This window comes from Peromyscus eremicus, chromosome 5, assembly GCF_949786415.1.
Source record: "Peromyscus eremicus chromosome 5, PerEre_H2_v1, whole genome shotgun sequence".
Taxonomy (NCBI): domain Eukaryota; kingdom Metazoa; phylum Chordata; class Mammalia; order Rodentia; family Cricetidae; genus Peromyscus; species Peromyscus eremicus.
Window position 1 is genome coordinate 67,758,459 of NC_081420.1, and position 576,716 is coordinate 68,335,174.

The 576,716-nt window shown below is 38.1% G+C and overlaps 4 protein-coding genes across 4 annotated transcripts in view; all 4 read left to right on the plus strand.

Annotated features, from left to right (window-relative positions):
- Malrd1 (MAM and LDL receptor class A domain containing 1) overlaps nt 1–13,242 on the plus strand; it is a 609,872-nt gene extending 596,630 nt beyond the window's left edge. Inside the window, exons 38-39 of the mRNA XM_059263620.1 lie at nt 10,952–11,027; nt 13,159–13,242. Of these exons, the coding sequence (XP_059119603.1) occupies nt 10,952–11,027; nt 13,159–13,242 (160 nt within the window). The remainder of the gene's footprint in view (nt 1–10,951; nt 11,028–13,158) is intronic.
- A 12,190-nt stretch (nt 13,243–25,432) lies between these two features.
- LOC131910538 (probable ribosome biogenesis protein RLP24) lies at nt 25,433–25,952 on the plus strand. The gene has a single exon (XM_059262452.1). It carries the CDS (start codon nt 25,443–25,445, stop codon nt 25,932–25,934), a length of 492 nt encoding a protein of 163 aa, XP_059118435.1. The 5' UTR covers nt 25,433–25,442; the 3' UTR covers nt 25,935–25,952.
- Nucleotides 25,953–81,087: 55,135 nt separating this feature from the next.
- Plxdc2 (plexin domain containing 2) lies at nt 81,088–476,039 on the plus strand. Its single transcript, XM_059263622.1, has 14 exons — nt 81,088–82,036; nt 242,032–242,243; nt 276,379–276,525; nt 297,421–297,490; nt 355,661–355,783; nt 365,918–366,036; nt 380,265–380,364; nt 389,030–389,125; nt 389,362–389,443; nt 423,602–423,668; nt 429,250–429,397; nt 430,695–430,733; nt 449,817–449,977; nt 473,571–476,039. The coding sequence occupies exons 1-14, from the start codon at nt 81,925–81,927 to the stop codon at nt 473,685–473,687; spliced, it is 1,593 nt and encodes a 530-aa protein (XP_059119605.1). The 5' UTR covers nt 81,088–81,924; the 3' UTR covers nt 473,688–476,039.
- A 29,990-nt stretch (nt 476,040–506,029) lies between these two features.
- LOC131911066 (small ribosomal subunit protein eS6-like) lies at nt 506,030–506,559 on the plus strand (the record flags this gene model as incomplete). Its single annotated transcript, XM_059263027.1, has 1 exon — nt 506,030–506,559. A coding segment is annotated over one exon (495 nt), but the record flags the coding sequence as incomplete, so codon positions are not given.
- Nucleotides 506,560–576,716: the final 70,157 nt, after the last annotated feature.

Below are 576,716 nucleotides of genomic sequence, written 5' to 3' on the forward strand. Positions count from 1 at the left end.
ACAAAATAAAGTACAGAAGCCATCAGTCAGACTCTGAAGTTGGCAATGTTTCCAGCCAATGAGGAGGGCATTGAAAACAAACTGGGGAGTCTGGGATTTCTAATATATTTGTAAACTAAGCAGTGCAGCAGGGTTAGCAGGTAGCTTGAGAAGACATGATAAAGGGAGAATTATGGGAGCGGGTTGGGGGAAATGGGGACATCGATCATGAACAGTGAGATTTTATCTGCTGTTTAAATGCTGTGGAGCTCATATACAAGAACAACTGTGGGACCCTTTCTGAGCTCTACTAACATCACCCGACTCAGAGATTCTGGTTCACAACCACCCTGGGAATCATACTTAGGAACCAACACCAAAGGCAAGAAAAAGTTTTACATTTACATAATCTTCCCCTCATGATACTAACATCATGATGTGTCTTCTGAGCTTTATACACACCTGTCACCTCTAAATAAGAATCAGTAAATATGAACTTCTTCTGTTTTTTCTATTTTGCCCATTCTTGATTTTTTTTTTAAGATAGAGTTTTTGCACTTTCGAATGTTATTGAGGACTCCCAAGAGCTTTCATATAACGTGGTTTATATCTACCAAAATTTGCTATAGTAGAAATTAAAACTAAGAAATACTTAAGACTATATTTTATTTACTTTAACAATATCTTATATACTACCAAAAGAAGCATTAAAATGTACAGTATAATATATGATGTATATATAAAAACAGCAGCATTTTCTGAGAACTGAATTTTAAACAATGTGAAGCTTTAAATTAGCACATTCATAGAGGGAAAAGATGAGAAAAAAATATCCTCAGAAGATGTAGCTTATCAAAAATCTACTGAAAAGCTAGTGATATAGTCCTGCACTTTAAATTACAGCACTCAGGAATCTGAGAAAGGAAGATGCTTGTGAGTTTTAGGCCAAATTGACTACATGGAAAATTCACATTTTTTTTTCTGTCAGTCATTCTTTCAAAATAAGCATTGTTCTGCAAAAATAAGTTGTTAGTTTAGCATGCAACTCAATCTTATAATTCCTTCCCAAGATGTAACATATGCCTGTATTCTTTACTTGCATATTTCCCCTCCACGTGCCTATTATGCATATTTTCAACAACATAGCAAGGCATGTAGCTAAGAGTTAAGAGTTAATATGATTAATAATTGTTACTGCTTTATTAAAATCAAGATGTCTTCTTAAAAATTATCACATGCTTGTGGTGGTAAGAAAACAATGTACATTTCCATACCATGGCCCTGAGCAGTGCTTCGAGATGGTCAGGGTACCTCTCCATTACAGTCACTTGTTAGTGAAAATAAAACCAATAAAAAGTCCGTTATAATAAGAAATAATAAATTACCCTTGTATTCTGTCATTACTGTGGAAGTAGTTTTGAAATGAGAGATCACTGGAAGGGGTCTTCAAACACAGTAGTTCATAGACCGTATTTAAGAAATATTGCTTAATTTGTCTAAATATTTTTAAGGTATTGACAGGGCTGTACAATGCTGTCATCATTTAATCAAGCTTGTATTGTTAGATGTGGGGGTTGCAGCTAATATTTTGATAACTCATGATGACACCTTTCTCCATAAATCTTTGTCTCCCCCTCAAATTATCATCTAAATACTATCCTCTAGTAATTTTACCAGGTCAGGAAATACTTAAGGTGTGCTTTCAAATTCATGTCCATGGGAAGTCCCCTGCCCTGCGTCTGGTTTAAGTTAGGTGTCTGTGAATTCGCTAACACTGCACTTGAGAAGTAGAGTGATAACCAAGCTCTCACTGACAGCCCCACTTTACTCACGGTTGGGTTACAGGAACTCGAGTCAGCTGTATGCTTATAATTGCATCCATATTCCTGGGCATGTTCCCATGAAAGTGCTCCATCGTGGCTAGCTTACTTTTAAGCAGTCACAGGTTTTGTGGTCAACATATCAATTTCCCGCATGAAAAGATGAGAGAGAAGCATGGCAGCTGCTATCTCATTTGAGCAAGTTCAGCAAAACTTGGTGTCTTAGTGTGTTTTTGGTTCCATGACCCTAATGATGAATTTTTTCCTTTCCATCTTCTGGCATTTCTAGTTGTGTTTGCAAATCTAGCTCACTCTGAACTACTTCTACCAAATGTTTTGCCTTAAGAACTTGGAAATGAAACCGTCTAGCTCATTGATATTTCCCCCACTTACCTCTGTGTTTTCAAACTGGCCCTCTTCCTTCCCTTCTCTTCTGTGTAATCCGGCTTTACTCCTCCCATTTCTGCCCCTCCCCCTTTCCCTTTCTCTCCGTCTCTTCTCTTTTCACTTCCTTCTTTCTTTCACACAGGTTATTTCTTTAAAAAAAATAAAACCACTGTATTTCCAAATAATTGATATTGGATTATTTCATTCTCCTCCTAACCCTTTTTCATTTTCCTTTATCCAATCTCAGATTACTAGATCTTTTATAGATCAGTGAGAAAATGTATCTCTACTAGATTCTATTCCTTCTTTTAATATCTTAGTGCATCATGCAAATTTATTCTTTCTTTGGATTGACTTTGTTTTACCTATGAATGTATATGTATATATGTGTGAATGCCAGTGCACACACACCACAGCCTGTATATGGATGTCAGAGGACAACCTTGCATATGGTCTTCACTTTCTAACATACTTGAGTCAAGGTCTCTTTTTGTTGGCCACTGCTTATACCAGCCTCTTGGTATCCTGCCTCTGCCTCCTGTCTCACAGTAGGAGTGCTCTGATTACAGTGAAGTACCACATCCAGCTTTACATGCATTCTGAGGATTTGAACTCAGGTCCTCATACTTTCTATCAAGCAGAAGCACTGAGATATTGCCCCAGCCCCTGATGTTTAGTTTTTAAAAATATGCAAACATGAACAGATGAAAATGTCTCCTGAATTAACTTTTCTCTGTCCCTACCAGACCTCTAAAGAACCTCCTCTCATCCTTTGTCAGATGCTTTTTCTGCATAGCTTTTTACTAAAAACATATCTTGGCATAGTCTCAGCATTGTAGTTTGAAAGACATTAAAGCACTGTGCAAAACCTCCTGCTGCCTTCTTAAAATAATGTTTTGAACTTGTTACTTATTTGTGCTAGATGACAGTAGCAGTCTTCGCATATAAATGTCGCTTGTGCTTCTGAGTACCTGGTTTGTTTCCCTTTGAAAGTGTGGCTGCGGAACTGACTGGCCTGCTTACATCTGACTTCTAGCATCTTCATGGCATGCTCCTATCACACGGTGAATAAATATATGATCTCATTCCCATGTGCTATTTCATTCCCTCTGGTTCTTTCCACTTTCTCCCACTGTCTACACATTTGTACTATATGTTCTTTCACTGCATATTTTTTGCATGCCTCAAGTATGTCTTACAAAAATCCACTATATATTCTTTTAATTTTTAAATTGTCATAATTATCATTAAAATCAGTCTATTCAGACAAGCTAAAATTTGGGCTGCAAATCAAGAGGTCAGCTGTAAAATAAAACTTTTCTAAGGTTTCGATAAAAGGAAGATGGCCTAGACTGATCATTTGACACTGAAAAAATTTCATGGGAAACAAGGCAGCAGTCTCTTACCGTTGAAAATGCATGAACAAGCAAGATAAGAACAATGCCACTGCTCCCCTGGTTAGAAAACAGAAAGGTAAAAAGACCGTCTCTCCACAGCTTTTTAAGATGATATGGGAGGAAAGGTGAAATTAGTGATAGGTCCTGGTTGAAGAAAATCTTTCTAAAAAGATCTCTACTTCTCAGGGAAAATATATTCAATGAACATGAAAACAGATATGAAGAGGCTGAGACACATGGCTCAGTGGGTAAAGTGCTCTCTGTGCAAACACCGGGACCTGTGTTCGGATCTCCGGCACCCATGTTAAAGCCAAGGCCTCGTGCACTCTAGGGAAACACTCTACCACTGAGCTGCATTCCCAGCTCTTGGTGAAGTGCTGCTGCTGAGCATAGGGAAGAAGGAACAATACAGGCAGTGAATCAGCTTGGTTCTATCTTCAAGCCTTCAGAAAAATAATATAAAGCTACTATTTCTTTAAAAGTTTGGTTTATCCATGCTGTATTCCCAGCGGTGTCCTAGGTACTGGGACAGATGAGTAAAATAGATGTGATCTTTATCCATCAAGGAGCTAAAAACGACAGTCTCAATTGTTCTATCTTTAAAAAGGGAAGAAAAAGGGGACACCACACACACACACACACACACACACACACACACACACACACACACACATACACAGACAGAGACAGAGACAGAGCTGAAACAGAATGTTTTAAAAGATTCCTGATAGCATTAAACAATGTTTTAAATGACAGTGCTGGAGTTGGAGAGAAGGCTTAGCAATTGAGATGGCTCTTTCAGAAGATTAGGGAGGGTTTGGTTCCTATCACTTGTATTAGGCAGCTCATAATTTCCTAAAACTCCAACTCCATAGAATCCAGCACACTTTTTTGCCCACATGGTCATGTGAACACACAAATACATATATACACAGAGATTCACAAACACAGATAATCACACACACATATACACATTAAAAAAAGGAAATAATTTTCTAAATGACAATAGTAGTTATCACTACTACAAAGACTTATATTTCTGTAGGTAAATTTCTAAACAGTCTTATTAAATAAGGAACACAGAGCCAAATATAGGGGTGAAAGTCTTAGAGATCAGGGAAATAGTGAGAGCCACCAGCTAACCTGAGCTCACCACACCTAGCTTCCCAAGAAATAGAGCTACTTCCTGTCTACCCAGGCTTTTATTGCCTTGCTGTTCTGCCCTCTCATTGGCTCTTAGCCCAGCTACCTCACTTCCTTGTTACTGCCTATCTGTACAGACCTCCAGGTCTCTATGTTTGGTACTGGGATTAAAGGCATATGTCACCTCACTTGGTTGTTCCCCAGTGTGTCCTTGAACACACAGAGACTCTGCCTGTCATGTGACTGGATTAAGAGCATGTGCTACCACTGCCTGACTTTTGTTTATGGCTGGCTATGTCCTCTGATCTCCAGGCAAACTTTATTTATTAACATACAAATAAAATATCACCACATTTCAACACAAATAAAATATCACCACATATTTCCATTGAGTTCAAGCTCTGGATGCAGAAAAGACGGTAATTTAGAAAAAAAAAAGTGTCAAAAGAAGAAAAAAGTATAAAGAGAATAGTTTTCAATCATTGTCAAGAATCAAGGCACTCGTAACAACTGCACCTAAGAAAGTTTAGCATATCTACAAAAATTCCTCTAAAAAGAAATCCTAGAGGGATGAACCATGCACTGATCAACACTATAAGAGAATTTACTCTTGTAGAGAATTTAACATATGCTGTATGATTTATAAGCATTGGATGCATTTCATTAAGTGAAAAGAAATAATAAAAAATACCGTAGTCAGCACCATCATCCTAGCATCCCCCTTCTACCTGGGAACTAACAGCATTCATGTCTGGGAACTTGAAATATTGTCTGGATTCTCAGAAACAATATATAGAAGTTAGCTTATTAATGGAAGCCAGTTCTACCACACTATGTACACAGGCAATATCTTTTAATAGAAAAATCACTATGGTAATTGCTTCAAATTATTTTCATGTCTGCACTGCAAGTACATCAATTCCTGAAACTATGATTCTCCTTGTTCACTGCTGGCAAAATATAAACTTTGGCAGTCACTATGTAAGTCACCATACATAGTCTCCAGAAAACTAAAAAGAGAACCATCATATGACACAACTATGTAAGTCTTGATTATGTGTCAAATGCCTGTAAGTCACCATCCCACAGAGATAATTCTCATCTATGTTTAGAGCTGTACTATTCACTGTATCCAGGAACTAGAACCGATGTGATGTCCATCCATAGATGAATAGATAAAGAAAATGTGGTTAATATGTACAATGGAGTCTTATGCATCCATAAAGAAAAATGAAACCATGACATTTGCAGGAAAATAGATGAAACTAAAAACCATTATGTCAAATGAAACAAGGCAGCCTAATGTTTTCTATTGTATGAAAAGCCTTGATTTAAAGTGTGTGTGTAGTGTTTGTAGATCACAAAATGAGACAGGGCATCATAAGGGGAAATGAGTTTCTTAATGGAAATGGGAAGGAGAGGGCAACGGAAATGTAATAGGAAATGAGGGGAGGTAACCAACTAGATGGAGAGAAAGATAGGGGAGATGGAAAGGGGAAGATTAGATCAAAGTATAAAAGCATATTTACAAAGATGCCTGGATGACACTCGTTACTTACATGTTAACCTAAAAATAAATTAAAGATTGAAGTGAATAACAAGAAAGTATAGTTCTGCATGCTTTTAGGAGGACAGGGAAAGTCTGGTAATATTGTCTACTTGGAGATTAACAGAAAAGACCATCCATAGTCTCAGAAATGCTGTTCCCTTCTGTTTTAAATTTTGTACTGAAGTTTTGAGCTAGGTTCTCCCTAATCATCTTCTAAACCTACTTTCAGGAGATGCACTCCTGCATATATCTCTGTGTGTGCGTATGTCTCTGTGTGCATGTCAGTGCATGCATGAATGCACATGGAGGCCACAGAAGACCATTCACGTCTTTCTTTCCTTTGGAGTCAGGTTCCTTCATTGCATGGATCCCATCAAGTTGCCTAAGATGGTTATTCTGTTAGCTCAGGAATCCACCTGGCTCTACCTCTCTTGCTCTGGGATTATAGGCGTCTACATAAGCCCTTATCACATGCATTGTAGGAACTGAATTCAGGTTCTCATATTTACGTGACAAGCTTTTTTTCTGACTAAGCTGTCTTCCTAGCCCCAAGCGTATTTTTAATGTTTATATTATGACATCTTTGCTTAAATGGAATAGTAAAAGGGCTAGGTGTTCAGTGGGTTTGACCTAGAAGCCAGTCCGTTTTCACCAGCATGTAAAATGACAGAGAGATGAAATGGAGAAAACCAAGGCTAACAAAGATATTAAGCCACACCTGACAAAAGTGGCAATTATGTGTATAAGTTTTATAAGTGGTACTCTTCCTAATCATAAAAGTAATTAAACAAATTATGAAAGTACAACAGTGTATAAAATATTAATTGATAAATTTACAGTGCATGAGGGGTTTAACTGGCCTTTTCCTGTCACTCCTGTCCAGTCACCTGCCAAAAGCCAGTCTTCAATACTTAGAGTGACAGTTGTGTCACTGTCTCCTTTCTGTTCCTTTCAGCCTGGTCGAGGATTTATTTATTTGGTACTCTAATGTTTTATCATAGCAGGATAATTTCTCCAAAGCACCAGCAATTAGTTGTGCATTACTGCTTAATGATTATGGAGTTTCTATTTGAAGTGATGAAAACATTTTGGAGATAGATAATACTGACAGTCGCATAAGATTAAGAATATAATTGATAAGAGTGAAGTGTACAATTCAAATTGGTTACATTGGCAGATTTATGTTAGCTACATTGACCATAATCTTATGTTAGTCACTAAAATTTAATAAAACTTAATGTTGTCATATGACATTGAAGTGTGTGTATATTATATATATATATATATATATATATATATATATATATATATATATGATTGTGTGAATCAGGGACTAGAAAAATGGCTCAGTGGGTAAATGCTTACTGATCTGCTTACTGATCAAGGATAAAGATTTATATTCAGATCCCCAGAACCCATGTAAAGTCAGGCATGTGTAGTAGCCCATGTCTGTAATTCCAGCACTCATACAGTGAAATTAGAGGTGGGAACTGGAGAATCCCTAAAGCTGTGAGCCAGCTAGCCCAGTTTACACAACAGTGAATAACAGAGACTCTCTTAGACATACACGAGCACCTACACTTACATAAATGAACATATATATATATATATATATATATATATATATACATATGTATCCCCCCATACACAGACACAAAGATTTTAAATGTGTGAATTATATGGCATATGAATTATATCCTAATAATGCTGTTCAAAACAATATAAACATTCACCACAGAGTCATGTTTATTGCTATAACATAGATGAGTTTTGATTTTATTCTTTTTCATTTTCTTCATTGCTCCTTTACAATATTTGTGGATTAATATTACAAGTAACTCCGTGTTTAGATTTCTGTTGGGGCTATCAACATTAAAAAGTTTTGTACAGTGTGTGAAGTAACAAATTAACTTAACGGTGTTATCTGTAGGGCATGTGTGATGTTTAATATATATAGATAGGACAGATATTAATATTTAACCCAAAGAACCAAGAATTCTCAAGAATAGGAGCCGTACCTTTGGTTGAAAAACAAACAAAATGGCTTGAGGATATGAAGAAACACCAACTTTGAAGTAGGAGGATTTACAAACACTTGCCTTCCACCACTCCATACTGATGTCCTTTTATTACAACTCCATACCCCTAGAGCACAAATTACCATCTTTGTAGGCAGTCATCAAACCCCTGAAACCCAGACCCCACCTGTGTATTTCACTTTAGCAGAAAAAAATAAAATTTTAAATTATTTAAGACTTAAGAGTCTTTTCAGAAGAATAATTGCTTCCTTCCACATATTTAGATGATGGGGGATTTTATCAACTTCTGCCTGGCAATCTCTGCATTGCCTGGGGCTCCATCAGTCCAAAGCCAAAAGCCACTGTCTTAGAGAAACATCTTTTGTGTCACTCTGCCTGGTCCATCAGGTTCTAGTCACCTGCTCAGTCCCTTGATTGTCTGTCCTGCCTAGCACTAGAGTTAAGCGTCTTCTACTCCCTGGTTTTATTCCCAATTTGAACTTAGACTGGATTGCTGTTTTCAGGGTCTGCTGTCTGTGACTGCCTCACGTTTCCTACTTCCTAGCTTTACTCTGTTTTGATACTTGCTAAGTCATGTTCAATCTGTCCCAGACCAGCTCTTGCTTTGGCATTTTGACACATTTCAAAACAACCTTTACTCTCTTGCCAGCCACCAGCTAGAGAGTGGTCCTGCCTAGGTGCATATGCTGAATTTACTGCTCTGACAGTGTAACAGGGACTAGTTTGGGAAGAGACAAACATGAAGATTGAAAATGAATTTATCCAGGTCAAATGGAGAAATTCCTAATATTCCATTAGTGGGTTAAGGAATTAACCGATAGATTGTTGAATTATTTAAAGTTAGATATATAGCTGTTTTTCAAATTATTTCCCACAAAAATCTGTACTAAGTATATTTGTCATTTACCAAAATGTAATCTTAATGACAGTAAACTATTTCATTCTTGACAGATTTAATCCAATGGTTTAAAAAGCAATAGCAGTAGCATACTTAGACAATATTGACACTGTGTGGAAATGTGTTTCCAAGGAAACATCATTACCCAAGTTAGATTCTGCAATGCTTCTGCTGCTTAGGAAAGGACTGTTTGGTTTGGGTAGAGGGTAATAGGAGGTCTAGCCTCTGGAAACTTTAAACAGAGTATCAGTAAGAGGTTGGTCTTTTCTTTTAGTATTTAGGGGTGTATACTGACAAACTTACTAATTAACATTGTACCCTGATAAGGCAAAAAATATTAAAGCATATACTTTTTCCCTCTTGGTTGCTGTTAAGACAATGGTAATCATCCCAGAATTGCCACCCATCTCTGTCTCTCTTTCTGTTCCCCACCCCCGTGTATGTGTGCAAGTATTTGGGATTTTCACTTTATTTTAACTGAGCAGTCCTTGGTTGTATTATTTTTGTTCCTGTTGTGAGTGCCATTTTTTAAATTGGCTGTTCCAGAGTTGCTTGTCTTCCAATGAGAACAGAAAGTATAAAAAGAAAGCAATCGTCTAGGAGTACAGTTATGCTGAATTGTTCAGATTTAGTCCATGACATGAAAAGAAATACTCACATGAAAAACTCTTCAAGAGACTGAACAGAAGACTCAGTGGGTAAAGGACTTGCCATGCAAACTAGAGAACTAGAGTTCAAGATGCCCTAATTCATGTAAATACTGGGTGAGCATGGTAACCTTCTTGTAATTGTAGTCTGGAAGGTAGGGAGACAGGGAACCACAGGGACAAGCTGCTTAGCTAAACTAGACAAAATGGTGAGCTCCACAGCCAAGAAAGAGACCCTGCCTCAATGAAGAAAGTGGAGAATCATCAAAAGAGACTTCCTATATCAATTATAGGTTTCCATACAAGATTCAAATAAGTGCATGGCTATCACACACATGTTCCCACACACGTGAACACACACACACACACACACACACACACACACACACACACCAGATACATGCAAAAATAATTAAAGCAAAACTCTCAAACACTCAAATATAAGATTATTGATTAAACTACTAGATAGAAATCTGATGGTCTACAGATTTCTACAGAAGATACTGTCATAAGGCGTGGTCTCAGGATGTGGTTTGGCACTTCCAGTCTAAGAGAGTCCAAAGCAAGCTTTCTATATTACAGTGTCACATTACATTGTCCTTCTGATATTGCATTGTTAGAAAGTCTTGAGCAATATTTAAGAAGTCAACATTGAAATCAACTTACACCCCTTTTATTTGCCAGAGTCTATTTGGATCTAAATATTCAAGAGCTCAAATTATATTTGTTTACAAGAATGTGGTTGCCTTGGTGTCCTGCAGAGAAAAAATATATTTTATGGTAATATTGATGAAAATAAGTGTGCTGGCGAGACACTGTGTCTCTCAAAAATTTCTAACAGTGACCTGAACAAGTACCGTGAAGCACTTGATACTTATTTATTGCCAGATAAGGCAATGCATGCCTATAGTTCCTTCACCTAAAGGTTAAGGCAGAAGGACGGACAGTTTGAGGCTGGACTGGGCAACATAGCAAGACTCTGTTTAAAAAATGAATAAGGAAATAAAACACCAGTGCTCTTTCACTAGCGTTTGAGTCTTTGTGAGCCTGTTTTGTCCTTGTTGTTGTTATTTTGTTTTGTTTTGTTTTAAGGAAATCTGACGGGGGAGGCAACTGTGCCTTTGTCAATCCAGTTTATGGGAATTTCATCAACCTAGAGAAAACAGAGGTAAGTGGAGAGGCAAATCACATTGATTCAGAAGCAAATGTGTACATGTACGCATGTGTGTGCACATACACACACACACACACACACACACACACATACAAAGACATCCTACCCACCACCAAATAGTTGTGTTTGGAACCATTTCTACATCACGGCTAAAGGAAACATTCTAATGGACTATTTCTATTTCAATTGGGGGTTAAAAATCATTTAAAGCTCTAAAAGTGAGTGATATTTTCCATTTAGGACAGTTTGATTCTGCTTGTAAAATCAGTTCACTGTTAAATGGCTTTGTGGTCACTGTACAGCCTCCAAGAGAGCTGGTAAATCTGGAAAATATCAACTTAACTAATGGAGGAGCATTAGTCAGCTCTTCCCAGTAACTGCTCCTTGGGTGTGTTGTTGGCTTATTTGTAGCCTCAATAATAAGTATATAGAAAGCTTGGGGTTTTTTTTCTTATTACGTTTTTAAAGATTTATTTTATATGTGTTACATGTCTGCATGTTTGTGGGGGGAATACATACACCTGAGTGCAGATGTAGGCAGTAGGAAGTGCACTCAGAGCTGGATTACAGGTGGTTTTGAGGTCAGACATGATGCTGAAGCCAAACTTGGGTTCTCTCTAAGAGCTGTGCATGCTTTGAAGACCTGAGCCATCTCTCTAGCCCTCCTGCTTAATTTGTGTAAAATAATCTATCAACTGTTTCTTATTTTTTTTTTTTGGTCTTGATATTAAAAATGAGCACCAAAGGGTCACCCTAGATGGTTTCTAACATTTCAGGACCTTTGTATGATGTGGTTTAAGACTAATAAGTGTGGGCTTTTTATATTTTCATGTTTTCTTCAAAAAATATGTCATGTATACTTTTAGTTTTGTTTAGGTGGAAACAAACAAACAAACAAAAAAAAAAGTGGAAGAAGAAGCAGGAAATTTCCCTGATTGTGAAGGAATTTATGTGAATGATTCAATGAGAACATCAAACATATCCCTACTCAATTGATAATATATACCTACAGACATGCAATACTTAATCAATTGAATAAGAAAGACATAACAAAGTATATGTATATTTTTACTGAAGATAAGAAAATTTGGTCTTTTTATCTGCAACTTAGATAAGCTTTTGGTGTCTGTTAAATGCTAATTCTAAAAAGAATTTAAATGAAAAAAGCTTTAGATGTGAAAATCTGTATGTTAGTATCTCAACAAATCAGCAGTCAGTAAATAGTAGCTAAGAAGGTGCCCTACATTCCTTGCTTTCCCTGAGAAGACAGCCATTATAGTATTCAGGTGTGTGCTTCCCAGAATGCACAGGGAGAGGTGTAGATCAAAGGCCCACTTTTCAACATGCTCTCATGCAGGTTTCCCTGCAGTTTCCTATTGATCCCTCAAAGCAAAACTTCTGAATTTTATTTTCTTTCCTTTTCATATTCTTTTAAAATTCAACTTTCAATTCATTAAATATGACTAAAGAAGAAATCCTGTCACATCTGTTTCTATTGTTTTTGGAAAATGAATTAAATATATTTTATCTTATTTGACAGGAAAGAAAATAGACTTATCTAAAAAAATATTCAAAAACTCATGCAGAAATGTCTTATAATGATATTGATTTGGGGAGCATAGTAAAACAAAACAAACAACAACAACAACAAAAACTCAATCACCCATCAGCCGCCATCAAATACGTTCAACCTTTAGCCATGTTTGTAACTTTTCTTACCACATGTCTTCCCCAATCCACTCATGATCTAAGCAAATCACAGCTATTATTTAATTTAACTATGAAACTTCAGTTGTAAGAACACGTTTAAAATATACCCATGGTATCATGCCTAAAGATGTAGCAGTATTTTCTTGATACTCTCTAAATATATTCAGTGTTCAACCTGCTCCAGTTGTCTTCCATGTAAGTAAGGCTTTTGTAGTTCTGTCCAGCTTTTGTTGGTACTGTATTTTTAAATCAGAATTTCTATAAAGAACAGTGTGAGCTGGAGCAAGGCTTGGGGCAATCTGATTATCATTACTGTGATATTAATTAGAAATAAGCTTCATTCTTCATGATCCTTTCAGGAGTTTCCTGTCTTACTCTAGAAAATACTAAACTTCTAAATGTGTTTCCTCCTTAGAGTTCCATCTATTCTTTCTCAAATCCATTTTACGGTGCAACATCAGAAAGCCTGGAAACGGTGTCTCATCATCTCAAATCATAACATCAAAACTGTTTCATTCAATATGTGTTTATAGAAAATTTCATTCATTAAACTGATTCTATATAGGTTAAAAAAAATCAAATGTTAGTGTGATTACAACATACTGAAGTGGAGCTCCTTGTAGATTATTTGAATGTGTCCATGGAATCACAAAAAGTTCCTAATCTTCATTGTATGTCTGAGTACTTCAATAAAACATTCTGCCTAATCAATGTTTGTTCCTTTTATTTTATCCTCATCATTTATTTTTAAGGGACTAAAAGACAGTTTATTTTAGAGCCAAAGTTCAGTGACCATGTCCTGAGAACAAAGATTTAGGTTACCCTAAATTTTGTGTTATTGGAAGTGGTTTCACAGTTTTGCAAAACAAAGAAAGTCATAAATCAAGGCAACTTTAAAATACATTGGTGAGTACATCAGGGAGGTGGTTATAGTAAGATAGGGCAAGCTTTTCTATAGGCCTCAGAGGTTATCTCTAAAACTTACGATCACATTGTTTCACATCTGGAATATAAAAAAATATTAAATGTTGGTTTTTTTTTGCTAAAACTTTAAAACAAAGGTAAGCTCACTCCCTTTGCAATCTCATGAGAATGGGCAAATGATGGTAACCCTAACCAATAGTTATTTTTGCATTTTGAAAAGCATCTGATAATCCCAAACCCATGTTTTTCAGATAATCATGACATTTTACATAGACATAAAATGCCAAAGTGTAAATTAAGAGGCATCAAATGGTGTAAGTGTAACGTCTCCACTTTAATAAATATGTGTATCAGGAAATTAAATGTGCACAATGTACATAAATTTGGTTTTTCATTGTTCAACTGTCTCAGCAAAAACCCTGGTTGTTTACAACTTTCATTACTCTCTTCTAGGGCTAGTTCCACTATAGATGAGACAATGGCTTAATTGTGTGTAAAGAATAAAGTTTAAGATAGGAAAGGATAACTTTTATCCTGTGTGTCATGTTTTAATACCCAGAAAATCCTCAGCTTGCACTTCAGATCTAGTTTCCAGCATGCATGTCCAGCAAACATTTTCCATCAATTACTTCTTATTTGTCAGAGTAGACATTTTGCCCATGCTAAACCAGTCACCCTAAAATAATGGAAGTTACCAAGATTTACTAAAAGCCTTCACTATGCAGGATAAGCCTAAAAATAGAAACTGGATTTAGAAAGTGTGATAGTTAACGGTAATTGCCAGCTCAACAGAATCTAGACACACCAGGGAGATGCATCTTAGACATGGCTTTGGGGGTTATATCAATTGTGTTTACTGAGATGGTAAGTCCTACTCACTGTGGAAGTTGTGCCATTCCCTAGCAAGGATGCCAGACTGCATATAATGGAGAAAAAAAAAAAAACTGAGTATGCAATTGTTTCTCTCTATCTCCTGATTGTGGGTGTGACATGACCAATAGCTTCCCTGCCAAGATGGACTGTACCCTTGAATTGCTCGCTTCAATAAGTCCTTTCTCCTTTGGTTGCAATTGTCAGAGAATTTTATCATCTCAACAGAAAAGTAACTGAGACAGGTAGGATGAATTTGCACATAAATTTTACTAGCATTTTTTGAGATTACAGCCTGGTCAAAAATTATCATTTTTCATTAACCTTTCAATAACTGAATTTTACATTTTACTTTACTTAACTTTTAAAGGCTCATTTTTATTTTTATTTATGTATGTAGGTTGGGGGGCATATAAGCAATATGTGTGCATGTACCCACACTGCCAGAAGAGGGCATGGGATCCAGTGGATCTGAATTACAGGGAGTTGTGAGCTAAACTTGGGGTCTCTGGCATTGAAGCAAGTAGTCCTAACTATAGAGACGTTCACCATCCCTTGAGTCATCTTTTGCAATCCCTTGTATAGTTTAGCTTGCTATTAATTACTTTTTCTAAATTTTCTCCCGTTTCAACAATAAAATTACTGACCCCAGAAAAATTAATACAGGGAACATAAGGAGTTGTTATTAGTAGAGTGTGGCCCCATTATTGTGGGACACATGTATACTTTAAAAGTTGTATTCATGGATTCAGCAAAGAATTTAAGGCTGCTATATGAAAAATGTATTAAACATACAGTTATTTTCAAAAGAAAATGATTATCTGACCTAAACTCATCTATTTTGTATAAATACTAAGAGAATTCATGACAAATAGAGCATCAATGACAAAATCAGCACAAAATAGAAATAATGAGACTACAATTAATAATATTAATTTGTTCATGCAAGGAGTTGTTACATACACCCTAAAATATTTTAGCATTTTTGTCTGACATTCTAAGCATACATGGGAATTATGTTAAGCTGAAAGAATAGAACTGGTAATTACTCATGCTCATTTTTTTTTTTTAATTTAATGTGAGATTGAGATAATTCACTTTTCTGTGCAGGCATCTTCTTCTGAAAACTTTCTTGTCTAAGACAATGCTTGCACCACTGTGATCGCAAAACTGGGTCAAGGAAGAAGAGCTGACAAGCCTGTTAGAGAGTGGACAATCTGTCTATCTCAGCTTCATGTCAGGGAAGCAGCTGAACCAACTGCTTTACTAGCTTGGACTGGGTTATGTTTTTCTAATCTAGGACATATCAGGAGAAAGGATCACAATGATTAACCTGTTATGTAATTAACATATTCATGAAATGTATTTTAAGCAAACAATAATAATAATAATAATAGCAGTTGCAAACTCTAAACATAGTGAAAATATGCACAAAATAGTGTTCTATGTAGTTTACATATTTTAGTTCATAAACACAAATAATGTGCTGTGTACTGTGTTGTAGTGTCACTATTTATATGTAGCTATTTAATATGAAGGTTGATTTAATTTAAACTAATAAAAAATAAAAATATAGTGCCTCATTTGAACTAACAACACTGCAAGAATTCAGTAGTCACATGTGTTAAAGACATCTATACTGGACAATAGAAAGGATATTTCTATCATTCTAGTGGTTTTTCTTGAATGACACTGGCTTAGATCATTGTTTGAAATAATTTCCTATAAAGAATTTTGTTATAATATCTGTAAGTCTAAAACGTACTAAAGGGTTTTATCATGTGTGCACTTTGACTAGAAACAGCCAATTTCCACAAAATAAAGATGGATTATAAATAAGACAAAATGTATTTATCTGGAAGAAAACTATCAGGTACCTATAATGAAGTGCCTTTTAATAACACTTTCTTGCCATATAAATGTTACATAGAATTCAAATAGAGCCACATCATCTTTGCCCATTTCATTCTTTTGTGTTTAGATGACACTTTGAAAACATTACAATTATTTGTTTTCTCTTTTCATCTTCTTGAGCTTCAATCATTTCTGGATGTTTATTACACCATAAAGTAAGATTCAAGTTTGCCTCTAAATAACAACCACTTTGTGCTTCCCACGTAAGAGCCTTCTGCATTTAGGGAAGAAAAACACAATAAACCAAAACTACTGTATTCAGAGTAATGTCTTTCACAGTTCACTGTATCAAACTTAATTCGTATAAATAAAACTCAGAGGAAATTTATATTGAAATATAAGAGGACAAAGGATTTTCTTTCCCAAAAGGCTTCTTAAGCAGAAAAGAAAGAAAAGAGAAAACTTCAACTATGCACTTCATTGACAAATCAATGCTAGGCTTTGTCAACTTCAAAGTGTTTTGAAGCTCATTGCTAATGTATCTAGGAAACCACTGCAGGGGGTTAATACCTAGGACAAAGAAAATGAAGGTACCTGCTCTTCCTTACCAGTGGAAAGGCATCACTTCTGTAAGCCACATTCTGAAATTTCAGTGAAATGAAGTTCCTGACACATCTTGAATTGAAGAACTATATAACAATGAATCACTTAAAGTACGCATAAAATAAATAATGCTAATCCCAAAGTAGCTACTTAAATATTCACACTGAAACACGCTGTTAAACACTCTGGCAGAGTTAAGTGCTTTGAATAACTATTTTTCCCTTTGAGTATGGAAGCAATATGAATGAACCTTCTATATTTTTGACACTCAAAAATATCTGATTACTTAGATATGCTTCCAGAAATTTTAGAAATAGCTTCCTGAGCTGTTCAAAATGTTTGTAGAAAGATTTGTTTCTAAGAAGTCATCACATGAAGTGGGAGTAATTATCATATATCAATATAATAAAACATTGAGTCAATAAGTGCAGTCTATAAGACTATGAACAGCAGATCTATTTTTACTTTCCAGTTTTTTGTTTGTTTGTTTGTTTGTTTTCTTTGAATTCTTAACTTTTATTTTTACTCTGTATGAACATTTCCTTGCACGTATGCATGTGCACTCTGCATGTCTGGTGCCTGAGGAAACCAGAAGAGAGTGTTAGACTCTCTAGAACTGGAGTTACAAACAGGTGAGATGCTTGGAATCAAACCCAGGCCTCTAGAAGAGCAGCCAGTGCTCTTCACTAATGAGCCTTCTCTTCAGCCCTGTGCTTTGATTTTTGAGACAGGGTCTTATACTGTAACTCATGCTGGAATCCTTGACAATCCTCCTGCCTCAGCCTCCAAAGCTTGCCTATGAAGACATGAGCTACCACCCTTCTAAGAAAAACATTATTGTAGCAGGAATCTTAACAGTTCTTATTAATAAAATCAAACTCAGGGCCAGTTACTGGGGTGAATGCTGGTAGATCAGATGCAGAACAAGCCACAGCTAACCTCACCTGGCCAACTTCTCAGCTGATTTGTTTCGTCAGACTGGAAGCCTCTGAGTCCTCATCCAGAATGGGTCTCAGCTGAATTGCTGCTCAAAAGCCTGAATGCTTAACCAGGCCAAAATGCTTAACCAGCCAAATGCTTAACCAGCCAAATGCTTCTAGTTTCTGGTCCTCATGCCTTATATACCTTTCTGCTTTCTACCACCACTCTCTGGGATTAAAGGCTTGCTTTCTGGGATTAAAGGCGTGATGAGTCACCGTGCCTGTCTGTATCCTTGAACTCATGGATTTCTGCCTCTGGAATGCTAGGATTAAAGGTGTGTGCTACCACTGCCTATCCTTTATGTTTAATATTGTGGCTGCTCTGTCTCTGACCACAGATAAGTTTATTAGCATGCACAATATTTGGGGGAATACAATACCACATTTCCTCTCTTTTTGTCTAAAATTTAAAAAAGCTTATAACTAATACAAGAAAAATTATATCCAGTAAGTATATACAATGTACACAGTCAAGATTACATTAAAGATGTCTAGTCCATTAACATTTGACAGAATCAGATAAAAACCCCATTATATATATTAACAATATCCAGTCCAGTAACATCTGATAAACTCAGACCAAAAAATTTTCATTACTTATCTTATTTAAAACAAGTAGTTCCTTTTTAAAAGTAGATTCCATAATCTCCCTTTTTAATCTTATCATATCCATATTCTCTCTTTTTTCTTTTCATAATACATTCAGTAGTCTACCTTTTGTCGTTTTTATATCTTCCCCTTTTCTTCAGTGTAGATTCAGTGATCTACCTATTTATCCTATTATTTCTTTATCTTTTTTTCTCAGAGTAGATTCAATGATCTATCTCATATCTTATTCTCTTTTTCTTTTTGCTTTCTAGGGGTGAAGATATCTTTAGGAAATCTTGAAAAGAAAATTTTTGGGTTAATTGTCAAGTCCTATATCATTTGTCCAGTCTCTGCATAAAAGGAAAGTTCAGGGCTTGTCATAAGTCCTTGCTCGAGTAGTCTGTCAGGCTGGATCATCTCAGCTAGTCAACTCGAAATTGTCCTGACCAGTTTGTAGTCCAAAGTTGATTTTTCCATGGTGTTAATCAGCTTAGTGGCTTTATCATAGTCCATGTGGAATCATCATTGTGGGATCCTGTCATCTTTTTGAAGATTTCAAAGTCACTGTTAGGCGTGGTCATGGAGTGCTGTGGGACGGTCTGTATGTCAAATCTTTTGCTCTGATTGGTCAATAAATAAAACACTGATTGGCCAGTGGCCAGGCAGGAAGTATAGGCGGGACTAACAGAGAGGAGAATTGAGAGAACAGGGAGGTGGGAGGAGTCACTGCCAGCCGCCACCAGGACAAGCAGCATGCGAAGATGCCGGTAAGCCATGAGCCAAATGGCAAGGTATAGATTCATAGAAATGGGTTAATTTAGGATGTAAGAACTAGATAGCTAGAAGCGTGAGCCATTAGGCCAAACAGTTTAAACAATATAAGTCTCTGTGTTTACTTGGTTGGGTCTGAGCGGCTGTGGGACTGGCTGGTGACAGAGATTTGTCCTGACTGTGGGACAGGCAGGAAAACTCTAGCTACACATTATAAAGAAGGCAAACATGAAATGAATGTCATTTATGAACAGATGGGAAGTACTAAACATATATGCTATGTCACCACAAATATATGTATGTTATAGGTTTGTGTGTGTATATTATGGTTTGGTTATAAAGTATTACCTTATTGAAGGCAAATGTTGTTCAGAAATGGGGCATCCATAGGCGTAATGCCTTTAAGAGGCCAGATCTCATTTGAACTCAGAAATTACTAGCAAGTCATTGGATCATGAACCATTTGTTTTCATCGACTGCACTGATAAAAATAGGTATAGTTGGAAGAAACGGATTGCTGAGTATAGTGGAATGCAAAATGTCTCCCATAGGATCACATATTTGAACATTTGGGCTCCTCCACTAGTCAGCACTGCCTTGCTGGAGGAAGTAAGTCACTTGGGGTAGGCTGTGAGCTAAGGGTTCACCCTGCTTAGTCTGCTGTTTTTGCTTTCTACATGTGGTTGGAGATGGGTGTGATTCCTCGGTTTCCTCCTCTGGTAATGTGCTACCATGTCTTCCTCACCATTTTAGACTTCTCTTCTAGAATTGTAACTCAAAATAAACTCTTCGGTAAGTTACCTTTGGTCATAGCACTTTGTTCTAGGAACAACAACAACAAAAAAAAAATAACTAGAGAATTTAGTTTATTCTCTGTCTCATAAAACAAATAAAAAAAATTAACTAGTAAGCTGGAGATATGTCTTGAAGGGTTTGCCTTGTCCTAAGTACTTCCTGTCTTGTTTCTTGCTGCTCCACAGCTGCCATGAAATGGTGGCCTGCCCCTCCATACCCTCTATCTGCTCTGCATGACAATGTCTTACAGCAAGCTCTCTGATCCTCTCCTGGAGGGCAGTAAGATGGCTTCGCAGGTAAAGGCACTTGTTGCCTAACCTGACCACTAGATTTCCATCCCAAGACCGAAATGGTGGAAGGAGAGAACTGATTTCTGCAAGTTGTGATCTGATTTTTATATTTGAACCATGACATAGGAAAATTCACACATGTACACACACACACACACACACACACACACACACACGAACACATACACACACATGGACACACATGCACATACACACAGAGACACACACACCAGAGAGACAGAGACAGAGTAAAATAAAAATTAAGAGGTGTTATAAACAATAGAAAAATACTAAAATATCTAACCTTGAATTGAAAAACTTCCTGTTCAATTAAAGAAACCAGTAAGCTATGGAAGAATAAATTATAGAGTGGGAAATTTTGTTTGAAACCAATGAGTGAATTTTATTTGAAACAAATGAATTTTAACACTACAAACACATGAGAATGAATAAACAGAAAAGCTAATAACGATCACATAATTTACAAAAGTAAGGAGCCAAAATATATGAATAAATCTTCAAACTTTGAAGTTATTAGCAACATCCATATTAAATTTACAACTAGATACCAGTGGATATTAGCTTAATTTATATATTAATATAAGCCAAAGAATGTCCCTATATTGATAAAAAGCTGTTGTTCTAGACTGAATGTTCATGTATACTCAATATGGTGAAGCTATAAAAACCAATAAGTAATGTTTAGAAGTCGACTGTTGAGAAGTAATTAAGTTCCTGAGAGTGTTGTCCTTACACAAAATGACATCAGAGAGTTTAATCCCTCTCCCAGAGCACACAATGGAAAGAAAAGATGGTGGCCACATGCAAGATGAGAAGAGTCTTCAAAATAAAGCCTACCATTTCAGGCATTTTGATTTTGTAATTCTCAGGCTCCAGAACCCAGTCTCTCTGTCTATGGCGTTTTGTAGTTAATGGTCTGAGTTGACAAAGATATTCAGCAAATTCCAAGGAATTCACATATAGGAAATGCTGACAAGACCAAGAAAAAGAAGCAACCAGGCTGTTTCTTCTTGCTGACAGTGAGCATGTGCATATGCTCATGAGCCAGCCATCACTTCTTTCAGGAAACAGACACATACTTGAATCCATTGAAGCAACCACACATCTGTCAGTTAGCTTCATGTATATTAAGAAAAAAAACTGTAAATCAAATATAACAATGTATGAGAAGGAAAACAGATACAGTGCAGCTACATTCAATAACATTGGTCAATCTCATAACAAAATATCGAATGAAGAGGATGCAAAAGCATCTTGCATCACCTGAATGCTTTATTCAGAGTTGCAGATTTAGGGGATGAAACTTAAAAAAAAAAAAAAAAAAAAAAACTTGAAAGATGTAGTGGCAATGCACATTTTTTTCCAACTTAGGTGCTTTTACACAAATATTTTTATAATTTCTAAAGATTTTCTTTTAAAATTGAGAAAAATCACATACTGAAAAATTTAACATTTCAATGATGGAAATAAGGGCTCACAAGATAGCTCAGTCTGTGAGGTAGTTTGAAAGAAAATGGCTCACAAAAAGAGTGGCACTATTAGGAGGTGTGGTTTTGTTGGAGTAGGTATGGCCTTTTTGGAGGAAGTATGTCACTGTGAGGGTGGGTTTTGAGATGTCCTATGTTCAAGCTGTGCACAGTGTGGCACTCAGTTCACTTCCTGTTGCCTGTGGATCAAAATGTAGAACTCTCAGCTCCTTCTGCAGCACCATATCTGCCTGCATGCTGCTATGAAGATAATACACTAAACCTCTGAAACTGTAAGGCAGCCTGAATCAAATGTTTTCTTTTATAAGAGTTGCCATGGTTGTAGTATCTGTTCACCACATTAGAAACCCTAACTAAGACAGAAGTTGGTGCAGGGATTGGGGTGTTGATTTTATACTAAATCTGAATCTTATGATTTTACCAAATAAGATTCAGGAGTCAGATTCTGGGGTGAAAATGTGCTAGTTCAGAGAGGCAGAGAAGCACCCTGCTAACCTTGCTCCTTAGCCAGCATCTCAAGAGAGTTTCCCTTCCACTGTCACAAACCACAAAAAGACTGCCAAACTGAAAAGTCCCTCCTCACTACTTCCTGTGCATTTCTCTACCATTTTCCAGATTCCCTCTAATTCTCTGTAGCTACTTCAACTAGTTGCTGGCTCCACCTCTTGACCCAAAGGTGATTTTATTTAATTAACACAATTTCTGGGTTCACAATGTGATCAAATATTCCACAACACTGGGGTATTGCTGTGATAGGCCTGACCATGCTTTTTTTTGGAGGAATTTGGGCTTTGGGTTAGAAAAGCAGTTGAATGCTTTGAGTGGGGCTTAATGGGCCATACTAGTAGGAGCACGGAAGACCATGGTGCTGAGGGTGATTTGAGCTGTGGGGTCCTGCCTCAAGAGGTTTCAGAGGAGAAGAATTTTAGTATGTGGCCTAGAGATTGTTTCTGTGATATTTTGGTGAAGAATGTGGCTGCTTTTCACCCTTGTCCAAAGAGTCTCCCTAAGGCTAAAGTGGAAAGATTTGGATTATTAATTTGATTGGCAGAGGAAATCTCAAAACAGCCTTGTGTAGACTCTGTCATGTGGTTATTAGTGTTCACACTTATAAAGATTTATAATGAAAAGGAGCAAGCTGAACATGGAATGTTACAAAATATACAGACTGAGGACAAAAGGGGCACCAGGAAGTGGTATGAAGCTATATTCTATGTTCAAGGAGATAAACAGATTAAGAAATGGAATAATTGGAGTGATGATCTCAGGGTATGAGCCCATCCAGCTAAGCTTCCAACTAGTGAAAAGGAATTTAAAAAAAGCTTAGAGCCAGGTGTGGTGGTGCATGCCTTTAACCCCAGCGTTCATAAAACAGAGGCTGGTGGCTCTCTGAATTTGAGGCCAGCCTGGTCTACAGAGTAAGTTCAAGGACAGCCAAGCTTAGAAAGTGAAAGACACCATCGAAAATAGGAAGCTGGTGAAGATGTAATTGAATGAGAGGGCCATGCTCCAGCCCCAGAAAGTAGAAAGCTTTGGCAACATAGCTCAGGCTTTAGAGCTAAGGATATAAAAAAAGGGTTATAGAATTTGACTCCATGCCTAAAGAAAGCTGCTGAGGCCAGGCATGTGTCAGGGGTGTCCCTGAATGGAGCCCTATGGAAGCCATTCTGTGAAGCTATGCAGATGAAGTCTGAATTGCCTTGGAGATCCCAAGATGTTGGAGATTGCTGAGCCATAGAATACCTGCCAAGGAGAGCTGCTGAGAAAGAGTGAAAACAGCCCAGGAGAAAGTATGTTTCAGTCAACAAGTTGAAAGAAGCTGGAGATCTGAAGAGCATTTTGACATCAGACATGGAGATACAGAGTTTGGAGTTTGCCCTGCTGGTTTTCAGTCTTGCTTTGAAGGTACAGTATTTCCTCATTATGCTCCCTGCCCCCCATTGTGGAATGGCAATGTATATACTGTGTTGGAAGTTTGTGATCTGCTTTTTGACTTTTGATTTTTTTTTATGAGATTACAGTTAAGAAAATGCATGAATATCAGAAGAGCCTTTGAACTTTAGACTTTTAAATAAGTTTGAGACTGGGACTTTTGAAGTTGGACTGAATTCATTTCTGCACTATGAAATGGCTACAAGGTTTTGGGGGCCAGATCGTGGAATGCAGTAGTTTGAAAGAAAATGGCCCACAAAAAAAGAGTGGCACTATTAGGAGGTATGGCTTTGTTGGAGTAGGTGAGGCCTTTTTGGAGGAAGTGTGTCACTGCAGATTGGCTTTGAGGTCACTGCAGATTGGCTTTGAGGTCTCCTATGCTCAAGCGATGCACAGTGTGGCACTCAGTTTACTTTTTGTTACCTGCGGATCAAGATGTAGAACTCTCAGCTCCTTCTGCAGCACCATGTCTGCCGGCATGCCACCATGAAGATAATGGACTAAACCTCTGAAACTATAAGCCAAACTGAATTAAATGTTTTCCTTGTAAGAATTGCCACAGTCATCGTGTCTTTTCACAGCAATGGAAACCCTAACTAAGACAGTGTGTAAGAGCACTTTCTGTAGGAGTGTGTGGACCAGATTTCTGCTACTTAAACTGTTTTCTGCCACCATCTCTCTTTCCAGTTAAAATGCCTGAGCCATGCTGTAAATAAAACTAGAAGACAGCAAAGTTAAGTACAATTATGGCTGAAAGTCCTTTTGAAATTGATTTTAGCAAATCCTGAACTATATATACCAACACAGTTGAACTCAAAGAACAATTAATTTCTTTCTGAAAAGGACTAGAATCATAGGCAAAGATCCACGAGACTGGAGAGTGGCTGGGCATTTAATGGAAATTCCAGGAAGGCCGATGACCCAATTTTAATTGCATGTTTGACACAAAGTAAATGTGAGAAACTTTTACAGGTTCTGGTCATTTTGCCTTCTTAATTCTGTGCACTTCTTGGTCTCCTTTTAATACGTCCCCTTTCATCAGTGAGTGGGTCAAAGGTAGCTTCTGCTGTCAGAAACCAAAAATATCAACTGAAACACAAACTGGTACTTTCCTCAGCTCCAGTTTCCATAACAAAATACCACAGACTTCGTGACTTTAACAAGAGAATAACTATTCATTGTTGTTTAAAGTTGTTGAGTCGAATGTTAAGAGAATGGACAAGTTTGCTTCATTCTCAGGGATCCTGGCTTCCAGATGGCCTCCCTTCCACATGACATCTTTTTGCAGTCTCAAATTGAGGAATTGATGTCTTCTATTATGAGAGAACAAATATGACCACGAGGGACCCACCCTAATAAACTTACTTGTGGTAAAATTACTACCCAAAGCCCCAATTTCTGAGTGCCTCCACACTGGGATCTAGAAAGAAATTCAATGTGTAGAGTTGGGTAAAGTGTATAAAAACATTCAGTCTGTGAAGATTTGCTATAGGAGAACTGCCACTGTTTGCCTTTAAGAGTTTATATATTGACCCCTTCCTCTTCAGCTCGGCGCCTGGGAGGTGGGTCCCACGCGGAGTCCACATGAGGATCGAGAAATGTTACCTCTGTTCCGGGCCGATCTACCCGGGCCACGGCATGATGTTCGTCCGCAACGACTGCAAGGTGTTCCGATTCTGCAAATCCAAGTGTCATAAAAACTTCAAGAAGAAGCGGAACCCACGCAAGGTCAGGGGGACTACAGCCTTCCGGAAAGCGGCTGGCAAGGAGCTCACCGTGGACAACTCATTTGAATTTGAAAAACGTAGAAATGAACCTGTGAAATACCAGCGAGAGCTCTGGAGTAAAACTATCTATGCAATGAAGAGGGTTGAAGAGATCAAGCAGAAACGCCAGGCTAAGTTTATAATGAACAGGTTGAAGAAAAACAAAGAGCTACAGAAGGTTCAGGACATCAAAGAAGTCAAGCAGAGCATCCATCTTATCTGGGCTCCTCTTGCAGGCAAAGGAAAGCAGCTGGAAGAAAAAATGGTCCAGCAGTTGCAGGAGGATGTGGACATGGAGGATGCTTCCTAATGGTGCCTCCTACAACCAGCCCTGGACACACTGGAAACCAGTGGAAACTGTCGATCCCTAAGTTACTGATTGGTTATGTAAGGTCCCTCAAAGGTGATTCACGAGCTTCCCTCTTATATTGCAGCCTGTAAAAGCATCCGTCGTGGGTGTTAGATCTCAGCTCAATGTTCTGCTTCACCGTGCTATGCTCACATAAACACAAAGGTTTGTGTGTAGATGAAGGCACGAACTCTGGACATCACATGGTTTGAGTTGTTGCTTAATGGCACCAGGCAACATTTCCGTGCTGACTGTCTTGCTAGTGTGAAATCTGTCACGATGTAATATTTTCCTTGCACTTAGGATAGTCTGTTTATTAGGGTCACTGAAGCAGAGGTCACAACAAGGAACTAACCATTCTCAGGACAGCCTCAGTCTCTTGCTTTGCTTTAGTCTCCTTAGTAGCTTCTTAGAGTTGCATGCTGGCCGCATACAATGCTACAAGGCAGCTGAATTAGGCTGGGCTGTCCGCCCCGCTTCAGCCATTCCAATAGGCGGCCTGTGACGGTGGGGGTGGGACGTGGTTGAATAAACTTTGCCAAAATGGTACCTTCTTACTGCTTTGGAGAATGCTCAATTCCAAGTTGTGACTTCTGGCCCAACACCCCTCCCCTCCAATTCTCTCCAGCCCAGCAATGGTCTAGAAGCAGAAGAATATTGGTACCTTTTAAAATTTATTATGTGGTTTTCTTTTTCGGTTTTTTGAGACAGGGTCTCTCATATTATGTAGCTCTGGCTGTCCTGGAACTCACTATGTAGACCAGGCTGCCTTGAACTCACAGAGATCCACCTGTTTCTGCCTCCTGAGTGCTGGGATTAAAGGTGTACACCATCACACCCAGCATTTTTGATTTTCTTAAACAACCAATTGTTTTTGGAAAATAGAATTTATGGATATAATGTTGCTTATTATTTGTACATAAATAAAACCATTTCTAAAGTAAATGCAAAAAAAAGAGTTTATATATTATATGCATTGGAGTTAAGTTTTGAATTGCTTAGAATATTATAAAGGATGCAAACTTAAGATGTTGGTACTAGCAGGGGCTACAGTTGCAGAGGAAGAATGTGACAGGAAAATATAGTTTTTCTGCTTTCTAAAAATTCTTTCAGCCCTTCTTCACAGATATATTTTCTTTATTTTTCCTTATGAAGGATTAGACATATTAAGTCAAGGGAAGCTTGTGGTGGAAAGCTCATGTGACTAACTTTGCTAATAACCACTCTGCAGTGAGCATTCAGAAATGGCATATGATGTTCCTCACAATTTTTGTTTCAGGTACATATGTTCATAGTACTGGATATATAAAATTTGGAATTATGTTAATATAGAGGTCTCTTAACAGTATTCATTCTTAACCTGCTTATGAAACCTGTTTTTTAAAAGAAACAATTCAATGCCAAATTAAAGCAGACTTATGAAAATTTAACATTATTATCATATTAGTATCAGAAATGTTAATAGTTTATTTCAGTATGCCTGAAAAGTAGTAACCATTTCCAGCTGAAATAAAATAAATGTGTATTTATATAAACAACTATGGGGAATAATCTGTGACTAAAATGCTTGCTGAAAAAGTGTAAGGACAGGAGATTGTATGAGCACCCACAAATGACAGGTGGACATGGCAGACTACATGGAATTTCAGGGTTCAGAAGACAAGAAGATCCCCGGAGCAAGTTGGCTAGCCAGATTAGCCATATTGATGATCTTTAGGTTCCATTAGCAGACCCTATTTCAATGAATGAAGAAGAGAGTGATTGAGGATGGCACCTTACATCAACCTCACACCTCCACAGACATATGCACACATATGTGCCCACACACATGTAAATGTACACACATATGATACATATCACATAGGAAAAGTTCAAATTGGATCTATTATGTCCATTTAGGTAAATAGCATATTCAAGACCATATAAAAATGCTATACTACACATACAGAATAAAAACTAAACCAGGGGAAATTTTATAATGATGATGGAAAATTATTACTTATAAACAAAGAATGATAATAAAGATAGCAATAGAGATGATAGAGAGGGATGAAATAAAGCCTTGTTACTAGAAAAATGCATGGGAATTTCACTTTTTGAGAACATTTGATAATTTATGTCATACTCAGAAATGTTATTTTAAACAATTAACTAGAATTAAATATTTAGCATGTTCATTTAAAACTGTAGATGTTCATAAAAGAAAATGATAGAGAGTAAGGTATGCCCTAAGAATGAGGACAACACAAATTAGAGATTTCTCCAAACACATTTTCTTGATTTACAAGAGTACTGGATGTTCAGTTTTCAGCAACTGCCTATTTGGTAGACTACTCTGTAGCCTCTGAAGTCTTTGTATTTCTGCACACTTAGCTGTTTGCCTGATAACTTTAAAATATCCAACGTTTAGTTCACAGGACAGCTGTTTCAGTGCATGGTATCCTGTATTTCAAGGTTTTGTAATTTAATCCCCACTTGAGGCACCGTGCCTTAACTGCAGACTCACCTAATACATTGAACATGCACATCACAGAGAGGGTCTCTGCCTAGGAAAGCCTGGCTCCATATGATTATTTCTGTCTGACATCACAAAGAAACCTTCCACAATGGGTACATATCCTTCCTACACAACTCAGATCTTGTCTATGATTGATGCATAAGAGATACTATTGTAGCTGCTTCAAACATTCGTGTTCCTCTTCATCAGCCTCCATCACACCATGACTGGAAAGACAATGAGAAAGCTGCAGCTTTGGAGGCGCTTTGATCTACTTCAACATCAAGAGGCAGAACCCAAAACAAAGAAAGGAGGATGAGCAGAGGTCTCAGAAACCAGCTTTGTGTCTGCTTACTACCCTGCAGAGGATGATACCACCATGGGGCTAAGAGTGGAATGAATGTAGACAGACCAGTTCACGTAAGGGAAGGGTCAGTGGTCAGTGTGTTTCTTTGAATCCTATCAGAGCACTCAGTGCACACGTGGAGGGTGAAAATAGAGCAAAGTTGACAGACATGAAAAGCTCAGCTTTCTTTCATAGGAATTAAATATGGCCATGGTCACTGAAAGGACAAGAGTGGTTTCCTTCTGTCCTTTGGATCCAAGGCATCATTAAAAATGAAGTTATTTTTTAAAGAACAATAGTAGGAACAAAGTAACAATGGTGTTTTTTCTCCTTAAAACTAGTGCATAGACTTTTTTTTTTCCAGGAGCTCTTTAGTTCTTTACATTGTCTGTAGACTTTTAATGGTATGTTTGAAAGATTATACCCTGGGAAGTGACTTTATAATGCAAGTTTATTACTTTGCTGCTAGAATAAGGAGTAATAAGTGAGAGAATTCATCTTACTGCTTTCTATTTAAACTGAAGGACTCCTAAGTTTCCAGTCTGATGCTTGCCAGGGCTGGGAGCATACACAGAGATATAGAATGTTTTCCACACAATCGTTTAATATATTAATCTTAGTCTGAGTTACTGTTTGTGTCCTCAGCGAACTTACAGCATGAAAAGATGAGTAAATGTTTTTTTTTTAAATTAGCAATGTACATAAAAATCTTGCATTTTGCAATCATGCCAGATATCTTGTAATGGCAATAGATCTTCACTAATTATGCAAGCCTTTAAAAAATACTAGTACCCTGTATTTAAAGATTTTTATATATTTTAGTAAATTGTTATATTGTTTCAAGTGATGTTTATAGAGTCTAAAATGTGCATTGTCTACTTTCTACAACTTTCAAATGTCATTTCATGAGTGCAAACCTTAAAATAGCATTTCTTCCCTTTTATATGCTGTTTTGTAATATTTTATAAATCTCTATGGTGTCAAAACTCTATATTTGCGTTATTCTTTAGAGCAATTCAAAATATGAAAAAATATTATATGTTTTCATGATTTTGCCCCATTCTTTATGTTTTGGGGAGTTCCTAGTTTCAGTTTTGTGCCATCGCCCTTCTTCTGTCTGCAGATACAAGCATGCATCTAAAGGCAACACATCTTCTAGACTTCTGCTTGAGAGAGTCTGTATTTTATATTTATTTTAATAAACAACTCAATGAGTTTTGTTGAAATATCTTTCTCAACTAAAAATATCACTCCAAGTTATTATGAGTTACGGGTTTAGGAGTGAGTCTGATGGGAGTATTATCTTTGCTCCTCTACTGGTCTAACTTCAGGTGTGTTTATCCCCTCACCATGCTTTGTCCACTTATGTGCTCACTAAAGGAATTCTTGATCACAGAGAGTGCTCATGTCTTCCTCCCTGCAGAAATGCCCAGTATGATTAGATTCCTATGTCCCATACCCTTTCTAACAAGTTACTCAAATAACTGACAATTCAATGTCTGTGTTATTTTGATAGTAGAGCACCTGGGTGATCTGCTCATGACAAACTTGTTCTCCTAGCTTTTATGTCTGATAGTTTGGTGGTGGTGGTGAATTAGTGATATCATGTAAGGACTAATACAAACTGAAGTTAATGATATTTATGAGTAAAATGGATATCTCTTTTCTTTTGCTACCATTTCAGAATGTGAGATTAAGGTATTGATACTAGCACAGAAAACAATACTAAGGCACAATTAGAGAGAGAGAGAGAGAGAGAGAGAGAGAGAGAGAGAGAGAGAGAGAGAGAGAGAGAGAAGCAGTCAATGACTGCTGAGAGAAGAAGAATCAGTTTTCTTCAGGAATGAGCACCTTTAGTATGCTATGCAATCCCAAATGGCCAACCCTAAACACAAGTACACATGAGTACACTAAATGGACTCATTGGGTTATTTGTGTGTATGTGTGAGTGTGTGTGTGTGTGTGTGTGTGTGTGTGTGTGTGTATCAATAGTAAAGAAGAGATCAGAAATCCAAGCAGGAGGAGAAAGGGGCATGGGAAGTGGAAGGGGGGGGGGTTAAAATTATGTAACTACAGCACTCTTGCATAACATTCTCAAAATAATAAAAAGTATGTTGTAAAAATAATTGAAAGTTGCCAGTCCACTGAAAAGGAAACAGCAGGCAGGTCCCAAACTGTCTCCCCAATCAGTGAAGAAATTAAAGCAACTTGAGGTAAGGCAATCTTGGTGGCATGTATATTGTGCTGGTGCACAGTTCAGGTGGATCTTGTGACGCATTATAAGTTGGGGGTTTCCAGTCTCTCCATAATTCTGGTTCATCATGCAAAGGGTTTACTTCTTTACTCGTAGTCTAGGTCCGTGGGTTCCTAGTTTCTCAGGTACCTTTGCCTATTTAGGGGGCTTTTGTTTTCTCCAGGCTCTTCGGGCCATATTAAGACAAGTCCTAGGATTCTACACCTGTGTGTCAAAAACAAGTCCAGCAGATTTGAAGAATTGGAGAGGCATCACACCATAGGGAATGGAATCTAAAAAGCCAGTTCATGTACCCAGGATAAGTCCTGGTCCCATTGCCAGGGGACCCAAAAACAGATCAAGCCATACAACTGTCACCCTCATTCAGAGGGCCAAGTTTGGTCCCATGCAGGCTCCCCAGCTGTCAGCCCAGAGTCTGTGAGCTCCCACTAGCTTGGGTCAGCTGTCTCTGTGGTTTTTCCCATCATAATCTTGAAAATCCCCCCCCCCTTGCTCCTATAATCCCTCCTCCCTCTCTTCAACTGAACTCCAGGAGCTTGTCCAAGTGCTTGGCTGTGGGTCTCTGCATCTGCTTCCATCAGTCACTGGATGTAGGTTCTATGAAGACAGTTAGGGTAGTCACCAATCTGTATACAGGGCAAGGCTAGTTCAAGCACTCTCTCCACCACTGCTGTGAGTCTTAGCGGAGGACTTCCTTGTGGGTTCCTGGGCATTTCTCTGGCACCAGATTTCTCCGTAACCCCATAATGGCTCCCTCTCTGCCCCTCCTTCAACTTAGTCATCTTGAACCCTCATGTTCCCACCCCATCCCCTCTCTTCCTCTTCCCCCTCTCAGTTTACCCAGGAGATCTTAACCCTTACCCCTTCCTGGGGCAATCCATGTGTGTCCCTCTTAGGGCCCTCCTCTTTACCTAGCTTCTCTGGGGTTGTGGATTGTAGCCTGTTTATCTTTTGCTTTGCATCTAATATTCAGTTATGAGTGGGTACATACCATGTTTGTCTTTCTGTGTCTGGGTTACCTCACTCAGGATGATTTCCCTACGGTACAAAATGCCTTACTCAGCCTTAATGCAGGGGGGAGGGGCTTGGTCCTGCCCTACCAGCCTGTGTTGAATACCCAAGGGCGGTCATATTTTCTATGAGGAGTGGAGGGGGGGTGGCATGGGGGGAGATGGGGGGAGTGGGAAAAGGGAAGGGAGGGGGAACAGTGGTTGATATGTAAAATGAAAACATTTAAATAAATATAAAAATAAAAAGAAAGAATTGAAGAAGCTTCCAATTTGTACTTGGCTTCAGTTTTTCCATCAATGTTTTCCATTTATTGCTGGTGTACCATGGATTTCCAGTGCCTCCCACAGCAGCCTGCATTTTCCTTGGGCTTTGACTGGGACCGGTTACAAAAGATCTTTCTCAGTATTCATGTCCCCCACCCTCACAATAAGTCTGTCAACTTTAGCATCCCACTTGGTACAAGATTCAGTGAGAGAGTGTTCAACCCCCCTTGTCTCAGAGTTCTTCAGCCACCTGGACAGAAATACCGAGAAGGCAAGATGCCTTTCAGAGGCTGGTCTCTGGAAGCTGTTATGTTTCCTCAGTGCCTGACAGCGCCAGGGAAACAGGCACAAAGAAGCAGCAGTAAGTGTCACCCTCAACTGCTAGAGACCCTAGGTTTATCTGAGTACAGGGACTTTGTCCCTCTGTGGGCCTCAGGTATGGAGACACTTGGCCATTCGAAGCAGCAAGTGTAAGAGCATCAGCTCTAGCATTTGAGGGTTTTGAAGTCTTGACAGGAATCCTTCTGGCAACCATGGCCTGCACGTTCTCTCACTGTCTCCATTCGTCTTTATAGCTCTGCACTCATCCCTTCTGCTTCCACTTCACGCCTTCTCCTGCCCCCAGTCATTGTGTAGGCTGTTCGGCTGCTCTTGTAACTTACTAAACGCTGACTGATCATAGCTATTTGCTTGACCAATGATAGTCATTTATTTTAGATCAATTAACCATTTCTATTAATCTATGTGCTACCCCGAGGCTCTTTTACCTCATCTATGTACTTCCCATCCTGCTCACTCTGCTTCTCATGACATCTCCTCCGACTCCATCCTTCTTCTTCCCAGCATTCTCTCTGCCCCAAAAATCCTACCTACCCATCAACCAGTCAGCTCTTTATTAACCAATGAGAATAACACATATTTACAGTGTACAAAGATTGTTCCACAGTACTGGCCTCCAGTCATAGTGGTCTCTTCAGCAGAGGAAGTACCTCTAACTAAGGTGGAAATAGATTATTGAGACTTGTGACTATAAAAAGCTGGTTGTAAACAATTTCAAACAGTCCTCTGAAGCCTCCAGTTAAGATTTCCCTCTTTACTGTAACCTGCCTGTTGTATTAGTCAGGGTTCTCTAGAGGAACATAACTCATTGAATGAATATGTATATTAGGACGCCTTACAGGCTGTGGTTCAGCCTGTGTAACAATGGCTTTCTATGAACAAAAGGTCCAAGAATCCAGTGTTCAGTCCACAATGGTGGATGTCTCAGCTGGTCTTCAGTACACACCAGAATCCTAAAGCAGTAGGCTCTAATGCCAGCGAAAGAATAGACTTGCCAGTAAGTGTGAGAACAAGCAGGCAATGACAGCAAGCTTCCCTCTTCCATGTCCTTTCTAGAGGCTGCCAGCAGAAAGTGCATCCAAGATCAAAGGTAGATCATCTCACTCAAACGATCTGAATTAAAGGTATATCTTCCCACTCGAAGATCCAGGTTAGAAGTTAGTCTTCCCACTTCAAATGATTAAGAAGAATTTAATAATAAATTTAAGAAAAATCCCTTAAAAGGTGTGCCAAGTCATTTGGGTTTCAGTTTATTCCAGCCATAGTCAAGTTGACAACTATCACACTGTCTAAGTTACCCACCAATGTATTTGAAAGAGTAGTGATCTGTGATTTTTCTTTTGGTTATTGCTCTTCTGTCATTACAAAGACCTCATCAAGCTGTCAACACACTGGAAAACAGAAACCAGGGTGACTTGAATCTGTGCTCCTAGGCCACAGTCACTAATATTTGGCTCTAGAATGAACTTACTCTTACCCCACCCCACCTCCCCAAACAGTCCTGGCTGGGGCTGTGTCTTCAGAGTCAGGGAGATCACCTGCAATATTTGGAATGTTAAGGACAGTAGATGCAGGGATGAAGGTGCTCCAGCAGACTCTTTGAGTGGCATCTTTTTTTCCTCCATGCAGCAAAGAAATCACAAGAGAGCCCAATAGCTAAGTAAGGAGTCCAGTCACTCCATTCCCAGTGTCTTTATTCAGAGCAGAATAAACATCAGTTTACTGGGGAAGGAAGTGCTTACAGACTTGAAGAACTGACATTAACACTAACAGTGGTTGACACAGTTCAACAATGCTTTATACCTGCCTAGAACTTAGAGAGAGGTCGGTCCCCCTGCTGCGTCTCATAAACAGTGGTAGAGAGTTTAGCGTCTTGTTGTGGCTCTCAGAGCTGTGGTTAATGTTTTGGGCTTAAGGAGGACAGTTCCTTAACCCCATGCTAGCATTTCCTGATCATTTCTGAAGCTCCAGTTGAGATCCTAGATGACAGTTTTCTGATCTCTCCAGTGATGAGAGATTTTAACTTCTACCCTGTTGTGAATTTAATAGTTTCCTTTTAAAACACTGAATGCCAAAGCTATAAGATTTTTATTATTTTTAGCCAGGCGGTGGTGGTGCATGCCTTTTATCTCAGCACTTGGGAGGCAGAGGCAGGCGGATCTCTGTGAGTTTGAGGCCAGCCTGGTCTACAGAGTGAGTTCCAGGACAGGCTTCAAAGCTACACTGCTGTGGGATGGTCTGTATGTCAAATGTGTTGTTGATTGGTCAATAAATAAATCACTGATTGGTCAGTGGCCAGGCAGGAAGTATAGGCGGGACTAACAGAGAGGAGAATTGAGAGAACAGGAAGCTGGGTGAAGGAGACACTGCCAGCCGCCATCAGGACAAAGAAGATGTAAAGTACCGGTAAGCCACAAGCCACGTGGCAAGGTATAGATGAATGGAAATGGATTAATTTAAGCTGTAAGAACAGTTAGCAAGAAGCCTGCCACGGCCATACAGTTTGTAAGCAATATAAGTCTCTGTGTTTACTTGGTTGGGTCTGAGGCTGTGGGACTGGCAGGTGAGAGAGATTTGCCCTGACTGTGGGCCAGGCAAGCAAACTCTAGCTACAAATAGCGCCCAACGTGGGGCAAGAGTTTCCACCTAAAACCTGAGTAAAAAGATTCTAAAACGGAGCTAAAAACAGCTCCTAGTTGTCTCTTTTAAGCTAGCAGCAGCCTGTGTGTTTGAGCTACTATGGCGGGTTCCTGGCGTGCATGCTCGATCTGCAGTATGGCGGGAATGAGGCCTCTGCAAGTGGCACATTAAGCTGTGTGGTGGATTTAGCCTTTGCTAGTACAAAACAAAAACAAACAAACAAAAAAAAGAGGTTTCTGGGCTACACGCTGCTTTGATAGAAGCAGAGACCCACTATTTCTGAGAGTTGATGGCTCCCAGAGCTGGCGGAAAACGTACTACAGCCATGTTGGGAAGCTGAAGTGGGTGGAACCAGCAGCCACAGCGCCAGCGCAGCCATTTCAGGCTTAGAAGGCTGCAGTTTAAAGCAATAGGCTCAAGCTAGTATAAAAAAATAAGCCACGTAAAGATGGCTACCACACAGAGAATCTGGATTATGTTCTCTTTGATATTTGTAACTGAAGAAAAACATTTTATTACAAAAGCTGTTGAGTTATGCCAAAATATATATTTTAAAGTTACCTTGACTTCAAAATTTGAATGTAAGGATATGTTGCTTTGGAAAGGAGGCTCTGCTTTTGTTTCCACAGAAAGCCACGGCCATACAGTTTGTAAGCAATATAAGTCTCTGTGTTTACTTGGTTGGGTCTGAGGCTGTGGGACTGGCAGGTGAGAGAGATTTGCCCTGACTGTGGGCCAGGCAAGCAAACTCTAGCTACACTACACAGAGAAACCCTTTATTATTTTTAACTATGTGTGAGTGGGTGCGTGTGTGCAAGTGGGTATGTGGCCATGAGATCTGGAATCCTCCTAGAGCTTGAGTTACATGCAATTGTGAGCTGCTACACATGGATGCTGGGAACTGAACTTGGTCTTCTGCAAGAGCAGAATATGCACTCTTTAACTACTGAGCTCTCTCTCCAGTACCTGAATATCAAAGTTTAAAACCCCAACACTTCCAAATGCAACTGTATCTGAGTTCAGGACCTTTATAGAGGTGATTAAATAAAAATGAGGTTACTTAGAAGGGGCTTTAATCCAATCTGTCTTACAGAGGGACACCATGGATGTCATACACACTGGCATGAAGAAAGACCATATGACAACAACCTTGGCCAGGGTTCAACCAGGCCTCAAAAGAAGTCAAACTCTGCAGACTCCAGTCTTGGGCTTCAAGCATATAACATGAAAAAAATAAACTCCTGTGGTTTATGGCACCCATCTAGCAAACCAGAGCATAGCATTCTTCCTTCCCCAGCAGTGGGTTTTGCTTGTATCCTGAGACGCAAGAGGACCACTCTTCTCCTAAGGCATGTGAGTTTTATGCCTCCCTTTCCAAGAAGATAAGGATTTTTCAGATAACTCCTTGGACTGAGGAGTATCCTTGCCACACTGATAGTGAAGACTTGTACATCACAGGATAGACAAGTCCATGACAATGGAAAGACACCAAGAATTAATTGCCTCAGCAGTCAGAAATCACCACCATTACCACTAAAGAAATTACACCAAGCATGACAGTGCACACCTTTAATCCCAGCACTCCGGAGGGAGAGGCAAGAGGATCTCTGTGAGTTCAAGGCCAGCTTGGGCTACGCAGCAAGTTCTAGGCCAACCAGAACCTAGTAGTGTGACCCTGCCTCGAAACAAAGCAAGCAACAAATCCCCCTTCTCTCTACCTACAGACTTCTTCATGGACACCTGATGGAGGCTGGAGAAGAGTCCCTGAGTGTTAACCATAATTCACTCCTATGCTCAGGGATTGAAAACTGGTATGTTAGTTCAGGAACCCAACAGTTAATTCAATATCAATAAAAATGTCATTTTAAAAGGGAGCCAAGCATCTCTATAAAAAATTCTCCAAGGAAGACATCCAAATGGTGAATAAACACATGAAGAGACTCTTGACATAATTATTCAGCAGAAAAAGGCAAAGCAAAACCAGGGGCTACTACTCTTTATAAATTAGACTTACTAGAACTTAAAAAAAATCCTGAAATACAAAATATTGTTTAGAATATCAAGAAGTAAGAATCCTCTCACACATTACTGAAAAGAACATAATATACTATATCTGCTTTGGAAAATGCTGTCAGTTACTCAAATTACTAAATATGAAGTTATTAGATGACTTGTCAACTCTACTCCTAGTTATATACCCAAGAGAATGAGAACACATAGGCACACAGAAATAAGATCAGAAGTAAGACTCAAAGCAATTTAGTGAAGGACAGTGTGTCTTTTTTTATAAGGAACATGTAATGTAGCCTGCATTTCCCAGAAACCCAGAAAGGTTATTTTAGCAAGGAAGTTGCATGGCCACTCAGTTTTTATTATGCTTATTTTACAGAAAGAACTCGGGTTGTAAAGTGACAGATGGTTTAGGCTAGGGAACCGTTGGCAGCAATGAGACCACAGTCAGTGGTTTCACATGGACTGGTCATTATTTGGATTTAGATTGAAATTAAAGGTGTGTTAAAAGGTTTTAAGACTTTTTGACAATTTCTTGACTATAACAATCCAGACTTTAATGTCTAGAACACATTAAGGAAAACGAAAAATGTAAAACAACCCTCAATTTAGAGCCTTTTCACTTAAGCTAGTGTTCCTCAACTTTCCACAACAACAAGAAAACAGCTCTATGAATTACTTTATCTGCAGGGCATCTCTGATGTATTTCTGAGGTCATCGATCACCTTTCATTGAAAAAAGATTTCCAGGAAGGAGACATGGCACCAAAACTACCAGGCAAACTAGGTGTTAAATATATCACTCAACTAAAGAATTTGAACATTTTGGTGATAATGCTTTCTTTTGTGCAAGTTTATAATGAAAGTCTAATGCCATCACACAGGAAGGCAATCAAATTATAAAATGTTGCTATTGTCTCTAAAAACAATTACTCCTACAGAAAAGCTAGCAATCTTGTAAGTTTTATGCTAACGTTGTAAAGTTCAAGGCAGAGCAAAAGTTATGTTTTTCATGTTTCTCTTTTTTACCCTTTTATATCTTCAGTACTCTATTTTTCTTCGGGGCTAAGAGATAAATATTCGTGTCTCACAAGGTTGACTGCAGCACATAAACAGCATTTTGTTTCCAAGACCTTGAAGCATTTCTTAAAAACTTACTCCTATGTTGACCGTTACCTATCATCAGACAGACTGTCAGTTTCACCATCTGTGAAATGGCATTTAGTGTTTATAGCTGCTCATGGTGTCACTTGACAGTTTTCTCCCTTTTAAGGACCTCACAGCACCTTTCCTACTATTAGAAGAATGCATTCTCTTCAGGCTGCTTCCCACTTCTCTCTCCTCATCCATGAAGCAATACCTCCTGCCACAAGATGATTGGGATGGAATTCTGTTCAGGCACAAAACAGCAGCAGCCCATGGAAAATCACAGCGATAGATCTGAGCTTCATCTAAAAGGTGTAATTATACATTAAATGACCCAGTTTATGCTGGACATCTGCAGCACATAGCTATAATTAATCAAGAATGGCTAGGTGTAAAACTATTAAATGTTTTCCACAGAAAAAAGAACAATGAGTATGATGCTCATCTCTCTCTTTTATTCACTTTTTTTAAAAATATAAGTAACGCTTAAAAAATTGGCTCTTGGTACCACAAGAAAAATCAGTGACTGAAGGCAGCTGTGGCCACATCTGACAACTAGAGTTGCTGCAGATTCAGTGCTAGGATTGCAGGAGAATGTAGTGTACCTGTTGTTAAAATTTCTTCCTGGGGACACAAGTGATGTCTACACTTCCTTCTAAATTCCCAATGAGAAACTGAGGCATGATTCCACACAAGTTCACACTGGTGAACCAGATTTAGTTTACTGGACTTATTTACAGAACATAGGTAAGGTGTTAGTTACAAGAATGTGGGCGTTCCCTCCAAAAGGCTGCACCGGAAAGTCTACCCCATAGGGTTGATGGCTTTCCCATGGCTGCATAGAAAACACCCCTTCCTGTAGTTTTCCCCAGCCTATACACTCTAGCCCTGAGGGTCCCAGGACAATTCCCACCCCTTTCTGAGGGAATGTAAACAGACAACAAGCCCAGCTGGAGTGATCTTTGGAAGTGGGCACAGCTGAACTCCCAAAGGTGGCAGCTGTTTGTCTCAGAGAAAAATAATCATGTAACAATCCCCCCACTCCTGTAGCCTTTTACTTTGGGGATTAGAACTCAGATTCTGTGCTTACTTGGCAGATACTTCACTGAGACATTTTTCTTAGCCCCTGAAATGGCTCTTTAAAAAAAAAAATCCTTTGTTGATGAGTTCAAAAGTAAAACACCAAGAAAATATTTTACTATGCTCAAGAGAAGTAGAAAAGAAGAACAAAGTGGAGAAGTGGAGAAGAAAATCTGGGAAATTTCAGCTTAGGCCTTCCTTCATGAGAAGTTAAATGACTGGATATGTTTCTGCTACACTAGGGCTTACGCAGTCCTAAGAAAATTAAAGTATGCAAAAGGATCCAGAAAAAGCAGTATCCTTTCCAAGATTAAATGCATCTCAGTCTAAGCATAAATTAAAAAAAAAAATGGCACTATACTGGAAGAATTTTAGGTCCTGAACTGAAAAGAAGTTTCGTTCATCAAACTTCCACAGGACACCCACTATCTTACCTGGCCTGGCCCCATTTCTGTAAATACAAAAATGAAGAATACTGGAGAACAAGCAAAACAGAAAACTCTAACTCTTTACGTGACTAAATTATCAGCAGAACCATGAGAAACGAACGCTCACTGCTTAGCCTGGAGGAAGCAGAAAAGCAGAGCAGCAGTCAGCCTCACTGGGAAGTGGCATTTGACACATAAATAGTTGTCTCTAGGTGGGATGGGGAAGAGATGGGAGTTTTAAGGCTGCCTATAGCCATTTGGACGTGTTTAATATCACATCAAACACATTTAAAATGTGCCTGGCCCTGATATTGAAGTTTACTTTATAGTTCATGAATAATGCTATTAACTAAGCTACATTTGACAATATGCTAAAATGTTACATTTTATGGATATGGGATTAAAAATTTATCAATTTGATTTCATGGATCTTTCATCCAGTTAATACAATGCTGTAGCATCCAGTGTTCTGTCTCTCTGAAAAATACCTAAGATAGTTAGCCTAAAGGAAAGAAAGGGGTATTTGGGCTCACAGCTGGGTTGTGGACATTCCAGTCCATGGTTGGCTCGCCTTAATAGCCAACTGTCACAATAGCCACACTTGAGCCTGTGGTAAGACAGCACCTAACTGCCAATGTAGTTGACAAAGGAAGTTTATTCCTGGTGGTGGGGGGTAAGTACAAGTGGGGGACAGAAAGGGGATGGGGATAGCAATAGCCACTTCTGGAGCATACCAACAATAACCTTACTTCCTCTCATGAGATTCTACTCTCAAAGATTCTCCTGCCACCCAATAGTGCCACACACTGAGGACCAAGACTTTGATATAGGCTCTTTGGGGGACATAGCCAACCAGGGGGAAAGTGCATTTCCCCCTATGTTCTTATGTTTTCTTAAACTTCCAGAAAACCACAATTTCTGTGGTGTCTACAGGAAATGTCTGGTGGAAAGGCATTCTAGCCACAGGATTTGAGTTAAGCATAGACTCTGGAATGATCTATATTTTAACAGGGCAGGATCCTAGTCCCAGTAGGCTGAGAGGCTTCTACAAACAGAAATGTATTTCACACAGTACGGGAAACTGGTAAGTCCATGATGAAGACACTGGCAGATAGGCTTCATAGATGGCTGTCCTCTACTGTGTCTTCACACAGAGGGAGCATTGAAGATGCTTGCTCTCTGGCCGCTGAGGTTCTACCCTGTGAAGGAACAGCTCCCAAAGGCTTCACCTCCTACTACCATCACATTGAGGTTTAGTAGATGTCACTGCATGGGTTTGGGAAGAGCAGAAATATTTAGCTTTGTATCCGTCACTTTTGTGTTGCTGTGGACAGACTCCCCAACAGAAGCAGCCTAAAGGAAGAACGATTTGTTTGGGCATATGTTTTCAGGAGGTGTAAGTTCATTGTGGTGGGGAAGAGTTGGCAGAATAGCTTGTGCCAGGGAAAGTATGTTTGAGGCTGTTCTCTGGTGATCAGGAAGCAGAGAGATTGAGATAGGAAGTAGGAACCAGTATCACCTTCAAAGGCCTTCCTTTACTGAGCTGCTGCTGCCAGTGAAGCCCCATCATCTAAAGGTTCTGTAGTCTCCCAAATAGCGTCAGTACCTGGGGACTAAGCGTTCCCAGTGTAAGCCTGCGGCAGTCCGGATTCAAAGAAAAAACAGATGTGTACCATAAGAAATAAAACAATTGATTAACCTTCTGTAAACATACACATTTCCATATTTGAAGATGACATTATCTCTACCCTGTAGTCAAGTCAGCAAAAAATCCTGCATGACGGGCCACTCTGAGACTATATTTCCTCTGAGTCTTTAATTATAGGTAAATCCCTGAATGTCTTCCTTTTTTTTCTTATTTATAACATAAAGAGCAAGATGTAGTGCTATAAACATGATGACTTTGAAGTGTCACATGGAAGACTTTCTAGAGTTGTAATACATTGCGACAGCTTCGATAACCCAGTGCTTTTATCTGATACTTTCCTTTGACTCCAAAAATGGCAAATGTTCTTAAAATGTTTTCTTTACCAAGCTGACATTAGGACACGAAAAGATGAGAAAGACCCTTTGCTTCTTTGTTTTTGGAATGCATCAAATGATATGTCTTCCTTTTAGTACCCAGCACTTAAGAAAATTTGATTTTCTTTGTGAATTGTCATATGCAAAAAAAAAAAGAAGTCACACCTTGATTGATGCAATGCAGCATACATCTTCAGACCAGACTTGAGGGATTATGCAGAAGACCTTCCTGCAAATATGGAGTGTCCACAGGTTCCTAAGCATTTGGGTTCAGAAAAGATGGCTGGTAGGGAGTGGGGTGGACAGATGCCCCAGCAGTTAAGAGTGCTTGTTGCTCTTGCAGAGGACTGGGGTTTGGATTCTCAGTACCCATGTGGTGATGCTCACAACCATTTGTAGTAACTCCAGTTCCAGGGGATCCAAGACCTTCCTCTGACCTCTGCAGGCACCAGGAATAAATGTGATGCACATGCATAAATGCAGGTAATCCTCCAAATACATAAAATAAAATAAATGAATCTTTTTCAAAAAAATTTAAAAAGATTGCTGGTGGCCCAAATGTGGAAAGTAAGTAAATTTTTTAAAACAAGAGAAGCAGACAATTTTAAATGCCAAATAAGATATAAATATTAAATCGGAAGAAGTCATGATTGAAATCCCCCTTTGATTTCCATTAGCAGCAATTTTTGCCACACAGTGTGCTTTCATAGTTCCACATTAGTAGTCCTCAAAAAGAGTAATAACTACTGTGCTTTCTCATTTTGATATGACTGTTCCTGTAAAGAATTGATTCTTTCATTGTGCTTGTTAAATATTTATTCAGGCTTTTGTTATGAAGTTAAAATTATGTTCTTCAAATATTAGAATGAGAAATCTCTGTCCATGAACCCCAAGCATCCAGCAAGTCTCCTCTCCTCCCAGTCACCTGTCTCCCCTGTCTTACCCACATCTCACACTCTCCCAAAGAACCATCGTCATTGAGACCCACAATAAATATTTGTGTTAAAAATTTCTAAGTGCATTTGATACTCTTATCCTTACATCCACAGAGAATTGTACCACTCACCCCTCATCAAAAATTCTTCTTTTTGCATCAGGAAAAGAGATCATTACAGAAATCCACAACTGGTCAAAATGAAGAGATCAACTAGGAATGCATCAAATGATACATCTTCCTTTAGTACCTAGCACTTAAGATAATCTAGATAAGCCATCTGTCCACCCCAGTCCTTACCAGCCATCTTTTCTGAACCCAAATGCCTAGGAATCTGTGGACACTCCATATTTGCAGGAAGGTCTTCTGCATAATCCCTCACAGTCTTGTCTGAAGATGTATGCTGCATTGCATCAATCAAGTTGTGATTTTTTTTGCATATGACAATTCACAAAAAAATGTGATTTCTAATAGTTTGCTGATCTCCAATGAATAGATTTATAATACAACTTCTATGCCTAAGGATAGGAAACATCTTGGAAGGGACAGAGAAAAGTAAGAACCAGATGATCAGGACATCTTTTCTTTTCTTAAAGAAAAAGAAAAGATAAAGAAGAAGAGGGACACTAACTAAAGACATAGATCTGGGAGGTATGATCAAAATACATTGTATGAAAGAATTAATAAAAATTTTGCTTTATTTTTTAATTGGGATTAAAATTAAAATATAAATTTAATGTTCACATTAAACAATTTGGTTAAAAGTTTGGAACTCAGCATCATTTGTAGGAGACTAGAAGGTACTTTTATAATTCATAGAGCTAAGTTACAGAAGTAAAATTCTTGAGAAGTGGGAAAGACACAGAGATTACATAGATTCAATTCCCAGTCTTCCTCCCTATGAGCCTCTTCTCTGAGAAGGCACTATGACTCCAGCTTTCTGTGTGACAGTTGTAGCGGCTGTTTGTACAAGGAAAATCAAAAGATTATGGACAAGATTGCAAATTCATAGCAATCCAAAATTTTTTCACAGAAGTGTGTGAATTTTATACTACCTTTTAGTCTGGAAATGAGGAAATGGCACTTTTAGACACTTATAAAGCCTCCAATGTGCTCATTCTCTTCTTTTGGATGAATAAATATTTTGAAATAGTTACATAATATATTTGATCACTTTTACAAACTAGGCATAATCAATATAATTTAGCTTAAATAATATTATACATCTATCAAATGAAAGTAATACTTATATATCAGGATAGATTTGATATTCATAAATTAGAGTATAATATTTCTATATTTCTTTAGGATAGATTGTATATAAATTGCAACACTATCAGGAAGATTTATTTATTGTTTTGTATTATTGTTTGAGCTATTCTCAGGTTCAAAGCCAAGAGTAATCAAACTTCTTATCACAAAGCATACATAGAGCTCCTTCTCCTGAACTCCCATAACCATGAAAGCACTCCACACACAGTTCATCTCCTCTCTATTTTGAAATTATTCATTAAGCCTCTTCTGCATGTAATTGATCATTGTGGCTGGGGTTATTTCAAATTTGTGTAGCAATAGCCTCAGAGGTACATTGATTCAATCATGTTGTATGAATGTGGAAAATGAAGTCCACAGGGAATTTCCCAAGTACCCGAGTTTATACAGTAGGAAGGAATTCATCTCTTATGCCTTTGTGTTTTGCTACATTGCTGTGTGTCTAGGGAAGAGAGTTTTCATTCCCATGATTTTGGTTCCTGTCTTAGTCAGGGTTTCTATTGCTGCAACAAAACACCACAACCAAAAAGCAACTTGGGGATAGAAAGGGTCTATTTGACTTACACTTCCATATTGCTGTTCATATTGAAGGAAGTCAGGACAGATCCCCACACAGGACAGGATCCTGGAGGCAGAAACTGATGCAGAGGCCACAGAGGGGTGCTGCTTAATGGCTTGCTCAACATGGCTTGCTCAGCCGGCTTTCTTATAGAACCCAGGACCACCAGCTCAGGGATAGCATCACCCACAATGGATTGGGACCTCCCCATCAATTACTAATTAAGGAAATGCCCTACAGGCTTACAACCTGATCTTATGGAGGCATTTTTTTTTTTAACTGAGATTCCCTCCTCTCAGATGACTTTGCTTGTGTCAAGTTGACATAAAACTGTCCACCACAGTGACTCTATATGTTGTGTTATGGGTTCTTTCTTGTAGATTTTATGCAAACATCCATCCCACTACGTGTTTCAGGAAATTCTGCTTTGTAGATTTTAAGGGGAAGTTTTTGCACCAGTGTGTACGTGTGTCCTCTAAGAACTGGCTTTGCTGATGGTGTTGGGCAATAGTCTGTCCCTGTGCTTCATAGTTCCATGCCAACAGCCCCAGTGACAAAACATGTTAAGAAAGAAAAGAGGGTGAGGCTTAGAAAAGATACATTTTAGCCTACACACCCCTCTCTACTCTACCAGGGAAATGATAATCTATATATATACTTAGATGAACTTAATAGAGTACACACACACACACACACACACACACACACACACACACACACACCCCTTTGGTCTTAGGGATCATTAGATTTAGATGAAGTTGATAAATTCACGAGGGTAGGATCACATGATAGGGATAGTAGTATCTTAAAGGACATAACCTGCTGTTCATTCTCTCTCTCTCTCTCTCTCTCTCTCTCTCTCTCTCTCTCTCCTTTCTTCTCAACCCGCCACTTTCCCCGCTTCTCTTCCCATTCACCCCCTCCATTTCTCCATCTCAGGAGTACAAAGCAGAAAAGGAGCTGTCACCTATCAGCAGTTAGGAAGAAATAGTTGCCATTGAAGCCACTGAATCTGAGTTTTTCTTACAGCAGCCCTCACTAATGACAATACACACAGCTGTGACACCAAATCAACCACACACCAAAGAATTTGGAAGTGTGGGACATATGCAGAGCAGAAGAGGCAGAGGATCCTGCCAAAGAAGAGTTCACAGCTGTATAATAAGCTCATTTATATGATCATGAATTTTTAAAAAACAAGATATTTTGTTTTAAATATGCGAAAGATATCTGACATTTAAAACCAAAAATGGAGCTCACTGGATGATGCTGGGTTATGGCCAGGCCCTCTCCCTCACTTTTGCCTTTCACCCTCTGGCTGATCCTAAATATAGCAGAAATATATATTCAAGGAGAATATTGTACCCTAAGTGCTTAAAAATAAATTGTCCAAGTTTCCACAGTTTGTCACAAGCTTCAGTGAAAACCAAAGCTCATTAAATCTAGATACTTGTACTTTCTCCCTTGGTGGGAACTTTTCCTACCATAGGTCCATTAGTCTTTTGTAGAAGCTGAACCATGGAAGCAAGAGCTGAGTCAATAATAAGATTGGACCTCAAATTCCAAGGCTTCCAATGGAGAGCCTGAGGTACCTGCTGTGACCTGGGAGGATTACCTTAGTCTGGCAACTGTTGTTAAAACTTCTTATCCTTGTAACAATTGCCAGCTTTAAAGTGCATGATGGGGATTTACTTCCCTAGCTTCACCTGGGTTCCCTGCTGTGTCTTAGTCACCCCCAGAACCTCACATCACCAGGGCTCAAAGCCTCATCCCCAGAACCTCACAACCCCAGAACCTCACATCACCAGAGCTCAAAGCCTTATCCCCAGAATCTCACATCACCAGAGCTCAAAGCCTCATCCCCAGAACCTCACATCACCAGAACCTCACATCACCAGAGCTCAAAGCCTCATCCCCAGAACCTCACATCACCAGAACCTCACATCACCAGAGCTCAAAGCCTCATTCCCAGAACCTCACATCACCAGGGCTCAAAGCCTCATCCCCAGAACCTCACATCACCCAGGCACAAAGCCTCACAGTATATTCAACCCCCTTCAAATGCCTGGCAGAATGTCCACTATCTTTTTCCATCTCACCAAGAATGGCTGAGATTGCCCCAATGCTGGTGAGGCACCTTGCCGTCCTGGAAGGGTCAGTGATGAAGGCCTTTCCAGATGACAAGCCTGTCTTTCATGCTCAACCAGAATTAGCACCACCAAGGTTAGTTTTGACTTGTTGAATTCAGTTATGACCTGTCCATTCATCTTTCTTAGGGCCAAGTTTGTAAGTCTTTGAGCTTTTCTACTCTTAGTTACATGGAAGCAATAATATAGTCACAATTGTAGCTAACGTGTATTCAAACTTACTAGTGATCAGTATGAAGCCCTTGTTACATGTACTAATTCAATATCCTCCATGGTTCTGAGGTATATTCCTGTTCTTATGTTACTCTTAATGACTTTGAACCAGCAAGAGTTGAACAGTTTCCCATAAATCACAACTTACAAATGCTATGGAGGCAGGACTCAACCCAGTCTGCCTCTAGAAGCTGTATAGACTAAGATGGCTTGGAGCCTCTCACAAGGTGTATTCAGAAGTAACAATAACACATGGAACATTCTGTTGGTTATTCCTCAATAAGTTAAGTAGGTTGTATTGAACTAATAACTAAATCATCTATCCCTCTTCCTGGGAGCATCTTCATGGGAGTAGTTCTACCATGAGCTAAAAAAGCAGTCTATAGTAAGAGACCACTAGGAATCTCCATTGTTAAGTATAACAATGTCTTATAGCCTTTGTGAGATGTGTAACTAATTTTACATAGTATTAATATCAGAATATATTTCAAAGTGTATTTCAAAGTTTAGGTATATTCCTTTTTGCTTGACCTTACCAGAGAAAAGGCAACCCATTCCTTTCCTACAAACAGAAAACCTGACATTTAATTGTTGAGGAAAAGAATGTAGAAGTGAGAATTTATTTTCTCCCTTTTCCCATTGAAACCCACCCTGTCCTTTAAAAATAGTATTGGGAACCCTTTTCGTTTCTGTCTGCAATACTTCCTGGCTTTCCCATCTCAGAAATTTGAAATTTAAAGTGTTCTGAAATTTTATGGCTTACTGAGTCTCAGGGAAGTGTTTATCTTTGCTGTTTGTTTTTCTGAATGCATTAAGATACAGGAAATGTTTTAGCTCTCATTACTGTGTTGTAACAGTAGCCAAGCATTCCAATTACTTCCTTAGGATCTATTGCTGTGCATTCAGAAGCCTTGTTCTTTTAGGAACATTTTTAAGCTCTCCTATTTTTCTTGTATGGCACCTCCTAAAACTTTCAGAGTTAACTTTATTGCTGCCTTTTTGAAATACAAGGACAATCATTTCCCATCTTGGTAAATACCACATAATATCAAATGTATTCAATTTTACTATCACTACCTAATTAATTATTGTTAGAAAAGTAATATGCTGAATAAAATTTTTCTAGAAATTAAGATTCTACTGATTTAATTATTTAAAATTTAGAAAATATCTATGGCTAACAAACACTTCCTTACATTAAAGAAGATATACAACACACAGTTTAACCACTAGTCTTCTCTTCTCAGAGAACTAGAGATTATTATGCATGACTGTAATAACACAACAGCCATGTTCTCCTAGCAGAACTCTTCCTTCTTGACTTGACTTATATTCAGCTTGGTTTAATGCAACAAACTGTTGAATGAATGCTTGTTCTACTTGATAAATGCTGAAAGTGCAAAGATGAGTACTGAAACCCATATCACAACAGTCACATCAAGCCATGGAACCTTCCCAGCATCCCATACGCATCACCGGGCTTCTTCATCATTGTCCCTTCCTTCCTGTAGGGGTAACTATTGTCTGATTTCCCAGATCACATGTCAGTTACGAAATTTGTTATAAATTGAATTGTGAGTATTATCCTACATTTTGTTCTATGTTCAACAACATTCTTAGGAATAAATTCATTAAGGCAGCACATTTTTTTTTATAATGTACTGACTATTATTGTTGGAAGTATTAAGGCAACTCTACATAGTTAAAAGGGAGGTTTATTTTGTGGGGTAACTTACAAGTAAAGGGATAGGTTACAGGGTCTGGGAAAGGTTTAGTGCAGTCCAGCAGTGTTCTATGAAGAACTCTGCTCGGTCTACCTCCAGCATCCAGGATCCAGGAACCAGAGAGCCAGCACATCCAGATCTCAGGTCTTAAGGGCTCCCTCTCGGCCCTGCCTCATAGGCGTGACAGTTACCAGAAGCCTCAGTGGGGGTAGTACTTCCAGGTCAAAGCTGGAGCAGCCACCCACTACAGACTATATGATATGCAAAAGGTTGTTTGTCAATTTTCCTGTTCATGAGCATGTCAGTCTTTATCTAATTTGTAATTTTTGAGAATGCTGTTTTAATCAACTATGGATATGCCTTTAGGTAAACACAAATCTACATTTTTGTAAGTATGCATATGAGAATAGAAGGATAAATATTCGCTCAACTTTAAAGGAAAAGAAAGCACATGAGTTACCTTCAAAATCTTCTATAGCATAGCATAGCATTTGCAACAATATCTCATTGTCCACGATCTCTTCTCCAGTTACACTCAGAGCTATAAGAAGGAGCAGACAAAGATAGACTTTGACTGCATAGGTTACCATTTTTAATAAAAATCGTCTGCAACCAAGAAAGAAAGAAAGGGAGGAGAGACCTTGTGTGACTGGCAGTGGTCTCTGTCATTGGCTTAGCTCTTTCTCACAGGAAACAACCTTTGGTCACCTACTGACTCATAAAATCCCTGGGTAATTCTTCAGTCCTCTTCACATGTAACTCATCAGGGAGTCCTGCAGTCCTAATCCCAAATTCACCTGAATGTATTATCTTTTCTTCTGCTGAACCCTCACTACAACCATCATCAGGTCTTGGAAAGATACACTCTACCATGGCCTCTGTTCTCTCCTTTCTTCCAGTTTTATGGTCTTGTAGCATTTATGTTTTTATTTGGATTTGATTGTTTCCATTGATTCCCCCTGTTCCTCAACTTTCTTAATTGTTTCCCATATAAAGTTTCTGCAAACAAAAAGCAAAAAAACACTCCAGGCGGTGGTGGCACATGCCTTTAATCCCAGCACTGGGGAGGCAGAGCCAGGCAGATCTCTGTGAGTTCCAGGCCAGCCTGGTCTACAGAGGGAGATCCAGGACAGGCACCAAAGCTACACAGAGAAACCCTGTCTTGAAAAAATGAAGAAAAACAAACAAACAAACAAACAAACATGTCTTTCTACAATGGCCTGCATGAACAGCTACACATTTATATGACCCCACTTTCTGTTTCCTCTGCTCCAGCCACAAAGTCTCAAGTGTTCCTTCCACTTCAAGACCATTGTGCCAAAGTACATGTCTACCTTTAGGGGTTTGGGGTTGTGATCTAAAATAGGGCTTATCTAACCCATGGTGGTGCTCAATGCCATTAAAGGAACAAGGACAAAAAATTGTGAGGCCCTTTAATGGCTTGTCTTGGTTGGCAACTTGACTACATCTGGAATTAACTAAAATCCAAACAGCTGTATACGGCTGTGACAGAGTTTGTCTTAATTAAATCACTTGAAGTGGAAGAACTACTTTTAATCCAGATCTTTTGAGTTGGGAAGATCTACCTTTAATCTGGGCCATTCCTTCTGTTGGCAGCCTATATAATGGACATGAAATAAGAAAGTTCTCTCTCTCTCTCTCTCTCTCTCTCTCTCTCTCTCTCTCTCTCTCTCTCTCTCTCTCTCTCCCTCTTCCCTCCCCCCTCTCTGTGCCTGGTAGGCAAGTCTATCAAGTCCATTCCTTCACTGGCATTAGAGTCTATTTCTTTCGTATTCTGGCATATACTGAAAACCAGCTGAGATTTCCAGCCTCATGAACTAAACAACTACTGGATTCTTGAACTTTGCATTGCTAGGGAGCTATTGTTGTACGAGCTTGACCACAGTGTATAAGCCATTCTAATAAATCTCCTTCATACACATACACATGCACACACTCCATCAGTTCTGTTTCTCTAAAGAACCCTGACTAATACAGACTCGAAGCACATTCTATGGCCCAAAGCACGTTCTATTTCCTATGTGACTTGAAATCAATTCTAAACATTCATAATGTTTATCAGACAGGATTGCCTTTGAATGTTAAAAAGGGTTATTTGGTGATTATATTAAATAATTTTTATTGTGCAGTTATGAAGTCTGAAGTTAACTAATTAGTTAAACATCACTAAATCTTTTGCTGCAGCACCTATAATATAAAAGAAGCGGGGTTATTACTATCCGGTAACAAGTGAATCTGATGCACTGTATAACCTCAAGTTGATGATTCTGAAATAAGAATGACGAATTGAGCACAGCTTTGTGTATTTGAATCTAAACTCTGGTAAATAATAGAAAAGATTAATAAATCAGATGGTAATTGTCACTGTACAGCCCCATGCCCCACCCCATGCAATTTGTTGTTTAACTGTTATATTGAGGGATAAAAACTGTTGCTTGTTCATACAACAAAATAATTTTTCCATCCTAATTCATGTTTTGTCATTATCTACTCTCCAAAACATCCAAATCAAACGTGACAACGGAACCAGAAGAGAAAGGAATAAAAGAAGGAAGGAAGGAAGGAGGAAGGAAAGGAAGAAGAGAGAAAGATATGGAAGAAAGGAAGGAAACACACACACACACACACACACACACACACACACACACAACCATACACACACAAAGAAAGCAGATAATTGGCCAAGGAAACCAGCACACTCTGAAGCAAGCTCCCAAGGATGGCTGATGTCATAGTCCAAATATTGGGAAAGCACTTTCTCAGCACTTGGCCAAACCTAGGGATGCTGCTAAGCTTATTTCAGGGACAGTGAGCAGCTTGATTAGTCTGCTTTTGTTAAAGGATGTCAGCCTTAGAGAAAAGCACCATTAGAAAACCAAAGCAGAAAAACTTAATGCCTCTGAAGAACACTAGAGATAAGGCATTTCTGAGTTTTTAGAAGAAGCATTTGGAGGTCTTAGTTTATCTTAAAGAGTAAGTGCCTGGTGACATTAGGAAATGCTCAGTAAGCAGCTTATGTATAAGAACCAAGACTAATATCATATAATGCAGTGCAAACTTTAGCAATATTATGGTCCTATTTAAGTCCACTTTGATCATTCTTATTTCTTTTATTCTCCACTTCTGGAAGATACTTGTCACCTTAGGGTTTTTTGTTTGTTTGTTTGTCTGTTTGTTTGTTAGTATGAATCAATCCCAAGAGTCTATATATTTACTTAATAAATAATAAGTACTTATAATGTACCACATAAAGTTACATTTTTCAAAATCTTTTGTACCAAATTTGATTCTGCATGAGTGCATCAGAGGTACTTAATATATATTTGTTTACTATATTGTTGAGAAAACACTGCAAGTATCAATATAGGAAGAATTCAAATATTTCTCTCAACTCTTTATTTTAAATTTTTGGTTGTAGGCCTAGCCTTTAACAACTGAGCCATATCTCTAGCCAGATCAGCTCTGTCACTTAATAAACAGAGTGCTACAGATTAGAATTTTAGACTCTGTAATTGTTAGGGTTCTCCAATTGTTAATCCTCTGATTTTATTATTCCTTTCCCAGATTTCTCCTTTCTTTCTTTCTCATTTCCTTACTTATTTTATTATCTATTTTTGCTACTTATTTTATGATCCCCCAGTTGTAGACTGTGATCAACCACATTTGCTGAAAGTCTGATGATATGGTAGCACCCACTGTGCAAGGTGGAACAGCAAACACCAACATGTCCTTGCCACATCATCCCTCCCGAGAGTGTGATTACTTGAGAATGACTACCTGAGTGTTTCTTTGATGTTTGTTTGTTGAGATGGGGCTCTCACTCAGCAGTCCAGACCAGCTTCACACTTAAGATAGCCTGAGACTCCCAAGAGCTGGGATTATAGGTGTCTGTCAGCATACCTGGCTTAAATATTCTTATCTTTTCCCCCAAGGTGTCTAGAGAAGACATATGCTTTGTAGGGACTTTACGTGTGCTTGTGTGTGCATATTTGGTGCTATAACTACACAAAGACTAGAATAACAGCAGAATAAGTGGACAGAGTGAAACGTGAACACCCTCAGGTTTGAAAGTCACTGCAGTCTTGAAAAGATGTGCTTTAAAGGAACTCCAGATGGCCTCAGAGAAATTGAAGCAAGGAGCCGAAAGCAGGTAGTCACATAAGGCTTCTCTTTTTTCATGTGTCCATCTTCTATGGAAGCTTAATTTTCATAAATTATCCATCAGTGTCCTTAAGCAACCTTAAGGACTCTGAATTCAGACTTCCACAATGAGAAGGTAAGCACTTTCAGTGATCACACAAAGGAACCTAAAGTTCGCTTGTCCTGAACCCACCTGAAGTTCAGTTTCTCTACCGTTACTGGTCATTTGCATCATTGCTCCAATATCCTTTAAACTTTATTCCACATTGTCCTTATCACTTTGTGAGGAATACAAAAATTGAAAATCAAAACATGATTCTACTGCCAAGAATATGACTGTTGTGAATTTAAAACATTTGGAGAGTTTTGAAAATAATTCAAGTTAAAAAATATTGAAATCTTATTCAGACCACTTATAGAGTTAGGCAGGTCTATATTTGACTGTTAATTTTTTTAAAAGCATTTTTAAGCACAGGCACAGAACATTGGAATTTTGTCATTGGAACTAACAAAAGAAAGCTTTCTTTTTTAAACTTCTCTGGGGAAAAAGGAGAAATATAATTGGCTACTGTGTACACAGCTTTTATACATAGCCTCATAAATAGGGTAAGTATGAAAGTAAGCTCACCCATTGGGAGTCTCTGGTCGTTTGTAACAAAAATCCCTCTTCTTTTCTCTATTGTTTTACCTTCATTTTTGGGTGCCTTTTTCTCTGCTATGCATTTGGCCTGCTAGTGCCACCTAGAGGTATCTTCAGGCATTGCATGCCTCAGGATAGACCTAAAGATACTGAGTTGACCTCCACCATAAATTTTGAGTATTTCAGAGGTCTAAAGAGTGTATGGTTTTCACAATGGTTATTTAAGTCTGCTGAGGTTTCTAGGGGCTTCGTTGATTTTAAAAATGGTTGACTTCACAAAATAGCATGGTGTAAAATGTGTATGTCTGTTTGTGCGCATTAAAATCTTGGCTCCCATTGATGAACCTTGAGCAAATTGCTTATCCACTCAGGAAGTATGTTTCCTCATTTATAAAGTGTATGCGAACATGTGGCTGCTAAGATTGTGGTGAGGATTAGGAACACTTCTGCCGTGTGCTAGATAAGGTTCACTATATAAAAGAGAGCATACACAAAGCATCTGGTCTGTATGAGATAAGGGATGGGTTTATCGTAAGTATTGTTGTAGTGCTAATTAAAATTATATTATGTCATATTGAACTAAACTGTTGTCTTTAAAACAAGAAAACAATTAAATGGAATATAAAATACTTTTTTCACAAACCTTAAAAATGAAAAGCAAACTTAAGTATCCTTCCATATACATCTGTAACCCTTAAGGAGATGTCAATATTTTCTTACATTTCATCAGTGCAGCCTTAGGAAGTAATGACATAAGTTCATCTCATGAAGACTATTGACATTAGCTGTGGAAGATGAACTTTCCTTAAACACAGGGCAGTAAACACGTTTCTAGCAGAGAAATTCCAACATGCTGCTGAAAGCTGTGGATTCTTATTGCCCTTAATTAGGGGAAAGCCATGGGAAGAACAGAATTCAAGAGTGTTCATCAAAAACTTCAGCTTCAGTAAATGTTACATGTCTATTTCTCTCCCTCTCCCAGCACCGTAAAAACCTGGAAATACTCAAGGGCACACACAGGGAAGCCATTGAAACATACAAAAGTCAATAGCAATGTGAAGGATGTGAATCTTTCGATTTCTATCTGGTTTACTTTGGCATTTTAAAGTCTATTTTCCTGCATCATCCCCTAATTGTTTCTTCCCTTCTCTGACCCAGACAGTGACTTCTCTTCCTTTAATATTTCAAAATGCTCATTTGGTTCCCTTTTTCTTCCCAAATCTTTTCATTTGTACCAGTCTGTGAGACTAGCCTGAGCTCTGGCTCCAGCAGTATTGGACAGATAAAATGTGAGGCTGAAAATCAACTTACAGTGGTATCCTCTTTATCTTTTGGGGCAGACTGAAAAAAAACCAGTGGATGCCTAAAACTGTAGACAGCATTGTACTATATGTGTGGGCACGTGCAAGCATATACATGCACGTACAAGTGTGTGTTATGTTTTTACATATGCATACATAATACATACAATAGTTTAATGTTGATTTGGGTACAGCAAGAAATTAACAATAAAACTTCATTGTCAATAGACAGAGCATGACAATCCACTCTAGCAGAAGTTCTGATTTCTTCCTCTATCTCTCAGATGTCTCATTACATTGTAGAGCATCTTTCAACTTCTGTTGACTGTGGGGAGCTGAGATCATAGAAAGCAAATCTCAGATGATGGGGAACTATTGTGTGAGCATGAAAACAACTAGTGCAGGGAAAGCAATGGTTATACTCAGGAAAGCTCACATTCTTCACTAGACCTTCTCTCACAGACAAGATAGGTTCAGTTTCCAGTAATGGATAATTAACAAGCAAAGATGCTTAAGGAATTGATTGCACATTTCCAGTAAAATCAAAAGAAAAGCATGAATGAGTTCAAAGAGACAGGAAAAAAATCAGATTTTTAGGAAGATGAGTAAGTTGTTGGCATTCATGGCTATAGAAGAAAGGCCCAGGTAGTTGGAAGAGGTGCTTTGGGTGAGTCTGAGTAGAAAACTTATTGACATTTGGTGAAAAGAAACAGTATAACAGCTTAAAGATAATTATCAGAGCTATCATGGACAAAGTTATAGTTCATCAATAATTCTTAACAGCACATACCAAGGTTTTAAACATCTGAAATAAAAATGTAGGATCCTTATCCAAGCCTATCTTAAATAGAAAATGGCACTATCCCAATTGCCTCAGATGCAGTATGATGTGCTATATGTAATGTAGAATGTGTATCTAAAGTTGAGTGGGAATTAAAACCTACACTTTACATACAAACAAGGTCATGTTCAGAGGGTAGGTGTGACACACTCCCAGACACATTGCCAACAAAGTAGACCTGATTGCAGCTTTTTTAGTTGAAATTAGTAATTTAAGAAACAACAAAAATCACTATGATTCATCAATTATTTAGAATATCAGTGATGTGGGATAATATCTCTGACTTCGAGAATGACATAATTTCTCTATGAAATTATAAAATCATCCTAAGTAGAACTGACCTATTCAATGAGAGATTAATTGTGCTTTATTAAGTCCTATTTTGTTGGTTTGGCAATATCATCAGAAATTATGAGAAAACAGTAAAGTTACAGGTGATGTCATCAGCTCAATTCCTGCAACAAATGTCTCTCCAAATCTATTTTAAAGTAATCCAAATAACTTCTAAAATGTTGATGGTTGTCACCAGCCATAGTGCCAAAGGCCTGGGAGGGTTAATTGTGATTAAGAAATCAAAATTAATTAGGGGTACCTTTAAATATGCATGTAAGGGTGTTTCCACAGAGGTTCATTGAGAAGGGACGACCTTCCAGTCCATGTCATGGTGGAGGGGGGTTGGGGGGAGATGTTCTAGACTAAGAAAGAAGAGCAAACACAAGTAATTCTTCCTGCTCCACTTCCTGGTCAGCACCAAAGATCAAGCTGCTTTGCCCACAAGGCCTTCTCTGACATGATGAACTACATCTGTGTGAATTGTGAAGTGAAATAGACATTTCATCTCATCAACTGCTTTTTGTCAACTATTTTCTCTCCATAAGCAAAGCAGCAAATACAGACCCCTGGTAACAAGAAATAGGGCCAGTTCTGCCAGTACCTAACCCGATCACTTGTGAGTCTTTGGAGTTGATTTGTGAGAAAAAAATTTAGAAGAATTTGGATTTGTGGGCTCATGAAGCCACAGAGTGCTGTAAACAGATTGTAATAGGCCATTCTGGTAGGAGTGGATAAGACCAGAATGTCTAGAGTACCGTGGACAGTGAAGGCCTCTCCTCATAGAGGAACAAAGATTCAGTTGGGAACTGGGCTGAAGGAGATTCATGTTATATTCTGTTAAAGATCCTAACTGTGTTTTGCCCATGCCCTGAAAATTTGAATGAGGTTAAATTCAAAGTGATAAACCAATTTGTTTGTTTCACGACGGTAAAACACCAAGGCTCTGATCTTGTTGATGCTTAACACACTTTCTCGGGTTAACCAAAAAAGACCAGAATGATGAACAGAAACATTAAAAGTGGACAATTGGTTGAGGAAGGGCCTGTGAAACTGAATAAACTTGCAGACATAAGAGTGCAATTTGATAAGAAAAGCTCATACCTGGTTTAAATGGAGGAGAGGGCAGGCACAAAGGAAGTGGCTATAATATTTAAGGAAAAAAAAATGGACCATAATGGAGAAAGATGCCTTGAGTGCAAGATCCCTATCCGTGGAGAGTCCCAGAGTACAAATCCATTCCATTTGGAAGGAGAGAAAACAAATGGAGTTTCCTGCTGGAGAACACTGCCTGGGGACATTTTCTCTGTACCCTGAAGCCACCAAGTTACAAGGGCGACATTGCAGCTGTGGCAGAAAGGAGCCAGGCTACATGTGAAACTGATAGCAGAACTGGGGGGTCATCAATGTCCACGTTGATGGTACTGGTTTTGCAGGCACAGGCACTGCAAGAGTTAGGCCACAAAGACTTGCATCAAGATTCCAGAAAGCCATTGTGTAACGGGGCTGGATTCCATGAAAGGAGAAACTGGAAGGCAGCTGCGCAAAGCTGTTAAGGGTAAACCTAAATTGCAGTAAAGATACTAGACCATAAAAACCCCTAGATCCCAGGCACAGAACTGCAGGATTTGGTGTTTGCCCTACTGGGCTTCAGGCTTGCTTTGATCTGAGGTTTGCTATGTCCCCCTTCTTCTGCTTTGGCATAGGAACGTATCTTCTGTGACATTGGACATTGGAAATAGGCAACTTGTTTATTGTGTTCCAAGGATTCACGGTTAAGAGATTGCATAAGTCTTAGAACAGATCTGTATTTTTAAAGAGTGTTGAAATTGTTAAGTCTATGAATAGTTTTGTAACTGTAATTAACGCATTTTGCAATATGGGGCTGCAATAATCCTATGGAAGCCAAGAGTAGATTTCTCAGGTCAAAGTGATGTGTCAGGTGTTGAAATGATAAATGGTGTACCTGTGATTGTGACTTTTGAGTGTTACCTTGAATGCATTAAGATAAACCTAGGGGTGTAGAGAGATGACTCAGCAGTTTTGAGCACTGGCTGCTCTTTTAGAGCTCTGTCACTCTGTGGATCCAGAGCATCTAGTATCCTCTTCTGGCCTCAGTGGGCAGTGTACACAAGCAGTCCACGTAAAAAGATGCAGGCAAACACTCATACACATAAAGTAAAAGTAAATAAATCTTTAAATATATATGCCACTGATTTTGCACACATCTTGGTGGCCCTGTGTAGGTTTTAATTGATTGAGGAAGATCTACTCTGAATATGGCACCAGCATCCTATGGGCTGGGGTCTCAGATTGAACAAAATAGAAAAAGTGAAGCCAGGGGATAATCATAGTCCTTTTCCTCTGCCACATCCTGAGATCAGTGCTACCTACGGAACCACTCCTGCCTCTGTTCCTTTCCGATCCTCATGTGAGCTAAATAGACCCTCTTCTCTTATGTTTGCTTTTCTGTCAGGTTAGGTCACAGTGAGGAGAAAAAACACTAATATAATGAATGTCCTTGAAAGATTTGCTTTCTCCAAGTGTTTGATTAGTGTTTAAAGAGAGAATGTTACATATAATGAAAGGCCAGGTTCTCTTCTAAGATTTAAACCACAGTTATATAGCCATTTCTTCTGAACCGAAACATTCTCTCCTTGCAAGATGCTAAATGTAAACAAGTCACCAGTTCAGGGATGCTGAAAGTATCAAGACCAACAAGGCCTCTCTCCACCGTCAGAAAAGCAGTAGAGACTGACTGGCCGAGGTACCCGAGGATGCTCCTCGAGTTGAACTGCCTGCAGAATGGGCAGAAAGTCAAACTTGCAGCTTCAGTGAGTTACTATTAAGCTAGAATGGGCTTTTCAGCTGCCATTGTGTCCTCATGCTTCACTCTTTTGACTTTAAGGACCCCAATAATGTTACTGATTCTCCAAGGAGGTTTTTTTGGACTCCTTGTTTTGGCCTGTCCTTGGTTCTCCATCTGGGGTGAGCAGGATTTTGTTTACATCTCCCCAGTAAAAATCACACAAGAAAACACCAATAAGTGTGATTAGGTGTTACATTTATATGACTACATTTCTTTAATTTTTGATTTCTAATGAATCTTTAAATCAGGAGTTTTCAATCTTTTTAATGCTGTGACCCTTTAATACATTTCCTCATGTTTTTGTGACTCCCAAACATAAACTATTTTGTTGCTACTTCATAACTGTAATTTTGCTATGATTATGAATCATAATGTAAATATCTGATATGCAGGATATCTGATATGTGACCTTCAAAGGGATCACAACCCACAGGTTAAGAACTGCTGCTTTAAAGTGTAGTTAGCTTGGCTGGGGCTATCACCCAGAGTTAGAGTGTTTACATGCAAAGTCTTGGGTTTAATCCTTAGCGCACACACACACACACACACACACACACATATATGTGTATATATATATATATATATATATATATATATATATATATATATAGTCTTCATTATTCTGGTAATATCAATAATAAATCCAGTAGGATAGGAAAAAAGGTAAAACAGTAAACTAGGACACTAAATAATAAATTCCCCAGTCTTTGTTAATCCAATGTATAAGATCAGAAATTTGCATGCCATCCATATGCTCTCTGATTTCACAAAATGTCCAGATATATGCTCTCTGATTTCACAAAATGTCCAGAATCATACAACATCAATGTCTCTTCTAACACATGAATGTGAACTACGGAAAGTACAATGGAGATTGTGATTCACTGGAGTGAGACTTTTGTTCCTTATAGCATCGTTCCACAGCTTGCTGAGCCACACTGTGCAGCATCCTGGCTGAGATACTCACGCTCCTCAGCTCAGTGCCAACCATGGGACCATGCTGTTTACATTTCATAGGTTTGCTGTAGCTAACACTAATTATTGAAGGATGATAGTACTTATGGAAATGGAGTTTTAAGATTTGAAAAATGGGTGGGGGGGTGTTCTTTGGCCATCAAAAACACATAGAGCAGCATTAAAAGCATGCACCAAGTTACTTTTCCATAACTCATTATTACTTCTTTTTCATAATCACAGGGCTCATCACTGCATGTAATGACAATTATAAGTGCACATACAGCAGACAACCAAGAAGGATGCAGAAGTGGGCCATTATTCCCACAATAATAAAAGGTCTCTCAAAGGATCTCTAGGAATGTGCCCAATAACTGCCCCCATGTCATACTTCATGAGCAGACCAAGACCCTTAGAAACTATACACATAAAAACCAACTCTCACTTGATAAGCAGAGAGAGAAAAATTAATTAAGCAGATAAGCTTTTGACTTTTACATCATTTGCATCCTGTTGCAAACAACAAAATAATAAATAAAAGACTCTTTATAAATAAGCCCCTTTATTCTAATAATAGTCACCAGGACCTTAACCTACAAATGGTTGATTTCTATGTTTCCTTAACTTCCAAAATCATATTTTGAGCCAAGGTGGTGGCAAGGGCCAGTAATTCTAGAACTTCGATGCAAGAAGGAGGAAAATCAGGAATTCCTCCTTTGTCACATAGTGAGTTGGTGATAGACTGGGTGAATGAGACCCTGTCTCAAAAGTAAATAACAATGAAAAAAGTAGATATTTGAATGCTACTCAACAAAATGATGTGTGTGGCAGGAATAGCCTTGTGTGGATGGGTTATCCACCTGAGTGATATCACCCAATAATTTCACCATGTCAGAAATTCATGGTACACACTGAAGGGTACACTTTGGATGGAATTTTACATTCATATAGTTTTAAGAAATAACAGTCAACAAGGAAGTTAAAATAGTTGTCACTAAGAAAATAGCATTCCCGACAAGTGACTTTGCTTTGTAGGCACTGTAGCCAAATATGTCTTTATGGCTCTCTTGTGGAAATGTAAAGTGATATAAATGGAAATACAGCCTAACTTCCCACTGCTTTATTCTATGTCATGATGCTTTTTGCTTGTTTTACACAGTGCCCTAATTTAACCACTGCATCTACTGAATTAATTTTCAAATATCAGTGAGACAGTACCCAGTAGTTGGTCAGAACATAGGCATTGTAAGGATATAGATTGTGTGTCAGAAAAAATAAAACTAAATAACTTATTCCAATTTACCTCTCACCTAGTGTTTTCTTCTATCTAGGTTAATTAATATTTTCACTTAAGAAATAATGTCAGTATAATGAATAAATAAATCATTTAGTATACAAATAATTGGAGGCTATAGAAAAATAACAAAGCTGGATTAGAAGGATTGAAGACAAAAAAATGGAGTTTCTGAGACTTCATATGGAACAGAAAGAGCAGGTATCAGAGAGCTGATGTGTGTGCCAAGATTTCAAGAAAGAGGGACGAGAGCTCAACGAATATCAGGGAAATGATATTCCCGGCAGAGGAATCTGCAAGGGCTAAGATCCTGAGTTCATGACTAGAGAAATGTGTGGAGAAGCAAATAGTAAAGGACCAGAGAGACTGGAGCAGGGCAGAAATACACAAGAGTGCTTGGAATGTAACATTGAAAAGAAAGAGTATGAGGGTTTGGGGCCTTCTACTGTTGGAACTGTGCTCCCTCTCACATGAGGACAGGACAGATCATCTAAGGAAGAGAAGGCATGGTCTGATGTGTGTGTTAAACAGATCTCTCTGGCTGCCCTGTAGATATAGGCTATGGCAAGGCTAGTGTAGGGCAGCTTGTGAAAACACTTGGAATAAGGTCAAAGGGAGACATGAAAGAAAACTCAGACAAGGTTGTTGGAAGCAGAGTGGTGGCACATGCTTTTAATCCAAGCACTTGGGAGATGGAGGCAAGTGGATCTCAGTGAGTTCGAGGCCAACCTGGTCTACAGAGTGAGTTCTAGGACAGTCAGAGTGTTACACAGAGAAAATCTGTCTCAAAAAACCAAATAAATAAGTAAATAAATAATAAACAAACAAATGAATAAGTAAATAAAATAAAATAATAAAGTAAAATGGGTCTTCTTGAGCAAAGCTGAGTTATTAGTAGGTACAGGATCCTGGTGGGAAGGATGCTGCCCCCTTTCTGGATGCCTGCTTCCTTTGGCTCATGAATCATTTCTTTTATGACCCCATCCTCTCACTTCCAACAGTCAGCATCCTGCTAAGGACCCTAGCTCTGCCTGCCTCTTCTAACAACCATTGTGATTATTCACCAAAATAATCCAGGAAATCATTTTAAGGGGCTTTAAAAAATAATATCTTTGAAGGTATTATTAGCTATTAATCTAATAAGATATTTGAGAGACTATTATCCAGTCTACCATATCAATCAACCAACCAAAAACATGGGAATATTTGAGTGGTTAAGGTCATGCTAGTGGTGAACTTTGCTATCATGAGCAAAGCCCTGGTTAACTCTTGGTACCTCGAACTTGTGTTTTGTAAAACAGAATAAAGAAAACATTGTAATGGAAGTTAAAGACATCTATGTACTGTTTTTCATCCTGCATCCTTATGCCTAACTTCAGAGATGATGAAAACTCTCCGGGAAATCACAAATGCTCACACTGCTTTCATATTGACTACCACTGACCTTTCCCAGACAATGTCACTGCTGTGTACTTGTTGACCAATGACTGCCAAGGTTTCATTTTCTGCTTTTAAAATTAAAGAGACACAGCTGGGCAGTGGTGGTGCACGCCTTTAATCCCAGCACTTGGGAGGCAGAGCCAGGCGGATCTCTGTGAGTTCAAGGCCAGCCTGGGCAACCAAGTGAGTTCCAGGAAAGGCGCAAAGCTACACAGAGAAACCCTGTCTCGAAAAACCAAAAAAAAATTAAAGAGACACATAGCTGAGGTAATAAATAATAGGTTCTTTGTGACGATAACCTTTTTGAAATTCAGAATAAGAATTTTCACAAAATATTATATGCATATTAAGAGAAAGAACAAGAGTGAAAGACAGAGTCTAACAGTGCACTAACCTGAGGTGTGTTTTTCTAGAGTTACATTCCCTTTCGCTCTGCTGATTTTGCCCAACATTCAGGGTGTTAATACACAGCCTAAAAACATAAAATCCTTACACATTTATAAGCCATTACTAATTTTGTCACTGTTCCCAAATTAGGCAGATTGGCCTGTGAGTTGAACTGTGAAGGGGAGGCGCTCAAAAGGGATATTGTTTCCTTTACTGTAACCCTATTGTTTTATTAGAGTGTGATGGTGGATACTTCACAATGTAGCTTCAGAATAGTTCCCTCTCTCAAGCTCAGGCAGAATTTGGGCAAACACAATGTGCCTGAGGATTCCTTCCTCTTCTACAGCTCAAAACCAAGGATTCAACTTAATGTAAATCCCCAAACAAAAATGGCTCAAAATTAAGATTCTCAAAATTTGTAACGCTTAAATAGATTTATCTTACAGCCCATGTCTATGATACTTTCAGTTTTTATTCAGACAATCATTTTGGCTGATTTGGAAGGACAATTCTTCCTCCCTTGTCAATCTAAATGTTTTAACACTTAAAATTTTAGTTATATAACTTACACAAGCATGATAAAATGTAAATTACTACAATTTGAATAGTACATGCTTTATGTTAATTCCTATAATATTTTAAATAAATAAATCTATAGTAAGGATAAAACCACTATAATTTACATAATATAGGTTTTGTATTAATTCCTGCAAAAATATTTTAATATTTACCCTCCTACAGCAAGGGTAAAACTGAGCATTTGTGAAAGCAAGACATTTATTTCATTTCTTGCGGTACACTGGAAATGCAACCATAGTATTTTCTTAGATAAAGCTGCAAATAATGCGCTAATTACTTTTCATAATTAAATCTTAAGCTAAAATGTTGATAATTCATATCTGTGTGTATATTTTATCTTTTAATATAATACATATAAGATACAATGAGAGATTGTATCTATAATTAAAGGGCTAGTCTTTTCCTATGGTAGGAATATTACTCTCCTTAAAATAATAGGGGTACATGAGTAATACATCATTATATGTAATAATTATTTTTGCTTATTCTTATAAAGTAGGGTGTAAGAGAAGTTCCCACAAACATCTCTAAAAACGTCTATGACAAAAATTATAGTTTTTAAACCAAAAGAGCTAATAGTGTAATGTACAAATGTAATTGAGGAGGAATCATTTAAGGAGAATAGCTGGTCCCAACTCAGCTATTAATTTTATAACTCCAAACAACAACACCTCCTCATATAGGTGGATTTAAACTCAGAGGAATGTTCTTTGTATTCCATTTTTTAATTTATGCTCCTTACTTGGTAATCCACATTAAACCCACCACAGACACAACCATAGAAGGGCTGATATCTTGTAATATAAAGCAGAATTATTTTATAAGGTAGATTTTCATTTAAAATCATTATCATTTATCATTGACATTTAAGAGAGAGTTTTTGAAAACATAGATATGTATGCTTGGCCTTAGGATAACTTGCATCATGTAATCTCCTAAAGAGCTTACTAAGAAATTAGTTTCCCACATTCCACCCAGCTCAGCATCATCGAAGCAGAATCCTGAGGCAGGGTGTGGCTCAGAAATCTGTGTTTGAAACAAGTTCAGCTGGTGAGACTGGTGGAGAAAGTTCGAGGCAGTTATATTGTAGAGGGTTATTGTCATAGTTTTCTGTGTTTTGCTCTATCAAGCTTCTTTAATGAGAACAGATGTTCATATATATTATGCATTTTGTGAGGCTTCTTTTTTCAAATTTTTATGTATGTGAGTGTCTTGTCTGCACATATGTTTGTGTAGCACATGTGTACCTGTTGCTCACAGAAGCCAGAGACAGAGACAGTTATAGACAGTAGTGAGCTGCCATGTGGGTGCTGGGAATAGAAACCACAGCCTCTGTAAGAGCAGCAAGTGTTCTTAACCACTGAGCCATCTTTCAGTTTTCTTCAGTTAATAATTTCTTAGATATTTCTTCAATATTCTTGGAAGCATCCTTCTAATCATTTTACCGTTTCTTCCAATTCTTTTTTTTTTGCATTCAATATGAATTCTTGAAGGCTCATTTGCCATTTTATGCCAAATTCATTCTACCCCATTTATTTATTTGTTTTCTATATTCTAAGTGGCTGAGAATGTATAAGATAAGATAGGCTATAAGGTTAGTGCAAGACACTAGAACTCTGGAACATCATTTAGAAAAGAGAGAGCAATCATTATGGAGTTATTATTTTGACAATACTTTAATCACATTTCATCTGTGTATCTCTATTTCCTGTCTCTGGAATTATATTTTCAAGCTGTCTCCAGAAACTCTACAAATTTTTTTCATATGTTAGCTACACATAATAATCCATAGCTAATGCAGTCATCAGGGAATTGATCCAAGACCTCCCCACCCCAAGATATCGAAGTATACTTATGCTGAAGTCCTAGGTATAAAGTGATTTGGTATTTGCATAAAGCCCATGTACATCTTCACATCTAATTTAAATCAACTGTAGTTGACTTATACCTAATATAAATGTTATATAAATGTCTATTATGCATAATGTTAAATATAGACACATTTATTTTCCTTTTTGCAGGGACACTTAATTGGTTGAAATCATAGATGCAGTGTGGTGAATGTATACATTCATATCCAGAATATACTCTACCGTCACTGGTTCTCAGAGATCTTGTGAAGTTTCAGAATGCAACATCTAGATTTCTGTGCTTCCTCTGACACCCTTCAGCATGAAGTCCCTTAGCTCCTTCTACCTTCACATTCAATCTCTACGGATGGATGCTACCAAAGTAACTGCTGCCCATGTCCTCTGTACCATGGTGCAAGCATGTCCTGATAGGTCTTTGGTATCAGCTATCCTTCACAAATTATATTAAAGCTATTCCAAGCCACAGAAAATGATTTCTCTAATTTTCATGCAGCATAACACAAAAACAATAAGTTACCTTTTGGTTAATCCTAAATACAAGGAATCATGAAATGCAACCTCATATGATCAAATAAGCACAAGACACTTGGAAACCTGTACCCAAGGTACAGAATTGAGAGGCTGTAGAGTGACAGTTATGACAGATTAAGGTTAACACTGGCTACGTGAGGGAGTGTCTTGTTTGACTGAAGATCCCAAATACACGTAAAAATGCAAATTTTAGAAATCCAAGTGATATTTCCTGTAAAAAAAAAAATGGGAAAAGCATAAAAAATAAGAAATGATGAAGTGAAGTAAAGTGACAGCTGAAATGCAGTAGAGGACTTCATTTTAAAATGTCACTGGGATATTTCTAAAGTGACACATTGAGAAGAAAAAACAGTGAGAAGCTGTGGTGAGTGATAGTATTCCAAATCAACAAGGAGGAAAATCTCCCTAAAATGATGACTGATTCAATCAAGACAACTAGAATTAAACCACCAGTAGAGAACTTATCCAGGTAGTAAAATGGGTCACACTATATTCCTTAGCTTGGAGAAATGCACATTGGATTCTTTAATACTAAATGGAGTGTTTCAAGTGTAAAAAGATGAACAGACTTCTTGGGTCATGTGCAGAAGACATTTATTCACAGTATATCAGCATTCATTAAAATTGTTAGAAGCTGTAAGAGATTCTAAACCTTTCATTCTCCTGTTAGTATACAATTTGCTCTGCAATTTGTCTATCATTTTATGTATGTTATAGAATAACCTAGTTTAAATGTTTTTCCATCTTTTGCTGAATTTTGACAAATAATGTGTATTTCAGTGAATCAGACATAATTTAAATAATACTTTTTGTGTTCCATCAAAAAACCACAACAACCAAACTTTTAGAAATTACGGGTATTTAGTCTTGCCAACCTCAATAGGAATCTGTAAAAAAGGTCATTGTGTTACTTTTGTTTTTCACTCAGTGTTTAGTCATAATATTCTGAGATCAATGTAATATTGGCCCTATTAGTTACTTTTCCATTGCTGTGAAAAGTCACCATGTTCAGGAAGTTTATAAAAAAAAGCATTTAATTGGGGTTGCACTTACAGTTTCAATGGCTGTGTCCATGACAATCATGATGGAGGAGGACAGCAGCAAGCAGGTAGGCATGGCAGTGGAGCAGCAGCTGAGAGCATATATATCATTCACAAGGTGGAGGAAGGTGGGGGAAGGTGGGGGAGGAAGGGAAGGAGGAAGAGAGGGGAGGCTTTTGAAACTTCAAAGCACACCTCCAGTGGCACACCTCCGCCAACAAGGCCACATCTCCTAATCCTGCCCAAAATAGTCCCACCAATTTGGGAGCAAGTATTCAAATATATTAGCCCCTGGGACTCATTCTCATTCAAACCAACATAGGGCCTGTCAATCTCTCTGAAATTTTCTTTATTCTGTTCTGGGTTTTGTTAAGTGATGGGGTATTGTAAGAGATTCCTTCTACATACAATACTAAATATGTATGCATTTTTTTCTAATATTTTTTTCTGAAATAAGTATAATTTCAGTAGTATAATGAACAATACCAACAAGAAAAATCTATTTAGTCAGTCCTGACAGCACACTCTGGTGTTGGCAAGCCTCATAACATATTATGACACATTTGCATGGGAATGTTTGTTCCAAGATAATAAAAATTTCAAGTTTGGACCTATGGGACAGAATGATCTCAAAACCAAGACTTTGAATCTTCTCATGAAAGATGTTAGCTTTTTCTCCATGCTTTTGACAGGTGGTGAAAGGGAGTCTTACACTCAGTTTGCCTGTGCCATCTCCATCGACTATACTTGAAAGACATTTGTGACTTTTTCCATTGACACGGGGAGTGGTCCAGTAGATTCCTTCTACCTGATTGTCTGTACACTTGTCTGTTAATTCTTCTTCTGGTATGATGGAATCTCTCTAATATTTGTGTCACAGGCCTAGAAGGAACAGCCATCTGTTTTTGATATTAGAGATAATTAACTCAGACCTTCAAATCACCGGTCATTACGAGCCCTTACACTATCTGAGTTTATTCTGCCGTGCTGATCAAAACAGAGACACAGTTAAGAACACCTGAGATGATTGTCGGTGGCTCTCGCCTCATCATCTTCGTGTGGGTGGGTGGAAACTTGCTGTGGCCGTCAAGTTTCAGTTGGTTGCATGTGCAGTTTGAGTTTTCACCACACCCGTGTCTTGTCTTTGCATCACATCGGGCAGACGATCCTGTCTGTCTCACACATTTAGTTTAGTCAGCTTCATTCTCAGTGAGGTTTGGTCTTCAATTCTTAATAGAGCTCATTGCAGCTGTGATAATTCAATAACATTTTATAAAATCTAAATTGTCCATGGTTGCAATTACATTGATGTTACATTTCCTCCTTAGCATTAAAAGGTTGGTATTAAATTAACTATGTGATATTTTATTACATCATTAGCAATCAAAAAGAAAATGGGAATGGACATTTGATCCTTGACTTTTTTTTTTTTGCTGTTTTTGTTTTGTTTTTAAAATAACAATACTTAAGCAACAAAAGATAAATTTAGGGCAAAACTAGTTTGATATTAGAATTTTAGAAGTGACAATGAAAGCCTAAGTTAAAACAAATAAATAGTGAAACCAAATTATCACTTTAGAAAACATTGGATTTCTCTCTGAAATTAAGATTGCAAAATTTGAGCAATAAAGGACATGTTACCAAATATTGCTTAAGACTTTTGATATTTATATGAATCTTAGTGTTGAGAGTCATTAAAAATTTGTACCTAGGATATATATATATATATATATATGTGTGTGTGTGTGTGTGTGTGTGTGTGTGTGTGTGTGTGTGTACCTAGGGTAATATTTATGCATTTTCTTCCATATATATGTAAGAAAAAAAGAAAATTAATGAGTTTTTAAACTATAATTAGCAGTGTATCTATAGATAGGTTAAAAAGGTGGAAAACTCAATCTAAACTACATAAAAATGTTAATGTGGTATTGTAATACATTCATGTATGTGGGGTGACTCATCCCTAACGGGCTTGAGGGCCAACCAGCCCAAACAAGTAAAAAAGATACTTTCTGAGAGCTAGCCTGGGTCTGCCTAAAAGTCTTAGCAACAGCAGCTGAAACATGATCTGGAGACGACCTGGACCAATGAGAGACAGCCAAGTCACACCAACAGATGCATATTCATCAGACCTCCCCCCCACACACACCCAGGAGGGGTGGAGGGTATATAAGGCTTGCTTCTTCCTGAATAAACTGAGCTTGTTGTTTCAACATTCTCCCAGAGTCTGTGTGGTTTGACTCTGTGCCTACTTGGCCCCCACCCCCAAAGGGAACAATAGCAAAGGACCCTGCTGCGTCTGGTGCCAAAACCCAGGACATTTGGTACTTGAACAGGGTCTGTCTCCCTTTACGCTGGTTGAGAAGTCCCCTTGAGCAGTATATTTCGGTGAGTAGGCTCCTCTACGTTGTGTAAATTTGGTCCCTCAGCAGGTAAATGCTGGGACCCCCACTTTCTCCTTTCTGTTTGTCTTGTTTGTAAGTCTGTACAGTAGGGTGGCACATACTTTTGTTCAGGCTTGCCTAGTGTTTCTTTAAGGGCTGGTCCCTCAGGAAACAAGAGCCACCATCTGACTATTTTTAGTTGTATATGTGTATGTATGTATGTATATGTGTGTGTGTGTATGTGTGTGTTTGTAAATGCATGTGTGTGCTTGTGGGTTGTGATGCCTGGAGAGATGGATCAGTAGTTAATAGTGCTTGCTCCATAGATCTTTTCAGAGAACGTGTGGGAACCTGATCTGTGGATAAGAATTCTGTTCCTGGCTAGAAAAGGGGTAGTGGCCTCAAGAGTAACTCTCCAGTTGTTTGTTATGCCCATTTTGTTGTCTATAATCACAGGCCTAAAGTCATCCTCTACTGAGGAGGTCATTAAAGCCCACAATAAGCACTACCAGAAACAATGTAACACTAACTTATCTATTGCCTTCATTCCATCCATGACTGATATTTCCTCTGCCTCTGCTGACAAGGAGAGGCATGAGAATAGGCATAAAGTGAAGGAAAGGGATGGAAAGAGAGAGGAAATGCTTGCTGCAGCACCCAAGCCTACACTGACAGCCCCTCTCTTTATTTATGCCTCAAGTGCCTACCCCCTCACTGCAGTATCCACAGAGTGATTTGCCTGGATGTCTGCCTGCCGAGACAGCCGCTCTGCATACCTCCCAGCCTGTTCTACCTATGGTGCCGCACATGCCCACCATGGCGTTTCCAGTTAATGTGGGCCCTGATATGACTAACCAGCCATGGATACCTACCCCTCTTGCAGACCTGTCTTTGGTCCGTAAGGCTGCTAATGAATCAGGTCCTGACTCACCATCTTTTGAGCAAGTCCTACGGCAATGGGCAATGCATTTACAGACTTATTATGACTGGCACAATTTGATAAAGGCTGTGTCGGAGCCTGTAGTCTTCCTTAATTGGCGACCTGCCTATGATGACCAGGCCGAGGATCAGGCTCATTTTAATATACAGTACAACATCGCTCTTTCTCTTGAGATGCTCATGGGCTGAGGACCATATGCTAACCCTGTCATACAAGCCCAAATTGGACAACACACTTACTTTACTTGCCTTGGGAGACACCATTGCTCTTGGTGCATTGAAGGGATCTCATCACCCTTTAGTGGCAACACTCTGTTCCCAAACCCGGAGAGAGGATATGCTTGCATTTTTCCCCAGAATACCACCACACTGATATGGATACCCTCCAGAGATGTGTGTCCGGCAACAGACCAAGAGACTTTGGACAAAGAAGCTTCAGAGGGGTAATGTATGATTTGCCCTGCTGCCGTGGCATTAGTGAAGGTCATTTCACCCGCTGGCATGTGACCCTAGATATTAAGCAATTGCCTCACCCCCTACAAGGTCGATTATACATCACCAGAAGGACTTCAATTGGTGCGATAAAAATGACGGGGGTCCCATCTATGTCCTTGAGATTGAAATTTTTGACTAATCCTCTCTTGTTCAAATATCTTCTGCAACAGGTTCACCAACAGAGGGGGCCACAAAGGCGACCCTACAGGTTTTATTGGCTCTTAGATACCTCAATCAAAGTCATCCTGGAGAGATAATGCATATATGGCTCACTGAGATACAGAAGGCTACTGCCTAAAGCCCACCACCCAGACAGCTCTCCAGGATTGATGCTCTTCCAGGGCTGGTAGTCAATGACGGATACGAGCTTGTTTGGCAAGCCAATATAAGATAGGCACAGTCCATTATGCTGAGCTCTCCTGAGGTGGGGTCAACAAGGTTAGGGCAATGCACCCTGGCTCCCACTGAGCATGTCCTATAAAATAATAAAAAGGGCCCAAACAAGTAAAAAAGATACTTTCTGAGAGCCAGCCTGGGTCTGCCTGATGGTCTTAGCAACAGCCCCTGAAACATGATCTGAAGATGACCTGGACCAATGAGAGACAGCCAAGTCACCCCAACTGATGTATATTCATCAGACCTCTCCCCAGGGTGGGGTGGAGGGTATATAAGGCTTGCTTCTTCCTGAATAAACTGAGCTTGTTGTTTCAACATTCTCCCAGAGTCCATGTGGTTTGACTCTGTGCCTACTTGGCCCCCACCCCCAAAGGGAACAACAGCAAAGGACCCTGCTACACATGTATTCTGAGATGTATATTGAATGTTTTGTTTTTTGTATGCTGGCATAATTTTCCATTTTCCCACTGCAATTCTTAATGTACCAACCATGTGTCATTGACTTTGTTGAAGAAATCTCAGGAAAGGAGATTAGACAAGTCTCTATGGCTGAATGATGAACAATGTATATTATAAAACTATATATATATATATATATATATATACACAAAGCATTGCTCAGTCTGAAAAATGAAAGAAATTAAGAATTTGGGAGATGGACTAGTCAGTAAAGTGCTAACATCACAAGCATGTGGACCTGAGTTTGGATCCTCAATTATATGTTTAAGATCTCAGCATGGTGGCACATGTCTTTAATCCCAGTGCTGAGGAGGCAGAGACAGGAGCCACTAGTTGGTTAGTCTTGCTGAATCAGTTTGCTCCATGTTCAGTGAGAGATGCTGTCTCATAATAATAAGATGGAGAGTGATTGTGGAAGATATCCTATGTTGATTTCTGGTGAACATGCACACACATGTGCACTCATATACATAGATACACAAATGATTGAAATTCTTCTATATGCTACAGCATGAGTAGACACCAAGAACTAGGAAGCCCAATTCCAAGTGACAAGTGTTACATGATTCCACTTATTTTTGGTTCTGTACAACAGTCAACTACACAAAATGTGAAGACAGAGTAGCTGTTACCTGGGAACACTGTGAGAATGGAGGCTGTGTAATGAATAGAGGTTTACTCTGAGTTGTAGATATGGATGACAGTGTCAGTTGCTTGATGATATCAATGTTCCTTTGTTGAGGAATATTAGTTTAAGATGTGTTACATACATTTATGCTGTGGAATATTTGTTTAATGCAAAGATGTGTTTCATTCTTTTATGTTGCACCTGTTTAACTCTGTAAAGCTGTGTTACTGTGCCTGTCTAAAACACCTGATTGGTCTAATAAAGAGCTGAACAGCCAATAGCTAGGCAGGAGAGAGAAATAGGTGGAGCTGTCAGAGAGAGGGAATAAATAGGAAGAGAAATATAGGCTCTAGAGAAGAGGGAGGAGCAAGAAAAGGAAGAGAGGAGGACCCCAGGGGCCAGCCACCCAGCAAGCCACAGAGTAAGAAGTTAAAAAAGGTACATAGAATAGAGAAAGATAAAAGCCCAGAGGCAAAAGGTAGATGGGATAATTTAAGTTAAGAAAAGCTGGCTAGAAACAAGCCGACAAGGCTGGGCATTCATAGGTGAGAATAAGTCTCTGCATGTTTATTTGGGAGCTGGGTGGTGAGCCTTCAAAGAGAAAAAACAAAAAACTCCATTTTTTTTTTTCTGATTTTTCAAGATACGGGTTCTCGGAGTACCAGCCCTGGCTCCCTGGAACTAGCTCTGTAGACCAGGCTGGCCCCAAACTCACAGAGATCTGCCTGCCTCTGCCTCCTGAGTGCTAGGATTAAAGGTGTGTGCCACCATTACCCAGCTGATATCAATTTTCTTATGGCCACTAAATTATTTCATTAAAATGGGCTAGGATGGTAAATTTTATGATGTGTATCTTTTAACATAAAGAAGCAAGAAGTAGGTAGAGAACTTCAACACTGTTGTTCCATTTGGGATCTTTAATGGTTTGGTTATAAAATGTTCCTCAGCCGGGCAGTGGTGGCGCACGCCTTTAATCCCAGCACTCGGGAGGCAGAGCCAGGCGGATCTTTGTGAGTTCGAGGCCAGCCTGGGCTACCAAGTGAGTTCCAGGAAAGGCGCAAAGCTACACAGAGAAACCCTGTCTCGAAAAAACCAAAAAAAATAAATAAATAAAAAAATAAAATAAAATGTTCCTCAAAGGCTTATATGCTTTACAGTTATTTATGGCATTTTTCTTTAGGTATTAGAGACATTAAGAGATGAAGGCTACTTGGAGGAAGTAAGTTACACCATGAGGTGTCATTTTATTTCATCCTCTTATTCCCACTGCTGTGAGATTAGATACTTTACTCCAGCCTTGTCTGCTGTGATATTATTCTGCCTTCCTGTGGCTGATAAGTACAAGGCCCAGCTGAACATGGATGAATTTGTTATAGCAAGGGGAATGGTGATTAACAAGGGGTCTTGGGGGGCCCTCAGGAACGTTGTGAAATTCAACTAAAAAAGAGTATGAGGAACTACAGAAGGAGCTAAGGTCAAAATAAGGTCAGCATTATCATATCTTTTATCTAATAAGATTAATCACTTTAATGAATCATTTTTGTGAATGTACATGAATTCACATGTAAAAACTCTTTAAGGTGGTTCTGCTGCCAATTATAAATGTTCAGATTGACTTGATATGCCCTTTATCTATTTACCTACTGAAAACTGCTAATCAATAACACTTTGATGTTTTATAAGGCCACTTTCTTCAAAAGTCAAGTTATAAAATAAAGCTATTAAATTTAAGTTAACTTATTTGCTAAGATATCTAAGAACCTAAAATTCAACATCTATTACAGAACTTACCTTTATTTTACAAATTAAAAAGTAACAACTACCTATTTAAAATTATGCACAGGGGGCTGAGTAGTAGCTGGCAGTCTGATGGTTTTATGAGAGCCAGTATATGTGAGGTTAATCAGCTCAAACATAGGTATACATTTTGCTATCATATACATTAAAATCATAAACCCAGTCACACAAGATCTAGAAGAGAATAAGCATTTCTTTTTAAAGTCACAACACATTTACCTAAATGCAAAGGTTATACCCATGTAATATAATTTTCTTCTCCCATATTTTTAAAACAAGATATTTAGAAATTTATAAAACATATATTTTACCTTGTGAAGCAAATTCTTCTAACTGCCTTTATTGTGGGTACAAGCAAGATTTGTGTGAAAGCGGAGAGGACTCAGAAAAAAACAGTAGTTACTCAAAACTGTTACAAGTCAGACTACACACACTTCCTTATTCATGCGCTTACTAACATGCTAAAATAACCAGAATAGTGTGGCACTAGATATGAAGAGGCTAGAACTGAGAACCCAGCAACAAATTTGTGTCTCTCATCAGTTCATTGTCATCCACACTCAGATCATTCATTGAGAAAGCTATTTTCTTCAACACATGGATGAAACAATGTATAATCCTATGCAAAAAGTGATTTTGACCTCTTTCTTTATATCTCATCGAAAACTACATATTTGTCTAAATGGAAAAGATAAATTTAGGAAATAGTAAAAATGGGTGTAAATCTGAATGAGCACAAATTTCTTTTTTTTCTGTTTCTCATAGGTGTGTGTGTGTGTGGTGTATGTACATGTGTTTGCACTTGCACACATGTGTGCATGTGTGTGTGTGTGCATACGTGCGCGTGTGTTGGTGCAGATGTATATGGAGGCACTGAAGTTAACCCGGAGTCTTCCTTAGCACTGTACTTTATCTAATCAGGCAGAGGCCCTACCTAGAATACAGAGCTTGCAATGCAACCGCTAAAATTGCTAGTCTAACTACCTAACTTGCTCTAGAGATTCCCCAGTCTCCGAAATACAGGTCAGCCATCATACACATCTTTCATGTAAACGTGTTCTGGAGACCCAAACTTTTATCCAGATCCTCCCTTTTGTGGATCAAACATTTTAACCAATGAACTATTTCTTCATCCATATGGATTTCAAATGTATGATATCCAAAGTAGAATCAAGAATAACAACATATATATTAACCTCATGAACATACAAAGTGTGTATCAAAGAACACTACAAATAAGTGTAATGACATGCAGAGAGAAAATGCTTGCAAATCATATAAATGATAAAGGCCTATCTTCTAGAGCATAAGCTAAACTTATAACAACACAGAGAAGATAGTACAAAGGGAAAGACAGACATGGACTACTCCTCACAAAAAAATAAAACCATGCCTAGGAAGCAGAGAAAAAGATGCTCGGCATCATTCATCTTAAGAGAGATGCCAATCAAAACAACAGTGAATTCCACATCACACATTCTGGGATGCCACCAACTTAAAAAGGGGGATTGAAAAATGGCAAGATGAATCAGTAGGTAAAGTCATCTACCATGCAAGCCTGGCAAAATGAGTTTAATCCTTGTAACTCAAGTAAAGAAGAGAACAGATTCCACTAAATCATCTTCTGACCTGCAAACATGCACACCACCTCATATTCATCATGCACAATACGCAAAAAAAACCAAGGAAACAAACATACAAATAAATAAAAATAGGGGTATAACAAGGAGAAATTATAGTTTCCCCATGCTATTTAGAATGTGAAAAATTGTCACTGCTTTGGAAAAGAGTTTGTCATTTGCTTACAAAGTTAAATGTGAGATAGCCAGAGTGCCTAGTGCGTTATACCCACACAAATTGTGTAATTGTAAAAACTGTGATCCAAATAACTGATATACGTAAGTGTTATCCAATTTCCATTCCATGGAATACTATTTTGAAATCAAAAGCAATAAACTCAGATACATCTATACCACATGTAGCTGGACCATGAAAACATTGTGCTAAGTGGAAGAATTCCTATACAAAAGTTCATAGATGGTTCTGTTCACAGAATTGTCCCCAGACATCTGTCCACAACACCCCAGAGACAGTAGACTAGTGTTCTCTAGGGCTGGGGTTTGGGGGAGGAGAATGCAATTGACTATTAATGGGCACTGGGTGATGAAAACCATCTGGAATTAGATGATAGTTTTGGTTCTACAACCTTGGAATAAGTTAAAACCCACTGATTTGTGTATTTTAAAGAGGATAATTCTTAAGCTGTGTAAATTAGGCCTTAAAAATTCATAGACATGAAAGTGAAAATAAAAACTGGAAGAAAGGAAATAAAGGTGTGAAAAGAAATACAGGGTGAGCCACAGGGCTGAGTTCTGTCAGAGACTCTGCTTCTGTGACTCAGAGCACACTAGGAGCAAGTGCAGAGCCCTGTGACATGTGGTGGCAGTTGAGACTTCCGTTAGGGCTTCTGTAGGAGTGCAGCTTCTCATGAGGTTAACACTCAAGAAACAAGTTTCCCGTACTGCAGATATTTGTCATTAGTTCAGAAAAATCCAGATAACTGGATAACAGTGAACTTGTTGGCCCCTCTCACTGTGCTGTTATTTATGCACTGTGCATAACTCTTTAACATGGCTATTTCATTTCATAACTCACTAAGTATTTGACAGGCATTTTTTTTTTCCAAAAATGCAATCACTATTTCATCTTTGATTCTAATAATTTTAAATAAGGTGTATGTTTCCATTTTGTACTGTTTGTCACCCTACACCTTTAAACAGTGGTCTATTCCATTTTGTTCATTTCCTTATTGCTATTTAAGTTGCTCATTTTGTATACTGCTATTTATTGGCCAATAAATCTTAAATTTTTAAGATTCAGAAAGCTATAAATATATGCTATGTTAATATATTATTTCACAAAAATGTGCCAAATATAAGTATGTTGTTAATTTCATCTAAATAGTAAAGGTAACATGTATATAAGGCTTGGCATGTAGTGAGTATTCTGGTATGGTAAATGTTCTATCAACAAAGAGTAATTTTCAGCTTCTAGGTAAATTTTTATATGCTTGTTGAATTTAAAATGCTCCATTCATAAAATTTACTGCTTAAAACTATAAAAAAAAACCCAGAAAGCTGAAACACCACCAACTGTACAATAAAAGTCAAGTTGACTTTGAGAGCAGGTCAGCCAAGATGAACACATGAGTCTTGTAATTGTGGAGCAGAGGTCAGAAAATTGGCCCTATCAAGTAGGAGGAAGAGGAAATGCCACTGACCTAAGGGAGGTCAGAGCATAAGACTGCATAAATACCCACTAGCTGTGTCCCTTCATCAGAAGGCAATTGTAGGGCCCTTCAACAAATAATGTTAAATGGACACAAATTATTTCCGGAGAATGGTTTTAAGGAGTGCAATAAATGCAGATACGCCTTAGCCTACACTGCATCTCAAGTTTTGTTTTTAAACCATATGTGTATGATATTTTCTTAGGGATTCTTTCAGCCAAATTTCAACTTAGGACAGCTCTTAGGAAAAAAAGCTAGAATTGGGGAAAGGATAGGAGATTAACTGAAAGTGTCCTTATTCAGATATAGTCTGATCATAACTATAACTATATGTATACATACACATACTGTAACTATGACATATATATAGATAGATAGATAGATAGATAGATAGATAGATAGATAGATAGAGATATATAGGTTTCAGGGCTACGGATGTAGCTCAGTTGATGGGATGTTTTGCATTGTGTGCACAAAGTCCTGGACTTTATCTATACAACCACATAAGTACCAGTACTCTGGAGACAGAAACAGTTGGATCATAAGTTCAAGGCCATCCTCAGCTACATAGGGACTTCACGGTCAGCTGCAAGAAAACCTTTCTGAAAGTGAAAACAAAATAAACAATCCCTGAAAGTTAATGGAGATAAGGTGATTTCAAAGGTTTGAAATCTGGAGAGATGATATCTCAGTTCTATCTGGTGTCTAATCAAAGTTCTATGTGGTTAATAATGCCGATGTATCATCTTCAAGGAGAAAGTGACCTGTGGATTCTAGGTCTGAGCCTTAAACAAAAACAAGGACTAATCATTTGTACTTTCTAATTTGTCTGTCCCTTGGGAAATCCTGTCCCTGTTAGCTTCAAGTAACCCAGTGGGTAAGAGATGTCTGTGTCTTCTCTGTAACTTTAGTGATTAGAAACAAACTCCAATATTACAACATCTCTCTCATGTCTGTGGAAGATAATGAAACTTTTCCTACAAAGTTTGTTTCTTAGTTGGTCACCAAAAAGTGAAACTCACACTTGTACAGTGGTGAAACATTTAGGGCAGATCCAACAACCAAGGACAAACAGTATATCTCCTTTAATTAGCCAGAGTTATATGTGGAGTCAACTCTTGCCATTTCACCCCCAAATTATTGTGTGACATATATTTTCTTCATTTGATATTGCTACAATGTGAAGGCAAAATACATTTTTACAAATAACTTTTGATAGAGATTTAAAGTAAAGTACCACAACCTATATATATTACAATGGTCTCCCTTTTGATTTAGTTCCTAGCAGAATATCATCACAGATGCTAATCTCTTACTCATTTGGAGATTCTTTTCTAGCTGTTGGTTAATGGAGAACTAAACTGGGTAACATTTTTTTTTTATTGCATTCTAGGTTCACCAGCTGGTTCTTGCTCAAGTGATTCCATGCTCTGAAGATGTTATGGATGCTATCATATCAATAGACTCAGTCGCTCACAAACCTACTGGAGGTGGACATAGATATGTGCAACTTTGCAAAATAAGATTCAGATAGGAATAAAGCATTGTGAGTAAACAGCATACCTAATAGAGATCAACAGATGCAAATTGATTGAATGATTCTTAAACTGACATTTGATTCCTTTTGGTTTTTAGCAAACAATTTTAACTGGTAAGTGCATATTTATAGCTGCCATCAAGAGTGCAAAGCATGGCCAAGGACAGAAGCAATAAGAGAAAAATGAATGAAAATGATAGAGACAGAAGCCTTTTTTTTTTTTTTTTTTTTCAGAGAAGGAGGAAACTGATCTTCGTTTTGTTTTGTTTTGTTTTGTGACCCAAGACCTAACCCTTTCTGATCTTGCTGGGTTCCCTACAGCTGTGGACATTATGAGAAGTGGAGTTGTGCAAAGGATTGAGGAAACTTTCTCTCTGGGTTTCTGTCCTAGCTGTTGGCCTGGATTTTTGGTGGTCAAGGTGGAAAGTGTCAGCTGTTCCAAGTGCAGGAAGCAAAATCAACATCAATTAATGCCCAATGAAGTTTCCATTAGAAGGCTACACTTTTAAACTTGATGTAAATATTCTAGGTACTCAGATTGAGATTTAATCTAGAACTCAAACACTCTTGGTAGAGCAGAAATAAGAGAATTATAGGTCCTAAGTGTGGTTGGCAGGGGCGACATCAACCCACTCAGGAGAAAGCTCGTGATTTGTCAACCATCTTGGGGTAACAAAAGGTGTAGGCGTGGCATACTTAAACATTCACAAGTATATGTTATTCTGTGATGGAGAAATGAGTCTTATTTTAGGGAAAACATATTTGCTTATGTTTCTCAGGGGGAAGGCAAACTCTCTGTTTCAAATTTTGCAATGATCTCAGCCCACTTCCAGTAGGTTTTGTGACACGTTAAGGAATCTATCCATGAAATCCATGAAGTCTTCAGAGCACTGAAAGGCAAAGACAAGAACGGGCTACAAGGCTGGATTCAACCGGGACCACTTTCAAGCGTGTTAATTTAGCTCTCCTTTTGTCTTCAGGAAACACCTCTGTTCTTCAAGCTAGGAGATGATTAAACAAAAATTAACTCCATTTGGCGAATTTTGACCTTCTATGAGCTTCAGGATAGAATTCCCCTGATGTGATGCCGGGAGACCTGGGGATTAAAGCTTAAGCAAATTGCTCCTGGTGGGAAAACCGAAATACTAGCACAGGGAGTGTTTTAGAGCACGTTCTTTTCACCAATGATGCTATGTTAACTGTATGCAAAATAAAATGTAAGCGGATGAGAGGGCTGGAAGGGGTTAACACCGAAGCAGATCCCCAAGCTGAAAAAACAAAAACAAAGTGGCGAGTGAAAGCCCTTTAAAGCCCCCATAGGAAATTCAATGGGCCTCCTGTTCCTTTAAACTCTCGCTTTCGCTCAGGCGGACACTTTACCAAACTGCAGTGGCAGCCGCTGGACCCTGCAGCCCAGAGCCACCTTCCACCACCCTCTGCGCGGGTCTGGGGTAGGAGTGGTTTTTGCTGGGATGGGGGTGGAGGGGGTGAATGTTTGTAACCAAAGCGATTCAGGTTTGATTTTTTTTTTTTTTTTTCACACCCCAACGGTTGCCCAACCAGCCCTCGGATAGGGATGAAATGTTATTAACCCTTTAGCGCCCAGGTCGAACCCAGGAGATTGTGGGCACCCGTTGGGGCCTCATCCCCCATCCGGAGGCTGGCACTCAGAAGCCCGGGGAGCCTGGTGGGTGCAGGCGGCGTTGACCCCGCTACAGAGGACGCGAGCAGGGAGGGCTGATGGCGTCCAGGCGATCAGGATCTGCCACCGCCCCGCGTACCCGTCCTCGCGATCCCGGAGGCTCCTGGGGCCGCAGTGGCCCTCTGGCTCCCCCCCAGCCAGTCTTCCTGGGCTTCCTCTGTGGGAGACTTTTCTGGCGCCCCCAAGAAAAGCTCAGCCATTGGACAGGTCGGTGCGGGCTGCTGGTTTCGGGAGGAGGAAGGTGGGAGAAGCCTGGAGGAACCAGGGGGAGGGCGGAGGGAGGAGGGAGGAGGGAAGAGGGAGGAGGGTTCCGCGGCGGATCTGGCAAATGGCAAGCCTCCTTCCCTCCCCAAAGTGTAGAGCAGGAGCGCGGGGGAGCGCGGCGGCGCCTCTGCCACCAAACTCCTGGGGCTCCGCGGTGTTCGGAGCCATCTCCTCCCTAACCCTCTCACCAGGCTGCAGCTTTACTTTTCCCTCGTCTTTCTTTTTCTTTAAAAAAGCACATTTGTCTCCTCTCTCTCTTTCTCCTTCTCTCTTCTGACCACCGCAGCCCGGACCTTCCCGGATTCTTCTCTCAGGGGCTGCCCATCCCTCCGGCTGCCCGTGAGGACGCGCCCAGCATTGGGCGAAGCAAAGAAGAAAAACTTGTCGGAGGGGTTTCTCCAGCCTCCACTAACCGCCCCCCCCCCCTTCTCCCGCGAACCCCAACAACCCGCCGGGGCCAGTCCTAAGTCTGGGAAAGTTCCTCCGGTGCTCAGCGCCCTCTTGGATCTGCACGGCACCGGTGCTGGCTGTGGAATTAGATCTGTTTTGAACCCAGTGGAGCGCGTCGCGGGCGCTCGGAAGTCACCGTCCCCTGGAGCCCGGGTGGCGCTGCTTGCGAGAACCCGGGAGTTTGCCAGCCCGGCTGCAAGTGACCTTTCCTCCCCACACTTGCTGGTACCGTGTCGGCTGAGGACTGCGAGGGTGGCAAGTTGAGAAGAGAGCCCCCGAAGTTCAGAGAGGGCTGGGCTGCCCCTCCTTCGCTCGTCGCTGTTCTCTGCTACTGGGAGTGAAAGCCTATCGAAACTGACCGAGGCCTGAGGATCCCACCCGAGACCCACCCTCAGAGCTCGGCCGTTCGCCCCATCCCCACGGAGAGCCCCGGAGCCCAGGGCGGCAAGGAAAACTCGCGGGGCAGGGGAGGGAGGTCGAGGCAGCGGCATGGCGAGGTTCCCGAGGGCCGACCTGGCCGCAGCAGGAGTTATGTTACTTTGTCACTTCTTAACCAACCGATTCCAGTTCGCCCACGCGGAGCCTGGAAACCAAATCACTGGTAAGAAGCACTTTCTTTACTCGATTGTTTTTATGTGCAGCTGAAGATCCTTCCGGTGCCCCGGTACCCCTATTCCCAACCCACACCCACCAATTGCATTGCCCTGGGGAAACTTATCCTAGTTGTTTTTCTGGGAAATGAGTTTCCCAAAAGGAGGAAGAGGGTTGACCAGGAGAAGGTGTTGGGAGACCAGGACTTCTCTGAGGTTATGGTGCTTACTCCACCTGGGCGCCAGGGGGTGGTCCTGTCTGCCCCAAGTAGCCCAGGGAAGCCCCAGTGTAAGAGCCAGCTGTGGTGGATACCTCGCCCTGAAGCTTGTTCATATCAGGTTGTCTCCTTTCTGGCTTCTCTTTTCTTGAAGTCTGGCAAAACTGAGCCTCTGCGCCGGCCGCGGAAGGGATGATGGGGGATATGATGACAGCCAGAGAAGGCAGTTCTCCCCCTGCCAATAGAAAACGCCTTGTTGCCGCAGGCAGATCCTTCCTTCAGGCTATCCCCACTAGTTATCTCCGTGTAGGGTGTGGGGTGTTGTAGGTGCGGCAGGGTTTAGCGATGGAGAGGAGGTGGACAAGATAAGGGCGGGCGTGCCTCTGAGGACCAGCCCTGGCCCCATTGTCCTCTGCCTCTCAGCTTCACAGACAGGCCCAAACGTGCCAGCGGTTCCTTAGGGTTCCTTGACACTGACCCGGGAGGAGGCAGGGCCTCCAAATCCTCGCAACTGGCTGCAATCCTTGCCCTGGTGGCCTCTCCAGCTAGGTGTGTAGCAATGAACAGCGACTTCAGAATGACCTGGGACTGGCTAACCTGGCTGTCTCCCCAGACCACCCTGTCCACTGCGACTCTACAGCTTGCTCCCTATTTCTGCCCATCAGTAAAGAAACCAATGGGTTTGGTGAAACACCGGGGCAGGAATCCCTGAAGTCCTGTAGACTCCCAGAGTTGGTGAGAGCAAAGGGCACTTGAAGAAAAAAAGAAAGGAAAACTTCCTAGTTAGAACAACCACTTTTGTTCTATCTTGCTTTGTATGTCGGTGTTTAATTTGAGAGAGTGGTAAATGGTTCCTTAGAAAGGATGCATAGGTACCCAGCTGTCAACCTTGAATGAGTCACAGAAAGAAGTCTTGAAGGGACACCTGGGGATTCCAGGTGAGGATAAGTGTTTACAAAAACCTTGAATAAAATTTTACCACCTTGAAACATATCGAATGGCCCAAGCAGTGTGTCTACCGCTAGAGTAAATTTTAACAGAGAAAGTGGATACTTTCTCGGTGCTCTTATTTAAGGTTGGAAGGTGTGTGTGTGTGTGTGTGTGTGTGTGTGTGTGTGTGTGTGTGTGTTCGGGAGCAGAGGAGGAACCATGAGGACAAGATAAAAGCTGAGATAAAAATGAAGACTCCCTGGATTTTTCTTGGTCACCTAGGATGGTCCTCATCAATGGACATAATAAGTTCTTAGCCATTTATAACTTATATCAGTGCACTATACTTCTGTTTATTTTCTTGGTGCATTTCATTAGTTGGAAAAATAACAATACCTTTACTTCTTCAGAATGCAGCACTTTAGAAGATGCAGTAGTCATCTCCATGAGCATATTTGGAATAAATGAATATGTAAATCAACTTTGCAAAACGGTATGTGTGTGTGTAAGAAAGAGAGGTGTGTGTGTGTGTGTGTGTGTGTGTGTGTGTGTGTGTGTGTGTGGGCGCGCATGCACATGCCAAAAAAGCATCCCAAGTTGTTTGTTTAAAAACTTCTTCGGCACTGGAAGTGAATAATGCATTTACAGAAAAAAAAAAAAAAGACCAGCTTTACTTTTGTATTAATGAGGGTAGAAATCACTGATATCCATGTTAAATTTGCTATTTTAAGGCTTCGAGAAGAGTGAAATTCATTGCACTTTAAGATTGACCAGCTTATGGAAAGCTTTGGCTTTGGGGAGTCTGACATACCTACACTGACGAGAAAAATATGCCAGCATTTTGTAGGAATTCACTATTTCTGGTGGAACTCTTAGAAACATTGTGCTCATAGGACTGGGATGGAGAGATTAACTATTTTGTCAAGCCTTTAGAGACTTTACTACAAGCTGAAATAGCTGAACAACATTCTACATGGAGTTTTATGAAATCACCTTGGAATTAAGTGGTTTTAGCTTAATGAATATGTAACACAGGGAAAGGTGTCACAGAAGAAAAGCAATCTACTCTCCGTTGCAAGATGACTGGTCTGAAAGCTAAATATCCAGACAATAATTCAGAAGTTAAAAGTTGGCATGCAGCAGTCAGGGTTTTTATTACAGGCATTTTGGCGAAGGAAAAACATCTGATTTCATAACAGGGACTTTTATTACGCTTTTTTAGTTCTCTAACACTGTGGTTGATTTTACTGCCACCAGAGGGCAGAGAAACCACTAATTTCTTCTATTCCTGTTTGTAATAAGTCTGTGTTCTAGGGACATGTAGTTCATGTTTAATCTGTCATTTACTTGTAGTTTAGCTATTTTTTTTCTCTGTTTGGCTATTTTTATGTTTCATTTCCAGTGGGTTCAGCCAATTTATCTGATGATATTACTAATTTGGAGCATTTGTTATGAGTTGTCCTGTTGACTTACAAAGCTAAAGTTGCTGTTAGCACTGGTCTGTACAACAAAATATTAGGACACAGGGGGTCAGATTATTGGACCAGCATGTTAATTTTCTCTAGCAATGACTCATAAATTTTCATAAAATGTTTAACATATGAAATTGAAAAAGATTTTTATAGCTTGAGTTTGCATAAATTTGGATTGCCACAGAAATGTGCTCTACAGTAGGATTTTCTTTCATGGATGTCTACATGGAGGCTTAGAACTAGTTTTATACAAGAAACATTGTTTTAATCATTATAATCATATCATTTATAAGTTATCTCTATATTAAGAAATGAATGTTACCAAAGCCTAGTTCTCATCCTTGAGCATGTGCTTGAATGAAATTAGAAATGCAAGATACTGTAAGTTTCTTCCCTGCAAGAATCAAACAGGCCCCTGCAGAGATGTAGCAAACATGTACATTTTTTTTTCTTTCTAAATGTTATCTCCTATTACAGAAACCCTGTTTTTAAGGATAAATGGATTGACCTACAGCTGTGATCTTGAGATTTAAAGATTTCAGTTTGTTTTCCACTTGTTCTGAAGACCATGACCTTAAGGCCTGAGCCACTGCCCCACCCATCACCTTCCGTATTCTTGAATTCTCACCAAATGTTCCCTGAGTGAGAACCACATGTTCCTACCATCTTGCCATCTCTCTTGTTCTTTTTTTTTTTTTTTCATTAATCTTATCTACCTCCAAACACATTCTGCTTTCTCTTACTGGCTTATTTCAAGCAATACTTCCCCAGAAATGAATGCACTGACTTATTGCCTCCTTTGGAGCACTTTCAGGACTTTGCCTGTCTCTTGGTTATTTTGTTTTATTTTGTTTGAACTGCCGCATCTCTATCATATATGCTATTAGTCCAGCCCACTGGTCCCTGTAGTTGGGGTTTATTGTCATCATTTTGACCCTGCCACAGCATGTAACATATAGGCATGTAATAAGTTCTTGCAGAACTGAATGGAACAGCATAGAGCTGTAGTTCAGGATGGATTACTGACCTGAATATAGCCCTGGGAGACTTTCAAGGATTCCTAAAATAAAAATGCTTTCAATCAGTAAAGTGGAAATGGATATTAAAAACTAGCTTCACAGAATAATGACTTAAAAGCAGAGTATATGATCTAGGTCTACCAAACTTCCTCAGTGCTCTGGCAGATTGCTATTTGCCTTAAGCCTTCTACATTTTTTATTACTATTTAAAATTTTTGTTTTAGTTTGTTTGTCCTTTCAGAGAGGTTTTCTCTGTGTAGCCTTGACTGTCCTGAAAAGCACACTGTAGACCAGGCAGGCCTCTAACTCACAGATCAACCTGCAATCTCTATTTGGTGATTAAAACTACCAGAGAGCGTTGGTTATTTGGAAAATTGTTTTTGACCTGAGCTGTCCTAAGGACTATGGATGGATTTTTTCTGTCCCATCAGCCAGCTCCCAAATAACAATATGGAGAATTCTTATTAATTATGAAAGCTTAGCTGATAGCTTAGGCTTGTTTCTAATTAGCTCTTATATTAAATTAACCCATTTCTACTAATTTACTTTCTGCCTTGTGACTTTATTACCTGTATTCTGTAATTCCCATGTTGCTTTTCTATCTGGCTGGCAACTATCTGCATCTCTGCCCTTCTTCTTCCCAGCATCCTCTCCATGAAAATCCTGCCTAGCCATTATTGGCTGTTCAGCTTTTTATTAAACCAACCCAAGTGACAAATCTTTACAATGTACAAAAAGATTATTCCACATTTCCCCTTTTTGTCTAAATAAAAAGGAAAGGTTTTAACTCTAACATAATAGAAGTATAAACAATAAGAACAATTATCAGGTAAAAATTACAGTTACAATGTCCAGTCCATTTGTATTTGACAGATTTGGAGAAAATACTTCATTTTTTATCCTATCTTGATGAGTCCAAAGCTCTGTACTAATTTTACTTTTGTTATAACTAAGGAAAACTATAACTGTGAATCTAATCTTTAACCCCATCGAAGACCGAGAAGGATATAACATTATCTTAGTAAACAGGAAGTACAGAGCAAACAACTAAAGGAAGTGACAGAAACAACTGGATGCCTGGAGATTCACCCAAGGATCCTGTGCAACATAGAGGCATCCATCTTTAGCCTACAGGCCTAGAATATCTGGCAGACTTTTCTGTGAACCAAGAATTTTTGAAGGACTGTCCTATTCTGTCTTGGCAAAGTTTGGCAGTCCCTTTTCTTTGTGTCCTGCTGGTGTAGTTTGGACACAGATTGTCAGCAGTTGAGGCAAGGACAATTTCTTGTCCAAATGACTTACTCGTGGCACACTGGTGGCTCAAGCACACAGGCAGGTACCAGGAGACACAAGACTAGGAAGCCATGTTTGGCTCTGTTTCTGTGTATTAAGTACCTTTTTTAAAGCTTTCTCAGGTCTTATGTAGATATACATGGCTGGATGTTGGGTGCCATTTGTAGACGGGTTTTCTGTCCTGCCAGTCAGTTCCCAAATAACAAAATGGTGACTTCTTATTAATTATGATAGTTTGGCTGATAGCTTAGGCTTGTTTCTAACTAGCTCTTATAACTTAAATTAACCAATTTCTATTAATATACTTCCTTTCTTGTGGCTTTATTACCTTTATTCTGTACTTGCCTTTGTCCCTGTGGCTTGTTCGAGTCAAACTACACATTGAAATTTGGTCCCTAAGTAAACAGCATTAAAAAATGGTAACCCCTTTAAGAACACTTAGGTATTTCAGAAGATTGGGGTAGTTTCCCAGAGCAGAATTAGTTCAATAACAGAGTGTTGTAAAGTGACCCCTCTCCAAAAGCCACATGCAGATGCATAAGCTGCTCTACTGGGAGTCTCAGTCTCTAGAACTAAGAATTAAGTGAACTTTTTCCCCTTCTAAATTAGTCAGTATCAGGTATTCTTTACAGAAACAGAAGATGGACAAAGGTACCTTTTTTTCACTTAAAATACCATCTTGTATTTGTTTGGGAAATTAGAAAGAAGCAAATCTTATCAAATTTCCACAGTACGTTCAGTGATGCATTAGTAAGATGCTTTTCAGCTTAGTCTTAATCTGGTGAATTCCAAACTGTCCTTTTGTTCTGAGCACCGCCCCCCCACCCCCCAGCTTTAATTATCTCTAGAGCATTCCATCTTGGAAGGTCTTTCTCTACTGAGGTTTATGTAGTATGCCTTCATTCTGACCCCATTCAATGAGTCTGATCTACTGATGTAACCACTATAGAATATAAGTCTAGTAAGGGTGCTTTCGTTAGCATGGTTCTTCTGCCCTGTATAGTGACATGTCATGGATGGCCAGGCCTAATTAACAGGACACTAACAGTGAAAAGCTACCAATGTAGAAGAAACATCTTTCTGTTTCTGGAAAGACAGTGAAGTCATTTCCCATTTGTTCTTTGGGTGATTTGTAATTTTTACTCTTTAGTGAAAAAGACAGTACGATCTCGAATGATTATCCATATTTGTGCATTTAAAAGAATCTGAAAGCTTCTTTTAAAATTAAAATTTAAAATTAAATTTAAAATTAACAGAGTGTGTTCTAAGCATACTTAAAATCCAGATTTTAATTCTTCCTCCATTGGCTCCCCATGCAGATCTAGCGACAATAGCTCTGCTGTTGTCACTGTTTCTGTGTCTGTTACCATAGCAAGTGTCCCTTAATCTCTTCAAGAAAAGACAGCAAAAGCCGAGACACAGAGTTTCTTTAAAGTGTTTGGAAATCTTATTACTCCTTTTCTTTCTCACCTATTTTTTTTTACTTGTTAAATGAAAACATTTCCTTAAGAATCTGTATATCTCAGGGGCTCATCTCCTAAGTAACACTAAAGAGTATAGCACACACAGAGGATATTAAGAAGTTACTTTGTGAATAAATAGAGTAAAAATTTGGATCTTTGAAACAAAATGTTATGCATATTCCTTGGGTATCATGTGATAGGAAAAGTCTAAAGTAACCTGATGTGGTTTCATGAGTATGGCGCATAGATTATTTAGGTCAGGATAGAACATTCTTAAGTTGGAATGTGGTGCATTCAGCGTGCAGTGACAATTTTGGGGTGGAAATGGTGTGTGTCTGTATATCTTTTTATCGAAGTACCCAACTTTGTTCAAAACTACAATTTGAACAACTAATGAATATTTATTCTCCTGAAGTAGACGTAAGGCAGGTAGAATTTGTCTTTTTTGAATATGAAATTTCCAGTACATGACAGACTTTTAAGTGTATTGTGGGTAAAGCTCATGCTGAAACATTTACACATTCTTGCCCCATTCTCCTCAAGGTTGAAACTACCATCAACCCCATCAAACTTGTTATTCCTTTAGTATATGCTCTTGTTTGTTTGACCTCCTAACCTTCTCGTAAGCATAGTCAGCATACTGGACACAAGCCCAGTATTAACATGTGCCCTGTTTTGAATGTCACGTCTCCATTTCTGCTCTTTCCTTCAATAAACCGAGAGAGGTCTCTACAGATCACTTCAATGTAATGTACATTGCAAAAGCACTCACTGCAAGTGTATGCTAAATGATTTTATGGTATATTGAATCATATTCTCAGTACATATGGGGTCCTGAGATGGGAAAAAAAAAATCCTGAACTTTTGAATACAAGTAATTTCAATCCCTTAATTATTGCTTTTCTGTGTCTTATTAGTAGGAGCTAATGCGTGCTAAACATGCACAATTATTTTAGGAGTTCTGACTTCTAATTTTGCTTTTAAATTCTGACTATTTACTACTTATGTCTTGAGAATGTGCACTCTTGATTTTTGTTTTATAATTTAGCATTTTAACTTAGTAATTCCAAAAATCCAAAATAGAACTAAGAGACTTGCCACTGTGTCTTTGAAGCTTGGTATTTTGCTCTTGTTTGGAGTAGGAGTAAACTCAGAGTTTTCATCACACACAGAGGTTTAAAGAATATATTAGCAGTGTTCTGTAAATGCCTTATAACCTGTGAAAATAAAGTTGGTATATAAAACTGAAATAATTCTCCTTTACATTTTTGTTCCAGATTATTCTTGTCTAGTTTTTCCTTTTCACATTCTAATTTAACATTATAGAATATGTCTTTCAGACTGTAAATTTGTGTCTGATTTGATTTATAACTTATATTTTAAGTTTTAACATAGATGTCATGATTTCTTTCATTCATATCAAAAAACATTATTTGGAGGCTTTTAACATCATATCAAAATATTGTAGCTACATTTGTTCATATGACAAGGTTTGATGGGTATATTATGAAGCCATTTTGGTTAAAGCTGAGTTGGGTAGTAAATGACATCTAATTTTTCTTTTACTTTTGGAAATTATTTGTAATTTTTCTATTGATAATTCTTGGCTTGTAGATTTATGTGATTGTTCATGGCTAGATAATTAGTACTGTTGTGAGCAGTGGTCGTCTGTGTGTCTTTGCTTATATCTATTCTTGTTACAGGCAAGAGTTACTCATCTTTCATGTAGAGCTAGTATTCCCAGATTCCTGGGCCAGTCAGTGTTCTGCTATAAAAGATAATTCCTGGGGTAATCCCTACTAAGGTAATAAACTTCAAAGATACAGGGAGGAAACTCATAATTATCCCTGTGCTGATATCACAGTCTTAATTACTATAGCTTTAGAATAAGTCCATTCTTCTTGTTCTTGCTCTTCAGATGTTTGGTTATGTTCATAGGCTCTTAGTTTGTTTTCTGTTTTTGTTTGTTTGTTTGTTTTTTTCCCATAGCCATTTATAATATTTAATATCATCAGTGTTTTAGGTTTTGCTAAATAAAAATTCCTGGGATTTTGTTTGGAGTAATGTTAAATATGGAGTCATTTGTTAAAAATTCAAGCTTTAAATAACTGGGAAAATGATATTCAGTTTCTTTCTTATAGCAACTAAAAGACAGAACAAGTTCCACAACAGCTCATGAGAAATTTTCAAGAGTGTCCACATGGCAGTGATCATGTTGAAAGCATGTCCTAAGATGGAGGACTGGTGCTCTTTCCTGATGACATCATTAATCTCACCATTGCTCCCAAGTGGTTCTTAGGAAATGTAGAAGGACTCACAAGTTAGTTCAAATGCACAGCACAATCAAGGAAAGTTATGTCTGTCTGACTCAGGAATTACCCCAAAGAAAAGCAAACTCTAGGCAAATGAGAGGTGGAAATGATGACATTTATACTGTGTCCCTTGAAGAAACCTATCTCTGAACTCAGAGAGTTCCACAGAAAAGATTCCTACATCTTATTGGAGATTATCATTTTAGACAAATTAATGTTGGATATCATATTTGTTGATTCTAGATTTTATATTGATATATAAAACTATGTAAGACTATATGACATGAAAAGAAAAGTGAAGGTATCTAGAGGAAGAAGGAACCTAATAGGAGAAGGGAGAGGAGAAAAGTAAGAGTACAGTATGTGTGGGTGGTAATGACCATACTTGCATATAAACATCCCTGTGAACCCAGTGTTGTACACAATGAGTAGACACCAATAAAAATATTTTCTTATAATAGGAAAAACTTTTTGTAAGTTCTGGGAAGGAGAATAAAGTGAGACCATAGTTTAGATAAATAGCATTCATGTAAAAGCAATGGTGCATGTCTATAACCTCAGTGCTGGAGGGCTGGTTTGTTATCTAGCCAATACCGAGGCAAACTGTAGGATCAATGAAAGACTGTCTCAAAAACTAAAGTTGACAATATGTTGACCTCTGGCATCTTGCATGTTAACTCATGGGTCTATGCAACCACATACACACATCCATGTCTAAGCATGTGTACCCTGCACACATATTCATACACATACACGCATAGAGTGCACTCATTAATGCATACAACACATGCACACATGCATACAACAAACACAGATAAGTAGGTCTGGTGAAAATAATAAATACCTCGAGTTTGGTATTCTTCTTATTTTTCACTCATTAGTTAATTTCAGTTCTATAGGAAATTTATATTAAAAGAAAGTAGACATGACACATGGCTACCTTCTAAAGACAATACATTTGTGATTCTATTTAGATAGCAAATATTTCCAATTAATGGCTCAAAATTCTCCTTTATATCATTACCATGGCTTCAACTCCACCTCCTTCATATTATGTGCTCTGTAATCAGGAGTAAATGGTCAAGCTGGGCAGCTGGTTTTCTTTCTTTGTTGTTTTGCCTCCCTTATCTTTTTAACATCTGTTGTTCATTTCAGATATTTTTAAAAACAAGCATGATTCAAAGTCGTTTTGCAGATGATAGTCTCATTGTGTGGACATTGCAAAACAGCTCTACCCAGGGAGCCAAATTTGTGCAATCTCAGTTTTGTCAAGTTGATTTTAGAATAGACATTTGTCCAGTAGGCCCAGCCACTAAGAAGCTGATTGTTTTTAAAACTATGTGCTAGAATTGGACTTCCGATGGCTTGCGTCCATTCTCAGATTCAGCCACTATCCTTATTTGGGTTACTTCCGATTTTTTTGGAGGCAAGTGTATCTTGCCTCCAAAATTGTCTTGCTGTAATCCAGGGGTAACAGTTGGATTTTTTGTCACTGTGACCACAGTACCTGACATAAACAACTTCATTCAGGAAGGGTTTATTTGGTCCAATGATTTCAGAGGTTTTGGTCTTTTATGGTGGGGAAGCTGTGGTGAAGTAGAGCAGTTCATGTAGTTTCAGTCCGGAAGCAGAGAAAGGGGAATGGTACCAACCTGCTGGCTCTTCTTCCCCCACCCCCCTTTTTTTTTTCCCAACTAGGCTTCCACAGCCATGGGTTGATGCAGTCCACATTCAGGTAGAGTCATAACCACTCAATCAACCTTCTCTGAAAAGGCCCTCCTAGATATACCCCAAGGAGTGCCTCACCAATTTCCTAGGTGATTCTAAATCCAAACAAGTTAGCAATCAAGATTAACACACATGCCAAACTCATTTCACAGCTGGAAAGGTATTTCTAAAATGCACATCAGGCAGGATATTGGAAATGCTTTCACAAATATTTGTTGCATTTAAAGTAATGATTAAGACATTTGCCAATCTAGCCGGGCGGTGGTGGCGCACGCCTTTAATCCCAGCACTCGGGAGGCAGAGCCAGGCGGATCTCTGTGAGTTCGAGGCCAGCCTGGGCTACCAAGTGAGTTCCAGGAAAGACACAAAGCTACACAGAGAAACCCTGTCTCGAAAAACCGAAAAAAAAAAAAAAAAAAAAAAAAAAGACATTTGCCAATCTAGTACTGCTTTATATTTCCAGGTCCAAACCCATCACTTCTTCCTCCTCTTCCTCTTCATGTTTTCCACAAAATCTCCTTCTAAAATTCTGCTTCCTCTGAGAGTAATCTTTCATCCTGTTTTTGGCTTTGTGCCTTCTTTCTCTTTCATTCTTTCACTCATTCTTTGTTTCTTTGCTATTTGGATAATTGATTTCTGACACAGTGAAATTGTGTGTGTATTCACCTGAAAATATTTTACACATCATTATATCAGGTATCATCCAAACTGTAATTCCTGTGCTTGTACTTGATTATAAACTGCTGGGGTTAGATACCATCTGGAACTGACCTTACTGAATTACTGACTTCAGAGACAGGAAGCCTTCTTTGAAATTTTGGTGAATGATAGAATCTGGCTAGTCTTCCTCTTGTGTAATAAAAATGTATTTTTTTCCAGATTTATCACTTAGGCAGATTTTTGTTTATATCTTCCTTCTACATATTTTAGGCAGTTTTCTTAATCACAATTTCTATAACATGATAACTTGGGTTTAAATGTCAATACATAAAATGTAAAATACAAATCAGAGGTTGGACAAAAGAAATTGGAAAAATATATTTGTAAGGAATTAAGACTTCACTTAGTCTAAACCATCCCACCCTAAATATACCAGATGTCATCTAACTTTGGAAGCTCAGCAGGGTTGGGCCTAGCCTGGTAGGTACCTGGATGGGAAGATATCATTTATAAAGGTGGGCTTAGAAATTTTTAAAAATAAAGATGGATTTAGAAATGATGTGATTACAGAAGTCAGGAAGAAGGACAAGATGTCTAGGATAACTATTTTTTAAAAAGTAGTTTCCGATTTTTGATCTTTATAAATTTGAATAACTTTTCAAAGGCTACAAAATGACAAGATTTTAATTTCCTGTAATGATTTACATTTGAGCCATATGGAATTTGTATAACCAGCTTCCTAGGAGTCTGAAAGATAAATGCTAGGAAATATTCCCCATGACTAGACCTTTAAGACATTTTTAGATTCATGCTATTGGCTGCCTTTCAAACACACTTGCTTTCAGCAACTATGGAGAGATCTCTAGAACTGCACTCCAGGAAGTGATACTGACTCCTTCAAGGTCTTCAGTGGGAGCCACTTGTCCACACTTGATCATTTGGTGTGAGCATGTCCCTTACACTCAGCCTCCTGTTTTTGCTGTTCTCAGAGTGAGCTCTCTTATCTTCATCTTTGTTTTTCTTGGAATGTTCTTCAAAGTTCTTCCCATCCTCCACACTAATTGTGTGCTACAAACATCTGATGTTTTTATCTGCTTGATATCTCTTCCCTCTTCTGGATGCAGGACCCTCCCATTGTATGAGAATGTCCTCCAGTTGACTCTGTTCTGAACTCGGACTGTACTGTCCTACTTTCCCAGAGTGAGCAGTGTTTGTCCTAAACTTCACTGTTTACTAAACCTTACTGTATTTGACCTCTGATCAGCCCATTAATCATTGAATGCTATGTGTTATGATTAGGATCATAAATGTCTTCAAAAAGCTTATGGTTGAAGCCTTGGTCTTTTGAGTTGGGAGATGAAGATAGTTAAGGGTATGTCCATGAACAGTTTATTGGTTCTTTGGTCCCTTGCTTTCCTTCTTTTTGCTTCCTGGCTACTACATAGTGAATAAGTTTCTTTGCAACCTTCCCACAGTGATATATTGTTTTGAATTGACTCATAAAGCAGTGGGGACAGGCAAATGGACAATGAAACCTCTGAAACAATGAGCCAGAATAAAGGTTTTCTCCTTGAAGTTCATTTCTCAGATATTTCATCACACTGATGGGAAGAATATTAATATGTATATGCTCTGAGAGAATGAGTTCTGTATCTGTTTTATTCTGGGATTGCTGCACTGGGAATATGGAGTTCCAAATCTATCTATAGATAATCTTATATTTCCCAGTATTTTAAATTGGTAGATTCCAATTTTGATTGTTATTCTTTTTGCAAAAGGACAAATCCTGTTAAATACATCAAAGTTTTCAGTTCTATTGCTCTTAACATAATTGATTGAATGTTGTAGACTTTTCTTTCCATTAATTTATAAGTTTTTGTGCATAGGAATCATGTTTGCTTTACTCTTTTAAAACTTAATTTGTACTCTTGACACTGTATAGAGCTGGATATATAAAAGGATATCTATTTGTTGAATTAATTGTGTTAGTTCGTTGGTTAGAGTGTAATCTCAGTAACTATTAACATAATACAAATCTCAAACAGCATGTGACATTCACAAGAAATTGTCTTCTTGATTTATATATTAACTTATCTGAAACAACTCTTCATATTTTTTTTTTCGAGACAGGGTTTCTCTTTGTAGTTTTGGTGCCTGTCCCAAATCTCGCTCTGTAGACCAGACTGGCCTCCAACTCCAGAGACAACTCTTCATATTTTAACCTTTTCTTGTGCTTTTTTTTTTATTTTGCTCTGAAATTTGTATCACTATTTTGTTTTCCCTAAAGTGTAAACTTTTTTATTTTTTAATTTTTTTTTTTGAGACAGCATTTCTCTGTGTAGCTTTGCACCTTTCCTGGAACTCACTCTGTAGCCCAGGCTGGCCTCAAACTCACAGAGATCCACCTGGCTCTGCCTCCCAAGTGCTGGGATTAAAGGCATACACCACCACCACCTGGCTTAAAGTGTAAACTTTAAAGCACTAAAAGTTAATGAGGAAAAAACAGTTAACTCTTTAATAAAAGATATAGCATTGTTTTGTGGTAGTATCTCAGTCTGTATGAGTATATAAAGAGGTTGACTAAAAGCAGGCAATCATTGCACCATATCTCCTGTTCATTTATTTTCTTTATTTTATACACATCTTTGTATTTCCCAGATCAATGATATTTTCATAGAATAAAAAATATATAATTGTATTTCAGACATAACACCTAGCAACAATAGATTCTCAATACCAACTCATCAATTTAATTATTAAATTTTGTTTTATATAGATTCATTGACTCATTACTCCATCTATTCAAAAATTAATCAATTCTTTAAAAAAGTAGATGTTAGAATATGTTAATGTATTTATTAGAATACTGTTGTAGGTTGACTACAAGCTTGTACGATTTGATGCTCAAAGGATCATTTGTTAAAGAATTGGTTTTCAAGGTGGTGCTATTAGGAGGTAGTAGCATAGTTAAAGTGGAATTTAGTGGGATGTCTTTAGATCACTGGGAGTGAGCTCTCCTTTTTTTCCTGTTACCTGGACCAGCAAGGTTAGTGCTGTTGCCTTTCCATGCACCTCAACATTACTACCAGATGCTTAAAAGCAATAGGTCTACCTGGTCATAGACATACCATGAGCCAATAAGAAGACTTATGCCTTTATAAGTTCAATATCCCATATACTTCTTATGATTAAAGAAAGCTTACTAACACAGAAACTTAGATGTTTATGTCATATCCATTAGATATAGTTCAGAGGCTTCCGTATGCTAGAATTTATAGGAGATATAAAATCAAAGTATGACATTTTTATGATATATATGATATGATATTCCTTCATAAAGTTCAATTTGCCTAATTTTTGTACTGGTTCATCTTTTCTCCTTCTGTATAACTTCAGTTTAAACTGCTACTATCAATTCAATTTAATTTTATTTTTTCAATGCATGAAAAATACATATTATATGAAATGTGTAAAAATGTGATACATAATGAAGATGGACATGTTTGTTTTAGCTTTCCATTTCTGTGACAAAATGCCAAAGTAAATAACTAAAAGGGGAAAGATTTTATGGGTACAACTGTAGGTTTTACAGTTGTATATTTTTTAAAAAAAAATTAGGGTTTTCTACTTTTCTTACCTGAGGTAATTATTCTGAGGCTTATGGTGAGCAAGAATGTCATGGCAGGGAGCATGCAGTGAAGTAAAGCTGCTCACCTCTTAAATGGCACACAGAAATTAGAGTAAGAAAAACAGAAGTATATGGGACAAGATATAACCTTCAAAGCCATGTCCCCAATGACCTATATCTTTTAAGTCCTACTTCCTAAATTTTCTACTACTTTCTCATAGAGATAGCATTAAGTTATGAACCCATCCATGGATTAGTTCACTGAAGAAGTCAAAGTAGTCATGATTGAGTCACCTCCCAAACCCACACTTCTGAACATTTTATCATTAGAAACTAGTTTTCAGCCCATGAACTTTTGAGGAACATCTCAAATCAAAATCACAACAATGTCTAAAAAATAAATATAGTTCCAGGAGCCTGGCAGCTTGAGTCTAGAGGACCAAACCATTTAGTCATCTATGACCTGCTGGAGTGACAACGTCTGGGAAGTGTGTTACAGGAGCTTGCATGGTAAGAAAACCTCTTAGGGACAGCAGCATTCAATTGTTTTGTTTACTTAAATGATTCTTTGACACTAGGTTGATTTTTCTCAACATCTTTGCTTTTTCAGTTACTGGCTTTGTGACTATGATCAAAAATATGAACCCTCAGAGCCTCAATTCTTCATGTTTAAAATAAAAACAAAACCACGAGTTTATGTTTTAATGAAATCTGCTATGAAGCATTGCCTTCTCTGAAGGTTTGGGTAGCAACTTAGTTAACTTTTCTACTGCTGTGGGAAACACCATGATCAAGGCAACTTATAAAAGAAAGTGTATAATTGAGCTTGCAGTTTCAGAGGGTTAGAGTCTATGAGGCTGAAACAAAGCATGGTGACAGGAACAACTGAGACTTAACATCCTGACCTGTAAATAGGAGACAGGGAAAAGGCATGCTGTGAGTAGCCAGAGGTTTTGAAAACCTCAAAGCCCATCCCCAGTGACACACTTCCTCCAATAAGACCATACTGTCTAATCCTTCCCAAACAGTTCCACCAAAAGGAGCCCAATCACATGAGCTTATTCAAACCACCACAGTTATGTTTCCATAGAAAAACAAAAAGGTGGAAATGGTATTTCCATAAAGACTGAAACAGAGCAAAAATGTAGGACAGGTAAAGATATGGAACTTCACCCAGAATGATGAGCAATGAAGGGAATTTCATTGTTAGCAATTAAGTATTAATCATCAGTCTCTCCTTGCTTCTACTGCCAGAGGTAAAACCATGTCACATTGACTTTAGCTTTATTCATGTATGATGGTACTGGTGGAGGCTGAATAAAATCTCATACCAATCACAGGTGTTCATGGCCAGTTACATACTGAATTTTATGCAACCTGATTCACTCCAGTAGGTTCTGATGCATCTGAGTCCTGGAATACGAAGCATTTTTGTTATTCACAGTCCCTCTCAAACCTGCTCTTACCCAGTGAACTTAGAGTGAGATTTGAGTTTGAAGAACATAAAATATCTATGAAACATCTACTAATATAACTATCAAACAACATATTTTTTTTAACAAATTCATATTGTATAACTGATACAAGGCTCCTAGAAAATGCCTCCTTCTCTTGGGATAGGCTAAAGACATAACAAAATTCTGCTGTGTCATCTACTATGAAGCAAGAGAATGATGTTTTGATCTTATTCATAAACTTGCCTCTGGGATAGATAATACACAGACTTAGAGATTGTGAAATTCCCTTGAATGACAAGTGAACTTTGCAGACGAATTTCTAAGCGGTCCTATTAAATAAAAACACGGAGCCAAATATAGGGGTGAAAGCCTTAGAGATCAGGGAAATAGTGAGAGCCACCAACCACCTACCTCACCAGCTCTGTAGCTTCCAAAAATGCCAAGACTTCCTGTCTACCCAGGCTTTTATTGCCTTGTTGTTCTGCCCTCTCATTGGCTCTTAGCCCAGCTACCTCACTTCCTTGTCACTGCCTGTCTGTACAGACCTCTAGGTCTCTATGGTTGGTACTGGGATTAAATGCATGTGTCACCATGCTTGGCTCTGTTCCCTAGTGTGACCTTGAACACACAGAGACCCTGCCTGCCAAGTGTTCGGATTAAGGGTGTGTGCTACCACTGCCCAACTTTTGTGTTAATGGCTTGCTATTTCCTCTGCTAATAAATAAATAAACTTTATTTATTAACATACAAATAAAATATCACCACATTTCAGCACAAATAAAATATCACCATAGAACTTTTTTAAGACATGCTATGAATATACAGAGACCTTACATGCTACCTACATCTTAGTGAATTCACTTGAAAAGGAAGCAATGCCAGAAATCCTAAGATTCTATCCAGGAATGGAAATCAAGACACGTCAAAATAAAAAAATGAATCCAAGTTTAATAGTATGGTTTCTTATTTTCCAGAACTGAATATTTTCTGTTTAAGGCGTGTCAATCCCCTTACATAGAAATAGCAGAGTGAGGTGTATTCATGGAGTTGAGAGCAATGGAGCAACACCATCTCAACTACCATCAGGATGTTTCCTATACCAGTTTGTCATAGTCCTTAACCTTAGAGAGTCATTTGTTTGGGTTTTGGTAATGTAATATTGAAAATGTAAGTGCTGGGGCTGGAGAAATTGCTCATTTGGAGGACCCAAGTTCGATTTCCAGTACTCACATAGTGGCCCACAACTGTCTGTAACTCTAGTCCCTATAATGCAGAATTATAGGACGTCACTAACAGTGATGCTGGGAGACTGAGGATGTGTATCATTTCTCTAACTCTGTGTGTGTGTGTGTGTGTGTGTGTGTGTGTGTGTGTGTGAGAGAGAGAGAGAGAGAGAGAGAGAGAGAGAGAGAGAGAGAGAGAGAGAGAGAGAGAGAGAAAGATAGAGAGAGAGATATTAAGGCATCAGAAAATGGGCATATGGGAATTTGTAGAGAGAATCAGAGGCAGCTTCATAGAGGAGGAGGCATGTCTGGGTGAGTGAAATTGAATGGTGAAGAAATAACGGAAGGACCCTTAGGATGGAGGAGGACACAGTGTATGCTGTATAGTAAAATGCCATTGCTTTAGGGAAGGGCCAAGCAGAGGGCTGGAAACGTAGGAAGGACGATGTGCTTGTCTAGTGTTGAAGGCTGTCCTGAATGTGACAGCTTACCTGTGGCATATTTTTGTGGCTGACTGACCAACTGTGACGGACCATTTGTAAAGGTCTCTAGCCATACTGTGGGAGCAATGAGGAAAGAGGACTTGGGGACAGAGTGTGTTACAAACTACTGGGGTGTGAAAGTGGAACACGGTGACAAAGGCTCAGATGAGAGCCTTCACCTACCTCCTAGGTGGTTGAGGGACTCGGCAATGGCTCCACTTCAAACGTGTTAAGAATTGGGACATTCATGGCACACATTCCACTGGAGCTACTAACCCTCCCAGGGCTGGCAGGGCTGGGTGGTCTCAACGGGATCAAGGATCAGAGTCAGCAATGCACTATGCGTAACAGAAAAGAGCACTGAACGGAAATAGAGAGTGGCTAGTGGAGAGGTTGAAGTCCCAGAAAGGTGATAAACTGAGGAGGGACCCCAGGAGGAAGAGGCCAGTGACCTGGAGAAGGACTCAGATTTGTAGAAGGAGAATCAGAGTTCCTGGGTAGGAAAAAAAAAAAATGTGTTCATTTGTTTGGCAAAGATGGAGGGAGAGTGGGTGGAAGTGGGCAGCCGGTGCCAGGCCGTGGGAGCAAACATGAACGGGAGAAGAAGAATGTGATAAGCTTTTTGGAAACATCTCTGGGAAAATAATTATGGAGGAGTGGAGGCGGGGCATAGAGGTGCAGGCTGGCCAGGCAGTGGTGCTCCCAGCACAGGAAGCAGGGTTCTGGCTCATGAATTTAAAAACTAACCACAGCTCTATCCAAATGCAGCGTGACTGCAAGAAGTTCTTCTTTTATGGTGTTTGAGAGGTTATATTGTTTTGTGTGATAGCTAATAGAAATTTGACTAAGACTTAGATAATATCATGTTTGATGTCACCTGAAGTCATTGAATACAGGAAGTCTCTCGAGTATGCTGAAGTTAGTTGGAAAGAGTGCCTCCAGCAGTGGCTGTGGGAAAAATGAGGAAATGCCGCCTTTTATCAGTTAACTGTAGCCCACAACATGGCTGTGACATGGTGGAGAACTTATAGATGGCTTGAAAAGGATGTAGAACATGATTTGTTTACTCTCAGGCCTTTTTCCCCACCAGACAACATAGGACCTACAAAGAAATGCGGTGACGACCTTAAGAATTCAAGTAATGTAAGGGGGGCAGGGTATGCTGTTCTTCACTGGTTAATTTTTTTTACTCTTACTGTTTTTTCCACATTGTGATTATTTTATGACTGTTGTGAAGATGGATTTTATAATGAACAAAACATTGATTGTGACATGATACGAGGACAGCTAATGTGGAAAAAATAATTTCTAACCTTCTAATACTTAGGGAATCTAGGAATCAAGAAAATAATCTTTTATGAGACTTTGGAAGGCTTTTTCACCAGGAAACTAGAACTTTTACAAAAGAGTTACTGTTCCCATCGAGGTGAGTTGCAGTTTTTCGTCAACAGTCATTTTATGAAATTGTCTGAGGACTGAAAGGACAGATTGTCACCTCTGTAATGTGCTACCCAGTAAGACATTCCACAGTAGCTTGAAGTTTAAAAACAAGAAAAGACTCAAGATTATTCAAGTTTCAGATTAAAAGCCAAAGTAAAAATTAGAACCATAAACCTTTCTCATCTGTGGGCATTTGTCAGGATGGATTGATTGTAAGATAGTTTTGCTTAATAATTGGGTCATTGCTCTGTGTCCTCAGTGAATGAATGCATGTGCTTGTGCCTGTGTGTGTGTGCCTGTGTGTGTGTGTGTGTGTATTGGGTGGACAGGAGAGAATGAGTTGAAAAGAAAGTAAAAGACAAAATGACAAGGTACAGACCAGGAAGTGATTCCATAGTATTTATGGATATGACATAAGGTGGTTACATCTGTTTCCATAAATTATTGGTGCTATTTCAGCTGTGTAAACCTTTGCAGAGACCAAAACAACACAATGTAATATTAATGAATGTTGTTTTATACAACATGTAAAAATGCTAACACAGAATACAAATGTGCCTTGGTCTACAGCGGTCCTTCAGCTCATAGCTGAACTTCCTGGATCATTTATCATCGTTTGTCTATGTAAGTTGTTTTGTCACATGCTTCCATATAAATCAGAAGCATGGGCCTCTCTCTCTATTTCCCTCATTTCTTATTCATTTTAGACTCTTAATATTTAACCTGGTGAAAAAAACTCACTAACATAAGACCATGTACTCTATCATTTACATTTTGGTTAAAATATTAACTTCTAATTCAGTTAATTGATACAACTTTTTTTTCCCTCATTAAAATGTCCAGGATATAAACTCTAACTTGTCTTCTAAAATCAATTGTTTAAACTCTTGCTTTCTTAAAAAATGAATAAGAATGGCATACATTTGTAATGCTTCTTTATTGTTTACTTTAATCCTTCAGTGTTTCCACCTGTATGAATAAGTAAATTTCAAATTTATAATCTGTATATTTAATCTCTAATTTGCATATTTAAGTACCAGTAAAAACAAAAGAAAGTTTTAGCCTTTTTTTTTTTAAATTTTTATTTTGCAATACAATTCAGTTCTACATATCAACCACAGATTCCCTTGTTCTCCCCCCTCCGGCCCCCCTCACCTTCCCTCAAGCCCACCTCCTCCAGGGCAAAGCCTCCCCCGCAGACTGAGATCAACCTGGTAGACTCAGTCCAGGTAGGTTCAGTTCCCTCCTCCCAGGCCGAGCCAAGCGATCCTGCATAGGCCCCAGGTTTCAAACAGCCAACTCATGCAATGAGCACAGGACCGAGTCCCATTGCCTGGATGCCTCCCAAACAGATCAAGCCAATCAACTGTCTCACCCATTCAGAGGGCCTGATCCAGTTGGTGACCCCTCAGCCATTGGTTCATAGTTCATGTGTTTCCATTCGTTTGGCTATTTGTCCCTGTGCTTTATCCAACCTTAGTCTCAACAATTCTCGCTCATATAAACCCTCCTCATTCAATGTCTCTATAGAGTTAAAAAGGCAAGTTTTAGCCTTTTTAACTCTATAGAGACATTGAAGAATATGAAAGTATAAGCCAAAATGAACTAGAGTCAAATAGTTTTGAAATTCATAAACCAGAAATACTTGGGGCCAGAATGTTTGGGCATATTATTTTTATTGTTATTGTTGTAATATTTGCATATATAATGTGTAATAAGTTTCATTGTGACTGTGAGAATAATTTTAGACAAAATTTTGAATGATTTCATTCAAATATAGCTTTGTCATATGGAATTTTCCACTTGTTTTGTATCACGCAGAAAGTTTCAGATTTTCAGTATATCAGATTTTTGATTTTTGGATTAGATATGTCAGCCTACAATTCAAACATTACTCTTCATATGAATCCATAGACTTTTGCCAATTGGGCCATATGAGCTCTAGGAAGTTGATTGACTTATCCAAGAGTACACAGAACAAGAGGATGAGCATTGGCCTCTAAGAAATAATTGAAATATGTGAATCTTCTTTTTGATGTGTTATAAATAGTAATGTTGAAAACTTTCTGCTATTTTTTATTTATTTATATAAATGCATATTCTTGGTAAGTCAGTTCATTTTTATGGTTTGATACACGTTAGGTGGACTTTATCTAACTTATACTATTATAATACCAATAGCTTACATCATTGACTTTTTAATGTTTTTAACTGTAGCTGGAGTTTTCTTCAGTCCTTCTTGGGCCCGCTGCCACTCAGACCCAAGTAAACACACAGAGACTTATATTACTTATAAACTGTATGGCTGTGGCAGGCTTCTTGTTATCTAGTTCTTATATCTTAAGTTAACCCATTTCTATTAATGTATAAGTTGCCACGTGGCTTGTGGCTTACTGGTACTTTTACATCTCACTTCCTCTGTGTCTGGATGGCAACTCCTGACTCAGCAATCCTGTTCCCAGAATTCTCCTCTCTCTTTGTTCCACCTATACTTCCTGCCTGGCTACTGGCCAATCAGCACTTTATTCATTAATCAATCAGAGCAACACATTCACAGCATGAAGAATGATATCCACAGCACTCCCCTCACTTTTTTTTTTTTAAAAAAAAGGAAAGTTTTAACTTTAACATAGTAAAATGCATTATGTATGTTTGGCTTTGTTTAGGTTGTTGGTTATAAATTGTTATTGGTCAATATCTTTCTCAAGAAAAAAGGGGGATATGATATAGATATGATAGGATGAAAGGGTAGATTATTGAATCTACTTTTAAAGAGCAACAACTTGTTTAGAAATGTTTTACATTGCTGTAGATTTTAGTTTATTGATATAAAATTAGAGTTGATTTTGTTATACTATATATATTTCTACTCTTGTTTAAGGTATTATGTTTATGTAACTCATTTAGATTGTAATGGATAATTAAGAAATACAGATTAATAATTAGTCTTCTATGATAATCAAACTTATAGTCAAGTTAGTTTAGTTTTCTAGGTATATATAGGTATATTTCAGATGGATAGGTAGTCTTCAAAAACTTCAAAGACTTATAGAATATGGCATTTAAAATGTTTTAAAAATTTAGACTTTCTAGACAGTGAGGCATGTCTTGCACCTGGCAGCACCGATTTACTTCAGAGAGGAGGATGGGCATGGAAGACACTCTATATGGAGTTTATCTTCTTCTTGGCAAAAATAGCCATTTGGTTAAGAAACTGTTCTTGCCTGGATTACTTGATCAACTGGACATGCAGGACCGATAGGAAGGTAACCTCTGAACTTTGCTTGGCAAAATGATCCTTCAGGTTCCTGCTTCTCAAAGGAAACTGCCAGACATTCTACAGGACACAGAGAGAAGTGAGCTATGTGGCAACTTATAGATCAATATAAATGGGTTAATTTAAGATATAAGAACTAGATAGCAAGATGCCTGAGCCATTAGACCAAACAGTTTAAATAATATAAGCATCTGTGTGTTTATTTGGGTCTGAGTGGCTGCAGGCCCGGGTGGGACTGGAGATAACTCCAGATACATTCGTCCTCATCACTTTTTTGGAATAATCAGTAAGCCAATACACTGAAACATAAAAATTGTACTTTTATGGACTTCCAATTGTTGTTCAATAGCATGTATACATATGTAATGTTACCATTAACTTTTCAAGCCTTCTATTCATGAGAATGGATGCATACACACAGAGAGACACACACATACATCTATATTTCCCTAAAGGAGACTTTTTAAAAATATATAGATTCATTATGACATCAACTGAGATTTTGATTCATAAAAGATATTGATTACCTTCAGACTAGTATTTAATAAAATTTGGTGAGCATGTTTACTTTTCATATATACTTTTTTGTGTATCATTCAATTTTCCATATATGTAAGAAATACCTGCACTGATTCAACTAAAGAGAGGAGAAAAAACTAAGCCAACTCTCTTGGGTATCAAGAAGCTGAGGCATCATAATTGTAAATTTAAGTATACCTGTTCTGCAAAACAAGTTAAAATCCATCATGTACAACTTAGTGAAATTTTGTCTTAAAATAAAAAGTGTGAAGATAGCTGTGCATGTAGCTCAGAGGCAGAGCATTCCTGGGTTGGATCCCTTGCACCACCACCCCCCAAAAGATTGTTTTAATTCAGAATTCACACAGATGTTCTCATGGTGGCTGGAAAGAGAAAGAGAGCAGGAAGGGATGGGATTCCTAATACCTTCATTAAGAGAACACCCTGGGTAAACTGACTTATCTCTATAAGTCTCCAAACTCAACAAGTTTTAAAGGTTCTGCAACCTCCATGTAATGCCATGGACTTGGACCTAACTCTTCAGCAAATGGCCTTTGGGGGATTCAAGATTCAAACCATAGTGGTTTCCTTCGCAATTGCTCTGTAGCCAGGATGTATAGTTAAAAAAAAAACAAAAACAAAAACAAAAAGCAAAAAACAAAAAACTCAGAAGGATCTAAAAATCACCAAAAACCTCAGTTATTCCAGAGGTCATTTACCTCTTCAATTTGTAATTCACACGTTGAGTTAGTTGCATTTAACACTAGTGACATCTTCCTCAAGTTGTCATTTCATTTTGGAAATTGCATATAAAGATGCATACAGCGTTTTCTCAAAAAGTTCTATTTAATGTATATATATATATATATATATATATATACATATATATGTATATATATTTTCTTTTGCCATGAGCTAAGCGTTACTATGTATTAACTCTTCTTTCAGAGATGAAAAAGTTTAAACTTAATATGCACCTACTTAATTTATTTAAAAATAGCCATTTAGGTCTTCAAAAAACAGAAAAATTTCATGGAGTTTGAATAGTCAAGGTAGAGGAATTCTTTAAGCCACTTCTTGATATGGATGACTACACACACACACCACACCACACCACACAGTCTTATAAACTAAACCTGCGCTACATTACTGTTTATGTTTGCTATGAACTTACATTCTTTCCTTCTTTTATCTGTCTTGGAAAAATCAGGGATCACAATAGGTTTCAGGTTGATGGCTAATATATGTATGTTATTGTGAAATTTGAAAAAATATTCACACAAAGTGACTATGTTAATATTAAAAAGCAATGATTTATTTGGTTGCAGAAAAAGAAGCAATTATCATGAATTGAAAACTCAGGAGTTTACTCTATAGGTCAATATGTGGGTCACCAATTAAAGCATTAAGCTTTCAGGGCTGAAAGATTTAGAGGATATTTGATTGTTTGCAGAGTCAACCTGGGAAATTCATAGGGCTTTGGGGATGGATGTTGCTTGTAGTGAAAACTTGATCAGGGCTAGAGTACTCTCTCTCTCTCTCTCTCTCTCTCTCTCTCTCTCTCATACTCTTACTTAGTTAAATTTATAAGATTTCTAAACAAGTTCACAGTTCTAAGACAGAAAACCTCAAATAGCAGCTCTGATAATAAAAATGCAGTAGAGACATGATTTCTTAACTGTCCATCATTATGCCTTATGCCTTAAGTAATACCATATACTATATGCATTTCATTCCTAATTCATGGAAAGTTCTACTCTATGACAGACCTTCTAAAATAAATGGCATCATAAAATTATTGAAAATTAATTATTACAGAGGAGGGCTGGGAACTTTATTTTATATATATATATATACATATATATGGCACTACATGGTTAGAAAGAATTTGGTAAGATGTGTGCATAATTGGTATACAGTAACATTTTATTGTGGAGAAGAATTGAGCATTACCGATTGGCTATGAACTCTTCAGGTCATTGCTATCATTAAAGAACTGATTATGACAGGAAAATATGTCACAGAACACTTTAACTAATAACCTGATTGCTACCACCAACATAGATCTGGAAACCTTCCCAGAATCTTTATGCAGCACATATTTTTCCTTAGCTTACTAGAAAGGCACTGATGAGTAACCTTTACCCACTGCAATTTAAAAGGAATTGTAGGGCAGGCAAGATAGCTCAGCAGGTAAAAACTATTGTGGCACAAACCTAAAGACCTGAGTTAGATCCTGGGAACTTAACGTGAGAGGAGAGAACTGACTTCAATCAAGATTAATTTAAACCTACGGCCGAGGATTGTCTACAAATCCTAACCCAGCAGAAGCTCTTAGCTTGCCTGGCCAAAGTGAATTTAAAGTTGGCTAACTCCGTTGCATATTTCAAAAATGGTTGTGAATCAAAACATGTTGCTAGGATTTTCTCTGTAGATTTTCTTTCATTCTTATTAATGCATGCTAGTTCTTTCTTATTTTTGTTTTCACTCTTTATGTCTCATTTAATCTCATTTATGTCTGCGTTTAATCATGGTTAAAAAACCTTAAATGAAAAGTTTCAAAAAATTGACAATTTTTAAGTTTTATTATGCTTTTATTTATTTCAATATCTCTGTTCTAGAGTCTTTTATGTCATGACAGAAGAAGCAAAGATTTGTTGAGGGCAAATTTTGACTCAGTGGTGAAAAAAAGTTAACGTCATAATTTATTTTGTAAATTTGTTTGGAATTAATGTCCACTTTCCCCATGGGTAGATAACTCCTAACAAATTTATTCAAAATTACTATTTAAAAAAAGCTGAATTAAAGCTGTGTGCTTCATGGGTGACAGCCAATGTCTGTGAATGGCTGCTTAGAATTATATTATTATAATAATACAGTTCCTGCCTTTGGCTAACGTGTTAGACCAGAACACAAGTTCTTTCCCAGCAACGAGAGGATCCAAGATTTGGTTTCCACAATGAGTCGTCTTCTCTAGATGTGTCGCCCAGATCATAACCTCCTTCCCTGCTCTTTCCTGGGTATGTAGAAAGACCTTTGCACCCATTCTATTAGGTTTTTTAGTGGTTGTACCAAACACAGCGTTTTCCCAGGTGTGCAGACAAGTGGCAATAACTAAATGTTACGACTTCAGGAAAGCCATTATGGTGACTTCTTGTCAGGTGAAATGTTAAGCCAAGCTGTGCAGAATGGGGGACAACTGATTGCAAGTGGAATATAAAGTATAACACTAAATCTGTGCCTGAAGAAAACCAGATGTTCCTTAGGACCTCAGGGAGATATTCTTCTGAGTGTCAGTCAATCAAGGGAGGCTATTGTGAAAGCTTTCAAGTCAGGTGGGTTTTTTTTTTTTCCAAAATATCCTTTCCATGCCAAAAATTTACAAATAGTACCAGATTTCATGAGTCAAACCTCTCATTTCTGGCTTGGTGTAGTCATGGAAACCACCCCAAAAAGTAAATATCAACCTGATTCTTACGCGGGAAGGTGAATCATTCTGATCTGGTAGTAGCAGGAAGCTATTTTTAGAGGAGATACCATTAATCCTCCCTCTTATTCCCGTTTGTCTTGATATTTTTTAATATAGAAAGTAAAACTACCATAGAAAATGAGTGTTTTGATCAGCTTCATGTCACTACAGCAAATACCTGAGATCATTAACTGGTAAAGGAGAAAGGTTTGTTTATGTCCTCAGTTTGGAAGCTTCCAGTCCCTGATTGCTTAGTTCCTTCATCTGGGCCTATGCTGAGACAGACAGCTATCATGGTGGGAGCTTGTGTTGGAACAAAATACTCACCCTGAGGCCGGGAAGAATAAGAAAGTGACCAGGGTCCCACAAGCCATTTTGTATCTCACCTCCAATGATGTAGAGACTGCCTGTGGGGCCCATGATTGTGAGGTTGCTTTTTCTTTGTTTGTTTTGTCTCACAAGAATGCCACCCTGGTGATAAGCTTTTGGCTCTTAACCCTTTGTAGGACAGTCAAGATTCAACCCATGGGGTACCAGGCTTTCTGAAGTGATTCGGTCTAGAGGGAGGGCAACAGAAAATGAAGTCTCACAAGTAGATCAGCCGGTCCTGGAGACTTTAACCTTTCAAAGGACAGTATTACTAGAATGATACATTCTAATCATCCTTATAAATAAAGCTTCTCTTTACAGGATTAAACCCATCGGCAAATGCCTTTTGTCCACACAGTGTAACTGATTATTGGATGGGCCCATGCTAATTCCCAAAGGGCAACCTTCCTTCATCTCGTCGAACTCTTTTTTTTTGAGGGGTAGGGGATAGCCTAAAATTGCTTATTTCTCAGGAGTCCACTGTCAAGATTCGCAATGTAGAAAGAATAGGGTGCTAGGAAAAGCCTCACAGGTAGAGACCTCATGTCACTTCTTTAACCCGTGTCAGGCAGCCATATGAGAGCCATGATGAGCCATCTCAAAAGGAATTCACTGTTTTTATAAACTTCTAAAAAGATTTTAAAATAATGTACTGTTTTTTTAAATATATATATATACTTTTAATCATGTCCTTGTTGAAAATAATGAAGAGTTTTTCAGCTTATTGTGCCAAATGTTCACTTTTTATATTTGGTGGTTAGTGAAGTCTTAACCACTTCAAACACTTTGTTTTCAAGATGGCAAGACTGTCATAAAAACATAGTTTACCAGCTTAGGGAGTCGAACAGTATACACTGGTTTGTGTAGGCCTAGAGTGAATGAGGAAAGCCCCCTGTCTTTGTGCTGAGGTCTGGAGGGAAGTACTAACTCAGTGTTTCTCAAGGTGTCCAGCGTTAGCATCACCCCGGAACTTCAGAAGTGTAGGTTCACAGCCAGCACCAAGATCTACTAGGTCACGAACCGGGATCTCAGGACCTGGCAGTCTGTTCCTTAGTAGCCAGCCCTCCAGGAAATGATACAACCCTTTACCACTCCTGTGTTGTTTCCTGACTGAAGCTCTGTATTACAACCAAACTCTAGCCATATACAGGACACCCAGTGTTCTAAACGGCATTCTGGAGTGTGCACGTCCTTCACATGTGTTAATATTGTTTTCCTTCTCTGTTAGTTCAGTGCTGTGGGTGCTAACTAGACAGAACCATGATGGATCTAGAGGTTTCTTTCCATCTTTCTGTGTGCACTGAACTGATTCTTTAGCTTTTCCTTATCTGTCTTGGTTGACATCATCTGTTCCCATGTTTGGAGGTTTTGCACTGTGTATATGTCTCTCTTGTCTAATTCCTCGGGTGAATTCTGTCTATTTTCAAGAGAGAAGTAGGCTACTAGGAACTTCTCTCAGGGCTCTGTGCATGGGGGATCTTCATGAAGGCCTGTTGAATAGCAAAGCTGCTTATGAGATATCTCCTATGTGAATGAAATTCAAGGTTGTGTGTGAGGGTGTAGTCTTTAAATCACTGGAAGGAAATATCTAAAAACAATACTTAGTGAAAGTAATCAATGTTGAAACCTTTGGTGCCACTGTTAACTGCAATCTGTAAACATTGTCATGGATTAAGAGGGATTTCAAATGTCCCGATAAAGACGTCCACTGGGATTTCTCTCCTCTTTGCTGTTATTTTTACATCTACAGGCTGTCCTTCTGGCTACACTTGAATTTCACCAAGTGGTTTGTTTGCTTTTAGGGATTTGAGTGACAGGTGGCAGGGGGTTTGTTTTGTTTTATTTATATGAGGCCACTTATTGCACAGAATGAAGCTTTCCAATGGGACAACTTGACTTCATTGCTTCTAAATGAGGCAATAATGTGAAATAGTTCTAAATATTAACTGCAAACTAAGATTTGTTGTGTGGAAAAATGAATCCTTATTGATTTCCTATTATATCATATTTATTGGTAAAAATTTTAATTCTCAATGACCTTCAAGGGCCCATGCATTTATTTAAACATAGGAGTTTGTAGAATTAATTGTTCTTTTGGAAAGAGTCTCGTTATGTAGCTTAATCTGACCTTGATCTCATGGCACTCCTCCTGCCTCTGTCTTCCAAGTGTGGTGCAAAGAATGAAAAGAATCCTAATGCATGTTTCTTTTCTTTTTTGAAAGACTTAATTTTGTTCATGTTTTTGTGCCTGTGAGTGTGACTCTGTGCTACCTTTATAGATGTGTGCAATATCCATGAAAGCCAGAAGAGCATGTTAGATTTCTTGGAGCTAGAGTTACAAGTATATATGAGTCATCAGATGTCGGTGCTGGGAATCAAATTTAGGTCCTTTAGAACAATAGCATGTGCTCTTAACGCTGATCTATCTACTCAGCCCTATGCATGTTTCCTTTCAATGGGATGAATTTACTGCCATGAGTTATTAAACTGTATTCATGTGTATGAGCATGGATTTCCCTTCCCCTCTTTCTTTGTGTGTGTGTGTGTGTGTGTGTCTGTCTGTCTGTCTGTCTGTCTATCCTTCTCTCACACAAATACAATTGTCAAGGTTTTAAAATGAAAGACTAATTCTACACAGTCAAATCTAATATAGTATGTTATATGTTACCCTACTCAATTGGATGGATTGCTATTGTGAAATTAAAGGAACATAGGGGAAAATGTGCATTTGATGATAAAATGCACAAGAGAAAAAAATAGCAGAAGCCACTTTTCTACCCTTTCTCTTGAAAGGCTGTGTGTTTGGCCTGTGGTGTGGGTATTGGGAGCAGTCCAGATGCATCATTTCTCAACAGAATTAAATGTAATTTTCTAAGCCACATTTTCTTGATCCCTAAATTATATTAGAGTAATTCAATAGACCTAACATAGAAATTAGTAATTGGCACCAATTTATTATTATGCATTTTCATCAATATATCACACAGCTTCTAAATAAGAGTAAAGGGCAGGGCGATTATGGTGTTTAGCGCTAAACCCATTGCTCTATTTCACTGACATAATTCCTCCACTCTTTGCTTTTTTTGTTCTTCAGGGTTAAATTAAAGACACTCCTTATCTTAGCCATGGGAAATCTATACCTGCCTGGCTGATAGACTGTCTGTCATAAACATGTGCATGCTCATACAGTTTGAATAAGGAATACTAAATATATATTTTACTTCAAAGTAATTTTCAGTAACTAAGATGAATTCTTTATTAGAAGTTCTGCTTCTTCAACATATTCAGTGTGAATTTGACTGCGTTGTTTATTGATGGTTGTTCTAAAATTTGGATCCACTGGTCTTTTCTTATGGAGTAGTGTAATTAGCAGGCAAAATACAAAGCAAATCTGCTAAGAAGATTAATATCTCATGGGCATTTAATCATGACAGACCAGTCTGATGCCAGCGTGACCACTGCTTACTCACCCCATGTTTGGAGACTCTGAAGCAGATAATCAGCATTTGCATTACTGTCGGTTAAATTCTTTATAAGAGCAGCCAAAGTGTGCATTTTAAATAAAATGCACTGTATTCTGCACAAGACGTGAATTTTAATGCATTTTCAAGTTGTTGATAAGAAAGTAAATTGTGGCTTATTTGGAATTCTCAAACTCTAGTCCCTGGACCTAGCTTTGAGAAAGGTGAACTCTGCCTGGAAGTTCACAGTCCTTTGCTGCTGAATCACAGAAATGGGATATTCAAATGAAGCAGACCTTCCTTATCCATGAACTTGTTTCACAAGCAACTATTGAGTGACTACAATATAGGAAGCATTCAAATACATATCTCTGAAACATTCAGAGAAAATAAAACCTATTTATTGATACTGAAACATTAAAAATAAAGGTTTGTATAGTAATTGGGTGAACACACAGAGACATACACATATCTGTATAACTAGAGCTAACACATATATAAACAAAATATTTCATGATGTTGACCCAGGTTATAAGTAGTGGTATTCTCATAGCACTATGTGTGAGGGTGTAGATGAGAAATAATGATTCTTTTCAGTGATAATCAAGTTCATGGTGTATTCTCTGGCTTCGGTCATCACCCACAGTAATAAGGCAAAAATAGCCTATGGCCCATACCTTAACTATCATTTAATAAACATCCATTCATTTGACTTGAACTAAAGAATGTCTAGGTATTGAATTTTCAGTGTTTTTAAAAGCAATCACACTTAAAAATTGGATTTGTTGACAAAAGTTTCCACTTTCTGCAACCATGCCCTCTGAACATACTTTGGTATGGATACATGACAATGATCATATGGAGTATCCCTGATGGAATGGAAGACCCAGATAAGGAGACTAACCCAGAGCTTTCTTCAGCTTTTTCCCATTATTCCTAAGAAGCCCGGCTAACCAATCCTGACTGAAGACTAACAGATGGTAAGAATGATTGATTTTACTCAAGAAATAGCCCAGATATTTAAATTTAGTAAAAGGGTATGAATCAGGCTATGGAATGTTAGTTAATCATCTAACAGTCTGGTTCCTTAATGTGTTTTGCCTGAACCAGCAACTTCAAATTCACTTTGGAGCGTCTAAGAGATAAAAAAAAAAAATTTCCCCAAACCCAGTGAACCTGAGCGTGCCTTGTGACAATCATTGCAAGTGGTTCTGGTGCTCAGTACTCATTGAGCAGGACAAGGAAAGCCACTGGGTAGTGAAGAATACAAAGGAATGTTGGAAACAAAAGGATGGTGAAGTATCTCATTTCATGGACTGCTAACTACAGATGGTATAAGGTACAAATAATGAATGTATGATGTGTGGTCAAGATACCAAAACACATGATGGATACTGAAAACACCAATACCAACACACACACACACACACACACACACACACACACACACACACACAGAGAGAGAGAGAGAGAGAGAGAGAGAGAGAGAGAGAGAGAGAGAGAGAGAGAGAGAGATTTGAATTTTGAACAATATTTTGAAGTCTGTATGTAGTATTTTTACACCAAAATTAAAAATGAATAATTTTTCTTATGGGGTGCGTGTGTATGTGTGTGTGTGTGTGTGTAGACAGTTTCTTTCTTGTAGCACAGGAGCCTGAACTTCACTTTGTAGCCTGGGCTGGCCTAGAACTCATGCAGTCCTCCTGCTTTAGCCCCAGAAATGATGAGATTCCAAAGACAAATTTGGAGGTGTCAGTTTTTTAGTTTGACTGTTATACAGAATAAGACCCTCTGTAAGGCCTCTCTGGGTTGGGGAGATTACTGGCAGTCAATTACTAACCCAAAGAATCCACTTGTTAAAATATTTCTTGATCTCTTTATATTGCAGTAGGTTTTTAATCATGTTCTTAGGCTCACACAATAAAACAAGCAATGCAACTATCAGAAAGCTGAGAGTGAAAATACCTTTCACTAATTTTATAGACTTGAACTACTCAAAGTAATTTGAATCTTGGACCCACTTCAAGAAAGCCATTTATGTAACTGCTCTGAAATGTATTCTTTCAATTGTCCAGTAAAGTCTAGCGATTTAGAAAGTGTAAAAAAAAATTAAGGTTGCAGTTTTAAAGGCTCAAGAAATCCAGGAGCTACATAATGTAAAAGCATATGTTATAGGACACTGTGGGGCTTCAAGTGGGTAACACCTCGCTGTTCTTAGCTTCTGTGCCACCGTTAGTATTAGGATTCCGTTTATTCCTACATTGTTTATTTAATAGAAACTTTCCAAAGGTGGATGTTTCTTTCTCTCAAACGTATGCACAGTTAGATTTCACTGTTTCACTTTGATGGATTCCCTTCTCCTTCTCTCCACCTTTTCCCTTGTCTCTTTCCCCTTCTTCTACTTCACCCTAGTTTGAGATCCCTGGACCAATGAACTTGAGGCTACTAAATCGAGGGGATTGTATCAAGCCTGGAAAACAATGGAACATTTGTTCCTTTTCTGTTACTTGGACAACATACCTGACAGAAGCAACTCAAGGATGGAAGGTTTATTTGGCTGACAGTTTAATAAATTTATTTTGAGACGGAGTCTTTTTTTTTTTTTTTTTTTTTTTTTTTGTTTTGTTGTTTCGAGACAGGGTTTCTCTGTGTAGCTTTGCGCCTTTCCTTGAACTCACTTGGTAGCCCAGGCTGGCCTCGAACTCACAGAGATCCGCCTGGCTCTGCCTCCCGAGTGCTGGGATTAAAGGCGTGCGCCACCACCGCCCGGCTGGCTGACAGTTTAAAATGTTTAGTCCATCATGGTTGTGAATGTGTGGCAGAACAGAAAAGTTCACAATCCAAGGGACCAGGAGGCAGAATTCTGCTAGAACCAGAGGCAGGAATAGCCTCCAAAGGCCTAGCTACAGACCTATTTTCCCAGGCAGTCCTCATCTTCTAGGGGCCCCATGGCCTCCCCAAACAGCTGCCAGCTCAGGAATAAGTGTGCAGACTCAAACCATCGTAGACAGCAAGAGGGAAAGTAAAATGAGGAATAATGGTGCTACTGATTTGGCCTTAATTTAACGAGAATGGATAATACCGGTCATACAAGCTGCCTCTTGGCAGGGGAATAACCATGTCTTAGAAGAAATTTTTGTCTGGGTCAGTTTGTTTCCTGCCCTTCCTTTTGTCTCTCTGTTGTGCAAGCTTACCCCACAGGACTTCTTTTTCTGTCTGGCCCCATAGCAGGTACAACAAACTACTATCTATGTGGTTTGTGTGAGGCGTGGGCAATGCAGGAATTTGGGGAGTGGGAGAATCCACACAACAGCCTGGCCCATGCTCATGGGATGGTGAGTCTGCTATACAGGAGTCAGGTCCCGGCTAGCAGCAGACATTGCACTAAGATATCACTGGCTTACATCAGAGCCAAGAGAGCAGCATGCTGTGCAGTTCTGTGACATCACATAAAGTGAGTTCAGTACAGTCTCTGCATAATTGCCTAAAATGGAAGCACTCTTAAAGCACCCACTTGTCTTTCCACAATAATCAAAATAGCTCAAAGTGCAGCAAAGACCCACACATGCTGGGCTTTTTTTTTTTTTTTTTTTTTTTTTTTTAAAGATAAGTCGGTGGCTATCAACTCAGGCCTCTCAGCAAACTAATGACAATCTGTGGAAAACACGTGAGTGGTCACCATGTGAGGGATGCTTCTGACATCTAGTGAAACAGAATCCTACCTAAGCATCCCAGGGTAGATATGACAGCCTTCACTAATAAAATATTATTCACTTCAAAACATCTTGGTTGAGAAGTGTTGATGTAGGCAAAGGACATAGATTTTTTTTTAAAAAAAATATTATTAGAAGGTTAATTTGTTTTTATTAAACAGTTTAAATAAAATCCCAAGCTCCTGCCCCTTCAACCTTGGTTCTACATTCCAGCCTAGTCTGCCCTTTGAAAACCACCTTTGTGGACAGTCAGTGCCCTAGGACAAGTGGGGCCTCAGCATCTCCAAGGAGAAAAAGTGCAGAGAGCCCTGGGCAAATTCCACTTGGTAAAACTGTTCGTACTCCCTGTGCAGCACACAGAGGATAAACTTTGATCTTTCGTTCCTCTTGCTGTGCTCTGCCTTTTCAGAGTGCCCAAGTTCAAAATGGAGAATTCAGGCTAGAGTCTGGAAGTCTGTTTTATTATGATCATTTATGGAGGAAGTATACATCAGTGTGTAAACACCACTTGGGGTATGCAAAAGTGAAAACAGCTATTTTGTATGAGAGCGATATTTTATTGCGCAAATTAGAAAATCTCAAATGCTATACCTCTTGTGGGTCAGATTTAGTTAATTTGGCAGAGGTACTGGGATCATTAATATCTGGTTTAATTTTATCTTATCAACAACCATTAGCCTTTTGGAATTTCTGAAATGGTTATTTTTCTACTATTTTTTCTTTCTTATTTATTTTTAGGGTGTAGGGCTGCAGATAACTCAGTAGGTTCTTGCCTAACATCCTTGGAACTCTGGGTGGGATCCGTGGCTCCTCCTAAGCCTAGGTGTGGTGGTATAAGTGCTTTAATCTCAGCGCTGGGGAATAGAGTCCAGAGAATCAAATTTAATGATCACAGATACTAACTAAATCCAACAAACTGGACTTGAATTCCAGTTATGCATCTCACAGTTGTGTAACTTTTAAGTAAATTGGTTGAATGTTCTAACTGTAATTTCCTCCATTATAAAACCTGTAAGAATATACTAAATAATATAATCATCTCATGGTAGTGTCTCTAAGAAATAAGTATTCAACAATATTATTGATAGATGTTATTGTATGCTATTTAAAAATGGGTATATTGAACCTTATAACTTAAAAAAAACTGTCGATTTACTTTATTTACTATCAAGACAGTCTTTCTGGGAGCTATACGCTTTTCATGTGTGTTTCATGTGTTTTATTGGTTATTTTCCTTCTCTCCCTCTCTTTTCTTTCTTCCTCTTCTAGTCACCCTCCCCTACTCCATAGTGCTAGGGATATAACTCTAGATGAGCAAGGCCTCTATGCCTGAGCTATACCACCAGATTCATTGACTTGTTTTTCTCCAGAACAACATCATTTTTCAGCTCCTTTAAACTACAGTGATTCTCTTGTATTATTAGATTTCAGCATGATAACATTATACTAAAAAGTTTGTTTCCATTAGACTGAAATTTTGAGACCACACAGACACACAGACACAGGCGCAGACATGCAGGCACACACAGTTTGTCAGCATCTTCTTAAAGATAGCTTGTTAAGTACCGTTTGCCAGATTGGTGACCTGTGACGGCTTTAGACATGGGGGTTGGCATGCAGTTTGAGAGCCATCAGTCACTCTAAATACCACCAGGCTGCAGCTTTCTTCAAGGCTGCAATCTTGTTTGTCTTCTGCTGGTTCAGTTCTAGCATTCCACATGCCTTTCCTGCTTCTTTCACACTAAAATCATGTATGTCAGGAAGGGAGTTCACGCAAATAGGGAGGATATCATGTGGGGAGAGAGGTTAGAGGGAGATAGGAGAGGGCAGTGACATACATGTGACATGATAGCAGAATGGGAGACCACCTTGGAATGAAAGAGAGTCAGCCAGACAACAGGAGAGGGGGATGCATGTGAACAAATGATGCATGCGTATGATGATTCCCATTTGTGTGCTAACCAAAAATTAATAAGAGAAAACAAAAATTCAAGAAAGGATGAAGTTTGCTGGCAGGAATGAAAAAAATGAGAAATCAAAATAACTTGTACTGGCATTATTATTGTTTTGAAGACTGTTTAGTCATTTTCCTATGAAACATTGCAGTAGTAAAGTACCTTGTTTAATTCATTTTTTCTAGGTACATTAGACTCTGATGAGTATAAACACAAAGGACAATATAGTTTCTGTGCTTATTTTTGTGTTGAAAATCTTCAGGAACAACAGTTGTGTACGAAATAATAAGGGCCATCTTTAACATGGTTTCTACTCTAACTTTTTTTATTATCAAAGGAACAAACAACAGTACTCATAATTTATTAAATACTGCTATATGTCAGGTGTCATCCCATGCACTTCACATGGATTGTTTCAGTAAACTTTCACTTAAACTGTAAATCTATCAATCAATTTACAGTGGAGTGTGCTAAACCCACAGAAAGAAGGCACGCACCCTATGTCACAGTTTGCAACTAGAGTCATTGTTATTTTACCTCACATTTCGGCTTTCTCTAGCATAGTTAAGCACATCCAGGCCTTATGTTTTAATTATACAAACAAACAAAGTGAGCTAAAGTTAAGCTAAATCATAATTAAATATGTTTCCCCCTCCTCTTTAGATCAATAATAGACAGATTCCTGGAAGCCTTTTTAATTGCAATATTGTGAAGTGGGCACACAGGAATCCATCACTTATGTCTTCACTAAGCATCACTCATTAATATTCTCCTCAACGTTTTTCAGGTAACATTTGCAAATGGTAGTGATGGACACTTGGTTTTCTTCAGGTTTGTCAAAAGCCTCTAGTTGCTGGGTTTATTTTCAGACCACTATTTTTATGTCTTGGGAAAGCTTTTATCCACACACCGATCACAGGAAGAGACTTTGAAGAAGCATGCTGCCCCATAGCACAATCTTCTTTAAACAGGGAACAATGATGGCATGAGTTTGTTCTCCACATATGTCTGTTCTCTGTTATTATAGGGCCTGGGGCCTTGTGTTCTGATTGATGATGACTTACCTATTGCAGTGACCTCTTAACAGTTTGCTTCTTTCAGTCCATGTCTATTGGCTTCATTCCTCTTCCTGGCATTTCAAACAAAATCTCACTTTGCAACACCCCCCTCCTTGACTAAACTTTGTCTCCCTAGACACTATGGGGTGTCTAAACCTCTTAATTAGCCCAAGGATCAAGTAACCTTTTCAGCCTCATTTCATGTACTCTGCTCTTTGCTTCCCTTAAATGCCCTGAGTTTGCCTCTTGTACTGTCTTCTCTAATATCTGTTCCGGTTATTTTGGTCTGTGATGCCCTCTGCCTTGCCTTTTTGTTTTGTGACTTTTGACATCTTTTAAGCCTCAGTTCAAATGCCCAATGTTTTTGGCCTTTTCTGAAGCTCCTGTGACTCCCAGCAGTAGAGAGGGAGCTCATCATTTATACAGTCTTCAGAATTGTGAGATAATTGGTGTCACACTAATAGATCCATCGCATTCTGAACTCAATAGAGGCTAGCTCTCCTTCCTTACACATGGGCTCTGCTCCTTCACACAGAGAAGATGTTACTTGTAGGTTTTACACATTAAATACTAGGTAGTATTGATTTCAGAATCCTGGGGAAATGCTAGTCTATTTTCAACTTTAAATACAAGATATATATTGAATGGTGATACTTTATATAAAAACAATAAAGTCTTTACAAAATACCTAGTTTTTACATAGCTTACAATGACAAATTATTAATAATAAATATGACCACTCATGTTATCATAGTGTGATAGGGTAATTCAAAGTCATAGAGTTCAACTTGATATGTAGCCCAAGGTGGGCCTGAACTCACAATCCTCTTGCATTAGTCCCTCAAGTGCTGAGATCAAGACATTGGCCAACACAGCAATTAGAACATCTATGAATATTCCTGTGATTAGTGTGTTTTCATCACCGTGTACATCTTCAGATGTATTTAGTGTAAATATGAAGTTATTACATAGATCTTTTCAATCAAGAAACAGATTTTATACAACCAATATTTATTTAGTCATGTAAAAATATCTACTGGGGGATGGAGAAATGGTTTTCAGTAGTGTGTCTGTTATAAAAGCTTGAGGACCTGAATTTGATCTCCAACATCCATTTAAAAAGCAAGGTGTGGGGCTGGCAAAAATGAGTCGAGTGGCTTAGCTAGGAAGGGTGTTTGCTACCAAACCTGAAGACCTGGCTTTGATCCTTGCTGACTCCTGAAGTTGTTCTCTCATCTCCACAATCCTACTGTGGCACATGAATGCCAACTCATGTACACACACACACACACACACACACACACACACACACACACACGATGCACATACACACAGACACATATACACAGATGCACACACATGAATACACACACTAAAGTCAAAAAGTACTAAAAAAGTAAAATTTGAAGTCATGCATCTATACATCTATAACAGTAGTATGGGAAAAGTTGTAGATACTCAGAGCTCATTGTGAGTCTAATCAACCAGAGAGGTCCAGCTTCAGTGAGAGACCCTGCCTCATAAAACAAGGTGGACAGTAATAGATGAAGTCACCTAACAGCAGGCTCTGGTCCCCACATGCACAGGTGTACCCTCCTGCACATGTGCCTTCGCACTCTTGCTCTCCATCCCAACCACCACTCCACTACACCCGCGTCTCTCTCTCCTAGATGATTTCTGTTTTTCAGGCACCAATTTAATAAGTCTCTAAGACTTGTGATAAATTCCACAGCAATGACACAGTTTATATTGTAAATGTTCCTCTAAGGCCCATTTATTATTTTAAATATAATATTCTTTATTTAGTCTTTGAGAATATCTTAAGTTTTTACAGTGTATTTTGATACTCACCCACCACACCTCCACCCCAAGTCCTCTGGGAATCCCCCCACCCAACATCCACTCTCAACTTCATATTTTCTTTTTAAAAAATTATACCCCGAGTCCAGTTACCACTGCCCATACACTTGGGTGTGGGTCCCTGCAATAGGTCATGGTCAACCTATTAGGGACCACACATCAGAAGAAAACATTGCTTAGCTCCAGTTCTCCCCACCCTTTGGCTCAAGAAACTTTGTGCCTCCTCTTCTGAGATATTCCCTGAGTTTAGGGGGGAGGGTGAGATATAAATGTCCCATTTGTACCTGAGCACTTCACAGACACTTGTCCTCTTCACTCTGATCAGTTATAAGATTCTATATTAATCTCTATCAATGAATAAAAATGTCTCTCTGTGCAGGACTGTCAGAGGCCCTAATCTGTGGGTATGGAGATACGTATTTAGAAGGCAGTTTGTTATTATGCCCATTTAGTAAAGTAGTGGGGCCAATATTTTAACAGCTTAATCTCACCCTGGTGTCACTGGAAATGGAAGGAACAGTTTAAGAAGTGGAGCCCAGTAAGAGGCTTCCTGGTCATTGAAGGCTCTACTCTGGAAGGGTAACTGGGAACTCAGAAACTTTCTTTCTTTAATTTTGGCATCCTGACCAGGAGGAAAGTGATTTTTATTCTGCCACATACTCCCACCATGAAGTTTTGCTTTCTCATTAAAGAAGTAATAGAAATGTGCCTACCCAGTCACAGTCTGGAACTTCTAAAACCATGGGCCGAAGGAAACCCTTCCTCTTAGTAAGTTTATTATCATACATGTTTGTTACAGTAACAGAAAGCTAATGAATAATGTAGAATTGTGGGGCTGGAGAGTGCAGTCTTTTTTTTTTGTTGTTTAGTTTTTTTTCTTTGTGTTTACTGTGAGTTTGAGGATTTGAACTGGCTCATTAATCGTGAATAAAAAAGTTTGTGGGCTCTATAAACTGTTGTTAAAAAAGCATTTACAATGCCCACATTGCACAACACCTCTTCAATGTGAATTCATTTTTCTTTTCGTCTTAAGAAACTTCCTAATCAGGCAAAGGAAAGCGAACTTTGTGGCCTCCATTTATATCCTGCCAAGAGCCAGCAAAGTTTCTTAGACTCACTATGGGCTTCCATCTTGCGTTTCTTTTTAACTGCCATCCATCTCTAGGTCCTTTATTCTTGCAAATCTAAAGTGAGGGTGTAAACTCTATTTAATTCTGCCTTGAGAAACAAAAGAAATAGACTGTGAGGAACTTCACACAATCCACAAGAGTGGTCTCTATTTTATGTCAACCTTCTGGCTTTTTGTCCATTTTTATGCCTATAAATGTTTTGCCTGGATGTATACATGTGTATCATGTATGTTTCTGGTGCTGACAAAATCCAGAAGAGAGTATTGGATCTCCAGGAACTGGCGTTAGAGTGGCTGTGAGCAATCATGTGTTCTGGGAGCTGGACCCAGGTCATTTGTAAGAACAACAAGTGCTTTTAACCTCTAAGCCATCTCTCCAACTCCAAATAATGTACAAACTGGTTTCCTTTTTAACAAACATGAACAAAGCAATGAACAGAAGCCCCTCTCTGCTCCTTTTGTTTTGTTTTGTTTCATTTTTTGAGGGAAAGAAAGACATGATTTTGTTGTTTTAGATATAAAAAAAACCCTATCTCTAGGATGCTTGAGTCTTCATGTCATAGTTCAATTTTTCATGACATCCGAGATGCTAAAGATGTAAACGTGCTATCGTGTTTGACGCTCTTTTGACAGCTAGATGCTCTTTTGATAAATTTTGGATTTTTGTTTGTGTGCTCAAAAATTGTATTGAAACACGTATTTGTGTAGATCTCAGTTCAAAACAATCTTCAGTGCTGGGAATAGTTGAGAAACAGCTGCCAGCTGATGCCACAGTGTAGAAGCACTTGCTGGGCTGGTCCATGACATAGAGCAGTTTGCGTTTGTTTCTTAGGAACCAACTGCTGGGCTGCTAAGAAGTGATCTATCTGTAAGGTTATGAGGAGCAGCACATCGGACAGGGGCATCCCAGTTTACAGATGAGCCCTGCTTCCCCCTTAGGCATCCTTGGAGAGGCTCAGTACAGCAGTTCGAGTATGTGTACGCTTTTGCCGTTAACTGGCATTTTTGTTTGAGTTAATGAATCAGGAATCTAAAGTAATAAGACTGGTTTAATCCAACTTCGTTGTTTAAATGCTTTTGTTATTTCTCTCTGCAAAGGATAGCTGTTTGTTTTTTCTTTTTTAAGAGCAAAGTCTGATGATTTCTCTAGTTCATATATTAAAAATTATCAGTCATTTAACTATTCAGTTCAAGACTGAAAATAAGCTAAATGTTGGATAACAGAGAAAGGGAAATTTCTGTTTTATTGGTCAGGGGTCAGAAGATATAGGATGTATGTGTTTGTGTGTGTGTGTGTGTGTGTGTGTGTGTGTGTGTGTGTGTCTTTAAGGTAAAAAAATTGAACTTACTGAATATGAATCAAATATAAAAATTCACAAAATATGTCAGACTGGCCAATTAATGGCAATTATTCATAAATAATGTGACATTACATTAAAATAAATGAGTAGAATGCATGAGTTGGGGTAAAGCACCGTTTGTTTTGTCTGGGAAGATTCTTTTATTTGAAGTTTTTGAGATGATTCATTATATTTCTGGTGCCTGTGTGTTAAGATACATGACTATCTGGTATACAGTCTTAGAAAAAAGTTGCAAATAGCATTTTAAAATCATGTTTACTATTCTGGTTTTTACTTGATTTGGTCTATCAGCTTAAGGACAGGTTCTTTAAGAGTATTTTGAGGAAATAGCATCATGTGTACTTCTGGTGATGTGATTTATTAGAAATTGGTTATGTACAGATGCACAATAGTCTCTCTTTTGTGCAGGATATCTATTCCTCAAACACCAGTTGAGACAATAGAAAGTATTGGATCCTCTCTCTGGTTTCCCCATACATATATGCTCATGCCAAAGTTCAACTTGTAAGTTAAGTGCAATAATCAGTGAATCACAATGTTTAATAGTAAAATGGAAAGGTTTTTAACAATTCTTTATCAATATAACATGAATGCTGTCTTGCTCTTGCTCAACCACCCCAGGCTGTTTTTTCATGCATCATGGAATACTGGACAGAGGGAAGACACATTTTCTGGGTGCAATAAAGTGAGGCAACATGAGATTTTATCATGCTATTGGAAGAACACATAATTTAAAACTTAAAAACTGTTCATTTGATGTTTGGATGTTTTTATCCAATAACTTTGGACCTTGGTCAATTATAGCAAAGTAGACCCCTACTGTTGTTGTGCCCAGATCGTGACCCCCAGAGAGACCACCAAAGACGAGCATGCCAGAATGCAAAAGCAAGGTTTAATTCTGGATATCCAAAAGCAATACAAGCCTAGGCAGGGACTTTGTCCAATACATCCAACGCAGTGGAGGCTGGAGGAAGTGCCCACCTATCTGTAAGCTCAGCTTTTAAAGGGAAAAATCACAAGGTTACATCATTTAGGGGTGCTAGTATGGGTACAATTCTGATTGGCTCGCTTCTAGGGACTTCTAGAAATTGCTTCTAAGGGAGTGGTTGCCAGCCACCATTTCTCATTGGCTGCCCTCAGGTGGGGGCATTTCTGTGGTCAGTTACCCTGGAAACCAGGGAGAGGACATTCCATAGTCCGGCAGGCATTACCTCGTGACTATCTTGTGACTCTGTACTTTTACACTTCCTGGTTTCTGGAATCTGAACTCACTGGTTTCAGTAACTAATGGCCTATTCCTAAAAGGAGAAATCTTAGGCCTTAATTTTAGGGTGAAAGCATTTTGGTCTTATTTCTAAGATGGCTCATTTTGCTCTCACACTGTTGGTAGATCGTCTCTTAGTACTGCATTCTGTTTGGACACAGTGAAGACGAAAAGGGAGGGAAGTAGCTGTGTCTGTGTGGAATCCCTCAAAGCAGGGACAGCTCTGGAAACTAGGACCTGTGGTCCTCATCAGATTTGTACAGCCAAAGGCCCCTCCATCAGCACATTCTTTCCCATAAAGCACTTGATCACATTTTAGGGTAAATCTTTTTTTTTTTTAAATTTTTCTTTATTAAGAAATTTTCTACTCACTCCACATGCTATCCACAGATTCCCCCTCCTCCCTCCTCCCACCCCCCAGCCCTCTTTCCCAAGCCACCCTGTATCCCTACATCCCCCAAATCGAGGTCTCCCATGGGGGGTCAGCAGAGCCCAGCACACTGAGCCTAGGCAGGTCCAAGCTCCTTTAGGGTAAATCTTTTACTTTGTCCTGAGCAAAGAACTCATCATGCAGACCCTTTGTTCTTGAGATGTGCACTTTCTTTACAGAAGTAAGTGGGGCTGGGCTTCACTTTGCAAAATGCAACAAGCAAACAACTTCGTTTGCTCTGGTGCTCCTGCCCTTTCATTGTCTGAATGAGTGAATGAGAAGACAGCCTGTTTGGTTTGTGTTTTCTTTATATCCTTGACATTTACTCTGCAACATCCTGGTCATTTGGAATCCTAGGAAACAGTGAGGATTAAGAAGTCCTGCAAAGTACCCTCAAGTTCTTCAACATTCTATGAGATTTCTTTTTTAAAAAAATAGCATTACTAATAATACATCAACATTTGAAAATGACATTTTATCCACACTAGAGCGGGTTCAATTTTTTTTATGGATAAAAATCACTCTCAACCAGTTATATTTCAATATCCCTTCTTTTTTTATCATTAGATTTTTATTTATTTATTTTTTGGGGGTGTGGGTACACAGGTACCACATGAGAGGATGTCTGAAGACAATTTGAGGTAATAGGGTTTTTTTTCCTTTCATCATGTAGGTCCAAAGGGTAAAACTTAAATGGTTAGGCTTGGCAGCAAGCACCTTAACCTACTGAGCCATCTTGCTGGCCCATGATACACTTTTTAAGAAAGGGCTTGGTTCAAAGTTATCTAAGGGAGAACGCTAGATGTGCCCCCAGGGTATGACCTTCAAGGGAAATCACTTGTTAGCACCACCATGGAAGGGAAGAATTTAATCTTAACAAGAAATAAAGTATTTCCTTGGGACTTCCAGGAACCATGAGGAATAATGCCTTCTCCAGCCCTTTGATCCTGAAAGTCTCTTGATATACTGTGTGGCCTTTAGATGGGAGACCTCCATCATTTGCCTTTTTCCCCCTTGATGATTATAAAATAAAATATGATAAAACAAATACTAACACATCAGAATTAGAAAAAACAAACGAACAGAAGAAGAAAAGCCCAATAGAAGGCACATGAAGCATAGACCTACTCATTCATGTACTCAAGAATCCCATAAAGACACTAAACTGGAAGCCTTAATACATACACAGAGGACCTGATGCAGACCTGTGCAGGCCCTGTGCATGCTGCTTCGGTCTCTGTGATTTCATTTGAGCTTTGATCATGTTAATTTAGAGGGCCTTGTTTTCTTGTGTCCTCTATCCCTTCTGGATCTTACACCCTTTCTGCCTCCTCATCTACAGGGTTCTCTGAACCCTGTAGGAGAAGAGGGATTTGAGGGGGGACATCCAGTTTAGGACTGAGTGTTCTAAGATATTTCACACTCTTCATGTCTGGTTATGGATCTCTGTATCTGTTCCTATCTGCTGCAGGTGGAATCTTCTCTGATGTTAGCTGAGCAAGGCACTGATCTATGAATATAGAAGAATATTATTAGGACTCATTATATTGCTATATTCCTTAAGCAGTACAGTGGTATTTGTTTTTCCCATAAGTATTTGGGCTATCTAGTCTCAAGTTGTTGGTCACCCATGCAGTGTTGGGTATGGGTCCTAAAGTCAAGTCAGATATGGCTTGGTTACTCCCACAAGCTTTGTGCAAACAATACACTATAGTAGCTTGCAGGCGGGGACACTATGAAGATCAAAGGATTTGTGAAACTTCTAATGGAAGGCTGTTACCTTTCATTTCAGCTTTGGCTATGTCAGGAAGCTCTAGAAATAATAGAAACTTTAAAAAGTAATACATTTAGCAGAAGCAATCCATTTAGGCAGTAGCATAAAGCAGGTTTTCACAGTTACTTCACCTCTTTTCTGAAAAAACACAATTTTAGCTTCTAGCATCTGGACACATGCTGAACAACTACACTTCATTGATGGTAAATCCTTCCTTGGTTTCCTGATAGGTGTAGCACTTCTTTCCCATCCCTGCTGGCTGGCAGGTACAGCCAAAACGATTATATCCTCTGCCTGCTCTGCAAATTCTCACTTTCATTGCCAGCCAATGAATATGTTGTAAAAACCAGTTTTCTACATTAGGATACTGGTCCTAATAAAATGTTCTCTAAGGCATCAACATTAAAAATATTGGAAGGTCAGGGGCCGGAGAGGTGCCTCTGTGGTTAAGAATTCTTCTGGAAGATTAGACTCCAGTTTCCAGCACTCAAGTCAGATGGTTAACACCCACTTATAGCGCCAGCCTCTGTGGGATCTGACAACGCTGGTGTCTTTGGACACAAATACTCATATGCCTGTGGGTGCACACATGCACATCCACACAGAATTCAATAATAGGAATTAATCTCTAAAAAATAAACACTGAAATGTTTCAACTAGGCTTCATTGTACTATTTGTGAATGTGCTTCACTTAGAAATTAAAATGGTTATTCAAGGGCTTTAGAAACGGTTCATGTGTTATTTGTGATTAAGAATAGATTTGAAAGTTATTCTGGCTCTCTTTCCAGATTATAGGGATAAGGAGATCTTGACACTGAGGAATTCTTCAAATTATTGGTATACCCCTTGGAAATAAAGTTTTTCACCCACTACATATAATTAATGCAGTCTATGCATTTTCTACCTCTATAAGTGTACATAAAAGAAAAGGTTAAACTATACCATTGGAAAGCACATGCTTGCTACAGTTTGGATTTTAAATGTTCCGCAAAGATCCAAGTGTTACAATCCTGCTCCCCAGTGTGATGCTAACAGGAGGTGTTGCTTAGCATGTGCTGGTGGTAGGCTCTTCAGGTCACTGGGAGCACGGCTCTTAAAGGGGACTGTGGTACTCTAGCATTCCCTCCTTCTCTGATTTCTCAGCCCTGAGGTGAACAGCTTTTTTTTTTTTTCTGCCATATGATTCCTTAAATGGTGCACACTTTTGCAAAAAACAAATTGCTCAAAGGCAGTGGGGCCAGCCAAGCAAGAACTAAGCCTCCAAACTTTTGGGCCAAATAATTATTTCCTCCCTATGTTGATTTTTGTTACAGTGATAACAAGATGACTAATATACCAACTATTTTTAACTGATATTTAAATAATTAATTATTCAGGTACTGGATGAACACTGACTATGGCTAGTATATATGGAAAAAGTATCCTTTCTATTTAATACAATCTTTGTTCACCTTGAAACTCTTCATAACTAACATTTCCATTCATTGTACCAGCTTATGCTTTTTTTTTTTTTTTTACTGTGTTGCATTTATTTATCAAACACTGTTCAAACCTGTCAACTGTATAGGACCCATAGGTTGAGGCATATTTATACTTAATTCACAAGTCTGAATAGAAAATGCAAATTTTAAAAACGTTTTTGGTTGTTTATTTTCATTTGATTATATCCTCAGTAGTTTTTGTTAAATAAATAATAGTAAGTTTGCTTTATACTGTAGATTGTTACAGATAAACTGAATCAGATAACTCAGAAATCATAGTTGGGACAAGTTCTTTTCTCCTGTGAACAAGTTAATTCGGTTTCTCTAAGTCAAGGTTGTCTCATTTGTACAATATATTAATAACTATGTAGTTGATTTTTGTGAGAGTTAAAATACAGAATAAACAATATATTTAGTTATTATATCACTTTTGGTATTAAGTTAAATTTCAGTGATATTTAATATGTTATTGGATAGTAATTACTTGCATTTAACTATCAACAATATTTAATTTAAATTTTATTTAATAGAATGGTATAGTATGTTTCTAATCATGTTAATATCTATTTCACTGCTAAGAAGATGAAAAAATGTATCTTAAGCTTCATTGCTGTAGCAGGAATCTTAAAAGTTCTTATTAATAAAAAAGAAACCTGGGCCAGGTATTGGGGTGAACTGGAAGATCAGAGAACGAGAACAAGCCACTGCTATCTCACCTCGCAGGATGCTCAGCTGGTCCTGTTTCCTCAGACTGGAGGCCTCTGAGTCCTCATCCAGAATGGGTCTCTGCTGAATTGCTGCTCAAAAGCCTGAGTGCTTAACCCAGCCAAATGCTTAACCAGCCAAATGCTTAACCAGCCAAATGCTTCTAGTTTCTGGTCCTCACACCTTATATACCTTTCTGCTTTCTACCATTACTCCCTGGGATTAAAGGCTCGCTTTCTGGGACTAAAGGTGTGAGTCATCATGCTTGGCTGTATCCTTGAACACATGGATTTCTGCCTCTGGAATGCTAGGATTAAAGGCGTGTGCTACCACTGCCTATCCTCATGTTTAATATTGTGGCTGTTCTGTCTCTGACCCCAGATAAGTTTATTAGCATGCACAATATTTGGAGGAATACAATACCACCACACATTGTGGAGAAATATACACTTAAGATTTTTAAAACTTTTAGTATGCAACCATGAATATATTGTTTATTTTTATAATAATATTCTGAGAGTCATTTCCAAAAGCAATATGAGACCTAAGATGAATTAAGACACATAATTTTTGAAGGTAATTTCTGGTCAGAAATTACATACAACACATTAATGGAGAAGGAAGTGAGAAGATACCCTTTGAGAGAGTGAGGATTGCCAAGGTTTTGCACAAACTAGACAAAGAAAAGAATCCTGGCATCAAATTCAAATGGCTAGTATTAATGATTGGAATTAAGGAGAATCTGCAGAATGTGATTTCAATAAAGGAAAGATAAGAAGCAGAAATGGATGGTTTTTTTAAAGGAAGAAAGAATTATTTTATTTTTTATTTTTATTATTAAGAAATGTATTATTCATTTTACATACCAACCACAGATCCCTCTCTCCTCCCTCCTCCCAAACCCCAGCCTTCCCCCGAACCCACTCCCCGTTCCCACCTCCTCCAAGGTAAGGATTCCCATGGATTTCATAACGTAGAAAGTGGACAATTCTAGAATAATTCAGCAATGCTGAAATTGAAAAGCAGTGCATCTGTTATTTACCTATACATGCCATTAAAAATGATGAATTAATGGAAAAAATCATATATAAAATGCTCAAGTAATTTTTTTTGGCATGAATAACTGAATGTAGATATGCTACAATAAAATTACTATTTTATGCTAGTTGACATTATGCTGAATTTATTTGTTTAGGGTACTGTTTGTTGTTAGTTGTCATAAAGAGAGAGAACTTTACTATATCTAATTTAGTGGTGGCTGTGTGCTAGATTCCATGCTAAATGCTTTATGTGCACTGTGTCATGTATTATATACAGTCACCCTGTGATGTAGACTCTATTATCATTCTCTGTAAACAGATGTACAAACCAAGGCTTGGGATAAGAGGCCCAAGATCTTGACCAGCCTACTATGACTCACCATTAGGAACTGACTTAGTGCTATATGATAGCTAGAATGAAGAGAGAAGCCCTCTGAAGTTGAGACATCATCATTGTTAGTGTCCCCCAAAATGAAGTTTGAGAGAAAAATAATTTCCTTTTCTCTTCTCAAGAAAGTAGGACCTCATGAAATGTTGAGTTATAGCTCAACATATTGATAGAGAGTAGTCATCCTTTTAACCACATCTGTGGTCGCAGCATTATTTTATAAGTGAGAATGTCTAGTAATTACAGGATAAACATTTTATTCAAGATTAAACAGTAGAAGACAGACTACATCATTTTGTCAATGTCAAAGTACATCCAAGTGGTGAATTTTGATATTTTAAGACTTTGAAGTAGCCATTGTCTAAATACAAGCTTACCAATGAGGAACTAGGATATTTTCTATTTCATTGTGGATTCTACATCATCAATACCTTTCTCTTGCTTTGTTTCCTCCCAGCAACACTTGATTTATGTTCTCTTCCCATGGAACTGCCATCTGTTTTGCTTACTGTTTGTCTTTTATTTAGTGGAATTTCTGTGTGTCTCTTTTACTTCTTATCTCCAGAGTGTACCTGAGTCATTTAATTCATAGTTCTCAGTTGAATGGGAGACACTTTTCCAGAATCAATCTGATTCTGATGAATTATTTTTCAGAACATTCACCATATTTGAGGAGAAATGTTTTGGGACATTAGCCTTAAAATAGTTTGGGGCATAAATGGGGTCTTTTTACGGAGGTAACTTAACTCAAGTAAAGGAGTATTTTCAGAAGACACCACAGGCAATTCCATTCTCCAATGTAAAAATGGCTGTACCATGATGGTGAACACCCAGATGGAAAGAAAACACAGCTGTCTGGAGTAGTGGAATCTCCCTTTCTACCTCTGAAATAACAGCATTGCTAAGAGATGTCATAGGTCAGTCTAGCATCCTGACTTGCCCAGTGGATCTGTGGCCTCATAGAGAGAGAGAGAGAATCAGGCCAATAGAGCCAGGGGTCAGTCATTGGTTCTTTTTTTTTTTGTCCTAAGAACTTTATGTACTTATTTCTGTGTTTTTGCTTATATGTATCTAAAAGAGATTCCTGAACAATTTTGTCATTAAGTGAGGGCAAAAGTGCTTTAGCCACACCTAGACAAATGCGTTTTGGAGCCTTGGGATACTCTAGAGGGAAGGGGGATGTCAGACTTTGAGCTGAGACACTGGGTGGAGTTCAGGGGAGTGGGGAAGGGAGTTTGAAGAAGGATGGGTGGAGGAGGGGTTGAGTAAGTGTCCATGATCTCCAACCAGGGTGTTGTCCTCTAGAAATAAAGGTCATTGGTCATGGGACATAGATTTATTTCTAAGAAATACGTCAACCGAAATGCAGAGAAATTCCTTTGTTGCATCCTGTGATTTCCTTTGAATGTTTCCTGGAGTCTACTTGAAGGTCACCAGTATTTGGGAAAGAGTCTGGGATTGTTTTGTTCTTTCCCCCTTTCCACATGTCTAATCTTTGTGCTGATACAAGTGATTGCACAAACTCTTAACAAAACATTTTGGCTGTTTACAGGACGCCGATGAGTTGTTTTGACAGAAAACCTCCTAAGACAAGCAAGAGGGTCCATACTCATTCAAAACAAGGGTGTCCGTGCTGTGTTTTTATCACATATGCCAAAGTGAACCATAGTTCAATGCTAATGTTTGTCTATGGAACTCCCAGAGTTCCTCGCTACAGTGATTTACGGTGATAGTGCCTCAAGACAGACTGGAAGCAGTAAAGGATAGCAGTGTGCTTATTGTGCTAAGTAATCAGCGGAGTGGTGTGTTGTATCAGCTTTGTCTTAAAACTGATGGCTCTTAGTTTGCAAATATTGTGAATCTAACGTTCCTTCCCACTAGTGAAGCATCCCTTCCTTCACTGAAAGCCCACTCCATGCATGATTTTCCTCCTCACAAGCCATCAATGTATTTTCAGATCTGGAAACGTTGTATACAACTTACCTTCTCATAAAATAGTCCCTAATAAACAAGATGTGTAGCTTATGCTTATAACCGCAGCACTTGGGAAGCTGAGAAAGTAGCATTACTGCAAGTTTGAGGTCAGCCTGAAGCACTGTATGAGACCATGTCTCAAGAACACTGTGTGTAGCTTATGCTTATAACAGCACACACACACACACACACACACACACACACACACACACACACACACACACATGAAGTATATTGGGGTTAGTTTTGCTTTTAACTTGACACAGTTGGAAGATGAAACTTCAGCTGAAAGATTTCCTCCATTGGTGAGCATGTCTTTGGGACATTTTCTTGGTTATTGATTGATGTCAGACAAAATAGTGCATATAGATATAAGAATACAAGAAAGAGAGATGAAGATGAGACTGGAAGTGACTCAGTAAACAATGTTCCTCTGTGGTTTCTGATTTAAGCTCCTCCCTTGAGTTCCTGCTTTGGCTTCCCTCAGTGATGGACTGTAACCTGTAAGTAAAAAAAAAAAAAACAAAAAAACAAAAAAACAAAACAACAAACTTCTTTTCCATAAGTCTCCTTTGCTTAATGTTTTATCACAGCAACAAGGATACAAACTAAAAGAAAATATATGACAAAAAATCTGATTTGTTTCTTAATATCACAAAGACATCCACCATAAAGTAAAGTTCAGTTACTGTACTACATGCAATATCTGGCACTCCTGGAAAAATCCAAAGAGCAAAAGGTCTTGGGAGTAAGTTCTTGGAAATGTTTCCCAGTTCTTACCAGAACACATCAGAAATGGTCATCAAGCCTTTTTTTTTTTCTTGATACTGGAACTCTTATAGGTTTTTATATTCTTAATTTCAGACATGCTCTGGGTGGCTAAGGCTTGAGATGAGTCTCTTCAGTGGTGGTCATGGAAATGGATAGAGCTTATAGAGCTTTCCAACTGAAATGCTTCCATCCAATCATGTCCTAACAAATTCAGTAGCATTGATGCTTAGCTGACTATGTGCTAATTGCTAACAAGTTTCAAGGATGAGTGCAGTCCTGGAGACAGGAAAATGGAATGTACTGGAAAACATGAAGTATATTTGAGAGAAAATGTTCACTTATGTTTAGAAATAATTTCTAGCAGGTAAAATCAAATTTTATTAAGCAATACAGGTTTAGTGTGGAGGAAAGTTGTAGTGGTTTAAGTCTGCATTGATTTCCACCGGGTTCTGTTTGGGTGGGTGCAGGTTTTTTTTGAGGGTATAGAACCTTCAATTTGGCTTTGAGATCAGTCCACTTGGGGAAGGCCTGGTGTGCCCACCCCAGATTTTGTTATAGCTCACTGTTTCTCTTACAGCAGCTAAGACAGAGCAAACCCAGCTCATACTCAGCTGTCAGAGAGTCTTCCTACCATTCCTCCACTGATGTTATGGAACAAACACCCTGAAAGCATGAACAAAGCAAACATAGCAATAAGAAAACTAGATAATGTAGGAAGCAACTCCCTTTTACAGGAACGTAGAAGTCTTACTGTGTTCCGTATCTGTCTACTGATATGGGCAGCATGCATGTGATCACTTAGGACCTATGGTGTGATGACTGGAGCAGTGGTTTGTGTTGCCAAAGGACTGAGATTGACACATGCAGGAAAAGAGAATTTCCTTTTGGGGAGCTGGGGGAAAAGCCAATGATGCTTCTCAAGAAAATGAAAAACATATACACTTGGATTGAGCTAGCAAAGTAGAGTTGAAGGCATAATGAATTTCAGGTGAAGGAACCATGAGGCCATAAAAGCCGAGTGCTTGTCTGTGAAACCTGAGGGAGATCAGGCTTGAATGGAAATAAAGTTTGGGGATTATTTTGAGAGACAAGGTAGAGCGTATTCAGTGACAACTCTTCTGGAAGATTCTTGCACCATGCAGAGGAATTCCAATGTTTATCATCTGGATAAACAAGTCTGTGAATGGAATTTTTTCATGGGGTCTTTCATATTTCCTAAATGTACCTTGGAACAATTATACCATTCTAAAAATGAAAGCCCCAAAATTAAATAATAAAGCTGAAGCAGTCCCCATCTCCCTTGTGGGAAATGATTATCCTTGCTAGTGCTTGTTAGAGCTTTGATGTAGAAATGAATGCAGATTGCAAAATTATATGCATTTAGTTTTCCAATTAGCTTTCAAAAATGTGACATGTTATTAAACAAAACCAAAGAAATACTGCATATATTTTATATCCCTTTCTTGTTTTACTCATGTTTTGTGTCCTCCCAAACAAGTAACTGTAAATGGTAATTAATATTATGGGAATAAAAGAGAGATATAGCTCTTATTCAGAAAGAATAACGAGAGACCTTGGGGATGCAACTCAGTGATAGAGCACTTGCAACAACATATGTTAATGTCCTGAATTCCATTCACAGCACAGAAAACAGAAATCTGAGAACTGAAACAATATAAAGTTACTATTTAGAAATGTATGTTTTCACTCATGTATGTGTGATATGCATGCTGGTGGATATGTGTTTGCATATATTGGGGTGAGTTTGTAGTTGTGTGTGTGTGTGTGTGTGTGTGTGTGTGTGTGTGTGTGTAAAGATCCAAAGTTGACATCTGGAATATTTCTCAATCATTTTATTCATTATCTTCGTAAATCTTCACTTTATTCATTAACATGGGGTCTCAATGCAAAGCTTGTGGATTCAGGGGTGTAGCTACCCAGCTTTTTCAAGTGTTTCCCCTATATCTACCTCCCATGCAGTGGGATTGTAGGTGTGTCACATTCCCACATGACATTTATTAGGATATTAGGACAAGAATTACTATGTTCATATTCATACAAGTAAGCACCATAAGAGATGATTTCTTTCACTAGCACTAGAAATGTTTTTAATGCAGTAAATTTGGGTAACCAAGTCACAAGTTAACCAGATAATGATAATGATGCTTAGAACTCAGAAACGTAGTAAAATATCCCAAATTTGCCCAAAGAAATAAATAAGATAAAATAAAAGTATAGCTCTGCACATGTACACATATGAAATGGAGTGGCTATCTGTTTTAAAGATTTCTCAGTTGATTATCAATGACATAATGATATTCTTATTCCAAAATTGGATTTTAAGGTAGAAATGCCAAAAAAGCCAATGCAGTTAGTTCAAGTTTCCTTAGAACTAACAGCAAGATTGATGTTGCTTTCAACTGTAACTTCCTCTCAAGATACGAAAGAATTCATGGCTTCAAGGATCAATGATGTAGGGGATTCTTGTCACCTTCTTCTGCTTCTATGTCATATGAAACACAGAACATTTTAATGAAAAGAGAAAAACTTATTGTGTTGAGTTTCTTAATATATACAAAGGCATTCAATTCAAATTTACTTTCCAAATTTCTGTAATGACTGTTTGAACTGGAAAAACGTGACTCAGCATTGGAGAGGCACATTTTCTTTATGAGCAGACCACCAGGATGGGCTGTAAATCTCAGCCCTGCTCCGTTATTTATCCCAGCCTACTGCTTATTGTCAAGTCAGATTTGCACAGTATCTCTGGAATCACAGTAAAGCAACCGGAAGGGAAGACTGCACTGGGGAAAGGACCCGGTATTGAAGAGTAAGAGGTTGTTCTCTTTGCTTTTACTGATTTTTACGATGATTTACTAGAAAACGTTCACATCAACATTCCTGATTCTTTGCAGGATCTGGTTTATCTAGGGACTCCATGAATGAAATGTACCCAAAGCTGTGATTTTTTTTTTTTGGTTTTGTAACCATCATCATAGTGCTGGTGTATCTTCATTCCTCAGTGACATGTTTTCAAAGATAATTCTTTAAGACGAAAAATGTCTTCCTCTGACTAATGATAGATAGCTGACTTTCCTGATTGTATCATCTCACAGGATCTACAAAAACCACTGTCATCCAGTTTAATTTCACGCTATTTCTCAAACTTTGACACATTCAGACTCTCAAGTATGACAAGGTTGCAGAGCATTTAAAAAAAAAATCTGCCCCTAAAATAGTAACCGATATCAGGTTCAATATTGTCTTCTAGTTAAATTAAAGTTGTTAAACTTCAATATTTCCATCAGTTACTTCTTTTTCCTTTACATTGCAAGTGTTTTTAAAACCTAATTCAAAAATATGTCTGATCTTTGAATAACTAAATTAATATTACCATAGATTACCTAAATTGAAAGAAACCAAAAAGAGATGATCCTATTTAAAATGCAAATTCAATCAAGAACTCAAAGATGAGCTCCCAAGGTGTTTGAGTCCCACTGCATATTAATTGATCATTGAATTGTGCGGTCATGGAATGAAATGAGTAGTATTCAGAGGTGAAAACTCTTACAGAAGAGAAAAAGCAAAATGGGAGGAAAGGGAAAGAAGGGGAGGGGGGAAGGAGAGGGGAAGGGAGAGAGAGTGATAAGCAAATGTTCTTGATAACCAACTTTTCTATTTATTATAGTCATATCTACCTCTACAGATGACAACCAACATTTCTGTTTATTATAGTCGTATCAACCTTTGTGGGTTTTTTTTTTTACTTCCCAAATTCTCTCTTCTTTTCTTTTTTAGAAATACAATTTACAACCGAGACAGGACTCAATGCTCTTTTTTCTTTGCCCCCTTTTTAATTTTTGACAGTTTCATATGTGTATGTAATGTGTTGTGATAATATTCACCCTCGCTCCCTTTTCTTGTACCTTGTCCTCCCCTGCTGACCACATTCCTCTTCCCGTACAGGCCCAGGCTTACTTTCTTATCAGTGGTGATACAGATGGCCCCTTCAGAGCTGAGCACTGAACAGTCGTTGTTCTCAGAACTCTGGCTGACATGAATCTCTGTGTTAACCTTGCCCACTGCAAAAGGAAGATTCTCAGGCCAGGTCTGACAACAGCAGTAAGCTATGTGTATAAATATAAATACATAGATGGCAGTTTGACCACATGTTCATTTAGCAAAATATTAAAGTAAACACCACCTCCTCCAAGATATGGAGGCCACACCAGCTATAGGCCTTTGTCCAGATTCACAGTAACAGGCATTCTCTCTGTGGAGCTAGCAGCTTCAGACCATCAGTCAGGCCATCATTGGTTCCCATTGTACCGACAGACACATCTGACCTGATGGGCCCTCTTTGTAATGTGCAGGTCCACAGCTGTGTAAGATGGTTGATGGCCTCCATCATCGCACGCTGATGCCTGGAGAGCACTTTCCAGTACTATGAAGGGCAGATGCTTCTAGCTCAGCTCCATCTCGGTTTCTCTGTGTCCACAGCATGTGGTGTTTTCAGCAGGAGGTATCTTCCAGTGTCCTGATCTTTGTTTCCTATAGTGCTGGCTCCCTTTTCCTTGTGACAAAATGCCTGATGAGAACAACTTTGCTTCACAGTTTGAGGGCATGGCCTGTCACGCCAGGGAAGGCATGATAGCAGGAGTGTAAGGCAGCTGGTCACATTGCATCTGGAGTTGGGGAAAGATGGCAAGGTGGATAAATGCTGGTACTCAGCTTGCTTTCTCCTTTTTATTCAATCCAAGACTCAATCCATTGGAATGGTATTGGCCATATTCAGGATGGGCCTTCCTTCCTCCTCAGTGAAACCCTCTGCAAACACCCTCATAGACACACTCAGGAATGTGTTTCCATGGGGACTCTAAATTCAGTTAAGTTGATAAAGAAAACAAATTTCACAACTACCCATGCATCTAGACATGACAATGCCACATGGATGTTACCAATAAAGAACAGAAATTAAATGTATACAGCCTGTATCCTTGCCTATAAGAATACAGCTTCCATTCTTATGGAACAATTAGAAAACAGAAATGGTCCCTGATTCAACACATGAAGCAAAACCACATCCTCACCTGGGCCTGCTGCCTGCCCCTAGAAAGAAAAATAAATATAACTTCACTGAGCTCTTCTTTGGTCTTCATCATAGACTAGCTTCCTGGGCATAGCACATCCTCTTTAACATAATTCCATCACATACTCATGGTGAAGCTTTGAAGCACAGTGCTGTCACCTGTGCCGTCAGAATCAATCAGTTTTCCTCTTTGTAGAGAAGGATTGGAAAATACAGTAGTGAAGATGCTGAGAGTGGGATTGGAAAGGGATTTGTCCAATGGTTAAAAATGAGAAATATTGCTTTATTAGCTATAGATTTTATAAGGCATTGATATGTGAATATGTTGGCAATAGCATGAGAATATCATATATTTTCATCAGTCTCTTGACATTTTACTGTTTATGGTGTCTTCTCAAATCGAAACAGAAGCTTGAAACTGTCATTTAAAAATACTCCTGAATTTTTAAAAATTTAAAAGAAACCGCTTTCAATGCCCGACTTAATAAAACTCATGATTATTAGATATCTAAACTTACATTCTCTTTGCAAAAAAAAAAAAAAAAACCACATAACATTTAAAAAACTTAGTAAACTATCTTGAGCTACATTGATGTGGGATCATTTTCTTTCAGAGACACCTCAGAGAATGTCTTAGGAAACTCATAGTACTCAATTCTAGGCAAACGTTTCTACACATGGCTTGGTCATTGGCACATTTAATATTTCAGTTAGGGATCCTCCCTTCTACTTAATGGAAGTAAAAATGATTTAAGGTCTTTCTAAGCTGTTAATTCCATTTCCTATTTCCCATAGTTCTATTTGCTTTTAAAGTAGAGCAAATTATTTTGTGGTTGTTTTCCCCACCAATATTTTTTGCTTCAGATTACCCTATCATTCTTCATGTTAGAGATGATATGCAGCATGAGTTCTAGCTATTTCAGGTGTCACATTAGTTTGAAATGACCCTCACAAGGCATTTTGATTTAAGAATGAGTATCATATGAGTCACTGTATGAGAAAGTAGACAACTTCTACCCCCACAAATACCCCTCTCCTGGATGTAGGATGGAGGTGACATTTCCCTAACCTAATCCTAATTGAGAATAGTAAAGACTAATGTCATGAATCTGTCAATCGTACTACCAAGCCCGAATTCAATCTCCAGTATGCACATGATAGAAGGAGTCCAAGATGTAGTTCTCTGAGCTCTACACATGTTCATAGATGTAAAAAAAATACATGTAAGAAAATAGGAAATGCATCGAATACATTTTAACTAGTGAAAACCACAACTTGACAGCACAAAGTGCCGATGTGTATCCATGCTTTCTCCTCTGATTGTGTGGCTTCCCGAGGGCTGGGGCTGGTGGCTGGTACGCAACACTTAGTGCCCATTCCACTCTGCACATCTCCACTCCAGGAAGAGACCCAAATTCAAAGTTTATTTTTGTTATTATTATTATTACTATGTGATGAAGAATACACTTATAATTTGAAAGACAGTTTCTCCTGAATGTATATCATTTTCATAAAGTCAGAAACTCTTAAATCTTACCAGAGTGTGCTGGCCTTCCTTGTAGAATGTTTCCTTTTCCTCTTATGCTCACCTCCTGGATTTCTTTAGTTTATGTTGATGCCCTGTTCTCATCTCTTCTCATGAAATATTAATCAGATACCAGAATTTCTGCACTCAAATTTCTGAAGTATCCATAATGAAAACAAAATAAAACAAAACAAAACAAAACCATGATCCCCCCATTTAAGATAGTGGTTCTCAACCTGTGGGTCACAACCCATTTCAGAGTCACATGACTTTTCCACAGATGTCACCTAAAGACCACTGGGAAACATAGAGATTTACATTATGATTCATAACAGTAGCAAAATTACAGTTATGAAGTAGCAATGAAAATCGTTTTACGGTTTGGTGGTCACCACAACACGATGATCTGTACTAAAGGATTGCAGAATTAGGAAGGTTGAAAGACACCAGTTTAGGATGGAAGCTGTAAGAAAGCAGCTAATGAAAACCCTCAGAGATACTTCTCCCTTCCTGTGTGGTTAGCCCTACAATCTGAAGCAACAAAACAGTAGCAAGAAAACAGAAGTCAATACTTTAGTCTTAAGACTTCTTTATTCACTATCTCATCTTCTTAGCTGCTGTTTTGAGCAACTTTTGACACTACTGATTCCAGGTCAAGACCATGGGTTAAAATATAACATGGTTTAAAACTTGCTATCCATCTCATCTCCAATGCTTAGTTGGCTCTTCTGGTAAGCTTTGGAATTATGAGGTTCTGGTTTCTCATGAAACAATGTGAGTGTTTATAGTAAGTATAGAACTCAAATTCAGAATTGCTTGATTTTCCTTGGAAGATTTTAAATTTTTCACTTGTTTTTATTTTTTCCATATAATGAAATCCAACCATTATTTTCTAGAAGGAGTGATGGCCTAGATATGGCCATAAAAGTAAGGAGTTCATGGGACTTACATTCTATTCTCTAAGCAAAACAGAAAGTTCAGATAGGGTCAAGACCAGAAAGTGAAAGGCATATTTGTGCTAATAACAGGGTAAGAATAAGATTCACTTCAGAGGACTGCTGCAGGCACATGCAGAACTCAAATCTAGTCTTCTGTGACACAGAAGTTGACATTACTTTTTAAATTCTGCTACTGCGCTTTCATAAGCAGGTGTCAAAGATACATTCTAAAGCTAAATCCATGAATCTAGTTATCAGGAGCCATGTAGCCCAGTCTGGGATCAGCATTTGACTACCTGTCCAACAGGTTTCCTCAGGGCGAGGAACCTGTGGAAATGGACTCTCACTTGGCAAGGACCAGTAGTCCATGGAACAGCGTATGAATATGCAAAATTCATGCAGCTTGCAGGCTCTTTTCTGTGTCATTATATTGGTGATTCTTTGGGCAGTTTTTAGTTTTACTTTGTCAGTCACATATGCAATAGTTGGAACTTTCCCTGGAAATTCTGTTCTTTCTCAAATATTTCTCCCTAAGACTCAGCAGGGGTTAATGCTTCTCAAATATCTTATCTGGAATTACTAACTACAACTCCCAATCCTGGGAACTTTTCTGACCCAATAGAGATAGTTAGTTATATATATATATGAAAACAACACCTGGAACATTAACCACATCTCACAGTTCTGGAAAGTAGAGCAAGGCATGCGTACACAGAATAGGGAAAAATGCCTCAGAAATACACATAGAGCCATCTGTTGAGAGTAAGTTCCCTGGACACCAAGCATAGAATCATTGGTAGGCTCTAGTATGCTTCAAGAGGGAAAACTACAATGCAAAATGTGGGATGGATAGATCGATCTTTACCATATATAGGAGCTTATATTGGTGGAAGAAGTATGGAATAGTGAGATGAGGAAAGAGTGCCTGATCAAAGTCTGCCTTTTAAAGAGAGATTGAGACATGGGACCCTCTTGTAGAAAAGGGCACTGTATAAAAGCATACCTTGCAGACATAAAATAATTGTTTGGGTGTTTTTTAAATATTGTTGTCCTTAAAGCATTGTACCCATGTCTATTGCTTTTTAACTTTGCAACCACAAGTAGCTGCCAGCTGACGTAAGTGCTGCAAGAGCAGGATGTGTCTGTCTTGATATTTAGATAAGCCTGTAAACATGCTGAACTCTATGTCTAGAATAAGGTTATGTAGGGGGTAGGAAAGAGTATTTGAGGAAACATAAAGAGGATCAATAGGGGCTTTCATAATGATTATAATGTATTCCTTAAAATATGATGTATTTCTTGAAAGTCAAAAATGGGAGCCAATAATAAATCTGTTCATGTAACCCCGGAAAGAAAAACTCTGTTTAAGTATAAATAAAGATGCTTTGAGCTATTTGTGGCCACTTGAATATAATACACTAGGTGGTCAGAAGTTTTCCTTGATGCCCATTCCCCATTGCAGGACCCGAACCCGAGCCGAGGCTGGACCCCGGCATCTAGTATACTAGTCTGAAGGGCTTATAAGGAAGAATTTTAATTTCTACAATTGTATTGAAAGAACCATCTCCTGAAGAATGCATTGTGATGTTAATAAATAGTAGCATATTTTAAATAATTTTGTTTAATAGAACTTAAATTTTGCTCCACAAGGCTGGCCAAGGGTATGTCTTGAAGAGATAGATAGCTACCCAATATCAAGAACAAATAAGATGAGAGCCCTATGTTACACTCTCCATTTGTGCCTGTGTTTCTTTGTCTTCCACTGAAAGGGAAAATTTGACAATCGAAACTTATTTGAGGAAGATAAATAGTGGGAAATTGTGGTGGTTTGAATAATTGACCTTCAGAGACTAGGGTATTTGAACACTTGGTCCCTGATCGGTGGTGCTGTTTCAGCTGGGTTTGATGGTGCAGCCTTGGTGGAGGAAGTGTGCTCTTAAAGCAATTTGGCTAGCTTGCATTTGAAGATGTGAGATTTCAGCACTGCTGCCCTACCTGCTTACTGCCATGCTCCATCGCCATGATGTACTCTTCTCCACTGGAACTGTAAACCCAATTAAACTCTTAGTGTACATTGTCTTGGTCATGGTGTTTTGTCATAGCAACAGGAAAGTGACTGACAATGAAGTGCATGGCTTATCATAAATAAGCAAGAGTAGCAGGTGACTATGAGACAGCATGGACAAGCCTGACAACAGATAGTGGAAAACTCTACCCTCCTCCATAGCATGATATTCAATATTGAACATTATTGCTTTCATATTTTGTGTCTCCTTAGGTTACTCCTCCTGCCACACTTGGGTATTATAGTTTATCCCAAATGCTTTGCCAATCAAATGAGCAGGAAAGAAGCAAGTCCTTGACTCCTTCTGTTCCTCTTCATTTCATCTCCCTCCTCCCCCTCTTCCTCCTTCTCCTCTTCATCTTCTTCCTCCTTTTTTTCTTGAATACTGCAGTAGTTTGAGTAGGGAAGCCTTGAATCATTATTGTAGCTTCTCCTTTACTACTACTATGTGTGTGTTGGGGTGGGTATGTGCTTTCTGAATTCAAAAATAAAATATAGGAGAGAAGAATAGTGAAAAGCAAAACTCAGCAGCTCAGTCATTTTGCCCTTTAGTCCTTGATTCTTTACTGTGGTAGAAAGGTAGTTTTGCTAATATCAGTGGTGATGAAGTACTTCCGCCTTGGCATCAGTTTAAACTTGTAAGGATTATTGAGATCCTCATAATGTCTTTATTGTGAATTACATTTCACAATATTTGCATATTAGAATTTAAAATGAGTAATGAAAAAAATTAACCTATCAATATATTTAAATATAACAATAATAAACTTCCCACATATTTGAATAAATGACATTTTTAGGAAAATGCTACATTTATTAAAGCAAAACAACTTAGAAGAAAGGTGCTATGTATTTTTCAATCTGCAAATGTCTTGAAAATTTGGCTTATTAGAAGATGCCTATTGTGGGGGTATCTTTGTGGATTTCTGTGGGACTAAATCTACCAGGTTGAACTCAATCCTCAGGGGAGTCTTTGCCCTGGAGGAGATGGGAATGGGGGGTGGGCTGGGAGGAAGGTGGAGGGGGAGGGGAGAGAACAAGGGAATCCATGGCTGATATGTAAAATTAAATTAAATTATAAAATAAAAAAAGAAGATGCCTAGATTCGTGTGTTTGCTCTTTATTCAGTCACTTGACTCAGTAATGTTATTCAGAATCATGGCAGGATGATGACTTTCTAAAGCAAATACTAGGCCAGTATTTCTATGAGAATAGAATTACTCCTATAGCCCTGCTGAAAGTGTTCCAGTAAAGCATTCTGGCCTCCAGAAAACACTGCTTAAAACAGAACAACTTCAGATGGTCGGGTATGTTTCAGTTCTTTTAATTATGCCCCTTTGTACTCAGTGGTGGGATGTTCATTGTATTATGGACATTGATATTCAGCAGAGCTCTTCTTATCAGAGAAGCTGCAGAGCAAAGCTTGGAGAACAGCTTGTGTGAATGAAAGATAGGCTCAAGAATACCACAGATAAATAAAGTCTCTCTCTCTCTTCCTCTATCTCTTTTGTACACACACTCACAAATGTCAGTTATAAAAATATAAATTGTGTGTGTGTGTAAATCATATGCATATATACATTCATACTACTAATCAGTAGAGATAGCAGTTAAGAGAAACCATTCAGATCCATGATATCAAAGCTAGTATTTTCTTCTGTTGTAGATGTAAACGTACTAGAATTTACTGAGGTCACCTGACACGAAAGTGAAAGTAAGGATGATATTGTTTGAAATAGGGTGGGCAGCTTTTCATAATTAAACTGACAAGCCAGTGTGTAAATCGTTTTCAGATGACATGAGTGTTGAGCCAGTCAAGAGAAAGAAGAAAACAAAATTTTGAATTACTTCTTCACAGCCCATGTTCTCTCATGTGTCTTGTGTAGTCTTGCAAAAGAACACACCGATCACTCTGTTTGGGACAGGGAAACGGGCTTTGATGTCCACCAGTGAGAAGTTATTGATGGGCTTGCTATAATGAAGGTGTGTACTTTGTGAAGAGCTTCTCTTGCTAGCCTTTGTTTTGCGTTTATATTGTTGTTTGGAAGTTTGAATGAGGCAGATTATAAATTTCAATATATATTAGTAAGGGCTTTCCTTAGGACATTTCCATACAAGCATATAATGTACTTGGATCATTACATTAATTTTGATAAGTAAGCTAACAGACTGAGTTCGAGCTTGTCTAAGACAATTAATTGTAAGAAAGTGTTGCTTAACAAATTTTATTGAACTGAATTCATGTTAAAGTGATAAGAATTTTGCTTCCTGGGAATTCTGGGGTGTTAAGATGACAAGGAAATCATTCCCCTGTATTGAAGACTGGTGTGAATACAGATTTTAATTTTAAGGCCATTTTTTTTTTCTTTCTTGTGATTGATTACTAAGCAACTATTTGGCAGCCTTTAAAACTGATTAAAAAAGAATGGGAGTGAATTACCTGTGGCAGTGACAGTGCACTGGAATGGATTTAAAAAACAATGAGATAGGTATCTGAGGGAGTGGTGAGGGAAAGGTGGCTGAGAGAGGCTGAGATTAGAACAGGCAGGTGAGTGGATAGTCCTTGGGTATGTAATGGAGCAAAGCCACCAGATACCAACTGGGAAGCTCATGCCCATCGTCAGGCCATGTTGGAGCTAAACAAACATGCACAGATCTCAGTGACTAGGTAACTGACAATGACTAGCTTTATATAGCAGAGAAGTCTCACAGTGTTGATGGTTATGTGTCCCCTTGTGTGCAGGTACCCTAACAGGCCAGAAGAATGTGTCAGATCTCCTAGGGCTGCAGTTACAGACAGTTATGAGCTGCCTAACCTGATTGCTGAGTATAGTAGCTGGTCCTTTGGGAGAGCAAGTGCTTGTGGCTACAAGTAATCTCTCCAGCCCCAGATTCTTAACTCATAAACATTAGTTCAATCTTGTCATTTGAATGAAATGCCCTTTAAACACTTTTTAGCATTTTTTATTATGTTTATGAATGTTTGACCTGCATGCTTGTGTGTGCACCATGTGTGTGCTTGGTACGTTTGGAGGGCAGAAGAGGGCATCAGATTCTCTGGAAGTGGAGCTACAAATGATTCTGAGCCACAGTATGAGTGTTGGGACTTAAATATTTTAAAGGTGTGTTCTTTAGTTTGATTCTTCAGAAATCCGTAGGAAAAAAAAAACCATATACCCCAAGGAAATCTTTTTATGATAATATAATGGAGGGCAAATTTTGATTCATTTATTGAAAAGTATTTAGGACTAATGTTCATCTCCTTCTTTGTGAATTAAACACCGTTGTAGAACATTAAAGGGTGATTTCTAAGAGTGGTGCACCCTCTTTTGATTAAGTATGTTCTTTAAATTTATCCTGTGACAACCTCTGTTGTTTCTTTTCATTACCAGTTGTTTTTATTTCTCTAAATGCCCGTGTCCCTTCTGTCATTAATCATGCACTGAGGGACATGCATTAACTAATTCAAGCCACTTGGGCTCCTCTAAATATACTAGTATCCAATTCATTAAATGACTCATTAATTGTTTTCAAACCACAAGGGTCTCATTTAATGACTTGCCATAGCCATGTAATTAAATTGCGTCCTAGTGCCCTCAAAATGTATCCTCATTTAATGGCTCAGACTTGAAAAGGGAATTTATTAAGTGGCCACCGCTATGCCAACATTATGAAGTGAAGTGAGTTATTTTTCTGATTTGCATTCTTTTCCATTTGCTGTCTGTAACTTTCTCATTATTGGTCACAACTAACTATTTACCAGTGATATAACAACTTCAGAATAGTTCGAGTTCAAGACATAATTGATTCTCAGGCTTCAGTTTGGACATCTACAGGGAAAAAACACGTAGTCCAAGTATCTTGTACTGTAAACTCCATGACAGTATATATATATATATATTGTGTGTGTGATTTTGATTATGGAGTACTCACTATTTTTAAATCAAGCATTTTGAATTGTCACTTAAAATTTCTTTGTGTGTGGTATATTTCGTGTGTATATGTGGTTGTATGTGTGGAATATTCAATATGTGTGTGGTATGTTTTTTGTTCATAGTATATGTATTTTATAGTGTGGGTATGTATACATATGCATGTGTGTACCATATGTTGCTTGAGGTCCACATCAGGCATCTTTCTTTGATCATTCTCCGTCTTTGTGTCTTAGAGATAAGGTATTTCACTGAATGAACTGGAAACTCATTGATCCTGCTAGGTTGGCTGACCAATGAGCTTCAATGATCTGATTGGCTCTATGTCCCCTCTCCATAGTTTGGGCTCACAGGTGTACATCACCATGTATTTGTGTGTGTTGGGTAACCCAAACTCCATTGCTCGTGTTTTTATGAGAAGTAATTTACTAACTAGGCTTTCTTGCTGGGTACCTAATTCCCACTTTTAAACTCATGTGTGTATATGAATATAATCATAAAAGTTTGTAGCACAGTTAACTGTGTCTTGGGAACTTGCTCAGTATATTTAGATGTGTGTGCCTGTGAATATGGCCCATGGATTTCTCTTGGCTTGATTTGGAACCATATTTCATGCTGGATCTTCTTCTATGCTTGGTTCTTGTTTTTTTTTTTTTTTTTTTTTTTTCAGAGCTGAGAACCAAACCCAGGACCTTGCACTTGCCAGGCAAGCACTCTACCACTAAGCTAAATCCCCAACTCCGGTTCTTGGATTTGATTTGTTTAAATCTTCACTTTTGGGGTCAAACAGAATGTCATGCTAGGCAAACTCTCGTCCACTGACCAATTTTATATTTTTCTCACTATTTGCCATGTGCTTCCTTTCCAATCGCATCCATCTTCAGTTGCTACCTTTTGATCTGTTAAGTCTGTATGGTAGATACACACACACACACACACACACACACACACACACACACTTACACTTGCACCCCCCCAACCTACCTCCAAATAAAAACACTCAAAGAAGTTAGAATAAAAGACAATACATCTTATTCTTCTCTAAAAATGATTGGGTAGTAAGGCTTCCTATTCTCTTAGCAGTAATCCAAAACTGCCATAGCTTGGTTGTTTGTGTAGCCTCTATATGAAAGCACATTATTTCATGGCTTTTATTTTCTGCATCTTTATTTAAAATGCCCTCCTTGCTAAGTTTTTACCCTCTTTCCCTATGTGCTTTCCTTTCCCTCCCTTTTCTTCTGTTTCTCTTCTACAATCTTCAGTGATTACCCTTCACATTTGCGGAATTGCCCTATAGACTTCGGAGTGGCCTAACCACAGAGCCTCACATACAAAATGGTCTTTTCCGAGGTGTGCTCCCTATTTCTCAAGTACCTCCTGCAGGTATTAAAAGATGAAAGCTGTGTGTCCCCAGCACTGCCTCATACTTCGATGCTCCCTGCATCTTCCCTACCTAGAGATATTAAGTCTATTTAGACCTGCTACCTTCAGGATTGGCAGCCTCTGGAGTCATTACAAAACTAGGCATGGTTAAGGAAATTCTCTTTTGCTTCTAGATAAATCCCACTTAGCTGTTTTAACTCATGTTGGAATTAAAACTCAAGTTTAATAACAACAGAATGTGGGGGTTTTTTTTTTGCCTTGAAGTATTTAATAAAGCAAATGGCCAAATGATATTTCACGTGAAATTGCTTCTTTGACTTAAAAATTATTGGATTTCCATTTTCATAGAATAAGTTAAGAGATCCTTTATGAAACAGAAGCAGCATGTCTTTGTTCTCATGTTAGAATGTTTTCTTAATGAATTCATTTATTTATGGAGGGAAGTACCTCACACAAAAGTCATATTCCCTGATACCTATAAAGCACTTGATACTTATAAATCATGATAAGAGCTAATATGTGGGTATTTGTTTGCTTAAGGGCTCTTAGTTAAACCTCACAGCCACTTACAGAGTGACTGCTCTTATTGTTTCCGTGTCAGTGGTGAAGCTATGAACAAGGGAACCTGAGCCACTCAGTTTGTTCAAAATCATTTAGGTAGGTAGACACTAAGCTGGATTCAAGACCATGCAGCTTAGTTCCTAAGTTTTGCTCTTGACCATCATGAGACACTGCCATCCCATTGCATATAAATAAAAGTTGCCCATGAAACCACACACTGGTGGTGCTTGAGATCTACTCAGGAAGCTTTCTCATGGAACATCATACCTGTGACTCCAACCAAAATTGCTGGATACATTATAGTTGACCAAACATGGACATACTTGATTTAAAAAGAGGAAAGTTTTCCCCAGGCTCATGGTTTAAGGAGTGCCCATATGTAGCTGCTTGCTCCTGCAGCTTTGGGTCTGTGGCAGCACCATAGGTCATGTGGTGAGCATGTGGCAGAGGAGGCTGGATCAGGAGATGGCCAGGAAGTAGAGAGAGTCTGGAAGGGGCAAGAGTCTCTACATCCCCTTCAAATGTATGCCCCTATTTACCCAACTTTCTTCCACTGCCCCACCCCACCTGCCACCCTTAGAATGACACTTCTGAAGACACTTCTGAACCATGAGTCAGGAATAGAACTATTATTGGTTCCTCTGAATTCTTGTCTGTCTGTGTGTGTTATATGTATATGTTCATGTCTGCATACCTGTGTGTGCACATGTGTGCATCTATGTGTGGTGACCAGAGGGTGATGTTATGTGTCTTCTTTAATATCTTCACTTACATTTTCCATGACAGTTGTTTTCACAGAGCCTGAAATTCACCCATTTGGCAGGACTAGTTGACAGCAAGCTCCAGTAATCCTTCTCTTTTTATCTCCCAACCACTAGGAATTACAAGTAGAGACATGGACCTGATAGTAATGCATATGGGTGCTGGAGCTCAAACTCAAGGGAGCAGAGACTTTACTCACTAACACTTTGATTGCTGAATTTTTAATTCAGGCAGTTACTATTTTATTGGGCCATAAAATCCTATGATTAAAAATTGATTTAAAGGAATCAAAATTCCATACATAAAGATATATATATATATATGATATGTGATATATATATATATATGAAACACACACACACACATATATGTATGTATGTATATATTTCTGGCTATGAGAACTGTTTTTATGCAGCTCCAACAATGTTTGTGGTTGTTATGCACACATTGTTAATAGTGAGGTATGATTTATCAACAAGTACTAACACTGTTTAGTGTGCTTGGTGTTTGTCATAAGGAACATTAGGTATTCTTGCCATAGAAGATAGAAGAATAAAGTGAGTAGTGTCTATCAAAATCTTATGTAGCGAATTCTTGTACACTCATTTTTGTAATGCTCATTCTTAAAGTCCTCAGCATTTTTAGAAAGCCATCAGTTGAGGTTTATTTAAAATCAAGTAGAAATTCAGTTCAAAAAGATGTATCTTTGACCAAAACAATAATGATTGCCTCTGAAAAGAAGCAACCCTACTGAGGTTAGGGGTACTGCTTAGACATGCGAGTAACACAAATGGAAACCGATGTTGGTGACAGAATTGCTATAAGTGATACTTTATAGTCAGTTTAATAGTATTCTAAGTAGCAGCTTGTCAAAAGTGAAAATGACAGGTCTTCCTAGAAATGGTCCTTTGCATTGCCTCTGAGTGAACTTTGCAGAAGAAGCCTTGAATATTTGGTTTAGTGAATGACTTGAACAGTTGGGAGCCAATCATGCTGACAGCTGAGGTCCTTTGAATCCCCTTCAACACCCAGAAGTTAGACCTGTCAGGACTGTCCTTCCTACAATGTAATAAGGTTAGAGAAGCAGCCACAGGAAGTCTTTAAAGGAAAAAAAAAAAAAAACAGCTTGGGCACAGCCTCACAGGCTGAAGAAACATAGGAGAGAGAAATATGAAAAACCTTCTAAAATACCTGGGGGAATGGAAGGCAAGCGGGCTCTAGAATCTTTCACGTTTTCTATGTGAACTGCCAGTGGGAATGAAATTGAAAATTACCACTGGACTTTGATCTCAGGGCTGGCCACTTAATATTGGATTAAGCAGTTTGTATCCATATGATTGTGTGTGTGCATAAAGGTAACAATTAGGGAGGAGATTGGTAGTTTGGGATGAAACCTGGTGAGGAAAATGGGAGGAACTGGAAGAAGGTAAGAGAATGGAGGGAAATTTTAAAATTCTATTTTAATAAAATGTTAATTTGCACTAAAAAGTGTCAAAGAGTCAGAGACTGCCAGGAAATTGCAATTCAGAGTTTAAATAGTGACACAGAACTAGGTTGCATGTTGATAGGTTTGCATGTCTCACCAGCTTTGTGAAAGTACACATGCTATTTAATTACTCTCCACCTCCATACAGTGGCTATTGTAGGAAAGTAGATGTGTCTGTATCAGTTTTATTTGTTCTGGAGTTAAATATTTCCTATATTTGAACTGTATTTTTCTTTATTCTCAGTCATGGATGACCTAAAACAATTCATGACACATGAAAGGTATTCATTTACCATATAGCTAAGTTAACACATAAATGCGTGAATTAAATAAATACTTAAGCAACTACAATAATATAGCTACTTGGCATGGATCTCTTTATAAGGTTTTGGCCCTTGGGTGTTTTACTACCTTTTTAAAGTCCTTGTATCTACTATACAACATAAAGAAAAGAGGTAGCAAAGAAAGAACTCAAAAGCTGGAATTTTACCCACACGAATCCATTTGGGATTTGTGTGGAAGGGCTTTCTCTGCTTCTATCTCCTTATGCTCATGTAGCACCAGCCCCTGCTACAATGAACCCCAGGCTCCTCTGAGTTCTTTCAGGACACTTTGTCTCTCTGAAGTTTTCTCCTAAAAGTTGGCTCTTATCATTAGTGCATTATGCTTATTCAAATTTGCATACTTCATTGATACACTAAATACTTAAGGGATTGAAAGTAAGTTACCAGACTGTCCAATTTTCTTTCCAATCAGGTGTTTATGTAGATCAAGCAACCTACTTGCCCTCCATCTGCTGCTGGAGCTTCTAATGTTCTGTTAGTTAAACACTCTGGCCTTTAATGTACCAACTGCTGCCTAAATAAGACACTGTCCATAAAAAATTAGTGCAGGGTTTTTGATTGAACATATGATATGAGAATAAATTTTCATAGACTTCACTAAATCGCCCTAGAAGTGATCTCTGGAGACCTGGTCAACACAAATAGTAGAGAGCAGTAATATGTTCCTATAATTATATATTTAAATATACATATATATGTAAATATATGTATATGTACACAATTTGAAAGCATAACTGAATTCTCATTATAGGGGAAGAGGTAGAACTTTTTAAATCTACAGATAATTTTCACGTTGTTGCCAAATGTGCAAAGATAGCAGGATACTTAATTTGTACTATGTACGAATATTATTTGTCAGATAGTTCATATTTTTTAAAAATATATTTGTGTATGAACCATATAACTACATAGCTACCTTAATAACATTCTAGTATTTTTGTATAATCTCTGGGATTTTTTTCAACCTTATGTTTCTTAGACCAATAACTGACTATTTCACTTCGGTCAGTTTTGTTTCCTTAGGTGATTAGAACATGATTGTATTGAAAGTCTCTTACAGTATTTTTTAGATATACAAGTATATCATGACATGGAAAAATTAATAAACGGTGAAATATATCATTTTTGGGGATTTCAGGTTAGCCAAATTAACTTATTGCTTTCTAAAGTCCACCAAAACGAACTATCCCAAGGCATGTGCCATCTCATCTGTCTGCTTGATTATTACTATGTATATCATTCCACAAACATTTGAAAAGCTTATAAGACAGAAGTACAGATAGATGCAAGTGAGGCTAGAGAAACTAAGAAAGGCACATGAATGCAGTGTGGATGTTTGGTGTGGGGCGGAATAGTATTTTAGGATTCTAATATTTGTGTTACATATTTCTAAGCAACTGTTTAGAAGAATTAGGATTCTGGTTTTGACCTTCAAGACCTGTGGTTCTCAACCTGTGAGTCTGAACACTTTGAGCGTTCACAGGGTTCATCTAAGACAACTGGAAAACACGGATATTTACATTACAATTCATAACGGTAGCAAATTTACAGTTATGAAGTAGCAACGAAAATAATTTTATGGTTGGGAGTTACCACAACATAATGAACTGTATTAAAGGGTCATGGCGTTAGGAAGGTTGAGGACCACCGTTCTAGACGGTGAAAACAAAAGCAGAAACAAGCAATTGTATAATTCAGTTTCTACCCAGAAAGATAATGCCATGCCTTTGAAAGAAATAAAAGCTTTCCTAATCTTAAGAATGTATTCTGCAGTATGTCTTCATGTCCAAGTGAGGTTAATAATGTCCTCAGTAACATTCATGTAGTGTACTAATGAATGGATGCCTCAGGAAAATCCTCCTGGCAAAATCCACTACTGTTGTATTTCAGCATCTTTCTTATGTGATAGTATTTGGTTCAGCTCAGATTATGAAGTAGCCTGTGGTTTGTATAACTTCCTGGCTGGCAAAAAGAAATAGACACAGGCACCATTACAAATTTCACCCCAAACAACCTAATGTGTCATTGTATTTTTTTCTTTTGCCTTGTTGATAGTTAAATCTAATTTCCTTTCCTCTGTTTATTCTAATTAGTGTGTGGACAAGTCCTTGGATTATTTTCAGTTTAGCCACAACTATGAATCAAAGAGGTCAGTCAATGGAAATAATTCAATTAGATGCCAAAATAAACATGATTTAAGCATCTAGCCATCTGCTGCTTTGAGTTTATTGAGATATTAAGCCTTTGGATAAACTGCTGTTTGGAACAAATCTTTGTAAATATTGCTTTTCCTTGCTGAGTTTTTGATTGATGTTGTGAAAGAAGAAGCTAAAGGCTATCTGCCTAAATGACCAAAATGACATCCAGGATAATTAAAACAGGGAAACTGACATACATAGAGAGCCATACAGTGTGAGTAGAGTTGTAGAATTGATGATATTCCGCCAAATTTTATGGTCTTAATAATTCTTGGTTTTAGATCTACACTACCAAACAACTATATAAAATTCTCAGTTTTACCCTCAATGAAATGCTGATTTAGAGTCAGTAGCTCTTGTGAATATTGCAGAATGAGTTTGTTGTTTAAGACAGGGTTTAAGTAGTTCCTGGACGTTTTTCTGCTTGTTACACAGACAGGGTCACTCACTGGCCTTTACCTCTCAAGTGTTGGAATCACCACCTGGCTTGACTCAGTGCTGGGAACCAAATCTAGGGCTTTTCTGCAAGCTCATCAACTCAAGTGCTTTACCAGCTGAGCTACTACTTCCCTAGCCTCCAGGATGACCTGAAGCGACAGAATGTTACATTTTTTTTCATGTTTTCTTTTGATCGAAACTGAGTTAATTTGATGCCTGTCTTCTAAATATCACAATTCTGATTTTTGAGTAGGTTGTTCTAAGACAATCTTTCTGACAATAGCTGGTAAATAGGAGTGATTGTTGAGCTCATTCCCAGATCATTCATTTGTCCAGCAAGTACTTATTGTGTAGTACCAAGCAATACAACTGTGAAAAAAAAATCCCCAAATTCATGCTTTCACACCACTTACATTCTAGTGTAAGTGTACAGACAAATTCTAAAGTGAATAATAGGCCGTGCTAGAAAGATACAAACCAAAACAGAACAGAGACAGTGAGGTGTCTCTGTCTTTGTCTCTCTGTCTGTTCTCCCCCTTCTCTCTCTCTCTCTCTCTCTCTCTCTCTCTCTCTCTCTCTCTCTCTCTCTCTCTGTGTGTGTGTGTGTGTGTGTGTGTGTGTGTGTGTGTGTGTGTGTGTTTGAAAAGGTACATTTTTATAATCATTCTTGTTTGGCAAGGACAATATAGTGAATAATTGACATAAATATCTTACAATTTCCAGAAAATGTTAGATGCAGTGCTATGCATGCCCATAATCAAAACATTATGCTCAGTCAGGAGGCAGAGACAGCTGAGAAGAAACATAAGTAAGAGCTGTATTGTTTTTTTAGAAAGAAAATGAATGAGTCAACTGATTAGCAGCTTTGATATTTCAGGGGGTGAGACACAGGGAGTGACCCTGATTGTCTGGCACCTGATTTGGCATGATAACGGGTGTGGATACAGGCTCTGGGATGGTTTGTGTGTATTTTAAAAAGATGTACACAAGCCAGAAGTTTATAGCCTAGGTAATGACTGAGTGTGGGAAGGGCATTTCCCCAGGGGAAGAAAAAGACTCCAGAAATAAAACATAAAGAAAGAAACAAATAAATACAGAAAACAGCTGAGGATGTAGCTCAGTGGTAGATCACTTGCTTAGCACGATTGGTTTGATCATCAACACTGCCAGAAAAAGGCAGAAAAAAAACCACTGTAATAATAATGGTCGGGGTGGGTATGTCAGCATAAGTTGCATATACACAACATTTAGCTGAAGGGCCCCCCAAAAGAGAAATGAATGATCCCCATAGCTATCTGGGCTAAAGCCAGATGAAGCCTCAGTGGTCAGTGCAAACATCCTCATCCTGAAGCATGCTTGGCATGGTTGGGGAAGAAAAGGGAAGCCAGTATTATTGGAACACGATCAGTGCAGGGAGAAGGCTGGATTTAAGCTGAGAAATGCAAAGTGGAGGGGTCCATCACACAGGTGCTAGAACACTGCAGGGGCTTTGGCTTTTGCTAGGGTAGGATGGGGGCCAAAAAGGTATTGGAGCATCTGAGTGACCAGATCTGGCTGACACTTTCCCAGCATCATTCTGGCTGTGCTGAGTATTAGCCATAAGCACGGAAGAGTGGCAGCAGGGTACTTAGTTAAGAGCCTCCTGCAACATGTCAGGCCTGAGATACAGTAGCTGGGGCCCAAGTGTTGCCAGGGAAGGTTGTGAAACCTGGCTGGATTGTGTGTCTGGTTTTTTTTTTTTTTTTTTTTTTTTTTTTAAATATTTTTTTTTCTTTTTTTTTTTAATTTTTATTTTGCAATACAATTAAGTTCTACATACAGGCACAGATTCCCTTGTTCTCCCCCCTCCCGCCCCCCTCACCTTCCCCCCAGCCCACCCCCCATTCCAATCTCCTCCAGGGCAAAGCCTTCCCCACAGACTGAGATCAACCTGGTGGATTGTGTGTCTGTTTTAAAGGCAGAGACTGCATCATTTTTTGAAGGTTGGATGTGAATGTATGAGAGCTCTGGAGAAACAGAGTGCTATTTGCTTGTGCATATCTTTTTACTAATAAAGTATGAATACCCTCTCCTTTACCCCGCTGTCTGGGAGATCAGACTTTGAGGAAAGACACATGAGTTGGATTACAAGTTCTCACTTGAGGTTCTTAGCCAAGTATACTTGGCAGTGAACAAAGAAAACAGCCATGTGTGGTCTGTCTGTCACCTGACAGAAGGCTTGTAGAATTTTTTTTCTAATTTTTTCTTATTAAGGAATAATATATCCAACTGATCAATAATTAAATGTAGTCAGCTTCAAAAATTTGTAAACTTTTTTTTTGTTTTTCCTTAGACATCTGTTTATTAAATTGTTTTTTATTAAAGGAGTGAGACTTTTATTTTCTGGAGAGCTAGGAGGCTAAAATCTGGGCTTAAGTGCTAGTGGGAAATCTACATTATTCTTTCCATTCAGGATCTAAATGTTTCTACTTCCAGTAAATACTTTTAAAAGCTTGAACTTTAATCTATCTGTGTCCCAACAGTCTTCGTTGACCAGACATTTGTTTCCTACCTGCTATTTCCATTCTTGCTAATCTGTCTTTACTCTTTCTCCATCTCCTTGGGACTCTGGATGATTAACAGAATGATTTACCAGTATGGAGAGAAATGACATTCTCTGAGTATTATTAGAGAAAGGAAACCAGAAACAGGGATGATATTGGTGATTTGTGGTCTTCCAAACAAAGCAGAATAAACCAAGTAACTATATCTTAACAGTAAAATATAATATGAAGAAAGAGTAGATAATGCATTAAATCAATCTCTAGGCATATTTAGTATACCTAATTTTATTAACTTTACTAAATGTGGCTTAAACAGAGACAGTGACTTTTTTTTTTTTTTTTTTTTTTTGGTTTTTTGAGACAGGGTTTCTCTGTGTAGCTTTGCTTCTTTCCTGGGACTCACTTGGTAGCCCAGGCTGGCCTCGAACTCACAGAGATCCGCCTGGCTCTGCCTCCCGAGTGCTGGGATTAAAGGCGTGCGCCACCACCGCCCGGCCTTTTTTTTTTTTTTTTTAATAATTTATCTTTATTTTATGTGCATTGGTGTATGCATGTATGTCTGTGTAAGGGTGTCAGATCTTAGAGTTACAGACAGTTGTTAGCTGCCATGTGGGTGCTGGGAATTGAACCCAGGTCCTCTGGTAGAGCAGTTGGTGCTCTTAACCACTGAGCCATCACTCCAGCCCCTGACAGTGACATTTTTAATAGAATATTTTCAGTGGAAAAGAAGTGATCAGTTTATATCATGTTCTTTATTCTCTTGCTTGGATATCTATAAAAAGAATTTGAAAGTCAATTATTTCTTCTCATTTTCTTTCTTTCTTTCTTTCTTTCTTTCTTTCTTTCTTTCTTTCTTTCTTTCTTTTTGTTTGTTTTTTAGAGACAGGGTTTCTCTGTATAGTTTTGGTGCTGTTATAGATCTTTCTCTGTAGACAGGCTGACCTCGAACTCATAGAGATCTGCCTGGCTCTGCCTACTGAGTGCTGAGTGTTGGGATTAAAGACATGTGCCACCAACACCAGCTCTCATTTTAAAGTTAATATGCACAATTTTCCACTATAAGATTCGGTTCTGTGCTTCAAAAGATATAAGTGCTAGCTATAAAAGTTTGATATCCTCTTTAATGTAAACTAGTGTAAAATTTTAAGTGTGTTATTCATATGTGTATAATATATAAATGTATATAATATTTTAAAATCAGTATGTTAAATGGTTCATTTTATTCTTCAAGTCATATTTTAATTATTATTCCCTCACAATGTTCATCCTTGTATAATAATTTTAAGCATGAAAATGTTTTGGCTGATCAATTTATAATAGTTCTTGGCCTTGAAAGTCTATATAAGTTGAAATAAAACACAAGGAAAAGATTGCTGTGACAGTATTCACCAATATGTTGAATTATTTCTCTATGTTGAGATAGTTTGCATAATTATCAGAAACACCTTACAGCTCAAAATTTCACCAGTGCATTCTACACTGTGAAAAGCAGTTATTAATCACAGAAGGAAAATACAACTGACAATTCATTTCTGAAGGGGCAGGATGATATGGAAATTAAGGGCCCAGTCAAGGATGTTCTAACACAGGTATATTGATTTGCCCTTTGCTTGCCACTGGGAAGTTTCAACATTCATCAGAATAGCATTCTACTAAGATACTGATGGGGAAATTTCTTCTAGGGAGACCAGTTATGAGACAGTAAACATGGAACTTTAGAATCAGGGCAGTAGATGTCTATGTTCCCTCAAGAATACTCAGAACTCAAGGCAAAGAAAAGAGATATAAAGACCAATTACTCGGTAATGCATCTTATGAATGTTAGCTTATTTGTTTTTCTCAGGCTTCCTTAATTAAAATTACTGATATAGTTGAGATCTTGAACATCTCTCAAAGCCCCCTGTATTGAAGTCTCCAGACTGTGAAAAGTAATGGAACCTTTAGGAGGTATGGCCTAGGGGAAGGAAGTTGGATCACTGGGGAATGTCATTAGAATGCCTTCTATTCTCTATTTTATTCTTGGCTTCCATGAGATGAACAGGCCTCACAATATTATTTTTTGTTGTTTTGATTTTTTGGTTTTTCGAGACAGGGTTTCTCTGTGTAGTAATAGCTCTGGCTGTCCTGAACTCCATTTGTAGTCCAGACTGGCCATAAACTCACAGAGATCTGCCCACCTCTGCCCCCCAAGTGCTGGGATTAAAGGCATGAGCCACCACTGCCAGCTTAGACCACTAGCAATAGTGGAAAGGGTGCCTGAACTGGCCTACCCTAGCAATCAGGTCAGTGACTACACTAACTGTCATCATTGAGCCTTTCTCCAGTAACTGATGGAAGTAGATGCAGAGATCCACAGCCAAATACCAGGCAGAGCTCCAAGAGTCCAGTTGGAGAGAGAAGAGGGATTCTATGAGCAAGGGCATCAAGATCATGAAGAGGAAACATACAGAGACAACCAAACCAAACTAGTGGGAACTTATGAAATTTAGATCAGCAGCTATAGAGCCTGCATGAGACTGGACTAAGCCCTCTGTACAGCAGGACAGTTGTGTAGTTTAATCTGTTTAAGGGACCCCCTGGTAGTAGGATCAGAATCTATCCCTGGTGCATGAGCAGGCTTTTTGGAGCCTACTACCTATGATGGGACACCTTGCACAGCCTTGAGGCAAGGAGAAGAGCTTGAACCTGCCTCTACTAAAAGTACCTCCGGATGGGAGCCTTACCTTCTTGTGGGAGGGAATGGGGATGGACTGGGAGCGGGATGCTGGAGGGGTGAGAGGAGGAAAGAGGGGGATCTGTGATTGGTATGTAAAATAATTTAAAAAATTTCTTAATTAAAAAAAAAGAGATGAACAGGCCTCCATCACCACGCACTTTTTCCATGTTATATTTTGCTGCCACAACCAAATCATCAGGACCAGGCAGCCATCACTTGTACCTTCTGAAACTGGGAGCCAAAGTAAATCTTTCTTCTTACAAGTTGACTGTCTCAGGTCTTTTGTCACACTTATAGAAAGCTAATACAATATGACTAGGACACCATCTGGAAACCTGTCTTGGTTTCCAGGAAAGTATTGTTCTAAGGAGAGGGCAGTGAGTTCTGTTCCTACAAATGAATAGACAGCCCCACTCTTCTTCTGCTGTTCAGTGTTAGACCAAAGCCATCAATTTTCCATGGTTTTGACTTTTTGATCACCATGACATGTTCTGATTATAATTTTACCATAAATATAAAGTTCTCCTTAAGTAAATAAATGAACTTGCAGAGCTTTGTTTAGAACTCTCCCTGTGGTGTGTATAATAAGTCCATTGGTGTTCTAATTTTTTTTTTTTTTTTGGTTTTTCGAGACAGAGTTTCTCTGTGTAGCTTTGCACCTTTCCTGGAACTCACTTGGTAGCCCAGGCTGGCCTTGAACTCACAGAGATCCGCCTGGCTCTGCCTCCCGAGGGCTGGGATTAAAGGCGTGTGCCACCACCACCTGGCATGGTGTTCTAATTTATACATCAGTTTGTCATGAAGTTGTAGCTGAAGTTCCTACTTCATAGTTCAGTTCCTATGGATAGGAAGTGAAGTGTATGGTTGGAGAGATGGCTTGTTCTTAGCTAAGAGCACTTATTGCTGTTCATAGGAACTGGGTTTCATTCCTAGTACCCACATGGTGACACACAAGTGTCTGTAACTCCTGTTCAGGAGGTTCTGGCCTCTGCAGCACCAGGCAGACATATGGTGCACAGATAGATGTGCAGGCAAAATAAACATAAACATTAAGGAAGGAGATAAACAATAATAGAAGAAGATGAAGAAGAGGAGGGGGAGGGGGAAGGTAGAACAGGAATTGGTGAGGCACTGAAGATGTAAAGGAGTTAGTTGTAAAAGAGCTAAGAATGCCTGAGTCAAAATGTCAATGATGCTGGTAATCATCATGTGACAATTTTACAAACATTTACACACATTTTCAGATACACACAGAAAAGATGAAGGTAGAGAAGAAAGCTTCCTTTGATTAGATTCCTATACATCTTGCCTAAGTTAATCTTAAATTCCTTAAAACAGTACAACTTATTCAAGGATTTTTCACCTCCACAGGGTGTGATCCAAACACATGTTAGAAAGAAGGAGATTAATAAGGGTTTTAGAGGCCAGCAAATATTTTACTGAAGTCACAAATCAAACTTGACAACAGCTTGGCAATAGATCAGGGGAATGGCCAGATGGCCAGGGCAGAATAGACTATGACCAGCAAATCTACATTTTGTGACTCACTGTCTTATAATAGTTTATTATTCATTCTTGCATTCATAGACAGTTATTAATGTATTGATAAATATTTCTGGAGTCAAGTAATATTCAACATACTTAAGATATCAAGAAAAATAAACTACAATTTTAGTTTTAGAGAGGCTTACTTTCAAATAGATACATAAATCATGATAAGAATGATGACAGGCTCTTCAGTAACATTTTCCTTAAACAAGACGTGGTTCCAGTTCTACAAGTCTAATGTTCAAATCCTCAAGTGCTATCCAGTGAATACTTAAAGTATTTCTAGAAGATTCATTAGGATGGCATAGGGTAGTACTAATTTTAGTTAGTAGTTCTAATGCCACCTCTTTTAGGAAATATTTAATACAAAGTATAAAATCAATGTTTCATGTGTTCATTGGTCACATATCTTCAGTACTTGAATACTATCAAGGTGACCTTCAGATCTTGGGAATTATTGTGTCATACCAATGTCTGTGAAAGTAGAAAATCAGAGATGAAGATATGAAAGGATGCTTAGAGAATTTTACATACACGTTTGCTGGTCAATAGATTTATCAATTTAATGTCAGTTTCTCTCATGTTTGCAGATTACTTCTTTACTGTCAAGGGAATAGTAATATTTCTGATATTATAATAGTAAGTGTAAGAACAGCAACATTATTTGATGTGGTACAATTATCTTATGGTATCCTGATGGAGTTGGTGTCTCCTGCAGACACTGAAATCCATGGCTACTTCCTTTTCATACTCAAAATTCCATAGTATTCGAATGTTTCCTGTAAACAGCATCTCATACATTTTAAGTCATCTATGGTGATATTTTATTTGTATTAAAATGTTATTTGTATGTTAATAAATAAAGTTGCCCAGGGGTCAGAGCTATTAGCAAGCCATAGGAAAGCAGGGCAGTGGTGGCATATGCTTGTGATCCCAGCACTTGGTAGGCAGAGCTGGGTAAGTCTCTGTGTGTTAAGGGATACAGCCATTATTGGATACACATGCCTTTAATCTCAATACCAATCATGGAAAACCTGGAGGCCTATACAGACAGGCCGTGACTAGGCGGTCATGTGGTTGGGTTTACAACCAATGAGAAGGCAGAACAGGAACTCTATGTAAAGACTTTAACACAGGGGTAGCTCTGGTTCGGAGAGGTAGGACCACTGCAGGAGGAAGGGTAAGGTTTTAGCTCTTAGCTCTGACCTCTTGGCTTTCTTCTTTGCATTGGTTCTGTGTTTCTTATTTAATAAGAAGGTTGGTTACATCTACAGTCATCCCTACATTACTTACAATAATTAGTACAGCCAAACAATATAAGTTGTGATAATGTAATCTCTCTTGGGAATACTGACACAAAAAAGAAAATCTACAGAGGACCATGGTCTGTGTGATGGTAGCCATCTTAGGCTTTAGGCACAGTCTGTAATAGCTTAAATAATAAGATATTGTGGGTGCACTGAGCCTACAATATGTGTATCTATGTTTTTTAATGGATTATTTCATTCGATCCTCATAACAACCTAATGAAATAGATATTTTTATTGCCCACAACCTAGAAAAGGGAAATGCAACACCAAGAGCTGTCTGTTGTTCAACACAGAAGTGATAACTCCTTTTTCATCTTGAGCCACTTGAAGCTTGAGAGGCATCATTTCTCAACATGCCACTTATTTGCCCTTTCTTTCCATTTTGGAAGAAGTGGCTGGTGTTGGGAGAGGTGTGAAGACCTCATATAACGCCTTCTGGTTTCCACATCTCTGCTGCCATTATCAACGGTATTTTAGTCAGTTCTTATCCATCCTTTAGAATTACATACCTCTTCCAAATTTTCCACACACCTTACATTATATTTTCCTGCGATAATGAAAAAGTAGACTGTCAGCTTCAATAAAACTTTTGTCCAAGTCTGAGGTGATGGGGGATATTAGACTTATAGATTTGCAGATAGAACTTGGGGGAGCTTTTGAAGTCATCTTATTTCATCTTACAAGATATTGAAAATTAGAGACCCGGGATTGGAAAATTATATCTATGCTGAAGACAAGGTTTTAGGAAGAGGAGCAAGATAAAACCCAATTCTGTGATTGCTAGTGGAGAGCTTTTCTTACCGTGGCAGGAAACATACAGTCTTTCTTGCTCTCTGTTCATTAAAGAACATTCATCAAGTATACACTATTTCAGCATATTCTGAACCATGATCAGGACTTAATACTTTGATGTAGTTGTAATTATTAAGAGATAGAGCCATGATATTAAGGGTCTGTTCCATGTAAGTAGCTTCTCTGGCTTTGAGAGTTGTGCCTGCTGAATTTCAAAATGTTTCCCTGGAGCTGTTTCTTTTTCATTCCTTTTTAAAAAGTCTATCTTCTTTGAGTCTCTCTTAGTTTATTACTTGTGTCATTTTTCTACAACTTAGTTTATTTTTCTCAAACTGATTCCACATGTTTCTTTCAATCACAGGCTCTCAGTCCTTGAATGCTCAGCCCTGCAGCATTTCACTTGTTTAGTATTCTACTGGGATTTCAACCGAGTGTGCAGAGCCAGGACAGCTGAGATTCTCCATACTTTGCCTGTTCTTCCACAAGACAATTCATTTTTATAACACGTAAAAACAAAAATTCACAAAAATTGTGTTTTGTCCTTTGTCTATGAATGTAGATTTTTAGACTGTTCATCATGACATCAAATTACACAGAGGAGAAGCAGCTGGTGGTGTGCACCTGTAATCCAGCAATAGGCATGCTGAGGCAGAGAATGAGTTAGAAGTTGACTTGTGTTGTATAGCATACTCCAAGCTAGTTTGGACTACACAGTGAGACTTCATCTCACAATTTTATGTGCAGATACAAGACAATACAATTTTTTAACAATTGTTTAATTTAATCCTTCAAACATTTAAAGAGGGGGCACTTGATAATAAAGTATTACCCAAAGACTCATTTGAAGACTTTATAATTGGCTCATATGTAAGAGTGACTATTAATTGTTTTTCATCATTTGAATTAGTTAGTTTAGCTTAATTTAATTTTTTTTGGACACAGAATTTTACTCTGTGACCTAGGCTGGGTTGGAATTTACTATGTAGTCTAGGCTGGCCTTAAACTCATGGCAATCTTCCCACCAAAGTCTCTCCTATTTGAGATGACATGTGTGGGTCAATATAAACTGCTTTATCATGTATGTTACAATGCTTCAACTCTTCTTGGGAATCATGGGATGTGCTCAATAAGGATGTTCTTCATTTGGTCCCCTGTTCTCTGTTATGGAAGGAAGCACAGAGCTTTGATTGCAGTTTTGCAATCTGAGACGGATCATGTGGTACATGATCTGAGACGGATCATGTACCACAGCAAATAATGGAGTTCCAGATACGCTGAAAAACAGTTACAGCTCTGTTGTGCTGTCTGTGGGCCCCAGAGTACTTGAAGCACAGCCAGGCCTCCTAACCAACAAAAAGAGATTTCCCAGGATCTGTTATAATCTTTAACATAAAAACTGCCACTCAGAGCTGGGGATATAGCTTAATGTTGAACATTTGCCTGGCATGTTCAAGGACTTGGTTTGATCCTCACTACTGTCAAAAATCTTTTAAAAGATCACCCTAACTCACATTATGTTCTTTACTCTGTGCTACAAATTGCTTTTGCAATCTGGACATACACCTCCCCAAAAGTTCTGCAGTTCTTTCAAATAGCTAATTCACTCCTAGTGATGAAATGAGAAAGCAGTTTTTCTTTGTTAAATGCACACATTCAGTCTGGGTTTCAGTGGCTGTCTGTAAGTTTCTCCTGTTTGTGTTTTCTCACATGAGTAAGAAAAAGATTCAGATAAAATGTGGGCCTATTAGAGACTTAATTCTCCAAAGCCCCTGGTCTGTGTTAGCAGCCAAGTAAACTCTTTTAATGGGCATTTAAAGCCTCCTCATCTGAACAGATTACAATGAAGCACATTAAATGCTTATATCCTGCTTCAGCTTCTCCTGAACAGCTCATGAAATGGAAATGTGGATAGAAGAGGAAAAGCACAGCCTTGATCTCTGCTCTGCTCCTGACCACCCTGGTAGCAGCGAGTCAGTTCTTTATAGGTCCTAGCCATGCGCTCCTGGTGACTGATGGAAAGTACGCTATACATCTGTCTGAGCATGGATGAACTAATGAAGTGTCCCCCTTTTCCTCATAGATGTCCCATACAGTGATGAAGTCAGCACCTTTAGATGGAGAAAGAAAGCCTCATACTCTTGTTCAGCCTTTGGTTAGCCTGTACATGGTCCTAAGATAGATGCTATCACTTTATCATTATTATATTATTGTCATCATTATGTTCAGAAGGGCGACACAGTTCAATTGCCAGGTTTAGATGAGCAGCATAAGGCAAGTTTGCTTTTTATCTTATCCTTCATTTTTCAAGATAGGAGGAAAGGCTGTGAGAAATCAAGAGACCTGTGTTTTTAAGACACATAGTTGGCTTGTGACAGAGCCAGGAAGTCCACATGGATATCTTAGAAAGAATTCTAATAGCCTCTGATGTAGTAGTTGAAACACAATCAGAGTAGGTAATCAGAAGCTCATGAGCAGGTGGAGTTCAAGGTCACTGCATTTTCTGTGGGCTGTGGAAGGAATCCACCAAAATGGGGGGAAACAGGAAGGAACATAAGGGATAGTGAGCAGACTATTTTTTCCTGCCATGAAACAAATCAAAAATGATCCAAGGACACTGATGTACTTTATTTTTTAAATTAAAGAAATATTTGAGCTACCAGATACATTAAAACAGAGGAGATAGAAGCTTGCCCTGGCATGGTTGGGGACAAAAATCATGTGAGAAGACATGTCAGAGAATTTGTAAATGCAGTTCGTGCTTTCCCGTACTCTAATGCTACAGCCAGGCTCCTGAAGGATAGTAGAGGAATGGGATGAGTAGAGATTATAACATTTTCTTCAAAAAATAATGTTTCCGGAAAAGGCATCTATATGGTGGATGTCACTTTTAGTGGCAGGAAACATGCTAATAGGCACTTTAAAATAGTTTACAAGCAAATCCATTTACACAGGATTCAGTGGAGTTTTGGGATACAGAGACATCATTGTATCAAGCTGAATGTGGACTACAGTATCTGAACATTCTGTGAAATGCTTTTCCCCAGAGACAATCTGGTCAGTTACCAAACACATTTGATGCACTGGGATAGCAAGTGAGAAGTGCCATGTTGCTAACATAAACTTAAAATAGTAAAATGGCCCATTATTAAATATAATGTTATTGTACTATGCAGTGTGGCTACAAACTAAGGGGAAATAAAACATGATGTAACTGCATAAATGATCCCTAATTACTTGTAACAGTGTCTTTTGAAAACTCCCTTTCAATCAATGTATAATGTGTAAGATTCTTATCCAAAATAGTGAAAATAAAAGTCCATCTAACAGACACTTTGCTTTTAATTGGCACTGCTTGTACATTTGCAGTGTTCTGCTCAGTTTCATTTGTACAAAACCCTTATTAAGAAAGGACATTATCTTGCATGTAGGCACTTGCTGAAAGAATGCAGCTTGCTGACAGAATATTCTAAACTGCCAAATGTCACTGTGAGCCTGTTATAAAAACATCTGCAGCTTGGGAGAATTGGAATTGGCTAATAACAGTGACTATAATTAATAGTTAATTGTTTTAAGGAAAGCAATTAACAAATTGAGCTGATGCTTAATTTACTCAGTTGATAAACAAGAAACAAAAAGAGTTCAGAGAAAGGAAGTAGTATGTGTTGTCTCCATGCGTCTTTTTAAAAGGATGATTGGATTCACATATTGTCTGACACATACCTGCAGTCTGATAATGGGGTTTTTGCCTCATAAGACTCGGTTTATTTTGCCTTTCTCTCTTCCCTGTTATTATTAAAACTTGTCGTCTGGTTACTGTATATTAAAACTCTCAAAAACTCCATTCTAGTTAATACACTGATGGAGTGATCACCTAAGTAGCCATGTTTAGTCTTCAGAATGCTAGGGTAAAGGCATGCTAGCTACATCCTAGTACTTGCAAGGCTTTTTTTCAAGTCAGAGGTGTGCTTCGTCCTGTAATTCCAGACACTCTTTTGGGATTAATTTATGATGTCCTTACACACTGCTGCACTCAAATACCTGTTATAATGTCTCCATGTAACGATCAGTGCTTCAAGTCCACACTGGCATCTGCATTGCCATTTTCGTTGCTGAAGATTGAACTGAGGATGTTGAACTGAGGCTTGCATCCTCATTCCTGACTTTCACACTTTCAAATGAGACGCTATCTCTGGGTGCCTCTAGCCTCTGCTCTTTACCAACACTGAGTTATAATTTCAGTGGTTATCCATAGCTGGCTTGCATCTTGATTTCCTTAAAATCAGCACTCTATGCTTACTAATGATATTTGCTAAGTCCCTGCAGGCATTTGTGCTCTGTTCTGACCTTTGAAATCTCTTCCAGAACACAAGTTTATGATGCTCAATGGTCCAAAGTATCTATCTGTCTTATATTAATTTTCATTCTTATTGTAGTGAATATTTGCCTTACTTCCATATGTATGAGTTTTATATTTGATATTCATCTGAAAAATATCATTTCAGATGTGATATTTTCTGAAGATCATGATTTTTAAGTGTTAATTTGAGAAAATATGGCCATAAGACACTAATGAAACATTTGACAAAGTACAGACTACTTATAATTATATAGATATTTCAGAGTCAGTTTCGTATCTGTTGGTCACATTCCCCCTGACTAAAAAAAAAAAAAACCGAGTCTTTCTCTTCTTGTGGAAAGTAAAGATGCAGACTTGCATATCTGAAAAGTATTTCAAGAATCATGTGGTTCTTCCTTTCATAGAGTGTACAATCTGAGGGCTTTGCTGGCTATGTGTCATTATTTCAGGAAACAAAGCATGCCATGTGTACTTCCTTAGCTATATTTTCTCCCATTGGAGTCTCCATTCTACCTATGGGTTTCTTCTTTCTTGAGATTGTGTTCCAGTGTTAAAAGGGCCAGCGGAATGACTTGGGGCTGCTGATGTGGTCTGCGTCCAGTAAAATGTCGCAGTCAGCCAAGGAAGGAAAGGGGGTAAAATCTAGCCAACATTCCATATGCCAAGCACAGTGCCCTAGGAGCAGTCCAGACAATGCTAAAAGTCCCACCCAGAGGACATCTGATTCCAATTTACACAAAGACACTCTGCAGGCTAGCAGAATCCCTGGGGCTAGACTAATGTCGCCTCACTGTGAATTGAGGGACAGTTTGCCAGTGTGTTTAAAAGCTTGTCATAACTTATCCTTTATGGTGCTGTTCCAGTAAGGCAGAGTTATGTGTGTGCTGGGACAGAGGCAATTAGACACACTTCAGTGATAGCTTTATTTACTTGCTGTTTGTTCAAGCCCTGTACTAAGGATCTGAGGGAGAAACCTTGCTTCGAAGTGAAGTCCCTTTGTGAGCCCTCATTCAAATAGATTTGAGCCTCCTGGACTCCACCTATGTAGAAATGGTCAGAGGAGGACCCTCTAGTGACCATCGCTGTTTGTGTTTTCTGCTAATAAAGTTTTGAATGGCTCCTACCACATACACTTGATGTCTTAATTGTGTGGGATGAGGCCCATTCAAGAACAGAGAATAAGCAATTGGCACCTCGCTCAGGGATGTCTAAGCATGTACCAGATCTTGAGCAGGGATTTTGGTAACAAAATACAGCTCAGTGATTCAAAAACTAAAACATGTTTTTAAAGCTCCTAAAGTTGATCTAAAGTGCCAGAAGTTCCCAGTTTGGACTGGCTTCAAGGCCACGAGAGCTCAGACACTGACTCATGGAACTATTTCCTTATTAACAGACATAGTACTTCACATATTTGAGGCTTGAAAAAAAATAACTAAACTTGAGCCTCTCCAACGCAAAGCTCTTTTCCACTTTTTTTTTTTTGAGACACGCATGAGTTCAAAGAAAATTTAGTATGTCTACACTGTTTATTCTCAACTTAAACCAAATGCTCTTTGGCCAAGGCTGGCTTATGTCTAAGAAGCCACTTAAGTCATTTTATAACTTGTTCAGTCTTTTAATTTCTATGAGCAGGAAGTTGCAGGGTGTTAGCAGGAAGCAGAAATTGTGGTGCTGAGCTCTACTGTAGCAAGCTACCTCCAAATGTTATATAAAACTTGGAATTCCTCTTAAATCCAGGGTCATAAAAGCCTCACATAGGACAATGTCTGTCCAAGCTGCTTTAATGTTCATATTGATTTATTTTAGGGGGCATGGGCATTTTTGCCTGCTTATACGTCGTGCCATTTGCATTCAGTTCCCATGGAGGCCAGAAGAGGGCATCAGATACCTTGGAGTTGGCATTACAGCTGGTTTTGAGTCATCCTGCGGGTACAGGGAATCGAACCTGGGTCCTCCTTAAGAGCAACCAGTGCTTTTGACATTTGTGTCATCTCTCCAGCTCCTGTCTAGATTATTTCTTTAAAACATAGATTCATTGATATGCAACTCAGTGTTTTCAGCAGAGTTGTATAAGAATAAAAAAAAAATCAAAGAATGTATATAATGTTTCTTTATGTCTATGTTATTCCAAGGGCTTGGCATTATTATTCACACACACACACACACACACACACACACACACACACACACACACACACATATATATATATATATATATATATGTATATATATATATATATATATATATATAATGGAATAATTTCTTTTGATGTAACTGGTAAATTTCTATGATCTACTTTATATGCTAGCTGCTAAACAAGGTAGATGCCATTTCAAACAAACTTCCAATTTAATACATCTGTGAAATGTCCGCTTATAACTTCCATGTAATCATTATCATGCAAGCTGACCTTAACCAGAGACATTCCTGCTCACCTTGTTAACTTTTGAAATCTGTGCTCAATGACCTTGAGTTAAGCATGCCCTAAGTGTGTCTACTGTCTTTCCTGTTTACATTATGACCCTAAGCTGAGCATGCTCAGGAATGCACTGCTTAGCCAAGCATGCTCAGGGACATGTGCTCAGTGAATTGCTTTCCTAAATGAGTATGCAAAGGCTCCCTGAAGAAAATCCCCCACGCTTCATGAGGTATAGTAGCACACTGCTTTGAAAATAGCCGAAGCCCTGTAACCTAACATGTGTAGCTCAGAAGACTGTCTCAACCCTTTTGTGTCCTTGAGGGCTCAGTTAGGCTCTGGAGTAAGTGATCTGTGAACTCACTCATTTGGTTAGTCACACTGAGGCAGGGTAAGGTATCTTTGAAAATTCATAATAGTCTATAGATGTGAAAAAACAACAGTGTAAATCTCACTAAGGTGTGATCTCTGCCTCCCAACCCCTTGTGTGTGTGGGGGGGGTTGTTTATGTGTATGTGTGTGTCAAATGAATTTATTTGATTTCCTTAGTCATTAACAATGCATTTTTTTCCTTTTCCTTTAAGTTTCACATATAACCTAGTAGTTATTTGGGCATACCCGGTGATTACAGATTACCAGATCCTTAGCAAGGTACCATATTAGTTAGCAATTCCTTTATTAATTTGTAGATGAAAATCTTAACACTGAAATTGAGAACAGTCTGGCTAAGCAGCAATGTGAGTGTCAATGTTTAGAAAAAGTGCTTTAAAAGCCTATACTTTCAAAGATCATTTCTACAGTCTATTACAAGAACAGTCCTTTAAAAGAAACTGTGAACTCTAGTCCAGTTAACTTCTGACAGATTTTGGAAGTCATTTGGAAATCTGACAAAATGACAGAAAATTTGTGTCCATCTTTCTTCTTCCCTACTGAGTAATGGATTTTGGGAAAAAATTCAATTGCTTGATTTACTTCAGGTTCTGTATTTTTAAAAGATTAGTATTTCATTACTTTTATGTGTGGGCTCATGTGCCTGCATGAGCTTCTGCATGCCATATGCATGCTGGAGCCTGCAGTGGACAAAAGGGAGCATGCAGCCCTCTGGAACTAGAGTTAGAGATTTGTGAGCTCCTGTGTGGGTGCTGGAAATGAAATCAGGTCTCCTGGAAGAACAGTCAGTGCTCTTAACAGCTGAGCCGCCTCCCCAGATCCTGTTTTTTGTATTTATTTTTAAAAAATGATATTGGTGCCTATGTACTGACCTGTGACACAGTGAAGAGTCAGAGCTCCTGATTTTCCTATTGCATAGGTGGTGTAGAAATGTTCTGGAACCCTCTGTATTACCATCTTATGGAGATACAGTAATGGCTTGTTCCTAGGACAATGCATTTGTGTTTCTCACCTTTCCATGCTTTTTGTGAAGCTGAAAGCAAATGGATTCAAAGTCAGGGCAGAGTTAAAGGTCTGCAAACTGTGGCTGTGTAGAATCTAAACCTGTGGTCCTGCTGGCACCAGCACAGCTAACTCACTTAAGCTCCAGGGGTGACACCAGCAAGCTGTATTTAACATCAAAGCACCAGAGAGAGTCACCAGGTCCTGCAGGAAAGTCTGTCAGGTTTATAGCAGCTCAGTGGGAATGTCAGGCAGCTGAAGGCTAGGAAGGCTGCCTTCCAGTGAGTTTATAAGCTGCTGGTACACTGCAGACATCACACAATTCTGTGTTAAGTGGGCTTTGGGTGGACATTCTGAGAGGCATGATTATAGACCTGCTCAGAGTAAGGAAGGTTGTGAGCAACCGCTCTTCATGGATTCAGTGATAAGTGTTTGATCTGCTTTCTTTGTTGTTTGATTATGATGCTGGTGAATGGCATCTACTTCCCTATCATTGAAAATAAAGTCTATAGGAGTACTGAATTCCATGTCCAATCATATTTTAACAAACAAGTCAACAACTTGAACAGACATCCCCCCACGCTTGAATGAAAGAATGCCCTAGGAGGTGGTTGGAGTACCAGATCGGTGTGTCAGTTTTTCTGTTGGGTGTCTTTCCATTCCAAAACAGGCTTTCATCAGCCTCTGCAGAGTGGGACTTAGTTGAGGAAATAACAATCATCCAATTGGAATGGCCTTTTCCTTCACACACATGATCTATCTGAGAAAGCATGCAGCCTTCAAAGGATTTCTGAGTGGCTGTTTTGTGGTAGAGTTTATTAGCTAAACAGGAAGCCCATTATACCTGTCTGATGGGATTACAGGATGCTCATGCAGCAATAGGGAAGTTATCCACATGGATGTCCTTGGCAGCACCACAGAGGTCAACTTGGTGTTTTTCTCTATTTTTCAATATAGGACAAATGTAAACAAAAATGCAAATTTTAGAGGGTGAAAAAACTGATATTAAATACAGTTGTACCTGATTCATAGGACAGTGGGTAGAAGACACCAGCTAGTGGTATAGCAGATCGTAAGTTTGGGACTGGTGACTCCCTATCATACAAAGCAAAGGTAAACTTGAAAATAATGAGTTATATTTGCGTTTAGCCAAGGGTCCACAGGAGAATGCCCCCGTCCCAGCTTAGTTTGATATGAATTATCTTTCTACCCTGAGCGGGCAGTAGATTGTTATTGTTTGTGGAATTATGTGGTTAGAAAATCACCTAAAACAGTGAAGAAGGGGATGTCTGCCTACCAGACTCATCAACAAGCAGAAGTCTATGTGACTACTCTGCTGGGTTCATCCTGGCTGAAAAATGGAATAAACTATTACTGGGGGAAAAAAACTGAATCACTTTCTCAAGATTCTAAGATGGGAAAAATAGAACAGTGCACAGTTACTTTTCATCTGGTCCTTTTTAGTCATGAGGAGTTGGGAAAAGGTAAAATATCTTCATGGAAAACGAGAAGTTCAAAGTCACTGGGTCATAAGTCATGGTCCATAGTGAAGGACTTTTAACTCTAGGGAAAGAAGGCAGGACAGATTTATGCCAGGCATTGCACACTATTCTATGATTTTAGCTTTACATACTGAACTAGAAATGAGTGTTGGAATATGGTTAGGCTTTTATAAATATTAATTTACATCATGCAAATAATCAATATTCATACAAAATGTGTGGGTGGGAAGTGAGGCACAAGCAGAAGAATTAAGGGGCACCCATAACACATTTATTACCTGGGCAACCAAGGAGATAGATGCTCCTGTAATAGGAGTCACAGCTACAGGCTTGGGTGGGGCTTAATTCACAGGTCCTTGCTTCATTTAGAGAGAGACAAGTAATATGGGGTTAGTAAGTCCATTTTCTTCCTCAGAGAGAGTAGAGGTCTTTAAAGAAGCAGATCGTGGTGCCTCTTACAGTTTTGGTAAACCATTCTGCATGATTTGGTGGTATATACCAGTAGGAGAATTTGGAGTTTGAGGCCACCCTAGGCCACATTTCAGGATGCTATCTCAAAACTAAATCCAACTGAATACCAAAGTGCCCATTCTCCAGTGGAAATCAACTTTACCAGATAATTCAATTACAATTAGAGTCTCCTTGGTTTATAAGCAAACCTCAAGTTTTTATCTTGGAGAATTAGTCAAAATGAAAAGAAGTTTTAAATCACCTTCTGTACATGGGGTGGTCACATTCTGTTTCAGCTATGTGAATGTCTAAATAGATTGTCAAGAGACTTTAATTCTTTGTTGAAATTCATTTTCACCTTTTTATAAATGACTGACAAAATTTTAACAGTAATAAGTGGTTCTAGCCTGATTTTTTTTTCTGACTTTGAAACTATTTCTATACACACAGAAAGATAATTAAGATAAATTTCCCTTTTTGTGGAGAATCAGAGCCTGTGCTAGCTTTCCATTGCTAAAAACCAAATACCCGAGTTAACTAGAAAAGGAGGAAGGTTTACATTACTCTTGGTACTGGAAACTCTAGTCCAGGATTGGTTTGCCTCATTGCCTTTGGGTTTTAGTCAGGGATTATGAAAGGTTCTAAAGAGTCAAAGGCACACCCTCCAATGACGTAAGAACCTTCCAGTAGGTTTTACTCTTAAAGTCTCCAGCACTGTCCAATAAGATCACTGTGGGAAACGCATCATTAACTCTGGTCATCTGGGGATGTTCAGCTATAGCAGAGTCTAAGTAATGACCAGCATGGAAGTGAGTCAGGAAGACAAACATGACACTTTTGTACCTCCATTCAGATATCAAAGGACTTTCTGTCCATGACTGCTCTGACAGGAGACAAGAACACCATACACTATCACCCTCCCCTTCATTTCACATCTGTGGCTCTCTCCATATTCAGTTACTGGGCATTGTATTGTAGATGGAAGTGTGTTTAGCAACTGTGATTCTGAAATTGCTAAGACAGAAAATTTTCCTAGGTTACTGGTCTTCTGGAGTATCTAGGAGAATGTCTTCTTTGTCCAGGAAGATGTGACATTTGGAGTCTGTTTGTATTCATTCTTCATTTCTTCTTCCCCCTTAGAACTTCATTTTTCAGCTTTTAAAAAATAAATTATGCTTACAAATTTCTCTTAATGCAATTTTAATGTGGGAAATTGTACTTTTCTTAGACCCAAGTTTCAAAATTCGAAGTTGAAGAATTATTTCATGATAAAGTGTACTAAAACCAATTTTACAATGAGGATCATATATTTTAGTCAAGATAGCAGAACTTCCGTAGTAAACATTCACTGATTTGCAGAAGGATAGGATCTTCCTGTTTTAAAGAGCAGCTGGGATTCTTTTCCACTTGAGCTCTCTGCAAACCACTAATAAGGTCTTTAGCTCTGTGATCTTAGCGTAATTCATGGTTGTCAAGAGGAATATTTGCTGACTTAGAGGATGTGTTGACTCCTATCAATGAAATGCAAAGAAGCTGGTATGTATCCTGAATTTTGATTTCAGGCATACTGGGCCTGTTCCAAATGCACAGTGAGAGTGGGAAACAGTTACTCTGTGATAAGCAGAGGTGTGCACTGACTTTGCAAAATGTGTTGGCTGTGTTTGGAGGGATTGCTAAACAAGATAAAATAGAGGTATCTTAGCAAGCAAAGTCAGAGATGGTCCTGTGCTTGCTGAATGGAGGAGCAGCAACTTTCCTTCTGCACGTGATAAGACCCAGGGGAAGGAGGCCATCTGGTTCTTTCCGGTGATGTGTTAATGATGAGTGTAACTGCAATATTTGACCCAGGTTTCTGAGAGTTTTCGGAGTCCCCTGGGAGTCAGGCTGAGATCCTTGTAAGTCATAAGGATGTACCAGCTTTCCTCATTCCTTCCTTTTCATCCCCTGCATTCCTTCCTTCTATGCCTCCCTCTTTCGTATAAGTGCTGATTCTCCTGGCACCAAGACTAGCTGAGGACCAAAGCGCATTCCATGACTGTCCTTTGGCTTCAGCCCACCAGTGGTTTTACAGTGTACACCATTCTGCACTTCACTACTAAAAGGTGTTTTTAAAGCTGCACATAGTCTTTGTACACATTTTTAGTGTGCCAGTGGGGCTTAGTGCTTAAAAGATGTCTACAGGAAATGTCGTTTGAAAGCAGAAGAATTACTTTATTATGAAAGGATCTATACCTGGTCCTTAGGCTTGCCCTTCTGTCTGTGAGAGCTTCAAAAAGAGTGAAGTGTGTTTTCAGGCCTTTATGTCCTATGGAGGTCCACGCTGAGTATCACCAATTCACTTACCAGTTTATCACTCACCCTTCAGGAAGATCAGCTCATCTGGCCTAAAGAAAAGTCAGGTCCTTGGTACCTCCGTTTGACACTTCTGCCCTGCCCAAGCACCTTTGGGGTCTTCCAAATTCTGTGAATGGACTTTGATGTGGCATCATATAGTGACATTAATCAATTTCTGGAGTTTCAAGGATAAACACAATCCAAGAAAAAGAGTTTTTAAAAATCCCTTCTATGAGACAGACAGATGAGAGACAGAGGAGAGATTGAGATTGAGAGAGAGAGAGAGAGAGAGAGAGAGAGAGAGAGAGAGAGAGAGAGAGAGAGAGAGAGAGGGTTCTTGTTTTAAGGTAAATAATGAGGTCTTATAAAAACTTTTGACCCGAGGAACTTTCCTGGCTGAACAAACAGAGATTGATATTGCACATTGAATGATTTTCAAATAGCTTATCCATCATGGCAGGTTCAGGTCAACATCCTTCTTCATTTCATCATGGTGACAGAGTATTCATTATTTTTGCCAAAATAGTGACCACTATTTTGTGAACAAAGGGCTTTGGCGAAGTACCAGCTCAATTTGGGTTGTTATTTTGCTCTGGGTTTATTTCTCTTCCAGGTTCTTCCAAAGGGCCCTTGTGTTTTTCATCCTTCTGCCTATCTCCTTCTGCCCTTCTGCATGCTTCTTTGTTTTTTCTCTTGGCATCCTTTGTCATTTCTGATCTTGAACTTATGTTACCTTCTAGTTTTCTGCTCTTATATACAAAGACCATTAAGTCAGCCAGCTGGAGTTATCAGTGAGACATTTCTGACAGGGTTCCAAAGCTCTTTCAACAAACATTAAACATCAACTTTCACAGGCTTGTTTTTACATCCTTCACTTAATTTTGGTTTGCTTAGCATATGATTTGGCATTGTGTAATTTCTCTCGCATTTTTCATTGTTTGCTTTAGGATTCGGTTTGCTTCTGCACCACAATGAGATAGCCACTCTGTTTTGTTCAAGGTAGAGAGCAAAAGATAGCTTTCCCTGAGATCAGCCTTTTAGTTCAAATGTAGTCTTTGATAGATTACCTTCAGATCTCGTATTGGACGTTATACAGTGTTGCAAAGCCCAAAGTTAGATTATTGTGGGAATGAAAAAATACATTCTTTGCGAGCATGCTTCAATAATAAACCTTCCAAACCAAACATTCTGAACTCATTGGGCACAACTTAGGTAGTACATCACATCTGAGATATGTTAAATCAGGGACATGACATTGGGTCAAGCAGCTAGTGATGGGAAAAAGCTGGAGGGGAATTTTTGTCATGTTCAATGGTCTTTTGTGATTGTCTTTTTTAATATAATATATCAGCAGGGCCATATATATGACTTCCCTTTGCCAAAGATAAGCTAGCTAATATTTGATAATGGATTTGAAGAAGAAACTCTTTGAAACATAAACAAGAGTAGGTAGTGGTGGCAAATCTATAGTGTATTTGGTTAGGCCTTGCCTGGACTCTTGGTGGAGACACTTTTTGATAGTGAGATGGTAGCAACTTTTATAACTCAGGCATGGCTAAGGTTCTTCTTTAGCCATATGCAGAGAACACCTTCTATGTGTGGTTGATAATGTCCTTTCTAGACCAAGATCGATGCTTATGATGTAAGCTTTCCTGTGGTGAAAATGTTTCTGGTTACCAAAATAGAAGGCCAAGATAGCCCTTGCGCCACTATGATATGGTGGTGTTTCCAGTGCCCACTCAAGGCACCTGAACTTTGCTAGTTGTTTTATTGGTTAAAAGTTTGTGTGCACAACTTATACTTTTCGTTTAAGGTTGGGCTAGTTGGATGAAAGCAAAGTAGTACACCAGTGGTAGCTTAGATGTGCTCCTTACTCAAGGTAGTACATAGCCAGTTCATTTTCTAGAATATTCCTTCATAAACTGCAACAGTTCATAGAAGACCTACCTTTCTGTAATTATGGAGTCTATATCCTGAGATAAATAATGGTTTTGCTTCATTTGTGTTCCAGGAACTTCATTTGTTTTTCTTTTCCATTTTCCCCCTTTTGTGAAACTACAATACAATACATTTTCTTCTTTCTTGTCTACCCTTCAAATATTCCCATGTACCCTTCCTGCTCTTTTTCAAATAATGGCCTCTTTTTAAACTGATTGTTGTTACATGCTAATATATAATATATATTTTATTCTATATAATTCTAATATAATCTGTTCCGTCTGTATGATATTACTTGTATATATGTTTTCAGAATTGCCCACTTGGTATTAAGGGTCGCCAGTTGTTGTGCTCCTCTCTGGGGAAGAATATTTCTCCTACTCTGAGCATTTGATTTTTTTAAGTCCATATATGATGTTTTTAAATTTGAAAATTATTTATGATAAACTTTGAATTAAAAATCCAAAGAAAATGACTCATATGCCTGTCAAATTTGTTGACACCCATGACCCACGGTATTTCCAAATCAAACCCTTTATCGCTAGTGTTCTACAGCTGCTCCTTGTCCAGAAATATGTATGTATGTGTGTGTATATATATATATATGTGTATATATATATATATATATTTCCCACTGAAGATGCCTTGGAGGAGGTGGGAATGGGGCGTGTATTGAGGGGGAAGGCTAGGGGGTGGGAAGAGGGAGGACAGGGGAATCCGTGGCTGATATGTAAATTAAATTAATTATAAAATAAAAATATTTATAAAAAAGAAAATTAGAAAGTTTGTTTTCATGTCCTTTAAATCCTGGGCTATTTGTAAGTGAGGAATGAGCTTCTTCTTGGCTTGGATTCATGCAGTGCTTCATCTAGCACTCCCTCAGAGCGCACTGGAGGTAGAAACTGCTATTGGGAAGCTAAGTGCCCTTTGACAAGCCCGAAAGCTTCCCTCAGCTACTCCCCAGCATCCAGGTGCTTCTCTGCATCACAACAGGTTAAGAAGCTGGTTGATGGCTGGAGCCTGAGGTTTGCACTGTTCTGGCAGCTGACAGGTGCTGAGCTAAAGGAATGTATCTCCAGTGTGGAAGGTTGCCATGCTGGAGTTTAGCACATTAAAAAACTCAAGACTTAAGAGCTCCAGATCCTCTCATCTTATCTTAGAGAGAATTATGGATGGCAAGTCTCAGCCAGAGAGGAGCAAGTCTTGAGGGAGTACTTCTGGGAACATGACAGATGGCTACTTTTTTTGTTTTTTTTGTTTTTTTTTGACTCAGTGTGCATATCTCATCATTGTTAGAGATTCTTAGCAAGAAAATCTTCATCTTTGCTTAGCACCTACAGGAATGCTTAACATGGTGTGATAGTGTGATTGACCTGCCTACTATATTTTTAAGTGGAGTACTTGATAATGTCAATGAAGAATCACCTTACTAAATACATGGAGTTTATAAACAGATTGACTCATGCATGACATTCAAAGAAATGTGTTTCTAAAAGCACATTTAAGAACAATGAAGTAACCACTCAGATCTCTCTACCAGGGCAGAAAAGATACAGGAAATACTACTACAAAACAAGAAAGGTTTTGGCAAGAATCGCATGCAATAAAGAGGTCCTCTTGCATGCTGCGTCCACCAATTGATATCTGTAGAATTCATCATATCTGCTGTAAATCAAACAAACATCACATGTTCTTCTCTTGATTTTCAAAAAGAAAAAATTGAAATCATTTAGTGGAATTCACAAGTTTGTTTTGGATCATCTCCATATTGTTTCATTTCGCTGCTTATTTATTTATTCATTTATTTAGTGTAATGAGGGGCATTTGTGTACAGCGCATGACTGTGGAAGCCAGGGGATTTCTTGTGGGAGTCAGTTCTATTTTTTCACCATTTGGGTTCCTGGGATCAAACTCTGTTGTCAGGCTTGGCAGCAAGCACCTTTACCCACTGAGTCATTTTGCTGGTTTAAAATCATCTTAAGCATCATTTTTTATTGAGATATAATTTGCCTGTATAAGCAAGCCCAAAACTTAATTACAAGCTTAGTAAAATTAGCAGAACACCCCTGGCACCCAAGAACTGGTGTACGTTTCTTTCTTCTCTGATTACTATGGCATCTTTTCCTTTTCAAGGACTCTACTGTCCTCAATTCTAAGAGCGAAGATGGATTTTGCCTATTTCATACTTTTCAGCATGGTTTGACAAATGTTTTCTATAAAGGCCAGATGGTAAAGATGTTGGGCTTTGGGGACTAGACTGTCTCATTGCAACTATTCAGCCCTGCCTTTGCTGTGGGAAATAGTACTAAGCAGTATAAAAACAAATGGATATGAGTGGGTTCCAATAAAGCTTTGATGACAAAAAAAGGGGGTTGGTGGTAGATGTTCCCATGTGTCACAGTTTGCTAATATCTGTTTTATAAAATGCCTAACAATATGTTTGTGAGATCCATATACTAGTATACTATGGCTAGCTCAGATTGACTTACCGCTAGCATGTGGACATAGCTTCCCAACTCTCTATACAGTAGTATCTTGATGGTAGTTGGAAGTTGTCCAAGGTGTATTATCTCTACTATGAGTATGTGCTGTGAGCTATATCATTCACCTCCTCTTCTTCCACTTCTCAATTTATTTGCTATGAAATACAACAGAACGGATCTAAGTAAAAATGTATTCATTCATGTATTTATGAAACTGTTTATCTATAAAGAGATATGAAACTATTCAAATATAGTTTAAAAGTCCTTAGATATATGGCTAATTTCAAATGCATTGATAATATTTGAGAATATTTAATTCATGCTAAGTATTAACAGTTCATCTTAGACTTTGTGTGTGTGCTCATGTGTGCATGACTATGCATGTACATGAGTGTCTCTTCATATAGAAGGTGGGGGTTGGTATCATATTCTCCAACTTTATTTCTGAAATAGAGCCTGTCATTAAAACTGTAGCTCACTGATTGGGCTAGACTGGCTGGCCATCAAGCCCAAGAGATCCTACTGGTCCTTTCTCTCTAGCAAAGAGATTATATTGCCAGCCCCACACAGCTGCATCATGCTTTCTCATATAGTCCACAATGATGAACTAAAGTGCAGTTTACGGACTGAAACATCTTGCCAGGCCTCTCTTAGCACTTTACACCATTTTACTGGAGGTCCTCAATGTTCTTGCTGACTTTGGGAATGTCTGCTGCATTTGCTTTCTACTTTCTAATTATTTTGAGATTTGGAGCTGACTGGCAATGTCCCCCACACAAAGTTGTCTTTTATCTTCTGCCACTTTAGTCCATCTACAGCTGTCATCAGGATTGTCTTTTACAAAATAGTACATTTCTCTGTTTTAGGGGCAAGTGGAAAACTCCCCATGCTCACAAATGAGGTTCTACCCTCTTAGAAAGTCATAGGTGATAACTAACTGAGGCAAGACACAAGACAAAGAAAACAGGGGGAAGGAGCATAAGAGGGTCCCCTTACTCTGTAATCTGCTTGAAGCCTTTCATTAGCAAAGACACAAGAATCCCAACATAATGACTATTTAAGACCCCTTTCCCTTCCTGGCTATAGCCTTCAATTTTCTGGGGATCTTACCAGAAACCCCATTTTTAGAGAAAGGATGTCTACTAAAATCATTTTGCAATTCTGGTGGCGTCTGCTTTTACTTTATCAGATTATAATTCCCTCCATAATATCTCTTGATATCAGAATATCACTCATCTTCTTTATCAAAAAGAAAATGAAAAAGAATGTTTCTTAGCAACTTGAGATACATTGAAAATATGCACAGTTATGCAAGAACAATTGAATCTGACTCTTCCTTGAGGAGCTCAAACTTTGTACTTAAGTGCATCTCCCACCCTGAGAAACCCACACTCATGTTCTCCGGTGTGTCCTGCCTTCTCCTTGAGTACATCTCTTTGTCTTTTAACATTCATGCTTATTCCTATACTAAAATGTCTTTAGTGAAGCCACCAGCCCTGTTTCATCATCCTAGCTTATCTTGGAATTCTTTTAAGGTCAGTCAAAGCCGCCAATCCTGGGTTAGCCTAAGTCTCTAAAATTTTGGGAGTGTTCCTCAGGCTGCTGAGGGTGGCAGTGTGGAGCTGTGCCCATGCCCCTTCCCAGTTAATCCTACATCAACATTGTTTGCAGGTTGTTTCCATCTCTGTCTTACTCTCAGAACATGTCACAGCTTTAGTCTTGCTGAACCTTGTGTTGGACATCTCAGATTATCTTTATATTGAATTTTAGGGCCAACTGAAAGGATATCTCAATAATTCTTCATGCCTTTATCCCATGCATGCACTGATCTCCCTTTATTTTCCCATCAGTGTCAGAGCCTGATATTATAATAACTACTATAGTCTAATAAGTTGTTTATGAATCTGTTTTGAATCTTTCAGTGCCATTAGGACATGTTTTGTCTTGATATCATCTCTCCCTTACTAACTTTTATGACATACTCATAGACGTAACAGAATATGAGTCAGAAAAACAAAGGGAAATAAATACATAATAACACAAACTTATTGCCACAACCTCTTGAGAAAACCTGCCCTCTACATGTGTGCTCCTCTTACAAGACTTTCGGGCTGAGGAAAAATTGTTGTCAAATGGCTTATGAGAGAGAAAGAGATGGTGAGGGAAACAATGGCCAGCCATTGGTAGCTACCCCATCCCCAGCCCACATTTGGCTTTCAGTGAACTTATGTGGTGTCATGTTGTCGTTGGATGATATCCATTACCATTGTGACTTTAGGAGCAGAGTGATAATCACTAACACATCTGTCTGTTCTCCAAGCCTTTATTTATTAAAACTCAAAATTCCAGTTTGCATAATAGCAGTGCTAGACTTCCTGATGTGAAAAGCCCATGGCCATATTTGAAACATTGCAATGCATTACGTATAATAATTGTTGCCTATCTTTTATTATATAGCACAGTAGAAAGGGTGGCAGCTCTAACTAAAGCAAAAAGAATTAAAGAGTTCCAGAGACTAGAAGCCAGATTTATCACTAGCAAGCAACTCAGTTACTTGATACATAGGAAGAGACATTTGGGGAAGTAGACAGTTTTGCATGGCCTTGAAGTAAAACTTCAGTCATAGTCTTCTGCTGGATAAGCAATCAGAAGTTAATGAAAGTTGATTATCAGGGGAGTGTTCTAATCAGAGTTCGGTCAAAGAAGATTAAACTGGTAGCTGTGTGCAGAATAAAATGGACAGGAAGAAACAGAACTAGACGTCCTGTAAAAAACTGTTGTAATAGTTTGGAAAGGAAGTAATGAGGATCCTCAGATGCAGAGGTAGTGAGGCTTGACAGCAAGGAGAGAATGGATATGAGGAAGAGCACCGATGCCCATTTTTCTGAACACACCATTCAGTGACGTACAGGAGCAAGAAAGCAATACTTCTGGAATCGAAGAGTGGAATTACAAAGGATTTCAAGTTTTCATAGAGGAGTGAGGAAAAGGTTCAAATGATAGAAAGATAAGTACAGGATAAACAGGTGCAAAACTGCCGAATGATGCAGTTAGCTAACTAACAGACTTCGGGGCTTTGCTGTCCTATCTCTGTGAGGAACTGTCCTTATCAATGAGATGGAACAGCCATTTCTCAGATGACTTCTTATAAAGGACTTTGACATTGACATTGATATTTGTTGGAGTCAGGCAAGAGGTTATTGTCTCTCTCCAAAAATGCAATTAAATCTGGAGAAAGCAGTATTATAAAAGAAGGGGTCTTATGGAGTCATGTCTACCAAGGAATGAAAACTCTGATTAGAGTTTTCTCATTGATGACTATATTCATTAGATTAGCATTTGGGGCATAGTTATCCCCAGATAATAAAGGAAAACAAATGTCATATAGTTCTACATTTTTATCTAGTAGAACTTTGAAACTGTGTCATAGTTACAGTGATATTTTATATCTGAAAGCTAATGAAACACAGAGTTCCAGAGAGCTGAGATTTTTCTCCACTTTCTTTTCCCTTTTGGAAAAGGTCACATGCTGATGTGTGGGGATGAAAAGTCAACACAGTGGCAGAATAAGATCCAACACTTTCTAGGTTCTGCTCCAGCCTTCTACTGGGCCAATGTGGCAGGAAATGACAAAAATATATGGTTGTTATTGAAGGGATTGTATCTTCTGGTATTGCTGTCATCTTATATAATGCATATATATCTACGTTCAAGCTCGTTGCCTTAACAAATTTAAATTTTAGTGATTTTTTATCAATTGAAGATAATTTGTGTGAGTTAATATGGTCTTGTAAAAGAATTTGACAAGCAGAAGATCTTATCACTGAACAATCCCATCTACTGAATTTGGAAGATAAGAAACTGATACAGTTTAATGGTATACTAATCCTACACTCTGGGAGGATTTTACTTCATTTAAGTACATAAAGGAACTTGGAAATTCTATATAATTTATAATAAGATTCCTAGAAGCCTATGTTCTAGGAAAATACACAGTAACTGCTTGCAAAACCTGTGTTTTAAATACACATTAATGTTCACAATGTTTATTATCCTTTTAAAATATATCTGTGTTCGGGTCAAAAGCCATCAAATAATAATTTAAAGTATATCTGTGTTTGGGTCAAAATCCATCAAATAATAATGCAACAAATATTATCTTATTTGAAATTCTAAGACAAGTAATTCTTTTGTTGTATATTTTACTTGGGTATGTAGAAATTTTTCTTTATGTATAAAAGTTTGTTTGATTGTACAGAAGCCTGATCATTTTCTCTTGGTTGTCTAAGGAGAGGCCCTGCCATACTACTGTACCCACACCGCACATGACCATGTAACTGAAGTGGACACCGCAGAGCTCTTCCCTTTAGAACTGAGAATTGTGGTGCTGAATTGCTGTCAGAATACTAGACTTTCCAAATAATGAGAGTGCTATTGGTTACATTGTACCTTCTTGCTGATGTTTTATGAGATATGTGTGTTGAGGGGGCATGGCCCAGGCTAGACTCAAGTTAATTTTAGAATTTATTTATTTATTTATTTATTATTTTTATTTTGTATTTTTTTTTTACTCAGAACATTAAATAATGCACATTCAAAAGGGTATCTTACAAATTGTCCTGCAATCCAAATATTAGAAAACAAAAGCCAATGTAAAAAGACAGATTCAAACAACTAGCAGTGAAGTTTTATGTGGCTCAATTTTCACCACTTTCTTATGGTACCATATCTATGAGAGATCCGTGCCTTCAGCTGGCTCTTTAGGGTTTTTCCATAAAGTCCTGAACACTGATGTACCTTGTTTTCCCAGTCTGGAACATGCTTCCATGCCTGCTGCTGCGGCTACTCTGCTTGGAAGATGCCAAAGCTTGCCAGGCTTCTGTTTCTTAATAGATTTTTTCCAGAACAACACGCTTTTTTTTTTCTTTAACTTTTTTTCCAACTTTGCTCCCAGAATCACTACCTGAAAATCTTGAAGAAACAAGTTCCTTTGGTTTAAGCATTGCTGAGCTCTTGTTGTCCAGGATCTTCTAACTCTCTTGCCTGGTATCAAACTCTTGATCTCTAAGCCTTGACACCCTAAGTGTTGGGTCACAAGAATATCCACTCATGCCTAGCCATATTATGTAACTCCTGAATCCAGAGAGGCAAATCTCTGAGCACCAAGAAAATAAAGACCACAGAAAGTTTCTGGAACTTTGCTAGCTTCCATGTACTGGGCCCAGGCATTCCAGAGAACCAGCTGCATTGGTGTAGAGCCTTGCATAGTGTGTTATTAGAAATTCCTCTTGTACTCCCATTGGAGTCTAGTCTAGTGAAATGAAATGATAGCTTACTCAGCTTGATGTTTGGATGTGGCTTTAAAGGTTTATGTCTTGGAAGGGAGGTCTCCAGTGTCATGGGATCCAAGTAGTAGAGCCTGTATAGGGGTGTGGTGAAGTAGAAGCTACTTATTTCAGGGTGCTCTGTCTTTAAAAGGGATTTGTACAGTTCTCATAGGACCAAGTTAGCTCTAGAGAGAGCAGGTTGTTGACACAGCCAGCATCACTCACTTCCATTCTTCACTATGTAGCAAGTCCCCTTTCTATTTCTCTACCAGGCTGTCATGTCAGCAGTCTGCTCTCACCTCAACCCTGCTACTTGAAACCTTCAGCCACCAGAAGAGCCTCTTAATTTATTTTTAATGAGGAACTCAGACATAGATTTTTTGATATAACAACATAAAGCACACTAATATACCTGTATTTATTTTTAAAGCATCTTTACAAAAGAAAAATGGCCTCCTTTTGTGACCATTAACATCATCAAAACTTACATTGTAGTCATACAAGTTCACCAAGCAAGCCAGGGTTTATTCCTCCTTCACTTACCTTTTCTTCTATCTGTTACACTCCTGTGTAAACTCCACTCACACTCATTCTCACTGCACTTCAAACAAATTTGATATCTTTGCATTTCTTCAATTATGTTCACTGATTTTATATGCACAAGCCTTTGTGCATCCCTGTAAAATATAGGGGGAAAAAAAAGACAAACAAAGTGACTAACAAACAAAGCATCTTTGACTTTTAGTGTACTGCTTCAAAAGTGATGGAAGAGTCTGGCACAAAAGCAGTGGCCTGGTGCTGTTTATCTTGAACTCTGGGGAAGACTTAATAACTATACGCAGTTGCCATTTTGAAAGGACAGTAGTAATTTTACAGCCATTTTACATCTTTTCCAGAGGCCAAAGAAGGAATGGATTCAAACTGAAATGTTAGAAGATGCCTCTGAAAAGATACACATTATAGAGATTGCCCAACCTGTAAACTCTGTTGAAAAACATGTTGTGCCCGGCAGCACCATGTGGCCTATTCCACTTTGTCTTGAAAAGCAAGATGTTCACCTGCCTCTATTTTTATTTGTTTTCCATAATAGTTCTCAGAATGCCATTGTGCAGTTGTAATATACAATTCCAAAAGTTTCTCTGCATGAATGGCAAATTCTATAATTTCTACTCACTGTTTTCCATAACTCAAAACACTGGCCATCAAAACTAATTAGGCTTTCCAAAAGGATTACCAAAAATTGCTGGATCCAGTTTATTCTGTTCTAATTCGATGTACATCATAGGTTTCACCCTCAGTTGACTAGGTATAAGGGTGTGGTTAGAAGACTGAGCAGCTGGAGCATTTGTGCTCTTGCAGAGGACCCAGTTCAGTTCCTAGTGCCCACATGGTGGCTAAGAGCTACCTGTAACTCCAGTTCCAGGGGATAGGATGCTCTCTCATGACCTCCACAGGCAACAAGAATGCACATGAAACACATGCATACATGTAGGCAAACTTTTATACATGTATAATTAAAGAAATAAGTCTTAAATGTCTCAATTATTTACAGGGGAATGTGAGAGATGTTTATAATAATAATGGGTACTTATTGTGAATAATTACACCTCTAGTTAAATAGTCATTTTTTTTCAGTCACTTTATCTCTACTTCACAAAAGCCTGTTTCCCATTCAATTGTTTATATAAGTTATAGTGATTTTCAGTTTGGCTTCTTTTCTCTTCTGTAGAAGCTCAACTCACATTGATGTCCTTGGGCCAGAATATTCCACTCCTAGTCATGCTTTGCTGCTTGCTTTATTAACAGAGCATTTCCCACAGTTACAGAAGCCATGTAACGTTAGGCTCTTTTCATTATAAGCAGGTAACTTCACACCAACAGCTGCCAAATTGAAGCATCTCTCTGACGTTCTCTGCAGCCTCACAAGATCCTAGGGGATTGGCCTCAAATTCTAATTTGGAAGTCTTTGTCTTGGCCATTTTCTTCTCGTTGAAACAAGGCAATGTCTTTATCAGAATGAAAAGTTATTTTAGGGAGCAGCCACCAAGCTAGCTCCACTTCATACAATGCTGTAACACACAAGCGTCACCACAGACCATTGATGTAGCTTTAGTTTGCTGGTCAAAACCTACCCACCACAAACTTTGTGATTTGTTAGACCAGCCAAAGCTCCCTAAGTCTCAAGCTCTTTGGTGAGATCTTACTTGCTTCTCTTTATATATAATAATGTCAGCCATCAGAAGAAACTTTTAGGGGAGGAAAAACATTATCTTGTCCCTTGGGATGTCTTAAACCCAAGTGATCTTCTGAGAAATGACCACCTATTTTTCTACGACTTATTTGGCAAGTGGGTGTTAATGACCAAGTTGGGTTTCTGTTTGGAGGGGATCCACTATGCCTGGTATCGGAAGACATGTTTTCCAGATTCATTGAAATGACCCTTCTTGTGCCGTTAAAAGGGTTTGTTATTGATTCTTACTACCTTCTGAGAAGTGTAGTCTATGCTTCTGGTTTCCCATAGCATCTGTGCAGAGGTTCCTACATAGTAAATTTCATAGGGATGTAAAAACACAAGATGAATACTAGCCTGGAGTGTTTTCATAAATCTGAATGGGTTTGATACATTTTTCAGTGGATACAGAGTTTCTCTGGAGAGATTTCATTATAATGGAGGACAGAGGAATCAGTGGTCTGAGCCCAATAAACCATTACTTTCCACTGGCATCCATATTTTAGAGAGATGGAGATCACATCCAGGTTAAAGAGTCTGTTTTTCCTCCAAGTTGAAGTGAAAAACTTCAGAATGGGAAATAATTCACATGGTTATGCCAGATATTATATGTTTTGGATATGTATTTCTGTGCCTGTGAACTCTTGGGATTAGTAACTTTTCATTTAAAAATGATAATGGTCAGCAGTAGGTGGCCAACATATAATGAACCCAATGGCATTTTTAGAGGTTCTTTGTCTCATAATGTTTTTTCAGGGAATTTCTCCCTTTTTTTTCTTTTCTTTTCCTTCCTTCCTTCCTTCCTCCCTCCCTCCCTCCCTCTCTTTCTTTCTTTCTTTCTTTCTTTCTTTCTTTCTTTCTTTCTTTCTTTCTTTCTTTCTTTTTAACCTTACAGATGTTTTTTGTGTATATTATGGTTTCTAGCTTTGTGTTTTTGTGGGATTTCTGTGTGGGTGAATGTGTACATCTCTGCATCTATATATGTTTCTTGAGCATTTTCTTTGACTCTTTCTTCTGCTTCTTTCTTTTTCTGGCTTGTTTTTATTTTTATCTAATTGTGTTTTATTATTCCATTGTTAAATATGCCTGTTTGTATCCTAGTGAGAGAAAGGAAGGGTGTGGATATGGATGGGTTGGGAAGTGGGGAGGATCTGGGGGCAGTTGGGGGAAGGGAAACAAAACTCAGAGTATGTTGTATATCTATTTTCAATAAAAATAAGTAAAAAAGTGATAATGGAATTCAGATTGTTGTGTGTTGTCATGACATTTTCAGTAGTGCTATCATCCAGATCCCATGGGCACTGTGCTCATTTTCTTGTTTGGATTTCCATTGATAACTTAGTAACTGCATTGTGGAGTTAGTTCATTTTTAAGGAGCCTGTCATTCTGTCAATACCTCTTGTAGTTAATAAGGAAGTCTGATGAATTAGTTTAAAAAATTCTGATATTTTCATAAGAGACTGAAGTCATGGAGTGGTTCTGGTGATAAAAGACACCCTATTTGGCCACCTGTCAATTTGTTCAGAAGTGGGCATCATGTTGTCGTTGGTCTTCAGTGATCAAACCTGATGAGGTCACAAATGAGGTCTGAATTCAGCTCTCTCAGCTTTGGTCTTTTATTTTCAGCCTTGTAGCTTCAATGGCATGAAGGATGACTTTAGTCTGGCATTACTGGTAAAGTCTATGACTGTGAGCAGTTTGAGATGTGACCTATGTTGTCTTCAGGTCATCAGACCTGCTGCAGACTTCACAATGTATCCCTGTCATCTTGGCTGTACTTCACAAGGACACTCGTGTGCTTAGAGTAAATTCAATTGCCTCTTGATAGTCATGAATTAACAGAGTCTCGGGAGTGAAAAAGAAGCCTATTTCTAACTCCAGCAAACTCCATTCAGGCAATGTGACAAGGCCTCCAATCCACTCCAATCAGATAGAAGGGATTTATATTATGCTGTTCTCTGTTGTGCTGAAAAAGATTTCCGGAGGACTGGAAATGTATTTTCACACCAGCTTCCAAATCCCTTGTTATAATTTGAGACAAGACCATGCGAGAAAACATGAATTCAAATTGGATCTGATACTGTGCACTTCTCCAATTCCCCTTGCCCATTAAGGATAAGAATGGATGAGAAGAAATGCTTTCCATTTTGTAAAGACTGTCAACATCATCATGAATTGATTGTGGCATATTAGAGAATTTTTTTTTTCCTGGCAGCTCAACTGAATCTGTCTATGCCTAGCTGAATCCCCTGCCTCAACCTCCCACCCCCATTAATTTCTGCTGTCTGAATGAGGAATGTCCTAAAATGTAGTTTAAATGATGATGGGTGAAAGAAAGTTTCTCATGTTTAAAGTCTAAAAATTCATTTATTAGTATCTAATCTTTTGACACATCCACATTTAGTTTCTCGTGGGGAGAATAATGTTATTGCCACTTCCTCATGTTAACACCCTATTCAGAGCCTTACCTATGCTGTGATCCATAGATTTGCAGAAGACATTGGCTCTGTTAATCAGAGTTTTTGAGATGCAAGGATTAGCCCTGATGAATCTGTTGGGCCCAGCCTAATCTGAAGGATCTTCACAAGAGAAAGAGGGAAGAAAGCAAGAGTCAAACACATTTGAAGATGCTAGATTGCTGCCTTCAAAGATGGAGGATGGAGGTCACAGCTGAGCAATGCAGAAACCCTCAGAGAGCCAGGAAGGGAAAGGAAGGCAGCCCCAAGGAAACTTGGACTTTGAGTCAGTGAGACACAGATTTCTCCTCTGCCCTCTAAAGCTAAATGCTAATAAAGCAGGGATTTTTTTTTTTCCTGAGGTTCTGCTAGTTCACAGTCATTTGTTATAATAGCAATGGGATACTAGTTAACTGTTGTATGGTGAGATAGTTCTGTAAGCCGGCCGAAAGCCCAGACTAACATGACTTACATTCTCCTTCCTTAGACAAGTCGTTCGGTGTTTTCTGTGAGGCAACCTCCTTCCTCTACTCGTTGATACTTCAGATAGCTCAACGTTTTCTCCTACTAAAAAAACACTTGTGCTTTATGCTATAGCCATAATTCCTGGAAGAAATACCTATATCATTGAATCCAACATTAATACTGCCTCTTTTGTAGAATCTTTTTTTGTTTGTTTGTTTTTTTGAGACAGGGTTTCTCTGTGTAATTTTGGTGCCTGTCCTGGATCTTGCTCTGTAGACCAGGCTGGCCTCAAACTCACAGAGATCCACCTGGCTCTACCTCCGGAGTACTGGGATTAAAGGTGTACCTGGTAGCATTCAGATTTCTTTGTTTGCCTCAGGATTAGTCTGTGTGTGGATCTCTCTCTCTCTCTCTCTCTCTCTCTCTCTCTCTCTCTCTCTCTCTCTCTGGTGTGGTGTGTGTATCAATCCCCCAAATGCATGCTTTTTGTTGTAACTAATTTTTTGCTTTTTATGTAGTTGTAACTTTGGAAATAGTTTTATTTAGTTTAATATCACTGTTAATATTAAAATTCATTGACGAAATGGGTAAGTTTTATTCATATTTGAGTGTTACACCACTCAAGGGGCAAATATTCCACAGGCTTATTATTCATGTCTCTCAATATCTGTAGAATCAAACTTAGCTCTTATTTATTTATCTATCTATTTATTTATTTATTTATTTATTTATTTATTTATTTATTGGTTTTCAAGACAGGGTTTCTCTCCCAAGTGCTGGGATTAAAGGCATGTGCCACCACCGCCCAGCCTCAAACTTAGCTCTTAACTTGATGTTATTTCATGTCAAAGATCATGCTATTCATTTTAATGACTAAATGAGATTGTTTACCAAGTATGGACTTACAAGGTATTAAAGGATGATATGACAAAATAAACTTAGTCTTCTTAAGACATGAACTTTGAACTGACTGTTTTTATGTAATAATTCTTTATTAAATCAAAGGTATCTTTAGTATTTACAGTGTAGTAAAGAGTCCAGATACTCAGCATATCATGATAAGATCATCAGATTATGCTCAAAATTAAGTGACATATGTTCTTTTCTAAATCACCAGTTCCCTACTGATATTGTTATCACATATCAAAGGAGAGGAATGGAGAAATAGGTTTTTTTTTTTAAAGTGAGCATATAGAGCAAATATTTGCAGGATATTTTTCCGTCTCAGAATCAAACTTATCCCTGAGCCCAACCTGAAGTCCAACAATGATTTTGATAGCCTGTTTTACTTCATGCTCTGAGAGTCAATACTTGCTAATCTCACTTTTTGTTAGGACCAGATTTTTCTCCACAAGTATTGCTGAATGGTTTCACTGTACAGCTATAGTTAGGGTTAGAAAAAAAATGCTATCCTGTGTGGCAGTTATTTTAACCTCTCTGCTCTGATGCGAAACACCACTGATCGGAGCCCCAGCTGTACTCTTGGAATTCTCTGTGCTTTGGAGTCATGTTAATATCCCAACTCTCTCCTTTTAAACAGATTTAGTTATAATCACAGTAGCTGTTATTTCAAAAACTTGGCTTCTGAGATAATTTATATTTTTAAAACAACAAACCATCCCATTATTATTTAATCGTTTACAATAAACCTATAGCATATGCATGTTCTGTAAAGTTGTTGAAGACTCTAGATTTTTACCCTAGCATTCTACTTGTCAAAATATTAATCTTTGAGTGTTTGAGGGCTGAGGCTAGTTGAAAACTTGACCTTTCACAGTCTAGTGAGGGAAAAAATCTGATATACAGAGATGAAAGAATTAACATCTGTTCTGACATGAGCAGTTTCAGGACTTGTCAGAGCAGAGGGATCTGCATATCTTCTAGAATTAAAAGGGGTTGCCATATTGAAAACCTAAAACAATTAATGCCCACAGTAGGGGGTAAGTCAGAGAAGCACCCTTCACCTCAGTTGAAGTGTGCTAAATGAGATTAACATTTCAGAGTACTGTTGGGGGATAAAATATCAGGGATGATGCATTATGTTAGGACATAAAAGAATATTCATTTCCCAGTATATGCAAAGACACTGTGTGACTATTTAAGTGAAAATGGGAATTCAATTTGATAGTGGAGATGTTTCTTTAAGTGAGTGCACATAATTCAGGATGTGGTAACAGAGAAATTTTACATACTTCAGGCAATATCATAGTGAAGGATAGCACACGTGTGTTGTTTACAATACCTAACAATATACTTTAAAGTACACTAACTAACAGACTGGATAGATGTCTCTGAGGGGAAAGTACTCTCTGCAAGTACAAGGAGCTGAGTTTGGACCTCTGTCACTCACAGAAAAGCTTGGTGCTTGGACGTGTGTCACTAATTCCAGTGTTGGAATGGTGCGAAGACAGGCAAATTGTGGAGGCTTGCTGGAAGTCCAGTCTAGCCAAATTGCTGAATTCCAGGTTCTTCGAGAGAGCTTGCCTCATCAGTTAAGATGGCAAGGGACAGGGGAAGACACTTGACACTGGCATCCATGCACACTCACACACGTGCACACAAATGTGTACACACACACACACACACACACACACACACACACACACACACACACTGGAGTACACTGAGTCACACAGGGTACACTGATACTTTCGAATTCTGTAGACCCAAGTCTAGGATTAATGTACTACACCCAGAGCAAGAAAGTTAAGCATCATAGTCAGAAGCTTCTGAATGTCTGAGATAAAATAAACCTTTTTCACTTATGGAGTTAATAATCTCAGGCGTTTTGTCAAACTAACAGCTGCCTAGCATAAATGCCCACAGAAATCAATTAAAAAAATGTGAGGAGAGCTCAGATTCTCTGGGTCTGAGAATTCTAGGAAGAGGAAATAACCCCAAAGCCTCAGAATGTGAGGTGGGCTCAGCTTGGTCACAAAACAGCAGGAATTCAGAGTGGCCAGAACAGAAGGAACGAGGCACAGAAGAGACATAAAGAACCGAGGCGGGATGGTCCTAGATCACTTGAGATCCCAGAATGAGGGCTTTATTGGTAAGGAGCTTAAGTGAGCCCAGAGCCTGAGTGGTCTCTGAATGGAAGACTGACATCATAATTCTTCACAGGAATCCTGTTGGCAGTATATTCAGAGTGGTATACCTAGCAAGGAGCAAAATTGAAATTGTAGAAACTTGTTAGGAGATTTAGTGTGGTAACTTCAAATATAAGCCTATAGATAAGCAAGGGACACCACGTTGAACTAAAAATCATAGAGGTCAGCATATTTCCAAAGACTTGTCTGCATTTACCTTGAGTTTAATTCCTTACACTTAGATATTTCTACAGCTGTGCTGCTCTGTCTAAGCTAAAGCTACTGTAACACAATGGCACAGACCGGCTAGCTTATGAAACAGACAATATACCAAAGTTCTGGGGACAGAATTCTGACATGTGGTTGTCAACATGTTCCAGGGCTTTGGAGGAATGTCTCCCTGTGTGGAGACAGTGGACTTCCATTGTATCCTTACATGCCAGAAATAGGCACAGAGTTCTCTGGGAAATTCTTTATAGAAGCCCTAATTCCACTCAGAGGGACTCTGCTGTCATGACCCTTTACCTTTCCCAACTCTATCTCCTACCACCATCATGTTGGGATCTAGAATCCCATCCATGTATCTTATGGGCACACTCTAAGTCCACTACGTCCATTAGCAATCTCGGTATGAACTCACAGAAATCAATTCTGTGTGTTCAAGATTTATTGATTTTTGAAAATTCCAAACTAGAATGAGAGATGAAATAACAGTTTGACATTTTTAGTACAAACCTGGAAAACAGAATGAAGTCTCTTGAAGTTCACAAATACAGAGAATTTTACTATTAGTGAAAACAGCACACATACACACACATGATATTACTGCATAGGCGTATTTAGAGTGCCAGCTAATGGAGTCCCATGTCAGTCATACGCAAATGATTTTGCTGTATCAGTACTCAAAGATACATATTTAAATTGTCGTTTTCTGCCTTTGATGAAAGTTACTATCTGTCTTCCCTGTGGCTCATAGTCATGGCCCTGCCATGGCAAGAGGCTCATTTTATGTGATGTTCTCCTCAACACAAGAGTCTGATTCAGATAGAAGAATATCCTAGTTACAAACAGATGTGTCAAAATCTTGAGTGGCCAAGAAATGTCACCTGGTCTGTGTGGGTTCTTATGAGCTGCTGCTGCTGTGTAGGCTGTGGAGCAAGGTATTCATTAGGTTGACCTTTCTGGGAAATGCTGGTTTCCTAAGAACCCCACAGAAGTGATGATCGTCAACTGCCTAAATTCATTCAGCTGTAACTGAGTAAATGATACATGGATTCTTCCCACAAGATCACAAAACCAAACCAAAACAGCTAAAATTAAACAACTGCTGGCTGCATAAAACTAATAGGAGGTGAAATGCAGGAAATTGCATTTAGCACTCGACCCCAGAGGATACCACGCTCAATCAGAGTACTGCCTGCAAGTTTTGTTCAAAGAATAAACAGAGACATGATGAATGTATAAACATCTGGTCTGATTGCTTTGGTGAAAGACCCGCTGCAGTGTGCACTTATTAAAACTGGGCATTGGAGATGTACTTAGCTATAAGTGAAATCTCTAGAATCGCCTAGTTGTTACACACATCATAGTTTCCAAGGAGGAAACAAGACTGAAGCATACAGGGTAAATATCAAACAGTTTAACTTGTTCTTGTTGGAGATGAATGGGAGTCAGTAAAGAAAATTTATGCATAAATTCTGTATCTTTATACTTGATTTTACAACAGCCATATATATGCATATGCAATTCAGAGTTATGTAATTTCTCTATATTTTTCTGATGAATACTTTCAGATATTATAGAAATCTTTTTCAGATATTTTTGTGATGATGGAATTGAGACTGCTGCATAAGAATAACTGGAGGAGAGAACAAAGAAAATGGTACAGCTTTGAGGCTATTGTGGACACTTAGGACAGAGCTGGTGATGACTGAACCAGAATAGTGGGGTGGAGAAGTCGATGCCTCTGGGGACTTATATTGGGAGCAGACACTAGGTGTCTATGCTTGAGAGGAAGAAAGAGAGAGAGAGAGAGAGAGAGAGAGAGAGAGAGAGAGAGAGAGATTGTATATACCCTTGCTGGTTAAGGAAGAGTGTGTAGAGCAATCAAACATAGGACAGGAGGGGAAGCTAATTATAAATTCTGTTTTTTTAAAACAGTAAGACAAAAGAACAGTTATGTCAAAAATACACATTTTGTTTACAGTCTGAGCAAAAGTTCCAACTTAAAGTTATTCTATGAATATTAGCATTCAAATAGATTTTCTGGATTTAGCTTAACCTGAAAAGATTGGAAAGGAAAAAATATTTCAAATTTCAGTGTCAGAACTGTCTTTTATCTTTTTTGAACAGTTAAATTATTTTTCCTAAAGGGACTTAGGATTATCATGCTTTAAGTGATCTCTGGAGTAGTTTAAAACTTTTGGTTATTATTATCCTTCATAAAGAATGAAATCAGGTATGTTAGTGAATGTACTGTTTAGTTGGCAAAATGAGTGATCTTCCATGTCTTGGCTATTGTCTTTTAATTTCAAGGAGTCCAGAAAGGAAAATTACAGCTAAGAGTTTTCAGCGGAGTGGGAGGGGATGAATTTTGTCTTTTAAATCATAGCAAAAATGACTTGAATCTTGGGAAGTTTGGCAGTCTATAGCAAGTGAAATAAATCCAACTGATTATGATACAATGGATGGGTAGGCCTAGGAACAGGCAGAAACTATGAGAACAATTAAGACAAAGCACTTGATTTAGTTAGAGTTAATATGTAGTCTTTTCTTTTAAAGTAATCAATAAAACATATTCTGTCTTACGAATTAGTTTTTTCTCTATCATTCCATTCAATGTTATTTCCTGAAGATAAAATTTGGTCATCTTGAGTCTGTCTCTCTCCTTCTCTGTGTCCTCTGTGTCTCTTTCACTGTGTTTCTGTCTCTGTTCCTCGTTATCTGTCATCTATCTATCTATCTATCTATCTATCTATCTATCTATCTACTTATCTATCTTTCTACTGAGGATCAAATACAGAGCTTCAAACATTCTAAGCAAGTGTCATACCACTGAGATATATTACATCTCATTTTTTGAATTTTATTTTTAATCTCAAGAAACAATAAATCTTACTAAATTTCCTGTGTTGGTTCTGCAATCTTTTTGTCTTAGCCTCCTGAGAGCTGGGATTACATGTCTGCACCAGCAGACCTGACACTTTCACTTTTATTATCCTGTGTCCATCTCTTACTACATGCCATTCTTTTGTTGCTGGTGGTATCTAGAAAAAAAGGACAAAGCAGGACTTGAAACAAGCCCAGTTTACAGGCTGCCTTCAGCTGGAGTAAAACATCAGCATTTTAAGCTTTAGTTTACTCAGTGATAAAAGGCAATGCAGTACTGGTAAGATTACTTGGGAGGGTAAATGTGACATGATGTATAAAACACGTACACCAGGCCTGCTAATCACTAGGTGCACCTGTATTATTTTAATGAATAAAAATGAATTTTCTTGGTTCATTAATAAAAATTCTGTCTGATTTTTTTTTACCACCCCTACCAAGCTGCAAATCCTTGAAACTAAAGATTTTACTTATGTTTAAATTTCATAGCACAAAATCTCAACCAACACAAAATTAAAAACCAACAGTGACTTTTATGAGGAGCCATCATTAACCAGAAAGGAGGATACTTGGATGATTTTCTAACACAGGGCCTCTAATCACTGGAGTAGATAGGTTTTTTTTTTTTTAAGGAATATAAAAATATTTCACTAACCATATCATTTCTATATTGATTACATGTTAAATGACAATATTTTTGTTTTATTTAGTGAAAATAATTTTTTCATATAATATAGTCTGATCACAGTTTCCCCTCCCTCATCTTCTCTGAGATTCCCCCCACTTCCTCACCCATCCAATTTAATGTCTCTTCTTTCTCAAACAGGCAAAAAGAGAAAAAGAAAATAGCAAAAAAGGCAGAATTTAAAAAGACAAATAAAAAGCACGAGAAATACACACACACAAATATACACACCTGCACAAACCAAACCCATATAAATACAAAATTGGAAACCATAGTATACTAGCAAAAGAACAGTAAAGTTAAAAAAAAAATAAAGCCCAAACAAAGCAATAGAAAACTAAAAAAATATCTCCTAAATCTCCCATTGAGTTCATTTTGTTTGGACATCTACTGCTAGGCATTAGACCAGTCCTTAACTGTGGTTTGTATTCCCAGTGAGAATCTGTTGAAGAAAACTAATTTTTCCCTTGTAAGTGATTGTCATTTGAGGATAGCATCTTGGTTAGGGATGGGAGCTCATATCTACTGCTCTTTCTCAGTGCTAGAATCCATCTTGCTTAGTTCTGGGAAGTCCCTATGCATTGCTGCCACAGTCCCTTTGAGTTCATCTGTGCATCAGTTCTGTTGTGTCTGGAAGACACTGGTGTCATCCATCTGGCTCTTATGATCTTTCTGCCTCCATCACCACATAGTCCCTTGTGCCCTGAGAGGAGTTTGATGAATTTTTTTATTAGAAATTTTATTTATTTATTTATTTATTTATTTATTTATTTAATGCTGAATGCCATTTATTGAAGGAGGGAGGAGGTCTTAAATACAGGCTTACAGCACAATGGGAGAACCTCGGAGGGCAGAAGGAGTCCAGAAGTTCGCTACAGATGTTTTACAATCTTGCATCTAAGCTGTTAATGCCCATTATGCAGGATACACAGATAAGGATCTTCCCTTAAGCATTCAGGAGGGTGGAACCAGCAGGTAATTAGCATAGGGAGGATATCAAGGTCAAGGTCAGCAAGCAAGGCAACAGTTACCCAAAATGGGGGTCAGGGACCTACAGGTCCCCTTTTTACTAAAAAATGAGCTTCTGACTTAGGTTGTGTGTGGCGTCAGCAGGTCACCTTATCTATCATGGAGACGCCTGCCCAGGCCAAACAGGTGCATTACCCATCTCTGAATACTCATTATCATACAGGCTCAATTGTGTGTGAGCTGTAGAGTTAACTGCTGCCAAAGATCTCAAAGTGGCGCTGGGCTTGCAATCTGTGTGTTCGACACAGAAAAGGCCAACAGAAGTCCTAACCCACGCATAGCCAGTAGGCTAAAGGCAACTGAGCCATTCCCTTCCTTAACAAGCCTTACTGCAAATTGGAGTCCTTGTAAGATGGTATCCCAAAAGCAAATGGAACTTGAGTTTATAAATTTATAATTTTCAAAGCCAATTGAAATGTATATAACTATTATTGCGTGTTCCAATCAGAGAGTTATTGGTTACTCCTACAACATCCATGCCACTATTGCATCGACATATCATTTAGGCAGGGCACCATTATAGATCCCTGCACTTGTGATTTGGTTTATGTTTACCCTTCTTCTCTGGTAGCATGCAGAGTACTTTTCAGTAACATGAGCACTAGACAGTAGGGGTGAAGGCTCCAATAATGAAAATAATTTGCTGTTTCTTTTTATCTCTAAAAATGCCTGTTATAAAAATCACAATCCCATGTGTGGCTCTCATTTTGCCTTTATTGTACATTACTGTTCAGGAATTTTAGCATTAGCATCAATCATAAGATACTAGTTTTCAAATGTGTTAATTGGGGATTTGATTTTTTTTTTTTACTAATAATAGACATTAGTTAGTCTGGGCGACTATGTACATGATGGACAGTTGTACAGAGTGAGAGACAAAAATGATAGAATACAAATGACCCATGAGGACACAGCTGTACTTGTCGCAGACCTTTTGAGTCCCCACCATTTTGCAGTTTCTCTGTCATTGTGACTCAGGTGTAGAGTGCTTACTCAGCATGTGAAAGGCCCTGGATTCCCTGGTATCATCAAAAAGAAAAAGTGCAAAACATAGCCAGGGGCGGTGGTGGCACACGCCTTTAATCCCAGCACTCAGGAGGCAGAGGCAGGTGGATCTCTGTGAGTTCAAGGCCAGCCTGGTCTACAGAGTGAGATCCAGGGCAGGCTCCAATATTACACAGAAAAACCCTGTCTCAAAAAAACCAAAAAATAAAAATAAAAATAAAAAAGTACCAACATAACCTATATACCCTTAACAAAATTCAAAATTTGTGGGAGGAGCTCTAAGACCTCAACCCTCCTTGAGTTGTCCCAGGAAGTTAAATGTTGCTATGGAGAGAGAGTCATGTTCCTTAGTGGTATAACCCCTGACTAGCTGCTCTTGCTCACATAAATAATGCTCTACCTGTGCTCATATAGACAACCATAATTAGATGAAGAGGAAAAAGAGATATGGAAGTAGGAGAGGGTCTTGGGAAGAAGAAAGAGGTTTGATGGGGTGGGGAGAGAGGAAAGGATGAAGGGCAGCATGCCAACAAAGTATATTATGTATCACACTGAAAGATAATACCTCCTCCACTTGAGTGTTATCTAAACATTTTAATGGTGCATTTCTGCATCTGGAACTACCTCAGTTCTGTAAGATCTGTTAATGACATCATGCCTTACACCTGCATCTTTTTAATTTCTCTTTCATGTTTTTGAAATAAAACTATCCCATTAGTGGATAGTTAAAGATTTTTCTCTACAGTCACCTGACCTTTTACTGGTATATATAAGGCTTGTATTTGAAACATTTTGTTAAAGGAACAGTTATTTGTGCTTATCCTGTGTTATGAATGGTCTTAACTCTCACAAAGGTAATTTTCATTCCTTCAGAAGAGTATGTGTGTGATATTGAGTTCGACACTGATGGAGGTTGCATAAAATAAACCCCCCCTTCCTCCCTTCAGTGGGTCTGAGGCATTCCACTGAACTCCGCCACTGCTTGCTCTATAGTAGTCCTTCATTTAATGGCTGAGTGCCTACAGACAGGCCAAGTATTTATCATTCAAATAAATGCAGAATCAGAGCATTTATTGTATGTTTTGCTGTATTTATGAGGCAGCCAAAGACCACGCAAGGATTTTTCTAATAGAATTTGCTTATTTATAATTCAGATTTCCATTCACTTATTTAAGTAGTCCTATAGTGTAATTAGACACACAGAGAGGCCTGCTTACTGTTTATGTATTTTACAGTTTTCACCTTACATGGTTGTTTCAAGTATCACTGTTGAAATAGGATGCCTTTTCTAGAAAAGAGTTCTTTTAGTTATTTTTTTATTGTTATTTTTGTTTAGGTTGGCTTCTCTTTTCCAGCTTCATTGAAAGCACACATTGCTGACTTTTAGTGTCTCCCTTTTTCATAAATAAGTATTTAAAGTAATAAATTTCCCTCTGAAGACTATATTAACTGCATTTTTACGTCTAACATTTCAAATTTCCTTTCTTATTTCTTCATAGACCCTCATGAATTTTTATTCCTAAAGTATTTCCATATGTTCAAAAATATAGGCTTCATGATTTAATTACCAAAATATTTGACTTATTTCATAGCCAACATATAGAATATCCTATTGGATGGCCCTACATATACTTGAAAATGATTTATATATTCTGTAGTGGGTGATTGTAAAATTCTTTAAGTACTGACTAAATTTATTTGTTTAATCTTGTTGCTAGTTTTACTAGTTGAAAACAAATACCAAAAAAATATTAGTATATCCATGTGTGGTTCAAGAATTTCCCCTTCTAATTCTGGCATTTTACTTTATTTTTCTTACAAAGACAGAGACATTTGATCTGTTTTGCCTTTAAGATGAAATGCCTATTTATCCATTATTCCCTGACCCTATTTATTCTGAATTACATGGTGAGTACTAATGCTAAACAGCAGCACCATGTTAGTGTCGTTCACTCTGGTTTCCCTCCTTCTCTGTCTTTTAACCTACCTACATCTTTAGATCTAAGACGAGCCCCATGGACATCATGTAGTTGATTCTATTTTTAAAGTGCAATCTGCATATCTTCCTTTCTCTTATAATATTGAGTACACTTAAACTTGACAATTGGTATACCTGTAGTGGGCTTAAGTCAACACTTTTGCTCATTTTCTGCGTCCCAATATTCTGTCTTACTTACCCCCTTTCTTCTTTCCATATTTACCACTAACATTTTGGGTGCTCTATTTTATATGTCCCATTTTGATTCTCATGTATTGCTCCTTTTTAGTGGTTGGTTAATAACTTACTGCATGCATTCATAATGTAATAAACTCCATGGTAAATATATTGCTTAACTATGAAATCACTTTATGCATACATGACTTCACTTTCCCCCCTCTATGCCCTTTCCATAGTAATGATCACAGGTTTTATTCTGGGGTGCATCATTAGACTCATAGTACATTATTTTTTTGCTTTATATATGTTGTTTTTTTAAGACAAATTAATAGGGAAATTATCTTTTTAAACATTCACCCATATATTTATTAGTTCATGCATTCTTGTCCTCATTCTTCCTGGTAGATCTGATTTTTATCTATCCAGTATCAATTTTCCTATTTGCCTGAATCACATTGTCTCAGATTTCTAAGGTCTATTTTTACTTGGATTTAATTTTAGAAAAACATTTGCTTTACACTGACTATGACTTAGCAGTCAGCCTGATAATTTGTTTCCACTTTCATTGAAGGCAATCGCTTTAGATCTTCTGCTTTTCTTTGTCTTTGATGAGAACACAGCCATCTTTTTTGTCTTTGTTCCCTTTCAGTTTGTGTGAGTGTGTGCATATCATGGAGCACAAGTGCAAGTCAGAGAACTACTTGCAGAAGTTTTTGTTCTCTCCATGTTCCACAATGTGGGTTCCCAGGATCAAACTCAAGTCCTCAGGCTTGGCTGCAGTTACCTTCAGTCAATGAACCATATTGCCAGCCCTATATATATTTTGAATCTGGGAAACCCATTTTTTGGCTATTTTCTATGTCATAAGCATTCATTCACAAAATGTATTAAATTTCTTGTATGAGTTAGTCACTGACAAATACATACAATACCAATATGATTAAAGTAGCATTACTGCTTTCAACTTTATGGGTTGTTCAAAAACCTTTGGGTTTTAGGAAGGTAGTAGACACTGGGTGTTTTTCTATGTTAAAGCCTTAGAGAATGAAAATGATATGCCTTGCCTCTCCAAAGTCTTAGAAAGACAAAGGTTGGAGCTTTTTTCTAGACACACAAAATATTTAACTCAAATGTTTCCAGTGTGCTACCAGTTTGTGACCTTATGAGCAAAGATCACATTAAAAACTAGATCCACTGTAACATTGTGTGATTGAGATGTGAATGACCAAGGAAGTCCTGGGCTCAGACTAAGAAAATGGAGAAAGACTTGCATCATGCTCAATATCAATACAAAATGATGAATGTCTGGCTATTCTTTTTCATTTTTATTTATTTTTATTTTTTATTTATTTTTATTTATTTATTTATTTTCGAGACAGGGTTTCTCTGTGTAGTTTTGGTGCCTGTCCTGGATCTTGCTCTGTAGAACAGGTTGGCCTTGAACTCACAGATATCTGCCTGGCTCTGCTTCCCGAGTGCTGGGATTAAAGGCATGTGCCACCGCTGCCTGGCTGTCTGGCTATTCTTAATAGTATTCACAGCTGCCTTTGTTCTTATCATGACGTGTTAAATTGTGGATTTTGGTAATTCACTTAAATAAACTGATTAACAGTTCCTGTGTCTGTTCTTTTTTAAAGAACCTGGTATATAACTCCTGATGTCTCAAAACTAGTGCAAATTTTATTCTGCAGAATCCCTACCTGTTCTTTGTATCATATGTTATTAGGCTGGAAAGCCTTATACTGACTTCAGACATTTTTCTTTTGGCATTCTTGTTTTCCAGTTGTAGGTAATGAACTCTCTTCCACTGTAAAAATGTCCAGTCTCCAAGGAAGCCAAGCCACATCACTATAAATGGTGAAAAATTGTGTTTTTCTTTCTTGCCATTGCACTATATCAAAAGAAATGGAGTATGTATATCTTGTGGGTTGCCTCCAAGGCCAAGAATTTTATTCTAAAAATACTTAAATAACATGACACCTACAAAACACCAGGGAAAAGGTCAGTTGAAAAGTTCTTAGGGGCCAGGGATCTACAGTTATGAATATGACAAAAATAATTATAATCAGATAGTGAATAGAAACAGCTCTTAAAGTATGCATAGGATATATATGGCCTCGCTTTGTAGTATTTGAAAGCTTTTGATTCATGGGGAATATTTTGAGTGTAACTAGACTGACATGTAGGACTTACTAATAACCTTATTATTGTTCTGGGGCAATGTAATTATCCTTGTTTTTCAGTTCAGAAAGTGAAAACTTAAGTTGGTGATGAACAGGTGCAACTAAGAACAATTCTCCTTAATTAAAAGAGCAATTTTAGATAATGCTTCCCTGGTCATTTGCATGACTGTTGAAGTTTCAGCCTTAATTTCTTGGTCTTCAAAGAGGTCTTCAAATTTAACTTATTAAATTAAACAATTTGAAAATTTAGCAGCATGAGAAAGATTTGTATGCTTTAAGTATGGAGACCTTAGAAGTTTGCAGGGAAACTATAACTAACCTGCATTTCTATTCTCTACTACAACTGCATCGAAATCAATTGTTTGAGCAGAGAAAGTATACAACTGATTCATGTCACATTTCAGAAGGACATTGAGTTCTTTATAGGTTTTTCTTTTGTGACTAGAAATTATTTGTTGCCACTATACTGTAAAGGCGTGTAAAATAATAGACTCTTTTGTTGTTTAAGACAGGATCTTGCCACTCATGCAGATGGGCTTCCAACTTGCTATGCTGCCCAGGCTGACCTCGTTCCTGTCATCATCCTGCTGTGTGGGCAATTGGTTTCAAATTTTTAATACAGGATTAGTAAGACCTATGTGAAATGCTTAGGACTAAAGTGTTTTGGATTGTGGATTTCTTTCCGACTCTTCAATATTCATTTAATTATAATGAGATACCTTGAGGCTAAGACCTCAATCTTCCATTTTTATGTATACTTTATATGCACAGCTTTGTATATATTGATTTTTAAACAACAATTTGAGGGTACCAAAATTTTAACTGTAGCTCACCACATACGATCAGGTGTGGAATTTTCCATTTAGTGCAGCATCTTGACAATTTTAAACTTTTCTGGATCAGGAATTTTAAACCTGTAAAAGGAAAAATATCTGGGATTTCAAAACCCAGAGGAAGGTGCATGGAATATTTTACTCCACAGTATTCCAACTAGCACGTCAGTTGTGGTTGAATTTAGATAATATGTATACAATTTTACAAAAATCCATCAATTATGCAAATTTTTGACTCAATATTATGATGTAAATATCTTCTATCAATGTCAACACATGGATTTTTTTCCCCAATTAAAAACAAATGGCAAAATCAAATACCTTGCTGATGGAACAAATTGACTCAAAGTATAAGTCTACTTTTCTGTTTGATAAGAAATTACTGAAAAATAATTAATCATGGAAAGGAAAACAGCATTATAATGATGATGTAGCAATGAGTTTATTTGGTAATATTATAGCAAAAGGCATTGTCCAGATTTTCATTAAATTTATAGTTAAACTGACTTGAGTTCTTTTTTAATTTAAGAGTTTTGAAATGTTCTGTCTCCTTGGTACTTACTTAAATTAAATCTAGGAAAATTAATATCTGAAATCTATATCAGTGTAGAGTGAACGTCAAAGGAATTTATTTAAATCATTCATTAGAAACGTAAGGTCTATGTATCAGTTTGGGAATTCTCTGTGGTTGGGATGCCAGAATTAATCTAGAAACAAGAATAGGACCTGGAGACTTGACTGTCTTGAGTGTAACCAATATTTCACCTCAAATTCTGTGACCTATTGATTTACAGACTAATTGTCATACAGAATTTATAAAAATACTCGTCATATTTTTCTCTTTCTATTTTTTAGAAATAACATTCTTGCATGTTCTTTCTGTGCTGTGAGGTAGCAGAGGTCTGAGACTGTTGAGTCTATCCTAAGACTACTCAAAAGTGCCCTACAGCATAGAGCCTCACGAGCACTGTTTATGGAAGGGGAACTCCAGAGAAGTGATTTATACACAGGCAACACATACTGAAGAAGGGGAAGGATTTACTTTCTCTTCTTGCAGTGAATTTTGGGTATTACTACTCCATAACTCTTAGGAAAGGGATTCTCATTATCATGGTAGCTCCTCTCTCTTTGCTTTCCCTTCAGTCCCCTCCATTTTCCTGTTTGTATTCTATTCTTTGTGAAGTTAAAACACTTTCCTTCAAATATTCTCAAGTTGAATGACATTCAATTAGTATTATCTCACATCTACTGAAACAGCAAAATATTTTCCAGTAAAGGCAGTTTCCTTCCAAACTTTGACCAAGCAATTATAGGGGAAGAGGTTTTTTTTTTTTTTTTTTTGTTTGTTTGTTTGTTTTTTTGAGGGGGAGTGTTGTTGGTGTTGTTGGTGTTTTCTATTTCTACCTTCTTTTTCTTACTACATCTCAATGAAAGTGTCATATTAAACCTCATGACAGTTTTATAGCTTCATTTCTCAGCTGTCATGTTTTCAATAATCAATTGGTTTACAAATGTTCCATGCACGTAGCTTTCTGTCTCTAGAGACCGGGGAATGAAAACTAATGATAATTTAAATGCACAAGTTATTTTAACCCCTTGTAAAGTTGAATGGCAGTAAGTCATTGTTTTGGGACTGTGATGTGTTACCATAAATTGTACTGCTGTGTTGTTGAGCAGTTCTAGAAGCTACTGATTATCCAAAGACATTTGAATTCACTTGCTGTTATTACCTTAATGTTTTCTAGTTGATTTTACAAAGGAATTCTTCTGTGTTTGAAATAGTATTTCTGTGTTTTCTACAGGCCAATAAATAGCCTCAGTTAGAATAATTATTTTCTTGGCTTCATGAAAATGGGTAGGAGTAATGTATACTGTTAAGTCTCTTTCTTTTCAAGATTTAAACACAAGCTATAAATTTTATATGCATTTATTAACTAGCTTCATGATGATTCAATGCTGGCCACAGCTGGGTTGTAGAACTGTGTGCATATATGACAGTATATTGCTTGAACACTGCATGTTCTGAGCATTCTGCTAAATTTCTGATGAATGTGCCATATTAATAATGTATTATAAAAAGCATTAGTAAAATCTCATGCAGCAGAACTGAGGAAAATTGCATTGAGAACTGAAGCACAAAAGACAAATTATCAGGAATTATAGGAATTCTTGTAGCATGACATGATCAGTTCTAGAATTAGTGAGATGAACTGGGTTAACTTCCAGCAGTAGTGGTAGATATCAGAGCCAATTCCATCATTGATGTTTGCGTTCCTCTAAAAGAGTCAAATGGTGCAGATACATGTATTCCACATTTATGTTTGGGTGGCACATGTAACACAGTGATCTTGGAGGAAGGTTTGCACTAGAAGCATTGCAGTGACCCAGGGATAGAGTCAAATTGATCAGCTTTATCCAATTTTTCTGACTTCATAGTGGAAGCTTGATGACATTGCATAGGAGATGTCTTCATCACACTGCGAAGCTCCTCAAATGATGACACATGGTTTATTGGATTTTGAACTTTCAGAGAAGCAGTTATCTCCAAATTTGAAGGCTTCCTTTCTTATTCTGTAAATTATATATTTGAACTAAAGTTATCTGTAATTACTACCTCTCCTGCACTTTTCTCAGGCAACTGATACTGAAAGCACGGTTTTATTCTGTGATAAACGGGGCTCCTTTGTACGACTAGTAATTATTTACGTGCTTAAGAAAGATATAAATCAGGTTGTTATTTGCTTGTTTTGGGTCTTGCTAGAAAGTTGTTATTTAGCAAACATATTTGTATTAGAAATACTTTGCTCAAGAAACAAATGAAAAAGTGGAGAGATGGCTCAGCTATTAAGAGCATTGGCTGCTCTTCCAGTAGACCAGGATTTGATTCCAAGCAATGATATGGAAGCTCACAATCACCTGTAACTCCAGTTCCAGGAAATATAGCATCTTTATAGACAGCAGGCATGCATATGTACACATACATATATGCAGGCAAAATACTGAAACTCATAAAATGACTAAAAAAGTTAAAAAAAAATAAAGAAGTGAGTGTTGTATGTGAATTCTTGCATTTACAGTACTTGGGTGTCATATTGTTCTCTGGGAAACTTAACAGCAAAGGAGAGAACTGAGTCTAAATCATGCTCCTGAAGCCAGAATTTAGTCTCTAATGAGAATATGTCAAGACATGGTCAAAATTCATTTTGAGACAGGGCTAAAGCTAAACTTACTTCAAGGTAACAAAGCCTAAGGCTTTTTGACATAATCAGTTAAAACTCTTCAGGAAGGCTCTTCAGCCAGGGAATGATTACTGCTCCTGACTTTGGTGCAGAAATTGTTGACCATGTTGATAGCCCAAGTGCAGGTAGAGGAATATAACCCATGAATTTCCATGTTCTGTGTGTCCATCTAGCTAACATATAGGCCATGTTAAGGAAGCCAAGTTAGAGGTGAAGTATCAGCCCATTTTCTTGTGAATTAGCTTTTACCCAAGTTGAATTTTCACAACTGATCTGGTGGTTCTCACGTTCTATAAGGGATAAGAATCATGTTGGTACCTTGTTAAACTTTAGGTCCCTGGACCACTCACTAGGAGTTCTGACACAGTAGGGCAACAACCAGCATTTTTCTCAGATGTCCTAATGATGATGATTCCAGTGTTTCATTGCTTAAACAGGAATGTTAATGAGTGTCCACAGAAGCCAACCAATTCACTTGAGTCACTGAGAAAATGCTGTTGTGGAAAAATCACTATACTGGTGGATTTTTTTTTCAAGTTAGGCATTCAAACACCTCTTTATGTATGTGTATGAACAAAAGGAATAAAGCCATAGAGTAAGAACCCTGGATTAAAATATTAGAGCTATAGCATCTAAGCTATATTTGCTACTGATTGCTATCGTAGGTTACCGTTACTCTAAAGAAGTTCTTGAGACCATTAGCCTCAAAAGAGGAAAAATTTATGTGTCTCATAGTTTTAAGGTTACAATCATAGGCAACTGGTGTCATTAGTTTTGGTTCTATGGTAATATAGTGAGTGTGTCATGGATGGTAAAGTGGAGTTGCTGAACTCAAGAGAAATGGAGGTTGTGTGGCGTTGGGAGGGAGGGAGGGATGGAGGGAGGGAGGAAAGAAGGAAGGGAGGGAATGGGGGGCAGAGAGAGAGAACACCAGGGTCCTCATATATCATTCAAGGACACTCACACCAACTATCACCACCTCTTAGAATCTCCACCACCTCCCAATAGTACCTCAGGGTGAACCATACTTCTAACACTCATGACCCTTACTCCAAAGAGGGCTGTTAGAAAGACATTCAATAGCACGTTATTTATTCATACTTGGAATGAGATCTATCCAGGAATATTTTTTTGCCTCCAAAACTTATATGTATTTGTTATTTGTGAACTGTGTTTTAATTGTGAGATATTCATATGTGAATACTGACTGTACTTACATCGTTTCTACCTCTCCCTCTTCCAACTAATCAACTTCCTCTCAAATTCATGACCTCTTTTTAATTATTATTGGTGTGTGTGTGTGTGTGTGTGTGTGTGTGTGTGTGTGTGTCCCCTAGCTCATTCATTTAGTGCTGCTTAAATGTATATGTGTTTATTTAGTGTTGCTCATTCCCTATAGCCCTTCATCTGTGGTAGTCGTCTTGTGAGATTTTACCCATTCACTTTGGCATGTCAACTGGTGTTGTCATGCAGGGCTTCTTTAGCAACCATATTGTTTGTTTTTGTAAGTTGATTTTGCATTCTGCTGTTTTGCTGAAATTTTGATCATTTCTGGAAGGCCTCTGGTAGATTTTCTGGGACCTCTTATGCATAATACTCTATTGTCTGCAAGTCAGGATAATTTAACTTCTCCTTTTTTTATTTGTATTCCTTAATTTCCTTCCCCTCCACTCCTGAAATGTGATTGTCAGTGGCTCAGAGTGTCCCTCCCCCATGTTGAGGAATGCTTTGTTCTCAGTCTGTTGTGCGGGTAGACAACTTGATGCATCAGGCTTTATGGTATTTCAGTGTCAGACATGACAGAAAGTGTTCATAGTTCATACTGAGATTAGACATAGATCACTTTGCCAGACATCAAAAGTCTCAACACTTCGTTATCATAGCTATCCCTTGGTAATTGAAATACAGGACCCTCCAATACAGATTCCAGGAGGATATTTCTTAAAATATCTGAAGAACCCTTGTGATAATGTTGGTGAGAGCAAAGTTTTAATTTGTTTAAGTTAAGCAAGTCCTGCTAATGTCAGAAAGTGAGTTGGATTCTTGTCTACTGGGAAGGCAGATGTGTTTGTTGTATCTCTGTCTACATATAGTAGTGTTAAAATGTATACATGCAAAAATGGTCAAGTCATTACTGGGTGAAATAAAACAGGACAATAGAAACATTTACTGCAAAAATAATATCAGTTGTTTTAAAATGGTGTAGTGCAAACATTTAATTATTGGTCCCCAAGAGAATGAGAAGGCTGAAATTTGTAAGGTTTTCAAATTTCCCTGGTCACAGCCATCCGCACCACGGCTGATGTCAAGCTATCAACTAGTCCTCTCCGGGAATAGTGTTGACAGTAGACGTGCACACAGTGGATTCCTGGAATCACAGCCAGCAGTCCATGAGTTGCACTTCTATTGATGTCAGTTGGTCGGTTTACAGGTGGATAAGCGCAGGAATAAGAAGAAAGAAAGGATGCCCAAGTTTTTACTACTCATACTTTATATGAGCACAAAGAAAGTTGCAGGCTTGGATTTTTTCCCAACTCCCACACAGTTCTTTAAACAGCTTCCCGTCTTTCATCACTGCAGAAGGAACTCCTACTCCAAAGGAGCAAGCAGCACGCTAAAAGGAGCTAAAAGCTGATTGCTACTGGGAAAATAATGAGTGCACAGCAACTGAGGGCTGTCTACATTGTAGTGTCTGATCTTGTGATTGCATGTGCAGTTCTTCTGGGATGGTGTTACACTCCATTATCATAAGCATCTGTCAGCCCACTGCTACATTATTTGTTGCAGTCCATCATGGTCCACTAAACTCTGTCTTTTTTGAGTGCAATCCATATTTTTTCTTTCACTCTAAGCCTTTGCAGACTGGTTAACACCTAGCATGTTTGGTGAGTTCTCTGCCTCCCTGGGGGACATCTAAGGCAGTGACTTCCTATCTCCCAAGCTCTCTCCGTAATAAAGCCTGGACTTTGTAGCTTCTGCTCTTTGGTTAACTGTGCTCTCCGCTTCATCCTGCTGCCCTCATTTCTTCACAGAAGTTCTTTCTGGAAGCATAGAACAAGAACAACAGATAACCTACTTGCAAATATCCCTTTCTGAGACAATGTTTAATGTATAGGTTTTAAAAAGGTGCAGAGTAACATTAACTAATTTGCATTACTCATAACAATAAATGTCACATCATTCACTGGCCTGTAGTTGAAGGCACTTTTAAACTAGATGGGCCCTGCATTGCTGGACTTGTTAGCAATCTTTTTACTACTCTGCAGCAAAAATCCTGACCTGGCTCTGATTCAGGTTGCTGAACTCCAAGACAGGGTGCAAGTGATTTTGAGAAGAAACTGTATACCACAGATGCCAGGTCATCTTCCAGACTGGTCTGAAAAATTGGTAGAGATTGTTGACTGTTTTTTTTTTTTTTCTATCTTACTTTCACTTCATTTTCTTTATTGTTGAAAATAGATTCCTCTCTCATATAATACATTCCAATCACAGTTTCCCCTCCTTCTACTCCTCCCAGTTACCCCCTACCTTCCCTGTCCCCCAGATACACTCCCCCTCCATTTCCCCTTTGGAAAAAAGCAGGCCTCCAAGAGACAACAGCCAAACAGGACAAAACAAGATACAATAAGACAAGGCAAAAGCCTTCAAATTGATGCTGGGTATGGCAATCCAATAGGAGGAAAAGTGTCCCAAGAGCAGGTAAAAGAATCAGAGATACACCTGATCTTACTGTTGAGAGTCGTACAGAAACACCAAGCTAACAGCATAACATATGCACAAAAGACCTGGTGCACACCTTCTAGTAACAATGTAGAGATGCATTTTTTTTCCCAGACAGCTAACAAAATGCTTTACTATCACCTTTTTGAATTGAACTTACTGACTGGAATCCTCAGTGTGTCATATGAGCATCCTTAGAATAGGCAATTCCCACAGGACAGCTACATCTGGAATAACAAAATTGTAGCCGTGGAACCAACAAACACATTGACTTAGGTGAGACAGGAAGCCAATGGGTGGGTGTGTGCACAGCAGCTGGACAGTACAACAAATTTCCTTAAGAAACTCTGATTTTTTTTCCCTATTTTGTTACATGATTAAGTAACTGCATCCAAATGTATGACTCTCCTAGATCAGGATGTTAAAAATCATACCCTAGAACAACCATCATTAAGGCTGTGCTTGGTTGCCCTAGTTTCTGAATGAAGTTCCTAATTTAATTATATCTCAGCAGCCCTCAGATGGATATAGAATGTCCTTTTTATTAATATGATCCCACGTCTATTCTGGGGGGTGTTTCTTTAGCTGTTAGTAAAATGGGACAAGGAGAATTTCAATAATATTCTTAAATAATAGAAAATTAGGATGGACTATTATAGTCACATTGTGATCATCACAATTACACCTCAAAGGTATACATGATTACAGAGTGCTGGCACTAATATGTCACTAAGCAAGATAATTTCTCTCAATCTATCTGTATATGTATAGGCATATATGTATCTATACATATATATGGATAGATACATGTCATGTGACAAAGGTTACAGTTTTAATAACAGCCATTGTTAAAAGGGACAAATTTATTAAATTCTTTTGTCCGATGGGTTTATCAGGCATATTTGTAATTTGTATCTTTCAATCTTTCATTATGTGGTTAAACAAAAGTAAGACCATGGCACAGAAGTCAGCCATGTTGGATTTAACTCCAAGCCAAGTTAAGCCTCAGTGGGTTAGAGGACATCCCCTGAGATGGGGATGATCTGTATTAACATTTTCCCCACAGTCTTCTGAGTATCCCTTACATGAGCCAGCCAACAATGCAGAAGAAAAGGAAGACCCTGGGAACGTGGTCTTAAGGCCCCAGCAGTGGGATGCTGACAGCTGGTACATGCCCAACCACATTCTGGAGGTCTGAGAGCTCCATCCCAGGATCAATCCCAGCTTGTCTTCATGTGTACTGACAGATGGCAACCTCATGGAAAGATTTGTTTTATGGCCTAGATTTTACAGTCAACTAGAGCAGCTGCCCTTGTGGAAAATGCGACCATTACAATACTGTCACACTCTCTGTCTGCTTTTTGTTTGCTTTTGTTTATTTGTTACCTACAGTGTATAAGTGCCTTCATTTTGCATTTTGATTATGTCACAAATTCATATATAAGATTATTGAGCAAAAATAATCAGGTCAATGATTAGAATGAGTTAGTTGAGACTCTCAGGTGAGATTTTCAAAGGCTATGCTCAGGAGACGGGAAGATGAGAGAATCAGAGGGAAGAAAAGGATGTGAACAAATCATGTCTAGTGGGCCCCAAAATATGAACAGTTGAAAAACAAATTATTAAATAAATAAAACATTTTATTCAGTTATTTAATCTCAAACACAAAACCTAAACACATAAACCTCAAATTTATTACTTCATTCCTTATTTTTAGGCAAGACAATTTTCAAAATGGGAAAAAATAAACATGTTAAGATGAAAACAGCATAAATGATGATAATCAAAATAGGAACATTAAGAAAGAATAAAATATGTTAAATTAATAACTACTTAATTAAGATTAGTTCAAGTACACTGCCAATGAATGAAATCCCAACAAACCAAAAAAAAAAAGTGATTACAGGTAACATCTAATGTCCACCACCAGTATAACTAGGAGAGAAGACATTTTAAAAGGAAATACTTAAGCATTCAAAAATGTCTTTTTTCTCTTCTTTTCTTTGTTCTTTCTCTCTCTCTCTCTCTTTCTGTGATTTCATTAAATGGATTTTTCTTCAATAAAAAATTCATCATTTGGAAAAATGCATGATATTGCATTGGAAGTCAATATGGTAAACTTTGGAATTTAATATGTAATCTCACTAAGTTCTATGGGTGACTTGGAACTCACTATGTCATCTAGACTGACCAAGAACTTGCAATGATTCTTGCCTCTGCTCCCCATGCATGTGCCATCATGCCTGACTTAAACGTATCATGCTATGTTAGTAGTTAAGCTTCTGGAAAAGTCAAAGGCTCTTTTCCAGTCACAACTATTATTTGTTGATGTGTTTTCAGATGATAAATTCTAGCCTAGAATCAAATTTTTATAATAACAAGATGATACAAAAAAAAAGGAAAAACTATTATATGCTTAAAGAACTTGGAATATTTAGCCCAGGATATTTAACTATAGGAGGACTAATATAGTTATAGTCGATATTTGATGAGCTGCTGCATGGATGGTGGTTTAGGCCTTGTTTTTGCAACTGTAATGGATAGAAGAATAACTAGCAATTTGAAGTTAGCAGTCAACAGGATTCTTGGAAAATCTTAGGTAGGCTTTTGTTACATTGCTGCAGATTTAAAGAAGAAATGAACTTCTTTGTGGTCATCCTTGTTCCAATGGAAGGTGAAGCCAATTCATGACAGAAGGAATCCTTTAAACAAGTGATTAAATGTGGTGACCTCTCAGATCCACTGTTTTTTAAAGTTTAGTGTCTTTCTAGGGAGAGCAAGTGTCACTGAGGACTTATTCAATAAACTACAAAGGACTGTGAGCATTTGCAGGGTGCTATTCCTTTGGGTGGGTCATTTTCTTTTCCTGTATTGTAATTTGTGGCATTATATGTAGAAAAGATTACAATGCAACATTTTTTTTTTGAGCTGAGGATTGAACCCAGAGCCTTGAGCTTGCTAGGCAAGTGCTCTACTGCTGAGCTAAATCCCCAACCCCACAAGGCAACATCTTTCAGTGATAGAGATGGTGTCCTATAAACCTACTGATTAAATACCAGCATCATGCAATGGATGGGAGAATACAATCTCAATCAAGTGAGCATGCTCAGGACTAGGCTGCCAATCTACAAATTGGTGACAGCTGGCAAAAGTTCCCTGGAGGACTTGGCATCTGTAAGTAATCAGTTACTGTAAAAGTCCTGGTCAGACACAAATTAGCCTCATTGCTGATGACATTTTTAATAGCCCAAGGACCTCACAGCTTTTTTCAATTAGAGTCACAGTATTCAATGTACATATAGCTGGTCACCTTTGACCATTGTTTGGTTCTCTTCTATTTTGTTACTGTAAGCTGTGGCATGGCATACCTGTATTTCTCTAAGACAAAGATCATCAGAACACGATGCAAGGAAAAATAGATTTATTTGTCAACATTGTGCCAGTGTTTTCTCTGGTTCTTCCATTCATCCATAACCAATCCTTAAGAAGAAATCAAATACATATGTTTTGGTTGCTGTTCAGTGGAATTTGAATCCCACAAAAACCAAACTGTGGTTTGAACTGGAAATGCTCATTTTCAAAGTATGTTACTAGCCTTACTGACATTTTATTGTGACACCATCCTCTTCCTCCCTAATGGATATGGAAGTCATCTCTAGAGATTCATTAGAGGGCTGATGGATAAACACGTATTGCTGACATTGTCCAAAATAGTAGTTTTCAAACCTTGAGTCTTTGATTTCAAAGCTTCTTTAGAACATGTGCCAGAAGGTGAGAATTTAGTGGAAGGTCTGTACTATTATTTTGGAAGAAAAAATGAATAGCTTAGAGTTTTCTGGCACACTATGGAGAAATTGCTGTGAATTCTTGTACACCATTGGTGACTATGGCAGCTCGTATGCTAAGATGTTTTTCTTTCCAAATTTACTTTGGGTAATTTGTCAGAAGAGCATTTGCTTTCTTGAAACAGTAAGTTACTGCATTTGTAATGGTTAAGACTGGCCGTAAAGCAGGATATAAATGTAACGGAAAACAGCAGTTGGCTTGAAACACTTTGTTTTGAAAAATTGATAGTAAATAAAGTCCAAGGACAATAGACTACATGCAATTCAAAGGTTTACTGAATTTACCTACACTTTCCCTGTTTTCTGCATGGTAACATAGAAGATTCCAAGGTACAAGTCTGCTACAGAAAGAGGATAACATTCTAATCTAAACAAAGAAGCAGTAAGTGGAGTTGGTAGCATTTAAATTTTGTTCCCACTGTTGTACATTAGATGGCTTCTGCCTCCCACCATCTCCTCCACTCCAGGGTAAATTTTATCTACATCTGCCGCATTGTTTCCTACTAGGCATTAATCTGTCATCTAAAATGCCAAAAGCATTTTGCATTCTAGATTTGTCAAGCCTTTGGCTTGTGTCCATTAGCTTTTTCAGGTAAGAAATGGCTGATATATTGAGAATGATTTTCTGGTCATGATAGTCGTCATGCATTTTATAGTTCAGCTGTCTAATTAAATTAATAATCATAAGCCGGGTTTTACTTAAAGGTTAGGAACAGTGAGTGTGTTGACAGATGACAGTGATATTTTCAGGTCAGTTAATAGGAGATAAAGAAAAGCAAGCAATAGCCATTGGATACCACTGTGTGGTTTTTAGCTGTAGTATGCACACTATTTTGGGTATTTGAGTGTACATGTGATCATATGTATATGCAGATGCATATGTGTGCACATACATGTGGAGGCCAGAGGACAACCTTAGGTGTTATTACTTAGATGCCATCTGTGTTGGGGTGTGTGTGGGTGTGTATACATGTGTGCATGGGCATATGCATGTGTACATAAATATATGTGCAAAGGTGTGTGTGTGTGTGTGTGTGTGTGTCCATGGGCTTGTGTGTAGGAGCAAGAAGAGGATGTCAGATATTGCCCTCTGCAACTCTCTCTCATTCTCTTGAGACAGGATCTCTTACTGACCTTGAAACTTGCCAGTTGGTTTTTTTTTTTTTGTTTTTTTGTTTGTATGTTTGTTTGTTTGTTTTGTTTTGTTTTGCTAAATTGGTCGACAAGTGAGCTCCATCAATTTCTAGGAATCCTCCTGTCTCTGTTACCTGTAGCATGAATCTTAGAGAGTCTTATTAATAAAACCAAACCCGGGGCCAGTTATTGGGGTGAAATGCTGGATAGTCAGAGAGACAGAACAAGCCACAGCTAACCTCACCTGGCCAACTTCTCAGCTGGTCCTGTTTCCTCAGACTGGAAGCCTCCGTGTCCTCATATCTGAATGGCTCTCAGCTGAACTGTGCTGCTAGAAGCCTGAAAGCTTAACCAGCCAAATGCTTCTAGTTTCTGGTCCTCACGCCTTGTATACCTTTCTGCTTTCTACCACCACTCCCTGGGATTAAAGGCGTGTGTCACCATGCCTGGCCGTTTCCAATGTGGTCTTGAACTCACAGAGATCCAGAGGGATTTCTACCTCTGGAGTGCTAGGATTAAAGGTTTTGAGTGCCACCATTTTCTAGCCTTTGTGTCTAGTGGCTGTTCTGTCTCTGACCCCAGATAAGTTTATTAGGGTGCACAATATTTTGGGGAACACAAGACCACCACAGTTACCTCCAATGCTGGGATTAGAGGTGCCATCCTGAACTATACATGGGTTCTGAGTACTAGTCTTGTTGCTTGCACAGCAAACACTCTTACCCACTGAACTCCCTTCCCAGCCACCCATCTTCAAGAGTGATTCCATTCCCTGCCCTGGTGGTTTACTGATTAGGCTAGGCTCTTCTGGCTAGTGAGCCGTGGGGGTTCTGCTGTCTCTGTCTCTTCAGTGCTGGGATTGGAAGTGCTGACCAACATGCCAGGATTTTTTTATGTAGTTTCAGTGAATTGAACGCAGGTAGTAATGCTTGGAAAACGCAGCTTCTGGATGTGAATGTAAGCCTTTTGTTTGTAAGGCTCTGCTTGACTCCCTCCTCACTGTTAGACTTCCTAGCCATTGCTAACAGTGGAGCACACGGAATAAATAAGCCCCCTTCTGCCAATTAACAATCTACTTTTATTTATTCTTTCTAATTAGAAGAGTAGTGGCATTTCCCCATGGATTTTATGTACCATTTTTAAAAGTCTAAGGTTCATGCATAGTATAACTTGTGATTATTTTGTTTAAACAAAATTATTGAATTATACCAATCCATCATTCTTTTGTACATTCTACCACTCACCTATTAGCTGTTTTCCATTAAATTGTTGTAGAGTGTGAGGAATCATGAGCTGATGTATTTAAATACTAGTCATTAATGAGGAGTGAATTTCTAAGAGACGAACGTTATTGGCTAAACCTAAGCTTCACAGTTAAGTACATATGAGGTTCTCTTCACTGATCTCAGTTCCTTGTTATCAGGGATAAGTTGTAATGGCCCTGGGTCAGTCAAGATTTCATCTGTGGCCAGCAAGAATGTTATGCACTCAACCACATAACTAAATTAAAAGGCCAGTAATATAGCTTAGCAGCTAAAGGTGGTTGTCCTCAAGCAGGAAGGCCAGAGTTCTTTCGTATCCAGTGGAAGGAAAGAACCAAATCTTGCAAGTTGCCTTCTAAACTTCACAGTCATGTGCCTTGAAACACACAACTCCCCAATCAAATAGAAAAATAATTAAACATAATGAAGTTTAAAAGTAGACTAAAGGTCTGAAATGAGATTGCTATGGTCTCCTAGGCAAAAGAGAGCAGGTGAGAATTCCTAGGCAGCCAGGACAGAGACTGGAAGTCACTTCTCATAATACAGAAAGTTCAGGATAAAGAAAAAATACCTAGGTATTGGTGATGCACTGGGAGTTTCCACAATCAAGGGTTTATTAGAAAATCCTATGTTGTCCTGGACTTTTGCTTGTCACATGTCTCTCCCACTTATCATGCCCTCACAAACATTATTCAAATTTTATGTAGTGATGTGTCTTTACTGAGATTGGTTGAGATTGGTTGACTCAACCCATCCAAAACTCAGGGCAGGTTTGATTACATTGATGTGAGTCAGCATGTTAATTGCCATGACAAGGAGGAAAAAGGTCTTGTGAATGTATAATCAAGTTGGGCACCATGACCTGGGGCCTAAGAAGCAGAGCAGTTAAAGGGAGACATCCTAAGTATAGGGAGTGATGTGAAGGAGACATTGAGGGAAGAATCTTCAATAATTACACAGAGTGTTGGGAAGCGCTTCTTTGTAGCTGCAAGGTTTGCATGCTGCACGAAGACAAATTATTATGGCCTTGATTGTCAGAATCAGTCTCAGCACTTATTTTCTGGAAGATTCTGGTCAGGTCACTGAATGTTACCAAGATGTGTCTCGCAACAGTGAACAAGAATATAGTGATTAAGGAAAGAAGAGAACCAGGGACCGAGTTAAACTTTTGCAATAGAAGATAGACATCACAGAGGCCTGAACTTTTATTTAATGTTGTGATAAAGAGGAAGGAAGTAGCATTTAATTGATCGATTAAAGACTGAGTTAATTAATGTCCTCTAGGTACTTTCCTGCCATCCATGAAGTAATACATTTTAAAACACTGTCTACATAGAGTGACTAACCAAAATTAAAAAAATATATTAAAATTTAATAACGTGGTATTATTTATTTGCTAAAGTTTCCTTACCTTTGTGTGATGAGCAATGCATGGACTCTTTCAGTAGATAGGTAAAAATTTAGAATTCTAGTTCCAACCATAATTAGTTTAATGGGTCTGAATTTTAATTTTAATTTTAATTTTCTTCATTTGTCATGCTAAGGTATGTTTGTGAAAAATCGTATCTGCAGTTGATGGAGATGTTCTACCGCCTGACATCGTCTACGAGCTGAGAATTTCCGTCTCCAGTGAGAACCAATGTCAGTGCTCCTGCGCTTACTGCCAGTGCGGGAATTACACCTTCGTTCTCTTCACCACAGTAGTTTCTGGTAGAAAAAGAAGGCTGTCCTTTCAAGTCCACAGCCTCTTCATTTCTAAATGGAAATTTCTAATTGCTGTTATCACCTGCAGTTAGTAAGCCAAAAGCACTGGACAAAATCCCTTCGGATGAGCCAGTGGAGCCAGAGGCAAAGGGCTCGCATTTGCCCTTAGGGACATAGCTGTCTGACCAGGACAGGGAAAAAAAAGTACAGTAGTGGAATTTCCCTTTACTGAAAAATGACCAGTCAGAGAGGAAGTGGTTCGGGGATGGTAGCCCTTCAGCCATAGGGGGCAGAACAACCATTAATAAGTACCGTCTGGTGGAAGCTATCATTATGGAGCCTGAGCTCCCTGGGAGAGCCCCACTTGGTCTCTAGCCTCACTCAGCACAGCCCACAAGAGAGTGAATGAGTGAGGCTCACAAGCTGGCGGAAACAGTCTAGAGAAGCAAAAGAGAACTACAATTAGAACACTATTTTTTTTTTCTCAAAGCAACTCTCATGAACTTGTAAAATGTAAAAGTTGGGATATTTTACATTGAAGTGTCCCAAGTTTTAGTATCAGACTTTTGAATGCTTTAAGTATAGGAAAGTAAAATGGATGCAGCATATCCTATGTTGATCTTTTGGAAAGCCAGAGAAGAAGTCTAATTAATTGTCTATACTGTAAGGGGTATTCTTTTAAGTAGGATGCAGGTCTCATTTCTAAGGAGAAATAGGTAAGTGGCTGATTTTACATGTAGCTCCACAATCCCCAACAAAATCAACTTAGTACAAGCTCCTCATTGCACCATGAGATGTAAATTGTTAGTTCCTCAACCAGCAAGTGGTTTGTGTGGCTAGGTCAGGGCTGTCAGCCAGTCTGTGGGCTCAAGTGTTGGCAGAAAGCAGTATCAACTCGGAAATATGAAGTCACAGAAAGGCCATGTTTCACATACCCATGGCTGCACCTTCCCTGACTCTGAGTCAGAGGAAAAATAAATTGCCTTGATGCTTACTGTTTCAGGAAGTAACGTCATGGTGAATCTGTGTGTGGTGAGAAAAACTTTCACAAGGAATGTAGGCCAGAAACTGAAGGGAGTGTGATTAACGGACTTTAGACAAGATCATGAAAGAAGTGAACAATAATAATTCCACATAAAACATAACATAAGAATTTAAAAAAAACATATAATTGGATCTGGTATTTGGTAAATAGTCAAGGAAGCTGTAGAATTGGCAGGAAGGTGAATAATCACAATGACACATTATTGGCCACTGAACATGGAAATTAAGTTGTGAGCAAATTCATAGGATAATTGTTTACCTCTTCCTTTTGTGCAAATGAGGGGGAACGGACATGGTAACACTGGCTGACTTTCCCTTAATTTGTTTGTTTACATGTATGTATACACTCATAAATGTTTGTATGCCTGTGGGTAGAAAGCAACATCAGAACTACCAGGCTCTTCAGGCTGCGGATTTTCAGGATAACAATAATTTCCCCACATAAAATACATTGATGTTGGAAAAACAAACAAATAAACAAAAAAACCTTTCTTGCACTTTGTTTACTATGGTATTCTCCTTTTATTCATAATATTTTTAAAAGCTTATGTGGAAACTAGAAAGTTGGAGATGAAGGCCTGTATGGTACATCATATGTGGTGGCAATTTGCTATCTCCTAAGCTTAGTTCTGTACTTGGCATGAACTCCATAAATCATTTCAGAAGAGTCTAAGCTGGTGTATATAGGCAGTGCTTCTTCCATCAACAATACATTAAAACAATAACAACAAAATTTCTTTCCATTATCAACTGAGTTGCTTGGAGTTTGCTATGGTCTGAATGTTGGGACACTGGTCTTCAATGCCTATGCAGAAATTTAAGTCACAAGATATTAAGAAAAATAAGTTGTGGTGAAAGTCTCATGAGAGTAATGCCAAGGTAAGATATTGAGGGAAGTAACTCTGCCCATCAGTCATGTGAGGTTCCAGTGAGAAGCTCTGTCTGTAAAGAACAGAATGAGCTGTTGAAAGACACAGAAAGCAACTTGGCCCATAAACTTCCCACCCACCAAAAATGTGAGAAATACATTTCCATTATTTAGAAGTTCCTAAGTCTGAGGTGCTTTGTTATAGAAGCCTGCCTTGAGATAAAATATGATTTATTATTTTTACTTGTATAATCTGAAGATTCCAGATAAGAAGTTTTTAGCCAGGTTATTGCTAAGTTCCTTTCTTTGTGGCAATGTGACCTCCCTGTCCCCACTTCCTAAAATAAAGTTACCACTTGGAATGTCCACCACAACAAAATTTTTAAACCCCGATAATTCATACTTATTTAGGAACCTGGCACTTGGTTGCTTTATTCTCCAGTTGAATACTTATTATGAAAAAAAAATCTCTCTTTAAGAAAACATGTTTCTATTTCCTGAGAAGTATCATATTCTGGGTGTTATTGAAGTGATATCAAAGTACCTTAAGAGCCATTCAAATTTTCTTTGATGATTTTAATAGTGCCTCATGCCTCTTATTTCAATTATATTTTGCTAAACTGTTGACACATGGGACATACAAAGAGGAACATAAATGCCAATTTGATGGCATGGCTTCTTATTTTCAATAGTAAAATGATTTTATTTTCATCTCCTTCACACTAAATTCATGGGCCTTTGTAGTATGTTTATTGTAGTTGAAGGCTTTGGCACATTGACAGATTCTAGGAAGTTGTCTCTGGAAGGAAGTCTTAAACTCTTGAGTACTGTTCACTAAAATTAATCAAACGGTAAACACAAAACAAAGGATCAGTTCCCTTAGTGTTATCTAGTGTGTTAGTGGGCTTGTTTTGCTCTAACAATACATTTCAAGGCAGTGCTTCACACAGTAGACATTTAGTTGCCCATAATTCTGAGGCTACAAGCCCACAGACAATGTGTCAGCAAATAAACTTAATTGCAAGAATATATTTCCTGAATGTAGCCAGTTTGTTTCTTGATGTTATATGGCCTTTTTTATGTTAATTTAGATGAGGAAGAGAGGCAGAGATGTGCAGATGGGTAACTTTCTGATGTCTTTTTTTATAAGGACACTTTTCCAATAGGGTTGGCCTCAACCTTATGACTTTATTGTTTTACATTAATCATTTCCTTAGATTCTTCATCTGCAAATACATTCAGCCCATTAGTTTGGTTTTATAAAATTTGTTACATCTATCATTTTGACTTCACTGCATTTTAATTAGTTCATTAAGACCAAATGTCTAAAAATACAAACCAGTCTTATTGATTTCAGAGGGATGATGGGCATCTGATGAGTTTTGTTGTAGAAAGCATTAGAGTATATTAAGAATGGAATCTGTGCTATTTGTTACTTAGCTGTGTTTGAATCATGCACTTTCCAGTGATGCTACATGTTTTCTGTTTTAAGTTAAATTAAAACTTGTTTGGCTTTGTTGAGGAGGCAATGCACTTTGAATAATATTTGAGTGGCCTCTCCCTATTTGACATCTTAGACATTAAAGATAATATAATTCACATACATTTCTACAAATGAAGAAGCAGAGTCTCAGAGAGCATTATACAACCTTCTTTGGCAGATCATTTTCTTCTTGAATCAATTTATGAAGTTTGAATTACACTTGAGTCTTGAACTTTTTAGTTGAACATGATTTCATGATTGAGTTTACTCAAACCGTACATAACAAAGAGTTCGAATCCAAAGAACACTCTTGGAATCATAGTCACTTCTTACCTCTATTCTCTCATTAACTTTTCTCCAAGCCTAGATAGTATGTCTGTACAGTATGTCAGATAGTAGTTGGTTTTGTTGAATGACGGTCAAATTGGTTGGGTTTCCACTGTATTTCTCAGTGGTTATTGATTAAACATGGGTCTCGTTGTTAATTAAACATGGGTCTTTTTGTTGGTTTACAAACAAACTGGTAATGCTACCTAACAACCTAACAACATGTATTTAAATATTATAATCAATAAAAGAAATTATTATTTCAATTAGCACTGAGAGAAAATCATACCAACATTACAGTTTCTGGGTAGAATTCCATGCTTAGAGTGACAATAATGTTTACAGTTTTAAAAAGAATTGGCAATGTGATTGTTGAATCCTTAAGAAACAGAAATCATGCTTACCAGCTAAAGTATTGATGTTATATATACAGTCAATAACAGGTTGGTGTATTTTGTTTGTTTGTTACTATCTTAGGGTTTCTATTGCTGTGAAGAGACGGCATGAGAATGGCAATTCTTTCTTATAAAGGATAACGTTTAATTGAGGCTGGCTTACAGTTTTAGAGATTTAGTCCATTATTGTCATGGTGGGTAGCATGCAAGCAGACATGGTGCAGGAGAAGGAACTGAGAGTTCTACACCTTGATCTGCAGGCAACAAGAAGTTAATTCTCTACTGCACTGGGCATAGCTTGAGCATAGGAGACCTCAAAGCCCACCATCATAGTGAAGCACTTTCTCAACAAGGCTATACCTACTCCAACAAAACCAGTTCCTGGGGGAGGTGTTTTCTTTCAAACCACTATAGCTACCTATTAAAATCCAGGAGGAGATTTTTACATTAAAAAAAGAATAACATCTGCTATAAAAGAAAACTTATTTATATATTTGATGAATGCAAGACACAATATTACAAGGAAATAAATCATGTAGCCTAAATTCAACACATGTGGTCATCCATATTGCTGGGAAATATTTCATACACAGTTGCCTTTTTACTGAACAAAGAATACTAGATCTACAAAGCAACCTCTCTCTATGAGTAGCAAATCTGCTAAAATCTAAATATATTAGCATAAGAAGTTCACTTCAGCACTTTTATAAAACCTCTAAGGAGCCATTGATTTTTCCAATATTAGCGTAGTCTTATGCTATTGGCTTGTTCTTAGGAATATTTTAATGTAAAAGTATTAATACCACATTTAATGATACAATTCTGTCCTTAAGTAGCATATCTCCTTAGGTAACCCATATCTAATCAAAAGGGGAAAGTTCTAAATCCGTATCCTGAATTGAGGAAGTCACTTGATATTAATAAGTAGCCAAAGTATATATGATAGCAATCAGTTCTGCAATAGGCTGAAATCTAATTCATTTTTCTGATTAACCTAGCTAAGGTGAGAAAAAGGTATACTATTTATCTTGTATAAAACAAATTGGAAGCAAGTAGTGTTCTTCCACTGAGTATGCCTAAATGAATAGACACAGCTTTCTAATATCTATTATTTGTGTTGGTATTTAGGATAAATGGCTATTTGATACTTGAAGGTAAGTGTCATGTAGGCAAACTGGCCGCTGGACTAGATCAGTGTACTCTGAGAAGGTAAGATCTTAAGTACTGTGATAGTTACCTTTCTCTAGTAATTTTAGGTAATACAGAAACCTAACACCCTGTGGAGACTAGAATATTTGTGCAGCTCTGTTTCTTACTACCTCTGACTGCTTTCAGAGCTGTCTTTTGAGTCTCATTATTTTCTTCAGTCTTTAGTTTAATCTGTCTCTAGTCTGGATGCTCCAAATGTGGCCTGGAGACTTGACTGCCAGCAGCATCTCCCAGGGGTTTTCTGAATGCCAAATTCTAAGTCAATCTTGGACGTGCTAAGTCAGACCTGTATTTTAACAGCCAAGTTCCTTCCTTTGCATGACTTGGGTGCCTATTTGAGAAATGAACCCTAGATTTTCCTGAGGTCTTTACCTACCTAGGCCAATTAATCCCAGCACTTATATTATAAAAGCCAAGATTCAACTATCAGGTAATAAATTTACTGTTGTGACAGATTCTTGCAATTTGCCAAAAACCAATATATTCATATGGGTTGTCAATTTTAATCAGGCAAGAGAAACAAACAATACTATCTTGAGCTTCCTTATGTTGGTTTGATTCACATTCCAAAGAGAATTCTGCTTCTGGTTGTTCCTAATTTCCACTGTGGATCCATCTTTAAGGTGGACATTGCGAGTCACAGTAGATGACCATGAATTGGGATAATAATAAAAATAATATCAACCTCACAACAAGAGGATAATGAAACTGAATGCCCCCTTAGCTTTCCTGTGGGCACTGAAATGGAACCTGACATCAGAAGCCCTGGGCTCAAGGATCAACCTACTTATGGCTAGAGGTGGGCCAGGTGGGGCTGTGGAAGTACTTTACCCACTTGCAGTTGGATCTCTTTTATTGAAAAATGGGAGCAATAAAGCTGCCCTATATAACTCAAGGAATATTGTGAAAAATAAATTCAGTAGTACACGATAAAGCACTTTTCAAAGGGAGTATATGCAAGTAAGGAGTTAATATAAGTTTCCAAATATGTAAATCGGTGTTTTCCATTTTGAGAATAGGATCAAGTTCAATATCCACACACCACTTTGTGTTTTCTTGTATCCATGTGATTTTGGAAAGAACCCTCTTTGTCTATAGAGATAGGAAATATAATTCTGTGCTCTATGAACATCAATGTTTCTCAAGTATTGCTGTCAGATCTGCCTGTCTCAGTGTCCTCTGAATCTTTGAAAAGGGCCGTGTTTGAAGAATCTTCAGGAATACTTTGATTCTGATACATCCTGAAATTTGAGTCTCTAATTTAAGCATACCTTTATTGTTGATGTCAGTAAAAAATTAAAAATAAATTAAATTTAGGTTTGTAGATATTTGGCTTTTTTTGTTTTGTGCTCTTTAATTTACCTTTCATGCTTGTAAAAGTCAATTATGTATCTGCCATTTTTTTCCGAAATAGTGGTGTTTCCTTATTCACTCAATAGAAATCTCTTTAACATCTATTACTACTGTAAAGCCTTGTTATTGAACAGGAAACAGCCTTCATTTACTCTTGGCTCTGAGAAACCTTCAGAGAAACGAATCCATCGATAAGTAGAATACTTGGTCAGGCTTCTGGTAGAGATGTCAACATTAGACATGGTTGCTGCTGGTGATCATTTAACCATCATACCATTTTAGATACATTATCTCTTGTCTTCAATTTTAATGAAGAATTATGTTGCTTCCCTTTGTAATTATTGCAATATTTGTCTTGGAATATAAAGTAGGATAATTGGTCTGGAATACATTAGATGATTTTGCTCCTCATTTCCACATTTTGATACAAGTTGTGTATTCTGTTGTCATAGTGGATAATGTTAGACACGCGTTGTTGCACACAGGAATTGCTTACCTCATTGAGTGAACTCGTTGGTACTTTAGCGTGATTGCTGAGCATGTACAGAGGAGAAAACATTATGCTTTTTTATTTTTATCGACTGAGCCTAAGGTTCTAGAAACATACTCTTATAGTCCATTCTGGAGTGATTAATGAGGCAATCTTTTTAAAGCAGGAACCACATGGATCATGCATTTTCCTCCCTAAATCTTCTTGATGGTTTTCAAACTCCCTGTGAGAGAAAAACACTCAACTCAGTGTCTGTGTTATACAACACCCTGGTGATGCAATTTCAGCTTGCATTCATTTCTTGTAACAGTCCATCCTGCCTCCTGTTCCCTCTCGCTGCCCTCCTTCTCAGGTTCTGGTAGATCGGTCACTCCTGCCTGTGCAGTGAGAGGGCAGCATCTTTAGCACCTTTCATGTATATCCTTAGGGTCTGTGAAGGAGGCAACTGAAATACCTTCATTCATAAATGGGTAATGAATGATTTCACAATGAACTGAAGGGAAAGCCATGCTGCAATTCAGGGGGAAATTTGATAAACAGTTTGCAGATTACGTTGAAGTATTTCAAGCATTTGATGTTAGCATATGTACCTGGAAGTGGTGAGAGGTCTTTCATGGTGCATATACCATAAATTTAAATGTGATAGAGTGAGACCACATTCTCAGAGTAAGTAGACCTGAAGTCAAATTTAGAAACTAAAATTTACATATAAATAGAAAATTAACTCAGTTTTCCACACGGATATCTTTTAAAAAAAAGGCTCAATAAGAGGTTAACAAATTTAAAGTTTATGTAAACTAAAAGATTATTTTTTTATTTAATTTTAATTAAACTTCATGAAGTATTTGATACATAAGAAAAGAAGAAAGTATTCTCTAAGCATTCTAAATAACATTGACAGATGTTGCTGACCTAAAAAATTATCTAATCCACCTGTCTATTAGTCAGCCCAGTAATACCTAGCCAAGTAATTCCCAACAAAGGCACGTTAAAACCCTTCACTCTCAAGCTGTGTGTTGTGAGATGTGAGACATTGTGTAAAGGAGCAAAAGAACATAGTGTTGTGTTTTCTGCTCTTCATTCATCTGCTATCCTCTATAAGCAGGGCACTTGAAAGTTTGTCTCAGAGCATTTTGCCTTTCCTCAGGGGAAATATGCAAGAACATTATGTCTCTAGAATAAAAACACCTTAATGTATACTCATTTATCCTAGCAGAATGATTGCAGTGTTACTTTGGAGTGGGTCTGGCATTCAAGATAAATAGTAATTTCCATATATTGAATGTTGGGAGTGTTTCTAGCTAGCTATCATGGTATCTCACATAGGAAGTGGAGTGTGTGTGTGTATCTGTGTATGTGTGTGCACACACATGCATGCACGCACGCACACATGCATATGTGTGCACAGGCCTGATTACTATTCAGCTTTCTTTTGAGAAACAGTTTTTCATCTCAGATTAATTGAACTAAGACTGAAATAAAGCCATCACCCAGGATTCAATGTTAAATGGAATGACTAGTAATGTTAATCTCCTTTGGCAAAAATATAGAAAGAAAGCAAAAGTAGCTAAATACCTACAGGTTGTTGGACTTCCGTGGGCTGAGTGCATTTCTGATTAGCCAGTGTCTTGGAAATTTTTGTCTCTAGCTTAAATAACTAACCAGATTATTTCATGCACCTTTGTGACCACTGTAAACACGAACAAGATCACTGTTTTCTTTTTTTTTTTTTTCACATTTTCCAAACTTCACTATTCTTCATTGCCAGGTGTATATCACAGTCACATAGCATAATTTTACATTAACTTAGTACTCTGATTTTAGTATGGCATGCTATACATCCATATACAGATGCCAAATCATGTGAAACTTAGATATAGATATCCATCATCAGATTGGTTTTCTGTATTTTGTTTGGTTTATTTCCATTTGTTTTTATGTTACTGTTAAGAGAATGTAGGCAGAAGAGTTGAGAATCTTCAATGTATTCTCTATCCTTTTATCCACTCATTCTTTTTTTGATTATCCTTCATCATTATTTTATTTTATTCATTCTTCTCTCATACAATACATCCCAACTACACCCTCCACTCCCTCTCCTCTTCCCAATCCCCTCTTTGCTCTCCCAGATGCACTCCACTCCTCCATTTCCCTTCAGAAAAGGACAAGCTTTCCAATGATATCAACCAAACTCAGCACAATATGATGCAATAAGACACATACCCTGGTATCAACCAACCCAGGAGGAGGAAATAGGTCTCATGCACAGGCATGAGTGAGTTAGAATATTGGGAAAAGTGACTGGCATGAGGATTAGAATTAACTTAAGTTTTTCTTTCTCAGTGTGGGTGCATGTATGTGTGTGAATGCTCCTGGGTTCAGGTGCATGTGTACACATGTACTGAAGCCTGTGGATGTGTGCCTGTGCATTTGGAGGCTAGAGGATAATTCCAGATGTCATTCTTCAGGAGCTGTCTACCTTGTTTTTTGGAGACAGGGTCTCTGGTCTAGAGCTTGACAATCAGGCTAGGTCAGCCAGCCAGCAAACTCCAGGGATCTGCCTGTTTCTGCTCCCCACTGCTGTGGTTTCAAGCATGAACCCCCAAGCCTGGCTTGTTTTAAATCCACAGCTTAATGATAATTTTCACCCTCATTCTATCTTGTTCAAAATTGAGATTCTTATATCAGATAATTGTACATGCTCTTCTTGTGGCCTGTGGTCAATGAATTTAGCGCTGTTGTGTGTGGTTTTAAGCCATACTCATCATTTTCATTACTGTAATCGCTGTGATAGTCTGCCATGGGAGCTGAGTATTTCTTAGAATTTTGGGGTTTCAGTGGCCTTACTAATAACTGAAAAGTAAAGAATGCAAAAATACCTGTTACGCATGTCTTCCTGAAGAGATGAGGACATTCCAATAATATATAAGAATTTCAGTCCTCTCTCAGATTTACTAATAATTTTCTAATATTTTTCACTGGCATTAATACTTTTTGAACATTTGTATGTTATAAAATTTGCTCTCAAAATCAAATAATAACCTACTGCTGTTTACTTTTTGTAAATATTGGTTCAAGGTAAACATGTAGCATACGTCTGAAGCATCAGAAATAAAAATTCAACCTCAAAGATTTTAGGTTTAGCATATTCCCAATTCATATCAATATGATAAATAGAAAAATGTAATATATAACGTCATCCCCAAAATTTTATACTTTCTCAAGGATTTGTGTATTTTAGGAATAGAAAACAAAAATCCAAATTTAATTTTATTAGAGGTTTTATTGTCTTGATTTTCCTTCTTAATGTGATTTTTGTTGATTGTGGTTTATTTACAATGTTCTTTAAAATATATAATCATCCTAAACATAGACAATCTTGCAGTTTAATTAGGAGTTGCCATTCTGGAGAGTAACAGAATAACTAGACATTCTTAGCATTTTAGGCATTCTTTGGCCTTTATTTTAAAACTGCCTCTTGGATGAATGTTACTTGAAATTAAAATATAAGTATTTTTCTTTCCACAAACAGTGAGGGAAATCTTAAGAAACTCAGTAGCATAAACTAAAATATTGAGAGTATAGTACAGCTTGTGAATTCTAAAAATTCTTAACTACGTCTATACAGATCTTTCTGCTCCTCAACATACCCTTAATTTTTGATTTTGCATTTTCCTTGCCTTTAGAATGAGACAAATTGAAAGATGATTTATTTTTAAAATAAAAATCACAGGTTTATATAAAAAACTTTCTTTTCATATTAAATATTTCATCTATGTATTATCTTGAGTTAATCGTAAATTTGATCAGATAAATGAATAGCAATGAATAGCTTTGGTGCATTATCTTCTAAATATTTAAAAACTACTTCATGAATTGAATGCAGTTTTTATGTAAAATCTTTCAAATTTAAATGTAAAAGCAATGTACCAGTTTGACTTACACAATTACACGCTGTTTACTGTTACTAATAAATCATTCTGGGTCCTTCATTTTACAGTTGTCTTTGCCTTTCAGAAGCACACATCTTGCCTTTGATTTCTTTTTTCACAGAGCTTCTTTGTAATGTTATTTGGAAAAAAAATCAAAGTTAAGTGCCTTTGTCCATTGCTTTATCGTTCTAAGGCTGCCTGAAGATTTATTTCATTAAATATATGAATCAAATGTGAGAAGTAGAATAACTGGGGGAAAATTGCTTTCTCTTGCTGCACTAATCTCTTTGAACCTTTCAAAGGACTTTAAAATTATACCACGATAATTCTGATCATTTAGTTAATGGAACTCATCTATGAAAAAGAGGTAAGAAAAGTATAGGAAATTGCACAAAATTTGCAGGGCAGATTCTAATTTTCTTGAGAAATGACTTAACTTCTCCAAGTAGTCAAGGCTAAGAATTTTAAGCAAAGATATGATTGTGTGAATAACAAGGTGATATAGGGAATACTCTTGTGGGGTCACCTCAACTGTGTCATGATCTGACAAGGAAGCTGGTTGGAAGCATGGCCTTAGCTTTGATAACCTTGCTGTGGACTTCTGAAAATGCTAAACATTATAATGTGTTCTGTTTTGCTTTCTTTTTCAAATTATAATCTGTATCCTTGAACCATTTAATGGAAAATTCCAAAATTAAATTGGTCATATTTCAAAATGTTTCCTGTTCTGTTTAGTGTTATAAAGCCTCACTTTATAACCATTCACTTCCATCCTGACCAAAATAGAAATCATTTGTTGTTATTGTTGTTTGGGATATCCATGCAGTGCACATTACCTGTCCATTAGTCAGGGAATAGCTCTTGCATCTTGGCTATCAGTTAACATAATAATCCCTTATTATATTTCATAATGATATCAGACCACAAGAAAAATGATGCCAACAGTTTAGATACGTCTAAGTGAAGCTGGAAAGTTCTAGACTCGATATTAAAGAAGAAAGTTATTGCTAATATTGATTCTAAGAACTTCAAAAGTTAGGGTCGCAGATGTCTGATAAACATTGTTAAGGATAGAAAAGGAATTTGATGAAAAGTTCCGTAGTGTTGATGAATTCAGGCAGCTGCTTGAGATCTTAATATATATTCTCCATGGGCAGCAGGAAGTACCCCATAATTTAGTTCTTCAGTAATGTAAAATATTGTTTTCCTTTTAGAAAGAAGTGAGTAAAGTTATTCAGGTTTGACTGCAGAATCATGTAGTCAAATTTCAGAAAAATAGCATGAGGTTTCAGTCTCTTAAAACTACCTTTAGATGGTCACTCAAGTTGATGGGCTTTCCTAAAACCATACAGTTATAAACTTAGAGATACAGTGTTTTAAAAATCAATGACAAAGATAAACTTTGTGGTGAATTGTAGTGGTATTTGCCCTGCCCATGACCTTGGGCTACACAGCCCAAAGGAGGCGGTGCTTCCTGCACTTGTAGGTGACCTCTTATAAGGGTTTGAAGAAGGGTAACATGCCCCTTCGCTCTGCTCCTGCCTGAGAGGTGGATTCACTCCCAGTTAGATCAGAGGACAACTGCTGCTGTCTACTCTGTTCTGCATTTGTGAGTGTATTTCCTCAATTTTTATCTTGATAAATTCTGTTACCCATTGGTAAACTCCACCTAAGGCTAAATGATGGCATGAGACGATAGTCATCAAGTACCATAAGGGAAAGTTGAAAAGAACTTTGAAGAGGAGGTTCAAGAGGGCGTGAAACCATTAAGAGTGAATAAATTTTTATTGGGCAATGTTAAAATCTATTAAAACCTATCAAGAATATTTAACCTGTAGAAATTTGCAGTGATAATGGTATGATTTACCTGATTTAATCAGATGCAATTTACAGATAGAAGGGCATGTGTTCGATAACATCTGTAGTCCATGGTTGAGTAACCCTGAGTTCCACACTGGGCCATTATGGATTCTAACTCCACACACAGAGTATGATGTGATAACAACATGAGATGAGAATGAGTTGATCAGACATCTGGCAGCCTGAATTTACTGGAAGTCCCTCTGTGACTTGGGCCCAGAGCATTTAGATATCATTTCTGACCCTGGGTACCATTGTATCAATAGATTCCATCTGGGCTGTTCTGGTTCAGAAGTTTACATTTACCCAGGAGGTGTTATTGTCCATGACTGATCCTTGTTTACAGAATCTTTTGTTTCCCTCACTGGCAGTCATTTCTTTCATGCCTTGGGATTTGGTTCTAGTGCCTGGCCTTCATTTGAAAATCAGTCATTCATGGCACAGGAAACAGGGGTTTAAGATGCCTAATGATGAACAGAAATGGAAAGGTATTGTAACACATGGTTTTAGATTTTATTATGCTATGAAGCCACTGAATATTATATGCATATACATACATACATACTTTTCATAATAAATTTGAAAACCTGAAAACGAACATGGACTAGTAGATGGCCCCAAATTTAATACAATATGTTAACAAGATTTTTATATTAGGCTTTTAGAATTGGGAGGAACCAAAAAGACTGTAAGAACACATCATCTCATACTACTGATGGTTGAGGTTATAGACCAAAAATGACCTTGCTATTCTGGGACTTATAATATAATGTGTTCTGAAAAAACACAAAGATCTTGTGGAAAGATGAGCATCTTTTATTTAATTAAGTACTCTTTACCTGTTTATAGATTATCTATTGATTGTAACCCATGTTGGAATGAGCCTATTTGTCCAGTTCCACTAATGCATCTGAAAGATTAGCAAATGCTCTGAGTTATTGAATAAGTATACTTTGACTATAGGATGAAAAACTGTCTTAACCGTAAAGTCAATGCTAAAATTTACTAAGTCGAATGAGGGGACAGCATTATTAGCTGTCTCAATGAGAAGATTATCTTTCAATCTCTTCCCAAACCTTAAACATATATTATGCATACTATTGGTGATGTACACTATTTCTGCCTCACGTTTAAGCTAGTAGTGGCTCATCTTCTTGTATTAACATAACTGGCAAAATGGAAGACTCTCTTCCCCATCTACATTCATATGATGGGTTATTTGCCTTGTTTGGCTGATTCCAATAGCATGTGTTTCCTACTTTTTATTTTATGGTGTTCTATCACTAAGTGTGATAAAAATTGTTATCTTGACCCTATGGAAGATTACTCAAAGGCAGGTTAGATAGCAACTAAGGTAGAACCTCTAGACCCATCTTTGATGATTTCCCTGGTACAATACATACCTGTTCGTGCATATCAATGTGTTCATATGTAAAATGGGATAATAGTACATTATATTATTTTATTACTAACTGTAAGTTGTTGGAAGCAATGCACGAAACTTATTAGTTCATAACCATGAGTGTAGATTTACTCTATACTTTATACTTCAATAAAGTATCCTAAAGTTGTGAGGGTTTTTAGTCTTCTTCTTTTTTTTTTTTTTTAAGACAAGTTCTTGTAACCCAGGTTAGCTTGAAATTCACCATGTGGTTCAAGTCACCTACAAACTTACTGTCCTCTTCTTTACCCTCCTAAGTGTTGGGATTACAATGTGGACCACCTCACCCATGCATAAAGTTGTCTTTAGTCTTATTAATGATGGCTTATTGCCCATTGTATAGTTTGCCTTCTATATATATAAAATTGATATGTCTATTAATCATTTTATTTCACAGTAAAATAATAAAATATCCAAAGTGGTCATTGTACATATTCAGTGTGTATTTTGGATCAATTTCATGATGATTAGACTTTTCCAATCCAATTCATTTTTTATAGTGTCCTTAAATTCCAAAAATTCTTCATTCAATAGGAATCTGGCAATGGGCTTCAGGAGGAGAAAGGTGGAGGCAGAACATAGAGACCATGCTCCTGTCCACAGGTTTTTTGGGTTCTCATTCGCTCCTTCCTCAGATTGAACTTAGTATCTGAAGCATTCCTCTACTTATTTTCCACCTCTACCTTAAACCTGTTCTCTCTTTATCTGCTTCATTATTTCTGAATCTCGAGAGGTCATGTGCACCTTCCTCAATGACATGTCATGTTTACTGTGTCTGTCAATCCTAGAGGTCTGATGTGTGGGCACGGTGTTATGGAATTTCCTGAACTCGAAAGTAACCTGACTTTGTATCAAAGCTCATATCATCTAAAAAGGAAGCTTTTGCAGATTATTTTTGTCATTATTTATTCTTATATCCTTCATCTGATGCTGCACAAATATAGATAAAAAACCGAAGAAGTTGGGCAGAGGGCAAACTTATGAAATACATAAAATTTAATAACACTGCCCCAGGTGAGAAATAAGCTACACAAAAGAGTATTTATTAATTTGCTGTTCATAAGCATGAATGGTCAGGAAATGCCAGTGTCCATGCCTGTGCTAGCAGCACAGTCACAAGATACACACACACGTGTGTGTACCTGCACACACACAAAGCCCACACTGTATAAAGTAGAGTCGCTATGTTGAAACCATCTATGCCATGTGTCCCTAAGACCCTTCCAGGTTTGGGAATTTACCGTATTAATTCCTACTTAGTTAATTTATTTTTACAATAGAAAGATACAAAGCAAAATCAACAAAAGGAAGGGACATAGAGTAATATCTGGGAAAACCACGATGAACAAGTGCGGATTCATTTCTCTACTAAAACATCTGTGTTGTGAAGATGCGTGAGATGTTTTCTACCAAGGGAGGTCATTCATAATTCCTGTGAGTTAGTCATCTTTCCACCTGAATGTCAAAAACACAGAGAAAGAGTTATAAATGGACGAATATTTATGTTGGCTCATGATTTCAAACGTTACATAGTCTACGATTGTATGGCTCCGTTGTTTCTGGACCTGTGGGCATTCAAAATACCACAGTAGAGAGTATAGTAGAGCAAAGCTGTTCACCTCACATTGTCTAGAATCAGAAAGAGGAGAAAGGAGGAGGAAAAAGAGAAAGGGAAGAATGAGAAGAGAGAGGGAGTTGGGGAGGGATGATTACAAGCATTCAGAGGCAAGTTATGTCCTCCAGGGTATGCTCCTAGTGACTTATTTCCTCCAATTAGATTCTATCCCCTACCATTTCTACCACTTTTTAATACTCAATTCAACTATGAATTCATTGATAGTTTAATCTGCCAATGAGGTCAGAGTCTCCTGATTCAGTCACCTTTGAAAATTGCTGACGTTAGGGACTGTTTTTAATGCAGTAGCCTCTGGAAACATTTCACAGACAAATTATGACAGTAATAGTTCTTAAGGTTTCTTTAATCTGCTCCTATAGCTACTATTTGACTAGCATATACCCAAATCAAAAATGCCCAACAGGAAGGCAGGTGTTGAACATAAATAATTTACCTAAGTAATTTAGGCACATTGATACACTCTGCCAAGGACTTATTGGGAATGTTTTCCCCACATGAAGTTTTCAGAGAACAGCCAAGGGCCTGGCATGCTTAAGACCTTTCTGAAGAGAGCAAGTACCAGGCTGGCTGTATATTTCTATACAATGCCATACTCAAGTAGAGGCATAATAGGAGTTTTTAAGGAGTCATCTTTGAACACTGACTATATTACACAGGAAAATTCATTCCACTTATAAGGGGCATTATTGAGCTGAAATTTTAGGGAGGCCTATAAGATTTCATGAAGATTTGATGTTGGATTTGACTGTCATTAATGGAAGGTGTATATTGTTGATAAAGAGGTCATTGAGAAATTCTCGGTAGTGGAAACTGAACACATTGATGTTCAAAGAATTGAAGGAGGAATACCAAGAGCCTGGGATATTTCACATTTGAGTTGTTAGTAAGGAGCCATTAGCACGTCCAGAGGCTGAATGTCCCTCCTGAGGACTTTAAATAAAATATGACTGCTAGATCCCATTTAAAACCTTTAATTTACCTAGATAAAACTTTCTGTAAATTTGATCTTCTGTAGCTACCTTGCTGAATAATGTCATCAGCCCAAACCTCCAAATCAACTGCAGTAGTGAGTTCACTATTGACATAACCAAGGATATAATTAATTTAATAGAATTTTCCTATTCAGTTCTGAAATAAATTGAGATTCAAAGTAACATGGCAGTCTGCCTTAGCCACATATCTCTGTTTTTTTATCAGGTGATTCCAGTCAGCAAATATGCTTCCTGCAAAAAGTCTGAATGTTTCTGCAGAGAATTCACAGTGATGGTTTGGTTATAAAGTGCAGAACTGAGTTGCAGAGATAGCCAAGTCAGTCAGTAAATTCCTTGCTACATAAGTGTGACGGCTGATTTCAGTCCTGCATAAAAAGATGCATGCAGTGGCTCACATCTGAAATCCCAGTACCATGGAGATGTGGCTCAGAGGATTTTTAGGGCTTGCTGGCCAATCAGTCTAGCCAAATCTGTGAGCTCAGGTATAGTGAGAGAATCTGCCTCAAAAATAAGTTGAAGAGCAACTGAGAAAAATAGTGTCAGCCTCTGGCCTCTACTCCCACACCCACACACAAGCACACACAACTTCCCACATTCAGGTATGCACAAACAAGCATGTGCACACCTTTACACACATATTGTAAAATGAGAACATGTTAATAGATACAATCGTGATGAATCATAACTTTGTACAGTTCATGTCGATGTGTACAGTTACTTTCTGGTGGTTTGGCATGTATGTATTATGAGCATCATTTGTGTACAGTAGTTACAAAAAGGGGTTAAAGTGTTGTAAATACACAACTGTCAGTAACTTGTAGGATGCTGAAATAAAATCATTAGGATGTGACATAAGATAGATATACCTAGCCCAGTACCACTTCCTTCCCTGTTGCTTTATTTACTTCCTGGTATAAGACAGTTTTGTTAAATACTTGTCTTGTTGAAATAAAAGAGTATACAGTAGATGCAACTTAAGGAAGAAAGAAGCGTTTATCTCCCTTTGTATTTCCAGGGGTGCAGTCCATCATGATGGGGAAGTTACAGTGACAGGATCGGGGGACAATTGGTCACATTATGCCCTCTATGGAGAAGCAGACGGTGATGAATCCTGGTGCTCAGCTTGCTTTCCCCCCTTTAATCAGTCTGAGGCCCCAACCCATGGGATAGTCCCACCCACATTAATTAAGTCTTCCAGCCTCATCAATTAAGTTTGGATAACCTTTCACAAGCATACCAAACATTTGTTTCCAAAGTGATCCCAAGTGACATGAATTTGACAATAAAGATGGGCCATCACAAGGACATAGAAGGAACTTTAAAGATTATACGGAACACTGTAAGGATACTTTGAGATTTTTTTTTTTGGTTCTTTCAGGTTAACTAGTCATTGTGAGGCTTCATGATGATGTCTTATTGGAAATATAATGAAATACCTTCCCTAATAGCACTGTATCTACTACTTCAATCTAATAAACTACCTAAAGATGTACTAATATCAATTTACTTATTGTATGTAGCAGTTGAGAAATATGCGTTTGTAAAACTTTCTCCCATTATATCCAAGTGGAAGTCATTAAATAGAATTAATGTTTCCAGGAACTGAGTAATTATAGGAGCAAGGAATGTTGGAGAAAATTCCTTTGAAGGTTTTCCATGGGTGGTTTAAGTAGCATGCAATATACAGACCACAGACAATCTGTTGAGTAGAGTGTTGAGAGGTCTGTCTTATTGCATGTGTTTTTACCGAAGCTTGGAAGGAAAACATTATGTCCCATAGTTCCCTCTGTCTTGTCTCTGAATGCCTTGTTTGGTTGTCAATTTAAAGAATAATTTAAGATGTTTGTATGCATTTTGAAAGCCAATGAAATGCAGATAAGTAATTATAATATAGATAACCCAACTGTAACTTTTCCAGTTTTCCTTCCTTCATTTCTGTAAAGTGTCCTTTGTGATTTATGTTATATTCTCTAAAATACATTCCTAAATAGGATCAGCATCTAAGCCCATTTCATACTTCCATCTTGAGTCATCTACGAGCTGAATTATGGACCTAGAGTGAGGCATTCTATATGCATGACTGAGAATCCTTGCTTATTTATAACGTTATCAGAGAAAATGGAATTCAGTAAAAAATGGCAACCCAACAGGTTTTTGCAAGTCCAGACTCTAAACTCACAAATTTTCTCATTAGGAAACTTCTCAGGCCTTCCTCAGGGTCTGTTTACTTTTTGTAAATCCAATTAGAGTGAGCAAAGAATTGGCTTTCTCAGTTTGCAGAAATGGATTCTAGTAAGAGCAAGCGGTTAGCAGCACAGTGCTGTGTGGCTGTAGATTGGTCACTATGGCTGTATGATGGGGCCTCTGCATGCTGTAGCACTGGGTGACATATCACATTCAACCCAACTAATATACACAATGACTCTGTGACATTAAAAGTGAGCTATTTTAAAGTATGACTAGCAAATTATGTTTTAATCAGAAAATATTACTGAACAAATTATTACTAAGCAATGAGAATAAAAAGGAAGCCAAGACTGTCAGGAGCCCTGACTTCAGAAGTCACGTGATCATAGAAGCATGTTTTACCAAAGAACCTCTCTGTTCTTTCTACTGCACCCCCAAATCTTGCAAAGAAATGTGAGTGCTAAAGAAATTCTCAACACATTAACCGGTTTTCAACATAAGTGAGAAATATGGGCATTTTCTTTCCTAGGATCTGGAGCTCCTTTGCATTTGAATTCTTTAGAGTAAAGGGGCTGAAGGGAATGATAAAGGGGATTTGAGAGGGGTGCAAAATAGAATCAATGAAAGAGCCTCTTCCACTGATAATTATTCTGTCTGCTTCATCCTGTCTGGATTCTGGGTCCCAGAGTGAGGCTAGTGGGCCTGAGGAGGGCCATTGGGAAGAGTTGTGCTATGCTGAGACGTACCAGGAGAGAACTGGTAACCTTCATGTCAGAGAAGCAAACCCAACCTGTTTAACAAAGAGGCTGAGCTCACTGACATGCAACTGTATTCCCAGACATTAGGGAAGCTGAGACAGGGGATGGTAGAACCACAGACCAGACTGTACCTCATGGCAAAACTTTATCAGATAAAATAAAAATGAAAAGAAAGGAGAGGGAGGAGAAGGAAATGGATGAAGGTCAAGAGAAGAGAGGGAGAGAAGAAAGAGGGAAGGTCTGGGACAGACTTAGCACAGCTTGCTGCTCTCATAACTCACTAAGACTCACCACCCTACCTGTAAGGCAGATGGGCATCTCTGAGGTTAACTTAAGATTTGTCCCAGAAGCTCTTATGTGGTTGTTAGAAAATTTTATTGCTTAACTTTGTTGTAAGCTGCCTCGTATATTTTTGATAATGAGGCTGGATATACAATTGAGGCAAACAAATTGCTTTGTGTAGCTTTGCCAAGTATCATAGTTCTTAGAGCCAGACACAGACTGCAGAAAAGATGTTTGCCTTTCCATGTAAGCTATGTCCAATGTGACTTAAAATACAGGGTAACAAAAACCTAGAGAATTTTATAAATTCCCCTGGACCTATAACTAGCAAGCAGATCAGAAAGCATTTTAGCCTTGGTATCTTACTTATTTCTTCCTGGGCCAATAACGCTTGTGCCAAAGAGAACGTCTGTAGTATGTTCCTTCACTCAGTCAGTCAGTCAGTGCACACTGAAGTCTTGTCAAATGTCAGGCAGAGGCAGAATGCTGCAAATAAATATTTTCCACAATGAAGTTGATGGTGCTAATTAGATGTTAGTATTGAACATCCAGTGCATGCAGAGGTGCTGCCCAACCATTTACAAAACATATGGGTCCATTCTGGTGTGCAGTTCACTGAGAGGAGCACAGCTCTTCCTTTTACTGGCTCCCCGATTTCTCCTGGTGGAAATTTGGTGAATTTGGTACCCATGGTTACTCATAGGGCTCAATGGAAGTGCTATTATTGCAAGGTAAGGCTTCTCTTAAGACTCCATCTATCAACACATCAGACTTTAAAATATCTTTTAGGTCTTAGTAAAATTAGACTGCCCTGTCTTATTCAGAAGGATTGTCAGAAACTTTCTGAGTTGAAAACAAGGCATGTCCAGCCTCTGTGGTTGCTGAAAAATAGTGGTAGCCTATAGACTTTGAAGTTATGAGTTGCTGATTCTGCATTAAGCTCAATAATACTCTGCATTAAACACCTTTAGGTTTCACAAAATGGTCTCGTATTGAGAGGAACATCACATCCATGATTAAATCAGTGTTCTTTTTGCCCTTTGTGAACCCATATCAGGACAGTTATAAAGGCTACCAATTCCTGTCTTTTGGTAATACTTGGGTAGAAGGCTGTTTCTCTTGCTTGAAACTGAATTTTCAATCCTTGTGGTGTTCCATCCCCTACTGACCTACTGAAATGAAAGATTAGGAGTCATGATTAAATCTAATATTCCCTCCTGTAGTGGCAGGAGGAGCTGGGTCAGCAGAGCCAGTCCTTGCAGATGGCTTTAAAACACCTTTGTGATTTGATCTCCTTGCTGTCCCATCCATTTCTGTAAGTGCCTGTCAATGTCATCCTTTACCACCCTGACAAGTTCCCAAGGTGAGGACAGTGCAAATGAGCAAGCACATTTGTGATGCCTCCTCAGAGTGTTGCTTATCAAATGAGTCAGGCAATGAAGCAAGTCTGGCTTGTAAACTACAAGATAGGTTAGCACATTTACAGGAAGAAAATTCCACCATGGTTTAACCCATTGTAGCATATCATTGTCCCTTTGCAGCAGCCTGGTATAACTCATGTAAAAGCAGCATAAACTCACACATTAATCATGCCATTTATTTTTAAATGAGCTGAAGATGCCTGTCTTTCATTATTTAGTTTAGGATTCTAACTTGCTTTCTCAGAACAGCTTTCTCTCTGTGTGTGTCTCTCTGTCTCTCTGTCTCTCTGTCTCTGTCTCTCTCTGTCTCTCTCTGTCTCTCTCTCTCTCTGTCTCTCTCTCTCTGTGTGTGTGTGTGTGTGTGTGTGTGTGTGTGTGTGTGTGTGTGTGTGTATGTGTGTGTGCAGAGGGATGATAAATGCATTCATAGAGAGCTGTGTGTTTGAGTGTCCCTTAGAGATCACCACAGGAATCACTGATTCATTTTATGGTGTACCCTGCAGTTGTACTGTACCTAGTATATCATATGTCTCTTGGAATCAAATAGCTAGGGAAAAAAGAAAAATTACCTTGTTTGAGTCGTGGTTCAAAGGTTCCTCATACAAGTTTCCCCATTCACTTGAATACAGCATTGTGATGATAGAGGCATGTTGGTAAGAGGCTGTTCATCTCATGGTAGACAGGAAGCAGAAAGAGGATGGTAGACAGGAAGCAGAAAGAGCAAGAATGGAATTGGGGATAAAGTGTAACCTTCAAAAACACATTAAATCACCTCCTTCCTCTAGCAAGACTCTCTCTATTCTAGGGCCAACTGTCTGCGCACCAAGCATCCTATATATGAATCTGTGGACACATTTCCTGTTTAAGCCACAACACTCAGATTTCTACATCAAGTTTGATATGACAATTTGGTTTTATTATAACTAGTTCCTTTCCTATGCTTATGACCAACAGAAGTACATTTTCTACTCTAATAGGTATTATGTATATGAGTCACACCTAGAGCTAACATACTTGTTTCTCTTTCAGATTGGAAGTATGACGTTTCAAAGGCTTTTCCTCAAAGAAAAGATGGGGTGGATGTGGATTCACAAGCATACAGCCACAGGTGGAAAAGAAATTTGGACCCTTTTAAGGCAGTGGACACGAACAGAGCCAGCATGGGCCAAGACTCACCAGAGCCCAGAGGCTTCACTGACCTGCTACTGGATGATGGGCAGGACAATGCCACCCAGATTGAGGTAAATAGATAGTCTGGGTAGTCAATTTTACTTAATTGTTCTTATTTCCTTATAAGATGCCTACACTCTATTGTCCATATCCTGTCTCTTCATCTTACTTTGTGCCTTTTGAACATTTTAAAGAAAAGTTCAACTGGTTGATAAATATACTAGCTAAGTCATCAGTCTGTTATTCCTGAAACAGACAAACATGGGCCCCAAGCAGTAGTGAGAGTAATGGAAGAACACAGCACTGGCTCTCAGGGAATCCACTGTCTAGAGGGTCAGACCACCATGACCAGATCATGTCTACACCAGGTGACATCTGTGAAAAAGTGTGTCTTGCAGTAGGGTGTGATGAATTTTTGTGGAGTTAACAGATCAGAATGATAACAGAGGAATGGCTGTTTAGACAAGGTCTTGGTAAGTTATGAAGAGTTCACTTGGTTTATGAACCGTCATTTAGAAGTAAGACAAGTATTTCTCCTAAAAGAAACCACATCTACACGGGATGAGTTTTGGAACGGCATTGCAAATTAGAGTCTTGCAGGGTTAACTAACTGTCCAGCTTTGCCTATGGCTAGAGAGTTTCATGGCATGTAGGACTTTCATTGCTGATAAAGGTACATTTTTGGAAAAATTGGGCTGACTAATCACTCTATGGCTTTAATTCATCACCTGTTGTGGTTGAAGCCATGAAAGGAGGAGAAGGGTGCTGGAGAGTGGCTGAAAGAGTGTGACTTTGCAGGGGTATATTGGAAGCAGATTTCAGGGTTGCTTCAAGACCTCACAGGAGATGTTGGAGTTCCATGACTCTTAAAATTACAAGTCATAAAAATAAAGTATGACATAAAAATGTTGTGAAATAATCTAACAAAATCAAATTGGAACATCTTTAGGAAGAAAGCAAAGACCATGAAGATGAGAGCAAACAGAGGCTATTGGTTTGGTTTACTGCATTCATAGAGCCAGTCCTCATTTCTTATCTTTGTTAAGAATGAGAATGGGAATGTGTTTCCGTGAAGAAAGAGAAGACTTCAAGTACTCTGTGAGTGGAGGCTGATGGCTGGGAGGCTGAGAGACTAATTACAAAGAGCATCTTAAGTGAATAGTTGAATATAATTTGCATTTCCATGGTTGGTGCATTGTTGAAGACAGAGACAAAATGTAGAGAAACTCTCAGTTCTGTGTCTCTTTCTGACCATGCATGCTAGTTGGCTGAGGTCTTCTTGGACTGGAGAATTTGGTTGGGATATGTGGTCCAGCCATTGTCTGTTTGCATATCCTTTTTCAATTTTATACTTTAGGTGCTATTTTCTTCAAAATTATAGGCTTATAATTTCTGAACTAAGCAGCCCCTTTTACTATTCTAGTATACTCATTACTTCAGAGATAACTCAGTTTTTTTCATTTTTATTAATTTTACATACCAACCACAGATCCCCCTCTCATTCCTCCTCCTGTCTCCCCGAGTGACTCTCCCCCAACCCATTCCCCGTCCCCTCCTCCAAAAAGGTAAAGCCTCCCATGGGGTGTCAGCAAAGCCTGGTATATTCAGTTGAGGCAGGTCCAAGCCCCTCCCCCTGCATCAAGGCTGTGCAAGGTGTCCCACCATAGGTAGTGGGCCCCCAAAAGCCAACTCATGCACTAGGGATGGATCTGGATCCTATTGCCATGGGGCCTCCTAAGCAGACCACGTTACACAACTGTGTCCCCTATACAGAGGTCCTAGTCCAGTCCCATGAAGGCTCCACAGCTGTTGGTCTAAAGTTCATGAGTTCCCACTAGCTTGGTTCAGTTTTATCTGTAGGTTTCCCCATCATGATCTTGATGCCCCTTGCTAAAAGAATCCCTCTTCTCTCTCTTCAACGGGATTCCTGCAGCTCAGGCTGGTGCTTGGCTGTGGATCACTGTATCTGCTTCCATCAGTTACTGGATGAAGGCTCTATGATGACAGTTAGGGTATTCACCAATCTCATTACAGAGGAACTCCAGTTCTGGCATCCTTTCCACTATTGCTAGTAGTCTAAGCTGGGAATCATCCTGGGAACTTCCTTGGCACCAAGTTTCTTCCTTTCTCCATGATGTCTCCCTCTATCATGGTATCTCTTTCTTTGCTCTCTCACTCCATCTCTGTTCCAGCTCGACCATCCTGTTTCCTTGTGTTCTCATCCCCCATTCCCTACCCTCTATTACCCACGCCCCTCATCCTCAGCAGTTTCATGAAGCAGATGCTACACCATTTGGCAAGTAGATTGAGGAATCATTTCATTTCCTCATAGTTAGGGAAATTCTTCAAAATATAGACTGTTGGAAGTGTTGATGTGAGAGGCTCAGTCATGGCCAAATGGCTTCTCTGTGGCCATAGCAGGTATTTCCTTAGGTGCCCTCACAGATCCTTGAATGCCAGGGAGTGATATATCCACAGAGCAATAAATAAAACTAATAAGGTCCAGGAATCAGAGATACGCAGTTTCATGACTCAAAGTGACTGAGAAATCAATTGTGAGGTAGGCCAGTGTTTCTGAAACTTAGACATACTGAGAGAGTACCTTGGTATTGGGGTCAGTGTCCATTCTGATTTCTTGGTACTAGGCTGGACCTGATCCTCTGCATTTCAAAAAAGTCTCCAGGTGGTTCAGCTGAGGCCAGGACACAGGCCAAACTTTGAGTGGTAAAGTTAGCTGTTAGTGTTAAAGATACAAGTATTCTGGAGACTCTTTCCTTCTGTTGCTTACCAAGGATTTCTCGAGGAGTTGTTCTATTGGGATAATGTTAAAAATTGCAAATGCAGCCAGCAGCAGTTATATCACCCATGTGCATTTCAGACTCCATGACTCAGCAAAGTATAGTGCAGAATGATTGGAAAGTATGTGTGATATATTCATATAGAAATGGAAAACAACAGGTTTTGTTTTAAGATCCCTTTGGTCTTGTGCATGGCCCATTCCCAGGTGTATAGGCATCTTATCACAAACTGTCCATAATGTTACTTTAAATACTGATATCTTAGTTAAGGCTTCCATTGCTCTGATAAAGCACCATGAAACAGAGCAAGTTGAGGGGGGGAAATAGTTAATTTTATCTTACACAAGTTGAGGGGGGGAAATAGTTAATTTTATCTTACACTCCCAGATAAAATCTATCATTGAAGGAAGTCAGTGCAGAGAGCCAAGGAAGGCAGGAACCTGGAGTAGGAACCCCAGCAGACTGACTGGGATTGCTACCTAGGGCCTGCTTAACCTGCTTTCTTGTACAACTCAGGACTACCTGCTTAGGGGTGACACTGCTGGGCTCTCCCATGTCAATCATTAATCAAGAAAATTCCCTATAGATTTGCATACAGGTAAATCTGATGGTGGCATTTTCACAGTAGAGGGTCCCTATTCCCAAATGACTCTAACTTGTGTCAAGTTAACTAAAGACTATCAGCATGGTTACTTATTAGTAATTTATGTGCACAAATATTGTTTGGACTGTTATATATTTTGTTCTCTGCAACTAGATAATCTCTTTGATATGAAAGGATTTACTTGCAAAAACTTAATCTGAAAATTGACATGATTTCTTTGATGATGATTTTTATGGGGAAAAAGCTAATTTTGTCATTTTAAAATTGTTATTGTTTTTAGCTTGATATACAAAGTAATGAATTTTGTTTTGGTATTTGCACAGGTAGCTTTTAAAAACTCCTTTCTCCCTGGCTCCTGCCACTCTAGTTTAGAACTTCTTGTCCTCTAACTTTCATGTTACATAATTCTATTTCCTTTCTTCACCTTCCTTAAAACCCCTTCTTTCTCTCTTGTTTTCTTTTGTGGTTCCATGACCTATGCCAGTGATAATAGTGATGCCTGTACATATTCATTTATTTTTGAGTCTAGATTATCTCACGTAATAATTTCCAGATCAATCCATTTTTTGAAAATTTCCTACTTTAATCTTTATGATTGAATACAATTCCATTGTGTACTATTTTGATGTAGCAAGAATCTGCATGGCATTTACAATATCGAGCACATATCAATATAGGGAGAAATTTCTCAGTCCCCCCAGCCCTGTGGTCAGGACTAATCTCTCCCACCTGAGCTCTCATAGCCCCTTATAAAATAATCATTCAGAGGCTTATATTAATTACAAACTGTATGGCCTATGGCTCAGGCTTCTTGTTAACTAGCTCTTTCATCTTAAATTAACCTATTTCTATTCATCTATATGTTGCCACATGGCCATGGCATTACTGGTCTGCTGGCATCTTGTAGCTCCTTAGGTGGTGGACTGGCTCCTTAGGTGGTCTTCTCTCTCTATCCTTCTTGGATTTCCCACCTGGCTCAATTCTGCCCTGCCATTGGCTAATGCAGCTTTGTTTGTTAACCAATAGGAGCAACATATATTCACAGCATACAGAAAGACATCCCACAGCATATCAACTTATACTAAGCTATTCAAAAAATCCTGGTCTCCCTCTACATTTTATGTCTAAATACACTTTCTCTATTTTAGTGGTCTGATTATAAGAATAATGAATGCAGATATGAGATAGTTTTAAGGCTTGTAATCCTACTCTTCAGCAATTATGTTGAGAGCTCAGCCTGGTGGCACACACCTGCCAATCTAGGAGCTGGAGGCTGTCAAGAGGATTGTGAGTTCAATGCCAGCCTATGCTACATAGTGGGGCTATCTCTGAAGAAGCAACAAACAGAGGGTTAAAAACATGCAGAACCTTATACTAGTTTAGTCTTCCAGCTATTTTAATGCTTACAGAAATCAAACAGGTCAATATTTCTATCCAGGAAGAATAGATATATGGCTATGTACATGTTCTTTTAAAGAAAAGAACCAATTGATATCAAATGGTTCTGCTCTAATTTTTATGAGTAGGAAAGGCTGGTGAAGGTTATGTTTACTGTAGCATTTCTGTTATAAAGGGACTGACTCTTGTAGACTTTTCAACACATGGGGCCAGAATAAGAAATCTGAGATTAGGATCTAGTGTTTAATAGTGACGTCATAGTTACCTATACTGGAAGTTCCTGATCATTCTCATTATTTAGGATGATAAGAGAACTTGATAGAATCTTTATGAATGGTAAGAGATTGACATGGGAACACTCAGTGTGATATTCTTGATGGTGAGATTAAATATATTTTTCTCTGTACTTGTAGAATGTAAGAATCTCATCTACACTGAAATCTAATTCTAGTTTTAAAAATAAATGATAGGAGTAGCATTCTTAATAATTTTACAACTTATATGTGTTGGTCCAAAGACTATTTCTATGCTATTATGAGAAGCAAACTCAATTATTAGCAGTGAAGCTTCATGTAGATAACCCAGTTATTCTTTATGGAACACATTGAAGGACAATTATGGATCTTTTTCCATTTTTGTTGCAATAAGGAGCTGACATGTCAAGCTAAGAATAATCCATAATTGAGCAAGATATATGATATCCTATTTTAATCCTCATTATCTTTTTAGAGGATGAGCAATAATTGCAGATATCATCTCTGACTGATTTACTATTTTCAGTGTGTTTCTTCTTTGCAAAGTAAAAGTCCTCATCAATATTCTAAAAAGAAAATGAATAGAATCCAATCAGAAGTTTACATATTTCTTCCCATCACCAAAACAGCAGAAAGTGAATCAGATCTTATTGTCACTTAATGTATGATCTCTGGAAACATGCAGCTGAAGAAATGAGACTAATTTCCAACCCACAATAGACAAGTAAAATTCAGCCTGGAACAAGCAACTCACACAGGAAAGAATGACAATTCTAAAGGGTAATCTTCAATGTCAAGTCAGGACCAGCGGGTTGGACAAAGTTTTGATTGCAGTAGATTCATTTAAATATATGACTGAAGATCTAGTTTTGAAACTCAGACTGCCATTGGTACCCTTTATTAGCACTGCATAATTTTTCAACACCCTGTTGAAAAATAAAAATACCAGTCTCTGGTGAATAGTGAGGTGCTATAACACTAACCTGGGTGTTTATCAAATACTGTAAATGAGATGTAAGCTCCATTACAGTGGTTCCCACCTTCCTAATGCTGTGACTCTTTAATACAATTCCTGATGTTATGGTACCCTCTGTCATAAAATTATTTACACTGCTACTTTATAACTGTAGATTTGTTTCTGTTATGGATCATAATATAAATATCTGTGTTTTTTGATGTCTTAGGTGACCCTTTTGAAAGGGTCATTTGACCTCCAAGGAGGTTGCAACACACAGGTTGAGAACTGCTTTATTAATTCTGCTCACATATGGACCATTAAAAATGTAGGAGGAGGGGGATGGACAGATGATTTAGCAATTAAAAGCACTTGGGATTTGGTTCCCAGGAAACACATGGAAGCTAACAAATTATCTGTAACTCCAGTTCTAGGAGATCTAGTGCCTTCTTCTGGGCTCCATGTACATTGTACACATGGTATACATACACATATGCAGGCAAACACTAATAAGCTTGAACAAATGAATTTATACACACACACTTATACACACACACACACACACACACACACACACACACACACACACACTTACTCACATATATAGGGGGCCTGGAGTGGTGGCACATAGCTTTAATCCCAGTAGTTAGGAGACTGTCAGGCAGACCTTTTTTATTCTAGGCCAGCCAGAGGTACATAGTGATACTGTCTTAAAAACCAATGAATAAATAAAAACATAACATAAGAAGACATATACATTGATTATATATGCGTAATTTCTTTGATTTCTACTTGTTAATAAATGATATAGAATTTGTTCTGCTAAGTATTCAGCAGACTTTCACTGTCCTTTCTAAAGTACAGGGGACTGGCTAGGGTCTTTTTACAAAGGCAATAGGCATATGTCTACTAATAGTCATTGTTTTGAATATTTCATGCAGTAACTGTTTATGTGTCATTTTGTGCTATTTAAAGATGAGATCAAATATCCCAAGGTTCAAGATGGGTTGATAACATTTAGAATAAAAGAACTCTGCTAGTTTTCTTTTTGTGCTTCCCAGAAAGGAAACTTTGCTGTCCGTGCCCTGAGGACACATGGGGGTCTGAATCTATATGGAAGCTAGAGTAATTGAACCTCCCTGCCTTTGGAGACTCTTGTTCATTTCGGTTCCATATGGTATTTCAAGCCTGAGCTGTTAAATTGAAGCAATAATTTGGACTCCATTGTACTGAACTGAATTAATGGATTAAACATGGCTGAAGGGATTTCTCTTTTTATAAGTTTTTTCCTAACCCTCTGTAACCTCCTGTATTCATGGAATCACAAACTTAAGGAGCCAAGCTTCAAAAACTACCACTATTCATTTTTTAGATGATCTCTCTCCTACTCTTGTACTACCTATCACCCATATTATTATTTTGGATTCACAATGTAGATATCTCTGCAGTAAAAAGAATTTGAAAAACCTTAAAATGTAAACTATTTTGTAAATTTAAATTTAAAAATTTCACTTAGTTATATCTTTGCAGAAAATTTTTAGGTTCTTCCAAATCTAAGAAGGTTTTATCTCATACAGTGATTTTCCACCTAATAGCAATGGTGCCTCACTTTTGGAATTTAATGCCTTACAGTATGGAAAATTTTATAAATTTCAAAGATTAATCTGATGACTACGTTATCAGATTTTTATTGACTAAACGTAGGTTGTAATCTCTTTATTCTTAGATTATAGTGTCTTGTACAGTGTTCACTATCTAAGTTTAAATCTTTACTGCTGTTATTTAAAAATAGCATAGATGTAGTTCATCTAAAGCTTTATCTGGTGAAAATATTTATAAAGAACATTAGCCAGCCTTCCTGAGAAATGAAAACAATTCATTTGTCTCTTGAAAATAATGATCCACCTTAAAGAGACAAAGAGAATTATTTCTCTCCTTCTTAAATGTCGTTTTAATAAAGAAAGATTTGTCATCATTCTGTTTCTGTCAACTAATCAGATGCCCTTTTGTTGTTTTTAAACTGAATCTATTTTTTTCATCAAAACAGCAGCAGACCAAATTTGAATCAGGAAACTACAAGTAAACATTTATAACCAACTTATGAAATAAATTTAAAAAAAACTTATGCCAGGCCAAAATATGTACAATAATGACAAGCATTGGTTAGAAATCCCCCATAAGTAAGAAAACTTTTCATACAGATCTTTGCATACTCACTGATTCTTAAAAGCTCTTTGAAATTTACTATTTTCCATCATAAGCCTAAGGCAAAAGAATACTACATTGAAAAGCTGTCCTTCTGCCCTCTGACAGTTTCCTTCAAAGAAATTTATGTTGGAAAGCTTCATAGAGCACTCATTGTTCACTAACTACTCTCTGAGAATTTAACTAGAGATTAAAATTGGTTTGCTACAATGGACAAAACCTTATTTTGCCCCATTTAGTTGGGTTGGAATGACAGGAGCCAATTTACCATGTACTAGATATGTGCTGTTCCACTTTGTTGCTAATCAATTGTCAGTTTTTAAAGTTCTTAGTGCTTAGAGATGGTATGGCTTGTGCCTCACATGTTCAAGGATTTGTGTCCAACTTCTATCACAAAGAAAGAGAGAGAGAGAGAGAGAGAGAGAGAGAGAGAGAGAGAGAGAGAAAGAAAGAAAGGAAAAGCAGCAGGAGAAAACAGGAGACAGAAAAGGCACACACGAAAGATTGGGAAAAATTTGACACACATACACACACACACCCACACACACACATACACACACACATTTTAATTGCTTTACAAAAAAGAAAGCATGATACATTCTGCACACAAAACTGTCTGCATAAAAACCTTGAGAACATGTCATCTCATCTTGGTTTTAGCAATTAGCCTTGGCTTCTGTTCTGTTCTGCTCCTTTTGTCTGTAGGTTGACTGCCTTTCCTCCCTTTGCTTTGTAACTGCCTCTCAGGAAGCCACAGATGGAGATAGCACAAAACTCAATGCCCAAAGAAAGAGGAAGTGAGCATGATACTGAAAGAATGGGAGAAAACAGAGGGGCACTTCACTCAATCTTCATGCCAGCAGGGACTGGAAACCGGGTACCGCCACAGTGACTCTTAAGCTACCTGACCTGGGTGCTAACTGAGCTTTCTTAGTTACAAGCCAGCATCCTAGTGCTCATAGATGGGCAGGGGGATGTTTAATATCAAAGTAGAAGGGAAAGTGCAAATGTATCTAGAAGTTTTCCTGTGTCCTGCCTGGCCCGCGGTCAGGACAAATTTCTCTCATCCACCAGTCCTGCAGCTGCTCGGACCCAAATAAACACACACAGGCTAATATTATTTTTAAACTGTGACTATGCCAGGCTTCTTGTTATCTAGTTCTTATATCTTAAATTAACCCATTTCCGTAAATCTATACTTTGCCACGTGTCTTGTGGCTTACCAGTATCTTTACATCTTGCTTCTCATGGCAGAGGCTGGCAGCATCTCCTCTGCTCTGTCTTTCTCCTTCCTCTCTCTAGTTAGAATGTCCTGCCTAACCTAATTCTGCTTAACCATTGGCCAAATAGCTTTATTTGTCAACCAATCAGAGCAACACATATTCACAGCATACAGAACAATATCACCCATCATGCAAGTCTTCTAAAAACACTGGACCCCACTAGGGCTGTGTAGTGACTTCTTAGAGAATCATCCATGGCTCCCAAATTCCCTGAAGGGTTTCTTGCTCTGCTTTTAGGAAACCACAAGATACCTATCTACTAAATCCTTACAGAGTGATCAACCTGGAATTTCTTTTTCCATTTTTTTAATGGAGCATGTACCTACTTAATTCTCAGATTGGAAAAAAACATCAAGTTCTTCTTTTTATAGTTAAGAGAAGATTTTTATTGCAGATATGAGAGGGAGAACAGCCAGAAGCCTCTGAAAGAGTCTAAAATAAGGAAGTTGACTCAACATGGCCATCAGACTGGACATGGCCAGGGCTATCTGAGAGAAGGGAGAGTAGTAGGGGAGAGAGACTAGGGAAGGATAGCAAGAAGAGCAGGAGCCAGAGCCAGCAAGGTTCTATTTTTACATATATATTTTTGAGAACTTCATACCATACATTCTGATTATATTCTTTCCCCTCTCCCAGCACCTCAGTGTCCACCCAACTTCATAGTCTTTCTTTAATATTCTTTTAAATAGCTGTTTTTTTTTTAATAGCCATCTCTCTAGGTTTTTTAAAAAATGTGACCTCTGATAGTTTGATCAATCTCCCAGGCAGGGCCATCACAGGTTTATGAGATACACAGGGAGGGAGGGAGGGAGGGAGGGAGGGGGAAGTGGAAAGGGAGCTAGAGGTATATCTGGGACTGACATAAGATAGGGATTAACATGGTCAAAATATATTCTATGAAGTTCTCAGAGAATAAATAAAACTATTATGCTAAAAATAGCTATGTATAACCAGTTTTAGACTGATTATTCTTTTTCTTGTCACACAGACTTCTTGGCAACAGAATTCCTCACTCTATATAAGGTCTGAAAGTCTGAATGATTGACATATTCCAAATGTGCTTATCTTGACTGAAGTTCTGCCTCTTCCTAAGCTATTCTGCTGTATGCATATGTGTGTATATATATATATATTTTAAGCATTGGCAAAACAGTCAAACTTTTAATACTTCAGAACTCAGTCTGTGGATATATTTTACTAGTTCTCTAGAGGAATAGGAGGGGATAATTTATGAAACTGGCTTACATGATCGAGCCAGGCAATCTGACAATGACTGTCACCATGTTAAAATGACAGGAAGCCAGATACTGCTCAATCCAGAAGCAGGACACACAGCAATATCTACCCATTACTGAAGGCCTGGAGGCTTCCAGAGATGGCTGATATTTAGTTCACTGTGTCAGGGTATGATGTCAGTAGAAATGGCACTAGTGATAAACACATGCAGACAGAAAAGGGCTTTCATATAGTCTTCCTCAGAGCTTCAATTCAGCCAGGCCCTCAGTCCACTGGAAGGTGTAGGCTCAAAGTCAGTGTGTGCATCTCCACCCATCAGTGTCTTTCATCTCTTAAAATGTCCCCACAGACACACAGATATATACAACTCTCTCCATCCAGTCATATTGAAAACAAAGATGAATACACCCATTTGCTAACTAAAATAAATGAATGTATTCAACTATATGGGCATCATGGATAGAATTATATATATGTGTATATGTATGTATATATATATATATATATATATATATATATATATATATATATATATATATATATATATACACACATATTAGAATAAAAATAGCAGCATTTCTAGCAAGTATATAGATCTGAAGGGAAAAAATGAATGGAACTCTACCACGTAATTTGGGGTGTTGGAACAAACCTGTTAACAATTTCACTTTCCTCTCAATTTATGGAGGTTTATGACACTTTAAATAATAGCTTTTGGAGCCTCTTTGGCTTTTGAAATAGGGTCTCACTTTATATACAAGGCTGGTCAGTAACTCCTCCCGTCTTCAAAGTTCTGAGATGGTAGGCATGCCTCAGCCAGGCTTAGGTAAAGCTCTTAATTTGATGTGTTATTTAGTTGCTAGAGGTTGGTGTTACACTGTCAGATGTAGGATTGGTTCCTAAACCTTGTGTTTCTGGCTCCTGCTTCTAGCAGCCTTTTACTGGTCACCTACACATAGTACTTTGTATTAGCTCCTGACAACTGAGTGTGATCTATATGTTGAACTGAATTCTCCCTAAGTCCATATGTTGAATCCCTAACTCCAATTTGGCTATTTGAGGAATTAAAGTTTTAGGAACTAATGAAGGTAACTGAAATCAGGCTTCATGGTTACGTAGAAGGGAAGAGATCTTTCTGTCTGTCTCTGTCCTTGCTTCGTGCATAGACATTGAGGAAGGCCACATGAAGGCATGACTAGAAGATGGATACCTGCAAACCATGAAGATAGCCCTCCTTAGAAGCTAATAATTCTAGATAATAGGCTTCTACCCAGCAGCTTAGGAAAATATATTTCTCTTGTACAGCTATCTGACGAACTGGTTTCATTGTGAGAGTTCACTCATACTGAGATACTTCGCAGCCATATTATATTTTTTTCCAAAAATGTCCTTAGTGCATTCTAACTTTGACCACCTATCTGCTAGTCTGACTCTAGCCATGATACAGACATACTTTTGTATGCTAGATGACCTCAAACCTGTTGTGTAACTCGGGGTGATGTTGAACTCATGATCGTCCTGCCTCAGCCTCCTGAGTTCTGGGATGAGTTTATTCTTTATTAAAGAGTCCTACTTCTCAGTCATGTGGCCTCACAATTGTCCACACGACTCTCTGAAATGAAAAACTCAAATTCTTTGACCGTCATACCTGTTTACTCTTGGTCCGCTTCCCAGGGAGTTCACAACAGTTACCTCTGGAAGTAAAACAACACTTACTATGCCAGACTATCTCACTTGATCTTCTTAGGTGAAACCATTGCTGTTACTGTGCTGGGAAGAATCTTCAAGTTTTAGCATACGTTTCTCTTCTTATGAGTTATCAGTTTATATCCTAGAATTATAAACCACACTTCCTTATCAATTTGAAATTTGTGGGCATTAGTGTGATGGAAACTAAATTAGAGAGCTGAGTCATCCACATCCTTACCAGTTTGCATGTGTGAGCAGAACCACTCATATCAGTATGCAGACATACGTCAGTACATGTTAAGTTCTAGTGAGAAACTAAATACCCTTGTACTCCCAATAACCTGAGTTTAGTGTGAGCTACTGGACAAGTTTAACAGTGTCCTAGGAACTCCAACCCAAATGGATGAGAAGGAGCCAGAGATGAACCTAGACTGGAAGGTGAGGTCATCTTTTAGGACTTTTGGGAAATATCAGACTTTAGTTCTTGTGGTTTTGTTGTTTTGTTATTTTGAACAGCAGTCACCAATTAATTTGACAAGCATTTTTAAACACCATTAAACTGAATATGGCTTGAGTATATTAATGATAGTTAAAATAATAGTAGACATTATCAAATCCATTTTTATTTTCAGATAGTAAACATTTGTCACATGTCCAACAGTCTAATTCAAAAACTCCTAGCATAATTTTAATAAGAATTTTATCTTCTTAGAAGAGAAAACATTGTTTTCAATATTCACTAAGATATTTTATCATTCTTAAAAAAAAAAAACTTACATGCCCAGAACATTCATCTTTAATTGCCATTCTTACCTCTGTACATTTTAAAGTTACTTAGTATCTCCCCCACTCATTGCTCACATGGCTTAACCCACAGATCTCATGTGTTTTGAGCTTTTCTTCAGGTCACAGGTTATTGTGAATATCTACTGAAAATTGTATTCAGCAAGAACTCTCTGTGGGTTTCTTATGCACCTAGCAATGGATGCAGCTATTTCTTTGATTATTCTTGTGATACCTTGTATAAGTCTATTTATTAACTGACATTTATGAAGTCAGAGTGGGAATGGAGACATGACTAGGTAGTGAGTGGCAGCTGTCTCACAACAACCTGTAACTCCAGCTCCTGGGGATCCACCACTCTCTTCTGTACTTCATGGGCATCTACATTCAGGGGTGTGCATAATACTTCTAGACATATACATAAAATTAAAAATCCAAATTAATCTTTAGGAAACAGAGATCATGGTTTATTTTTTAAAGGTAACCCAATAAGACCCTAAGATTTCATTCATCCATTTTGCATTTATTTATTCAACCAATGCTGAATCATTGCTACTTGCAAGGACATTGAAGTATATATGGGATATGTAAACTGAGCCTTCTTGGAGCTATGATTTGGTGGAATATGAAACTAAAAAACAAACTAATACATAATAACAAATACAAAAGAATGTGGTGCATACATAGAGGTTATTGTTTGGAGCTAAGACATGCGCTAGAAGATCCTTCTAAATTCTGAAACTTGAGTTCAGAGATCACTGAAAGTCAAGTGTAATTTGCGTATTAGAAAATCCCTGGCCCTTGTTCTTACTATGAATAGTTAAATCCTCAGAGAAACTCAGAGGCCACTTACTAGAATAGAGATTGCATTAGAGCTATGTGAACATTTCTACTCCTTTTCCCCAAAGACATACACTTTGACTTCTTTGTGGCTCTTTATGCCTGTACCATAGCCTGACAGCCAACTGAGTAATCAAAATTATATTAATGCTTTAGATCATTACACCAAGAAAAAGAAATCTGAATTACATATGTGTCAGTCATCTTTCTGACACTATAACAAAGTGCCTGTGATGGTTAACTTATAGGGAGGAAATGTTCATATTGGTTCAGTTTGGAGTTGCAGGCTGACATTCAATGATCTGATTTTGATGGTCCATGATAAGGTGACACACAATGGAACTACAACAACATGAATACAAGTAAATAAATTCATCGTCATCATCATCATCATCATCATTACTGTTATAAGTAGAGTTGAGGAGTTTGAACTTTGAAGCTGTAAATCTCGAAATCTAATAATTGTGAGTAAAATATATTTCTTGGAGTATAAGGAATTCTGTAGCTTATTCAGTAATTTTATGACCAGTGATTTTGATCATTTAAAGATCTAGTCTATCTTCATGATAATAGTCTCTGGAGCCTAGATACCATCATAAAACAAACCTAGAACAAAATAAGACTTTTAATATTTCCCTTTGAAAGTAATAGCATGAAAATATGTGTTATATATAAATTGTTTCTGAAAAGCTATTAAAAAGAAAATGAGCAAAATATGAAAGTAACATGAATCTTTTAATATACTCATCAAGCTGTCCTTACATGTTTTCCCCCTTCTACTCTTTTGTAAATACAGATTTATGAATTGTGTACCATGGGTCTAGTCTCTGTCACTACTTCATTAATGCCTCCTATATTAATTACTGTGAATGTTTGGAAAGAAAATGCCCCCCAAAGAGAATGACACAATTGGAAGGTATGAGTTTTTTGAAGTAGGTATGGCCTTGTTTGAGGAAGTGTATCGCTGTGGAGGGAGGCTTTGAGGTTTCCTTTGCTCAAGTCATGCCCAGAATCTCAGTCTACTTCTTTTTGCCTATGAGTAAAGATGTAGGATCCTCAGCTCCTTTTCCTGCACTGTATCTACCTGAATGCCACCATGTTGCACCATGATGATAATGGACTAAGTCTGTGAAATGTAAGCTGCCCCATGTCAATGTTTTTTCTTCGTAAGAGTTACCATGGTCGTGGTGTCTCTTCACAGCAATAGAAACCCTAACTAAGACAGTTACCTTTCTCATCACCATGACCAATCAACCTGCAGAAATATATTAAATGAGGCAAGGTTTAATGAGCTCAGAGTTTCAGGGAAATTTTAGTCCATCATGGGGACAGCATGGTGAAGTTTATGTTGACAGGGCATGTAGTAGAGTTCCTGAGGGCTGGTATAGTGTAGTAGAGCTCGTGGTGGCAAGGAATGTGATAGAGACCACTCAAGTCCTCACACAACAGAAAGCAATGTCTCAAGCTGGTACCAGCAGCACATATAACCTTCAAATCTTTCTCCTGGAACTCACCTCTGCCACCTAGACTACATATCTGAAAGAATCCTCCCAAACAGTGCTATCAAGTTAGAACTAAGCATTGAAATAACTTGCAGTCACTTTCATAGCATAAAACAGTTGTCTGTTAGGTGATGTAATGGTTGGTGTTAATTCTCAACCTGACAGGACCAGGAATCACCTAAGAAAGCATCTTCTGGGCAAGCTTGACAGGAAACATCTTAATTACGCTAATTGGTGTGGGATGACCCATCTTAATTGTAGAATTCCCTGAAGCAGCCAATCCTGGAAGGTACAAAATGGAGAAAAACAGTACTACATTGCATTCATTGTCTTTTTCTGACTGTAGGATTCTATAACTACCTGCTTCAAGCTCCTGCTGCCTTGGTTTCCCCATTCATATGAAATGTGCCTTGTGAGCTAAAACATACTCTCTCTTCAGTTGCTTTTGCTAGGGAGTTTTGTTACTGTAACAGGAGGCAAAACTAAGATTAGGACATTTGACATTCAAACAATTAACTTGGAAAAGTATGGGCTAACGTTTGAATATGGAGACTTATGCCCCATTGTAACAGTGTTGGGAGCCGGGGGCTGGGGAGCACATGGGATTGTGTGAGTGTGACCCTCACACAGCTGTGTTCATAGGAGTGAGTTGCCTACAAAAGGATGAACTCAGCCCCATCTCTTTCTGTCCCTTGCAGTCTTGCTTTCTATCTACTCTTATGTCAAGAAGACCATAGCCAAATGCTGCCCTTAACTGTTGAACTTAGCAACCTATAGAAATATGAACCAATCGATTTCTACTCAATATAAATCAGTTAAGCTGTGGTAGGATGCTGGAGAAGAACAAATCTAACTGAGGTGATATCCAAAGTTGATTATAGGTAGCCAATTACCAAAAATAGTATTTTTAAATGTTTACCCAAAAGTAATTTCAACTCTTAATATGATATTCTAGAGAGAATTTCTACCTATAGCTTGCAAAGCAATCTGTTTTTTTTTTTTCCATTCTTGGTTTCAAAATTCATTCCTGTTATTTCTACACTTTTTTTTTGCAAACTATATTTGGCATTATTCTTGCAGTAAAATCTTTAGGCCATCTCCAGTTATATAAAATCTCAGCATTGCTACACAATTCAACCAAATATGGACTGGATTTAAGAAACTGTATCCAACATACTGAATGGATTACTTAAAAACCATCAAGTCAAAATAGCCAGTGCGAAGACCTGGATTCAATGTTGCATTTTACTACAGTTGTAACAGAACACATGTGTGCTGTTTGTCCATGCCTGTCCTCCCACCTCTGGCTGGGAGGAATGTTTATTCCATTCTTTGTCTTCTAATTGAGCATGTACACTTCTCCTTCATATCCATGCTCTCTTCATCCCCACTCTCTGGAACGGGAATGTCCCTTCCAGAATAAAGTTCACTCATAACTTTGGTATAACTATTTTTGCACTTTTCTCTAGGTTGTTATTGATGTTTCACTATTAAGCAATATTTAGAACTTTAGCTACCAGTTGACTAATTTCATTGTATTAGTTCGGCAGCAATTCTAAGCAACATTTAGTGACACTGTAAATTAATGAGAAGAAACTAATACTTGGCCACCCAGAAGGAAATCCATGAGCAAATGGAAACTGACAGATTCAACACAAAGTTTATTTAAATTTAACTTTTTTTTAATGTAGCACAATCCCATTATGTCTTCCAATTCCCTGTGTTCCCTCCAACCGTCTGACGTTTCCCTGTTTCCTCCAAAAATCATGGACTGTTTTTCCTTAGTTATTATTGTTACATGCACACACACACACACACACACACACACACACACACACACACACACAAATGAATAAATAAAGTAGAACCTATTAAGTTTTTTTAATGTTGTTTTTATTTATGTGATTTTTAGATTTGACCACTTGGTATTGAATAATAAAATAAAGACTGTCCCTGGGCAAGACCAATTCTCCCTGTCTTAGCAGTTGTTAATTACCTGTTTAAAAAAGTGACAATAGTAGTTTCGCCTCTAAGTTCCTTAATCTCACAAACCTTCAAATATATCCCAAATCACAGTATAAGAGCCTTCAATTAATAGCTCCTACTCTGTTTTTTTTGTTTGTTTGTTTGTTTTGTTTTTAACATTTTATTTGACATTCACAAACAACTTCAGTGATCTTGAGGGGTTATAGAGTACACTATTTATTCTATAGCTTTTTGACAAAGACAGAAGCAACATTAATGCAAGACTCTAGTGGTTGTAGTGGTGCTGTGTGCATGTGTGTGTGCATGCATGTGTGTGTGTGTGTGTGTGTGTGTGTGTGTGTGTGTGTGTGTATGTATGTATGTGTGTGTGATTTTATTTTTTCTGTTTTTGAGTCAGGTAACATGTAACACAGATGGGCTTTGAACTTCCTATGTAGTAGATACTGGCCTTTTACTCTTCCTCCTCCCAAATGCTTGTATTACAGATATGTGCCACAATGCCCTGCCTATTTACATTATATTTCTTTAAATAAAATGTTCTTGCATAAATATTTTCTGTTACCTAGAACAAGGACAAATGCACTTTACTTAGTTGGTAACTGAGTCCCAAACACACAGGAACAATCCTGTATTCTGCACATGCCTGCCAGAGGCCATCAAATGCAAGAATAAGACTGAATGGTTCAGCTTGGTTACATATTTTGTCTCTGTATAGGAAATGGTTTCCTTTCATAAAAATGGTTCCATTTTAAGTTTTGTAATTGACAAAATATGACATTATCACTGAGAAATTATTATTCCAGAACTTGAGCCATAAATAGCTCAGAGAAAACAAAATTTCAAATGGATATTAATGCCAACATGCAGACAAGCCTAGGGACTACTGAACAAGAACAGATGTCATCAATGGCTAAGATTTCCAAATCAGCAAAAGTAAATATAGCTAATGAACTCCCTAAATGGACTGTAACTGGTTTCTACTGGGTGCTGTTTATTAAAAGTGTCATTTGGGGGGCAGTCCTAGTCATTTAGTCATTGAGATTTTGCCCTGCATAGGTGTACAAATCTTGGAGACTCTTTGCTATGGTGTCAAATATGATAACTGGTTCATATGTTGAGAATTTCATCCCTGATGCAACAGTGTTCAGAGTAAGGGTAGATGGGAAGTGTTTAGGTCACAAAGGTTCTGCCTTTATGGATGGATGGGTAATGGGAAGAAAAGATATCCCAGAGTCTGTTTACTTTCTTGACTATCTGCCCTGTGCTACATGAAAACACAGCCAGAAAATTCCAGTGTCTTGACCTTCAACCTCCCCAACTCCAGAATTATGAGAAAATAAATGCCTTAAGCTTATAAGTCACTAGATTTGTGCAGTTCTGTTATGTTATTCTAGCAGAAATGGACCAAGACATTGTATTTGTAGGTGGATGTGATCTTATATGTGTATGAATAGCTCAAAACAATGCAACCATCATTAAAATGTTGAAGAGGCTTTTCTTGGACTTTGTTTCAAAGCTAGTAAAACACAGATATAACTTGGATGTTACATTAGATATGTTACAGAATTGATATATACATCGTGTGAGATATTCAGCAAATATCCTAGAAAAATTCATTCACAGCCTGCTTTAGGAAGGTTGGTATCAACATAGGAGGATCATCATTTCCAAGGATAATTTGTGACTTCTGTGAAATTCTGGAAAAAAAAAACAAACATTGTTATCTGTGGTTTGGAAAATCCCAGGCTTGATATTGGCACTAGTGAAAAATCTACAGTTTTGATTATTCTATAAAAATAAGTTGAAAATATATCTAGATTGCTAAAAGTGTAGGCGTAGGCATGATCAGCTCCATACAAGGCATTTTCAGTTCCAATTTGGAAATTTCAGCTAACTGGTGGTATTTGTTCGTGTTCTTACTCAGAGATTCCAAAACTTGTCTGCATGTTAGAGCACAACAGTGTGCCCTATCCCAGATGATTATTTAATCCATCTGGTGAAATGGCATGAATTTTGGAATTTTTGAAAGGTCTCTAGGTGATTTTAGCGTGAGGACAAATTTGCAAACCGTGGCTGTAGTTCAAAGGCATTTGTTAGCTCTTGGCATTATCCCACCTGGAACATCTGTTCAAGTGTCAGTGACAGGAAAATTGCAATGCAGGTGTTATTTGAAGAGGGGGCTGGAGGAGCTTCTTTATCCTCTGGTTTAGACTAAGCTCTTTTATTTGTGGCCTGTATGTGTACCGGGTTGGGAAGACAATGGTATTTATTTTCTTGAATTCTGTTTTCTAGCTTTTAGTATGCTGTATAGATATGTCAAGTTCTCCTTTAATATGTTTGCTGGCATTAGTTACTCAGAACTTTCTGGATCATCCCAGTTTATAGTGACTAAACAAAACACTTCAGGGTTAGTTTTAAATGCTACTCTCCTCTCATGCACTGTAAAATCTTCTGAATTTTCCACAGCCTTTCTCACAGTAGCCTCTTTCCCTTTATTGTAAGCAACCTAGTTTGAGTTGTTTTGGCTTTACTCTTGACCTATTGAAATGGCATCCAAACCAATGTCTGATTCTTTTTCTTTTCTTTTTTCCTCTTGTTGATCCATCTTATTTTCTTGTTTGTTCCTTGGAAGACTAACTTGATCTGTTACCCCCAAATGTTACCCTCCATTTCCTTCCTTCCTTCCCTAGCTCCCTCCCTCCTTCCTTCCCTCCTTCCCTCCTTCCTTCCTTCCTTCCTTCCTTCTTTCCTTTCTCCTTTTCTCCCATGAGAAAAAATACAAACTTCCTGGAATGACACCTAAGGTATTGTGCAGAGTAATTTCTGTAAATCTACTCATGTCCCACTACTACCCTCTACGCACATATTGTTCTATTTAGTTCCCACATCATCCCTATTTCTCTCTGTATATTCACCTATGTTCAGACCAGTCTCTGTGCCCAGAATGACCACTTTAAATTCCAGTTCAGTCTTTAAGAATAAATTCCATAGTTACCTTGATTCTTGATTATCTAATCACTAAAATAAAATAAGAATTTCTTCTCCTTGGGGTATGTTGTTTACTGTGGTTAGGAAGAGAAATATTTGAGAGCAGATGCTACTGTATACTCTTGGATTCAGGAAAATAGTGGCTATATATCATAAGCATCTTTTTATGCTACCTAGCCGAAGACCTCTCACATACATATTCAGCACATCCAGAGTACTTGTTCATTTAAATGAGTGACAGCTCAAAGAAATACTTGCAAGTAAATGGGTCACTTGACAAATTCCCCTCAACTAGACCATCTTAATTTGAATACTTACCTGCATACATTTTGCAGGGAGGTCTTCTCACTATTGGCTAGGAGAGTGAGAAGCCAAGAGCACTGGTATTTCCTTCATGTAATTTTGCAAAAGAAAAACCAAAAAGCAAAGCAGGCTTCTTGAGCTACACTGAAATGAAAAAGGTCTTATAGCTATCTTGTAATTTTATTGCAAGATGTAAATGTCAGCTTTATAGACTTGAGAGTCTTTCTGCACAGTCAGCGAGACAATATTACAAAAATACTCATTTGAATCCAGCACTGGTAATTTATAGACAAAATGACCAAGGATTGTGGCTTTCCTTGTTGCTCTCTTTGATTTCTAACTTTTAATGACTCACAGTAACAAAATCCTCTCTCCTCATGCTCTTCCCTTAAAAATCTCTGTGTTAGCTACCTGAATTTAACTAAGTTGTCAATGTTTTCCTTCCTCTGAGATGTGATTCTAAATGAACTGATCACTTGACCTTGGCTTTGAAACTTTTATTTAGAAATCAGTGTGAAGATTTGCATTGCTTAAAAGTGCCTCTGAGGCAAAGGAAAGCACTTTCAGAGATTATCTAAAACCTATTGATTTTACCCTGCATATTAACAGAATGGTCTGGTCTCAAAGTGAAAATGCAGCCTCAACCCAGGGGGCAGAGTGGTTTTATATTTACAGTTACCAAACTGCTCAGGAACAGGAAAATGGACAATGTGTCAGAATAGTCATAAATCCTTGAAGCTCTTCCTATGCCAAATCTATTGTCCCATCTATGGGAACAGTCAAGTCTGTACAGTGTGATGTTAAAATAAGTGAGACAAATTAATGCTTGTCTTTTAAGCAGTGCCTCAGGAGGCTTAAAGATTATTTATCTAGTCTCTTGTATTATTCTGTAACCTTGTGGATGAACCAGTCTAGCCTATTTAAGAATGAGGGCACAAATGGAGACAGAGACCCTAGACAAGTGACCAAAGCCATCTGAAACCCACTAACCTCAACCCCTGTGCTGTCTGACTGCAGAGAAATGGTATGCTAAGATAACAACATTGTGAGCACAAATGAGGTCCTGCTGCACCCAGCCCAGTGGCCTGCTGGGCTAAATTCCACAGTGGCAGTGTCCTGAATAAATGAAGCACATTTTTAAGTCACCAAATATAGGGCGTATCTCTTGCCCCAGCACAGACAGATACAGATGGCCTAGGAGATTTAAAGTATGGAAACTTCAAGGATATCAAACCAAATGGTTACTAAAAATGAATTCATCATTATCCTTACAATGTTTTGATCATGAAAAAAAGGCAAAGGACATGGAGTTGAGAGAGAGTGAGAGTTTAAGATTTGAGAGTAAATAATAGAAAAGTGTAAAGATAAAAGTGTTGCAAGTGTTTTAAGGAAGTTAACAGAAGTAATGAAGATTAAATTAAGTAATAAAGAATAAAGGTGGCACATGCCTTTAATCCCAACATTTGGGAGGCAGAAGTGGAGACCCTGACCACCCCCCAAAAAAAGGAAAAAAGAAAGTAAAAAAAGAAACACAGGATAAGAGTTAGGATCATCATTCCTACTGCATTCAGTGCATTGAATAGCAGCATCTGTGTGATGCTGGAAAATATTCAATTTTCATGAACATGAAGGGGGGTTTGGGCAGTGCAGAATGTGCCAAGGAGGGTAGGGTAAGAGGGATGTCCTTCCAGCCTCATTTGCGAGAAGGACTTGGGTTTTATTCTAAGAGTGATGGGAAGCCCTCATTAGAAAAGAGGAGTGGTGGGATTAGGTTTCTGTTTTAAAGGCTTTCCTTTGATAAGGCAGCAGTGCACCTGGAGAGGCTAGAGCTAAATGAATCAACAGAAAGGCAGGCAAACAGAGCTGATGAATAGGCTCATAGAGGCCACGGGAACAAGGGCAATTAATTTTCGAAGTAGTGAAAAATACTTGATATCTAAAAGGTGTGGTGGAAATGGAAAGAACATGACTTCAGGGTTCCACAAAATGCTCCTGTCCCTACATTGATGGGACACTACGTGAGCTACTTCATGTGTCCTAGCTGCAGTTTCTTCTTTTTTAAAAGGAGGATGTAAGTCGCAGAATTATTACAACTGCTAAATATATAATGTCTATTATATGTCAAGCCAGGGCTTTGAATATCAGGGTCTCATAAGGATTAGCTGCTCTTACTGATTAATTGTCATAAATATCCAATTGACCTGCATTCTTAGTTTTTAAACAAAGGATCAAAAATGAAGCAACCAGCAAGAGCCCATGGTAGTGGATGACAGAGATGAGTACCTCCTTCTCTGTTTAGTGTAGACTGCAACATGATAGTTGAGAATGTGTGCTTCATTAAATGTCAGTGAAAAATGTAGACTCCACAGGTTTTGGTTGCCATGGTCTATTTAACAATGGGAGCATATAAGACCCCTTAGTTTAACAACAGTGGTACATAACAGTGCTTTATTTCCAGCATGCATTCTCATGTTTATGTTAAGTAGCCTCCACCCAGCACTGCATCTTTGACTGCTTTTAAACTAATTTCCATTTTGCAATACTGAAAATTGAGGCTCAAGAAAGCCGTTTGCAAAAGGACATGGAATGACAAGTAAAGACTCAATTCTGACTCTAACAGTGGAGAGTGATGTCAAGCTTCCTCACACAGTCCCACTCATCACCCATCTCCTCTTGGTTAGCCACTGCATGAATGGAAGGAGCTAAGCTTTGGAAGGTACAGCTGCATTAGGAAATGGGGAAAAAGAGAAAACTGAAGAGAAGCAGCATTTTCTGTCGCTGAGTGAATAATAGCACAGTGGGGAAGGCTGACCAGTTAAAAGTATGTGAACATGTCTGTCATCTGAAATACCAGACTGGAAAGTTTGGGAATTGTAATAGTTACCTTAGAATCAGAATGTTGGCCAAGTTCTGACCAGTTGGAAGAAACTATACAGCTTTTCCACAGACGTTGCTTATGTGAAATTCTTGAATGGGTTATAATTTTAGCAATGACTTCTCAGTGCATTTTCCCTATAATTCTTTTAAAATTATAAATGAAATACTGTTCATTCTCCCTCCCTCGTACCTTCCCTCCTTTATGAAATAATAATATCAAGGTAGATAACCGTGGTCTTTCTAAAGGCCTTCCTATATCAGAAGGCTTAAATGACAATTTTTATTAGCTCTAGAAAACAACATGATATTTTAAAGGTGACATATCTGAGGATTTTTTTATAAATCCAAATTTAATAAAGGAACCATATACATATTATACAGATTAAATTATGTTTCTCTTCAAGCTCATGCATTATACTCCTCACATCCTATGTGACCATATTTGGATCCAAAGCAAGGAGGGAATAATTATGGTTAATGAGGTCATAAGGTGGTTGACCCTATTCCTGTAAGACTACTGCTTTTACAAAGGAGCAGGAGGAAACAACAAACTTGCCCTTCCTTTTGTGACCAAGAGATTGATGCTTTACAAGCCAAGAAGAGCGCCCTAATAGGAAACCAAACTAATCGGAGCTTTCACTTTAGAGTTCCAAGCCTCAAGAGATGGGGGAAAAAATCAGAACTACAAGAAGCAACCCTAAAAGTAGTACTGTAACACAACAGGACTCAGCCAAAGTATTTCTAAGAATGAACACAGCTGGAGGTGTCACGTTATCTAGGACTATACTACAGAACCATAGTGACAAGAAAAAATGGTAGTTGTCCCAAAACAGGTAGGTAGAAAATGAAACATAATACAACACCCAAAGATAATCTCACACAGCTATGGACACATAATTATTGACAAAGGTGATAAAAAAATAGTATAAAAGGCAACCATTCAATAAATGGTCATGGCAAACCTGGGTGTCTGTCTCCCTGCAGAAAGGTAAGACTTGTTCCACGTCTACCATTATGCAAAAACAAAACAGAATGAAGTAACTCTAGCCAAATTATTTAAAAAACCTTAGCTTATTACCCAAAGTGCCACAACTGCTAAGGGAAGACAAAGTTAGAATACTTCAAGCTATATGTATAGGCAAGGAATCTTTTAGTAGAATCTAATAGTACTAGAATTAGTACAAAGAGTGGACAAATTTGACTCTATGAAACTCGGAATCTTCTGTACTCCAAAAGAAACTATCAATAGAGTGAACAGACGGCTCACAGAATGGGAGGCAATCCTTGCCAGCTATACTTCAAAGTATTAGTATCTAAAAGATATAAAAAAGATATGCAAAAGTTAAATATACACACTCCACTGCTGCCTATCAATAAATGAAGACATCTCAATAAAGTACGAATGGCTAATACACATTTTTAAAAGTTTCAACATCTTTAGATATCAAAAAAATGCAAACTAAACACTACTTTGATACTTTGAGCCCATTCAGAGTGTCTATTTTCAAGAAAATATGACAACAAATACTGATGAGTCTGCAGGAAGACTTCATTCCTGTTTGTGGTGTAAATTGTGTTGTCACTATGGAAATCAGCATGGAGGCTTCAGCCACAAAGCAAAATAAAACTGAATTTACAGGAAAATGGGTGGGATTGGAATATATCATATTAACTGAGGAAACTTTAGAAAGACAAGCAACATATTTTCTCTCCTATGCCAATCTTGGCTTCTAAATGTTAACTATGCATATCCAAATGGGATAGGTGTGCCTAGAAGCCAGGAAACTGGAAAGAGGTTCCTGAGATGGGACAAAACTCTTTAAGGTGTGGAGTGGGGAGGCCAACAGAGATGAAGGGTAAAGGAGACTCCTTGGATGGAGGGGCACAGCAGAGAAGGGAAGGGACAGGGAGGGCAGGGGGCAAGATATTATATAGAAACCAAACAGGGACTTTTTGTCATTATGTCTTTGGTGATATATTTACATAATATTCACATTATGTTTGAAATTACAAAATTGTATGCTGTAAATAGAATGAATTTCCTTGTTAAATATTCCATTCTATGGTATTTTGTTATGGTATCCCAGGCTAGCTAAAGCAGTTTATAGATAGCAGAAATGCTAAACCTAGGTCATGATCCCTTTGAACTATGATTATAGTGATATTTTATTTGTACTAAAATGTGATTTGTATGTTAATAAATAAAGTTGCCTTGGGGTCAGAGCTATTAGGGCCATAGCAAAAGCTGGGCAGTGGTGGTGCACACCTTTAATCCCAGCACTTGGTAGGCAGAGCTAGGTAGATCTCTGTGTGTTCAAGGATACAGCCAGCATTGGAGACACACGCATTTAATCTCAATACCAACCATAGAAGACCTGGAGGTCTGTACAGACAGGCAGTGACGAGGCAGTCATGTGGTTGGGTTTACAACCAATGAGAAGGCAGAACAGAAAGTCTATATAAAGACAAAAACACAGGAAGTAGCTCTCTTGGCTGAAGAGGCTAGCTGCAGCAGATGGGTAAGGCTCTTAGCTCTGACCTCTTGGCTTTCTTCTTTGCATTGGTTCTGTGTTTCTTATTTAATAAGAAGGTTGGTTACATCTACATATGATTTTTTTTTATTATAACATTTTGAGTCCCTTTATGGTACAGTTATTGATTATTTGTAGTTGACTGAAAAAATATACTGCACCAAGAATTACAGAGAAATTCTGTGATACACCGAATAAATACACATCTTACTTATGAGAATTACACTTCACATTTGAAAATGGTAGTGCATTTATATATAGAGACCCATAGTTCATGAGTTCTCACAAATGATGAATAACATACCCTAGGATCCTTCAATCCAGTGCAAGAATTCTGTAACTTTGTGCCAGTTGTTAGGCTAGTATATAGTTTACTAAGAAGGATGATTATTCAGCTGCTAAAATGGAGACAGTATTAATTATAGCTTGCTAATTTCACTGGTCATGCAAACCACACTTTTCTTTCATTCCAAAAGAATCATTTAAATCAGGCCGAGTCTTCTATCCTACATCTAATCATCACTTTCTATTTTTCCAAACAATTTTAGGAACTTTGTTGAAGAGTAGTCTGGTTCAACTCTTACCCAGACTAAATCTAAGAGTTGGAATGCTTAGAGACATTCTGACATCTGTTTCTTATGAGGTGATAGGGAAAGGAGGAGTGTGGTGTGGTTTTTATTCGTATCTCCATGTGGTCTACCCTTCCATATGCCATGCAGTGACTGCTACTGTAGGGCTGTAGCTCTTTTCACTCTGTGTATGACCCTATCAGATGGATGTGGCTATGTGATAAACTTAGTGTACAAGAAAAGTCATGCTAATATGAACTGGTGAATATACTAATGTGCTGGAGCTCATCAGTGATCAAGCTCAGGAGAAATAGAGTTCAGACAGCAGCCTGCTAGTTTCGTGTCTTTGGGCACACTTCATGCTTCCTTTCTGCAAGCTCTTAGCTACCTGCCATCCCCCTGCCCACAGATGTCAGAATGTAGCTGTCTCTCTGGCCTATAGACCAGACCCTTTCTAAAAAGCCTTAAACATTTCATGGAAATAAAGGGTATACTGGATGATAACTTCAAAGAAACATGAATACTCCCTTAAAATATAACACTTGTTGAATTGTAAAAAAACAAATTATAAGATCTAAGACTGCCCTTGAGTAATTCTTAAGTATTCACTTCCATACTTGCTTTCAAATGTCTCATTAACAGTGTGCCGTACCTTAGAAACATGAAGTAATTTTTACATAAATAAGTATAAAGGAAGAAATGTGATATGGTTTTGCCATTAGTGAATATGAAATTTCAAAAGTCAGTCTCACAATATTTGATGAAAATTGGTACTTTCTTACATTTCTCTTAATGCTAAATTTAATTTGCTATTCATAGTACAAAATATTGAACTTTATATAAGTCAAAGAAGCTAATATGTTAAAGAAAATATTTAGTTCAAATCTGTATATCAACTTTGCCCTGAAACAATTCTAGTTTTTGACCTTGCAATTCTGTGTTGAGTACCTAACTTAGTGTGTTAAGAATTTTTCTTTAGGAAGTTTTTAAAGCAACTATACTTTAAAAAACCTACTATAAAATTTCAATAGATATATTTGCTATTCACAGTAAACAGCCTTGTGACTATATACATTCACATTTGTATTTCAAAAATTGACTTTTAACATTAAATATATTGATCAAAATACATGTTTGGAATTCTCAAAGTCTGAATGTTTTCCTTTGGGAAATCAAAAATTTTCTAATGTTTTGTGTAAATACAAACAAATATCTCCAACTTTATGTAATGTGTTAACAATTAAAATTTCAACTAATATTTATTGGGAAGGCTATTTCCTCTAGATGCCATTACTTAAAAATAACCCAGTTAGTATAATGCCTAATATATTCTACACAGACATGTAACATTTATTAATTATTGATGTATTTATATACATACATAAACAAATATGTGTAATCAGATAGGATTAAAAAGCAAGTAACTAAAAATATTCCTTCACATTTAGTTACCTGCAATTTTATAAAATTTAGATGTGCATGAGTATTATATTGAGGAAAGTAATGAGTTTAATATTTTTCTGCTGGCCTTTGGTGGCATGTACACAACTCTAAATATTCAGTTTCAGATTTCTGCCCTCAGTGGCATTTTAAAAAAATGAAAGTTTTTATAGCAAGTATTTCTATGCTTTCAGGTTCATCTGTTAATTGTTATCTATCATGGGCTAATCATTTCAGTACATTAGTTATTTGGGGATCACAATGCCTAACAGAAACCGAAACAACTCAAGGAAAGTTTTGTTGGAGTCATTGTTTTGTAGGACGTGGATCCACTGTGAGAGTGAAGGTGTGGCAGGACTTCTCAGTTCCTGGGGCGGGGTCATGTGAGGGAGGCAGTTCACATCTTTGTGGAACAGGAAGCAGCGGACAAGCCAGGACACAGGACTGCCTATAGGGACTCCCTTCCTTCATCTAAGTCTCGCCTCCTCAAGGTTCCACAAGCTTCCCAAAAAGTGTCATCAGCTGCAGAACAAGCATTCAAGACAGGAACCTGTGAGGGGCATTTCACAGTCAATATGTAACAATTTGAATATTATTAGTATCAGTTCATGATGGAAAGAAATTACATACCTGCTTATAATTTTAATAACTGCACATGACCTTTTTTCAAGTATTCTTGTTACAGAGTCGGTGTTCGTCATCAGACCTTTCGCCATAGCTCCTGCACTCTTACATAGAGCCAGGCAGTATGAAGATAATTGCTCACTGGAATAGCTATGATGGGCAGTTTAATTACCCCCAGTTGATTTGGTAGTAGGTATAAGAATTTTCACATTGGTAGTGTATTTTCTCTGTATCTACATGTGTTAGAATGATGCTACCTTTTATTTATACCTTTTATAATATAACTTGGTAGAGGAAATAAATTTGAATCACAAGTTCATTTTCTGGGATTATATAGATTCTGTTTCCATGGGATGTTAGGATGGAGTTAGCTTATCCAATGTTTTCTTACTCTGTTTTTTTTTTTTTTTTTTTTTGAGACAGGGTTTCTCTATGTAGCTTTGTGTCTTTCCTGGAACTCACTCGGTAGCCCAGGCTGGCCTCGAACTCACAAAGATCCACCTGGCTCTGCCTCCCGAGTGCTGGGATTAAAGGTGTGCGCCACCACTGCCCGGCCTTCTTACTCTGTTTTACAACTTGACTTTTGGATACCTATACAATTGCTCTTTGAGCCAAGTATGGTAATTCACACCCATAATGCTAGCACTTGGGAGGTTGCCTTGAGTTCAAGGCTATCCTGAACTATTTAGTAGGTCCTAGCAAATGTGTGTCAAGGAAGAGACGAGGGGAGGGATCACAGGAAAATTCACAGTACACAGTTTTGTTGAAGGTTTTCTGAGGACTTTTCCTAAGGAACGAGTGAAGATGAAGGAAAGAGAAAGAGAAGAGGAGAGTGAAGCATGAGAAGAGGTGTGGAAGGAAGCAGCCAGAAGGGGGAGGGAAAATATCCATGCCTTCTTTTATGTGTATCAGCCTTGTATAGCCAATGTTCCACTATTTTGGCATTCTTTAACTTGCTGAGTTTTTCTCTTTTACGCTGTTTGTTACCCAAGGCTGTGTGGGCACAGTATGAATGCATTTACATGTCTCAAGATTTTTTTTTTTTTTTAGTATGCTCACTGTGTTCTTTCTTCAGTTTTGTTATTTTATCATACCCCTTACTTACTTATAATAGCACCTTGGGTTAGATCACAGAGAACTAGATTGTTGGTTTTGGTTTTTTGTTTTTGTTTGTTTGTTTTTCTATTTATGTCCGGAAAGTATGATGTACACATGTGGTATTTAAAATACCTTTATGTTTAAATTAATAATAACACCCATGTGAAAGCATTCTTATCAGAATAAAATACACCTCCACACGTGTAAAGACCATAAAATCCTATTTATTGAAGATTAATATTTATGTGGTAGCCTTAAGTTTAATGTTAAATGACATTGCTTGAAAACCTTGATTATATTAAATGTATCCAGATATAAAATTATTAGCATATGGATGGCTATACAATAAGTTCTCAGTATCTTGTAGTTTTCAAAGAAATGTCATTGCTGCATCTAGACATGGGCATCATCTACAAATACTGTGTGTAATGAAAGAGAGCACTTTAGCTGGGTGGTGTAGACTGATTCTTGCAGGACGCCTGTAGCTATGGTGACTCATGCTCTGAATGTTTTGGAGGAGGCCCTGTGTTGCCCTACAGCTGCAGATTTGCAGGCAGTTTTTGACAACCTGAGTTTATAGCATTTAGAGTCACCCACTGAGCTGTCTACTTTCAGTAACAGTTGGTTTCCTAAATGAATTGGCAAGTAGGCATATCACAGTAGTGCTTCACTTTATTGTCTCTGGTATTAGAAATAACTTGGCTTTAGAAGAGAAAATAAAAATCTTTGTGTGCAGAGTGACTTTCAATAACTCTTTAAGTATCATTATGCCTAAAAAAATGACAAAAAATAGTTTGAATAATTTACTGGTGCTAAAATTTCACATTTTGGGGACATCTATTTTATGGCTTTCCTGAGTGACTGAGACAAACACCTCTCAGGGATTTAACAATGAGTGTGTCTACTTTCCTAGGTAAACAATAAATTGCTTTTATCTTTGAATAAAAGTTGCCATGACAACTTGGCAAGCTTGAGCTATAGAAATCAGTACCAAGTCTTTAGCTTAACTTCAGTGTTTTCAAGACTTGGTATTGTTTTGAGAAACTCCGACTTAGCTGAAAATCAAAGGCATGGTTTTATGTAGTCACATCAGTGATATATATTACAGCCAACGTTGTGCATAATTCTTCAGATAATTCATTGCCTTTTTATATTGTTATTCATCATTATAACTAAAAATTATTTGTTTAAATAATTGCAGAGATTAAAGATAAAAATCAGTTCTTTTAATGATTGTCTTCTGTCTTTATACTGAACTTGACTCTTTTTTTTTTTTTTGGTTTTTCGAGACAGGGTTTCTCTGTGTAGCTTTGCGCCTTTCCTGGAACTCGCTTTGGAGACCAGGCTGGCCTCGAACTCACAGAGATCCGCCTGCCTCTGCCTCCCGAGTGCTGGGATTAAAGGCGTGCGCCACCACTGCCCGGCTGAACTTGACTCTTAATTGATGAAACTTTATGCATTAATAATTCTGCGTGAATTTCACCACCTCATAGAATCAGTTACACAGTATGCCTAAAGATTGATTGTGTTGTGGAACTTAGTGTTACTGAGTTCATTACAGTTTATAAGAAACTTGTAACAAATTAACACTCACTGAGCATTTTCTCCAAAGTCATCTTTTCTAATACTCATTAAAACTAAATAAGTTATTATTTGCTGTTCAGATCTGATGCTTTTTGGCAAGTTGCACAGAATGCAAGAATTGGGTATGTATTTGTTACCAAGACCTAAAAGGTGTCTAAAATCAACTTATTCAGTCTTGCTTAAGTTTGTTTATGAATAAGAGCCATGTTTTTTTAAAATCATGATTCTTCCATTAAGGTGATGTATGATGAAGTTGAACAAGTACATGTAGATAATCAACATAACCAGAGGGATGGCTTTTCCTTTAGTGTGTGTTTGCCATTTTGTCCTTCTTTCTGTGTGTTACTTTTATTTTCAGCCTTCTCCCCAGGATGCCAAAATGGCAGCGGTATCAAATCTCACACATAGACATCCCAGCAAGCAGAATAAGGAAATGTACAACCTCTGAACTCCTAAATGCCTTGCCAATGGTCCATCTTACACTGATGTTCACATATGCCCGATGAATTTTGTGGAATATCATGGCTCATTCTCCTTCTAGTGAAGAAGTCCCCACGGGGGAGCAACAGAGAGAGAGAGAGAGAGAGAGAGAGAGAGAGAGAGAGAGAGAGAGAGAGAGAATACTGAGACACAATGCTTTTGGTCCTCATGCGTTTTGTTTTGAAGCTGTGAAGGAAGACCTGGAAACTCCCATCCTCTCAGCTTCAGGGCATCTCCTTCCCATGTGCTTTGAGTATCCTCTTCTTTCTCTGCAGAAGTTTCTCGCACCCAAAATTTAACTAGAACTTTACTTGTACATTTTATTAAAGTGAACCTGGGGCTTATGCAGGGATGCTTGGCTCAGCCTGGGAGGAGGGGACTGAACCTGCCTGGACTGAGTCTACCAGGTTGATCTCAATTCTCAGCGGAGGCTTTGCCCTGGAGGAGGTGGGAATGGGGGGGGGGGCTGGGGGGAAGGGGAGGGGGCGGGAGGGGGGAGAACAAGGGAATCCATGGCTGATATTTAGAACTAAATTATATTGTAAAATAAAATAAAATAAAATTTTAAAAAATAAAGTGAAAACTCAATTTGTGGTTAACATCCATTCTCTTCGGCATTTCCATGTGTATTTCTTTTAGGAATGATGCAAAATCTCTTTGAATACTGGTTAGACTTGTTCATGTTTTTGCTATCTATAATCAGTTTCTGTGCACATTAACCTGGTGATCTGAGAAGACATACATGGGATTCTGGTTTTGACTGAATGGCTGGATACTTCAGTTTTATTCCAGTAACACGTTGATAATAAATGTATTAGACAGAATTCACTTTCAAAACTTTATTGCCCAAATCATAGGCAATCTTCTCTATACACCTTTTTCTCAAATTTACCTGAATGTCAGACAAAATACATATAAAAAGTGCATATAAATGCATATAATTAAACGTGAAATTAAATACCTTTTAAAATGATGCATGGGACACATGTCTGATTTTTTATTGGGTAATTGAGACCCCAAAAGAGATTGTCATGCTTATCTGGCAAATGCTTATCTGTGGAGGAGTCATCTCCAAACCCTCATAGGCACCGTTGCATTTTGTAGCTAATACATGTATATGATCTGTATTATCCAAGTGTCAGATGATTTGAAAACCTTCACTTTCCTTGTTGATCTGGAAACAGGAGGAATACAGTCTCTCTGCTGTAATGCAAATTGCTATTAAAAAAAAAAAAACAAAACAAAACATACAAACAAACAAAAAACCCTGAGCCATGTATTGGGGTGAAAGCTGAAAGATCAGAGAAAAAGAACAAGCCACAGCCATAAGTTCTTACCTCTATGAAATACTCAGTCTAAAGAGAGAGACTTCCTGTTTCCTCATGTCTTTCAGTATAAAGACAGAAGACAATCACTAAAATATACATTTTTCTGCCCTGCCATCACTTCCTGGGATTAAAGGCCTGTGTGCTTCTCAGTACTGGGATTAAAGTTATGTGCCACCACTGCCTGTCTCTGTTTCCAGTGTGGCCTTAAACTCATAGAGATCCAGATGGATCTCTGTCTCCTTTTGAGTGACAGGATTAAGGGTGTGTGCCACCACTGCCTGATCTCTGTGTCTAATCTAGTGGCTGGCTTTGTCCTCTGATCCCCAGGTAAGTTTATTAGGGTACATAATATATCACCACATTGTGCAAAGCACTGTAGTGAGACCTATAATGAGAATTCAAATAAAAGTAGACTTTAATAACCCAAATTAAGCAATTATCTGAATTTTTAAGACCATTAACTAAATTCAGGCCCAAATATAATGTTTTTTTTAAGAATAAATTAATTTTGTTGTCACTCGCAGTAATCAGATCTTCAGTAAATATTTCTAAATCAGACCTATTTGTCGTGTCAGCAGTTAAGTGTTTACTATTACCATGACCAAAAAGAAATATATGGTGCACAGAATATAAATGAGATTGTAAGTGTTTTGTGCCTAACTGTTTCTTCTAAAGAGGATGACTTGTTTTTACATATTTCATTTTCATTTCAATTCACTTCTCTAAGAGTCTACTTAAACCATTTGCTAGATTGAAGATCACTGAAAACTTTAATTACAGAAGAACTCTTAAAAAATAAAATTAGCGGAAACATTACAGTTCTTAATGTTCATCATTCTTCACCAATACAGGAAGACACAGATCACAATTACTACATATCTCGGATATATGGCCCAGCAGATTCTGCCAGCCGAGACCTGTGGGTGAACATAGACCAAATGGAGAAAGACAAAGTGAAGATCCACGGGATACTGTCCAACACTCATCGGCAAGCAGCGGTAAGTGCTTTCATATTTAATATTTCTTCTCTTCACAGTGAGAAAAGTGTCCAATTAATATATGGTTGTTTTGCAGAGACTCAGCTCTGTGATTGTCATACACAACTACATATAACATACTAAGGAAAACAAAAGAATTGTTTTGATAATCTCATCTTTTTTGCCATAGTGTGTCTGATGGGTTATATATTTTATTCCAAGACATGATTCATATTGGATTATTTTTAGTTTATGCAACACTTTAAAGCTTGCTTGATCTTAAATCAAATCCCATATTTGGGTTTACGTTTCTCATGGCAGGAAAGAAGTAACAAAGTGCATTTGTGATGAAGACAACATGTGCTGACCAAGTTACAGACTTCAGAGAGGAAACTGTATATAAGGGAGAGAAATAATACAGAAAGCACCAAAGTGGTATATAAGCCTGGGCTCATTATTTACCAATGACCTCTCTGGGAGCAAATAGTTTATTCTGAGGCACTGTTTTGGTACCAGTCAAGTAGCATTAGAGTAGAGGAGATATTCATATCATACACCCCTACATGAAGTTGCCATCAATATCCAATTCTATTTACCAGGACACATACTTAAATGGCTCTTTGCTCTTTACAATAACTTTATGATTCAGATATTATTGAAAAGTCTCTGATCTCCACATCTGTACTGCCATACTGTGGCATACACCACCCCTATACACATCACACACATGTGCACACTCACACACACACACACACACACTAAATAAAATAGTCATAAAAATTACATATAATTGATATCCAGTTGCTGAAGATAAGAAAACTGAGTCATGAAAAACCAGAGACCCTACTTACAGTTATCCAACTAGGAAGTAAACCTGAGATGCTAAAATAGACAGTCAAACTAACAAGTTCTTGCTAAAATGCATGTTAAAATTGAGCATGTGAGACTCTGAGGTGGCTCAGCAGATGAAGGGCTTGGCTCCTGAGCCCGAGACCTGAGCTCCATCTTCCTTTGGGACCCACTTAGTAGAAGGACACGATCGACTCCTGCAAGTTGCCCTTTCACCTCCACACATGAAACATGATACAAATTTGTCCACAGATATGCATACACAAAAGTAAATAATAAATAAATGTAAAAAATAATAATGTTTGATTCCAGAAGTTTCTTTGGTGATCATTTCACGGTAATGCCACATTCAGCATTTTAAATTTTTATTAGTTTTACTGATATGAATGACAGTGGGCACCTTATTGCCCAATAAGCCCTGACACCTCACTTCAATATGACTTGAAATCTAAGCTCAATAAGTTTAAGTTTTCAGATGCTACTGCCATTATCTATCTTAAAACAGAATCAGTGGAGTTCATGGTAGCAGTTACTTAGAGAGGCACTGACTTCAGATACATTCATTATCAAAACTTTTGGTAATGGCCTTTGCTCTGTACATGTGAAACTTCCTATTGCATATCACAGGGGACAATTAAAAGAAAAATAAGTTGTGATGAGCCGTTGAATTTTCACATGCTTTTTTGAGTTAGAAGAAAATAACTTTCTCATCTTGCTGAATTCTCCTATGCCTTTTCTCTTCTGGATCCAGGCGACCCTGGGCAAGATGGCTGACTCAGAGCTGATTCACTGTGAAATTTAGAACAGACCCTTTTAAGAAGGGGAAATGAAAATGATCAGATTAGGACATGGCCTATCTGGAATTTGTTACTTTTGCTAGCCTTCTGATCCCATCACATTGTCCGTAAAAGGGTGTAAAATATACCTTCAGAAGTTTGAATGCTGGTGTACTGTTTACATACAGATTCCATGAAGTGACCAGTCCAGTGTCAATTTGCTGGGTAGTGTCCATCTGATAAATAAATTCTATTTCAAGTAGCTGATTTCTTCTTGCATGTAGAGATGATAATTGTCTGTTTTCTGTGCACTCCCAAATTTGAGGCAGATTCTGTGTCCTGACTCTACTTAAGATTTTCTTCTCATTAGGTTTATTTGTTGTCTTGACTTCATGAAAATTCATGATGCTATAGACTGTTTCCTTGTTGTTCTCATGGAGTTGTGGAGTTGTATTAATGCTTTTGGCACCTTGGGCAGGCTATAACCAAAGAGAAGGATCTGAGTTTCTTAGTAAAACTTATCAGGTGTTCCATGCATTCATTTTACATGTTTTCCATTGCTAGAAGCCTTCCTTTCTGCACTCTTCAATTATGGTCTTTTGGCTTGTCCATAAATTCAGTTTCTACCAGCAGGAATAGGAAAACAAAACAAACCTAAGCATCTTTTACACTAACATATCTGTACCACACACACACATGCACACACACACACACACACACACACACACACACACACGCACATGCATCCCACATACAGGTAAAACACCTCATATTCACACACAAACACATACTCCACATGAAAATACACATAACTCATATGCAAATATACATACTGCATTTCATATATATGCATCTGCATACAGATACATGTGCTAAACATACATATATACATTTCCATAAATACTTTATACAGATAAACACATCACACACACACCACATGCAGATACACATATGCACACTACATATGAATAATAAGTCCTCTAATACGGATGCACACTCCACATTCAGATCTACATACCACATGTACATATACATAGGCATGTACACAGAAGCGTGTATCATGTATACATATATACATTCCTGTATATACCACATATAGATAAACACATCTCACATACCCCACATATGGATATGCATATCCCACTTGCAAATATGCACACCACATGTACTTATATAGACACCACAATATCACATATAGATCCACATGCCACACACATTCTGTATGCAGTTATTCATATTATATATACAGATAAATGCACTACACATGCTCCACATGCAGACACATGCACCATATATGCACTCCACATACAGGCAAGTGCAACACACATTCCATACAGATAGTATTTATTATACACCACACACACTCACTTCCACACCCATACAGCACTCTAACACACCAAATCACAAGTACACAGCCACACTCAGACACACTAATTCATGGAAAAATGCACAGTAAAATTATTTAAATTCCTATTTTTTGGATATATAAGTTGCTACTTGAACTGTCATGTAAATAATCTTATATCTTGAAAAACAGTTGCTTAGTAGATTTTTACTTTTTTATCCCAAGGTGTTCTTTTTAGAGTGTTTCATATTTTAACATGGGCCATTTGGGACTCCCTATCTTTTCATTATTACCTGGTCCTTTGATCCATTTCCATGGCATCTTCCCTCAAAAAAGAAAATGAGGAGGAGGAGGAGGAAGAAAGGAAAAAGAAAGAAGAGCAAATTGTGACAGACAGTGTAAGAACTGTAATGTCAAAGTTGTGTTGGCCAGGGTGCCTCAGTAAGGCCACAGAACTTTCACCTCTCAGCACACACACACACAACACACACACACACACACACACACACACACACACACACACACACACACATAAACATACATGCACATGCACACTCATATATATATATATATATATATATATATATATATATATATATATATATACACACACACACACACACACACACACACAGGCATACATAAACACATAGGCATATGATCACATAGATAAACACACATACATACAGACACACAAACTCAAGCACATGAACACACACAACTGAATAGACACAAATGTACACAACACAAGCATACATGAACACACACATAACTACACATACACACACAAAGACACACATGAACACATATTCATACACAAGCATGGGCACACACACACACACACAGGTACATGTGAACACCTACAGGCACACACACACAGGGACATACACAGGCACACATGAACACATCTAGGCACGCACACAGACACATATAGGCAAATAGGAATACACACAGGAACACAAGAACACACACAGAAGTGCACACACAGGCAAACATGAACACCTACATGTACACACACAGGAACACACACAGGCACACATGAACACATCCAGGCAAGCACATAGACACATAGGAATATAGGCACATAGGAATACCCACAGGCACGCACAAACATACACACACAGGAACACATACAGAAACACATGAACACCTAAGAGTACACCACAGGCACACATGTACATGCACAAAGCACACAAGTCACACACACACACACACACACACACACACACACACACACAGGCGTATACATAGCAATTCTTCCTCTAGATGTTACCCAGAGCCTTACTAACCTACAAGAGAAAACAGGACATTGGAAGCAGGATTGCACATAAGGGAAGATTTTCTCGTGCCTCACAGACAACTCTTGATGGAAAGCTCTCTAGTAATTTGGGTGGAAGCAGAATTTAAATTTAAGCCCTTAGGGGAGGCATGTGGATTTCTCCAATCTTATCACCAGTTTATGTAATTTGCATGCTCATGGGTCCACATTCTGTCAACAAATTAGACCAGGAAAAAACAAAGAAATATTTTGCTAGAAAAAGACCCAGGGGCAGCTAATGTTGTTCTGAGTAAGCAGGAGTTAAAGCAGGAAAACCAGAAGCCTGAGCTTCCTGAAGAAGCAATGCCCACCCCCTTCCTGGTTCCCCAGAGTTAATCAGAGGAGGCAGCAAGACAGTGTCCTACCTGGGAACATAATTTAATGAAAATTTTCCCTTCCATCACCATCATCTATAATTTCAGCAATAGTTTGGAATCTCTGGTGTTTGTTCTAGAGAAGAGGAAGGTGGAAATACAACAGACTTTTTCCATTTCCCCCCAACATTTCAGAATAAAGTAAACTTAGAAATCATTTAATTTGTGTTTGACATGCCAAAACGCTCCACTTCCTTCTTTCCTCCTCTTTTTCAAATCATAATCTATAATATTTATGTAACACATATGCATGATAGAATCTAATTTCGTGTGTCTTCAGTGTCTCCATTGTGCATCTGTTTATGCCACATTTCTTCAGTCATCATTTAAGATCTGTGTATGGTGAGTGCTAAAGACTAATTTTGCAGTTGGCAGATTGAAGCAAGAAGCATGCCTTCCTGGAATGTTGGAAAGGGAAATTTTTATACAAACCCACAGCATATGGCAAGCAACGAGGCAAACATTCTACACAAGAATTCTTACAGTTATTTGGGTATTTTTGCCCTTTATTCAAAGTCACAGTTATGAGGTGGCTGTTCTGACATTTCTGATTATAAAGCCTAGGAGCCAGCCTGGGCTTGTTTCTTCTCCTCTGTGTCAACCTTTCATACTCTGTTGCTCTGTGTATTTCTTCTATATCCCAAATCCACATTACTTAACACAGTTCTGGGTGCACAGTTTGATTCAACAGCTAGAACTCTTCTGTCCTGAAACATTCAATGACATCCTCATTTGAAACTCCCAGAGAATCATTCCCCTCTTAATGCAAGGCATCCAGGGTTGGAAATAAGGAGACCTTGGCTCCCATGCTCATTTTCTCAGATTGTGAACCTCTCTGCACCTCAATTTTATAACTTGAAAGAAAGAGATAAAAAATACCCGCCTACCTATCCAGAGTTATTGTGAGATTATAAAGGAAATCACCATGAAAGGATGCTGAGGACCTTAAAAGATTGATTTTGTTTTTGGAAAGTTCTAATTCTTTACGAAAAATAATAATAACCATCTGCCTGGGAATGAAGCTCAAAACAGAGTGCTTACCTAGCATACAGAGAGCCCCAGGCTTGTGCCCCAGAACTACAGAAACTGGGTGTGGTGAAGATGCCTGTAGCCCCAACATTGGGGTGGGGGGAAGCAAGAGGATCAAGAATTGAAGGTCCTCAGTAGTTACATAATGATGCCGAGGGGAGCCCAGGCAAATTAAAACAGTTTGTCAAAAATAAAGAAATCTGTCAAAAGCAAAAGCTACACTCAAAGGGGGACTGGAGAGATGACATGGAGATTCAGAGCATGTGCGGGGCTTGCCGAGTTAATTTCCCAGCACCCGCATCAGGTGGCTCACAACCATTTATAACCCTACTGTCAGATAATTTGATACCTCTTCTCGCCTCTTCAGACACTTGCATGCATACATGAGCATACTCCCACACAGACACATACATACATACATACATACATACATACATACAAACATACATGCAAAATTGAAAGTAAAATAAATCTTTTTTTAAAAAGCAGGATAACAATAGTTGAAATTATGAAAACAAGTTATTTACTATTGAAATATGGCAAGAGGGTATATGTACAGGACTGGGCTCAGTTCTGGGTAGATTTAGCTAATGGACTTTATGGCCAAGATGAAGAGTACAAAGGGGTGAACAACACCCCTTTCTTGAGGACTTAAATTTAAATCCTATTTCTTACCAAAGTGATCCCTCAAGACTGAGGGAGTTTCTAGTTAAACTGACTTAATGCCACTCTTTAAGGTATGGGACAGGTTGACCAGAAGTCACGGGGAGATGATAGGAGATGAACAACCTGGTAAGAAATTGAGGGCAAGCTCAGGTTGAGCTAACACCACAAGCCTTCGTGTTTTTGTTAAAGTTGTTGTGAAAGGACGTAAATGGGCCCAGCAGAATATTCAGAAGCATTACTGAAAACTAGATTCTGTTCAAAGAATTGGAAGGATGGGTCAGACTCAAGAGGGAACTTGTACTAAAATCATTCAGGTTGTTTGTTTGTTTGTTTGTTGGATAAAACTGAGTGGTGTGGAGACACAGAAGTCCAAGGTTGTAGCTTAGTTAAAAAGGTAGCTTAGAGGCATCTAAGTCCTTTTTCCAGGTGACCAGATGGAGAGACAGACAGACCAACAGACTGACAGATTTCATAGTGGATGAATGTGTGGATAGAGTGAATAAAAAATACCAGGTTGATGAATGTATAAATATACACGATAACAAAACTGTTACATCTGTACACCATTATCCCACTGTGCTTTCTTTTACTGGACAATTGTAATGTACTTTTGTCACAACTAAACACTTTGCCTTAATTTTTCTTTTCTCCTTTTACTGATGGGAGTGTTGATACTTTGAATGAGAAACACCAGCAGAATGGATTGCTAGGAGCACTGTTCTTTGTTCATTTTACTCTATTTTAATGTGGGTAAGGTTTGTAATGAATCTAGGTGGATTTTTATCTGATGATTGTTTTAGATTTTTAGTTTTCCTCCATGATTTCTCTGACAACTTGATGACATTTAATCGAAAATAATGGCCTGGAATCATTCCCTTCCACAAAACTAATATAATTAGAGTAGTGCTGGCCCACCATAATCACTGAATTTAGTAAACTTTCGTCAACAACTAAGGAGAAGTATGTTACTAGTCATTCAGTTACTCTTGCTGCTTTTTCTGAGTGTAGAAATCCAACTAGACTAGAAGGAGCTTTAGATAGAAACCCTGTAAGACAGGAACCCAGTGAAATTCACTATGACCAATTTTATGTATTTGAAAGACAATCTTTACTTTTCAAAGTAAGAATTTGTCTTAAAAATTATGTTTGATGTTCTAAAGATATGGCTCAGGAGTTGAGTACTTACATGTGTTTTACTGAAATATAAACTCAAGCACTGTATTTTTTTAAAATAATATTTATTTATGTTTATTTTATGTGTATGCCTGAGTATATGTATGTAAACCACTTGTGTATAGATGTCCATGGAGGCCTGAAGAGGGCCTCTGATCCCCTATAAACAGAATTACAGATGGTTGTGAGCCACTGGATGTGGGTGTCAAGAAAACAACTTAGGCCCTATGAAAGAGAAGTAAGTACTGCTTTGACATGGGCTGAACTTCAGGTATGGGTTGGGTATTGTTTGTGGCAGAGGTCCTTTTTTATTGTATTTGTTTAAGTGTGGGGGGTGTGTGTGTGTGTGTGTGTGTGTGTGTGTGTGTGTTTATACATACAGAGATCAGAAGACAGGTTGCATAAGTATCTCTTTTCCTTTTACCATGTTAGTCCCAGAGGTCTAACTCAGGTCAATAGTCTAGCTATCAAGCACCTTTACTCACTGAGCCTTCTCTGCAGCTCAGGTTGGGGATACTCTTTACACTGCTGACAAGCATCAAATACCTTAGCTTTGAAAATCAATACATTAGCAAAAGTAGTATAAATTTAAAATTTAAAATTTAAAAATCTTCATAAAATCAGAGACAGTCTCTTTGTATTCTTCTATAAATTTAATTTAAAATTATTTACAAATATAAGTTTATCTCTTTACAAGAGAAGATTAAGAGCTAATGTTGAACTTGGTCTAAATTTCATTTTTAACATGTAATCAAGTTTTGAATTATTTAAACCTTCTGATGAACTTCAACTACTGCATTCCAAACCTTCGCATATGAGCTGGGAAACAGCATGATGAAATGATGAGCCAGGGGCTTAGGACCAGATAGCTTGGATCTGAGTATGCACTCTGTCAGCAACTAGTGTGACCATGAATGTGATGATTATCTTTTCTTAATTTATTAAATGGGAATAATAATAGCATTGAACTTCTAAGCTTGTCACTGAGATTCAATGATGTAACACTTATACTATGCTTAAAATAGTACCTGACCCAATGTTAAGAGTGTCTTCTACATTAATAGTGATATTTAGTATGCAAATATTTAACTTTAAAACAGTTATTTCCTAATGGCTGGAAATTGGGAGCTCTATTTTCTGAAGGGAATATTGGAATCTACTGAAGATAGGAAGGGCATTGTAGAGCTCTAAATAGTAGGAATGATATCTCTAAACTCAAAGGAATGTTCTGTTGCCCTGCCTGTGTGAGCATCAGTGATGCCAAAGGACTGAGTCATCCATGTTTCCGGGTATACTCAGTCAGAAACAGGGTCTCCCAAGTCAGCACTTCAATACTTCCAGTAGAAAATTTCAGGGAATATAACCTCAACCACATAAATACACTGAGGTGATGTTATCCAGAAATCAGTCTGCTTGTCATTTTATCCTGTTTTACACTTGTCAAAGTTTCCTCTTAGCAATAAATTCAGAGTTTCAAATACTATGTATGTTACATAGAACCTTTCTATCCAAAATGAAATCAGAGACAATACCAACAGTACTGGGCATTTGTGGGAACTGCAGGACTTTAGCTGCCAATGCTGAATCCAGATCTGAGTTAAAGATTTGATGAAATTCCAATTTGACAATCCAATGGACTAATGTACTGGATTATCTAAGTAATTTGTTGTATTACTTTGAAGAGTTTGGTTGGGTAGTTATTTACAGAACCATGGACAACTCAAGGTAGCTGTATTACCAAAAGGGTATCCAGCATGAGTGACAACTCATGAAAGCTGGAAGCCCTCAATTCTCTGCATAACTCTCAGGCATCTAGATAGGTCAGTGGGTTTCTTCTACCCACCTCCTGCCAACTCAGCTGTTGTTTAATGCTTGTATAACCTTGGGCCCTGTGTAGCTTGCTGATTTCAGGAACTTCTTACGGTTTGTGAGAAATTGTATTTTTCATGTTTATTGTTGTTTGGTTTTTACAGATGGAGACATGGTAGTAATTGAGGTACAGAGAGTATGTTCAGTGGAGACCAACATATATACACCTAAGTGAAGTACAATACTTGTAGAGACTTGCCTGCAAACTCCTCTCCAACTTAGAGCATTATGGACATACCAATGAGTTAGGGAAAACAAGTTGTGGTGATAGTTTCCTTAATCTCTAATTCTAAGGAGCCAGTACATCTGCTCATATTTACATTGCACTTTCAAGTTTATGAATCTCCCTTGATGAGTGTCGCTCCATATGCAGGGTTAATTAAACATTAGTTTGTTATCACCAAAAATGCTGGAAAGGATAGAATGTCTAACTCTGAAAATCAATTGCATTGATGGAGTGTAGTTGTCAAAAGACTAGCCAGTTCCCAGGTCTGTGTGTCTGCATATTGACTAGCTCCCTTACATGAACAATTTGATCCTTTAATTAGGTTTCTAATGATCTCAGTCATTGGATTCACAACCCATGTCCTGTTGACTCCTCCCATAATGTGAGAATTGGTTAAAATATCCAATTTTTGCAAATCCTACATGTAATAAGTCTTGTTAATTGTTCTTCCTGCTACATCATTTCATTTTGGATTGTGTGAGGATTATTTGTTGCTTGGAAGCAGAATCTATGTGAAATCAAAAGACGTTTGCGTTACTGGTATTTGTACATACACATCTCTCCATATTCTATTGTCTCTTTAACATTTTCCTGTTGTAGAAACCTGTCATTTGATGTTTTCCTACTCATGCAGTTGTACAGTCAAGAATCACTGAATAAAGGGGACATACTGAGAAGTGTGTCCTTAGGCCGTGCAGTCACTGTGTGGAGATTACAGAGAAAGTTGAGTTAAGTGTATAGATGTTGTCTGTGGCTGTAGATGACTGGAACATTCTTATACAACATAAGGACATGCTTAAATTTATAATACTTCACTGTAGGTAAATGCATTTCTGTAAGTTCTCATGCGAGAGGAAAATAATATGAAGAAATTTAAAAAATAAACTGAATGGAAGTTTAGAGACTCAATTTCTGAATCTACCTCTAATGATAAGCAATAGAAGCATCTTATTTCTCAGTATGGTGAAGGGGAGAATAGAATTTCAAATTAGGATAAGGAGGTCATTTAGTGGGAAGACAGAAGTTCGGTGCTTTTCCCACAGTTAGTTAAACAGTTTTGGTCTGAGAAGAGTGCTCTCTGTCACTTTCAGAGTTTCAAATTTGTTTTACTTTGTCTTAGTATTATAAATATGTGTCACATTTATTTCTACATTTTGAAGAAAATTTTTAAAAAAATTAATAATGGTACATTTGGCTATGTCACTTGGCCCCAGAACATCCTGAACTCTACACTCCATTTCTATTCTATTGTTTAGCAAACGTCTAGAAATGTCTGCCCTGGGCTCTGGATGACCTACAGACAGCAAGCCTCCATTAGACACAATGAAGTTTTTTATGTCTGAAGAGACAGGAAGGTCTGACAATGTTTAGACTTCGAGGTTATCACTAGTTTTAAAGTGATACAATCACTAGTATAAACAAAAGATGTAATTGTCAAGATAGAGTTTTTGAGTCAAACCCTTGTGCTTTGAAATGATAGTCCTACTACATTCTAATGGTTTCAATTCATGACTTCTTTTCAGAGTTTGGAGCTGAAATAATATCAGACTTCTAAAAACCTGTAAAATTTTCTGAGAGTTCCCACATAGCTTTTTCCCTGTCCTATAAAACTGCCTTTAAAATAATAACATGATAGTTAATTACATTGGTCCCATACATTTAATTAATCTATATATCTTATTCTAATTTTATTAATTGTACATCATCATCTAACTATCATCCTTGTTCCCATGCTGGCCCCATGTAGGACTTAAGTTGCATTTATTCCCCACATCTTTTTAATGACCCTTTCTTTCTTTCTTTCTTTTTTTCTTTCTTTCTTTTTTGTTTTCTTTTATGAGCTTGAAATTTCTTCATGGTTAATTGAAGATGTCCTCCTCTAACAAGAATGCAATGATATTAGAACTTTGTCCTTCCATGTGCATCATATTAGGAGGTGCATTGACATGGCTAAAATTGGTAGGTTTGAATCTTAATCCCCTAAAGCAACAAAGCTGAACAGGGTGTTCAGTAAGAGCCAATCAGGTCTTGATAACCCTGCCCTCAGGGATTGGCTGATATTATTATCTCACAGTTAGTTGTGAGAAAAAAATATATGCTCTAAAAATTAGTTTGCCCCACCCCTTGCTGCTACTCTTAGATGCTCCTTAGAGGTCTTATCCATGAGATGATTTATCAAGAAGCTTCTTTCCACACCTGAACTGGATTCTGACACTGCCCAGTCTCTAGTTCTGTAAGAGTAAATCTCCAGTGTTTGTAATTACATAGACTCAAGCATTCTATTTCTGTGGAAAAAAAAAACAGATAATGCCATGCATGAAGACAGTGTATTTTCTTGGATGTCAACATCAATACCTGCTGATGGAGGCTCCTGATAGTTTCTCTTTCTTCACTGCAAAATTACTATAATTCTTTTTGTAAACAACAAGTTTTTTGCTTATCATCACATTTTTACTTACTAAATTTTACATTCATCCTCTTTAAGTACAGATAAACACTTAGCATGTCTGTCAAATTAAATGTTAATCCCATCCTCCTAACCCCTGTAAATATAGTACTTATGTTTATTCAAAGCAGCCAGATGAGTGCTTTGTGATATTGCTCAGAAATATTACCTGTAGTCTTGACATCAACTTTACTAAAAAACAATTTCCCTTAATTGGCTTAATTCTTTCTTATGAAAGCACTTGATAGCATGTTCAAATATTGAAGGAATACATAATTTAATAATTTTCTGCAGTTTATCAAGAAGTAAATGAGGACAATTTTTATTTAGGAAACTAATTTTAGAGAACTATTGGTGTGCTAGACACATTCATGAACATAATTCATTGTTAACCATTATTAACTCAGTGCTTATAGAGATTTAGGCAATATTTAGTCATTTGATCCCTTGAATCACCTTTTCAAGAATAGTCTTTACATTAAGGTTAAATGTTTATGAAGTCATAAAGTCACTGTGCTGGCTAGTTTTATGTCAACTTGACACAAGCTAGAATTATCTGAAAGGAGGGAACCTCAACTGAGAAAATTCCTCTGTAAGATCTGGCTCTATGGTATTTTCTTAATTAGTAACTGGTGGGGGAGGGTCCAGATCATGGTGGGTGGTGCCATCCATGGACTGGAGTTCTATAAGAAAGCAAACTAAGCAAGCCATAATGAGCCAGTCAGTAACAGCCCTCCATAGCCTCTGCATCAGCTCCTGCCTCTAGGTTCCTACCCTGTTTGAGTTCCTGTTCTGACTTCCTTTAATGGTAGATGGTGATGTGGAAGTATAAGCCAAATAAACCCTTTCTTTCCCAACTTGCTCTTGGTAATGTTGTTTCATCACAGCAATAGAGACTCTAACTAAGACAGCCACCAGCCCAAGATGATGTCAAATAAAGCCAAATAAATCCTTTTGTCACCAACTTGCTCTTGGTCATGTTGTTTCATCACAGCAACAGAAACCATAACTAAGACAGCCACTAACCCAACAAGATGACATGTCACTCCAGGTGTCAGCCTTTACAAAATCCTGCTAGAATGTTCAATAACTAGAAAAGAATGACACAAAGTTCAAAAATGAAGTCTCACTGAATGAAGACTGTAAAAGACATGCCTTCTGATTAGTCAGGGATCAATGCTGCTGCCATCTGCCAGAGAAAGCACTTTATGTGCCTTGTTCAGTATCAACAAAATTTTTCCCTTGCTATGTACATCTTGTAGAAACAGATCACACCAAATCAAATCAATCATGTTTATCCAATGTTTATTAAATCACGTTTACTTACTAGAAACCCAACATTTCCTAAAAATAAGCAACTTTTGCTAGAAACATCTGAGTAAATAAAACAACATTGTACTAAATTGTGTTATTGCACAAAGTTCATAATTATACACCACTCACCTGAAACAGTGTGATCAAGATTTTATTTGATAACATAAGATTAAAATAAATTCTCCTATGCCAATAATCATATTAATGATATTCTTCCATGCTGACATGTTTAATAGATAAATATGTGACCTTCAAATAAAAGTTATTTGAATGATTAAAGGTAGAATTTGAAAATCCATTGTATAAAACCTGATGAAAATTCAGTTCATTCTTGAACATACTGTTTTTAGGTCCTTTGTTATTATAGTCTTATGAGATCAGCAATTATTAAAACTTTAATTATTACTAATTTTCCTCCTTTAAGCTGCTTTCAGCAGTTTTGTGCCCAATAAACAGAAAATAAAAAGACTCAGGAGACTTTACAAGTTTAGATTTATCACCAAAATGAGGAGCCTTCCTAAAACAAACAGCAGTTTGTGTTAATGGTGTTTCTGTAAAACATGGTTCTGGGAATTATAAATGGGACCCACAGCTTGATTGCCAACTTATTATACTCAAAAATTAGTAAAGTATGATAAAGGTTTAAAAAGAAAGTTTTACTAAAACAAGGTTGTAAAAAAGTTGTAAAAGGTTGCCTTGTGATGTGTCAATAAGCTAATGAACAGGCTTCTGTCTTCAAGAGTTCACATACACAGGATTGACTGTGTATGTGACTGAACTTGCTGTCATGAAACTACTGAGGAATAGACAAGTTAAATGAGGAAAAGAGATATTTTAGTTGTAAATGTTTGTAACTAGTTGTAACGTTAGAATTACTACAAGAAACACAGCATAGATGATAATAAATAGTCTGAAATATGCAAGAGTATCAAGAATCTATCTATGGAATGTCAGACATCAGTCTGGATCTATGACTCTGGACATGCCTGATTTAACTGTCAACAGAAATTTCAAGAAATAGGGTTAGAGAGATGGCTCATTGGTTAAGTGCACAGAGTTTTAATATCAGCACCCACACTAGGTGGTTCATAAATGGGAGATCAGATTCCTCTGTTATGGGCAGGTACCATCACTCAAATGTGTATACCTATTCACAGACCCACACATGTACACATAATTAAAAAGGATAAAATTAAAAATAACACTTAAAAAAAGGAAACTTTGAGAGAATATGTGTTTATAACATGCTATGTGATTGTGAAAGCCATAGTCACAGATAGATATAGCTGCCCTCAATTCACATCCAATTATCTGGCCTCATAATTCTACCAGCTCTTCAAAGCATGCTTCCAAAATTGTCTTCTATCATGAGACCAATGATTCATTTGCTTATCTGGAAAATTCTCACTTCCCCACTTTTCCACAAAACTAAGACAGTTACCACATTTAATTGCTTTAATTATGTTTCTTATACCTTTTATTTATTTATTTATCTTTAGTTCTGAGTTTTAGAACTTCTGGCTAATGCTGGGGGTCAAATGGAGGACCTTCTGTATATACTTTGCCATGTTCCTTTGTGTTTTGCTCAGACTATTAATCCATTGATTAAAGTTGAGACTTTACACAGTCATTTTCCTTAATCATTTTTCCCTTTAACATTAAATATTTCCTGGCATAGTATAAAGTATAAGGTTAGATTTACTCTACCAGTTTCTGTGTGATTTTTTTTGTTGTTGCTATGGTTTATAGTTTTTGATGATGCCCAGGGTTCCCTTAACCTTTTGGTTACAGAAGAGTTCCTAGACAGTTTGGGGCAACTTTTAATTAATGTTTATTGCATAGTTAAAGGATGCATAACTAATCAGTGACAGCACATGTTCTTACAGCTAACACACCTGACCTTTCCTCCTGCTTTCATCAGCTTAGTTGGTGTTCCTGTGGCTTTCCACTCTTCCAGCTGGAAATCCACATTGTCACCCTAGTCTATATCTCCAGTTTTCATGTCCAGTAGTACAGAGTCCTTCTGTATTGCTGTATATGCTACAGTCTCTGTTCTGTATTCCATGCATTCAGATTCTTTTAAATTAGGATGTATTAACTGTACAATGGCTGTTATTAAAATTTTATTCATTTATTTTATATGTATGGCTGTTTTGTCTGCACGAATATCTGTGTAGCATGTGCATATGGAGTGCACACTGGGACCAGTAGTTATTGGAACCCATCAAACTAAAGTTACAGAGGGTTATAAGCTGCCATATGTGTGTTGCAAATCAAATTCAAGTCCTCTGGAAGGACAACAAGTGGTCTTAACTGCTGAGCCATCCCTCATGCCCCCAAAACTGGGTCTCTTTATACCAATCTCAGACACATATATAAAGTGTTTTGGACTGTATCTATTTCCCTTATTATTCAACATTAACACTACCTTCCCATGGGGCCTGTTGTTTGCTTATTTGTTTGTTTTCTCTTATTTTCCATTATACATTCTTATTTCCTTCAAGATTTCACATATGAAGGAAACGTATGGTATCTGCCGTTCTGAGTCTAGTGTTTAACTTACATAATGATCTCTAGTTCCAACCATTTTCCTGCACATAATGTGATTGAATTCTATTTAACAGCTCAAAACCCCTTTATTGTGTATGGGTGCAACATTTTCTTTGTCTGTTTATTCACTGATAGCTATCTAGGCTGATTCTGTAGTTTGGCTCTTCAGAATGATGCTGTGGTAAATGTAGGTATATGAAGAACTCTGTGGTGTGTTGCCTCTAGGTTCCTTCAGGTATACACCCAGGAGTGATATAGCTACACCATATGTCTCTTTTCCTACCACATCCTCACCGACTTCTGATTTTTTCATTATTTGTGTTTCTCAATGACAGCCACTTGGACTGGGGTGAAACTGAATATTTGTGGGTTTTAGTTGAATTTCTCTAAAATGTTGGATGTGTTTTTATGCATTTATTAACTTTGTGTTCTTCATATAAAAAGTATCATTTCAGTCCATTTTCCCATTTATTAATTGGATTACTCACTCTTGATTTTTAATGTTTTGAGGTCTTCATACATTCTAGATAGTAAGTGTTAGAGAATGAATCACTGCTAAGGATTTTCTTCTACTCTGTAGGCCATCTCTTCTTCACTGTGGTCATTGTTTCCTTTGTTGTACAGAGATTTTGTAGAATTGTGCAGTCCTGTGGGTCAGTTCTTGCTATTATCTTTGGGTCAACGAAAGTTCTATTCAGAAAGTTATTGCCTTTCTTGAAAGGTTACTCATGTGGTTTCCTCTTGCATTTTCAAACCTTTGGGTCTTACCTTAAGGTCCTTGTGAAGAACTTATGGTATTTCCTGTTTAAAAAGTCAATTTTGGTTCCCTGAACTTAGGCTCAAATGCCACTTTTTCATGATACTTTCCCTCTACATGGTTCTATTAGGGATCCTTCAGTGATACTTTCCCCATCACTAAGGAGACTCTGAACCTTACTCACTGTCCTACCTGCCTGTTTCATACAAGAGGATGAATGAAGATTGAAAACATGAACAAATACAAGTTCCCCTTATCTTTGTCTGACAACTCTTTTATATGTATCATCCTAGGAAAAATAATGATCTAATTAGTTATGGGCAATTATGTTGAGTAATCATTTGACTTGAAGGCACTTAATAAAAGTCTAGTGCTTAATTGTTTATATTGATATTTCGCTGCAACACTCATTTAGGTGAAATACTAATTATTTTCCTAATTTTGTCTTTATATCTCAGTATTTGAGATCATTGCCTCTATAATCCAACCTAGGTTCAAAGTCTTAGTTTCCTCCCTGAGCCATACTTAGCCACTCTGACTCTGAGTAGTTTTCACAATGAAGTGGTTGTAAAATAAGACCAAGACCATGTAAAGCCATTCAGTTTGTATGTGTAGATATTGAGACTGATGAGTGATTTATTCTGGGAAGACAAACCTGAGCTAAGAAGTAATGGCTGAACTCTGAAATTCCACCTTAGTGGCCCTTGTTGATTCTTTACTGGCCACTGATGGACAGTTGTTTCTCACATATGAGTAACTTCCTACCTTGAGTGATATCTCTTCTTTCTGCCTGAGGCATGGTGCAAGTTGGAAGGCAGTTGAGCAACCTGAGTCAATACAGAGAATCAGTTGCTAGAAGAATGTGCTGCTTCCTGCCCTCCAGTGATATTCAGGCACGTTCCCCAGTGTTTCAAAGAGCTTACTGACAGAAACTGTTCAGATAACTTGAACGTTGTAAATTGGATTATCTGTTCTTTTGTGTTTATGGACTACAGTGTAGTGTATCCTGTGTAGTACCCATTCATTCTTGTTTTTTGTCTTTCATGTGTGTGTGTTTTATATATGGTTGCATATGCATGTGTCCATATGTGTATGTGTGAGTGTATTCACCTGTGTAGGTGCATGTGGATGCCAGATTAACATCAACCTCTTTCCCTCAATTGCTTCTCTATCTTATCTTCTGAGACAGGGTTTCTCACTGAACCTGGAGCTCACTGTTTGGGACTGGATTGTCTGGATTGCAAGTTTCCCAGAATATACTTTTTCCAGATCATACCCCTAGGGTTAATGCCCAGCTTGCTATGGGGTACTCAGTATCCAAACTCAGATCTTTATGTTTGTATAGCAGAAACTTTACACAGTGATACATCACATGTCACCTGTCTTACACTATTTTTCCCACAATATCCCTGTATCTCTCAGCATGTATCTTCCAAGATCACCCTCCAAACACAGCTTCTATCTAGGCTGGGGAAATAGATTAGTCCGTAAAGTTCTTTCTGCAGAGTCATGACAATATGAAATGAAATCCCTAAGCCCATACAAAGCCATTGTAATCTTCAATCCTGGTACAAGGTGGAAGGCAGAGTGGATAATCCCTGTATACTCTTGGGCCAGCTTCAGTCTGTCATGCATGAAAGCAGACAACAAAAGAAAAGAGGCCCCATCCCTAACAAAGTAGAAAATGAGAACCTTCTACACACACCTCTGATCTTCCTGTGCATGTCTACCTTCATACAGGAACATGCCCATGATTCACACGTACAGACCCCATACCACATCACATACATTACATATACATTTGGGCATGTATATGTACTCTCTATCACATGAAGTTTTTATGTTTTGTTTTCTGTTATGAATTTTCCTCAGTCATTGGGTGTGTGTTGAGTTGGAGGAACAACTCAAACTAGAGTAACACTTGAAAAAACATATAGAAACCATGACTAAGTAAGGTTCATGTATCATGTAAGACAGGAGCCAGAAGTTAAGAGTATTGGTTGTAAAGAACCAGAAGCTGCAGTTTATGTCTGGCATGAGAAGGACTATAAGGTATAAAGCTGTCCAGTAACACATTCTAGTTATGGCTAGGCCTTAAGTGTGATTCTTAAGTATTCCTGTTATTCTCAGGGACAAAAGACTACAGACAAAAGGATTTTAGAACAAGGTAACAAAGTGATGCTAGACAGTAGCTTCAAGGAGTACTGGACCCAAGGATCTGTAAAGAAATTTGTGTTTGTGTGTGTGTGTGTGTGTGTGTGTGTGTGTGTGGTGTGTGTGTGTGTGTGTGTGTGTGTGTGTGTGTGTGTGTGTGTGTTGGGGGAGTTCTCAGCAGTGACTCAAGAGAATGTATACATTTAGCAGCCCTTCAGCAACAGCACCTGCTAACTGCTATCCACATTGCTATTGTAAGGGGTAGAGAATGCCATGGTGATAGTTATATAAATTGGCCATTTTATTAGGGAAGTGGTTCAAACACAGATGTGTTTCCTGAAGACGATGGATTCTTAAGTTTCTTTCAATGCCTATTTAATTTTCTTTACCTTGTGTGTTATTTGCACACCGTGGTCTAACTCAAAACATATGTAAATACCTGCTGTGTCTGAGAAAACATAGATAGTGTGATTCTCTTTCATCCTTGGTCAAAACTAGGTCTGTTAGTGACAAGTATTTAAAGTGAAATGTTAGTGAGGATGTAGCATTACTAATGACCATGGGAAGACATCAAAATTGTGGGATCTGTCCACTATAATAATTACCCTCATCAGATTATTTTTGACATCTTTCAGACACATCAGTTTAGTATTATTGCTTTCATTTTAGTGTTATCAATGACCACTCATTCCAAGTGGCACAGTAAAAGCATTTTTATTTTACCATTAACATAAAATAAATGTGATGAAAAACTTTTTAAGGAGATGTGGGTTTCAAGAGAAAGGAAAGAAAAACTAATTGAAAGTCACTGTAGATTCTGAATGATTAACTTCGTGCCAAATAAGTCATTAGAAATCTCTGAAGGATATGAAAAGGCAATCATTTGCAAAATTGGAGAGAACTAAATTCCAACAGATATACTCTTCTACATTTTAATTTGTAGATTCAGAGAAATAGAATGTAGAAATGGTTGGATTTTAACGTAATAGCCCTTACGTAAAGTCTGCACATGCTGTTGAACTTTAACCCAGGCTAATTAACTTGCCTTTGAATACAAATAAATACATATATCTATGTGTATATAGATGGATGAATATATATATATATATATATATACACATATATATATACATATATATATGACAGACACATAGATAAGTTATTAATTTTAGGTCATTGTGTTATGTGTTACATGATCTTGCATCTTGCCTCATAATGCTTTAGGCATACAAAAAGCTATTCTGTTGTATTTTATTAGTTTTGTATGTATTAGTGTTAAACCAAATATACACATGCAATTTCATATGTTAAGAATTGATGCTCTAGGCTCCTTTAGGAAGGCAAAAAATGTAAGACTTTTGAACCTTCTGCCTGAATCTATCCAATTTCCCCTGTACCAAATCGAAGTAACTCTGCAGTAGCTACTGTTCATCCTGCAACCATGTGCTTTTAAAATGAACACAATATGCTATGTCTGTATAACACAATGTGCTATGTCTGGATAGCTCACTGCAATAAACGAACATGAGGATGCCTTAACGTCTGCATCTACAGGTCCATGACATCATCTTCCATCAGTCATTTTTTATTTTAGATTTACATAAAAACAATAAACAAAGCCATAATAGTGTAAAAAGCACTATCTTTGTTTTCCAATCTACTGGTTTTTAATCAACTGGTAAATAAATAAATAAATAAATAAATAAACTATTCACAAATATCTTACTCATCAAATGACAGAAAGATCTTGGCAAATGATAAAATAACAGTGGTAAGGACTGAGAGAAAATATCTTTATTTAGAATTTAAATTTCCAGATACTCTTTGTAAAAAGAAAAGGAGGCTAATAGACCATAATAACCTAATTTGATTCTTTTCATTTGCTTCAGAAATGTAATTGCGAAAAATACGTTCTTTAGTACCATCCAACACTTAGTTTTTAAGGTCAACTGCAATACCAATTGAGTAAAGGAGAAACCTCATTTAGCTTTAATTGAAAAGCTCTCTAGTTTACATATACCATTCTTCACATTATTGATTTTTTTCTTTTTTCGGTGTTGTTTCTTGCAGAGAGTGAACCTGTCCTTCGATTTTCCATTTTATGGTCATTTTCTACGTGAAATCACTGTGGCAACTGGGGGTAAGTTGTTTTCTATGCATTCACCTAAAAAAAAATACAATTTCACAACAGTTTTTATTTTTAATGTGTCTTATCTTACAAGATAGATGAAATTTATTAAGAAATCATGTGCACAATATATGCACACTGTAATATAAATGTAGACCCCTGTCTCAAGTAAACTTAAAAACTCATGTCAGTGATTGGGCTTCTATGAATTGAGATCTAGCTTAATGTAGTGCGTAGTAACCAACCTGAGAAGATGGCTATATCATGCTTAGTGCTTCAAAGTACCATTTTTTGAAATACCTCAATTAAAAAAAATAAATAAATAAAACAGTATCTTCAATGATACCTATCCTCTTTGTAAAAGCATTATTTCAAAGACACTCTTTTTGTCTAAGTTATAATAGTAAAGTGGATATATAAATCTGTGTACCTTGCTTAAATCAAACTTAAATCAGAGACCTCACCAAGATAATTCAGATGCTGACCAATATCTTCACACTGCAAACAAATTCTCATTAAAATTTTCCAAAAAATCATCTAGCTTGACTGTTTTTGTACTGCTCATTCATCCAAGCAGTTCTGACCCAGACCCAGTAATAGGCCTTGTAGAAGGGAGGATAGACTATGGTTCTTGGCTGAGATCATCATCTCATCTAAGGCCCAGAAACAGAAGTGATATGCACAAACAGTGATCAGAAATGCTCAAGGAGGAGGAAGTTACTCAAAAGGAAATGATTTCTGTTGAGCAGCACAAGAACAGTTTAGAAAAGAATCAACCTTTGGAGCTGACCTATAAGTGGGTAGGATTTTATAAGGCAAATAGGCAATGAGTAAAAAGTGGAAAGAGAAAAGATAGTCCAGAAAATCAAGTGCTTAGTGAAGTCATAGTCTGTGGCCTATACTGAGTGGGTTTGAAAAGAATGATGTGGGGACCTTAAACCAGGAGCTTGAGTGGAATCTTGCTAGCCTTGGGTTTTACAGAATAGATCTAGTCTGATCTGACAGTGGGAGGCAGGGGAGGAGGAGGAGTGATGGTAGAGGAATTAGATAGCATATTTTTCTCTCTTTAAATGTTAATATTGTATTTCATTATATAGTATGAAATTATATAGCACTGTAATAGTGTATTATATAATAAGTTATGCAATAATACAATGATATGGATAATATGTTATATAATGATGCGATATTATAAATAATAATATAATTATTGTAGTAGTCTTGTGTAGCTGAAAGCTTTCCTGTGTCCTACCCAGTCCGCAGCCTCTCAGACCCAAGTAAACACACAAGGGCTTATATTAATTAAAACTGCACTCCCTGTTTTACCAGGTAATATTATTTCCTTCTTGGGTCTCTGAAGGAGTTGAAGATTAGATAGTTGTAGTAACAATTTTCCTCATTAAGAAATTCAGAAAAGAAACCCAGTAAGAGGTGTAAAGTGTATAAGTTTGAAAGACATCATAAGATAGTTTTCTGTTGATAATGCAAGTTAGGATAGATAGTGAATTAGGTACATTTTGGACTCACCAAAATAGGATAGATAATGGAATATTTTATGCACTAGACATTGTTGATGTATTTATTGCTTGTATATATTGTATATAGTTATTATACTTATTTTATATAGTTTTTCTTATATTCGTTACAACTTTAATTTTTTTATTTTTATTAGACAAAAAAATGAGAAATGTGGTAATACTTTATCTGTGCTGAAATGTGGTGATATTTTCTTTGTGCTTTAATAAAGCTTGCCTGAAGATCAGGGGGAAAAGGCCAGCCATTTTAAGTAAACAAGAAGTGACGCAGCACACGTCCTTAATCTGATCACTTAGCAGGCGGGGTCTCTGTGTGTTCAAGGCCATACTAGGGAACAGAGCCAAGTTGGTGACACACATCTTTAATCCCAGTACCAACCATAGAAACCTGGAGGTCTGTACAGACAGACAGTGACAAGGAAGTGAGGTAGCTGGGCTAAGATAGCTAATGAGTGGGCCAAACAGCAAGGAAATAAAGGTGTGGATAGACAGGAAGTAAGATGCGGAGTTGGTGAGGTAAGGTGGCTGGTGGCTTTCCCTGTTTCCTGCATCTCTCTAAGGCTTTCACCCCTATATTTGGCTCCATGTTTTTTATTTAATAAGACCATTTAGAAATTTGTCTACAGTCTTGGTTTTAAGCTCATTCTTAAATTAATTAAATGAGGGTACATATATATGTACACATGCATGCATGCCTGCATATGTACCACAGAGTATGTAGGGGGCTCAAAGGACAAATTGAAGGAGCAGGTTGTCCTTCTACTCTGAGTCTCCAGGACAGAACTCTGGTCATCTGACATGGGAACAAGCTCTTTTACTCACTGAGTCATCTTGCTAGCCCAAGATGGCAGAGTTTCTATTTATTTGTAGCTATAATTTCTGAGCCAGAATAGGGGAAGTGGAAAGGGGAAGAGAAAAAATCTATCATTTGAATTTTTAATCATTGTTGTTAGAAAATCTTTCAGTCAAAAGACTCCATGAAAATGCATTGAAAAAAGCTATGAGTTTGTGTAGCTTGAGTTTTCCTGCCTTGCCCACAGTCAGGACAAATCTTTGTCACACGCCAGTCCCACAGCTGCTCAGACCCAACCAAGTAAGCATAGAGACTTATATTGGTTACAAACTGTATGGCCGTGGCAGGCTTCTTGCTAACTGTTCTTACAGCTTAAATTAATCCATTTCCGTAAATCTATACCTTGCCACATGGCTCGTGGCTTACCAGGATCTTCACATGCGGCTTGTCATGGTGGTGGCTGGCAGTGTCTCTCTCACCCAGCTTCCTGTTCTCTCAATTCTCCTCTCTGTTAGTCCTGCCTATACTTCCTGCCTGGCCACTGGCCAATCAGTGATTTATTTATTGACCAATGAGCAACACATTTGACATACAGACCATCCCACAGCAAGTTTGGATATCTGAACCACAGACTCTGGTAGACCTTTGTGAATGAGGAGATGTTACAAACAAAAAGACAATGTGACAAGTATCCAGAGTCATTGCATATCTTAAATAGGCTACTCACAATAGAGGGCTCAGAAGAGAATAAAAACTGTAATTAAGTTTAAAACCTTGAACTCAGGCCATTACTACCAGGTGAGGGCCAGGGATTTTTAAGTAGGGACATCAGCTTCCATCTTATTGACTATCATTTATCCTTGATTGTGTCTCAGAATTCTGTTAGATCCTGTTTCTATATCAACGTAATAAATAAAGTGGAATGTTTTCATGGTGAATACAAGCTGTATAAACAAATAAAGCAAAAGCTTTGTACTATACTTCCTAATCTCATTACCTCACCTGTTTTGTTTTTTTTCCGTGCTTTCTTAACCACCCTCTACACACACAGGCACACACACACACACACACACACACACACACACACACACACACATATGCACATACACACACTCACACACAAACTTTAAGAGTGAGATCTAAGATCAATTACATGGTAGTACCCCATATTGCTGTTAAGATCAATACAATTTCAACTCAGAAACTGATTTTAAGATACAGACAAATACATAATTCATTGTGGCAAATCTTGGTTATATACATGTATATATTTACGTGCCATTGCGAATAAACTTCATTTCTACTTTAAATTTTAAAATTAAACTAAATACCAGGCTTGTATTTATAACTATAAAGTAGTCTTTGGTTATTGAACATTTTAATATTCAAAAGCTTCAATCATCCATACAAATAATGTTGAAAATGAATTTAAAATACCATCTTATTTTCTGGTTCACTGACAGCAAAATCTGAAAGCATTTATTCATCTTTCTATTTAAAACATATTTTAGTATGCAAATATTTCACATATCTCAAAACTAGTCCTCCGTGCAGTTCATCCTCAAGAGCATGTCCGTTAATGGCTCAGCAAAGCCCTGTTGCTTGCATTTCATTGTTTATTTTATTTCATATATATATATATATATCCTAATTTGCTACTGAGTTGCTAATCTGATATTTTACATGTTGTTTGGAGTTTTTATTGTTACTTTCTGAGGCCATCAATAGCAAGGGCATTTTAATCAGAGACCAGCATGGGTCCATGTGATTATGAAGAATTGGGGATGGAAACGTGAGTGATAGAGAAAAAGTTGTCATGATTCAGAAACAAAACTTAACTGTGTGGACAGGTGTCAATGTGTATGTAACTGTGAACACTTCCACATGCAATTAGTGATTAAAGATGAAGTACATCAAGAAGCTAATGTGAAATGCTTGTTGCCTACTTTGAATGTATGAAGTATTTGCCATATTCTGTTTCTATGTGAATTTCTGTTGCCATTTCATTTTGATAACTATTTAAAATTTTTGCATATATTTCCTTCAGTTGCCATATGATAACTATTAAATATAAAATTACCATTATGTAATGAATTTTTACATGGGAAAAATGATATGTGAATGATAAAAAAAAAGCAAGCAAAAAAGTGAAATGCAAATCCCCCTTCTACCCTTCCTTCATTGACTATTCATGTCCCTGTCAATCAAACTACAACTCTTAGTCTTTGAGTCATGAAGTATTAAATTCAAATGAATTTTCTTCTATGTCAAGTCAATAGTCATTTTTATTTATTTAAGGTCCTTCATAATAGATATTAAAACTAAAGTAATATCTATTGTCATCGTTTGATTTTCATGAAGTATATTACTAAATTTTTTTATCCTTTTTTCTTCTGGATTTCAAATAGCAGTATTTTAAATTTAGTTCCAAATAATATTTCATTGTAGTGGGTATTTGCTCCTCCCATGACCTTGGTCTAGCTACCTACTACATTTCATGGTTTTTCAAGACACTTGGTTAATAGCAGGAATAAAAGGCTTTTAAGAAAGAGAGAGGATTAGTTACAGCTCACAATGATTTATAAACACTACCCCATATTGTTTCAAAGATAAAACCTCAAAAACAGATTGCGATGTATCCACAAACCATCCCAAACTTGTGAAGAATGGAGTTATTATGTATTTTTAAGTAATTATTAACAGCAGAGGTAACAAGCACACAGTCATCTGTGCATTAGTGGAAGACAGTCAAGCCACAGATGTTGAGCAGCAACAAATCCTTCCATTCTGGATTGACAATTAAAAGTTACAAGCTTAAGTCTCATGGATGTCAGGACAGACAGACAAATAGGATTCTGTCCAAAGTGTATCTGAGTGATTCACCAAGATATACCTGCAAACATCCATAAGCTCATTTTATCAGCTGTCTTGGGTCATTTACTCTTCCTCTAAACCCATCTAGTGTCAGCAGCAGCAGCAGCAGCAGCAGCAGCAGCAGCAGCAGCAGCAGATTCAGCAGCATTACTACATTTCTTTTCTCTGTGGTGGTTTGAATCATACATTCTCAAGCATCTTTGTTTCTGCTCTGAACACATGTGTTCCATTAGCTCTGGCTTCCTGAGGTGGGGAATAGTCAGGTGTTTAGAGCAGTGAATGATCTAGGAAGGTGATGCCCCTAAGAACTATAGCTAACTCAGTAGGATAATAAACAAGAAAACTACAAAAGGCAGAGGTAAGGGTAGAATGAAGATGAGTAGTTAAAATCATCACAGAGAGGAATTATGAGCATTGAGGGGACAAGTTATGAATGGGAGACAGACAGGGATGGGGGTGATCCCCTGAGATGGATGACTGGGTAAAAAATAGAGTACACATGCTCATTGTCATCCATTACCCTAGCAACCTCAGAAGAGACTGCCTGTCTCCAGAGTTTAAGTGCACTTAGCAACTTTCATCTCTGCAAAGCACCTCTGTGTCCTGTGATCCTGGATTTATGAGAAATACTGGCAGCAATATTCTCATGCATTCTTTCCTTGCCAAGGCAGCCACAAGCCAGTTAAATAATGCTATCACACAAATGCACACATGCATCACCCAGTTGCAAAGAGAGTCAAAATAACTCCATTTAATCAGTAAAGTGACAAAGTGCTGCACACGACACTGTCCAGTGCTGGAAAGTGAAGGACTTTTTAATAGTCCAAGCTGACAGATCCTGGCCACTCCCAGTGAATCAGAAAGAATCCACTCACTACATATCAAAGCCAGGAAATGAACTTCATTTCCTTGAAGAAGCCAGTTAAGATATACCCTTGATCCAGGGTGGTTAGGTTCATCGGCAAGACGGTTCTGTCCTCAGTAAATTGCCAACTCTCTCTTAGTTCAGTTTCCTAATGCATAAAATAAGACAATAAAGTCAGCTGCTTATTAACAATTTTTTTAAAGATTTAATTAATGTTACTGATAGATATTTCATAGAAAACCTAACGTAAATATTATATATTATTATTGCATTTTTTACTTGTAGACTTTCCTTTTTTATAATATTTGTCTGCAAGGTTTATCTACTGTTTTCTACAGTGCCATTGTTTCTTAGCTTTCCCTCCACAGTGTACACAAGGGAACTCAAGAGGGAATCAGGAACTTAACTCATGAGAATGACTAACTTTTTGAAGGCCAGCTTAAGTAGGCTTATCCATTCATGACAGAAAAATATGGTTATGTGGCTAGCTTGGGATATCCACTCTAACAGTTATTTTTATCATTTCTGAGTACAGATCAAAAATTAGTTCCAACGACTACCCGTGAAGACATTCTGCCACACTAGGATTATAACTAGGAAATTCAAAATTTTGGCAATGTTGTAGTCCCTGGATCTTAACTCTGGTATCATAGGTCACCAGTGTGTAATAGGAATTAATATATTAGGTAGTCACATATATCACTCTGCTTCTTCTACTATTCTTTGCTCTGTGAACCAAGGTTCCCAGAGGAGAAAAAGCACACCAGTGTTAAGCATTCTATGTCACTGATTGACTGTGGAGAGCGGGAATGTTGGGCATCAATTTTATTTAAGTTTAACTTTGACTTTCTAGATAGCTATTCATTTTCCACCTTATGTGTGACCTAATATCCTGTGACAATTAAGTAAGTCATTTTAAATTATAGATCCTACGGATCTAAAGGTGAGAGTGAGATCAGATACCATTTCAAGCCTATATAGTAGATGTTTCCTGAGTTTGCTGATGTTTCTGACGTTTGCTGAGTTGCTACTTGACATTTCTACCAATGTATTTGAAAATTCTCTTGATTTATAACTTCCTTTGTTCTGTAACTGTCAATTTCATGAAACAATTACCATATCAAAACATGATATTTGAGGTATAACAATTTATATTTCAGGGCAATACTCACTCATATCTGGCCTCAGAATAAACTATTTATATTTCTTTTGAGGTAAAAATTGTGCATTTGCTCTAAATTTTCTTTTTAACTACAAATCCTTGTTTTTCTTAAGTAATTATGGAAATTGATAATAAACCAATTACAAATATTTCCTTCCATTTTCTTTCATCAGAAACATTTTGTTTCTGTAATCATTCCAAGTTCAACAAATAAGAGAATTGAGACTGTGACAGGAATTTGCAGATAAGTCACCAGTTGCAGTCACCTGTAGTAAAGCCATGGAATGGGTCTCCTTTGGCCATGTCACAGATGCCTTTATTAATCTTGAGATTCATTTTCTTCTTCAGAATATGACTCAAAAGATGTATGGAAGACTGAACTCTCAATAAAAAACTTTGAATTACATTGCCCATGAGGCATTGGCTTTGGGCTTTGAGTTAGATTTCTGTGTATGTCCATTATTCCAATGCTATCTTTATTTTTTAATGGCTTTTCTGAAATAACAGAAAACTAGTAGCTAGAATGTAAATGGTATTTAAAATTAAGCTCTTATTTCGGCCTCTATAGTCCAAGATCTCAGGCATATAAAAATAATAGGTCTAATAATTGTGTTGGCTAAGACTAGTATGATCATTGTGTTAGCCTCCCATTACATTGCTGATCTGCCTCGCCTGAGGGCTATGGGAAAATTTCCAGTTAAGCTAGAGGAAGTGGTGAAACTTAAGTTCTACTGAAGGCAAAAAATAATGGAAGAAATGTCTTATAATTGGTGTCCTGGGAACACTATGTCAGAAACCTAGACAAACACATTTGTGTCCTTCCACAATGTCAGAATTGATTGAATAACAATACATTCACCAGGTGTGCTAGCTTCACTGGCAGGAATCTGTCAGGTTCCACTTACTGACTAGCCCTGGCTAGTTTATAAATATAAACCTTAATTATTGACTTTAACTCTCTAAGATCATACACTACACATTAACAATAAATAGATATCCCCTTCCCTGTGTGTGTGTGACTTTGTGTGTTAGAGAGAGTGTGTGTGTATGTGTATATGATTCTTATGTACAAAGTTTATATGATTGTGTGTGTGATTGTGTATGACTACATGTGACTGTGCGTACATATACAACTGTGCAGGTGTGTGTGTGTGTGTGTGTGTGTGTAATAGTAGTTTACAGAATAAGACTCGACATTCAGAGAAGCCAACAGAAATGCAGATTGAATCTATAGGGGTGAAGTAACTGACCAAAGGAAGCCAGGGAAGCTGCTGTAGCCGCTAGCTATAGATCTGACTACCGAGTCGGGGTCAACCTGTAGAGTTGAGCCAGTTCCAGAAGTTAAATGGCAGGACCAGAGCCAGGCAAATAATGGCCAAAAGAATGTGTGACAGATTCCACTGAGTAATCAAGAGATTGGACTGAAGCCTCTGGGACAATGTGTATTATCAGTCTCTTTATGCATGCACCAGGTAATGCATTCTTGAGGACCCCAGTCTTAAAGGGGCAGTTTAGTTCTAGGGACATGACTTCCTGGAACCCATCAGATTTTCCCAATGTAGGCCTCAGGGAGTACTTCTCTGGGCTGTTCAAGGATGGGGGATTATAGTCACTGTGAAGTATAGCCACAGCCTTCTCTAAAACAAAGGATGATTGTCAAGTTAAAGACATTTGATACAGCCTCATTCCAGCTGAGAGGTTTCTGCTGTGAAAATACCCCTTTGTATCCTCTTTGCTGCCAGAGTAACAATGCACTGTCAACAGGAGTCAAGACTTTAGGGAAGCATGTAAGGATGTTATATACAGGGAGTGGGGAAGAGGTTTCCAGATTGGGGATGCATTTCAGTGAGGAACACCCAAGACTGCCACAGCCCCAAGACACAGGTCTGCTAAAGACATGGTCCACTACAGATTCAGACCTATAAAGTAAGAAGAGACATGTCAAAACAATGAAAGAAGAGGTCAAGAATTTTAAAGAAGAAAATAATGGTACATGGGAGTGTTTGAAGGAAGGGATAGAAATGGGGAAATAATTGATTTATATTCTCAAAAAATAAAGGAAATATTTTAAAAATATAAAGAAGCAGAAAACAAAATATTGTACCAAATAAGGCAAGACAGACATAACATCTAAGAACTGTAAGACCACAAGAATAAAATAAATATACTTGTAGAGTTTATCGAGAGAAGAAAATAGAAACAAACATGAAAAATACTAGGTAATTTTATAATGGTAAAGAATTTTCCAACATTACAGATACCAAACTAAAGAGCTCAGTGAACTCTATCAATAAATGAACTACCAACAACTAGGCCTTGGTATGTTAACTTCTAACTGAGGCAAGGGGAGAGGTCTTAAAATAAAGCCAGAGAAAGACCTAGTGCTCCACCAAAAACAAACAAGCAAATAAATGAATAAATAAATAAGTGTCCAACAAGAATTCCTGAAACTGTCAATTCCCTCAAATAAGAAGTGTAAGGAAAAAAAAATCATCACATTCAAGAGTACAAAAGAATCCCAGGACACAGGAGGAGAAGGTGCAGGTCGTAGACCACATGGGATCCCAGAAGAGAAATAAAACATTACACAATAAACAGGGAAATGTACACAAATTATAAATTATATATGTATATATAAATGTAATTTCTGTTTATAAAAATATATCCAGTGGACGTTTTAAGCATCATATGTTTGAATGATGTAAATAAGGGTATACATCGCAAAAATCTGGGAAGTGCCTGAATGCCTATCACTAAGGCTGTTCAGGTTAAATACAGTATTGTACAACCATAGAATGGAAGACCATGTAGCTATTAAATGAGATGAAACCACTTTGTATGTATTTAGAACAATGTAGAACACTATTACTTAGATATGCGTGCATGTATGTGGTGATGGATTTATGAATGCCATTCTGTTAATTAGTTTTATCATTTTCTGTCACCTAGTACTTGTCAGAGCTTAAGACAAGAAATTCCTATTTGGGATCATGTTTCAAGAAGGTCCAGTTAGTGACTGCTTGGCCCCATGAGTTTGGGCAGCACATTATGAAGCAGGAGTCTGTGGTAGAGGACCTTGCTCCTCCCACAGTCAACAGAGAGCAAGAAAGTTACTTCAGGTCATTTCTAACCTCTAAAGTCATATCTCAGTGACCTAATTCTTGCAGCAATTATCCCATCTCTCTACACCTTTTCCATAATTTGCCAAATAGTGCCACTAGGGGACCAAGCATTCAATAACTAAGCATGGTGAGAGGTGCATCCCATATTCAGAACACAATGCCATCCTACAACATAGAAATCACAACTGTGTTTAATGCACGTAAAGACCCTAATGCCTAATTTTATCAAATTACTAAAAGTGCTAATAAAAGAATTGCAGAAAAAGAATGCGTTCAATTCATGTTTTATATTAAATCCCATCACCAGTAGAAGATATCTGTATTTAATTAATGTATATTCTGATGTTATCAGCCACTATGCAGTTGCAAAGATAATCATTAAAGAGCCCGGCAGTGGTGGCCCATGCCTTTGATCCCAGCACTCGGGAGACAGAGGCAGGCAGATCTCTGTGAGTTCGAGGCCAGCCTGGGCTACAGAATGAGTTCCAGGAAAGGCACAAAGCTACACAGAGAAACCCTGTCTCAAAAGAAAAAAAAATAAACATTAAAAGCTAAACTTGTATCGCTGAATATTTTTGAAGGCGACATAGGAACATGTAAATGGTTGGTAAGTGTACCCACACATTTTTCAGAACTACCACCAAGTTTTGGGGGCTTCACAAATGGACCTCAGAAGGAAATAAAGTTAATCATGAATGATTAGAGTACAAACTCAAGGAACTTCTTGTGATGTGATTTGGAGAGGTTTTAGTTAGGATGTATAAGCAGCATAGGGTGGGGATCAAACTCAAACAGAAAGACTTCCAGGATCAAAGCGAGCCTTCAGCTTATGATAGTTCCTTGGTCCTGAGTGTTTGGTCTCAAGCAGGAGTCAATCTCTGAGAAGCAGAGCATGGCACCAATCCAGAGTTAGCCTGGTATCAGAGCAGTGACAGGAGAATGTCACCCACCATGCAGAGGTATTTGAGTAACTGAGGCTCCCTGCAGAAGGTGGGTAGGTGGCCTGTCCCAGTGAAGGTACAGAGCCAATACAGGAAAAGAAGAATAAAATTCAGACCAAAAGTTTCTTCAGACAGGACAGCTATATGTGACAAGGCTATTAGCTGTCCTCAGTAAATAACTGTTGGACAGGGAAGGCTGGCTTGACAGGCTGGTCACAACTACCTCTCCTTTCCATATTTTCAAGGATGCTGCATAGGATGAGGTATTGCCGGACCATGTACTTAAGGTCAGGTTCAGAAGCAAGAATTTTTGAGTCTGTGGAGATCATGGCTTGTGCAGAGGGGGGCTCCACAGTGTTTTGTGCAGAGGTGGACTCCATAGTGTTTCTCCAAGCACCATACTCCTAGACTCTCCTCTTGTTCTAAAGGGAGGAGCTACTGTTCAGTTCAGACCTGCTTCTTCCATCTTATTTTCATAGACTAAACAGTGAGCATGTTTTTTTTCAACATTTCCAGCTAAGCAAGTGGTTGGCATGAAACTGATGAAATGCTCGAGTGAAGAACAAACCCTCCCTGAACTTTGCCAGGGCTGCCTCTTTAAGATATACCTGTCTGGGCTCCGCTACCAGCATCTGCTGTAGGGTTTCTATGGAGGAGGGCCAAGGGGTCCATCATCTGGTTAGAAGGTGAGGGTGCAAAGGGATGAACCCAGAAAATATTTGTGCAGACCAGTGTTTTTCTAGCATGTCCACTGTGGCTGTGGAGATGCTGCTTCATTTCAATAAAAGAGCCATGTTTCTGCTGTTTCCCATCTCAAATTGTGTAAGAATTATACTTTTCATTAGTGTTTGAAACTTTTATTTGACAAGAAGAAAGCTGCTGTGAATGGGGTTGGGGGTTAAATGCCCCCTATGAGCTATCTCCAGATCTATAACTCCTCAATTAGATTCTGGCAGGAGGACCCTGTAATGTACTTGTGACACCCCACTGGGTGAGTCTCATGTTTACTGTGCATGCCTAGAGGGACAAAACACACTCTCAGAAACAGAGAGCTTTTATGTGGCATCTGGTCAGTGAGGAATTCTGTTGTGAAAGAACACTTATAAAAATATTCTTGCTAACACCTTGTCAAAAGCAATTAGAGTTTTCCACATCAATTCAACCACAGCTGCTTATAAAGTGTAAGAAGAAACAGTTGCTATCCATCCTTCATAGAGGACCAAATGACTCTTTTTACAGTTTGCTGGCAGGTCAACATTTAGACCACATTGCACAGGACTATTCTTACAAAGTCAAAAACAAATGTCACCTCTCTTTTGTGTCATTCTTCCCAGAGTTTTCTACTGGGGACATATACTTTGCTGGGGATGCTGTGAATGTGTTTCTCTGATTGATAAATAAAACACTGATTGGCCAGTAGCTAGGCAGGAAGTATAGTGTAAGCAGGATAAGGAGAGAGGAGAATGCTGGGGGGGTGGAAGGCTGAGGCAGGAAGAGGCTGCCAGCCATCATGAGGAGAAGCATGATGTAAGATACCGGTAAGCCACGAGCCACCTGGCAAGGTATAGATTTACAGAAATGGGTTAATTTAAGATTTAAGAACAGATAGCAAGAAGCCTGCCATGACCATCCAGTTTATAAGTAATATAAGTCTCTGTGTGTTTAATTGGGTCTGAGCGGCTGCAGGAGCTGGATGGACACAGGAATACTCCAACTACAATACTTGTTTCACGGTTTTGTGTTCTGTCAGTATTTCAAGGTATCTAGTGCCTGGTGTGTCTTTCATGGACTTGACCCTTACTCATTCCTCTCTCTCTCTCTCTCTCTCTCTGAAATCAATCCACTTTACAGATGGGGGAGGCATTACCCTCAGTGCAAAGCAATGTTTTGGTGGCTTATTTAATTTAACATTATAGTAATTTGCTGTTTGTATATAATAAGAATGGAGTAAAGAAGAGATTTCTCCTTTTAAAATGTTTAATTTTGGCAAATTCCCATGTGTATGCAGTGCATTATGGCCATATACATCCCCACCATCTTCTCTTAGCCCCTCCCACTTCTGCTGACCTCTTTCTTCCCAGTCAGTGCCTTGCCCACTTTGGCATCTTTTGTGTGTGGCTCACCACCAAGTTAGTTTGGATTCTTGCACGAGCATGGGGATCGGCCAACTTACCATTGGTTACTCCATAAAAAAAAAAAAATGCCTCCTCCTCTGGCAGCCATTACCCACCCTTTTAAGACAGCATGCCCCACAACTGTATTGAGTCTCCTGTTCTTCCATGATCATTTGTAGGAGTTTCTCAAAGCATGAGGCTTCCAGGAGTCTAGTGAAGTGCTGTGAACATTGTTCTAAATAACTTAATCATGTCACTAAAATGACTTATGTTAAGGTTAAAACAGCCTGCATTGAACCTCATGAATCACAAACTTAAGGCAAAGAGAACATAATAGAAATTCTCTCTAAAATTTAAAAGATAAAGTACAAATTAGTAAACAATAAAGAACTCCTGTGGTCCTCTAATATTAAACAGGCAAATATAAGAACAAAATGATAATGAAAATATCATGAGGAAAGTCTTAATTTTGATATCTGTTATAGGTTGTTACTCGTGATTATTACAGACTATCTTACTGATGGGAATCCACTCTGCTCCCCTTAGTGGCAGAGCTAAACAGGTCCAAGTACATCTGGAATTTTATCCAGGCATCACATATTAATTTTGCAAATTTGCCATAATCTTCTCTAGTCCAAGCATAGGACTACTCAGGTCAAAACTGCTGAGGAATTAAAGGTGATTCAGGATGAACTATAAAAATATTTGACTGGTTCAACAACATTTTTTTTTAATCACAAATTTATCCATTTCCATGTAGCAAAGTGTTATTCATCATTTTCATTCCATTTGTTTTGGACAGATAATCACTTCAAGCCAGTAAATATCAATGCTGTCTGCTGAGGTATTTGTTGAACCACTTGTCAAACCCTGTGTGAACCTAGAGTCACCAGCAGCTTCTAACCTCAAGTGATTTTTCTGCCTTCAATAGATGCAGTTTAAATATTTAAGCCTGGGTGTTTTGGCATTTGGAGGCCCTACCCCTGACAAAGAGCCACTTGCTAGCAATGAAAATGTAATTTCTTAACCTAATGAAGTAGATAATTTAAAAGCAGGGGCAATATATTTGCAGTTGGTTTTAAAGGAAAAATAAGTTGGCATTTCTGTGATTGGATTGCGGTTTCCATGTCCCAGGTTAATTTCATTAGAATCTTTCCAGTGATGGCTTTCCTACTACTTCTGATATAACCTTGAACCTTCCCAGTGTTTCTGTCAGGCACTTTAATCAGGGCACTTGGGTATACACCTGCTGCCCCAGCTTCAATACTAATGCAGCACAGGATGCTAGAGATGGGAGCTTTAAAGTCTAGAGGACAGGCTTTGTAAATCATTATTAATTTCTTCTAAATCAAAATTATTTGAATAGCCATGAGTCAGAGGGTAAAGATTCAAATACTTCCTAGATAGGGACCTCAGTGGCCCAGGTGTGTTTCAAATCTGCTTTCAGTTGCTTCTGATGAGAGGCCCCTGATGTGACAAGAGATCCCTGAAGTGTGGTTGCAGGATTGCTCTGAAGGCTGCAGTTTCTCTGCCAATGCTTATTTGACATAGCTGTGGTGGAGGTGATAAACGTTTCCGATGCGTATGAAATTATTTTCAGTGGAGATCCTCAAGGCAAATGAAAATGTGTAGCCTCACATTTAAAAGAAAGCAGAATGTTGAGTGCAAAATATTTTTTTTTTCTGCGTGGAGAAGAAGCACCCAATGTTAGCATTCTAGCAAACAGCTGTTGACTGGGTCAGAGCCTCCTGTTTACAAGGACAATCCTGAAAGCTGTGGATTATACAAACCAAAACGTGTGATCTTGGTCTCCAAAAACAGGGGAATTTAGTTGTGAACAGCATGTTTCCTAAAGTCCGAATGTTTCCTATCTGGCACCCACAAAACCTGCTGGCTAAAGATGTGAGCTACAGAGAATAGAGGTGTGGTTCAAATCTTACCTCATCTTCTACCAGCTTTGTGCTTCCTTTGCTTACTTCTTCTTATCAGTAAGCTGGGTGTGTCTGAGCACTTACTTTATGAAATATCATGAGGATTAAGTAATACTTAAGAAATCCACCAAGCAGTCCCTGGTAAATGCTAAGTAATTAAAATTGCTGTTTCTAGCTACCTTTTAGACTGGCTAAGCAGGGTAGCAACTCTGAAATCTAGAGCTATCATTCTAGCATATAACATCCCTCCTCACCTTCAATGCCCTTAATCTTGTGTGGAGCACAGAGCTTCTGGGACTCTGAGGCAACAATAAGGCTCACAATTAGTTGTGAAACCTAGTCTAGTGTGATCTTCCTGTGGTGCATGACTCTGACAGTGCTTGAGAAAAATAGAGATAATGCTTATCCTGATCCTTCACAAGCACTCACAGTTAGTCCCAATAGGGAATGCCAAACTATCTCCTATTAAATTAAAATGTGTGTGTGCCCTGTACAGGTGAAAAAGAAGGGACAGGTCAAGGTGGAGGAGGAAAGTGATGGGGAGCACAAAAGTGCTGAGGAAACAGTCAGAGAAGTCAAATAGGAGTTTTGGAAGCCAGGGCAAGATTGTTCAGTGGGTAAGGTAATTGCCCTGCAATCCTGAAATCCATAGTGGAAGGAGAAAATCAGATCTCAGATGTCATCTGACCCCCACATGCATGCCATGTCACACATTCACATATAGTCATATTACACATGTATAAAACACATCATGATGATGATGATGATGATGATGATGATGAATTGAATCATTTTTTAAAAAGAAACAAAAACTACTTTTAGGAAGAAGCAGTGTTTGGCTTAAGACTTGAAGCACAGGTATGATGTTTGTAGGTCGAGGCACTGGCAAAGGGAATCCCAGGCCCCAAGACCATGAGCACAGTGAGATGGTTTACAGCTACTGGGAGAATGGTGTGGATTCTAGTTACTTGTCCATAGTCTCGTAGAGAGAGTAACCGAGAGAGTCAAGCCGACAATTTAAGATCCTTATTCAAGGGGTTTCTGCTTTCCTAACGTTAAGCTGGGGACTCTGGCCGAGTCATTAAAGGCACCATGGAGAAAACTGCTGTGGTTGTTTCTTCATTCATATTGTGACAATAGATGGGAAGTAGAGTTCTGGCATCATGATCCTAATTATAGTGGCTCTGGAATTGGGCCCAGTTGAAAACTAAAGAGAAGGAGACTGGAGGAGGGGATAATTGACACACTTTTACTGTGTGAAAATAAACTGAAATAAAATAAAGTCTGAGATACAAACCCTGTTAACTGATACAAAGAGCACATACTAAATAGCACTCTCATATAGTTGCTGGGAGTCTCACTTTATTTTAACATGGAATCTGTCTGAACCTGGAAATATGAAAGTGGGGCTTTGGGTTTGACATACATATTAAAGATCATTTACTGTTTATAGTTTCCCTGGCTAGGATAGCCTGCTGAACCTTGGGACTGGGTTAGTCACACTGCCAGGGGCACATGAAATGTCAGGGAAGTTGGCTCACCACAAACCTTCCACACTTGGTAAACCAGCTTTCCTAAGTGCTGGGTACACTGTGCCCACAGACATTCAATAACCATTCAGATTCCAATCCTATGCCATGCTTTGGAAGACAGAAGTGGAATTAAGTAATCGACTGAAAGCATGTATGTATCTAGCCTGGAATATCATGTTACTTTTTAAAATTCAGATGTAATTTCCACCCAAATAAACTAACAGCTACTACTTCTCAGAAAATGAAGTAAAACATAAAGCTGGCATCAGTCTTAGAGTTGCTAGCAGAACTTGAAATCACAACAGAGGTAAGGGAAGAATGGAATCCAAACAAGACATGGCTCTGAGGATGAAGACAATGGGTTAGACAGAGGGGAACTGTGGAGGGGAGGGAGCTGGGCAGCTCTCGCACATCCACGCCCTGGTGATGATACCATGCATATATTTAACCTCACTTTTTATATAATGCATCCCCCTGTTTCACATATTCTGTTTTATGCCATGCAAATGCAATACTTGTGACATAGCTGATGACTTCATTAGACAGATTCTTTAGCATGATAGATTAGAGAAAGATATAGACATTCTGAAGTAGACTTTTGTGCATGTGTAATACACGTGAATATTCCACATTTTACAGATTACCTATTGAAAACTATAGCTTTGATAAAAGCTGCCATTACTTTGCTCTCTTACTGAAGGAACAAAATAGGTGCCAAAAGGTTCTATACATTAATTAAAAAAATACTCTTACACAAGTAAGTGTCTTAATCAGTGTTCTATTGCTGTGAAGAGATACCATGACCACAAACTAGCATGCAGTTTTCAAGGTGTAGTCCATTATAGACATGGTGGGAACATGGTGGGGAACTTGGTTGCACACAGGCAGGCATGGTGCTGGAGAAGTGGCTGAGAGTTTTACATCTGGGTCCGCAGGTAGCAGAAAAAGAGAGACTCTGGATCTATGTTGGGCTTTTGGAACCTCAAGGCACACCCCCCAGTGACACACTTCCTCCAACAATGCCACATCTACCCAAACAATGCTCCACCTCCTAATTCTTTCCCAAAGCATTCAAATGTATGAGCCTGTGGGGTCCATTCTTATTCAAACCACCACAGCAAAGTTAGTAGTACCCTTGCTATAGCATGCCATTTTCTCAGTTCTAACACCAAGATAAGAAAAACCCTAGGATATCCAGTGAAAGTTTTAATGAGAAAATCAAAGACACAGCATCCTCAGGTAGCAGGAAGCACATTGCTTTGCAGTTTATTGTACACAATATGCATCCAATTTTGTGACCTTGACTGTGGTCAGCTTTTCCAGGGTTTAAAGCAGCAATATGCAGTTGTGCCCAGGCTGGTGGTCAGGCAAGTCAGGTGTAGATACACATCAGCATAGGCATCAGCACAGAATCTCTGCTGAGGAATCTCAAAGGGAACATTGAACTCCCCTTATAACTCATCTCACCATGGCTCTCTCTCTGTCTACCATGACTTTGTTTCTCCATGATATCTTGCTGTGATTCTGGATTCCTCTCTTCTCACCAACTCTCAACACTAATAATGACCACATCTAGAAAAGCTGTACTTCATAGACTTCTGCTAACTCACCAACTTTTTCTGTATACTTTTGGGCTTAGTTTACAGCCTGGTGCCACTATCAATACCATAACCAAGGGCAATTTGGGAAGGAAAGGGTTTATTTTAGCTTACACTTTCTTGTAATTTTCTATCATTAAGGGAGGCCAGGACAGGAGCTCAAGGCCGGAGGAACCTGGAGGAATGTTGTTCACATTCAGCTACCTTTCTTCACTAGTGAAAGCACATCTACCCAAGGATGGTACTGCTCAGAGTAAGCTGGGCCCTCCTACAGAGGTTAGAAATCAAGAAAATGCCTAAAGGCATGCATGCAGGCCAATCTGATGGAGGCAGTTCTTCCATTGAGGTTCCCTCTTCCCAGGTATGTCTAGTTGACAATCAAGTTTAGCCATCACACTTTCTGTCTTGACCTTCTCCTCCTATCTGGTCTAGTTCAGATAGTTGTCTAATTCATTGCTCTTCTTAAAGTCTTGCCATTTGTGGTGGTTTGAACGAAAGGCACTCATAGACTTATATGTTTGAATACTTGGTCTCCAGTCGGTAGACCTTTAGGGAAGGATTAGGTGGTGTGACTTTGTCAGAGAAGGTGTGTCACTGTGGGTGGGCTTCAAAAGCCCAAGCCATCCCCAGTTAGCTTTCTCTGCCTAGGGTCTGTGTCTTAAGATATAAGTTCTCAGCTACTGCCTCAGCACGATGCTTTCCTGCCTGTTGTCATGCACCTTGCCATGATGTCCATGGACTCTAACCCCTTCAAACCTTGAGCTCCAAATCAAACATTTTCTTTTATACCTTGGACATGATGTCTTATCATAGCGGTAGAATAGTAACTAAAACACTAAAAAACTTTTCCTTTTATGGCAAAGAATCTTTTTAACACAGGGCATGAACTTTCTGCTTAGCATGAATGGAGTGGAAGCCATTCAGTTTCCCAACTTTATCTCTTACCTGAACTGACCTCCACTGGTTTTCCATAATTCTTAAATATCTATGAGTTATAGTTACATTCTTCTGACTATTTCAGGGCACAGTAAATGCTGACAATCTTCAAGTCTAAAATGTTTGCTCAGAATATTTTTTTCTCTCTCATATTCCTCATCTGAATTACCTGTAGCAGTTTCTAGGATCTCAGTAACTGTCCCTCAAGTCCATATCCTTCTTTTGTGTCTTCTAGTGTGTGATCTTGCTCCCTCTTACAGATTATCAGGCCTTTAATATTGTGCTTGAATTTGTTTGTTTTGTTTATATCTCGAAGACTCTGTAGGGCAAGCTGTTAGCCCAGCTCCTTGACCAGTGTCTGACAAGAAAAAGACAGTTAATGTCTGCCAAATATGTACCAATGATTCATTTAATAGCTCCAACCACAAACTTGGACAAATGTGGACATGGCAAAACTTCCATGTGTTTATGCATGTTTATACATGATCGTGTGTGTGCATGTGTATGCAGTGGGAAGACATATCCAGATATGTACAAAGCCAGAAGCCAATGTCAAGTATCTTCCTGTGTTGCTCCCCACCTTAGTTTTTTGAGTCAGAGTCTTTCACTGAACCTGAAACTTGTAGATTCCTCTAGACTGGCTGGCAAGGGAGACCGAGAGATCCCCCTGCTTCTTCCTTCCTAGTACCGGGATTGCAGGCATGTCATTATACTGGCTTTCTTTCATATGGGTACAAAGCATCAAACTTAGGTCCTTATGCATGCATAGCACCCACAGAATTATCTGCCTATCCCCTACTTCTAACCTTCCAAGGCCTACTGCACTCTCAAGAGTTGAACACTTAGCAACTTAGAGAAATATGTGTCTTTTCAAGCTGTTCAGTAATACACTTAGAGTGCACAAAATTTGTAACTGGGGGACAGTGGTTTTAGATTTTATTGAAAATTTGATTTTATTGTAGGAGAAAATAGTTTAAGCTCATTAACGAGTCTGTTTGGAATAATCTGCTGTGTTGGCAGGCAATGACATCAGGATGCTTATGGTATTGATTTTTAAAGTTGAGATCTAAATGTGCTTGAACATACCCTGTTTTTTTTAAACAAATTCTATAATATTGAACGTATGTGTGTTATCAATTCCTCAATAATAATAGTGGCTAGCATGTACTAGGTGCTCAGTGCCATGTCTAGAAAAGCATCAGAAGTATAAAATACTGGGAAACTGCTGTTAGGCATTCATGTTCTCTAATTTGGTTTTAGAGAAGATCAGAATCTTTGGAATATTGGCAAGGTGCACTGGAAAAAGGAATGTTCCAGTGTTTTAAATGAAATATATTAAATGTCCATAGTAGGTTGACTAATGACCACTTAAACATATTGGTTCTGACTCTCAGGAACTTATAAATGTTACTTTATGGTAAGGAGAAGGGGTTTTGCAAGTATGATTTAATAAAAGACTCTGATGGGAGAATTACAGCAGATTATCAGGTAGAGCATAAATGCATCGTGTAGGAGTCTTACCAGAAGAAAGAAGAAAGTGCTTCTCTCGAGAACAGGAATAAACAAGACTACAGTAGTTGTCAGAGAATAACAGCAGGTTACAGATGCTGAAGATGGAGCAGGCAGAGACAAATCATCAGCCAGGAGCCTGCAGAAGACAGCATAGTCTTGCCTGGACCCTGGTGCCAGCCCAAGGACTAGGCTTGAAACTTTCCTCTTTCTAGAACTGTGCAAGAAAAATGCCTTATGGAAGCTAGAGAGATGGCCTAACAGTTAAGAGTGCTTGTGGTTCTTCCAGAGGACCTAAGTTCCCAGTACCTACATTGGCAAACTAGCAACCCTGTGTAACTCCAGCATCAGAGGATCTGACACCTTTGTTGGTACATATACCCACATGCAGACACATACACAAATTAAGAATAATTAAATAAATCATACAAAAGATATATCCTATTTAAGTAACTGTGTATAATATATTACCATTTGAACCTATATTTAAAAACATTTTCCCCAGTCTTTAAGATGGATGTATATTTTATTTGTATATTCAAGTTAATCAGGATTAATTAAAGCTATTCTTACAATGTCAGATAACATAGGTCTACAGGCTCACAATTTTGGGGTGAGCATTTGTATAATTATTTACAGGATTATATGAAACTTGTATAAGGAGTAAGAATTCAACTGGGTATAAGGGAAGGTAGTCAAAAATATTTTGTGAATATATGTGATCAAAGAAAAATAAGGAAAGAAAAACAATAGAAAGCAAACCAATCATGTGGAGGGAAAAGATAAGGTACAAGTAGGGGTTATTGTTTATATTTTGAATATCTCCCAATCACCCAGGTAGTAAAGGCTTGGTGTCGAACTCATGGTTCCACTGGTAATGAAGTAGGTCTTTTAGACAGTAGGACCTAATAGGAGGAAACAAATCATCGAGGGTGTGATCTTGACCATAATGTGGTAACATTCAGACCCCAGACCTCCTTTTTCTCTATGTTTTCTGGATACCATGAGATGTGCAACTTTCTCCACCACCCACTCGTCACCATGTTGTGTTTGCCTGACCATAGCTCCATAGACAATGGAGTGAAGACTTATGAACTAAAACTTCTGAAGCCATAAGTCAAAAAACAATACAAACAAACAAGAAATCATTTTCCTCCTTTTAAAACCATTGTCTCAGTTAATGTTACAGTAATAGAAAGATGACTAACTTAGTAGGTATTTTCAAATATTTTGGTGATACAGAAATTTATGTGCATGGGATAACAGTGAGCTGAAACAGAGGCACTTATAAAAGCTATGGAGATATTAACTGAATGTAGATAAAATGTCTAAAAATCTTTGTTTCTAAATGAGGAATATGAAAGCTTTTGGCCCACATTCTAATGTCACTGGTGATTTTACACAGAGGTATTGTGAGTTTTGAGCAATGTTTTCATTAACTAATTCTGTCAATGGTTCAGTGTGCATACGTACTGTGTAATTTTATGTCACCTTGACACAAGAGTCATTTGGGAAGAGAAACCTAGACTGAAAAAATGTTTCCACCTGAATGTCCTGTGGGTAAGACTGGTGCATTTTTTAAATTAATGGCTTGTGTGAGAAGGCCTAGCCCATTGTTAGTGATACCATCCCTGGGCAGGTGGTCCTGGGTTCTGTACAAAATAAGGTTGAACAAATCAGGAGGAGCAAACCAGTAAGCAGCAGTCTCTTTGGCCTCTGCTTCAGTTCCTGCCTCTGGGTTCCTGTCATGCTTGAGTCCTGCTCCCAAATACAAAGCCATGGTGGCACCACCAGCTGGGGACCAAATGTTCAAATAAATCCAAACAGTGGCACATACAAAAAGTCTGAAACTTGAGGGTCCAAGGAAATTGCTGAGTTAATTTGCTGGAGTAAAAGGGAAAAATGTTAAGGCGGGGATACTGGATACAAAACCATCACAAAGTACAGAAAATGGAGTACACGACCTTAAAGGCTGTGTCTGAATGCTTATTTTATATATGAATTCAGTAACAACTGTTTGTCTTCCTTGGAGTATCTGAAAGAGAAATTTGGGTAAATAATTCTGAAGTGTTCCATTTGGCTGGTTTCCAGATATTTCTAGTCATTTCTGTTAGGCAATCTGAGGATAGTTTTTTTGTAGTACCTTGGGAATAGACTTCAGGCCTCAAAGACAGAACAGTGTTTGGAATTGATCTTGAGGCTTTCATCTCTTGAGAATAAGTGATTTATGGATGAGAAAATTTTTCAGACAGTCTAAATTAAGAGTGTCTCATTTCACTTAGAAGAAATGGGTCATTTTGTCAGGAGTCACTGAGAGTACACTAAAGGTGGGTACAGGCTACAGGTGGTCCTCCCAGCCACTCAACTTTGATGTAAGAGAGATCATAGCCCCCAAAATAGTCTGGGTCATATTAAGTTGTGCGAGGAAGAAAGAAAAAAATTCACCAATTTTGAAGTGAAAGCTAATATTCCAGCACCTCTGATTTATTTTTTGTGGCAGATTAGACACACTGTAACTATTGTAACTTTGCTTCTGCAGAAAAATGGAGAAATCAGGATTCTTTTCTCATTTCCTTAATTGATTCTTTAAATATTTGCCCAGTTATACATTTTGGACTTAGCATGATTCTGTTTCAATTTTACTTACAAACTTCATTTCTTAATTTTAATGTCACAATTGAATGGCTATAAAGAAAAGAGTGCTAAATCAAAAGCTGGCAGAAGTACCAGCAACATATTCAACACAGACAAATCTTCTTTAAACACACCCAGGCAGTTTCGCAGAACTGTATAGGTGTTTGTGGGTTACATGAGGAGCTTCCCAAATTTGAGAGAGTACCCTGGTAATACAGTACTTGCTGAAATGAAAATAGAGTTATTTCTTTGCTCAACAAAATGACTTCACTAATATTCTAGAGATAATAACATATTAAAGCTTTACATATACACATATGCACATATATTTATACACATATAGACTTAGAAAGGGGGAAGAGTATGTGGCCAACATAAAACAGTTATCTGTCATATTATATTATTTGACTGCTATAAAAAATATCACAAAATATTGCCTTAAGACAACAGAAATTCAATAGTTTTCTTACAATTCTGGATCCAGTAATCTATAAAATCTACAAGTACTATTATGAATAGGCCGAAGTCCTTGTGGGAATGGATATACACTCCTTGGGTAGAACATTGAGGGCAACTTCTTGTCTTTTCTATCTTGTGTCTTCTATCAGTACCTTGGCTGATTGACATCACTCTGATCTTTCAGACTACTATCATCTAACTTCTTTGGGCTATGTCTTATAATTTTCTTGGTGTGTGTGTGTATGTGTGTGTGTGTGTGTGTGTGTGTGTGCATGCGCGTGTGTGAGTACACATGTGCGTGCATGCTCACATGCATGCTTGTGTGTTTGAGAGACAGAAAGAGAGACACACAGAGAGAGGTGGGGAGAGGAAAAGAGAGGAAGAATAGTCCTTAGTACATGGATATTTAGGTTCCCCCTAAATGATACAGGATTTTCTTTTCATCTCAAAGTTTAAAGACTAATCACATTTTCAAACATTTCTCTTCTTGTCCACATAAAGAATGCTTACAGCTTCAGTAGATGACAATATGGAGCTGTTTGGTGGAACCAGTGATGGAACATTTAGCATACTACATTATTTGATAAACACTGACATTTGCATTCATGCTATGGAATAATGATTTTAAGATAGCATTATTCCTGTAATATAAAAGCAATGGCCAGTTGTGAGAGTCTATCCTGCATTCTGCAGTCCATATAGCTATGAATGGCTCCACCATCCAATGGGACTTTGATAAATGCAGCAGGTGGTTGTAATATCCTCTCTGCCCAAATTTTCACCTTAAAGCCAGGCATGATCTTCTTCTTGAGACTAGAACCTTAGAGAAAGAGATGGAAAATTTAAGAATGGTAAAATTGAGAGTTGAAGAGATGGCTCAGTCAATAACCTGCCTTCCATATAAGCATGAGGATTAGAGTTGTGATCCTTAGAACCCACTTAAAGGCCAGACATGTTGATGCTAATCTATTGTCAATATCCACCAGAGAAGACAACTCAGACATCGCTCAAACCAATAGGATGTCTTTATTAGCTGATTGGCTACTATACTTGGTATTTGGTAACTGAATGCAGTCCCAAGCCTTTCTTAGGGTGGGCTTTTAAACACAAAGCCACATCCTGGGTTGGCATTTCTTAGTTATTGAGTACAATTATCCTGAAGTATAGAACTATAGAAGCCAAAAATCAAGGTTAGTACTTTTAGGAACTTTCCAAGAACTGTGGACTTTGATGGATTGGATATTTGTTCTCATTTTGGCAGGTATTTGCTGCCTATCTGCTGGGTCTCAAGGCCTGTTGGTACTTCCATCATAGTGTCAGTTGTACCAAGGTCTGGGAGGCTACTATGATTTAGATGTCTGTTGCAAATTTTTAATCTCAGCAGTGATGAGGCAGAGAGGAACAGAACCCTGAAGTTCACTGGACAGCCAGTCAAACTAATACATGAACTGCAGGACCAGTGAGAGATGTTGTTTCAAAACCTACAGTAGATGAATGATGAGGAAGAGCTGACCAGCAACTATGAGGAAGGTATCCCATAATGGTACTGTGGTTTATATTTACACACACACACACACACACACACACACACACACACACACACACACACTTCACATATATCTCTACCTGTATATCCACATATGGAAAATTCTAAAGTAATGTATTTCCATGTGCCTTTTTTTGAGCGTTGTTTGTGTTAATTATTCCCATATTCCCTTGCTCTGTCATCCCATTCCACTCATGACTTAAAGCTTTCTCCTATCATTGCCCTTTCCTCTTCATACCATCCACGTTATACTACCCTTTCATCCAATTGTAACTTGAATTGCTAAATGGTCTTATTAATAAAAAACCCAGAGCCAGATATTGGGGTAAAAATTGAGAGATCAGAGGAATAGAACAAGTCAAGCCACAAGTTCTTACAGCTAGGAAATCCTCATCCCAAGAGAGAGCTACTTCCTGTATACTTACACCTATATAACTTTCTGTGCTCTGCCATCTTACCTCTTCTCTCCACCCAGCTATATCACTTTCTCTTTCTGTCCAGCTCTATCATTTCCTGTCTATCTGTACAGACCTCCAGAACTCTATGGTTAACTAGCACTGTGATTAAAGGCATGTGCCATCATGCCTAGATCTGTTCCCAATGTGTCCTTGAACTCACAGAGATCTCCATGGATCTCTGCCTCCTGAATGTTAGGATTAAAGGCATGTGCTACCACAGCCTGACCTCTATGTTTAATATAGTGGCTGGCTTTTTCCTCTGATCCCCCGATAAGCTTTATTGGGTTGCACAAATAAAATATCACCACACCCAATGGCCCCATTTCTAGTTTCCAGACTCCAATTTGAAACTCAAATCTAAAGATTCAAAACTAAGATCCACATATAAGAGATAAAATGGAGGATCTGTCTTTCTGGGTCTGGGTTATGTCATACAAACACTGGTATGCAAGCCAGCTAAAGATACAGAAAAAAGAATATTATAAACCAATCGCCCAGATGAACACAGACACAAATTATTAATAAATACTTGCAAATTTAATTAAGAGCACATCAAAACCGATCATCTACTATGATCAAGTTACCATCTTATATCCCTTCATCACTGGATAGTCCAATGTTCATAAATCAATAAATGTAACCTACCAAATAATATACAAAAACTACATGGTCATTTCATTAGATGCAGAAAAGATCTTTGACAAATCTAATATTCTTTCATGATAAAAGTTCTGTATAGACTAAAAATATAGGAAATATTTCAACATAATAAAGAGAATTTACAAGTCTTCAGCATACATCCTACTAACATTCAGAAAATCTGAAGCATTTCACTAAAATCAGGAACCAGACAAAGATTCCACTCTCTATTTTCTTTTCAATATAGTGCTTCAAATCTTAGCTACTGCAATAGGACAAGAGAGGGAGGAAAAGGAAAGAAGTCAATGTACCCTTCTTTACAAATGGCAAGATTATATACATAAAGAAAGCCAAAGACCTCACCAGAAAACCGCTACAGCAGAAAATACGTTCCCCAAAGTGTCATGATTCAAATAACATACATTGCCTTTTTATATTTGAAGGACAAAAATATAGAGAAAGAAATCAAGGCAACAGTCCTATTTTTCTCCACATTACAAGAAGAAACTGAAAGGAAGATTCCAGATATAGGAGTATAAAACCTAGGTTTAGCTTAGAGATGAATAAGTTAAAGGGATTAGGTAATTGTCTTTGATGATTCTCTTTTAATTTTTTACTATATTTTTAGTATTTCAATTCAAAGTGGAATGTATCTTTTAATCAAAATAGTGTTTCTCCCTCAAAAATAACACTGTCTAGTTGTTGTATAAGGAAGATTCTGACACATACCAGTATGTTATATTGATGCTGTAGGAAGAAAACATTTCACATATCACCTGTTTTGAAAATGAACTAATTGAAAACATGAGTCTAACAATTAATTGTCTGTCACAAAATTTGTAGCAGAGATCTGGGCCAGTGGCTTCAAGAAAACAAACAAAGTGTTTCTTTTCTTGTCATTGAAAACAAGTAGACAAAAAGGGCAGAATGAGTAATAGCATCTAACTATAACAGATGCTGAGTGTCTGGGGAAATATCCTCATCCTCTAGGACCATGAACCCCGGTGAGGGGGAAGAGAATACTGAATAACTTCTGGATAAACCCATGATTCACAAAGACAGAATCTAATATAGTTCTTCCTCACTGGACTGAGAGTGCTGGGCTGCTTATTTTGCATGTAGGGTTTTGGAATGAGGTGTTTATTCATGTGTATTTCATTTTTGCTCATGTGTGTGATAGTGAAAGGAAATGGAAGGTTTCCATAGCAACATAAAAAAACCCATAGCATGGAAGTGATGTGATATAAATAAATGTTTTTTTTTTCCTTCAAGGTATAGGATGGAATACAATAAACACTGTGTAGTTATCAGCCAACTGCAGACATCTTGGGTAATTCAGGAGACACTTAATTTAATTCATTGTTGGCTGCAACTCAGTTGCTCAGGCCATGCCATTCCCATGGCTCTTCTTCTTCTCTCTTCTGTGTGCAATTTAAGTTGAAATTGCCTTGGCCTGCAGAGTAATTGATAACAGCCTAGCAACACAGGTAACAGAAAAGAAAGGGAGAATCTTTGGGTTAATTAAATAATTTTACCAATAATTTGGTTCACTTTGAACTCTAATTCAATGTTCAGTATAGTGGTCTCAAAAAATATTCATGCCTAGGACACAGTTTTGCTTGGTCCTCTTCTAAACCGAAACAGAAATTGCACATAATATTTTAGCATCCTAAACTGTATCCTCCCATGCTGAAAGGCAAAAATGTGAATTCTGTTGTCAGTTACATGGTAGTTTCCATTTTGTATGTTGTCCAGTTTAGCAATTCAATTTGAAGTTAGATTTCAACTCATTCATTGGCCTACAGCAATGATTTGTGACTTATTTCCAATATTATTTGCTGCAAAATGCTGACCACAAGTCACAAGGAAAAGATGGGCTATATTAATGGTGTCTGATTTGTGGACACTGTGACTCCTGAAAATGTGATGTAAAGGGGCACACAACATGTTTAAAGAGAATGGAGTAATGTTGATATGTTCACATTCGTCCAAGGCATGTGGATGGCTGGTAGCTGTGTACAAAAAGCATGCCAGAAAATGTGCATTAATTTCAAGTGAAGAAAGAGGAAATTAAATTCTAAGTTGAAGTAAAACAAACACCTACCAGCCTTCATCAGTAACCATTTTCTTCACACTAAGATCCTGGCAATCCACTCTTTGTATCATCTCTTTGTTTTTGCCTTCACATATCTCACTTCTTTCCCATCAGCTTTCCTGCACTTTGTATTTCATAAACTCTGCATTTTATAAACACTCAATTTCCCCTTTGGTAGCTAGGCTACTTCTTTCCTTCTACTACAGATGTCTCCGAGGGATGCCATCCATTGAAAAACTCTTCATGTCTTTAGCTCTCGTTTTAAGTTTATTATGGCCAGTGCTGAAGTGCCACAGTTGTTAGCTCTGACCTTAACATCTCAGAACAGTAACTTCTGCTGATCACCTACTCATGAAACACTGTCATCCCTTGGATTCCAGTGGTACCTGGGACTTTGTTCCCACCTTTTATGGTATCCCTGTCTCACTTTAGCTACTGTTTATCATCGTGGGTATATAACCATGCCCTCTGACATCGACATCACTCTGATCTTATCTTTTATCTTTTTATTTCATATCTTTGTCTGCCATATGTCAAACTAAACTCTCCAATCTACACTACAACTGGTTATCCAGTTAAGTCTTATCTTACATCTACTTTCTAAACATGTTTTACTTGTTTAGCTCAACTTCTAAATTGCAATGCATTTAGGTAATTATCACCATCTGTCTGAGGATGAGTGGAGACTCTTCCTGGCTTGTTATTCTTACCATCAGTATCCTTTAGTTCATAAGTCAAATCACTATTTTCTTTTTACTGTATGGGCCGTATACCAGTGGGAGGATTCTGCATATATTTTGAAGCTTTTGCTGATGATATTTGTTATGATTTACATAAGTGGGCATAAGGAAAAAGGACAACGGTCAGGGTGATTTTAAGGATTCAGCCCTTACAACTGAGTGAATTGCAGGGACACTTTGATGTAGAATTCCAAGGAGAAACAAGAGTGGAGGACAGGGTGGGGTTCTACTTTAAACATACTAAATATGAAATTTCTACAAGTTGTTGAAATATCACCTGTGCAGTTAAGTCTTATGAGCTTAGAGTTAAGAGGAAAATTAGGAGATAGAATTGGTATAAATTTTCTCATGTCTAAGTTCTTAAAAAAAAAAAACATGGGAACATGCATTGAGAAGAACAAGTGGCTAGTGGAGGTGACTGAAAAGTGTCCTGGACCTAGATCTAGAGTACTCCAGGATTTATAAGGCAAGCAGAGAAAGCGTCTGCTTTCAAATGAACTGAGAAGTAGCACCTAGTGTGTACATGGGAAAGATGTGTAAGGGAAAGAGAGCCAACGGGAGAGTGTCATTAAAGAGACTTGAGAGATCTCAAGAAGGGGACATTCATATTTTTGGAGTTACAGCTGCTTTGACTGAAATGTAGGTGGTAGATGAAGAAACCAGGTACAATTAACTAGCTAATTGCCAGTTAACATATCAAAGCAGACATTGGCCAGCTCTCCCAGCATCACTCAGTACAAGTGTCTCCTGCCAGCTCTCCTAGCATTACTGAGTACCTATGGTTCCTCCTAGCTCTCCCACCATTACTCAGTACCATTGGCTACTCCCACCTCTCCCAGCATCACTCAGTACCTGTGGCTCCTCCCAGCACTTCCCATGCTTCCCCCTATCCAAAACCTTTCCAGCCCAGGGACTGGGCCTAGCTTCCTTTTCCCAAGCTTCTGATTCCTGTATAACTCAGACGTTTTGGCTAAGTACCCTCTTGGCTCTACTCTTGGTTCTCTTAGTTCCCAGGTACTCTCTTGCTCTTGGCCCTCTTGGCTTCCTCTCTCCTTTCTTCTTCTCCCCTCTCTCTCCACTCAATCTCTCCTCTCATGGCACAGTTCAGCCTAGACCCTTCCAGATGCTCCTGGCTGTACTTTCCCTCACATCAATGATAAACCTTTCTTCTCGACTATATCTAGGAGAGGTCATGTCCTCATTCCTGATATGTGTAAAACTCAGTCAGTGAAGGCTCATCCATTAGGGTCAGGAGTACAGTGCTTAAGCCTATGATGCTTTTAGGAACTCTTGAAATATTTTCATTTTTATATAGTTTAAAATAAAAAAAAAAAATACTGTTCAATACAACAGTGGATACATAGCAATTTAGCCTGGATTATATTTGTCTTTATAATAATGAAGTCATGCAATCCTAAATACTGTCTAGTGGTAAAAAGGTAAACACAGAATTGACTGTCCCTGATGAGCATCGGAGAAGCAATGAGGATGTAACTCTTCAATGGATACGGAGAGCTTTGAAGGAGCCCTGGCTACAGAAAGCTGGTAAAGGGTTAGAGAGGAAATGGAATGTGAAGATGGAGTTAGTACTCTTTAGGAAACCTTTAAAATAATTCTATGAAGGGCTACGGAGAAGAAGAATCACAGCGAGAAAAGATGTTACACCAAAGGAAGTTTTTGTTTTGTTTTGTGTGCTGTGGAGTCAAAGCAATCCTGTGGGTGTGGAGAGATGTATGTGTCTTTGGGGAACACATCTTTCAAAAGGTAAAATTGAAGAATCAGAGTCCCTCAGAAGCTTTTAACGGGGCAAACTCTTAATAGTTTCTACTCTGGAAATGAAATTGAAAGTTAAATCATCAGCTGAGAGCGAGGAAGTTTGCGATAGATGAGAGATTTGAAGAAGGAGGACAAAATACGACGTAGTCACTTTTATATTGAGAAAATGGATTATCTAAGGCAATGCGATGAGGTTTCTGAGGGAGGGAAAATGTAAGGGAATTGAAAATGTTAACAGCAGCAAGTTATCTCTACGCAGTAAGATCAAATGAGATTTTTATATTTTTAAATAACGTTTTGTTTGAAAGTCTTTGTATTGATATACCTTTTCATGTCAAAAAGCTATTAAAATAAAAACAAACGTCCTATCTCTAATGTCATGTTGTTTTCTATTTCCTATCAGATTTTTTTTTCTGGGCCAACTTTTATTCTGTCGTATATATTTTATAGGTTATTTTAGCTGACTTTTGTATTGCTATATTGTGTTTGTAATGAAATGTCCAGCTCCTTCCTAATAGCAACTATGTCTTTTGGGGTTATTTGTTTGGTTTAGGACATTCGATTGCACAAATATCCTGCAAATGAGTTTTCTGTCCTATTATTTTTCTATGGTGAAGCTTCCTTCCCTTCTTAAGACTGTGTGCTATCCGACATATCCATTGTTTTAAAAGACTCTCTCCATTTCCTGCCAGTTTTGGTTGATGCCATGGACTGTGCACTAGGAAAACATAACTTGAAGAGGCTGAATGAGGAAGAGGTTCGAGGCGTATGTTTACCAGTGTCAAGTTCTTACTCTCACAACCTTCCTTTCTCTCCCAGTTCTAGCAACGCATGGTGAAGAATAGAAACAGAACTCAATCTTTCTTGTCCACAGATAAGGGCATATGAGTAAAAGGAAGACCACAATCATAGCAGGCCCTTTAGCCCTGGGTGCAATCTCACATTACAGGAGCAGGCATTAGTCTTAAGGCAAAAACGTTCATTTCTTGTCCTTATACTAATACCTAAAAAGATCACTTACTACTTATTACTATCCAAACAGGACGGAATGTTCCGGAAATGTCCTGGAATATTCATGAAAAGGAATAGTGGCAGAAAAGTGCAAAACAGTATCTAGAAGTTGTGGTGGGAAATGCCACCCCCTCTGTGATCAGTTTGCTGTGATTCCTAACAGTGACCTCTAGTGATAGTGAGTGTGGGGTTGGTGGCAGTGGCCGGTATGGTGGGAGCAGTGGGGGAGTCTCCATTAGAGGGCCTGCTAGAGGATACTGACTGCAACTGGAACTTCATGGCTTCTAGTCTTCACTGTGAACCGGTGGTGTGCTCTCTCCAGCAAACACAGGAAAATTCTGGGGCTGGGGAAACACTCGAATCAGTGTTACAGAGGTGGCCTTGAGAATTGGATATGGGAAACATGAAGAAATGAGGAGAACATGAACCAATCCCAGCAGCCATGCCTCTGAGTTTTGACACTCTTTCTCACCTCCCTACTGTTGCTGGCCCTACTGATGTCTTAATTGAATGACATCAGAAGATGAAGCTACCATTGCCTATGGCTATGGTCTCCACCAGCTTTTCAGGGAGATTTGGTGACACAGTATTAGTTTCAGTACTCTTGTTATACTACATTCTGTTCCATAAATGTCACATGTACAATAAGTGTTTGTGCCACATAAATCAATAGCCTATTTCTGAACTGGCCTGCAGACATAACCACAATGTATAATGTCCTTTTCATAACAAATGGATTCTGAGTAAAGTGAAGTATAAATAGTATTCAATGTCAAATGGCTATTGGATAAACATGATTACCCATGTTATTGGCTAGAAGCAATCACATATTCATTAGTAATCAGGCATTTGTTCCTATTTAGCTTAAAAATGCATCATGCAATCCATGTGTTCTCTAACCACACAGCAGGGTTGGTGAGTGGCAGGAAGAAGTCCATCTGCTGATCATTTATGAATGGGGTTATTAAGTACAAAGCCCAGACTGCAGTCTCTTGCCAGCCCTCCCCTTCTCTTTCCAATAACCCCGAGCAACACAGGGTAATGTGCAGTCATTGGTAAAGTTAAACAACTGTCTCCTGGGGATTTATCCTTTTATCTGTTCAGATGGCTTAGCTTTACTCATGACTGGGCTCTGGCTGCTGACATGAAGGACCTGATGTCCTGTGAAATCATGGCATTCATGAGACCTGATAGAGATCCTGCTCTTCGGGGCTGTGGTCTGGTAGCACATTGCAGTCATTCCAAATTAAAAGATTAAATTACATAATGCGTGACATGGTCAGGTCTCAACCAATGCTATTATTTAAAAGCACAGTGTTAGACCCAGGCATGGTAGTACATGTCCTGCAGAGGCCAATCTGGGCTATGTAGTGACTTCTAGACCAGTGTTTGATACATAATGGGGTCCTGACTTAATGGAAAAAAAAATACAGTGTTTTCTGTATTTGTTAATTCCATGACCATTTTTTAAGTGCCTGGTTTATATTTGACTACATTAACCTCAGGAATAGAGATGAGGAAAGAGTGGTTCCTGCCTTCACAGGATCATAAACACTAGAAAGGTGAATGATCAATGTCTCTGTTGATGACATTCACTTCCACATTGGCTAGGATATCCTCCAGTTTCATTTTTCATAAAATCCAACTTTTAATTGAAGAGTTGAATTACGTACTAGCTTAACATCTAGACACACTGCCCCTGATTTATAAGTTGAGTAGGGAAAAATCAGGAGGTCTCCAGGTATAAGACCTCATTGCTGCCTCCAAAAGACTATGCTCTTGTTTGTTGTTGTTGTTTGTTTTGCTTTGTTTTGTTGTTTTCCTTTTTCCATGGCAAGGATAGAAGACAAAATAAGACCTTATCAAATAACAGAGCATAAGGCCCTTGTCTTAGGTAGAACTCATAGTTGGTCTGGACCTTGCTGGATTTGCTGTCTGTATTATAAAAAGCATGGAAGGCTTGGAAGGAGTCCCTTCAGGGAAACCCTTCACTAAAGACTGATCTTTGAAAGATAACTGACTTACATACTGGTGTCCCTAGGGGTTCACTGCTTCCGCTGTAGTATAGGAATTTTCCTGTGGTGTTTGCCAAGGAGCCAAGTGTGGCCTTGGATTCCTGAAATCTCAGCAGGAAAGCTGCTGTGAGTTAAAGGGCATCCTGGGATGCAGAGTGAATTCAGGTGCCAGCTTGGGATAGACACATAGTCAAGCTTTGTCTCAAAAACAACAACAGCTATGGCCCTTGTGTATCTATTCGGCTTTTTTCTAAGTTGCAGTCTCTTAGCATGAAATCTGCCTGTAGGAGACACTGTAAGGGAAATAGGGATATTCACTTGTCTCTCTTGTCACCACAGCTGCAGGAGTGGAAAGCAGCTTCCCTCATAGGTTAATACATTAAATGACACTTCCTGGGATACCCGGAAACACTTAGCACTCATTAGAGCAGTCTTTTCTTTTCCAGGACATCCTGCCCTCATGCTTACAAGCTTGGCTCCAGAGATATTGGAATTTTTGCTTGAGAAACTATCACTGTGTACGTGTTTGTGTTTGTCTTTTTTTTTTTTTTTTACCATAATTAGAACAAATAATTTTCCACTTAGAAGTTGGGATTCTGATCTCTTCTTCCAGATGGAAAACAACTATAAGGTCATCTCAATGGAATACTTAAATCCAACACTAGGAAGTGATTACTGCAGCATTAAATCCTGAGTATGAAAGCCTCTTAATTAGTCAATACTGTTTCTTAACTGAGTGCTTGCCCTTCTAGGGAACAGAAGGACCATGTCTGCCTTTCCATTGATGGATGCAGCACCCAACTCAGCCCAATCATTTACAGATGATGGCTAGATGAAATTGTAAAGGATGCCTCTCTCCTAAGCTTTTGTAAGGATGCAATCAAGACCAAGTCAGAATTATTTTTTCTCTTGGAATGAATATGTCTAGCAAGAGAAGAAAAAAGAAAACAGAGAGGCTCAGATGTACGTATATAATTATATCCTAAGTGCCAGAAGGAAGCTGAAAGTTGATGTGAAGGTTGGAAAGAATGTATGACATCTGCCTGGCAGGGAGCACTCACATCAGCCTGACAGGGATGGGGAGCACTCACACAAGAATAATAAACTGAGACCAGGTGCAGATTTTGACAGGCACAGTTATTTGGGAAAAGCTTCTGCAGGAGACAGAGACGGAGTTGAGTGCTTGGAGAAAGCCAAAGGAATGCCATGGGGGCCAGAAGCCCGGACTTTGCCAACCTGGGGACAGATCGGAATAGATTAACTTCACCTGGCCAAGGGAGGGAGAGAATGCCAGGCATCCTTGTTAGAGCTTTTCTCATCAATTACCGTGAGGACTTTTTAGTTTGTTTTGTTTTGTTTTCCATAAGCAATATTAGAGGATGTCCTGATCAGAAATTTCATTTTATTCATTCATTTGCTTCATGGCTGTGTCCATGCTGTAAGTCCTTCTGGTTTGAAATTCAGCTTTTCTTTCTGTGACTCCTCTCTCTTAGGTGGTCCTTTCTTCTGCGAAGTTTGCGGGCTTTTTCCTGAGTGCCCTCTCATGAATCCCCAAAGCTCCCCTCTGCTTCCTCGCTCACTTCCTGCTTGTACACTCGGGATTCAGTGCTCCCAGCCTCTTACTGAGCCTCTACCTGCTTCTTGGGGTAGCTGATGGGGAGAATTTGGTGATCCAAAATCGTCATCTCCTGTCCTAAACCCTGCTTTGTATTTTGTCACTCTTTCCATTTTGTCTTGAGTTCTACAGGATTCACTGTTATTTTTGTTTTCTATCCAATCAACTTTGCCTCGTTTTTATTTTCTTGTGATTTTTTTCTCATCCTCACCTCTTCCTTTCCACTCCTTCTGCAATATCAGCTTCCCTATCCTTTCAGACTTGGTATATCCCAGTTTTCTCCAACACACTCCATTACCCATGCTTAGTAATAGCCACGTCATTATAATTTTAGCAAATCAAGCTAAAACAATGTTTCCTATTTCTCCATAGCATCCTTATACAAGAAGAATCAGCAAAGGTTTATGGAGAATTTTATGTGCCACACAGAACCCTTGATAGGTGGCATTACAATGACTGATTTATCCCATGTTCTGGACGGATTTTTATTTTGATGTGAGTGGGCTTTGAAACCTAAGTACATAAAACAGAACAAGGTCTCTCTCAAGTACCTTAAAGCCCTCGTATGATTTTCTAGTTTTCACATAAGCCTTGATGACAAATTCTTCATGTAATTTTTGAAACAAATTCATGTCCTTATTTATTTAAAAAATAAATAATTTACGGCTGGGATGTAGGTTATTATTAGAATGTCTATCTATCATGCATGAGGCCTGAGCTAGATCCCCCACAGAGAAAAATTTATGAGGAAATTTAAAAATAAATACTTAGCCCACCTACATTAACAATGGATGCTGTGATTCCTTAACATCTGTAATAGAACAGTATCGTATTACTTGGTTTTCAACTTGTAAAAACAATTGACTTGAAACTGAAAATTTACTTCCTCTGGACGATAGGTTTTTCTCTTAGTAAAATATACACAAGTGCAAACTAACATTTGGTGTGGTTTACTTCAAACACTAAGACAAAAATGTCAAGTGAAATGCTTGCTTTGTCAGTAAATATTGTAAAAGGAAACATTGTGATCTTTAAAACCAGCTAAAATGAACATTTTTCTTTTCTTTCTTTATTATTATTTTTTCTTTCTTTGGGTAAATGTTGCATGAGATCCCAGGATATCCATTTCTCTTTCTTCCTTGAAGTTGACTATCTCAAGTTGTTCACAGAGGACTTTCCATGGCATGCCTGGGAAATGGTATCTTTAAGGATTAAATAGAATCTGGAGTATGGGACTTGTGGTTACTGTGGCCACATTTCCTGCATTATATCCTCAAGACTTGAGGGACTAGAACAGGGACAAAAGTTAAAATGACAAATACATCACTTAAATGGAAGCCTGCCTCCTGGGACTATGTGTTTGGTGAAAATATTATTGTGAATTGTTATTTAAAAAAAAAAACAAGAATAAAAGTTAATTATCTAACAAATAAGCATTCTGAGAAACATTAGTAGCATTTGTGATCCCAAAACTTCACAGTTCTCGATGCATATTTTCAAAAACTTGTATGTAACATTTTTATTCAAACTTATTATGGCTTAGTTTCCCAAAATCTATATGTTTAAGAGATGGGCACTTAAATCTTTCACTTAGAAAATTGGAAGGATTCTGCTTTTAAAATCCCTCTTAGAAATCCTGTACCAGCCAGGCGGTGGTGGCCCACATCTTTAATCCCAACACTTGGGAGGCAGAGCCAGGGGAATCTCTGTGAGTTGAAGGCCAGCCTGGTCTACAGAGCGAGATCCAGGACAGGCACCAAAACTACACAGAGAAACCCTGTCTTAAAAAACCAAAAAAACCAAGACAAACCAAACCAAAACAAACAAACAAAAAAACAAAAAGAAAGAAAAGAAAACCTGTACCAGCCTAGTGTGGATGCCAAACACAAGCATCTCTCTCTCTCACTCTGTGTGTATGTGTGTGTGATTATGTGCATACATGATTTTAGGCACATGCCAAACATCACCTTATATATATTGTTAAGTCTTAACCAATCTTGTCCCTCAGATGAAGCCCACTTGTTCTAGTTAGTTGTTTTTTTTTTTTTTTTTGTTGTTGTTGTTGTTGTTGTTGTTGTTGTTGCTGCGATGAAGCATTCTGACCAAAAGCAACCTGGAAAGGAAAAGATTTATTACAGCTTACACTTCCAGGGAACAGTTGATCACTGAGGGAAGGAAGAGCCCCGGAGGCAGGAACTGAAGCAGAGACCATGGAATTATACTGCTTACTGTCTTATTTGCTCTCCATGCTCAGCTAACTTTCTATACAGACAGGGCCCAACTGCCTAGGGATGTACTGCCCAAAGCTACCTCAACTAGCAATCAAGAAAATGCCCCAAAGACATGCACACAGGCACTATGATAGAGGCAATTCCTCAAATGAGGTTTGCTCCTATTAGCAGGCTCTAGCTTGTGTCAGCTTGACAATAAAACCCAGCTAGTCCGTCACCCCTGAGTTCTGATGCTGTGCCCAACTCTTTCCTGAGCCATGTCCAGTGTGGATCTGTAGGGACAGTTTGACTCTGTTAGGCTTTCATCTGTACTCAGTGTATTGGGTGGATCCCTCAGAACCACATTACTCTCTGAGAATATTTATACCTTTACAGAAAAGACTGCAAAAAAGGTTTAAAGGAAAATCTAACAGTATAATATACTAGCTATATCTTCTTACAGAGTATTTGTAAATACTGGTACTGTAGATGAACCCATTGCCAACAAGAAATGTGGTTAAATGTACTTATCAAATGTATCAAGCTTGATGCTTAAGGGTTTCTTTAGCCCATAGAAAATAGGTTGAACTAGACCAAGTGGCACTTGCATTATTTTTTTTTTCAGTTCCTTGTAGTATTTATCAGCAAGTATCCTTTCAGCCTCACTTGGTTTAGGGCAAAGGTGTAAATACAGTTTGGTGGTTATTTTACCTAGTAATTTATACCCTCTGGAGGCCTTTAAAGGATGTTTTTTTTTTCCCACATGCATACAGTTTGTAGTTCAATTTGCAAGGGCTTAATTAACAAGCAGACTTTCAATGACAGAAGATCACTTTGTGACCTGTTTTATTGTGATTAAACCCAAGGCTGGCTATGCATTACAGAAACTGAGTTAGCTAGTCTTGTTCACATAGGTTCTCTCTGAAACTAACCACCAAACAGAAATGTAGCTTCCTCTTCACCCCTCCTCCAGGTAAATGACGCCAGCGTCTGCAATTTGACTCCTCCTAGGCTCTAATCTCTGTAGGTGATAAGCCATCTGGACATTGATTCTGTTTCTGGAAAAACCTTTCACCTGTTGGCTTCTGTCCCTTCTACTCCACATCTCAGGCCATTCTGTTATTGAAACAGTGTACCCAACTCATTCAGCTATGTTTTCTCCCTACTCATTACCTGCCTATATCCTTCCTGAGTGATTTATTGTTGTTTGATATTAAGTTGCAGGAACACAAACACATGATGTAGAAGTCACCCATGAGTGTATCACCTTGGCTCAAAGAGAAGAAGTGAAACCATAGATATAGTTGAATCCTTACTCCACGGCTAGATACCTTCCTCCATTTATTTCCTACTCCTTTAGGGAAGTAAATGCTTCTGAAAGTAATGATTCTCAGAATGTTCTTCAGTAAAGAAAATCTAGCCATGTTGTGCCCATTCTTAAACTCTTCAGGGTTCTTTTGTTGCTTTGGAGAAACCATCTTCAGCCTTTGTCATAGCTGGGCTAGCCTTCTACCATCTAGCCTCTGTCTATTGCTTTCAGCCTATTCACACACTGTTCTCTGTAAAGCACAGAGATTGTCTTATCCCTGCTCTCACTCTTTAGACCATTTAAAATACCAAACATGCAGTAAATCATTTGTAGATTGAATGGGCACATGTGGGAGTGTCAAACACTGTGCTGAGTGAGACACATAACAGTTTCATGGTTTTATTTTATTTTTATTTATATGTGTATGTGGGGTTGTGTGTGTATGTGTGTGTGTGTGTGTGTGTGTGTGTGTGTGTGTGTACATACACATGGGTGTATATGACAGGGACCAGAATATGGCATCAGATCCCCTAGAGGTGAAATTACAGGCAGTTGTGAGCCACCTGACCTGGATGGTAAGAGCTAAGTGCAGGTCTTCTGAAAGAGCAGCAGGTAATACTAACTGCTGAACCATCTGTCTAGCCCTGAGAAAGATAACATTTTATGGTCCCTTCTTCTAGAGTATTAAGCATTGATGAGAGAAAGTAATATACCAGGGGGTAGATAAGAGAAGAAACAATCTAAAGCTGTCATAACAAGACAGATATGAATGAGCTATCAAGGTAGGGTTGAAACACTGAACGTATATATTCAGATCTTCCTGACATAAAGAGAATAAAAGGTTTCAAAGAGAGGGTATGTGTAGATGGAAGCTTGAAAAGTGAATGGAATGTTCAGGTCACCAAAGCAAGTCAATGTATTTCAAGCATGAGAAGAAGCCTGTAAAAATTTACATAATCTGCCATTACTTAAAAAAAAGTGCATTTCTGGAACTCAGGGTATGTGAGAAAGAGGTGGGAAAGGAAGTGGAAGGTAACCAGACAAGGGAGAACTTTGTACTTCAAGTTGCCCTATTTGAAAAGTCAACAATTTTCATTTTCAAGACTGATTAAAAATTCTCACCACTTTCTCTTCAAATCCAGGCATCTCCTGAATGAGTAGAGGCTGATGAAATTGAAGTTTTATAAATTCATCGATTTTCTTTTCACCATTTTCATGTGTGTGTGCAGAATTGAGTTTTCCTGGCCAAATTCTCCATCAGAGCTCCCTTGACTTCTCCATTCACACATACAGGGAAAGCCACAGAAGAACACCTATGGAAAGAATTCTTCACAGCATGGAGGGCTTTAAATTATCTGCTTTATCATATTGAAAGTAAAATGAGAAAAAAAAAAATCATACTTGGAATTTTGACCAGTCTGAAGTATTTGAAAAAGAAAAGAGGCTTGGACCCTAGGCCCATGCTGTTCTTTTAGATAATCAATGCATTTGGAAACTGGATTATCATTTGTGAAGAAGTCCCTATGCTTCCCCACAGTCCCTTTTGAGAAGTGTTTTCTTTCAAGTGAGGAAGATGACAGGGCTTCTTTTGACCCTTTTGGCAGATGTCAATATAAAGGGGTTGAAATAGTACACACCTGTGAATTGATTCATTTCCCCCACATTGAGAGATTGTGGCTGTGCTTGGCAGGCCTCTTCGCCCTGGCTACGTTCATGGATCAAGGAGATGTGGCTTAAGCACCCACCCTGCCTCTATGAAAGCTGCCTTCTTTTGCCACCCACCTATTTCATCCCTTCTTAGTAAATGCCATTCTGGTCAAAGGGACAGGAAATTGAAGAGGAAATGAATCGAATCGCTTTTGTGAAGACTATTACCTCTGGCTTGACTTCAGTGAGATAATCATATATTATGATTTAATTGAAATAAAAGTGTTGGGAAGGGAATGGAAGAAAATAGCGCCTTTAGTGAAGTGATGTTTGGGAGACTTATCAACAAATACAAAGTGGTTGCATATCATGAAGTATTTTGAAGGATATAAATGTGTGTTTATTATGAACTTAATATAAAAACACTTTGTAGTAGCTTCCATGCCCAAGGCAAAAGGTTTTTATTATCAGTGTATGGATCAATGTTCAGATAAAATTCCTTCATAGTATGGATAACAGGAAGTATATACTTCCTGTTTAACTCTTCACAGTTAAAATTGGATGCAACTTATAAGATAAATATTAACACCAAATTATATCCCTTTGGCTTTAGTGACCCCTATACTAAATGAATACAGATAATCAACCATATTTATCATGCTAAAATAATATAATAAATCTTTCCTAACGCCAAGTGGCCCTACATCTCACCTGGACAACACAATAGAGCTGACCCTGTTGATGAAGGCTCAGGTGATGATCTGGCCCCATGAATGTGAGTGAGAGATCTTGCCCCTCTCATCTGCTTTATGGTGGAGTGGGTGAGGGAGACTTGCCCTCCTCCATGCCCTATCCTTTCCCACCTGATGAGAGGGCAAGCTGGTCCTGAGGTCATGAGAGTAGGAGAGAGTTGGCCCTGCCTCTCATCAGCTGCAGCAGTTGGGAGAGCAGGCCCTGCACCTCACCCAGACAACACCATAGAGCTCATCCTGTAGCCTGTTAGCATAGGTAAAGGAGAGCCTGCCCTGAGGGCATGAGAGCAGGACTGATCCACTCCCAGCATTGTGGTGGTATGGGTGAGGGAAAGATGTCCTCCCACCAAAACCCTTGCCACCTGCAACAGGCAGGAAAACTGGCCTTGGGAGCATGAGAATGGAAGAACTGACCCTGTACCTCACCTAGGCAAAACAGTAGAGCTGGCCCTGGTGGTATGGATATGGGTGTCCTACTCCTAAGTATATAAGAGCAAGAGAACCAGCCCCTTTCCTTACTGCCTGCTGCAGTGGTTGAGCTAGCCAGGGCAATGCTAGAGAGCTCTTCCCATTGATGTTGATGAAGGAAAGCTGGAAGGCTGACCAACTCAGCTACCACCCAGACCCAGAACCCAGGGCTATGAGATTGCCCACCCCAACATTCACCCCATCTATGAACTGCTGGAATATGGAAAAGGGCCAGACCTGCAGATCCAAAGATGCAAGATCTTTGTGACACAAGACAACCACAGAATATCCAAGAAGAGTCCCAGTATCAAGGGTGTAGCAGAAGCCAGAGGCCTCAAACCAGACTAATGACACTTTGCAATGAATACTTACAAGTAAAGATGTATTGGACTAAAGGTTATACTGTATGACTCACTCTGTCACACTACACCAGATTTGTTGTTATTGTTGCTGTATGTTAGTTAGTTTTGTTTTTGTTTTTAGGGTTTTTTTGTTTTTTTTTTTCTTTTGCATTTTGTTTTGTTGATGGTGATGAGAGATTGCAAGGATGGAGAGTAGATATGAAGGGACAGGAAGAAAGATGGGATCAGGATGCATAATGTGAAACTCACAAAGAATCAATAACAAAAATTCATTAAAAATCTTTTCCCAAAGTAAACACCAGGGATAAATGACTTATAAATGTAATTTTTGTTTGCTCACTTTCTCTTTAGAGTTAGAGAAAGAAGAGCTGTAAGTGTGGAAGAAAGGCTGAGGGTCACTTTTAATTTTTGATTGCCCTGCCCTAGGTAATTACACTGCTTCCTAAATAGAGTAGACATATTTTATGGAAAATTCATTAAATATGAGAAGAAATACAGTTTTGAACAGATCAGTATAGTTCTTAGAAACCGACTATTGATAGGTCTTTGCATCTGTGTCAGCAAAATAAAATGATAAATAAAAAAAAAAAACTATTCCTTGGCTGAAATGCTTTTAGAGGGAGTAAGATGCCTATGTTTATTATGCATTGGACTTCAAGAAAATTAATATGTTTTGTATTATTTTATAGTATAAATGTAATTTAAGATTCTGTCCCCATCACTCTTTGAGTTAGTTACATGCCATGGCAGCATGTAGATGTAGAGATGAGGACAGTCATTTTTGTGGTTGCTTCTTATCTTCTACCTCACTGAGGCAGAATCTCTCTTTTTCCTATATCTGTATGATGGACTGCAGGCCAGCTGACCCGTGAGCTTCTATCCTATTCTTCTGTCACGTACATGGATCTTACCTCACGAAAGATTGATTACACTAGCTTTTTATATGGGTTCCAGAGACTGAACTCAGGTCTTCAGGCTTGCAAGCCAGCACTCTGACCCACTAAACCATCTCCTTAGCCCTCAGTATCTTCCTATATGTATGCATGTGTGCATATGATAGGTGATTGTGATATGGCAGAACATATGAAATGATATGATATGGCTGAACATATGGAATAAAAACATACATAAGTTCCTTTCTTTTCTCAAAAAATTTCTCTTGACATTTAGTGTTTGGTGTACAGAAGTACACAGAATTATAAATCACAGTTATAAGAAGATATACCTGTGTCAATGTTCTTTTGCTATGGTTAATTTGTTCCTTCAGCTCTCTATTATTTCTCAATATTCTTGGTCTGATAGGAGGAGATTTAGAGGAGGAATACATGGCAAGGTCTGGATAGGAAAGATTATGTTATAGTAATAGTTACCAGGGGCTGCCAAGATAACTCAGTAGTTACTTCTGCTACTTTTGCAGAAGACTCAGTCCTGCAATGGCTCCTTACCATCTTACCTGCAGTTCCAGGGGATCTGTTGCTCTCTTCTGCCTTTTGCTGGCACCAAGCATGTGGATAGTACACATCCATGTGTGTAGGCAAATTGTTATGACTCTTAAATACAAATTAATCAATCTCAGGTCCCTATTATCATTTCAAGTATGAGACCTAATTATAAATGTCACACCCTTAACAGAACCAATAATAAGATATCCTCAAATTGTAGATATGATCTGTGTTTGTCAGAAATGACTTAGTTTGGTATATCCACAGTGTAGATTTTCCTTAATCCAATTCCAGCCCCAGGAAACTGTTAGAGAAACTGGGTCATGGTCAGCTCATACTTAAGATACTCAGAGAAAATTTATAAAATAAGGAGAAAGCAGAGGGGGAAAGGAACTATGTTTAGTGAGAAAGCTAGCTTATTCCAGAAATGGGATTATGTTAGATTTCTTAATTGATATCAGATAATTCTTAAACAATCATACTAAATAACTATTACTATTTCATACTTGAAACTGGAAAAAACAAATATCAGAGCAATTAAATAATGTAACCATGGCCATGCAATTATTTAATAGTGGGCTGGAATTTGCACCTTATTTTTTTTCCCCTAAAACAAAGTTCTTCCCTATGTAAACATTACTAATAGAAATCCCTGGCCCATTAAGTACTACCTGAAGATAAATAGATCTCCAGGCGGGGGCTGGGGGTCATTTAGGATTAAGTATCAATAATAAAAATACTTAAGAGAAAACTAGGAAACTGAGGGAAAAACTAGCCCCAGTGTTTGGGAACAGAACAACAGCCCAGTAGTGAGTGTAAAGAATATGATTGTGTTAGTTGAAGGGGAAGGTGATGAGTGAGAAGGCTTGCTTTAAAGAGAATGGAAGGTTGGTGTGGATATTGGAAGTACTATGAAAGACACAACAGTGTGCAGTTTCTCATCCTATGATAACTATTGCTATTGGCATTTGGAAAGAACAGTTATTTATTGTGCTTGACTATGATAATTTATCAGGGGCTAAAGAGATGGCTCAGTGGTTAAGAGCACTGGCTGTTCTTCCAGAGAACCTGGGTTCAATTCCCAGCAACCACATGGTGGTAATGAGATATAGCGCCCTCTTCTGGCCTGTGTACATAATAAATAAATAAAGAGATAAATCTTTAAAAAAAATAAAGAAAAAATTTATCTGTTGATTCTTATAACTGGATCCCGGTGGTTCCCCAAGCATTGTGACAATCCAAGCCCCTAGACTGCATTTCTTACATCCCCGACAGCAATGGTACTCCTGCCTTCCAGTGGAAAACTTAAAGAATATTGTAGAAGTCTTGATTTAAGTTTTTGATAATTCCCTCTGCATAACAAAAGGAAGAAATTAGGAAAGAATGAAAGTAATCCTTTGGACCTGGTTCTAACAAACACAATGGCCTGGTGATGTGCAAGCAATAGAAATCGGAAGAAAATGCCAGCGTGTTTGTAGTCTCGAAGGGCAGAGATCTTATGCCATTACTTCTTAGAACCAGGCAATTAAGATATCTGAGGAAATGTAGACAGGGTCATAACTTTGCGATTGTAAAGGGCGCATGGCTCAGGACGATTGCAAATATCACTGAAGTTTGGGCTTGACCTTAGGATGGTAAAGATCAGGGAACAAGAAAAGGAATCAATGGAGCTGCAGATAGCTCCTCTCTGGAGCTGTGCTTTTAAAAGGAAGTCAGAGAAAGGGGCAGATGCTCAATCTGTTTGTGTTGAATGGTGAAATTAGAGCTGAATTTGAATTACTGGCTTTTTATACTGATTTTTGCAAACATCAGTATTGGTTAAAGGGGCTTAATTTCATTCTAATTTTATAGAATAAATTGCAATTCAAATATTAGCCTTAGTACAACACATTGCCTCCTTGCAGAGAGAAATTTATTTGTATGTGCATATATTTACGTATATATGCATCAGATATTTTACCTGTACATATAGTATAACATATATATGTATATGTGCTCACTACACACACACACATACACACACACACACACACACACACACACACGCACACACACACATTAAAACTTTCCTACTCTTCAGAGACCATATATGTTTAAGTGTAAATGCACATATACATGCACAGGTATACTTTCAATAGCATATATGCCACAATTGAAACTGTAACTGTTTGAGTGATAGAAACTGACAGCATCCAAAGAAGTACTTAAGATGCTTCAGGCACTTTGAAAAAAAATAAGTAAGGATCTTATATTTGATTTGGAGCTAATTGTACAATGCAGGTGGTGGTGAAGAGAGCATAGCATGCCTTCCTTTAAGCTCCTATCTTGTCTGCATCGATGGTCCTCTTACCCTGAGAAGGACAAGGCAAAGAGTAGTGTCATCTCTGTTTTGACAGGTCATGAATGACCTGACCTCAATGGATTTAGAGGATATTTACAGATAAGATTGTAACTTCTCCATGTAATAGCTGAACAATCAAGGAAAACAAAAATTCCAGTGAAGAATGAAATTGGAAAGCTATAGTCATGTTTTTAAACTTTTTCTGAGATTATATCATTTCTCCCTCACCTTTCCTCCCTTTAAACCTTCCCATATACTTCTCCTTGCTCCTACTAAAATCCATGATTTCTTTTTCATTAATTCTTGTTACATTCATATACATATATACATATATATTCCTAAATACATACATACATCCTGCTCAGTCTATATAATGTTACTTGTTTTCAGGGCTGACCACTTGAAATTGGTTAGCCAATCGGTATACTTTTCCCTGGGGAAGACTTTTTCTCCCACTCTCATCATTACCTACACTAATCTTTTGTGTAAACCAGGAAGAATCTGAAAGAGATAGTTCTTCTGATATGTAATGTATTTTCTTTTTAATTACCTGACTTAAATATAAAGTCCAATACATATTCAGTAACTACAGCAAGGTTTACTGATGTATCAAGAAAGATCAGTACTCTGAGTTCTCTGTTTAGAGGCTAATTCTCGGTATTTTCAATTAGATTTCATAAGAGTTTTTAAGATTTAAAAAGAGACAGAAAGCAACCAACTTTTTGAGTTCCCTCCTGCCTACCAGAAGCTGTTGCTTTAGTTCAGTAAATTTCACTTACTTGCCTTTAAACAATGAAAATAAAAAGGAAGAGATAGTTCTATTCACTCTTTGTGGCTGCTGCAGAGAACTAAAGATGAACCCAAAGAAAGAGCAATATGTGGATTCTCCTCTCTAGAGCAGGGCAGACCCTAAATGTAAGCATAGCTGATAACTCAAGGCTGTTCCATCTCAAATGAGTCATGCAGGTCCCAGGTAGCATGGGCAGAATCTCCATGGATACTAACACTCACAAACCAGGAATCCTCAAAGTAGTGCTAAAGAAAGCCTTCCTAGCCAAAGCAGAGTCAGTGGCAGTACAGTTCATGGTAGAGGCTTTGAAAATGTGGATAGGGACAGGAGAAAACCAAGCAGACACCAGGTATTGAGGGTGAACTCCCAGGAGCATTTTGGCTACATTTGTGAGAGTGTAACATGTGATAATAGGGATGTGTAGCCAGCGTCTGGGAGTGTGAATGCCTAAAAGCAGTCCATTTCCTTGACCTTCATATAGGAATGAGTGAGGCTTGCTTTTTTCTCTGACTGATACATTTTTTCCAGATTTACTAAGATATATTTAGCAAATATGTTAGGTATATCTCATATATACAGTATAGTGCTTTCTGAACTGATTGCTTTTATCAACCTAATGAATATATCTATTACTTCTTTACATAGTTCCCATTTTTTGGGGGGAGGGGATATTGAAAATCTACTCTCATTCATTTTCAAGTATCAAATGAAGTATCATTAGTGAATTCCTTTGCTCTGTACATTCTTTCTCTAGCATCCACTCACCTAGCAAAATCTCAGCTACACACTTTGATCAACATCTTCCCAATATTTCTGCTCTTCAAATCCTGACCACCACCGTTCTACTCTTCATATAAGAGTTTGACTTTTTTTTTAAAGTTCACATATGAGTGAGATCTTTCAGCATTTGTAATTGTTTTTCTTAGCCTGACATTTTTTCACTTAGCATAATTTCTTCCAGCTTCATCTCTGTTGTACAAATGATGACAGAGTTGCTTTTTTCAGGTTGACTGATTTTCCATCATGTATACAAGTCATGTTTTCTATCTACTTATGGATATTTTTATTGTTCCTGTATTTGCTACTGTGGACAATACTACAGAGAACACAGTAGTTATCCCTTCAGCACTGTGGTAGTTCCTTTGGATGATATTCCAAAGCAGTTTTCTGGATTGTATTATAGTCCAGTTTTTAGGTAAACATCCATGCTGTTTTCCATAATGTCTTAATACTTTACATATTTATTTACCCAGTGTTAAGGGTATTTTATTGTGTCTTTCTGATTAGCTGAGCCCTTGTTATTAGTTTGACTTACTTTCTTTAGACCATTCTTTTGCTCTCTCCTCTTTGGTTATCATTTGTGTGGGTTATCTTTTCCCCGCCTTTCATTCTCAGTATCTGTTTGACCCTAAAAGTAATGTGAATCTTTTGTAGGCAGCATAAAAGTGGATTTGATTTGTTTTTCATCCAACTGCTGTATATTCCTTTGAATGAAGCACATGATCTACATATTTAAAGTTCTTACCAATAGGGAGGTCTAGTAGCTGTTTTCTTCATTATTTACTAGATGCTCTGTGGCCACATCATCATCCTTTGCTGTTTCTCCTGTGTAATTTGGGATCTCTGTAGCAGTGCTATCTTCCATTTTGATTTATCATTTGTGTGTCTACTGTAGGCTTATGGTTACCAAAAGGCTCAAATAAAACATCTTGAAGTCATAGCAGTCTATTATAAACTAACAAATTCAATTGTAGACAAAATCTGTGCATTTGAACTTCCATTTTTCCAAATTATATGTGATTGGTGTCAGGATTTTCGTCTTTTGATATTGTATATCACTGAAAAATATTTAAGTATTATAGTTTCATTTATTTTTGATTCTTTTTAACTTTCAATTTTTATTTTTTGAAATGAATTAGATCATTTTACCCTTTCCCTTTCCTCTCTCTCTCTCTCTCTCTCTCTCTCTCTCTCTCTCTCTCTCTCTCTCTCTCACACACACACACACACACACACACACACACACACAAAATATTCTAAGTTTAAAAGTGCTCAGTGTACCAGTGTTCCTGAGATTTGTCTGAGTTTAATTACACACTGGCATTTACTGGACTTCTGTCCTTTCACAAACGTTCTTATTATTAGTTAACATCCCATCAATCCTGTGAATGTTCTTTTTCTGGTGAAGTAGTTATAACACTGATGGATTTCCTAGCTGTAGTTTCTCTGGAGAATTCACTTCTGATTCTTCTCTGAAGATCATCTTTCCTGAGTATAGTGTCCTGGATAACCATGTCTTTCTGTAAGCATTTTCTCTCACTGCTTTCAACTATTTGTCTTTGCATTTTGAGAGTTTTCTCATATGTCTTGGTGATTTTTTTTAAATGTTTGGCATTACTTTAGAATTTGTGAAGATCAATGTTCACTCTTCAAATTTGGGTAGCTTTTTTTTGCTATCATTCTTTTTATCAAAATTTTATCTCCTCCCTTTTCTGTTCTTTTCAGATTCTCATATGTGAATATCCATTACTTAATGACCCCTATCAGCCCTTAACCCTTCCTTCCTTCATTCTTTTCTTTTTATTCCCTGATGTTAAATGTTAAGTGACCTGTGTTTTAAAATTTTCTAGCTCTAACTCCTTGGTTGAGTCTTCTCTTGAAACTTACAATGCAATTTTCTGTTTAGAACATTGGCGAGCTTTAATTCTAGAATTTCAGCTTGTCTCTTTAAATGGATTCTATCTCTGTATGAAGCATCATTTTATTCATGTATTGTTTTCCTGATATAAGTGAGCCATGTGTCTGTTCTGTTGTATCTGAATATTAAGGTAAATGTTTTTTTGTTTTTGTTGTTGTTTTCTTTTCTTTTCTTTTTTTTTTTGTCAGACACCTGTTGATCTCCAGTTCTTCTGGATCTACTCTGAGCATTTTGTATGATTATGCTGACATTGTCACACTTACTTGGTTATTTTCTTTTATCTTTGTTGCCTTTACTTATTGCCAGTGCATTTGAAGGTATAGGTAATTTATTCAGTCTTGACAGAATGTAAAATAAAAAAGGAAAGAAATACCCTTAATTCAGGAAAACCACATATTCTGGGTACATGCGCTGACCTGGTACTGAGAACTTGAGCACAATACTAGAGCCTGCTCACTGTGGACACATAATACTGGATTCCATCATCACAGGCATGACTTCTCAGTGTATGAATCAATACCTGGATCTGGGATTTGTCAGTTAGGCCTGGTTCTAGTTTCCACTAAATGGAACCTGGCTACTAGTTTCATTGGGGTTGATCTAAAGCATGCTTACATAGTGAAAAACATCATGGAACCTGGACCCATAGCAGCTAAACTGGTGCTCGGGCAAGAATCCTTTGAACCTCATGGATTAGACTAGAGCCTGGCACTTAGGAATCAGCCTAAGAATCTGGGTGGCAGGACCAGCCTTGATGATGGTTCACAGGGGAAGACTAATGTGGGGCCTGTATCAAAGCTGTGTGCTCATCACATGGTCAACCTCAGAGTAGTTTTATGTTAAAGCTGAATGGTCATCATGCTTTGAGCCTGATGGCTGGGTCTCTGTCCAGATTGAGCACTCATCATAGATTGAGCCTGATGGTTGGGTCTCTGTCCAGGCTGAGCACTCATCATAGATTGAGCCTGATGGTTGGGTCTCTGTCCAGGCTGAGAGCTCACTTTTCTCCCCTTCTCTAGCACATAGGGTTGTGTGGTTCTGAGGAAGGGAAGGATGAATAACATGAATCTATCTTTCCTGTTGTTTTCCTGGCTTCACTTGTTTATTTATTCTTTTTTGTCTGCCTTTTGCCCATGGACTGTAATCTCTCTACTGGATTTCATTGCTCCTATGAAGGCATTTCCCTGCTGTGATGGTTGCACACATTTGTGGCTATGGATGGGTACCAATGCTCCTATTCTGCTTTTTTGTTGCTATCATGTTCCCATCATGTGACTAAGGCTTTTGGCTTTTGTATAATTATTTGTAATATTATCTGTATTATCTGAAGAAAATAAACTTCTTGATTTTCAAAAAATTTAAAAAAAAACAACAGTTCAGCACCTCTACCAGGAGGCACATGCTTTGTATACTGTACTTTGGAACACTTCATTCACAGAGTACTGTGTGAGGGAAGCCATGTGGAGAAGTCCTAGATAACCAGAGTAATTTAGAAGGTGGGAGAGAGCAAGCTGTTGATAGTTGCTGTGAGAAGTTAGTATGCATTAACTCTAAGCAAGCTACATCAATTCATTCAGTAACCAAGATGCAAAAAGAAAACCTAAAACCTGAAGTCTTCAATTTTGTTATTAGTCCAAAATGAAAATGGATGAAGATATTGTGATTGTTGTCTATCTTCATCCCTTCCTCTGTCCACTTCATCTCCTGATCATCCTTCTGATATTGGAATGATCTACTTTATATTTTCAGCATGATCCTGATAATGGCAAGTTCATAAATATAGCTTAGAGTATACCACTAAGTTGTCAGTTGTGACCCTCTCCCACCAAAGAAATGGACTTTTGAAACTTAATAATACCCAATGATGTCTTAAGCCAATTCAAATAAAGGACTCTATGAGTTTTAACAGATATACTTTTTAAATTTATGAGACATATTCTACTGTGACAGCTGTTGGAAATTTAAAGTGCAATATTTGATGACTGACAATATTATAGGTTGTTGAGGAGAAACCCAGGGATATGTTTTAATACATAATATATTATTACTATGCTTTAACTTGAAAGCTGATTGGAACTATAAAAGGAAAATACTTGGTGATTGACATTATTATTGGTTCCTTCTGAGGATCGTGTGGTTAGTAATCCCATCTGAAATTCAGAATATGTTTATGAACTGTCTAGGTTTCATGTAAAAACCTATATTCTTCTTCTCGTGTACTGCAGTGTCTGTCTACTGGATACCTGTTATGTGAAACCCATCATTGTACAGTTATCCTTAGCAGACAGTCACATTTCCAGATAATTAATCGCAACTGTTGAGTTCCAAATTAGCAATTGCTGTCACACAGGGTTTTATTTGAAGGGCTGAGTGAGTTACAAACAAGCCTTTGTCTTAAAGGCAATAGTTTATAGCATGTGGAAATCTATTGAGTTATAAAACGAAGAAGGAAAACTGTAGGTGCAATTTGCCCAGTCTTTATTGTTTTATTTCAAGCAACTGGTCCACCATGAGCACTGCCTGATTGACAAAGCAACTACAAACCCCTACGTAATCAACTTAGGTTCTCACGACAGGAACTAGAACATGCATGAATTTAGTAAGAAAACAGAATGAGAAATTCATTGTCCTAATTCTAATCCGTAAATTTCAGATCTCTTTGATTAACCAGTACAGATCACAGATACACAGGCCTTAATAAAGATGCCAGAGGCATCTGTATCATGCCATTGTTATTTGTACTCTAAACGCAATGTTGAACTACGAATATTTGATGCCTTACAGGCATGTGGATTGACTCCAGTCTTACCTAAGAAGTCAAAGAGAAGAACTGAGAGATGATAAACTAGAATATTTTTTGTAGCCTTTGCACATCAAAGGCTTATAGAATGTTTCATGAATAAAAGTATCCTCATGCTTCCTTTATCACTATGCCACTTCCAATTAAAGGCAACACCATTTGCTGCCCAACAGGAGGTTGATATTTTTACAAGGAACTTGTTCCACCAGAATGGATGGAAAGAGTACATGAACTCAGGACTTTAAGGAACTTTATTATCTCTTGCCTTATGGTTAAATTCAGTGTTTCACCCTATCTCAAAAAGGATTAATACATATAAACACACGTTGTATATTTAGGCCTGAATAACAATGTTAAAGTCATATAAACATCTTAGTATAAGTTTATAACCAACATATATTAGAGAAAATTCTAAGTAAATGGTTGGCTTTCAGCATAGCACACTTTCTCCCTTTCCCTCTCCTCACCACCTCCCATGGTACATGTCTGTCTCTTTGTGCCTGTCTCACCCCATATCTCCCTCCCCCTTCCTCCCCATGTGTGTCTCTTTGACTGTGTCTGTCCTCTGTGTGTGTGTGTGTGTGTGTGTGTGTGTGTGTGTGTGTGTGTGTGTATTGGAGGGGAGTGTTGCTCACACCTATTTCACAGGCAATTGAGCCAAGACTTGTCCGTGCTAGGTCGATTCTTTGCCACTAAACTACATTATGGCTCCTTTTATTTATTTATTTACTTATTTTTGCTTGCAGCGGTCATATTCAGCACTTTTCTTGTAAACTAGTACCACTCCTCTCCCAAAGCACGGGAAGGTTAAGTCATTTAGTCACAGCACAAAGAAATAATTTGAGTTTGCCATGAAACAGATTCTCTAATTGGGTGCAATGCCTCCTATCACCAAATTGAGTCTTATTTCATAAATTGCTATAGAAGAATCCAACTTGTTTGTGAAACTCTTCAGTTAAAAGGCAGAGGATCTGAAGGCTTAATAAAAACAGCCAGGATTGAGGTGACACCACCTCTGCTCTAAGGCACAGATGCTGAAATTTGCGAAGAGAAAAGATCTTTCCTTCTTTAACTGCTTCTTTTGGCATAAACTCCACTGAAGGGGAGTATGTAGTCTGTCAACTCCCATTTAATTGCCTTTTAAACTTAACTATGAGAACTGTCAATGTTGCTACAGAATGGTTGTCTTTAAAATGAGCTGAAAAGAAGTAAATAGAAAAGCCATTGAACTCCCTGACTTCTTCAGGACTTGATGTAAGGCTAGATTTACATTATGTCTAAGCAGTCCTAGAGCCCATGGAATTTGAAATCATAAGACCTGTAATGGCCATGACAGATTTGGTAAATAACCTAGTTTTATTAAATACTATGTTTAGTAAATGAAAATAATACTACCATCATTCCCTTTTCAGTTATTGCAGAGATGAAGTGACTACTTAATGTAATTATCAAAAGCCTGTATAGATATTGGTTGATTGATTTGTACGATGTAAATATGGTTAATAAGTATGGTTATAATATGGCTAATAAATAAAAATAAGAGACTACAGAGATTGAATCAATTGATTGAGTCATCTGGCTGATTGATCTTCCAGAGGAACCAGGTTCAATTCTCAGCACCCACATGGAGGCTCACAATCTTTTCTAACCTTAGTCCCTGTGGATTTGACTCTCTCTTCTGGCCTTTGTAGGCACTGCTCATAAGTGGTGCATGGACAGACACATGCGCAGGCAACACACACGATTTTTCAAAAGTAAAAAAACAAAGATACATAATGATTGGTGTTTGTTCATAAAAAATCTGCTGCAACTGCTTGACTTAATCAGTTGATGATGTTTACATATTTGAAATCAGATGACTCACACAACTAGAGGCATGTACAGGAGGAGAGCCTGTAAGCAAGAATAAAGCATGATTCAAGCTGAGAACTTGACATACTAGTGGTTAAGGCCAAAGGGAAGGATAATGCATAGCTCTTCTTTGCAATTCAAAGAGAAAAACATGTTTGCTTCTCTTATTTGATTCTTATTCTGAGTACTAAGTCACCTGGATTGTAATTGTTACATAAATCTTATGAACACATCAATGATTGCCATTTATGCTCAAGTCTTATAATGAATGAAGGAATCTAATAATAGCCTCACAAATTGCTACCAAGGATTTTGAAGAAAGCAATGAAATATGTTGTTTAAATTAGCATAAAATGTGCAACATTTACAATACAATTGTACATTGTTACTTTGATATCAGGTTTGAGTGATAAAGGCCTAAAGCTATGGTCTACATAGCTATGAGTATTTGCAAAAGACTAGCTGTATTAACCTGCATAGTTAGTCCCTACTCAGTACTAAGTCAGTGTTCCCTGGAAACATCCAGGGAACTTACATTATCTTCATTCCATATTACAGCTGAAATATTATTTTTAAAACTTATAAGCTAAGGAACTAAGGCTTTCGCTAAAAACAAGCATTTTGACTCTTGTTCATTTAGAACAACCTTGAATTACTAACAGAAATGAGTTTCCAGTATAGTAAAGAAAGATTCAAAAGTATTCCCTGGATTAGAAAAAAATCAGTCTGTCAGAGTATTGCATTCCCTCGCTTCTGTTGCAGATTTGATCTTAACAGTCTTAGTAGGAATGATAGTCATGCCCCATTCATTGGGATAGCAGCAACCACATGCTGCCCATAATTGAAATTATATTTCATTTTGTAACTGTTGTTACAAAATGGTGTTAATGGATTTGTTTGTATCGCATTTATTTATTCATTTGTGTGTGTGTGTGCATGCACACGCGCGTGTGCATGTGTATGCCATAGTTCTCAGATCATGTCATTGGTAGAGGACTACTGTATGGAGTCATTTTTTTCTTTATGCCTTTGGTTCTCAGGGATAGAATTCAGGTCACCAGTCTTGAGAATAAGCACCTTTAGCCACCGAGTCATCTTGGCTTTCCTTCTGATTCATTTTAGTGTTGCAATAACTGCAGAAGAGGGAATTGTAACTCTACTTACAGTAAACAAGTTCTTCTGTGTGTTTACTTAATTCTTTGGGAATTATTTGAAACTTCTTTAAAATATGGGAACTTGTAAGTCCAAGAAATATGCTGGCCAGAGAAAGTGTAGCTGTAAAAAGAGAACAAGTTCTTGCCAAACCTCTGTGGAAATATGTAGGGGCACATGCATGCATCCTGCCTGTTTTAAATATGAATAAATAGTTACATGTGTAGAATCTAAAACAGTTGATCTGGAAGATTCTGAGAGCTCAACAGCAGTTACTGGAGACAGATATGAAGAGGGTAAAGAGAAGAGAGCTCATCCAATACCATAGTTAAATAGAAAAAAAATCCTGGAGGCCTACCCCAGCAGAGCGATTGCCAACAACGATGAGATACAAAAATAGTAAGAAGAGACAGTCAGTGTACTACAAACAAAAGGTAAAAGTTGAAGGTAATGAATAATACAGTGCCTTTCCATTGATTACTATGAATTCATATACGAATCAAAACATTACTGTGTACTTCATAAATACATACCAATGCTATCTGTCAGTCAAAAAACAAAAGTGACATAAAAGTGAATGCAGTGTTTGAAAGCATGAGTGTGGCTGCATTCTCTGTGATTCTAGAAATTGCTGCAGCTTTAGCACAGAGTGGATCTGGAAAATGGCTCCTGTGGTGATCTAAGATTCTCTTCCTTTGCTCTGCTCTCAGCAGCTTCATCCATCACCACACAGAAAATACGGAGTCAGGAAGCAACCACCTGGAGCTCATGCTTTCTGAAAGGACTCCTTCATGGTCTAATTAAAACATTTACTTTCAAGGTTTCATGTGGAGAATTTTTTTGTGTCTATTTTAATGATCATATTATAAATGAATCATGGTGAAAGCAAGAAAAAATTAATTATAAGGTCTGAAAAATGGCTGTTCTTTGTGTTTATAATTATAAGGAAGTGCATATGAGGGAATGACTAGAAATCTGGAGAGAAATATGATAAAAGGAAAAGATTTTATCAGCACACTTTCTTCTAATAGAAAGTAATCACTTAGCATTTTAATAATGAAATCTTATTAAATATACTAATAACTACGAATTTAATTTCATAATGACTTACATAGAAATCACAATTTACAACTTGAAACTATGAAAACCACAATATCCCAATGAAATCTTTATTTGGACCATAAGTGAGATAAAATATTTGACACTTTTGAGGCTTAAATATTATAGTTTTTTTCAAAGTATCTTGTGGTCTTTATTCTTGCAAAAAATTATAGATAGGATTCTCAGCTCTCTAGTAATGCCATAATTACCTGGACATTCCAATTGCACCACCACAAATCATTTGCCTTGAATTTTATTTTATAATATTGTGTGTGCAGGTTTATTTTAATGTTTATTCTTGATTGTGTCTTTTTAGATTAATATTAAAATAAAGAAGTATTTCCTGGACTGACTCTTCTCCTAAGCAAATAAAGACCTTGGAGACCAAAAACTAGTGTAATATTAACAATTCATCATGGATATTTCACAAAGTAGATAAACCCAATGTGAATAATGTCAACTGTGAATAATTGTAAACATGGTTGGGATGTAAAACAAGAACTATTGAAAGTTAGTTCAAAGCTCAAGACCCCCACAGTAAATGCTCTCACTAAGTGCGGGCTGAAAGAAGTTGATGCTGAGAACTCACAAAGAAGGGGCACTTGTAGGTTTTCAGTATTTCACCATCGTAACTACAAATATGTAGACTGCATCTTCTGGCTATGACCTGAGAATTATAAAGGCTTTGGCAGCCTGAGAATTTTGAACACTATATCATGGAGTTATTTAGCTCCCTTTCAACTTGTTTTAAGGAAACAAACAAAAAAGAGTAGAAATATTTATTCACTGCCACTTAGAATATGTTTTGTTTTTTTTTTAATGGAGGGATTGCATGTTAGGAAGACTCAAGACTGAGGATGTAGGTCTGTGCTAGAGTGCTTACTTAAGCGTGTGTGTGTGAGGCGCTAGGTTTGGTCCCCATCACTACCAACAGTAGCAACAACAACAAAGCCCACAAATAAATGTAATGATTAGAAACTCACCTGTAAAAGAGCTCTTGGTTTAGGCTAGTGTTAAATTACAGAAGATTAAAATAGGAAAATGGAAGGTTTGGTTTTCTTCAGTACCGTGTTGATCTTCTTTAGCCTAACATTCGCTTTGAGGTAATAGTCACTCTGCTATTAAAAGTATACACATTATGGATTGCTGGTAAGCATTTCTACTGGATGCTGACAAATTATATGAGCATTTTTACTCTATCCAGAAAACAAAAAGTATTGTTAACGGGACATTAAGACACTAAGTATGTTCCTTGCTTAATGTCCTTACAAAATATGACTGCAGTTTAATCATAGCTGTTTTGGTTATAATTTTATCTGGCAATCTTTCTTAACAAATTTCCTGTTTTTCTCGTTATAGGTTTTATATACACTGGAGAAGTTGTACACCGAATGTTAACAGCCACACAGTATATAGCACCTTTAATGGCAAATTTTGACCCCAGTGTATCCAGAAATTCAACTGTTAGATACTTTGATAATGGTATGTATTGACTACCTGATTAGTGTTTATATATATATATATATATATATATATATATATATATATATATATATATATATATATATATGTAAAACCAAGCATCAGATTCTTATCAACAATTTGGCATATTCCAAATACACCTGGATTCTAAGTACACCTCATTTGCCTGATGTTGCCTTGCAGTGATATATGTTAAATTGTTAAAAGATGTAGAGTAAGTATGTGGTCAAACAGGTATTCACTCACTCAATAGCTCACTAACTCACTCATTTGTTCATTCAGAAAATGTTTATTCACGTCTGTTACACAATAGAATACATGAGCGGCTATAGACAGAAGTTCCCACAAAACAAACATATGTATTTGATGCCACTTGTAATAAAGCCTTTTATTAAAAATATCTAGATTAGTATAAATCTAATACTGATGAACTTTAAGTAAAGGCAAGTGGAATACTCTTGAAATTCAGTTCCTACAGTTCAATTTCTGCAATTTGTGCATCAATATGCTGAACACACCATAAACTATGTCACAGGCATTTAAATGTTACTTAAGAAGATAAAAATGTTCTTGACGTTAAAATACGAAACAGGTCATGTTAAGGTGTACCAGATATATTGACAGCAATCTAAACCCTGTGTTTCTTTGGAGAGTATATAAAATGTCTCAGTCACTATTCTATTTTTGTGAAGAGACACCATGTCCAATAGCAACTCTTATGAGAGAAAGCATTTAATGGGGGCCTTGCTTACAGTTTCAGAGGTTTAGTCCATTATCATCATGGCAGGGAGCATGGCGGTTGGCATGGCAGGCATGACAGGCACATGGCAGGCATGATGCTAGAGAAGTAATTGAGAGCTATATCCTGTTCTGTGGGCAGTGAGAAAGACACTGGGGTTGGCATGGGCTTTTGAAATCTCAAAGTCCATCCCCAGGGACACAGTTCCTTCAACAATGTCACACCTCCTAATCCTTCTAAACCTTTCACATAGTGCCACTTCATGGTGACTAAGCTTTCAAATATTTGATAGCTTTAGGGGGTCATTCTTATTCAAACCACTACATTCCACTCTCTGGCTCCCATAGATTTTTTAACCATATCATATTGCAAAAATGCATTCAGTCTGACTCCAGAATTTCCCATAATCTTTTCATAGTCTCAAGACTGCTTAAAAGTTCAAAGTCCAAAGTCTCTGAGACTCAAGGTAATCCCCTGTAAACTCAAGATCAAAAAGTAGATCACACAATTCCAAAGTCCAATGGCACAGAGTTTATGTTACCATTCTAAAAGGGAGAAGGGGAGCATAGGGAGCAGGCACCACACTCAAGTCCCAAAGCCAGCAGAGCAAACTCCAAATTCTGCATCCCCATATCCGATGCCAACCAGATCTTCAGATCTCCAACTCTTTTCAGCTCTGTTGCCTTCAATACCTCTCTCTCTCTCTCTCTCTCTCTCTCTCTCTCTCTCTCTCTCTCTCTCTCTCTCTCTCTCTGTGTGTGTGTGTGTGTGTGTGTGTGTGTGTGTGTGTGTGTGTGTATCCCTCTTCCTTTCTCTCTCTCCTTGGTTCCAAGCCCAGTCTGAAGCTTTCCTTGGCAAGCATCCCATGACTCTGGTATCTCCAACACTTTGAAATCTCCAACACAGTTCAAGCTTCACCTTCACAGCATTTCCAGGCCTCCATGTAGGGACAACTTTGACACATGGCTTGGTGTGGGGGGCATTGCATAGTCACATTCTTATATGCTTGATTAAAAAGCCAGAGCCACACATCCAAAGATGCTAAGTTCTTGATGGGGCTGGAACCTGACCACCTTGTTCAATTACATTTGCATCAGCCTTCTGTTGCATCGACAGGGACAACTGTCAACAACAAACTGTCCTTTAATCTTTTTAAACAAACTGTTGTTCAAAGGACAGGATTCAGCTCTCCTGCCCCTATGATCTCAGAGCCACCTCTCCCCAGATCATGCCACCACATGACAGATTAGTAATGGGAATAGCTCTCCCATGCTCACAATTTCAGGACTGGCTCACCCACACTTCCTCCAATGTGTTGTCTCTATTATGCTGACCATGCAAGGTGCAGGGCCTGCTCTCCTGAGTGTTGCACCTGGTGGTGGGCAGGGGCAGTTCTCTAGCCCTTAAGACCTCAGGGCCAGCTCTCCCATCTTCCTCAGGCATTGATAGGTGGGGTGGAGGGACATCTCTCCTTCCCATGCCACCACATGACAGGGGATTAATGGAGACAGCTCTCCCATGCTCACAATGTCAGGGCTGGCTCACCCAAACACAGGATGGTAAGAATCAGGTTTTTGTGATAACAACATAAAAAACAACATAAAGTATATTAAGTATTCTCTTACTGTTCCTTTCTTACAATTGTTATAAATTAATATAAACTGTTCCAAGTGGCCTCTACGTTCTCAACAAAGATGATAACTATGTACTAAGAAATCTGTCTTCAGAACCTAGCATAGGAACATAGAAGACAGTGTGTCACAATTAATATTCAATGACTGAGTAAATGAAAACATAAGTATTTAAAATGGATTTTTTTACTTCGAAGCATCTTGCAATCATTAACACTCAAGGATAAAGTATTTTTTCTCAGTGATGTAACTTCTATATGATGGCCAAGGGGATCTATAATTCCCATGATATAGTGAAAGCTGTTACTGCTATGTTATTTATTAATAAATGAAGCATCTTGAAATACTGTACAGCTTTTTATGCCATAACAACTTGCTGGAGCAGCCTCTGATTGATTGGGTAGGACCTTGGCATCTACTGCAGGATGGGAAAAGCCTCCCCATGGGAACAGCTACAGGTCACACAGTTTCTTCTAAAGTAAAACTATTAGAATTAAAGCACCAATTTTAAAAGCAAGTTGATGCTTCTAAATGCTATAGCTAGCCAGATGCCTGCCACATGAGTCATGAATATTAATGTGCAAAAAGAGGAGTTCTAAAAAAATAGTATCTTCTATTAGAAAAATAATTTGACAGTTCGTAAATAGCAAATCAGATAGTATAGCTCTTAACAGTGGTCAGAAATCTGATCAAGCATAGAATCAGAAGAGGGAAGCTGATAGTGCCCTTTGGTCAGTGGCCTTAGTTTATTCTAGTTATGCTTATATTTTGAATATCAAACGCTTCCATCCATTAATGATCAGGTAATTCAAGTACGATTCAGGAAGCTGAGCTCCAATACCATCTGGGCTGCTACAGCAACTCCTGTAGATGGCTGTGCATGCTTAAATATCTTCAGAGAATCGGGTCAGGTAGGTCATGACAGGAGGTAGACCTCTCAGCTCTCTGAACTATAGACTACGTTTTTTAACCGATGATTTTCTTTTCCTCCAGCACACCATTGTTCAGTGTAGTGAGCAGAAGGCCAATCATTATAAAAGACACCCATACTCACCTGTCTACCATTTAGTGTACAACCTCAGCACTGTTCAATAAAATCTAAAACTTAAAACTTTGGTTCTCCAGTAAAAAAAGGAAATAATAATAATAATAATAGAAATATTTGGCAAATTTTGAAGCTCAAAGAAAGCATTTATACTAAAAAGTGTTTCCGTTCATATTATAGAGAAACACAAAAATAAGTGAATGTGGGACCACTATGCCGCTCCAAAAGTCAAGCCTTTAGCACCCAGTGCTATTTTTTTACCCATCGCTAATAGTTTGTTAGAAATATCTTCACCTGAATTTGCACTCAAGGATCAATTTATGTTAACCTCTAATATTCATAAAGAATGGGAAACCACTGTATTTTCTTGTATCAAATGCAGAAATCCCTTGAAAAAAATAAGCATCCTTCCCACACTATAGGAGAGGAAACAGCTGTATGCAGGTGAATTGTCTATGAGTTAGAGAGCCCTGGAAACAGTTAGTAGTCTGTCTTTACCTGTAACACAGACTATGACAGGAGGTGTACATTAAAATCCTTTGTAAGGTAGACATGAGGACATGATCGGAAGACTCTTGTACATGTAAAATTATTATTTTTTAAACTAGCAGTGTGTTTTAATATTTTTCAGTTTTATAACATGATACCATAGCCACAGTGATGTTTATAGGAAAGACACTCATGGTCTCTACCCATGACAAGGCTGAGCATTTCTTATGACTAAAAGTCCCAGGCTTAAATTCAACAATGTTTTGGTGTTATTGCTATTATATCTCAATAGAAATATATTTCTATACTTTAACATCCTTTAAAAGTTTATAATCAGTTCAAAATATTTAAAGTAACAAGACTATTTAAAAATTCCAGCTAGCTCTGGAATCATTACTAATGTCCAGAGCAGTTGCTGAGTATTAATTCTACCAAACAGTAATAATTTTAAAAAAGCAGATTACAGGTAAATTTTGTTAATATATACATTTTACTCATTTAGTTCTGTTTCATTTTTATACAGCTTCTTTTGGCTCCAGGATTTCTTATATAAATATATATGAAAGGGGATCCCTTTGGCCTTCAGAGCAAAGGCCAGTCCTTCAGTGGGCCTCCACCTTTTAGATTAATAGGGCAGAGGCAGGGTAATGGGAGGTAGCAAGGTGTGGTGGTTTGAAGGAAAATGGCCCCCAAAGGGAGGGGCACTATTAGGAGATGTGGCCTTGTTGGAGGAAGTTTGGCCTTGTTAGAGGAAGTGTGTTACTGTGGAGTGCTTTGAGGTTTCATATATGCTCAAGATGTGCCCAATGAGACAGTTCACTTGTTGTTGACTGCAAGTCAAGATGCAGGACACTCAGCTACTTTTCCAATTCCGTGCCTGCCTGCATGCCACCGTGTCACACCATGATGATATGGACTAAACCTCTGAAAATGTAAACTACCTCAATTAAATATTCTTCCTTTATAAGAATTGCCATGGTCATGGTGTCTCTTCACAGCAGTAGAAACCCTAACTAAGACAGAAGTTGGTACCAAGGACTATAGGGTATTGCTGTGATAGTCCTGACCATGGTTTTTGTTTGAAGGAATATGTACCTTGGGACTGTGGCTTAGAAAAACAGTTGGACATTTTAAGTGCTGCTTAATGGGCCATCCTAGTAGGAACAGGGAAGACAGTGGTGCTGAGTGTGATTCAAACTGGGTGCCTGGCTCAAGAGGTTTCAGAGGAGAAAAATATTAACATGTGACATAGAGATCATTCTTGTGATATTTTGAAGAAAGTGGCTGCTGTTTGTCCTTATCTGAAAAGTTTGTCTGAGGCTAAGGTGAAGTTTGAATTAATTTCGTTGACAGAGGAAATTTCAAAACAACCTAGTAAAGACTCTGTTGTGTGGTTGTTAGCAGTAACGCTAATGAAGATTTATAATGAAAAGGAGCAAACTGAGCAAGGTAAATTACAAAATGTAAAATATGATGAGAAAGGGAGCACCAGGAAGTGAAATAGAGCTAACTCCCATGTTCAAGGAGCTAAACAGATTAAGAAATGAACTTAAGGGAGTAGTGACCTCAGGGTAAGATTCCACCCAGCTAAATTTCCAACTTGTGAAAAAGAATTAAAGAAGAGCTTAGAGCAGAGTATGCTGGTGTATGCCTTTAATTCTAACACTGGGAAAGAAAAGGCTAGAGGATCTCTGAGTTTGAGGCCAGTTTGGATTAAAAGCAAGTTCAAGGAAAGTCATCTTAGGCAGTGAAAGTTACCATCAAAAACAAAAAGCTTGTGAAGATGTAATTGAACAAGGGGGCCATGTTTCAGCCCTAGCAAGCAGTAGAACATGGCAGCTTTGGCCAGGTGATTCTGACTTTACAGCTAAGGATAGAAGAGAGGAGCTGTGCAGTTTACCTCTGCTATTAAGGAAGATGCTGAGGCCAGGCATGTGTCATCAGTGTCCCTGAATGGAGGCATAGAGAGGCCATTGGGTGAAGCTATGAAGTGGAAGCCTGGATTGCCTTGGAGGCTCCAAGACACTGGAAATGTCAGAGCCGGCTGATACTTGCTGAGGAGAGCTGCTAACAGGGAGTGGAACCAGTGCAAGAGAAAGAAGTGTGTTGCAGTCGACAAAACTGAATAGATTTGGAGATCTAAAGATCATTTTGACAGACATGGAGATGCCGAGTTTGGAGTTTGCCCAGCTGGTTTTCAGTCTTTCTTTGGTCCAGTATTTCCTCTCTATGCTCTCTTGCTTTGGAATGGTAATGTATATCCTATGCCATTATATGTTGGAAGTATGTGATCTGCTTTTTTTTTTATTTTGATTTTACAGTGGACTACAGTTTATAGAGATTGCCTGAATCTCAGAAGAGACTTTGAGCATTGGATTTTTAAATAAGTTTGAGACTATTATTATATGAGGCTGTGGGGACTTTTGAAGTTGGACTGAATTCATTTTTGCATTATGATATAGCCGCAAGGCTTTGGGGGTCAGGGAGTGGAATGCAGTGGATTGAAGGAAAATGGTCCTCAAAGGGAGTGGCACTCTAAGGAGGGATTCCGACTCCCACACTGTTGCCCATTTCTTATCTTGTCACTCATCTCTATTCCCAATTGGTCCACAGGCCTCTGAGTTTGCACTTTCTATGTCACATAATTTTATTTTGGTATTCTTTCTTGGAATTAATTTCTCTAAAACAGACTCTAATCCAAGTATCACTTCTTCTCTCATTCCCAGAGACAAGAATTGTATGTGTGGCCTTTCCTGGCTGCTCCCTTGCCATCTTGTCCCCATTCCTACTCACCATTCTACTCAAGTGTATCACACTAGGCTTCCTTATCAAGCCAAAGTCTCCTGATGATATGACTGTCTTTACCACAGGCTTGTCTCTTGCATCCACGCCTGTAGGCCCTGCTAGACAGATTAGGGGCTGTGTGGACTACAAGCCTTGGGGATGAGGTAGAGGAAAGAAAGAAGCTCTGTCCAGGCAGTTCAAGCCCTGGAAGCATGCTGGACAATGGAGGCTGAACCCAACACACAGAGTAATAAGGCTCTGTCTGAGAGGGGAGGTGGGGATGGTACAGAGACCACAGAAGTATATGGTTGTGAGTCCTTAAAGGCATCAGCATCCCCTGTGAATGTGCTAGATAGACAGACTATTGCCCTACCTGGTAACCCAAGATTATAATCCTACCAACTGGGACTGAAGAGGCTGAGATCATAACCTACCAGGGATACAGAGTAAGCTCAAGGCTACCCTAAGAAGCACAAAGAGACCTCATCTCAAAACAAGAAATAAAGAGGTCTGACTCAGTGGACTGGCTGGATAGCTTGTGAAATGACCTAAATTCAGTCCCCAGTACTGCAAAACAAATGAGCCAAACAGACTATCAGCCCTAGTCCAGACTGTGAATTGGAAACCATGGGGGAGGGTCCCAGGGACATCTCCAGGTGATTCTAATGCACAACAAACTTTAAAAAACAGCCAAGCAAACAAACAAATAGTTTCAAATCACTGGCAGGGAGATTATGACCTGGCTGAAAATGGGAAGCTGGATGGTGCAATTGGGAGCACAGGAGCTGTCGAACCAGACTTGTGGGTTTAGAATCCTGCTCTGAAGTCCAATGGTCCAGTGCTCTGTGACTTATAAAACCATTTCTTAGGGTTTCCATCTTCCCATGAAGATTTTCCTGGATCTCAAAACTTTCATATGCTGTGGAATCTCTAGAGTATTATTGGGAAAAAATACAGTTTCAAACTTCTCACTTCAGAGAATCAATTCTGGATAATAGGATCATGTCAATCTGAGTGGTCTGCACTTCCACTATGGGTCCATGGTGTCATCCAGGACAGGGGTGCTGCCGAGAGCCATGTCTGGGTCTGTGGCACTAAAGCAGCAGGGTCTGAGTTGGTATCTGTTGCCACTGAGGGTAGTGCAGATGCCCCAGGTCTGGTTAGCCACTTGAGACCAGTTTGTTATCCTAGGGCTGTGCTGCCATTGGGGCCATACTGATCTGGTGGCCTGTGCTGCCACCAGGGCCATGGTGAAGTCTGGGCCTAAGCTGCTGAAGAGGGCTATGTTTGGGTCCTCCTGTGCTGCTGAGATCTATGTTGATGTCCATGGCACATATTACCAGAGGGGGTCACAAGAATCATGTGTGTTGAAATCTGAGGTCCATGCTGAGCCAGGCCTGCCTCTTCCTGGCCCTGGGATAGCTGGCCCTGGCCCTTGCTGAACACTGCAGCAGGAGAGCTGGCTCCGCCCTTCATGGAGAGCTGTCCACTCCACTGCAAGATGGCCCCACCCATCACTACAGGTGTGGGAAAGCTGGCCTTGACGACATGGGCATAGGAGAGCTGGATCTGCTCATCCCTGAGAATGACCATGCCCCAGGAGCATGTACTTCAAGGTCATAGCAGATACCTGCTACTTCTCTAGGACTGTGCTTCAGGGTTATAGAACAGATATCCACTATAGGGCAGTCCCAGTGGCCAGGATCTACCAGCTCAGCTGCCACCCAGACCCACATTCCGGGCCTTGGGTTAGTCCACTGTAACATTTACTCCATCTATGACCTGCTGGAGGAGGTGAAGGGACTGGTTCTGTAGAACAATAGCCACAGGATCTCCATGACTAGAGCAACAGCAGCATATCTGAGAGGAGTTGCAGTGAGGGTCCAGTGATGATGGAGTGCCAGAGGCCTTGAACTAGACCAATTACATGGCAATGAACATTTTGTGAGTAGGGCTGATTGGGCAAAAAGGTATATATACTGTGTGACACACCTCAGCTCCCAATGCCTCTAGGATGAATGAAAAGGTGTTGGAAAGATGGAGGAGTGAGGTAGTTTTTTTGTTTGTTTGTTTGTTTGTTTAATTAATTTTGGGAGAGGATTATTTTGTGGGGGATGCTGCAGTGGTGAGGGGCAGATATGGAGGGGGCGGGAAGTGAGTGAGATTGGGTTACATAATGTGGAATTCCCAAAGAATCAGTAAAGAATTATGTTATTATAAATCTATATTTCAAAATAAGCCTGAAGTGGTGCTGATATGGGTGGTTCAAGCATCACTCTGACAGTCCTGATGTAAAAGAGCTTTCTATAATTGCCATTCCTGTGCTAGATACTGTGTGTGTGTGTGTGTGTGTGTGTGTGTGTGTGTGTGTGTGTGTGTGTGTGTAAGTATGGGAGCACATGTAAGTGTGTGTTATAATATTGTATATAATATGTTTAGCAAAAGATAAAAACCAACATTTAGAGCAAAGCAGGGGTCATAGCTGCTCATTGTCTTCTTAAAGAATATACAATGTCAATGAAACCAAACTATGAATTCTCATTTGTGGCCTGAGTAGTTTAAATTCACATTGTGCCTCAGTAGTTTCGTATAAAGACAAGAAGGTTGAGGTACCAGAGTAAGATGTACACCAGAGAAGCTTCAGCCTGTATCCTTCAAGGGGGCTTCAGGAATCAGCCCAGGACCCTATAAGCTTCTCTCTGGTCTCCTGAAAGCAAAGCAACAAAGATGTAAACACAGACATAGTTCATATAAGAGAGAAGACCCCATATCTGTAAAAGCAACCTCTTCAGTAGAAGAGTAAATTATGAGTTCCAAAAGACATTGTTTTTTTGTTGTTGTTGTTTTTGTTTTTTTTGTTTGTTTGTTTTTTTTGTTTTTTCCCGAGACAGAGTTTCTCTGTGTAGCTTTGCACCTTTTCCTGGAACTCACTTGGTAGCCCAGGTTGGCCTCGAACTCACAGAGATCCGCCTGGCTCTGCCTCCCGAGTGCTGGGATTAAAGGCGTGCGCCACCACCGCCCGGCCCAAAAGACATTGTTATTTCTTTATATGTGAGCTCAGCTTTTGGGAAGGTGTTCTTTCTTAGCAGTTGTTAAAAGTATTTGAAATCCATTCAGTCCGCCATGTTGTTTAGAAAGTGGCTCATGGAAATCTAAGCAGATAATATCCATTAAGATTAATGAAATTAAATTCCACCATACTGGGCAGGAGTCTCACACACAAACACACACACACACACACACACACACACACACACACACACACAAAACAAACACACACATATCCCAAATGTTATTTCAGTAATAGCATCCCAATTACCCGTATAAAATTGAAATGGCATAATGACCTGATTTAACATCTAGATAAAGGTGTCTGTGAGTGTTCTTCCAGAAATGAGGCATATATTTTTCTCATGGCATTTCTTCTTTCTTCTGTTGGAATACAGGCACAGCACTTGTTGTTCAATGGGACCATGTCCACCTGCAGGATAATTTCAACCTGGGAAGCTTCACATTCCAAGCAACACTCCTCATGGATGGACGCATCATCTTCGGATACAAAGAAGTAAGTGACAAGTTGAAGATGATTCTTCCGGTGACCATGGCCTTTCATTTGAATGTCAAGATATTGTAGTCATGAATGTCAAATCATTTTCTTACTTATTGGTTTCTTTTTCTGAATAAAGAAACCTTTTTTAAAATTCATTTCTTTGCCAAGGGCTACAGGCTAAAATTTGTTTTTTTGTTTTGTTTTATATTCTGATATTGTCATTATGACCACAAAATTTATGAAATTATTGAATATTTATAGTATTATAAAAAAGAGCTAAGAAAAGATGCTGACTTTTAAAAGATTTTTCATCTCTCTATAATTATTTATATTTTTATGTTTGGTGGGGGATGGCTTGTTGATTTCTTATTTTACTCTGATCTCCAAATATTAGTTGACATGAAAATGGGAGATTTAGTATTAAGAGTGCCAGGAAAGTAACTCCTATAATTTTTCCAGCTAATGTTCATTAAAATTTGATAGATTTAGATTTAAGTAGATTTAAAATTATTAGGACCTTACTGACCAACTGAAAAAGAGAACTTAAATTATATCTTGTTTCATATTAACAAGTTGACAAATGAAATTTACTAAATTGTAGCCTTAAGCTCTGCAGAATGTTTAGACTAGAATAATAATGCATTTGATTCCAAACTCTGCTGACAGTATAATGGAGGTCTACTAGATGAAGGATATACAAAGCAAGCAGCAAGAACAGCAGTTGTAATTTTTAAGGCAGTTGGTAGTTTCAAGAGTAATTCTGACAATGTAAATTATTAGTGGGCATGGTTAAATCATAGTTAATAGGTAGTTGTAATACAGATCCAAATCTTCCCTTCAATCTGATAAAAGAATCCCTGATTGTCAAAAGGTTGTGGATAATAAAGGAAGGATTCACTGTGGTCATCACTCCTGAAATCTATCTGCACCATAAAGTGAACATCATAAAACTTAAACTAAATAAAACAACTGCTTAAAAGTTACCAAATATGTTGGTTGTTTTCATTCTTTGGAAAAGATTTTCCACATAGAACTTTATTTCCTTGGGGCGCTCTGCAGATGGAGAATGATATGGGATGTGTTCTGATCTAAATTGCTTTGTCCAGTGCTGGGTTTAGATATCATTACCCCTGTATTCTTATGTCACCTTCCCTGGAAGCTAGGAATAGTTCCCTAAGAATAGTTCTTAGAGGCCTCATTATACCAGGGTTTATTGTACCCTAAGGGATTTGCTGGGATGTCAGTGTAACATCTAGGAATGGCAGTTTTCAACTGTTTTAATTATCACTGTTGGTTTAAACTGTTTCTGGAAAGATCAGGGTCAGTAAATCTTGCCTTCTACCTTACCACACTGTCAACAATGTCAAAACAGATACTTGAGTTCTTATTCTGGCCTCATTTTCTAGTGGTTATGATCAAAATTGCCATCTTTATTTACATTGTTTTTTTAATTAAGAAAAATTTTATTCATTTTATATACCAACCACAGATCCCTCTCCCTTCTCCCCTCCTGCCTCCCAGTCTTCCTCCCCAACCCACCCCTGATCCCCTCCTCCTACAAGGTAAGGCCTCCCATGGGGAGTGAGCATGAACTTTAGACCAAAAGCTGTGGAGCCTCCATGGGACTGGACTAGGCCCTCTGTATAAGTGAGACAGTTGTGTAGCTTGAGTTGCTTAAGGGGTCCCCTGGCAGGATCAGGATCCATCCCTGGTGCATCAGCTGGCTTTTTGGAGCCCATTATCTATGGGAGAACACCTTGCACAGCCTTGATGCAAGGGGATGGGCTTGGAACTGTCTCAATTGAATGTACCAGGCTCTGCTGATTCCCCATGGGAGGCCTTACCCTGTTCGTAAGAACTGTCTCACTTTGCAGAGTTCAAGCTAATTTTTCTGTTCCTTCTCTGTTCTTAGTTGGCATTTCAGAATTATTTTCATATTTATCCATTTTATTCAAAGAAAAATTTTTCAATGTGGTTTTCCTGTTTTGTCATTGGGGTTTTTAAGCTGACAAAACGTTCAATATCGCATGACTTCCCGGACTGGGGAAACACATCTCTATTCTGTCCTGTGAGTTTATAGAGGTCTTTTGCTTGTTGTTATTTGCCTTTTTTTTCCAGAGAGAAATTTCTTTCCTTTTATTTCTGATAATTGTCATACATTTCTCCATGTAAAATGTATTACTAAAAGGAATGTAGCTCAGTGCTAGAATGTTTATCTAGCATAGCCAAAGTCTTAGGTCCCATCCCCAGAAACACAAGGAAAAAAATGTTTTTGAATTTCTTTTTGTAGAACTTTCAAAAATAAGAGTCCCTTTGTTGAGCTGGGGAGATGGTTCAGTTAGTAAAGGTCTTACTGTGGAAACATGAGGACCTGAGTTCAATTCCCAAGAACCTGTGTTAAAACAAAATGAATGTGGTGGTGTATACTTGTGATTCTAAGACTGGGGAGATAAAGACAGGCAAATTCCTAGGGCTCACTGGCCAACCTGCCTAGTCTGCTTGGCAAGCTCCAGGCCAGTGAGAGACCCTCTCTAGAAAAATGAGGTGAATTGTCCCACATGAATGACATCTGCGGAAGATCTCTGACTTTCACACACACATGCATGTATGTGTTCCTACCCACACAAGCTGCTTTTGCATTTGAAGTAACAAGTAGATGTTCCCTGCACTTCAAGAAAAATGTTTATGATCATGACAGCAAAAGATAGTGTTTTGCAAAGCTTATCATGCTTCACAAAGTACATACACATTTAGTATCCAGTTGTTCAACAATCCCTGGATGCTACATAACTTCATTGTTTCATCAAAGCACCAACAAGGAGAAGGTGTACAATGGGTGTTTGTGGATTGATTATGAAAGTGTGTCATACATGATTACTTGTAGCAAAGCAAGCCAAATCAAAGAGATTAAATGATGTGCTTAAAATACACAATTAGATAACATGTAATCTAGCATTAAATCTTTGTTTGGTGCTCCTAGCCTCTTGATCTTTTTCTTTCCCAAGGAGACTATGAATAACAACTCATAAACCAACTTATTTGTGTTTTCAATAAATTCTTGTTGATATTGGCTGTGAATCATTCTTTTTATTGATCTCTACCACATTATACAAATATAAACATAATCAGAAGAGCTATTCAGGTTAGTATGTAAATTTTATTTACAGACAACATACATTATAAATAAAATTCTGTGTGTTCACAATCAAGAACTTAAATTGTATAGAAGTAAACACAATTTCCTCTGTCATGACTTGCTTTTTACAAGCTGAGGACAGCTTTACTTGGTTGTGTTATATTTGGAGTAAGGGAGAAGAAAAAAATCTTCCTTACATAAATCCAGCAGTAAAGGACTTGGTTCTATTGCAAGTTAAAACTAATAATGCATTCCATGCAATACATTTCATTTCCATTGCTCTCATGATTGCATAAGTTTCCTTTAGTGATCACTGTCATACCAGTCAACCATACCAACTGCTCAAACGACCTCCAGGTCTGTCAAGCTTCCAAAATACTCATTTTCCAACAGTGTTAATTTTTCACACTGCTGAGTGTAAATGATCACACTGATAAGGAATGATCAATAAATTAGAAAACCCATTTTCACTTCCCACAATAATTTTGCTTCTGATAGGACTGCAGTAAGGAATTGCTGCTGCTCCCTCAACTGTGGGTGGATATGGATTTGCTCATTGTTCTCACTGTTTCTGCAGCAGTGTCTAGCTGCACCATGAGAGATGAAGGAGCAGCGTGGATTCCTTCAGATAGTTCCTTCTTCTGAGGTGGAAGGTCTGCATTATTCAACCAAAGCTTTGAAATCCCACTTAACATTACAGGTTCTTCTTGTCATCTAGTTGCTTATTTTAGCTAACATCAGAACAGTCTACTTAGGGTGAAGCCAAATCGGTGAGACACAGATTTGTTTCAGTTTTTCCCTTCAAATGACCTACTGCTGCTGCACTGTGTCTTTCAATCTTGCAGTTGAGTACTTTCATCTCTTACCAACTACAGACTTCTTTATAAAGTCTTGATAAAATTAAGCATCTTACTAACAAAATATCTTTGTCTTTGAGTATATAGATAACATCCCTCTCACAGTTTGTACCCACTCCAGTGTCTGTATTCTTATGAAACCCTTTGTATATTTATCCCTCTTTCTTTTTCCTCTAGATTTTCATTCATCAATCATGTCTCCTTGCATAGTCCATAATTTCTAATAAAATACTAGACCTTATTTACATGGTACTAAGAGATATGTTTAGGATTGTAATGTTATCTTCCTCTAGGAAACATTTACTTTCTCGGTTTGGCCCTGAGGGCTGGAAGATCCTTCACTCTCTCAGGGGCAGGCTTATTCAGAGTTGAGGCTTGTGAGAAGCAGATGAGCCTTGAATTCTTAGAACAGTGGTCTTTTAGCCATATTTAGTGGAGACTGAGTATCAGTGGATCCATTGCCTTAGACACTGGAAGACCCTTTTTCCTCATATATGGCCATTGGTTAAAAAGCCACACACATGTACCGGGGCATTGCAGATAACAGATACCCACCCACACAGCTTAAGAAGCAGCCTATCACAATAATTTCCTTCAACAGCAAGTCTTAGAGGAGGTTCACTACGGAAAATGTGGCTATTTATTAAGTGAAATCACTTTCAGTCTATCCTACCATTGAAATATTTAAAACTGATATTCCTCAGTGTGGCTTTAACTACTTCTTTGGTGGAGAGCATAGTTAATAGTCACCGAGGCCATCCAGTTGTGGGTTTCAGTGGATCCCTGACGCAGTTAATTTTTTTTTGAGGACTATTCCTCTTAGTTAAGCTATAATGACCCTTCATGCATAGTTATAGCCTGGAAATCTGAAGGATGAACAGTTGTTGAATTGCAGAATTTATGAGGAAAAGATAAAAGAGCCAAAAAGAACTCAATAGTGAAACTTTTATCTGTTATGTATAGAGTAAGTATGTTCTATGCTGGTTGCTAAATGAATAAGAATGTTCACCTGTGCAAGTATAATATGTATTATATACATATATACATATATATATATGACCAGCAAACTTTATAAATATGTAAGTAGAAAAGTGATATATACATATAACTCATGTAACACACACACACACACACATACACACACACACACACACACACACACACACACATATATATATATGTGGTATATAATACATATATATAGGGTATGTTTGTATATGGATATAGATATAGATCAATGTTTGGAAAACAAGGAAGAAAAATGCTGATGAGAAGTTTAAGAAATATTTATAAGGAAAATGTTGATGCAGATGATTCTCCGAGTTTTAAATATATGCAAATTGTATTTCCATTGTTTATTTGGATCCTATCTTTCATATATTTGGATATATATTTTTAGTTATCCATATAGAAAAGCCCCTAATGTTTTAACTTTCTGTTCCTCTCCAAATGTAAGAAGGTGATAAATTGAATAGCTCTCCCTTGATTATCTTCTGATAACAAATGCTGTGGGTAAAGTAAATAATGAAATAAAAATAGCAAAGTAGAAAAAAAAATCAATGTCGTGGAGAAAATTATTTAGAACCAAGTAATCTGTAGAGTTGGTCCCACATCTAGTTGGTTATGTTGTTATCATGTCATTTATAAGAGCCTACTGACGCTCTGTGTGTGTGTGTGTGTGTGTGTGTGTGTGCTTGTTTTGTTTATTTGTGCCTTCCTTATAATTTTTTATGATGAATAGGATATATTATCTAGGATATTTTTCTTGCCAATTATCAATCCATATCTACTCTCCCTGGTTTGATGTTCCATAACCAAAGAGCTCGTGGGCCCTTGTGGTTAAAGTCCTGAGTCATTTCAACTCTCTCCTCAAAGTGTGAGGTGTAGAGTGTCCTTCATCTCCACTATCTGATTTATTCTCAGGCCATGTTTTAGCAAGATCCTTTATCTGGCTTTCTTCTCAAATGGAATCCCCACCTTAGGAGTGTGCTGAGTCAGGCCGAACACTTTGTCATGTGGGTGCCCACTTCATTGTCTTCTATTTCATGAAGTTTTATCACTGATTCATCCATTCTGTAGCAAATAACCTGTAAATCAGAGGTTACACCAGTTACGTATGAATTTCATGGTGTGTAAAGAATGCGTGAAGTGTGTTGCCAACATTTAAATATTAGAACGTTTCAAATTAAAACAATCATGTGTATTTCTCTCAAGGTAGCTGAAGGCCCAAAAGCACTAGGCATGGATTTCCATATTGCAAAATAGAAGAAAATGTGCACACCAGATTTTCTCTTCATAATGTCTTCTTTCTCATCCCAGGTCCATATTAACTTGTGTAGAAATAAAGTCTCAAGCCCCACTTCCACTAAGGAGGTTGATTTTATTTATCAACCTCAATTGTTTACTTATTTTAGAATTTTTAGACAGAATATGGCTATGGCTTGGTACATTACTTTTTGGTTGCTTTGGCTCTGTTTGGTGGCTTGATGTATGCAGCCCAACTCACATCCACGCACTTTCTGCCCCAGCCTCCACTGTGATAAAATGCAAGCATGTATCGTTATACTGTGCTACAAATTCCTCTTTGAATTCTACTTTATTTTGCTTTCACGTGGTCAAGTTTATTGATGATTTCGAAAACTGTGAGTTAAAAGGAATGAAATTATTCCTGTGGATCATTCACAATATCCAGGAAATCAGAAGGATTTTAATGTTAAACTTAAAATAAATATCTTCTATTCAAACATAGTTATAGGCAATTTGACATCCATATTTTTTAATTAGTGCATTATTTTTTAATAGCAAAGAGAGTTTGAAGGGGTGTGTGTGTGTGTGTGTGTGTGTGTGTGTGTGTGTGTGTGTGTGTTTGCGTGCACATGCATGTTTATTAGATTTCCTACTGAATAACAGAGGATAAATAAATTTGATCTGTCATTCCAGGAAGATTAGGTAGAAAGTTAAAGGTTCATACACATAAAATGTTAAAAAAGAAAGCTCTTATTTCTTTGGGCCTTGTTGTTGTTGTTGTTTCTGATACCAAGTGACTAGACACCATATTGCTGATTAGCAAATGGACAAAATTGAGTTTCCAGTCATTATTTTCAGTTCGGATAGTCACCCTTCAGAACACACACTCTACAGTCAAGCTCTGGCTGAGACACTGTGCAGCCCATTAAACAGATAGCAGCAGCCCATTAGACAGATAGCAGCGTCCATAATGAAAACAAATGAACAGTTCGGTAAGCCTTTCAGGGCAGAATGAAGAACAGGTAAAGTAAAATTCCATCACCTCTGATTCTAGAGTCCTGTGCTATCTCCTAGATACTGAGACCTCAATAAAAGCCCAGTGTGTGAGGACAGTGCAGGGCCTCTGTGTCCAGAAGAATGATACTATAATGTAGAAAACAAAATAGATTTTGTCTTTGACTCATTTTCCTACGGCCAGGATATTCTGCCCCGGCATTGCTGAGCCCTAATTTTTCTGCCATAACTTTGTCAAATGTCAGCCTGCTTCCCTTCTTAATTTGTCCCAATATATCATCCATAGGAAACCTTGCTTCAAATAATAAACTCTTGGCAATTTGTCAAATTAAGAATATAATTAAACATGTTGTAAAGAAAGAGGATTTATGAGCCAAAATGAAAACATATTTTGACTGGCACTAATGCATCCTTCCTGTCTATTGTGTGGAATTATGTACTTGCAAAACCACTTCTCAGGAATTTATACTTCACGTCACACAAAGGCCCATTTCCAATTTGGTTTATTTCAATCATTAAATAACAGCTATATGGACACATCAAGACAATGGAGATACGTTTCTGTATAAGATAAAATACTTCAGGTTAAGATTTCATAGTTTGTTGTTGTTGCCCTAAGATGACTGACCCAAGAGATACTTTTTGGAATACTAGAAGTTTGTATATAAAAACGGTTAAGAATACATAAGTTTCCATAAGTTATGAACGACTTTGCGAATTTTTACAACTTATTTTGTCGTGGATTTCCTAACTTAGATAACTCATATTTTCACAGTAGGTTACAGAGTATCATGACAATAAAATATATTTTTTTGAAAATTGTGTACAATAATTGAAACAGTTTACTTACACACACATGAGAGAGAGAGAGAGAGAGAGAGAGAGAGAGAGAGAGAGAGAGAGAATTGCTTCACTATTGTTAGAGAAAAGCTGTTCATTTTATATGTAGCTTTAAACAATATCTCCCTCCGATAGATATTAATGTTCATCAATTTTATATAAGCAAGGCAACAAGGAAATCTGCATGCTCTTCTTTTTTGCTGTCAATGAGCTCAGCCATACTCATTGTCACAGTCATAGGCCTATTTATGGGTAAAAAAATAAACCCAAAGAAGGCAGAGAAGAAAGGCTATGTGGATACCAGGCAGAGAAACACTTATTTCAATATGAAACATCCAAGAAAGGCTGCACAGTTTCATCTTGTCTTCGTTAATCTCTGGGGATAATAGGTGTTTAATTCAATTGGCAAAAGCAGCCTTTCAAAACCTGGATAGTAATTACTTTATCAAAAGGCTTGGGTGGCTTCTAGGAAAATGTAGGAAATTCAAAGATCCTTGTACATTTTCATTTTAATATTTAATCAGAACAAAACATCAGAATGTAAGAACTCCTAGCGTTTTCCAGCCCATGACATCTTAAAGGAGATCATAGGAAGTCAGTGGTAACGTTGTAAACTGACTGTCCCTCTCCCATTCTCTTTTGCTCAACCTCTATACCTTGCCTTCCTGTTCTTTAAGGGTTCCAGTGCTCTCTGTATGGTCTGGGGACACCCTTCTTACATGCTGCATGGCACCCACCTCCCTGCAGCTGGACAACATAATATCCCTGATGAAACAAAACTGGTTTCCCTGGCATTGACACCAAACTCCTGGTACCAACTTAAATCTCACTTCTCTCAGTTTCCTTGTGAAGTCCATCTTGACAGTGGTGTGGATAAGATACATCAAGGACTCATCCTTTGGAATCTCTACTTGAGTGTACACCTGCCATCATGGCCTCTTCTGGACAGCTGTGATAACCTTCCAATGAACCCCTTTGTCTCCCTTTGCCCTGTACAATCTTGATTCCATGACTGACACTGCATTTCCCTTTCATTTTACAAACATAAAGAAATTCCCTTCTTCTGCATAAAGCTCTCCTAATCTTCTCTTCTATACATTTGTTTTGTTTTTGAATTTGAACTAATTTATAGAGCAGGATTGTGTTTGGTTGGTTTTATTGTTGTTTACTTTGCTTTATTTGGAGAGGTCATTTTATGAAATCCAAGCTAGTCTTGAACTCTCACTCCTCCTGCCTTTACCTCTCAAGTGAACGATTTACAGGTGTGCATTAGGATACCCAGCCAAATCTTTCTAAAGTTTTTGAAATATAACCTAATGCCATAGCCATAACTTCCAAGGGGAATGTATCCCCTTGCGAGTTGCCCCTTTCAGCCTCCTACCCCTTGCTTCCTTTCTCTGCTACAGCAGTAAAGGTAATATTTTATTTACTAAAAACACCAAAAGCAACTCACTCAAGCCATTTACATCTGCTGGTCTCTACCAAGAACTGTTCCACATGCCAGACTCTTTCCATTCTTTTAATTTATGATGTAAAGTCATATTAGAGACACCTTTTCCAACTCTCCTCCTTACAGACTCTAATCCCTCTCTATTTATCTCCCTTATTTTATTATATACCTTAGTCCCAAGCTCCTTCTGGCAAATTATGTTGTCTTCTTTGCTTGATTAGTGTCTATAACCCGTGAATTGGAATCTCTGTGAAACAAGATCATTGCTTTCTTCTGTGATTAATTCTTGTTAACACATCACTATACACTATATGTTAATTTATATCTGATGAATGAGTGAATGTATTCTGGCTTATCTTATCAAACAGCAAGAACATTGTAACATTTCAAGTAAACTATTTCTGTGTAGGAGATATATTTTAGAAATTTATTTTCTATTCTATATTCCCATAATGCATTAAGACTCATGATAAAGATAATACACAGAAAAGAGAGGCTTTCACACTGAGTATTCAGAAATCAAAGCTTCAAGAATATGTATATTTTAAGACTGGTGGCATGCTAAAATATGTCTTTTGACTGAAAATGAAGTTTTTTCTTTACTTCCCTTTGCATGGAAAGGTTGGATGTTTAGTTCATAATTTTGTTTGAATCATTGGTAACAATACTTATTGAAACTTTAAAATGTCAAAGCAGGTATGGAAGAGATGGTTCAGTGGTAAAAGCACTTAGTAAGCAAACGTGAGATGCTGAGTTTAAAATCCCAATGCCCACTTAATAATCTGTGAGTGGCTTTTCATGCACCTGAGGCCACAGCACTGTGGGAGCTAGAGACAGAATTGTGAAGACTTGCTTTGTACCAGCCTAGCTCCATGTTCTGTGAGAGATCTTGTCTCTAAGAACCAAATTTTAATTGTGTTAAAAGCTATATTTACACACAAAATTATTGCAAGTGTTATATACACCCTGAAGGGATTTGATTATGTCAATGAAATAATTACCAATTGGGTCATACTGAAAAAAAAGCAATAAAGTGGAGGGGATAGAATAGGACACCCAAACGCTACCCATATCTCCACATATGCATACCCCTACAGGTATACATAACACACACACACACACACACACACACACACACACACACACACACCACACCACACACCAGTTTGAGGACTGAAAAGGCCCATAATGTTCTACAGGAATATTCTAATCTTTTCAGTAGAATTTAAGAGATATTTCATCTTATGTAGACACACCTATAAAATTTTGTATGTTCAGTATGAGTATGGCTATGTAACAGATCACCCCTTTTATAGCTAAAATCAATCCCATTCTTATTACTCATATATCAATGATTAAGTTGGTTCTGCTGATCGGGGTTGGGCCATTCTGATTTCAAATGTGTTATTACGTACGATTCCTGTGTGTCAGCTATTAGCTGGGAGATTGACCAGCAACTGGATAGTCAAGGATGAATTCTTCTGGGGAGAAATAACCACAACCACCACCACCAACAACAACAACAAAACTTTCTTGTAACTTGATTACATCATAAATGAACATACCTTTTCCAGACAGTGAGAAGGACCAGGAAAGGAAATAAAAGTCCACTGGCACTGTTTTGTTTTGTGTTTGCTTTTGTCATCTGACCAGCCTCAAAGTCAGAGTGAGATGTTGCTACAAAGTCAGAAAGCAACCTAGACAGGAGAAAACTTGAATTGAGCCCATGAGTATAATTAATCTACCACAGGCAAAAGCACTGGAGGAGAAGGGTAGGCATAGAGATAGAATATAAAGGAAGGAAGTAAAAGAAAGGAAAGAGATGGAGGAAGCAACATGAAAACAAAAGAGGCTTGGGAATGGGAAGTGATGGGAAAGAGGGAGAAAAGTTGGATTGTATAATCTGGAGATGAAATTGCTAGAAGGACACAGGAGTAAGACACATGACCTGGAAAACACGGTCTGTTGTGTATACACAACATGCATGAAAACATAACAAGGCCTTTTGGTTGACGGCTATATAAAAGGAAGAAGCCAATCCCATAACTCACAGTGTTGGAGAATGGAATCAAGTGACCAATGCCAGTAATGAAACTTTAATTTTTATTCTAAACGTAGTAAAAATGTAATTTTGCAGTGAGATTTTACTTGTATGTTTTTCCATCTTTTTTGTCTTCTTTAACTTGGGAATCTATATATAAAATACCATTTACATTATGTTAGCATTTCACAACCTAGGGTATAAGATTGTGTACTAATATAAATATACTAATATTATATTATAACATACTAATAAAACATATATCATACATTAAATTACATATTATATCACATAATAAATTATGTATAATATAACTAATGCATTAGTATGTTATAATATATGTTGGCTTTCTGTCACTGTAACAAAATACCTTACAAGAATAACCTATAAAGAAAAATGGGTTATTTTGATTCCCTGTTTTAGAGATTATATTTTTTGAGATAGTTTTACATAGTTCAGAATGCCCTCAAATACAAAATACACCCCTTTATAGCCTTTACCTTCTAATCCTCCTGCCTCCATCTACCCAATGATGGATTACAAGCATGAACCACTGTGCCCTTTCTCTGTAATACTAAGAACTGAATCTTTCAATGGCTTCATGCATGCTAGGCAATCACTCAACCAGTTTAGCAATGTCCTCAGTCTCCTATTAATGGTTTGGATGGAGAATTAGATGAACTCTTTGCTTTGAGTTTCTGGTGTAGATGCCAGAAGGCAGTGCTGGGGAACCCATGGTAGAGCCAAACAACTGCCTTATTGCCAAACAGCAGAAGGGGAGAGGAATATATCTCACAATTTCTTTGAAGAAAATGCTACAAATACCTGACAACTTGCCACTAGGTTTTACTCTTCTCAAACTCCTGTTACTTCCCAGTTCACCACCCTCATGACCAGTCTATGACACATAGTCCTTTGGGGGACATGTAACATCCAAATTCTGCAAATATCCATGAAAAAAATGATTAATACACAGCACTGCTTTCTAAGTTACCAAATAAAATATGTCACCTAATGTTGGTTATGAATAGGGCATTCTTCTATAAAATTGCAACACTCAACTGTCACTTAAAGGATGGAAGGATATGACTGAAACAATGTAAATGAGAAGTATCATTTCTGATCACGATTCCACAAAGTTCTGAAATAAGATTATCTCTCAAGTTTACCAAAATAGCCTTTACAATTTCAGGATGTCACAGGAAATCAACTCTATATATCACTGTCCTGTTTACTATGGCAAATACAGTAACATCAGATAAAATATATCCTTAAGAAAACATCTTACATTAGTGTGAGTGTGTGTGTGTGTGTGTGTGTGTGTGTGTGTCACAGCATAAATGTAAAATTCAGTTGGCAACTTTCCAAGATCCTATTCTCTTTTTCCATCTTCTTTGGAGGCAAGGTGTCTCTTGTTTCTATTGAGTTCTCTCTTCTTGCTGTAGGAATGCAGATCCATGCTACGGTGTCAGGCTTTTTACATGGGTTCAGGAGATGAAACTCAGGCCATCAAATAAAATGCCTTTACCTCACAAGACATTTCTCTGGACCCTCAAATAGAGTTGTTATTGAATTAGCTACAGATGACCCCCATTTTCCATCTACCTAAAGATTTCCTGGTGCATTAGCCTTTCTTTGTTATTTCCTGCCCTATTAGTTATTGAATATGGCCTCATTCCTGTTTTCATTTATGTGAAACTGGTATTAAAGTCAGTAATACTTTTCAGTGGACTCTTTCCTAAATCCAGAACAGCCACAAAAAAGTACTCATTCAGAACTGACAAATCTTGGCTCATGTATAATCAGTGTGCCCTGGGCTTTCAGCTGAAAATATTAGAAGTGTGTGCTCTATCCAGATCTTTGACTCCTTGAGATTCATTTTTGGCCTATAATTCCCTGAGACATCCCATATCATCTGTCTCAGAAGTTTTCCAGGCCCTTCCTTTAGAACAGCCACTTAGGACAAGAAGCATTGTTCCTGATTGACTTAACTATACTCTCTTTTTTTTTTTTTTTTTTTTTTTTTTTTTTTTTTTTTTTTTTTTTTTTTTTTGGTTTTTCGAGACAGTGTTTCTCTGTGTAGCTTTGCACCTTTCCTGGAACTCACTTGGTAGCCCAGGCTGGCCTTGAACTCACAGAGATCCGCCTGGCTCAAGTCTTGTATTATGTGACTAATACAATCACCAGTGATGGTGTGATTAAACATATGCTATGCAATATACTTATTTTTGTAGGTCTTTATGTCTACAGGATCATTTATAAACAGGGGTTAAAAATTAAATACAGAATAAAGTCATGTATGAAAACAAATAATAAAGAATTTTTGTTATGGAAATTATAGTCAGTACTATTCATAGTGTACATGTGTGTGTGTGATAATTTCATAGCTCCTGCTATCAATTATATTTGAGAACCTATTTCTATCAATATCAAGTTGCCAAACACATGACCAGATGCTCTTGTGAGTTTATTTCATATATTACACAAACCTGATGTGATTCTATGGCATTGTCTATTTACTTTCTGTGATAATCCATGTTTGTTTTCTGGTCTTTCATCTCCAGTTTCTGATCTTATTCATTAAACTGGATGACTCCACCCCGACGCCTGAGTGCAAGTCATGTCTAATACACAGAAATCTGCTTTTTCTTTTTCTAGATACCTGTCTTGGTCACCCAGATAAGTTCCACCAACCATCCAGTGAAAGTCGGGCTGTCTGATGCATTTGTCGTTGTCCACAGGATCCAGCAAATCCCTAGTAGGTAGAAGAAGGGTAATCGAAAGTTAATCTTTCTATTGGGGTCAATTCTAAGGGCACTGACCTCAAACAGGTGAACTGCAGAAAGACTAAGATAACCGCTGCTTGTTAATTTATGTGGTTTATGTTAATAGCTCCTGTTGGATTTGCTTATCCCCATTTCCCCCCGAATTAATAAGCTTAGGGAAAGAGAAAAGACAAGGCCGATCCAAGGACATTTGAATGTGACTGGGTTTGGCCTCTTTGGCATAGTTGCTCAGTTTGGCAGAGGGGATTCCATAACAACAGCAAGAACATGAATGAAAACCAGTGACAACTTATCTAGGTGACAGCTCTACAATGTTCCATGTTTATTTATGTATTTTAAATAATTTTATGAGGAAAAAAGGTTTGTGCCATTTTATAGTTAACACATTTGATCAAACCAGGGAATTTAAGCAAAGAAAAATGGAGATAAACCTGTACCCCCCAGAGAAGTCACATCTCTCCTTTTTATTTACATTGTATTTGCTAATGTCATTTATATTTTGTAGAGTAAGAGAACACCCATTATTTGCACAGCTGTTCGTTAGCTTTGCAGATTGACATGTTGCTGGGGTATGTACTCAGACCTAGAGTATGTGATTAGTGTGTGCAGAGACCCTGCATTCATCCTGGCATTTAAGCAAGGAAGAGGAAAGCTAATATGCTGGCTGTATTTTCTGCTGTTCTGACCACCTTCTGAGCATTTTTTCAAGACAAGGTTTTGCTATACAACAATCCTGGCTATCCTGGAACTCTCTCTTGTAGACCAGGCTGGCCTTGAACTCAAAGAGATCTCCCTGCCACTGGCTCCCCTAGTGTTCAGGGATTAAAGACATGTGCTACCACTGCCCGGCTGCATTCTGACTTTTAAACCTCCTCTCCTGCCAAAATAATCCTGACAAATCCTTTCAGGGCACTAATCCTGAGAGTGTTTGTTTGCGCCTTTAAATATATTTGTTTAAAGCAAGGAGTAATAATAAAATACATTTAGAGAGTAGATCATGTACTTCCCCATTTTCAAATTCTTCCTTTATTTCATTAGTGGTAACTTAATTTATCACCTCCATATGTTGGGACAAACTTGAGGTGATTCTGTTTAATTATGTCACCTCTCAATTGCAAGGAGTAAATGAAGTGGAAACTAGACTCTCCAAAGAAACAGTGTGACTGCTAACACTCAAGGATTCTCTTGGCATAGGATGGCATTTATTGTAAGTGACATTCTACTCAGTGAAGAACATGTACACACCCTCCATTGGGTTTCTTCTTGTTATCTCAGAGACCATAATAGGTAATATTCAAGGGAATTTTTAAATCAAGGCAGATTTTTCAGAAAATTAATTGTACTGAGAACAAAGCAAAGATCCATTAGTGTGTGTAAGGCAACATAAAGGCTTCCTGACAGAACTCTTGAATAAGAGGCAGAGCCCTGGAGAGTCACGGTTGGCCTCTGTTTGAGAAGGAGTGTTCCCACATTCTTCCTTTCAGGGGAGTTAAATTGGGCATGACTCAAGTCAGTTATTCAACAAGGAAAAAGGGAACACTGGCTTTGGTTTCTTTGTTTCTTTCCATCCATGGAAGACGGTTTATGTTCTGCTTGCTAAGAAGGCACTTTAGAGAACAAATCCACAAAAATACAAAATAAGTTTTATGTTTTATGAAAGTCTTTTCATGTGCGATATTATGTTTGAATTTTTTTTCCCTGATCGTACAGTTGTACTTAGAAGGGTCCTAAAATGTGATTTAGGAAGTGTGGCCAGGCTGTGAAGGGATAATTTCAGAGGAAAGAATTCTCCAAAATATAAATTGCATTAAATAAACTGATCATAAATAAATAAATACATGTAAACCTTGAGAGCATATTATTTATGCTCCTTGGACTCAATATTCACTGCACAAAAATTACCCAGGCTTAGAGTTCAGAGCCGATCAGTTCTCAGGCAGCTGCATGCCTTCAATGGCATCCACAGCTCTTGTTGACCTTATTATTCATTCCAGGGGAGAAAAATAGCCAAGAAGAAATGGAATCTCTAATGCACCCTTTCTATGCTACACGAGTCCATGCTGAAGGAAGACAGTTGGAATTGATGAGTTCTACTTTAAAATCATTCAAGGAACAAGAAAACGTTAATCTCTTTAAGAATCTGTTCTGACATTACAGGGTGCACCAGTGTATCACATGAGCTCCCGTCTAAGAATGGCATAGTTCCATTTAATGATCAATTGAAAGAGAAGAAATACATACTTTTTAATGTCAGAAAACAGAATAACCCAAGGATTGTTTAATACAAAGTATGATTCCTCCATCAACTTCCCAACCCCAGGAAATGAGACGATTCCTAGAGACACATTAGCAATATTTACTGTTACTTGTGCTATGAGAATGTAGGTAAATATTTAAGTCCCTTGCAAAATTATGTTAAGAAGTCTTGCTATTGGGAGTGATCCCTGTGTGGAATATGAATCCTTTGTTTCTGTTACTGCTTTTCTCACTGAGGGTATTATTGGAATAATGGATTATTATACCAAGTAATGGATAATTTCTTGCCTTTCATAGTTATATTAACTCTCTAGTGATTGGTCATAGATGGTGCTTCTCATATTAACATTTGTTAATGACATTTGTTTGTTTCTCTCTCCTCCAATTTAGTATTTTGATATTCAATTGTAACTTCTGGGTGCTGACTTTCTTTTTCTAACCTCACTATTTCCACACCCCCTGAGCTTAGCAAGAAAGGCATTTCCTCAAATAAAAGTAGAAAAATCAGAATGCTGTATGGGTCTTTGTAAAACAAAACAAAAACAAAGGAACTTAAAATTGTGTCACTTAGCAATGAGAAATTTATTTGAACGCACACAAATAAAATTTTAGCAAGATGAGTTTGCCTGTATAGCTGCTGACCTGATTGAAAGTATTCCAGCACAAGTCATGAGAGAGACAGCTTCCAAATCCCTTAGGATATTTCAATCTATGCTTCTCACCAGCGATGTTATCTGGTACTTTCATAATATCAAACCCTTCTCAACATCAATTCCTATGTCAAATTTATTGACCTTTGCTTTGTTAGCTATTATAAGTCACATCTCTATAAAGACACTCTGACGTGTTCAGAAAAAGAACTTCAATTAATTTGTGTAGCAAAATGTCTTGAAAGTTTCTAGCTTGTATTTGAACTCTGGAAGCCAGTTGTACATATTTTGCTGTATGTGCAAGGTTTTCACAAGTTTGCAGACGTGAGAACTTTTCCCAGAAGTCAGTTGAGACTACTTAGAGTGAGAGTAAAACAATCTAGTAAACATAAGCCAAGTTTTGTTTATTTAATATTAAAAATAGCTGTATCCTTAATTCTCAAGAGAACAGCACACTGTCTAAAAATCTTGCCTGTCTTGTTCATCAGGTCTACACTTGAACATGAGCTTATTAGCTAAATGTGGCAAAGATACACTTCTATAGTGACTGCTTAACCTTAGACACTAAATTTTAAATTACATTTTATTAATCTTAAGTTCAAGAACAGCATGTGACCATTGGCTGCCTGACTAAACAAAGCAACAGTAGAACGTATACACACATATATTTAAGTAAAATATTGACTGCCAAGTGCTTTTAAAATAACTTAGTTAAATATTATTAATAATGAATTTCAAGCATAAGTGTACTTATTCAATAGTAAATTTTGAAATATAATAATAGTAATTTATAATTACTATTATAGTGTATAGTTATTGTAATTTAACAATTAGAACTTTTAATATGAAATGAAAACTATGAAAGCACAAATAATCATGTAAATTTTTTCTTCTAGATTATTTCATAGAACCCATTTCAAGTGCTTCCAGAAGAGCCTAGTTTATCTTTTTAGAGTCATCTGCCCTGTCATTCATTTAGTCCAAATTAGTATATAAATCTCCAGTGAATGGCGTAAGCTGATCTCTATTCTCTCTAAGTGCAAAGCCCTTCAAAATTATTCATTCTGCAGAATGTAAAATTGCTTCCTTTTGCAGCACCATTCCATTGGCTGCTTTGATTTTCAAGCCTGAACTAGCTCACCAAAGGCTCAATGAAAGGATAAATAAAGAATCATGCTCTCCTTTATAAAATATCATCTTATTAAGGAGCATTGGGCAAAATGATATGTCACTTTAATTCATGCATTATTAGCATACTTAATTTAGTTGATCTTGACTTGAGTTTTTAAAATGTGTGTAGCTAGTGGTGTGTGTGAGTGTGTATGTATGAGTAAGAGAGAGAGAAAAAGAGTGTATGTATGTACATATGTTTGTGTTAAAGATAGTGTCTCTGTGTGTCTGTCTGTGTGTATGTGTTTGTGAGAGAATGTGTGTCTGTGTCTGTGTATTTGTATGTGTATGTGTGTGTCTGTTTCTGTGTCTGTGGTAGAAGAGGGTGTTCTAGTCACAAATCCACATGTGCACATACAGAGACCTGAAAAGGACAGGCCTTTGTGGGTATTCTTCTGTTGCTCTCTGCTGTATTACCTTGAAATATAATCTACACTGAATCAGAAGCTTCGTATTTCGTATAGGCTGGTTGGCCAGGAGCTCAGGGAATTTGCCTGTCTGCACAACCCCACCCCACGCCCACCCCCCCACAAAGGCTATCAAGCATCAGTACCTAGCCTTTTGCTGAATGCTGGGGATTCAAACTCATCCTTTGTGAATTCAGCAAGTGCTCATGCACTAACCCATCTCCCAGCCTGAAAATTTAACACATTTGAGAACTTTCGTGGGGATGCTATGAACAAGAAAGTTCTCCTTCAGGAACTGTGGTTAAGTTATTTCATTTAATTTTTTATGCATGCATTGACTTTTCATCTGAGCCCACATATGCCAAGAAAACAAGTTTTTATTTATTTAAATTGTCTTGATTTATTCAAAGCAGCCATTTTATGTTGTTTCTAATATAAAATCATAAAAGTCAGAGAGAGGACTTTAACAAGAGGTTAACGTGCTAGGCATTTGTTCATTTGGTCAATGCACACTTGCTAGCAGTCCCATGGGGACAGGATTAATCGATCTAAGCAAGTGAGAGTCAGCACAAAATGCTTTTATATCACACAACCAGTGAATGAAAGGCTCATCTTTGAAGACCCTTCTCTGTAACTGCCTTACTCCATAAAGCATGGGCATGAAATTGCTAACCAGTTAGAAGTGAGGGGTATTTTTTAATTATTTTTAATACTTAATTACTTTAACTGTCATGATCTGATACAATATTCTTTTTACTTTTCTATTTTGTTTTTGCCTCAAATTCATACTTTCACTTTAATAATGCCTTCCCTCATCAGTTACATAACAAATGTTGTTTTCTTTACACTTGCCTACTACACAGGGAGCATTGGATTTTTAACTAGTTCTGGTCACCAGCCATAGAAACATGCTGGCATGTTCATTCTCCCAACTGAATTTTGATATTGAAAACTTCCTTTTCAGTACAGCTTGTACTGCTGTGGTGTATGTAGGTCAGATGTCCAAATGATTGAGCCCTAAATACTGTCCACTGTTTTGTCCATGCTTGTCTTGTTCAACACCTAATTCTAAAGGTGAAAAAACCCATACTCCATTCCACTAATTTCCATGTAATGAAGCCATTATTTCTCTTTTCTTTTCTCTGAAAGAAAAATATATAATTAATGACATGAGATTTAGTAACATGGCATTTGATTTAATGACATCTCAAATGTGCATGACACAATCTTCTTCTAATTCTTGGGAGCAAGGATGTGTGCTTCCCTAGGGTCTGGAGAGCTGTGTTAGTCAAAGGGCTGTGAGGACCCCACTCTGTCCTTCTCTTACAGCTTTGCTTCTAAGTCTCTGGGCAGATGATTCCTAAAGGGAGTCAGGAAATGAAGCCTGTCTGAGTATCAGGAAGCTGGGTGAGGAAAGAAGGGGCCAAGGAAGGTGTTTTTCCCCCACAGGTCTGATTTCCTTTACACACAGGAAAGTAACTTCTGACATGTGACTCTTCGGCTTGAGCAATGCCCTGAAACTTGCGAAATAGAGAAGGAATGAGAAAGAAGTACATGAGGTCTAGATGAACACACTTCCTGGTCAGCTAAATTTATTCTCCTTTATCCAACGTTTGACTAATGTTTCATGGAATCACAACAGAATTAGGGAAAAAAAAGTTTGCAGCTGACACATTAAAATGCTTTTCTATATGCTTTCTTTTGCAGCTCCCACTAGCTAACTCTGTTACTACATCTTTGTGTGGGAAGCTTGTAGCTGCTGTAATAGTATCCTGTTTTTCCTTAACTTTTTGTTTACTTTCCCTGAGCCCTCATGCTGAGAATGAATCTTATATGTGCATGACCTACTGTTTGCTTTAAAGAGTACTGAGTAGCTGGTGCTGGGATCAATTTGGATTAGAAAACAAATAAGATATAATCATTTGGAATCAGTCATTAAGCATGGGCAACACAAAGGAGACAGTGATAACAGAACATGTGTTCGACAATTCAACGGACTAAGACATTTAGTAAATGTAAGGATAGGGCAATGGAGGAAATTACCACAATCTTCTCTTGTGAAGATTTGCTTTTAAGGCAAGGAAGCAAAGCAGAATCCAGTTCATCCACGAGGGTGGATGTGGAAAGAGATAGGATTTTTAGAGTTTCTTCTGTATGACTGCACTTGCCTTACCGAAAGGATCTGTATCAGCAAGTTCTTAGCACAGAGGAGATTTATTTGCCCCAAAGGGACAAAAGGCAGAGACTGAGAGACAAAGACAGGAGACAGAGAATGAGAGAGGAGGGGAAGGGAACAAGGGAGAAGAGGAAGGGATATTTGTCCCCAGAGGAGAACTAAGGACTGCCCCTGCATAGAGAGGAGACAGATGTAGCACATGGGAAAATGACAGTTTATAAAGGAAAAATGGGAAACCCCACATTAGGATGAGGTGGTTAATTTTAATTGGTCATTTTAATTAGGTGAGCCAACAGGGGCTGTTGATTGCTGGACTTCAATACTTTGATAGCTGGACGTTGGTAGTCAGCCTCAGTAGGAGGAAGTGGCCAAATAAGGAAATAGCCACCTTGGTGGCTAGCTTTAGGAATGTAATCTAATATTTTTTAGCAAGGCAGAGAGAACAGGAGAGAAGGGTAAGGCCTGCCGGAGCCATGCCTGCCATGCTTTTGCTGGCCAGAGTCCCTTCACCTACCCTGATGGTGATATTTCACCAAGCCAACAGTTCAACATTTGCACACTGAGTCATAGCACCATAATATCTTATTCACAGGACTGTATTTTCTCCAGGTGTTACTCTGTGAAGGTTTATTTTATTTTCTAATTTGTAACAGTCCTTAACAGATGAGTACTATAGTCAACCTTAAGTTCTTTAAAAGTTATATGAAAGTAATTGAAGTAATAAACATTTATTTTAACATTGTGGCTTGTTTTCCTGAAGGCATATGAGCTAAATACACTTCTGGAATTATATGAAAGCTTCTATGCTTGGCAGAGCCCACCAGTGAATAAATTCTTAATGACTTGTTTTTAACAGAGTTGTCTGAATTATGACAGAAGCAAGCATTTGGAAGCTGTCATTGACTGGCGGGTCACCAAACAAAATGATTTTCATTAATTATAGTCTTGTTAAATTAATCTCCTCCCAATAGTTTGGGCACTAGGCAGGCAATAGAACCAGCATAGAAATGGTTTCTCTTTCCCTCCACTCCATATATATCACTATTTAACTCCCCGGAGGGCTTCCCACTCATTGCCACTACCTGAGGCTTTTAAAGTTTAATATGGCATGAACAATGTGCTGATGTGGTAGAAATCAGCTACTGTGATGGGCACTTTCCAAACTATGCTGTGAAGACCTGAGAACCTTCATCCTAATAATAGTGTTATAAGCCCTTATTCTTTTGACTTCTAGAAACTAAATTGGGAAAAACACATGAGAAAGAAATATGTTAGGAACTCACTCAACTTAGGTGTAGGGAAAGAGTGAGCAGTCATTATCTTTTCTCCAAAAGTTAAAGACTAAAGAAGATGCTATGAACTCCTTACCTCAAGGGAACATATCAAGAAATCATTATTTTTTTTCTAATGACAGGAGAACTTTATCCTTCCTCAGTTATTAATGGTTGAGAAGAATATGTATGCTTCTTTCAATTATACAAAAAAAGAAATTAATTTGATTACTGATTTTAAGTTTTGTTTTAAATTTTCCGGTCTCATTAACATGAAGAGCTTTCCAGTGAGTGACATAATGGACACAAACTTATATACTTTCCCACCTAAGACAGCTTTAAGTTAAAGACCATCCTATGAAGAGATTGATAGTCACAAAATTAAACCTCTGTAACATGTATCTATATAACCAGAAATGGTTTTTATCATTGATGTGCAAAGTGAGATTTAAGACATTTCCCTGAGTTAGCAGGCCTCCAACTAACTGCAATACACACACAGCCTCAGAGGCTCCTTGATAGATTTCCATATTTTGAAGGATTTGATACATGAAATCCCAATGATAAGATGATACAGTTTCTCCCACTTTAAGCTGAAGTGGCTTTTTTAGGAATGGGTAGCACTTCTGTGTCTATTATTAAAATGATCTTGTTTAAAAGTAGAAAAATGTTCGACACTGATTTTCTTTCACTTGTTATTTTTATAGATGTTCGAAGAAGAACAATTTATGAATATCACCGAGTAGAACTACAAATGTCAAAAATTACCAACATTTCAGCAGTGGAGATGACCCCACTCCCCAGTAAGTTAATTTAAGATAGTAAAGTGGGGAAAAATAACAAGTCTGACAGTCTGATCTGTTCAATAAGTTGGCTTATAATTATTGTGTTCAGTATGCAATTCTAATTGTGCTTGTCAAGCATAAGTATCTTGACCCTGAGTGTGTACAGATATGGGTGGTGATATTTAGTTTGGATAAGTAGTTTCTCTCCTCCATGCTGTCAATTAGTCTTGAATCTATTCTCTCCTGTTTCTTAGCATGTCTCCAGTTCAATGGTTGCGGTCCTTGTGTATCCTCTCAGATTGGCTTCAACTGCAGTTGGTGCAGTAAACTTCAAAGGTAAAAGAATAATTAATAAACATGTTTTTTTTATTTTTAAAAAGACTTGTTAACTATACCTGCTGAGTTATAAATTTTGTCAAGTGTATAGATCATGTATTCATTGAATGTATAGGTGTGAACATATATATGTATATATATGTGTGTGTGTATGGATGTTCATATGTGTTGTATATGAACATATAACATATAGAAGCATAGTTGGACAGACCAAAGTGCAAAATCATTGTGCTCAGAAAAGGAGATTTCAACATATTCATTTGTCAAATGCTTAAAGTGACTAAGAACCTCCATAGTCTATAAGGTCACAACCTAACATAGTTTTATAATTCTCTATAGGGTTTTAAATACATCACGATGTAGGTACTGAAGCCTTGAATGGATAGTTTCAGCCCCATTCTGCAGAAAGTATTGCATGAGCTATGTTTTCCATAGCAGGAATACGTTCCAGTAATCGCATGCACATTCTTAAAAAATTCCTATCCAGTGGCTGAAAGGTCATCACTCAAGGTTACTAATGTAGGCTGAAGATGACATTACCTGACCTTCTTATGATTGGAACGTGTATGTGGCTTTAGCCTTGTGCTCTAATTGACTTAGAAACTTAAGATGCATAGTTTGCTGGTGTCAAAAAATATTTACTGGTTTTCTTCAGTGGTAAAGGAGATTGTTCAGTTTCAGGAGTTTTACAGATACTGAGCAGTGTGAGAGATATATGACACTGGAGAGCAGATTGCCGGTCCTCGAAATGATGAATGGACATACTTCCACCAAACACTTGTATAAATTAGTGACACCGATCTGACTCAAGAAGGAATCAGTTCAATAAATATTTCCTGGTTTTGGGAAAGCAGAGGGCATTAGTTAGGTTTCTCCAGAAGAATGGATTTATATTATAAAAGGGATAAATTAGATTGGCTTACACAATATAGCTCTCGGCAGTTCAGCTATTGCTGTCTAAATGCCGAAATGACTGAGTCCAGTTGCTGTTATGCCACAAAACAGAATGCCCCACTAGCCCCAGTGTGATTCTGGAGGCCTGGAAAATTCCTGGAAAGCAGCTGCTCTTTATTTATGATGGAAGGCCCAAGAAGCTTGAATTTGACAGGGATCATAAAGGTAACAATGGGATCTGTACCTCACCACGAAACCCAAATACAAGCAGGCATCAGTGCTTTTAATATCATCCTGTCCTGCACTTTCTAGAGAAGGGTTGCCACCCCTCTGTTAACTATCCTGGAAAAACCCTTCCTCACCAGCCCAGAGGTATGTCTGTTAGTTGGTTCCAGATCGAACCAAATTGGCAATCCAGAGAGCCTATCTCAGGGAGCATAGCTGTAAAGGATTTAATACAGAAGACTCTTGAGAAGTCACTCTGTCAGTGACTGTCATTTGCTGAGCCATTGTGCACATCATGTGTGTCCAAGGTGCTTGAAACACAGCAGTGAAGAACATGAACAGGATCCCTGCACACGGGTGGAGTTGCAGCCTCCATCATTCAGAGACTATGAAAAGACGTCTTCTCCCTCCATGTGGTGTTCTTCGGTGGCTTGCTACTATAGAGGATAGATGCTGTCTCCTCATCTCCCTGCTGGAGCATAGGTGCCATGCTAAAGGCATGTAAAATGCTATTGAAGGAGTAAAGATAGAATGCAACCTTTTTGATGACAATCTTGGGAAACGTTTTAAACTGGCTAACTTTGGAGTAACCACTGCAGTACTGCAGTTAGAACAATGTTGTTGATGAGAGCCTTAGTTTTGTTCTCAGCTCAACATGCTGTGCCAGCCATTTTCTTTGGCAAATGAATTTCAAATAATGAAAAAACAACCAGGCAGTTAGCATTTTTCAAAGAAGATTTTAAATGATTTGTGTATTCAGAGTGACTAGAACTACTATAAATCAAGGATCAGTGGTTATATGTATATTTTGCTAAGATTTTGTACAGATCACATGCATATCAGAAGTCATTCAAATCTGTTTAGATAGTGACTCTGAAATGAAGAATGCTCAAAGCAATTTAACAAAAGATACTGATCAGCCATCTTCATAGCACTTCAAGATCATGTTTGTTGACTATCATCCTGATACATTACCATTAGAGTAAGACTTGTAGGTCTTTGTTCATTTTTTCATAGTCTTTGCAGGCGCGTTAAAGGCAAAGACCATGTATAATATTTCCCTTTATCTCCATTGCCAATAAATACCCTGATATTATATTATCTAAATGATAAATTATGATTAGTTTCTGGATGAATAAATTGTGTGTAGGTTTTTCTGGGATGAAAGAGTGTTCTGGGACAAGAGACTTTCCAGTGCTAAAGCCAGAAGGTCTGATGAAAGCCAGCATAAGTTGATGGCCCTTATCAGTGTATGATGGCTTTGTTTGGGTTTGTTATTTGAAATACTGACTTGCTCTGTAACCCAGGGTAGCCTTGAATACTCCATCCTCCTGTCTCAGCTTTCCACATACTAGGATTCTTGGATAATTAGAATTTCTGCCTAAATCAAGGTTAAAGTAAAGGAAGGCTTTGAAGACAGCTACAAACACACATAATGTCAACCACTTTTTAAAGATGCAAAAATACATGTTCTGACTTTCTTTAAAAAAAGCAGTATTTTCAGTCAAAGCATACCCACATGTAGAAATCTGCTTCTATTCTTAGTATTTCCATTTTTATTGAGAAATTTCTCAACCAGGTAACATGCATGCTGAAGAGTTTACAGATATTATATGTAAGAGTGTATTTGCAGCAGAGGAAGCCAGGGTACTTGGGTAAGTACTTAGGGTTTCCAGCCTGGTGGTAAGTTTGGAAACTAAATTTGAACCTGTGTGACTTCCAGCTTTGGGTCTTGCTAGCTCACCTGCTCTGTGTTATACCTCACAGGTGGATGTGTTAAGCAAGCTAATTTTAAACTGGTGCATACTGATGCTGCAAGAAGACTAGATGGTTTTTCAAAATGGCATAACCAAAACATAGAGGAGAGTCACAATATTCCTAAGATTCCTGCACATTATTGACAGCATAGTAAATGTGAAATGTGATTCAGAGGATTCATCACTGACAAGCATGCATTTTTACATGTTACTGTGACTTTTGTTCTGTTAAATATGGAGCCCAGATTTAAAATATCAGATTCGGTTTCAAGTTTGAGCAACCCAGTTATATTCATAGCAAAATTTGTCTCGTTAATTGGTTTAACTATGGTTCATTGCACTTTGATTTGAATTAACTTCCGCACTACATTTTACTAATTTCTCCTCAGACCTATAAAGGTCCAAACTTTGCTTTGCTGTCCAGTATTATTTTCCCAGACTTTAGTGCCTTTATGAGAAAACAAAACAAACAAACAGAAGACAAAATAAGAGACATATTAGATTAAGTAGCACAAATATTGTCCTGATTTTTTTCATTCCATCATTATTTATTGCATGTGATCATTTATCCTAGACTGATAATCAGTTGCTAGTAATTTCTCACCTCTCAAATTGGGCTTGCTCAATATAAAAGATAATTGGTTTCTAGATTTTCATTTATTCCCATTTTTGGGGAAGCAAAAACTAACACAAAATGTATGTCATGGCTGGCCCAGGGTCTAAGAGCATTTGTGTTACAGGCAAACATAAGGAGATCCAGGATTGAAAGAACTTAATGAAAATACTTAGCCCATAGTTTTCTAGTGTTTATTTCCTCTCTGAGAATTGACAAAACTAGAATTAATCATTTTTTAATTTTTTTATTTACTTATTTACTTATTTATTTATTTATTTATATTTCAAGAAAGGTTTTTCACTGTGTAGCTTTGAAACACTGTCCTGGAACTTGCTCTGCAGCCCAGGCTGGCCTCAAACTCACAGAGATCCACCTGCCTCTGCCTCCTGAGTGCTGGGATTAAAGGCGTGTGCCGCCACTGCCCGGCTCATTTTTAAATTTTTTTAATTAAATTATTTTACATCCTGACCACAGTTTCCCCTCCGTCCTCTCCTCCTATCTCCTACCCCACTTCCCTCTGCCCCTCCACAACAATTCCACTCCTCCTCTGTTTCTGTTCAGAAAGGAGGAGCCCTCCCATGGGTATCACCAAAGAATGGCATATCAAGTTGCAGTAAGACTAAGCACCTCTCCTTGTATTAAGGCTGGGCAAGGCAACCCAGTATGAGGCATAAGTTCCCAAGAGCTAGCCAAATCCTTAGGGACAGCCCCTGATGCCACTGTTAGGAGTCCCACAAGAAGAGCAAGCAGCACAACTGTCACTATATGTATAGTGCCTGGGTAGGTCCCATGCAGGCTCCCACATTATTAGTTCAGACGCTTTGAGTTCCTATGAGCGAGATTAGTTGTTTCTCTGGGGTTTTTGTGATGTCCTTGATCCCTCTGGCTCCTACAATCCTTCTGCCCTCTCTTCAGCAAGATTCCCTATTGACTGGCTATGGATTTCTGCATGTGTTTCCATAAGTTATGGATGAAGGCTCTCTGATGACAATTGGGGCAATCACCAATCTGATCACAGGAGATGGCCAGTTCAGACTACATATCCATTATTAGTAGGAGTCTTAGCTGGGTTCATCCTTATAGATTCCTGAGAGTTTCACTTGCATCAGGTTTCTATCTGACCCCTTTCCAGTCATTTCTTTCAGTACTCTCTCCATCCATCCACCCCAACCAGATCCCTCAAGTACCCAGGCCCACCTGTCCCCCAGCCCACCCAGGAGATTTCTTCTAATTTCCTTTCTTAGGAAGATCCATGCATCCCCCATTTGGGCCCTCATTACCTAGCCTCTTTGGGTCTGTGGATTATAGCATGATTATCCTTTACTTTACAGCTAATATCCACTTATGAGTGAATACATACTATGTTTGTCTTTCTGGGTCTGGGTTACCTCACTTAGGATAATTTTTTCTAGTTCCATCCATTTGCCTGCAAATTTCAGGATGTTGCTGTTTTTAACAGCTGAGTAATACTCCGTTCTGTAAACATACCACATTTTTTTATCCATTCTTCAGTTGAGGGACATCTAGGTGGTTTCCACATTCTGGCTATTACAAATAAAGCTGCTGTGACCATGGTTGAGCAAGTGTCCTTGTAGTATGATTGAGCATTCCTTGGGTATACACTCAAGAGTGGTATAAGTGGGTCTTGAGGTAGATTGATTCCCAGTTTTCTGAAAAACTGCCATACTGATTTCCAAAGTGACTACTATTTTGCACTCCCACCAACAATGGAGGTGTGTTCCCCTTGCTCCACATCATCTCCACCATAAGCTGTCATTTGTGTTTTGATATTAGCCATTCTGACAGGTGTAAGATGGAATCTCAGAGTCATTTTGCATTTCCCTGATGGCTAAGGATGTTGAACATTTCTTTAAATGTTTCTCTGCTATTTAAGATTCTTCTGTTGAGAATTCTGTTTAGGTCTGTACCCCATTATTAATTGGATTATTTGGTTTTTTGATGTCTAATTTCCTGAGTTCTTTATGTATTTTGGAGATCAGCCCTCTATCAAACTAATTATTTTAATTTCAGCATATATCATCATTCATTCAAGAATAAAGTCTCTGCTGAAGTTCCTATTCAAGACCATACACTAAGTTAGACAGAGGGTGAGGGAGGAGGAGAGGGGAGAAGAGCGAGGATTGATTCAGTTCATTGCTAGAACTTGCACTTTTGATATGGGGAGATAGTCTTTGAGCAAATAAATGTGGTGTGAATAGAATTAGTATTATTGAGAGCTACAATAAGAGAAATAAACATTTTATTTTTTCTACAATTGTTAGCACATATATAGAACATTTTAAGAAAATAAGTTTTATTGAATTAAGTTTCATTTGATTTTTAAATTAGCCATACAAAATAGTGGTTTCATTATTATCTTCTTATACATATAATCACTGTACTTTCCTCAAATTTATACCCAGTATCCAATTATACCCCTTTACTCCATGTGCCGATCTTCTTCTTCTCCAAATAGATATTTCTTTTCATGTGAAATGAATGCTCATATATGTGTATATCAACATTAATATGTTTTATATGCATATAAGTCATACATTTTATAGAAGTTTAAAACAGAATTCTGCATGAGAGCAACATGATACTTACCTTTCATTCTCTTTCTGTAACCCTCTCCTGTTCCCCTCCTTGAACCTTCAAGGATACATTGGCCTGATCAGCCGTCCTCATCCAAAAGTGAACTTTCAATTAAACTATATTTTGACTATAAAAATACTTGTTTATTTTCAACATACCATATCATGCCAGACACTGATTAAATACTGAAACATTACACCAGTCAATTATTGATCAACGCTACATCTCTTGTAGAGATTGGAGTTTAATTTAATAAACTAGAAAGTGAATGAATTAAGAATTGCGTGGGTCTCAGACACTGACAAGTGCTCTACTGGCCTTGACAAAGGTGGTAGTTGCTGTAACTAACTGGACAGGAAGGACTTCTGGAAGGAAGTCATAATGTATGTGTGCTTTGACAGGAGCCAACTCCAGCAATGTGAAAGCCAAGTCTACGTCAGAGAGAATGCCCTTGCCAGGTTCTGCACTGGGTTCAAACTTGACTGTTGAGGAAATAAAACATGATGAGGGGCAGAACTGTAAGCTGGGTGTGGAGAGAAAGTGGGCACAGGAGATCAGAGGGAAGGTTTGGCATAATGGTGGTCCTATTCTCAGTCTAACAAAAAGCCTTTGGGTTCTAAAACTTAAGGAAGAGGAGAGGTGTGATTTTATTATGTTTTATAAATATAACTCTGGAAGCTCAAATAAAATGTTTTCTCAGTTGTTTGTGGAGTGAGTTACAATGAAAAGGCAGAGAGAGAGGGAGCATGCGTATACTCTGAGAGGATTTCTAGCAACAGTGTCTGCCACTGAAAAGTCTCTAGGGCACAGGATGAGGCATTCCAGTGTATGTATGTTTTTATTTTCGGATTCATGAATTAAATTCTTGCTACCTGGAATTGAGGGCATTTCACCTAACACTTTATGGAGCACAGTGTGCTTGTTGCAATGTCTCCCACAGTGCTGCACACACTGTCCAGCCTGACGTAAACACCCATGCGTAGGGTTAGACTGTATGAAGACAATTGAACCTGGAAAATTCCAATTTTCTTAGACTCTCAATTGTTCCTTAGAGTTAATAATAATCATTGACTTTGTCCACATCATCCCAATTGCTATAGAAAGAGCAATCAACCTGATATACTCCATAAGATGTCAAAATTCACAATTAGTATGGTATACAATTACTTGATATTCTGATCCCTTTTGGTGTTTTACTTTAAAATTTTTTCCACTTCTCATTTTCTTTCAAATTAAAGAAATCAGTATTGATGAGACTCAGGGAATAATTATATTCCATACCTCCTTCTATTCAAATAACAAACAGAATAATGTACCTCAAACCAAATATTATAAATTATACAGACCTGTATAATAGTTATATAACATATTTATACTTAAGAAATGAATGATGGTGGGAAAATATGTTTCCCAGAAACTTCTGTGTACTTTATTTTAATCTTGCATGACATGCATGAAAATGACATCCATAAAATACATTATCTTGTATACTATATGTTTATATATAAAACAGAATTATTATAGTCTTCAATTTAACTTGACTGATTGGATGACATAAGGATCAGATTGAAAAGACATCTAATTTCAGATAGAAGAGTTAAACAGATTTTATAATCCATGTTCAAATATGCTGATTTCTTTCAAGTTGAAATCACCTCCATTTCTTCACTGGAGGGACTGAATTACTGTTTTGATAGCTCAGAACTTTGTTTATATATATGTATACATATATATAAACTGAGTATGTCTGGTTAAAGATATGAAATATGACTATAGCTCTAAAAGTTGTCATGTTGATAGGTGCTATGTATTCACTGAAGTATCAGATACAACGAAGCATCTAAAGAAAGACCAGTCACAGTGCTCCCTGTATTCTTTGCTTGGTCAACATGGACAGGAAAGGAGAGAACTGATGTCATTTTTTTTATTGAAGGCATCAAACATGAAGCTTTAGTAATACATAACAACAACAATGTGTAAGTTGCTCATATGTCTAGGACCGGAGATCAAGTAGACATGGTACAGACTGAAGCTGTGGTGTATTCTCTAAGTGCATTGGACTTTCTGGTACATCAGGAGCTAACTGTCTGTCCAGCCACGTTTTAAAGCATTCAGGATTAAGGGAGCAATTCAGAGTTCTTTAAAAGAGTGAAAAATGCCCATATCTCTGCTGGAATGGGGCCATGTAGTATGGCCTTGAAGAAGTTAGACTGTCAGGATGGGTGCATAGTGGCAAAGACAATTAACAATTAATGCTGGACAAAGTAATAAAATATTGCTCACCAGCCAAAAATGTAAAATTAATGTGTCACCAAGATATGTCTGATTCCAATACGCTTTAAATCCAAATGATCCCAATTTTCAATCATTATCAACTGAGTGTTCAATAGGAATAGCTACAGGAGCCTGTCAAAACGCAAGTCTGTGTGCTGCCCAGTAAGGTGTTCATATTTAATGGTCCAAGGTGCAGCCTAGGATTTCAGCCTTGTAATAAACATCTTTAGGTAGCCTGAGGTGGTATGAGAAAAACATGGTGGAAATATTGTTTCATATATGTGCACTAAGAATCTTGTAAGTTTTTTCAAACTTTATTTTTGATATTAGAATATAATTACATTTCTCCCTCCCTTAATGGCTTTGCCAAAGTTGTGTGAAACAGTGATTCCTAATTTGAAAGTGAGACCTACTACAGAAATAAATTATGTAAATAAAAATATTTGCTGCTAGCCAGATGATGGCTAATTTTAATTGTCAATTTGACACAATCCACAATCACCTGGAAAGAGGGTCTCCATGTTGGGTTTTCTAGATCATGTCTGTGTGGGATTGTCTTGACTGTGCTAATTGATATGGGAAAGCCCTGAACACTGTGGGAGACGCCATTCCCTAGGCTTGGGATACTGAACTATATATGAACAGCAAGGACAAACTAAGCCCTGGAGGCAGGCATGCATGCATTCATTCATATTCTTGACTATGAATGTAGCTAGGTGCCTCAATTCACAGCCGCCTTAAAATTCCCTGCTGTGATAGAACTGTAATTGTGAGCAAAAATAAACCGTTTTACCCCTGTTATGTTTTATCAGGTTGTTTTATAACAAAACCCCAGGTGCTGTGGCAATCACCAATATTCCCAGTTCTTGGGAGGCTGAGGCAAGATCTGGAATGTGGGGTTGATCTAGGCTCCATAATGATACACTGCCTCAAAAAAAATGTCAGACAACAGCAAAGTATTTTTAAAATATATTAGCAGTTCCTGAAGAAGAGTTTGACTTCAAAAAAGAGGAAGAAGTTTCTGGACAAACCTTAAATAAATAATAAATAAATCAGTTAAAATCATTGGAACATATTTTATTTCTGAGGTTTATAGAATTATTGCTACTAAAATGGCCATTCGTTTTTCTAAGGGAAACATTGTACTTGTAGAAATGTACTCTAGCTGTGATAAAATGTTTTGAGCCCCAAAACCTATGGGTAATAAACTGAATTTTTACTTTATTTTTGTCTAGATTCCTTTATAACAATTGTTCTTAAAGAATCTTAGTAAACGGTTTCAATGGGTGTTGAGTTCAAGAGGGACACCAAAATGGATTACTGAGAAGTAAGGAGTTTACTTGAAAAGTTATTAATGCTATTTGCAGACACAGATGGAGAGGCAGCATTTTGGTGGGGGCTACAAGGAGAGTTAAGGCTCTAACATTAGGGACAGACAAGCATGGTGGAGTACATGAAGAGAGGAATGTAAGCCCAGTTGGCAGAATATGGGGTATCTTTTTATGCTTTTTATATATCTGATGATGAAGGGAGGTTCCCTGTTCAAGTCTGCAACTCTCTGATTTCTGGACAAGAGGCAGGCAAAGGACTAGGGAACAGGGTGTATAAATTCTCTTCCCAGGTGAGAGATCTGGTCACCTGGAAGTCTCTGAGCTAAGGACAATGCCTCCTGAGTGTGTTAATCGGTATCTGTAAAAGAGAGGGAGCAGCAGCAGCTAAATTCTGACATGAATTGGTTAACTGAAGCAGCTTAAGCACAATTGTTCTTTAAATAAAAAGTCACCCCCTCGTCTGTCTGGTTTTCCACCTCTTCTAGCCTGTGCTCTGACCATAGTGTGTCTCTACCATGAGCTGATATAACAGGGCAATGGTATTTTACATGAAAACATTTTGAAGTAGCTTCAAAAACAGAGAAAATAATTGAAAAATATTTAACTTCTCTTTGGGGAACGAGGTTTGAGTAGTCCATTGGGTACCACCATTCACTTCACTGTATTTCTTTTTGTAAGTTTTGAGTCTTTACTATTTATGTAACACGTTAATCCATCAAGGAACAAAGCAAATCTTCCCAAGGAGGAGTGAGATTGTTACTTCAAAAACTCAACAGTTAAATTTCTTCAGCAAAGAGTTAATGCCCTCTGAAAATCTACATCTCTTTGCTCTGGAAAGATTCTGTTAGATTTGCTCACCTTTCAGATATAGAATGTATGTGATTATTCTCTCTTCTTTAAAATATAAAATACAGTGTTGAAAAGTGTGTATTTGCACATACCCATCATACATTCTACATTTTGGTTTCTGTTTCCTCTGGCCATTGCTTCTCTATCAGAATCAGGGAAGGATATGAATACAAAAGAGAAGTCACTTTCCTTTTTTCTGAGTTCTAAATAAGTACATGCTTGATCAACGTCTGCTGATGTTCAAGTACCACTTGAAGACACCAAGGCATTCTCCTAAATTGTTTTTGATTTTCCAATTGACAAACACTGTGTTTGCTCTCCATCTGAGCACCATTTGGCTAACTATAGAGAAAAATCTGTCCTGCTATTTACCATCACGTGTGTTTGTAACAGTTTTTTCAAGACTGTTCAATGATTTGAAAGTTTTGTTTACACTAACCCACCGTGTGTTTATAATTTAGATGGCTATACTTCAACATATTCAGTCTAAGGAACAGATAAGAAATTTCTTAAAATGGCACATTTTAATGTTAAATTTAACTCTAATCTGTTAGCTTGTTGGCATTAATAAGGTATTGAGTTCCCCTGAAATAATTAAAATTTAATTGTCTAAGAATAAAATTATGTATGCTCAATTTTATAAAACAGTAGTGCCAAACTATTATGGGAATAAGAATGTAGTCCTTAAAGAACAAGGAAATAAACATTTTTAAAGAAAAGTTTATAGTTGTCATCTGTTAAAACAGCAGACATGAGTATTGAATATTGATGAACCTTAGGTTGACAATATTCTCTTGAAAAGGATGATATGATGCTTAACGAAAACAGTAGTAAGAGTTGTTCATAGTGTGTTTGCCTTGTTGGGAATCTCATGTGAAAATTCAGAACATGACATGATGATACTCAAGCCAGCATGTCAATATTTATATAAAAATATACAAGTTATTATTAAAGTATACTCTGATTTTTTTACATTGCATTAAAATGTATCCTCTAGCAAAACTAGAGTATGACAATTTCGTAATCCTTGAAAGGAATATTATCCTCATTTCATTTCTGTTGTTGTGATGGCAAAAACACAGGGGAGTACAGATTTATTTCATCTTACAATTGCAGATTCTGGACCATCACTGGAAGACACAGCCGCAGGAACTTGAGAGAGTTGCTTATGTCACATTCCTAGTGAAAAACAGAGAGAAATGAATGCATGCATGAGTAGCAGTCATTCCTTTTCTTTTGAGAATCCAAACCAGGGAATGGTACTGCCCACTTTCATGGAATTTAGTAATTCATCAATGCATGTACTAATCCTCCTAGTGTTTTTTGTTTGTTTGTTTTTGGGGTTTTTTTTTAATAGTTCTGGTAGTTCTACAAACTTCTAGATATTAGTTTAAAGGTATATACCTTAATAAAATTGCACAGCAATCTGAGAAGTGTAGGATCCGTTTTAGGGGAAAGATGAAGTTTAGTAGGTGAATAAAGATCAACGTTCTTGCTTTCCCTTTCTAGAGTTTTATAGAAATGACTGGGAGACGCTGGAGAATCATGAGACTCATTTTTTTCTCTCTTTCCTAGGAAGCTACTTTTCCTTTTATCATCCCAGCTCTTGATTTCTCTTTTCTGTGACAATTCATGGCCAAGGGAGAATTTTTTATTCTCTCCATGAATCGTATCCACGACTATAACAATTTCTGAAGATTGGTTCTCTTAAAAGTACACAGGTTTATATTCCTAATGCAATGCCTTGTGATCCCCCAGAGAAGACCTCAGTACTGCCCTGTGCCCCGATCAGAATTTATCTATCTCTCTTCTGGACTCTAGCACATAGATTTAATTTAGTACTGTTTGGATTTTCTGCTGCTATTCCTGCTAAAATACAGAAAGGACAGGGAGACTGAAAGGTAGGAATGCCATATACATAGACATTTTTAAAACAATTATAGTAACTAACTTTTGCTCTATGTGTATTCTGAATCATACACCTCCAGAAACCTTTCCTGCTGCTACTGTCTATTAGTTTGATGGTCCCATCAGTCTTAACAGTTATGGGAAAAGTTGATAAAATTGATATTGACTTGTTTGATAAATTAAGTAAATGAGCATTAAAGAGTTGGAACCTAGGTAACAAAAAAAGTAATTAGTAGAGCAAGGATTTAAAAAAAAATAAATATAGGGTGTACATTTGGGGAGATGAAAAACAAATAAAAGTTAGGGTTAAAACTTTAGCACATATGACATTCCCAAGTATGTCATAGGCTGTGCAGGCAATGCTAAACAGAGGACTTAGTCCCCACTTGCCTTCTGGAGAAAGTACTGTTACCCTACTGACACTATGTAGTCAGAAGGTTTTTTTGTGTCCCTGTCTGCTGGCAGTCAGGACAAATCTCTTTTACTTGCGTCCCACAAGTAAACACATAGAGGCTTATATTAATTAAAACTGCTTGTCCATTAGTTTAGGCTTTTTACTGACTAGCTCTTTGCCAAGGTTTACTTTCTGTCCATAATTTGTCAATGTCCTCCTTAGTTAAAAGTACGATAATTTCTGCTTGGTCTATTCCTACTAATTGACAAAGTCTCAATTTTCCTTTTAAAATCAAGTTAGAGATCTTTTTCATATAAGTTTTTAATTTTTTACTCCATTTATTTGGTAGATAGAGGAACTTTGGATGACTGTTCAGGCAGGCAGCTGTCCCTGACATTCTAGATTTTTGGAAGTTGCTTACAATGCTTTTTCTGTTTACTTAGGTAATATTGTGTCTTTCAGAGGTCTTTGATGTAGTTGAAGACTAGATAAGATAAGTTAGATATGAAACCTAATACTCACAAACATAGAATAAATTGAATATTTTCTTTAAATTTGCCAACCATAAATGGACTGGTTATTGTAACTGTAATTCTTCCTTGATAACTGTTTTGTTATATGTAATTTTACTATGTTAAAGTTAAAACTTTCTTTTTTAATTAAACAGAAAAGGGGAGGTACTATAGGATGTTCTGTATGCTGTGAATGTGTTGCTCTGATTGGTTAATAAATAAAATGTTGATTGGCCGGGTGGTGGTGGTGCATGCCTTTAATCCCAGCTCTCAGGAGGCAGAGCCAAGCGGATCTCTGTGAGTTCAAGGCCAGCCTGGGCTACCAAGTGAATTCCAAGAAAGGCACAAAGCTACACAGAGAAACCTGTCTCGAAAAAAAAAAAATGCTGATTGGCCAGTAGTCAGGCAGGAAGTATAGACAGGATAAGCAGACAAGGAGAATTCTGGGAAGAGGAAGGCAGAGTGAGGAGATGCCAGCCCACCATCCAGGGAACAGCATGTAATGACACACAGGTAAAGCCATGGAAAACATGGCAACATATAGATTAACAGAAATGGACTGAGTTTAAATCTAAGAGCTAGTCAGTCGTAGGTCTGAGCTAATAGACAAGGAGTTTTAATTAATATAAGCCTCTGTGTGTTTACTTGGGTCTGAGCAGATGCAGATCAGGTGAACACAGAAAAAATTTCAGCTACAACACTAACCACTGTACAAAACATATTCAGATGTTTGGACATTGTAAAGCATTTTGAAGATACAGAGTTGTTGTTTCGATTGTGGTTGGGATTATGTTCATGTAAAATGCAGGATTTGCAAGATAAAAGTTTTAATGAAAAATAAATATCACAGATGAAGCTAAGTAGTAAAGATAGTAAGTACATAGTATTCTCATGGGTAAAAAACAAGATTTGAAAATAATCAGTTTAAAGCCTATGCTTTGAAAAAAGTATATGGAAACTTCATTTTGTGGGGGAGAATTATGTCTATTATGCTTTCCTATGTTTCATTTTCTACATATTTATCAGAATGTGGAGCATCAGTTTGTCACTGCCACTACTCCTAAACTGAAGCATGCAATATATGCAAAAAGACAGTATTTGGGGGGCTAAAATACTATGGAGACTTCAGTTATGACTGTGTAGTCATGAACTGAGCTACCTGAAGTCATAAAGTATGTATATTCAGAGATGGCTTTCTTACAGAAAATTTGGCTTAACAAGGCTCATTGAGAACAGACACTGCAGGCATGAGGACAGTGCAGTGTATGAAGGGAGAGTATCACATCTCTCCAAAGAAACACACTGGGTTCTTCAGGACAAGACAGACTAAGGCTTACCCATCTCCCCATTCAGCCATTTTCTCCTTTCCTTCTCACACCTGGTATATTTACCTAGAATCAATTGCATGGTCATCCTACCAAACACCATTCTACTGACCTCCTCCCCACTCCTTGCTGTTGTCTGAGTTTGCCGTGTTTGGCGCACTCAGTATTTAGGCAGCACCAAATGCTGCACCACATTTACCTACCGTGTGGGAGAGACTATATGGCCCACACATCTAGCCAAATTGCTTTCTGACCTTTTGTGAAGGACATTTAATCAATGTGTTGGTTAATAAGTAAAATGTCTGTTCACACCAAATTTGGAAACAAATATTGAGTCTGGTTTTGATGGGCTTGATGAAGTATGCAATGATGCCATATAAATAAAACAGGACATTAAGGAAAATGAGGTCTTCGGGGGATGTGGGAAAGGCAGGGAAGAGAAAGTAACAGAATATATGGGACATAAGTGAAAAAGGGTGACTAGTAGAAAGAAGGGATCTAGAAGAGTTCTGGGGAGGCAGAGTCAGGCGGATCTCTGTGAGTTTGAGGCCAGCCTGGTCTACAGAGTGAGTTCCAGGAAAGGCACAAAGCTACACAGAGAAACTTTGTCTTGAAAAAAAAAAAAAGAGTTCTGTAGAAAGGAGAACAAGTAAAAAATACAAATAAGAAATTATGATGTAATGCCATAAAGAAACTCATTATACTGTATGCTAACTTAAAACAAGAATACAAACAAAGCTGAAGAGGAACTATTCAGCTATGAGTATTTGAGTTAACACAAAGTGACATTGGCTATTTTATGAAGTGGAAAATTGCTTCACACTCAAATTCTTAAAAAAACTTTCTCTTTTTTCTCTCTTTAATAAGACATAGAACATTGATAAACATGAGCTGCATAAAAACTCAAATAGAATTAGCATTTAAAAATTTGATACTTTATATGCCCAACAAGACTGATGTAGAATAAAATTAAGAAATATGGAAGAACACACTCTCCTATGAGCAAAATTATTCCTTAAAATAGGAGTTTACTGATGTGTTGTGGGCCATCTATCTGCTAAGAAGCTTGTTCTTGTGGATTGTTAGAAATCTTCCAAGACTTTTAGATGAGTCCACAGATGGATAATATGGAGATCAGAACAAAATTTCCAAAAGAAGACCAAGTTTTTTCTATTCTACAATCACTACTAAAATTATATAGCAAAGATCTTGGGAAACAACTGGGGGTAAAGTGTGTGCTGTGCTACATGAGACCTGGAGTGCAGATCATCTGACCTATGTAAAACTGGTGAATGTGGCAACTTGTCTGCAAACTGAGGACCTGGACACAGAAGCAGGGACTCTCTGGAAGCAGTTTGTAGAAATTTGAACTCTGGAGTCAGCAAGAGATCCTGCCTCAGAAAATAAAGTGGAGAGCCACCAAGCAGGGCACCCACCGTCAACTTCAGACCTCTATAGGTAGTTACACATACGTGAGCTAACACACATGGAAACGTGTGTGTACACACCAATGCATACCAAACACACATATCTGTGCAAGACACAAATAAAGAAAAATTATCCATCTTTACTTTGCAGCAAGGGATCAAACTCAGGACCTTATGCTGAGCAAGCATTCTACCACTGAAGGACACCCCCAGTCCCCACCTTCTCACTTTCTAAGCATTGAAACTGCAACATAAAATTCAAGAGATGAATTGAATTTCACATACACACGTAGGCACAAAAACATATGCAACATAATATCTGACATTCATATGTACCTAAGTATGCAATTCAATTTTTTCAGACATGATACTTCTTAATAAAGAAATAACCTTGGTAATGTTGCAACAATTTCTAATAAGCATGAGAAAAAGTTTCCATAAAAGTTAATTTATTTATACTTGCAATAATATCTCTTGAAAGCTTAAAGGGGCCATTTTATTGTAAATGTGAGTGGGGGAACAAAGTCCTTTGATCCAAATAAGTTAGTGATATTGAAAAATGAATATTTTCATGTTGCATGGTTAGTGTAACTGAATATTGACTATGATATATACTTATGAAAAAATTTAACTTAACAGAAACATTAGAAAAGTTATCTCAGATATATAATCTCTTAATGCATATAAAACGGAAATTCTAAGAGTCTTTGCAGAAATATTTTAATATTGTATATTACTATTATTTGTGTGTGTGCATGTGCGTGTGCGTGTGTGTGTGTGTGTGTGTGTGTTTATGAAATGAGTAGCTATCACAGGACAACTTTTGGGAGTCTATTCTCTCCTTATCAGACTTTAGCAACAAGAGCATTTGGCCATGGAGGCACCTCACAACACAGGAATTTGTATTTTTCTAATGGTTATGATTTACATAGTTATGATTATCTAGCATTACATACAGCAACAGTAGGGATCTACTGCTTTCTCTTATTCCCTGACCATTAACATATATCAAATGAGCTCATACTGCTTGTCTGAAAGATTTAATGACACTATAAAATATAATGATAAGGAGTCTGTATTAATTAATGAGCAGAGTGTCCAAGAGAATCAATGACATGGTTTTCAAACTTGTTCTTCTTAAGTGGGAGGAATGCTTTGAAAGTGGAATTCCAGACACACAGCAGACAAAACTAAACTCTCTTGAGTATAGCCTAATGGGGACTCACAGGCAAGCGTTCTTGCTTTAGCTCCCAACTACTGAAGTCCTTGAGAAAACATAACCTGAACTCTGGCATTGGGAGAAAGTCAGTGATAAATTCACGCTCAGTGAAAACCCTTCCAAAGCTACACAGTCCTTTCTGGAGATCATCCACTTAGGATTCACAATGCTGTCTCTACTAGTAATTGAAGGGTCAGGGGAGGACAATGGTATCTGTTTTCTGACAGTGGGAAATAAGGATGCTTTCTATTATTCTCAAATATTCCTTTCCCCCATTGTTTATGGCTCAAAATGGGATTCAAATTCAAGCTAGAGTTCTGAGAATCTGGACATACAGCCTGTGTCCATTTTTCTGCCAATTTCAACAGCCCAAGGGAAATTCTGAGACTTTCCTTCAGTAAAATAATAAATTAGGATGAGATTTTTTTTCCTTTGAAGAGACCATCATTGCAAAGTGATGTTGCAGCCCTTACTTGAATCCAGCTTTGTTCTTGACAAGCTGAGGGTGAGTTGAATCACACATTATCGGTGCTTCTGAGGAATGCAGACAGCCCGAGAACAGAAAACATGAAGCTAAGCACTGCTGAGTCAAAATTTATAGACAAGGAGAGTGTTTTATTAGGCACAGCAAACTTATACTTCCAGATTTCACATTCCTTTTTCAGAACCATCGACATGACAAATGCCATGCACAGTTCGTTAATGTTCACTCTCGGGCAGGGAGATGTGCAGCTTACTGTGGGGCATTTGGATTAAAGCTGGGAATTTTTAAGAAGGAATGTCAGAAATGAAATCCTGAAACTTCTGGAAGTAGACTGTTCCTCAGTGTCTGTCTCAGTGGCCCTCCACCAAGGGGTTTGGACCTGCTTCCTCTCTTAAAGACACAGCGTTTCTTTGTGTTCCACCAAAATAGGAAAGTTAGATTCTAGCAAGGGAATGTTTGATTTCAGAAGAATTTGTTCACCCAAAAGTGAGGGTTTTTTTCCTCAGTTCTGTCTCTCTGGCTTTATTGAGGAAGGAAGCTGGAGTCTTTTCAGGTCTTGCCTTGCATTGTGTGGATTTTCCTTTATGCATTGTGTCACATCATTTTTAATAGGCACTTTAGAATAAAGGTAGAGGTATTAAAACATATTTATTGTAAACCTACTATGAAAAGTGATAAGGCAGTTCTTCACCTACATTATCTCATTTATTCCTTATAAGAGCCCAGCCAAGATAGATTTTATAGTCTCCATTTTCACAAAACTGCATCTCTCTGTTAACCATGTTAACATTCAGAGATCACCACAGCTAACAGAGCCAAAAACTGATTCCAGATTTGTGAGGGCAATTTTAATATTTATTATTTATTATTTTATTGTATGTATAAGAGTGTCTTGCACGTATAACTGTATACCATGTGAATGCAGTACCTGTGTAGGCCAGAGAAGAAGATTGAATCCCCTGGAACTTGAGTTACAGATGGTTGTTAGATGCCACATGGATTCTGATAAACAAACCCAGGGCATCGTACAAGAACAGTCAGTGCTTTTAACCATGGAGCCATTCATCCAGCCCCTCATGTATGCAACTTTAAAACTCCAACTCCTCCCATTAAGTTGTATTGTCCTGAGTTTTTGCAATAGACAAATAAGAATAACTGTGAAGACTATTGATGGTGAGAATTCTGTAGTGGACAACTGTTGATTGGAGTTCAAGTCAGGATTCTAATGCACACTCAAACAAGTGTCAGAGACCTTCACTATTTCCATTTATTTCTTCTCCCTGTGTAAGTCACAGAGAACAAGGCTGTATTTCCCCCTGAAATGCATGTTAAAACTGTTAATCAAATAGTTAATTATTAACTCATGGCTCATTGACTCAAGAGACTTTGGCTGCTTTATCTTGGAATGAGAGTAAACTATGCAATATAGACTATTTTTCTGTATTGATACTCTATATTAAATCAAATAATTCTATTTTGATATTCTATATTGATAGAATGCTTTTTCTCTTTGTAAATGATTCATTCATTCATTTGTTTGCTTGTTTGTTTATTTTTGTATTTATTTTACATTCTGGCCGCTTTTTACCCTCTCTTCTCTCCTCCCAGCCCTTCCTCCCACTACCCCTCTGTTCCCATTCCCCAATCCACTCATCCATTTCTGTTTATGAAAGGGCATGTCTCCTGTAAGTATTAATAAAACATGGCATATAAAGTTGCAGTAAAACTAAGCACTTCCCCATATATTAATGCTGGTAAGGAGACCCAGTATGAGGAGTAGGTTCCCAATAGCTATTAAAAGAGTCAGAGACAGCCCTGCTCCCACTGTTAGGAGTTCCACAAGAAGACCAAGCTACATGACTGTAACATATATGTAGAGTGCCTAGGTCAATCCCATGCAGGCTCCCTGGTTGTTGGTTCGGTCTCTGTGAGCCCCTATGAGCCCAGGTTAGTTGATAGAGTACTTTTTCTAATAGAATATTTTCTACTGTAATACATTTCTTTAGGTTATCCTAGCATGCCACTGTCTGCAGGATTCTATAAGTTATATATTTAGTTAAGTAGAAAAATAAAAGTATTTTATAATTCATAAATTTTATAATCATTTGTCCTCAAAGCTACAAAAGTGGTAGCTTTATTTTTTGGTATGATGTAATAATAAATATATTCTTTTCTAAAGTAAAAATATTTATTATTTGGGATGGAGAAAGAATTCAGTCAATAAAGTGCTCTTTGGCAAGCATAAGGACCTGAGTTTAACTTCCCCAAAGCCACATTAAAGTACCATGCATGGTGGCATACACTTTTAATCTTGGCACTTGGATAGAAGAGACAGGTGGATCCCTGAGACTTGCTGACCTAGCCAGCCCAGCCTACTTGACAAGTTCCAGGCTAGTGAGAGTCCCTGAATCAAAAAACAAAGTAGACAGCTCCAGAGGGACAATATCCAAGATTGTCCTCTGGCCTCCACTCTCATGGGTACACACATGTATGCACATCTATATACACATAAGCATGAAAATATTAGGTAACAATTCATTTACACATATACGGTTTGAAGAAATGAAATAAAACTTTTAAGTTATAAAAAAATCTTTTTCAATAAAAATATTTCAGCTTCTGATTATCATTTACCCATGAAAAGCTAAAATAGCTAACTCCAAATTGAAAATATTTCATAAATAAAGATTCAAATTGCTAAAACATATTTCGAGACAGACTCTGGTACTTGAAAAGCCATATTTTAGATCATTCACCAAAGAAATATTTTCTTCATAATACTGGAATAACCTGCTTGATTTTAATTGTTCGTCACTCCTAGTAAACTCAAACTTTACGTTCGCATTTCTAATTTAAAAATTCTCATTAGATAATCAATTTCCTGTCCTCCAGCTGTGTGCTGTGACCTTGCATAAAAACTGGAGTGGAGTAAAGGATGTTCTATGATTAAGGGACACTCTTCCTGGGAGAGAAACTTGCATGCTCTCAGAGAAGATAAAAGTAGTGTGTGGTGGTAACTCAGAGCAGAAGGCAAGCAACCAAAGTGATCTAGCTCCTATAGGCAAATGCTTGGAAGGAAGTTTACAAAAGACAATGGAAAAGGTCAATGAAAATGCCCTTTATTGTTTTGAGAGGTGTTTTAAAGTTTAAGGTCTCATCTAAGTCCCAACAAACACCTTCCTGAAAACCCTGGACCTGGTCATTTCTGGAGATAACTATATTGACAGGTGCACTATGCCTAAATGTTTGATCTCATTTAGGGATAGATATTAGTTCTTGGGTTTCAAAACTAGGAATACATATAACTTTTATTTCATTAGCATAATAGCTTATACTTCATATCCTACTTAAAAAGTATACCATCTACTTCTGTACATTTAACCCCCAGGACTGTTTAAGTTTCTTCCTGACCTTGTGCTTTGTGGATGTGTGTGCCAGTGTGTACATGTGACATGCAGATGGATGTTGCTACATGTGTGTGCACATACAAATAGAAGGCAGAGGACAATCTCAATGTGCTTAGTTTGAAGCAGGGTCTTGTATTGACCTGAAATGTGCCAAGTAGCCTAGACTAGCTCGCCAGTGAGGTCTAGAATCCCACTTGTCTCCACCTCTGGTGTCGCTGTGACTGAAATGGCAAGCACATGCTTCCACACCCAGCATTTCACCTGGGTTCCGGGAATGGAACTCAAGTTATAACGCTTGGGAGTCAAGTGCTTTCTTTATTGGCTGAACTGATGCCTCCTTTCTAGATTTAAATTAGTGCTTGTTAAATCATTGCTTCCCAACTTCTCAATAACATAATGGATAATATTTTTTTGTCTCTGAAGAGGATTAGTCTTAACTGTTCAATGAGTATCCTTTAATCTGGTGTAGTTGCTGTTTGTTTGTTCGGTTTGTTTGGTTTGTTTGTTTGTTTGTTTTTAACCATCCAGCTCAGAGCTGATCTTTTACTTTGTACTCTTATAAAAGAAGACCACAGGGCATGAAGCAACCAATGACTTGAGTGTTCCAGATATTGACTTTCTTAGGTTCTATTTTCTCCTTACTTTTAAAAATCAGTACCAATCTACATAGATTGGCAGTAGTGAGTGGCTGTTTGATCTTTTTGGTCATCATATTCAACTTTCCTCATAATGTATAGCATTAGTTGGTTTTTTTTGTTACACGCAGATTAATTAGTATTGAATTTTCATACCTCAATGGTTAAAACTCAAATGCAAATAAAAGGCAAAATTAAAACATAATCAAATAATAAATTTAGCACATGACTACATTACTGTAACAAATCGATGAATGTTATACGGCTCATGCCCACAATCACAGCACATGGGCCAAGACAGAATGGTTACAAGTTTAAGGTCACCTTGGGATACAGAAGCAAAACTGTGTCTCCAAAGAAGAAAAGAAATATTTAGTTAAATACATAGCACTGGTACTGATGATCATTTTGTATCTTGAAAGTTGAGGGGACATTTTGGGGAAAAAAACCAGTATATTTCATGATAACTAAAAATATATCACCCAGCTGAAGTAGAATACTAATTAAATATACCAATAAATATCATTTGCCAACATAAAATATACTGTTGGATCCCCAGTGGCATTCCTATTAAAACAGGGAATGAACCAAGACTGTGAGACCCAATATTATGTGACATTTCTAGTTAATGCACAGTGGTAAGAACATAAACAAGAGATAGGATTATTAGCAAGAGAAACAAGTTGTAATTTGTAAATAAAGGACCCGTTTACAAAACAATTACACAAATCAATAGCTCTCTGTATCAGAAATAGCCATTGAGACAATGCAATACTAAAACCTAAATAACAGCAAAAATAGTTAAACTAGTCTCCGTCAAATTTAATAACGTGTGGAATCTGCATAAGGGAAACACTGAAATGCTGACAAGCTGCTTAGATTCGACCTGGATACACTCTAATGTCTGAAAAGCTCGAATGTATTAAGACTTCAATTATTTCCACATCAATTCTGTCAAATGCACAAGGAGGCTATTATTTGGAACATCAGAGTACGATTATAAAAATCACAGAGAAGAAGAAATGAGACTGTTCTAGAAAATAAGAGTATTTGAAAATGTAAGCACTAGGCATGCTCTCTGTGTGTGTGTGGCCCTAGGCATCTTTCATATCTATTTTAAAGAAATAAATACTTTTAAAATGCAGGTCTTATTTCCTGTTATATATCAAAGTAAACTCAAGAGGGGTATAGAGAAATAAACTATACCAAAGAATTAAAATATTGAGATATTTAGTATAGAAAATATATATTTCTCTATGGAATTCATGTTTTGTATTAAACAGCAAATTACAGACACGTGAAATATGTAACAATTTGAAAGTCTTGGTTCATATCAATACAAAAAATGATTAGCAAAATGGAAGAAATAGTAGATAAAAATATGTAATCACCTGCCATATAGCATTTTACCTAAATGCAAAGGAATACAGTAAGTATTTGTAATGTTAGCTTTCCATAGAGAACTGGAATGTAACTCAGTTGAGTACTTGCATGTAGGTAGGTCAGTTCCCAAATATTTAAAAACAGACAAGCAGAAAACAAAATAAAAATAGATACAAAGACACAGATATTTTCATCTATACTTGAAATAATTTTATGGTCATAAAATGAAGTTTATCCTGTTATTAACCATTATTTCTTAAGAGGTCATTACAGACATGAAAACAATTACTAAATTACTACATGTAGAAAGGTGAGGTTAATATTGAGATAACAGTTTGATTACTATAAAGATATAAGTAAATATACTTTAATGACTGACTAAAAAATTAACTATATTAGCACTGAGACATGCTCAGTGTTACCTTTTTTTAAATTTATGTTACTTATTTTGGTTTTGGTTTTGGTTTGCTTGTTTTGTTTTTACAGGGTCTCACTATGTGTTCCTTCTGGAACTTTCTATGTAGACCAGGCTAGCATAGAACTCAGAATGACCCTTCTGCTTCTCTTTTTTTTTTTTTTTTTTTTTTTTGACTTTTCGAGACAGGGTTTCTCTGTGTAGTTTTGCGCCTTTCCTGGAACTCACTTGGTAGTCCAGGCTGGCCTTGAACTCACAGAGATCCACCTGGCTCTGCCTCCCGAGTGCTGGGATTAAAGGCGTGAGCCACCACCGCCCGGCGACCCTTCTGCTTCTACCTCTGAGTGTCGAGACTAAAGGCATGCATCACCACACCCATACCCATTTTCTGTAAATTACTAATAAAATGGCTAGTCAAAAGAGTTCATGGAATGATTATGAAGGAATGAATATTATTTAACATTTTAAAGTATTTGTTGGACAGTGTTTTTAAACTGGGCCTCTCTGTAGGACATGGGGAACATGGTACCAACTACTCAGTAGATTGCAACCAGCATGTAAAAAAAAAAAAAAAAGAATTAGAATGAAATAGAAAACATATCTGTGTTTCATGTGGACATTTGGAAACAGAAAAAAAAAATAATGCAAGTATACCTAGCATCAGTATATACACAGAAACTTGATTTAAAGTATATTTCTCATGTGATGTTTTAAAAAGTGTTTGAAAGTCTTCTGTGTTGGACGTTCTTTGTGTACATGTGTGTGCATGCCACAGGCTGATGCCAGACATCTTCCTCAATGGTTTTCCACCTGTGTTTAGAGACAGAGATTTTCACTAAATCTGAAGTTCACTGCTTAAATGGACTGGCTGAGCAGTAAGTCCAGGAGATCTGCCCGTCTCTGTCCCCATCCTCCTTTGAGTACTCCATTTTGACAGGAATAAAGATTCCGTAAAGTCCTTACTTTGCATTTGTAACCCTTTCTCATGCAGTTGACTGCCTACCTGAAATCCATTGACTTCTTCTTCACTATTTCTCTCTCTACTTGTTTAAAAAGAAAGGAAAAACAAAAAATAAACTCAATATCCAAGCAAAGTACTTGGAGTTATAAAATTATGAAAGACGGGACGCTTTGTAATGAAGGATCCTTGCACTCATTACACAGCCAAACTTGCATCATTTACCACTAAGCAGCTGTTTCACCGGGAGAATTGGCACTTCTGAGTTCAGTAGAGAACAGAGGTGCATGTTAAAATTATCAACCAAAACAATATTGAAGTCTTTTTCTCGGGTTATTTTCTTCAAATAGATTTTTTAACTATTTCCTAATGAAGAAATGTTTTATTCTTGGGTACCTCCTAAGCAGTACTTAAACATTTTTAATGATGCCATTTAACAAATCATTTAATATATAACCTAAATCAAATAACCCCAATTACTTTTATGTAAACACACTAGTAGTGAACGTCTGTGTGCCTTTTCTGACTCCTTTGCCCTAATCTGGGATTAGTGGATTGCTGCATATAAAACTGACTTTGTTTCCATGCATCATGATTTGAAGCACATTTCATTCAGCTCTCACACGTTCACCATTCTCTCAAGGCCCAGAAAATTCGAAATTGAGATGATTTTGCCACCGTGAGCAGTGGCTTTTAACCAGAATGCTTTATGAAAAGATTAACCTAACATCTAGATAAGCCTTAGTGTTGGTTCTTTCTGGTGTTAATTCTTGCCTGCTGTGAAACTCAAAAGAGTCTAGTCCTCAGCGGGTGACATGGGAATAAGAACTCCAGCATGAAAAGTCGATTGTGAAAATCTTTTCTTTCCCCCTGTGGAAAAACAGATCAGTGAAAGATAAATTAACAATGGCATGTTTCTTTAACAGTTCTTTGGAGGACAGGAATAATGTAGATTTCTGACTTAGCAGAATGGGAGGATGAATACCCCTGATATTGTTATGTTTGGCAAATATTTATTAGAGTTAATATATATTCAAGACCTGAAAAAAATTGAGCCTTAAATGTATGATATCTGTGTGTGTGTGTGTGTGTGTGTGTGTGTGTGTGTGTGTGTGTGTGTGTATGCACCATATATGAAGGACATCATCATAGATATCCAATATTAGGTGATTTCATCCCTATTTTCCATTGAACTTCTCACTTAGAGAAACTTTCCTCAATTCTGCAGAGAACTATACTTGTTTACACTGAATTATGATTTTGAGCTATAGTTAACACCACGAGCTTAATTCAAAGAAAATACTTAAGGCTTTGAAAAGGGAAGAGGACGAGAAAGAGCGGAAAGGGACAAGAAAGAGCAATGGGTTGCTGAATATGGTCACAGTGCCTTAAACACATGTATGAAAATGTAACAAACCTGATGCCCTACAGTTAATAATGCAGTTAAAAAATAAGTCACATTCTTATAGCATACAGCACATTCTTACATATCAAGGTGAAATTTCATAATTAGTCCTGAAATATTGTCAGCCTACTAAGGTGGTGATAGATTCATCTGTCATTCTGGCTTTCCAAGAGATGTGTGCCGTGAGTGCTTTAGGAATCATGTTTGTTGAGTTAAGAAGATGTTTGGGGGATAAAAATTTTATTACCACACCTAAGCCAATTAAGAATGGCAGGCACACCCCATAGAGAAAATGACATATCATTTATTTTACTAAATTTGATTTAAAAGTATTGATGATAAAGGTCAACATTTTAAATTTTATGAACTACTTTCCAAGCTTAAACATTCTAAGATTTCAAAAGAATAGTGTTTCTCATCACTTACCATCCACACCGTATTATGTACCTTACCCTGTGAGAGTTTGCTAGAAACAAAAATCACTGTACTTTATTAAGTCATCTAAACTGCTTTTGCTTCCCTAATGGGTGCATTAATAGTTGATTTCTGCCGGGCGGTGGTGGCGCACGCCTTTAATCCCAGCACTCGGGAGGCAGAGCCAGGTGGATCTCTGTGCGTTCGAGGCCAGCCTGGGCTACCAAGTGAGTTCCAGGAAAGGCGCAAAGCTACACAGAGAAACCCTGTCTCGAAAAACCAAAAAAAAAAAAAAAAAAAAATAGTTGATTTCTACCAACAGTATAGACTCCCCTTGCAAAAGTAATCCTATTCATGAAACTATTTTTAAGTGAGATGAACATGAAATATGTTGAGGTTTATACTTGATCTTTTGGTTTGATAGATGCTGCAAGCAAGGGGAACATTGCTTTCTGGGCTGCCTTGCTAGTAGAGTTCTTTTAGCATGTCTTGGAAGAACCATTTAAATCAACACCTCATTGAAACTGAGTGAAAAGGGGGAAGTAATATGAAGTGTAGTTCTCTAGCAAATCGGAACTAGGCGATGCTAAGAGGAGAGTAACTTGGAAATACAAACAATGGGAACACTTGCTTAAGGTTCCTCAAAATGAATATTTGAAGAATATTTTCCAAACTGTGTAGTCTCAGTTTTCAAATAGTAAGAAAAATTGGGCCCACGTGCAAAATCAACTTTGATTTCTCCCACGATAGTCTATGGTGCTAAATCTTCCATGTGATAAGATTTTTATACTATTAACTATATACTGTATAAAATATGCATTCCACAGTAATGTGAAATATAGGATAAATTCTTAAGTACTTTATCAGTTTTGTCTGTGAGAAGAAATTCTATTCACAAGTGTCTGCTTTCCTGCTTGCCTACCACATTGATACTACTCAAGTATTAAAAACAGCATTTTCTAGAACATTACCATAAAAGCAAGTCTTTTGCATTTTGTGATTATTTCATGTCTCCCACTTCTTTCATAGATAAGGAAATAAACTTAGAAAAGAAAAATAACAAAATTCCAATCACATGAGAAGAGCAGTACTGTGGTTTTTGCTGCATAAGCCACTACTAAAGTTAATAGGGTATTGCATAGTTTTTAAATCATTAAGTACATTTCAAATGTTTTCAGTCTAAAACGTAAGTATATGAGGTGCTAGATAAATGTTAGTTAATTTAACTGAATTAATCCATATTGTGACATCATTTCATTTCAAATGAACACATATAGTGTGTGTGTGTGTGTGTGTGTGTGTGTGTGTGTAGTTGAATGCCTGCTTTATGGTAAAATTGTGGAATATCTTAGTTGTTTTTAGTACCTAAGTACTATCTTGGTAGTGGATACACAGCAAAGCTGACAACTTAAGAAAAAAATTCCGATTGTCACAATACAATACAATCTTTTTTTTTTTTAAGTAAGGGAAATTGTGGGGTGGAGAAATGGCTCAGTAGTTGAGAGTGCTTGCTGCTACCGGGGAGGATCCAAGTTCAGTTCCCAGCAGCTAAGTCAAGAAGCTCAGAATTGCTTCTAACTCCAGCTCCAGCCCCAGGGAGCTTTGACATCTCTAACCCCCACAGGCACTTACAGTCAGTGTTCATGGACATACGTGCAGGCCTGCACACATACAAAAATAAATGAATCTTTTTAAAAAATAGAGAAGAAAATATAACAGAAAAAAAATTCTAATTCAAGCACCTTCCTTTTAATCATGTTTCCTCAAAAGCCTTATGTGACAAATTTGAACACAGCTGGTTGTAACATAGATTCTTGGACTTGGTATTGGGGCCTTCCAAGGATGATTTGCAGAAGGATGTCTCTCTGAGCAGAGAGAAGGCTTGCATTTTGGATTGACTAATTGGGTGTTGCAGACCTCTGCATTGTGAAATAACATAGCAATAGCAGCCAAAAGACAAGCTGTTTGCTTCTGTTGGATGTGATAAGCACGAAGGTAGGTCGTATTAGGTGGGTTGTAGAAGTGGACATTGCTTCTGGTCACAGCCTACAGGGAAGCAGTAGTTTATGAATGTCAGAGTAATGAAGGGAGATGCTTGCTTACCGTAAAAATTACTGAGCTCCAGTTGCCAGAGAATCTTGCTCAGTTCAGTCAGTTAGCAGGCATCACAGATTAGCACTGTTAAAATGTTGGAAAATCAATATACTGAGACATGCCATGGCCAAGGTCACTCTTTGTGGGATTGTGTTGAGGACGAGGAGTTAAAAAGCATCTCAGTGGAGACAGCAAAGTCTTCCCCAGAGTGCTTCCTTTTTATTTTCATAGAGTTTAGAAATAATAAAAATTTATATAGCATATATGTACTTGCTCACCAATTGCTGTTAGGTACTATTTAGATCAGTAATTTTAAAAGAAAATAAGGAAAGAAAACCTCAGTTTTACTCATTTTCCATGAGTTATGTCTGTATATACATATGTATCATATAAGTTCAGGTACATGTGCACATGGCTGCACACATGAATGTAGAGACCGAGATTGGTGTTGAACATCTTTCTTAATCCCTCTTTTACTGTTTGAAACATCATCTAACAGATTCAGCTAGACAAGCCAACCACCAAGCCTCAGGGATTGTTTTTAATACGGAAATAATAACTTTTGAGCGGACACACACCGAAACAGACAACTGAAGAAAACTGAATGCCAATTTGTCATAAAACAATAGAGCATTTAGAAAAATAAGCAAAAATGTGTATAAGGCAAATTTTAACTCTTGCCTTTCGTTTTAATCATGTTTTCTTCAGCTGTCTGTGGGTCAGTCTAACCCAATCTCTACTTCCCTGGCTCCGTGACTAAGGGTTCATCCTGCTTTGCCCCACTGTTTTCCATACATGCTGGGTACCTAAACTCAGGTCCTCACACTTGATTGGAAATCCCTTAATGCACGGAGCCACCTCCCTGGTTCTAGTTTTGCTCATTTCCAAAGCAAATTGTATTTGCTTTGTCATCTTCAGTTCTTGCCGCCTTCCAAAAACTATAGAAAATTACTAGGCAATGAATTGTGAATAAATAAACAAGTGAGTTAGTTAATTGACTTCACATAGAACTTAATTTCACACAATATAACTTGAGGATTGTTTAATCAATCAAGGAAACTGTGTGTTCCTATTTTTCCCTGGTAAATTTAACAAATTAAGTGACTAATTTTTCTAAGTTAGGATCTTAGCCAGTGACACAATTGTAAGATTTGGTACAATTTTATTATAAATTATGTAAGTATATCCAAGTGATACTTTTAAGTGAGAGTATATGAAAACAAACTTTATTTAAAAATTATCTGTTGTGTTTAATTACTGGTGGTGAAGTGACTCCTCAAAATTTTTTTGGCAAAAAAAAAAAAAAAAAAAAAAAAAAAAAGGTTTATTCACACCTACCAAAAAATGAGTATCAACACATTCTTTAATGTTTAAAGGGGGACAGATAAAAAGAAGATGCCACAGTCATCTCACTAGCCCAGAAATAAATAGACCCCACATCCCACAGTGTCACTGGGCAGCAGCAATAGTTGCAGGCACCTGGAGATCCCCTGCATCAGGATGCCAGAGCCCACGTGGACAATGACGACACACCCTCGAGCTTGTTCAATGCAGGTGTTTGGTGTAATGCAGCCAGGCTTCAATGGGTCAATCTTCCAATGGGTCAGTCTGGAGGAAATGATAAATACGGTCTGTCTTGTTGACAGGAACGTTGTTTTCACATTCCATTTGAATTAAATTATGCTCTTTCAGGCAGAGCTTTGTCTCTGGTGAGGATTCTTAGAAAAAGCCATCATGTGAACTCATTGCACCACAAAGAGCAAAAGGAAGGTTACAAATTAAAACCATAAGGAATATTAAATAAAAATTGGATGACATATTTATTTTGCTAAGTCAATAAATTCCTGTTAGATTAAAATATATCACCACATTCTTAACTATAAATATATATTCAATTATTAAAATTAAGGGGAAGTATAAATATCCTTAATACCAATAGACTGTCAAAGCTAATTTGAATTTCGATACAAAAAAAGCTTGTCAGAGTCAGATATATTAGATATAATCAGTATAAGATTCTGACTTAAATTTAATATGATCTCAATCAAATTTAAAAATTAAGTCATGAGTAAATAGGGTTTGGTAGATGACTCAGTGGGTAAGAACACTTGTTACACAAGTTTAAGGGTCTGAGTTTAAATCCTCAAAATTCTTTTTTTCTTTGTTTCTTTTCTTTATTAAGAAATTTTTTATTCATATTACATACCAACCACAGATTCTCCCTCTCATCCCTCCTCCCACTCCCCCCCAGCCTTCTCCCTGCATCCTGTCCTCTGAAAAGATAAGGCCTCCCATGGGGAGTCAGCAAAGCCTGGTATATTCAGTTGAGGCCGCTCCAAGCCCCTCCCCACCACATCAAGGCTGTACTAGGTGTCCCACCATAGGTAATGGGCTCCAAAAAGCCAACTCATGTATCAGGGATAGATCCTGATCCCACTGCCAAGGGGCCCTTATATGGACGAAGCTGTCTGTTTTATACAGAGGACCTAGTCCAGTCCCATGCAGGCTCCTATGAACTAAAGTTCATGACTTCCCACTAGCTTGGTTAGGTTGTATCTGTAGATTTTCCCATCATGACCTTGATGCCCCTTGCTCATAGAATCCCTCTTCCCTCTCTTCAACTGGACTCCTGGAGCTCATCCTGATGCTTGGCTGTGGATCTCTGCATCTGCTTCCATCAGTTACTGGATGAAGGCCAGCTCAGGCATCCTCTCCACTATGGCTAGTAGTCTAAGCTTGGGTCATCCATGTGGATTCCTGAGAACTTCCTTTGCACTAGATTTCTCCTTATCTCCATGATGTCTCCCTCTGTCAAGATACCTTTTTCATTGCTTTCCTACTCTGTCCCTGTTCCAGCTGGACCATCTCATTCCCTTATGTTCTCATCCCCCACCCCTACCCTCTATTGTTTCCCCCTTTACCCCCAGGTTACTCAGAAGAGCCCATCTATTTCCCTTTCCCAGGGCAATCCATGAATCCCTCTTAGGGTCCTCCTTGTTAGCTAGCTTCTCTGGCACTGTAGATTGTAGTCTGGTTATCCTTTGCTTTACAACTAGTATCCACTTATGAGTGCATACATACCATGTTTGTGTTTCTGAATCTGAGTTACCTCATTCAGGATGATATTTTCTAGTTTCATCCATTTGCCTACAAATTTCATGATGTCATTGCCTTTTTACTCCTGAGTAGTACTCCATTGTGTAAATGCACCACATTTTTTTTTATCCATTCTTCAATTGAGGGGCATCTAAGTTGTTTCCAAGTTCTGGCTATTATGAATAACGCTGCTATGAACATAGTTGTGCAAGTATTGTTGTAGTATGATTGAGCATTCCTTAGGTATATGCCAAAGAATGGTATCATTTGGGTCTTGAGGTAGATTGATTCCCAATTTTCTAAGAAACCTCCATACTGATTTCCAAAGTGGCTGTACAAGTTTGCACTCCCACCAACAGCGTAGGAGTGTTCCTTTTGTTCCACATCCTCTCCAACATAGGCTGTCATTAGTATTTTTGATCTTAGCCATTCTGGAAATAATGGAAAAAAGAAATAATGGAAAAAAGAAAGCATCTTCAACAAATGGTATGGTATAACTGGATGTCAACATATAGAAGATTGCAAACAGATTCATATCTATTGCCATGCATAAAACTCAATCCAAGTGGATCAAAGACCTCAACATAAATCCAGTTACCCTGAACCTGATAGAAGAGAAAGATGCTTTCTTTTTTCCATTATACAATTTTGACTTCTTTGTCCAAAATCAGGTGTTCATATGTGTGTGATCAAATCCCCCAAATTCTTGACAAGAGCTGAGTATAGTCACTTATGCACCTGAAACCCTAGTGCTTTGGGAGGCTGGAAGTAGAGAATTGATTGGTGGCTTGATGGCCACCAGCCTAGTTACAGGTTCAGTGAGAAACTTTGTTTGAAGAGAATAGGTCACAGAGTAATAGAACAGGACAACTGACAACCTCCTCCTGTGAGACCCAGGCATGCCATGCACAACCACTAGCGTGCATGGATATATGCTACACATACACTCATTCACACACACACACACACACACACACACACGCACACGCACACGCACACGCACGCGCATGCGCACACGCACGCACACACATGCGCGCGCACACACACGCACACGCACATACACACACACTCACAAACACACATCCCAAAGTAAAATTGTTAAAAAAGATAAAGGTAAATGAACTGTTTTATGAAGGAGAAAAGCTGAAAAATAAAATAATTGGCCACAGCACTTATGAAGCTTCATTGGGGGCATGCTCTTGGTTAAAACTACTGGGTCTTAAAAATGAATGTGCTGTGAAGGTTAGATAAAATAGACAGGAAAATATTCCCATTGAAGAAAAGACGGAACAATATTTTATTGATGTGGTGCTTGCCAAATCAGACGATTTTTTGGAGTGACCTAATCATGCATAGCTGAAGATTTCCCCAAAACATACTCAAGATCCCTGGAGAGACTCACATGGTGCAAAAATCTGTTATGCTCAAAGTTGTCATTTATTATAGGTAAAGAAAATGAATCAAAAGTAGGATTGGGAAAAGATTCATAGGACATCGCCCAACAGACCTTGTGAGACCAGGCATTAGCTTCCAGCTGTTTTCTTTTGGCAGCAATGTGTGACAACGGGAATGTTGTCAACCAAGGAGCTCAGCCTGCTTGGCCTTCCAGGGTTCTCATAGAGGATCAGGCCTGCAGGGACAGAATATGCCTGCTTTCATCTTATTTGTATCTCAGGCTCCAGGTCTCCAAAAAAATCAACCTATTCAGAATGGAACAGGGATCTATCTTGGAATAAACTCTGACATTCACAATAAGTCATGTTTTCAGGGTAGTCTATCCTATATAGTCTAAGAGTTAAGATCACCCTACTATCAAGCAGGTTTTTTACCAGGGTTTAAAGCAAAGTTCTCAACCTATGGGTCACAACCCTTTTGTGGGACAAACAACCCTTTCACAAGGGTTACATATCAGATAGCGTTGCTGCCAGATATTTACATTACAACTCATAAAAGTAACAAAATTACAGTTATGAAGTAGCCACAAAAATGATTTTATGGTTGGGTGTTACCATGACATGGGGAACTGTATTTAAAACGTCTCAGCATTGGAAAGGTTGAGAACCACTGGCTTAAAGGTTATCCCCTGGAAGCTGTTTGAAGACTTCAAAACCTCTGAGTTTACTACACAATCAAGAGTTTACAAGATGGAGATACGTAAATAAATGAACGAGAAATCTTTCTAAAATGATGACTATAAATGATTTGTATGCATTTCTTTAGTGATTAACTGGGAAAATGAGGGATAGAAGTCCAACATTACATAATAGTGATTTGTTTATTTTGCTTAGGATTATGTCTGCACTGTGTAGTATGGTAGGCCTCAGGGGAGTGATGTTTTTCTATATGTGATGCTCACAGTGAGTGAGGGAAGTCACCCAATGAATGGTACAGTAAGTCTCCAGTATTCAGTTCTTCTGAAGAAAACTGATGTTGTACTAAACTGAAAATCCAAGAACTATCTATTTACCAGTCTTTTTCTTTCTGTTCCCCTCCCTACATGCTATGCTTCTTCTCTTCAACTACAATGGGGTCTTTTTGAAGATGCTCCAGTGGATTTGATCGCCATCGGCAGGACTGGGTGGATAGTGGATGTCCAGAAGAGGTACAGGTGTGTTCTATTGTAAATCACTGGGACCAACTTGACATAACTTGTGGCATTGCAACCTAATTGCAATGGTATCTAATTTAGTTATTTTTAAAAAAAAGCTATAGACATTGAAAGTGAATCTTTAATGTATGCCAAATGTTGGGGCTAATGGCTTGCATGTATCACCACAATTTATTCTTACCCATACTCTGAAGAGATACTGTTACTGTCGTGAAGGAAAGAAGGGGTGAAGGAATATGGTGTTGGAGTGTAAATGAGAGCTCACAGCCTTAGGTACCGGGATAGAGAACTGGAGATCCAGGATTTGAACTTGGATGCACAAAAGTCAAATCTCCTAAATATTTGTTCTTTTTTGTCATTTAAGTAGTCATTGCTCCTCTTCTCATCTCAAACAGCAAAATAATTGTATGAGGGGGAAGATTGATCCCAGGGAACTGGTGTGCTCTAATAAGAGCAAAGTGGTGTAACAGCAGGATAATGTGATTATCGTTTCTTCACATTAAAAATCAATTTTAACCTGTCTAAAGTTTCCCTGAATCTTACTGCCAGTCATTTCAAAGCTCCCTAAGTTTCTTATTGTTCATTAAGTATTTCTTGTCTCTTATTAAGTGTGAGTATCTATGAATGTATGTGCATCACATGCATGATATGCTCACAGTGGCCAGAAGAGGACAGCAGGTCCCTCCATCAGGAGGAGGAGTTACAGGGAACAGTGAGCCACCTGATGTGGATACTGAAAGCCAAGCTTCAGTTTTCTTTAAGAGTAGTATGTGCTCTTAACCACTGAGCCGTCTCTCCAGATCCCTCCTTTGTTAAGTTTTAAAGAATAAATTGTAATGACAATGAACAATGACATGAATTTTCTCATGTAGTGAATCTAGTCAAGTTGCAGTGCTACTGTAGGAACCACTAGGAATATCTTGGGTTACTAGGAGCTTTGTGAAAATACACTTAGGGTTGGATGACTCATAGAGATCTTTGAGAACATTCTGGGGCTCCAAATGCACCTCAGTGATATAACAGGTGTCTTGCATGTGTGAGGCCCTCAGTCAGATCTCAGTATCACAAAATAAAATTTAAGATATATAAATAAAAGGAACACTCTTGAAAGTCAACATGGAATATACATGTAATCATAGCATGCATATGAATTTGAGGCTAACCTGAAATACATGGTGAAACTCTATGTCAAAAATCCAACCAATCAACCAGCCAACACTGTTGAGCTTTTAAGTACACTATTATTATGGAAGCCTTAATCTGATTTTTGACATTCACTTGGAGAATTAGAGTCATTTACATAAATCATCTATCTCAGTTATCTGACACAGGTCCAAAGACAAAACATTGATAAATCCGATTGTGTTTTCAGATCCTTGTTTTGTTCATCGTGTTAGTTAGTTAGGGTTTCTGTTGCTGCAGTGAAACACCATAACCAAAAAGCAAGTTGGGGAGGAAAGGGTTTATTTGGTTTACACTTTCACATCAATGTTCATCACTGAAAGAAATGACACAGGGACCCAAACAGGGTAGGATCCTGGAAGCAGCAGCTGATGCAGAGGCCATGGAGGGTGCTACTTGCTGGCTCATTCCCTTTGGCTTGCTCCGCCTGCTTTCTTATAGAACCCAGGACCACCAGCCCAGGATGGCACCACCCACAATGGGCTGGGCCTTCCCCCACCAATCACCAATCATAAATAAGAAAATGCCCTACAGCAGGATCTTATGGGGGCATTTTCACAATTGAGGTTCATTCATTCCTTCCTTTCAGATAACTCTGGTTTGCATGCCAAGTTGATATGACTAGCCAGAACATTCATGTAATCACAGTTTTCTCAAAAAATACTTGAAATGAATGTTCATGAATGTGTAAAGGCTCAGAATACGATCCAGATATTTTAGTTTTCTTGCTCCAGAGTATTCTCCCTATAAAACACACAAGGCAGAGAAAAGTCTCCCAAGTACAATGGTGGATAATTTACCATGTTCTTTGGGCTGTGATATCATTAAAGAAGGTCGGAATCTAATGCATTCTGTAATAATCCATGTTTCCTGTTTTCTGTAATTAAATTATCCACATCACTAGCTTTGTGGTAAGCAATCCTTTCCTCACAGGTAAGTACATAAGTTCATCAACTTCAGTCTATTTTCCTTGCATAAGATGAGAATTCAATGTACTCTCAGGTATAGGATAGTGAACTTCAAAATGAAGAAACCACAACTACAGAGATTAACACAGATACGTGGGAAAACAACAATGTTTTTCAGTGATGAATCAAGTCTGAGAAGTTGTGTTTTTAATAGGGGAAAGTAGCATACAATACTAGGAACAAACACGTTCTTGGTCATTGATAGTTCTGGTGCTTAAATTTCACAATACAATCACATGTACTCATTTTCATATTGTACTTCAGAATTACAGTAGTCTTACTAAACTACTACAGATTTTTTAAAGAATATAAAAGGAAATCTAAAATACTTTCTTAGTTCTCACTTCCATTAAACCACCTTATTCTTTTTATTTATTTTTAATATATTTTTATTTTATAATTAATTTAATTTTATGTATCAGCCATGGATTCCCCTGTCCTCCCTCCTCCCACCCTCCAGCCTTCTCCCCAATCCTCCCCCCATTTCCACCTCCTCCAAGGCAAGGTCTCCCCTGAGAATTCAGCTCAGCCTGGTAGATTCAGTTGAGGCAGGTCCAGTCTCCTCCTCCCTACACCAAGGCTGAGCAAAATGTCTCAGCATAGGCCCTAGGTTCCAAAAACCCAACTCATGTACTAAGGACAGGTCTGGGTCCCACTGCCTGGGGGCCTCCTAAATGTTCAAGCTAATCAACTGTCTCACTTATCCAGAGGGCCTGATCTAGCTCCATGGGGGCTCCTCAGCTACTGGTTCACAGTTCATGTGTTTCCACTCATTCTTTTACCACCACCATCACAGTGGTCTCCACATTAGTCTAAATGACCCACAGCTCTGGCCTGGACACAGAGGCTTATATTACTTCCAAACTGTATGGCCTATTGGTTCAGGCTTCTTGCTAGCTAGTTCTTACAACTTAACTCATTTCTATTAATCTGTAAGTTGCCATGTGGATGTAGCTTACTGGTACTTTCACATCTTGCTTCCCCTGGTGGTGCTGGTGTCTCCCTAGACTCTGCCTTTCTCTTTCTTGTCTCTCTCCGTGGATTTCCAGCCTGCCTCTAATCTGCCTTGTCATAGGCCAAAGCAGCTTATTTATTAACCAATGGAAACAACATATATTCACAGCATACAGAAAGACATCCCCCAGCATTTGTGCATAGCAAATACATTTCAAATGTACATAGCAGGAGCTTCTTAGTTTTATGGCAATGTGCGTGTGTGTGTGTGTGTGTGTGTGTGTGTGTGTGTGTGTGTGTGTGTTTTGCCTGCATATTTTGCTGCTATGTGAGTGAATTGCCAGAAGAGGGCATCAGATCCCCTGGAATTGAAGTTATAGATGATTGTGAGCCACTGCATGAGAGCTAGAAATTGAATCTGAGTCTTCTGGAAGAGCAGGCAGTTCTCTTAATTACTGAGCCATCTCTTTAGCCTCCACTGTCAATATTTTATAAATCTTCTAAGTATCTTAATTCTTGTCATTCACATTAAAGTCTTCACTATAGTGTGAGATGTGTTGGCACTTTAGGTTCTGAATTTCACTTCAGTTTCAGTAGCAGACACAAGTTGTCCATTGGTTTTGCTGACTCTCTATCAGACTCTTTCTCTTTGTGCTTTTTTTCATTTCATGTAATTAGAAATGTGCATTAATTTCATCTTAGTCTGTGGGAATTCCCCCTGCCTGGATAGACCATGCTTTCTGACAAAGAAAGTTGCCCTATAGGACTCATGAGTTTCAGGATACCCCTGGTTCTGCCTTTACAGGAGGAGAAGGTTTATATTTATCACCTCATCTACTGCCGATGAAAGGTTGGTCTCTTTTAAGCAATATTTATTGGCATTTGTTCCTCCAGGCCAACACTGCTTTTATATTTGTGCTTTTAAATGTTACTTAATGTATTTTATTCCTACTGTCTTTAGAGCATATAGGCCTTTGGGGAGGAATGATGGGAAGATAATTAAAAAGCATATTTAGAGATTTTCTCATGTCTTGAAAAGTCTAATACTGCTTTAATTTACATTATATACACAACCATCTTCTTTTGTAAATGCAAAAGCAAACCAAATCCAAGATTTTAATTTAAACACAAAGATGTTTAACAATAACTACTCATTGAGAGCAATAGATAGCAAATTCCATCTCAGGCTTCTTTATTTTGAGATGTCCAGGATATCCACATGAATATGTCTTTTCAATCAATGAATGCTTGAGCTTAGTTTTCAAGAGAAGAAGATCAACTTGAGATACAGATTTGTAAACATTCAATGTCAAGATGTTAAATGAAATCCTGGGTATAGAGATGGAAGTGCATGAAAAAACACAGAGTGAAAGGGAAGGTCAAAAAATATCCATAATAATTACAAACCTAAAGGGAGATAGAATGAGAAGGAAGCAAGGGAGCTGTAAGAGAGGAGTCAGAAGATAAGTGGGTGTGTGTCACAGAAACCAAGAGTGGGCATCTGTGTTCACCAATGTGAATTAGCCATAGGTGTCCTTTGGGAGATTTAGTAGCTATAGAGATATGTGGAAACACTGATAGAGAAATTCCAAGTTGAACATGCTACAGTAGAATTATAACTAAGTGAGGAAGTCAAGAATCTGAGATGACCAAGATACAACCAACTGCTAGGAGGTCTAAATATGACTGGATGGAAAAGTAGAATAAAGCAATGCCAGGATGTATCGTGGAGCATTGTGTGGGTGGGGAGGAGATAGAGTATAAGATTAGGCATGCTTACATATGTTTGAATGTTAGCAATAACAAGTCATCAGAGAATGACGAATGACTGATGTTGAAAAGAAAAATAATTTCATCCAAATATCAAGTTTACAAAACCCAAAGAGTGGACTAAATTGAATGCAGCTGGAAAGAATATCTGTAAGGAATTTTGGTAGCTTTCCTCTGGAATAGGAGAAAGGGGGCATATGTTCAGTCACAAACAAGTATGATGTGTAAAGAAATCCTGCTGATGGTCTCTTTCATCAAGGATATGAAAGGTGAACCCAGGGCAAAACAGGGAGAATCACTGTGGGATTGTGGTTGTTAAGTAGACTGAAGGAACTGGTACCCGGCTTTAAACATACGATTATCCAAACACAAAGTCGTTTCCAGGCACTGTCAATTTTCTTAGATATATCTATCATATAAAGAAAGGCAAGATAAAGAATAATACAAAAGGTTAAACACGGATGAAAATGATGATTCCAAATATGTAAAGAAGTGTGTAATTTGTTGTAATTTGTTACATCCCCCTCTCTCTTATCTTATATTCTTCATAAATTAGCAAATTGTGTAAATAGTCTGACCCCAAAATGATTTACTGTTCCTATCAATTTGAAAAGTTTTTGTGCTTTACAGTCCAATTTCTTTGACGTAAGTTTAAAAGACATAAATGTGTCCAGTCTGCTGATTTTCACTTCTGTGTCTCCTGCTAGTCAAAAGAGAAGATGTGTGAGAGCACAGAGCCAGTGGAGACATCTCAAACCACCACAACCTCACACACAACGACCATGCAATTCAGAGTCCTGACCACCACCAGGAGAGCCGTGACATCCCAGCTGCCCACCAGCCTACCCACGGAAGGTGCCAAGATGGTTTGCTTATTTTTATAGGAAAGAAAAGATTACTGGGTAACTCTTGTTTATTGGAGGAAAGAATATTGTTTGGCCAATTAACTTTTCAAAGGATTTCTCAGATTTTGAATTACTATGGGCTGAAAACATATGCTGAAATTCTTTATATATGCCGTTCCTCTTGTTAAGCCTTAGTGGTTATGAATAATCTGGCTCTTTGTTCCCCCAGAAAAGAACCATTTGCTTCTTTTTATGTGACTAAATTTAGTTGTCGCCAAACTACATTCCTGACACAGGATTCAAAAGAAATAAGCACATAAAATGACTATTGATATGAAATTCTGAGCAGTAGATCATTTTACTCACATACAGTTATATAGTAGTATTTTCTGAATGCAGTCAATCACAGAGACACTGTGATCATCACAAAATTGTTCTTGAAGGGTACCTCCTTTTATGGAGAAAATAAAACTACGAAAGTGTTTTTTAGGTAAAATTCATGTGTGGAGGAAATTTAATAGTCAATATTTGATAACTTTCTATTCTATATGGTATTAGTAAGAAGTATACAGTATATTTGTTCAGGGGAGAACATACTTTCATATCTTATTGTCATAAGTGCTGCTTTCTTTGGAATAGGAAGTTAAATTTGAAGCCTTAGCTTTTGATTGAAATTTAAGTGGCTATTATAAAATAAGTGGAATAAAGAGAGATGGAGGTTAAATGCCAACTGCATTGTTTTTCTCTTAAAAGCAACATATAGTTAAATTCAAATTATTTGGGGTCATTATTCTAAAGACTGTGAAAAAATGCTTTAATTGAAACACTAACTTTCATAGTAAAATATAACTTTTGAAATGGAAAATTATACCCCATGTTTATCCATTCAGATATAGATGTATCCATTACTGATATAAATTTTAAAGATAAATCTTTAAATATTGATAAATCCTAGCTATTCCTCTTAATCTGTAATATTTTGAGTCTTGATTTCAATAAGTAAAGTCCTATTGTAAATTGTTTTAGAAAGTTAAAAATCTATTTCATGCTACAACTACAGTTTTTATCATTCTCACAGAGTTGGGGCTCAGATATGTAGCTAATACCTTAGTCCAAACAATCACTGAGAGAAATTTATTACTACATCATGTAAAATTGGTGCTTGCCTTCTCACTAAGCTAGAATTTACTCTCTAAATTCTGAAAAGCAAGTGTTTGAGTTAAGGCAGTTAATTCAGTTAGCCAGTATGAGACTCAAGCATCTTTAAAATCTTTTTCTTTTGTAATAACTTCCAACTTCTCTTTCAGATGACACAAAGATAGCACTGCATCTCAAAGATAATGGAGGTAGGAGTGCTTATCTTTCTTTTGTAAACACTTGTAAGACACTAATTCATTGTATTCATTTTAATGTGATAAAAGGGCATGTGGGATTCCAAAGACAGAATAAGGTTTGATTTCATTCCAATTGGTGTTTAACATGTGAAGAATTTGGTGGTTTGGGTCAAAAAATGAAACGAAATCCTAATCCTGGTGTTTGTCTATGCAATTGCATGACATCAGCCACCATCTATGAGGTCAGACAATCATCCACACGTATTGCTGCATTGTGTTGCCCTTCTCCTTAGGTCAGCGTGTGTATAGTTATCTGCACAGCTGCAGACACTTGTTACAAAAGTTTTCTTTCACTGAACTGTATGGTTGGTTGATTTGCACAAACAATTAAAAAATAGGACAGTAAGTATGGAAATATATTGTGATCAATCTTTTCATCTGTTATGTGATGCAAAGGACAAAATTTAAATATTCAAAAGAAAATCTTACCAGTAACAAAGTTTTCCTAAGAGAATTTAGGAGTATCTATACTGGCACTTGAAATTTTGAAGAAAATGGATTTTTACCTAAATAATACCATGAAAAATTTAATTGTGTCTTTTGAAATGTACTTTTATTAAACTATATTAGCTCCTGGCTATGATAGATACTGATCAAATGTATTTTTATGAAAAATTCTTTATTTGGTTCAAGGAAATATTGCTATTTCTTAATAGCATCTATCATACAGACATGAAAACACTTTGACACTGGCCTATGCATGGGTTACTTCTGCAGTCTCATATGATTTATTAGCTGAACCTCACACAAGAAACTGAAGTAGTATGATGATGAGTTAAAGATCAGTCTCAGATAAGTAAGGAGAGCTTGTCTCAAAAATAACAACAACAAAAACTGACAGAGAAGGGGGAAAGGAACAAAATAGATGATAGATGACAGATGACAGACAGACAGACAGACAGACAGATAGATAGATGATTGATAGAGGATGTAGTTGAGTCTATTTCCCTTGTACTTGTAGGAAATCGTTCCTAAACCACTCAATCTGTATTAAATAACCAATGGTCTGTGCATTCTTGGGTCAATGCTTATGTGTATGCACATCCTAGAGTTTACACCAGACCATCTGAAAGAACAACAGCTTGATTTCTCTATAAGTGTCATTGCACTAGTTGTCCACTGTTTCATACTTGCCCATCATGTTTTGATGCATTAATTTCTTATTTATTATTGCATTAAATCAGTAAATGGGTATATTTGTAGATGGCCCTTGTGAATTACAGTTGTAAAAAACTAAAATCACAGGTTACAAAAGATGTTAGCAATTCCCCAATTCAAGGTTTTCCAGATAAGGATGCTGATAAGTATCTTTTGATCCTAAGTCCTAATATCAGGTCACCCCACTTTCAGGAATGAGGAGATGTTGTATTCTGTGAAGTGGGGTGTTCATTCACACTGCTTCTGAAGTCCTCTCTCTGTGTAAGGAAGGCATTCGCAAGATACTGCTGGGTTTTCTGTTATATTTGTGATGTTAAAATTCTTAACATAAGTAGAAGTTTCATGTTTGTTGTATTTTTCTTTCTTTGGTATTCTGTTTGTTTGCTTGTTTGTTTAATTTTAACCTGCTTAGAAGATTCTATAGTGTTAACAGGGAAAAATGATTCCTGTGATCTTTCGTTAATAAGTATGAGATTCTCTGAGTGGATGATTATTAAAGTTTCTTCAGTGAAGAATTGTTTACCACCTTGGTTCACACACTCATCCATTTAATCATATCTTCTGAATGCTTGCTATACCAAGTACTGTTGCAGGCTTGAAGCTTATAATAATGGGTGATTGTTAAATAAATTCTTTACTTCAGTGAATATGTCCTCCAAAGAATCTTCAAGATGATTGTGAAGATATTCTGTCTAGCATTTCTCCAGTATTTGGCTATAAAATTGTCTTCTAAGTAGCCTCTTACAGAATTAATTTTTGTAGAATGCACATTGAAAGTAGATCCCTAACATATTACCAATTATTCCCAGTAACATCTTAGTTTTATTTAAAGCAATAAAGAATCACACAACAAAATATGTTCTTGAACTGTGCGTTAGAAATAGACTGTGATGGTGGTGAGAGGGGAGTTAAATAAACCACATAATAAAAAATGTAGCATTTGAAGTACACCTGACAAGCAGTTGTTGCATTTTGAAATAGTATCTAGATGATGGATAAAACAGGGAGCTATCACAATTCCAAAATAATCACAATGAGTATGAACATTTCCACGCCTCAGATTGTTTCAAGTGCCCTTGCCATATACCAATCCGTGCTGAATCTAGCTGTGTCTCTTCTAAGAATGCTTGGCTGCAGACAGAGCTTGATAGACTTTCAAAGGCCTTGGCTTTGAGCCCTAGTGCCATAGAGAAACAAAAAGCACTTAGGAACATCAGAGTTCAGTTCCCAGAACCCACCTCAGCAGACTCAAAACTGCTTGTAAAGCCAGCTCAGGGGATCTGACACCTCTGGTCACTCTTGGCACCCACACATTTATACACATAATTAAAAACAATAGCATAAATATCTTCAAAGTAATACAGAAATTTAGATTGTCTAGCAGAAATGGAGACACCAGTTTTAATCCCCAACACCACAAAAAGGAAAACAGAAACAGAATAAAAACAAACAAACAAAATAGGTTACTAGAGTTCTTTGGGGCAGAGTAAAGATGATGATCTATGTAGGAGACTCCCTATGAGTAATGGCTTTATAAAATGGATTCTTTCTCACAATACAAATCTCTTATGTTTGACCTAAGGAATGCCAACAATAAGCTGTTTTACTTACACCTGACCTGAACCTAAGGAATGGCAACAATAAGCTGTTCTACTTACACCCACTTCATTGTATTTTTCTGTAATGATTGATTACACTCGCTAATGTTTAAAAATGAAATTTCTTTTTTATACAGTCACACACTAGTTTCCATTTCATCTATTGTGCTGAAAGTGGCATGCATTAGGCACCTGTGGAACCCAAGTGCATCACAGTCAGTGGTCTCCAGTCTCCAAAACCCAGATATATCTTGTAACATGTCCAAAATTTAATTTAAAGTTCTTTCAGCCTAATTTAATTTAAAGTTCTTGGCTTCTCTAGAAATTCTTGTTGAACTCACTTGGCAAGGGAACCCAGATTGTGTTATTAGAATTCATAAATATGTGGATAATGGTTATATGTACTTGAAGCAAAATCTCTTTCAGATTTTCAGATTCCAGGGATGGTTTATTAGAAGAATTTTACCTTTTAAGAATGTCTGAACTGTATATATTAGCAGCCATGACTAATAACTGCCTTTCTGACATTTGAATAGGTTGCCTTCAAATGGCACTCACCACCTAATTAGAAATGTAAATGTCTTCAGGATGCAAACTGAAGACAGTTATCCAGGACACAGAAGAAGTTTGCTAGCTGAATCAAGGGCATTATTTTTAATTGAAACATAACATTTTTGACTAGAATTAAACTAAACTTAGCTATCCTAATGGTGATTTTCTGCTATACTGCAATTGTAAAAAATTATTTCAAGCTTCATAGCCCTGAACAGATTTCATTATTTTAAATTTGTCATCAGAACTTTTAAAGTACCAAAATTGTATTCTTTATTGTTTGCCTTAAAGGTTTTTCTGTTTGACTGAATTGAGGTTTTTTTTTTTTTTTTTTAAAAAAAAAAGATGTTTAAGCATACATTTTTAATTGCTACTATTTAAAGTCAGCCTTATACACAGTCCTGGTGTAGAATAAAAGGCCAGGACTGCCATTCCTTCTCATTGCTATAAAAGTCCTATCGCGGGAGCACAGAGACTGGCTTTTCTAAGTCAGAGGGTGGCGTCTGCCCCAAGAGATGATGCAATTGCTACATCTCAGCATGTTGATGAAGTTAATTCAGGAGTGAATGTCTCTAGAGTGAAAGGTTGTAAAAAAGCCAACAGAGATGAGCTTTGATGCTTCCCTGGCTGGTTAAACTCAAGTTCTGTTGTGTTCAGTTTCCTATTTCTGAACTTAATCCTGAAGTTTTGTCTGGAAATAAATGTTAGAGCAGGATCCTGACTTACACAAAACTGCTTCTGAGGTCCTATTTTTTTGTTTAGTCTGTTGTGGCAGATCAAGCATCTACTGTTACATTTATCCTTCAGTCAAATTATTTTTTGTCTCTCATACATAAATCATCAAAGCAACATGTCTTGCGCTGTGTTTGTGCTGCCTTGTGTTTTTCATCTACTTCCTTTGTGGAGATCACAGTCTCAGAAACAAAGGGAGGCTGTTATTTGCTTTTGACAGGCTATTGACTATCTATCACCTTCTGTTTGGAACACTGTAAAATATCTTGGCATTTTGTTTTATCTCTGGCTTTGTTTGGCTACTTTTCATGCTTGCCCCAACTCTATTCTGAGCACATATCTAGTGTAACAGTGAACACTTCTTATGCTTTGAATGTTTTGAGACTGCCCCAGTATTAAAGCTATCTCTCCTCAACTATTTTAAAGAGTTGTAGTTCTCATCTCTTTCTTTATAATGAGCACATGTTGTTGTTTGCTAGTTTTTTTTATTTTGGTTTATAAAATTACAAAAATATTCTATGTTGGGACTGTCCCAATTCAATTTCAATATCTGAGCTTAGGTCCCGGTGTTCAATATTCCCACCGATTCCAGTAAAAGAGTGGTGTGATCAAACTTTATCAATCAATATAGAACATCAGAAAGACTAGGCTAGGGAGACTTGCTAAATATATACATTTTAATGGAAGCTCTAGAAGAACAGAACTGTAGCCTCAGCTAGTCAGGAGGATGAGACAGAAAGGTTCACATTACTAAGGCATACCTGGGCTAGAGTGAGTTCAAGGCCAGCCTGGACAAACCAGTGCTAACGTGCATGGAAATAAAAAAGTAGAAAGAAGACTGGGGTTATAGATCAGAGAGATAGTGCTTTCTGGGAAAATATAAGACCTTAGTTCAGTCTAGAACAATCAATCAATCAAAATCTGATACTCTACTTCAAGATGGCCTAATGACTCCACTGTATTTCTTACTAACTCTAGACTAATGAAATTGCCACCCCTTCTCAGAACTCACCTGATTATCAAAGGTTGAGTGTTTGATTTCTTCATGGCCAATCCTTAGAATAAGAATGGCACATGTATCTCTGAATCCACTCTTTGGTCTTGACTGTGACTATCCTGAAACATTTATTGTTGGCAAAGAAAAATTGGTTCCATTTCCACGTGAAGAATGCATCTGCCTTTTTGGATACAAAGTACCTGAAAGCATCATTTCTGTTACTCTTGTAACTCCTCTGAATGTAGTGTGTAAGAATTCGTCAGTTTAAGATGTTGGCAAGTTTGTTTTAGTAAACATGGTTATGCTTTCTGCTTTGTTGAACTAAATGAAGTTGCTATTTTAAAGTCATTTTTACCTTAAAAGTTGTGATTTCATTGTTTCACCTAATAGCTTGAAAAATTGTTATCTGGCATGAGGAAAGAAAAATAAAAACAACTCACATTGTAATTGCCCTTTATCTTCTATGTTGATGTGTAGGTGGTATTTGTAGTCAGAATTTCTGCTTCTAGTAGAACATAGAATAAAATATTATGTACCATTTAAGACACTGCAAATATATTTTCTATTAGCTGCTTTAAAATGCCCTACCATGTCCACTTGATCAATAACTACTTTCTCTTTAAATCCAATTTTATATCTATCTGCCCTATTCCTGGACTAGAAAATATCCTTCCAGAAGAAAGAAACTTCTATATTGTATTTTGGTACCTGACACTTATGAATGATCTCAGAAACTTGTTTTATATACAAGTCATGTCAGCATGTTAGCCATGTGTGCTGGTTTGAATGAGAATCCCACTCTAACTCATCCCAATAGATTTATATTTAAATGCTTCCTCTCCAGTTGTTTGAACTGTGTGGAAAGGAGTAGGAGGTGTGGCCTTATTGGTGGTGGAGGTGTGTCACTGGGGTGGGCTTTGAGGTTTCAAAAACCCATGCCATTCCCAGGTAGCTCTTTCTTCCTCCAACTTGTGGTTCAGAATGTGAGCTCTCAGCTCCTGCTCCAATGTCATTGTTGCTGCCTGTTTCCATGCTCCCAACTGTGATAGTAATGGACACTAACACTCTGAGACTGCCAGGTCCCCAGTAAACTCTTTCTTCTACAATTTGCTTTACTCATGGTGTCTTATCACAGCAATGGAAAAGCAATCATGACACTTTGTGTGGTATTTCTGTAATCCCAGCAGCTGGGAGGTAAAAGTCAGAGGATCAGAAGTTAGAGGTTATCTTTAGCTACACAGTAGGTTCAAGATCAGCCTGGGCTGCATGAGACCTTGTCTCAAAAACACTGTGTGGAAGCGAGAGGGGAAAGGAAAGGGACAGAAAGACAGGGGAGGTATAGAGTTAAGCAGTAAATTCTGCTCATTTTTATGTGAACAAACAGTTTTTAGTTATCATATGATACAGCGATTCACTTAAAAAAACATCATAATTCTTCAAAAATACTAATTTTTATAACAGTTTGATGCTTCATTAATTAATACTAATTTCTACTTTAGTTTTCTTCTTTGGTGTTCAAATAACACCATGCAAAAATTTAAAGACAAAGGCTAATTACTCAACACTAATTCTTAAGTGTTGCAAGCTGACTCTGGCCAAATGCTATTATTGCAATTGCAACAATGAATTATCAACTTGTTCCATAAAATTTAAGCAGAAGTACTTTTAGTACATGTTAACATTAATGTTCAGCAACCACCAAAGGAAAAACAATAGTCTTAAAAGTTAAGGTGAAAGTCTTGGAGACATTTAAATAGAAGTGTAAAATGTATCTATTGGATCCAAAGAAGGCAGGAGAGAAAAAGAGGTGGAACAGGCAGATCCAACCAGACAGGCAAACCAAAGCAACAAAATGGCAGTCGAGTTCCAACAACAACAGTTGTCTTAGTTGAAACTAATAATCAGGCATTGATTATCAGACTGGCATCTTCAAAAGCAAGATGCATGCCAGAGGTAAGGCTAAGTGACAAGAGTGCTTCCCCAGCACACATGAGGCCCTGGATTCAATATGTGGCACCACAGAAAACACAAATCAAGACCAACTATGTGTAGTGTGTAATTAATGTGCCAGGAAAACAAAAGGTTATGAATATTAAGAGCTCCAAGGTGAAGTGACTGGAAATATGTATATCATAAACACAAATTGTAAAACTCAGAGTAATTAAGTATCAAACTAAACTTGAACACACAGAGATAAGCAGGAAAATATAAGAGGGTCAGTTCATCAGGAAAACATTACAATTTTTGAAAAATTAGTCAAAAAATAGAGGGAAAAAGAATGCTATACTTTAAACCACATGATCAACCAATGTGGATATGATTGATGATTTTAGATTTCTGTTTCTAACAGCTATAGAATATGAATCAATTCGGCTTGGTAGTTAAGAGCACATGCTGTGCAATCATGAGGACTGAGATTTGGATTCAAGTACCTACATTACAAGCCAGTGATACAAATGGCTGTAAATTATAAAGAATTTTCTAATAAAAACTTTATACACCGAAACTAATGACACCCAAGTCTACATCTCACTGAACTTCTACACAATTACAGTAGCCATTCTAAAGCTATGGAGCTTCATATTGGATTTTAATTGATTAATCTTTAACATTTTATTTAAAATATAGTTATATCACTTCCCCTTTTCCCTCCAGCTCCTTCCTCTCCTTCACTCTCAAATTGACAATCTCATTTTCTTTGATTATTATTGTTACATATGCATGTATACATAAATACAACCTGTTGAGTCCATTTTGTTGTTTAGATATATAAGGTTTCAGTGGTGACCAATTAATATTGAATAACCAAGTCAGGAGGCACATCCTTGGGAGAATCTAATTCTCCCTGTCTCTCAGTAGTCATTAGTTGTCTGTAGTTCTTTGTCTAGGGGTGGGACCCTATGAGATCTTTCCTCTTCTGAGTTAGCTTATCTGTTGATATTGCCATTGTTCAGATGCTGTTTATGCAGCCATTTTTAGGAGAGGCAGTCTCACAGCAGACTTCTTGGTACTCTGGTCCTTAAAATCTTTCTGCCCCTCTTCTGTGATGTTCCCTGAGCCATAGATGCAGAAGTTGTGCTGCAGCTGTATCCATTGGAACAATCCATTGATCTCTGTGGCGTGTCCAGTTGTGGTTTTCTCCATTTGCTATATAAGGAAGCTTCTTTGATGAGGGGTGATGGTTACACTTATCTGTGGGTGTGAGGATAAGATTTAGAATTTAGTTAAATATTCATGCAAAGTGGCAATAGTAGATTTTCTTCTGAGATCCATGATCTCACTAGGCTAGGACAATTGACTAAGTTTCTACTTAGCCCTCTTAACTGTGGAGCTGTCCTCATGCCCACCATATTCCATATCTTGCTTTAGATAAGGTTACTTGGATAGATATAGTTATTTAAGTTTGTTAATTTGCATATCTACAATCTGTATGTTTCAATAATATAAATTTTACCTTGATTTCAAAAAAAGAGAAAAGAGCACATTTTGGTATGCTTTTCTTCAAAGTACGTTTACTTTCTTCATGTCTTTTTTAAGAAAATGCTTCCAGATGTCTTGAAATTCTCCTCTAAAGCCAAGAGATTTATCTTTACTGAATCAGCTTCTATAATTAATAGTTGGAAAATTGGACACTTCTAATTATTTATGTTCTACTTTAAATTTTTTATAGAACCTTCCAATTATTTGCTAATAGTAAATTTAGCTAATTCTTGGAATAATAACTTTACACCAGGCAGTTTCTGAGAGTGTGGTATGTTTAACCTACCCAGCCATTCCAGCAGGAGTTCTCAACCTTCCTAAAGCTGTGACACTTTAACACAGTTTTTCATGTTGTGCTGACCCTCAACCATAAAATTATTTTCATTGCTACTTCATAACTTTAAGTTTGCTACTGTTACGAATTGTAATGTCAATTACCTGTGTTTTCCGGTGGTCTTAGCAACCCCTGTGAAAGGTTGAGAACTGCTGCTCTACAGCATCCTGTCATCCCTTTCACACATGAAGTTTCAGAAGCACAGAGTCTGTCCTTTGCCCAAAGGTCCCATGTATGTAGCACTTTGCCGGTACACTGCCCTCCTAAGATTATTGCTTCTCATGTTGCTCAGGTGATTCTACATTCATTTAGTGGTCAGTTCTCCTCTACTAAAACTATCCCATAGATCAGACAGGAAACACTAACTTTGCCAACTCCATTGTAAGATGAAAAGGAGCCTTGTTACTTCTCAGATCCCATCCCTCAACAGTCTGAAAGCAAAACCCGTGCAACTGTTTAAATCATGAAAGAGTTAGCTACCTGTCAGGTGGAGGCTTTTGTACAGTTGACTGACTGAAACAAGTGAAATTCATCTCATGATCACCCACAGCAAACAATAGTCTCTCTAATCATCAATGCATGATGATGTATTTTTCCTGAGACTTGGTATCCCAGGTCTTGAGAAACAGACAGTGTGGAAACATTGCTGTCACTGTTAGAGGGAAAGTCTTAGCCTGTATTTTCAAAGATACTGACTCCTAAACTGTACACACCCAGCAAACTGTACCTTAGCAGTTTTAGGTTTTTCTTCCTCTACTTCATACATGAAACTTCATTTACTGACTCTAATAACATGATCTAAATTGAAACTCAAAGCTCTAGCCAAGTATTATTTAGGGGGAGGGTATTGTCCCCACCAGTCTCTGTCTCCTTGAGATACATATACCACAAATGGAATCCTGCTCATATTCCCTTCTAGGAATCTGAAGCAGACATCAGGCCACAATAGTATTTGGATTGTAAGTACATCAATAACTCGGATTACAATTCTGAGGTATACAAATTGCCAAACTAACATCTTCAGCAGCTAAGTGAATCCATGTTTTTATTTTTGCGTTATTATTTTTTTTTGAGATTCAAAGGTTTTTAATCTTAAGTATCAGCTCTAAGATCAGTGAACTTGAGTTTTCCTGGGGTCCTTGCAATTTTCAAAAGCAGCCCTTTAGTTATGACCTCAGGCGACTTGACTTTATTTAGATCCCTACTAGACCTCAGCATCAGGAGACTGTGGTTGAGATGGCAGCTCCCAGGTCTGCTCCTGTCTGCCACTTTCCTGTTATGGCTCCAGAATACATGCTTCTCTAGAGGTAGGGATGCAGGACAAGTACGTGTGTCACTGACCGTCATCTTTCACTTTGAAAACTCTTGCCCAGTACTCTTATTGAGCAAGACTGTTTTGGCTCTGTGGGATCTTTTGTGTTTCTGCATGTATTTTTACTTTTTTTTATTTCTATGAAAGTGGAATTGAAGGTTTTATTGGGATTGTATTGAAACTGTAGGTTTCCTTTGATAGTATGGATTTTTTCACACATTTTATTTTTCTGATCTATGAGTATTGGTAGTCTCTCCATCTTCCATTGTCTTTCTCAATTTCTTTCTTTAGTTGTTTTGAAATTTTAATTTTCACTTTCTTAGTTAAGGTTATCCTGAGGTAATTTTTGTGGGGAGGGAGGCCTATTGTAAAATGTTTCCCTGATTTCTTTCTGAATATATTTGTCATTGGTGTATAGGAAAGGAACTAATTTTTGTGCATTAAATTTTTTACAGTGCCACTTTGCTGAAAATGTTTATCAGTGATAGAAGATTTCTGATGGACTCTTCTCGGGGTCTTTTAAGTATATATTCTGAAAATACAAGTAGCAGTATACAGACATTATATATACAGCTGAGCAGGTTGTAGTTACGGATTCAGTACTATCTACCTACCTACCTACCTACCTACCTATTTACCTACCTACCTACCTAGCTACCTACCTACCTACCTACCTAGCTACAATTAATGAAAAACGAGGCTGTGAATTTCAAAGAGAACAAAGGGGTTCTGGAGGGGGGAAAGGAAAGAGGAAATGATGTAATTATATCTCACAAATTTAAAGACATAATTTTAAAAAGAATACTTTTACCTCTTCCTTTCATATTTGTGACTCTTCTCTCTCTTTATGTTGTATTGCTCTAGCTAAGAGTTCAAGTGCTATATTGAAAAGGTGCATGGACATTGGTCATCCTCATCTTGTTCCTGATGTTAATAGAAATGCTTCTGGCTTCCACATTTAGCATGACATTATGTATAGGCTTGTTTTATATAACCATTGTTGAGGAATGTTCCCTCTATCCTTAGTCTTGCTGGGGCTTTTATCATAGTTTTTGATTTATTCAATTTTGCATAGGACTTTTTTGCATCTACTGAGATGATCAAGTGATTTCTTTCCCTGAGTCTATATTGAATCACTGGTGTTTACTTACATAATGTTGAACCATCTTTGCACACCTAGAATGAAGCATATTTGATTGTAGTAGATGAATTTGCAAATGTTTTGTTGAGAATATTTGCATCTATGTTCATCAAGAAAATAGGTCTACAATTTCTTTCATTGCATCTTTATTAAGTTTAGCTTTAGCTATCAGTATAATTCTGGCTTCATAAATTTGAAAGTATTCCTTCCTTTTCTGTCATATGGAATAATTTGAAACACTTCAATCTAGTTCTTTTTTAAAGGTCAGGTGAAACTCTATAGTATATTTATTTCAGTAACAACATTAATGATAATATTAGCATGATTGATAGAGCATCATAATGTGTAGGATGGCAATAATTCTGAACAGTAGTATCAGCAGACATTTCACTGAATACCCACCATATGTGAAGACCAATGCCAACCACTTTATAAGCATCACCCCGTGTCTTCAAAGCCATCATGTTTTAGGAAGCACTATTATGCCCGTTTTTGAATAGGACACAGAATGGAAGAGACACTCTTGTCCTTTTGGTCAGACAGTGTGAGCTGCCCCTATTCTTTTTTTTTTTTTTTTTTTTTTTTGGTTTTTTGAGACAGGGTTTCTCTGTGTAGCTTTTGCGCCTTTCCTGGAACTCACTTGGTAGCCCAGGGTGGCCTCGAACTCACAGAGATCCGCCTGGCTCTGCCTCCCGAGTGCTGGGATTAAAGGCATGCACCACCACCGCCCGGCCAGAGCTGCCCCTATTCTTGTAGCCTGAAGGCTGTGTATCAGGTTAGTGCTTTAGAAATGTATCTATTGTCAGTTGGGCGGTAGTGACGCACGCCTTTGAAATGTTCTGATGCCTTTGAAATGTTCTGAGATGAGTAAACTTAGAGTATGAAAATCCCATTTTAAAATCAATAATATATCGCTTTTTATCTTTGAAACTGAAGGTAATATATCTTGAAACCTTAATATAAGAAATACTTGATTTAATCAAAATGAAGGGTTGAGACAGTCATCTACAAAGTGAAAGTTTGTGTCTAGACATAATGAGTTGTTAGTACTTTTACTCTGAGTGTGTGCAATCTTCTCAGAGTGGATTGATGATATTTACAGCCATTTTGGGGTTATCCATTTTGGCTTTTCCATTCTTATGTTTACATGTGCTACTCTCTGTCATCATCTACTAGCCCTCAAATATTTGCTTTTATCATTACCTGTAGCTTTAAGGCTTGTGTGTGTGTCTGTGTGTTTGTGTGTGTGTGTGTGTTTCACAGTCACCTGGTAGTAAGAAAGACTGGGAAAAGTGGGGCTCACCCACTGCCTTTGTGAATGCTGTTTTCACCATATAATATACATTTGATGTGTGTGTGTGTGTGTGTGTGTGTGTGTGTGTATACCTGCCTTATTTCTCTTTATTGAACTTACTAAATCCCATAAATGACAATGTCACAGTATGCATCATGGCAGTATTGGGAATCGGGTATGCTTTTCAATTACTTCAGGTCACCCTCATCCTTGAAAACTTTTGGGCCCAGTAAGTAAAAGATGCTTCATTACAAGCCTTGTAGCCTGAGTTTAATCTCTAGAACCCACCACATAAAGGTGAGAAGAGAGACACAACTCTGTAGTGTTGGACTTTCATTGGTACACACACATCACACACACACACACACACACACACACACACACACACACACACACAGACACACACACAAGCAGACACACACACCACACACATACACAGACACACACCACACACATACACAAACACACAAATCACATACACACACATACACAAATCACGTACACACACATACACACATGAATGCATGCATGTGCACAAGCACACGTGAAAGCACAGGTGTGAACACATGCCATAAATATTTTGAAATATCAGTAAACTAAGAAACATCTACAAAATGGTAACTGCCAGATTAAGAACATGAAAACTGAGTCATGAAAAGTTGTAAAATGCATAAATTATCAAAGGAAAATTGAATTCAGTCAAGGTCATGATCATGAGTATAAAAAGTAAAGGCAGAGGCAGGAGACAAACAAGCTACAAAATCAGATCAGTTACAAGAAAACTTTCAAAGGAAAATTAGTTTAGTTAAAAAAATTTATCACATGATTTTCCAGTACTTGCTTTAGTATGTAAATGGGTTGGATTATGTTCCACGAGGAAAACTGTGTGTGCCTGTGTGTTTTTAATCAAAACATGGAACACTGATATTTAAGACATTTTTAGTTCTACTTCATTCCAAAGCTTTAAGAAAGAACATTTTGGCAATGTCCATGTAAGATTTATGGATTTTGAGCACATTTGTACAAGACTTTGCCCAATCCATCAGGTCTTGAATCCCCAAAGGATAGTAATACAGTGTGGAATTTATAGGCTGAAGCATCTCATTTTTAGGCCAGAAGAAGAGTTAGTTCTAAAGGGGATACAATTTTAGATAAGACTTTTTAGTTTTTCTTTATTCTCAAACTTTAAGGACTAGTGATAATAGGCACAGGTCTCTTTAGCAATGTGTTAGAATATTTTTTATCATATTACAGATGCCTAATTCTAAATGCAGAATGTCGTTGCCATGCACACATAAATTCTGAGAAAAGTCTCATAAAGAATTAGGAGACACAGAGTTTAAAAATCCACCACTCTACTTTGAAGAAACTTTTACAATTGAGTCCTCTCATCCTTCCATCTTTTTCCTATCTCTTTATTTCTTCCACTTTTCCTCCTATCAGCTCATTTAGTCATAAATGTTCCCTGAAACAGAGTAAACAAGTCAATTCACGTAAAGTCTTGGATATTTTCTCCTTTTAGAAATCTGTTGTGTTCACCGTTTTGGTGATGAAAACTCAGCAAGCAACAACAACTTGCTCTGACAGATGTGACAGTTGTTAGTCCTGTCTGTATCTGAATGCTGATCACCGTTCTGTGAACTCCTAAGAAGCCACAGGTCCTCCCTGGGTCACTCAGAGCATCAGATGAGAGTGTGCTATCTTTGATATTATTGATTTTCTATGTTCCACTTATGTTTTAAATCATGTCTTCAACACATTACAAAAACGCCTTCACTGTGTGGCTTTTAATGTTTATTTTTAATATTCACTTCTTTGGAGTTTTCATTTTATGATGTCTCACTGCTTTTCATCATTAATCCCCTTTAGTTTAGTACTCAATTTAAAGCAAAAGACATGACTGAAGATTTGAATTATTCAGTGTATAATATTGAATTATAGTTGTTGGTTTATTTTCCTTTGGGACATGAATAAAAAAGCCTGTGCTATTTCTAAGAAAAGCATACGAATTTTGGTCTCATGACCAGACTCCTGAGACCATGCTTGAACATTCCACTTTAAGGACTTTAAGAAGCATCACAAGAATTCTATACCAGAGGCATGTGCAGAGTTGTGCATGTGTTGTCTTTGGCATGCTTCTCTCTGCCAATTTAAAAGATCAGCATTGATTATTTTCCAAAGTTGACATTTTAGTTTATTGTCTTTTCTGAGGGAGTATTAGTATCAAATCATTGGAGGGTCTTCCCTTGAGGCACATGAATTAACTCCCAATGATAGGTGTTACCAAGGACTCGCTTTCACTTTTTTTTTTAATATTTCAGTTCAGCATTGAGATGCTCATAAATTTGGACACAGATGACCCCAGCATGTTGTCCACAGATAACCATATGTATATCCTACTGCATTGTGTAAGATGTGGTGATAAATTAGAAACAAAATAGAAAACTTAGAATCCAACATATCGATGCAAATATTCCAGTTCAGCACACTTTAACATCCCAATAACATCTTGGTTTCTGATCTGTAAAGTCCTTAGAAAACAGCAAAAGTCTTTTTGCAGTATTTGTAGAATCAAGTGAGAAGAAATAATATTGGATAAATTACATGAGAGGAGAAAAATATATTCTCTAAAAAAACTACATGTGCCTTTTGTCTCTTTTCATAGATGATCACTGGAAATAATTCTGAAATTAACATTAAGGTATTTTGTAATATTTTAGAATTAAGTGTTACATTTCTTCTTAAGTTGTTTGTTCTTATGACCACATGCTATTTGACACATCAGGGTCACTTGACATTAATAGGTCAGTAAATATTTGTCTATAATTGCCAGTGTTTAATAAACTATGAAAATGACTTATTTTATTAACATCATCATCATCTGAAAGACTGTGAAATGATTATTTACCTAGCAACAATTCGAGCTCTACACAAAGAATACAAGACATCACCAGGAATCTAAACATCTAAAAAAACAATAAATGTATACTTTAGAGGGTGATAACATAACTTAAATCTGTATGTCTAGCATGAGTGAGTAATGATGGTGACAGCTAACATTGATGCCTTAAGAAGGGGACGAAATAAGGTTTACAACCTTGGATATGCACATTTGGTTTTATTTTCTATTCCAAAGATTGGGAATTGAGGTCCTGCAATTCAGTAACGGTTTTAGTTCTGACTGGGATCTTACTAAATAGAACATATCCTCTGCTCACTTCCTCCTGGCCAAGGAAGCTCCTTGCCTCTTCAGCAGTTCCATCCTCTGGTCCACTTGGTAAGCCGTAGCCTGAGGTCAAATCAGTGCTTCATATCCTCTTTGATGTCCTCTACTCATCAGACATGTGAGGCTGAGAATGTGAACCCCATAGAGACCATAGGACCTGTGCTGGCTGCCTGGTGGATCAATAGAAAAGGGAGAGATAAAACACTGGTAAAGGAATGGAGAGCGAAATGGGAGGATGCAGAGATGAAGGAGTTCAGAGAAAGACAAGAACAAGAAAAGGCTGCTGCAAGAGGTGGTGGGAGGGAGGGGTGGGATTACACATGGGTTCATAGAAACATTAAAGACTTTTTAAATGACCCAAGTATCCAATTTTACCATATTCTGCCCCACAGTAACATTTTTAATCAATCTCGTTTTCTTAAGAAAGTAACATGTCATAATCTTGGAAAATAATAATACGTCAATTCATAAGATGCAGTCATAAATGCATACTGAGTAAAGAAGCCAAATATATAGTTTTATGATGTTAGGAATCCGTCACTATAATTTCCCTCAATCTGCTTCATATAAAAACATAAGGTAATAATATTACAGCTTAGCATTAAATAAATGCTTACTACATGCCAGAGGCTCCCCTTAAGACCTATGTATGCAGATGTTGAGTTCTTCCAGGAACTCTATGTCATTGATGTCATAGTGCAGACTGGGCAACTGAGGACAAGGGGGATGAAGTCACTTACTAAAGCCATATTCCACTTTCATGGAAATGTCTTTCCAGTGGCTGTCACCTGTTCTCAGTGGCCTTTATTATTCTTTCATTTTTCTTTCTTAGTCACTCTCAACTTGCTCTTTCCCTAAACTTGAGAAAGTGCTTCTGATGGCAACACTGGCCAGAGACCTAGGAGACGTCACAGGAGAGGCACTGGCCTAGGAGAAGTCACAGGAGAGGCACTGGCCAGAGACCCAGGAGACGTCACAGGAGAGGCACTGGCCTAGGAGAAGTCAAAGGAGAGGCACAACCACCACCTTAATGGCACAAAGCTAATTTTTGAACTGTCTTTTAAATTATTTTTCCTTTACTTAAAATTACCAGATTTTTTCCAGAATTATATGCCAGACTCATGATGTCAAATAATAAGGAAGGGAAGTGCTAAGAGCTCAGTGTTAGCTGAGGAAATGATGATCAGAGCTGAAGTTTACAGTCAGCCTGCCCTGATTGAGCCCAGATCTAATTTAGTAACTTTCCAGCTTTAGCGCATTTCTTAATTTCCTGGTGCCTCAGTTACCTCACCTATAATGCTTACCTCTTAGAGTTGTTCACAGGATATGTGCAAAACAACAAACATATATCTGTCTATTGCAAAGGAACTTTATATAATGAATTGCCCTTTAAATTTTATAGTCTTTTCTATTTAATTTATGTAATGGGAAAAAAAAAACCTAGCATTTTGAGTATTAGGATTTAGAAAAGGATCACTGAATACCAAGGGTCAAGCAAAGAGCAAGTGATGAATTTGGGAAAATGAAAGGAGATCTAGGATTAAGCTCGGATTTTAGGACTTACTACTGAAGAGAGACGGGGGAGAGAGGAGTAGAAGAAAGAAGAAAGGACAAAAGGCCAGAGAGAAAAGAAGAAGGGAGAGAGGGAGGGGAAAGGAGAAAGAGGAGGAAGAACAGAGGAAGAAAGGGAATTAAAGAGAGACTATGAGGGATTTTATGAGGTTTCTTTGCTTTATCTAGAATTCTGTAAGTTCACTTCAACCATTCATCCTGACAGGAAACCATGTCTGTATTTTACTAACAAATTCTTAAAGTCAGCAACAAACTACAAACCACGATGCTTATGAAGTTATTTAATAGAAAAGATATTAAAACATAGAAGCAAGGGGTAAGAATAGCACAGAGAAGAGCTGCTAATATAATGATTATGAACCACTTTTCTAGAACATCTATCTATCTGGAGAATTAGCTAATGACTCAAAAATACCAATCACATTACACACTAGCATGCAGTTACCTACAACACATAATATGGGATACTCTCCAAATGCCTGAGCAGTCATCAAAAATTTCAGAATCTTAGAATACTTCATGGGTTATTTTATGTGGTTGATTGACTTTGGGTTGGATAGTCATTATATTGAAAATTAAATTCCCCCATTTACTAACTCAGAAAACTGTCAATACAAAGGCACATACCTTATTAGAATTCAGAGAAAATGATTCCAGGCTGTGACATCCTGGAATCTTCTTTTGTGCTCGAGTCTTCCCTTTAGAAAGCAATGAAATTAGTCAAGGGTCATTCTGCCTCCAACTGCTATGCTTCCAAAAAGCCTTTCCATCTGAAACAGGTTTTGAAAGCTGTGCTTTGAGGTTCATGCATAGATTTTTTGAAAACGTCTAAGTTGCCAACTGAAAAAAGGGAATACTCATCTATGTAAAATTTTATACAGAATGTGAGTTTTTTGAAAAGCAGTTTTTTTTTGCAATAACAGTGTCAGTTTGGAGAGAGAGAGAGAGAGAGAGAGAGAGAGTTAAATGTATTGTACAGTTAAACAGAATCTGAGATTTTTCTCACAATTCGTGTGGTTATAAGTGATTAATCAAAGAGGGCTTCATGAGAGGATTTAGTTAGTATATTCAGATCCCCATCATTCACGTAAAAAGATAAGCCTGTGATTGCAGTCCTAGCATGCGCAGACAGTCTAGCCAACCAACGTGCTTCAGTTAAAGCAGGAGATCCTGTCTTAAAAACAAAGTTGAGAGCAATTAAGGAAGTTACTCAACATTGACTTGCTCCCCCACATCAACAAACATACAAGATAGATATACACATATATGTACATGCACACACACAAACATATATACACATACCCAAAAGGCTCTTAGTTGTGTTTATGAAACTAGAAATAGATATTCTACTATAGGAGCTGCAGATGTAGTTAAGCAGTAAAGTGCTTGCCTAACATGCACACGTTCATGGGTTTGACTCCCAGCACCACTAAAAACATTAAATTTATTTTTAGCCATTAATATTATGGGTTTGGTTACTTAAATAACTTTAGATATAAGTTGTGTGGACACACTCAAGCCTGAACTGACATAATAAAGATTCAGTGTTACTTCCTTACATACACAAATTTTCCACAAATGAAAACTTGAGTTTAAGAGTACACATATGAAGGACCTGACAGCTGGGATCTTCTTTCAGCCTCCACAGATGACAGTGCAGCTGAGAAGAAAGGAGGAACCCTCCATGCCGGCCTCATCGTTGGAATTCTTATCCTGGTCCTCATTATAGCAGCGGCCATTCTGGTGACAGTTTATATGTATCACCACCCAACATCAGCAGCTAGCATCTTCTTCATTGAGGTGAGTGCCAAATCCAGCCATGAAAGCCATGCTGGTGGATGGACTGTATGAAATAGCAAACACCACCTGGATTTAATGTTTGGCACGTGATTTGTCAGTGTCAGGCTGGTTGATGTCACACACATCGCACCCACTCATGTCCACATTGATAGATTACTTTCAGATGATGAGGTCAGACCTCTTATCTCTGAAGCTCTTAAACCAACAAGCCATCTTCCCCTTAGAGACCTAAGGGAAAATAAAAACCATACTTTCCAGTCCTCTTATACCAAATATGTTAACCAGCTGTTCTCCTGTGCTAGGAGGAAATCCAGCCTATCCTGGAGACAGAAGGACTTGACAAAATTGATAAATAAATATTCATTGAAAATTGGCTGTGTATATAATACAATAAAGTAGGTCTGTTCTCAAAATGCTCATAAAGTATACAGAAAATACAACTTTCACCACAAAATGACAGATATAAAAATGAGATACAATGTGATACTGCCATTGTGTATAACATGGATATATTTATTCATTTCTGCATAAGTGCATACCTATATTTCCACAGTAATATTGATTTGATTCTGTTCTGTCCTATACAGAACTTAGGTTTAGCTCCAATGCCAAAAGAAACTTGGAGTATGTACAGGAGCCATGGCCAAACATGAGGGACTAGAAGGCTGGATCAGGGGACCCTCAAAACCACTAGATACAGTCAGCATAATCAATTCGTCTTTTTAGCCCATAAGGGTTTCCTCTGTCCCTCACAATTGCAACTTTCATGGTAGGATTTTATAGAAGCATTCCTCTTCTAACAGCAGGCCATGCTGAAATGCTAGGATGACAAAGGGAATCTGCCCTTGCAGATTTTCGGGCACATGAGCGTTGAATTTGAATTCACTGCACAATATGTGGCAAAACAGTTTGAAATCTTGTCCACTTGTTGAGTGAGAAATGATAATGCTTTAACAACAACAGGATGAAAATTACCATTGGTACCTGTAATAAGAATGACTGAGTGTAGATCAATTAGATAATTGTGTCCAAGTCCTAAATGGCTCTCTTTTATCTATAGAATAAAGTATGGTCTCCTTATGTGGCTATTCAGTATATTTGCAATCCATATTTCATCCATTATTTCCATCTCTCCGCCATGGCTCTCCAGCTTGGAATGGGAATTACCACCGTATTTTACTGTTATCTTCTCCAGATATATCCTGAATGCCCCAAAACCTACCCCTGCAAAAAAGTATTCATTCTATTTCTTCCATCAAAAGAGCTGTCTCCTTCCACCTTAGTTCTTGAATTCAGGTGTCCAGCAGCCTTCAATGACATGCACCATGTAAGCTTTCTACATACATCTCCCTGACAGAACATGTGGACTTGATTTTTCTTTTACCCGCATCTTCCTTTGACATTTATCTTTCTGTTTTGTGTTAGTGCTCAATCTGTGTGTGATTATTCTGCCCTACAAGACTCATAAATTTCTTGAAATCTAAGTTAAGTAACCTAAGTCTCTTTCAAAGAACAGACATGTTATCAGTATTTCCTGGAAAAAATACAAAAGGCGTTGTAAATATCTATTGACATTTCAAACTTAGAGTAAAACTTCATTTAAGGCAGACTCCAGTCATGGCATCCTCATTTCACCTCATGGTTATTGGGCATGCATCAGGGCTTGTATTTAGTTGGAAAGCAGTTAAGTTGTTTTAATGTGTCTGATTTTCCTAGAAAAATGTGGGCCTCTTACCCGGGGTTATGAATACATTCCTTAAAGAGCAGACAAGAGACAAGTTGCAAGTCTCAGTTGACCAGCCAGGCGTCAGGCTGCCACTGCCTGAAGCCAACACATGTTTGAATCTTTTAGTACACTGCAGTTTATTTCCTGACCTTGTGAGAAAAGAGGATGCTGTGAAATAATGGATGCTAAGGGTATTAGCAGCATGTTGTAGGGTGTCACCGTGATGGACTTGGTTGAAGCTAATTCATGGCAACACCTGTATGCTGGCAAAATGTGACTATGAAACCCAGGAGAAGACTTTTTTTAGTCTCCTGGATTAATAACTGGAGTCTATAATCCTGATTGTGTATGCACTGTTCTGTAGTCACACGTTTGTGGAGTATTAGGGCTATGGAGAATATTGTGGTCAATTTAATCCTGTACCCTCATATCTAACAGGGAAAGAATGAGGCTTATGAGGGTGGAAGGACTTTTCCAGGAGCAAACAGCCGTAGTTCAGGAATAACTCATTTTTCCACTTCCATAAAATGGAAGACTAATCAGTCTGCAAGCTCCATGCCTATTCAAATCTCTGTCGTTTTCATTTTTGTTGAGTTGATTGCCAGAATCTGCTAAAATTGTTTTCTCCAAATCACCTGCTGTTCTGGTCATGCATTTTATGGGAGCTGATCAGTGGATGTTTGTAACTGGACCATTATTAAAGCTAACCACTGTTTTTTTAAACCAAGCCACAGACACATGATGACTATACAACTTGGAACATGCAGGCCTATGATTCTGAAAATGTTTAATTGTTCATTAGATTAGTAATTTGGTACCTGTGGTTGAATATAGTGGTATTGCTTATATTAGGTTTCATATTTCATGGTAGAATGCTATTTCTTTATTAAAATGCTGATGTGCTTTGTCATCATGAAAGTGATACTACTTGTAGAAAATTAGGACAGTGGAAAGGCAAAAAGGAAGGCCATTTATAGTAGTGGGATACAGAAATAATACCATTAATACTTTAATCAATCTTCTGGAAGTCTTTGTAATGTAACTTAATATTTACCCAATAAATGACAGTGTAACTTTACTGCAGTGTAAATTGATACTCTGGTTTAATGCCATATTTCTATTTTATTATCAACTCTTTGGAAGGGATATCAACTATTCCATTTCAAAGCCATTCAATAGCTGTATATTGATTGAGTTAAGCATACAAGATGTAATTCAGAAAGCAGAAGAGCCTAATAAAGACCTAGAAATCAAAATCAGAAAAAGCTTTGTCTCACCATTTAAGATGCCATGTTAGTTCCCTATAGATGCTGAAACTAATGACCACAAACCTAAAGCAGCACACAGATTATCTTACAGTGCAAGAAGTCAGAAGTTCAAATTCAGCCTCACTAAGTCAAGGTATTGGCAGGGCTAGGTCCTCCTAACTTCTCCAGGGAGAATCTTTCCCCAGCTGCCTTTAACTTCTAGAGGTTGTCTGTGTTCCTTGGTTCCTGGCCTCCCTTTCTACCATTCCATGGTCTGTTTCAACCATCACAGCAACTCTGACCCTGTTGCCTCCTTGGTGTTTCCATTTGACCCACTTGACTAAGTAATAACAACCTCTTCATCCCATGACCTACAATGTGCCTTCGGACATAGAACGCAGCACTGATAGGTTTCCCAGTTCACATGAACATCTTTAGGGACCATTAGTCTGGCAAACACAGATTTCATTAAACAAATTGCACATTATCAATTAAACTATAACACATTGTTGTCAGTGATTCTAGCAAAACAGACTAATTTTTAGTAATTTATTCAAAGTTCAATGATGTCAAAAGTGTCACTCAACATATACTGCTGTATGTTTTATAGTGAAATCTCAACGTCAATAAATAATTTTTTTCTGTATTACACAAACTAAATGTAGTAACTGCCTGCGTACATGTACCAAAACTCATACAACTAATTTCCCGCTTTATGACATCTCTCCCCAAACCCACTCTTCTCTTCCTCTTATAATTAGCCCTTTTGTGAGTATACATGATGAAGGAAGAGATTTTCTCCCCTCTTTCCTCATTTAACTCCTAATGAAGGAATATGGCCTAGGATGATATTCATTTCAGACCTAAGGAAGCTGAGGCATGAACCTTAAATGATTTACTCAGCATCTCTCATTCACTCTGTGACACAGTCAAAATTTAAGCCCAGATGCTCCAGCTTCAGAAATCAAACCTTTAACCACTGGACAGTGCTGCTTATTGCTCCTCTCTGCTAAGGATTTTTCTTCATTGGCTATGAGGAAAAATGTAGTGTAAAGCATATCTGAAGACATACACTATGCTCTTATAATAGATTCCTCAAAGTAGAATCATCAAAAAGAATTAAACAGTTTAAATAATTAATAAATCATGCCAAAACCATTGCCCAAATATGTGTACCCATTCATGTAGTTGTTGTTATTATTTTTCATTTTGAGTAATGATAACAAGGAGATAGGCTGTTATCTGTATATTTTGTTCTTGCAGAAAATATGTACCAGCTTTTACACATTTTGTAGGCATAGACATGTGTCATCATATAATGTTTACATGGGATCAGCTTTTAAACATCTTGTGTGTAGGCAGGAAATGAGGTGATAAAGCAAACCATCACTCCATAAACTGTTCAGACAGGCGAATCCATGGTTAACAACTTTGTCTTCACACACAAGAGCCCCAGCCTCTTATCCCTTCTATTTAGCCTGGCACATAGTCTCATTCTCACTAACTTATCACCTGTAACTCTCCATCATCCTCTGCAGATTTAGGATTGAGCATTTTTCTTTGAGTTTTATGCTGACCAGCTTGTAGTTTTTTTATCTGTCTGGCTTTATTGTTATTTTCTAAAAGATACCTGATTTTGATCAAAATCTGTCATATCTACATGTGCTTTAAAATGTTTTTAATACAGTATATTGTTTTCAAACAAAGTGATTCACATGAAAATGTATTTTAAAATTTTTCACAAATTTTGATAAAACTGGTACCTCTTTGGATGAGTCAGTATGTCCAAGTTTCCTTTTTAAATTTAACAATTGCTGAATATTTCTAGGCATAAATTGTGTGATTTGTGAAAATTTTCACTAAAGATAAAGAATAGAAAACTCAAAGTTTGTAAGAAAAATGCATAAATTTAAATCTAGGCTTGGACAAAGAAAACATCATTATATAAACAAAATCATGCAAAATAGACATTTCTTACGTTTGGGGGGAGTGGATTCTAGGGCCTCACATATGCCAGGCAACAATTCTACCACTGAGGTAAATCCTCAGTCTTGCCCACCACCATGAGAGAAATAATCTATTAAGATTTGAAGCAAAATAATGTAATTAGTAATCCTCAGAAAATTCATACTGACCACTTTGTTGAATTTTCTTAGCACATTTAAACAATACTTCACATTTGAACACCTGGGTAGGGTTGATTGTTCTGTCTGCATTAAAAACAAATTGTTGAAAACTCAAGACATGTAGTACAACTCTGAGAAATAGATTATAGAAGGAATACTGGAATTTTTATGTATGAGTGCATATGTGCATACATCTCTCTCTTTCTCTCTCCTCCTCCGTCCTTCTCTCTCTCTCTCTCTCTCTCTCTCTCTCTCTCTCTCTCTCTCTCTCTCTCTCTCTCTCTGCGTGTGTGTGTGTGTGCGTGTGCGTGTGTGTGTGTGTGTGTGTGTGTGTGTGTGTGTGTGTATGTGTGTACTAGAAAGGGTGTCACATTTCCTGGAACTGGAATCACAGCCAATTGCAGCAAGCTGCTTAATGTAGGTGCTGGGAACTGAAATCAGGTCTCCTGGAAGAGAATCAAGCCCCCTTAACCATTGAGCCATCTCTCCAGCTCCAAATATTGGAGTTTTGTTTTAATGGGAAAGTAAAGCCTAAGAATATCTCAACCTGCTGATGATGCTGCAAATATCCTCAGAGAGAAAGGAGTCCATAAGGGCATAAGGTAAAGATAGAACAAAATAAAAATGATAATGGCAAGGCTTATAGGAACAGTCAGTACCATTTCTAGTTCAGAAAGGCACTAACATGATGCATTAGTGCTGGTTTTGCCTCTAGGTAAACATACCAATTCATCCTCTGAAGAACTTTCTGGGTATAAAGTAGTCCCAAAAATACAGCACTCTATATAATGATAAATCACTTGAAGTGTGACTAACTTTAATTCTTTTTTAAATGACTGCACACACACATGCACATATGCATGCACAGAAATGAATTTAAATATCTCCTTGACAATTCAAATAAGTGCAAATGATCAAAAGTCATTTTGATGCACTCCAGCACTAATGAGGCTAAGGCAAGATTGTATGTTTAAGACCAGATTGGGCTGCAGAAAAAAAAAAAAAAAACCCTGCTCTCTCCAAATTGTTTTCTCTGAATTTTCCTTTTGACTGTGTCCACTAGACAGATTTGAATGACCTATATGACTTGCCCTAAAATTCTATTGGAAAATACTGGTTTACGAAAATAATCTCGGAAGGGGAAGGAAGACTGGAAAAGAAATGTTAATGTTGGTTCTCTTTGTCACAAGTTAGAAATCAACCAATTGTGACAAGGCAGAAACAAGAAATTAGTAACCTAAGGACACAGAAGCTCACTGAGCAACTGATATTTTGACCATTGACTAGTCCATTTGTTCATTATTTGTTGAGCTCCTAATGTGTGCCAACCCTAAATAGAGTGAATAAGAGCTGCCCACCACATGGGACCAACAGGCCAGTGAGGGAAGAGATAATACGTGGCTTAAATTACAGATTTCACATTGAATAGTTAGTTTTAAATATATCTTAAGTTTAGTACTTGAAGTAAGTATGATTACCATTATCACACTACTTTTATGGAACTGTTGACATATATTGACAAAATAAAGCAACATTAAGTAAAATATATAAATAAAATCATATTGCTGGCCTAAACAGTGAACTTCTCTAATGGGAGAACCCACTCCACTATTCCTACATGGTGTACCCTGACTTGATTCAGAAGCTGCAAAATAATTCCACAAAAACTTCAACACAAAGTCAAAACATTTGCCTTGTGCTTTGAAAGTCTTTTTATTTCTGGAGAACCAACACATCTGCCTTTCACGAAAGTGCCCAGTGTTTTTGAACAAAATCACAGAATCATGAAGCAAAATGAAACCTCAGCATGCACGCAAGTGGAGCACAGGATTTCCCAAGTGTTCACCTCTAGTGCATTTCCTGCTGAGTTATAGCTTAAAAACCTATAAGGGCTTTGTATTTTACTCTGTAGTATAGGCAATCACGGGGATGTAGAAAATAACATAGTTATCAATGTTAACATCACAGATGGTGATTCTTATTTCTTTTAATTGTATATTTATTGGTACTCTGATTATATCCTGTAGTTACTATAAAACCCAGATAAATACTAACAAGCAGAAACCTCAGTGCCTAAAACCTGCATGAGCAGTGTGTTTCCAACTCAATTTCGGAGTCCAATCCTGCAGAGAAATAGAGACAAGATGGTAAAGCCTCTTGCTCAGACTCTGGGACAGCTGGTTGCAAGGCCATCACTCCAGCTCAGGACTCCTCAGCTTGGTGTGCAGTCTGTGCAAGACAAGGGTTCTTTGAGCCACTGGATACTCTGTGGGTTCCCTATCCCAAGAAATATTTGTGAATAACAACAACTCATGGAGAGTATGAAGCAACACAGGCAGCTGTGGTCCTCAACTTTTCCTGGCAGTCTACAGTGCCACCAGGAAGGGAGCCAGAGACAGACAGGCAAGGGCCCAGCTGCTGCTGCATGGGAAGAAAGCATGTTTACCGAGTTTGCCATCTCACTCTCCAGCTGCTGTGTGAATAACACTGGGGAATTGGGATGACATGATCATTAGCAAACCCACATAGTAAATAGAGAAACCATTCCAGAGGACCAGGAATCTTTCTTTATTGAAGTGGCACATCTCTTATAAGTAAATTTTGCCCTTAAGATACTTCTTAGTTATCTTCAAGAAAACGGGGGGGGGGCAGGGGGAATGATGCACCAAAATATATTACTTCTCATTTATATTCTTAGAGGGGTAAAAGTTTTCTCTGCAAGCGGGGAAAGACAGCAAAGCTGGTTGAAATGCTCTTACACTCTTGTCAAAGAAGCTACGTCATTGGGTGACAATTTACAAAGCTTAAACAAAACATAAGCAAAGTAGGTTACAAAATGTTACTTCAAAATTTGAGGGCCAGCAAAATGGCTCAGTGGGTAAAGGTACATGCCGCCAAGCCCCAAAACCTGAGTTCTATTCCGGGATCTCACATAATAGAAAGAGAGAATTTAGTCCCCAAAGCTGTCCACTCACCTCCCCACACACACTGTAAAATAAAACTGAAAAGAGGTCACTATTCAGATGTCTGTGTTTTTTCTGTCCTTACTTTTTGTTCTAACAGGCTAGAATTTTATCATGTACATCACTAGATACTTTGAGATACATAGAGTTCATAGTGATTACTTTTTACAGGTAGTCATCAAAATAAGATTCATTTACTAGCTGTCATCATTCATTTACTTCGCTGGTTGGTATATTTTCACTTAAATTCCCAAAACTAAAACAGCATTTCTAATTTTATGAAATATTTACTTCACTTCATTGGGAAGAATTATTAAAAATACTGAGTAAAATATCTTGTACTTCATTGAGCTTTCTACTAAAGTCCTTCTTAATCACTATTTCCTAACTGTTTTTTTAATGGTAGATAAGACCATGAAACTCGGAACATGTATGACACAGGCATACAGATGTGTGTGCTCAGGTGTGCACATACACACATACACACACACACACACACACACACACACACACACACACACACGGGGTGGGGGGTAGGTCTACAGCGAAGGTCTTCACAAATAAAAGATTGCCATAAATAAGTGAGTGAAAAACTCCAGTTCCCTTGAGCCTTCGCAAACCTGAACAGTGTCATTTTAAAGCACATAATTTATGTTTTTGATATCCCAATGCTTTCTTCTAGGGTTCTGTCTTTAGAGTACTAACTGTTGAGTAATTTCTCCCTGTAGCTTTGGTAACCATCTTCTACTAAAATAAATACTTAAGCCTATTTATGCAAATGGATCAGAGAAATGTTGATTTCAAAAAGAATTATTGTTCCATGTACTAGTCAATGTATTCCATTATTAAATTACTTTTTTCCATGGAACCCACATGTGTGACATTTTAGGCATAGATATAAAACTGCTATCTGAAATATATGGATTATCAACATGTTCATGCTCGAGTTACATTATTTTCAGTGTATAAAAATTATGTTTTAAATTTGAATTTCAGAGATCAAAATAATTAAGAATGCAGGGAATAATAACTATGAAGAAATTTATTATAAATAATGGTATTATTCATGATTTTTTGTTACTATATGAGAAGCAATCAACAAGAGGCATTTTACATTTACAAGGGGGCTATTTTACCTTTATGAATGAGTTATTTTACTTTTTATTGTGATGATTAGGCTATAAAACCTTAGTGTAAACAAAGTAATTTTTTAATTCAAATCAAAAACAACTTTAGCAAGTGAATTATTAGTCATTAGTTCTATGTCTACAGTTCAAATTTCAGCTAATTCATGTATTTATAATTTAATCAACAATGTGATTAAAATAAATTTTAAATAGATAAAAAACCTAATCATGTATTAAAATTCATTTTTGAACACTGATTCTGTGACGAGGTTATATTCAGCACAGTTTTAGAAGTAGAATTGCTGTTTTCTTTATGAAAATAAGACAAGCCTTTCTTTGATAAAAGAAATAAACTTGTTATAATTATGCATCATCATGGGGTGACATGAAGTCCTGGGGATTTTGTAAAGAATAATTCTTTCTTACTGATATTTCCAGTTTCTCCTCATTTTATGTGAGTTCATGTCTCATCTTATGTTTTCTTAGTTTTCTCATTTGGTGTTGACCTTGGAACATGTCACTCTGGTTCAGTAGCTTATAACTAGACAAGAATCTTGAATATGCATAAGCTCAATGTGGAGAAAATCTGATGTAGCCTGAGCCTATATAAAGAGAATTGAAATGTTGTCAGAAGTAATCACAATATGTATCATTCATAGTGTGTGACGGGCATGTAAAATGCATCATGTGGGGCTGAAGTTCAGCTCCTTTGTAACCTAGCATGTGCATGGTGCTGGGTTCAAGTGCCCCAGCACCACCAGTATGTAACAGTTAGAAAAAAGAATCATGTTACAGGAAGTGGAGGATGGTGCTCATTCTCTATCCAGTTGCATGGGAACGTAGCCTCAGCAGAGAGGGATTAAGAGTTGAAATTCATACTGCAAATTAATGAGATAAAGGGGGAGTTCTAGCAGAAATAAGCAGAAGAGGAGCATGGTGGCTCTTCCACTAGTTGTAAAGGGATGTCATATGAGCCAGGGAGCAAATTGTTCTGGAAAGGGCTCTGTCAGTACAGGATCTGGGAGGAGAAACTGAGAAGGTGTATATGTGGGTCCATTTTTAAGAGCTTCTACTAATCATAAGGACCCAGAGATGTAACGGGCTTCCTGAGTGATAAACTTTGTTTCTTCAGGGCGCTCAAGCATTAAGGAAGGCCCTTGTCAAGCTTGTTGAGGACAGAGCTTAGTTGGCAGAGCTTTTGCCTAGCACAGAGAAAGCCCTGGGTTCAACTCCTGTAATTGCATAAATGTGGATCTAGTTGCAGTGGTACATACCCGTAATGTCAGCAAAGAAAAGGTGAACTTAGGATGTGAGAACCTGTTAAAAGGGAGAAGTAGCAGAAAAGAGAAGGGGAGGGAAGGAGAAGGGAGGGGAAGGGAGGGAGGGGGAGAAGAGGAAACATTATGTACATAGTCTAACAGGAGTTAACTTAAGGTCATATTTTCTTTTAAATTTAGCATATTTTGTTCTCCTCTCTTCCAAGAATTATATGCTTCAGAAAAATACAAAAATGCATGATTGTACCGGGCAGTGGTGGCGCACGCATTTAATCCCAGCACACGGCAGGCAGAGTCAGGCGGACCTCTGTGAGTTCGAGCCCAGCCTGGGCTACAAAGCGAGTTCCAGGAAAGGCGCAAAGCTACACAGAGAAACCCTGTCTCGAAAAACCAAAAAAAAAAAAAAATGCATAATTGAAGTATATGAAGGCATCTTATTTTTTTTTGAAGGAAAAAAATAAAACATACATATCTAAGCAATGTTGCAGTTCTGTGCAGAACATAGGATTATTTCTGAAGTATTAATTGGGGAAATATATATATATTTGGGGAAAGGTTTTTTCCGTCTTTATTACAGTTTGTAGTATTGGTTAATACGTTGGAGTTCATCTTCATGTCAGAGTGAGACAAGCAAGGTTCAGATTTGTCTTTAGAGAAAAGTCTGTATATCAATCAAGGGATTTACTAAAATAATAACTGCTCAGAGTGCCTGCCTTAAACAAATATTCCCCCTAGAGTTCCTTGAAACAGGAGAAAGTAACAGAACCAGTGACACAGAACATTGTTCCTTGATGTTTCTCACAATCCTCTCCACAAACACATCTGTTCAATTTTACTGAGACACTGAGAGTTGGGAGCTTTGGTTTCTCTGAAGAGGTAGGAGAAGTCTGTGTGGAATTCTGTACTTACAAATCAGCCACATTCTGTTTTTCTTTACATTTCTATCTTTTCTTCCTTTTTTTCTTAAATTGTCTCTTTAGGGCTTTGACTGCTTTGGGATTGGCCAGTCTGTGGTCATCTTACTTTGTGAGCACTGGCCACTCCAGCATCATCACCTCCTCCTCAGTTTCCTTCCTTCTCAGATTCTCTGCCAAGTTGTCTTGTGGAATTTGTAAATATTTGCACCCATTTTCTTTTCAGAAGTTAACAGTGATATTTTGCCCAATCTGGTCTTATTGGGCATCAGTAATCTTTGTGTCTTTATCATGTAAAGGTACTTCCCATCCAGTCTCTTAACAAGCACAGTCCTCACTTATGCTTCCCTCAGACTAAACTCCATGTGCTGATGTAGATGACTTACATCCAACTACATCGAATTTGATCAAGAGGAACTAAGAAAAAGTTGCAACTATTTAGTTATCCTCCATGATTCTTAAGGAAATACAGTATCTTTTGTTGAACTCCAAGAAGTATACGTACGTGTGTGTGTGTGTGTGTGTGTGTGTGTGTGTGTGTGTGAGAGAGAGAGAGAGAGAGAGAGAGAGAGAGAGAGAAAGAGAGAAAGAGAGAGAGAGAGCACACGTGCATATATTCATTTGGTCTGTTATCTCAGGAAAGCAAAACCATGTTTTTTAAAGAAATGAAAGATGAGTCTAATAATAAAATATTAAACTATCATATGTAACATTTTGAGTATAATAAAATATTAAATTATCATTATACCAAAATAAATTTATAAAGTATCACATAGAGATACTCACAATGTATTTAATGGTAAATACAAAAGATCTTTAAGCATCAAAAGCTGGGCTTAATGAATGATTCCAGGAAGTTGGCAATGAATGTAGCAGCACACTTTCCCCAAATTTCCACATGAAAACCCAAAGAACAATTGCATATCAAAATCATAATCCAATAGGAAACATTTACAAAAGAACCAGCTAATGATGTAAAGGCCAAATGCAGGCATTTACCTAGGATAATCATAGTCTTATCACTGTGGAAGAAAAGGGAAAGGGAAGCAGAGACCTGGCTGGTCTGTCAACAGGAGAGCCACAGAATAAACACAGACATTGACCAGGAGTCGCAGTGAGTCAGTGAGGGGCAAGTGCACACTCCAGCTGCAGGGAGTGGAGGGTCTTTGGTAACACTCTGATAGAGATCCATGAATAGGACCAAGTAATGCTCAGCAGTTACCAGGAAGGCTCAACTTCCACTGTCTGGCAGTGTCACACATCAGCAGAAAATTCACCAAGTGGAATAAAAATTGAATAGAATGGGGACCATAGATATTATGGAGGCAAAATACATTTCTATAAAGGTGGAGAAGAAGCGAGTTGGGAAGAATTTGTATGTGAAATGTCTATAATTCTCTCCTGGCCACCTATCTTTTGAAAAGGGGCCTCATATAGCCAACTGTGGCCTGGAATTCCTGCCTCCACCTCCCAAGTACTAGAATTACAGGCATAGGGCACCACACTTGACTTCAACTACTTCTTAAAATAAATTATATGTATATACAGATACATATATATATATAGTATATAACTCATTTTATTGAAAATTTTATGCATGCATATAATGTGTTTTGATCAAATCTACCCCATTCCCTTCCCTCAAGTTATTCTCCCTCACACCACTTTTCCCTCCCAGTTTTCTGTGCTCTCTTAAAACACACACACACAAAAAAAAAGCCATTGAGTATGTATACATAGAAAAATGATTACTGTAGTCAAACAATGTACCATATGTATAATTTTCTAATTATTTTTGCATGTGATTACTGCAATTACCATTAAATCTTAAGTAGATAAAACATGTGCTAGAATGTTAATTTCAATCAAAGCTATACAAATTAAAGAATGTCAAAATATACTGATCATTTCAAAAAAATCTATTTTTGTCCCAGTCTAGCTGGTAGACATCACATTGAATTTTCAAATAGTGTCCTCTCACAGATTTGATAGTCTAAATTATCCTATGAGATTGTTGCCCAGTTGTGTGATTCAAATGTGGATTAAAGTGCACAACTACTTTAGGGTAGCGAATAGCTCTTCTTTTACCATCCCTGCGGTCAAAGCTGATGAAAGCCAAACCTGCCAGCTCCCTTTCTCTTGACTTAGAAACACATCGGTTCTCCCAACACAAATAACTTTATGAGAGCAGTTTCTTGAGGAACTTGGCCCCTTTCTGTTGAAGCAAGTGGCACTAACTCACATTTGATTTTACTAGAACATTTATGACCACAGCAGCATTGTCTCGTCACTTGGCCCAGTCACTGGGTAGTAGTGAGCCGGCTTGTTTCCACACTCGCAGCAAATTACTTTTCTTTAGAGTAAATTGCCTGTCTGATGACAAATTAGTACTCAGCCACTTGTGGTGATTAAGAACCCTCAGAAGACAGTTAAAGACTCTGTCAAAGACTGTGTGAGGCGGTTGCTGAGCGGAATTTGGGCCTTTACAGAGGAGGTGGAATGGGGTTAGTTCTAAAGATAGAGTTAAAGTTTTCATTTGCCCATCTGAAAGTATATGCAATCATTTTGTTTGAATGCTCACTGTTTCTTCAAGGAGCACAGTAACTGTTACAGATAGAGGGACTGACATTCCAAGAAGTTATACAATCTCTAAATCCCCTACAGTTCTGTAGTGGTAAAGAAGGAACCTCTTGACTATCTCATTAGCTGTGTGAAATGAGGAAGAAAGGACTTGAAGATAACTACAAAGGTGGAGTGCAATTAACCAGGAAATTAACTATTCTAGTAAGAGAATTGGCCATAACAGAAGGTGATGTTTGTAGGAAGGAAAGTGAAGGGTTAGAGGCAAGCTGGATCTGAGTTTGTGGCCAAATCACAGCAGAGCCTCTTTGCAGGAGCAACCAAAGAAGAAGAGATGAAGGTAAGAGTCGGGAGAGAAATATGGAAATTATAATGGTGGAAGAGGAAGTCGGAGAGGAAAAATAAAACCCCACTGAGAAGAGATTAGTGTTTAGATATGACACTTAGAGCACACTAACATTCACTGTTTACAGATCAGTAAAGCAGACCAGCTTAAATGGAAAGAAAAAAACAAGATGTGGGATATGTCATCAAGCTGCAAAAAGAAGGTGAAAAATGAAAAGCTCAGAAGCAGTACAAAGTGCAACAGGGATGTTAGAGGAGAAGAGAGGATGCTGGGCATGGTCAGGGGGTTCTCAAATTTGAGATCAGTCTGGGCTCAGTAAAAGCTGTGGGGAGGAAAGGGGGAAGGAAGAGGAGGGAAGAAAAAGGGACAGGGAGAATGAAAGAGTTATGCAAAGGAGAAAGGAATAGGTCACTTCCTAACTGAGATGAGAATATTGGGCACACAAAAAAATTATGCAACAGAAAAGGGGATTTGGGGTAAGAAGAAAGCATACATTCTAAGTGGAAATAGGTTTGAGTTGTACAGAATTGCAGACTAGCAGGGGGTAAATTCTGGGAATTGAATGGGTGGGTCCTGGGTGTGCTGTGAGAATGCTACTAGCAAACAATATTCTGACTTCCTAACTGAAGGTAGAGTGACATTCTTTGTGCTGGACAAATCTGGAAATGTGACCTTTTCTACACTAATGTAGAAGCTTAGAATCTGAAATCAGAAAATATAATAGATAGTAGTTGTTGATAAAGATGATGAAGGTTTATTTAGAATTGCTTGTCAGATAGATGAGAGAGCAACTTAAGAATGGAATAAAAGTTCTTCGAGGCCAAAAGGGTGTGAGGTAAAGAGAGGCTGGGTGGGTGGCAGAGACTATTGAGAGTCCATGTTGTGCCAAAGGATATAAACGCAGTACAGGTCAATGTGACATTAAGATTCTTAGGTGACTGCTCTGATACGAGGTGGAGTGAGGTCAAATGATCAAGGGAAGAGTGAATAATTTCAAAATGATCTGGAAGGAAACTTGAGATAGAAAAGGCTACTAAAGTTGCTGAAGGAGACAAATTACACAAAACTAGGGACTAACAGCTTCTAAAGACCAGGAATATGTCCCCCAAGTAGCAGGGGTGTGTGGTGCACGACTAGGGAGCTTCATTCTGTCTGATCTTCATAGTTATTCTATCCATGGAACCATTTCTATTGACTCAACTTCAGATGAAAGGCTTTTCCTTGAAACACATAGCATATATTGTATCAAGGGGGTACTTGATCTTATACAGTTTCAAAGCTTACATGTGTGGTTTGGGGTAATACTATTGATTAACTCTTCTTTAAGTTTTTAGATGCAAATGAATAACTTTCTCCAAGCACAACGTATATGCCATAAGTGTAGCAGTGTGTTTGTAATAGATGTGTGGCTAAGTGCACTCATTCTTGGTCATTATAATCATGCCCATGAAATATGAACCAATGGCTGAGGGGTCACCAACTGGATCAGGTCCTCTGAGTGGGTGAGACAGTTGATTGGCCTGATCTGTTTGGGAGGCATCCAGGCAGTGGGACCGGGTCCTGTGCTCATTGCATGAGTCGGCTGTTTGAAACCTGGGGCTAATGCAGGGTCCCTTGGCTCGGCCTGGTAGGAGGGGACTGGACCTACCTGGACTGAGTCTACCAGGTTGATCTCAGTCTGTGGGGAAGGCTTTGTCCTGGAGGAGATGGGAATGGGGGGCGGGCTGGGGGAAGGTGAGGGGAGCGGGAGGGGGGAGAACAAGGGAATCTGTGGCTGATATGTAGAACTGAATTGTATTGCAAAATAAAAATTAAAAAAAAAAAGAGTATGTTCTGCTATTGTTGGGTTTTCCTAACACAATGTTGATGTGAACGTCAGCTTAGCATAGTTTCAATTTTTGTCCATAAGTAAATGGACTGCTATATGGATGCTAATCCTAGAACATCCAGTTGTATACTTGGTTCCTGATTCTGTGGCAAGCATTCATTTAGAGAGTGGATTTGAAGCACTTAGGATCCTGGACACTTGTCTCAAGCACAGAGTTTTCTCCAGCCCACCGGGTACTACTTTGTACACTTGTATTAAAAAGTAGACTCAGAGAAACCTGTTGGCATCACAATTGTATGGATGAGAACACAGGACTTACCACATTTGGTTCAGATATTATGGGACAAACTATCCTCTGAGTTTGGTGGAGTTCACTCACTTGGCAATACTCCTTCATGTCCCTTTCTCTGTTAGTCAAAGAGTACACATTCAGTTCTACTTTCTTATTTTATGTGATAATTTTCCTAGCTTGATTTCATTGTCAACTTGACACACACAACCGAGAATCATCTGGGAAGAATACCTAGATTGGGGAATTGTCTAAATCAGACTGACATTTGGCTGCATCTCTCTTAATTATTAACTACTAGAGGAGAGAGCAGCCCATTGGAGGTGGCACCATCCATAGATAGGTGGTCCTGTACCATATAAGGAAGCTAAATAAGCATAAGGAGCAAGCGGCATTCCTCTGTGATTTCTGTTGCCAGCTCTTACCTTGAGTTGCTGCTCTGAACTCTCATTAGTGATGGATCCTTCCCTTCCGTACATTGCTTTTCATTAAAGTATTTTATTACAGCAACAGAAGAAAGATAGAACAGTAATTTTTATTTTTTTTTAAGTTTTCATATTTAGCCCATGTCCTTTTGTGATTATCCCTGGGAGGAATGTTAGGTCACAAGTGTTACAAAAACAGGGTCCACTCCAGGTGTAAATTGTCTTTGGTACTCCTTTGCTGTAGACCGTTCAGAGTTGAGCAGCTGTGGCCCTTAGCCTTTAGGATATCTGGAGAGAACAGGACAAATAGACAGATACCACAAGAATGCATCCACAGAAGTGACCGCTATGTTTCAAAAGTGTGTACAGAGAGGTTGATAGAACACCAGGAAATATCTGAAATAGCACAGCTGGGTAAGAAGTGACTTCTAATCTGCACATGAGCATCTGGACCGATTTTTTTTTTTTTTGGAAATAAACAGAAATGGATGGTTTGTATAAGTAAAGATGATGAATTAAGTGGCATTCCTTATTGGAGGACTACCCCAGACAGTTTCAGGGAAAGAAATGATTGATATGGATGATTGAAAAGATAGTGGGAAGTGTTTACCACTGGCTTTCTGGGGATTATTTATCAAATGTGCTTGCTTGAGTCCTGCTTTGGAGCATTGAAGTGAACTCATCAGGGTCTCTCAATATCAGTTATTGTCATCCTTTCGCCTCCCAAAGTGATTTTAATTTCAGCTTTGAAAACCACTTCACAGTGAAAGAAAATAAGGCATTAAGTGTTTGAGATTTAGATGTTGAAAGCATCATTTCTCAAACGGAAAAGTCTGAACTCTGGGCTGGAGAGCTGAGTCAGTAGCTAAGAGTACTTGGTACTGTTGCAGAGGGCCCAAGTTAGGTTCTCAGCACCCATTTGAGGCAGCTGACAACCCCTGGAACTCCAGCTCCAGGCATTGGAACATTCTCTTTTGGCCTCTGAGGAGACCACACACATACACAAATATGCAAACACACACACACACACACACACACACACACACACACACACACACACAAGGGGGGGGAGAATTCTAAATTTTATAATTTATATATGATATATGACTTCCAAATGATGAAAAACTAAAGTCAGGAAAACAGGAAATATGTAAAACATTCAAGATTCAAGTCACATAGGTATTGAGTTATTGCTGGCAATTCATAGCTATTTCTAGAAAATTAATGTAAAATACATTTTTTTCAAGGAAAAAATTCCTATAGTCCGTGAGGCAGAGACACGGCGTCAAACAGAAGTCTTTTACTTTAATTAGATGGCAAGTTTCATTGGCTGGAAATCAAGGCCAGTATTTTCACACAGCTATATTGCCAAATAAAATACAGGACACTTAAATATATTTGAATTTCAAACAAGAATGAGTCATTTTTTGTTTAAGTTTGTGGAATTAAACAGTTTGAAAAGTGATTTGTTTATCTGAAATTCAGATTTAACTGGTGTCTTTTATAATTATTTGTTAAGTCTTGAAACTCCAGCCTCGTAACTTGCTAAGCCAAGAAATACTCAACCCAGAATAAAGGGAATTACCAATGACTATGTTTCAAGGTATGAAAAACAAAAGTATATCCTTCCTTTCCCCAGCCAAAGCTACATGTTGAAAAGCCAATATGACTGCAAAAAAAAAAATGTGTGTTTAATTTCCTGATAGATCTGTGTGCTGGGTACAGGAGGTTAAAGTTCATATTCTTCCACTCATTTTGAGGGGGTTCCTTTTTGAAGAAACCTTCCAGAACCATGACCTCTCCTCTTCAGGGGATACCTTATGGTACAGCAGCCATAGCACTGAAAGCTGATCAGAAATGCAGACTCCTAGGCCTCCCAGACTGCAAACAGGCTCCCTTGTGATTGCTAGGCTCATATTGAGATATGAAGATTTAAATACAAAGCTTGCAAACATGCTTAAAGAAAGAAATCATAAAATATTTTTAAATTAGGAGGAAAGGAAGGAAGGAAGAAAGAGAAGGAAGGAGGCAGCCATAGGTTCCTCAGGGTCCAGTGAGAGCTAGTGAGGTTGTATTAGTGAAAAGAGACTAGGGCTTTGAAAGCCTTTTAAGAGGGGAGTAAGTAGAAACCAATGTCCATGTACTTCAGTTCCTTTCGTTTTTCCAATAAGGAAACATAACAAAACGATACACTTGGCTTTGCCTAAGCCCTGTGTTTGAAGGTGACTCTAACCACTGTCCAGTTCCTGTGCTCACAGAGGAAAGCAACATGAAATGGCTGACCCCAACTGGCTGCTTATCAAGGACTGTTACATATACAGGTGTCTTCTATCTGGCCCATGACTTTCACATTTATCCTTTTCTTTAACATAAGTGCTAATTATTTCCTTTCCAGAGCTACTTAAGCCTACAGAAAGCCCTGTCTATCTGCTCTGTGCACCTGAGGACAGGTCTTCAACCGTAGTTTTGTGCACACTACTGAGTGCACCCTACAGGTTTGTTTGTGGATATTTGCACTAATTTTCTCACCATGGACCATTGAGACAATATGGATGACTGTTCAATTAATAGTACTGAAGGAGTAATTAAGGAGAATTCCTGCTTGCCTAATTTACTTCAGTGCCCACTGTGAACATTTTCTCCTGAATGTGACTAATCACATAAATTCTCAGAAATGAAATTAAAGGTTACCCACACATTGCACTCCGTTGTGTCTGCAGGCATCCTACCCTGCAGGCATAGTATTTCTAATGGATTCTATACATTCTGGTTTGAAGCTGGGGGTTTCAGCATATACTCTGTTTTGCCAGCAAATGATCCTGTGGTCTCTGCCAGTTCCCATAACACTTTGAATTGGCCATTCTTAAAAGACAGTAGTAGATTTGGCAATGTCTGGGATTCAAGGAAGAAGTTCAAAGGATCCCTTCCCTAAATGGCTGATTCTCGCTAGTCAAACTTGTGAGTTCACAGCAGGGGCAAGATAATGCCCTGATTTTTAGACTCTTCTGCCCATGCCCTTCCTAGCCCATTTGGGGATATGTATCACACTGCAGCACCAACACTGAGCACTTTTCTATGAGATCTGAATACTTTCTCATCCAGTTAATGTCACAGTTAACATTATCTGCCTTCAAACAGCTGAACAGCTTCCGAGCGGCACAAAACAACAACTTCACGGGAGACTAATGAACGTAAATTCCCCATATGTTTAGGATTACTATAATAAACCAAGGCAGGAGGAATCAGAGCACAGAGATATTATTATTGCTGTTGTTACTGTCTTCCCTTGGACTTTAAAGTGAATCAGGAAATCAAGAATGAAGATCCTAGATGCTTGAAGGAGACATTAGATACCAGTTTAAAGATGGGAAAACCAAGATCCAGAGACATCACATGACTTATTTACCATAGTGTGGTTGTTCTGTGCTATGGAATGACATATGTCTTTGTGAAGGTCTTCTAAAAGGACAGCAAATTGTTGGCAAAGTTCTCGCTCTGCTTTCGCAGTTTTAGTCATCAAATGGAGGCATCAAGGAACTGTGAAAGAACACACACAAAAAAGGAAAAACAATTTCTTACATTCCAAACACAGGTTGATTTGGTTCATACATATCTTGTGTATACTAGAGGTGATACCATATTTTTTTCTCATTTCATTCATGAAGCAGATTTTTATAGTGTGAAGTTTTCCTTTTGTAGCATTCTGTCAGTGCTACAAAAGTATTTCAAATATTCAGGTTTTGAGTTTTCAGTTTATAAGTACTTAACCTGTATGTATTTTAACATATTATTGTGAGAAATGCCATCTCTTTTAATTAAGCATAAAGAAGGTAATATAAGATTTTAGTTTTGTATAAATGAAAAATATCTTGATAATTTTTAGTTGTGTTGTATCCATTTTATTCAACTTTACTAATGAAATGTAGGTGAGTGATGAACAACTACATAATTAAATCATGTGTGAGATAGGACCTCAAGGGATTCCAAATCTTGCTTAGGTATTTCTGGTTTCGTTTCTAAAATGAGTGATAATAAATCAAGCAAAATATTCTTTAAGGATATGTAAAAATTTCTGAAAATAGATTGGGTGAATCTCTGAGATGGATCACTGGCCCAACATGTGCAAGGCCCTGCGTTCATTTCCTAGCACTAGAAAATAAAAAAATAAAACAATAACTTCTGAAAATAAGTTTGTATTGTGTTTACCCCGCCCAATAATCTTGTACTGTTTTGAAGACTCTGTGATGAACTTTCAATACAATAAACACCACCAACAGTCTTTTCATATAAAAGAAAGTTAACTAAAATTTACAAAATATGAACACTACTGATGTTGTTAATGATATTGTGCTTTAAGAGTAAGACGAAAGTAAAATCATGTCCAGAAATGTTGGCTGAGGTATGTGTAAACTATTGAATTTTAAGAAGTAATTTAGACAGTAGGCAAATCAACCTTGTAAGTAAATAGATTTCATGTTAATCTCAGCTGCTGTTTCCTAGTTTTGTAAGTTTGTAGATAATGTAAATGATCATCTAGCATAAGTAATAAAAATAGACTTAGGAAAGTTTACTGATATGCAACTTTCCTGAGTGCCATCATCAGCTGCTTGCCACCTGTACTTCATTTTAATCGAGTCCCTGCGTATAATATCTTTAGGTGCTAGGAATGGGAATTAGTTTGTGGGACTGCCCTTGGCAGCTGGACCCAGAGGCCATTATGCATCTTTCCCTTTTAGAAAATAGATATGAAGCAAGGAATCAACAATGCTGCTTGCCTGGGGAAGTCATGGCTTTAGAGAAGTCCAGTTCTGAAGTCATGGAAACCAAATGGGAACTATACATTAGGCCCCAAGGCATGTAGTATTTTTCCCTAAAATAGATAGTAACCATGAGTTACAGTACCTACCTATAGAGAGACTCAACATGTGTACATCAAAGATGATCTTCAGACCCACTGCAGGCACCTTGTTCTGCTTTGTGCTACTCTGCATAGTAGTTTTAATGCTTTCTTTTGGGTAGCAAGGATCATTCAGTGTCACTTACCTCATGAGATATAATCAGCTAATAAACATTAGACTTCCTGACCAAATGGTGCTATGGTGACGGTACACAGTATTATTAATAAGCAGAATGTAATTACCTCAGTTGGCATTTTTCCAGAACATAAAGCTAATACTCGTTCCTGCTTGATGTGAAATACTTTCCCTTCAGCCATTAATCATAGTTGTTGGCATGTCATTAGCAAATCTAGCAAGATACCAAGTGCCACTATATGTACACTGATGTTTAACCTTTTTTGCATTAAAAGTCTTTACACAGAAATAAAATTCCCTCAATATTTATTGCCTTATTTACACCAAAATTGCAGGCACTTTGATAAATGGAGTAATCATTTCTAGCGTCACTGTGGCTATGAAATGCATTTTAGTGTCTTCTGTGACTGTAACTTAATAATTCATTTCAGCACATCTATTTAGAAATCACAGTGGGTTTACTTGATAGACAGAGCCCTGGAGAGAAAGGCTCCTCTTGTCAATACAGATAGCCCGAGTTTTAGAATTAGTGTCTAACATGCAATATTAACTTCATAGGCTTAAGTTTGTTTATAACCTTTGATGATGGGTCCCGTTTTTCAGATTTGACACCTTTAATGTTTGACCATAAAGTCATAAATAGATGTGCCTAGTTTGATAAACAATTTCTTAAGACTGAGTGGTATTTCTTCTATCGTATTTGCTAGGCTATCTAACGGCTAATTGAAGCCACACCCATAGGAATGTTTGGAGAATTTTATGACCTTACTTTGTCAGTGAATTGATGACAAAGGAAGTGATATTGGTATTGACTTCTAGAAAAGAGAATCATATATCAGGGTTTCATATGGAAGTTCACACCTTTAACCCAGCACTTGGAAGACAGAGGTAGCCATTTTACAAGTTCCAGGCTAGCCTGAGCTGCATAGTAAGATTCTGTCTCACAAAAATGTGGAGTTTTTGTTTTGTTTTGATTTGGTTTTTTATGAATTTTAAGGGCTGAAGAGATGGTTCATCACTTACTGCTTTTTCAGAGGACCCAGGTTTAATTCCCAGAACTCACATCAGGTGACACACAACTGCTTATAACTCCATTTCCAGGGGATCAGCTGCACTCTTCTGCCTCTGTGGGCACTTGCATTTATGTGGTGCACATAAACTCATGTAGGCAAATACATATATCCAGAAATCTAAGTAAATATTAAAATCATAGTTTATCTTGTTATATATGGCACTTTTCAGACATAAATGATTATAAGGCATGTATTAAACTTTGCCTTTGAGAAACTTGGGAGTAGGTGTGGCCAATAGACTGCCACTTCCTGGATGTTGGTAGACTCAAGCACAGAGCTCAGGGACCTTAAGCAGGGAACATATTAATTCCAATGGTGGTTATTGTAAAAGGTCACTTAATGTGATGCATTGGTAAGTTAACCTAGAATATTTAGAAAATATTTTTTGAGAGAAACAGAAGCTCATATATCACAGGCTGGTCTTGAATTTCCAATCCTCCTGCTTTCACCTCCCTGGAGCTGGGATTACAGGAATGTGCCACCTGTGCCTGATGTACATGATGCTGGGAATTGAAACTAGCATCTTTAACATGGCAAGCACTCTACCAACTGAGCAACATCCATAGACTGGTAAATGTGGATTTGTTGATGATAATAGCTCACTGTAATGCTCATTGTTTTTGTACTTTCCCATTTTAGAGACGCCCAAGCAGATGGCCAGCAATGAAGTTTCGAAGAGGATCGGGACATCCTGCCTATGCAGAAGTTGAACCAGTTGGAGAGAAAGAAGGTTTTATTGTATCAGAGCAGTGCTAAAATTTTAGGACAGAGCAGCACCAGTACTGGCTTACAGGTGTTAAGACTAAACTTTGCTTATACCTTTAAAACAGACAGACACACACCCGCAGCCACAACAAAGGAGCCCTAAACTGCTGTAGCCAGAAGGGAGACAAGATTTCTGGACGAGCCCAGCCCAGGAACATTGAAAGGAAAACTCAGACTTGTACAAGACACCATGTACACTGAATATAAGATTCCCTAGTAGAATGGCATCCATGGTTCATGAGGAACATCTGTGGACTTGCTGGAAGTGTGACAAGATGACAATGTTTTTGGTTTAGGTGCAGGGTTGCAAAGGGATCAAGGAAAAAAATAATGATAATAAATAAAGCTTTAGTTCACAAGGGATCTATACCTTTGGTTCAAATGTTCTTCTCTGATGTCTCAAAGATAACCATGTTCCAAAGCCTGAATGCTTTCACTGGAAACAGCAATGATGAATGTTTCAAGATTTGCTCACAGGAGAGCAAAACCAAACACAAATGGAGGTTTTTCTATCTTTTCCAAAACAGACTTTCGGCAAAAGGGTTTTATTTTTTGCTCTAGATGCAGTTGTTCCAGCAAGTTCATTACTTCACAGGATAAATCTTTTATCTATTCAAAAGTTCACTATGCCTGCTTCTTCCTTGGTAATGAACACCCTTTCTGTGAGCTGTGACACAGTTTCCAAATGTTAAGCTAAGGACTAGTGAGGAGGGCATAGCCAGTGAGGTTTTCCATTCTCTCACTTCAGAATAAAATGAGTTTCATTTTCAGAGGCACTGCCTCCTCTCCCACCTGGAGCCCCATGAAGCCTCATTTGCTCTTGGCTAACAGAAATAGACAGAAATAACAGGGAGAACTGTGTGATAATTTTTTGAGACAAGTATCTTAAGGAATTTTTGAATATTCTTTTTTTTTTTTAAGATCACCATGTCTGTATGACAAACACATTTCATTGTCAATTCCTGTCTAAGAAACTATTCAAGTCAACATATCCCTGGTGATAGGGGAAAAAAAGAATGAAATAACCCTGCTGAATCACGCAGCAATTTTCTTTAAAGCACATAGTAGTTACATAAATATATATATAAATATAAATATATTTTGTTTATAACTAACACAAGGCAGGCTCTTGTGGCTCTAAAGAGTGTATTTTGTCATCAAGACAAAACAAATGCAAGATGTATCACTGCATTTCTTCCACAACATTGTAAGATAATCCTTAATATTAGAATATTTTTATGTCACTTCCAGAAGTGGTTCATTTAGTTGCAGCATGTATCATTTTGCCACCTATTCGATCCACTCTTTCATTGATACCAACCCCCTCGCTCCTTGATTCAAAGAAGCAGTTGTATATGTCCCTTGAGTGGAATTCTCATTTATAATCTGATTGCAATCCAAATTTTGAAAATTTTCCCTATCTAAAGAAAGGAAATGCACCAATCGAGGAGGAAAGTTGTTCAGGTAAACCATGTATCTAAACATGAGTTCAGGTACTGTGGCATAAAATTCCACCAATCACTTGACCTGTAAAACCTTTGCATTCTGTGCCAAGAAAAAGTCCTGGTTCTTACAAAGTACAACGCTCAACATTTGCAGATTCAAGTTTCACAAAGCAAAGATTCTCAACAATACCACTTCACTGACAGTTTATAATCTGTGTACAATGTCTACACTGGACAGCATCCATCCTCTAGCAGAATGTCATGTTATCATCCCCAGTTTCTTACATAATCGAGGGCTCTTTTCTGTCACATGTATTTTGCTTTCCACCTTGGAGGATTTGATAATGGTCACTTTTCCCTAAATTCAGCTAAAAGTATCAGGAAACAGAGATGGAAGAGCCACATGATTGTAGGATGTGATGACAATCTGTGCCCCAGTTATGCTCAAGTTATAAGAAATATCTCAGCTTATTCTTGTTGGTATAGTTTTGGTGAGAAAGCAGTAGCCAAATGACTCGCCAATGTAACTGGTGCAACTGGTATTCTACAGACACCTAAGGTACACATAGACGACTTTCCTTTTAGGATAAGATAAGGATGCTTTCACAAGCTTTGGCAATAAGCATGGCTTCCAACAGCAATGAATTGGCAGCCACGTAAATCTCTTTGCATCTACATCTCACTCCTAACGTAATTCCTACAAATAGCAATGAATTGGCAGCCACGTAAATCTCTTTGCATCTATATCTCATTCTTAATATAATTTCAACATGTAGTATTATTGTCCTTATACCTTTCAAAGCTCCTTTCATTTTATTTTACTTAAAACAGTTGGTAATTCTCTTAAACGAATACACAAGACCTTCTGAATTATTCAGTATATCAAAGCACCAAGTAAGGGGGGCGGGGGGGGGGGGAGACTTGGAAGCAAGAAGGATTCTAAGTTGTGTGGATACTTTCCAAGATAACCGAGAGAGAGAATAAGAAGTTCTGCTTTGTAAGAATCCACAAAAATATTGACAGAGTCTATTTGCTCTATGAAACTTTAATTCTGTTTGTGCTCCTGGTCTGTTCTTGAATCCTGTTTGCTTCAGAAGACGGGCATATAGGGTTTCTAGAAATTTCAAAAAGGAATCCAGTATTGTGGACTTTATATGAATTATGCATTACAAAGGATAGACACAAGTACCTTAGCCAACATTCTGTGAGCATGAAAAAAGAATGACAATGGTGTTCTTATGAGAATAATAACAGTGGGATGCATACAACCTTAAGGAGAAACCAAGGAAATGGTGCTGCAAAGGAACTTAGCTATTTTACCTTAATTGTAAGAGTAATTAATGATCAGGGGTCAGAGTTACTAATCAACCAACCTGATGGTACATGCCATCTATTGGTTTGGTTATGAATGGTTGAGACCTTAAAGTACACTAACAAATAGAAAGATAAAGTTAACGGTAAAGGGCAATTGAGCACAAATGTTTTTCTGTAAGGTTTCTAGGGTGTTTCTAGGTATGTCAAATATATACTCTAGAGAGGTGCTGTCTACTATTATGTCTACTGGCCAATTGTGGCTAGTGATTTTTAGATTAAATAGAATTTATATTCAATATTCTGGTCACATTTCAAGTGACCCATAGCTGTATTTGGCTCATGGCTACCATTGTGGGCTACACACATTTCTAATATTGCAGAACATTTTACCATAAAGTACTATAATGTTTCAATTGAACTACTTGTTCTTGAAGGAAATAGTGGAAGGAAGGAAGAAAAGAAGAAAGGAAGGAAGGAAGGAAGGAAGGAAGGAAGGAAGGAAGGAAGGAAATATGATATCTCTTAGACACATTCAAACATATTTTTTGTGATATGAGAGAAGCCTCATAGAGAAATGAAAAGAATAGTAGTTGATGTGGCTTTGTGTCTTCATAGTGTTTTCTTGGAAAAATCACTTCAATCTCCATGAGTCTCAATTTTCAAGTTGGAAAAAAAATGTTATCCTGTCTTTTTTGCAAGATTGTTTTGTAGACTGATTATACAGATGTAAAGACTTTCAAAACCTTTCATCAATGCAATCTATAAAGCACATCTGTAGGGCCAGCACCAAATTGCACACAAAGCAAGAATAGTCCATCATTCCAAAAAGCAACTAAAGACAATCAAGGCAATACATTCTTAAGAAAGTGTCAAAGCACATAGCAAAACTGCTTGAATTTTTTTGTCCTTTTGTTTTGTTTTGGTTCATGTTTTTTTTTTCCTGGCTCTTTTTCTTATTTGCACAATTGCTGTGTCTCCTCCAACTGCCTGGGCTCTTTCTTATGTGGAATCACTTGGTGCCTCTTATTTTTCTGCCTTTATGCTTTACATTTTACAATAATAAGAATCTGAGGATATTAGCAGAGGCTCTTTTGAAAACAAACAAATGATACTGCAAATATTAGCTATCTCATATTTATTTTATTTCTATTACAAATGTAAGGAGCTATGAAGTTAAATATAAACACGATGGAGACTTGCTTTTTAATATAAATTCTGCAAATGAAGACTTTATAAAAAGGAATAAAATTACCTTAAAATATGCTCATGTTCACATAATATACAATGTGGGAAGGCATCTCATACAACCTGTTCATTTTGCCAATAAGAAAACCAAGGCTTAAATACAAACAATATTCTTTCTATTGTCAAAGTGGGTTTTGAACTTAAAATTCTCAATTGGTCTTTTTTTGTTTCAATTGTTATTGCTTGCATTTCTTGTAAGCAATTAAGACAACAAAACAGGTTAAAGTCATAATCCATGACAAAATCAACTTTATTTGCTCTCTATATCATATACTGTAGTATGAAACATGAAACAACCTTCATGTATCCTGTTACTATCTTAAAAATGCTGTTATCCTATTTCAAATTCCATCTCTTGTAGGGTCCTTATGTGTTCCCTCTCCCACCTTCTCAGCTGTGGTCATCAGGTTAGCAATGCTAATTATCTTTGTCATTTAACTGTTCTTCCGCCTTTGTTTCATTTCTACTCAATTGTATTTGAAAACTAATACTGTTTATTGAAGAATTTCTACCACATAGATGATCAGTTTTTACTTGTTCATGAAAACCATTTGGAAACTTGTGTCCCAAGAAGGTCTTATGGGAAAATATTCTGAGATCAGAGGTGTTACCTATGATATACTCATATCATTGTGTTTTTATAAAGCACTTTACATTCTACAGAGTATTTTGATTCATCTTTGTACTTGTTCATTCATTGAACCACACAATTAATTTTACTATGTGTTAAGCACCTACTGGAAGTTACTCTGGAGATCTTGTGGTATAGGAAAACAAATTGAGTGTGTGTGTGTGTGTGTGTGTGTGTGTGTGTGTGTGTGAACAGTTTAGGTGGCTGGAGAGATGGCTCAGTGGTTAAGAGTACTTGCTACTCTTTTAGAAGACCAGAGTTTGGTCCACAGTACCCAGAGTGTTCACAACTATCTGTAACTCAAGCTCTAGAGGAGCTCACATCCTTTTCTGTTCTCTATAAGCACTTGCACACACACACACAGAGAGAGAGAGAGAGAGAGAGAGAGAGAGAGAGAGAGAGAGAGAGAGAGAGAGAGTTTAAATATTAACAAATATAAATAAAAAGTTCAAGGAACTAAATATAACATAATACAATCACAACTTTGTAAATAGGAAAAGTATTACTTTATCAATTTTTAATTCAAAGAACTATTGTTCTTTTTCAAATAAGCTGACAACTTCATGGATAAGAAGGAAAAATCTCAAAGGTGTCCTGGTCCACAAAAAGTTTTCCATTCACTTGAACTCTTACTGAGTGGAAGTTTTCCTCTCTTGCATGGATACTTCTGATGCTGGTTTTAAATGATGAGCGTCATTGGTTTTAAACCCTAGAAGCCACAAGTGCTTTCAAAAGGCTTCAGGTACCCTTTGTGCTACAGCTGTTCTGTAAGAAGACAGACATCATTTCCTCAACTCAACACTGTTGACATTTGAGATCTCTAAGTCTCCGTGGAATGTTTAGTAAGTGGTTCTAAGTTTTTTAGGGCTTTTGGCCAACTTCGTGGCTTTTATTGATTATCCAGCAGCACCCACATCCCTTCAAACAAAAGATATTTGTAGAGACATCATTAGTGTTCCCAGGGTGGAGAAAAGGGAGAGGTTAGCCAAAGCATACCCTGGCAAAATCACTGTATGGCCTTGTAAGTAATTTTTGTCAGGAGTCAGGACCCAGCCCAATGGTGGACACTATAATTCAAGCCCATGAGAGGGTGAGGCAGAATTGCAAGTCTGTGGTGAGGAGAGGGAGATAGGGAGAGGGAGAGGGAGAGGGAGAGGGAGAGGGAGAGAGAGAGAGAGAGAGAGAGACAGAGAGAGAGAGAGAGAGACAGAGACAGAGAGAGAGAGTCAAAATAAAATAATTACGCCTTTTGCTTATTTAATCTGTATCATATGTAGATTTTTATTCATAACAAGGCTTGGAATCTCACACTTCAAAGTACAAAAGCAACACATAGTTAAAAAACAACACAACGTCACTTTTATCTAGTACTCCATCTTTTGATCTAACAATTATTTAGAGGATTTAATTATATTAAGAGGAGATGAGAGGATAGGATGTATTTGGAAAGTTGAAATTTGATTGTTGGATCATCAGCCACCAGGTTGTCAAGCAATGACACCTTGCAGCCATATCCCTGAGGCAACAATGTGTACTCAGTAGAGGGCCGTAACCTTGAAGTCACACCGCTTGAGTATCTCAGAAACTTGGGTCGTTTCCCTCATCTACAAATTGGAGACTCACACTGTGCATGGAAGATGAAGCTGTTTGTATCTCATTTTAAGAATAACTGGATGGCCTTTCTATTTTTAATTCCTGAGTGTTTTGCTGTTCATACCATCAGAATATTCTCTCCTGCCACCTAATCAACTATATGTTTAAAGCAATAGTGTTGATATGGACGGCTTTGTATTGTCCTATGAAAATTACAGTGCCCCCAGGAATTTAAAATTGGAAACTTCAGACTCGAAAAGCTTAAGTATGCCAAACCAGTGTGTACTTCTTCAATGTGCCTGATGTCCATTTCCCTAAGGACCAGCAGCTTCCAGTGTACAACTGTCTATACAGTCAGTTTGTACTCGTGTATATTTTGCAGCAGTTGGAAAATTTGCTGAAGTTACATGAAGACCATCCTTTATGAATATTCTAGAAATATAACAAACTAAATTTGGAATATCTGGTTTCCCTTTGCTTTTTGTTAAAAACCAATTGGACCTGGTAGAATTCAGAATTATTCAGTACATATTAGTTAATATATGCAATCGAAAATTTAAGGACAAAAATCTGTAGGTCTTGAACATTGAGAATATTCTCACTGGTCAGGCATGAAATCAGAAAAATCCAACCAGGGAGGAACCACATAGGTGTGTAGAGTTTTACACTCTCGTCCTATCAGACTACATGGTATTAATTCTCAAGGTTCTGAGTCAGCTGGTCCACTAAATTTAACTCAAATTCTACTGTGTCTGCCTAATTATTTCCAGGTATAACTAAGACAGCATTCAGTGTCCACTGCCATTAGAATTATTATTGTAAAGAAGCCTGATCCCTTGAAAAGAATTCCTTTAAGAATTTTGTAGAACATATCACACTGGCTTCTCATACTGTTTATTCTGAAGCAGCAAATAACCAAAGAATGCATGCCAAAGGATTATTATAGCATATTGTCAACACTAAAAGGTACTGTTACTTTATATCCATGATAAAAGTCCAAAAATGCAAATCACAAGCTGGCATTCATCTTTATCTAATATCTAAGATTTATTAACATTTGATGATCATTCAAAAATCTTCTAATGGATTAAAATGAAAAACTTGGCCTGGCAGATACTGATGTATGTGTTCATTTTATATTTCAGCTGAAAAGTCTCAATGATACGATCTCTTCCAAGGGAGTTTAGACTTTTATCAGCAGTCTCTCTTCTCCTTAACATAAAAAATATGTGTGTCTTAATTAAGGTATCCATCACTTATCACGCAATGGTGAGCCTTTGGGACCCATCAGGCATAGCAGGAAAGCAGTTTTAGAAGTTTGGCACACTGGATAAAGTTTGTACATAATGGTATGGTACGTGAGTAGACATGAATCCCAGGGATGTAAATAAAGACCCATATGCACTATCAGGCAAACGGCTCAACTCTTCAGAGCAGTGTTCAAATAAATATTCAGTAAGGATCAGATCAAACTTAGGTCACTATTAAACAGAAGCTCAGATTCTGAAAGTGACACCAGGAACCGTGTGATAGACTCAAATTACAAGACATACCCAATTAGTCTAAACCCCAGCCATCACTCACACATATTTCTTTGACAGTACCAATCCTAACATTACTGATTCCCTTGCTCAGGGGACTTGAGTTATTAATAATCAAGTAGTTGCTTTTCCATTTATCTCCTTTGATTTGAAAGACATGAACATACTGTTCAATTTCTGTTATACCAGGCAACCACACAAAAATAACATAAAAGGATATTTTCTGGGAAATCAATAAGAACTATTTCATCTATGATCTCCAAGATTTATCTATGAGAAATTTTCACCATCTCAGGACCTGAACTCCAGGGCCACTGCCTAGACAATTATCCAAATATCTAATGGTGAATTGGACAAAGCTATGTTCAGATTGTCAGAGGAGGGAAAATAAATCCCAATCATTTTCAGTAGGCTACTCTGAAAATAATATTAAAAGAAATCAGAGCTTCCTTTGTAATAAAATATTAAAAAATGTTTTAGAGTAACCAATGAGGCATCTTGAGACAGACGTCCTGTGTATGGTGTAACACAAGTGTCAGGGGCCCTGTCTAAGCATTGAGAGAAGACTTCGTTGGATGGTCAAAACAAATCTCACATTTGCCTGAGTTAAGGTATCTGGGTAGGGACCTGGCAAGTACATTATTTTTAAAGGAAAAAGTAGAGACAGCCTTTCTTGCATGCCAAATGGGATCATGGGAACTTCAAATGCCAGGAATGTACTACTCTTTCTGGTCTTGCTGCTTGTGGTCATTTGAAATGTTGAGAAGTGAAAAGAGAAAAACTTGAGGACTGGAGGAGAGGGTATGCTATCCACACTTTCAGCCAGTCACACTGTGCAGAGAATATCTGTGATGTGGCTCAAAGTGGATGTATTTGGACTGTGTCAGAATCACGAAGCTCCCTGTCTGCTGCTGAGAAGAGCACACTAAGGAAAGTTTGACCCCGGAAAGTCAGCTGGCCCAAACAAAGGAAAAATTGTGGGCAAGCAGGGCCCATTGCCAGTAAGGGTCTTACCTTTATGAGAGCCTTCTGTGGCTAACTAAATGTGAGTCTTTCTGGTGATGGTTAATTTTACAGAGGATTTCCCAAACTTTCATTACTATAGGACTTGAAAATCAGCATTCCAAATTTCTTCCAGTCTTCTAGGCATCATGCCTATTTCTTCTGCCCTGTCCATGAGTCATTCTGAGGCTGCTTCTGTCATGCTAGAATAGTTTGTCCATACTTCTCACACTGGACATGCCTGCACCTGCAAATATAGACACAATTGTATCTGATTTTGCACAGATAGTATCTGAGAGCAAAAGTTGTGTGAGCTCCATTGGAGCCCTTGGTTCAAATCCCATAGTTCAGATGATACATAGCACCACAAGCTTCCTGAACATTTTTACTAGAAGACAAATTAACTAAGTGTTAATGTATTTTCTTACAGTCCATTAATTTTCCATCTTTTACCTGGGAACCCATCTGAGTAGAATGATTCTTTATTTTTTTTTTACACAGTTTCTTGCTGTGAGATGTTCTGTATGGCAAATGTGTTGCTAATTAGTCAATAAATAAAACACTGATTGGCCATTGGCTAGGCAGGAAGTGTAGGCGGGACAAGGAGGAGAATAAAGCTGGGAAGTGGAAGGCTGAGTCAGAGAGAGACACTGCCAGCCGCCACGATGACAAACAGCATGTGAAGATACCGGTAAGCTATGAGCCACGTGGCAAGGTACAGACTTGTAGAAATGGATTAATTTAAGCTGTAAGAACAGTTAGCAAGAAGCCTGCCATGGCCATACAGTTTGTAACCAATATAAGTCTCTGTGTTTACTTGGTTGGGTCTCAGTGGCTGTGGGACTGGCAGGTGAGAGAGATTTGTCCTGACTGTGGGCCAGGCAGGAAAACTCTAGCTACAGTTTCTTATACCGTTTTTCTGCCATTCTGGTTCTGCATACACTGTGGAGGGAATTTCTTTCACAGCTAGTACTTCCAGAACGAATCCAGTATACTGACTGGTACCTGTACACTATAACTTCTAAGGACTGGACACTGCTAGTGACCAGATGTCACCTGCACTCCTGCTATTGGTTGCTCTTTTTGGAATTAAGCCGTGTTCTTCTAATTTTATGTTGGAGTCAACAAATTTTGAACTTTAGAAGGGAGGAAGGGGGCTGTTTGTGTAATGCTGCTGTCACGTTTGGCTGCATATTAAAACAATAAATGAGCATTGCTTTAATTTCTTAAATACTCTCACCCTTGTCATTCGACACCTTTCTGTCTCCTTGCCTCTATTTTGCCTATTTTGTGAAAGGAACTGTTTGCAGACAGAGTACAGAGCAACCAGCTAATGTCACACTAGACAGTCTTTTGCTCTTAATCATGTCCTGCCCTAGGGACTGGACACCAAGGAGAGTAGCTGCAGAAAATACAAGATGCAGGGCCCAGATGAGATGGCTGAGCAGGTAAGTCTACTTACCCCTAGACCTGAAGACTGGAGTTCAGTTCCCAAAGTCATATGATGGAAAGAGAGAACTGGTTCCTAAGTTTTCCTCTGACCTCCACATGCATGCAGTGGAACTTGCTCATTGATATGGCAGGCACACACACACACACACACACACACACACACACACACACACACACCAAAAAAAAAACCCACAAATCATTTTAAAGGTTGAAGTGTCTGTGGTGTGTGTGTGTGTGTGTGTGTGTGTGTGTGTGTGTGTGTGTGTGAGAGAGAGAGAGAGAGAGAGAGAGAGAGAGAGAGAGAGAGAGAGAGAGAGATTATGTCATAGCTTACAACTGAGGACAATCCTCATCGCCTTCTCAGTCACTGAGTGATTATTGAACTATCCTGACTCAAATAGGTGATTTTACCAGCCACTTTAAATACTAAAGCTGGAATATATCCAGATACCTAAAGGGAGCTCTTACCTCTCTAAGTGTCTTATTTTTTAATTGTTGCTGATTTTCAAAGTGAGTTCTAGATGGCTCTCTACCATTTTAACTTTTTCTTTCTAAACTAGAGAAAAATTGTCCCTCTTCCTTAGGGGATGTTGAATGTGTGCCTCAGGAAATTTATATGAAGCAAGATGTTTTAATTCTCAGCACTGTGTGACTTTTCCTGGGAAAATCTTAACAGCTGTCGACAAACTGGCCTATCACAGTAATCCAGTAAGATTTTTAAGTTAAGAAGTCTAGATGAATATAGAAAAATGACTAACAGATATTAGTCACTTTTCTGTTGCTCTGATAAAACACTAACTAAAAGCAACTTGGGGAGGAACGGATTGATTTGGCTGATACTTCCAGGTAATAATCTATTTTTGAGAGAAGTTAGGGCAGAAACTCAAGGCATTTGGTAACAGAGAGCATGGAGACACACCGACTGCTGTCTTCCCTGCTCAGTCCCTCATGGTTAGCCCGCTCTCTTCTACAGCTCAGTATAGCCCGCCCTAGGACTGATGCTACAGCAGTGGGTTTGACTCTCCTTCATCAATGAACAATCAGGATAGCCCCTTAAAGACATGCCCATAGACCTAGCTCATAAAGACAACTAAGTCTAGACTCTTCCTACCCCCAACCTCCGCCCTAGGTGATTGTAGGCTGTATCAAGTTGACAGTTAATGCTAAGACAGGGAGATACTTACAGGAGCATGGGTGACTCAAAGGCAGTTGCATCACTGAAAAGTGTACCCCTGCATCATAGATGACCTCTCAAAAGAGCTACATCCGTGGAGCTTCCTGTACTCTTGCAGGCAGCTCTTCCAGGACTAGAGTCTACTCTCCTTTCATTGTTACTGCTTATAAACCTTGAGAAGGGGGGTGGGTATGAATCCTGTAAGTTTCGAGTACTTCGTGCCATTTGTGAGTTGCTGCTTCCTGAACCTTGGAAGCTTTGTTTACTTTGTACGTTTTAAGGAGCTTCGCTCCAGAATGCAATGGTTCAGTTCTGGAAAAACTGCTGCCCACCACCCAAATATCCTTTGTTTCCTCCCTTTGGGCTGTCCCTTTAACAATACCAAGTAAACTCAGGCCTAACCCCAGGACCGAGAAGCACATAGGGTACCTGAAACTGGCAGGAATCCCAGACTAAGCCATTCCCTCAGTTATGGATTTTTTAAAACATGAAATTATTTGAACTGTATTGACTAAATTTTGATACCATGGAGTAATTCATCAGATCAATTTTAAATGGGTATGAATTGACTTTATGGTGACAAAAAAGGATAATTATTACTGCAAATCAGGCCACTTTTCCTGACAATGAGGAAATATTAGGCTAAAGCTTTAAAAATCAAGTAATATATGCCATTAATTAAATTAGTTAGGGCATGAACCTGAATGATATATGTTAAAGAACAAAGCTGCTAACGACAACTCTGCCCTTTAAAATTAGCTGCCATGGTGTTTTTCATAAATCCCAGGTCTCCTCTAGGAGAGTTTCTTCCAAACCACATTTTCAGAATGGAGGTCTCCTTACAAGCACTTTGGAAATGTCCCTCTTAGTTTAACAAAACTTTATTAAGTAGCTGTTGTGTACCAGGATATGTACTTGACAGAAAGGAAAAAAGGCATTGTAGGGGGCAGAGCAAGCCCTCGGTGAATGAAGACCTGAGTGAACGTGCATTTTGATGTGGGCACAGCCATGCAGAAGATTCCCAAGGCCTTGGAGACATGGGACAATTGGCAAAGCTGTTACTCATATGGTCAAGGCTCAAAAGGAATGGCAAGGGTTTCAAAGACGAGTGTTTGTGAACTACTAATGAGTGTGTACAAAGACTAGCAACTTAGGCTTCCTCCTCCAGTCCACTTATAGCCTGAGACTACTTGCCTACAAAGATCTCCTACTAAGACTAGCCCCAACCCTACTCCTTCTGTACCTAATAAACATCCTGGGATTTATGGGGTGCAGTGGTAGGTAGATGTTACAGAACCTCACCTGATTCCAACTTCACTGTATGTGTGTCTCTGTGTCTGTCATATCTTCATTCCTTTGAAGCACCTATCAGGGTTCCAGGACCCAAGCATTGTGGGTCACATCAAGGCATGATCTTTGTTTTCAGTTATCTCAGAGGATGCAGATGTTTGATTAAAATATGGCAAATTTGAGGCAAAGGATGTAGTTCTAAGAATAAAGTTCCTGCCATGAAAGCATGAGGACCTGTGTTTAAATATACATAAAAAGTCCAGTGTGATAACACACCTACACCTGTAATCTAAGCACTAGGGAGGCAGAGACAGGAGGATCCCAAGAACTCCCAGAACCACTAGTCTTGCTCCATCAGTGGGGTCTAGATTTACTGAGAGACCATGTCTCGAAGAATAAACTGGAGAAAGATAACAGGAAGAAAACTGTTATCAGCATCTAGCCTTTGATTCAGTGGTTCTCAACCTTCCTAATTCTGTGACCTTTAATACAGTTCCTCATATTTTGGTGACTCCCAACCACAAAATTATTTTTGTCTCTACTTCATAACTAATTTTGCTATTATGAACTGTAATGTAAATATCTGATATGTAGGATATCTGATATGCTACCTCCAAAGGAGTCACGCCCCATATGTTGAGAATCACTGCTTTATATGCATGTGTATGTCACACACACACACACACACACACACACATACACACACACACACCACAAAAGTTATGGTGAACATGGCATTATATGACAGAATAGAATTATTTTACATGGGAAAATATTTCACAGGTGGAAAAAGTTAATGCTGTAAGGAAAAAGACAGGTATATTTACAAAACTGGTGGTATTTAAATACCAACTTGATCTTACAAATGAGTAGATCTTCAACAGGAAGTCATACTAGGCTTTGAAGAGGGGAGTCCATTGCATCAGAATGACAGATCAAGAAATGGGGACTAGAGTATGGTCAATGAGTGAGGCACCCGGTGATGTCTATAATCTTTGTTTTTGCCTACATGGTGATAGGTACACTCTGAACCTTAGCAGCAGGAGAGTGATAGAACCAATCTCTCCAAGAATGACCTCCCAGGTGGCCCAGTGATGCAGAAGCGCGCAGGAGGGCCCTGGCTCTTCTGGATGTGATTGTTCACATCTGGTGGCTTCTATAGGACTCTAGTTCCTTCTGAGCTCTCAAGGTTCATCTCCATGTGCTCAGTTCTTCTTAATTAAACCCAAGCCTCTTAGCACATATGAAATGGTCCTCTCCCTGACACCCACCCCTTCTAGCAAATGATGTGTTTCCTTGGCCCCATACTCATGATATAACTCAGTTTGACATAATTTCCTGTAAATTTGACCAGACCTGTCCAGGTTATTACTCACCATGTACCAAAAACTCCATTTTATAAAATCTGAAAACCCAAAGTGACCGACTCAACAAACCTTGCCTGAGGAATAAGGTAACTTTCCTCCATGATGATGAAACAAGAAAATAGCATCTATCCACCACTATCAATTGTCTTGCAGTTATTGGAGGGGTAAGTGAGAACATTTGAGTGAAAAGATAAGAATTAAAGCTATGGCCCCTGAAATAGTACCCTATCTGGAGTCTCTGTAGTTATTACAAAGCTCAGCAAGTCTGTGAAGGGTAGAAAGACATCAGATTCAAGGGTGATCTAAACATCAAGACTGACAGAAACCGAAGACACACTCTTAAGATTCCAGACAGCGAGAGGATTTCAAAGGGTAAATTCTAACTGCCTCTGGATAATTTGAGAGCATGTGGAAGTTTTTTCAGAGCTCTCCAGGGACTCAGATGAACACCTGATTTAGTCATCAGGGAAACAATGAAGATGTTAGTAGTAAAGGAGGCCAGCTGGCTCCCATGACCCTGGCTATCTATTTAAAGATCACAGCCTTGTAGTTCAAGTGCATTCACAGTGCAAGCCAGGGCAAGTGACTTGTACCTTGGGGATGCAGGCGGCCGTTAGAACAGAAACTCACCAGGCAGTTATACTCTTTCAGAATCCCATTTACAGGTAGAAGATTTACAGGCCTGCACTCAACTTCACTGGGGTATGGCGTGACTATAAGGAAGGAAGATGAGGAAGATCTGGGTACAGAAAGAGAACAGATCTCTTCCTGTGCAGATAAGAAATTTTGATGCTAATAACCCTGATCCAAGTGGAGTTATTTAAAAAATCAGCATTTGCATACCTCCTTTGCCAAGCATAAACAAACATGGAACAATTATAGTTTTGGAAATTTTAAGAATGTGTGGAAGAAAAAAAAGAAAGACAGCAGTGAGAGTCTTGTAAGCTCTTCAACTTTTGAGATTTTAGAAGCTCCATGTTCCACCTATTTACAAGCCTATTATTTTCTGTGAGCTGCCATCATTTTGAAGACAAGCAGATACACTTGGCCTCACAGAATAAATACAGTTTTGAAATGCCAACATCTGTGGATAAATGTTAATTGACCCCTTTCTAATGCACATCACTCTAATAGCTGTTAACAATCTTTACTGGCAGCCTTTGAACTTCTACCACACAGTAAGCTGACATTTTTATGGGGAACTTTACAAACATTTTAGGGGTGTAGAATTGGCTCTTCTTTCCTCCAGAACTTCTTTGTGTGATTACAATTTAGATGTATTTTTTTTTAAGGAGAACTCACTATGGTATGTAAATAAATAAAATAAAATAAACCTGGTAAAATGTAAAGCCAAGTTCTCTTGCTGACATTTGGATGTGAGCCTAGAGGATGAGCTGCACAAATTATTCTACATGTCATAGAACTTTGAATTCTGTTTATTTCTAGAATGTTTTAAATCTGTGCCGGGATGCCTTTCAGTGACATACCAAAGGGGCCAAGAGACCATCTAAAAAGAGAAATTGGGACTCTCGAAATAAGTAAATAAATAAAATGAGCGAGCCAGTTTGCTTGCTGTTGTCAAATCGTGTCATTTGGAATTTAATTAGATGCCATCTTGAGGAGATATATGTTGTTTGAACAAGACCAGTTCCCAGCAGGTTAGACAGCAACAACAGGTCCAAAGAACAGGGGCACTTGGGTGAGAGAGAAAAGGTTCAACCAGGGCTGCGATACCCCAGGAGACCCCTCAGTTAAGTCTAATGTGACAGACTCTGACTGTATATGTGTGAAGGGGAAGGGCTCCTAGTGGATTTTTTTTTTTTATTGTTCTGGCTTTATGTTTGCTGTGCAGCTTCACTGAGACCCTGGGATGAGAGTTCATTTACCTCAGACAGATTGTTGCAGTCAGTCAGTCTGATTTTCTTAACATCAAATCACAGCAAATAACTGAGCCAGCAGTTGCTGCTCACGGGCATGAAATCATGCAGTGAGTGCCCAATAAAGCCAGAAGGAAGTTCAGTGGCGGCTGCTTCTGCACTTCTTCTAAATGCTCATCTAGGGACCCCGAGTCATAAAGAGCTGATGGAGCAGCATCTGTTCTCATGTTTACATGTCAGTATCCCGAGACGAATTTGCTCTCCCTGCCAATAGGAATCACACCAGCTGATGCATACCTGCCCAACAATTAACGGGACAAGCTCTGCAACATCACCTGGACGACGTCTCAGAGCCCAGCTTGTTTATCTCTGAAATGAGGATAAAATGGGATTTATATCCAAGTATTAGTATGACAAACAAATGATGAAAATATTTACTGTGCATTTTGTTGCTTAGTTTTTCATTCCTTAAGGATTAAGTTCTATCTGTTTTGCTCTTCCATAGCTTAGGAAACAGATAGGGTGACCATAACCCAAAGGATGGAGAAAATTGATATTTGCAAGAAGAATAAATAAGAAAACTATAAGAGGGACTTACAACCTAGCCACTTATTTTATAATCTATTTATCTGAGTAATTATTCCCTCTTTTTAAATTTTACTTAAAGACAGATCTATGTGTGTGTGCACAGGCACGTGGTAGTCAGAGGACAATCTCAGATGCCATTCCACAGGTGCCATCTGTCAGGCCCAAAAGAAACTCAGGACAAATGTCTAATGATGGTTCATATTAGCATACCAAAGTGTCCTCCAGGCTCACTCAATACCAGTGACTCCTTTCAGCTCTTTTCACCCTGGCCCTACACTAAACATCTCCAGCTCATGGGCATCCATTCCCCAGGTTCTCAATCCTATATAACCCTGCCATTTTGGCCATGAGCTCTTTTGGCTCTTGGTTCTCTTTAGTTCTCTCCTTCTCTTGTTCCTCTCATTCTTGGTTCTCTCTCTCTCTCTCTCTCTCTCTCTCTCTCTCTCTCTCTCTCTCTCTCTCTCTCTCTCAGCTCTTTCTTACCCCTTTCTCTTAGTCCTCCTCTCTTGTCCCCGCCTCCCAGTCTCATCATGGCCTGGTTCATTCTGCTGGCCATGTGTAGTCTACTACTTTCTCTCCCTGCTCTGAACTCTTTCAGATGCCTCTGGCTGTACTCTCTTTCCCTCATATTTACAATGAAAGCCTCCCCCTCAACCATACCTTGGAATGACAATGCCCTCATTTCATTCACCATCCAGCTTTAGTTTTGAAGCAGGGTCCCCTCACTAACCTGAGACCTGCTGAGTAAGTTAGGTGGCTGCACGCTCCCTAGATCTGGTTACCTTTGCCTTCCCAGACCAAGAATCTGCCCACATGCCCAACTTTTTCAATGTGTGTTCTGGGGATCAAATTCAACTCAGGTCCTCATGCCTGCAAGCTGAGCACTTCACCAAATGAGCTATCTCCCTAGCCCTAAGCATTTTGTACCCCAAATCAACATTGTCTCATATCAGATTCTAGTGGGAAATCTTTAGGCTTGCTGTATTTGCAACAAATCAGCTATAAACTAGAGATCGCCCTGCTCTAAGGCTTCCTCCTCAGATTCAATAAGTTGCTAAGACAGCTCACAGCTTTGAGGGAAAAAAGACTGTTTACTGTTACCTGTTAATTATCAAGGACACAACTCAGGGACATCCAGGTGGAAGAAGTGCATAAGGTAATGGATAGGAGACGAGGAGCCTTCATGTACTCTCCACGTGCTGGAAGCTTTCTGAACCATCATGTGGGGGTTTGTGTGGAGGAATCAACATGGAGGCATGATTGATTAAATCCCCAGTCACTGGACATTAAGTCAGCCTCTCCTCTTCCTGGAGGTTGTGTGATGAACTTGAAAGTCCCAACCTTCTCTAATCAGGTTACTTACATCTCTAAAGTGGAGAAGAATACCAAGCAGAGCTGAGCAGAAGTGTACCCAGGGTGAGACATCAGGCTACGCTTTAGGGAGTAAAGCAAGTAGAGTAGAAATAACTTATGTGACTCCCTGGCTAGGAAAGTATGCATTTTGGGGGACTCTGTACAGTGGTTATTCTTACTATCTGAACTTTGAGGCCATTAAAGTGAGCTTATGGTGGTGTTAAGTGTGAACTTGAAAAGGAAAGTGATTAAGGGCTGTTTACTCAGCTATTAAAGAAGGGAAACTAGCTAGCTTCATCAAGGGCCTCAGGACTGGATCAAGTCAGCATTTGAGACAAAAACAGGCTATGTGAAAGGGAAGGGTGACAAAGGTGAGAACTGGTCCAGGTGCAGACTGTGGCTGCATTTGGAAGATGAACCAGCTCAGGTTGCTGAAGATGAGTCTACAGGAAACCATGAGAGTTCAGGATTGAAGCAACACAGTTGCCCTTAATTAAGATGGACAAAACCATGGAGCAGAGGAAAAACCCAGGGCTCTGCTTATAATATTTTGTGTATGAGATGTATTGTTAAAAAATAGACAACTAAGTGAAGTTTTTGAATAGAAAAATGAATTTATAGCTCTGAAGTCAGGAGAGACGTCTGAATTAGTTCAATAAATTTGGGAGTTTTTGACATAAATATGGTTTAAAGCCATGGGACCCTGTGAGATCATCCAAGCAGACATAGATGGAGTAAACATGTGGCTGAGGGACTGGAAACTTGGAGACTTTGACACAAAGAAGTTGAGCTGGAAACAGTGAGGAATATCAGTGAGCAAAGAAACTCAGGAATTTAGTAACCCAAGAGTTTCAAGGTAAAAGAAGTGTTCAAAATCAATGGCAATCAATGTGCATCTTAGAAATGACAATGAAATTCTGACAAAAAATAGTTAATCTTGTTGTCAAAGACATAATACAAGGCTGTAACAATTCTCCTCATAATTAGAAGTATAACTGGCTCAAACTTTCTGGAAAGATAGTTAACATGGTGTACAAGGGGGACTCTTATGTTAGTCTGGGTTCTCTAGAGAACTGAACCAATGGAATGAACATATACTAAAAGAAAAGAGGACTCAGTAGGTTGACTTTTACAGTGCTTGATTGGTAGTCTAACAATGGTTGTCTTACACCAGAGAGGCCTAGAACACTGTAGGTGCTCACTCCTTGGGGCTGGATATCTCACTAGTACAGATCTTGTAGTGCTGAAGGACTATAGGATTCCTATAGAGTGTATCTTGGAGCCCTTAAACTGGGGCCTGATATCAGTGAAGGAAGAGAATAGAGGCATCAGCACAGTAGATGAATTTGCCAAGCTGGATCTTCCCATTTTAAATAATATCCAGTCAAGTTGACTGGCAATGTTAATTATCACAACTCCTAAATCTAACTTTAAAGATTTTTTAAATACAGACTTGCCTGGTTGTTTGTGTTTTAGTATCAGATAGTCAAAAATGCTTTGCTGGGTGTTTGTTGCCAATGTTCTCATATGTGGTGGCCAAAAATACCTCCACATTTGAACTTTAGTTTATAAACACCTTTCTAGTCATAAGCCCACAGTTCTAATTCATTTTACCACAACACTGCTTAGTTGTCTATATCTACCTGGTAAATGGTGCTTCAAATAATGAGATTTGGGTTGACATTCTCATAGAGGCAGATTATTTACACACGTCCATAATCAATGTGAGATGGCTAACAGAGGCATTTTAATCTATTAAAAGTCCGGCAAGTGTTCCCAGCAATAGCTGATATTCAGTTAACACTTGTTGAATTAAAAAAGAAGGATAGATGAATGGTTGGATGATTGAATGTATAGATGGACAGATGGGTGAACTACTTGGCTTTCATGGGCAATATGTGGTTTATAGCAGAGATCTTTCAGTGGTTCCCTGAGGAAGGTATTAATGTATTCATTGGGCAGCAGTCATGCTCAAAGCTGCTACAGAAGCCTGGACCACAAAGCAGCTAAGTATAGCCGCAAGAAACCAACTGAGTCCCTTCTGATGACACTTTTGCCTGACATCTCTGAGTAAGGCTGGGTTTCTTTAGACTGTCTGTGGCCAAGACTGGCACATTTGGGGATGATCAGCCTTTTCCTCTGTGTACCTGCAGCCATTAACTCAGAAATGCCAGACGCTGGCAAACCCTGAATCCCCCACTCTCTTGCCATCTACCCAGCCAAAAAAAAAAATCTCTTTATAGATGAGTGAAAAGCTTTCCTAGTGTTTGGGGCCAAGATTCTTTGGCTGTCTATAGTCAGGAATCCTGTCTTTTTATCTGTCTGTGAAAATCATCTAAAGGTCCCTAAAGCACATCAGCTTCTGGAAGACAGAAGTTGGAAAAGCAAGAATGTTATTTCTTAAACTTATTTTTCTTCTCCACATCCGTGGCCTGAACAGAAGATCAAAGAGCATAATCTATGTGTTGTGAGGAAGAAGAGGCAGGGTGATGGGAAGGAAGAAACACAAAGAGATGAAATCGGGAACTATACACGTGACTAACTTGGTCAGGTTTCACCCTCTCCTAAAGAGCTATTGCTGGAAAATCCCTGTGTTTCATGCCCCCAGATTTCCAAAGAAAAGGAAGAATGAAGCTGCTTTTAACTATGTAAAAGTATAAACACAAAAGGTGGCATCAAATGTTGAAGCTTTAGGTTCTATACAACTCTTTTCTCATAACAAAGCATTTTCTTATACTTATATAGATTTCTAGAAATTTTCCTCTTCTTATCCTTTGAAAATTTGCTAGTGTTTTAGCATATTTAAAAGAAAGATCATTTTAAAATGTTGCACATAATGTTGGATACTTTCTCTATTTGTTTTATTTCCTTGAATTTTCAAGGTTTATGGATACATTGTCTTGTTAGTTTTTTATTTTGTTTTGTTTGGTTAGTTGGTTGTTATTGCTGTTGTTCTTTTGTCATTGGTATTGTTTGCATACTTCTTTTGTTTTCAGGGTGTTGGGGTTGAAATCAAGGGCTTCATAAGTGCCAAAAAAGTGCTCTTCTAGTGAGCCACACATCCAACCCTGCTCTTTCCACAGTCTCCTAGGAATCCTACAAAAGCGGGTCCAGTAGGCACAATTATTGCGGATTAAAAATTCTAGTCCAGTCCAACCACATTAAACATATTCTCTACTAAAAAAAGGAAATAAGTGAAATAAAAACTCAATCTAGAGCCAGAAAGATGACTTAGCGGGTAAAAGCCCTTCTCTAATCTTGATGTCCTGAGTCTAATCCCCAGAGGTCACATGGTGGAGGAACTGACTTACAGAGGTTGTCCTCTGAGCTCCACATATGCTCTGTAGCATGCGCCCTGAAACAAACACACCCAAAATAAATAAAAATGCAATTTAAAAAGTATGAAAGCAAGATGTCATAAAATTCTCAGAGCTTTTAGTTTTGAAGAAATAAGCAGTTCATAGCAAGACCATGTTTACTCCGTGTACTTAGGAATACTCCGAGACATATTTACTGACATTGGTAACCATATTTGAATGAAGCAGAAGACTCAAAATATATACTAGTTATAAAAATAATTTACTTGCTTCTAGGAGGAGGAAAGTTTTGTTGTCACTTAGGCTTAGGGAATAAGGAGTTTAAAGGTACTGAACTGTTTTTCACTTTTCTGTGTTCAGACTTACTTATCTTAAATCAACCACACACTGTGGACAAAATGCTTTTATCATTGCCAAGGCATCTGTAAGAGAGCACTTTGTCCATTTCTACAGGATGTGGCTTGTTCTTTAGCTTTCTGAAGAATTAGGTGACTGTGATGTGTTTACTTAAGTCCTTTGAGTTACTCTGCTGTGTCTTGGGTTGTCATTCTCAGGTAACAGTCTCTTTGCTGACATATTATAGCCTATAGAGCAACTGTGATCAGAAGTATTGAGTGGGAAAGAGGCTGAGGTGGCTTGGTAGGGCCTGACCTGGAGTGGTGCAATGTCTCCAGAGGCAATATCCTCTGGACTGGATATTCATACAAACACCTTCAGCTCAAGGGTGGCCTGGCTCTTTGAGAAATGATTTGTGATCTAATTTGAGATTGTTGTTTATGATCCCAGCACCCAGTTTATTTCATCCTGGCAGATAACATAAATAACTATGTCCCATAGACAGGAAAATCCAGCAGTGGGGATTAGCTACACCGCCATAGCATATCACGGGCTTAATTCATCAAATTCATAGACACTCAATCATTTGCAGGTTGATGCTTTGCTTGTACACTCACTCCCTACCAATCTGATGTCGAAAATGCCCACGCCACACCTGGCACATGAGAATAAAATTTCTTCTCCGCTGAGGTCATCAAATTAGTTCATTATGGAGAAAACTAGTTCTCTGGATACTCTGCAAATATGTTGGGTCTAGTGAGATGGCCCAGCATGTAGAGGTGATTGCCACCAAACTCAACCTCCCGAGTTTCATTCCCAGGATTCATGTGGTTGAAGAGAACTAAAACCAGAAAGTTCTCCTCTGACCTCCACATGCACATAGTCTCTCCCAACAGATTAATGCTTTTTAAGTAGAGTCTATGGTTACATAAGTGGAAGAAATTGCTGGCTTAGAAGGCCAGTGTGCTCTGCAAGCTTGAAGGCGGCTACCAGCATGTGTTCGGGCTAAAGTAGAGGGTGGGAGCCAGATTATCATTAGCTCTCCTCATCTTAGTGGTGACCCATTGCTGAATATCTAGCCTCTCTGTCTTCTCCTTCATAACAAGTCTTTTTCTGTCTTGCCAGACAGCTCCCACATTATGATACAGAGACTTATTATTAATTATGAAGACTCAGCCTATAGCTTAGGCTTGTTCCTATCTAGCACTTATAACTTAAATTAACCCATTTATACTAAGCTGCATTCCTCCATGTGGTTTTTAACCTTTCTTTCATTCTCTATGTCCTACTCCCTTTGTGTCTCCTTGGCATCTCCCTCCTACCTAGATTCCTCCTCCTCTTCCTTTCTCTCCCTGGAAATTCCACCTATATCTCCTGCCTAGCTATTGGCTATTCAGATTTTTATTACACCAATCACAACAATACACCTTCACACAATGTACAAATATCCCACACCATGTTTCCCTTTTTAATCCAAATAAAAGGAAAAGGTTTTAAATCTAACAAAGTAAAACTATATACAATAAGAACAATTATGGAGTAAGAACACAATGTCCAGTCCATTTGTATTTGGCAAATTCAGAGAAAATACTCTATTATCTCAACTATCTTAGTGAGTCCAAAGTTTTACACCTAAACAAGTTTTTATCATAACTTGTAATACCATCCTAAAAAATGTCTTTTCAGATCTTAAAACATCTTCTTAGATAATAGACTTAAGCTTTTATTTCTCTCAACTTTATAAACTATATATCTCTTATGTTTCTTTCTGAGTTTGGTAACAAAGAAAACTGTTACTATAACTATCTCATTGTCAACTCTATCAGAGATCCAAGAAGAATATAATATTACCTGAGTAAACAGGAAGTGCAGAACAAACATCTTCCAAAACTATAGAAATGACAGAAATATCTTACTGCCTGGACAGTCACCCAAGTTTCCCTTGCAATGTTGAGGCATCCATCTTTGGCCTACAGTCCTAGAATATCTGACAGGCTTTTCTGTGAAGCCAAAAATTTGAAGGACTCTCCTACCTTGTCTTGGCACAGTCACTTTGGACAGTCACTTTCTTTTGTGTCCTGCTTGTCCAATTGGATAGCATACTGTTAGCAGTTGAGACAAGGGCAGTTTCTTGCCCAAATGGCTAGCTTTGCTACATTGAAAGCCAACTCCATATGGAGGTTGTTCAATGCCCATTATCCTTTTTTGAAATAAACGGGTACGGTCAGAAGCAGACATGTCTGGCTGTAATGAAAAGCCTTATGTTCATAAAACATTTTAAATTCCATATTCTGTAGGTCTTTGAAGTGTTTGAAGACCATCTATCTATTTAAAATATATCTCCTTTTGACCTAGAAAATGTACCTAATGTAAATATATGTTTGATTATTATAGATGACTAACTCCTAACCTGTCTTTCTTTATTATCCTAAATAGATTTCAAGGACTAAAAATTTATATATTTAAATGAGTTGCATAGGTACAATATCTTAAACAAGAGTAGAAAAATATATACAGAATAACAGAAATAACCTCAAATTTGTATCAGTGTACAAAAATCCATACCAATGTAAAATCTTTGAGACTAGTGGTTGTTCAAAAGTAGACTCAACAATCCACCCTTTTATCCCATCATTTCTAACTATAGCCCCCACCGCCTTTTTCCTTTCAGAGGAATTTTGGGTGACTGTCCAGTCAAATGTCTTTGTCATTCTAGATTTTTATAAGTTGCATTTCCAGTTTACTTAGGTAATATTATATCCTTCTGGGGTCTTTGATGTAGTTTAAGACTAGATAGCCATGATTTTCTTTAGTTATGATAAAAGATAAGCTAGATATGAAATTTTAGACTCACAAATATAGGATAGATAGAATATTTTCTTTAATTTTGCCAAATACAAATAGACTAGATATTGTAACTGTAAATCTTGCTTGATAATTGTTTCTTATATGCAATTTTACTATGTTAAATTTAAAAGCTTCCTTTTTAATTAAATAGAAAAGGGGAAATGCTGTGGGATAATGTAGCATGAATCTTAAAAGGTCTTACTAATAAAAACAAACTCAGAGCCAGATATTGGGGTGAATGCTGAAAAATCAGAGAAATAGAACAAGCCATAGCCAAACTCACCTTGTCAATTCCTCAACTGATCTTGGTTCCTCAAACTGGAAGCCTCTGTGTCCTCATCCAGATGGAACATCCAAACTGAACTGCTGCTAAAAGCTAAAAGTTTAAAAAGGGCTCTAGTTCCTGGTCCTCATGCCTTATATACCTTTCTGCTTCCTGTCATCATTTCCTGGGATTAAAGGTGTGTGTCACCATGCCTGGCTGTTTCCAGTGTGGTTTTGAACTCACAGAGATCCATATGGATCTCTGCCTCTGGAATGCTAGGATTAAAGGCATGTGCTACCACTGCCTAAACCTATGTTTAATATAGTGGCTGTTCTGTTCTCTGACCCCCAGATAAGTTTATTGTTGTGCACAATATATCAACCACAGAATAATGCTTTTGTGCACTGGTTTAATAAAACACTGTTTGACCAGTAGCCAGGCAGGAAGTATAGGTGGGATAAGCAGACAAAGAGAATTCTGGAAAGAGGAAGGCTGAGTCAGGAGAAGCCAGCCTCCTATCCTGAGAGCAGCATGTAATGGCACAAGGTAAAGCCACAGAACACATGGCAACATATAGATGAACAGAAATGGGGTGAGTTTAAGTGTAAGGACTAGTCAATAGTAAGCCTGAGATAATTAATGGCTAAGCAGTTTTAATTAATATGAGCCTCTGTGTGTTTATTTGGGTCTGAACAGCTGCGGACTGAGTGGGACACAGGAAAACTTTCAGCTACAATCAACAATGTACCATCCAGGATCCAGCCACCCTGTGTATTTTCCATCTTTACTTGTCTTATCCTTTTTGTATTACTTTATTCTTACTTTAAAGATTTTACTTTATTATTTTTAAACTATTTTTCTATGACTATGTATACCTATTTTCTTTTCTTTCTTTAGTATCTAAGCACTTTTTTAAAACATACTGTACCTTTTCAGAAGTTTTCTCAGCCTGGACCTGACTTTCTGCATGTCTGCAGTGTTTTCTGACCATGAGACAACCCTTAAATAGCCTTGCCAGCCACCATGCTGCTCTGGCTTAGTGCATGGCTCTGGCACATGGCTCTGGAGAGTGACTCCAGCCTGCAGGTAGCAGCTGTGTCTCTGTATGTCACCAAGCATCAACCTACCAGAGAGACTGCAGAACTAGGAATCCACATCGGTCCAGAACTTTTCTTAGCTTCTTCAGGCCCTGTGTTTGAATATTCGATCCTCCACATTGGATGCCATATGTAATCAGATTTTTTGAGGGGGCCACCAACTCATGAATAATGACACAGAGACTTATTATTAATTGTGAAATCTTAGCCTTAGCTCAGACTTTTTTTCTTGTAAATTAATTAACCTGTTTCTATTAATCTACACTCTATCACATGGCATGGTTACCTTTCCTCTGTCCCGTTTGTCCAATTTGTTCCATTGGCATCTCCTGTACACTTTGATTATCTCATCCTACTTCCTCTCTCTACCTAGAAGTCCCACCTATGCCTCCTGCCTAGTTATTGGATGCTCAGCTCTTTATTAAACCAACCACAGCAATATGTCTTCACATAGTGTACAAATATCCCACAACACTCCTTGGCAAAATAAGGAGAATAATATCTTGAAGTTAACTGGATTATAATGTTAATATTTATACATGCAGACAATATGCCTGGACTATCATAAATACAAAATATATAGTTAGGAGGTGGTAGCGCACGCCTTTAATCCCAGCACTTATGAGGCAGAGGCAGGTGGATCTCTGTGAGCAAAAAGCCACCCTGGTATACAGAGTGAGTTCCAGGACAGCCAGGGCTGCACAGAGAAGCCCTTTCTCAAAAATAAAGACAAACAAACAAGCAAACAAACAAAAACAAATATATTTGTGTTTTGAAAGTCTTTAAAATAAGTTTAACCTAGAGTTTGACGAACTTTTTTGACCATGGAACCCAGTGCTTTGCCTACCGACCTCTCCTCCTCCTTTCACAATAATTGCCCTGGTACAGCCATTGTGGTAGTTTGAACTTAATTGACCCCCATAATCTCATAGGGAGTGGCACTATTAGCAGGTGTAGCTTTGTTGGAGTGGGTATGGTCTTGTTCAAGAAAGTGTGTCACTGTGGGAGCTTTGAGGTTTCCTATGCTCAGGATACTGCCCAGTGTCTCAGTTGACTTCCTGTTGCCTGCAAGATGTAGGACTCTCAGGTATTCCTCCAGCACCACATCTGCCTACACACAGACATGCTCCCCATCATGATGATAATGGACTGAACCTCTGAAACTATAAGCCACCACTTCAGTGAAATATTTATCTTTATAAGAGTTTGCATGGTCATGGTGTCTCTTCACAGCAATGGAAAACCCTAACCAAAACAGCTATATTTCTACACTTCCTATGCATTGGAAAATACCCCCCAAGGTTCAAGGTGCCATGCTTATCAAAGTATTAAAAGAAAGGCATTTGAAAGAGGTTATGTGACACATGTACATTTCTATCATAATTCTTTCAACTTCATTAATCAAAAGATAATACTTTAGAATATGTAGTGAGAGAAAAATTCCAGTGCCTGCATCATTGTTGGTTTACATGTTGCATCTTACTAAGGAGCCTCACAATAACAGTTAACAATAATGTTTATGTCTGCTACATATACTTCCAGACTGCTTACAGGTCCATCTTATTGATAACAACAATACTAAGATGTAAACAATATGGTTCACCCACATTTCATACTGAGGTCATCCAACTAGAAACTAGAGGATTTGGGAATACATACAAAAACATAACACTTCAGTTTTTCCATCTTCAATATTAAAATTTGTTTCCCCGTACCCCATATTCCTTCTACCTGAGGAACTCACAGAACCCCACCTGAAGATTGGTACTGATAGCAATTACTTTAAATGCTTTCATTGCTTTTTGAGGCAGGGTTTTGCTATGTGGCCTAGGCAGGTCTTAAACCCATGTTCTACCAACTGTGGTCTCCTTTGTACTAAAATTATAGGTGTATGACACCAAACCTGGCCAAGATCAGTTTTTGTAAATTATTTTCTATAGCTTTTATTTACATCATAGGGATAAGTATATATATATATATATAGCTACTATTATATTATACTATTTGTCACAATTATAGACAAATCTCTCAGATAATGGGCAATTAGCAAGAATATAATTTTACTTGTTGTATCTACCCTTTAAAGCTTGGCATTTTGTCACATTGTTTTAATTTGTCCCTACTACTATCACAAAATCTTCCAGACTAGGTAACTTATAAATAATATAACTTTACTTCTCATGGGTATAAAGGCAAGAAAACAAGACAAAATCACTGTTGGGTTCAGCATGTGGTAGGGACCTGATTTCTGCTTCTGTAATGGTGCCTTGTTGTATCCTCTGGACAGAAGGAAATGTTCTTTCTTCAGATGGAGGAATGACAGAAGAGGCAAAGGGGACAACCTTTCTCACCCCTGTTCTCAAGGGCACACATCCCATTCATAAATTCAGGGCCCTGAGCTGTCACCTCACCCTATGTCCTCACTTCCGGAGATACAAAGTTTCCAGGTATATATCCAGACCCCCCTACTAAACAGAGTGGGACCTGAAATTCAGTGTTCTCCCTTCCAGTTAAGAGCATCACTCCCCCAGCAATAAAAATAAACAAACAAACAAATAACATTTAAAAATAAGGAAATAAAGCTATTTCCGGTGCTTCTACCACTACATGGAAAACTTCAGAAGACTCATTGGAATCTATTGGTTGCTCTTTCCAAACGCTGACATTTAACAAATCCCACTGGCTGGTTTGTTCTGTTTGTCTCCCACTGCTGAAATGTGATGCAGAGTCTTCAAACACTGGCAATGGATGCCTATTTTTTCTCTGTTTGGTCATGCCAACTAAACACATGCCAGCGTATAGAGAGATGTGACGAGACCCAGCTCCAAGGACTCTGTGTCTCACTTCACTTTTACACCATCTGGGAACAACAGTATTCAAGAGGTGTTCAAAATGAGGCTTGAAGTGAGAAACAAAGCAGATTTCGTGGCTGTTATTGTTGAAAACCAATTCAGTGTAATGACTTTAAAGCACCAAAATACAAACACCCCAGAAACATTTTCCCTTTTGTACAACAAATACAACAGATGGGTCAATTTTTAAAAAAAAAAAAGAAAAGATGTTCTCAGATATTCAGATAAAAAAATTATACCTTATAAAGAAAATTTATAATTCTTACAGGTTTAAATATATAATCAGGGCTTTTTATTTACCACCTATTAAAATGGAAAATTTATGTTTGTCTATGTTATCTTGACATAAATACAAGTTTTAGATTTGTTTTTCATGGTGTTCAACTGTCACACATCTACCTGCATGTGGACTACACAAAAAAAAAAAATCAAACATATATAGCACACTTCTGAAAAAAAAATTGGCTAGAGTAATATTCACAGGCTGAGAAGAACCACCATTGTCCATTAATGGATGGGAGAAGGACAGTGTCAGGCTTGGCAGTTGGGATTGGCTTGTAGTATAAATCTAGTCTCTCCTTGTGTGTTAGAGCCCCAGGAGACATTACTGGAAAGTGGTGGAACCTTTCAGAGACAGGTCTGGTGGGAAGTCTTTATATCATTGGGGTCTTGTCCTTGAGAGAGATTGTGGGAACTCAGTCATTTTCTGTCTCTCTCTTAATTCATCACTGTGATGTGAAATGTTTTGATCTGCTACACACTCCCACAATGATGTGCTACTCATACAGGACTCAAAGCTGAAAAACCAACTGATTATGGAGTGGAACCTCTAGAATTGTGATCCTACATAAACCTGTCAGACATCTCCAGGATTTGTCTTAGGGACCAAAGTGTACTAACACAGAATCTCAAGCCATTTTGACTTGTTCCCAGGAGAAAATGCCACTAAATGTGCCTATTCATCAACATGCAAATGGCATTTAGAGGTTGGTGGTGGAACAAATTCACAATTACATCTCTTCCACCCATCATACACAAGATCATGACTTTTCTGTGGCTCTTCTTCTCAGTGTTTCTGATTCATTTGTTTCCTGACCTTTACTCTCAAAAAACTCACAACAAACTATTTCCCTCCCAAAGCTCAGCCCATCTATTGAGTCTATCTCCTGAAAGCTAACCAAGATCCACATTGGTTTCCATACTCACCTTCTCCCTCCTCAACCCTAGTTTCAGGCTTCCATCCACATCCCTGGAAGATGTTTTAACTTCTTTTTCATTCTCATCCATTATCCTCTTTGTACATATAATTTAAGGCAGTGGCATCCTATCTACTAAACTAGCCATGTGAATATGCTGCCATTCTGTTCTTCTTGATTTATATTCACCAAGGTCTTATTTTCTTCCTACATTCAACCACTTCAATTCATAGTCCAACAGTGCTTAGAGTCTTCTGCACTCACCTGTCTGCTGCTTCAGTGAACTCTTTCTTGTTAGGAAAAATTATAAACAAGACGTACTATCTGTTCTCAAAAGGCTTTCAATATAATTCAGGAGGTGGGGTCAACAAAAGTAAATTTTAGAAATTAAAAATTTAATAATTGTGAGACATAATAAGGGTTTTGGGAAACTACGTATAGATTTTAGACATTAAAGGTCCATTTAGCCATGAGGCAAGGGTTTCTAGGGAAGAAAAAATTTTGAGAAAGTTTGAATTGACAACTATAAGATATAAAGAAAATGAAGAGAGATTCATTTTAAGGCTTGAAAGCCTTGGGGCATGTTTACATGGCTCCTCATGTTAAAGGTATAAATCAGATGAGATGGGAGATGGGGCCAGAGCATGAGCCAGAGACCTAGAAGGAAGAGTTAACTACTCAAAAAGACCTGCGTGGTGCAATTATACAAGAGAACTAAATAATTGTGAAAGAAATGGTGATATAAAAAGATCTATGAAGAGCAAAAGGCTATCAGAACTTCTGGGTAGAAGGAAAAAGGCTTACACAAATCTAGAGTGAGCCCATGGCTCTCTGAGAGAAGTCAGGGACTATATTGTAGAGGATTGTCACCACCATTATCTGGAAGCAAGCCTCAGTAAGATGAGAAGAGTGAGACACACTAAAATTGAACTCTTCTCCACTCCCTGTCCCTTCTGACAATGCTTCTTGTTGAACACACCAACCAGAACTGAAAAGCATGGAAAGTGAACATCCACATAGGAAATCCTTATTTCTGCTTCTTGAAAGTGGAGCCGAGGATGGAAAGTAGACAGGACAGATATGATGAGGGCTGTGGGAACATCCAGAGATGCTTCTGGAAAGGGCACTGGATTTCCTTGTTCTAGCTTACTTGGGCATCGTATAGTTAGCTCTGCTTAAAATCTTCATTCAACAAATTTTAGTCATGTGTTGATGCATTTATCCTACCTAATATTAATTGGTCATGTGAATGTGACTTCTCACAGTCAATACAATTTTCTAAATTTCAGAATGCATTTCCATTTATGGGATGACCCAAAACCAATGTGTACTCCTTCAAACTACTATCGTTGTTGTCAGCATCAGTTTCTAATCTTTCTTTCATTCATTTTTGTTCTGCAAAATTTGTATGTATTACAACAGATATCAGTCATAAGTAATTTTTTTCTGACATTTACCCCAAACCATCCACTTGTCTCTTTGGCATGAAGTCAATGAGTATAAGAAGTGAAATCACACATAAGTAAGAGCTGTCTCATTTGATAAACGAAGTAAGTAGAAGCATGGTGTCATCTACTTGACAAATGGATCTAATTAAGCTGTGTGGATTTCTCCACTGGGTGAAGACGTTAGAGTGTCTGCAGGTTTTCTTGGTTGGTATGTAAAAGGAGTCTAAAAAGCAACTCCTCGCTGCTGCGTTCCCCATGGCCTGAAGATGTAACGAGAAAGTACATTTTGTCTTAAATATTGACTGAGATATTAAAACCATCACTGTGGTGTTTCTGGGATTTGGACAGGATAAAAATAGGTGATAAAAAGACAGGAATTATGTCCTATGCCAAAGGGACTAGAATGGAATCACTCTTTTTCAGTGATTTGACTCTGTTTAGTCAAAACAGCAAAATGTAATGGAAAATTAACTTCAAAATGAATACAGAATGGTTTATTGTTGCTGAAGAATTTCTCTCCAGCTCCCGCCACCAAGTCCCGCCAGTCCCAGAGCCCATTTATAAAATAAACACACAAACTCTTACATTATTTAAACTGCTTGGCCATTAGCTCAGGCCTGTTATTGTCTAGCTCTTACTCTTATATTTAGCCCATTTCTATTAATCTTTATTTTGCCACATGGCTCATGGCTTACTGGTACCTTACATCTTCCTTGTCCTGATGGCGGCTGGCAATGTCTCTCTCTCCGCCTTCCACTTCCCAGAATTCTTTTCCTTGTCCCGCCTATACTTCCTGCCTAGCCAATGGCCAATCAATGATTTATTTACTGACCAATCAACAACATACTTGACATACAGACCATTCCACAGCAGTTTATGACTTAGAATTTCACTTTCTATCAAGTCATAAATCAAATAAAATGCCAAGTAGACATTTTCAGACATGTGAGCTCCAAAAACAAACAAACAAACAAACCACCAAAAAAAAAAAAAACTAGTATTTCTCAAGTACTCTCCTTTAGACTTTGGGACTGGGGCAGAGAGGAAGAGGGAGAGAGAGAAAAAAGGAGGGAAAAAGAGAGAGAGAAAGAAAGAGAGAGAGATTAAAGAGAACCGGAGAGAGGAAGCGCAAGTCTGTTCGAGGATGCATCGTGGATGCCAATCTCAGTGTTCTCAACTTGGTTATTGTAAAGAAAGGAGAGAAGGATATTCCTGGACTGACAGATACTACTGTGCCTCGTCGGTTGGGACCTAAAAGAGCTAGCAGAATCCGGAAGCTTTTTAATCTCTCTAAAGAAGATGATGTCCGCCAATACGTGGTCAGAAAGCCGTTAAACAAAGAAGGTAAGAAGCCCAGGACCAAAGCACCCAAGATTCAGCGTCTTGTTACTCCACGTGTCCTGCAACACAAACGCCGTCGTATCGCTCTAAAGAAACAACGAACCAAGAAAAACAAGGAGGAGGCTGCAGAATATGCTAAACTTTTGGCCAAGAGAATGAAGGAAGCCAAAGAAAAGCGCCAGGAACAGATCGCCAAGAGACGTAGGCTGTCCTCTCTGAGAGCTTCTACTTCTAAGTCTGAGTCCAGTCAAAAATAAGTCTTTAAGGGTAACAAATAAATGATCATACCTTAAAAAAAAAAAAAAAAAAGAGTAAATAGAGTAACACAAAAAAGAAAAGATAAATTTGTAGGTATTTTGGTTATATTAGGGCTATAAAATTAATGATAGTAACAATAATAAAAGAAATGAACATATGCCCAGATATGTTTGACTGTATGTGAGGTAGGGACTCTTATGCAAATTATTACAGAAAATCATTACAAAGGGAAAGCATTCAATTTATCTCATCTGACTGGACTAGTTCCGATATTAAGAATGCATGCAGACAGATTCAGAAAGATAACTGTCAATGAACATTAATTATTAATGCAGTTGTTAAGACTTGGGGTATTACATTAGTGCATAAGTTCACAAAATGTTAAAATTGTACAGTCAAAACTCGAGGCTTTCAAGAAGATTTTTTAAACTGCTGAAGAAGGAAAAGGCAGTTATCAAAACTCAGCATTCATTAATAATTAAAATATTTGCAAAACATGTCTCCTAATTAATTAGTATCCAGAATATTTTGAGAACTGTTTATAACATAATAAGATGAATAATGCAATTAAAAATAGGCAAACTGTTTGAACAGACACCTAAATCAAATGAGATATATAAGTGGAAAGGAAGAATATGAAAGTAAGTTCAACATTATTAGTTACTTCAAAATGAAATAAAAGCACAATGATATGTTGCTGTATTTTGGGATTTTTAACAGTATATTTTAAATTTTTAAATACATGCTGCAACCAGGGCTATACAGATTTGAGTGACCTGAGCTGCTACCCAGTGCCATGGTAATGCCAAGGTCAGAACTGCAGCTAAGGGTCCTGACTGGGTCAGTGGCCTTATTGAAGCCAGGTTCTGTGTTGGTGTCCATGGCTCCTGTTACCATCAAAGGCCATGCCAATGTCAGGGGTCTGGGCTGCCACCTGGGGCCATGGTGTCACCTAGGCCTGAGCTGCTTCCATGTCTGGGTCTGAGTTGATGTCCAAGGCTCCTGTTACCACCAAGGGCCATACAAATGCCTGGGGTCTAGTCAACCACCTGAGATCATGCTGGTGTCAGAGAGCCATGCTACCACCAGGGCCATACTAATCTGAGTGACCTGAGATGCCACAGGGGCCATGATGGTGTTCTGACTGAGCTGCAGCTGAAGGCCATGTCTGGGTCCATGGTCCTGCTGCAGCTGGAGTCTGTGTTAATGCCTGTTGCCTGTATTACTATAGGAGCCCATAAGAACTATGCATGATGAAATCCAAGGTCCAGGCTAAGTTGATCCCACCCTTTCCTGGCACTGGAAAAGCTGGTCCTTCTACTTGCTGGACACTGTAGCAAGAAATCTGGGCCTGAACCTCATGGGAGACCTGGCCCCAATGACCTGGGCACAGGACAGCTAGCACCCTGCGCTGAGGAGAGAGGGCATGGAAGAACTGGTCCTGATGACATGGGCATAGGAGAGCTGGCCCCATGCCTGAGGAGCCAGCCCCAGCTGCCAGGTCTGACCAGCTCAACTACCACTCAGGCCCACATCCAGGGCCTACTGGAGTGTGTGGAGGGATTGGTCCTGCAGAAGGATACCCGAAGAATCTTCATGACATGGGACAGCAGTGGGATATCTGAGAGGAGTTCCAGAGAGGGTCCAGTGATGATGGTGTACCAGAAACCAGAGGCCTTGAACCAGACCATTGACTCATTGCAAGGAACATTTGCAAGTAAAGCTGATAGGACAAAAGGGTATATTATGTGACACACCGCAGCTCCCAATGTCACTAAAAAGAATGAAGAAGTGTTGGAGAGGCAGGAAAGACAGAGGAGCAAAGAAGGTTTTTGTTTGTTTGTTTGTTTGATTTGTTTTGGTTTTTTTTTTTTAAATTTCTCCTTTTGGAGGGGATGCTGCAAGGGTGAAGGGCAGAAATAGAGAGAATTGAAATGAACAGAATAGGGGTGTATGATGTAAAATTACCAAAGAATCAATAAATAAGTTACATTAAAAATTAAATGCAATGTAAATTTCTTTCATGAATGTAAAAGAACCCTTAGTCCCATTCATTGCTGGTGGGAATGAAAAAATGGATGCCCTGGCATCTTATGAATCCAAAGAGAGAACGTCTAACTCTTAAAGAAAGAGCAAATGCCGGCAGAGGGTAATCTACTTGTTTGCTCAGTCTCAAGATCAACCTCAGGTTTTACTAGCATTTTTTGGTTTTGTTTGCTTGTTTGTTTGTTTCATTGTTCTCAGGTAATATTGATGTTGCTGACTGAGGAACTATATTTTGAGGGTTGCAGACATAGCACATAGGCATCTAAGAAAATCTACCAATTATTCAAAGTAAGAAAATTCAGCAATGATGTCAAGCACAATACTTGTGTAACAAATAAACACCATTTTGTGAAATGGCACTGTAGAAGGACAATTTCAATGAGAAAGTGACCACATTTATAATACCTAAACAATAAAGGTCCCTGGAAATGAACCAAGCAGAAATATAAAATATATCAACTGGGTAATGTGTAAAAAAAAATGAAAGACACTAATAAAACAAATAAATATAAATGAAAAACCTTTTTTTTTTGTTTTTTTGGGGAGGGAGTTGGAGAAAACATGCAAAGGGTGTTACTTTTTCCCAAATTATACTACAAAATTCATACAAACTCAACCAAGGTCTCGATATTTCTGTTAGGCTATAAAATCCACCTCTAAAATGTCTACAGAAGATCACCAGGTGGCTGAAGGATGGCTTAGCAGGTCCAGTCCTGACCACACAAGCATATGGACCTGAGCGTGGGTCTCAGAACCCTTGTAAAAACCTGGCACAACAGTGCACAGTAGGAATCCCAGAGCTGAGGAGGTGGTGACTGACAGATTCTTGGAGCTTATTGGTCAGCTAAGCTTAACCTAGCCAAATCAGTGATCCCAGGGGTCAGTGAGAGACCCTGTCTCAAACAAATAAAATGGATAGCAATTGAGGGAGACTTGTGACATTAAACTTGGACTGCCAGATGCACACATCCACACACACACACACACACACACACACACACACACACACACTCACACATGCACATGTGAAATATATAACCGAAAAAAGTAATAGACAAAGAATAGGTGCTATAATTTTGAAGACTAAAACCAACATTGTGGAACATTGAATGTATGAATTCCTCAAGAAAAGAAGCCATTACAAATAATGCTGATATGAACATAGCTGAGCAAGTGCTCTTGTGGTTTGTAATAGCCAAAACCTGGAAACAACCTAGATGCCCTTCAACTGAAGAATGGATAAATAAAATGTGGTACATATACACAATGGAATAGTACTCAGCAGATAAAAACAATGACATCATGAGGTTTGCAGGCAAATGGATGGATCTAGAAAAAATCATCCTGAGTGAGGTAACCCAGACTCAGAAAGATAAACATGGTATGTACTCACTCATAGGTGGATACTAAATGTGGAACAAGGATGACTGGACTGTTGCTCACATCACCAGGGAGGCTACCTGGAAAACAGGACCCCAAGAAAGACATTCGGATCGCCCAATGACGGAGAAATGGAAGAGATCTATATGAACAGCCTGGACATGAATGGGGGTAATGAAGGGCGAGGGTCGAGGGAGAGAGAGCTTGGAGGAGCGGGAGATCCCAGATGGATCAACAACAGAGAGGGAGAACAAGGAATAGGAGACCATGGTAAATGAAGACCACATGAGAATAGGAAGAAGCAAAGTGCTAGAGAGGCCCACAGAAATCCACAAAGATACCCCCACAATAGACTGCGGGCAATGGTCGAGAGACAGCCCGAACTGACCTACTCTGGTGATGGGATGGCTGAACACCCTAATTGTCATGCTAGAAACCCCATCCAACGACTGCGGGAACTGGATGCAGAGATCCACGGCTAGGCCCCGGGTGGAGCTCCGGGAGTCTAACTAGCGAGAAAGAGGAGGATTTATATGAGTGAGAATTGTTGAAACCAAGGTTGGATAAAGCACAGGGACAAATAGCCAAACGAATGGAAACACATGAACTATGAACCAATGGCTGAGGGGCCCCCAACTGGATCAGGCCCTCTGAATGGGTGAGACAGTTGATTGGCTTGATCTGTTTGGGAGGCATCCAGGCAGTGGGACCGGGTCCTGTGCTCATTGCATGAGTTGGCTGTTTGAAACCTGGGGCTTATGCAGGGTCGCTTGGCTAGGCCTGGGAGGAGGGGACTGGACCTGCCTGGACTGAGTCTACCAGGTTGATCTCAGTCCTCGGGGGAGGCTTTGCCCTGGAGGAGGTGGGAATGGGGGGTGTGCTGGGGAGAAGGGGAGAGGGGTGGGAGGGGGGAGAACAAGGGAATCGGTGGCTGATATGTAGAACCGAATTGTATTATAAAATAAAATTAAAAAAAAAAGAAAAGAAAAAAGAAAAGAAGCCATGCAACACAGAAGTCAAGATTCCTACAGTGCAAAATTTTATGTTTTCATATTTAGTCTTTTTTTCTATTGTTCATCTACTATCACAATTAAATTTGTCAACACATATATGCAAATAGTTTCCAAACCTAGGCAAAGAAAACATTTTAGCACTGAAAGTTGACCCTTCAAATTATGTAAGTATAAAAGTAGTCCAAAATTGAAGTTAAAATAGAAAAAAGTTCCATTTATACATTGCACTTAATTATATGTTCTAGAAAATAAAATCGTCTCTATACTGACATTAAGCACGAAAAATATCAATGCAAAATCCAAATACTGGTGTTTCTTAAAGCACAATGCAGAAAAATAAGGTGAGGGCTGGAGCTTACCCAACATGGTATTTGTCAGCGGAATGTCTGCCTATTACCTGAAACAACACCTCAAGACAGGAAGGGAACACACACACACACACACACACACACACACACACACACACACATTCTTGCACACATGCATTCACACACATACTCTGTTTACAGAACCAGATTCAATACCTGCATGAAATGGGGGAGAAGCACAGACTTCACAGTCAGACTTGGGGTTTAGTTTGCCCCTTCCTGTGCTATACACTCAAATATAACTATTTGGAATTTCATTTCCTCTACCTATGAAGTTAAAATATAATTAATATTCATCATATTTGGCTGTATGAAAGCTATCTGGCCTGGAAAAGTTTCCAAACCGCATTTTCCTTTTTCCCCCATATCAATTTTTAATTGAAAAAAAATTTCATACAATATGTTTTAATCATGATTTCCAAAATCAAAATCTCCAAATTTCCCTACATAACTAACTTCATACTCACTTGCTCACTTGCTCTTTCTTGCTCTTTCTCTACAACAAACAAAAACAAAAATGAAAGAAAAAAGAAACACATGCACAAAAATAGATATCAAAATAAGCAAGCAAAAGCCAAAAAAAAAAAAAAAAAAAGTCTACAAACTACCATTGAGTTGCTTTGTGTTGGCCTGAGCATTGGGCCTGCCCTGGAGTGTGGTTAATATGCCCAATGACACTCCTCTGGGAAAGATAATTTTTTCCTTTCCTGCAGTTATCAATTGCAGATAGCTTCTTGGTTAATGGTAGTCTCTTAAAAAGTTGTGAAAAGTTATAGTTCTTACTATAGCTGTGTCTGAAGTTTTTAAAAGGTGACCTAATATCATTATTTCTTTATCTCTATGAAGTAACAATGCCAACTTACTTATAAAATAATAGGGATTTGTGTAATTCTTTACAGACTACATTTAGATTTGTCAATATCCAATGACAGAGAGTTCTAGATACCTAACATTTTTTATCCAGCTATACAGTGTTATTTTGCTTGAGCTATTACATGCTCACATATATCCTATATGAAGCAACGATATTATTTTAAGATCACACTGGATACCACTTCTTTAGAACTATTTCTACTGAGAAGAGTCTGTGAAGCCCTTTAATCAGAATATCCTGAGATAAAGCTGGGATTTGGGTCAGTGGTAGAGCACTTTCCTAGCTTATATGAGAAAGAAAGAAAGAAAGAAAGAAAGAAAGAAAGAAAGAAAGAAAGAAAGAAAGAAAGAAAGAAAGAAAGACCTGCAAATAATTCTGAGTGTCAGCCAATGTTCAGTTTCTTGAGCCCTGTTTTAGCCAAGACTGAAACACCCCCACTCCCACCATCCCCACCTCCCACCTCTTGTGTCTATGCAGGAGCAGTGAACACTGAAGATGTTGGTAACTGGAATTCCTCCAGATTTCATTCCCTGTGAAAAGCTGTCTTCTAGAAAGTTCCTCCACGACATCCAGAATCAAGTGGCATCTTCTGATAAGATAGTTTCATATGAGATTCTTCAAAACTAAAAAATGAAGATCTTCATGTACAACTGTATGGAGCAAATTGTCTTTGAGTACTTTGATCAAGTAAAAGTACCCCTACACAGTAGCTGTACCCTGTGACCAAGCTCAGAAAGCAGACCTGTGTTACTCTATTTCTCCCTAATATAAAATCATTTGACTAACATTTTTGCTATAAAAATAAAAGAAAGGACCACAGGTTTACAAAGAATTCAGACATACTTCTTTTCTCTCTGGAATGACAGTCTTGGATGTATTGAATCAATACACAAAATCTCCTAAACACTGTAACTGCTTGCAGTTCCCCTACATCATTTTCTGAATAGTCTCTGGATTAACGCTACACATTCTTCAGACTTTAGGAAAAACGTGAATGGGTGGGGGACAATAAATATAGCCAATGTATTTTAGGATGTTTTAATACTCTTTGGCTTTGGCGTTTTACAATTGTTAAAGTCGTCTGTTACAATTTTATTTTCAGATGAGGAACATAAACACTTTCTCTTGATCTGTCCACATGGCATTTCATCTGTTTCCCATATAACATGTGGGTAAGAAGCAGGGCTTTTAAAGATCAATAGGTTTATTTCATGCTCAAATGAGTAGTTTAACAGCCTCCCTTATTAAGGGTGACTGACAAAACAGACATTTCTGCCATGATGTACAGTTTCTGTGACTTTTCAACAATTAAAATCTTTAGATGTTTTGGGATCACTCTTTAAAGGGAAGATTAAATGTGATCAGACTTGAGAGATGAAGCCAAGTTGAGATTTCATTACTGAGGTGGCATTTTGGACTTTGGACATTATGCCAAATACACCAAGTATTATGGTCTATCTGTTGGGGCAATGTGAGAACCTTTCCACGTGTGATTTGAGCCCTTTAGTCTTGGAGACTTAGTGTCTTGTCTGGTAAATGAAACACCTCTAAGCATCATTTTGAGTGCCAAATGAAATAATGAAAATGAAAGCGTTTCCTTTAGCATGACCCTGTAGGTAGAAAGGCAAATTCATTCCTTGGTATGCTCACAAGTTCATTTCAGTTCTAAAACATTAAGCATGGTTGGCAGCAATATCAACCCCTGAACCATCTACTGTCATCCAAGGATTTAAAAAAAGAAATGCATATGCTGTGGGGGGGAAGGGGGGAGTCAACCACATCAGGCCTTCAGGACCCCAGCAATCACTCCCCAGCTGCTGTGGGTGTTAGCTACTGACAATTTTCAGCTGAGTCCCTGTCTAGGATGTGTCCTCATTCTTTCTCTGGAGTAGCCTGCTTCTGAAAAGCAAGGTGAGGATCCAGTGAACCCTGCTGCTTGCCTGCACTGAGGGCAACTAGAAAGTCATCTACATTTTCTCTTTCTGTGGCAAAGGTCCCTTCACAAAGACATCACACTCTCATTTTACATCTGTCCAGCCTGCTTCCTGTAGCTGTTAATGGGATATTCCATAAAAACTTCTGTATATGAATTTCCATTTCATGAACTAATACCATTTAGTAACTCTCCACATAATGGATGCCTATCAAACATGAAGGATCACTGATTAAGTTTATACATCCTACATCACTAACACTGGGCAGCGGTGGGATAGAGCTGAAGGTTTAAACTTTCCAAATCCCAGTTTGCTCACCTGGAAAATTGAAATAGTAATTCCCATGTAGAAGTTTACTAAAAAGGCATGTATAAAGTAATAATGTCTGAAGCACTGAAGGTATTCAATAAATATTGACTGTAGTTGTTTTGATAAGTAATTTGGAAAACTAAAGGGACCATTTTCTGTGATTAGCCTATGACGGTGTACGCAAATTAGGTCTTCACAAAATTGTCTACCATAACAGTAATAATAGTCACACTTTATTCTAGAAAATAGGAAGAGTAATTTATTGGGTTGTCTTTGCTGATAAAGAGAAGATGGAGGGAAAGTATTCATGCTAACTGAAGGAGATATTTAACATTTACTACAGAGATATTTTTATACGGAACACATCAAATTTAGTATTGGATATTATTTGAACAAATGGTGCCATGAGGTTATGGCCAACAACACTGCACAGTGCATGTGTTATCGGCATGTTGAAGTCACAAAGATAACAAAAGAGTCAGCTGGAAAGTAGGAAGGTGAAGTGAATTCAATAGAGAGACCTAGCATCCATTGTGCAGGAGTAAAACTCTTCTTGCTTCTCAGAAAATGAAGATAGCTTCCTTCCATCAGGGAAAAATGCTATATACATCTCTGGAATTTCCACTACAATGTGATGATAAATAAGAAAAAAACAAAGTTTTTCAAATTTCCATTTCTCTAATCAACCACTTTAAAAAATTAGGATCATGATACTTCTCATTCCATATAAGGCAGTCACCAAAAATAGATGTTGAATTGTATGGGGGACATAATTTTTGCATCTTAAGTAGGATTCATGGTGCCAGGGTACTGTCAGGAGTAATAAAGAGTAATTATTCACCTTGTCAACTCATAATCCGAATCAGTTTAAAGGCCTTAAGAAGCTTAACTCAGATGTTCCCCTAATTCTTTCAGAAATGGCCATCCAACGCTAATCAAGGAACTGGAGGATCACACTGGATCATTTACACCAAGGCCTCTCACTCACTTAAAGAGAAATCACATGAGCTAGCTACCTTCACTTTGTTTCTGCGCATTTATTGACAGCATAATTTGGTATCTCAGATTTTTGTGGTAGATAAATGACAAAATAAAACCACAGTTAATTTATACAGTAACTTCAAACGTTTTTAAAATATTTTAAGCACATAAGCAAGTGATGCAGAGGCTAATTTAATGAAGGATTTTACCCATCACACCTGAGTTAGACATCCTTGAAATTTTACACATTTATTTTCAATGGGCTAAGCACTCATATATTACCAAGTATTTTAAAGCCCCTTGTTTATTTATTTCTTTAAATTCCCATTCCTCATCCTTTCCTAAGAGGTAACTGCTAATTTGGATTTCTACATAATCAGTAAGTACTTTTACAATTTTAATAATTCGTGTTAGTAAATGTCAACATATTACATTTAATATAAATATTATACTCCAGCTTTGTTTGTTCTGATTAAATATTAATATTTAACTAACTTAACATGTATAAATTTAATCTATTTGTTTAACTCTTGGGCAATATTCCATTATGTGATAAACTGTCATGCATTCATCCATTTTCACATCTTAGCTAATTTCTAGATTTTCTCTTTTATAGGGATCTGTTGGGCCATGAATGAAGGTCTCCCTGTGGTATATGGCTGGGTCCCAGGGTCACAGTCCATTTCAGTTCTGCTCAGATTTTCTAATTTCATCTGACACGAATTTAATGATGTTAACATCCTCTTCAGCACTGTGTAGGAATTCCCAGTTCCCTACAGTATGATTTTCATTTGGCATTATGATTTTTAAATTATATCTAACAGAAGAAAATTTTTTACTCCTTCCATAAGTTCTCAATTACCAATTACAGTAAGGCCAAGCGTATTTACTAGTTCTTTAACATTTTTCTTCTGTCACTTGTCAGTTCATAGGTTATGCATATTTCCTGTTGGGTTGTTTTTCTTATTAAAAAAAAACTAGGATGTAAAAATTGCCAAGCTTTGTGTTAGGTAACACTATTAGTTGAAATAGAAAAAGCTCAGCTATCCCAGTGGGTTGGGAGAAGGATCATACATTTTCTATCAGGGGAAATGAATAATGAAAAAGGCATTGCCTTTCCAAAACCATTTCAACACTGGAGGTTCACACTTCACTTCATTTGCATTTTGTTGGCGTAAACTAGTCACATGACCCCATGCTTGCTGAAGGCCTAGGAGACACACTGGCTGGCAGGTCAATTGCATCCCAGTCCTATCTTCATACTTAATCATTTGAGTGACAGTCTGACCTTTGAGCATCAGCTGATGATTATGTCTCATTTGCTTATTTGTACCAAAAATGTTACCTCTGATTCTAAAATTATCTGATAGTGTCTTCTGGTGTGCAGAGATTTCAACTTTTCTGGCATTAATATTGACTAATCTTTCCCTTTATGGTCTCTGTGTGATCAGTGATCCCTCCCTTATTTTACAAGGACAATATTATCTTTAGTCCCAAGGTAAACCACTCCGTATTAATAAGAAAAAGGAAAGTCATAAGCCATTTTATCCTGTGAATATAGATAAGACCTCTTAAGCCAAATTTTAGCCAACAGTTCAGTGAAATGTATCTAGAAAGGCAATAAATTTTCATGTGTTAATTTCACAGCCACCGGAATTATTTTTTTTCCATGCCAGCCTGAGCTACACAGCAAGACCCTGTTTGAAAAAAAAGACCCAAATTAAATCTAACCATACCAAACTGTTATGGTTACTAATCTCAGCAGATTTTTTATAATTCTGCTAATTATGCTTTAGACTTGGATTAATATTGATGAAAAAGTACTATTGTAGCTTGAAGAAATCTCAACAAAAGTGAACCAGAAGTAGAAGAGCAAAATCCCATTGCTTTCTTTGTCTAGACAAAGCAAACAAACAAACAAAACTTTTGGTTTATGAGACATCGATGTTCTGGCTGGCCAGCACACGGTATGAGGAAGGAGGTGCCCTCCTTTTGACACTGTGATTTTTATTCATTGTCCAAGAGTACCTTATTCCACCTACATAATGATTTTTAAAAGCCTCTCTAACTGCTATTTTTACTATTCTTCCAGACGATTTTCCAAATGTGTAACACACTCCAGCTTGCCATTCATCAGCGAAGTCATTTTTCAGAAGGTCAGCAGGACCTCTGAAGGCCACTGCCATCTGTCCCCAAGCAAGTACCAATTGATCTTGGGATTCTGAATAAGATACTGAAGAAGCTAGCAAGGTCCAAGACAACAAGGAAAGCGTCCATCATTTGCATCAATTGTTTCTTTACAAGAGCAATGTGGAGTAAATTGTAAACACTGTGTGGAGCCCCCCCCATAATCCACATCTGTCTTTTTTCATTCTGAAGTGCTGCTATTACTGTGAGACCACTGAATATTACCCTATTCCCGATGGTCTCAGTGGAGTTGGTTTACACCACTCAGCCTGGCCCATAACCAGAGGGCAGCAGGACCATGTTGTCCCTTCCCTGCATCATCCCTAATCAAGCTGGTTCCTTGAGTCTCACTAGCTGTGGGTAGTCTGCAAGTCTTCTAATTTTCTATCAACCACTACTGAAAGGGCCCCAGTCTGGGTGAAAAATCTCTCCCTTGAAGGGGAGAAATAAAAGATTGGATTGTCCACTCTTAACACAAGCTTAATCTTTTTCACCTTTACTGCTCTGGTATTCAAAGCTTCTGTCATTTCCTTGGTGAACTGTTGCTCAGGCATTAAAGAATTTCAGAGGCTCCGTAGCACAGCACTTACCTTTCTGACATTGTTTCTCATAGGAACTCCAGCTCCAGCTCAACACACACAAATCTTGCCACATTTGCATTCTTGTGACCCAGACAGATCCCCACCATCTGCTTTCCTTGCCTTCATTCCTTCCAAAGTGTGTCACTACGTTAGAAGCTTGACATACTTGCCAGTCTACAACTATTCAGACACACTAGAGCCTCTCCTACCTCAGAGGGATCACATCCCACCAAATGGCTTAGCTAAATCATAAACCCCTTGTCAGTCCAATAGTCCTTGCTGAATTAACTTCTTTATTAGCTCCTCTGTAAGCATGATCTTCTCAGGCCCAGTGAACCTGGCATCAAACATTACCTCTAGCATGCCCAATTTCCTCATTAATACCTCATCTTCCTTTCTCTCTGATATTCACAGTGTCTTTGTTTTATGAACTAAATGTTCACAGTGACTCAAACAACCAGTCTACTGGAAGTTGATTTCTCTCACATTGGCTCAGATTATAAAATCTTCATTTCAAGGAAAGGTAGATATTTTATGTTACTGTTTCTCAGCTTCCAAGGCATTTGGGTAGATGTGGTTCACACCCATCTACTTCATGAGCCAGACTGTGAAGAGCTCTTTCATTTATTGTTTTAAAATCTTTCACGATCAAGCAGTTTAGAGACAAAGAGTCCGATTATCATAGTTTTCTGTACTGGGATGTAGGCCCCTGTCTACACTCTGAACTATGGGTTTTGACTTCCTCTGTACTGAAGATCATACTAAAGGGTTTCTACTTCTCCTTCTCCTTCTCCTCTTTCTCCTCCTTCTTCTTCCTCTTCCTCTTCCTCCACCTCCTTTTTCTTCCTCTCTCTCTCTCTCTCTCTCTCTCTCTCTCTCTCTCTCTCTCTCTTCCTCATTGGCTGATTATTTTTATTGATTAGAACCTAGGAAGGGCTCTTTAGCAAATATCTGCATTTTACACCTTTTCCCTTGCATACTACCTGTTATAAGAAAACAACTCAGGAAAACCCATTTAAAGGAAAGCAGAGTCTCTCAGTTGGTCCTCCTGGTATGCTAATTTAACATGTGTTATTGTTTTCATGTTAAAATGTTTGTAATACAATAGGCAAGGGTTTTATTCGTTTTTGTAAATACATTTCTAGGAATCTAAAATTTCTTTTGGAGCTGCAGTTATTTTGTTGACCCATCACAAAATTCACGATGAACAGGAGTTTCTTAGTACTAACATTTTTCTTGTACTTTTGCACAAATAACCAATGATTGACTCTAAATCTATTTAAAAGCAAACCAACCTTGACAGGCACATTTTTGTTTGTATTTGCATTCATGGTAATTTCAACAGTGAAGTAAATGAAAGGTTCAGCCTCAGAGGGAACTCAAGGCCAGATGAGGCTACATGAGAATGCCAATTCCCCTGCCCAAGTAATTCAAAATAATGGGAAAATATCATTTCTTCTGTACATACAAATTCAGAGAGGGTTACAGTGATTTCATTGTTGCATTAATGACTTTAATTTTTTCTTTGTATATTTTATATTACATATTTAATGATTAGTTATTTATTAGACACGTAATGTTACTCTTTAATATTTTATTATTGAGTTTGCATAGTATTATGAACAAAGAATTTTATCTGTATTTCAAAAGTGTAATGAGCAAATAATTAAAATGTTAAGGAAAGTAAAAAAAAAAAACAACTCAACACTTCTATCTCATGCTCCTTTTTCTTCACATTTTCTAATAAACAGAGTCTAATGATAAGGATAGTCTCTACATGATTTTTCCCCATTTTAATTTCAGCTTTGTGTAGGCAGGCTTTTTATGGGCAAATAACTGAACCTCAGTTACACATCTTCTTTGTCATGCAAGTGCCATGACAATTATGATCTCATCCCATAATACTACTTAAGGGTCTGCAATATATTTTTCTAATCCATCAGGCTTCTGAGATACAACCCTGTCCTTATGTGGTGAACATCTTTTATCAAGGACGTGTGCCAATCCATATTACATAAAAAAACAGCTACCCTATGATCCTTCCGAAGGATGCTCCACCCTCAGATGATTTAGTCTTCGTTATATGTCTGATTACCTATAGCATAACTCATACAACTCCCACTATAGTAAGGAGACACATAATTCCATACTATGAAGAAAGGTAACCATAGTAAGATTCATCTTGGTGGATGTTCTAACCTCAGATAGACCAGTTTTAATTACCCATCTTAACATCCAACCACTCCTCTCAGAATCATCTTTGATCCTGTTGTCTGGTTCAGTTGCCAGTTGTCTTGAATGCCTTTTTCTGAGAAGAGGTAGAAAAATATATATTTATAGGGTACCCATGGTAGACCATAGGAACAATACTAACCAAGTCTACCTCAGTGACTAGTAGGCTTATTGGTACTACTTACAGACGCATAACTGAGCTGTTACTTATGGCAATAGGGTGACTCAGTGGCATCACCAAATATTCCACCCCAACATAGAGAGCATCCATGAAAGCTAGACTATTGAAGAATCCCAACCCACACTTAAGGTGCTTCCTTTCAGATTCTATCATAAACTCAAAGTTAATTTAATTAGAAGAGTGGCTTCGATTCTGGTAGCCTGAATTTGTTTGGGTTTTTAATGTTAGTTACTCAAGACTGCGTTGTCCTAAGAAGCTTCTCTCCTCACAAATGCTTGAGCACAGCTTAAGGCTGAGGAGGAGAGAAGATGGGTCCCATCATCCATGTTCCTAGAATGTCTAAAAAAAAGATCCAGAATTCCAAAGTCAGCAATAGGAACAATATCTCAGCTATTCGTGTGTGTGTGTGTGTGTGTGTGTGTGTGTGTGTTTGTATGTGAATGTGCATTTGTACCTTCCCTAAATCTGTCAATAATTACCAATTGACCTACAGGAAAAGCCGAGAATCCTGGTTCTCCCCCTTAAACTAAATACTTTCAAGATCCTTTCATAAAAGCTAAGAATCAATTTATGGGTCTATTATAATGAGACAGAATCATAATCCAAGTTCACAATGTGCATGTTCTATTGGCAAAGTCCTTTAATATTCAGTTCACTATTTTATATACTAAAATGTTTATTATTAGTATGCTTTATTTTATTCTGATAACATTTACTTCAGTTTTTTGAAAAATTAAATAAAAATTAGCTTCACCCACTCGACAGAGACTCAAACATTTCATAATATCAATTATTACCTCTGTATAACATCTTTTTGTAATTTTTGGCAATTTTATCTGTTATACAGGGAGATCCTTAAATATAGAATGTTTTTTTCATTGTTGTATCTTTAGCGTCAAGAAAGAAAAACCAGACAATCAGAAATTATTTGAGTTACTTATCAAAGTAGTGCTTTAGAAATATTAATCTAGTGAAATTACACACAACAAATCAGAATGTGGACAGACTGGAGCCAGGGAAATGGGTTAAGATCATTACAGTGTGAGAGAACCTGGTGGCAGTACAGCCCAGAAAAGGATGCTTGGCAAGAAACAGAGGTCAAGGTCCTGTGGGATACAGTTTGCATTGAAAGTAATTTTGACTTTCATTTTTGATATCTCTTTCCCTTTTAATATTAAGTGACATTTACTAAATCTGCATCATCTACAATGACCTTGTTTGTGTTTTTATATATGTCTGAAGCCTCAGGAACCCCATATAATACAGGTGTTCTGCAGACTGTATTTGTATACCGTGTGTGTGCGCGCGCGCATGTGTGTGTGTGTGTGTGTGTGTGTGTGTGTGTGTGTGTGTGTGTGTGTGTTGTACCTAAGGCTAGTAGTTAACTTGTAAATGACAGAAACCATTCAGGTCCCACCTGGTCCCTCTGGAGTTAATGTATTTTGAAGTCTTTTCCTTTAGGTATATTCACTTCAAAGACAATTAAAACTACTCATTAAAAACTTTACTCTTGATAATTTAATAGTGTAAAAGACACTAGCACTTAATTCATTAAATGAAGAGCACTGTCTCTCTCTCTGTTTTGCTGGCCATATTTCATTCACTTCCGTTCCTATTTTAAAACCACTAATTGAATTGATGTCATTCTGAGATAGTTTATTTTTTCCAAGGTTGTCATTTCTAAACCTTTTCTTTTCCTTTTAATGACTCAATTCTGTGATAAAACCATAAATATGTTAGAAAGCTATAGCAATCACTGGGCTATGTTAGAGCAATCATGTTAGATAGGACACTTGGGAGCACAGGCTTCCAAGGACATGTGGAAAAATGCAGCTTCCTTTAGTATGAACATCTGATGGCCATCACTTATGTGACTGACCTTAGGGTCTTGCTCCTGAATTTTCACAGAGACATGAGTAGGTTGCCTATGGGGAGGTTGGTGGCCAGGAAATAACCAACCAAAACTGCAGATCTCACATACTAATTAACTTGGGTAGCACCCATATAGCCCAAGCTGTTATGTTACTCTGAGCCCCAAGCAGAGTAAAAGCTGAATTAAGTTTTAACTCATGCGAAGTACAATAATTACTGCTCACATCTTAGTGCTATGGTCATGCTTCATTGTGGGAAACATTTTCTCTTGATACTTGTTCTAATTTGCTTTCTGTTGCTGGGATAAACATCATATCCAAAAGAAATTCATGGGAAGAAGTTGTTTATTTGGCTTATTTTTCTAGTTCACAGCCCATCATTAGGAAAGTCGGGGTAGGAACTCAAACAAGAAGTGAAACAGAATCCATGGAGGAATGTTGCTTGCTGGTTTGGTCCTTAGCTCATGCTCAGACCACTTTCTTATACATCCCAGACCCACCTGTCTAGAGATGGTGCCACCCACAGTAAGTTGGGCCCTTACACATCAATCAATACAATCGCTTCCAGTCATGGCCACAGGCCAGTCTGATCAAGGCAATTCTTCAGCTAAAAGTCCCTCTTCCCAAGTGACACTAAATTGTGCCAAGTTGACAACAAAAACTAAGCAAGACAATGATTCTTACTGCAAAGGCATCCTAAGCCACAGGCTCGAGTCTGAAGGACTCAACCCCAAAGAAAGCAAACAGAAATGATGCCGAGATGCATGACAGACATGTAATCAATGTGGTTATATTGAAATGACAACAGGGAGAAAGTACCCCAGCCCTGACTTTGGGGATATTGTTATGTGACCCCCCAAGATTATATAAGGAAGCTACTAGGAAATTGACACTGGTGAGATTATTTCATGGAATGCTTAACTATCTGATCTGTGACCCTGAAAAGGTAAACTATTTGGTCCCCTGAAAATGACAGCCTCATCAAAAGACCATCTGCCTGAAAGTCTCCTTTGTTCCTAAAAGGTTTAAGGTTATGGCTTAAGACTGATTTGTACCACTCAGGGAATCTGTAATAGGATGTTGGGAAAACTGGCATTTGACAATTTGTTCAAAACACCTGAGAGTTTTAAGTTACACTTAACTTTTTTTCTTCAGCCTTAGAGGGTGAGGATTAACAGCAGTAAATGGACATTCCTTAAATGACTAACATGCCTGTGTGCATGAAGGAGAAGGATCTGACCCAAAGCTTATGGAGGAGACAGATACAAAATAAAGGCTTTGATGGCAAGCGTTAATCCTGCTGTGAGTTAGCCATCAGGCCTATGCAGGCTCAAGGGAAGGAAGTCACAGCATTTTAGCTAAAGGAGCCATAATACTGCTATGTTTATCTGGCTCCTAGTAGGCTAACTCCTAAGAGGAAAATTATGCAGAATACGGAGTGCTAATGCTCTGAACTCTTCCTGGACTGGAACGTCCCAATTAGAGAAGACTGTGGCCAACAAGCTACAGGAATCCTCCTGTCTCTGCATCCCCTGGGCTAAGACACATGCTCCACAACACCAAGCATTTTTATGTGAGTTCTGGGGAGCAACCTCAAGTTCTTGTGCTTGCCAAGCAAGCATCCTGTTGGATGAGCCTTCCCCTCCTCCAACATGAATGCATTTGGCAAGTAAGAAGCTCATGAGTGGGGTGAAAAGGCAAGTGGTCTTGAAGGAGAATAATGTGTCCCCTTTTGACCTGCTATTTTCTGGCATGTGAGGACACACATTCCTCCCCCCTGTAGCATCTTACATTCAGGGCAGCATCTTGAATACAGACTCCAGTTCTCCCTGCATCTCCCATCATCATCTTGGACTTTCAGCCTCCAGATCTGCGGGAAAGCAATCTATTCTTTAAAGATTACACACTCTGTAATACTTTATTGTACTGTCCTAAAACAGTCTAGAAACATTTTTTTCTATCAAATCATGGCTCTGTCCTTGAGACCAGGGGCCATGTCTAATTAACTTTTCCATTTTCTGAACAGACACAGAAAGTACAGGAAGCAATTTGTTACTGATGATAGTGACGGAAGACCAAAACTAACAAAATTTTCCAATTTTCTTGTCACCTCTCTTGCAGTCAGCTACATCCTTGTGATGTGAACATCTGGCAGCCACCTTCCCACCCACTTGCCTTCCTATCTCTAATCAGGAAGGAGTAGATTGGCCAATATTGCTTTTTATCCTTTCATGTACAATTTCCTATAACATGCTCCTTTTGGTTTCATCTCCTAGTTACTCTTTTTAGCTAAAGAAACAATCCTCAAAAAAAAATTCATCAATGAGACCTTATGACATGATCAAATGAACCTGCTCAAATCTCTGCTGGTTCTATGCTCATCCTCAGTTTCCTCTCATCATTTAAAAAATTTTTGTAGGGTGTCTGATTCCAGCTAAGGGACTGAGGTGGCAATATCAAATAAAGTCAGAGCCCTTGTTCTCATAGAAAAATACTGTTTTAAACAGTGAACAGCAAGTGAATAGCAAGTACACAGTCTGACTAAAATGTATAATAAAGCAAAATAAAACAGAGAAAGGTAGTTTGAATATTCAACATAGACAACTTGCTACTTAATTTCATAGAGTTGGAAAAGATCTTGTTGATAAAAAATAATATGTGAGTAGAAACATGATTAACTGAAGGAAGGAAACAGGTTAAGTTCATGGGAAAGGAACATTTAGGAAGATGGAAAGGGAAGCATCACTTGGCTCAGTTTGCTTGAGGAACTCCACAAGGGTTAATATGAGAAGGAAAGAGAGACTAGAGATGAATGGAGTCACAGAGAAAGCAAGGCTAGCCTTGGCCATGGTGATTTGGCACCAATTTAAGGTCATAAAAGTCATTTGAAGTTATTTGTCAAGTGATTAATTTATTTTACTTTTGTATTATATGATCTCTTATGAGAATAGACAGACAATGAACAGATATGCTGGTGACTTAAACCATGGTGGTACTTCCAGGACTATGAAACATGTTCTGATTCCATTTTCTTTTGAGGACACATCAAATAGAATTTTCCAACAAACTAGAGATGAAATGAGAAAATATTTTTTTTAAAAAAAAATGCCATCAATATTTGTCCAAAGTTATTGCCTGGAGCGTGTAAAGTATGAAATTGTCATCTGCTGAGATAAGGAGGATGAGGGAAAACATTTAAAAACTGGAGACGAGGATGTCAGAGAGGTAGATGCAGCAGTGTTCAAGGGTTTTTGTTGACTAGTAGATTCCTAGACAGAGTTGTTTGAGCAGTAGCAGACAACTCAATGTTTGTTACAGAAATGTATTTTGTTCTAGAAATTTAGATTTTTATTATTGCTAGAAAGTTGGTGTGACTTAAATACATGGGGCTGCATGGTATCCATAGAAGGGATTTGAAAATAAAATAAAAAGGATCAGTACATGGGCCCTAGAACTCTGATACAGAGTTTGTGAAGAGCAGAGAGGAACCAGGAAAGGATGCTCCAGGCTTATGGCCAACAAAGGCAGAGGACAGCCAAGAGAAACTGGCCACGAGGGGCCAAGGGACACAGATGTTTTTGAGAAAGAGTAAATATGATGAGGACCAAGAGGAATTAGCCTTTGGAGTTGGCAACACAGAGGCTGCCAGAGACCTTGACAAGAGAAGTTCAGATAAAACTGTGAAGTATGAGCCTGATTGGATGCGAACCACAGCAGTGAGAATAAACGTATGAGGGTTAGCTGAAAAAGGGAAAAGAGAAATGGAAGATAGGAAGAGACTGTGTTGGCTTAAGCAAGTTTGATTGCTTCCTGTTAAGATTATCATGGCGAAATTATGTCTACCATCATAGCCTCTTATCAAGATAACATACACATGACTTCATTTATTAAGATGAAAGTCACTTCACTTTGTTTATTCATTTTCAGACCTCTGGGTTCATCTGGCTTCAGATCTCTTAGGAGATACTGTAATTTTCTCAGAATGTTATAACTGGTATCTTAAATTTTGTTGAGCCATTCCAAGTAGCTAAAGAACTCATCGTGGGGAGATTTTCCATCTTTTTAAAAGCTCTTCAATAGACACCTCATTATTTTAGAATCACATGACTCTGTGAGTATTGATTCAAGCTTTACCTCAAGATTATTAATGAGATCAGATTTAATATTAGACACCACATGGTTAAATACAGGGTAGTGGGCAGATTCTAAAAGAACTGAACTATATTGTTTGGTGAGAATATATAACCAAATATATAGACAGGAGAGAAATGCTCAGGATTGACCAAATGACAGCTAATTTAATTCAGGGATGATAATGCACCAGGCAAACCAAGGAGCTGAAGCCAAGATGACCAGATAGATAGGGTATAACATGTGATATAAAAATTCAGGCATCTTGAAGACAAACTCAGGACCAGGACAAGAATAAAGACTTCAGATGTGAAAGCACAGCCACTTATACAGGAAGTAGTGTGGAACAATGCTTCTGACAGTGACATAGCCTTTGTCATCATGAAGCTGAATTGCTAGAATGGCCTCCAGAACGTGCTGACCTGCTGTGTGACAGAGAAATAACAGCCATGAGAACTGGGTCTCTGGAGAAGATAATAAAGCTGTTTAGGTTTTCTCACAGAAGGGTAAAAGAAGGTCAGACCTTCCTATGACAACCTCCCCTGTGGCAGGGTCCTGTTCTGTTGTTCCCTTTGGGGGAGGGGGCTGAGTAGGTGCAAAGTCAATGACACAGATTCTGGGAGAATGTTGAAATAACAAGCTCGGTTTATTCAGGAAGAGGCAAGCCTTATATACCCTCCACCCCACCCTGGGGAAAGGTCTGATGAATATGCATCTGCTGGTGTGACATGGCTGCCTCTCATTGGTCCAGGTCATCTCCAGAACATGTCTCAGCTGCTGTTGCTAAGGCCCTTAGACAGACCAAGGTTGGCTCTCAGAAAGTATCCTGTTACTGGTTTGGGCCAACTGGCCCTCAGACTGTTATGGATGAGTCATCCCACACTCCTTCAAGATTCCAATGTTTACTCCATAGTGCCCCTAAAGTTGCATTCAGTCTAGGGAGGTGTTAGAGCTCTCAAGAGGTGAGAGGTTGACTGAGGGTGAAAGCTTCAATGGTGCACGTTTCATGAGTTACCACTCATGCCAGAACATTTGGATAACATAGCTTATGTTGAGTCAGCCATGCTTCTATAAGTAAACCTCAAAATTAATTGGTTCCCCAAATTAGGCTTGGATTAACTCTTTTCTCTGTTCCTATCTTGGAAAAAATGGGTATATTTTTGGTCTCTAAAGAAAAAATAGTCTGCCAGGCAGGTTTGCTTATACTTGCTTGCACTCAGCTTTCTGTATGAGCTAATGTATCTCAAATGCTTATTATTTGTTTAGCCCTAAGGAAACATTTGTTCAGATAATAGTTACCCACATTGCTTCAAGGATGATAATATTTACAGACAAGAAACCAAATATACAGAGATGTTATTTACCCAAGCTACATGCCTACTCTATTGTATGATTCTTTCTAATATAAAGCACAGCCCTATAGTTTCCTAGTTTGTTGTCTACAGTTGTGCAGACCAAACAGAAGGCTCACAACTAGTAGGAGATGAGTCTGGGAAGGTGAGTATGGTCCTTATTGTGGTCAGTCTTAGGAACAACAAGAACAGTAATATAGGGCAAATGAAAAATTGTTGAAAAGGTTTATCCTAATTGTCATTCTTCATTGTTGTATGTGAAATTGGCTGCCTCAACTTATTTTGCTTCTTAGCAGAGATACTGGCTGCATCTATTTCCTAATTCACTGCCTCCAGGAAAGCCAGATAGCTCAAGCATATTCCTGAAGGTGTGCCAATTGAGTGCTGAGAATCACCTTCCCATCAGGTGATAGGGAGCTGGTGGTCATAAAGAAAATGATGGAAGGACCAGTAACAAAGTTATTTATTGACAAAAATCTAGTAATCATGGCAAGACAAGATCTGGTCAGACTGCCAAACTAAAACCAAACAGAAGTCTTTGGTATTTATATTGATGAATTTCCATAATTGTGTTTTTCAAGCTTATATAAATACCAGTTTTCTGATACATGAACACAGGATTTACACTGCAGTACTTGCTGGTTCTTATTCCTTTTTGCTGTAGAAATGCTTTCTGGTCTCAACTACATATTCATAATGGTTGCTCATTGTCATCAAAATATTATTATATACAACTTGTGAGCTTATTAGAAATATACATACACTGTGTACTTATCAAGAATATCAGCAAGGGTATTGTTTGATTGAGGGATATAACTGAATGTTATGATAAATGAGATAATGAAAAAATGATTTGCCTTGAAGTCACAAGGAAGTGCAAAACACATGAGTGCCAGGAAAGCCCCTCATGATACTGCAGTGCAGAAGCAACACAGGTATAAAATGCTTCTGGAACCTTTCTGATTTCCTTTTTGCTTTGCAATTATCTCTGGAGAGCAGTATCAGTTATTGAAGACAAAATTAGAAGAGAATCTAAAGCAAAGAAATGTATTTGCTTGGGGTCACTGATGAATGTGGAACAGGACTGTATTATCAGTAACTGGACAGGTTAGGCTGTAATTAGGCGGTAGCCTGAGGTGAAAGTGAAGGCAGGAACTGTTATCTCACCACAAAAAAAAATGTGTTTGAAACTATCAGCAATGCACACAATAAAAGCAAAGGAAAAGTGAGACAGAAATTAAGTGTGCAAGGCATAGAAAGACCAAGGTGATCTGAGACATAATGTTTAGTATATCAGGGAATCAAAAAAGAAAGTTTGTTTTTAATCACCCAAGAAATAAAATATAAAAATAAAGTATAAAAGTGTTACAGAGGTTACAAAATAGTAGGAGAGGAAAATTAATCTAGCATGCTAATTTCCAGGCATTATTTTGAAATGAGCTAAATAAATCATTGCAATCTTAATTTAGATAATTAAAAATCTACACAGGGAATGATTTTTTTAATTTGATAGACTTGAGCTGGATTCATTACATTAATGAGTATATTGAATCCATACATTTGTCAATATACTATATCTCTCATCATTTGTTCGGAACATAGTTATATTTTTATAACATTTGTCTTTTGACACATTTATGGCTTGTACATATTTTTGGAGGCAGTTCCTGGGTGTCTAATGCTGTTATTTTCATGGAGAGTATCTTTTTACTGTATTCTTAATTGCTTGTGATGGTAGGAGTGTGAATGATTCATATATGTTGTCTTGAATCTAATGCAAACCACATTCAAGTACTATCTGGGGGGAATATATAAATTACTTTTAAAATTCTGATTGTAGGATAAAGGGCTAAGAATAACTATTAAAAACAGAGCAATAACAAAAAGTGATTGTACTATAGAGCTATAACATTAAAAACAGCATGGTATTGCATTAAAATGACCAATAGAATTGAATTGAAGAAGACCCAGACATAAGTCCACATACCCATGATCAACTGATTTTTGACAAACAAGCTAAGAATGGGAAGAAAGACAGCATCTTCAACAAACGGCACCTGTCAAACTGGATGGCTGTATGTAGAAGAATGCAAATAGGTTCATTTTTACCACGCTGCACAAAATTCAACTCCATATGGATCAAGAACTTAAACATAACACCATATGCCCTGAATCTGATAGAAGAGTAAATAGGAACTAGTCTTGAATTCATTGACACCAGAAAAGACTTTCTGAATAGGACACTGATAGCACAGGCACTAAGATGAACAATAAATGGAACCGCATGAGATTGGAAAGATTTTGTATGGCAAAGAACATCATGATCTAGTCTAAGCACCAGGCTATAGAATGAGAAAGGATCTTTACCAATTATGCATCCAATGGAGAATTCGTACTTAAAATACATAAGATCTAAAACAACTGGACACCAAGAAAACAAAAAATCCAATTAAAAAATAGGGTACAGAACTAAACAGAGTTGAAACACAAATGTCTGAGAAACACTTAAACAAATGTTCAATATTCTTGGTCAGTAGAGAAATGTAAATCAAAACTAGTTTGAGAGTTCACCTTACACCAGCCAGAATGGCCGGGATTAATAAAACAAATGACAGCTCATGCTGGTCGAGGATGTGGGGTAAGTGGAACACTCATCCATCACTAGTGAGAATGAAACATGTACAATCACATGGAAATCAGTGTAATGGTTCCTCAGGAAGCAGGGAATAGGTCCACCTCAAGATCTAGCTATTCCACTCTTGGGTATATATACCAACAGGATTCTATATCCTACTTCAGAGACACTTTCTAATCCATGTTCATTGCTGCTATATTCATAATAGCTACAAATTGGAGACATCTTTGATGTCAATCAACAAATAAATGGATGAAAATGTGGTATATTTAAACAATGGAATATTACTAATATTAAAAGTAAAATTATGAAGTTCATAAGTAAGTGGATAGAACAGGAACAAAGCCATCCTGAGTGAAATAGTCCAGACCCCAAAAGGCAAATACGGCATGTATTCTCTTATATGCGGATGTAAGTTTTAAGCCTTCTGTGGACATGCTACTATATAAATAAGCACAGAGGTTAGGATAGAATAAGGAACTGAGGTGGAGTGAAGGATCTCCCAAAGACAGGGAAATAGAATAGAATAGTTAGAGAGATGAGGAGACTGGAATGGAAGAACTAAATGGAGAAAGAGAGCGAAGAAGAAGGAAAGAGAGGGAATACATGGAGGGACACCTAACACTAAGGTTCATTTGAAGACTCATATGGAAACACCATGATAAAAGTTTCTTTAAATATACGTATATGAAAGAAATCTAATAGTCACCCAACAACAGCTGTAGTGGAATAATCTTTTTGTATGCGGTAAAGATGTATCTTTGCCAAAGTGCCTTCTGATTGGCTTAATAAAAATCTGAATGGCAAATTGCTAGGCAGCAAAAGAGGTTAGATGGGACTTCTAGGGAGAGAGAGAGCTCTAGGAAAAAGAGAAGCCAAGTTGCCAGACAGACAGAAAGAAAGCAGCATGGGGAGTACAGAGTAAAGGTAACTGAACCACATGAAAGAGCATACATTAAAAGATACAGCTTAATTTAAGTTATAGGAACTAGTTAGTAACAAGCCTAAGCTACCATCCAAGCTTTTATAATTAATAATAAGTCTCTATATGGTTATTTGGGAGCTGGAAGGTGGGACAGAAAAAGTCTGCCTACAAATGGTGTCCAACATCCAGTCATGCATACCCACATAAGACCTGAGAAAGCTTTAAAAAAGATTCTAAACACACGAAAAGAGAATCAAATGTGGGTCTCTAGTTTCCTGTCTATCATGCCACAGTGCAGAGACTCCCAACAGCTGTCTGCACATTTGAGCCACCAGTGTGCCATGAGCTAAGTCATGTGGCAAGTTTAAGTTTTTGCTTATGCAGACAGAAAAGGTTACAGATATTCAATAAAGCAGGTTCAGCTGGAAAAAAAAACTCTAAACACGTTATAGTGTGCTTAATAATGTACATAGGCTTAAGAAAAATAGATATAAACAGTCAAAGAAAAATATATTGTTTAAAAATAATAGTAAAGTCTTTAAAGGGAGAATAAAGTAAAAAAATAAGCTGTATAAGGATGGAAAATATTTGGGGAATCTGGATCCTATATGGTATCTTGTTAACTTTAAATTTTTTGAATGCCTATCTATAAAAAAATAGCTACTGAGAGACATTGGATTATGGAAACTGCTAAATTAAACCATTTTATATATTTTAAAAATGTCTTAACTTCAAAATGGAAGTTGGACAATGTATTGCATTGGAGGAGAGGTTATGCTTTTGTTTCCCCAGGAAACGAAAGGCTATGGATTCCATCTAGATTAATAGAGATCAGATTTGACTGGGGGAGACTTCCTAAGTATCTTGGCTACAGGCATGAGGGGGATGCCAAAAAAGACTACAAGACAGATCAATCTTGTTGGCTACAGAGTCCTCATGACTTATTATTACATGTCAGCCTTCCATATGGCATGGATATTTATATTATAGTTTGTTTATATAATCCAAGTAGGCTTATAAAGTTGACAGGTACCTTTTACCTGTTCAAACATAGAACAAAAAATCACCTTTAACTGACTTGTGCACACCCCACATTCCATACTTGTGTTAATGCTGATGTGTATGATACCTTTGAAAGGTTATGTGTTTTCAGAGCAAGGGGACCAGACACCAATAAAAACGGGTGGCCCAAGTGATCCAGCCTCTCAGAGTGCCTCTGCTGCACTTTCCTCAGAGTTCTACATCCAGAACAGCTTCAAAGCTTTTGGCTAAAATGGTCCAGCCTCACAGGCTACTCCAGCCAGGACTTCAGATAAGCCTTACGCTTTCCCAACACACAGAGACTGAACAACAGCTAGTTCTCCCAGGACTTGATCATTATCCCAATTTTCCCAGGTTCTCCTAAAGATGCCAGTGTCCCCAGACAATAGGAAGCAGTCTAGAGAATGTGACACCCACATTCCCAAGAGTTGTGGTAGATGGCTTTTGGCCATTCAGTGGGTTATAGATGTTTGTCATTGTTTAGGGGGGTGGTTACAAGTTGTTATTGGTCACGGTCAGGAAAAAGGCTAAACAAAGCAATTAGATTCACGGATCTCTTTCTGAAGAAAAAAGGTGGATATAGTACAGAAATAATGGTATAAAAGAGTGTATTGTTCAGTCTACTTTAAAAAAAACAACTAGTTAAGCCGGGCGGTGGTGGCGCACGCCTTTAATCCCAGCACTCGGGAGGCAGAGCCAGGCGGATCTCTGTGAGTTCGAGGCCAGCCTGGGCTACCAAGTGAGTTCCAGGAAAGGCGCAAAGCTACACAGAGAAACCCTGTCTCGAAAAACCAAAAAAAAAAAAAAACAACTAGTCTCAAATATTTTAATTGGTATGGACTATTGTATATTGATACAAACTTAAAGTCATTTTTGTTGTACTATATATATGTTTCTATTCTTGTTTAAGGTTTTGTACCTATGCAGCTCAGTTTAAAAGGTTATGTAACATTTTAGTCTATAAAAGCTATTTAGGATAATAAATACAGGTTAATAATCATTTATAACTATCAAACTTATAGTCACGTTAGGTTTGTTTTTAAGGTCATACAGAGATATATTTTAGATAGAGATGTGATCTTCAAACACTTCAAAGACCTACAGAATATAGCATTTAAAATGTTTTAATAACATAGAGCTTTTCATGACAATGAGACTTTTTACTTCATGACAGTGACTTTTATTTCAAAAATGGATGATAGGTATTGAGGAACTTCCATATGAAGTTTGTTTTCTTTATGAAAAAAGCTAGCCATTTGAGTAAGAATTTGCCTTTGCCTTGACTGCTGACAGTATGCTGTCCAAATTGGACCAGTAGGACACAAACAAAGAAAAGTGACTCTCAAACTTTACCAAGACAGGGTAGGACAGTCCTTCTAAAATTCCTGCTTCACAGAAAAGTCTGTGATGTATTCAAGGCCCATAGGCAGAAGATGGATGCTCCAATGTTGCAAAGGAACCTTGGTTGACTGTCCAGACATCCAGCTGTTTCAGTCATTTCTTTTAGTTTTGGAAGATACTTGCTCTTCACTTCTTGTTTACTAAGGTAGTATTATGTCTTTCCGGGATCTTTGATGGAGTGGAAAACTAAATAGTCATAGATTTTCTTAGTTATGATGGAAGATAAATTAGGTACAGAACTTTGAACTCACCAAGATAAGATAAATAATGGAGTATTTTCTCCAAATATGCCAAATACAAATGGATTGGACATGGTAACCATAATTCTTACCTGATAATTGTTCTTATTGTTTGTTTTATTATGTTAGAGTTAAAACCTTTCCTTTTTATTTAGACAAAAAGGGGAATATGTTATGAAATATTCCTTTATGCTGTGTGAAGTTTTGTCACTATGATTGGTTTAACAAAAAGCTAAACAGCCAATCACTAGATAAGATTTTGGGGGCAAAGAGAATGCTGGTAAAAAAAAGGCTAGAGAAGCCAGTCAGATGCTGAATGAATCAGACACACAAATTCTGATAGAGGTAAAAGCCACGTGGTAGAACATAGGTAAAAAAAAATAGGGCTAATTTAAGTTGTAAGAGCTAGTGAGGAATAAGCTTAAGCTATCAGCTGAGGTTTCATAATTAATAATAAGTCTCCACGTCATGATTTGGGAGCTAGGAGACAGGACAGAAAAATATACCTACAAACAGGAGGAAGGAGTCCCCAACTAGATATTTCTCCCACCAAATGAAATCTCCATTACTGGGAATAGGTTATATCTAGTTGAGTCACTGGTCAAAGAGACCCCATGGAAACCCCCGAGCAACTCAGGCTATTACCAGAGCTATTGGTTTCCCTCCATAAACTGACAGTAAGGCCCTATTGCTGAAAACAACATATGCATATCTCATTGAACATAGAGCCATTGCACTGGAGCCTGACTACAGCCTTCACCCTTACTGACTAGTGTTCATGGAAATGAAATGTACTCTGCACACTACCAGAGGAGAAAGGTAACACTAATCCTGCTGTGAACCTTTGATCTATAACAGTGACTTTCCTGTGTGATACACTGGTACAATAGTGGCATAAGCATTGTGGGAGCAACCCACCACTATCTGATTGGATTTAAGACCCACCTCATGAGATGGAACCCAAGCCTGACACTGCCCCAGTAGCCAAGAAGCTGAGACTAGATAGGCAACTGACCCAGGGGACAACAAAATACTATTATACCGTAAAAGGAACATAGCAATAAAATGACTCCTAATGACATTCAGCTATACTGTAAGTGGGTGTCTCACTGAGACATCTTCAGAGAAGATTTCTCCTGCAGTATATGGGAACTATTATAAAGACCCACAACTGGACAATGTACAGAGAGTGACAGACACAGAAAAAAATCATCCTAATTGGATGTATTCATCCAATCCCTGTCCCCAGAGCTCAGAGAACTATGCTCAAGAAAAATTGTAAGAGCCAGAGGGGATGGATGTTACCAAAGAAACAGTGTCTTCCAGACACAACAGGACTGATACACATATGAACTCAGAGACTGTGGCAACATGCATGGACTTACACAGGTTCAGATGGAGTTCCAGAATTAAGATGGGTTAAATAGACACAAGTTCCAATACCTGGCCAAGAAGCTATCTCCAATTAACAACCACTTGCAGAGGAAAAAATTTTTTCTCTAAGGTAGTATCACTGGTTATGCAAACCACATGTAGTAGCAGGTCCTATATCCGGCAGTAGATGGCCAATACAACATGAACTCAAAGGTATTTTTGAAAAATTTTTTCTCATATTGTTTTGTTTAGGCTTTTTCCCTTTAACTGGGCTTTTCCCTGCATATTATGGTTTCCAATTTAGAGTTTGTATGGTTTTGTTTGGAGAGGTTGTTTGTTTATGTGTGTGTGTGTGTGTGTGTGTGTGTGTGTGTGTGTGTGTGTGTGTGTATGTCTGTGTTTCCTGTAGTCTTTCGTTTCTTCTGTTTGTTTGTCTGTTCATTTAGTTTTATTCTTGTTTGTCTTTTTTATTTTCATGTCTGTTTCTTGGAAGAGAGAGAAAGAAAATAAAAAGGTGCTGAGTTAGAAGGCTGTCAAGGTGGGGAGAATCTGAGGGGAGATGGGGAAGGGAAACTGTGATCACAATATATTGCACAAAAATAACTGTACTTTCATTAAGAAATAAAATTAAATAAAAAGCAATTGTTTTTATATCACATATCAAATACCATATATACCAAATATATGCCATGTATACCGAATCATATATCACATACTATATATTAAAACATATGAAGTGGTAGCAACTTTTAAAATGTGGTTTAGGTGAAGGAACTGCCTAGATGCTGGATCAATTAAACTATCTTAACTGGATCTTAGCTGGAGGAGAGTAATCACTGTGGTGTGGGCCTTGACTCATTTGCTGTTGTCCTTTCTGCGATCAGTGAGCCTCAGACTTCTGCTGCACACAGCCAAAAGCATCTACCATGCTTCTTCCTCATGCCAGATCGTACTCAAGCTGTGAGTTGTAATAAGTCTTCTTCCCTTAAGTTGCATTTGTCAGGTCACAGTAATGGGGAAAGTAACATATATTGAAAACTGGTCCCAAGATGAGGTTTGTTGCTGTGATAAATAGGACCATGAGCTACCTATACTGTGGGATGCTCTGTATGTCAAATCTGTTGCTCTGATTGGTCAATAAATAAAACACTGATTGGCCAGTGGCCAGGCAGGAAGTATAGGCAGGACTAACAGAGAGGAAAATTGAGAGAACAAGAAGGCGGAGGGAGACACTGCCAACCGCCGCCATGACAAGCAGCATGTGAAGATGCCAGTAAGCCATGAGCCACGTGGCAAGGTATAGATTTACAGAAATGGATTAATTTAAGATATAAGAACAGCTAGTAAGAAGCCTGCCACGGCCATACAGTTTGTAAGCAATATAAGTCTCTGTGTTTACTTGGTCGGGTCTGAGCGGCTGTGGGACTGGCAGGTGACAGAGATTTGTCCTGACTGTGAGCCAAACAGGAAATCTCTAGCAACATACCTAAGTTATTGGAACTGGTTTATGGGAAAAATCTGAAGGAGTTTTCAGCCCTAGAAAACTGCAAGCAGAATGTAATGGGGCCATTGTGGTTGAATCACCAGAGACCAGGATGCAGACAGGAAAGTGGACAGAAAAGACTGTGCTCATGAGATTTCAGAAGAGAATGATGGTTTTATTGGGAATGAGACTAGAGGCCATTTATGTTATGTTATGTTGAGGAATCTTTGTTCTGTATATTTGAGTGAGGCTTGATTCAAAGGTAGTCTAAATTGTTTGGTAGAGGAAGTTTCAACTATCCTTACTCAGATTTACAGGGAGAAGAACAGCAGAATATGAAAAACATACAGTTTAGCAAGGAAAGGAGCCTGAGTGAGTTTAAAGTTGTGGATGAGGTGAATGCAAAGAAAGCATCTGTAATTGTTAACTAGATTAATACTTTTGAAGAGAACCCCCAGACTTGCACTAGGATGAAAGGAAGCTCACATAGTAGAGTTGAATAAGTATAGGATACCTAGAGCACCTCATTCAAAAGAGGCAGAGCAGAGTCATAGAGTGGTCACTAACCCTTTACAAGAGTACAACAACATGAATTCATTTGAAAAGAAAGTGCCTAAAAAGATAGAGAGCTTTCATCACACCCTACTAGAAAACAGCCTTCTAAGGAAGCATTTTCCTAGCTTCAGCCTGAGGATGCAAAAGAACTGCTAGGGATGTGGTCCAAGAGGGCCAGGGTAACACTCAAGCTGCTTGTATAACTTGTTGTCATACATTATGCAGATGGTGCTGGATCGGCAGACCTGCAATTTTCAAGATTTGAGAATGTGATGGAGGCTTGCACTAAGGTATCAGAAACCCCATGAAGTTAGGCAGTGTATAAAGCAGTTGTATACCTTGCATGGAACTCCTGATAGACCTTGTGAAGCAATGAAGGTATGGCCTGAGTTACTAGGGAGACCCCAAGATATTAGGAATGTCACTAATAAGAGATATCCACTGATGAAAGCTGTGGTACTCAGTGGAGCCAGCCTGAGAGAGGTCACAATTATTGCAAAAAATATAAATGTAAAGGCCTGAGAATCACTGTTGGAAGACCCCAGCCTCAAATAGTATGTTGCTGTGGGATGTCCTGTATGCTGTAAATTTTTGTTACTATGATTGATTGATAAATAAAATGCTGATTGGCCAGTAGCCAGGCAGGAAGGATAGTGTAGGTGGGACAAGGAGGAGGAGGATTCTGAGAGGTGGGAGGCTGAGGCAGGGAGACTGCCAGCTGCAGCCATGAAAAATGAGATGTAAAGTACTGGTAAGCCACGAGCCACATGGCAACTTATAGATTAATCGATATGGGTTAATTGAAGATCTAAGAACTAGATAGCAAGAAACCTGACCTATTAGGCCAAACAGTTTCAATAATATAAGTGTCTGTGTGTTTATTTTATAAGTGGGTTGTGGAATTATGGGGCTTGGTGGGACCCGGAGAGAAACTCTCCAGCTACAGTATGTAAGCACAAAGAGCATTTATTCTGCAGAAATAGTCAGCATGCAGGGGTCAATCATCCACACAAAATGGTGATGACTACCTGGGACAAAAGCACATAAGCCTTTATGAAGGGGGGATGGGGAAATTCTAAGTATCTCAGTTTCTGTTTTGCAGTCAGAGCAGTTACATGAGGTGCATATTAAATGGACAGGGTTGGTAGTAAGACTATCTTTAGTCACATACGTCCAATAAAAGCCACATTCTGTACCTATGAGGCCTTTTGCCTTATTGGGTCAGGTTCTAAAACTGTTTAGCAGACTGGTCAAACTTGGATGGAGGAATTTCCTGATTGGGGGCTTAGGTCATTACCCACAGGGGGTGGTGCCTGTCTAAGGTGGAGTCATATTTCAGCCCCTTTCATAACTAGGAAAGTAGGGTTGCCCTAGACTCAAGTGATGCCACCTTGAGTTCCAGATGGAGGATGTGGAACTGCTTATGCCAACAGATGTGGCCACTGTCTATATTAGGGAAATTATGAGAACCATCCTGCATGGCTATTGGCTCTCTTCAGTGGGTTCTTAGTTGTGTCTTCTAGGCCATTTTCTCCTTAATTATCTCAGTTTGTTTCTTTCCTATGTACATTTAGAGGATCCAGGCACCTCTTACTATTCTCTCCCCTCCTGTCTCTTTCTCCCTTCCTCCTTCTCTCTCCCTCCCCCTCCCTCTGTCTTTCTCTCTGTCTCTTTGTCTCTGTCTGTCACTCTGTCTCTGTCTCTCTCTGTCTCTCTGTCTCTCTCTCTCTCACACACACACATACATCTTGCAGATATAGTTTCTTAAAGTAATTTGTGGGTTTATCATCCATCAATATATAGTTGATTCCCTTAAAAAGAAATTAGACTCACATTTCTTTCCAAGACAGACCCTTCTGTGTCTTGGGCATCTGGGAAGGCTGCTCAAAAACATTGCCCTTAATTCCTAAAATTCCTTTTACTTAAAGGATTTATGGTTCTTAAGCCTAGGCCTTTTGATTCTCATGAGCCCTACCTAGTTACACCTGGAAATCTCTCTGAAGTCTTAACAAAGAATCTTAAAGAGATGCTGAGACCTGACACCATGTCATTCTAGTAGAGCCCCAGATTTGGTCTCTGCCCCAAAGCTATTTCTGACTAAATTTTTTCTTCCTGAGCACAAAATAGTTTATTTCTGAGGCTAGGAAGTTCTGTATTCCTTTATATGTTCTCTAAGCTTATGTTGAAAGTGAGATCTTTGATGCTGTTTATAGGTTAAGTTAGACTCTTATTTTATCTTGCTTACCTAAAAAAGGAAATTGCTGTCTATCAGAAACTTACCTGGAAGTATCCTTAGTGAGAGCTATAGATTCATCAACGTCATTATCTATTTTTTGTATTCTGCAAGTAACAGTTTTACTGTATTTTTAAAAATTTTATATAATACAAGTGATCATTTCCTCAGCATCTTGCGTGCCTGTCTGGACAACTGTCTCCCTAGGCCCTTCAGCTGCCAGCTGCCACAGATCCCAAAGCTGATTCTATAGCTTATTATTTGGTTGTGGCATCATTCCAGTTCCATGGGAAACTCTGTTCTAGACATATTGCAGGTATTCTGAGAAAGAGAACACGGGAGTTGCCAACATTTTAAAGGCTAGAACAAGAAACTACACAACACCACACTGATTAAACCTGCTCAGACTCAAGGAGAAAGGTGGAGGCTCTGCCAGGTCATTTAATCTACCGTAGTTTAGAAGCATGAAGAAGGGGTGGCTTTGAAAGTCAGAGTTCAAGGCACCATACTGAATTGAGACAGAAAGGTCATTAATTCCAACCTAGACTACAGCTCAGCAGTGGGGCATCTGTGTGGCAAGTGCTGGGCTCCACCCAACCCAGTAAAACATTAAAAATACCATTTGGATGTGATACTGAATCCAAGACAGAGATCCAATCTTGAAGTGTAAATCTGCGATCCACGAGAATGAATATTTTTACCCCGTGGAAAACATGGAACAAAGGGCTGCGAAGATATTCCAGTCTGTAAAGTGTTCACCAAGTGGCCTGAGAGCCTGAGCTGATCCCAGAACTTACGTAAGAGCTTTGGAATTGGTGCCCTCCATCCCTCTGTAATCCAGCACTGGAGATGGGGAGACGAGAGGATTCCCAGAACTGGAGATGGGGAGACGAGAGGATTCCCAGAACTTACTGATAGCCAGTTTGTAATAACTGGTGAATTCCAGGCCATTGAGGAGACCTTGTCTCAAAGGAGGTGGACAGCTTTTCCAAGGATGACACCAAAACACACACACACACACACACACACACACACACACACACACACACACACATGGTGGTGGGAAAAGAGGCAGGGGATAAAATAAGACTCAAGACCAATGCCTAAACGTTTCCAACTCTGTGGAGTCCAAGAGTACAGCAGTGGTACCCAAGGCCCAGGAGGTAGGGGGCAAGCCAGGTCAGTGCAGAGTACTGGAATCAAAGAGAAGAAGCTAAGAAAGAAATCCTGGTCCAATGGCATGCGTACTCTTCCCCTCAGGCCCCCTGCCAGCTCACCCACATGGAGCACAGAGCAGAACAATAAAAACAACATACTTTCCTACTCCATTAAGATTACTGGCAGGGTTTTTGGATGCCTGTGCAATTTGGTTTTGTAAAATAAGGAAATATTTAGATACAGTGGATTTATACACAGCTATATAACCAAAATCTCCAAGCCATGACAGTTATCAATGGAGCCAAATCTACTCCCAATAAGGACAGAATGCAGGAGACAGGAAAGGATTCCAGTGCCAGCTCCACCAAGTACACCTGAAAAATCCCACTCGGTTGATGCTTTGCCATTGGTTCTTTCATCCACTCACTTTTGAGAAGGGCAGTCTTCTGCAAAAATTAACAACCAAACCATGTAATATCTTTTCACCACCTACAAATTAAATAGGAAAGCTGTTGAAAAAATAGAAGTTTCCATTTCAAACTGTACATAAAACTGGGTTTGGGAAATGATGGCCACCTGGGTGGTATTTCCGGGCAAATTCTAGCTGGCTTGCATTGACTCCAAAGGAATGCTGCAGTTTGCTTACAACACTCTCCCATCCTAGACTCTCTTATTTCCACTCGGCCCAGCTTCTGTTTCCTCTGGATGTGAGAATTTCACCTCACTTCTTTCTTGGCCTCTTCCCCCCTCAGTGGGCACAAAAAAAAATTGAACTTAAATGAGAATACCTAGAGATTTTTCTTGTGGGGTCTGTGGAACTCTCTCTAGGTATGACTATCTTCCTAAGTTAGGAAATCTTTATTCATAACTCCTATTGCCACCACCAATGATGGGTGGATGGCTGGTGGGTAGATAAATAAGGTAGCCAATTTTATCTCTCCTTGGGAGATAACTTCAAAAATCCTGTTGTAGGGGTATCCCCAAATGCCTAACGCTTTAAAAGAAATGCAGTCAAAACCCCCATGGTTGGATGTAGGAAACCTGGCTAAGGCTTTGCTAGCATACTCATCAGGGCCCACGGTCACATCCTTCAAGCTGATCATCTTTGAAATGTCCCAGAGAGGACCATAAAGAGCTGCCAGCAATTAAGTATAAAAATACAGGGAAACAGACTAAAGGGAAAATTCTCTAAGAGACATGCAATGTAAGGGATTCCAGGAAGAGGCTGGAAGCTGTGCAAGCATTTCCAGAGGATTGATCTGAAGTTTGGAAAAGTCTTCTAACTGCCCAGAGTTTATGCAAATCCCAGTTCTGAGTGTTTTCCAACTCTTCTCTATCAGTTGTAATATATAATGGAAAGAACTAATTACTTAGAACTCTGCAGCTGCATGCAACCTTCAGATTAATGTCAGGGTTCAAAGAGAGAAGCAGATGTGTAAAGAAGAAGGAAGCCTGGTGTGGACCTTGGAGCGTTAGGAAATATTTGGGTTGATGAAAGAGTCTTATTCAATAATGATTTTCCATCTCTCTACCAGAGCGATGGGATTAATATATGTAAGTCTGTCAGCTAGGTCAACTGCTTTTTACTGTGGTGTTATTTTTCCATCTCGGGTACCATAGGCAGGAATTTGTGGCATTTTTAGAGCTCATGTGGATTTTTTTAAATCCCAAATGGAAGACACTCGGAAAAACAAACCCAAATAAGGTGCTTTGGCTACTGTCGTGAGCAGTGTATTCTTCTCTTCTTTGTGACACTGGGAATAACTGCAAATTCAATTTGTCGAGACTTGTCTCAAGTTTGAGCAAAATAGCTGAGGTCTGGACACTTGTTTTTAAGACAGCAAGTGTTTGCCGGCATTGTACTTTAAGTATGCCTTCTTGGTGCCTTAGAAAGCCAGCCCAGTTACTGTGGGCTTGGAAAACACCAAAGCCAAAGTTTTCAGTGTTCTCTCAATGTTGAAAGATTTGTGATGCTCACATATCTTTACTGAAAACCAGCCTTCTGTCAGAAAAGCAGAAAAATCTCCACTTGTAAAAGATCCAGTTAAGATGTCTACCAACCCAAACAACTAGAAATCAGTATACCTATTGTAGAAAATACTACAGAGGTCCTTCAAAATAAAATAAAACTAACTGCTTTATGATCTAGCAGTTCCTGTTTTGGGTATAAGCCCAAAATAAAATCATTACCTGATGAAGATATCTGTTCTACCCCTCATGATCATTGCAGTGCTAGTCACAACAGCCAAGATACGGAGTAAGATTGAATGTCTATAAATGAGTGAATAGATAATGAAAGTCTGGTGCATATATGCAATGGAATACCATCCCACCTTGAAGAACAATCTTGATCATTTGTAGCAAAGTAGATAAACCAGAGACATTATGTTACGTGAAACAAGCCAAGCAGAGGAAGGCATATATTACATGATCTAACATTAAAATTTTAAAAAGCTAAACTCTGAAGAATCGTGTTTACCAAAGACTAGATGGGGTTGGAAGAATATTGGGCAAAAGATTTGCTTCAGGCAGACAAAGTTTAGGAGATTTATTTCACAGCATGGTGAAATACAAGTAAATAACAACAGACTGTGTATTTTAAAATTACTGAGAGATTAGATTTTCAGTATTCTCATCACACACACACACACACACAAAAATATGTGAAGCAGCACACATGTCAATTAGCTTGAGTTGGACATTTTGAAAGCTGAATATATGTCATTGTTCTGTCCACCATAAATGTACACAAGTTTCCTCAAGTAAGAAAAACAAACCCACTTGGAGTGAAATATATCAAAATATGTAAAGGTCAATATCCATCCATAGGAGACTTACATTTGATATTTGATTTTTCTTGCAATATACATTTTTCTGACATTTCTACAATGGGAATTGAATGGTGTCTAACTGAGTTGAAACTTAATATTTAACTTTTATTAGATTTATTTATTTTACATGTGAGTGTTTTGCCTGCCTCATGTATGTGCGTACCACATGTGTGCTTGATGCTTTTGGAGATCAGACAGAAGAGGGTACTGTATCCCCCAGAACTGGAGTTAGAGATGGTTGTAAGCTGCCATGTGGGTGCTGAGAATTGAACCCGGGTCCTCTGGAAGAGCCACAAGTGCTCTTCTCTCTCTCTATTCCTGAAACTAAATACTTTGAATGTCATAATCAAATTCTACAGAATCTAACATAAATCAGGATACAGCTCGCTTATAAACCAAACACAGCTATTAGGTGACTTCTGTTGGTGAGTTTTTCGTCACTAGGACAAAAACCTGAGAGAAGTAATTTCGAATGAGAACTGGCTGATTTGGCTCTCGTTTCCAGAGGGTTCAGTGCTGGCCGGCTAAAACCACTATTCTAAGCCTGAGGCGAAACAGAATGTCATGATGATATGAATGCATGAAGGAGGTGGCTTACCCTGTGGAAGTCAAGAAGCAGGGAGATAGGCAAAGATGGGCTCAGGGTAAGACATAGCTCTCTGTAATTCATTATAACAATCTATTATTTCCAATTATGCTTTAATTCTGAAAAGTTTCCAAATTGCAACTGTATTTGTGGATCAGTTCATTTCTTGTTTCAAAGATCTCATGATCTGAATACCTCTCAGTGACTGAACCCGCCCCCCCACCCAACCTGGGGACCAAGTCTTTAATGTGTGATTGTTTGATGGGAGAGCACTTCATATCTAAACTATAACATAGCTGGGATTCTTAAATGATTTTTTTTTTAAATCCTCAAGTACTGATTTAAGTGTTTCTTACTGATAGAGAAAAAGGAAAACTATGGCCCACAGAAGTGTTTTCTGTTTTCCTATACCAACCATAGGACAAACAGGCATGATGATCTTCCTAAACTCCACGTACTCCAGATGATACCATAGAGAAGGAAATTCTGGAGATTCTATGGAGTGGAGGAGTCATAAGAGAAGGGCAGCTAGTCGAAACTAGTTTGGAAGCCAGTATCCTTCATCAATAGCAAGAGAGAGGAACGAGGATAAGGAGCTTTCAATATCTGCAGGCAAAGGCCATGGAGATCAGTAGATTTGTGCACTTTCCATGGAACAGTGGATAATGTGATGGGAGCCAGTGCCTATAACCATTTCCACTACATCAGCAAGTGCTGAAAACTAAACCATGAGAATAAAACCATCTTCCATGCTTTTGAGCCCTTTCTCTTTGCTAGACACTGCACTAAATTAAACATTTATTTTTATTTTTATCACCCACCCCCCACCCCGTGTGTGTGTGTCCTGGCACACATGTGGCAATAAGGACAACTTTAGATGTTGGTCCTCACTTTCCACCTCTCCTTGCTGGTTACCCCCGCATACACCAGGCTAACTAGCTGCAAGCTTCTGGGTTTTCTTCATCTCTATCTCTCACCTTCCTTCAAGGAGCACATTGATTACAGAGATTACAGATCTATTGAATGGGTCTGGCTTTTTCGTGGGCTCTGAACTCAGGTCTTCATTCTTGCACAAGAGGACTCTTTGTGTCTCCAGTGCACCACCACCACTACCACCCCCCACACACATTATTTTTCTTTATCTCATTTAGTTCTCACAGCTCTAAGGTAGAAACTATTACCCAGTTTTTCCAGGAAAACTGAGTGGTAGCAAAATAGCATGTTAAAGGCCATACATCCAGTCAATGGAGCTGGAGTCAGTACCCAGGTCCACATGGCTTCAAAGCTGACAATCACTGATGGTATGATGCATCGCCTCCTAACATCTGCTCCACTGTCACATATGTATAGCTCTTTGCAGCTTCATACCATTAGCTCACAGAATCCTCATGCCAGTGCTGCGATGCAGATGGAGCAGATGTCGCCCCTGGGAGATCACAAGAACACGAACATGACTGAGTGCCCAATCCAAAGCTGCAGATACAGAAAGAAAAATGGTGGGGGTGGATTGCAATCCACAGATTCCTTTCTTCTTTTAATTCACAGCTTATTGTCTGCATTTTTCATTTCAATAGTGAGGTGCCTTTGTATGGCAGTGAAAGCTCTACGCCATCTATTACCTGACAAGGGAGATCAATGATCTGAACAGTCTGTTGTCAGAATGTAATAATCCAGATGAAAAACTCACCAGGACAATGGATCAACTTCTTCTAATGGGGCAAAAATCTGACAATTCTGATCACAAGTTAGGTTTGCATCTGATCCTCAGTATGGTTTTAGTTACTCCATCTAATGATTTCTTTGGAAAATTCTGGAGTCTATATTTTATGAAGAACAAAGCCCTTGATGCCTGTAATGAATCTCCTTTTAGCATTAAGTACAACCATCAGGATGATAGAAGTGTTCCTCAATGATGTAACTACAGCCAATTTTTTTTAGCTTGTTTGAAGCAAAGTATCTGTTGATTGAACACTCTCTCTTCTGGTCTGCTTAGAAGGAAGACACAGAGCAAGATGAGATAGCTTCAGTGTTGACTGACAATTGCCTTAATAATGTTGAGTAGCCACCTCTCTGTTATAATTCATATCTGCTATGCCCCCAGTGAAATTGATCTGACCCTAGCTCTGAACCATTGTAAGATAGTGGAAACTCTAAGAGGTAGGGCTAGTGAGAAGTCTTTTCATCATTGTGAGAACATAGAGTCACACCCTCAACAGAGACCGTGGAAGCCCAGCGCTGGTCCTGCTGGTCCTATTCTCTCTTCTTTCCTTTTTTTTATTTCTTTTCTCTCTGTTTATGCAGCAAGTAGATTTACTCTAACATGTTTTCTCTGACATGGTGTACCATCTTGTCACAGGTCTCACAGTACACCAGAACCCATAAAACAGTACGTCTACCTAAACTCTTTTTCTTTATAAGTTGATCATTTCAAGTACTTGTTAGAATGAAAGTAAAGTGATTAGCACATGCTCAAAACAAGTGATGTTGTAGAACAGCTCACTCTCGCTCCTGTGTGTGTAAGTCTACAGGACTACAGGTTCTGTTCACTCAGAGTGGGTGGGCTCTGGTAGAGAGCTTTGCTTTAGGCCGTGGCTTGGCTGATCTTGGACCTTGATGGGTTAGACTCAAGTCTAGCTCATAAATATTTATTTTGGATCTGGGACTAAAGTAGCAGCTAATACTAAGATCAAAAGGCCCACCAAGGGGTAAGCAAGCCATGATTCGATGTCTCAAATGTCAGCAGGCTTTGCCAACACTGGGCATAAGTGTCCTCAAAGATTTGCCTAAGGCTTAGAAGGCTCATGAAACAATTAAAATAAAGACACCTGTAATCCCATCTAAACCTCATGAGTCTTCTGTTGGAAAGTGATGAGAGGTGGACAGAGGAGAGCACAGCTTCCCAAACACCCACCCCACTGTGAGCCCAGGCTTAACCAAAAGCAAAGACAGTGGAACACAAATAGGACCTCACAATTTTGCTCTAAAATTCTAATTTACATGGAAGAAATGAACATCTACCATATAAAACATACATAAAATAATGGATAAAACTTGGTCAACGTGGGCCCCTATTTCCAACTCATTAAAATAACAGACAAAAATAAATGTTAGTGATTTTTTTTCATAAGAAAATGCTCTGCCATGATTTCCTGTTTTGTGTAATGAAAGGATAATACCTACTCTACAGGTCTGAGTTTATACTTGCATGGTTCGTGTATTGACATTCATAATTGATGGTCAACTGACTTATACCTGTTTATTTGAAAAGGCTGAAACTGCTCTTCATTAAAAATAAATTCCTAACACATCAAAGTTTTATCTCTTCTGTTAGATTCTTAATTGTTGTTGATAAAATATTGTATGATGTCTAATGTTGAATTTTGCTACAGTTTTTTTATTAAAAAATTTTTTATTTTTTATTCATTTTACATACCAACCACAGATCCCCCTCTCTTCCCTCCTCCGGCTGCCCCCTCAGCCTTCCCCTGCAACCCACCCCCAATTCCCTCCTCCAAAAATGTAAGACCTCCCATGGGGAGTCAGCAAAGCCTGGTACATTCAGTTGAAGCAGGACCAAGCCCTTCCCCTGCATCAAGGCTGTGCAAAGTGTCCCCTTTGCTACAGTTTTTTTGCTCTTCTATTAAACTGAATACAATCCCTCTGTCTGGAATGATATGACTGGCACAAAGCTATAAAACAAAGCATTTTAAGACGTGTAAGAAGAAGCATGAAGCTCTAGTAATTATGGAAATTTTTCACTGAATTATAACTTAATTTTCATTCACTTTTTAAAAAACTGCTTATTTTTCATAGTGGCAGTCATATGAAGCCCCACTGTCCGCTGTTTAGGTCCAGCTGAATTCAGTCCTCTAGTTGGTCTGTTTTGACCTCCTTGGGTCAACAGCTCTGGCAGGAATACCATTCTGATATCATCAGCCTTCTTGTTTATCTGCTGTAGAGTCTAGACATGAATCTGCAGGCCTTGTCGTAAAGGTTTCTGCTGACTCAGATTCAGATGTCCGGGAACTTCCATGGTGGTGATGAGAGAGCTCAAGGAGCAATAAGTGCCATCACAGAAACCAGCTGAGACAGGAGAGCTATTTGTTCTCTTTGATACCCAGGACCCACATTCTAAAAGGGAAAAATCACCCCCATAGGCTGTCCCCTACCTCCACGTATGTATTCACACAAACAGACATAGACACCCAAACACACACACACACACACACACATACACACACACACACACACACACACACATAAATATTAAAAAAACAAATAAATAAAAGCCAGCCATTGAGTTTAATAACCAGCATTAGTCAGGACAACTCTCTTTTTAAAATCTGTTTTTCCCCCTGAGTTTCATATAGATCTCATTTAAAAATAAGACTACACCTTCTTCAACTAATTCTGAGAAGCACTGCACTGCAGTCATCTCAGAGAGTTGGGTGCAATGGCAACCATACTCTTTTCAGGGCCTTGGCCACACTTACATTCAAGTCTACAAACACTTCTCATCTCAGACATCCATGTGAGACATCAGTGATCTTCTGTCTGAAGTCATTATGTCTGTGTTTACTTCAAGTCAAATTTATCATTTTCAGAAAGTTCATACAGGGCAAAGTGGGTGCTGGGGAAGGTCATATCACTTAATCTTGCATGAGTAGCTATCAGTAGCTCCTTCCTCATCCCCCTGTGCTCTTTTCCTAATTGTAATGGGTACTTTATCTCTAATTATGATGGAATTTTCACACAATTATAGGAAAAGACCCTGCAAATTTCTTTTCTTCCTTTGTTTAAATCTTCATGAGTCTTCATATAATACCCATAGCTATTTATGTGAACACACTAATGTTATTTGAAATCATATTTAATTAAATATATCATATAAGGGAAGTCTTGAAAGCTATTGTAACACACAAAGAAGGAAATAAGCAATCAAAAAATAGATTTTTTTGAAAACCTTATGTTCAGAAAGGGCTTATATATCAATTAATTTTCATGATACTTATAAACCCTTTGGCAAGAAAGAAAAATCCTATGAAGGTAGCAAAAATGGTTGACCTGATATAAGAACTGGTTTGGAAAGCAAAGGACTCCAGGGCCTATGTGTTCTGTCTTTCAGCCATCAGTTGGTCGGGTGTCTGCATCACAGAACAGACTCATTCTAAGTGACCCAACTCTGAACTCAGCTGTGGACTTTGCCAGTCTTCAGTCTACTGATTCTGGTCTTGGTTGGGCTTTCTGCTTTAGGTTTCAGATCCCATTGTTTCTTTCTTCCTTTGTCTGCTTTACACAGGATTCCAATTCTGTTTCTCATTCTGGTCAGAATTGAGTCTGCTCATTTCAATGTAGAGAATTCTTTTAAAAAACACTCTTCTAAACTGCTGTGGTTAGAATGTGAAATGTCCCCTCTGGGCTTGTGTGCTTCGACACACTTGGTCCCCAGCTGGTGGAACTGTTTCCAAAGATTCTGGAACATTTAGGAGGTGAAGCCTCACTTGAAGAAATGGGTCACTGGGGATGAGCCTTGACTTTTGTAACTCTGTCCCACTACCTGTCCACTCTCTGTTCCCTGACTATGAACACCATGTGACCAGCCACCTCCTGTTCCTATCACCATACCTTCTCTACTATGGAGGACTGTGCCTCTTCTTAACCCTTTCCTTTGCTTTGGTGGGACATTTTGTTATAGAGAGAAGAAAAGTAATTAATATATAACCTAAAAGAGATCCACATAATAGAACTTTTGAAGAAGAGCTTAGAGAAGCTGGCAATGAAGCCAAGACTTTGCTGTCCCCTTCTATGCTGAGGAGGCCATAACTAAAGTGGTTCCATCTCTAGATCCTCCTATGACCTTTGTAAGCTTTTTAGAATAGTCAGTCCTGCAATTTACTTATTTGAGAAATAATATCAGTGAATAGCCTTTTAGTGATTACCCTTCATACTTCAGTTCAAATATTATTTCCTCATAAACTTTTCTGGACTGCTGCAACCAGGCGTAGCCACTGCTGTGGTTTGGATGTGTCCCCTTCAAAACTCATGCTGAAACTTATCCTCTCTGTGGTATTAAGTGGTGGAGCTTGTTGGGCAAAGTGAGCATTTCATGAGACTAAAGATTTCATTTGTGGATTAATATAGCCCCAACAGCTCATTACTTTCTTTTCCCTTAAACTCTAATATCAAGGCAAGTAGGGGAAGTGTCTTACTAACTCTCAGCAGTCCTAAGCCCAGCATAACACAGGATGTAAATAAAATGTTGATCTGTGACCAGCATGATGGCTTAGCAGGTAAAGGTGCTTTCAACCAAGAAGCTGTCCTCTGACCTCCACACATGTACCATGGCAGCAATATGCACCAACCCCTCCACACAGGTATGCACACACACACACACACACACACACACACACACACACACACACACACATACACATGGACTATAAAAATCATTTGTTGAGGGCATAAAGATAAAATCCTCATGTTTACAGCTAGCATTAGGGAAAACTGTAAATGAAGGCTTCTCTCTGTCCCACCCTGTCCTGCAACTGCTTCTAAATAATCACTCAGAGGCTTATATTAATTATAAATGCTTGGCCGATGGCTCAGGCTTATTATTAACTAGCTCTTACATTTAAATTAACCCTTTTCTATTAATCTATGCATCACCAGGTGGCCCATGGCTTACCACTCCTTTGGCATCTTGCTCCTTGGGCAGCTGGCTTGTGTCTGCCTGACTGCACCCTTCTCTTCCCTTCCTTAGTTTGATTATACCACCTAACCTTATCTTGTCTCGCCATTGGCCAAACACCTTTATTATCAACCAATGAGAGCAACACATATTCACAGCGTACAGAAGGACCATCCCATGGAAGAAAACAGAAACATGAAACTCACAAGCTTTTCTCTTTAACAGACATGATTCGCACCTATTTTCTGCCCAAAAAGTTTCGATTAGATACAGTTAATAACCTGGTGATCTTTTGTTATCTATAAAGCCAGGCTTTACCCAAATCCCCCAGGCTATTATGTTTATTCCAGACTCCTGAGCATAATTTCTCAGTCAACAGGACCCATTCTCATGAAAGAGGTCTCCTGTACTTTGCAAAAGAGTCCATACCATTATGTTTATTCCAGATTCTTCTACCCCAGACCCTTATCCTAAGATAAAACCCATTCTTATGGAAAAGGCCACAAGTAATTTGCAAAAGGCATGTACTTTGCAAGAGAGTTTAGATGCAGCTATGCCTTAAGATTTGTGATAATTGTCACAATGTAACTTTTCCCAAAGTTTTATTGTACTTAAATATGTGAAAAATAAACTGCTCAGAGTCAGACCCTAGAAGTTTGAATCAGCACCAGCTAACTCAGTCATGTTGAAACAGATTTCCTTCTTGCCTCACTCAGATTGATTCTCCGCTGGCTGTAGCATTTCAGGGACCCCACAACAATGCTTTTGCAATCAATATGAATGCCTGTAGTGCATCACAAGGAAGCTGAGATGTGGATACTGTCACAGAGGTTATTCTTAAACCAGGCTGTATACACATAAAAATACAAAAAAAAAAAATAAAAATTTAAGGATAAAGTTCCAAAAAATCCATGTTTTCAATTTTATAGGGACTTAGTAGTGGCTTAGGATGGGTAAGTGAAGTCTTGTCCAAAATAAACAACTGAGCAAACAAAAATTAATACTAAGAGGAGTGGGGCAACTTAACTAAAAAGATGGGACATCTCAAAGGAGAGACAACATTAGTCTAAGTAAATAGCTTCATGCACAGTGGATTTTGTGAGCACACCTGTACATTATCATTTTACTGTATAGAATATGAGGCCAATATAGATTTTTCTAGTTCATTATTTCATTATCTTTTTTTTTTGTTCAGAGGCAGTAAAAACAACTTATGGAGATATTTAACATAGCAGTATAGAGGCAAAAAATGTGAAGAGGAGAAAAACTTCTGATTCATCTATGTGATAGTCACAGATAGAGGTCATAGTAACCATGGAAACACTATGCCCAGCTAAATGGAGAGGGTGGAAGAGAGGCAAGTGTCTTAGAGGTTGGGTAGCCAGCATGTGAAGGAAGTAAAACATTACAGAATAATGAGAGAAGACAGAGAGGGACAGAGAGAGAGAGAGAAAGAGAGATAGAGAGAGAGAGAGAGAGAGAGAGAGAGAGAGAGAGAGAGAGAAGAGAAAAGGAGAGGAGAGAGAGACAGAGGAGAGAGAGACAGAGAGAGAGAGAGAGGAGAGAGACAGAGACAGAGAGACAGAGAGACAGAGAGAGGAGAGAGACAGAGAGAGAGGAGAGAGAGAGAAGAAGAGAGAGAGGAGAGAGAGAGAGACAGAGAGAGAGAGAGAGGGAGGGAGGGAGAGAGAGAGAGAGAGGAGAGAGAGAGAGGGAGGGAGGGAGGGAGAGAGAGAGAGAGAGAGAGAGAGAGAGAGAGAGAGCAGGGGAGGGAGGATTGGCTTGTTACTTTTGAAGGAAAATCAGCAGGGCCTCACTAGGATAAGCATCTTACAGGCAACTGTCAACTTGAGGCTGGTTTTTATAATGTGATGTAGGTAAATTTGTTTTAGAGGAAAACTATGTACAGATATTGTGCTGCTCCAAAGAACTTACAGAAGAGCTTTCAGTTGGAGAATGATTTCTAATCTTCATAAAATATCTGAACTACTAATATAATTGAATATTTTGACATTATTCATTATTCCTTACTTCAGCCGTTAAAAGCAAAATGTCAATGAATAAACACTAACTGATTTTAGCCAAGCAGATCACAGGCCATTCTAAGGGAACAATCAGCATGTAAGTTCTTTAGTAGCATTTGTTCTGAACTTTTATAGCAAGAGAAACTGTGAAGGAAAAGAGAGATGAAGTTGGCTGTTAGGACTGAAGATCTGAGCAGTGAGCCAAAATTGCCTCACAGCTTCTGCACTGAAAAAAAAAAAAAAAAAAAAAAAAAAAAAAAAAAAAAAAAAAACAAAAACAAAAAAACAAAACAAAAAAACCCGTCTGTAGTTTCTTCCAGTGGTGTCAGCTTCCAGTCATCTAAGGTGCCCAGCGGTGTTAGTGATGTTGCTATTGGATAGTTTCTTAGCTGGATGTACTGTAACATCTTCAGGAAGTTACTAGATAGTCCACAACAATAAGGCAAGCTATTAATTTGCTCCAATTTACATTGCTGAAATGTTGACCCACCCTTGAGCCAGTCAATGGCTCTGGTAGGAGCACAGGTTGAAGCTAGCCTGCAGATTCCCACCTCATTAGAGTCTCTTCTGAGTTCAGCATTTGGCACCAAACACTGACGCCCAGCTTTGTCCAGCACAGGAAGCCCTCTTGACACTTGGCAATCTGGATTGGAGGCGACACGGAGAAAGGCAGGAGACCGACCAGATGGTAGCTCTCTCTCGGACGTCTTCGGAGATTTATTCTCCCTGTGAAGCAGAGGGAATTGGCCAGGTCTGCCAAGCACATGGCCCTTTTTTGTACTTTCATCATATGAAGAACCCAGGCTAGTCTTTTGGCAGCTGCAGATTTGGCAGGCTGGCCATCTTGGCAAAGTCATGCTGCTCACAGACCCAAAGGCCCTTCAGAGCACAAAGCAATTCTTGCAATCTGCAAAGTCCCTAAATGAAGGGGGAGGAGGGAAATGAGTGATTCGTCACAGACACCTAAATGCATTCTGGAAACGTGGCCAGTTCTGCTAAGGCAGAGAGTTAAGCAGCATGCATTGAGCAACAGTTTCAATAGAAGTCTTAGTATGAACGTTTATAGATCCTTGCACCCTGGTCAGGTAGCCTAGAATTTCGAGTACATACTGATTTACACACAGTTCTCAGAGTCCATCCAGACTTCTAAGGTGTTCATAGGGAATACAACAACTTTACTCTCTGTTTGTGATTATTATTATTTCCTATTTTACTTTAGTGAAGGGGTAACAAGAGGTGGAGGGTTTATATGCTTCCACTTTTCAAATTCCAACTGACTTTAAAAAAACAGTTGATTGAGATAAAATTTGCATGTCTAAAGTGTATAATCAGGGCTGAGGCGGCAGTTTAGTAGCTAAAAGTGCTTGACATGCAAGCCTGACGACCTAAGTTCAGATCCCTAGAATTCAAAGAGCTGAGCACAGTAGCACATGCCTGTAATACTAATGTTCCTGCAGCAAGATGCTGTGACTTGGGACAGGAAAATGCCCTGAAGCTTGTAAGCAGCTAGCCTGGCATGCACAACGACAAACATCTGTCTCAAACTAGGTGGAAGAAAAGGACTGGCACCTGTGATGGTCCTCTGGTTTCTACAAGCATGCAATGGCTTGCGAGTATCTACTCTCACACATACACACATATATACCACACATCATAAACACAAACACATGGAACACACACACACACACACACACACACACACACACACACACAAGTACACAATCCGAAGCTGGGGATGAAGCTCAATAGAAGAGCACTTCTCTAGCATGTTTAAAGCATTGTCAAATCCACAATGCTGGCAAAAATAAAACGCTGAAAGCTCATGTCTATAATCCCACAACTTGTAAGGTTAAGGCAGGGGCATTGCATTGTTGGTGCTAGACTGGCAAGTTCAAGACCAGTTTGGGATCTTGTCTTAAAAACAAATTCTTGATTTTGTTATCATGGTATGGGGTGTATTATGTTATCAGGTTATTCACATCATTATAAACCATATGCAATATAATTTTCTACTTTTACCACAAAATATATAATTCACAGGTACAAATTATACTGTTATGAAACCATCATCATGATCTATTACCAATATGTTTTTATCATCTTAAGCATACACTCTGTAACAATTGAAATACTCCCCTTGGCCCCTTTGAACTAACTGCGGGCATGGTATACTTCTAACACTTTCTTGACCTACATAATTCCTCATGGCAATATCTTTATGCAAATGAAATTATTCAATTTTTGTCTTCTTTGTCTTCACCTAGTATAATGTTTTCCAGGTTCAATCATTGTAGAGAATGTATCAGGACTCTAATTCATCCTTCAAAAGAATATACTTGTGTGCATGTGGGTGTACTGTATGTCCAGATGCCTGTTCACATGTATAGGAATGAATGTGGAGGGGGGAGGACCATTCTGGATGTCATCCTCAGGAATTCTGTCTCTTCAAGATGGATATCTCATTGCCCAGGGCTTACCAATTGGGTAAGATTGGATAGCCAGCGAGCCCTGGGGGATTTTCCTGCCATCCTTCCCACTACAGGGATAACAGGCATGCACCACCACTCCAAATTGTGTTTTCATGGGTTCACGAGGTCAAATTATATTTGTGCAGCAATCACTTTACCAACCTAGCCATCTCCCAAACCCCTCTGTTCCATTTTTATAATTGAATAATATCCTGTATTATGGACATTGTACATTTTAAAAGTTCACTCATCTGTTGACAAACACTTGAGTTATTTCCACTTTGTGCTACTTTGCTCAAATGATTTTTGTGTTGCCTCTCAAAAGGAAAATGTGTGTTTAGATGCATGTTACCATCAATCACACATAGTTTCTCCACATCATAACTATAAATGCCCCAGGGGTCTGCATCCTATGATGAGTCATCATTAACAATTGATTGCAATGGTTGCACTATCTAAAATAAAGGACAAAATTTCTGAGCACTTTCAGTGACAGAGTCTATTTGGAAAGGGTGTTGAGATTTCCCATAAGCACAATCAGCTCTACTTGAATGTTGAAGCAATGAACATTTATGTGGCAAACAGACACTGAGACTATAACCACTTTAAACTTCGGAAATGTATGGAAGAAAATTTTACACCAAAGCTATTGGGTGTTAAGTAAATTACTATAGAATTGAAATATGAGTGAGCCATTGTACTATTGCAAAAAAACTGAAACATCATGAAGTGCTCCTTTATGATATGCTTGTGTGAGAACTGTGGAAAATAGAAAATAAAATGAACTTCCTGTTCTGCAGGCTGGATGGAAAGGAAGATCAAAGAACCAAACAAAATATGTCTGCCTTACAAGGCCACACCTGGGCAAGAAAAAAGATGTGAACAGTGGGATTCTTTAGAGCATCAGATCTAAAGCCCATCTTATTTTGAGTATTTTTTTTTTTAAGTAAACTGGGGAGAACACCTGTGGCAAACTCTCTAAGTTTGCATCTGTCAATCATTTCTTCAAGGAGGGAATAAACAATGACAAAAAACAAAAATGACTAATACTTCCCACTAAGCATTGGACAGACAAAAAATCAACCATATAACACAAAGCTTTCAGAACTCTGTTAACACAAAGTTACAGAATGGGTTTTCATTGACCAGTTATGCTATGTCAAATAGAACCAAAACCAAGACCCTACATGCTTTTTCCTCATACTAAAATATGGTAAGTTCATGGGTCTAAGTAAAAAACAAAATCAATAAGACAATAATTAAGGAGATTATATGGACATGAGGGAAAATATCTCATAACCTAATAAAAACTTAGGGCAGTCATACCCAGCCCTGAATGAGATATTTAGGATAATGTAGCTATGGAATGTATACTCCTGCCTTCTGATAAGGCCCATCTCATCAGTAGCACCAGTGTTAGTATAATTTTACTAAATAAATCAAGCCTTGATTTTATTTTATATGCAAGAATTTAGTGATACTGTAGTATTAAAAATTGATTTTTAATGGTTTAAATATGTTTAAATTTATTCATAATAATAAGAAAACTACAATTAATAGGAGAATGACCAGAAATAGTTGTTCACCTTCTATCTAGCAAGCATTCTTTTCAGTATTAGTGAGTTGTGATTGTCATGTATTAAAGTCTGAGGTAGCTAATTGTGGAAATGTCAAATATAAAAACATAAACCTAAGCCAGCATGATGGCTCAGAAGGTAAAGGATCTTGCTGTTAATAGTGACAACCTAAGTTCAATCCAGGGGGCCCACGTGGTGGAAGGAGAGAACCAACCCCCTAAGGTTGTCCTCTGACCTCCATTCCTAAACCATGGTACATGTACACAAACAATATGTATATATGTATATATGTATATATGTATATATAAAATAGTTTATAAAACCCACAAGACAATAATTATGCTAAAATAGAACTTAAAGCAAGTCAGAACATTCCAAATGTAGCAAACATGTATTTTAGTAGATATCCTTCACACAATACAAAATACAATATTATATCATATTCACTATACATATAGTATAGTATATGTAGTTGTATTATATTATATAATATAGTCCAACTCAATGTAATAACACTAAATGACACATTGGCTTCATTATACCCCATAGTCTCCCTCACTTTTTTGCCCTTTAACAAAAGCTTATCAAATTTATTTTTAATGGAAAAATATGATTGACTTTGGAGAACGTTAGGGAACAAGTGAAGGGATCAGAGGAAGGAGGGGCTGTCCATGAAGCTAGAGCTAAATCAGAGGAAAAGGTAAAGGTAGAGTAAATCTGGTTTGATGTTGTTACAGACAGAATTAGTCCTCCTCAGGGATGAGCCTCCTAATTGGTTATCCAGTTTCAAGTGGTCATCTCTTAAATCACATACACACAAGCAACACTAAACAGACTATACAGATTGTGTGTATGTATATATATGTATATATTTGTATGTGTGCACTTATACATGTATGTAACAATAACAATAAAGAAAAAGAGGCCATGAATTTTAGAGGGAGCAAGGGTATAGAGATGGGTAGGATGGAAGAAAAGGAAGGAGTAAATATGTAATTATATTTTGAATTTTTAATTTATATATATTATATATAATATATATTAATATTATATATACATACATACAAGTTGTAAGTATGTGTGTATGTGTATATATAATATTAATATATTATATATAATATATATATTATATATACATACAGAGGCAGGCAGGTTGTAAGTTTGAAGCCAGCATATACTACTTAGTGAATTCAGGGATAGCTTGAGCTATAGCAAGACTATCTCAAAACAAATATACAAAATAGACATATGGGATGTAACTCTTCATAGTTCAAGGTCCAGTGGTGTTATGGAGATTAAACACAGAGAATAAAATAAAGCTATTTAGCTTTAAATTAGTATTGTTGCTGCTGCTGGTGTTGGTAGGTGTTTGTGTGTGTGTGTGTGTGTGTATATGTGTATGTGTGTGTGTGTGTGTGTGTGTGTGTGTGTGTGTGTGTGCAGATGCATGAGGGTTATGGTATATGTGTGGAGATCAGAGGAACTTTGAGGAATCAGTTCTGTCTACTATGGGTTCTGTGAATGGAACTGAGGTCAAGCTTCAGCAGCAAGTGTTCCAACCCTCTGAGTTATCTTGTCAGTTCAAACTGAAGTTACTTAAACTCAGAGTGGCAAGTTCGTATGAGAAGATGCTTGGTAGATTTTAAAGCTGCCTCAACTCACATAGGCGATGACTACATGGTCAAGCACATCTCTCTGAACTCTTGTCACCTGTGTCTAACACAGCTTTGCTAAATAAGGGTAGTAGGCTGGTTCTTCACTCATAGTTCTCACACCAAATGTCTAAGACAAGATTCAGAAGTGATACTTGACTGCCATTCAAGGAGAGATGAATACATCTACTAAAGATGGATGGGAACTGCTTTTTCTCCCAAAGCCAAGAACCACTCTGTACTTGACTCTAAGCAACTATACAGAAATCAACTAACCTCCATTCCCCCTAAGCCTTAGAGAGGAACAAGTAAGGGAGTCTAGTCATTCAGAGAGAAGCTGCAGAGAAGATTCTAAAACAACAAAAGTGAGTGGTATCATTGTGATCTTTTTTTTTTGAGTGAATGTTGATCATTTATTGCATTAGACTATCAATAGATTCCCTACCTGTGGGTCTAAGTCATTAGTTACCAAGTCTTAGATATATTATTTATATAATATATTATATAAATATATAAATTATTTATATATATATAAATAATTTAATTTTACATATGAACCACAGATTCCCCTGTCCTCCCTCCTCCCACCCCCTGGCCTTCCCCTCTAATTCACCCCCCATTCCCACTTTCTTCAAGGCAAGGTCTCCCCTGGGGATTCAGCTCAGCCTGGTAGATTCAGTTGAGGCAGGTCCAGTCCCTGCCTCCCTACACCAAGGCTGAGCAAAATGTCTCAGCATAGGCCCTAGGTTCCAAAAAGCCAGTTCATGTACTAAGGACAGGTCCTGGTCCCACTGCCTGGGGGCCTCCTAAATAGTTCAAGCTAATCAACTGTCTCACTTATCCAGAGGGCCTGATCCAGTTCCATGGGGGCTCCTCAGCTATTGGTTCACAGTTCTTGTGTTTCCACTAGTTTGGGTATTTGTTCCTGTGCTTTTTTCCAATCATGGTCTCAATATCTCTTGCTTTTATAATCCCTCCTCTCTCTTAAAGCTGCTAGAAAATAAAGGGGATTCCTACCCACACTCGGAGCTCCTGTCATCAGGGTTATGTAATTGTTTCATGACTGAAATTGAGTTTGCATGTAAAACGAGTTGAGCTCTAGATTCCTTGTTTCTAATTTGTTATTTTTCCAAATTAATTTAAAGCTGAGTTGAAAAAACAATGTGGTCTTGCTCTTAATAAATTTGGTTAATCGATGTCTTTTACCAGGGAGAGAGAGAGAGAGAGAGAGAGAGAGAGAGAGAGAGAGAGAGAGAGAGGCTGAAGAAAATATCCAATTATAGATAGTGTGGCTTAGGGGTCACTGGTTATGGAAGTTTCAGTCACTGTGTCTAAAGCAGGGGAAATGAGCCAGAACTTTATCAGGAGAATAAAGAAATTATCAGGAAGTCACTTTGAGCTAGGAAATGGTCCAGTTGGAACTAAAAGAATAAACAAAAGTTCCCAGAAAGCTAGTGATAAAACAGCAGTTGACTTAATTCAAGACTAGAGAGAATGTTCATTATCTGCTTTTAAAAGGTCCATTCTGTGTCTGCAATTATGTAGCTAGGACCAGAAAGAATTCTTCTGTATGGTAAGGAAATTTAAAATTAAAATCAATGTCTCTCTTCTATAGGTGCAAATGTCAAGTACTTCTTCTGGAAATGATGCATCGGTAAAAACTGCTAAAGAGGGATTCAGTGAAGGTGCCCAGAAGTACCCCCTCAGAAAGCAACCCAGAAATATGTTATTCAAGAATTTAGTGTCCAGGTCACCAGGATGCTGTGTCTGCTCATGGTCCAAGTGCCAAAGCGAGTAGAGAGCTACAATGCTGGGAAGACAACCCCATCCCACCGCGTGTCTGGCATACCAAGCAGCTGAGAATCAAATCCTAGGTCTTCTGGGGTGTTCCAGAAGAATGCTATGGAACTAGAATAGGATGGAGCAAAAGAAGGCTAAAGGTGTTGAGGAAAAGTTATTATTTTTAATCAAATGATCAACATATTCTTGAACTAGAACAAAATCTACTATTAGGTGCTTCTGTCGAACACGCTAGCTGCTTCCCTTTTTCATGGGGATGCCCTAGTGTTGAGCAGGCATCAAGTTTCATTAGGCATGCTTAAAAAGTCTTATTCTTTGAGCTGGGATGTTAAGTGAGTCCATGATTTTAAAAATTTACGTACTGAAAGCTACCTTAAAGATCCTGGTAAGCTCTGAATTTTTTTTTATTGAAAATAAAGTTTTCATACAATATATTCTAATCATGGTTTCCTTTCTCTCATCTCTTCCTGGATCCTCTCCACCTCCCTATTCTTCAAATTCCACAGTTCCTTTCTCTCTCTTATGAAAACAAACAGGCAAATAAAAGAGACAAACAAGGAAACAGCAGGACAAACAAACAAAAAAGAATAAAAGAAAGAAACTAAAAAAGACCACAAGAAAAAAAAATACATACACACACACACAACCAAACACACACATGCACACACAGACACACACACACAGACACACACACACACACAGAGAGAGAGAGAGAGAGAGAGAGAGAGAGAGAGAGAGAGAGAGAGAGAGAGAGAGAGAGAAATCAAAATCAGGAACCATAATATATAAGGAAAAAAAGTAAGGTGAAAAAATGTCCATACAAAGCAATATGAGACAAAAAAAATCCAAAAATATAAGTAAGTTAGTTTTGTATTGGCTACCTGCTTCTGGGCATGGAGCCTACTTCTAAGTGTGGATTGTATATTCAGCGAGACTCCCTTGGAGAAGCTAATTTTCCTTTATGAGTGGTTGTTCATTGGAGGCAGCCACTCAGTTGGGGATGGGAGCTCATGTCTACTTCCCCATTCCAGCTCTAGGACCTCTTCTGACTTGGACCTGTTCAGACCTTGTCCAGGCTGTTACAGCCTCTGTGAGTTGATATGTGCATCAGTCCTGTCGTATCTGAAAGACACTGTTTCATTGGTATCATCCATCCCCTCTGGTTCTTACAGTCTTTCTGCCTCCTCTTCAGCATAGTTCCCTGAGCTCTGAGGGGAGTTGGTGAAGATCTCCTATTTAGGACTAAGTGTTTCAAGGCCTTACTCCTTTGTGTTAGTTCCCATCTATCACAGAAGACATCTCTGGAAGATGGCTGAATGAAACACTGATCTATTGATACAGGAAGATGTCATGAGGAGTCATTTTATTGCTGTATTTCTTTAGCAGAACAATAGTATTTTGTTTTCCCCTAGATCCATAACCTATCTAGTCACATATTCTTGCTCACCTGAGCTGTATCAGGATTGGGTTCTATCTAATGCAGTGGGCCTTAAATCCAATTAAAGAGTAGTATTATCTGCATTATAATTCATTGAACCTGGTATGGGGGTTGTGATGCTGTGTTTCATTCTGCTGTGTGTGTCTGTGTGTGTCTGTGTGTGTGTGTGTGTGTGTGTGTGTGTGTGTGTGTGTGTGTGGTGCAGTGTGGTGTGTATGCTCATAAGTAAGTTCAGATCTCAAGCCCTTGGAAGACAGAGGACATTGGAGTGTCTTCCTCTATCATTTTCCACATTATTCCTTTGAGACAGGGTCTCTCATTGGCATTGGGACTAGGCTGGCAGCTAGTTAAGCCCTGGGATTTCCCCTGCCTCTATCCCACCTAATCTGGAGTGACAGATACCTTCACGCAACCATTCTGGGAATTTTTTTAAATTTAGTTTAATGTGTTTGAATGTTTTCTTTGCATATATATATGTACACCATGTGCATACCTAGTACCCACAGAAGTCAGAAGAGGGCATGAAATCCCCTAAGAACAGAGTTATAAATAGATATAAGCAGCTGTGTGTGCTGGAAATTGAAGCCAGGTCCTCTGGGAGAACACCCAGTGCTCTTAACTGCTGAGTCATTTCTCTAGGACTCACTCAGGGATTGTTACATGAGTGTTGGGTATCAAACTCAGGTCCTCATTCTTATGCTGCAAATATTCTTACCCACTGAGCCACATACCCAGTCCTGAGATTCTGTATTGCTAACAAGTTTTGCAATCTGCTGGTGCTGGGACCTGAGACCTATGCTTTGAGAAGTCGAGGCATGCTGCATTAATGACCCAACAGTCATAACACTTGAGTGTGTTGTGAAGACATTATGAAAATGCCATTGAATTCTCACATTTTTATTCTGTGAACATTGCCGTGTTTCCACTCAGGAATTGTGTTCATCTCTGCTTGCACCATTCAGCATGCAGCCCTTACCTTGAGGGTAGAAAACTGAAGCCCAATAGGAAAGGACCGCACATCAGCCACATGAAGTCACCTAAGTAGAGAGCAATACTTCAGAGCGCAGAAAAATTACTTTTTGTTTCAGTAAACTTTACATATAAAGAGTGAAAGTTGTTTTCTATTTTCAAGAAATTCTTATCAAAACAACTGACAGGGACTACACTTCTTAAAGGTCAAATGATTTGCCTCGGGTTTCTATGGTTGAAGAGTTTCATCGCTGTTTCTGTGGACCGGTGAGCTGCACGGACTTTGAAATGAAATATCGACTGTTGCAGACTTATACTATACATTACAGTTTTCATAGAAGGTTTCTAGCTGGAAAAGGATCTGAATCACTGGAGGATAGGAGGAATATTGCCACAGTCAACCGAATGTTTTAGGTGTGTCCGTAAATAAGATGCAGACTAATGTATAGAATATAAGACACATAAGAATGTAAATTTCAAATATAAATAATTTCTTTGGTTAAATAAATTAAGCAAGTTTCATACAAAAGGAATTGATAGATTTCTTTAGAAGACACACAGTAGTTGAAATTGAATGCATAGGAGAAATTTCAAGCAGAAATATAAGAAGTAGGAAAAGGTGAAGGAGAATTGAAGAAATATAGGTAAACATGTGGAATAATGTGGAGATTCAATGGGATTAGACCCTAAAAACATCTATTCTCATACTCAAATTCTAAGACACCAATTCAACAGATGTGCATTCCTTTGTTATTTAGTTCCAAAGTCAATGCTTAGTGTAAATTTAAAAATGATAGCTAAAGCCTGTGATGACTGAACATTCAAACAGACCCCTACCCTGAGTGCTTCTCATCGATGATGCTACTTTCTTCCTGGTTTCAGCTGACACATGCTTTGCCTTGACACTGTCCCCCACCCCACCCCCCGCCCCGCCACAATGGGAAAGAAATGAAGTCAGGCCTCCTTGCTCAGGGGTTCCACAATATAGCTTTTCCTCTCATTGGTATGTTTCCTATCTACCTGAAAAGATACTGGTTGTCTTACATTTCTCATCCCTACCCTGGTTCTCCAAGAGCAGAGACTATTTCAAATCTTTACCCTTGGTTTCTAGCAACTTCTGGGGGCTGTAAGAGGAGCTGAACAGTGTGAGTGATACATGGGAAAGAAAAGACACACAGCGTGGCCAGGTAGGACCAGAGTCACACTATCTGAAGGGCTGCTGTCCTCATCTTACACTTGGCCAATGAGGTCCTTGATGTTGTTTAACTCTTAGTGTGCCAACGATAGATAACCCTTTAGGCTGCTGTCTTAGTTGGGGTTTCTATTGTTGTGAAGAGACACCTTGACCATGGCAACTTTTTTGTTTGTTTGTTTGTTTTTCGAGACAATGTTTCTCTGTGTAGTTTTGGTGCCTGTCCTGGATCTCACTCTGTAGACCAGGCTGGCTTTGAACTCACAGATCACAGAAATCCAACCTGGCTCTGCCTCCCGAGTGCTAGGATTAAAGGCATGCACCACTACCACCCAGCCACAGCAAATCTTATAAAGAAAACATTTTATTGGATCTGGCTTACAGTTCAGAGGTTCAGTCCATTATCATCATGGTGGTAAGCATGATGGCATGCAGGCAGACATGGTGCTGGAGAGATAGATGAGAGTTCTACATCTGGGTCAGCAAGCAGTAGGCAGAGGGAGAGATCTATTAGGTCTGGCTTGAGCTTTTGAAACCTCAAAGCCTACCCCCAGTAACATACTTCCTTCATCAAGGCCACACCTAGTCTAACAAGGCCACACATCATAATCCTTTCCAATAATGCCATTCCCCACAAGTCTATAGATGATCACAGCTGTTTTGAGTTGTTTTTAATTAATAAAAGTTGTGTTACTAAAAAAAAATGATAGTTAGACAAAGTCAAAGGAAGTGGAAGAGTTAAATACATATAAACTGATTTTATAAAATCTGTTTAGAGTTGGAAAAAAGTGTAGTAGCTGTAGGTATTAAAATATCTGACTTTATTTAGGTAGAAGATTTCTAGCTGTAGGCAAACAATAATTCGTGTAATTTTATAGTGAATCATCTTTTTATGGTACATGGATTTCAAAATGTTAAAAGTAAAAACATTATGCATTCTGCCTGATCGTATAGAATGACATTCAGTACTGCAGAAATTTAAAAATAATGATAAAATCCATCAACCATCTACAGGATACTTAGGAACAAGGTTTGATATTAGCATAATGATCTCTAGTGATGAACAGTCATCAGCACATGGTATTGCTGCCAGCTATACAATCCATACAGAGATGGTAAAAGAAATAGTAAGGTCTAACAATAGTCCATACACACACACAAAGAAAGAAAGGACTAATTAAAGACTGCAATAGATACATGGACATAGACCCAAAGACAGAATTGGCTACAAAAGTACATTCAATACTGCATGTCTTCCTTCCGATCCCAGATTATTATTCCTCCTTATTTCACACTTATTTATTGTGTGTACCTCTGTATAAGACTTATGTGTGAAGGGGTTGGTATGGTACCATGGTGCAGGTGTGGCATCGAGAGAACAACCTATTGGAAATGGTTCTCTCCTTCTACCATGCAAGTTTCTGAGATTACACTCATATCATCATCAGGCATAGCAACAAGCACCTTTCCCTGCAGAACTGTCTTGCCAGCTCAGGAAATACTCATTTCTAACTCAATTTGACAATGAAGGTACATAGGAAAATCCCTTAACACATCAAGCCTTTAAAGCATCGTTGCCTCTGCAAATTGCCATAAAGACTCACACAAGGGAACAGGTCACTAACAATTGCTTGGTGTTAAGCCAAAATCACGTTTCTTGGAACATCCTTGGCTCTTACAGTTTGCTTTGTCTTTCTTGTTTGTGCCGTGATGCCTTAGCATCAACCTGCTGAATGGTTCATCTCCTCAGGTAAAGGTCCTGTGTTGTGCCAAGATTACAGTTAATAGAAATTTAGAATTCCTCCTACTGTTAGTAATTAGATGACAAGACAAACAGTTTTACCAAATGTTTACAAGGTTCCCCAGAAGTACTTAATGACTAAAATATGTCCACATGGACCCATTTGTTTGTACAAGTGTTTATTTATAAATGATTTATTCATCCACTAATTAAAAAGCCTACTCATTCACAAATAGTGAACAGGAAAGAAAAGGTATTTGTACTTGGGAGTAAGGAGTTAACAAAGTACATATACAATCCCCTCACACACGTGCACATGTGCATACAACACAAAAGCACACAAGTTATATAGCTGCAGACTGTAAGAGAATTGTGTTTCTTTTTTTGAGAGAAGGTCTTCCATTGTAGTCCAGGTTGGCTTCAAACTCATGACCCTCCTGGCTCCACTTCCCATGTGCTGGGATTGCCAGTGTGTGCTTCCACATCCAACAAGAATTTTATTTGTAAAGGAAATATTTGGTTTTTATCACCCAAAGAAGTAATATTTGTGAACATTGTTTCATCCCATCTTATGAGCATCTCTTAGGTCTCAGGCTCAAACAAAAATCCTGCATATTTGACAGAAAGTCTTTCTTGGGGACTGTTTTACTGACTATAGCTCTTACAGCATCTCACTCTGCAGGCAAGCAGGGCCTTTTTGAAAAACATGTTTTGCAGTGTCAGAATAACTCTGAGAACTTAAAACTACCATATTTGCTTATGCTGATGATGTCATGGTGTATACCTTATAGATATTTGGCATAATATAAGCAGAAAGAAAGCCATACCTGTGGATGTTTCTAACAGAAAAAGATAGTGAACTAACACTACCGAGGAAATTTTTTTTGTATCTTCTCATATTGATAAATCTATTTCTAACTCTTGCCACGTTTACAAACTCCTGCTCTTTGGAACATGTGAATCTTGCCTTAAAAACTCTCATAGTCAGCTTGAACAAGGTAACAAAGAAACTCAAAATTCTTTAGTTAGTAAGGCATGGTGGTGTACACCTGTAACCCCAGCATTTGAGGGTGGAGGAAGAATAATCATAGGTTTATCATCCTCAGCTACAGGAAGGCAACCTGGCACACATAAGACCCTAGCTCATAAAACACCAATGATAACAATAATGACAATAATAATAATAACACTTGGTAGAATTATGAAAAGCTCAAATACCTTCAAAGTGAGTTGTAAATGCCACAGCAAAGCTAGTGTCTGTATATCTGGATATTTATTTGAAATCTAAGAGAAGCAATAGAAAAAAAAACATAGAAGGAACCTTGGAATAAAATTGACAGTAGAATGTACATGTTTACCAATGACATTATGAATTTTTTCACAGGTCTCATTGTATAGTTCTGGATATTCTAGAGCTCACTATGTAGACCAGGCTAGCCTCAAATTCATAAAGATTCACCGGCTTCTAAGGATGCTACCTTGCTAAGAGAGATTATGAATTTTAAACAGAAAAATATAAACATTACCCAAGATCCAACAAGAGCTAAACCAAGGATAGTAGTCCTTGCTTCCCCAACAGGCTGTGTTCCAAGACCATGAACGGATTCCTGGACTACAGATTTTATTAAAACATATGTGTGGTGATGATTTCCCCATGCATACACCCAACCATAAACTTTAATAAATTAGGCACAATAAAAAATCAGTAGTAACAGTAATGAAACAAAACAATATACTGTCATAAAAGTTACGTAAGGTGATAGCTCTCACATGGCATTGTGACAGCGGATCTGCAAACAGAGACAGAGATGAGGAGACTAATGGGCTGATAACACATAAAGCACAGATGCGCTGGGCGAAGGACGATTTGCATAGAAAGCAGACAGAATGCTGGTACAGATTCCATCACATTTCTCAGAATGGCATGCAATTTAAAACTTATGGCTCATCTGTTTCTAGAATTCTTTTATTTAATGTTTTAGGATTATGGTTGACTATGCCTAATTAGAGCTATAGAGAACAAAACTGTGGATAACGGGAAGTACTTAGTACAAATAAGTTCGGTATTTCCTGAACTTCCTATGCTGAGGTGCTTTCAGTTTAGCAAGAACACAAATAGATAATAAAGTGTCACCATGTTGCTGACGAAGAGTCTGTGGAGCACAAACATTCTGACCTCATGTTCTTGAGAAATCAGCATCATTTGCTGTGAACATCTTTACTTATCTCAAAATTATTCAAAACTGGATATTTTTTGTTCTTGTTTTTTGTTTTGTTTTGTTTTTTGTTTGTTTGTTTGTTTTTGAAACATGGTTTCTTATAGTTCAGGTTAGCCTGGAACTCCTTATATAACTGAGGATGACCTTGAACTTCTGATCCTCTGGCATCCATCCTTTAGTGCTGGGACTACAAGCCTGTGCTACCATATATGGTGCAGAATATTTTATAACATCATGCACATTAAACGTGTGCTTTAACAGCTCAGTGAAGACCAGGGGCGTATAAAGAAAATCAGCAATAATGTTCTATTTTACCTACAGAGTCAATAGAAATTATATTCTGCAAGTACAAATGTTGGTGAAGAGGATGATGGGATTAAAATTCACTTTCAAAAAAGAAAAAGAACTTAAAATGGATGAATGTGGATAAGACTTCCTTATTCTCTCTCCAGAACACAAGTGTTAGATGGGAAAGGACTGTTGAACTCCAGACTGACTGCATTTCATGTTGTAGGCTGTAACCTTGAAAGCAGTTCTCCCTGGGTGCGATTCATGGGTACCGCCAGTAGGGTAAAGCATTTAAGAAGCAAATAGGCTTCCTGTACAAAGACTGTCCTTCCCCTCCTACCAGGAAGCAGTAGGTGGCAGAACCAGAGCTGTCAAGAATCTGGAGTTCTGATCTACTGCAGAAAGAAGTGACTAATGGAAATGGAATGATTCTGGTTCTTTTAGAGTATCCTCATTTAAAAACCTTTTTATGTTTATTTAGTTATTTATGCATTTATTTAAAGTGTGTGTGTGTGTGTGTGTGTGTGTGTGTGTGTGTGTGTGTGTAAGTACATGTGTTCACGCATGTATGTCAGCTAAGACAGCTTAGGGCTGTTGGCTCTTTCTATCCACCATTAGAGTCCTGGATATCAGGTTATCAAGCTTAGTGGCATGTGCCCCAATTACTGGACCATTTTGCTCGCCAAAGGTCTATTCTTTCTCACAGCTAATAACCTACCCTGGCCAAAATGTACTTGGAAATTTCTTTGACCAGATCTAGTAAATCTGAAAGTCAGCATACTACACCATCCAGAAATTTCACATCTTGATGTGCATCTGAAGAAAATATTTCCCCAAATGTGCATGTCAATTGCAGCATTATTTGTAAGAAAATACTGGGCTCATGTATGAGTTAGCCAATGGTGTAAATAAACAAACAAAAAGTCCTCCTGAGTTGAATAGCATGCAGCAGTTGAAACCAAGCGTAGACTCCAATCTCAAAGAACCATATGTAATCATCAGAACTGCAAAAGAAGCTTTTGCAGAAGAAAGTTCCAAAAAGTATAGATAATTACGATACCACTCATTAAAACAAACACACACACGAGGAATTCACAATGTGAATGTAAAACTTTTACTTTACACTAGAAGTATAGCATGTACTTCATATCAGGAAGGAAACAAAGACATTGGGACCAAGTTTGAAACATTTATTTGGTTATAAAATGTATGTTAAAAAATAATGTAAGTGTATTGTATTTGTGTTACTTAGCTAAAAACACTACAGATTTGGGGGAGATACTACAAATTTACTGATTTAAAACATCAATTCATTATTTTTTAAAATGTATTGAGTTTATTTATTTATTTTGCCAGTCCTGCTTAAGGAACTCAAGGAGTTACATTTGGCTGACAGAAGAGCTGGGCATCACTCAGGGTGATACATAGCAAGGCATCTTGCTCCATATCATTTTCAACCTAGATTTCTTCATTAAATGCCCCCACCAGGACAATGTTGCAACTGGGTTAGAGTGTTAGTTTCTAGAATATAGATATCACAAAATATAATTTTCATGTCATCTGTAAGGGATCCCCAACACACACATACACACACACACACACACACACACACACATACACACACACACACACACACACACTACTTCAAATTAATGAGAAAAATTCTTATGAATGTGTTCCAGAAACGTTTATGGTTCTTATTTTTCACCACAGTGTCTTATAATGACAAGCTTCTACCTGTCTCAATATCCTTCTCTTAGAAAAATTATAATATAAAAGCATGGAAAATGTATTCATCCGATTTAAAACTCATCTTTGACACACATGAATCACTGAACACTTTGATTCTACTTCCAAACATATTCCCACTTCAGTCTTTCTATCACAGTACACATCACTGAGATCTACCTAAAGGTCAGGAAGCTCATCCATTCTATATCAGTGCCAAAACTCACCATTTGTTTTTAGTGTTTTAAGGTTTCATTGATTTCCCTTCTGGTCCCTTCCATAGAATCTAGACCTACAGTACATGTGTTCATCAAAACAAAACATAAAGAATGGGAAAAGACAAACTACACACACAAATAATTTAGAAGAGGCTTTCTACAAAGAACAGTTGTTATAAAGATTAAAAGAAAAAACAAGAGTAACCATGAATAAAATGGAAAACACACATGCAATTCTTATTTAAGTAAAATAAAAAGATGAGGAGAAGAGCTAAGGAACTGTCAATGTAAACAGGGAAAGCCTGCAAGGCCTTAACCCTACACAGAGAACTATAGGCAAATGGGGAGAGTTGGAGAGGAAGAGGTGGTCACCCCAGGGAAGAGTACACTGATTGGTTGTCCAATGCCAAATGGTCAGCCCTGAAAGCATACAGACATTATATAGACCGAGCAGGTTATACTTAGGAATATATATGTCTTTATACACATATATATGCATACAATAACCATTAATGAAAGAAAAGGCCATGAATTTGAAGGAGAGTAGGGAGGGGTATATCAGAGGGTATTGAGAAAGGAAAAGGAAGGGAGAAATATTGTAATTATATTATAACCGTAAAACCTTTTTTACAAAGATTAAAAGAAACAGACAAAACAATTTCAATAATATATTTTAGTCTCATATATCAAAAAGATTATACGAATGTGATAATTATAAAATTTTAAGCAAAATTTGACATTTTTCATACTGTCTTCAAAATTTAGTTTTTATGTCACATGAAATATCTAAATTTATACTAGTCAGTATGTTTCGAGTTCTCAGTATCCACGCTAGACTAATGATGACTCTAGTGATCAGCATGGACCTAGGACACATGTACATTTATGGATCACAAGACAACAGTACACAGGAGTGGTGGGTGTAAAAATGGGTACCTTCACCTTCATTTTCTCAGTTCATGGAAACAGTAGATTTAAAGGATATGTCTGATATTATACTGATTCATTATGTCGGCACTGGAGAATTTCTTCCCCTCCAAAACAAATAGCAATGATCATAAATAATCATTTCCACAATCATGATTTTGCTATTTAGAAATCAGACTTACTGTACTATACAATTAAGTTTATGCTAAATGTCAGCTAAATGAATGTTGTAATGGTTACTGATATCTTAAAATTCAAATTACCCCAAGTACTCTTGATTTGACAGCCACAAATTTATTAGTGAAATGTAATTTAAAAACCATGTCAATAGCTAGACAGTGGTAGTGTCTACCTTTCATTCCAATACTCAGGAGGAAGAGGCAGGTGGATCTCAGTGAGTTTGAGTCCAGCCTGGTCTACACAGTGGGTTCCAGAACTGCCAGGGCTACACAGAGATACCCAGTCTCAAAAAAAAAAAATCATGTCAGTGTAAAGATTAACATTTCTAATATCACAAGTGAGCAACTAACCAATTAAGTTTTTGTTTCAAGTTAACTTGCAAAGAACACTCACAGTAAAGCATATTTCTTAGGTCCCCCAAACCATGACCTTAAGTCTATTATTTTATATATACCAAGAGTTCTATCCTTTCAAAAGAAAAATATAGCAGTAATTTTCCTGAGTTGCTCTTGAGAGTTCTGGAAAAGTTTCCATCTCATAAATGTTGCCTTTAGGCTCCTATATCTCCTCTTCATTCTGAGTGTTCTTGATGAGCCTCCTTAGAGAAATAAGAACCAGAGAAACAATGATTAAATAAGACTATCGGTGGATGGAGTTGGAAAGTGCCTTATTATAGAGAAGGGCACAGCTAATCACATGAGCATTTGTTAAATGCATCCAGAAAGTGCTCTAAAGATTATGATGGGTCTAGCCACTCAAGTGTCCTGTGACCCAAGTGACTTCAGATTGCATGCCCCTACAGTGTTATTTAAGTGTGAGATCTAAGACAGGTTCTCCTAAAATAAGCCAAAGTTAAAACTTGAAGTTTTGGTAAAGCAATAACAACAAAACAAAACAAAACAAAACAAAAACCCACTGCATCTAAACAAAGAAACAACAACAACAAAATGTAGACAAATTTCTAAATGGTCTTATTAAAGCAAAAAACACAGAGCCAGAAATTTGGGTTAAAGCCTTAGAGAGATCAGAGAAAGCCACCAGCCAACCTTACCTCACCAACTCTGCAGCTTCCAAATGCGAGCTACTTCCTGTCTACCCACGCCTATATTGCCTTACTGTTCTGCCCTCTCATTGGCTATGTTACCCCAGCTACCTCACTTCCTCTTTCTACACAGCTCTGTCACTTTCTGTCTGTCTGCACAGACCTCCAGGTCTCTATGGTTGGTACTGGGATTAAAGGTGTATGTCACTACGCTTGGCTCAATGTGGCCTTGAACACAAAGAGGTCCTGCTTGCTAAGAGATTAAGGGCACGTGCTGCCTGACTTCTTGTTTACTTAAAATGGCTCGCCTTTTCCCCCTAATCTCCAGGCAAGCTTTATTTATTAACATACAAATAAAATATCACATTTCAGCACAAATAAAATATCACCACAACAAAACAACAACAAAACCAAAAAAACCAGAGTAAAGTTACCATGTTGGAGAATTCAATGATTATTTATAACACTTGGGTATAGATCTTATCCAGTCACTATAAACAGTCGAGAGAGAGAGAGAGAGAGAGAGAGAGAGAGAGAGAGAGAGAGAGAGAGAGAGAAAGGAATAGCAACCAAATGGCAAATCCAGGTGTGGTATTAAAAAGGGAGAAAATATCCCCAGACCCTACCTTGACCATGAAATTGGAAGATGAACTAAACCAAAAATGGAGGCACCTGCAACTGCAGGATGTTTGGCACAGGCTTTGGATAGTGACCTACATTTTCCTCCAATAGGAAGGGAGGCAACTCAGTTATTTGGGAGCCCAGAGGAAGCACAACGAGACATAGAGAGGAGATTATGTGCACACCCCGAGTCCCTGACCCTCACTTGCAGTAGTTGGAAGACTCTGGGTAACAAAGCACCCTGCTCAACTTATCCCACATGTGCCAAAAGTTTCCAAAGTTTCAAAAGTTTACTTTGCCTTCAGCACATTTTAAAACCCTCTTACCAATTTTAGGGGATACTTTTTTTATGTCACATGTGAGTTATAATATGAAAAATCCAAGGAGGAAGGTGGTAAATGGTCCTACTGAATGTTAGAGTTGTTTGTCTATTTTGTGAGCTGTCTATATGGCTCGAGTATTTGGGGGGGGGGGTGTTGCATCAGAGTCCGCAATTTGAATAGAAAGAAAAGAAAAAAGAACATTGCTTCAGATTGAATCCCAGAACAGTATTTTCCCATTTTCATTTGTTTTTCTTCAATCTTCCTTTAGGCAGTTAGAAAGTAAAATATTGCTTTGGAGGGTATACATTTAAATTACATTGTAGGGGGCATGTAATTTGAATCTAAAACATTCTAAATTACCTGTCCATTAGCAAAAATAAGATTTTCTACTTTTAAACTATTTAATTGAAAGTGTTCAAAAAGAACCTTTTCATAAATATTTATATGCAGAGACCAGTTAATTGAGCTCCATTTGATTATTCTGTCATGGGAAGAAATGGGGAGTAATAAAACTAATAGGTAGAGGTAATAAGCACCCTTTATTTATGTTAATACAGACTCATTGGCTAGCTTACACTGATTAATGTATAACAGGTAATCTGAATTTTAAGCAAAATGATCTATTATTTTTTCCTGGATAACAAAAGTATTTTGAATTTAAAGCCCACTGAAAAATTCTAGACTTACAGGGAAGTTTTAAGAATAAGACAATGAATGTTAGTATATTATTTGTCCAAATTCATCAATGTTTTATTTATTTTTTAAGTGTGTGTGTGTGTGTGTGTGTGTGTGTGTGTGTGTGTGTGTTGTATTAACCTGTGTTCTATTTCTATGAAGAGACACCATGACTGCAGCAACTCTTATCTTATACAGGAAAACATTTAACTGGGGCTAGCTTACAATTTCAGAAGTTCAGTCCACTATCCTCATGGTGGGAGCATAACAGCATACAGTCAGACATAGTGCTGGAGAAGTAGCTGAGAGTTCTACATCCAGGACAGTAGACAGCAGGAAGAGAGTGAGACTGGGTCTGGCTTGGGTTTCCAAAACTTCAAAAGCCCACCCCCAGTGACACATTTCCTTCAATAAGGCCACATTTACCAAACAAGGCCACACCTCCTACTTCCTCTAAGTAGTGCTGTTCCCTGATGACTAAGCATTTAAATATATGAGCTTATGGGGGCCATTCTTATTCAAAATGCCACATACATCCACTTCAGTGCAGGTTCCTGCAGAAACCAGAAGTGTGGGAGTCCCCTGGACTGTAGTTACTTGTGAGTTAGCCAGCATGGGTGGTGAGAACCAAACTCTGAATTTCTGGGACAGCTGTGTCTGCTCTGAACTGCTGAGCCATCTCGCCAGACCCCTGATTCATCAATTACAAATCTTCTATCACATTGTATTTATCTCTCTTTCTTTTTATGACTTATTTAAGAACCAGTTCGAATCTCAGACCATTCGTTGATAAATGTTTTCTTATACACTCATGATTCAAAGTCTGTAGAATGAATTACAGCAGATACCATTCTGTTATTTGAGTTACAGCAATTTCCCTGCTATTCTCTTGTGATGTCCTTTAATATGTTTTTAAAACAACAACTGATAAAGGATTACATATTGAATTTAATTATTATAGCCTCCTTCTCACCTACCTTAATTTGTACTAGTTCACCAGTTATTAATTTGTTTATTTGTCTAAAGCATTCTGATAAGAAATTGCAAATATTAGTCATAAATATATCAATATGTATATCTAAATAGAAAGGGCATTCATATTCATAAATAAAGTGATACTTTAAAAGGATCAGCATCCTTGGGTCTGAGGTGACTCAAACCGGAGGAATCAGTTTAGTAACACACACACACACACACACACACACACACACACACACAATCCAATTAAAAATTGAGTACAAATCTAGAGAGAGAATTATCAATAGAAGATTCTCAAAGGGCCAAGAAACACTCAAAGAAATGTTCAACATCCTTAACCATGCAAATCAAAACTACTTTGAGCCGGGCGGTGGTGGCGCACGCCTTTAATCCCAGCACTCGGGAGGCAGAGCCAGGTGAATCTCTGTGAGTTCGAGGCCAGCCTGGGCTACCAAGTGAGTTCCAGGAAAGGCGTAAAGCTACACAGAGAAACCCTGTCTTGAAAAACCAAAAAAAAAAAAAAAAAAAAAACTACTTTGAGATTCCATTTTACGCCTGTCAGAATGGCTAAACTCAAAAACACAAGCGACAGCTCATGCTGATGAGAATGTGGAGCAAACGGAACACTGTCCCATTGCTGATGAGAGTGCAAACATACAACTACTATGGAAATCAACATGGTGGTTCCCCAGAAAACTGGGAATTGATTTTCCTCAAGACCCAGCTATACCATTCTTGGGCTTATACCCAACAGATGCTCCACCATACCACAAAGACAATTGCTCAGCTATGTTCATAGTGGTATTATAATATCTAGAAATTGGAAACAACCTGAATATCCCTCAACCAAAGAATGAATAAAGAAAATGTGCTACATTTACACAATGGAGTATTACTCAGCTGTTAAAAAATGGCATCATGAAATTTGCAGGCAAATGGATGAATCTAGGAAAAAAATCATTCTGTGTGAGGTAACTTAGACACAGAAAGGCAAATATGGCTATATGTGTGCTAGGACCTGACTTCCAGCCCCAATAATTATCTAGAGAACTCTCTTACATACTGAGCTATCTGTCTAGCACTATAATTGCAATTGAATTATCATCATCATCTTATCATCATCATCATCATCGTCATCGTGTGTGTGTGTGTGTGTGTGTGTGTGTGTGTGTGTGTGTGTGTTGTGTATGTATGTATGTGTATGTGTACATGTGCTCATGTACTATGGTATGTTTGTGGAGGTCAGAGGACAACTTTATATATACAATTTCTCCACTTTCCCCTTTCCATGGCTTTTAGGTATTAGATTCAGGTTGCCTGGCTTGCACAACAAATACCAATACCTTTACTTGCCCCATAACTGCAGTTTTTGAACAGCAGTTATTTCATTAATAAGAAAACAGATATAAGCTACTGGGTTTGGATTATGATTAAAACTGCTAATTCCCAGTAGTGTTTTAGCTTATGTCCCATTACCACCATAAACGCCTGTGGAGCTGACTAAGCTGTATAAAGCTGAATAAGATGCATTCCCACTTATTA

Bases quoted from the DNA above. Each gene is read 5' to 3' on its own strand.
- LOC131910538 (XM_059262452.1), top strand. From the start codon at position 25,443: ATGAGGATCGAGAAATGTTACCTCTGTTCCGGGCCGATCTACCCGGGC.
- Plxdc2 (XM_059263622.1), top strand. From the start codon at position 81,925: ATGGCGAGGTTCCCGAGGGCCGACCTGGCCGCAGCAGGAGTTATGTTA. The intron at 366,037-380,264 runs GTAAGTGACAAG...TTCTTTTTCTAG, and splicing joins TCATCTTCGGATACAAAGAA to ATACCTGTCTTGGTCACCCA. The intron at 423,669-429,249 runs GTGTGTTCTATT...GTCTCCTGCTAG, and splicing joins GATGTCCAGAAGAGGTACAG to TCAAAAGAGAAGATGTGTGA.